The 546,984-nt window shown below is 39.3% G+C and overlaps 3 protein-coding genes and 2 long non-coding RNA genes across 19 annotated transcripts; 1 reads left to right on the top strand and 4 right to left on the bottom strand.

The window, feature by feature from the left end:
• Positions 1–6,727: 6,727 nt before the first annotated feature.
• On the bottom strand, positions 6,728–11,994 carry LOC134295423 (uncharacterized). Its single transcript, XM_062967850.1, has 2 exons — positions 10,238–11,994; positions 6,728–7,009 (listed from the first exon to the last, which is right to left on the bottom strand). The coding sequence occupies exons 1-2, from the start codon at positions 11,819–11,821 to the stop codon at positions 6,968–6,970; spliced, it is 1,626 nt and encodes a 541-aa protein (XP_062823920.1). The 5' UTR covers positions 11,822–11,994; the 3' UTR covers positions 6,728–6,967.
• Positions 11,995–81,248: 69,254 nt separating this feature from the next.
• Positions 81,249–82,150, bottom strand: LOC134295422 (uncharacterized). Its single transcript, XR_010001985.1, has 2 exons — positions 81,699–82,150; positions 81,249–81,527 (listed from the first exon to the last, which is right to left on the bottom strand). It is a non-coding gene; the product is annotated as an uncharacterized LOC134295422 (long non-coding RNA).
• Positions 82,151–89,674: 7,524 nt separating this feature from the next.
• shank2 (SH3 and multiple ankyrin repeat domains 2) lies at positions 89,675–494,821 on the top strand. 14 transcript variants are annotated; one of them, XM_062967836.1, is made up of 25 exons: positions 89,675–90,133; positions 165,888–166,116; positions 169,159–169,362; positions 171,770–171,841; positions 175,531–175,639; positions 175,815–175,966; positions 176,548–176,715; positions 185,429–185,545; positions 188,280–188,357; positions 215,404–215,470; positions 260,565–260,871; positions 262,322–262,491; positions 270,347–270,460; positions 313,541–313,616; positions 339,666–339,746; positions 340,443–340,525; positions 342,091–342,215; positions 429,612–429,747; positions 432,394–432,474; positions 437,978–437,998; positions 464,578–464,637; positions 464,869–464,999; positions 468,677–468,788; positions 471,745–473,071; positions 487,849–494,821. In XM_062967836.1, exons 2-25 carry the CDS (start codon positions 165,913–165,915, stop codon positions 488,420–488,422), a joined length of 4,569 nt encoding a protein of 1,522 aa, XP_062823906.1. In that variant the 5' UTR covers positions 89,675–90,133; positions 165,888–165,912; the 3' UTR covers positions 488,423–494,821. The 14 variants fall into 14 exon arrangements, with proteins under 14 accessions (XP_062823906.1, XP_062823900.1, XP_062823901.1 ...); XM_062967830.1 differs by having other exon boundaries at positions 89,678–90,133; positions 470,668–473,071; XM_062967831.1 differs by lacking the exon at positions 464,578–464,637 and having other exon boundaries at positions 89,679–90,133; positions 470,668–473,071.
• LOC134295421 (uncharacterized) lies at positions 97,472–108,800 on the bottom strand. The gene is made up of 2 exons (XR_010001984.1): positions 99,532–108,800; positions 97,472–99,390 (listed from the first exon to the last, which is right to left on the bottom strand). It is a non-coding gene; the product is annotated as an uncharacterized LOC134295421 (long non-coding RNA).
• Positions 494,822–501,311: 6,490 nt separating the features above from the next.
• cttn (cortactin) lies at positions 501,312–541,316 on the bottom strand. 2 transcript variants are annotated; one of them, XM_008117378.3, is made up of 17 exons: positions 541,160–541,316; positions 532,314–532,397; positions 531,860–531,933; positions 529,745–529,874; positions 527,102–527,212; positions 526,514–526,568; positions 525,286–525,396; positions 521,704–521,814; positions 517,748–517,858; positions 516,131–516,241; positions 514,097–514,152; positions 512,433–512,502; positions 511,772–511,920; positions 507,189–507,299; positions 505,352–505,535; positions 504,801–504,869; positions 501,312–503,012 (listed from the first exon to the last, which is right to left on the bottom strand). In XM_008117378.3, the coding sequence occupies exons 2-17, from the start codon at positions 532,395–532,397 to the stop codon at positions 502,876–502,878; spliced, it is 1,674 nt and encodes a 557-aa protein (XP_008115585.3). In that variant the 5' UTR covers positions 541,160–541,316; the 3' UTR covers positions 501,312–502,875. The 2 variants fall into 2 exon arrangements, with proteins under 2 accessions (XP_008115585.3, XP_008115583.3); XM_008117376.3 differs by lacking the exon at positions 516,131–516,241.
• Between the last annotated feature and the right edge of the window lie 5,668 nt (positions 541,317–546,984).

Below are 546,984 nucleotides of genomic sequence, written 5' to 3'. Positions count from 1 at the left end.
TAATCACTTTCATCTGTCAGCAAACTATCTAGTCTGTCCCAAATCAGCAAATTCTTCCCTCAACAAGGAAAAAAAGGCCTTTTGAATGTAAGACTGCTTTTAATGTATATTTAATGTATATTTCTGCAAATGAAGGCTGCAGTACTGGCCAGATTATGAAAGTGTGATGAGAAGTGCTTCTGCACAGTGCTTCTGAAAACAACGTGATTGCACCAAAAATATCAGGTGTAGAAAAGTCCCTAGTTTCTAGAGCAGCAGAAAACAAGCTTGCTCTGTCTTACGTGACATCCCTTCAGACATTTAAAGACAGCTAAACAGACCTAGCTTACAAAACCATTCTTCATAGAGCATAGCTTCCAGAGCTTTCACTCTTGGGACCTCATCATACCAATGGACCCCAAGTTCCGTTTCACTAGGGAATGGGAGGTAAAGAAAAGATGTGCATGACGCCTCACGGTGACCTGCACACCTTCCTTCCTCCCTCATCATAAATACAACAACTAATTAATGCATCTCTCAGGGAGGGGAACTTTCTATCCTGTTTAAAAGAAGCAGTAGTTAAACCGCTGCTGAAGAAGCCCTCCCTGGATCCCCTGAACCTCAATAATTACAGACCAGTGTCTAACCTTCCTTTTTAAGGCAAGGTGATTGAGAAGGCAGTTGGCCTACAACTCCAGGCAATCTTGGATGACACACACTTCCTTCACCCATTTCAAACTGGCTTCAGAGCAGGATACAGAGTTGAGACTGCTATGGTCACCTTAGCAGATGATCTCCATCTTAACATCAACAGGGGGAGTGTGTCCCTGTTGGTGCTTCTACATCTCTCAGCAGTCTTTGATACCAACGATCATGGTATTCTTCTGGAGTGACTGGAGGGGATGGGCATCGGAGGCACCATGCTGCAATGCTTCTGGCCATTGGTGTTGACCTTTAAAGCCCTACGTGGTTTGGGTCCAGGTTACCTACAGGATCTCCTTCTCCCATTGCCTTCTCCGCCCCACACACTTAGATCCTCTGGTGGGTATCTGCTTCAGCCTACCAGAACCCGACTGGTAACTACCACTAAGAGGACCTTTTCATCACCTGCCTCAAGACTGTAGAACGACCTACCAGAAAAGTTTGGACAGCCAAATGAGATGTCAAAATTTTAAAAAACCATTCTAAAATGCCTACCCAGCCAGTTTTTAAGCATGAATTTTAAACTTGTGTAATCTATGTTTTGTGTATTTTAATATGTATTTTATAGAAATACGTTTTAATATGTATCTTTTATAAAATACATTTTAAAATGTGTATTTGTGGTATTTTTACAATGTATATATGTTTTATTCTGTAGCCCACCTCGAGCCACAAGGAGAGGCGGGAAATAAATAAAATCATCATCATCATCATCATCATCATCATATGGGGACATCAGGACAAGGGGCAATGGTCCCATCAGAGAGGAGAAAGAGTGGCAATGCGCTTGCATATTATTGAGGTGGGAGCAAAACAAAGACCTTTACAAGGGATGTTGAAAATTGGGCAGTTTTGTATAGAGAAATACAGTGTAACAGCTAAAGATAGGTCATGAGTTTGAGGCCAGCATTTTGTCTCTGTCTCTGTTCTATGTCATGGCATTGAATGTTTGCCTTTATGTGTGCAATGTGATCCACCCTGAGTCCCCTTCGGGGTGAGAAGGGCGGAATATAAATGCTGTAAATAAATAAATAAATAAATAAGATATAATACCCAAGGAGGCAAGAGATGGGGACAGAGGAGAAAGGTCACCTAGAGCAAAGCCTAGCATGGTGGAGGCGCATCTGGCAGTTCTCCTTCTACCTTCCAGCCAGAGCAGTGACTGGCTGTTCAACTAAAGCAGTAAAATAAATGGAATCAGCAGCCTTCATCAGATGTAAACTCCATGTGATTCTCCTCCTCATCTGTAATGAGCATATAAAGGAATGACTGCACGCCCATTTTGAAAACAGTACACTTCCCAGCATGTGAAGTAAGTAAAGGGTGAATTCTTCAGGTGAAAGCAAATGAAGGAACCGCAAAGCATCTCATTACAAATAGTGGGAAAAGTCAACACTTAGATGGGTTGGTTAGAGGACAGTTGAATTTTTTTGCTGTTATTCTTAGGAAACAAAGCCTTTACTAGCCATAAAACTGGGATCTTTTCTATTATAATACTTCATTAGTTCTGCACTTTATTTCTCAGAAATACATCATACTGAGGCTATTATTAATACTGTATTACAAGTATTACAATGGCTATAGAATTCATCAATACCTCTTTGAAAGACTAGGAAATTTAAATTGTTTTTTTAAACAAAAAGAAATGAGAACAACGTGTTGACTGAAGGTTTTGATAATTCATAGATTAGTCAATTGGTTTAAGCAGTAGAAGTGCATAAACACTAATTACATTTGAAGAAGCTATAATACTTAGGACAGCGGTTCCCAATCTGGGGTTCTCAGATGTTTTTGACCTTCAACTCCCAGAAATCCAAACAATTGGTAAACTGGCTGGAATTTCTGGAAGTTGTAGACCAAAACACCTGGGGACCCACAGGTTGAGAATCACTGATTTAGGACTTCATCACACTAGAGCAGTGGTTTTCAACCTGTGGGTCCCCAGGTGTTTTGGCCTACAACTCCCAGAAATCCCAGCCAGTTTACCAGCTGTTAGGATTTCTGGGAGTTGAAGGCCAAATACATTTGGGGACCCCAGGTTGAGAACCACTGATCTAGAGCCTATATCCAGTTGCTGCCTCCTGGGATTGGTAGTTTAGTGAGGCCCAGAATCTCTTTGATTGAGCAGTTTAAAGGCCCTTCCCTAAATTACAGACCCCGGAATTCTGCAGAAGGCAGCAACTGAAATTAAAGTGGATAGATGCTCTAATGAGGTCCCTAGATTTGTATAATCAATGCTAGGAAAGTTGGAATTCTTGTATAGTCTTTTCTTATTTTTTTAGTGTTACCTTTTTTGTATACATTTCTCTCTTTTAAAAATTTTCATTGAAGCTATAGTTCTTATTGCATATGAAAATCTTCACGATTTGCATATACAATCTTTTATTGCATATGAAAACCCTGATGGCTGCTCCTCAACTTTGAAACTACCTGCCCAGGGAAGCCAGAATGGCTCCCTTCTTGCTCTCCTTCTGGCGGTAGACTAAAGCCTTTCTTTTAAAGAAGGCAGTTTTTAAGACCAAGCCAGTGGATGCTGTGAAGTGTTTTAGGTGTGTGAATAGGTTTTTCATGGTTTTAATTGTTTATTTTTAGTAGTTTCAATATTTAATTCGATTATAATGTTTGTATTGCTTTTAGTGTTAGCTGCTTTGGGTCTCTTTTTAGAGAGATAAAGCAGAATATAAATGATGGTGACGATGATGATGAAAGGAAAAAAAAACAGCCTGGTGTGGTTGTCCAAATGTTGGACTAGGACTCTAGGAGACAAGGGTTCAAATCCTCACTCAACCATGGAAATGTATTGCTAGAGCAAAGGTAATCCCTCTGAATTAATCATGCCATGGTGTGTTCAGTGAGATTTTCTAATTTTTAATAAAAAGGACAGAAGGATTTAGAACCTATGAGTTTCATCAAAGCACACAAAAATAATGGTTGATTTAGGCTTCTGAATAGCATATTATATAACATATTTATGAGAAGTTAGGTTTTGTCATTATTTTTCTTTTCCAAAGACAAGAATGAGTCTAGAGCAGTGATGGCGAACCTATGACACGTGTGTCAGCACTGACACGCCTAGCAATTTTTGCTGACACGCGGCCGTGTGCCAAGAAAGACATTTCATCCTTGGCTCCTGCACAGCCAGGTGCAGTAGCCAAGGATGAAACATTGGCTTTAATGTGGCGGCCGCCACTAGTGTGGCAAAAGGGGCTCCACCAGGCCGGGCCACTGCCTCCGTTCGGGGAGAGTGGCCAAAGCCCCGGATGAGGGAGCGGAAAAGGAGGGGGAGCGTCATCCAGGCATAGCGAGGGAAGGGAAGAGGAGCTGAGGAAAGGGAGTGAGAGCCGCCACCGGCCTCCGAGGTGGGTGTGGAACGTAACCCCCGTGATAAGTGAGGGAACACTGTATTAAATATTGTTACAATTATACATTTTTGTTATTCAAACTATAAATATTGTGAAATTATGGGGTTTTTCTCGAAGTGACACACCACACAAGTTATGCTTGGTTTTTGGCGAATTTTGACACACCAAGCTCAAAAGGTTGCCCATCACTGGTCTAGAGCCTGTTTGAGAATGGCAGTCAATCTTCAGGGAGCAAATACTTAACCTTAGAAAATCCTATTAAAGAAAATTACCCACAGACACCCAATATGCATATTGTGCACATTTTTTAAAATAGAAAATATAGATAGCGGCAGATCCTTGAAGGGTAGCATCCAAGAATAAAACAGTAACAACTGTCTGAATAACCAGAAGGGTCCCTTTTCTATTCTTTTCCCAGCAAAACAACATTCTGCATTCAAAACTCCTTGTTTGGCGGCTATATTCATCTGGCCAGCTGGAGCTGAGTGTTAATTCTTTATGCTCAGAATATGAATTTGCCTTCTTGCAGCTGATTTCATTTTCATTCCGGCACTTGATTATATGCCAAATATATTTCTAAATAAATTCACATATGGAATACTATTCAAAATTAACTGCAGGTGACACATTTTGAATTTGGGATCAAGCACTGTATATACTGGAAGCAAAGCAAGTGCAAGCACAGAGAGAGAAAGTGTGTGTGTGTGAGAGAGAGATTGCTCAAAGTAATTGAGGAGTCTCATTTGACAAATCTGTTTTGCACTCGAGGGTTAAAAATCTGGTTAAATTTCACTTGATCTTTCTTTTCCCCATGCAAATGATTGCATGCTTCCTTTTCATGCTTTAGTTTGGAATTACGTGATGAGGCTTACACCACTCTAAAATAAGGCTGAGCTTTGCATGGGTACCTTTGCACCTATAAGCTTTCACTTCTAAAAATAAGATTCATGTAGAAAAGTGTGCTGTGCCTGGCATCAGATCAGGAAGCTATTTTGGGAGTATGAAGTATGAAGTATGAAGTGCTAAAACCAATGAGCAGAAAAGATTTACAGAACGTCTGTGTGTTCAGTGGCTGCAATGGTTCAACAGAGGTTCAAGAGTGACATAAAAGAGGAGCGACGGGAAAATGTTCCTTCAAGAGGCTTGTACAAAATTGTGCATGCATATGGAATTATGCAACCCACAGAAAATGTCACTGGGGCTGTGCACTCTCCCCACTCATCTTCTGTTTTTCTAATTCTTTCTCTTCCCACCACAGTGCTTCCTTACTCCCTATACTGCTTCTCTATGCATGACCCCGTGCTTCTCACTCCCTGCACTATTCCCTCCCTTACTACCATATTTTCTCCATAACTGGGCTGATTCCCTGAACTACCAGCCAATCTCCATGCTTCATACGCTTCCACTTTCCCCATAAGCCTCTCTCACACATTGATCCTACTGTTGATCTCCCCCCTGTGCTACTTCACAGCTGTGTCCACCACTCCCTCCTGTGCTGCTTCCTCTATCTATACACACCCCAAACTTCCTTTGTCCTCCACACCTCTCTCCTGTGATTCCTCCCTTCATGATTTCACACACACACACCCTATCCTACTTCCTTGCAGATTTCCCCCCTTTCTCTTGCTCTCTTTTGCACATTCATGCTGCTTTCCTCCTGTTTTCCTCTGGATCAGTTACTGCTCTGGACTGAAGCAAAAAGGTTGAGAGTGTGTGCTGTTCTGCTCATCCCTTACAAAATGTGTTCTGTGCTTTTGAGAAAGAGAAAGCAGATACATTCTGTTCATTTGCACCCCTAGGAGTAAGTATTCCTTCAAAAGTACTATGACAAATTTATTTATTTCCAGCATTTATACCCCGCCCTTCTCACCCGGGGGGACTAAGGGCGGCTTACAACAGTTGGAAACATTTAATGCCAAGAACATAATAATAAAACAAAGAGCATTAAATGACCTGTTTATTTCATTCTCTTTTCAGCCACAATCCGAAGCCTTATTTGTGGGTGGGTAGGGGAGGGATCTCATTAAGGACATACAGTATATGGCTTTCAGTTAGTTTGCTTTGTGCCAATTGCTTCTTCATTTCTCTGCAGTGTGAGGAGAACAGAGCTGTACAAAGGAAAGCAGTGCAAAACAAAACAATAGCATCTTGGTTGACACAGATTCAAATACATTTATCAACAAATGTATAGCAAATTGGACACAGTGGGGTTTTGAGAAATCCATTTTGTTGCCTTCCAGGGCTTATTACTAGAAGATCTTTCACTATACTAAAGAGCTCTGTGGGATGTCTCAATGGATGTATGAAAGGGTTACGTACTACTACTCTCTGCCATCGGATAGATTTTTCTTCAGAGCATGGAAGTAAGTTGCTTCTTACATTTAATAACCCAAATCCTACTGGTAGTCCATAGTAGAACAGACTCGCTGTATAGTCAAATTTATATCAGTGATTTACTCATGCTTCAAACTGGTCCCTGACTGATTGTGATGGCAGCCAAATGCACCAGGATAAAACCTCTGCATTGACATGTAGGTGTCCAGGTGGCCCAGTTTTCTCCTCCTTCTTGCTCATCAGGTAGGGCTCCAATCTAACCTCAGTATGCATGATCACAGTGGCTAGATGCTGACATACTCCCTACTGTCAGCTCACCACAGCCGCTCCTGAATGAACACACGAGACTCTCTGTGTTATCACCAGAAACTTTTACTGTAGGAAACATGAACATCAAAAAAGCCAAGAATGGGAGGCTCCGGCCAACCATCCTTTATATACCCTCCCCCTCATTTGAAAAGTCTCTTCCCGCTCAGCAAAACCCCGCGCAAATTCCCCGCCAAGTTCAGCAGCCGTTTCTTCTCCGAGTCCTGAGCCGCAGGTGTCTTATCAATGTCAGTGACCCTGAAACTCAGAGCCACATCCAGGCTCTAGTAGCAGGGTCCTGACATGGCGTCCTCCTCCCCTTCGTCCTGGAAGGAAAAGATTAAACACAACTATTGTTCTCCGCTGTCCAGAGTTCCTTTATACTTTTTTAACAGGCTGCAATGGAATACCGGGTGTACCTTTCCTAGGTCCTTGGGTAGCCTCAGCTCATAGGTCACTTCGTTTATTCTTTTTGCTACCCTGAACGGCCCTATATAGCGTGGAGCCAATTTTTTAGATGGGAACCCCAATTTCAGGTTTTTTGTGCTCAGCCAAACCAGATCCCCTTCGCCCAATTTGTCCCCCTCTCGGCGCCTACGATCGGCAAAGAGCTTGTACTTCTTTTGTGTTTCCCGCAATGCCTCCACCACGGTCTGCCACCCTTGCTTAATTTTGGCCGGCCATTCCTCGTCGGTCTGGCCCTCTCCTTCCTTCCACTCGGGTAGCCTGGGGAAAGGTGCCACCTCCTGTCCGTATACTATTTCGAATGGGGCACGACCTGTGGCCGAATGTACGGCCCCGTTAAAAGCCATCTCAGCAAACGGTAGAAGGTCCGCCCAATCATCCTGTCTATAATTGGTGTACATCCTCAAGAATTGGCACAGTGTTTGTTGGGTGCGTTCGACTCCCCCGTTGGTTGCGGGATGAAAAGCCGAGCTCAGGTTCCTTTCTGCTCCTAACAGCTGTAAGAATTTTCCCCAAAATTTTGCAGTAAATTGGACTCCCCGGTCGCTAATTATTTTGTCGGGACACCCATGTAGGCGATATACATGCTTCACATACAAATCAGCAAGTTTTTCAGCTGAGGGGAGTTTCGGCAGGGCCACAAAGTGTGCCTGTTTTGAGAATAGGTCCAATATTGTCCAAATGTATCTGTGGCCTCTGCTGGGGGGTAGTTCGCCTACAAAATCCATGGCCACGCATTCCCATGGCCTCATGGGCTCCACCACCTTCTGCAATAGCCCCTGGGGCTTCCCCGGTGGTGTTTTTCCCTCTGCACATAATTCACACTGCGTGACGTACCCCCTGGCGTCTTTCCTCATTCCGGGCCACCAGCATTGTTTGGCCAACAGTTTAATAGTCCTGGTGGGGCCTAGATGACCCGCACCCTTGTTATCGTGGCACTTCCTTAACATTTCTCGTCTTAAACATTCAGGAATATACAATTTCTTATTTACAAACACCAAATCCCCACACAATTCCCCCTTTTCCTTGTTAGTTTGTAACCATTTGTCCATTCCATACGCTCGCTTCAACTCTTCCTCCCATATTTCTCCTCCCCCCGTGGAAATGGCAGTACGTTTGTTTTCTTTGGCCGCTTGTGCTCGAGTTAGTACTGCCAGGCCCCACTGCTTATCTAGGAACAGGCTCCCTTCAGATTCCTGAATTCCTCCCCCGTGCTGAGGCATCCGAGAGAGAGCGTCAGCGAGTATGTTATGTTTCCCCTGGAAGAATCTGAGTCTGAAATCAAAACGGCTGAAATATTGGGCCCATCTAATTTGCTTCGCTGATAGTTTACGAGGGGATCTTAGATACTGTAAATTTCTATGATCAGTCCACACCTCAAACGGTGTTCCACTTCCTTCCAGAAAGTGTCTCCAGCACTCTAGTGCTTTTAGAATCGCTAAGGCTTCTCTCTCCCAAATCGGCCAGTTTTTTTCTGTATCGCTAAACTTTTTTGACAGATAGCCACATGGCTTCAGGTTCCCCCTCTCGTCTTTCTGCAGCAGAACTGCCCCATATGCCCGGTCTGACGCATCGCAATGTAGTACAAAGGCCTTAGACATATCAGGGTGCTGTAGGACAGGTTCCTCAGTAAAACGCTTTTTAAGGGCTTCGAAAGCTTCCTGGCATTCTATTGTCCATGTCAGTTTGGCCCCTGGGGCCTTCACTTTGGCTGTTTCTCCCCTGCCTTTAGTTTTTAACAAATCCGTTAATGGCAAAGTGAGGCGCGCAAAGTCCTTGATAAATGTTCTATAGAAGTTTGCGAACCCTAGGAAGGATTGCAGCTGCTTCCGTGTTTTGGGGGCTTCCCACCCCCTCACGTCTTCCACCTTCGCAGGGTCCATCGCCACTCCCTGGGAGGAAATCCTATACCCCAGAAAGTCTATCTGGTCTTTATTGAACTCGCACTTGGCAAGCTTCGCATACAGTTTCGCTTCCCTCAACTTTTGTAGGACTTCCCTGACTAGTTCTACGTGTTGTTCCTTAGTTCGAGACATTATCAATATGTCATCTAAAAAAATAAAGACTCCCTTGTACAACAATGGATGCAATACTTCGTTGATTAATTGCATGAACGCGGCCCCTCCCCCGCACAAACCGAAGGGGAGCACACGATAATTGAATAATCCGAATGCGCAGGAGAAGGCCGTCTTCCACCTGTCCTCTGGTTTGATCTGCAATTTATGGTAGGCCTCAATTAAGTCCAATTTAGTGAATATCTGTCCTTCCGATAACTGGGCGATCAAGTCCTTCACTAAGGGTAGGGGGTATTTATTTACAGTACTGATTGCATTTAGGCCCCTGTAGTCAATGCAGAGCCTCAGCGTTTGGTCCTTTTTCCGCCTGAACAACACAGGCGCCCCTAGAGGGGAATTTGAAGGCTCTATGAAACCCCTCGCTAGGTTTTTATCAATGTATTTTCTCAGTTCCTCCTTTTCCCTAGCTGACATCGGGTATATTTTTGCCTTGGGAAGCTCTGCTCCTGGGACTAGCTCTATTTTCACTTCAACTCTCCGCTTCGGTGGGAAATTGTCTGCTTCCTTCTCATCAAACACGTCCACAAAATCCCGATACTCTGGGGGTAATTTATCTGCCAGTTCTGCTATTCTGATAGAGTCTTCCTCCCCCCTTTTCCCTGGCTCCCTCTCAACTTCCTGGCTCCCTTCTTCCAAATTCATCCTGAAGATCATGCTCTTATCCTCCCAGTTGATTTGCGGGTTGGCCTGCCCCAGCCACGGCATGCCTAGTATAACATTATAGCTGGCTATTTGTGATATCACAAATGACACCTTTCCTTCCCAACTCCCTATCTTACACTTTACATCTTCGGCACTGTACTTAGCTAACGATCCCGATGCTGTGGATCCGTCCAACTGCGAAAAAGCTATTGGGGATTCTAGGTTCGTTCTTTCACATCCCAATCCCTCGGCTAATTCAGGGGAGATGATGTTCCTGGAACATCCACAATCCACAAATGCTTTGCAGGTTGCTTGTTTGCTGCCATTTTCAAGCTGAATGGGGACCACTATCATGGCTTTGTCCTGACTTACCAACCCCCCCGAGTGGTGCCTCATCGGTGGTTCTTCCTCGGCGCGTTTTCCTGCCACGGCTCTGGGTTTGGGCTGGCCTCCGCCTTCCCCTTTTCTCTGCCAGCACTCGGCAGCCCTGTGGCCCAACCGGCCGCACACGAAGCAGCCACTCCTGCTGGCGCTCACGTTCCCTGTCGGCTCCGTTCTCCTCCCGGCTGGGGTTGATCCCTCCTTCCGGCTCCCCTCCTTCATCTGCGGCCGCTGCTGTAGCCCTCCTCGGTGCCTCCTCGCCTGGGCCAGCGATGTCTCGACGCGCCCCGCCAGCTGAATCCATCCACGCAGTGTGTCAGGCTCATCACGATGCACCGCCCAGGAGAGGATCTCCCGCCTGAGACCCTCTTTGAAGAGTTCTATCTTTGTTACTGCAGACCATTCCGGCACCTTTTCGGCGAGGCATTGGAACTCCTCCGCATACTCAGATACCGACCTCTGCCCCTGGGAGACGGTCTTCAACTTCTCCCTCGCCCGGATCTGCTCCAGTGGATCTCGGAAACGGGTCTCCAGGGCCCCCATAAAGCGTCGGAGTGACCCCAGACATGGGTCGCGCCGCGCGTGCAGCTGAACGTACCAGCTGGCCGCTCCCCTCTTCAACACTGCACCAATGGCCCGTATCCGGCTGGATTCCGTTCTAAAAGTGTGAGCATTGTCCTCCATATAGCCCCTCACCGTGGTCAGGAAAAAATCCAGTTCAGAGGACTCTCCCCCAAACTCGATCCTTAGTTCCTCTCGTCTCGGTAGGGGTCCCTGTGGTCGCAATCCCCAATTCTCCGCCCGTCGCAAGCCCCCTTGCGGACCAGTGGGCCCCGCTGCTGCTTCTCTTGGCCCTGTGCCACGCCCGGCATTCGCCAGGGGCACCAGGGTCTCAGCTGGGAGCGTAGCTGGGATTCTCGGAGGTTTTTCCCCTTCGTCGTCACTCTCCTCCACCCGCGTCAGGCTTGTTTGGGTCTTGGGCCGGGCGCCGGGCTCCTTTCGCATTTCCCTTCCCTTCGGTGCTGGGAGGTCTGCAAAGCCCTGGCTGCTTCCCACGCTCACGTCCCACATTGAGCCAGCCCGAAGTTCCCTTCCTCTCTCTGGCTCCGCCAAAAACGCCAGGCGCTCCATCGCCCTCGACATCACTGCCAGGGTGGTCTCCATCGCCGACATCCTCTCCTCCAGAAACACTATCCTTTGTGGGCCTGGGGAAGGTGAGCCTTCCTCTCCTCCGGTGCTGTCTCCCCGCACCACTCCACGCCTCTGGGTTACCCCATTTGGCTGGGCATAAGCGGTGGATGACGCCAGGGCCGCCAGCTGGTGGAACTCAGCGTCCGGCTCGGGAGTGGCCCTTTCCGACCTTCCTCCTCCTGCGCCCAAGAGCTCTTCATCCTCCACTTGCATGTTACACCTCACCGCTACAGCGGGATGGTGTCCGTATTCTTGGCTTAGTGTCAGCTCACCACAGCCGCTCCTGAATGAACACACGAGACTCTCTGTGTTATCACCAGAAACTTTTACTGTAGGAAACATGAACATCAAAAAAGCCAAGAATGGGAGGCTCCGGCCAACCATCCTTTATATACCCTCCCCCTCATTTGAAAAGTCTCTTCCCGCTCAGCAAAACCCCGCGCAAATTCCCCGCCAAGTTCAGCAGCCGTTTCTTCTCCGAGTCCTGAGCCGCAGGTGTCTTATCAATGTCAGTGACCCTGAAACTCAGAGCCACATCCAGGCTCTAGTAGCAGGGTCCTGACACCCTACGGCAGTATGTGTGTGGACAAGGGAACAGGTCCAGATGGATGCAAAGCCTGGGAATACTCCAGCATTTCCTGAAAATTCTGGAGTACTCACTGAATTTGTCTAGTGGTCAACAAAGCTCCAGTTGCTTACTAGACATTGCCTTGCATTGTGAAGACTGGTAGCACTGGATTTGGGATGAATTTGGGGTTCATTTTACCAGTGTAGACAAGCCTCTAGGCTCTGGTTGGGACTATCAAGAGGATGCATCCCCTGGTGGCGCAGTGGGTTAAACCGCTGAGCTGCTGAACTTGCTGACCAAAAGGTTGGCAGTTCAAATCTGGTAAGCGGAGTGAGCTTTCTTCTGTTAGCCCACATTCTGCCAACCTAGCAGTTTGAAAACATGCAAATGTGAGTAGATCAATAGGTACCGCTCCGACAGGAAGGTAATGGTGCTCCATGCAGTCATGGAGGTATCTAAGGACAATCAATTTCTTCAGCCTAGAAATAGAGATGAGTACCGACCCCCAGAATTAGACACGACTTGACTTAATGTCAGGGGAAAACCATTACCTTTACTTATAGGCCAATGAGATAGTGGCAGTTAATCTTGTCTTCCAATAATATAGGTTCAAATACATATCAATACAATTGTAATTTAGTGAGGGAAAATTTTCTGAGAAATATCAGGACTGATTCATACTGTGCCTTGGGCCATTGTTTGGTGCTCTGTTGTCAGTGATGACGAGATGAAAAAGGTGCATGAGAGAGAGAAAATTCTTATATCACAGGTCATTGGTTTCTAGCATTCAGGTGTTTGAAAGTACCGAAAAGCAATTATTTTCATATATTGTTACTTCTGAGTAAAATGTTACATTTGAGAATCTGTAATCATAATGATAATGAACTACAGAGAAATCAGAATTGGGAATGATAATTGTATGTTTCAAGATAGCCGTATATCTAAAAAGATGCTCGAAATACAGTCCTCAAATCTTCCTAGGAAACTTCATTTTCCCCTTTTCATGATAATGTTTGCTGCATTCGTGTCAATGAATTCAGGGTTTTGGTTTCTCTGCATATTACATGGCAGCCAACTGTGGGATGCAATATTTTGTGGTCACAGATGGTCCACGTTCCTCTACAAGGCATGGTTGTATATTGAAAGGAATGTCCTCTTCCCATATGGCAGCTTTATTTTTATTTCCTAGTACTCTTATAAATAGCATTTTTAAATTGCATTCCATGCACTGAATCAGTAGTCTGGCTCACACACAGTGCAAGCATTGAATTAATGTGACATGACCCAGAGATGCAAAGGGATTTCTTTCATTACCAGCATTTTAATGCCAGGGAGGACACGAGCCATGTTTCCAAGACAACCACCAATGCTAAGGGAGCTGGGCACACTAAAGAGCAAGCTTTTCATCTGGAGGAAATCAGTTCAGACAATATTATTTCAAAAGGAACTCATGAAATGTAAACTAAATCCTTGTAGAAAATTTGAGGGGGGAAACACCAAGGAGGCTTCCCAATCATCTGTCATTGGTAATGCATGTGTCATTGGCAATATTTTTCAATGGAATCCAGTTACTGTCTGTTAAAGGCATACTGGTAAACAGTTTCCTCCTAAATTAAAAGTAACTGTAATGTATTCTATTTTTGTTCAAACTAAAGACAGTGCTGGTTATGCTAGGACCTTGGTCATAAATTTATAACCAATTTACTCATTCTTAGCCATTGTCTTTTATCTTGTTTTAATTACAGTATATTTATAAATGTATTAATGTTTTTGAACGTTTTTGATGGTATTGAATGTTTTCCAATTTTATATTTTATAGTTGGAAGATGTCCTGAGTTCCTTCGAGGAGAGAGAACAGGTTAAAAATAAATTATTATTATTATTATTATTATTATTATTATTATTATTATTATTATTGTTTTATTGTATGACACAGCAAATAAGATAGATCTGCTGGATTTCGTATAACAAAATCACAAGTCGAACACTTCCCAAGTGTTTAGGACTGTGTGATGTATTTTCGGATGATGTGTGCAGATCCCAGTAGAGTGGCCTTTTGCAGTTGGCAGATCGTAATTTTGTCAATGTCTATTGTTTCCAAATGCCCACTGAGATCTTTTGGCCCGACACCCAATGTGCCGATCACCACCGGGACCACCTGCACTGGTTTCTGCCAGAGTCTTTGAAGTTCAATCTTGAGGTCCAGATAGCGGCTGAGTTTTTCCTGGTTTTTATTATTATTATTATTATTATTATTATTATTATTATTATTATTATTATTATTATTATTATTACAAACTACAGCATAACTTATCTGTAACAACCAGAAGAGCAAGCAAAATACTTGGGCTGTGGAAATTACCTGCAGATTTCTGTCTTATTCTGTGTGCTTTCTAGGTGCTATATTGGATTATTTTGATAATTTTAATGATATCATTTTAAATATATCAAAGATTTCTTAGTTTTACATTCACTTTCACTAGAAAATCTATAGCTGTGTGTATTGTAATCATAGTACAGTATATTCTTTATCTTCTGCTAGCAATTCTTTTTTGACTTAGCTATTATCCATCTATGTCAAAACCTCTTTTGATCAAACATCTAAAGAGATGTACAGAAAACAGAAATTCCCCTTACACCAATGGCTGTAGAAAGAGTATGTGTAATTCAGACAAATTGTTGCAATGTGTACAAATATGAATTAACTGTCTGTTATGTAATGCAAGCGGAGTCATCTATACCATATCTATTTTTTACTTACTATCTGTACGTATTATTCTATAACTAGCTTGGGGAACCGGCGTTGCCCAGGTTATTTGAGAAAGTTTTTTTTTATTTTACAAAATGCATAAGGTTGTGGGTGAACTACAACTCACATCATGCCAGGTTAACCCCCTGAAACTCCATCAGAACTTAGTTTGTCATATTGGGCAAGTTTGCTCTAGATCAGTGGTTCTCAACCTGTGGGTCCCCAGGTGTTTTGGCCTACAACTCCCAGAAATCCCAGCCAGTTTACCAGCTGTTAGGATTTTTTTAAATAAAAAGTATATCTCCCTTTTCCCTCTCTCTTCTAAGTTAACTGAGTTCAAACTATTTTTACACTTTAAACTTGGTTTGTAGCAGCTGAAGGAAGCTTTAGATAAAGGGGGAAAGTGAGGGAGAAGAGAGAAACTGGGACATTTTAAAGGCAGCTGAAAAAGTGGGATTATTAGGGAGGAGAGAAGGGAGAAGGGCGGGGTATAAATGCATGTAATAAATAAATAAATAAATATTAGTTGGGACTTTCCCTGCCAAATCAGAACATTTGGAGAGTATGGCATTGCAACTTATTCTTGAATGGGTAGCAAACAGGTAACATATAGCCAGTGGCAGTGAGGTTCTGAGAGGATAGAACTATAAAGTGAATCTCTGGATCCCAGTAAAGTGCATAATGCTTTCCTGACACCAGCGCTGAAATCACATTTAATAGCTAAGAATGACAAATTCTCTGCATGAAAGGGAGGTCTGCAGGAATAATCTTGCCTTTTGTCTCAGACAGCAAAATGTCTTTATTTTTAAATTTATATTCTGCTTTTTTTTCCTTAAGGGACCTAGAGCCATGATGGCAGACTCCAGCTGATATGTAATTTTTTAGGTTATATTATTTTTGTCACCACATGTTAACTATAGAGATTGTGATCACAGATGACATGAAACAGGCATTGTAATCCAAATTTCAGAATTCCAGATCAGTCAATATGAACCCATGCTTTGTTTCCAAATATATACAAAAAAGCCTCAGCTACTAAATGAAAAACCGGATGCTTCATGCGGCTAGACTTTCAAGGGAAGATATATTACTAAGCAATAACATGAATCTCTGCTAATGAGATGTGAGTTATCTTTACTAATACATTGCTTAAATGCTATATTGGTTTTTAAAGCACAAACAACTCTAAAAAAGGCACTTAATCATTCAGCCTAGACTTAATGTGCATCCGTTCACTAAATCAAGTAAATTGCTGTGCCAGATGAGTGCTGATTTAAAATTTGATGTAAAAGTTCCATTTTACTATTGGTCATATTTTATATGATTATCTTATTAGAATAGGGAAAAGGGAGATAATCATCCACATGTAACAATGTTATTTCCAGGCAGTCATCTGGGCCATATCTCAGGTCATATCCCAGGGCATAAGGCTCCTCCCATGTCATTCAAGTACTAACCAGACATAACCTTGCTGGGCTTCCAGCTTCAGACAAGGATTCTCTAATCCCTAGGAATGAAATTCTGAACCTGTTAGAGGAACACAATCCAGTTTCTTCAAGCAGAAAACATTTTGATGCTTCTGGGTCCCATCCAAAATAGTGTGTGTGTGTGTATGACATTAAATGGTAATGTAAAATGAAGACATAAATAAGAGTATTCTTTTAAAGAAGAAAGGGGGAAATCTCAGAATATGGGGCAAATGACAACTAACATACTATGTCTCTACATTTTTACCTGATGGGCTGGTATATATTGTTCTTGTTGTGTGCTTTCAGTTCATTTATGAAGTATGGCAAACCTAAAGTTAACCTATCATGGAGTTTTCTTGGCAAGATTTGCCATTGCCTTCCTCTGAGGCTGAGAGAGTTTGACTTGCCTGTCGGTTTCCATGGCTGAACAATGATTCAAATCTTGATCTCTGAAGTCCGGTACTCAAGCCACCACACCACACCACACTAGCTTTCAGGGTATATATTACTGCAAATGAAAAATAAATGTCACTTGAAAGACACTAGGAATTCTAATTAGCTGAAGGAGCACTCGTAAAAGGACTAACAAGGACAACTTTGGTTAAGTGTGAAAAGTCAATTGTGCAAGAGTGTTAAATAGTTCTAAGAGTTATTGCCAGATGTCATCTTATGCTGAATTATTCTGCTGGTCAATCTGCTATCAGATCATCAAACAAAACAGGATATAATGGTTTCACAACAGATAAGTAATAGTCAATTAAATGTGTCGCAAGAGACGTCACATGGGTTAGAATAGTCTTGTGAATTAATACATCAATGCTGAGCAGCTATCAAAGTAAGGTATACTGTGCCTTCCCCAATTTAGAGGAAGGAGATATCTATGGCCTTCTGGCAGGGATCTCCCCACTCCAAACCCATGAGGGATATTTCATTTTAAAAAGTGAAGGGGAAGCTTTATAAAACTTCTCTTAGACTAATCTGTCATTACTTTATATTGATTAACTAGAAATCTATATGGCAAATATCAGTTTAGTGTCCTACACACAAACACAGTCTTCTGAATTAGGGCCCATGCGATTTATTTTAATTTTGATATTTAAAACATATTGATGGAATTCTTTTGGTGACATATGCAAGAGTAAATTGGGGTTACATCTCCATAAGGACTTTATTATACCAGCCTGTTGTCTCATGGCAATCACTTTGCTTAAGCAAATAGAAACATACCACTATTGGAATGATCACTTTCACACTTCCCTGCAATTGTGCTATGCTCACAAGACCTTCCTCCACTTTGCAATGTTGTGACTGCAGTTAGAAGGAGACTATCACAGTGGCAGTTTCACAGTGATACTGGATTCATTGGAAGGGTTTTCCCGTCAATGAAAAGAGATGATCCAATCATTATTCAACCACAATGCAAATGATGTTGTGCAGTAAGCCCCAATCAAATGTGTTCTTATCCTGCTTTAGTTGCAATTCATCAGCTTCAAGTGATGAAGTCCTAAGTCTTTTCGTGGACATGTCACATTTCATTATCTCATTGTATGACACTCTCTCCCCAGGCAGGTTTCAATCCCAAGGGTGCAGCCATGACCATCTGCTGACCAAGCAAGAGGGAGGGAACCTGGAGATCCAGGTAGACAACCTTAGTTCCCTTCTCACTGCTGCTGAACTGTAGGAAAGTCCTGCTTGCTTTTCCCTTCCTCCTCCCAGTTAGTAAGTGGTAATGGCCAGGGCTGTAGCCAAGTGGGTGGACGGTGAGGGGGAGGGGGGGAAGCAAAATTGATGCCATTTTCGTTTTTGAGTAGCTAATAAAAATTAACTTTGTTACCATGCATTGTTATCTGGGAATTTTTGTGGCAGCCCTTCATATTTGCTACCATTCTCAAAAAATAGACACGTGGGTATCTTAGATTGTGAAGACCTTAAACACAAAAACACTTGATGCTAAAATAAGCAAGATCTGCCCCATTTGCCTATTGTTGTGACACATAGGTTGCAAGAAGGACAATGATACTTCCTCCAGAATTTAGTGTGATGGCTTTGCCTTGCGTCATTATATGGATGGTTCTACGAACAAAGTTTTTATAATATAACTGAATTCTCTTTGTCCCTATCCTTGTAATAAGGATAAGTTTCAAATTACAGTTGCAAATTGATTTCTCATTAATTCATACTGCAGTTTTAATTTGCCGTTCTTATTCTGTCGTTGCCAGACTATGTTAATGGCATAAATTGCTTTAGTTTATATGGAAAGCTGCCAAATGTGCTGCTTAGATTTTTAATTACTTCACATAATGTTGGAAAGTACTAATAATATCTGACAGTGGAGTGGTTACTGCAAAACTGATTATAGGAACACCAAGATAAACAGAAAGGAATGACACACTCAGCTTCAGTACTTTTATGTCAAGCTCCAAACTAATCTGAACAACATGGGTGTACTGCCTCGATTTTCCACTCCTTCCATATGTTGGGAGCATTCACACTTCTTAATCTAACTGGATCCTGTCATCTCTCTTCCCAGACCACACAAAATGAAACTTTCCAGCCTTCTACCACATACACCTATAAACTTGATGCGATCAAACATTTTCATATTTGGAAAAACTGGTTGGAAGGCCAAATTAAATAGCATAAATCATTTGAGGTCAAATTCTGGAAGATTTGCAGGTTTCCTATACATGTCAAGATTAAAAAAAGAAAGGGAGGGGGGAAGGAATGTGGCAGCAACATGGTTGCTTTCAGTCAAGACCTTTAGGACAGATAACTCATTGAGCTTTAATTTATTTATTTTGCACTGTAAGCAACAAGATTTGCAATTGACTTTCCACACTATTATGAATTTCCTATGCACTAAGTCCCTCCACCCCACTAATTATCTTATGACAATTTTCCCACCTTTGGTGATCCTTGATGACCTACTGGGCAGCGAAACCCATCACATCTCAGCACATATTCACCGAGCACCATTTTTACTGGTTTTCTGTTTATTGCCTTTCCGGCTATAAATTTTTAAACACACATCAAGATAGCACTTAATGAAAGAATGCCATAGTGCTATGCTAATGCATCATCTTTGCTTTTGGCAGATATACATACTTTTGCTTAACAAGTTATTTTACTTACCAGCAGGTGTCACACTTATACAAAGTTGACCAAACAGCGAAACGTGTGCACCACCCCACCTTTGCATAAGTATTCCTTCATATGAAACTTTTACATTTAGCTCATGACAAACTCCACTTTTTCGTCAGCTAGGGTCAAGTTAAGGTAAAACTCCACATTTCATCCAGACAATACATTTAGATTTCAGAGCTGATATATGGATTTTTTTTTTTGTAGCACAGAAGAGTGGTGTGAATCAGGTATTTCAGCAGAAGATGGAAACTATACCTGGTTATAATTTCAGGAAAATGTTCTGAAGGAGGAGCCTAGTGTTTACTTAGTTGTTTAGAAAGCTGTTTGATTTTTGTCAATCATATATGACTAACCATCTTTCCAGACCCATCCCATTTGTTTACTGCCAGTATATAATATTTCTCAAAGCAGCAATTCTAATTTTGAGCTGAGTTGAATTTATCAGCAAAATATTCTGTAAAACAGGGGTTTTTTTTGTTTAGACTTTCTTCAAACAGAAGGAAAAAGGCATATAGGACATTTTCATTCACTACTGGTAGGATGTAATATGGCTAACTTCTTAAGATATTTTTACCCCAATAAAGACAACAGCAATATGTTGATGTGCACCAGGATCCAGGTTTTCCCCTCTGATTGGGAAGTGCAGACACACACCATTGATTCCTATTGTTCGAGTTCTCACTTGGTCTGGTGTTCCTGCTGTTGAATTTGGGGAAAAGCATGGGACACAGATGTCTTCAGCTGCATTGTCAAATCCTTCTGGAACATAAATCAGCAGTTGCCTTTAAAGAAACCTAAATATATCTGAAATAGAAAGAACAGAGGAACTAAAGTTAATAGAGCATTTGGTGCTTGTACTATATTCCTCAAAAGTAGGTGATCTGGCTTCTCAGGAGATAATCTTCCAAGCTTCTGATGTGAAAGAGAAAGCATTTACTTCCATTTACTTCCATAAGGCCTGATAGCACTGAGCTCTTCTTACAGAGGCATACATGGCACCTGCCAATTTTGCAGAGGCTGACTCAATCCACAACTGCACTGATGCCGTGAAAGCATCTTCCGAGGTGAACTAGAATGGCGTCGTCACTATATATTTCTAGAAAATGAAGGATAGGACTAATTCTGGTTATTCTTTATGTCTCCTCTCCTGTCCATATCAATACTTCGTGTCTCCTGTTCTCTTAAAGTGTAGTTGAAGAACATAATGTGTGAGATTCTTTAATGATATTAGGATGTCATCAGCAAAGATAGAGAGTCCACAGTGAGATGATGTCATATAGTAATAAACTAGATATTATGAAGCAGAGGTGGAAAGGAGATATGAAGCGGTTGATCTACAACAGCTCAATGGTTTTCACAGTGTTGAGTTCCACCAAAAGGTCTTCGACTCTAAAATGAATGCCTAACTAAAAAAAGTAAACATTTAATGCCCCTAAAACATGTTCTAGGGAAAATATAGTCAGTGAAAAAAGGACCAGGATATTTTAGCTCTTGCTTTCAAAAAATTTAAATTTCAAACCAGAGATGCAGAACAGCAATTCCTCCTGCTGCTGAAAATACGTTCTCAACCGGAAAAGCAAAGAAGATCAGTTGATCTGCCTACTCAGTGAAGGGAGGAAGCCAGAATGCATCAGCACATCAACAGCATGGCTGCAGTCTGTGCTATGCTAGTGAAGGTTGGAATTGTCTTATGTTTTAAGGAAATTGCCTTTATAACTGAGGTGCATTTAAAAAAACAGTGAGGGAAATATGTGCCAAACTGCAGTCTGAAATCTGTTAAATATTAATGTGCCATTGCAGAAATTAAAGAAGTGTCTCCTTTAAGAAGATCCATAGCTTTTAATTATGTAGTACAACTCAACCCTCTTAGGCTTTTAAACCGCATCCATTTGTGTGATTTTTTTTGACAGTTGTCTTACCTCATTAAAACTTACAAAATATTTTAAAGTGTGAATCCCTCTAGGTAAAATATATCTCTCTTCCATACTTTTTTCTTTCAACGCTTGCATGGGTCTGGTTTTCTTCTTAATCAAATATTACTGTGTTGTACTTCAGAGTAAGAACCTCATCATGTGGATTTTTCACCCATCCTAGGACATTGACAAGATGCAGCCCGACTGAGCCCATCACATGACGCAGGGCTACATCTGGCAGGGCTCTATCCTGGCTCTGTGCACGCTGTGTCTCAGCAGCATGCCAAGAGGCAGTCCTGAGAATAGGGTGACTCCCCATGTTCTCATAGACTAAGCGGGGACAGACAGGAAACTGTGTGGGATGGTAAGGAGTCAATGCGGGATGTTGCCCAACAGTTTCCCCCGCTGCCTCACAGATTCACCCTGCTGCCTGATGGATTCCCACCCTGTCCCCTGGCTTATGGAAACCAATGGGATGAGGTCCTAAGACAAATGTTAGTCCCAATTACAACAGATTCATTGAATCATTGACTAGAGCTTAGTATAAATGGTAATTTTCACAGGAGGTATTTTTATGCAGTTCTCCTGTAAATATTGGTCCTGCTGTTTCAAAAACAATCATTTGCAAATTCTATTATTTTTGACTGTGAATAATCTGTATACTACGGCTTCTACAGCTCAACAGTTTTCAAATGGTTTCACAATAATTGTTGAGACGAGTTGATGTAACACTGAAGACCTTGCCATGAATCCAGATGCCAGCTATGCCCACACATCTATTTGGGAAATGTCATCACAGGACCTAATCACATCACCCACAATTAAGTGGGTGATTTGATTAGAAATCCTTTGCCCTGCCCAAGGCCCCTTACATTAAAGGAAACTGACACCAGTTTAAAACCACTTCTTTCCATGGGATTCTATGGTTCTGTATCAAAACCCATAGGACACAAGAGACAGTGATCCAGGTTAAAACCATTTCTTTCCATGGGATCATATTCTTCTTCATCAAGCCCCATAAGATACAAGAGACTGCTGATGGTTGGTCAATGAAACAGGATGGGAAACTTGATAGTTCCCGTCTCATCTGTTTTTCAATTGTAAACATGGGAGTAGAGTGTGATAAGAGGCAAGAATTCCAAACATAATTGCTGGCCCGTATTCAGAGTTCCCTCCTTTCAGGACATTTCTGCCTCTTTTCAACCCTGGAACATGTGATGAGCTCCGTGCCTCTCCATGTTTGAAAAGAGGCTGAAGTGTCCTAGGAGGGGGAAATTTCTCAATGTTATAAGGTAGTTATATTGCAGAAATTGCTTTTTCAGGTCTATTTCAGGTCTATTGGTAGTCACAATGATTGTGCAAGAAAGAGCTTTCTAAATCAGAAAATTGTTGGAAATGTAATATTGTTAATGCTTCCCTAATGCATTTGTTTTGAAGTGGTCCCATAGTAGCTACATTTTGGGAGATATTAATCACATGAGTAAATTTAGTTTTGAAAGGCTCCTTATATTCAGGGCCACATACGTTTTATTACTTTCCTGTTTCTTAAAAACTGACAAATGATTGATAGAAGTGGATTTTGTCACCTCTTAGACTGCTAAAAGATTGATGCTGTGTTACTGGAAAGATCATTTTTCTCGATTTGTGATTCAGTAGATAGAAGCTCTCACAGCACTTGCAAAACTTGAAAGAATGATGTACAAAATAAATTTACAAATGGATTTATACAGGAAATCCCCAAGTCACAAACATCCGACTTACAAACGACTCATAGTTAAGAATGGGGGTGAGACAAGAGGAAGAGAAATTACCCCTTGGAAATGAAACAGTTAGTATCATGAGGAAAAGGTGTCTCCACTGAAACATTATCACCAATCCTTGATTCCACAACAAGCCAATTTTTTTAAAATCCAATAATCAAAGTGACAGAAAGTGAGGTGAAATCTTCTGGACAGGGGCACAGACAGCAAAACAAACACCACAGGGTGTTAACCCTTCCCTATGTGGTCCAAAGCTATAAAATATATGTTTTTGACTAGAGTTACACTTATAAAATGTACCTGTTCCGACTTACAGACAAATCCAACTTAAGAACAAACCTACAAAACCTATCTTATTCGGGACTTCCGGTGTGTGCCTGATGGCGGTGAGTCGGATCTGCTGAAGCTCCTCCAGCAGATCAGCCTGCTACACGACTGGGTAGAGCTGTAGCTCCCTCTCCTCCGTGGATCGAAGCGGGGAGACTGCGGAACCCAAGGTGCGACCCGACGACCTATAGAGGGGTCCTCTCCTCAAGGGGGGACTCCTGGAAAGGTCCGGGACAAGCGCCACAGGGTATGGCGAGTCGTGATTAGGCGGAAGGGACGGGACCCATCCCGGATTCTCCACCGGCCGCACACATTTTAAAGTATACAAGAAGTTTTTACAAGTACAAGTCGACCCTCAAGAGAAGGGACTGCAAAGGTGGTAAGAATACTTCGCTGATTTATGTTCGTTCTAGTTCTAACTAACTAAGTTAGACAGACCTCCGATCCGGAAAGAAGTAACAACAGCTTATTTATATATATATACATATTAAAAGGGCAATACATAACATTAAAAGGGAAAGGGAGAAGATCTTGGTCTTTCTCCCTTAGGCTTAAGATCTGATCCCCCCTTCCGAAAAAAGGGGGTAAAAGGAGAAAGAAAACCTTCGCGGAGGAAAAGAAGGCAAAAAAAAATGGCGCCGTGAGAGACACAAAGAGCGACCTTGAAAACGATACCTGGCTGATAAGAAGATAGCCGCGAGCTAGATGTTATGTCCTGGAGAGATTGATAGTGAGGGAGGACACCCGAGCCAGCATTCACAGAGCGTGAATGGTTGAGCTTTGGCTGATATCCAAGACAGAGACGAGAGGAGGAACGCCCGGACACGCGAGAAAGAGCGAGACCCACCACTCTTTGGGAGCTGAACAGGAAGCCTCGGAGGAGACAGCTGATATCGCGAGACCGCAAATAGTAGTGAGAAGCGGCTAATCGCTTCCAGCACGAATCGAAGGTGAACGCGCAAGCGGGAACGCGGAGGCAATAACAGATTAGCCTGCTAGACGAAGGTAACAAACAACCACAGGAATTTTGGAATATCCAGCTGGGGGCAGCAAACCGGCAGTCTCTGTCTCTGTCTCAAAGAGTCAAAGAGTCAAAGAGCCAATAAGTCGCTTTGCCAGAGGGAAAGAGAATTAATTGGGGACCTTTTTTGTAAGATCCGGTGAGTAAAGATTCCTCCCCCCCTATGTTTCCTTCCCCTTTCCTTTTTCCCTAGAGAACTATTAGCTAAAAAGGAAAATAATACTAACAACACCAAAAATTAATAATAAAGAATATAATAAAGAATACAATTTCAAGAAGAACTTTTCAAACTTAAGATAAGTGGAAATAAGGAGGGAGAGAGAGAGGGAAGAAGAGGGAGGGTAGAGGAGGAAGATGGCATACAAGCTAAGAGACAGAGATCTGAAGGACAACAGAGGCTTTCAGAAGAGAGCATCAATCTCTGAAGATATTCAAAATAGAGAAATGATGGAAACCATATTAAAAGAGTTGCAGCGAATGCAAGAAAAACAGGATGCGTACCAAAAATTGGCGCAAGAACAAATGCTGAATTTTAAGAGGGAGATAAAAGAAGAGTTAAAAGAAGTGAAGCAAGACATAAGTGCATTGAATCAGGAACTGAGAAATTTGGAAAGGGATAAAAAAGAGCTCAAGAGAGCGCACGAGAAGCTCCAAGAAGAGGTTAAAGCCGTAGAACTCAAAAGCAACAAAATGGAAGAAAGGCAAGAAAGGATGGAAGCCAAAGAATTAGAGTTCCAATTAAGATTTAGAAACGTATGGGAAGAACCAAAAGAGAATATAAGGAAAAAAATGACTGAAATAATATCTAAACTGCTTCAGTGCTCGGAAGAAGAAGTGGAAGATAAGATGGATAGAGTATATAGAATAAACACCAATTTTGCAAGAAGGAATAAAACGGCTCGCGACACAATTGTGAACTTCACAAAGAAGATATTTAGGGACGAAATCCTCAGAATGAACAATGGCCAACCAATAATTTATAAAGGGAAGAAGATCGCCGTACTGAAAGAATTTCCGAGTGAAGTGATAAACAGAAGAAGAAAGTATACATTTCTAGTAGAGGAACTAAAAAAATATAATGTCAGGTTCCGATGGGAAAGACCAGAAGGATTAATGGCGACCTATCAAGAGCAAAAATTTTGGATCACGTCTGAAGAAAAGGCCAAAGCCTTTCTTAAAAGATTAAAGGGGGATATGGAAAAACAGGATATTGGAGAAAACGAAGATTCAAGGAAAATGAGGGAAAGAGAAAGGAGACTGAGAGCAGAATCACAAAGTAGGAAAGACATAACCCTAGGCCTCCCAGGCATAAGTTCTGGGGAGAGAGAGGACTTATTAGCGGCGGGGAAAATAGATGACAAAGCGGCCACAGAAGAGGAAGAAGAGGAAATAGACGAGGAAGAGGAACAAAGGGAGAGCGAGAACGAAGGATGAAAGATATGAAGAGACAATTGAAATTCTACAGTAACAATGTTAACGGTTTAAACTCAACTTGTAAACGTAATAAAATATTCAATAGAATTAAGAAAAATGCCTATGATGTAATTACACTACAGGAAGCGCACATCACACAACCTCAAGCAAAATACCTAGAGCAAAAAAGTTTGGGACAAGAATTCTATTCCCTAGACAAAAAAAAAAAAGAGGGGGGTAGTTACATACATAAACGGCAAATACCCGGCTAAACTAACCTTCAGAGACACAGAAGGGAGGATGGTTGGGGTAACAATTACGATAGAGAACGCAAAAATCCTAATTTGCAATATCTATGCGCCAAACGACACAAAGTCATCGTTTGTAAAAATATTGAAAGAATCAATTATGGATAAGGAATTCGATAGTTTAGTAATAATGGGAGATTTTAATGGAATATTAAATAGCTCAAAGGATAAAAGTGAAGATGAAAGAAAGAGGAAAGGGAAAAGGAAATATAACGGAACTCTACCTAAGGCTTTTAAAGACCTAAAAGAAGAATTCAATCTACAAGATGCATGGCGTCTTTTACATGAGGATGAAAGAGACTTCACGTTCTACTCGGCCAGGCATAAGTCCTGGTCGAGAATAGACATGATTTGGATATCGAATTCACTAACCACTAAAATCAAAAGAGTTGAAATATTACCAAGATTGGATTCGGACCACTGTCCCCTAGAATTACTGATAAACCAAACCAAAAAATGTTGGAAATGGAGGCTAGAAGGGAACTTACTCAAGAACAAAGAAGATATTGAAAGAAATAAAAAACTAATAAAAGAATTTTTTGAACTAAACAATAACCAAGAAACACCAGATCATGTAATATGGGAGGCAAGTAAAGCAACTATAAGAGGCTACTTCATCCAACAGGGATCGAGAAGGAAAAGGAGGGAACAAGAACAAATAAGGGAAGTGATGACACAAATTGAAGAAACAGAAAAGAGACTTAAAGCTAACCCAAAGGACCAAAAATTGCTCAACGAGTTAATTCTGAATCAGAAGAGGAGAGAAAATCTGGAATTAGGAAAGAGAGCAAATCAACTAAAATATATTAAACAATCACATTTCGAGAATGCCAATAAACCAGGGAGATGGTTATCCAGAAGACTAAGAAAGAAAAAAGAAGCAACATATATAAACAGAATCAAGGTAGGGGCTGAATACTTCACATCGGAAGAAGATATTAAGAAGCAATTTAAAGAATTCTACAGTCAGCTATATGAGAACGACCAAATTAAGAAGGATAAAATTAACATATACTTAGGGAAATCCAAGTTACAAAAAATCTCTGAAGAAGATAGGGAAGCGCTCAACAAGGAGATCTCAGAAAAAGAAATCCAGAAGGCCATCAGGAAATTAGATGCAAATAAGGCCCCAGGCCCTGATGGCTTCTCTGCGATATACTACAAGACTTTTGAAAAAGAACTAACTCCCCACCTACAGAAAATAATGAATAGTATAAGGGAACAACAACAAATGCCTAAATCCTGGAAGGAAGCCCAAATTTCAGTAATTCACAAAGACAGAACAGATTCAGAAGACATAAGGAACTACAGGCCAATTTCATTACTCAACGTCGATTATAAAATCTTTACAAGTATACTAGCTGAGAGATTGAAAAACTTCTTAAAGAACTGGATAAAAGATGATCAAGTGGGCTTCCTCCCAAACAGGCACCTTAAAGATAATGTACGAATCATTTTGGACCTAATAGAATATTACGACATAAATGTAGGGAAAGAAGTATTATTTTTAACCATAGACGCAGAAAAAGCCTTTGACAGGGTCAACTGGGACTTCTTCAAATTATTAATAAAAGAATTGGACATAGGGTACTATTTCCAAAATGCTATAGAGGCAATCTACCAAGATCAAACTGCAAAAATCTCAATCAACCAGCAAGATACTGAAAAAATAAGAATTAGAAAGGGCACGAGACAAGGTTGCCCTCTGTCACCCCTCATCTTTATAATGTCATTAGAAATATTATTAAATAATATAAGAGAAAACAAGGACCTCAAAGGAACAAAAATACAAGGAACAAGCTATAAGGTGAGAGCTTATGCAGATGATATTGTCTGTATTATTGAAGACCCCGAAAAAAATAGCAAAAAATGGTTTGAAGTAATTACGGAATACGGAGACGTAGCAGGTCTAAGAATTAATACGACCAAAACTAAAGCCCTCCCAAAAAATATAGTAAAGGAAAAACAAGACCAAATAGCAAATCAATTAGGTATCCAAATTACCTCAAAAATTAAGTATCTGGGAATCAATATCACCACAAAAAATTCACAATTATTAAAGAACAATTATGAAACTAATTGGAAAAAAATAAAAAAGGACCTAGAGAATTGGAAAACTCAGAAATTATCATTATTAGGCCGAATAGCAGCGGTGAAGATGAATATTCTTCCAAGAATGCTATTCTTATTTCAATGCCTCCCCATATTGAGATCTAATAAAAGTTTTATAGACTGGAAAAGTGATCTAAGCAGATTTATCTGGCAGGGAAAGAAACCCCGAATAAAAATGAAGAGTCTAACAGACGATAAGAGAAGAGGAGGCCTCGCGATGCCAGATTTAAAAATGTATTACGAAGCCAACAATTTAATTTGGATAAAAGATTGGATACTCTTAAAAAATAGGAAGTTACTAAATTTAGAGGGATGGGACCTTAGTTCCGGATGGCACTCATACTTATGGTATGAGAAAACTAAAAAAGAGAAGAGCTTTAACAATCATTTCCTCAGATCATCGCTAATCAAAACTTGGAGTAAATACAAGTTGAGAATGTACAACAGAACACCCAGATGGCTTTCCCCCCTAGAAGCATCCCAGAGAAGACTTCTCGGGTGGACAGACTGGCCTAGATATGGAGAAATAATAAAGAAAGAGAGACAAGAACATGAGCTATTATCACAACAAGAAATAAAAGATAAGTACAGTAATATTACGTGGTTGCAATATTGGCAATTAAAAGAATTCTTTAATAAGGATAAAAGCCACGGCTTCATGGACAAGGAGAATAAGTGGGACAAAGTATGGATCTCAGACAATAGAACTCTCTCAAAAATTTATAAATATCTAAACGAGTGGAATACTGAAACTGAAATAGTGAAAAACTGCATGACTAAGTGGGCTAAAAATATTGGAAGGAGCATTTTAATGGCAGAATGGGAAGACTGTTGGAATAGGAAGATCAAATTCACGTACGCTTATAGTATGAAGGAAAACTGGTGGAAGATGTTTTATAGGTGGCACTTTACCCCTAATAAATTAGGCTCAATAAATAAAAACAATAGTACAAAATGCTGGAAATGTGGAGAGACAGAAGGAACATACCATCATATGTGGTGGACTTGCAGAATTGCAAAGGAATTCTGGATAAAGATTCACGAATACACCCAAAAAATATTAGGCAAGAAGCTACCCAAACTGCCAGAAATATTCTTATTAAATATATCAAGAATCCAAGCAGGTTCGAATGATGAAAAGATCTTAACATTCCTTTCGACTGCAGCCAGGATAGTGTTTGCTAGATATTGGAGACAGAGCAAAGGTCCTACAATAGAAGAATGGCTAATAAAGGTAGCGGAAATCAAGAATATGGACAGATTGACCTATCTATTGGCCAAACAACAAGGAAGACCAAGAAAGGAAACGGATTGGAATAAAGTAGAAAGTTTTTTAAATAGAAAGAAAATCTTATAATGCATGAGGAAGAATTAACCTTAGGAAGAAGTACCGGACCGAAACCAGAGAAGAGACAATTGAAGACAGCGGATAAGAAGAAGAAAAGAAAGGTAGAATGCAAAATGACCCCGGAGCAGTCCTGGAAGTACACATCATCAAATGCCTCCCCCCGCACACTGACCTCATCCATACCCGCACCCTCTTCCCCCCCCCCCCAGTATACCTATCCTACCCATACCTACCCCATCTATGCACAACCCCCATGGACAGTTCTTTTTTGCTTTTTTTCTTTTAACATCTGTTAATAACTAAAAGTTAATAAAGATTATTTTAAACAAAACCTATCTTATTCGTAACTTGGGGACTGTATTTGGACATTTGGTCAGCTTTTATAGAAATTTGCCTCTAATGTGGTTATTTTCCTTCCTTTTGTGATTTTATTCTCGTGCCTTTGGAACACTATTGTATGTAACTTTTTTTTCTGTGCACTTCTGTTCAATCTTAAAAAAATTAAATTCAAAAAGGATTTCAGTTAGAATCTATGATTCTATGATTCTAACTGAAATACTTTTTGAATTTAATTTTTTTTAAGATTGAACAGAAGTGCACAGAAAAAAAGGTCCAATTAGATGTTACACTTAAAAATAGTTACAAGGAGGTGGGGTGATTTTCAACCATGCTGTAGTTTATAGGAGAGCTTAAACTCTTGTTTCTGCAGCTACAGCCTGATGAAAATCTCCCATTCTTATGCTCTACAAAAAACAACCTCCCCCCCAAAAAGCTTTTATGTATGCCAATGGGATACGCTTCCACATTCAGCAATAATTTCAAAACTGAGAATTGTGGGTGAGTGCCAAAATCACAGCTGGGGAAGGTGATGCCATTTGTACAACTGTCTCAAGTCGGTTCTTGCATTTGCTTTTAACCTTTTGGGTGGCTTTCGCCATATTTTTCTCAAACAATGCAGTCGTTGCTATGATTTAGGTATATAAGGCTGATATCTCTCCTTTGCAAAAGAAGGTAACTGCTTGTAAGCATCCTTATGCTTCAAGGGTTTGTGACAGATGTTTAGATGGAACTAGTTCAGCTGCTTTTTTGTTTCATCAAATTTTGAACTAGCATCTGCAGGATGATGTGTCCTGTCAGCACCTATTATGTGTACTGGATCTTTCTTCCAGGTTTGCAGCAGAAACTCAGGCTTTCTTTTTGCCTTTAAAAAAAACCCCAGAAAACTTTTGCTAAAACAACAAACAAAATGCATTCCACAAAGTCTGAAATAAAGCAAAATTGCCTTTAGAATAAATGTAGGCAGAAAAACAAAATTGCTGTGGAAAATCCTGCTAGGAGCGACTTTATCATGGATAGGGCCATAGTATCTCATATGATCTTTTTTAGCTTCAAAATTCTTTCTACCGGTGTGCAGCATTCTCTGTGTAATTTTGTGGTGCACTGAAATGGAAACACCTGCCTTGTGAACTTTCTTATCCACCAGGCAGTAAACACTAGCACAGAGTCCTCCATCTTAATGAATACCAAGAGACAGCCTTCAAGCTGTGTTTGTTTATTCCAGTATTATTTTCTAATGCTTCTAACACAAGCTTCTCATACTTGGTATCCTCCATAGGTTTTTGTCCTGTTTGCATGATTCCTTGCCATTGATCGTGGAGGCTTCCAGAAGTTGTAATCGAATAGGCATCAGCTAGAGGGAAGGCTGTTTAAATATTTACGGAAGACTGGAAGGCATTTATATTCTATGAGAGTCCCAGGATGTTCAGGGTTGCAGAAACCCTCTTTCTTGCTCAAGGAACAAATTTCTTCATCACAGTTAAAGGAACATGGAGGCAGCCACCCATGGTAATTATAGCACATGCAGTAGTTGTGGGCAGAAATGTAGTACAGTGATACCTTGACTTAAGAGTTTGTTTTGTTCCGTAACTGAGCTCTTATCTCAAAGTGAATTTTCCCACTGAAATGCTATTAATCCATTCCGCCACCCCCATTTTTGTTATGTGTTTTTAAATGTACTTTATAAATAACAAATAATTGATAAATGCATATTCACATGGAATAATAAAAAAGAAGGATCAACTTTAGAATGAGAGAAGCACAAAGTTGTGGCTAGGAAGCACATTTGAGGCAACAAAATGTGTGTTGGCCAGTGTAAAAGCAAGGCAAAAAGTGCACATTCACATGGAATAATAAAAAAGAAAGGTCAACTTTAAAATGATAGAAGCACAAAATTGTGGCAAGGAAGCACACAGCACAAAGTAAAGAGGCAGAAGCATCATTTTCTTCATACTGTACTCATTCCAGCCTCCCTTGCTCTCTCTCTCTCTCTCTCTCTCTCTCTCTCTCTCTCTCTCTCTCTCTCTCTCTCTCTTCATGAAGTCCAAAATACCAGAAATAAAAACCACACAAAATCAACCAAAATTCCTAAAAGTGGACAAGAGTAAAGGGGACATCATCCACATCACCACCATTCCTGAACCCAATCATCCAGTTCCTGCAGACATACCTATTTTCCATAAGAAATCAATATTGCAGAAAGTTCATTACAATCATAGTTATTATTGTTGTGTTTATTTATACCCAGCTGTTTCTCTCCACAAAGGAGACTCAAAGTGGCTTACATTAAAAATAATCTGCTACCAAAACATTGCAAGAGATAAAAATGGTAAAATTTCTCCTACAAATGCATACATGGCAACTCTCTGCCCGGGCTGTGGTGGAGGCTCCTTCTTTGGAGGCTTTTAAGCAGAGGCTGGATGGCCATCTGTCGGGGGTGCTTTGAATGCGATTTCCTGCTTCTTAGCAGGGGGTTGGACTGGATGGCCCATGAGGTCTCTTCCAACTCTACTATTCTATGATTCTATAAGTTGTATTTTTTTCTCCTTCTACAAAATTAGCGGGTGATTTGAATGTTTTGATGGGGGGAGGTGCATACAATTAGGGTTAAATTCTGGTCTGTGCATAGATGAGCATTGTACCCTTATACTTGTACCCTTGGCAATTGCACATCATGTCCATGCATTAAGACAGTCGTGGTGTTCTTTGAGATACACTGCTACTTTATGAAGTCCATACTGGAAGAACTACTAATTATTGATGTATCAACTACTTTAATTTCAATTCCTCTTCAGGGGGAATACATCCTTAACTGTACAATTACATCTTTAGCTTTTATGAATGTTTAGTTTTTTCTTCTAGTCTTTATACTAAACCTTTCATATAGTTTTTGTCAAGGTCAGACGCCAGCCAATGGATGGAAATACAGTTTATTGTATAAACAACTCAAAAAAGCTCATAAAACAAACACAGGAGCTTGCAACACTTAAACTTCAGTGTGAAAAAGACATTTAAACTGAAAAAAACTCCAAAAAACCAAACCAGAGTATAATCCAGATTATCCAGAGATATAATCTGGATTAAAACAACTGCTTAGATTTAGCTCAAAATTGCAGGATAACTTGGAGAAGGCAAAACAAACTGCGGGCCGAATTCCCAAGGGTCCAAAATAAACAGAATCCCAACTGGGTTAAAAAATAGTGTTTTAAGGTTCAAAACAAACAATGTCCCAAACCGGGCCAAACTTTGCCACCGGAAGCAGCTCAAACAAACCGGTGCCAAAAACAAAACAACGAAGGGCAAAGAGTTACTGCAGGGTCAGAAGCCAAGCCAGTGACCAGTAACGGAGCGTAACTGCAGAACCAGGAATCAACCCGGAATTGGAAGCAGAGCGTTACTTCAGGGTCAGGAACGAGCCAACGGTCGGTAACGGAGAGTAACTGCAGAACCAGGAGTCAAACTGGAATTGGGAGCGGAGCATTACTTCAGGGTCAGGAATGAAGCCAGCGGTCGGTAACGGAGAGTAGTTACAAGGTTGAGAACGAAGCCAAGCCGGAATAGGGAGCGAAGAGTAATGCCAAAACGATGTCCAGTCCAAGGTCCAAGATGAGAAGTCGTCACAGCAAAGTCCTCGTCAATGGGTTGACACAAGTAGCCAAAATGACAGAGGCGAACTAATGCAGACAGTAATCACAATGCAGTCTAAAGAAAACCCACACAGTTCCAGCCCCCGTCGTAGAAGTAACCCGGAATAAATTTACGTCGGTTGCACAGTCCCAAGCCAGTCTTCAGGAACACGAACACAAAATCCAATGGCGCCCAACAACCACCTTGCCACACGCAAGGGCCCAATGGCCAAATGCCCTCAATTTATTTAGAACTCATCTTCAGAACTCGAGCCAGGCACCGCCCTTCCCACAAGTTGCTCCCATTCCTCATCTGAGCTGGAACCGTCCTGCCGACGCCCAGACCTACCCGCAGCTGTGGAACTATCCCCACTCCTCCAATTAGACCACCTTGGGTCTGATCCTGAAGGACCCCATGTTTCCTCAGCGTCCCTACCAGCAGTGAGCCCAGTCTCCCCATCACAACCCTCTGGAGCGCGTGTCCAGTCCATGCCATCCTCTTCTGCCCGTACCACATCCCCAACGTCCATTTCAAGCACCTCATCCCCTTCAAAACCCTCAAATGAATCCTCATCTGTTTATTCCTCAAATATCTCTCTAATCCTCTTTCTCTGTAACTCCTCAAATGAATCTTGCTCCTGAGGAGTCTTTCTTCTCTTCCTGCTACTATCAGTAGTATCGTTGACCCCAGAAGGCTCATTCACAACAGTTTTGGTCCTATGTACTTGAATATGTCAAGTATTGGCCAGAGGCTTGTTCTTGCTCCGTCTGTTTTGTGTGTATTTAGTAAATAAATAGTGAGTCTGTAGTCAGATACAAGACAGATAATGGTGTTTTACCAAAAATACCATAGTTAACTCATTATCTGCCTTCTTTTTGATCTGTGTTTATCTGTACATAGATACAAATGCAAGAATATGACAATGAAAACCAATCTTTGGATGTTTCTCTCTAATGTCATTTTGGGATGAATTTTATGAAACCTTTTAGCTGCTCCTCCTCCACCACTGTGCCAGGCGTCCCATGAGGTATTTCATATTGGTCTAGTCTTGAAGGCCCAGAATCTCTTGGACAGCTTTTGCGTATGCAGAAGGAAGAGGCCATTGAAGAAGGTAATAATGTTCCACTCTCAAGATTCAATGTGTTCATGAAAACACAGAGGTGTTTTTCATATTTCCAAAAGGTAGAAATTCTTAACATGTGTTAAGAAAGAATTGAATGTTAAGGTTGTATTCTTGAAGTTACATTTTGCACACTAATGGTAAGATGTTATCTACTTAAAACAACAACAACAACAACACTATTTTCATTACTAAAATCTATTATCCACTTTAAGCAACACTTTTCTAATGGAGGGGAGCTGTTTCGTCAATAGCTGTTTAAGAACATAAAAGGAGGCATAGACTCCTGCTGATACAATTATGACCTAGTTTTGTGTATCATCTCAAAGACAAAAGAAGGTGAGAGAACTAAAAAGTGATTAATTGGTCTTTGGTACCTGCCCCAGAATGCAGAGTGAAATTGGGACACTATTTTCCCAAAGCTAAATTCACAGAAAGCAGTAACTATCCCCCCTCTGATCAGTAGCTATTAAAATCTGACATTTTCATATATGAAATACAATGGGCTTCATAAGACAGCAGCATGGTCATATAAATTAATTATTTCAGAAACCCATTATCTGTTACTGAATATACTCATGTATCAGTCTAAACGTTTTGGTCAGAAATTGATTTTAAAAAATTGGGTCAACTTATTCACAGATCTATGTAAGCATATTTATTAACTCTTATAAAAAATGAACCACCCATTAATTGAGAGACAAAAGGTCAATCGCAGGAGAATCTAAAAGAAGCAACAATCACCTTGGCTCTTTCTGCAGCAGTACTATTTCTTGCCATTTTGAATCTCTGGATGAGAACTAGTAGCATACTGGCCAGTGATGGCCGGCCAAGGGAGATAGCACTGGCGTTTCCTCGTCTCTGCAGAATGATCCTTGACATATCCATGGATAATATCAAAATCTTAATTTTGTCCCAAAATCTGCCCTTAATTTATATATAAGTTTGAGTTACTTTTCTATAAGAAATACTAACTTATGAGCCAAACATCAGTCAGTTACAGACAAAAGCTAGGGTAAAACCTCTGAGAAAGCCCTTCAACTGGTAACAATCTACTGTGCTTCCGATTTTGAAGAAATCTCTAAAAGGCCTCCACTGTTAAGTTGCAGAGTATGGTCAGGGAAACATGAAAAGTGAGGACTAGAAATGAAATCTGAGACTTAACTGGCATCATCTTGATCCGCACTTCTGAATTCTTTTGCAAGCCAAATGCAGTTTGCATGCCTGAATTCTCCTACTTAATGAACCTTTGCAATTTCACTCCCTGCCTCCCCCGGCAATGTGTACCTTTGAAAAGTGTACACAGAAATATTGTGCCCACTTCAAAGGCAAGCAAAGCACACTTGACGCTACATATCACACTTCAGTTAGTGGGGCCTGGGTATTCTAAATACTCAGGCTGGAAATCTCTTCAGAACAAGTCCAACCCCATCCAGAGCACTCAACACTGGGTAAAACTTTCTGGGAGTTGTAAACCAAAAATGTAACTTTCAATACCAGACTGAGTTTCTGATAAAGTGAAGTTCCACCCTTAGAATTTAGCAAACACAGCTAGTTCAGCAACAATGTCTACTTCTCATGGAATAGCTCTGAATGTCCTGATGAAAAATCAATAGCTCAGTATTTACTTTATATGTAAAGTACTGGCTGGAGAAAGCTGTGCTGTTAACCCCTGCCTGTTGAAAGCTGGATATCTATTCTTCAGCACAGAAGAAGTTCTTAATTTTTTTATTGTGTCAGAAGCAACTTGAAAACATACTGCAAGTCGCTTCTAGTGTGAGAGAACGGGCCGTCTACAGAGACGTTGCCCAAGAGAGGCCTGGATGTGTTACCATCCGGCTGGAAGGCTTCTCTCATGGCCCTGTAAACTAGAGCTGACAGACAAGAGCTCACCCCGTCTCACGGATTCAAACTGGCAACCTTCAGGTCAGCAGCCCATCCTTCAGGTGAGCCGTTCAGTCGGCCCATTGCACCACCTCAGCCCTTAGTGCTTAAAGAACATAGATTCAATGGAAAATTCAGAGTTCGTCTAGAGAATTTTGTCAGTGAATCCAGATCAAGGGAAATTTTGATTGCATTTCTGAGGAGGAGTCAAGAGTATATGACACACACCTCAGGAGTCAAGGGACTATCAAGAAAGTCCCCCTCAAACAGTGGAGAGTTGACTTTGATGTCAGTGTGGTAGTTTGATTCAAACTTTAAAGGAGATGACCAGTGTGCTGAAGCCTGATCCCTATGTGCCCTTGGATAGCTCTTTTAAAGGTCTGAATACAACCCAGAGTGGGTTCATTACTTTACTGATATTTGAAAAAACAGTTTTTATTGCATCCAAAATAAGCAGAGCAAACAACAACGTCTTGCCCACCTCTACGGGAGGCATAGTTAAAATACATAATTATAAAGCATTGTATAAAAAAATATTAAAACTTATTTCTAATATATATATATATATATATATATATATATATATATATATATATATTCAAATATATATATATTCAAATATAGGGAACTGAATGTTATAGAAGTGTAATTCTGGAAATGCTTAGACATACCCATTGCCCAAACTCCTAAAATATATAAATATATGATGGTAAATTTTGTTTATATAATTTTAAACAGGAAAGTTAAATTGGAAATGCTACTATCTCATTCATAACACAATGTATAAAGGAAGATTATAGAGATTATTTTATTTTACATTTTGTAATATGGTTTAGATTTCATATGTGGAGAAAGACAGGGCATAAACTGAATCAAGAAAATCAATAAAGGTGATTAATGTTGTGTGTACTCACAGGCACAACTAATACATTGTTACATATAGAAATGTATATTGTTTTGTTTGGGAAACAATTTATAGCCATTCTGGAAACTGGAGAGTGCTACATATACATTAAATTTTAACCTCTGGCTAGATTCCCTCTTTATGTTGCAAATTCATGCAAAATGTTATATGGAAAAGCGAGTTGAGGCAAACGTCTAGGTTTTGCTATGTTGCAGCAGATGTGAGAAAGGCTGCTTTGGTAGATCTGCTTACATGAAGAACCGAGTCAGTACAGCTAAGAAAAAGGGCGTATTACTAGGATGGTTCACTACAAAAGGGGACAGAGCAAGCACAATGTAGTTACTATCTAGATATTTTGAGAAATGAGGACATAAAAATGGAACATCAGTTACATCTCCAACACTCATAGTGTGAAAAATATTATCCAAGACCAAATCACTTTTTATTTATTTTGGTGTCAAAGAACCTTCAACCAGCACTTTCCCTACCATGGAAATGATATATCAAAGGCAGAGACAAAAGTTTTCCCATGTAGTAATAACTGTGGGTGCATCTACACTGTAGAATTAAGGCAGTTTAACAACACTTTAACTTAAACTTATAGATATATAGTAAATGTGAAGTTTTTCTAGAAGCTTCTTCAATTGTTCGCTTTCTTGCTTCAGCATCATGTAAGTTAATATTATGCCAGACCATGTGGCAAATCTCACAGATATTTTGTGTCCACCATACTTTTCACATTCCCTTCCTACAACAGACTTATTCCTCAACTGGAAAGTTATAGATTGACCAATTCCAGAGGCAGGGTTGTCCTGTCCAAGTATACGGACCTCAGAACAAGGGTAGGCTATGGGGGGTGAGTCCCACCGAAATGATCAGGCATCAGGAATCAAGGCCAATGAGATTCCTGTGTAGTTGAAACCTCTGAGGAACCACCAACCTGAAGTGTTTTAGAGTGCATTTACACAATATATGACTACACAGTTTACTGCCATGGCTTGAAGCTATGGATGATGGAAGCTGTAGTTGTAAAAAGTTTTTAGACTTCTCTGTCAAGGACTGCTGGTGCCTCACCAAATTACAACTCCTATAATTAAAGACCATTGGGCCTAGCAGTTAAACTGCCTTAATTATATTGTGTAGATGCACCCTTAGCTTATACCCATCTTTGCATTTGATTTATAGGTTCTTATACATTTTCACTCTTTTCTCAAAACCATTACACAACACTTCATTTATTGGTGTGTCATAGACTTCATAGTAACCATATTGTTAATTTATTGTGATATATCCATAATATCCTGCTTGCCAATCTTGAACACCTTGCATTTGAGCACCTAGGTATATGCATTGAATTGAAAGGATGAATGAGTGGATAACTGAGTAGGAAGCTCAGCAAAATGGCTTGAATCCATCCAACTTCTGAGATAACAACTCATTTTCTGATTGAAAGAATGCCTGCAGGGTTTTCCAGCTTAGATGAAGCCGACTTTCTATTTTACTTAGGAAAATGTGAAAGACATGAAGACAAAGGTGATTCTGTGCCGCCTAAACAACTTAGTCTCAGCCAATTTACATAAACAAGAATAATAATCTTATCCTGAGATGAAGTTAGAATGGAATGAGCGATATATATCATGAATAAAATAAATCTCTTCTCAAAAATACTGTACCTATAAAACATGGGACTTGCTCACATTGCTCTTTGTATTTGAGGTTTTGTCCACTTATAGAATCATAGAGTTGCAAGAGACCTCATGGGCCATCCAGTCCAACCCCTGGGCAAAAAGCAGGAAAATTGCATTCAAAGGACCCCGACAGATGGCCATGCAGCCTTCTTCCAAGGCAGGTGAAAGGTAAGAGCAAAACTGAGAGCTGTTTGTTCATATTTGTTGAGAGGATATATATTCCTATGCATCTCCTAAGAGGGAATCTTCAGTATCAAATAAAGGAAATTTGTCTGCAGGATGTAGAAAAAAGAGAAAAACCACTAGGGAGCACCTCTTGTGAAAATCTCATTTATCTTTTCCTACTGCTGTTGCCAAGGGCACTGGGCTTATTTAGGAACTACCACTGAGAAAAGCAATTCATATACATTTTGTAAAAAGTGGAGCATGTTGATTTGAGAAAGCAACCCTGAATTAATCTTCGTAAGAATCCAGCCTCAAGGATTATAACCATGTAAACAAGCTCAAGGAATGAGGAGGAGGTGCATTGTAACACCAGGGTAATGAAATATCAACATAAAAACAGAAAATAGAATAAAGTACAACCTCTCTGTACCTACAGAGAATACATTCCAAGACCCCTCTCCCCATGGATATATGAAAACATTGATAATAGCAAATCTTACATTTTGACTATACTTGGGATACTTCCATGTACCATGATAACCCTGTCTTCCGACACTACTGTCATTGTTTTTATATTCATTTTTAGAGCAATTTTGCAATTCTGGTTTTAAAAACAAAAAGGGCAACTATACCTTACCTACAAAATATAAATTAAATGAAAAATGGACAGTTTGGGAATAATTAGTTCCACATTCTGATGTCACTTCACTGCTAGCTTGCTGACCCAGAAGAAACCCATTGCACCAAGCCAGAGGCAGGGTCATCACGGGGAGGAGGCAGACTGGCAGCCAAATGCATGCAGCGTTGTGTGATAAGAGCTGCCATTAATGGCAATGGCCCAGCTACAATACCAGTTTGTTTACCTTGTGTGATAAAGGTGCCAGAAAAGGGTTGATATTATTTTATATTTAAATAATATTAAATAAACAAGCAAACATGCCCAGCTGAATACAAAATTAGATTCTAGAATCATCAGGAGTGCATGATTTATAGCTAAGGCAAAACTGTAGCATTTTATCTGATATTCTGGTAGCTGTTCTTCTCCCAAATCATTTATAACCACGAAATTGTGAAAGAATCCTTGTACGAACATTGGTTTTCTCTGCACAAGACATTTGCACTTGTATTTTTCATTCATTGTGAGAATACAAATTTTAATGGAACTAAAGTATTTTTTAAGAATAAGAAAATATACCAACATATTACAACATTCACCATTTTAGTATAAATAGAGGAGAGGTGACTTCTCACAGTTTAATTGCTAGATGGCTGCAGACAGGTTAATGGTTGCAGATAGACTAACAGCACTACAATTTTGGATACCTTCCAGCTTCTTTAAACCCAGCAGTGGTTCTGACGTTGACATCCCAACACCCTTATTGCTTCTATTAACTGGACATAGGTGTGGAGACAATTAGTATAATAATCTGCCCATACCAAGGCTTATACTGAGTACATTCTTGTACTTCTCAGTTGGCTAGATTCATTAGTGAGGCTATAATTCTGCTTAGCCTTGCATTTTAGTCTATTATCCAAATTTTAATAAAGCAGTAAATATTAGCTGTACTGACAGCCAGGATACTGAACTTGGTGCTTGAATAGCTTAATTTGCTTTGGCAAATCTTTTACTATAGTGCTTTGCATGTTAATGGTATTAATATTATCATGAGTTCAAAGTGCTTTTGCATATTTGATTATTTAATCCAATAATGTACAATAGATTGAGCGCATAGAGTATCTGAGAGGATTCACTGAAACAGCTAAGAATGAAATCAGTTTGGAATCAGTTTGAAGTTTGATCATTATTGTTGCTTGAAATAGATCATATTACGAACTGCATGTCCAGGGGGTTGGACTACATGGCCCTTCTGGATTCTTTCAACTTTATAATTCTGAATATATCTGAAAGAGAAAGGCATACTGGTAATTTTAGAAGCATGGAACTAGACTCTGTGCATTAGAAACCAAATTCATAAAACTAGCAGGATTTATCAAACTCAAGGCTTGTCCTATTTTACTTTGTAAACATCCCTCTAAAAGATGTTATATGAAGAAACTCTATACTAATAAAGTTACTCTTTGACCTTACAGCCAAGGAAAGCTATTTATTTATTCATTTATTTGACTCAACTGCCCTTACTGTAAGGATGACATTTTCTTGTCTATAAAATACTGGCTCACAGAAGTGTGAAAATCACCATAATTGCAACAAGAGAGCCAGATGACAGGCACCAGACAAATAACATGTGTATGTGTGGTTTAGAAGTAAGACTGAGAAGCCACACAAGCAGTTGAGTCTGAAGAAACCATTGAAGGAGACAGAGAACCAGACTGGGGACATTGGCAGCACCAAATATAAAAGAGTAGGAGAGTCTTCAAATAATACTGTAAACAATATGGAGTGGTACAGTTTCCAATATGCTTTGGTAGAAAACATATTGCTAGTCTATTAATTATTATTTTAGTCATAAGGATAAAACATACTCAGCATCAGGAGAGAGGTGGGCTGTTAAGGGAAATATCATAAGTCTAGTCTTAGACCCCAAGAACAAAGGGTGACTTAGTATTTGAGCAATGTTGAGCTCCAAGAAGGGAACAAAAGCTATACCCTCCCCATGCCTCTATGGAGGTCAAACAAAAGCACCCCTGAAGCAATTAATTTAGAAGTTATCTCATTTAATTTTTGGTTTAATTTTCAACCGGTTATGGCTATTGATGATTGTGGTCATTACAGAAACAGAGAGATTGGGGGGGGGGGTCATTTTAGATAATTTTGAGCTGTTTTGGTCATATTGGTTTTTAAAAATCACCCATGAAAATTAAAAATATTGTGACCATCTAGGACAAAATATACGAGCCAAATGCCCATATATGATGGACACCACTCTAACAGGGATAGGAAAGTCTGTGAAAATTAGTTATATTTTGACTAGTTATTAGGCTTGTGCTTTTGGGGTAAACCTTGCCTCGTTTTATTGGCTTTCATTGGGAGACTCAATCCATTTTTGGGAGCCTCCTGAAATCAGGAGGGTTTTCTTTCAGTTCAGGGCCCCGGAATTTGGACCATTATGGGGGGGGGGGGCTTCCCATCCACTGGCTCCCCTTCCTGACATTCTTCTTACCTGGCACCTGTTGTTTCTCCCCGCCAGCTACCACATACGCCCCGCCACACTCTCCGAGAGTGCGTGTTTGGCGGGGCCAGCAGACAGGCCCAGAAAGCACCTTCAGCCGAGCTCCAGGCCTGCCTACACACAGGCAAGAAGGCAATTTCAGCTTGACATGAAAGCAGATTTCCATCTGCGGAGGGAGCTTCCCATTTTGTGCATCCGAAGAAACAGAAGACATGAAAGAAACAGTAGAAATAGTAGGAACAGATTTTGTGCACACTGTTTTCAGTAGGTATGTTAAACTACCCTCGGGGAGATAGAGCAGAATACAAATAAATTATTATTATTATTATTATTATTATTATTATTATTATTAAACATAACTACTGAAAATGAAATATTTTTTTAATCACATCAATTGCAAGTTGGTGTTTAAATTTACATCATATTATTCTCCAAAAAACCTTTTGTAGTTTAGGGTCCAAAATACATAGACACTGTATATTTGTGCCACTGCCACAACTGCTGTTTTTGGATTGGCTTGTAGTAATTCTGCAGATCTCTTGCTGGCTTGTTGAACTGCAAACCAACAGTTACCAGTTTCAAGCACTGATAAAAAGCCCCACTTCAGCAGTCACTTTCCACTTTTTTCCAGATGATGAAAAAAAATCAGGAAAGGTTATTTCACTGCACCAGCAGTTCCAAATCCTCACTTTCATTCAAAGTATTGTGCATATCTTGAAGTGACAGCATCCTATGACTCATCTCTGCAACAGTGCTAGAAAGTGTGTGTATTATTTCTGATGCTTGTTAGCAACAAGTGGCAGGTACTCATAACTGGAGCCCCAAAGGAGTGGAAGAGGCTTGCCCTCACTACGAGTCCAGGCATTTGTTGGTTAGTGTGCCATGCCAAACATGCTAAAAGGATGAAAGAAAGAAGAATTATAATGAATGCTCTAGATCAGGCATGGGCAAACTTCAGCCCTCCATTTTTTGGACCTCTACAATTCTTACTGGCTGTTAGAAATTGTGGGAGTTAAAGTTCAAAACACATGGAGGGCCAAAGTTTGCCCGTGCCTGATTAGTTGTATAACTCAGAAGAGAGTGAGGGAGGATCAGAAAATGGATTATATGGCAGTGTAGATCCAGCCTCACTGGTTTACCTTCATCCACCCTCTCTCAGCTTAATAATGGATCTTATAGACAAAAATACAATGTTGTTAGAATGCATATTCAGTGGACAGCAGTAGATTTCTGGATTTAATCCAGATCTCTACCGCTTATGCACTGAATATGCATTCTAAAAGGTTATGGGCCCAGAACACTTCTGCTGCACAACTCTGCTTCTTCTCTCTCTTGAAAGAGATGATAGGGACCAAGGTGTAGCTAGGTTAGATTAGCTCCTTGACTACCTTTCCTATCTTAAAATAGAGTTTCTTAAAAAAAAACTTAGTGTCTTTTCTCCTAATCATTGGCATGTTTGCTCCTTAAGTCCAGATTTCTACTGCTTATCTGTTGAATATGCATTCCGACAAGTATCCACTGGGGCTGGAATATTTTCAAACTGTGGATATGGAATCTATGGATATGGAAGATTTAAAAGAACAGTAATATTCAACATTATACCAAAATCTACAGGAAGGATTTGCCAAGGCAAAATTGGTAACCACTTGTTCAACATGATTTCGGTGAATTTTCCAAATGTATTTTTAGAACAAGAATCTGACATATATCACTTCCTTAGAGACCATTGATCCACTTAATCTTTTCCCATAAAGTTTTTAAAGCTTTTCTATTAAGTACTACTACTACTACTACTACTACTGCTACTACTAATAATAATAATAGTAATAAGCTTTATTTGTACCCCCCCCAAAGGGACTCAGGGCAACTTACAACAACAATCAAAGACAGTAAATAATATAAGCAATAACAATAAACAACAATAACCAAATATCACTTAATACAAATAAAAAGAGACAGTAGTATAAACATTAATAAATAACAGTTTAAAAGCTATTTGCCCACAGACTGGCAACCTTTCAAGGAGTATATGAAAATAAAAGAAAAAGAGACAATTCATTGATTTTTTTCTTTTACTAAGAACTTCTAAATGAAAGAAATAAGGTTAAGAAAACTACAAAGGAAGAAAAATAAGAAAAATAGTAAATATAATTGCAAAGAAGAAGAATGGAAGCAACAACTCCCCCTCCCTTATATTCTCTTTCCCCTTTCCCCTTTTCCCCCTTCTCCCTTCCTATAGATCTCCCCCCTTTCTTCCCCTACCTACCCCTCTTATCCCTCCCTTATGCTCCCATATCCTACCCCAACTACCTATGTCTTTTTTCTTTTAATCAATATCTATGTGAAAAATCTTAATAAAATATATATTTTTAAAAAGCTATTTGCCCTCTAAAAACAGTATAAATATAAGCGCCGCTTAAAACCAGCCAGTTCCTATGCTCGAGGTATCTACTAGCATTATGATTAGGGTTCTAATGGCCATTCAAGTCCTGTCTGCCTTATCAAAAGCCTTCTTAAACAGCCAGGTTTTCAACAAGTATGTTGATTTATACAAATACAAATACTGTATGTTGGTTCATATTTTGATATATATGCCCACAAAATAAAAACATAAAAACACATAAAACCAAAATCACCTTGAAAGTCCAAAGTCACTTCTATTATTTAGAGGAAAACTAGAAAGTGATCTAAATGAACCATTTACAATCGTTAATTTCTGGAGTTTACTGTCATTTGATGTAAGAATATCTGTAATGCATTGCAGGGCTGTATAAATTCATAGAAGAAAAGTCTGTCAATGAATGTCTACTTGTCTATATCAGTATATGCTTACTTTTCAGTTAAAAGGCAGTACTGAATTACAACTGCTGGGAATAAAATCTGAAGAGTGCTTGAGAGTATTTCAGAGATAACTGTTCGACTACTGGCAAAAAAAGGATGCTGGACTTGTTTGACAGCTCGATCCAGCAGGATTCTTTTTACACTCTTACGTTCTTCCTATTTCATCAGAAAACTGACTGATCATTAAAGAGACTTCCTGTAATAGGTTTATTCTACAAGCTATTCCTTTACAAAAACTCAAGAAATAACTGTTTTCTATATGTTTGCTTAATGTGGGGCATGATAGTATTAACGCCTTTGAAGATACTGTTGATTTTGGTTTCATTATTTAATAGACTAGAAGTATAATACATTCAGTACCAGCAGTGAAAGACTATTTTGTTTTGCTTGAAATACACATGAAGGTTTGAACTCAGCTATAGCCTGTAACTTAGAAATCTCAGTCTCAACTTTAATTGCTAGAATGTATATTGGGTTTTTTAATGACTGGAAAATGTATTTCTTTCTCTCTTGCTGTGCCAGGTCAGGCAAATTTTCATAGGTTAAAGACAAACAAAGAAAGAAAACATATTGAATATTCTGGTCACTACTTGAAGCCTTCTTTTAAAACGCAACTAGAGATGATTTTCTAGCAGCTTCCATTTGTCTTATGATTTCCATTTTGGTAGCCAAATTCATAAATTTCTATTTTTTTGACGTGCTGGTGGGAGCAGCCAAGCATATCTGCTCTCCTTTTTAGTCTCTTTTTGCTTTTCGTGCCTAAGGGACTTTGAAGGCAGCTGCTTTCCACCTCAGCTGGTGTGTGTGTATGTGTGCCTTCAAGTCCCCACTTGACTTTTAGCTACCCCCAAAAAGTGATTTCTTAGGCAAGGAATACTTAGCACTTATTTTGTCAGTTCCTTCTGCTGAAATATAGTCTAGACTATATGAACAGACCACGGAACAGCAGACTGGATCAAGATTGGGAAAAATGTACGTCAAGGTTGCATACGCTCACCCTACCTATTCAATGTGTTTGCAGACCACATGCAATGTGTGGGGCTTGATGAATTCAAGGCTGGAGTGAAAATTGCTGGAAGAAACATTAACAACCTTAGGTATGCGGATGATACTACTTTGATGGCTGAAAGTGAAGAAAAGCTGAGAGCAGTATAACCAAGGTGAAAGAAGAAAGTGCAAATGTTGGGTTGCAGTAAAACATCAAAAACTAAGGTTATGGCAACCAGACTGATTGATAACTGGCAAATAGAGGGAGAAAACGTGAAAGTAGTGACAGACTTTGTATTTCTAGCTGCAAAGATTACTGCAGACGCAGATTGCAGCCAGGAAATCAGAAGATGTTTACTTCTTGAGAGGAGAGCAATGACCAAACTCGATAAAATAGTGAAGAGTAGAGACATCACACTGGCAACAAAGATCCGCATAGTTAAAGCAATGGCATTCCCCATAGTAAGCTATGGATGCAAGAGCTGGACCATAAGGAAGCCTGAGCAAAGAAAGACAGACGCTTTTGAACTGTAGTGTTGGAGGAAAATTCTGAGAGTGCCTTGGACCGCAGGAAGATCAAACCAGTGAATATTCCAGGAAATAATGCCCGACTGCTCACTGGAGGGAAGGATATTAAAGGCAAAGATAGAGTACTTTGGCCACATAATGAGAAGACAGGAGAGCTTGGAGAAGACATGCATAAAATGACTCTGTAGGAAAGTAGGTGTTGGTCAACAGTAGGTGTTAACTGAGGTATCCATGTATATTTTAAAATGTATAAAAACTTTATGTGGTTGCACTTAGCATTCTTACATTTCTTAAAGATGAATACTATTTCAAACTGAAAATGTAGTCTTTTTAAAAAAGAGTGGGTGAATGTTTTAGTTTATTTCAAATTCACTGGGGTAACAAACTGCAAAACACTTCAAATTCCTATTATCAAAATTCATTTCTGCTGCTGAAAAATAGGAAATGGAAAGTTCTCACTTCTAAAAGTCATCATAAATAACTTCACATTTTGTGTGAGGTTTAGTGTTTTGGGCCTGTGTGTGAAATCCATGCCCCTTAAAAATAGTAACAGAAAATCATACTGATTATAGTATGACTTGATGACACAATTTGGACCTAATTAAATACACGTAAAGATATCGTGCTGATATATTCAGTGCTCTGCTAATACGATCTATACATAATTTTATTTGCAGAGTTCCATTAATTTACTCAGTTATATTATTTTTATTGGATTGAAAACATCTTCAGTTTGTAACCCCTTCTTGTCATTTCTGAATAGACAGTAACAGGCCATGTAGATCATTTACATAAATATTAATGGAGGGAGGAAATGAATTCCACACCTACCTGCCGTACCAATGCAAGATATGGTATTTAGAAACTCCATAGCAATAGACAATGAAATGTACATGGTCCATTGCCTCTGAGGTTGGAATTAGATTTAGGAACTGCTGCCAAAAGCTGTAGCCACGTTTCTTCTTTATTGCAATACAGAGTGATCTATTGAGTTCATGTGTTATTTGGGGGCTTTTCTTAAACCAATAGTTCAGTGGTTCTCAACTTGGAGTCCCCAGATGTTTTTGGCTTTCAGCTCCCAAAATTCCTATCATCTGGTAAACTGGCTGAGTTTTCTGGGAGCTATAGGCCAAAAACATTTGGGGACCCCAGGTTGAGAAACACTGAAATAGTTGTACTGGTAATGGATTAGATGGGACTGGTGAACTAGGTAGGTCTTTGGTATGGTTCAGCATGACTCTTGCTATGTTTTTGATGTTACGTCTCCCACCACTGATTTGTATTACTACAAAACATATAATTTGATGCCTCTGTAAGATTGTACATAAATATCCTCATCACACAAGTGGCAGGAAATGAAGTGAAATAGGGTTAGAGAAATTCAGTCAGCTGACAGCACATTTTTCTAATTATCAGGCATGTAGGAGATGAGACACTGGGTGTGACGGCGCGAGTGGCGCCATTTATATGTCAAACTATAAGTTTCAAGATTTGAATTGCTGTATCATGCCTGATTTTGCCCTTACCCTGTAAATGTAGTTGGATTGGTTATTTATATCTGTCAATCAATGTTGTTTGTACCTGTTACATTGCTTACTCAGCAAAACTGTTTGGCTCCACCTCTTCCTGGAGTAGGACTGTGTTTCCTCCTTTTCATTCCACTCTATCGGATGGACGTGAAAGAGAGGCTTGGCTCTGAAAGCCCTTCAAAAGTTACCTCTCAGCACCAATTCTGAGGTTCTTACCCTTGGGACTCACACTTCATGTTCAGGGCCAACTTGAACAACGTTGAGGAGTCTCAAGCGCCTTCACATCAGTCCTTTGGCAACAGAGGAAGACTCTTGTCTTTAGATATAGGTCATTGGACTGAGGCTGAGTTTGCTCCGGCATTCACAGCCAGAGAAAGAGGGATCTGGACAAGCTTCATGGACTTAAACAACCAAAGACTGTAATGTATATTTTCTTTTACCCCCTTTGTGAACAATAAACCCAGTTTTTGAGTTATCTACGGTGTTTTGGTCCTTGGGAGTTCCAGTTTCCCTAAAGAAGGGCAAGAAGCAATCCCCTGGGGAAAGATGTCACGTCCATGCCTCTTTCACTAAGAGTACAGCCCCAGGCGCGACGGCACAGTGCTGAGAGGACCCTCCTTTTCCATCAGTGCTGAGAGAAGCCTTCTTTTCCAGAAGTACTGAGAGAGAAGCCTTCTTTTCCAGAACTGCTGAAAGAAGCCTTCCAGAAGTGCTAAGAAGGGAAAAGAAGGAGTGAAAGGGCCTTAAATTTGCCAAGCCCATAGTCTCCTAAAGATAAAGAAGTCAAAAGAAGCCTGCCTTTGCCTCCAGAGGGAAGCCCAGCCTTCACAAAATTGAGACATTTGCAAGCTTTCCCGCTCTTTTTGCATCTCAAGCCACCAGCAAATTGATACATCCAGCTCTTGCAGCTGCAGCAAGTTGAAGCCTTCTGCAAAGTGGATACATTTGCTAGAAGCCTAGCCTTTGCAAAATTGATACATTTGCTAAGTTTCCCGCCTTTTCTGTTTCTCAAGCCAGCAAATCGCTACATCCAGCTCTTGCAACTGCAGCAAAATCCAGGTTTCTGCAAAGTAGATACATTTCTCCAGAAGCCAGCCTTTACAGCAACCAAGCCTCTTCCAGAAACCAGTTTGCAAAGCAATAAATTCCAACCTTCTGCAGTTCCTGCCATTTTCTTCAAAGCCTGCTGCAAGTTTATGAAAGCCCAGGCTTAACTTCTCAGTTAAGCAGCTGTTTTAATTGTCTTGTTTAAAGTATTGCATTGCCCTTTTGTGTGCCTTTAATTGTATAGTTATATAGTATTGCATTTTGTACTGTTTGAAACTTGGGATAAGTTTCCTTTTGAATTACAGAATGTCAAGTCATAGCAATGAGATTTTGCAGACAAGGGTCAAATCCCCCCTTGTAGAAGGTGCAGAAGAAAGGGTTCAAGGCTCCCCATGTGTAAGCCTTAGATCCAGTCTGCTCAAGATTCCATCTAATGCTAGCCTTAAATCCAAGCATTCATCTAGGCATAGCAGTTCCTCCCAATCCACACACTCATTCATCAGTACTTCTTCCAAAGCAGCCCACTACAACAGAGAGGCTGTCCGTTTGAAAATTAGAAAAGAGGTTTTAGAAGCAGAGGCGTCTGCAGAAATGGCTAGGCAAGACTTTGCCTTCAATGAAGAGGAACTCCTCCTTCAACAGGCTAAAGCCAAGCAGAAACTGCTTCTAGCGCAGGCTAGGGCTCAACAAGAAGCTGACCTAGCACAGGCCAGGGCCCAGAGAGAAATAGAGCTTGCAATGGCTGAAGCCAAGCAAGATGAACTGCAACGGGATCTAGATCTGCTTCAAGTAAAAAGAGACACAGCACAAAAGATAGTCAGAGCTAACATTCTAGCCAAAGCTCTATCACAGGAACTAACCCAAGAAAACCTTAGTTTCCTGCCAACACAAGAGCCTACAGCAAAGGTTTCAGCACATCTGCAACTGGAATCACCTGTAGTGCAGAGTCATATCTCCTTTCGCCACCTTGAAGATCGCTCACCTGTTCCAGTGTTTGCAACTTCAAGGCCAGCCCATTCCTCAGAAGTACAGCAAAGCACGGCCGGGAGAGTGCCATCTCTGTCAGAGTCCATCCCTGTACTTAGGCCTCAGAGATACCACTTGTCTACTTGGGAACAAAAGGATGACGTCTTTCAACAACATCCAGATGTCCATTCACATTGGCAAGGCATGGCCGGGAGTGAACCACCACATTCATCCCTGCATACCAAGTCAATTCTCCCATCGCTGAAGATGAAGGCTTCAGAGGTGCTGCCTGCCAGCAATCTGCTGAACCCAGCATCGCCTACCATCGCGAAAAGATGTGTTCAACCGAAGAACATTGAGTTTGTCACGCCACATCACACTCCTCAGATGTACCCTTACACACTGGAGTCTCAATTGGGTTCCCTCTTGCGAAATCCAAGAAGAGACATCAGAGACAAAGGCGTCCAGAAATTCACTGACCGACCGGATGACTACCTTCTGTGGAAAATCACCTTCATGAGGGCCATTCGAGATTTCAAGCTAGAAGCGGATGAAGAACTGTCCCTTCTTATGGCGTGGCTTGGACCCAGCTCAGCCGAGCAAGTAAAAAGACTTTATGCTGCTCATGTAGCAGACCCCCAAAGAGCTTTGTCCACAGCGTGGTCTCGCTTGGACCAGCGCTTCGGTGCGAGCACTGAGATAGAAGCGTCCCTCATGGATCGACTCAACAGGTTCCCATCACTGAAGATGAAAGATTGCAAACAGCTTTGGGACTTTAGTGATCTTTTACTAGAGCTAGCTTCAGCCAAAGGAAATCCAGAGCTGCCAGGTTTAGCATGTCTGGACCAGCACACGTCGCAGAGTGCCATTCTCTGCAAACTTCCTTTTCCTCTTCGAGAAGCTTGGGGGAAACAGGTGTTCAAGTACAAAGAGGAGAATGCAAATGTATACCCGCCCTTCACCTTTTTGGTGGATTTCGTCACTAGAGCAGCCCGTGAGAGGAATGACCCTCAAACAGGTCTTCTCGCTTTGTACCAAGACCTAAAGCCTGAAAAGACCTCCAAAGAAGACAAAGCCCAGGGCAAAGATCTTAGTAGGAACCTAAGTGTCAAGATGACAGACGCAACTCCTGCAACTTCTGCTCAACCAGTCAGCAACAACACCATATCCTGTCCCATTCATCAAAGGCCACACAGCCTAGCTGAATGCAGAGAGTTCGCAAAGAAGCCTTACAAAGAACGACTCCGAATAGTTCAAAAGGCCAAGGTGTGCTTTAGATGCTGCGGCGCCACTATTCACTTCTCCAAAGACTGCAAAGAAAAGGTTAAATGCCAACACTGCCACAGCATCAAGCATTGCTCTGCAATGCACAACTTCGATTCCCCTCAATTCAAAGCAAAGTCAAATTCTCCTGCCAAAGAAGAAACCAAAGAAGACCAAAAGCCTACAGAACCTCAGGTAGCCCTCAAGGCTCCTGCGGTTGCCTGCACCAAGCTTTGTCAAAATAGCCACAAGCCCAGGATTTGCCACCCAATCTGCCTGGCAGAGGTGTATCCAGACAAGCAGCCGTGGAATAAGAAAAGGGTCTACGTCGCCTTGGATGCCCAAAGTGACGCATCTCTTGCAACCCCAGAGTTCTTCGACATGTTCGACCTTCATACCGAGACAATAGAATACACCATATCCACTTGTTCTGGAAAGAATAAGATGAATGGCAGAGTTGCAACAAAGTTCAAAATCTCGCCTGTCGGACAAAAGGTCAGGTACGATCTTCCTGACCTTATAGAATGCAGCCTGATTCCCAGGAACAAAGAACAGATAGCCACGAAAGAGGTGGTACAAGCCCATCCTCATTTCAAAGGTATTCAAGATCTAATTCCAGCTTTGGACTTAGAAACAGACATCGTAATGCTTATCGGTGCAAATTGTCCCACACTGTTCCATGTTAGCAACCAGATTGAAGGTCCTAAGGGATCACCCATGGCCCAGCAGTTGCCTTTAGGATGGACGGTGTTAGGCCCAGTCTGCCTGAACAAGATGTTCCAGCCTGTCACTAAAAGGCCTTCACTAATGCAAGGATGTGCCAGCCACATCTCAGTTTGCTGCCAGGGAGTAATGCCCGATTACTCTTCCATCTTTGAAGTCACAGAGAGAGATGAGCAAACAGCCTTCTCTAAAAATGAACAGAAGTTTCTTGAGATGATGAACAACCAAGTCACTCAAGACCCTGAAGGTAATTGGATAGCACCTTTACCTTTCAAGCCGGAAAGACCATCTCTACCCAACAACAGAGATGTTGCCCTTCATCGTCTCCTGTCCTTAAGAAGAAGGATGCTAAAGGATCCGAAGGTAAAGACCCAGATCACCCAGTTTGTGGAAGACCTCTTCAGAAGCAACTATGCTGAACCAGCCAGCATGTGTGCGGAGGGAGAAGAGCAGTGGCATTACATATCCACTTCAGAAAATCCGGCAGATGTGACATCCCGAGGAACATCAGCCGCAAAGTTGTCCAAGTCATCCTGGATCACTGGACCCAAATGTCTTCAAAATCCTTCCTTTCCAGAAAGCATTTCCGTGCTCAAAGACACTGAGTTGCCAGAAATTCAGTCCTGCAAATCTACCATCGATGGCCAAGACTTATCAAGGCAAGGTTTAAATCCAGCCAAGTTTGAAAGATTTTCAAAATGGACTAGACTTCAGGCAGCCATTGCCAGGCTCATACATTACATCACTACAAAAAACAGTGGTGCAATTCAGCCCCAAGATCTTTCGAAAGCCTCAACAGTCATCCTGATATCCACTCAAAGACAGTGTTTTTTAGAAGAAATAGCTTGTCTAGAAAGAAAAGCATCCTTGCCCAAAAATAGTTGTTTAAAGGACTTGAACCCCTTCCTGGACAATGAGGGTCTCCTTAGGGTTGGAGGTAGACTAAAGAGAGCAAAGATTAGATCCTGTGTTAAAAATCCTGTTATTTTGCCACACCATAGCCACATAGCTCTGCTGTTGACACAGCATTTCCACGCAAAGGTCAAACACCAAGGAAGGTCATTTACTGAGTCTGCCCTAAGAAACAATGGATTTTGGTTTGTTAATGCTAGTAAAGGTTGGGGATTTGATGTTACTTGAACAAAAGGATGCTCCTAGACACCAATGGGCTAAGGGTATTGTGTCAAAATTATATCCTAGCTCTGACAATAGAGTGCACAAGGCCCAGGTTAAGGTCGTCTCTAACGAAAAGGTTTTTTTTTTATTTGACAGGCCTATTAGCGACATGGTTGTGTTATTTTCAGAAGACATACAGTCTTAAAGTTATTAGAGTTAAAGGTATTTAACTCCATTTTGTTTAGATTTCCGAAAGTCCGGAAATCTAGGCCGGGAGTGTGACGGCGCGAGTGGCGCCATTTATATGTCAAACTATAAGTTTCAAGATTTGAATTGCTGTATCATGCCTGATTTTGCCCTTACCCTGTAAATGTAGTTGGATTGGTTATTTATATCTGTCAATCAATGTTGTTTGTACCTGTTACATTGCTTACTCAGCAAAACTGTTTGGCTCCACCTCTTCCTGGAGTAGGACTGTGTTTCCTCCTTTTCATTCCACTCTATCGGATGGACGTGAAAGAGAGGCTTGGCTCTGAAAGCCCTTCAAAAGTTACCTCTCAGCACCAATTCTGAGGTTCTTACCCTTGGGACTCACACTTCATGTTCAGGGCCAACTTGAACAACGTTGAGGAGTCTCAAGCGCCTTCACATCAGTCCTTTGGCAACAGAGGAAGACTCTTGTCTTTAGATATAGGTCATTGGACTGAGGCTGAGTTTGCTCCGGCATTCACAGCCAGAGAAAGAGGGATCTGGACAAGCTTCATGGACTTAAACAACCAAAGACTGTAATGTATATTTTCTTTTACCCCCTTTGTGAACAATAAACCCAGTTTTTGAGTTATCTACGGTGTTTTGGTCCTTGGGAGTTCCAGTTTCCCTAAAGGAGGGCAAGAAGCAATCCCCTGGGGAAAGATGTCACGTCCATGCCTCTTTCACTAAGAGTACAGCCCCAGGCGCGACGGCACACTGGGTAATTAAGGTATAGCAACAGTTCCCATAATAGAAATTCCAACTTTGTAATGCATAATTCTGTTGCTATTTTTATTCTGCCTTCCTTGATATGTGAAATACAAAAATACTAGTCTAGTCGCATGTAATTTGTGGGAAATTACATCACAGCTATGATATCTATATTTTACAGAAATATGTTTGTTCCTAAGATAAATCTTAACTAAAGGAAGCAGCAGTTTATTCAAAGAAGGCACACTTTGGCATTTCTCCTGAAAAGAAAACCTGTTTGTAAACCTCAGGGGTAAATTATAGAAAGTGAACAGCACATTTGGGTTTTATCATTCACATGAGTGAACTCCTGTTGGTAAAATTAGGGCTCAATAATAAAACCAAAGAAAACTGTTCATGTCATGTTGATTTTAATTTTCCAATGTGACAAACTATTTATAAAACCTGCTCACAGTATGTCTATATTTTTATTTGTGTTCCTCTGTGAGAGTATAAGAAAAATGAATTCTTTCTCAGCATCATCACTACCTTTCACAAAAAGGGTTCCCAATATACAAACAAAAATGTCCTTATTCAAACTGAAATAATTATTTATTATTCACAGAATATAGTGGCTGCTTAATTACCATTAGAAAGAAAAACATGAGAAGAAGTTTCAATGATGCCAAACACAATTCAATAAATTGTCAGATCTAAATAAATGACTGATACATATTATGCTAAGAAGTTTAACGTATCTTCATGTATTTATGAGACAATACCAAGACAACATGGTGGATGTCATGGATGACCTATGCAGAGAACTGGACGGGGGGAGTGTGTCCCTATTGGTTCTCCTGGGATTTTCAGTGGCTTTCAATACCATTGACCATAATATCCTTCTGAGATGCCTTTCTGGAATGGGGTTTGGAGGCACTGTTCAGCAGTGGCTCTGTTCCTTCCAGGAGGGATGATCCCATAAGGTAATGCTGGAGGACTCCTGTTCGACTATTTAGCCACTGGTCTGTGGGGTTCCTCATGCTGTTTAATGCTTACATGAAACTGCTGGGAGAGGTCATCTGGAGTTTGGGAGTTTGGTGTCATCTATATACAGATTTCACCCAACTCTCTTACTCCTTGCCATCTAATTCCCAGGAAGCTGTTCCTGCACTAAATGGGTGCCTAGAAGCTGTAATGGATTGGATGTGAGCAAACAAATTCAAGCTTAATCCAGATGAGACAGAGGTGCTCCTGGTCAGCTGCAAGACAGATTGGGGAATAGGGATTCAGCCTGTGTTAGATGGGGTTATACTCCCCCTGAAAGTGCTGGTTCGCAACTTTCCTGCCGAATTGGCATTATATTTTGTGACATCCTTCTGTAGTCTGGATAGAGTAACGGCCTCTTGGTAGAAGGCTCTAGTCAATTGTTGATGCTCCGCCAGGAGGTGATAAAGGTAGGGAGCAAACTTGTTCCCCTGGAAATATTGATATGCGGCCATGTAGGCTGTATAATGAACCACATGAGTAGAAAGTTCTGCAGAGAGGTGGACTTTTTCCCTCATAGCATCAATTTTTCTGCCCTCTTTATCCAGAGGATTGGAATGAGACTTCTGGGAGCATCATGGCTGTGTGACATCAACCCCCACGGAGTTTATCTTGGAAGGCTTTCCCAGCTATTCTGCCTAGGCCAGATTCACACGGTACAGGTTGTCAATGCATTGAGAGACCACTAGGACAGCTCCCGGTGTAAGGTCTGGGGATCTGGTCAGTTGAAGAAGGTAAGGCAGGGAAGGTAGCACCGTAGGTGCCGGGAGGTGTTGCTGTTCTGCGGGTAAAAGAGGGTCATCAACTGGCGTAGGCGCTTTAGCAGTGCTGAATTCCTCACCTGGCAGTGTTTGAGGTTTGAGGGGTGCCTCAGGGATGTTAGCTGTGGCATCAGATGAATTTGAACTGTAGGTAGAATCATTTGATGGTGGGACAAGAGGAGAGGGGTACACTGAGGCCACGTGGAAACAGGCTGTGCTGCATCATCGCTCTCATTGAAGTGGGTGGCCCTGGGTAGGGGTGCCTCCGGTGAGGGTCGTGGCCAAAGGCCTCGGGAGGGCTGAAATAATACCATTGTCCTTCAGGTGACCAGTGACAGTAATTACGGTGGTCAGGTACAACATGTCCCTTGCAGACTCCCCATCCCTATAGGGGGTGAGTGCCATCCATATGGGCCTCTACTGTGGGGAGATCCCCTATAGCTCCAGGAGTCCCTTGAAGTCTCTAGAAGGAGAAAGACACCGAGTGAGTATGAGAGGAGTGATCCAGAGAGGCCAACCTGGGGCTCCTGTTTGATCTAAAGGAGCGCCTTGAGCTTGCACTGGGCGGGAAGAAGTTCACTGGGTTTAAGGGTACCAGGGTCAGGGCCCACGTTGGAGTTTGCTGGCACAAATCAGCACCAACACAGTCTTCCAATGGCTTTCCCAGCTGTGTTGTAAGGAAACACCACCTTGTTGCTAGCTGCGGCTGAAAATCATTGGAGGGAGGGAACGCAATGGTGCCTGAGCTCTCAAGTGGCACAATTGGCATCAGCTATTGCTGTGTGCCGGCCTCTCCCACTGACAATGTAAGCACGAAGGAGGGACACTGCTGCTGTGGTGTACATGGCCGGCACAGCCACCAATGGCATTGCTGAGCGAGCCATTGTGATGGCGTTTGCTCTGGTCAGGGCTGGCTGGTTGGGTGGGCCTGAGCCACTTAGCCGCAAGTGCCGGTTGGTAACAGGGAGACACTCTCCCAATTGAAGGTGGGTTTCCTCTGCCCTGAGCCTGCAAAGCTGGAGGCTCTGATGCTGCACACATCTTCGGGGTGTTTGGAGGGCCTTGAGCCTCTCCTCACATTTCTTTCAGGCTTGGATGGTAAAGGATAAACAGATAGCTCAAGACGCCATCAAGTGCCCCTCCCACAAGCATAACAGGTACATATTGAACCTCAGGCAGTTTTCCACTGCAAAAAGCACATTTATTAATCAAAGAGGTTGACATTATTGGCTTGTATGTATGTATGTATGTATGTACGTATGTATTTATTTATTTATTTATTTATTTATTTACAGTATTTATATTCCGCCCTTCTCACCCCGAAGGGAACTCAGGGCAGATCACATTACACATATAAGGCAAACAGTCAATGCCATAACATAGAACAGAGACAGACGCAGGCACCGGGCTGTCCTCGAACTCATGACCTCTTGGTCAGAGTGATTTGTTGTAGCTGGCTGCTAACCAGCCTGCGTCCCAGCCCGGCCTGTATGGTAAATCGTTAATCGAGTCCAGGTCAAGTTGGGTAGGGTTGGAGACACAACATAGCCAGGAATAGTCCAAATGGAAATGTTTATCCAAAAATAGTGGGAGTAGCAAAAAAGTAGCCATTTGTCCAATCCATAGTCAAAATTAGAAGTTAGAGTAGTTTGTTAGAAAGATTCCCAACTACTGTGATGCCGGCGGATCACAGGAACTGAGGCTGTAGCCTCTCCCAGTGGCTATATGTCCTCTTGGGAGGGTGGGCAGGGCTTTATCAAAGTTTCTGAGCTCACTGTGCAGGCTCAGAAAGTACAATCAGTACAATTTTCACAGAGACCACGAAAAAGAAGGGGATGGTTCCTTTAGAGAAATGTTATGATACTAATATTGACTTGGGGATGAGTCAACCCAGGCTTTTTGGATAAATATTTTGACTAAAATTTCTAGACTTAGATATGAGTATATAGGGCACATGGTTGAAATCCAGAAACATGTTGATTCATTTTTGCATCAGTTCTCTAATGACTCAAGTATGTAAGTCAGCATTAAACATTTTCACAATAAGGCCATTTCTAGGCTACAGAAACAATATTAGGCTACATCAAAAAGCACAGAAGTGGATTTCTTCTTGCTTGCCTCTCCAATTCCAGAGCTGATTTGATGAATACATTGGACGAGATGCAGGGGAGAGATTGGGGAAATGGCCCCATTAGCAATTTTGATTCAGTCAGAATACACATCCGCATCCCCTCATGGGCAATGTTAACAGGTTACATTTCCTTTGAATATGAGAGTGCTGACAATTTACAACATGATGTCTTTGTAGTCTTTAAAGGAAATCTTTAAGTCTTTAAAGTGTTACAAGACTCAGTTGATTATAAACAGAGTTTGATATAAACTGAGCAGTAGGGATGCTGTGTTTGCAACACCTATTAGCTAGCAATTTGATAGAGCGTTGGCCTATTTGCCCCTGAAGCAAACATCGGCATATTTGCCAACCCTGCATCAAATTGCCAGGAAACAGCTGTTGTGAACCCAGCACTGTTTCCCTCCCTATCAGTTCCTATTAAATGCCATTTAAAACTAACCACTGACAAGTGTATATGCTTTTTTTTATTTCACTGCAGTGAATTTCATCAGATCCAAGTTGCATAAAATTCACTTTTCTCTTTCCAAATATAAAGCTTACCACTCCTTCTCCCCCTCTGGTGTGAGATTGCATTCATGCAGGTAGGATTGCTCATCCATGGGGTGAAAATGTGCTAAGTATTATCTTCTATTAAGGGAAATAGAAAGGGCGATCTCTGACTATTTTACAAAAGATCATCCCACAGTTTCCATAACAATATGGACTGAAATGGACACACAAAACAAATAGGATTAAAAGGAAGTAAATTTTGACTACTGAGAGACTGGAAAATGATTTCTTTTCATATGCTGAATGCTATTACTACTAATAGTCTAACATTGCATCAGTGTCATTTTAATTGGCTTTAAACCAATTAAAGCTGCAGCAGGGCTTTAGCTATGTAATATTTTGTCTCTGAAATATGTGATTATTTCTGTACAACAGATCTAATTTGTTTCTTCTTGGGAATGGGGGTTTGCTAACACTAGTAAAGAGGTTAACAAGCAGCTATTTCTGATCTCTAGCAATCAGCTTTCTTATGTAAAAGCACAGCAGCAGCTACATCCAGCCAGGTTCCCCATTGGCATGAAAGGAAGAACATCTGCTGCCTGTGTGAGAAGAAAAGTCTATAGCTGATTAGCTGTGTTCTTTAAAGAAGATCTAGCCATAGCCTGCATTTAGGAATAGGCGAGCCAGCATTGTACTTTCAAGGCACTTGGAAGAACTGAATGCATAAAAAGCCTTGCTATGAAATCTTCTAATAATTATAGGGCCCAACAATATCTAGTATATTAACTCTCACTAAGTTTGTAGCCCTGTCATTAGCACATCCTGATTTCACAACAACTTAAGTATGATTCACTCATTGAATGGGCAATATAATTGCCACTGGGAACCTTGAAAGCAACTAACTAAACAAGATAGTATTTTTGCTTTTTAGTTTTATTTAAAACAGGCTGAATATTCCTTAACACATATAACTAATTGTGCATTTGTGTACTTCTAGGTAGGCTAGTAGGAAAATGTTGAAGGCCTAAATCCAATTGTTAGTCCCAATTAGAACAGGCTCACTGGATCAATGGAATTCATTTCAGTATTCTTTTATCCTGTTCCCATGGATTCAATAGGTCTATTCTAGTTGTGGTTGACAACTGTATTAGATCCGAACGGATTCTTAGTATTTGTTTATATTAGTCTCTACAGCCAGCTATATACGTTTGTGGATTTAACTGTTGTGAATCTGATCACAATGAGTGGTGCAATTGGTTAAACCCTTGTGCTGGCAGGACTGCTGACTGAAAGGTCGGTGGTTTGAATCCGGGGAGCAGGGTGAGCTCCTGTCTGTCAGCTCCAGCTTCCCATGCGGGAACGTGTGAGAAGCCTCCTACAGGAGGGTAAGACATCTGAGTGTCCCCTGGGCAATGTCCTTGCAGATGTTGTCGACCGCGTTTTAGGGGATCGGGCCCTTAAGGAGAGACCCGATCCGGTCCTGAGAGAACGGACCTTGGCAGAGCCAATAGGAAAATATGAGCCGCAATACAACCTGAAGCCGAAATGAAGAAGGTCCGCCAAAGTTGAAGGAAAATCCGCCAAGGAGTCTTTATTGAGCAATTCAGCTGAAGAGGACTCTAGTAGCGATCATTCAGTCTACTAGGGTACCACATAATCAAAATAAAGCCATATTTATACAAAATTTCAGTCTGACAGCCCTTTGAATTTCCCGCCCCGCTCCCCCGCCCATCTGATCGTTGATAGGCTAGAAGGTTGAACGAGGCGGGCTTTCGTTTCCCGCCTTGCTCCGTTGGCCCAATAGGAAGCTACCTTTTGTCTCTACTCGGGCCAATCAGGAAAGAGAAGGCGGGAGTTATTGAAACAATGGGGTGACAGGGCAGGAACTGTCGGATTAAGACCTGCTAGACCGATTTCTAAAGGGTGATTAATGGCAGCAATCAAGGGTGTCCGGGTTTCTGTCACGTATACAGATTTTAGATATGCCTTGGGGTGTCAGAGGTGGAAGCAAAGATGGGTGGTGATGAGCCATATTGACAGGCTCTGCAGGGCGCCTTCCTGAGGTGTCCTGGTTTTTCCTTTGGGTGAGATATGACAATGTTTGCCTTGGGGCGAATCACCTTTAGGTCAACACTCCGAATTCGGCGACTCAAGCCCTATATTGTCCATGCAATCTGAATTTGATTGGGTTTAGCGGTGGCAGATTATCCTTTTGTTTTTGGGAAGGGAAGCCTGGGTCATAGGAAATGGGATAGGTTCTGGGGTTCAGGTTGAGTTCAAAATATTTCCTATTTGATTTCATGACTTGGCAATTATATGAAATAAAATGAAAAATAAAATAAAGTTGGAATATAAACCCTGCTGGGAAAAATACATATTTTCTGGGGATCCCAAAGAGTACAAATACATATAGGCAGACAGATAGATTTCATGGAAATAAGGGAGAATCCATAAAGGTGAGTTACATTGCCTAAAGGGGAATCATGAATTATATAAACAATTGAAAATATTTGATAAGAACGAAGTTCATAACATCTGGAGAACCCAGCATGGAAATTCATAAAAGTGGAGTTTTAGCAGCATGATTTTATAATTCATGAAGTTGTTATCTCTTGCCTCAGAGTGCAGGGATAATCCACAGTAAACTCCAGTAAAAAGTTTCAATCACCTTCTACTATAAATATATGGAATATAGAACATAAAGTCTTGATTTTTGAACTATCTTTTACAAAGTCTTGGGGGGGGGGGGTGGTCACCTCGATCACACAGACAGCCAAATCTCTCACACCAGAAGCGACTTGCAGTTTCTCAAGTTGCTCCTGACACACACACACAAAAACCTGCCAGAAGCTGATCATTGAGGAGCACTGGAGGACCTAAGAAATTCCTACAAAGGTGTTCTCATAGGTTATAAAAGCCAGATTTGTATTCATTTCTCCCACTTTTGCAGAGATCCTGTACCCTTAACCCAGGGCCGTAGCCAGAAAAAAATGTCAGGATTTTTTTTTAATTTTTTGGGGGGGGTTGAACCCCTAACACCCCTCCCCCCTCCCCCCCCCCCCCCCCCCGGCTACAGACCTGTCAATATCTGCTTGAGATAGTGCCTGGAGGGACTCTTAATTTTCTGCATTTCATAGACTTAGCATGGGGATTTGGTTAACTAGTTAAAATTCATGAGTAAACCAGGTTGAACCCCTACCCCCCCCCCGCCCCCCCCCCCCCCCCCCGGCTACAGGCCTGCCTTAACCACAGTAAATGTGGAAGGCTGATTGTCTTCTTTCAGGGCCACAGATCCATGGGGAAGCCCTTTTCTTTATCCTGCTTTCCTCACAGTCATATTTGGTGAGCACAAACAAGAAAGGCTTTGGAATGCCCTTTTCTTGGAGGCCCTTTTTGCTGTCTTTCCATCAACCCCTATGAGTATTGGTTTGGTGGCAAAAACAGAAGGAAGGAGCTGTTCTTGTCAGTTGAGTTAAAAGGAAAGAGAGAGCTGGAGCTGGAGCTGCCCAGGTTATGGAGTAAGCCCTTTTAACTTTTTATAAGACAGTGGCATTTTTGTTATCGAAGACCTGCAACCCTACCCCTAATAAAAAGAAGACATAGTTTGACCTGTGGGAATTGTAGTTTCTGAAGGACGAGCCAGATGAACTGGAAACGTCCCCCATCCCTCCACCCCTCCTTGAGCCCCCGAAGGGCCAGCAGCAGCCCCCACCCTATAGCCCCCAAGCCCCTGCATGCGGGCTCCCTTTCCCCGGCTCATTTGTTTGGCCCAAGCTGGTCTGCAGGAGTGGATCTCCACAGGGTCAACAGAAACTTCTCATCTGCCCCCCCCCCCCACTTTCTCCCAGCCAAGGAATGAGCTGGATTGCCACAAAGTAACTGAAGCACCCCCATTCTCTTGCTCCTTGCTACCATGTATCTCTTTCTTGCTACCATGTATTTCTCCACATTTTTTCTTTTTTCTTTTCTCTTCTGCAAATACAGTAGAGCAGGGATCCCCAAACTAAGGCCCGGGGGCCGGATGCGGCCCATCAAAGCCATTTATCCGGCCCCCACAGCACAAGGGCAGAAGGGGGTTGGGCTAAATGACCCAAGGAGTCTCTTCTTCTCTTACAACCATTATTATTATTATTATTATTATTATTATTATTATTATTATTATTATTATTATTATTAAGGCTGGGTGGCCATCTGTCAGGGGTGCTTTGCATCTGCTTTTGGTGCACAGAGCCAGAAGGGGGTTGGACTCAATGGCCCAAAGGGTTTCTTCCAACCCTCTTTATTATTATTATTATTATTATTATTATTATTATTATTATTATTATTATTATTAACATTGAGGCTGGGTGGCCATCTGTCAGGAGTGCTTTGCTTGTGTTTTCGGTGCACAAAGGCAGAAGGGGATTGGACTCAATGGCCCAAAGGGTCTCTTCCAACCCTCTTTATTATTATTATTACTATTATTATTATTATTATTGATGACCGAAACCCCGGCTTTTAAATTAATTTAAAAGCGCAGCGGAGAGTTCCGCAGATCACTCACCAAAGGAACGGAACGGGACCGCAGCAGACTATTATTAAAAGATTTTTTTTTCTTCACTTTCCCCTTCCCTGAACTATGTAACAAATCCCCCAATAAAAGTAGCATCTATTTTAACAGTAACACTCTCTATCTGGTTATTTTGTGTCATTCTCTGACTCCTTCCTTTGCATGCAATTTCTCTCTCTCTCTCACTAACCCGTCTGATCTTTAAAAACCCTGGCGGAGGTTTCTCCGCCATAGATTAATACGGCGGGCGGTACAAATTGGCTCATTTCTTTATCAAAACTACCCCTAGCATGCTCTTCTTTTAGTCCTAATCCTTTCTAAGGCTCCTGACTCAAGGACCACCAGCGGAACCGAAATCGGTCCAGTTCTCGGCACCTCAACAGCTGACTGTCAAACGGGACCGACTGCTCCTTTCAAGCCAAACTGCTGCCTTATCCCGGACTTTCCTCTCCCCGCGACCCGCGGAATGGTTTTAAGAGATCCCTAGCCCCTTTCTGTGAACTGGGGATGGGGGGATCGCTCTCTCGCTGGGGAGACATAGTTCTCCAAGGACCCTCACCCTCTCTACAGCTGCCAGGGGGTGCCCGGACGGGCGCCCTCCACGTTTCATTCATACCTTCATAATTTTATGAAGGAGAAGAACACTCTTCCCCAGACCTACCCCTGGACTTATGAAATCCTATACTTCCAAAGACTGCAACCCACATGTGCCCCTTCCCCATGCCATCTCTATGAATTCCTTCCATCACAGATGAACTCTTTTTCCTCATGTATCCGTGAATTTTCATATTCCATGTACCTGGACACCCTCATGACTCACTGTTGTATGAATTTCTAATCGTTGGGCTAACTTCATGAATTGTGAAATCATGCTGCTAGAACTCCACTCCTATGACTTTCCATATTGGGTTCCCCAGATGTTGTGAACTTCGTTCTTATCAAATGTTTTCAATTGTTTATATCATTCATGATCCCCCTTTATGCAATGTAACCCACCTTTATGGATTCTCCCTTACTTCCTTGAAATCTATCTATCTGCCTATATGTATTTGTACTCTTTGGGATCCCCGGAAAATATGTGTTTTTCCCAGCTGGGTTTACGCTCCAACTTTATTTTATTTTTCATTTTATTTCACATAATTGGCAAATCATGAAATCAAATGGGAAATATTTTGACCCCAACATGAACCCCAGCTCCTATGACCCAGGTTTACCTCCCCCAAAACAAAAGGTTAATCCGCTGCCGCATAACCTAATCAGAATCAGATTGCATGGACAATATAGGGCTTGGGTCGCCGAATAAAAGGTGATTCGCCCTCAAGGCAAACATTGTCATATCTCCTCCAAAGGGAAAACCAGGACGTCTCAGGAAGACGCCCTGCTGCGCCCATTGCCACCCATCCTTACTTCCCCCCTGACATCTTAAGGCATATCTGAAATCAGTGTACATGACAGGAACCCCTGATGACTGTCATTAATCCCTTTAGAAATCGGCCGGGCAAGGACTAATCTGATATTTCCTGCCCTGTCACTTCATTGTTTCAATAGCTCCCGCCTCCTCCTCTCTGATTGGCCCGAGTGGGTACAAAAAGCGGCTCCCCATTGGGTCAGCAGAGCAAGGCGGGAAACGAAAGCCCGCCTCGTTCAACCTTCTAGCCTATCCGCGATCAGATGGGCGGGGGAGCGGGGCGGGAAATTCAAAGGGCTGTCAGACCGAAACATTGTATAAATATGGCTTTATTTGAAACATATGATACGCTAGTAGACTGAATGATCGCTACTAGTGTCCTTTTCAGCTGAATCGCTCAATAAAGACTCCTTGGCGGATTTTCCTTCAACTTTGGCGGACCTTCTTCATTTCGGCTCCAGGTTGTATTGCGGCTCATATTCTCTTATCAGCTCCGCCAAGGTCCGTTCTCTCAGGACCGGATCAGGCTCTCTCCTTAAGGGGCCCGATCCCCTAAAAACGCGGTCGACAACATTATTAACATTGAGGCTGGGTGGCCATCTGTCAGGGGTGCTTTGCTTGTGCTTTCGGTGCACAAAGGCAGAAGGGGATTGGACTCAATGGCCCAAAGGGTCTCTTCCAACCCTCTTTATTATTATTATTATTATTATTATTATTATTATTATTATTATTATTATTATTATCCACATTGAGGCTGGGTGGCCATCTGTCAGAGGTGCTTTGCTTGTGCTTTCGGTACATAAAAGCAGAAGGGGATTGGACTCAATGGCCCAAGGGGTCTCTTCCAATCCTCTTTATTATTATTATTGCTATTATAATTGCTATTATTATTATTATTATTATTATTATTATTATTATTATTGCTCGGTGGCCAACTATAGTCCGGCCCTCCAACGGTCCGAAGGATTGTGAACTGGCCCCCTGTTTAAAAAGTTTGGGGACCCCTGCAGTAGAGTCTCGCTTATCCAACATAAATGGGCCGGCAAAACGTTGGATAAGCGTATATGTTGGATAATAAGGAGGCATTAAGGAAAAGCCTATTAAACATCAAATTAGGTTATGATTTTACAAATTAAGCACCAAAACATCATGTTATACAACAAATTTGACAGAAAAAGTAGTTCAATACACAGTAATGTTATGTAGTAATTACTGTATTTACGAATTTAGCACCAAAATATCATGATGTATTAAAAGCATTGACAACAAAAATGCGTTGGATAATCCACAATGTTGGATAAGCGAGTGTTGGATAAGTGAGACTCTACTGTATGCGCATGAGAGAAGGAATTAAAAATATAACAAATGTTATTGATGACCCCCCTCTCTATATATATCTCCCCCTCTAACTCTGGTTCATACCAAGCATCACAAAGAATTTACTCCTTATTTTCTATTTTTATTATTTTTATTACTTTCATTATTAAACTCTATAAAATGAGGGCAGATGCATATGAATTCCAGTAACCTCTCCCTTAAGCAATTCCAGACATCATATCCACACTCTAGATGCCAGCCAGAGATGGGTCATAATCCTTGGACAAAAGGTCTTTCTGGATCCCAGCAGGAGACCATTTGCTCACGACCTCACAGTTTCCTTTTGGAGGTTTCAGGCTACTTACAGGACAAAGGTCCAGAACAAAACTCTGATTATGATCCACTCACCAAGTATACATCTTGGAGACTCTCCCTTTGTCCCCTGGCATGGGGAGATGTCTGGGGCAACAACTCTTATGGGGAAAGCGATATCTACATAATCCAGTCAGATCGGCTTTTGGACATTCCTTTGTTTGTTACATTCCATCACCACACACCCAGGGGCGGGCATAGCTCCCAGGGCTCCCTCCCTTCCTCAGATTGCCTCCACTGGCTGACTGGAGGCTTCTGGGCTTCTCTGCCCAACTGGGAGAAGATCCCCAGCTATATCACCAGTGCTTCCACCAATCAGAGCAAGATCCAGCTTGGACCTCTGAACCAATCAGAGGCCAAGGAGGGCTCTGGCCAGCATCCCTGGCCAATCAGGGAAGAAGTAGGGAGATTTCAAAATGGGACAATGTCAGTGAATGGAAACTTCTGTGTATAAAGATGTCTGCTTGTAAATACATTTTTACACTTGTACCCTTCTGTACAGGAGCCCCGGTGGCGAAGTGCGTTAAAGCACTGGGCTGGAGACCGAAAGGTCCCAGGTTCAAACCCCGGGAGCGGCATCAGCGGGCGCTGTTAGCTCCAGCTCCTGCCATCCTAGCAGTTCAAAAACATGCCAATGTGAGTAGATCAATAGGTACCGCTCCGGCGGGAAGATAATGGCGCTCCATGCAGTCATGCCAACCACATGACCTTGGAGGTGTCTACGGACAACGCCGGCTCTTCGGCTTAGAAATGGAGATGAGCACCAACCCCCAGAGTCAGACATGACGTCAGGGGAAACCTTTACCTTTACCTTACTCTTCTGTACAAGTGTCCCTTTTGCGCAAATTGAATAAAGCCTCTGTTATTTGCCTTCATCCTGGTGGAGTCTTCGATTCCTGATTTCTGATTTGCTATCCATGCTAGCTAGCTTGTCAGGCATCCCTTGAGGCTTAGGAGAACTACAAATTCCAGCATCATTTTTAGCTGAGGATTTAGGAGGGAATGAAAAAGTAAATTCTTTGGAATGTAATTTCTATACTGCATTCGGTTTTACAGTTGACTGTCACACTTTAACTTTTGCAGATTTTATTATTCATGAATTTGATTAATATGGTCTCTTTATGAACTCCTAGGTCCTCCACTGTGACTCTCTAAGTTGCACTAGAGGACCTAGAGTTTCCTAGAGAGATGTTATCTCAAGTAAAAATAAATAAATTCATGGCTTTGTTCACTGCATTTTTTTATTTAGAGCTTGAAGATTTGTATTGAAATGTTACAATACTACTGATCATTATGGGTAGAGGAACTCTGCAATCAAGTTCTGCACTGCTGCCTTATTGGATGCTTAGAAGTTTGAGGACAGTGCATATGTGCCAAACTTAGTATATACTCTGCTTTACTGTTGGTAAATATATAGAGAGAGACTTAAATTATTATTGTATTCCCAATATCAATTCTAGTTGGTCCATTTGGACCCAGGAAAATGAAATACAGGCAACAATTTTTATACTGAACAGTTCTTTTGGAGATTATTTTTTTTCTGTTTAATTGATGTTTTAATTTGTAATAGTATTGATAGTTTAATTACATTTTAACAATAGGCTTTTACATGACATCTTGCCTGTGTTTTAATATTGTGTGGTATCTTGAGTCCTGGTTTTCCAACCAGCTGTTGGACCTGCAGAGTGTCAGAACCTATGTGGCCAATATTTATTTCAAAATATTTGCAGGGATTAGACTGAAATGGGATTAGGCTGGTGAAAGTATACATAGACCCAAGCTGCTTCCTCCCAGTTCTGCCCATGGTTAAGGATAAAAAAAGATTTTGGAGAGACAGAAATGAAGATAATACTGGCACAAGTGAGACAGGTTTGGAAATAATAACAGCCACAACAAAGGTGAGAGTGGATAGCTCTATTTCTGCATAGAGGAAGGGACCTTCATGGTATTACCCAATATGATATTCTCTGCAAAGAGTGAAGGAGGCATGCTTGAATAAGATATCACTAAACCAAAGTAAACTGGGAAAGCAATGGCAATCAAATGTGGCAGAAATGGCCGGAGAATGCATCTGCCAAAAATGCTTCTACTGAAGAAAACTTTTCTAATTTGTAATGTTTGATAAAGGGGAAAAGATTGGACCAAGCTATCAGTTAACAAATCTCTCCCAAGAAGGCATTTGTAGACTAGGGGCTCATCTATACTAATCACTTACAGTAGGTTGGTTTGGCAGAAGCATATTTTGCTGTATGGATGATTAGTCTGCCATATCTAGAACAGGTTTGAGGATCAAAAGATGATTACATTAACTATGTAAGATGGCCTCGAACCAGTTTCAGAATCTGCAGTATCCATGGTTTCACAGCTGCTAGAGAATACAATGTTTTTCCGATATCCAGACACCAGTGCTCCAGAGGCATATGACATGGAAGAAAAAAAAAAGTAACAGCTCCAGGAGATCAACTGGTCCCTTGTTACCCAGCTGTGCTCTTATAGTACTTTTTGGCAGCCCTCGCCCGTGTTTATAATTTTACAAAGCACTTCTACAATGAGTTTTGAATTCTGTGAAGTCAATTTTGCTGTATGATGAGGTTTGCATTACCCCTTCATTGCAGCACGGTAAGTGACTTTTTTCGGACTTTCCCCCAGTTTTTCTGGATGCCCTTTATTCCCTTTAATCCATTCTCTAGTATGTTTTGGCAATGTGCATCATCTAACCACTGCAATCTGAACCTGGCATCAAATTCAAGATGGATGCTAGAAGAGAGGGAAGTGACTGCTGGACTGAAGAAAAAATGGCTGCTTTGTAAAGGGTAGGGATGTTTGGCTAGTAGACATTTACAGTAGAGTCTCACTTATCCAACATTCTGGATTATCCAACACATTTTTGTAGTCAAGGTTTTCAATATATCGTGATATTTTGGTGCTAAATTCGTAAATATAGTAATTACAACATAACATTACTGCGTATTGAACTACTTTTTCTGTCAAATTTGGTGTATAACATGATGTTTTGGTGCTTAATTTGTAAAATCATAACCTAATTTGATGTTTAATAGACTTTTCCTTAATCCCTCCTTATTATCCAACATATTCGCTTATCCAACGTTCTGCCGGCCCGTTTATGTTGGATAAGTGAGACTCTACTGTATATGGGCACCTTTAAGTATAGTAGAAAATAACATTTGTAAAGTTGATTGAAGTTCAGACACTGGATTACTGACAGGGAGTGTGAAGAACAGCAGACATAACAGACTCAGTCCTCTCCAATAACCACAATTCCTTCCTCCAAATCTTCCTCTAGGACAGTGGTTCTCAACCTGTTATCAGCTGTTAAGATTTCTGGGAGTTGAAAGCCAAAACACCTGGGGACCCAAGGTTGAGAACCACTGCAGTAGGAGGAGGATTTGGTCTAATCCTGCATTCAATTGCAGAGCTGCCAGAGTGGACAAGTGCAAAGATGAAGAAAGAAAATACCATGGGAACCTGACCCTCAACACTGGGAGAAAAAGACATCCCAGTAGTAAGTCTTCTGAAGGGGAGTTTCAAGCTGTGTGTATTCGAATGGCTCCTGGAGGAGATAGTGAGTGGCTGTTCCTCATTATGTTCACATGGTGTATCAATGACTTCTAATTTCCCTGTTCTTCTCTCCATGCGAGCAACCTAGGCAGGAAGGCTGAGCAAGGAGAAATGAGTGTAGAAGAGGAAGGTAAAAATAAGTATTTTTAATGTTCAAAAGGGGAGAAAGATTGAAATGGAAAATGTAAGAATTGAAGCTACAGGGGCGCAGAAGACACCTTTTCTTGGTGAAGTTAAGTAAGAAGGTGAGCAGGAGGAGCTACTTCTTCTGCAACGTGGCCTTGTTTTGCCTCCACAGCAAGAGGAGATAACCTAATCAAAATGTTGCCATTGCACATAGAAAGGATAATAAAAAGCCTTCAACAACACAATAATAACTTTGCATTGCCTAACTTTTATCAAGCAAGCTTGCAACATTGCTAGTATCTCTCTTTGCACACATAGCTATTTCATAATACTTTTATGAACAATTTCACAGTCCTACTTAATCACCTTACTACAGTTTAATAGCATTCAAAAATTATAACAATTTCATCCTGCTAAATTACTCATATTTGTAATAATAGCTACAGTGACTTTGACATTACAATATTTAACAGTTCTCATGTTGTATTTTGATTAGCAACATCAGCTTTCTTATATTGCTTGTAAATCTTTCCAGTTGTATTTTATGATTCTAATATAAACATTTGTTTTAAAAAATCTGAAGTAAAGTTTCGCTAACAAGCACCAACTTGTTTTATAGTCTAATATGAGTAGAGGTGGCTTTTGCAACAAACTGGAGCCCCCAAGGAGAAGATACTAGCACAGAACTCACCTTTAAAAATTAATGAAGCATCTACATAAACTCTAGAATGTGATGTATATTCAAATATGTATAAATGGCCAAATCAGCCTCTTGTGTTTTTATGGTTTGGCAAGCAACTTACTTTTTTCAGCAGCTGGACAAAATAATCAGAATGCAGTAATGATGTCCTTTTCTCAGGATTGTTAGCTTTTGAAATAAACAGGTCAAGGGAACTAGAGGTGTTTTTTTAATATTAAAAACCTATGGTATGATTCCTTGTCATTCAGTTTGCTTGGGTTTGTGTGTGCATATGTGCCTCAAGTTTCCTGTTATCTCATGGCAATCCCAATGATGCCACAACATTAACAATTCCACAAGGTTTTCTAAGATTGTTTTGCAAGTTACTTCCTCTGACATATAGCTTACCTAGTTATAACTGAGCAACAAGGATGCAGCTGATTGGTCCTACCTACCACCATAATTCCCAAATCCAAACATTAACAACGATACACATAAAAACCCATTGAGAAGCAACTTGGCTGGTAGCATGCTACATAAACCTAAGAAGGATGACTTTTAATTAAGTAGAATATTCAATATCAAGGCCATACCCTACATGGTACAGCACAGTGTATTAAATTTGCATATGGAACTACAGGACAGCTGAAAATTTTGCTTTCTTGCTATGGGGACCCAGCCAGACATTTTCAGATCATTTCCCTGATATCCACCAGGTACTGAATGGCTACTGGGAAGCTAGAGCAGCTCTAGAGTAAAATTGGGCCAGTTGTAGCCTAGGTTCACCTGCTGAGCTGTGCATAAGGCATGTCTACAATAAATCTGTACTGTGAGGAAGAAAGGGAATACCATTAAAAAAAGACATGTGCAAGTCTAAGGCTGATTTAACCTATATATGCCACTAACAAGGTGCCAACCATGATTGTTACAGGAAATATTAGTGTTATGCCCATTTGCTTTTTGCACTCAAACAAGCATATTTAAAACATCAAGTTTTAATTTTGCACACATATTTTCTGGATGAGAATTCACAATAATGCAGGAGTCACACAAGACCAATTCCACCCACATTGGGAGCTCAGAAGATGCTTTCTAACCAACTCCAGTTCCCCTTGTTTCCTTACATTTCAGAGACAGGTTCACAGACAAAGAGGCAGTAGTTCCCTTGCGTCGCATGGTGGCTTCTGTGTTGCTTCATCTATGAACCATTTTAGAAGTGTGTAGAAATTGAGGGGCGGGGGAATCTTGCATGTGACGAAGTTCTTTGTCTGATAAATGCAGAATATGTGTCTATGCAGAAGTAAGTTCCACTGAGCTCAAAGGGATAGGCTCCCAGGAAAATGTGTAGAGCTTGGAAGTTTTAAGATTCTATAGTTCGTATTTAAAGTTAACAAACTACCACAGATGTTTGGGATTTGAACAGTGAGGTTCTCATTATAGCTCTTGTCTGCAGGATATGTCAGTCTTTGCATGTGATACATAATATGCCAGTTTTAAAATGTGTTGTTGTTGCTATGAACCTTTGACTTTGATTAGTGGCAATCCTATCATAGTGTTTTATTATCAATATTTATTCAAAGGAGATTTGCTACTGCCTTTCTCCAAGGCTGAGAATATGACATGCAGGGGATCCTAGTAACCCAAAGTCTTACATTCAAATCGCAACACCACATTGGTTCTTTAACATTGTGTACAATGTTATAAGTACATTTAACATCAATGTAGTTTTCTTTTGAAGTCAAACGAATGCCTTTCCACACTGATACAGATGTTTATCTCATCATTCAGATTATTTTAACCATGCCAGTCCAAAGAATTGGCACCCAATACTTCTTTGCATTTTTCTTGGAGTTCTGTTGGGGCAGCAGCAAAGCAATTGGGCACCTTCTGAACAATGTGACCAATGTCCTTAAAGGCTTGGCATTGGAAGTGTCCTGCAGCTAATTAGTTAAAATCCCAGTGAAGAATTTGTAGGGTCAGATATGGGAAGAAATATTTTTCATTGCTGATCCTGATGCCCATCACTCTCTTCTGTAAATGACTGTTTCTATCTTCTGTAATAGAGAGCAGATGCTGGCCACTGGTTAACAGGCCTGGGAAAATATTTTACCCATTCAGATGATGGTACCTGGAAGAGGTGTTTTTGACTTTCCCCAGATCTGTTTATCTGCTTAATAAGATTGTGCCTCTACTGTATCATATTATTTCATTGGAATGCTGGAGCCATTGGGCTAGGTGCTGTTTGGAGAGAATATTGGAACTTTGGCCCCCAAATAAACTGTCCCTATAAGGATAATTGGCATCAACCTGACTCAGGGGATGGCCATGCTTTCTTTCCATCCCAGATGGCAGTCCCATATGATTGGTGAGCCCCATATCCTGTCACTCCCAGTGATATCCCCAGCAGTTGGGCTGAGGAAGATTTATGTCAGTAGTTCAACTGCTTGATGACTGTATCCAGGCCATATGCCTATGGGGTCAATGTGATTCTTCTTTTTCTATGTTTACTGCTTCATGCCATTTCCATGTCCTAAATGAGTGCCAGTGACACAAATGTATTCAAGAGAGGGATAAAGATATTATCGTATAGAATCATAGAATCATAGAATAGTAGAGTTGGAAGAGACCTAATGGGCCATCCAGTCCAACCCCCTGCCAAGAAGCAGGAAATCGCATTCAAAGCACCCCTGACAGATGGCCATCCAGCCTCTGTTTAAAAGCCTCCAAAGAAGGAGCCTCCACCACACTCTGGGCCAGAGAGTTCCACTGTCGAACAGCTCTCACAGTGAGGAAGTTCTTCCTGATGTTCAGGTGGAATCTCCTTTCCTGTAGTTTGAAGCCATTGTTCCGTGTCCTAGTCTGCAGGGCAGCAGAAAACAAGCTTGCTCCCTCCTCCCTATGACTTCCCCTCACATATTTGTACATGGCTATAATGTCTCCTCTCAGCCTTCTCTTCTGCAGGCTAAACATGCCCAGTTCTTTAAGCCTCTCCTCATAGGGCTTGTACTCCAGACCTTTGATCATTTTAGTTGCCCTCCTCTGGACACTTTCCAGCCTGTCAACATCTCCCTTCAACTGCGGTGCCCAGAATTGGACACAGTATTCCAGGTGTGGTCTGACCAGGGTAGAATAGAGGGGGAACATGACTTCCCTGGATCTAGATGCTATACCCCTACTTATGCAGGCCAAAATCCCATTGGCTTTCTTAGCAGCCGCATCACATTGCTGGCTCATGTTTAACTTGTTGTCCACAAGGACTCCAAGATCTTTTTCACATGTACTGCTGTCTAGCCAGGCGTCCCCCATTCTGTATCTTTGCATTTCTTTTTTCCTGCCGAAGTGAAGTATCTTGCATTTATCACTGTTGAACTTCATTTTGTTAGTTTCAGCCCATCTCTCTAGTCTGTCAAGATCGTTTTGAATTCTGCTCCTTTCTTCTGGAGTGTTAGCTATCCCTCCCAGTTTGGTGTCATCTGCAAACTTGATGATCGTGCCTTCTAACCCTTCGTCTAAGTCGTTAATAAAGATGTTAAACAGAACCGGGCCCAGGACGGAACCCTGCAGTATCATTTTAACAGTTTCTATTCCTTCACCAGTATTGTCTAATAATGTATTTGTCATGTCTATAACTAATTGGCTTGATCTTCTTAATCAAGCAGTCTTATGACTAACTATATTTGTTTGCTGTGTATTCAACAGATACATTGAATGGTACAGTAATTATTTGTGGAAACATTCAAGAATTATTATTCAGGGGAAAACAGAAGAGGCAATAATGATCCCTCAGGAGATTTACCTTGATACAAACCTGGTAAACAAACTTAATGTATACTGGTCACTTTTGATTACATAAAAATGCGCATATCTTCCCATAGTAATAGAAAAACGGGGGAGCAGTAGAGAGAGGGAATAATATAACTCATAGTGTCATCAGCTTTGGATAACTATATTTCTAAAGCACTTTAACAATTCTACATGGAACAAAGTAAAATAAATCTGGTCTCAAATTATATTTTTCTAAAATAATTTTTTCAAACATATGTTCCAACTGTATGTAACCACTTCTCTAACCAGCTCCTGTTTTATGATGACTTCTGTATCTGTAAGCTCATCTGAAAACTAGTTGTTGAAGAACAGTATAGAAACAAAGAATTAAACTGATGCTATCAAATTTTGGGAGTATCATGAGCTATCTTTACTCATTAGTGATAAGCGGAAGGAAAAGTGGAACACCACAAGTTGATAAACTCAATCAAGGAAGCCCTATCCCTGAGTTTGTAGGACTATTGAAGACAACTTCTCTTTGAGATCTCTGTCATAGTAGTGCCAAACATTAAAGACAAGTTGACAGCAATTAACAACAATTATATAGAAATAAGCGAACAATCAAAATGGTTGTTTTAGTCACTCTGAAAAAATGGGAATATATCTGAATTGTTTGATAGCAATAGGAATTACAAAATATCATTAGATTATAATTATAAAAATGTAAAAGAGATTTTTTTTTATTGTGTCAGAAGCGAATTGAGAAATACTGCAAGTTGCTTCTGGTGTGAGAGAATTGGTGGTCTACAGAGATATTGCCCAGGGGATGCCTGGATGTGTTAACATTCTGTGGGAGGCTTCTCCCATATGAAACCTAAGGTGACAGATGGGAGCTCGCTCCATCTCGTGGATTTGAACCGTTGACCTTCAGATCTTTAGGCCAGCAGTCCAGACAGCACAGGGGTTTAACCCATTGTGTCACCTCAACACCCCATGTAAAAGAGATTATAATAGTCAAAGGTATTTCTGCCTTTAGCATCATGACCATTATCAGGCATTGACAAGATACCACTCTTTGCCACTTTTTCTTGAAAAAGCAAAGGTGGTGCTTTTCTCTACAAACTTAATGTGTATTTTTAATTGAACAAAATATTGGTTACATATACAGTAGTCTCACTCTACCCCCTCGATGGATTGTCACCTTGCCGTGGTGAGGGGGCTTGCGTGTTCCGATGAACCTGTGGGCACAACCACTGGAGTGATGCACTCCCAGGAGTGGCCGCAGGGGAGGTTCCAGACCAAGCACAATCCGAAGACCCAAAGACCTCAACGACGGAGCAGGCGGAGGATAACATGGTACATGTTACAACGGCTGTGAAGGCGGAAGAAGGCTGCAACAGACTGAGAAGCCACTGTCGTTGTGTTAACCACACCACTGCTGGAACCTCACTCTGTGAAGACTGTGTGTTGACCGGCCGTGCACCGACCTCCACACATTAAAAAAAATCAGGCACAGGCGTCTTCCAACAAAAATAAAAACAAACCTACAAAAGTCCCATGGCGATCAGCGAGTGGCGACGGGGGCAGGACTGTGAAATCTGGAAGCCCCTAGTCACAGACTGGCACATGGGCGGTGGATATGGAGTCAGTCGTTCTACCTCAAGGACCGAGGCAGTTGAGTAGTCCGGCAGCTGTATCCATGACTGAGCAGCCCTTTTTAGGATCCGCTCTGCTAACCCCACATGGGGAAGGGGCTAGAAAAGGTGCCCTAAACATAGTCTGCCTCTCTTACCCTGACTGGACTGCCGCGTCCAGAGGGGTCACCACTCTGCGGCCAAAAAAGAAAAATGAACTTTGGAACATGGAACATACAGACATTGTTAGATAACACTGACAGCGAACGCCCCGAACGCAGGACTGCTCTCATTACAAGGGAGCTGGGACGCTTTAAGATCGACATAGCAGCCCTTCAGGAGACCCGGAGAGCAGGAGAGGGACAGCTGAAGGAAGAAAAGGGAGGCTACACCTTCTTCTGGAAGGGACTGCCTGAAGAAGAGCGAAGAATACACGGAGTTGGCTTTGCGATCAGAAACGACCTGGTGAAGCACCTGACTGAAGCACCCACTGGCATCAACGAACGACTTTCAACCCTCTGAATTAACCTTGCCAAAAACCAACAGGCAACCATCATATGCGCCTATGCACCAACTCTAGATGCTGACGAAGACATCAAGGAAAATTTTTACTGCCAGCTGGATACCATCCTATCGGAGATACCTAAGGAGGACAAAATCATCCTCCTGGGGGACTTTAATGCAAGAGTCGGAAGGGACTCTGACCTGTGGCCAGGGATCATAGGAAAAGACGGGGTCGGAAACAGCAACTCGAATGGCATCTTGCTTCTCACCAAATGCGGAGAGCACAACCTTGTCATCACCAATACGCTCTTCCGCCAAAAAAACAAGCTCAAGACATCATGGAAGCACCCTCGGTCAAAGCATTGGCACCTCCTGGACTATGTTATCACACGTGCCAGAGACCGCCGCGATGTGCTTCTCACAAGAGCCATGACAGGTACTGATGACTGCTGGACAGACCACAGGCTAATCCAATCCACGATGGCTATCAAGATCGTCCCCAAACGCAGACTCCAAGGAAGAAAAACAAGGCGCAAAATGAACACCCAAGCCCTTCAGGAGCCCTCCAAACGAGCCCTTCTCCAAACAACACTCAAAGATCATCTACCCACAGAACACCCCGAAAATGTTGAGGACCATTGGAACAAACTGAAGACCTCCATCATCACAGCCTGCGAAGAAAGCATTGGATACCTAACTAAGAAACATCAAGACTGGTTTGATGATAACGACAAAGAGATCCAACAGCTGATTGATAACAAAAGGAAAGCCTTCCAAACATGGCAGAGAGACACCAACTGTGCTGCCAAGAAAAAGATCTATGCCAGTGCAAAAGCTGAGGTCCAAAGAAGGACAAGAGAACTCAAGAACATCCGGTGGACAAAGAAGGCTGAAGAAATCCAACACCTTGCAGATACCCACGACGCTCAGGGATTTTTCAAAGCCACAAAGATCATTTACGGACCAAGAAACCATGGCATACAGCCCCTACGCTCATCAGATGGAACCAAAATTCTGAAGGACAAAACATCAATTGCACTACGTTGGAAAGAGCACTACCAGAACCTGCTGAATCGCAGCTCCAATGTGGCCGAAGAGACCCTCTCACAAATCCCGCAACAACAAACCAGGGATGAGCTTGCAGCACTGCCTGGTTTGGAAGAAGTCAGCAATGCCATCAGCCAACAAAAAAACAACAAAGCCAGCGGACCTGATGGGATTCCTGCTGAAATCTTCAAAGAGGGTGGACCTGAGCTGATACAACAACTCCACCAGCTCATTAAAAAGGTGTCGATGACCGACAAAATCCCAGCTGACTTCAAGGATGCCACCATCATCACCCTTTTCAAGAAAGGGGACAGAACACACTGCGGGAACTATCGTGGTATCTCCCTTCTAACCTCGGCCGGGAAAATCCTTGCAAGAATCCTTGCAAACTGCCTTTCCCTGTCTCAGAAGACACCCTCCCAGAATCCCAGAATGGCTTCCGTCCCTCCAGAGGAACAGTGGACATGATCTTCACTGCTCGACAGCTCCAAGAAAAATACAGGGAACAAAACCAACCTCTGTACATGGCATTCATTGACCTTGCAAAGGCATTCGACACAGTGAATCGCAGCGCTCTCTGGACCATCCTCCAAAAAATCGGGTGCCCTGACAAATTTGTGAACATCCTGCGGCTCCTCCATGATGACATGATGGCAACAGTCTTGGACAGCAACGGCTCCCAAAGTGACCCATTTAAGGTGGAATCAGGTGTCAAGCAGGGATGTGTTATTGCCCCCACCTTATTTTCCATCTTCATCGCTATGATACTTCACCTTGTTGATGGGAAGCTTCCCACCGGAGTGGAAATCATCTATCGGACAGATGGCAAGCTATTTAACCTCAGCAGACTGAGAGCCAAAACCAAGGTCACCACAAAATCTGTTATAGAACTCCAATATGCTGATGACAACGTAGTCTGTGTGCATTCAGAAGAAGACCTACAAGCCACTCTAAACACCTTCGCAGAAGCATACGAGAAGCTCGGCCTCTCACTGAACATCGAGAAAACCAAAGTGCTCTTCCAACAGGCACCAGCTAATCCCTCTGCAAAGCCAGGAATACAGCTTAACGGTGTAACATTAGAAAATGTTGACCATTTCCGCTACCTTGGTAGCCACCTCTCCACAAAAGTCAACATCGACACTGAAATACAACACCGCCTGAGCTCTGCGAGTGCAGCATTTTTCCGTATGAAGCAGAGAGTGTTTGATGACCGGGACATCCGTAGAGAGACCAAGGTGCTTGTTTATAAAGCCATTGTCCTCCCAACCCTGCTCTACGCCTGTGAAACGTGGACTGTGTACAGACGTCACACCAAACTCCTGGAGCGTTTCCATCAGCGTTGCCTCAGGAAAATCCTGCAAATCTCTTGGGAAGACAGGCGGACAAATGTCAGCGTGCTTGAGGAAGCAAAGACCACCAGCATTGAAGCGATGCTCTTACGCCATCAACTCCGCTGGACTGGCCACGTTGTCCGAATGCCCGATCACCGTCTCCCAAAGCAGCTCCTCTACTCCGAACTCAAGAATGGGAAACGGAATGTTGGTGGGCAGGAAAAGAGATTTAAAGATGGGCTCAAAGCCAACCTTAAAAACTGTGGCATAGACACTGAGAACTGGGAAGCCCTGGCCCTTGAGCGCTCTAATTGGAGGTCAGCTGTGACCAGCAGTGCTGCGGAGTTCGAAGAGGCACGAACGGAGGGCTTAAGGGAGAAACGTGCCAAGAGGAAGGAGCATCAAGCTAACCCGACCGGGACCGCCTTCCACCTGGAAACCGATGTCCTCACTGCGGGAGAATATGTGGGTCAAGAATCGGTCTCTTCAGTCACCTAAGAACACATGCCCAAGATACCAAGGTTGGAAGACTATCGTCCTCGAACGACGAGGGATCGCCTAAGTAAGTAAGTAAGTAAAGTAAGAGTCTCACTTATCCAACATTCGCTTATCCAATGTTCTGGATTATCTAACACAGTCTGCCTTTTAGTAGTCAATGTTTTTGTAGTCAATGTTTTTGTTGTCAATGTTTTTAATACATTGCAATGTTTTGGTGCTGAATTCAGAAATTACTACATAACGTTACCGCGTATTAAACTGCTTTTTCTTTCAATTTGTTGTAAAACATGATGTTTTGGTGTTTAATTTGTAAAATAATAATGTAATTTGACATTTAATAGGCTTTTCTTTAATCCCTCTTTATTATCCAACATTTTCACTTATCCAACGTTCTGCTGGCCTGTTTATGTTGGATAAGTGAGACTCTACTGTATGATTGAATTTCTCATTATATTCAAAGCATTATACTGCCTAGACACCAGCTACTTGTCTGCATCTATATATATAAAAAAGTGATGGCATCACGGCAATTCACAAAACAACAAAAGTACAGGCCCCCCAACCTCAAAATTTGACAACACAACCCATCATCCACGCCTCAAGGTTGATACAACAAAAAGAAAAGAAAAATAAAGTCCTAATTAGAGGGAGAGCAATAATTTTTTTTATCCAATTGCTGCCAGTTTAGAGGGCTAATTTCTGCCCACTTGGTTGCCTAGCAACCAAGGGACAGCCAGGTTTCAGTTAGGGGACAGGCCGATTTAGGCCTCACTTAGACTTCTTCCACAGATTATCTAATTTGCAATGGATTATATGGCAGTGTAGACTCAAGGCCCTTCCACACAGCTATATAACCCATTTATAATCTTATATTATCTGCTTTGCACTGGATTATCTTGACTCCACACTACCATATAATCCACTTCAGTGTGCATTTTATACAGCTGTGAAGAAGGAGCCTCATATAATCCAGTTCTGAGCAGATAATATAAGATTAGAAATATACAGTAGAGTCTCACTTATCCAACGTAAACAGGCTGGCAGGATAAGTGAATATGTTGGATAATAAGAGGGGATTCAGGAAAAGCCAATTAAACATCAAATTAGGTAATCGTTATACAAATTAAGCACAAAAACATATTATACAACAAATTTGACAGAAAAAGTAGTTCCATGCGCAGTAATGCTATGTAGTATTTACAGTAGAGTCTCACTTATCCAACACTCGCTTATCCAACGTTCTGGATTATCCAACGCATTTTTGTAGTCAATGCTTTCAATATATCGTGATATTTTGGTGCTAAATTCATAAATACAGTAATTACTACATAACATTACTGCGTATTGAACTACTTCTTCTGTCAAATTTGTTGTATAACATGATGTTTTGGTGCTTAATTTGTAAAATCATAACCTAATTTGATGTTTAATAGGCTTTTTCTTAATCCTTCCTTATTATCCAACATATTCGCTTATCCAACATTCTGCTGGCCCATTTATGTTGGATAAGTGAGACTCTACTGTACTGTATTTACAAATTTACCACTAAAATATCACAATGAATTTAAAACACTGACTACAAAAACATTGATTATGAAAAGGCAGACTGCGTTGGATAATCCAGAACATTGTATAAGCGAATGTTGGATAAGTGAGATTCTTCTTTAATATGAAATAATTACTGGGATAGAATAATGCAGAACAATATAATCTCTAAAACCAGGACAGTAAATAAACAGGGGAATTCCACACAGGAAAGAATCAGGGCCAGCTAACACCTCCCAACAAAGTATTCCCATCATCAAAGTCTGGAAAATCCTCTGTTTTCTCAGGGCCACCGACAGTAGAAGCACATAAAATATCGCAAACAACACCACTCTGAAAACAAGGGAATTCCAGACAGGAAACAATCAGGGCCAGCTAACACCTCCCAACAAAGTATTCCCATCATCAAAGTCTGGAAAATCCTCTGTTTTCTCAGGGCCACAGACAGTAGAAGCACATAAAATATCGCAAACAACACCACTCTGAAAACAAGGGAATTCCAGACAGGAAACAATTTGCTAACAACAATTTGCCGGCAATTTGCTAACAACACCTCCCAACAAAAAATTCACCCAGGGAGGAAACAGCCAGGCTTTAAAGCTGCAAGGCCATTACATCCTAATCATTTTTCCTAATTGCAGTATTCATACTTGCCTCCAACAAACAAAAAAAAACAATCAGAAATATTGTATATTCACAACCTTTAGGAAATAATATCCCCTGATGGCGCAGCGTGTTAAAGCGCTGAGCTGCTGAACTTCTGGACCGAAAGGCCACAGGTTTGAATTGGGGGAGCGGAGAGAGCCCCCACTGTTAGCCCCAGCTTCTGCCAACCCAGAAGTTCGAAAACATGCAAATGTGAGTGCAGCAATAGGTACTGCTCCGGCGGGAAGGTAACGCTGCTCCATGTAGTCATCCCACATGACCTTGGAGGAGTCTACGGACAACGCCGGCTCTTCGGCTTAGAAATGGAGATGAGCACCAACCTCCAGAGTAAGACACGACTGGACAATCTCTGGGGAAAACCTTTACCCTTGACCTTAACTACCACCAATTCCTCAATACTTTATTTCCCATACCACCATATTTCGCCACAGCAACGCGTGGCCGGGCACAGCTAGTATCCATATAAAAGGGAACGTGATCATCTTTTATATACTCCTCAAGTCTTCGGTATTTTTATTACAATGCACTTCAGGATCCACCAGAGTAAAAAAAAACATTGGATTTTCTTTTTCTTTTACTCACAGCTTTCAAGGCATTTGTTGAAAATGGAATACAAGGAAACTCTCTTCATGAACCTTGCCGTCCTATTTTCAGTAGTATCTCTAGAGTTCTGAAACAGGATTTAGCCAGTCAGCTTCTTCATGTCAAATGGAAGAAAATATGTTCAGGTGCTTTAAAAATTTAAAACTTCGGTTATCCACTTTAGACGGAATAGAAATCTTCTATTCAAAAAATTGATTCTATTCTTTTATTTTGTGCCTGTGATTTTTGCATAGCCTTTCAAATTGTCTTTTCACTCATGGGCAAAAGAAAAGTAACCCACAAGGGAAAGTGGTATGAAACAATATAACAGTTTATAACTATAGAATATAAAAATGATCCAAACATCTGCAAACATATTTTGTATTGCTGTGCTGTATATATAAACACAACTTCATTTTGCAACTTAAACATTGCATCTTTGTAACAACAACAATTCATTTTGCTATGTAATGTCATGAATGCAAGTGACATTCTATGTTTATGTTAACCTCTAAATTTTTTGCATAAACTGAAGAAAATGTAAGCTAAAAATAGGGATCTGTCTCATGGAGTCATGGTATATATGGCATTCACTGTATACATCAAATGCTCAGTTTTTGCATACAGTTAAAGACAAAAATGTGACTCTGAAGTTTGAAAATAGAGAACAGAAGGAAAAGCAAGAAGAAATGGTTGCCATTAAATTTATTTTCAAACAGACAAAACTTAACCATTTTTTAAAATCCATTTTGAAACCTTTTCACTTTCATGAATCATTTTCTACTTTCCTTCCATTTCCAGTATTACGTTATGCATACATTTTATACTGGACTGGACTGAAGGCTGGGAGGTAAGATTTCTGAGAAGTTGATTTCTACACTGCTATATAAAATTCAGATTATCTGCTTTGGTCTGGATTATCTGGCAGTGTAGACTCAGATAATCTAGTTCAAATCAGATAATGTGGGTTATCTGCTTTGATAATCCAGATTATATGGAAGCAGAGAAGGGGACTGAGGCCCCTTCCACACAGCTGTAGAAAATCCACATTGAAGTGGATTATATGGCAGTGTTGACTCAGATAATCCAGTTCAAAGCAGATATAGTGGATTATCTGCCTTGATATTCTGAGTCATATGGCTATGTGGAAGGGCCCTAGTTCTGTGCAGCATACAACAGAGGAAGGGAGAAGGAGGGGAAAGTGGAAAGTAGCAGGACCTTTGAAATTGATTAATTTTATTTTAGCATGAGCTTTCACGGATCCTACTTCAAATGTTTATACCCCTGGTTAAAGAGCATCTTTATACAGCTATGAAAATGGGATGGAATGCAATAGGATCCATGATCTTACTTTACCTTTTCAAAAAAAAAAATGGGACCCTTCTACACTGCCATAAAATCCAGGTTATCAAAGCAGATAATCCACATTATCTGCTTTGAACTGTATTATATGACTCTAGATTGGCATATAATCCAGTTCAAAGCAGATAATCCAAATTTTATCTGGTAGTGTAGAAGGGCCCTGGGTGAGGTGATACAAGTTTTTCAGATCTTTATAGTGGTCAGTTAGTGTAGATGCATTGCATTAAATTTACATATCAAAAATCAGTTTACCTGGGTTCGAAACTTTGTCTGAAAAAAATCCTTTCATTACATGTGTTGTAGAAAGAACTCTTGTATTAATATATGTAATAAACCATGGAGCCAATGTCTGTTTATATCTCTGCTAATAGACTGGAATTTACGAGTATAATTAAATTCAGCTATTTTTCTTTCTAGTCTTCCTTTGTAATTTCCTTGTTCAACAATCACAACCCTTAGTGTATGTCCAGGAAAGTTGAAATGTTATGCAACTTTTTTTTTTTAAGTGTTGCAATTTCTAATGTCAGCCTTATGGATGGAGACTCTCCTGTTTGTCTTAAATAGAGTATATGTGAACATTGCTGGCAGAAGATGACATATATCACATTGGAGCTAATAAATACACTTCTAATGTTGTGGGTGATGTTATTGGCCCTGATAATATGCTCCCAGAATGAATGTGTGTAAATGTGGGGGCAGAATTGGCATCTCGGTTGGTGGCAGGGTCTTATTCCACCTGTATTATATATCCTGTTGTAAGTGTGTATTTAAGTTTTGGAGGTTGTCTGTAGGCCAATAAAAATGTGCCTGCAGAGCTGGTGAGTGGGCTATATAGGCAGTCCGACTTGCAAATGATTCATACTTGCAAATGACACAATGGGAAGTGAGAGAAAGCTACCTCTAGGTCGGGACATTCACATCCAGGAAGGGAAAGAGTTCTGAAGGGAAAGGTGTCTCCACTGAAGCTTTCTCACCAATATTTGTTCCCACAACAAATCAATTTATTTCAAAATCCAATTATCACAGGGACAGAAAATGAGGTGAAATCTTTTGAAAAGGGGTGCAGACAGCAAAACAAAGACCATAGGGGTGTTAACCCTTCCCTATGCTATGGGTGTTCTGACACTTGTGCTTTTCTCCATTTTGAAATAGGTGGTTCCTAGGTATCAATCATGTTTTCTTCACCTCTTTAATTGGTTACAGTACTGTAGTTTGAAAAATACCTCTTGTAAATCCAAGAGTTCCGAGTCGCTAATCCAAGAGTCCCTGGGACTGAGGGTGTACCTGAGAATAAAAGATTTGGTGCATTTTCAGTGAAAACTGGGGGTATATATGGTAAGTATATGTAGTGATCTGTGGTTTTATGATAATGTGGTACTAATGCAGTTGAACAGTAGTGTCAAGAAAAGGAATCGGCTGTGTGTATTGTTCTAGGCTCCGCCTGACAGTAGAACAGAAGTGGATGAAATGCTGGTGAAACGTCTTGAATGGTTGCATTCCACGTGGATAAATTTCAAAGATATCATCAAGTGTCAAGAAAGTGAATTCATTGGATGGATTTTTTTCATAGGATGGAATAAAATGTGGAATTTGAGAAGGAAATCAAATGAAGTTGGAGCCATAGCAATCATTTAAGAAAGTGTTCCAGATTAAAAGTCACAACATGAAGAAACAGCAAAGGTACTTGAGACCCCAAGTGGCCATATAACAATTCTAAGGGTTGAACAGGACGTATATGGCTCAGAGCCTGGCCATCTAAGGGACAGTCTGATTCATTATGAACTTGCTTGGGACTTTTGAGAATACCGTCACTTATAAAGGCCCTCTGGTTGGGCTTTTGGTATTGCTTCCAGAATATGAAATGCATTGTCCTCAGGGTTATGACTACTCCCTACTCTTACCACTTTTAGTTAGAGTGTGAAGACATGTCTCTTCAAACTGACCTGTTAAGCAGTTTTGATAATTATAATTACTGATAATTATCGATTTAAATGAATAATATAATTGTATACTTTGTTTTAATGATAATTTTAATGACTTTACTGTTCAGTTCGTTTTTAGCCATTTTAAAACTGATTTGAGTGCTATTTTTAGTGGAAAGGCGGGATACAAATGCAACAATTTGTAACTAAATAAATTTTAAAATAATTAAACATGCCAAGGTGTTGCTATTATTACTACTGTGTCACAGTGGTGGCTAGAAGCTTCCATTTCAGGGTGTTTCCACTCTGAGTTTTAGTGTGAACCTTAAAGGACATATATAAGGTTTTTAACATATTTACTGACAGGATTCAGAACCTTGGAAAGCTCTTTCAAAATTTATAGTACTGTACAACAAAAAGAATATTCAATTCATGCACACACATGACATGAAAGTCAGCCTCTGCTGAGTCACCTAGCATTGGTACCTTAAAAATGTGAAAGTTACAGTAGGACAGAGACAACTATGTTTGTCAGGGCAACATCAAGTTATATCAGGAAGAAATATCCTGTTGTTACATTTCCATAAGAACAGTTATTTTTCTGAAAAATATCAAGGACCTATGTAGTACAGCATTATTTTTAAAAGTTTGTCCAGATGCTCTCTGAAAAGGAAAAGGAGGGCTATCCCATCATTTCTCACATCTGAGATACAATTACCTCTTTCTATTATGGCTCATAGTTAGATGTCCATGAACAGACCGGTGTGATAAGATCTGAATTGCTCTACCTCCTGCATGTGCACATATGTGCCTTTAAGTCATCTTGTTGACTGATGATGCCCTCCATGAATTTCTAATGTAGTCTTTTAAAGCAAGGAATCCCTTTGCCAATTTCTTTCCTCTGAAATATAGCCTATAGCACTTGGTGTGCATTCACTGTCTTCCATCCAAGTACTAACCAGGGCTGAACCTACTAAGCTTCCAAGATCTGAGAGGATCAGGTACTTTCTAGTGTGGTTGAAAGGTAAAGCATACACAGGCATTTTCAGGATAAACAGAACGGTGTAACCTCACACTTGACTACTCGCTCCCACACTCCTTGTTCCTACCTCAAAATTCATACTGTGATGTTATCAATGCTAGGAGCAAACCTTTTCAGCTGTCCTAATCTATCCCCACAAATCCCAAAGCTTCTTTGAGGGCACATCTACACCAACCATCTAATGCAGTTTCAAACCTGCACTGAAGAAAGTGGTTTCACTGTGCAGATGATTACAGAGGAAATCCTGGAACCAGTTTGAGGTTTGGATGGTGATAACACAAACCACCAAGCACTGATGAGCATGAAGGACTTTCTTCCTCACACTTTTGTGGGAGTATGTTGTCTGGCCACTGCAGCTTAAAGCTGGCTTTGAACTAAATAAAATGGTCAGTGCAGATGGGGCCAATGTTTCTTTTAAGAGAGGAAAGCAGGGTATAAATATACATATAATGATGATGATGATGATGATAATAATGATGTAAAGCGATGCAATGATTTTGGGTTAAGCTAGCTGGCATTGCCCCCCAGATGTGCAACGGGAAATGAGGGAAATGACTGCCAATTGCAAGAGAAATAAAGTTGATCATTGTGAAAGCCACCCATTATATGAGAACCACTATTCATCTAAATGTTCCTCCTGCAACAGCAAGAATATCCCTGTGGGCAACAAAATCAGGCAATTCCAACCGGATGCCGTCCCCCCCCACCCCCTCCACCACAAGGATCTTCCTCCAAAGGCAAACCAAGAATAGGCAACTTGGAAGTCCCTGAACAGACTCAGAAGTGGAGCTGGCAAATCAAAAAGACAACTTGGCAAAATGGCACTACCTAGAAGAATCCTCCACCTTGTACTATGGAGCAGAACAAACAACTCAGCAGTTGTAGGCTTGCCCACAATGCCCTGCCTCATGCACAGATGAAGAACTGTTTAAAGGTACAGACAATGCAGTCACTGTTGCCTGTTTTTGGTCTAAAACTATTTAGCAGCTTGTATGAATGTGTGTGTGTGTGTGTGTGTATGTGTATAATTACTCCATTTTTCCATTATTTGTTGCCAAAATGTTTTTTGCTTTTGGACATTCCCTTTGGACATGCCTTTGGACTGTTTAGCAGCTTGTGATCCCTTTAGTTTATCAGTTTTAAACTTATTTATTTATTTATTTTTCAAACTTATATGCCGCCACTCCCCTAGGGCTCGAGGCGGCTTACAAGAACCGGCTAAAATCAACAATTTAAAAACATCTTAAAGTTAAAATTTATGCAATTTTAACTTTGACATGCATGTCATAGATATCTAATTGTTTTTGTATTTTATATTCTTACGTATTAGCATTTGCCTTGTTTCAAAATACTATGTCATGGCATTGTTAGGTGGGATACATTATTAGGTGGGCCCAGCTTACTTGTCCAAACGTATCTCCTTCTATGGACCATCTTGGAGGTTAAGATCATCTGGGGAGGCCCTTCTCTTGGTCCCGCCTTCTTCGCAGGTGCAGTTGGTGGGGATGAGAGGCAGGGCCTTCTCGGTGGTGGCCCCTCTGCTGTGGAACTCCCTCCCTAGTGAAATCAGATTGGCCCCCTCCCTCCTGGCCTTCAGGAAAAATTGAAGACGTGGATGTGGGACCAAGCGTTTGGATAAAACATTTCAATGCAATAATGTGATACAGAATGGTGCAATGATAACTGGAATGACCTTGGACAATCATATTGGATCATGTGGTTTTAAAATCGATTTTAATGTTTAATATGTTTTTAGCGGTTGGTTTTAATGTATAGAGTTATTTTCATGGTATTGAATTGTTGCCGATTTATATGTGAGCCGCTCTGAGTCCCCTTCAGGATGAGAAGGGTGGGGTATAAACATGCTTTTATGTTGCTTTTATGTATGTATGTATGTTGGACATCCTGTCCCGTATGTAAGCCGCCAGTGGCACAGTGGGTTAAACTGCTGAGCTGCTGAACTTGCTGACCCACAGGTTGGTGGTTTGAATGCAGGGAGCAGGGTGAGCTCCCGCTGTTAGCCCCAACTTCTGCCAAACTAGCAGTTTGAAAACATGCCAATGTGAGTAGATCAATAGATACTGCTCCGGCAGGAAGGTAAGGGTCCTTGGAGGTGTCTATGGACAACGCTGGCTCTTCGGCTTAGAAATGGAGATGAGCACCAATCTCCAGAGTCAGACATGACTAGACTTAAATGTCAGGGGGAAACCTTTACCTTTACCTATGTAAGTTGCCCTGAGTCCCTTCGGGGAGATGGTGGTGGGATATAAAAATAAAATTATTATTATTATTTAAAAGGTAAAGTTTCCCCCCGACATTAAGTTAGTCGTGTCCAACTCTAGGGGTTGATGCTCATCTCCATTTCTAAGCCAAAGAGCCAGCGTTGTCCATAGACATCTCCAGGTCATGTGGCCGACATGACTGCGTGGAGTGCTGTTACCTTCCTGCAGAAGCGGTACCTATTGATCTACTCACATTTTTGCATGTTTTCGAACTGCTAGGTTGTCAGAAACTGGGGCAAACAGTGGGATCTCACCCCGCTCCCTGGATTCGAACCGCCAATCTTTCGGTCAGCAAGTCCAGCAGCTCAGTGGTTTAACCCCACTGCGCCACTTATTAAATAAATAATGATCCAAGTAAGGCTCCTGGAATGTCTTCTCCTACCAATACTCTGGCACTGGGGGTGGCTGGGAGGAGAAGAGTGGGGGACAAGGGGGCTCCTTCCACCTTGCCACTGGCTTTTCTGTGGAGATGGTGTCATTGTGAGCTCTGCGTGTGTACAGTGCATGTATGTATATAGGGAGGGGGGGAGGGAAGGAAGGAAGGAAGGGCCGCGTTGGTTTGGCCTTGTCCTGCTCCCCCTCCTCTGCCGAGGCTGAGCCCTCCTCCTCCTCCCGCTTGCCTGCCTGCCTGCCTGGATCTGGGCTGAGCTGCTGGAAGTGAGGCGTGAGTGGCGCTCTTCTCCCCTCGGGGAGGCCAGGCAGGAGGAGGAGGAGAAGGAGCCGCACCGCTCGCCCCTTGTCACATCGCATCCATTGGCCGCGTGTGCACGGGAGCGCGGCGCCCAGCCAGCCAGCCTTCTCCTCTCTCCCTCCCTCCCTCCCCAGCAAGTTGTAAGGAGGCGTCGAATCCCTTCGCTTTCTCTCTCTCTCTCTCTCTTTCCTTCCCTCCACCTCCACCACTTCCAACTTTTCCCAGTGTTGCTGCTCAGCGCTACTACGGAGAGAAAGCCATGACGGATTACAAAAGCCGCGGCGAAGGGCGCAGCCGAGCCAGCCCTTCTGAACTGAGCCTGAGGTAGTAGCCGAGGGCAGAGGAAGAGACAGACGAGGAGGAGGGTCAAGGAAGGAAGGAAGGGAAAGGAGGGAAGAGGGCCTCCGCCTGGCGCCAGGGACCCCCAAGACGCCGACACAGGTAAGAAGCCGCTCCGACTTGTGCGGAAAGTAAGTAGCCCTCGCTTGTTTTTCTACCCTTTTCCACAGAAGGGAAAGGCGTCAGTTTGGCTTGTGTTTCACCTGCTCCGTTTGGGAACATTGGAGGCATTGCTTCCAGGGCATTGCTCTTTCCCTCCCTCCCTCCCTCCCTCCCTCAACGCGCCCTTTCACACCTTGGGAGCAACCCTGACGGAAATGAGAGAGCTCAATACCTCAGTGTAGTTGGGCTCCCACTCTGGAGACCTCAGCCACTGAGTGACCTTGGGTAAGTCGCACTCTCTCAGCCTCAGGGGAAGGCAAGGGCAAAGCTGAACAACTCTGGCCAGGAAAACCCCATGCTCAGTGGGTGGCCCTAGGAAAGGACACGGAGGCACACAACCCCCGCAACAAAATGCGTGCGTAAAATTTATTTATTTATTATTGAAAACATTTATATTCCGACCTTCTCACCCCGAAAGGGACTCAGGACGGAGCACATCATATATACGGCAAGCATTCCATGCCGGGACATTCAATAATTATAAATATAAAAAGGTAAAGGTTTCCCCTGACGTTAAGTCCAGTCATGTCTGACTCTGGGGGTTGGTGCTCATCTCCATTTCTAAGCCAAAGAGCCGGCGGTGTCCATAGACACCTCCAAGGTCATGGAGTGCCGTTACGTTCCCGCCAGAGTGGTACATATTGATCTACTCACATTGGTATGTTTTTGAACTGCTAGGTTGGCAGAAGCTGGAGCTAACAGTGGCCACTCATGCTGCTCCCGGGGTTTGAACCAGGGACCTTTCGGTCTGCAAGTTCAGCAGCTCAGTGCTTTATCACACTTCGTCACCAGGGGTCCAAATATACACAAACATTAAAAACATTAACCATTTAAACATTAAAATCAGTTATAGCTACTTTAAAAATCAGCTGTTTAAACCAACTCAGGATACCATGCTGACTCCAGTCAGCAAAGCAGGTTTCTCCTTGTGGACTGTGGATCATTTTGCCCCCTCTTGACTTAATAAATAAATAAAAAGAAACACTTGGTTGCAAATAGTTTTTGTACCTCTGTTGTAAACTCCCTTTCTGCACACTTGACATTGTAGTTATTTGCAATTTTTGTTCACGAAAATGAACAAAATCTGGCTATCAGTATTTTAAAAACTCTAAAACCAGGACAGTAAATAAAGAACAACACTCAGAAGACAGGGGAATTCCAGACAAGAAAACCAGGGCAAGCTAACACTTCCCAACAAAGGATTCCCCCAGGCAGGAAGCAGCCAGGCATTGAAACTGCAAGGCTATTCAATGCTAATCAAGCTGGCCAATTGCAACATTCACACTTACCTCAGGCAGATGAGTTCTTTCTCCCACATTCCAGATATATATGAACCCCACTTGCCTAGTTTCCAACGGACCTCACAACCTCTGGAGATGCCTGCCATAGATGTGGGTGAAATGTCAGGAGAGAATGCTTCTGAAACATAGCCATACAGCCTGGAAAACTCACAGCAACACAGTGATTCTGGTCATGAAAGCCTTTGTCAATACTTGCAATTTTACTGGCAGTAGATCAGGACTAGGAGTTAGGCTGACTTTTAAGTGTGTCTACACTAGAATTAATGCAGTTTAATAGTACTTTAATTGCCATGGGTCTATGCTACGAGATCCTAGGAGTTGTAGTTTGGTCAAGCATTATGCTCTTTGGTAGAGATGACTAGAGATAGTATAAAAATACACCTCCCATGATTCCATAGCATTGAGCCATGGCAATTAAAATGGTTTCAAGCTGCATTAATTCCTCAGTGTAGACCAGTGGTTCACAACCTGTGGGCAGCAATTCATTGGTGGACCGCAAGACCTAAAATAAGGTTCGCGAGACATGCAGGGAAAATTGGCACCGGGGCCAGTTCCTGAGGTTATTTGGGGTGCTGATTCAGAAAATTGCATTGGATAGACCACATCAGCTCTAGATTATTAAATGTGGTTTTCTGTGGGTGAGCAGGTGGTAACTACTGGATGGCATATGCTCTGTATCAGAAATTAGAGCTGATGTGGTCTATCCCATGCAATTTTCTGAATCAGCACCCCAAATAACCAAACCAAATCTAAAGTTGACCAAAAACGGATTCGTAACCCTTTTGGTATTAATGTTGGAGAGTGGTCTCCGGTCAAAGTGGTTCCTGGTCAAAAACAGGCCCCTTTGTGCAAGTGGCATCTCATCGATTTCAGGTTTGGAGAAGCAAGTGTTTTGGTCCCAGGTTTTAATGCTGATCGAGAGGATGCCAGTCTCTATGCAAAAGAGGTGTAGCCTAAAGCATGACCCTGCTTAGTCAGTGGGAGGAGTACTACATCTCTATTAAACTATTTTATCTCTCATTCCTCACAGCCTGATTTATGCATATTGCTTCTTCATTGCACATCTTTTGTCACTTTCCTATGAAATGAGAATGCTGAATGGTGTTTAAAGGTGTCCCTAAAGGAGAGCAGCACAGCAGATTTATGATTGAAATGTGTAGACTAAAAATAAAATCCATAAATATTTGAATAGATATCTCCTCACCTGTTAAGAAAGGCTGAAAAATTGAATGCCAGGAAAGCCTGAATCCTTTTTTTACCTCATTGTCTTCTGTGTTGCCCTTTTCCCTATTGGCTGTGTTTTGGAAATAGTCATTCATTGACCTTTTGAAATAATCCCCACTAGAAGTCATATGGAGAAATTCAACAGCAGGTGGCACTTCTTGAAGAGGGATGGCACCTCTCTCTCTCGCTTTTTTGATGTGTGCACTTTTATGTCTGACATGGGTGAGAGGTTCCCCTCTTGATGATGGGGAAGGGCTCATTGGAGGATCCCCCCCTACTATGCAGCTGTTAAAGATTTCTATTGGGGAGTTGTAAACATAGAAGATGGTGGGCACACATCATATGGTTCTCGTTTTTTTTGGGGGGGGTTGGTACTGGCACCTTTGACAGTCAAATTTGAGATTGTGGCACCATGAAGGCATTGGGGAAAATCTGAACCTGTTAAATTACAGAGAAATAACGTAAGTATCAGAAAAAGGTGTGGCAGTGTTAGTTTCCAAAGCTACTTTGCCACAATAGCAACCTTTTTTCTCCAAATGAAGCAGTCTTTTAAAAAAGTTATATGAGAAAAATAGTAGATTCCTCAGCATTTTCACTTATACAGTAGAATCTCACTTATCCAACCTTCGCTTATCCAATATTCTGTATTATCCAACACAATCTGCCTTTTAGTAATCATTGTTTTTATAGTCAATGTTTTCAATACATTGCAATGTTTTGGTGCTAAATTCATAAATACCGTAATTACTACATAATGTTACTGTGTGCTTTTTCTGTCAATTTGGTGCTTAATTTGTAAAATCATAATGTAATTTGATGTTTAATAGGCTTTTCCTTAATCCCTCCTTATTATCCAACATTTTCGCTTATCCAACGTTCTGCTGGCCCGTTTTTGTTGGATAAGTGAGACTCTACTGTAGTTAGATAAAATATAATTATATAAATATAGAGTAATTTCTAGGTTGGATTCAGCCTTAGTCAGTAGACCAATTAGATTCAATGGGACTTAATTTAATTACAATATGCCGTCCCCTGGGGGAAAAGAGCGGTATATAAATTAAATAAATAAATAAATAAAATAAATTATCCACAGATTCATTCACAAATGCTCCGAAAAATATCCTCTCCCCAGTGGAAGGTTTTTTTTATAGGTCTGACGGTACAATTCTACGATATCCTTCCATTCCAAGTATAATCAAAATATAGAGTTTCCTGTTATCCACATTTTCAGGTGTCTATGGGGAATTTGTCTCCTGGAGATGTGGGGTACATTAATTTCAAAGGATTATGTTGAAGTGTGGTTCAACTTGATAGTAAACTCTTTGTGTTTAGCTCCTAATAAGAGGTGCAAGCAAATATGCTCTGTCTTGGTAATGTGTAACTAATACCAATTTTATTTCTTTGCTGTGTCAAGAGCTTAAAGGAAAACTTGGTATTTATTATCAATAAATTTGGCTTTTCCCTCATATAGATGTGGCCACCAGTTTAGCAGCTTGGAGTTGCAGTGTGTATGTGGGTTTTTCTTCATTCAGATATGCCTTGTACAAATAGACCAGGCAAAGTTGCAGTCAGCACACACTCCTTCAAATCTTGCTTCTGCTTCGCTGCGTGACCAGAGGCAATACTGTGAGCAGTAAAACATCCTGATCTTTTCAGGTCACAGTGCTCCATTAATTGCATATATTAATGCTGCTATTGTGCTCATTAACTTGTAGCCAAATCCATATTTTAAACAACTGAATTGAGGTTTGGAATGCCTCAGTGACTTTTGGGATGAAATATCAATACTCTGTATGTCCACAATATATGTTTTCTCTGGACGGCTTGCTCAGACTGAAAAATCGGACCATTCCGATTATACTGACTATCCATTATACCATACAAAAGGAAATATATTAATTGGTTCATTTGCTAGGAGAGGAATTCACTGAATGGATTTGAATCCTGATACAGACGGGTGACCCCTAATTCCATGTGCAGACGGGTGATCTCTAATTCCATAGTCGACCAGACTCTGTCACCATGGAAAGAGTGGGAAAATTTCTCAAGTGGAACTCAGTGAATGATGAAACTCGGGATGGAAAAAAGTATTTGGGGACTTGCCTTAGTTACTTAGTTTTTACTCTTAAGTTCCACTCAGAAATTCTTAATTGTGATCAGTGTGAACTACAGACTACTTTTTGTACTGTTAAAACTGATCCTGGTGGATAAACACAGCTGAATGAAGGCAGGAGGATGGTATGGCTCTGAAGGTGTAAGGTGGACAATATCACTTCAGACTTCAGGTAGGAAATATCATGTTTGTATATTCCCTAGCCTTGAAAAACCTACTGTAAATTTAATTCTAGCACAGCTAAAAGTGAGCAGGGATATGTCGTTTCACCCATGGTTTACTAATGCTTTACTTGCTAGGAATGTTTAATTGGTTTATTTACATCAGGGAGAATTTAAATGTGGCCTCTCCCATCTGCCTCCTGATGTGTTGCAATCTTGGTATTGTTAATGCTCTGCTACTTGTTTCACTGTGGACCATGTGTGTGTGTGTAGGTATGTATGTATATATGTATGAGAGAGGTTAAAAGGAACCGGGACACAAGTGTCAATTCCTTTCTGCTTTTCTTTTCAACAAATGAGATTTTACAAATTGATTTTAACAGACAGAAGCTATAACAAATAAAGGAGACAAGCAGTAACATAATGAGCCATTAGATAAAGTTTAGCTTCAAATTCAATAGATTTTGGAACAATCAACCCAGTGGTTGCTACACTGCTGAGAGACATCTTTAAGCAGGCAATCAATATATATGTATATGTATGTGAATATGATAACATCAGTATGATTCTTAGGGGAATCCTTATGTGAAAAATAAATGTTCATGAAGCTAATAAAGTGAACACGACTTTGGGGAACTTGTCTTTTGCTTGACCTTTTACAGCTCATAATTTCATGGTTTGTTGAGAGTAGCAGGCAAGAAAGGATACTGTATTTCTCCGTGATGTATGATTTGACCCTTGTTACTGTTAAACTATGAGTTTGGTGGCACGGAGAAGCAAAAAAGTCAATTTTGTAACCATACCCCCCCATGGAAAAAAACTGTCAGTGGGAGAAGTGTTGTGAAGGGAATTGTGGATGTTTAGGATAACCACAGGTTTCAAGAGAGGCCCTTGACAGCCACACATAAGGTTGGAAATTTTGTGCCCCCCCTCCCCCCATGTTGAATGGCAACCCTTTCAGCAGCATAGCCAATGGTAAAGAATGCTGGGAGTTGTAATTCAGCAATATCTGGAGAGTTACACAACTACCATTCGTACTCTAGACTATAATATTTCATGAAGTCATGTGGAGACACTTCAGAATTATTTATGAACATTTTTACAGTGTTGATAGTTTTGTGATCTAGTGGGTGGAGAAAATGTTCTACCAAGAGAAAAAGTAGGGTTAAATAATTCCTGTTCTTCTTACTTTATGTAAATCCTATTATAATTTTAACCTTTACAAGCCATCCTCTGATGAAAATAATAGGTTTTTTTCTGCATTGATGAGCTTGGTAGGCTTATAGACTTAATAGGCTTGATGGTCCACAAGTTGGCTCCTAAGTTGGGAGAAAAATAGGAGAGACTGTCTTTGAAGGATAAAGGACCAGCAGAGCTTTTGTGGAACAGTCAGAATTTGGAAAAGTTACTTTTCAGAAAAATTACTACTAGGATCCCATAGACTACATGTTAGCCACATGTGTTGGTAGTATTTTCCCCTCTGTGGTATGAGAACAATTACTTGAGTTTGACAAATACATTCAACGCATATGTGTTCCGCTGTTTAATTTGTACATTGTTTATTGCTTTAAAAGTTTGATTTAGAGATAAAAAAAATCAATCCTATATTTAATGAGTAGGTATGCAATAATTTGTTTATTGCTCACTGCTGATCTTTGCATTATTCTCCATATATGACACTTCTGGTTTAGTAGTTTGTCATTGGTAGCTTTTAGTGAAGCATTTTTCAAGGTCATAGAAAAGGCTAGATATTGACGGAGTGCTGATCTTGCTTCAGGATGAATTTTGGAATATTAATTAATCAATTAACTTACATTTTGCTTTTGGTGCATAAAGCACTCATTATTATGTTTGCTTGCCAAGGTAATGGTATGGTATACTAGCCAGACTAGTATATCTTTAGGAATTGTGTTATGTGCCTTCGGACATTCTGCACACATACAAATAGTTTTACTCCCTCAGTAAATATGTTTAGAGTGATCTTGTGGAGGGAAGAGTGAAACCCAGAGAGAGTGGATTGGAACTGTGCTCCCCTTTTGCTGGCATTCATACAGCCATAACACATTTTTTGTTTAAATCTGCTTGATAACTGAGTACCTCTAATCATGCATACAGAAGCTATCTGGATATTAATTATACATATGCGGGCTATCTTCAAACTTTGAGATGATTTTCTGGAGTGTGGTGGAGTCATGGAAACAGTTTACTCCCTTCCATTTGTTAATTTTCTACACATCTGTTGTGTGAATAAGGGTATTAATGTTTGTTAATGCAAGAAGCATGGTTTGCTTTTGGGTGTTTAGGCAAATATAATTATGCTTCAGTATAATTCATGGAGTTGTTGTCGACCGCGTTTGGGGGATCGGGCCCCTTTAGAAGGAAGCCGATCCGGTCCTGAGGGAACGGACCTTGGCGAAGCCAAAAGAAGAATATAAGCCGCAATACAACCTGAAGCCTGAAATGAAGAAGGTCCGCCACGTTGAAGGAAAATCCGCCAAGGAGTTTTATTGAGCAATTCAGCTGAAAAGGACGCTAATAGTGATCATTCAATCTACTAGCGTAACATATGTTTCAAATAAAGCCATATTTATACAATGTTTTGGTCTGACAGCCCTTTGAATTTCCCGCCCCGCTTCCCTGCCCATCTGATCGCGGATAGGCTGAGAGGTTGAATGAGGCGGGCTTTCGTTTCCCGCCTTGCTCTGCTGGCCCAATGGGGAGCCGCTTATTGTCCCTATTCGGGCCAATCAGAGAGGAGGAGGCGGGAGCTATTGAGACAAAGAGGTGACCGGACAGGAAATATCTGATTAATTCTGGCCCAGCCGATTTCTAAAGGAATTAATGACACCCATCAAGGATGTCCGGGGTCCTGTCACGTTCACAGATTTTAGATATGTCTTTGGGGTGTCAGACGGGAAGTGGGTGGTGATGAGCCATCATTGACGGCCCCACAGGGTGCCTTCCTGCGGCGTCCTGGCCTGAGATGTGACAATGTTTGCCTTGGGGGCGAGTCACCTTTAGGAGTTTGGTGACTCGCCCTATATTGTCCATGCGGTCGGAATGAGAGGGGATTAAACTGTGGCAGATTATCCTTTTGTTTTTGGGAAGGGAGGTCTGAGTCATGGGGCTAGAGTTCAGGTTGGGGTCATAATATTTCCCATTTGATTTCATGATCTGCCAATTATACGGGATAAAATGAAAATTAAAAATAAAGTTGGAATATAAACCCAGCTAGGAAAAACACATATTTTCCGGGGATCCCAAAGAGTATAAATACATATAGGCAGATAGGTACATTTCAAGAAAATAAAGGAGAATCCATAAAGGTGGGTGACATTGCATAAAGGGGAATCATGAATGATATAAACAATCGATATAAGTAATAGGAAACATTTGATCAGAACGAAGTTCACAACATCTGGGGAATTCAACATAGAAGTGGGGTTCAAGCAACATGATTTCACAATCCATGAAGTTGTTATCTCTTGCCTCAGAGTGCAGGGATAATCCACAGTAAACTCCAGTAAAAAGTCCCAATCACCTTCTACTATAAATATATGGAATATAGAACATAAAGTCTTGATTTTTGAACTATCTTTTACAAAGTCCTGGAGGGGAGGTCACCTCGATCACATTTTCCCCCCTTCGGGGCTTGGAAATGGCTATGAACATTTCCCAAAGCCCCGACATTTCACTGCATGCAGGGCCTCTGCCTTGGTAGATCAGATTGTGCCTTTTTGTTGGAGGGCAGGAGCTTGAAGAGGTGAAAGCTGAGGTTCAGTCAGTGGTGGGTGATCCCATGGTGTTGAAACAGATGTCCCTTGGTCTGGAGTCATGGGAAATGGAGCATGAAGGTGGAGGTGGTGAGGGCTGGGGATGATGGAGGCTGTGATGCAGTACTCCCATTTGGCTGCCTTTTCTTGGCTGCAGCTTGGGCCCCCCCTTTGTAGTTGGCAGCTGGGGGCAACTGGGCACAGCTTCTGCGCCTCACAGCACGGCGCCTCCTGGTGACTGCAGGCAGGTCCAGCACTCCAACAGAGGAGACGGAAAGGAGAGAGTGCCTAGGGAAACTAAGGACAGATTATAAGCCCCCCCTCCCTCCCGTGGTGGGGTTAGTCAGGGAAGTCACTCATACCTTGTGAGGGCTCCAGCAGTCCTGGGGTCCTTCTTTGGCACAGCTCTGGTGAAAGTGGAACATCCTTCCCTCATGGTGGTCACTGGTAGAATCCTGTTCATTTCTTCTGGGACATCTTCTGCCATGGCGGCCAATTCTGTCCCCTGGTGATGTCATGAGGGCCTCCTTGGCAGCGTCAAAGGCAGACCTGCACTCAGTAGCCCTTTGCCAGGGCAGAACCAGGCCAGCTGGAGGGCACCATACGGTGGTCTGGCCATAAAAGCCTGCCATGTGCAAGAATCCTTTCAGCAGTGTCTTAGTCTCTAGCCCCTGAGCCAGGCAGATGGGGCTGCTTCCCCCGTGGGGGTCTCAGATCAGCCACAGGTGGGGCTGTCTCTTCTGGGTGACTGGGGGTCCGGGCTTACCCTCACAGGACCATCTCCAATGGCCTCTGGGTTCTAGCTGCTGCATGAAATCCACAGCGCACTCCGAGAGCCCCTACCCAGGTCTTAGAACTGTTCATGGTGGCAGGTATGGATTATGGGTCTTGCAGTCTGGTCTGATGTCCTCAGTCAGGTGGTTGGGTCCGGTCCTCTGGATCTCTTCAGCTGTGCCTGGAAGGTCCCCTGGACTCTAATGCCCTCCTCATAATTAAAGGCAGTTAGAGGGATTTTTTTAAAACATTCACACGCATGCACTCAGGGAAAGGGAGGGAGAAGGACCCGAAAGGAAGAAAGGAGATTGTTGGGGAACTGTGGAGAGTGAAAGAGTGCCTTCACTATAAAAGTAAACCAGGATTTTGACTGAATGTTTATAAGGAGAAATGGGGATGCTGGGAAGGAAGGGGGGGGGGAGCTTTGAAAAAGGAGAATGTTGAAGTGCATTTCGGCCTAGGAAAACATGAAGTGGAAGAGAGAGAGAGAGAGAGAAAAAAACTCACATATAGAAAAATACATCAATTCTTCCATCCCCCCCCTTTTCTCTCTAAGATAAGGGAGGCTTGAGGAGAGAGAGACAAGAAAAAGTTAAAACCACAGAAGCAGCAGGTTTTCTCTGGGGGGGGGGGTCTCACAAAATATTAGGGCTTGAACCTTTGAAAATAGGGAGGTGAGATGGCACAGAAGAAAAGGGAGAGAGAGAGAGCATAGCACTAAGCTAGTCCATTCCAGCCCTCCTTCCCAGAAAACTATATATCACTGGTGGCTTTTAAGGCAAAGGGGTGAGTAGAGAAGAGTTTACAGCCCACACATTACATAAACACACAAAATTTAATCAACACTTTTCTGGGAGTCCCCTTCCCCCACCCAAATCCTTTGCCATGCTTCCCAGATGGGAAAGAAAGAAAAAGGGGAAATTAAGAAACAGAAGCGGCTAAAGGAATGGCCCCCCTCCCCCCTTTTGTAAGGACCAAAGGAAATATAAGACAACACTGAGGTAAAATCTTAGGGATAGTGTCTAGAAAATGGGAACAAAGGGAAATAAGGGATTTTAAAAGGTGAGAAGAGAGGAAGGAGAGGAGAAATGGATTTGAGATTTGAGGGAGAGAGAGAGACTTTCACTCAGGCCGGGGAAGAGAGAGAGAGAAAAGAAAAAAAGGGTACAATTTGAGGGTAGGCAAGGCAGAATATCAAGTTGGAGAAGATTTGATTTGAAAGAAGGAAGCAATCCTTGGAGAACTATAGATCTTGGTGGCAGGCTTCAGGACTGAATCTTCTCCCCCCTTTGCCCCTCCAAAAACAGGAAGAGGAAAAAAGTGTCCTCTTTGCACAATCTCCCCGCGGCCCCTCCTTCTCCTGTCTCTCCAAGAGAGGAATGAGCGCAGAGAGAGAGAGAGAGAGAGAGAGAGAGAGAGAGAGAGAGAGAGAGAGAGCCTGGTGGGGGCAAGAGAAGGAGGGGGATGGTGGGGCGATTCTTCCCATCTAAGGAAAACTCAGAATGTGGCAGGAGTTGAGTGGCAGGGGCAGATACAATTTGGGGGGGGGGCATCAGGCTTCAAAGGAACGGCTGGGATGGGGGCTGAGAGAGTGTGAACAGTGTTTTGGATCAGGTGTGTTTCGGGGTGAGAGGGGAGGGGGCTGGGAGCCCTCCTTCACGTTAGACTGGGCTGAACTCTCTGGAGGGGAATTTCTTGGGGGGGGGATCCCTGAAGTAAGGGTTCCCTTGGAAGGCCAATTTGGGAGTCCTGGATCAGTGTAGGACTCAGGGTGAGGAGAAAAGGTGGGGATGGGGATTGGAGGAGGGGGCTGATGGGGTGGGGAGAAGGCAAGCAAATGTGTCCAGAAAATCCTCTGGAGGAGGGGGTAAGGGGAAAAGGGTCTAGGGGGGAATCTTTGGAGGGCTGTTTTTGGAGCCCAAATCTCTGCATGGGAAGACGTGGGCCCCCCTCCCCCCCTCCGATTCTCTCCCTGGCTTAGGGCCATGAACATTGCAGCATAAGCAAGTTGGGACCACTTGCCCTCCCCATGGTGAGTCACCTTAGGTCAACACTCCGAATTCGGTGACTCAAACGGGGGGCAAGCTGTTCCCCCTTCAAGGGCCACAAGGGGCCACTTATGTGCTCTGAGTTAGCCCAACCTGGCCTGCACCATGTTTTTTGATGCAAAGCCCACCCCAATTGGCCAGGATCTTGCCCAAAGGAGAATCCCTGGGGATGTCTGCTGGGGTGGGACACCCTAGACGTGCTTGAACAAACACCCATTCTTGGCTCAACCCCTGCCCAGTACCTGACAGTTAACGGAGTAACGACTCACCCAACCGGCCAGGTCAGCTCGTCCTACCGAGAGTTCCCTTCACCAAGACTGGATGGCTGGCGTTCGTGGAATCCGCAGGTGCCCCGGGAACACAACTGTTCCCCTACCCCGCGATTCTTGAACCTGTAATCTTACAAGCCAGACTGTTCTCACACGCCCCCCGGGTGCCAGATTTTCCCGCGTTTCACCAGGAATTTGTTACCGAGCCCTGATCCGAAGTGCAATACCTCCAGGACTCCTCCCACCTGGGTCTCAACAACGGGGCCGGTTCCCTTTTATTTTTACAGGGCGTCCCCTGTTTCACGTTGGCGCCTTTCCTTCGAGGAGCTAAAAATCTGCTTCCTCCTATCTGGCTCCTTTGTTCAGTACCCTGAATCAGATCTAGAGAGAGAAAGGGACTGCCAGAGAAATTTGGATGTGAAATGAGGTCAAATTGTTGGTCGGAGGGCCCTCCTTGCAGCCGTTTCTCTCCCCAACCTGTCCCAGAATATCTGGACCAAGGTCGCCGCTTGGAATTTTAGCCTAAAAAAATGGATCTTTGGAACTTCCAAGCAAGTCCCTTCGTGGTAAAGCCAAATTATGTTGTCGACCGCGTTTGGGGGATCGGGCCCCTTTAGAAGGAAGCCGATCCGGTCCTGAGGGAACGGACCTTGGCGAAGCCAAAAGAAGAATATAAGCCGCAATACAACCTGAAGCCTGAAATGAAGAAGGTCCGCCACGTTGAAGGAAAATCCGCCAAGGAGTTTTATTGAGCAATTCAGCTGAAAAGGACGCTAATAGTGATCATTCAATCTACTAGCGTAACATATGTTTCAAATAAAGCCATATTTATACAATGTTTTGGTCTGACAGCCCTTTGAATTTCCCGCCCCGCTTCCCTGCCCATCTGATCGCGGATAGGCTGAGAGGTTGAATGAGGCGGGCTTTCGTTTCCCGCCTTGCTCTGCTGGCCCAATGGGGAGCCGCTTATTGTCCCTATTCGGGCCAATCAGAGAGGAGGAGGCGGGAGCTATTGAGACAAAGAGGTGACCGGACAGGAAATATCTGATTAATTCTGGCCCAGCCGATTTCTAAAGGAATTAATGACACCCATCAAGGATGTCCGGGGTCCTGTCACGTTCACAGATTTTAGATATGTCTTTGGGGTGTCAGACGGGAAGTGGGTGGTGATGAGCCATCATTGACGGCCCCACAGGGTGCCTTCCTGCGGCGTCCTGGCCTGAGATGTGACAATGTTTGCCTTGGGGGCGAGTCACCTTTAGGAGTTTGGTGACTCGCCCTATATTGTCCATGCGGTCGGAATGAGAGGGGATTAAACTGTGGCAGATTATCCTTTTGTTTTTGGGAAGGGAGGTCTGAGTCATGGGGCTAGAGTTCAGGTTGGGGTCATAATATTTCCCATTTGATTTCATGATCTGCCAATTATACGGGATAAAATGAAAATTAAAAATAAAGTTGGAATATAAACCCAGCTAGGAAAAACACATATTTTCCGGGGATCCCAAAGAGTATAAATACATATAGGCAGATAGGTACATTTCAAGAAAATAAAGGAGAATCCATAAAGGTGGGTGACATTGCATAAAGGGGAATCATGAATGATATAAACAATCGATATAAGTAATAGGAAACATTTGATCAGAACGAAGTTCACAACATCTGGGGAATTCAACATAGAAGTGGGGTTCAAGCAACATGATTTCACAATCCATGAAGTTGTTATCTCTTGCCTCAGAGTGCAGGGATAATCCACAGTAAACTCCAGTAAAAAGTCCCAATCACCTTCTACTATAAATATATGGAATATAGAACATAAAGTCTTGATTTTTGAACTATCTTTTACAAAGTCCTGGAGGGGAGGTCACCTCGATCACAGAGTCACCACACATTGTCAGGTGACTTAAAGGAACATCACATTAATGAAGTAAAATATTGTTAATTCATTAGTTAATATATTAATTGCATATATAATTAATTACTATAGAAGAATTAATGCATTTTTGTTTCTTTAAATAACTACTATATTTCCTTTGTGAAAACAGCACATGAATTGTCCTGCTTTAAATGTTAATAATACACACATGTGCAGCAGTATAAACTTCCAGTGTTTCTATATATGAGTAAAAAGCTTCAGTATATTAATCTGGCCATTTGAGGTTATTCATTCACATTATTTGTCTTCATTTAAAGACAGAAGTTCGGTTTTCTTGCTTTTTTATTATCCTTTTCCATCTATATTTCCCCCTTTGTAGCCAGTGTACTTGTTTCTGTGTACTTATTTGACCTTGCTCAGTTATGTAGGTTTATTAGGAAGGGGGAGAATAATCAACACAGTATATTGCAAGAGTTTTCTTTGATGTTGCCTTTCCAAAAAAGTAAACAGTCAAACAGAAAAGTCCATGTTTTTGGTTAATGTATAATACTGTCTAGGGGGCATACCCGTATGATGAAATTTTAAGGTGATTCTCCATTTCCACATGCTGCTTCTTCTGTTCCCTGCCCTGGTTTTGGTCTGATGTATATCTTGATTCCATTTTAGTGGCTCATGACTTTGGATTGGGTGGGATTTTAAATGGCTGACGACACAAAGTAAAACCTATTCAGTTGGAAGGGACTTAATTCACTATTTTATCTATGAAAGCCCATGCTTTCTAGCTACCGTGTTTTCCCAAAAATAAGACAGTTTCTTATCTTAATTTTTGCTCTCAAAGATGCTCTAGGTCTTATTTTCAGGGGATGTCTTATTTTTCCATGAAGAAGAATTCACATTTATTGTTGAACAAAAAAATGAACATTTATTATATACTGTACAGTAGTTGTCATCACAAACCACCATAACCAGACAAACTGTGAATCCTATCAAGAATTTCTTGTTACTGCCATTATTTCCATGTACAATACTCTATGGTAGGTACATTTACCAATCCTGCATGCTCTGGTGTTCTGTTTGTTGGGCATGCTTCAAAACAAAAACTTTGCTAGGTCTCACTTTTGGGGGAGGCCTTATATTGAGCAATTCAGCAAAACCTCTATTAGGTCTTATTTTCTGGGGATATTTTATTTTAGGGGAAACAGGGTAGCCTTCTACATTTCTTTCTCTTCTCTTCCTTCCCTTTCTTCTTTTGAGGAATTAGTTTGTTATTATTACTTGCCATCAAATCGACTTTAATATATATTAGCTCTCTGAATGGGAGACTTTCAAGAGATTGAGTCATGCAAACTCAGACTGAGTCAATCCACTTGTAATGTGGTCTCCTTCTTTTTCTACTGCTTTCCACTTTTCCAGTGCTTATATCAAGCCCCCAGTGGCACAATACATTAAACCTTTGTGCCGGCAGGACTGCTGACTGACAGGTCAGTGGTTTGAATCTCAGGAGAGCGGGTGAGCTCCCTCTGTCAGCTCCAGCTCCCCATGCAGGGACATGAGAGAAGCCTCCCACAAGGAGGGTAAAACATCAAACATCCGGGCATCCCCTGAGCAATGTCCTTGCAGACTGCCAGTTCTCTCACACCAGAAGCGACTTGCAGTTTCTCAAGTTTCTCCTGACACGAAAAAGTGCTTATATCTCAAACATGCAAAGTCATAATACAATGCAATTATTTCAGGAATAAACTACCTTCTTGCTGCAACTCAGTAAGCACAGCTACATCATCACAATGGTAAAATAGAATAATATGCCTCTGTACATGTTTCAGCTTAGAACTTGGTCATCTAGGAGTAGGTTTGATTTACGTCCACTTCCTAGAAATTATTCAATGAATAAGATTGACTACAACATACCTGCTATCATGTTCTCGGAAACATGATATTTTATCCAAGGAAAAAAGCTCATGTTATATGACACATTGAGTGCCAGTGTGGTATTGTTGTTTGAGCACTGAGCTATGATTCTGGAAACTGGGATAATTCACTGCTCAGCCATAGAAACCCACTGGGTGACCTTGGGTGAGTCACACACAAAGCCCCAGAAAACTCCAATCACAACACATTGTATATTGTTTCAGTAGCTCAGGAGTGTTATCCCATTGACTGGAACAAAATTTCTGCAATAGGTGAAAGAGAGGAGCATGAATAAAAACCAAGCAGCCATTTCTTTGTTGCTATTTATCCTTGTATTGATGGATCACATTTCAGTGTATTGTATATATAAAGTGAAAGAAAAAGAGAAGGTGCAAACAAAACTTTTAGAGGAAAATGATAGCCAAGGAGAAAATGGTCAGAAAAGAAGTGGCACTGGTTGTCAGTCAAGACTGGAAGAGCATTTTAGATTTGAGTATGCAGCTGTTTTTTCCAATGATTGACAAGGTGCTTGCTGTTTATTGTTGTCTCATTTGTAATAGTTCCTGGATGAAATGAATTATCTCTATCCATTACAATCTGGCTTCATGTCTGGTTATAGAAGAGTGACAGATAACGCCACTTTGTTCAATGTTCTGTGCTAGAAACTGGATAAGGGACCATGGAGGATCACGGTAGTCTTGTGAACTGTCCATCTGGAATGTGACTTGGAGCAGTTGTTTCATTGTGGGCCCAATCTTTATGGGATGACTAGTGTAGTGGGTGCTATTTGTTTAACTCTGTGGCTATTGGTCTCTGATGTCCCTCGGTCTGTATCTTGTTATTTAACAATTACATTAAACTGCTGGGAAATAGAGTTTGGCATGTTGGGGTTCTGTGCATACAGCAATCCAGTGACACAAACTCTGGCTTTTCCATCTAGATCCAGAAAGCCCTTTCAGTTATAAATCAGTGTGTGATAATTTTAACAGACTTGAAGAGGGCAAACAAATAGAGACTGAGAAAGTCAGAAGTGTTCTTGGTAATCTGAAAACCAGATCAGGGGTTGAGAGTTTATTCTGCTGGGGTCAGACTCTTCTTGGGTATAAATTCAATTGCTAATTTCAACTAGAGTAGAACAATCAGAAAACCAAGATTATGGCAACCAGACTGGCAAATAGAGGGAGAAAACGTGGAGGCAGTGACAGACTTTATATTTCTAGACGTGAAGATCACTGCAGACGCAGACTCCAGCCAGGAATTCAGAAGACATCTACTTCTTGGGAGGAGAGCAATGGCCAACCTCGATAAAATAGTGAAAAGCAGAGACATCACACTGGCAACGAAGGTCCGCATAGTTAAAGCAATGGTATTCCCCATAGTAACCTATGGATGCGAGAGATGGACCATAAGGAAGGCTGATCGAGGGAAGATATATACTTTTGAACTTTGGTGCTGGAGGAAAATCCTGAGAGTGCCTTGGATCCCAAGGAGATCAAACCAGTCCATCCTCCAGAGAATAGTCCCCGGCTGCTCACTGGAGGGAAGGATATTAGAGGCAAAGATGAAGTATTTTGGCCACATCATGAGAAGACAGAAAAGCTTGGAAAAGATCATGATGCTGGGGGAAATGGAAGGAAAAAGGAAGAGAGGCCGACCAAGGGGGAGATGGATGGATGGTATCCTTGAAGTGACTGGCTTGACCTGAAAGGAGCTGGGGGCGGCGACGGCCAACAGGAAGCTCTGGTGTGGACTGGTCCATGAGGTCACGAAGAGTCGGAAAAACTGAGTGATTGAAGAAGAAGAAGATGAACAATCAGATAAATGGGAACTTAATAAATCAACACTTACATACATTTAATTGATTCAGATCTACTCTAGTTTGGACTAGCAATGGGATTTAGGACTAGTGGTCACTGGTGACAGGCCTGGACGCCCAGCTGTTGATAGTGGCCAGAATGATGTTTGCACAATTTAGGCTACTGCTTTAATTGCATCCACTCCTGAAGATGCTGTATGTGATACATGCTTAGGGCATATCTATATTAACCAGTTATTCCGAAGGGCAGGCGAATCCACTCCATGATGGCTAAATAATGCATGGAATAATACTGGTTCCTCAACATGGCCATCACATACTTCTTGGCACTCAGGCCACCAAGGGTCATGAGAAGGCACTTACAGTCCCTTTCTGTTCTTATCTTCCTGGTGGACAGCAGATGCAACATGGGTTGTGTCCTTTACTCATCACCTGAAGTGACACTAACCTGAGCAATAAGGCAATCAGAGGAGTGAAAGATTGGATGTGATTTGTCCTCTTCCTGCCTCACTCTGACTGATGTCACTTCAGGTGTCAAACAGCCAACTAACATTAGTCATGATGCACCAGCTGGCTGGCATGATGATGAGAACCATGGTGGTGGTGATGGTGGTGGTAAGGGTCAACCTATGGGTCCCCAGATGTTTTGGCCTTCAATTACCAGAAATCCTAACAGCTGGTAAAGTGGTTGGGATTTCTGGGAGTTATAGGCTAAAACACCTGAGGACTCACAGGTTGAGAACCACTGGCATAGAGCCACCCAAAGTTACATCCTGTTTGGACTACTACCGTGTGCTCTGTCAGGAGCTGCCTTCATGCATTTTTGGAAATGCCTCCTAATACATAGTTGCTATCAGACTGCTGAGATCATGTAATGTATTGCATCACTTCAGATTGTGTGTGGGGGAAATCATATTTATAATTATCACATAAATTAAAAATCCTTTCCTCCCTTTTGAGGAGATTGCAATCTGATCGAGAACATCTTACCTATCTGTCATTTGATCCATCTGTTCTCTCATTTAATCTGAGGTCTTTGCCACTATATGTGAAATGTTAAACATATCAGCCCAGTACCCAATGTGCTTTGTATTCTAATACAGCATGTATATTACCTGGGGACAAAATTTAAAGGGTATGCTAAATGTGTAAATATTCCACAAATAATGTTTTCCAGCTTCTATTTATCATGTTTACATTGGGCATATAATCTGTGCCCTTATTTTGTCAGAGGCAAGCCTCTCACAAAACAAATTTGGTAGTTGAAAGTACACTATCTTCTTTATTTCTCTTTCTCTAGTTTTAGACATGGTAAGAACAACAGACAGTTGGTGAGCTGTGTGATTGGCAGGGGAGAGGAGGCTGGGTTGCGAGACAACCTGGCTTGGGTTCATTGTTCTGCATTCGCAGCTGGAAGTCAGTACAGTCCCTGGAAAGTTTGGTTTTTCAAAACAAATATCTTTCTGCCTCCTTGTGCCAGCTCTGTGAGGAACTGACATTTTGAGGATTCATTTCTTTTGAGTCATGTCACAGGTAAGCCTTTTACATATCATATGAGCAGTTTGGGACAAGGAAGCTGGAAGGTGTAGGGGGAGGGGGGCAGTGTCATGTTCCTTCCCTCGACAAGTGCATTTCAAAGAAGGAACAAATGCATTATGCAAGAAGCCCCAACATGGCCTTCCGAGCTTCAGCAATAGATTTTAATTTTCTTTGCTGTACTTTTATATTTGTCTGTCAGAATAGTACAGGTGTGAGCCTTGCGCCATTTCATTGGAAGGAAACTCTTTTGAAAATGTCTGAGCAAACCTTGATTCTTAACAAAATGAATGTGTGATTATTTGCTCTTCTTTGCTAAATAAAGAATAGTTTACACTCTGCCAAGTGTTTCATCTTTTAATAGGAGAAAAGAGGATAACAGTATTACTCCGCTACCTTTGTTCTTTTTCTTTGACATTGCTTTTTTCCATATGTGCTCATTCACAAGGAACTAGTGTTAAATGTGTGACTAATGCTTCCTTGGGTTGACTGGACAGTTTTCCCCTCTTCAAAATAAAACACACATAAAATAAATTGCTCTTTATTAATTCCTATATTTAGATTGTGTAGTCCATTTGATCATACAAATCTAACTCTCTGTGTTAAAAACAGTTTGCTGACATGCTATCATATGAAACTCACAATGCAGTAAAACTACAGTATATATATACTCTTATACATATTCCCAAATTCAAAGTTTGGAAAAATTACTTTTTGAATTACAACTCCCAGAATTTCCTGATCAGTACAACCTTGCTGGCAGAATGGTTCTGGAAATTGTAATCCAAAAAATAACTTTTCCAAAACTGTGCCCAGACATGAACTGGGTTCTTTTGCAATATAATCAAGTGTGTGTTGATGGATCTCCATTTCCTTTTGTATGGGATCAAATGACAAATCTCCTGAGTAATGGGGAAGGCAGGCAGAGAGAGAAACTAGCTTACACATGATGTCTTTGTTAATTAGATGCCAGCTAAGTTTGTTTTTCATGGAAACCTGACAGGAAGCCATGCAATTCTCTTTGGAAGCCCCGTGTATCCGTACAAATGTATGGATTATATGCTATGATTAAGTGATTGTATTATCTTGCCTTTCTACTTAAAAACAGTGCTTCGAGTAGGGATGTAGTTTCCCCTCCCAAGGAATGCATTGCCTCCACAAATAAGAATGCTGAGCTTCAAATCAAAATTTCATTCAGTTCCCAAGTTTCTGGCATCTTAGAAAATTAGATAATAGAACTATTTTATGTGGTGCATTTGTGTTATCTAGGTTACTTTGCCTGCCCTTTTTCTTTGAATGCCTAAACTGCAAACTGGCTGAAGTTTTAAGTTACTCCAATGCTATGCTAGAAGTTAGTGGACTGAAGGACAATTTCATGGGTGGGAGAGCAGAATTTTTAAGAAGGCAATGTCCTCAATTTACCACCCTCCCCCCGCCCAAATACCTTGGCTTCAACATATCTAATAAGCATAATTAAGAACAACAAAATAATTTTAGGAAACCACAGTTTAACATCTTTATACTCCACCTAAATGCATCATGAATGGGAACTAATCGTAACTCTTAATGGTGTAATATACAATTACATGAGAATGATGTGGAAAAGGCATACAGCATAGATTAAGAAGTCATTCCTGTCCTACTTCAGGGCCACCTACTCCAGTATTTGAAACAGTTTCTGGAGTTATTTCCAGGGTCAACTGCAATCCTGTACTGTGTGACTTCAGTATATGCTGTGTCAGTAAACTTTGTCACTTTGACATTTGCAACATAGTTTTTGTCAGCCTGTTTCTTGGAAGAGTGTAAAATGTAGTGTCCATGAGTTAAGAAGTATTCTGGAGATATGCAAAAATGCAAGCTTGCCAATGAGAGGACATGCATGGTGCTAACTGGGAAAGAAGATTGTGGTCTGTTAAAATTTAATCCTTATTTTGTAAAAGCAGCAGTAGTTTCAGCAAGTTTGGCTTTCCAATAGACTAGCTTTATTTCTTTTTTTCTTGAAACACTCTAAATCATTCAACACACATCCCTTGAAACTGGATGTGTGGTATATGTTTCATTCTCTTAGTCAACACCGAAAGCATTGAAGTGACAGAGAAGATTTTATTTTGCCACTTTCAAAGTTTTAGCATGACATGTTTTATTTGTTACCCCAATGGCCTTTTACTATCTATTTTAATGTAATTCATGTATATTACCTTTTACAAAGGTAATACTGATGTCCTTAATTCAAAGAACAACAAATGTTACATAATTACATTGTTCTTCTTCACTGTGTAATACCTGCTAGAGAAAGGTTCATTTAACAAATGGATCCTGCTGATTTTTGCTGTTTTGCTACTAGTGTAAATTTTTGATACCATTTTCTACTTCAGAGAGTTTTATTTATTTTTTGGTCCTTTTATCCATCACATTACTTGAGGTGGCTTAAAAATCACATAACAGAAATACACCTCATATGTTAAAAATGCATGACAATGTCAGTAAGCAGAACACTAGCATAATTTAATCTATAGATCACTAGCTGTGCCCGGCCATGCGTTGCTGTGGCGTTGTCTGGTGGTGTTGGTGAGAAATTTGAGTTAGTGGTGGTATTGAATGTCTGTTGTATGGTTGTCTTTATGTTTAGTATGTATTTGGTTGTTTGTGTACTGTGAAAGTGGTGAGAGTAGAGGGGGTCTTTGTCCCTGTGTAGTATTGTATAGTATTTATATGTTGTTCAAGTGTTTTGAATGCTTAGATTGTGTCCTGGTGCATAGTAGAAAGGGTTGGGGTGGATGGCCCTTAGGGATGTCTCCAAACTATTGGATTCTATACTTCTATTATTATTATTATTATTATTATTATTATTATTATTGTTATCATCATGATAATCATCTTCATTATCATCATCATTATTATAAAGTGGGTGGATGGTCATCTTTCAGGAATGGTTGGATTGTGTCGTCTTGCATGGTAGAAGGAGGTTGTACTGGATGATCCTTAGGGGTCTCTGCAAACCTTAGGATTCCGTGATATTGTTATTATTGTCATCAAGAGAATGTACGGCCATCTGTTGGGAATGTTTGGATTGTGTTCTCCATGGCAGGAAGGGGTTGGACTGGATGGCCTTTAGGGGTCTCTGCTATCTCTGTGACTGTAGGATTCTATTATTATTTTTATTGTGGAGATTGTGGAGATATTGGATGGCCATCTGTCAGGGATGTTTAGATTGTGTCCTGCTGTATGGTAGAAGGAAGTTGTACTGGATGATCCTTAGGGGTCTCTGCAAACCTTAGAATTGTATGTTGTTGTTATTATTATTATTGTTATATTGTTATTATCATTGAGAGGCTGGGTGGCCATCTGTTGGGAGTGCTTGGATTGTGTCCTGCATGGCAGATCGTGGGAGGTGTTAGCTGGCCCTGATTGTTTAGTGTCTGGAATTCCCGTTTTAAGAGTGTTGTTTTTTATTTGGTGGTCTGATTTTAAGCTTGTTAAAATATTAGGAGTCAGATTGTGTTGATTGTCATGGTTTTTAGCATATATTTAAAATATTGAGTATTAAAATATTGAGTTGGATATTCTAGAATGTTGGATAAGGGATAGTGTAGTGCAGATAAATAATATAAATAAATAAAGTGTGTGTATATATATATATATATATATATATATAATTATATATATAGTATATAATTGTATATCTTGTAGAGCTTCTGTGTGTCTTTGTGGAGTAGTGCTTCTGTGTGTCTTTGTGGAGTAGTGTAGAATGACTGGTGGCTGGGTTTGCTTCTCTTTCTTTCTGTTGTGAGAGTAAATAATCCGGATGATGGGCGGGCGCTAGGACCCAGGGCACAGCTTTTTCCCATTGCCTGCCTTTCCTCTAGCCAGTGAGCTGGATTGTTCTGGTCTGGCCATGAGGCTTCTCCTTCCCCCCGGCATGGCTCCCCGCGTCCGTGGTTCTCTCCTTTTAGTGAGGGAAAGTGGGTGCCGCCATTGTTGCTCTCGTGGTCAGGAGAAGCAGGAGGAGCAGGGAGAGTGCGGTTGACATGCTGGTCATGGAGGAGGCCAGAGGTTCTGCCGTAAGTGAGACACGTGGGGTGGGAGGCTGGGAGGGGAGATGAGAGGGAGGTGTGTGCGCAAGAAGGGTTGGGTGAGTGGATGGGGCACCATGGTGGGAAGCGCGAGGAGGGCATCTTTGCGCAAGCGTAGATGGTGCGTTGTGGGTTTGTGTGATTTTCTGTCCGTGTGGAGGTGCGTGACGTGATCTTTTGTTGTTTCAACCTTAAGGCATGGATGTTGTATTGTGTGGTTAAATTGCTAGGTTGGGGGGGTGTTTAGTTCTGTTGTTTTGCTCGGTGCCGGGATTCCATTACCATTCTTTCTCTCTATATATATTCCATTCTAGGAGGAAATAAGTCTTCCTGAACAGATCAGCTTTCATGACCCTTTTGTGGCAACTTGGTCCAACATACTCTAGATATGTTGTAATATGAAGCCCATCATTCCCAAATCTAGTTGTTTTTGACACTTGTTGTTTAAGACAGTGGATTTGTGGTACAACATATAATTTGGAAAGGGCAGTGGACCTCAAGATTTTTTTTATTTTTTTGCAGTGACGGAAGATTGTGTTCCAAAGTAATTATACCATCAGTGAGAAGACTTTGGCTCCTCCACTATATAGCAACAACAACTTTTTAAATGATGTTAGGTCAGCCTTTCCAAACCCTAAATAACTTTCAAGTCTTGGGGAACCCTTCATCAAAATGATTATACCTACAAATGACCCCCCACCGCACCCCCAGAATTATGACTACAAATCTCTGGTTAAGAAATCCTATGTTAGGCTGTAGCAGAAAATTGTTGTATGAAAGTTAGAGAAGGTTTAACAAATAGTTTTCTGGCTAGAGAGATATTTTGCCAAGTGATTTGTTGAATGGGTTGTATGCTTCTTGAGTCAGGTGTATGAGATTCAGTGACTAGACAAGTTACTGTGGCAACAATTCCATCTGTGGACAAATATCATTAACCTTTTAAATAGTATAATACATGTGGTTTTTGTATGCAAAAAGTATTAAGCATCTATAGTTAAAAAAGATCTCAGACAGAAAGACTGGGAAAGATCCTTGCCTCAAATCTTAGATCTTGGAGAAGCAGTACCATCTGAATTAGACTGAGGTGGCTCGAAGATAAATCTGGACCTGTGAGTAGATCTCTGGAAGACTGGGAAATTTCTAAAGTCCTCCTATTGCTTAACAAAAGCAGAAACAATTAAACATCTTAAATTAAACTGCTGGAAAAAAAGAAAGTTTAATTTACCAGCATTGGAATTTCATAGGAAAGGGCTATATGTTGCACCAAATTTTGGATTCTAATAAAAATAAGAAGTGTGTTCTGCTCACCCTTGGATTAGACAATATTGGGTTAGATAGACCAATGCTTTGATGTTATAAGGCAGTACTACATGCCCTTGTGTTTGACACCAGCCTTTGACATTCTTTCTTTAAAAAGCAACATGTTATCAATCAGGAATGCATTGCTTGCTACTCAATAATGATGAATAATGGAATGTGTTATTAATTCGTTTCTGTCAGCCTTGTTATTACTTTTTTAGAGTTCCCATTAGCAGAATACCCTTGAAATATATGAATGAGTTAGTACTTGTTCTGCGTAAATATGCCTGTTAGGGATCTTGTACCTTTGGCCAAATAGTGCATCAGGCAAAATGGAATCAAAAACCCACATTTACACAAACCCATCTAAAAGGGTGAACATATAGCAATCAAGATACTGTATACACAATAGCTGTATTGGAGAATAGCAAATATTATAGTAGAACTTCACAAATGGCAAAAGTAAATACAGACCAGCAAATCTGCAAGACTGCGTAGACTGTTTGAAGCTGCAAGGATTGTTACAGGGAATGAGAGATGAAAGCTAGAGGTTCAAAGCTAAAGGCAATACTGTATATACTTTTCCTAATCCACACACACACACCAGAAAAAGGGGAAGCAGTTTTGGAGAGCTGCAATGTGCAAAGAAAGTAGTCCCCTAAAGATAGGTTTAAGAGATTAAGAAATTGCCTCTCCTTAGCCAGATTTAATTGTGAGACACTATGGAGCCCTCCTAGCTAAAACAGTGCAATGAAAGAAAGACGAGCTAACAAAGGTACTCTGCATCAGTTAGTTATCTGAAAAAAACTATACATTTATGAGTGTGTGTGGCCAAAATCCTGGATTCTAAGAGTCTAAAGGTGTGATTTCAATTCACAGGGACTTTTGTTAAGGCAGCAGGTGAAAGCCTAAACTAGGTCAGTGGTTTAAAGCAAGGGGCTCCAGAAGGAGACAGGCAGCTCAATGTCTTGCTTCAAGTAAATACCCCACCTCAAATTGGATTCATTTGTGTTTAGAATTCATTTGAAAGTGTCTCAGAAAAATGGATGACATCAAATTGTCTCCAAAATAAAAAGACTTTTTAAAGTAAAGGTTACCCACCTGAATTTCCTGAGGCACAGTACAATATTTGGATTAACCAAACAGCCACTTTAAAAAGGCATTACAGAAGTGTTAAGTCAGTCATCCTTGTCCCAAAGGTGACATTTTCCATCAGTGTCATTTCCTGCTGGCAATGCATAGTCTGTCAAATGACAGGCCACATGCCTGGAGACAGAAATTTGTCTAGGGGGCATTCATGATTTCAGTTGTTTAATCAGGAAATTTAAGCTACTAATAGAGATTAGCAAAGCTACAAAATTTGACCTGGAAAGATCTTTCCAGGTAACCCTTCAGATCCAGGTAACCCTTCAGTGTCCTTGACCAGACAATCAAAAAGTGATTTCATATTAGGACATACACATCCCAGCAGAGGCATTGCAGAGATCTGGCTATCTCTTAACACTCCTGTACTAAAAATGGCCTCAGATAGTCAAGCACGTCCAGGCTCCTGCCCAGGTTTGCTGAATGGTTCACTGAAATAATAATAAAAAAATATTTAAGTAATGTTTAAGAAATAACAAATACACGTGACTTACTTGCAAGTAATATTACTTACTTACTTACTTAGGCGATCCCTCGTAGTTCGAGGACGATTGTCTTCCATCTTGGGGGTGTGTCCGTAGATGGCTGAAGAGACCTATTCTTGATCTGCATGTTCTCCCGGAGTGAGGACATCGGTTTCCAGGAGGAAGGCAGTCCCAGTCAGGGTTGGTTTGATGCTCCTTCCTCTTGGCACGTTTCTCCCTTAAGCCCTCCATTCATGCCTCTTCAAACTCCGCAGCACTGCTGGTCACAGCTGACCTCCAATTAGAGCGCTCAAGGGCCAGGGCTTCCCAGTTCTCATGTCTATGTCACAGTTTTTAAGGTTGGCTTTAAGCCCATCTTTAAATCTCTTTTCCTGCCCACCAACATTACGTTTCCCGTTCTTGAGTTCGGAGTAGAGCAACTGCTTTGGGAGATGGTGATCAGGCATTTGGACAACGTGGCCAGTCCAGTGGAGTTGATGGTGTAGGAGCGTCGCTTCAATGCTGGTGGTCTTTGCTTCTTCCAGCACGCTGACATTTGTCCGCCTGTCTTCCCAAAAGATTTGCAGAATTTTTCTGAGGCAACGCTGATGGAAACGCTCCAGGAGTTGGGTGTGATGTCTGTAGACCGTCCACGTTTCGCAGGCGTAGAGCAGGGGTTGGGAGGACAATGGCTTTATAAACAAGCACCTTGGTATCTCTACGGATGTCCCAGTCATCAAACACTCTCTGCTTCATTCTGAAAAATGCTGCACTCGCAAAGTAATATAAAACAACAGGGAAAACTCCACCATGACTTGACTTGCTTGTTTAAATTTTTAAAGGTGTAGGGAAAGTGCAGTCCACAAGCCATACATGACTTCCTGTCTGTCACTTTTGTTTCCTAAAAGGTCCCCCCCTCATATTTTTCTGTAGCTTGATAAAGATAAAAGTTTCACAATTTAATAAAATTGTAACCTCCAATGGAATTTAGGGCAGTGTGTGTGATGTTCAAGTGGTTTTGCGTGAGATCAGCACCACAACAGTGTGAAAATGTTATTCATACTCCCAAGCCTCTCTCAAAACTCTTTACTATCTAAAATAGATCTTTTTGACTGTATATCCCAAATGGTGACCAGAACTGACTCTAATCCAGTTTTGCACTCCCACTGAATCCTAAACTAAGTATCTCACCAAACATCACATTACATAATTCCATGAGATGGGTTATGGGAGTTAAGGTGACATTAGATTGTTGAACTTGTATATTGCAGATGCCAGAGGTTAAGCATGCATTTGAGTGGACCTACTTCCAGCATTTATCAAGATTAAAGGAGATAGTAGTTGTAACCTTTTCTCTGTGATACTGAAGCTTTGCCACACAAGTTTGACTGAATATATAGCTTTTGTGCTTGACATTTCTTTTATCCTCACTTGCATGTGTGTGAGTGGTACTTTTGAAAACTACCTTGCCTGACAACAAACATAAGAAGTGCTTTTTAAAAGGACAATCTCAAGCTCTAATTACAATTCAGAAGTGCTCTACTTGAAAGTATAGCCTTTGGCAATTTTATTACATTGTTAATATCAAATGACTGATGTGAACAAACAATATATTTAAAAGATGAGCATATGTTTTAATTACATCTGAAAAGCTTAACAATGAATGCAATGATTCTAAAAGCATTTGGAGTTTTGTTTCTCCCACCAGTGTTTCACAATATTGAGAATAGAGACAAATTCAATTGCATTTTGTGATATATGGCATAGCCACCTGCTTCTCAAAATGAAAATACTGATTTGGCATATCAAACCTATAGGGCGCGTTTATTTTGCTGAGAGGGAATATCACCCATTTAAATTGTTTACTCATATCACGTTTAACTTTAATTTTTGTCCAATAATGAGACATGCAAGGTAACTTGTTAAGAAAGAAAACAAAACAAAGCACTATGAACTGACATGGGTATTCTGGGCAATACCTATGCCAGTTCATAATGCTTTGTTTTGTTTTCTTTCTTGACAAGTTATCTCCAAGTCTCATAGCCTTGGAATAAAAATTAAAGTTAAATTACTGCTTTGAGAATTCATGCAATTTTACACCACTAACAGCTGGTAAACTGGCTGGGATTTCTGGGAGTTGTAGGCCAAAAACATCTGGGGACCCCAGGTTGAGAACCAATGCATAGCATAATGCTTTTATAGGATTATACAGTATAACTATATTTGAAATACAGTGAACAATTCTGGCAACCAAAGATCTAGAAATGTGCTAATGAAATGATCAGTTCCCACTATAAGGAAGAGTTACAATGTTTTGGTGCTTTTGAGTTCTAAAAAAATGGCAAGTAAATATTGGTATGACCGAGGTGTCTAAACTCTGCACTATGTGGAAAAGTGAATAAGGAAATTTTTTTCACATGATAATGGACTCAGTTAAACCAAATGATGGAATATTCAGGATGAGAAAGGTACCTAACACAATTAAGCTAAACATGAATTTTACTTCCATAAGATATAAAGATAGCAACCAACATTAAGAGCTTTAAAAGGGAATTAGATAAGTTCATGGTGGATACAGCTGTCAATGTACTAGTCCTGATATCTACATATTATCTCTAGTATCAGTGCAGTATGCTGGGAAAAATAAGCAAGATGGTGTTGTTGCTCTTGTATCCTACTTACGAACTTCCTGTAGGCATCAGGTGGCAACTGTTGGAACAAAATGCTGGGCTAGAGAGATCTTTGATCTGATCTAGCAACGCTCAATCATATGTTTTTAAGTTTATGCTGCATATATTTATTTATTTAATGATAAAGTTGAAATCACATTTCCAAATTGTTACCAACATGGTGTACAACAATTTGAAGCAATAATAGATGAACCAATAAACATAGACAGCATAAAAAACAGTAAGTAAGTAAGCAAGCAGTAAGACCCCACTCTCTCTAGTCTTCAATTTGAAATACCAAATTAAAGAACTATTCTTTGCTCCTTAATCATGGAGAGTCTGTACCATTCTAAAGCAAGAGCGTTGCACAATTTGGAAGCCACACAAGGAAAGCATTTTATGGGTGTCCAGCAAATGGGTTGTACCAAAAGAGATTTTCTTTCAGAACTTAATAACCCTTGAGATTACAAGACAGGTGGTCCTCCAGATAGTCTTTTAAAATGTTCATTTCAGCTACTTGTTAATTATTGTCAAGTCAGTTTTGACTTATAATTAGACAATCCATGTGTAATGTGGTCTTTCTCTGCTCCTACTGTCTTCCACTTTGCCACACATTATTCTGTTTTATAATGGGTTATGTTATCTCGTGATACATGTAAAGTATGCCCATTCTGGCTTCTAGGGGGAGTTCAGGCTTCATTTGCTCTCACATTCATTTATTTTTGGGATTTTTCTGGCAGTCCGTGGTAGCTATACAGCTATCTTCCTGCATCATATATCATGAGAGTTTCCTTCACTGTCAACCTTTAAAAATTGTGCATGGAAATAGGAAATACTTTGACATTGATGTACTTGATTTTGGTATTCAATTACATATACAGTGGGGGGAAAGTATTTAGTCAGATACCAATTGTACAAGTTCTCCCACTTAAAAAGATGAGAGAGGCCTGTAATTGACATCATAGGTAGACCTCAACTATGAGAGGCAACATGAGAAAACACATTCAGAAAATCACATTGTCTGATTTTTCATGAATTTATTTGCACATTATGGTGGAAAATAAGTATTTGGTCAAGCCTAGCGCGTGACAGAACAGTAGGTTTGGTGTTCTTTGGATGCAACTCTGCATTCTTTCTCCTCCAAACACGATAAATTGTGTTTCTGCCAAACAGTTCTACTTTGTCTTCATCTGACCATATGACATTCTCCCAATACTCTTCTGGGTCATCCAGATGCTCTCTAGCAAACTTCAGTCGGGCCTGGACATGTACTGGCTTAAGCAGGGGGACACGTCTGGCACTGCAGGATCTGAGTCCCTGGCGGCGTAGTGTGTTACTGATGGTAGCCTTTGTGACGTCATTCACTAGGTTCCCCCGTGTGCTTCTGGGATTTTTGCTCACCGTTCTTGTGTTCATTTTGACCTCACAGGGTGAGATCTTGCGTGGGAGATTTTCGGTGATCTTGTATCTCTTCCATTTTTTAATAATTGTTCCCACCGTTGATTTCTTCACACCAAACTGCTTGCCTATCGCAGATTCAGTCTTCCCAGTGTGGTGCAGGGCTACAGTTTTGTTTCTGGTGTTCTTGGACAGCTCTTTGGTCTTCACCATAGTGGAGTTTGGAGTGTGACTCCTTGAGGTCATGGAAAGGTGTCTTTTAGACTGATAACAAATTCAAATAGGTGCCATTACTACAAGTAATGAGTGGAGGACAGAGGATCCTCTTCAAGAAGAAGTTACAGGTCTGTGAGACCCAGAAATCCTGCTTGTTTGTTGGTGACCATTTCCCACCAAGATGTACACTTGCTTTTCAAATAGCCTGTTTGTTCAAATAAAAGTGATTTATTTCATTTAGAAGTTGAGTCACCATATGTACAGCAGTAAATGAATCATTCAACAAAGACACTTCAAAGGCATTGAGGGAGCGGGAGAGAAGGAAATCCTTCTCCTCCCACTCCTAGCTCCCAATGCTTCCCACTGCCCCAGCTGAAATTTGGGCAAGTGACAAGGAACAAGTAGGTCCCTGTCACAACCAGAGACGACTATGGCCCAGTGGGAAGGGGGCTGCCCAATTCTGGGGAATTCAGGACAGTGGTGGGTTACCATTGCGGCCAGTTCTATCTGGGAAGCAGTCAAACTTTTCTCACTGGCCCTATGTCGGAGAAAGCCTAAATTCTGGGACAGAGTTTAGACTTCCTCCCAACTTTGGGTAATGTGGATCAGCTATGGATTGCATATAAGTGAGTTTAGGAGGTCCTTATTTCTGGGCTATTAGTCAGGTGTGCTTGAATCTGCCTGCCCAGCTTCCCAGCCCTTGTCATATAAAGCAGATGCCAAAATAAGGAATTTGGCAATAATAGTTTTAGGATATCACCCCTTTCTTTGTCTAAGAATTTTGAATTTTTCAAGAAGTCTCTTTGTACTGTTACATCTGGAAAACCTTTCATGTCATGTATATGTAAAACTTGTACAGTATTACCTGGATGCTCCAGCAGATGGAATCCATAGTGATATGTTGCTAGATTATTTCTTGCTTTGTTTTGCATAGGTAATAAAAATAAATGCTGGCCTATAGTCCATTAAGTTGAAAGCAAAAACAGTTAATGCTGTAGTTTGGCAATGCTGTTTTTCCTTGAATGTGATTGCAACAGATAATTTTATAATTAAATGTTGATACTGGGGAGCTCAGAATGGTCATTTTCAAGAACTAGGTGACATTTTCAATATTTTGCTAAAATAAGTTAGCAAAGTACTGATAAACCTGAGTATTTTACCAGTATTTTGACAACAAATTAGCAACATAAGGATTCCATCTTGCATATTATAAAGCTGAAATAAAGAACATTTGATGCAACTGGGAGTGGATTTTTTCTGTGAAAGGGGCCTTTCATTTCTCCTTTATTTCTACTTCTCAAAGTCTTATGTTTTTGTATAAAGACTTTGGATGATGGTTCTCTAAATTCTATAAATAAATAATAAAAAATATATCAAAGCATATCTTGAAATCAGATTTTAAACTGTATCCTTAACAAAAAATACATTGAAACACAATTCCTTTCCTCCAGGTTCTGGTTCATGAGTCTTAGAGTTTTAGTTTTTAACAAAGTAAATTTTGTAATCACAAAGTTTGCAATTGCTTGTAGGACTGTAGAACATCCTGATTCCAGACTGGTGTAAAATGTTAACTAGTGATTAAAGAAAGCTGAAGAACTCAAGTTAATGTTTGGCTAGGTTGTGATAACAGTCAAATACCATTGCAATGACATTAACACAATTAGGTCATGCCAGATTTTCTAAAACAGAAGTTAATGTGGCATATATTAATGGTATATATATAGTTCAGTCTTGGACTGCAAGAAGATCAAACCAGTTCATACTCCGGAAAATAAAGTCCGACTTATCTCTGGTGGGAAGGATATTAGAGGCAAAGATGAAGTACTTTGGCCACATAATGAGTGGTCAGGAAAGCTTGGAGAAGACAGTGATGCTGGGGAAAATGGAAGTAAAAAGAAAGAGAGGCCAACCAAGGGCAAGATGGATGGACGGTGTCTTTGAAGTGACTAGCTTGACCTTGAAAGCGCTGGGGGTGGCAATGGCCAACAGAGAACTGTGGCGTGGGTTGGTCCATGAGGTCGCAAAGAGTTGGAAGCGACTGAATGAATAATCAACAACATAGTTTAGTCAGGTGCCTAAAAGTATAGTAGTCTTATTATACTGGATAGGTTTATTGATTAGCTTTGAAAATGCTCTGAAATGTTTCCATCAGTTCCACTAGATGAATCAAATCCAAAACTTCCTGTATAACATTAATCAGTTCATGTTATGTGCAGTCCAAATGCCCACTTAACTCAAAATGCAAGAGAATAAAAAGCTTTCATTATACCACTTTACAGATTTTTTAATGTGGATTTCTACATACCTGTGTAATTCTTGTTACCCGTGGCTTTTAAATTAGTTGTTACCTATCCATATTTAGCCATAGAATGGAATACACATTATTTAGGAATCCTGTGCAGTCTTCTACAATGGCTTTTGGGGGCACAGCAGATTGGACACTTTGCATTAAATATTGAAACACTGCATTGCCATTAAGCATCCTGTGGTCATGAATGAGCTTAGAGAACAACCTTGTATGCTCACATATAAATCTAAAATTTTTAGTCAAAACCAACCTCAGGAATCTGTGTTGATTTAGCTATGGGTCATTGTGAGTACTGCTTATTAACTAATCAAAAAAAGAAACCATTCCCTTTTCTGAGTAGAGTTGTGAAAGGCAAGAGCTTAGTTCATCCCAAAAAAACCTAAAAGAAGCAATGATGTTCCTCTACTCACTTCACTTCTGGCCTTCTTGAATGCCTGGGTGGGAAGATGGGCTGCATGACCTCCCTGAGATAGCATTGGTACTTTCCCCTCTCTATTGAATGACCCTTGACCCTATCTATGAGCCTATTATTATTATTATTATTATTATTATTATATAAAAATCCATATACAGTAGAGTCTCACTTATCCGACACTCGCTTATCCAATGTTCTGGATTATCCAACGCATTTTTGTAGTTAATGTTTTCAATATACCATGATATTTTGGTGCTAAATTCATAAATACAGTAATTACTACATAGCATTACTGCGCAATGAAGTATTTTTTTCTGTCTAATTTGTTGTATAACATGATGTTTTGGTGCATAATTTGTAAAATCATAACCTAATTTGATGTTTAATAGGCTTTTCCTTTATCTCTCCTTATTATACAACATATTCGCTTATCCAACGTTCTGCCGTCCCGTGTATGTTGGATAAGTGAGACTCCAATGTATTTGGCCCCCAAACTTGCCCTGGACTTATATGTGAGGTTGACTTACACATTAGTATATACTGGTGATGTTACCATTGTTGTTAATTGGTGTAAAGTCAGCTTTGTTTTATACTGATTCTATGCATGAGAGACCTTCAAGACAAACTGTTATCAACATCCCTGTTCAATCATGCAAACCTAGGGTTGTGGCTTTTTTGATCGATTCTATTTATCTGTAATTTTATCTTCCTTTCGATCAGTTCCATCAGTCTATAATGTGGTATGCCTCTCTTTTTACTGGGCTTTATTGGCTTTTCTAATGTTCCATTATATGGCCAAGAAAGCCTGATTTTGCTTTCTAAGGAGAGCTCAGACTTGATATGTTCCCCGTCATCGCTTGATCATATATGTATAGCCACATGAACCATTCTGCTCATGGTGCATCATTACCTTGCTAGCCACTCACTTTTTTCTTCATAGAAGAAGTCTGCGCAAAATATTCCTGCAAGGGCGAACTACTGCAGAGGGTCTTAGAAGTGGTTATAAGGAGAGGCATGGCAGCTTTATTAGCCAAAACAAAAACAAAAAGCCTTGTTAGCATTTTAGGCCTTTACTTGTGGCCTCCAGCAACCATGGATTTTAGTTTACTACATTAATTGGTTAATATAATGGAATTTCTATTATGTGAAATTAATGGTTTTCTGCAAGGAAGTAAAAGTAGTTCTGTTTTCTGGATGGCTGGTTTCTTTCCTTCTTTCAGCATTTTAATAGTTGAGGTTAAATGAATATTATACTTTGAATAGAAAAGCATTGCCAGTTATGTAACACACTGATTAGAATAAGTGGAGCAGAGACTTAAATCTTTTTTTTTTAATATCACAATTTACTGAAGTCATCTTTGGGGAAATCTAACCTAGAATGCTAGAATTAATTCATCCATCCAAAAACAACTTGCAAGGCCATTATGGTTTGAAGTGCATTGTGCTTTTAATTTTTGAAAGCTGCTTGTTGATGCACTTGGGAGATTGACCTTAATTACTTTTTAAAGATAAATTATGGTTTAATAGAAAGCAATAAATATTGGCCTACCTTTGTGTTTTAATTTACCAGATCTTCTATGTTGATGACAGGAGTAAATTAAACTGCTTGTCAATATGTGGTTTGAATGGCAAGCATGTTATTCATCTTAATAACCCAAGTGGACATTTTGAGCAGTACTAGCATAGTAGTTCTATATTCCTATTGAATTAAGACTAAGAGGTTTGTCATATGCCCTCATTGTTACATGAAAAATACTTTCCTCCTATTTAGAAAGTCTACCTTTTGCATCAAAAAGGAATGCTGGTTTATTTTATTTACATTTATTTACAGTATTTATATTCCCCCCTTCTCACCCCGAAGGGGACTCAGGGTGGATTACAATGAACACATTTATGGCAAACATTCAATACCAACAGACAAACATACGGTATAGACAGACACAGAGGCATTTAACATTTTTTTTCCAGCTTCACGATTCCGGCCACAGGGGGAGCTGTTGCTTCACTGTCCACTAGTGGCTGTACTTCCTCATTCCTTTCCTTGTGTTTTGCTGGCAGTTTTATGATGTTGTAAATTAGTTAAATTAGCCTCCCGCATAAAGCGTACCTAAATTTCCCTAATTGACAGATGCAACTGTCTTTCGGGGCTGCATAGGTCAACAGCAAGCCGGGCTATTTAATGGTTGGGGGCTTAACCCGACCCGGGCTTCGAACTCATGACCTCTTCGTCAGTAGTGATTTATTGCAGCTGGTTACTAGCCAGCTGCGCCACAGCCCGGCTATTCAGTAATATTGGTTTCTACATTTGTCTTTGTGCTCTCTATTCCTGAAGATAGGCTTTATTCTGCCTTCTTTCCATAGTTGGTGGTGATCCATTAACATGGAACCCCCGGTGGAGTAGTGGGTTAAAGCCTTGTGGCTTGAAGGTTGGGCTGCTGATCTGCAAGCTGCCAGGTTCGAATCCCCATCGAGAGCGTGGATGAGCTCCCTCTATCAGCTCCAGCTCCATGCGGGGACATGAGAGAAGCCTCCCACAAGGATGGTAAAAACATCAAAACATCCCAGCGTCCCCTGGCAACGTCCTTGCAGACGGCCAATTCTCTCACTCCAGAAGCTACTTGTAGTTTCTCAAGTCGCTCCTGACACGAAAAAAGAAATCCACTAACATTTCTTCATGTGCTGTTTCATCCAACTCTTTTTTAAAAACAGGAAGTCAAAATTGCAGAGTAACGATATTCCTTCCCATGTTCTATCTTCTGCTTACTCTCACTGAAAGCTTCTCTTATTCCTCTTATATGACATGCATAGTCTTGGTAGAGCCTTTTGGCACTATTGTATACTTCAAGTGGATTCCTGTTTATCACTTTGCTCCCACATTAAATAGCTTTATTTTCATTGTGCTGTCGCACAACATACATCTATCTAGCTATCTATATAGCGCAATTGCAGTATTGTCTATGCTGCTTGGCCACGAAACATGAAGTAGCTGTCCCATCTGTGTTTGCACAATGAGGTTGTTGGCCTCCTGTGATTCACCAGCTTGGGAAAGCAGCAGCAGACGTAGTAGTCGTTGTGCCTTTTCTTCCTGTGCTCTCTGGGGGCATTTGCAAAGCCCCTAACATGTTTCTTAGGCTAGTTGTGCAGAACAGCCAGGTCAAGGCCCATACTTGCATGGATCATCAGTCAAAAGTTTGGTTGGTTAGACCTGTGGTCTGGAAAGAGTGGGACACTAATGTGTTGACGTTGTGCCATGATGACCTTTCTGGGCCAGTGTGTTGCAGCCTTGGAGATGTCAATTTATATACAGGCAGTCCCCGTGTTACAAACATCTGACTTACAAATGGCTCATAGTTAACAACAGGGGTGAGAAAACAGGACATTAGAGAAATCTACCCCTAGGAATGGAAATTCTACTGAAAGAATTATTATGGAAAAACATGTCTCCACTGAAGCTTTCTCACCAATCCTTGTTTCCACAACACAGTATTTTTTTCAAATTCCAGTTATCACAGGGACAGAAAGTGAGGTGAAATCTTCTGAATAGGAGCACAAATAGAGAAACAAACACTACAGGGGTGTTAACCCATTCCTATGCTATCCAAAGTCTCTCTCTGTGGGTGCCCAGATATTTTGGCCTACACCTCCCAGACATCCCAGGCAGTTTACTAGCTTTTAGGATTTCTCGGAGTTGAAGTCCAAAACATCTGGGCACCCACAGGTTGAGAACCACTGTTTTAAAGTAAAAGAATGGCATATCAAAAAAATGTAAATAATGTATTGATAAAAGATTTATGAGAAAATTTGCATTCCTTCAGGGGGGGGGGGTATGTAATGAAATATAAGGAAAAGAATGGGATGACTTTGTATGATTGCTAGGTTGACTGCTAAATCCATTCACTGTCAGTATTGTGCTATCGCTAGCCTAGGAATGGAAGGAATTGAATTCAAAAATGTTTTTAAAAATATAGAAAACCCGGTTTTGTTTGTTGAGTAACCCTCATAAGAAGAATCCAAAATTGGTGACAGTTTATACCTTAGTAATTATATTGTGCAAAAATCTTCCATCATTATTTTTGTGTAGAAATCAGCAATTTCAATACAAATCTGTGCAGAAAATGTTGGAATTTGGGATTTATTCTGTAAAAGTATCTCACCAAACTACACATTCTAGAATTCCATAGCATTGAGCCATGGCAGTAACAGTGGTGACAAATTGCAGTGTAGTTGCCCCCTCAGTCATGGAAACACACTAGGTGTGCAAGTCAAAATCTCAGTTTTGGAAAAAAAAGTGGCAAGCCTCTGAATAGATATTGCCAAGACAATCCTGAAATAGATCATCAGGGCACCATCTATATGCCTATATAATCCAGTTTCTAAATCCAGATTATCTGCTTTGAACTGTATTATATGGCAATGTAGACTCATGTAACCCAGTTTAAAGCAGATACTGGATTCAGAGTTTTGGAATGCGTTGCCATCTCTACGCGGATGACACCCAACTCTACTACTCTTTTCCACCAAAATCCAAGGAAGCCACAGTGTCTGGCCGCTGTGTTGGCCTGGATGAGGGCGAACAAGCTGAGACTTAATCCTGACAAGACAGAGGTCCTCCAGGTCAGTCGTATGTCTGATCGGGGTATTGGGTGGCAACCTGTGCTTGACGGGGTCGCACTCCCCCTGAAGGCGCAGTTCCGCAATTTGGGGGTCCTCCTGGATTCAGGGCTGACTCTGGAGGCCCAGGTGTCTGCCGTGGCTGGGAGGGCCTTTGCACAATTAAAACTTGTGCACCAGCTGCGACCATACCTCGAGAAGTCAGATCTGACCATGGTGGTCCACGCCTTAGTTACCTCTAGACTGGATTATTGCAATGCGCTCTACGTGGGGCTGCCTTTGAAGACGGCCCAGAAATTACAATTAGTACAACGTTCGGCAGCCAGGTTCCTAACTGGAGCAAACTACAGGGCGCGTTCAACGCCTCTGTTTAAGGAGCGCCACTGGCTGCCGTTTATTTTCCGAGCCCAATTCAAGGTGCAGGTTATCACCTACAAAGCCCTAAACGGTTTGGGACCCACCTACCTTAGAGACCGCATCTCCCCCTATGAACCCGCACGATCTCTTCGCTCGATGGGGGAGGCCCTCCTCTCGCTTCCACTGCCCTCGCAGTCGCGGTTGGTGGGGACGAGGGAGAGGGCCTTCTCCGTCGTCCCCCCCCCTCGGCTTCCCAGGGAGATCAGGCAGGCCCCTACCCTCCTCTCTTTTCGGAGGAGCCTGAAAACCTGGCTCTTCCAGAAGGCCTTTGATGATTGACCCTTGTAAGTTCGACCTATTTGCCTACTGAGTATAGACCCATAGGTATGCCTTCTCAGTATCACACTTAGCACTTTAATGACTACGGCAGCTCCCTGATGGCCTTGACATATTTTGCACCTTGGCTCAGATTCGTAAATTCAACTCATGTTTTTTAATATCTATCTTGTATGCTGACTTTTTATGACTGTTTTTATCAATATTGTTGTTTATCGTTGATTGTTTGTTTTATTGCATTGTTCGCTTTTATATTGTTATGTCCGGGCATGGCCCCATGTAAGCCACCCCGAGTCCCTTCGGGGAGATGGGCCGGGGTATAAGAATAAAGTTGTTGTTGTTATTATTGTTATTATTATTATTATTATTATTATTATTATTATTATTATTATTATTATTATTATCAGAACGTGGATTATATGGCAGTGTAGATCCAGCCATGAAGTCAGAGTTGACTCAAAGGTACATAACAACTACAAAGTTTCTCAAAAAGTAGCAGTTCCATCAACCTTCCTTGTATCATCCATGCTTTTTCCTTTTCTCCAGTCATCTCTGTCTTCCAGTACCCCATCCTTAGTATGTATTTATTTAATTTCTCACAAAGGAGCCCCCAGATGGCGTAGTGGACTAAGTGACTTGAAGGTTGGGTTGCTGACCTGAAAGCTGCCAGGTTCGAATCCCACCTGGGGAGAGTGTAGATGAGCTCCCTCTATCAGCTCCAGCTCCATGCGGGGACATGAGAGAAGCCTCCCACAAGGATGGTAAAAACATCAAAAACATCTGGGCGTCCCCTGGACAACGTCCTTGCAGATGGCCAATTCTCTCACTCCAGAAGCAACTCCGGTTGCTCCTGACACGAAAAAAGAAAAAATTCTCACAAAATGGGATTTCAAGAAGGTTGGTGGGAACAGCATCTATAGCATCTTTGCATCTTGAAAGATCCCCTGCTCGTATTTTATGGAACTTGAGGAGACAGAGAGAGACAGAAGGAACCCATTGAGATCCCTTCACCAATTTCAGAGTTCCATCCTATATCAGATGGATCCAGAGATTATGGCATAGGTACATATGGCTGTGTTAAACATCCTTATTGAACAGAATCTGTGATGAAGAAAATACTGAAAAAGAAAGACACAAGAGCTCCAGCTCTTAACTAGATATGGGATGGTCCCGGATTGATCTTGTCAATTCCATTATAGATAAGGCTAGACAAGTTTCATCCTAACAGTATTATGTAGGGAACCAGCTGCTGTCAATAGTGAGATTAAAACAATATTATATATTTAATTCTGAAGTACCAAGTTTTCAGTTAGTGTGTTCTTATGAACATGATACTGACTCCACAAAACACAGATATGTGCCTTTTACCAAGGTTCTACCTTTGAAGTCTTCTTGAAAACACTATCTGCCTTTTTTTGGCCAGATGGTGGGAACATGTTAGAGTGAATCTGCACTATTTGCATGGATTATTAGTATATTTCTGGGCTCAGTTGCAAATGGTGATTTTTTAGCCTAGGGCAAGGTTAATTGAAGGTTTGCTTGTATATAAACCAATCCCTGTTCTTAGATAAGCACTGGAATTGCTGATGGCTGGTTCATCTTTAAGAATAACATGAGGCTCCTTCCTTCATGGAACTTTCTCCAAACGGGTAGTTAGTTGGCCTCCTTACTTTATGTGGTTTATTTTTTTTAATTGAAATTTACTTTAAATTTTACTAGTAGGGTGAATTAACTCTGTCCTAGGATACATATTAACTTGCTTCCTACATGCAGAAAGGCCTGCAGAACACAGTGGTAGAGTTGGTGGCCCTATTGTCATCAGCTCTGGATCCTGTTTATTGCTGTCAAACTTTCTTTTCTTTTCTTCTGTGATAATAAGAGTTCATTACAAAATTATGTTTTATTTTCAGTTTGTTGTTGACTGAAGGTTGGCATCTCCTGGTCATCAGCTAAACGTTTATTCTAGAAAGAAAGGCTTTCACTACATATTTGAAGAGTGGAGCTCAGAAGGATTTAACTTTGAATGAATTCTGTTTTGGCTTGATTTCTACATTGCCTTTATTTAATTCTAAATATAATGTGATTACTTGCTATCAGCATATATGTTGTCTAACTTGATGGTTATCTGTGCTGAATTAATGAATAGAATTAAACAAAGCACTTTTATAGCTGCATATTAGAGTAGGAGTCTCAAGTCCTCACTTTTGATTGGTCATTGGGGGTGTAACTGCTGTGGGATTGTAAATTAGTTTGGGAATTTTCCTACCTTGGAGAGGTTTTTGTTTTGTTTTTTAAATATAGCACAAATTTGCCAATGTTTATGGAACAAGAGCCAGAGCCTTTGATGTTTCTGAAAATCTGGGATTTTTCTGTAACTTTGAACAACTAATTACAAAGTATTGTGCCATTCATATTTGTGTGTTATTCATGTTTTAGTTTCTTATCTTTTCCCTATTCTTTTATGTCTCAGTAAGTACCAGATCCATCTGAACTCAAAAGCTAAGCAGAGTCATGAGAGACTACCAATGAATTTTAGGTAATGTAGACTATATTTCAGATGGAAATTACTGACAAATCGCCTCTGCGTAAGTATTCCCTGCATAAGAAAACACCATGGAATCCATGCAATTTTCATAAATTGACAGGTGACTTGATGGCACACACACTCTCACATACAATGCCTATACAGGTAGCCCCTGAGTTACAAACATCTGTCTTACAAATGACTCATTGTTAAGAACATGAGTGAAACAACAGAAAGTGAGAAAAATCCACCCCAAGGAAAGGAAATTAACTCCTGAAACAGTTATTATCATGAGGAATAGGTGTCTCAACCGAAGCTTTCTCACCAATCCTTGTTTCCACAACAAGCCAATTTTTTCAAAACTCAGTTATCACAGGGACAGAAAGTGAGGTGAAATCTTCTGGACAGACAGCAAAACAAACACCACAGTAGTGTTAACCATTCCCTATGCTATCCAAAGCTAGCTAGCTAGACACATACATACATACATACATACATACATACATACACATATATATGGCTGGAGTTAAATTTTAAAAAATGTCCCTGTTCCGACTTACATACAAATTCTACTTAAGAACAGACCTGCATAATCTACATAACCTATCTTGTTCATAATTGCCTGTACTTGAATGGGAAGCTACCATCAAATACCAGATGCTGTAGCCTATATTTCTTGTCCAAGAAAACTCTTATGAAATTCATAAGGCTGGCATAGATTGACCGGTAACTTGAACTTGATGTCATGAATACTTCTTAAGCATTAAAAAGATTCTTTTATTCCGTTTCCAGTGAGACAGAGGCACTTTACAGAGAAAGAAGATAGTTAGACACACACTACATTGGGTACACAAACAAAAGGGGATATTGCATTTTACTCAGCATTCATACATATATCAACATTCATTCATTAATCAAACATACATTACCATCCCTTCTTCTTGCTCCTAGAGAAGAGAGACACATGTAGGCCAGATTGCATTCCCTGCAAATCTGCCATTCTGCGAATACACCATCTCTCTCCGTCCCTTGGAGAAAGCGGTGGGTGGTCAGACTCTGTTCCATTGCAGATCTGACATACATTTGGATAGTAAAAAGGTCTCTTATATAACATATTTCTTGCTGATGTTGTTCCAAAAAGTTGTAAATGACTGACAGGTTGTTTTGCAACTTAAACACGTTGATTCCATCAGTTCTGGACACATATTAGTTTTCCTTCTTAAGTAAGGTGCATTGTGTTTGCCTCCTAAAATTAAAGAATCATTGCCTTTGACTATGCAAACATGTTGATTTCCACCAAGAGTTCAACAGTTAATCATTATTTATGGTCATGTCAGCAGTTCATTAGTTTTCCTTCATCGGCCTTTTGCAGTTTTCCAGGCTTGGATTCTCAGAATGACATCTTCAGCCTCTATATAGGCCTTAGTCATACACCTTTCATACAATTTCATTCAAACCACTCATCATATTCCTCACAAAAGACACCTTGTTCTTTAGATGGCTTCAAAGGAAATACAGTTTCCACATGCTTGTTTCATGGGACCAATAATTATTTGCCTCCCAGGAAGAAAAAAAAAACCCCAAATATGTTCTTTTGATTGATTCTGTACTAAGAGATCTTTAAAATCTTTTTCTAAAGTGTGTTACATAAAACTGCACCACTAGTTGCCGAGATTATTCTACCTGTATGAAATAGTACTAAAACATTTATTTAAAAGGAAAGAGAAACATAACAAAAACCAAAAATCCCTTGTAGTGTCTTTTCTATGAAGAAATATGGTACATATCATCTAGCATTCCTGTTCTATTGTTCATAATAACAAATGAGCAAATAAAATATTATAGTGAGTAAACTGTGCATTTTTCTTGGTGCAAACATACAGATCTGATGATGAAAAATTCCAAAGAACTGATTTGATATTCATAAATCACATATGTCACTTAGATACATGCAATGTAAGGAGAGTTTGCTTTCCACTGTGTGCTCCTCATTACTGTCACTTCCTCTTGACTTTGTGAAACGAATGTCTTAGCCAATTTAGCTAGTGTACGTTTTTCTCCCTCAACCACCAGTTTACTTGGAAACTGAGCCACAAAATAATTCTTCACATTATCTGAAATTGTCTGTAGACCCTGAATGACTGCCACATTTTCACTTGCAATTCTTCTGATCTTTTATGTCTGCAGATGCTTTGTAACTGACAGGTACACTATCTTTGGCATCAATGGTGCCATAGAAAGGATGGTCATATGATCTGTGGGCTGTATGTAGTCTTCTCCACCTATTTTTCTAGCCTCTGCAAGATTCTGTGCCATTATGCTTGTCATTGAAATTTGAGAGTTTGCTGCTGAAAAGGTGGCATATTCCTTTTAAAAATATAACTTTTCCTTTGAATAAAGTATGTAGTCCCTGAGTACCATGTAACAAATAGATCAGAACTCCTGGAAATCTCCTGTAAGTACAATTTTATTTGTAAACCAGACTTGTAGGGAGTAATTATGTAAACATGAACCATATGGTTGCTGTTCTAACCATATTACTCCTGTTTGTGGATTGTTTCATTGATTTTCTTGCAGTCTAAGATTAATATGTTGTGTTAATACATTAACACCCTACTTGTTTCTCTTTTTATTAGCTTTTAATTCTTTCACATACAATAATTAATGCAGATGGTGAAAATATAATTTGGAGCTCTTTAAAATATATTATATATCTCATAGGATTCATTCATGTCTCACATAAAACATACTCTGTTCTCTTCAAAGAATGCTTTATCACTGCTTATTTTTGTTTCACAGTAAAATTATTTAATTAATTTGAAATATTTTTGTACTACTTCTGACACAAAACCTGAACTCAGTGGTAAATCAGGAAAACTCCACTGAAAGTGGTCAGTATGCTTAATTTGAATAGCATGAACTGGTGCTGAAGTTTGGCATGTTTACATTAAATTGACTTTTCCTAGTTGCCACTGAAATAGGGCAATGAATGTTACTGCCTGTTCCAGTTGACGGGAAGAGGAAATTGGGTTCTTCAGTCTTCTAGTTGTTTGTGTATTTTGTTTGGAAAAACAGGGGCAACTGATGCAGAAAGAAGAAATATAGTCTTGATATTTGGTGAAAAACAAATTTTGCCAAGCGTACAAAATCCAACAAATTCCTCACTTGCCTTACAGACAATTTTATTGTCCAGAAGGTAGAAGAGGCAACAAGGAGACCAGCTATTCTGGATCTGATCCTAACCAACACTGAGGATCTGGTCAGTAGAGTGGGAATGTTGGGATCCTTTGGTGGGAGTGACCATGTGCTCATAGAATTTGTGATATAAAGTAAGGGTGAAGCTCAGAGAAGTCAAACACGCATTCTAGACTTTAGGAGAGCCAACTTCAAGAAATTTAAGGAAATACTGAGCATGATTTCATGGACAGGAATCCTTAAAGAGAAGGGAGGGCAACTAAAATGATCAAAGGTCTGGAAACCAGACCCTATGAGGAGTGCCTTAAAGAACTGGGTATGTTTAGCCTGAAGAAGAGAAGGTTGAAAAGAGATAGCCATGTATAAATACAGCTTATCCAACTTTCACTCATCCAATGCTCTGTATTATCCAATGCAGTCTACCTCCCGTCCGGATCCACAGCTGTTTCTCTAGGCAGGCAAGGATCACAGATTTTTAAAAATGTGAACTTTTTACAGATTTAAGATTCCAACAATGTTACTGTAAGTTCATTTTATGCAATTCTATCTTTATTTGTAGTCAAATTTTAGTAGTCCATGTTTTTGTAGTCAATGTTTTCAATATGTTGTCGAAGGCTTTCATGGCCAGGATCACAGGGTTGTTGTGTGTCTTTCGGGCTGTGTGGCCATGTTCCAGAAGCATTCTCTCCTGACGTTTCGCCCACATCTATGGCAGGCATCCTCACAACCTCTGAGGATGCCTGCCATAGATGTGGGCGAAACGTCAGGAGAGAATGCTTCTGGAACATGGCCACACAGCCCGAAAGACACACAACAACCCAATGTTTTCAATACATTGCGATGTTTTGGTGCATCACAATGTATTGAAAACATACAAAAAAGGAAAACATTCAATGCCATAGTCAATTCTGACATATCAAAAATACAAAATAACATCAGTAAAGTTATGACAAAGAGAATTAAAATAAACAAGAGTACAAATACTCACATAAAACAATTATATTAATAACATAAATACATTAAAGGCATGTACCCTAGGTTATTGAACAACTAAAATGCATAGAAAGTGCCTTTCAACAGTTTTGCTTTAAAATATACCATAGCAGCAGCCATGGTGCTTTAAAATATACCATGGCAAATGAATTAGCCAGCATTCCGGTAATATTGATTTAGGGTATGGTAGTCCTCCTCTCTGTATGCTAAGATACATAAGTGCGTTTTCAGAAGGTTTTTAGAGAGTAGGGGTCATTTTTATTTCTTTGTGAAGGGAGTTCCAGAGTCGAGAAGCAATCACGGAGAAGGCCTCCTCTCTCGTTCCCACCAACTGTGCTTGTGACAGGGGTGGGACTGAGAACAGGGCCTCCTCCGCTGACCACAGTGTGCATGATGGTCTATATAGGGAGGTGTGATTAAACAAATAGCCTGGACCTGAACCAATTAGGGCTTTATAGGTAACACCCTTTAGCCATTGTTGAAAGCCTGTTTTAAAAGCCAAGTTTTCAATTGCTTCCTAAAAATAATGAGTGTGGGTATTTGCCTATCTCCCTGGGGAGGGTGTACCAAAGCTGGGGGGCCACTACCAAGAAGGCTCTCTCCCTTGTCCCCACCAACTGCATTTACAACAGAATTACATCACATTATATCACAATTAAATAATACAGTGTGGATTAAGGTAAAAAATAGATTGAAATATAATACAGTAGAGTCTCGCTTATCCGTCATAAACTGGTGGGCAGAATGACGGATAAGCAAAACTGATGGATAACAGGGTGGGTGCTCACACGCGCATCCTCACTTCCCTCCCTCCGTTACCAGGCTGGGTCCCAGCAGCGGTGACAGCAGCACTGGGGTCTAGCCTGGCGAAGGAGTGAGTGAGCGAGCGAGTGAGGGCCTTTGCCACGCTACTTCAGTCGCCTGCCCACCATCCCTCAGCTCCTTCGCCACGCCGAGTCCCAGCGACACTGGGGCTTGGCCTGGTGAAGGAGCGAGCGAGCAAGCGAGGGAAGGCCTTTGCCGCCCTCCTCCACTTGCCCTCTCTCCATCCCTCAGCTCCTTCGCCATGCCGGGTCCCGGCGGCACTGGGGCCCGGCCTGGTGAAGGAGTGATCGAGCGAGGGAGGGCCTTTGCCACCCTCCTGTCCCTCAGTCCCTTCACCACGCCAGGTCCTGGTGGCACCAGGGCCTGGCCTGGTGAAGGAGTGAGTGAGCGAACGAGGGAGGGCCTTTGCCACTCTCCTTCACTCGCCCGCCTGCCATCCCTCGCTCACTCACCCGGCTGGGTTCCGGCGGGGTGAGTGAGTGAGAGAGCAAGCAAGTGTGGGAGGACATTTGCCTCAGACAATATGGAGTGTTGGATAAGCGGAACCCGGATAAGCGGTACTCTACTGTATAGTGGAAACGTGCCTGAAGAGCATTTCAACTCAAGAGTGTTTTGATTTAAGAAATGTTGCTTGGCCGGGTTTCGCTTTGATATTAGAGCAGCTATGAGCTAGTTATGAGCTAGTGCCAGAAGCAGCAGGGCTTCAATGGAGCAATCTCCATGCCTCGTGCTGTTGTCCGCTTTGAGACATTGCTGTCTGCTTTGCTCTTAGCTGCTTTGAGGAATTTTGGGTTAGTTGCCTTTATGTGGATTGTATTCCTGGTATTTTTGGCTTCATGAACAGAGAGAGGGAGAAGGAGCAAGAGAGGGAGGGAGGCTGGAATGAGTACAGTATGAAGAAAATGATGCTTCTGCCTCCGTCCGCATTCTGGACTTTAGGAGAGCTGACTTCCAAAAAATGAAGGAAATACTGAGTGGCATTCCATGGATGCCAATACTAAAAGACAAGGGAGTTAAGGATGGATGGGAGTTTTTCAAAAATGAAATACTCAAGGCACAAATGCAAACAGTGCCAACAAAGAATAAAAATAATACAAATGCAAAGAAGCCAGAATGGATGTGCAAGAACTTCTAACTGGTCTAAGACTAAAAAAAGACATGCACAAGAAGTGGAAAAAGGGAGAAATCACCAAAGAGGAATTCAAACGAATAACCAACTCCTGTAGGGAAATGGTTCACAAGGCTAAAGTGCAAAATGAGCTCAGGCTTGCCAGGGACATTAAAAACAATAAAATGGGTCTCTTTGCTTACGTTGGTAGGAAAAGGCAGAACGAGGTGATAGGACCTCTGCGAGGAGAAGATGGGGAAATTCTGATGGGATAGGGAAAAGGCAGAACCATGTAATGCCTTCTTTGCCTCAGTCTTCTCACAAAAAGAAACCAGCCTCGACCTCAGCAACATGGAGTGGATGAAGGATGAAGGGAAATCCAACCCCAAATAGGGAAACAAGTTGTTCAGGAACACCTGGCCATTCTAAATTAATTAAAGTCTCTAGGGCCAGATCAACTACACCCAAGAGTATTGAAGAAACTAGCAGAAGTTATTTCAGAACCACTGGCAATCATTTTTGAGAGTTCTTGGAGAACGGGAGAAGTCCCAGCAGATTGGAGGAGGGCGAATGTGGTCCCTATCTTCAAGAAGGGAAAAAAGGACGACCCAAACAATTACCGTCTGGTCAGCCTCACGTTGATACCAGGCAAGATTCTGGAAAAGATAATTAAGGAAGTGGTCTGCAAGCACTTAGAAACAAATGCGGTCATTGCTAATAGTCAACACGGATTTGCCAAAAACAAATCATGCCAGACTAATCTGATCTCTTTTTTGATAAAGTTACAAGCTGGGTAGATGCAGGGAATCCTGTGGATGTCGCGTATCTGGATTTCAGTGAAGCCTTCGACAAAGTTCCCCACGACCTTCTGGCGAACAAGCTAGTCAAATGTTGGCTAGGCAAAACTACAGTTAGGTGGATCTGTAATTGGTTAAGTGAACGAACCCAAAGGGTGCTCACCAATGCATTTTATTCATCTTGGAAAGAAGTCATGAGTGGAGTGCCGCAGGGTTCCGTCCTGGGCCCGGTTCTGTTCAACATCTTTATTAGCGACTTAGATGAAGGGTTAGAAGGCACGATCATCAAGTTTGCAGACAACACCAAACTGGGAGGGGTACCTAACACTCCAGAAGACAGGAGCAGAATTCAAAACGATCTTGACAGTTTAGAGAGATGGTCCAAAACTAACAAAATGAAGTTCAACAGGGACAAATGCAAGATACTTCACTTTGGCAGAAAAAATGAAATGCAAAGATACAGAATGGGGGACGATGCCTGGCTTGACAGCAGTGTGTGTGAAAAAGACCCTGGAGTCCTCGTGGACAACAAGTTAAACATGAGCCAACAATGTGATGCGGCAGCTAAAATAGCCAATGGGATTTTGGCCTGCATAAGTAGGGGTATAGCATCTAGATCCTGGGAAGTCATGCTACCCCTCTATTCTGCTTTGGTCAGACCACATCTGGAATACTGTGTCCAATTCTGGGCACCGCAGTTGAAGGGAGATGTTGACAAGCTGGAAAAGCGTTCAGAGCAGGGTAACTAAAATGATCAAGGGTCTGGAGAACAAGCTCTATAAGGCTTAAAGAGGTGGGCATGTTTAGCCTGCAGACAGGGCCGGTCCAACATGGGACGCCAATTACGCCTCGGAGTTGGGCGCACATCGACGGGGGGCGCTCTCGGGCAAAACATGTGCCTTGGCAGCTCTCCGTGTGCCCCGTACCCTCTGTGCCTTTTTCCAGCTGATTTTGACATTTTTGTCCCTGAATGGGATTCGAACTCGCAGCCTCCTGGTTCTGAGTGTGGTGTACTCTCTCTGGGAGTCACCGACTGCCCTGTAACAATAGCAGTTCGGAACTTATACTTATTCTCTCTCTTGCAATCAGTTCATCTTTTCCCTTTATCTTCTAAGAATAATAATAAAAAAACTTTATTTATTTATTTATTATGATATAATACTGATAATAATACAATTTAATAATTTTAATTATATATTATATATTAATGTAATATTACTAATAATATTACAATGTAATGATTTAGTACAATATAGTAATTTAATACTATTATTTTACTATGCTAATAATATAATGTATTGTATGTGAATGTAATTTGTAAGCTGCTCTGAGTCCCCTTTGGGGTGAGAAGGGCAGCATATAAATGTAGTAAATAAATAAATCGAGCTGTCAAGCCTTGCCTTCTCTGGCAAAACATTTCCAACTGATTTTGACATTTTTGTCCCTGAGCGGGATTCGAACTCGCAGCCTCCTGGTTCTGAGTGTGGTGTGTTCTCATCCTGGCCCCGTGCCTTCCCAAACTTAGGGACATTCCTTCCTTCATCCCTCTCTTTAGAGTCCCCCAGGATTTATGTGCCAAGGAGTCTGGCTTGCTAGGGTACTTTGGGAAACCACATCTCTCATGTATATAAAATTGCCCTAAAAGCTCAGTGTTTCTGTCTATGTGTTCCTACTTGCCCATGTGTTATGTTGCCTCATTATGTTTCTGAGACCCCATCCCCTTCCCTTTGGCGGGAAATGGTGTTTCTGACCCCAAAGAAGTCCTGCATCCCACATAATCATATAGCCTGCGGGGACGAAATCAAGCTGGGAATTTCCTCATCATGTATAATTATGTGAGAGGCAGTCATAGGGAGGAGGGAGCAAGCTTGTTGTCTTCTGCCTTGGAGACTAGAACATGGAAGAATGGCTTCAAACAAATAACCCACATTACCTGCTTTGAACGGGGATATATGGCAGTAAGGATTCAGACAATCCAGTTCAAAGCAGGTAATGTGGGTTATCCTGCCTTGATATCCTGGGTTATAGAGCTGTGTGGAAGGGCCCAAATTCTTTCTCCTTCTCTGCCAAATAATGCTGGAAAGTGTCCAGAGGAGGGCCACATCTATGGCAGGCATCCTCAGAGGTTGTGAGGTCTGTTGGAAACTAAGCAAGTGGGGTTTGTATATCTTTGTTGAGAGGTGTTAGCTGGCCCTGATTGTTTCATGTTTGGAATTCCCCTGTTTTTGAGTGTTCTTTTTTACTGTCCTTTTTTAACTGTCCTTTTTTTTAACTATTTATTTATTTATTTATTTATTTCCCATACTTCTGTCCTGCCCTTCTCACCCGAAGAGGACTCAGGGTGGCCTCACAACTGGCAACAATTCGATGGCCGACATACAAATTCCAATAATATAATGACAATTAAACTCAAACATTAAAACATAAACTACTAAAAACAACAATTACAACCACATAAGTTCAAAATCATAGTCCAGAATCAGTCCAGTGGTCAATACTTAAAAAGTCCTCAATTATTGCACTGCTAGGAATAATGCTCAATAACCATACCCATGTCTAGCAAGGCTATTCTATGCTAATCAAGGTGATCAACTGCAGTTATTCACACTTGGCCTTCATATTATCCAACATTTTTGCTTATCCAATGCTCTGCTGGCCCGTTCATGTGGTTTGGTGTGTGTGTGTGTGTGGGGGGGGGGGGGGACCAAAATTTCTATTCACTTACACTTGAAAATTATCTTGGGCCGGCTCTGCCTGCAGAAGAGAAGGCTGAGAGGAGACATGATAGCCATGTACAAATACATGAGGGGAAGTCATAGGGAGGAGGGAGCAAGCTTGTTTTCTGCTGCCCTGCAGACTAGGACGCGAAACAATGGCTTCAAACTACAGGAAAGGAGATTCCACCTGAACATTAAGAAGAACTTTTTCACTGTGAGAGCTGTTTGGCAGTGGAACTCTCTGCCCCGGAGTGTGGTGGAGGCTTCTTCTTTGGAGGCTTTTAAGCAATGGCTGGATGGTCATCTGTCGGGGGTGCTTTGAATGAGATTTTCCTGCTTCTTGGAAGGAGGTTGGACTGGATGGCCCGTGAGGTCTCTTCCAACTCTATGATTCTATGATTCTATGCTTTGTGCTTCCTTGCTATAACTTTGTGTTTCCACCGTTTTAAATTTGTTGTTTCTTTTTTAATTGTTCCATGTGAATGTGCATTTATTAGTTGTTATTAATAAAGTACATTTTCTTATGGGGAGTGGAATGGATTAACAGCATTTTAATGGAAAAGTTTGCTTTGGAATGAGTGCGTTTTAGTTGAGAGTTTGAATTAAACTCTTAAATCAAGGCATCACTGTAGACTTAAATTAGTCTTTAAAACTCACAGTCATGTTGACCATAGGAGTCACACTGGAGATCCTATAGATTCCTAGAGAGAACATTTTTATCAAATCTGTGAATAATCAAAGTCAAACCTACAAATTACTTATCGACTGAACTCTGTTTTTTGCAGATGTACAAGCTATTCTGCAGAGTACGTCACAGGAGGGGTACATTATTACTGAAAGATCCTTTCTGACTTAAGTAAAACCAGAGAACAGAGATGCAAAATCATTTTTCAAACTTCATGGTACTAGAGGGAAAAGTACATTAGTAGTGGACATGCTGTGAAGGTAACGGTGCTCCATCCAGTCATGCCGGCCACATGACCTTGGAAGTGTCTATGGACAACGCTGGCTCTTCGTCTTAGAAATGGAGATGAGCACAAACCCCCAGAGTCGGTCATGACTGGACTTAATGTCAGGGGACACCTTTACCTTTACTTATGCTGTGAAGGTAGTATATTTTCCATGTTGTAATTAAGATTTGGTCCATATATCACTTTCTCCTATGATGTTTCAGTGACTATGTGTGACTAGGAAATTTGTTTTTTTAAATATTAGACTGCAACTCTAATCATGACTGGTCATTGATAGCCTTGGCTGGTGGAAATTAGAGTCCAACGATGCAGGGGATTGTTATCCTTACCATTGTTATCTTTGTGATATGTGGAAATGCTTGAATCTTAGTCTTTGAAATTCCTGTTGCCACAGTACACTCAGCTCATGGAAACCAATCTTTAGATGTCTCTGGTTTCCTTGACATTAGTTTGTTTGTGCTAGTAAGCCAATTTTGTGTGCTATTAAATACACTAGACGTTTGACTGTGAAGGATGAGCTCTCTAAATTAAACACAGAGGAAATACCATTACTGTTTGTTTCTAAGGAACTGTATTTTGCTACCTTGTATTTGTGAAATTTTGTTTTGCATTTAGATACTTTTCTACTAGAAAGATAGATCCAGGGTAATGTGATATATTTCCTGCAAGGGTATATCACTGTAGACTATAGATTGGTGGAATGAAACATTTTAAAGTCCAAACACATAAATGCAGCATGCCAAGGAGAAAGTTATGACTTGACTTTCTGTCCAGCATGCTGGTTTTTGAATCTGCAAGGAATTTTCCCATGAGAACCAAATTTCTTGTCACTGAAATAATCCGCCAGCAAAAAATACATCAAATTGAGCATTTGAATATGTGTTCATCTCGTGATGGCCTGGCATATGTTTCAAGGGAAACATGAATAAACCAAATTCCCCTAAAGTGGTGCCCTCCAGTTGTTTTGAACCACAAGTTTATGGGTTTTGTAGTGCAACTTGTAGTGCGATTAGAGAAATTGTAGTGCAACACATTTGAAGGACATTAGGCTGGGAAAGACTGGCATAATACATGGAGCAAATCTTGTAGCACTGATGAATGACAAAAAATAACATGAAAATATATTTCCTATCTTTGGAAAGAATTAATTATTTTGTTATTATGCTAATTAGACTCTTTATGTGATTGCATTAAAGTTCTGTGATGAATTTCAATTAGTACTGCCTGTGGCTTGTGTTTTCATTTGCTGATCTTGTTAAACTTTCAAGTTCCATGGCTTCCTGTTCTATAACTACCCAACTACTTTATTTATCAACATAGCAATGGGTTAAAAGTTGTCCCTGCCTTATATGGAATCAGGGCCGTGGGGAGTTTTCCTGTGTCCCCAAGTCTACCCATTTACTTATTTCTGTAGTGGACTATGGTAGTGCTTAATTTCTAAGATAGACAGTGGAATATACCCTATTGGGGATACTGTTTTGGTGGGAGCCAAACCAGTCCAGGGGCTCTGGTTGTTAGTATCTGTTCTCTCCATAATATTCTGCCATAGTAACAAATAATGAACTACTACAGTTTATGGAACTTAAATTTGGCTAATGCCAGTCAGGCCTTTCTGGAAAATATAGATATGAAATAGTTTCAAAGCTTGGTCAATACTGAACTCTGTTTAGCACTGACAATTAAGGTCAGTGCCAGAGTAAGGTTTAATTGGTGCCGATGACTGGCAAAGGATGGCACTTTCCTCTAAAGAGAGAAGATTTGTGCCATCTTGTGGCCTATTCATACACGCTTAACAAAGGTGCTGGCAGCATTACATCTGTTATGCCCTTTGTGCTGAAGTTAAATGGCTTTGACTAATGGTTTTGACATTGAGGTTATTTAATTTTTAACTGACTTGTACTTTTTTTCCACTTTGCCACCTCTGGACAATTGATAACACTTCTGAATTACTGAAGCCAGCACATTCCTTTTCTTTTTCATATCAGCAGGATATTGACATTCAAGTCATATTTTTCTTCCAGTTGTACAGTTTCACAGACTGAAAAGCATAGGAATGGTACATAGAAGCATTGTTGTTTATTTGTTTCTGTGGGACTTTTAATTCACTAACTTGAGGAAACATGGCCACATATGGCTGTAGGCATGTAAACATCTGCTATTTCTGCATGGAAGGGCACATCACTATAAACTTGGGGTATTTGTCTTGTCAGTCTAAGGATTCATATTTTGTAACAGACTGAAATAAGGGCATGTGTGTGTGCATGTACACACACACACACACATACAGAGGGTTTTTTTTTTTTTTGCCAAAAGCACCAAGTGTCATCTATCTGTTTATGTGCACTGTAAAAAAGATCGTACTGTTAGGTTTTACCACCAAAATGTGCCAGTAGCAGAATTGCTATTGTGAGTCTCAGATGTTCTAAAAATACTGTCAGCTGTATGAAGTGTGAATGCTGTGATCAAGCTTCACTGTTTACTTTCATCCTAGACTGAGACCCGCTTTCAATGCTGAGGAAGCGTAAAGCTCTGTCAGTTTACTTTTGCAGGAGATCCAGTCCAGGATAACAGAAGTATGGGAGGGCAACAGCTGCTGAGAAAATATTGGAAAGCAGAGGCAGCTTTCTTACTCCCCTAGTAGTCAAGCAGTGGCTCTTTCAAAAGGGTGAGAGGCCAAGCTCTGCCTAGGAGCATTTAGGTACCATTGGATAGCCAGCCATAAAGCAACTGTTGCACAAGGGGGTACTGAATAGCTACTGCACAGTAGTCACCAAGACCATCCTGGCTACCAGAAACTTTGTGATATAATCCTGTTACATCTTGGTGTGTTTCCTTTTGAACCTAAGGCAATCCTATAATGGTTTATCTAGGCAGGATTTATTCAGGGTTGGTCATTGCTTTCCTCTGAGGTATAGAAAATGTGACTTGCTCAAGGCCAACTAATGAATTTCCGTGGTCCAATGGGGACCTGAACCCTGGTCTACCAGAGTCCTAGACCAGTAAGTAAAGGTAAAGGTTTTTCCCTGACATTAAGTCGAGTCGTGTCCGACTCTAGGGGTTGGTGCTCATCACCATTTCAAAGCCGAAGAGCCAGCGTTGTCTGTAGACACCTCCAAGCCAGCATGACCGCATGGAGCGCCATTACCTTCCCGCTGTAGCAGTACCTATTGATCTACTCGCATTTGCATGTACAGTAGAGTCTCACTTATCCAACACTCACTTATCCAACGTTCTGGATTATCCAACGCATTTTTGTAGTCAATGTTTTCAATACATCGTGATGGTTTGGTGCTAAATTCGTAAATACAGTAATTACTATATAGCATTACTGCGTATTGAACTTTTTCTGTCAGTTTTGTTGTATAACATGATGTTTTGGTGCTTAATTTGTAAAATCATAACCTAATTTGATGTTTAATAGGCTTTTCCTTAATCCCTCCTTATTATCTTATTATTATTCGCTTATCCAACATTCTGCCGGCCCATTTATGTTGGATGAGTGAGACTCTACTGTATTTGAACTGCTAGGTTGGCAGAAACTGGGGCTAACAGTGGGAGTTCACCCCGCTCCCTAGATTTGAACCGCCAACCTTTTATCAGCAAGTTCAGCAGCTCAGCAGTTTAACGCACTGCACCATTGGGGGCTCCTTTCCTAGACCAGTACTCAAGCATAATACATCATACTTGCTCTAGGAAATAACCTTAGCTGGATTTATATTATAAAGAATTACACTGTCATCTGGTTATTCCATATAGAGAAATTACTCCAACTGAAAACTCAACAGAGTCTCGTATATGTATGTGTGTCTGTCTGTCTGTCTATCTATCTATCTATCTATCTATCTATCTATCTATCTATCTATCTATCTATCTATAGAGAGAGATACTATTGATGAGCTTCTAATGTCTTATGATCTTTTGAAACAATTTTCCACAGTGAATTCATAATTTCTGGTTTGCTGTGAGTATTTGACATGTAATTCATTTGTGATGGACCATGATAAAAATCTACCATTGTAACATTGGTCATGCTTTTTACTCATGAATAGCAGGAGATGTGATTAGCAATTGAGAATGGTTAAACAGTACACATTAAGGACAAGTTGAAGTGTAATGTCTTTTACCTTTTCCAGCCATTGCAATTTTTATGTGTGGGCTGCTACATACAGGTTTCTTTTTGTAGGTCACAGGGTGGATCTGTTTTTCTTCAATACAAAAGTGTGAAATACATTTAAGATTGCTATATCCAGCTTTGTTGATGACAGAGCATTTAAGTAATTTAGTGTATGGAAGAAGCACAATTCTGTTGATAAAAATAATGTTTGTATCATTCAAAATCATAGACCTACTGTTAGTATTCCTGTCACAGATCTACTATTGTGTAAAAAATTGTTCCAGTTGATTTTACATTTGTGTAGTAGCTAAAGATAAGATCAACTGTGGCAATTATTTGTGAAAAGTATTGGTTACAAGTAAGATATCACAGGTCTATAACATCAACTGTTAAGCTTTGAAATGGGAAAGTATTGGATTTTACAACATTGTTGAAACACTGTACTATTGATCTGAAAACAGAGAGTTGACAAAACATTACATGTTGGTGCTAGGATTTGGAAAGGTAGCAGCAAAAGAATACAATTGAACTATGCAAAATAATGGAAAAAGAAAACATATATACTATATACCTAAGCATAGAATCATTTTTTTTTGTAATTGATTGTGTAAATAATATTCAGCATTTTCAAGACTTGCATATTGGTATTTGTAATTATATATGTTATTTACTGTGGATTTGTTTTGAATGCCTCCTGAAAATAAATATGTAGCCACAAACAAACAGAAGAAGAAAGTAAAATTTGCAGAATAGTTTTAGAAACCCAAATCTGTCATAGTGGTCTTAATTTTAAATTCTTATCCATCTTGTCTATACTTTCTTTGAGAAGGGCTGAAAATGCTACGTAGGTTTTCAAGAAATACCAAGACACGCTGACATTTCAGAAGTTATCTCAAGTAGAAATCCATCCAGACCCTTTATTGATATGAGACCTAAACTATAATAACGACTATTTTGCTCACAATTTGTAATGTTCTGTAATACCCCAAAACTGCAAAAGTGCCCTGTCATTGGCTGTACAGGCAGCCCCCAAGTTAAGAACAAGATAGAATCTGTAGGTTTATTCTTAAGTTTAACTCCAGAGATGTACCTGCATGTTTTGGATAGCTCAGGGAAGGGTTAACATATCTGTGGTGTTTGTTTCTCTGTCTGTGCCCCTGTTCAGAAGATTTTACCTCACTTTCTGTCCCTGTGATAATTAGATTTTTTTTTTAAAAAATAGCTTGTTGTGGAAACAAAGATTGGTGATAAAGCTTCAGCAGAGGCACCTTTTCCCCAAAATAACACTTTCAGGAGTGAATTTTCCTTCTTAGGGGTAGATTTCTCTCACTTCCTGTTGTATCACCCCTATTCTTAACTATGAGCCATTTGTAAGTCAGATATTTGTAACTCGGGGACTACCTGTATATCTCATGTAGTTAACTAGTCCAGGGAGAGCCAGCATGGTATAGTGGTTTGAGCACTGGGCTATGAGTCTGGAGAATTGAGTTTGAATCTCCATTCTGCCATGAACATTGACTTAGTGACATTGAGCAAGCTACAATCAGTCTGAAGAAGTCAACTGCAAACCCCATTATAAATTCTCATTAGGGTCTTGGAACTAACTTGGAAACTGCTTGAAAGCACACAGTAACAACAAATGAATCCAGGTGATATACAGTGCAAAAATGCATTATTTGATAACTCTGAAAGGGAATAATGATAAAAACATTCCTTTAAGTTCTGCTTGGCTTAGTTGTTACTTTTTGATATCTACAGCTGTGGTATTCTTCTGGGTCACCTAGCATGTAGTAGATCCTTTTCTGAATGGCATGTCTTAACAATTGGTATAAGGGCATTTAAAGCTTGTGTACCAACTTGAGATGCCAGATCTACATGCTTTAGCTACCCTGTTTCCACTAAAATAAGACATCCCCAGAAAATAAGACCTAGTAGAGGTTTTGCTGAATTGCTAAATATAAGGCCTCCCCCGAAAGTAAGACCTAGCAAAGTTTTTGTTTGGAAGCATGCCCAACAAACAGAACATTACAGCCTGCAGGATCAGTAAACATACGTACCATAGATTGTTGTACATGGGAATAATGGTAGTAACAAGAAATTATTGATAGGATTCACAGTTTGGTTATGCTGGTTTGTGATGACAACTACTGTACAGTATATAATCAATGTTCATTTTTTTGTTCAACAATAAATGTGAATTCTTCATGGAAAAATAAGACATCCCCTGAAAATAATACCTAGCACATCTTTGGGAGCAAAAATTAATATAAGACACTGTCTTATTTTCGGGGAAACATGGTACATCCTGTTTGTATTGCAGCCTTCGATATTATTGGCCATGGTATCCTTCTGGAATGCCTGGAAGGGCTGGGAACCGGAGGCACTGTGCTGCAATGGTTCCGGTTGTAACTCTCAGGCAGGTTCCAGATGGTGGTGCTTGGGGATAGCTGCTCCTCAAAAAAGGAGTTATGTGATGTCCCACAATGTGCCACTCTATCCCCAATGCTCTCTAATGCTGCTGGGAGAGATCATCCATGGGCATGGGGAGGGATGTTATCAGTATGCTGATGACACCCAAATATATTTCTCCATGCCTTCCAGAACAGCTTCAGCTAAGGATAGTGTGTCTCCTCTGGATGAATGCCTGGAGGAGGTAATGAGCTGGATGAGGAAAAACAAATTGAAACTGAATCTAGACAAAATAGAGGTGCTTGCCATCAAGGGTCCTAATCTGGGAATGGAGGTGTGTCAACCACTTCTGGATGGGGTTACACTCCCCCTGAAAGACTGTGTTTGCAGCTTGTGAGTGCTCCTGGATCTGTCCCTCCAAATGTCAGCCCAGGTAGATGCGACAGTCAGGAGTGCTTATTATCAGCTTCAACTGATATGCCAGCTGCGCCCCTTCCTAGAGTTGGAGGACCTGAAGATGGTAGTGAACTGCTGGTAACCTCAAGGTTGGACATCTGCAATGTGCTTTACATTGGGCTATCCTTGTACCAAGTTTGGAAACTCCAGCTGGTTCAAAATACAGCAGCCAGATTGGTTACAGTAATATCTAGGGGTGAGCATATTGCACCCATCCTAAAGTCACTCCACTGGCAGCCAATTAGTTTTCGGGCAAAGTCCAAGGTGTTGGTTTTGACCTTTAAAGCCCTACATGGTTTGGGTCCAGGTTGCCTATAGGATCGCCTTCTCCCATACAATCTGCCCCACACACTTCAGTCTTCTGGGGGGTGTTCGTTCCAACCAGCCATAACCCGACTAGCAACTACCACCCAGAGGACCTTTTCATTGGCTGCCCTATAACTTGAATGAACTGCCGGAAGATCTCTGACAGCTAAATGAGCTGCCAGGATTTTAAAACTTCCATCAGGCCTGCCCAGACAGTATTTAAACATGAATTTTAAATGTCTGTCCTTTGTTTAATCTCCGTTTTGTGTATTCTAATATGTATTTTATAGATATATGTTTTGGTGTGTAGCTTTTATAGAGGTATGTTTTAATATGTGTTTTTATGGTGTTTTTGCGGTGCTTATGTGTTTTAATTGTTCTGTATCCTGCCTCGAGCCATGAGGAGAGGCAGGTAAGAAATAAAATTATTATTGTTATTATTTATTTAATAATAATAATAAGTTTAATTCTCTTTTAATATTTACTATGTCACTAATGCATGCAAATAACCAGCACAAATTTTGTATGCTTTTAATTATAGCATTTCTTTTTTGTGTTCCAATCCTAGGGAAAAGGTAGGGTATAAATGATACTTGAAACAGTGAGAGATTACATATGAGGTACCCTGGGCAAAAGGCAGACTGTTTATTAGTGTCTAGTTTCATAATTGTGTTTTATTCTGTTTTGGATCTCCTGAAGGATCAGATCTATAAAGTGCTCCTGCAATTAGCATTGCCCCTGGAGCACAGCTTCTGTGGCAAGGGATACTTTTGTACAGTTTAATATAATGTGCCGGTTATGCCCATTTGCATGCATTAGTGACATTCAGATTTCATTATTATGACATGTTCTTTGTGATGAAATTTTCCCAGTTGTCTCATTCTCATTGAGACAAGTTACCTCAAGATGATGAGACAGAGAGTCTTGACATATTAAGACAGCCCATCAAGAATTTCTTAACTCTTGTAAGATTTTTCTCCTCCAGTGTGAGAATAGATAACAAATTACTTGTGGGTTTTTTTGCAGAATGTCTCTACCCTAAAACAATAGCTTTTTTTCTTTGTGAAGTTAAGTGCACGCGCGCACACACACATACAGAATGAAAGCAAGAGCAGAATAGGCTGATTTGTCAGACAAAAACAATCTACTTAATGCCTCTTCATTGTTTAAAGCCATGCAACTATTGAACTTTTCTGCAGTTGTATAAGTTGTACAAAACAGTATTTTAAATATGCAAACTCTTATTTAGATAGTTAAAAAATACAGAATCCCTTGCTGTCTTAAAATATTTTAACTATGACATTTGTAGTTCTCACTATAAGAATGAGGTATGCAAAGTTGGGAACATGGATATTAGAAAAAACACTTTTTATATAAACCTACCTGTGCATTTTAATAATCATGGGGAAGCTTTGAACACAACCTCACTGCCATCAATCTCTGAAGCGGAGCTCAGCATTCTTTACTCCAAAAGACCTGGCTGATCTCTTCTTTGCTCATCTTGAGATGAAAAGTCACTTATTTTTCAGGTGAGCAGTTGACTGGCGTGCATTTGAAACAACATGAACTAACATTGTTTATCTTTTCCCTAAGGAAAAAAATTGGTTTGCAATGGTGTGGTCTTAATGCTATGGTTTTGTAAAATGTCTCATTTCATTGTTCCGTTTTTGATCTTGGGAGTTAGTTGCCTATGTTATACATAGCTAGCATTGAACATTTAAGCAAAGCTCTGTCACAAATCTGGAATTTATGAAAAGAAGCTAGAGATAATGGCGAAGATCAATACTGGTCTTCTGCTGACTGATCCAACAGAAGCAAAAGGATCTCTCCTCCCTGTTGCAGGCCAGCTCCATGCATCTCATAAATTAACTCTGGGCACTGGACATCTATGGCAAACAAGTAGGGAGAGGACAGAGATCCATTGCACTTGTGACAGCATGATGTTGGGTTTAGATCAATCTGTAGATTGGGACATCACCAAGACCGCAGTTTAGATAATAGAGATAATTCTTTATAGTTTTGACCTGATGCTCTTAGAGTTATAAATCAATAGTGTGATCGGCCTATTTTTAATGAAAACAGGTGGCTCGTCTGAATTGATTGGTAAATCAATCTTACAGAAAATAGAAGCAGGTGTCTTGTTAATTTGATCGACAGTTCATATGCCACTTATAATGGATGGATGCAGATGCAGCCCCACAAATATTCTTCCTGACCAACCTAAGGCCCTTCCCTTAAACAAATATTGGTGTGAAAGTGCTCCTAAATGAGCACTGACTCTCAACCCTAAACAATTTAGACATTAACTCAAAATAAAAGTGCAAGTTCTTGTTATTTCTAGGTAATCTTTGACTGAAAATGAGGTGCATTCACCCACATTGTGGTCATGGATGCATGTACTGTATGAAATTTTGCCTTCACCAGAGTCAGCCATCCTTGATATAGAAGCTGGTTTATGACCGCTTAAAGATATGTGGATATGTGAATATGTGGAATCTCATTATCTTTTCACATATTAAACCTTCTATTGAGATTATATGGTACTGTTGATATTTCCAAAGGTATCAGAGAATCACATAGTTCTTTAACCAATTTTTCATCTATTCCTGGGATTTATTACATTGAGCATGAACTCAAACTGAAATTGATTTGCATGTAGTGACCAAACTCTTGCATTGCTATGGGTGGAGTGTAAAGAGTTGTATGTACAACTCTCTCTCTCTCTCTCTCTCTCTCTCTCTCTCTCCCCCCCCCCCCCCCCCCCGTAACTGTCAAGACCTTGAGGGGCTACTACTTTGTTCATTTACACAAAGCACTGGTCTTGGTTAGAACTAGAGCCAAGCAGGGGATGAAAGAGGTGTTTTCTAGAACTTGGCAGCTGCCAAGGACACATGGGAGTTTTTGATGCTTTGCAAGGATATAGCTCCTTACACACTATTCAAAATAAGATATACATGTACATAAACCCAGGATACCAGCCACTGAGTACATATTGTTGGAACGCTTTCCTATCACCACCACCCCACCTCCCGCGGCCACCACCTTTTTGTATATGCTTTGTTTACAAATTCTCTTCCCCCCCTCCCTTTCAGTATGAAGTGACTATTGTAGTAATTAAATGATGATGATTTCTTGCAAATCTGATCTTGCATTAAATTCCCATGGGACCAGGTTACAGAGATTCTGATCCTGGCAAAGTTTGTGGATGAGCCCATGTTGTGTGCATGTGTGAATTATTCAAGAATTGGTGGTCAAGACATTTAATTAATAAAAAAAACTACACACAAAAGATGGCAGTATAAAAATCTTCATGTGTGAGCTATTTTTAATCATGTGATTTCTGTGAGACTAATAGTTCAATCCCATGCACTTCTATTCAGTGACTCAAGTAACATTAACTATTGATGATAACAAAACATGGGAGATTTAAGAAACAATTGAGGGAGAAGAGGAAGTGAGCTATTGATTTTGTTGGTGTGTTTAGATTGTTTAAGATTTCATTTTGCTTTGTATTTATAATAATTACTTTATATTACATTTATATAACTTTATTATATTTAATGGGAACTGCTATTTGCCAAAAAAGATATATAAATATGTCAGATATGCAAATAAATAATTGAGGCTGCAACTCTGCAGCTGTTTACTTGAAAGTAAGCCCCTTTTCAGTGTATGGAATTGTGCTGTAAATTAAATTGTCTCTTACTGCTTTCCTAACGACTATATCTCAGTAGCAATAGTACATTAGGGCAGAATTAAGCACCTTTCAAATTATCCAGGGAACACAGGCCAGATGTAGAACATCATTTCAACATACTATTTGTTATTTTGAGAGAAAACAACAGGGAAAATCTTACTGCTTTGTAGCAAACATTATAATTAATGAACCTTTGCAGTATGAGATAAATCATTGCTCACAAAGGTGCTGAAGAACAAAATGGAGCCATCTGGAGCGCTGCACAATCATATTATTAGTAAGGTGACCCAGAAAGTAATTTTATTCATAAACATATGCTAATTAAATAGTGGTGCTTTTGTTAGCTATATACATTTTATATTGGTTTCTCAACTCACTAAAACATTGGCCAGACTTAAGCATTCTGGATTATTTGTTATGCACATCTTGTATCCAGACATGCCCTTCCAAACGCACCATGATTTGTTAGCCAGTTGCAACTTTGAATATCCACATTTATGTTTGCTTCTGGATTACAAATTCTGACATGTTTAAACCATAGCATGTTCTTATATTCATATACAGAAGTGTGTTTTGTCCCTAGAATAATTCTCTAAGTATTTACTATAGCTAGGAAAAAGAATGGGAAACAGATAGAAATGCAGAAATCAAACTTCTGGGACAATTTATAACTGAAACAGCAAACCATGGCTAACGTATACATTGGATTGATGTGATAGATGGGGGGAGGGCCTAATAGTGTTTATCTAGATGCTGTTTTTGTTTTAATATCTTAATGTTAATGATTTTAAATTGTATTTATATGTTGATTGTTTTTATTGATTTTATGTTCTGTTTTATTTGCTTTGTATAATACATTGAATTTTTGCCTAGACGTATGTTGTATGCTGCTCTGAGTTCCCTACGGGGTGAGAAGAGCGGGATAGAAATGAAGTTAATAATAATAATAATAATAATAATAATAATAATAATAATAATAATAATAATATCATCTGGATGCCATTGTCTCCTATTAGCTGTAAATTAGAAGTCAAAACCTTTTTGGTCTTGTTTTCTTAAACCCAGGATCAGTGGTGACTGCTGCTATCCATAATGTTGGGTGATGTCCTTTAAACACTATCAGGAACATGGATAGCTCCTTTAAACCCTGGCATGGAAATCAAGGATGATAATTACACTGCTGACATTAAGTCATCAGATATCTGTTATATGAGCTGTATAGAGTTATATTGATCCAGCATAGTGTAGTGTTCTAAGTATTGGACTATGACTTTGAAAGAGCTCCCTACTTATCCATGGAAACCCAAAGGGTGATCTTGAGCAAGTCATGGTTTCTCAGTCTTAGAAAAAAGCAGTAGCACTCCCCCTCTAAACATATCTTGCCAAGAAAACTCTCAGATAAGTTTGGCATGAAGGTACAGAACAGTGGTTCTCAATCTGTGGGTCCCCAGGTGTTTTGACCTACAACTCCCAGAAATCCCAGCCAGTTTACCAGCTGTTAGGGTTTCTGGGAGTTGAAGGCCAAAACATCTGGGGAGAGAACATGACAAGTCATGAACTTTGCTTCTTGAAATTTACAGTGTGCACATCAGCCATGAAGACCTACCTTTACAGTTGGTTCTGCAGATTGTTTTAGATAAATTGCTATTTTCAGCCTCACCTTCATTATGTTGATACCTTACATGTTTGCTTTATGAATGGTCAAATGCCTTAAACACTCTATATTACAGAAAAATTTCTTGCACTTGCATCCTACCCATGAATTTCTTTTAGGCTGTTGGTTGTACCCTATATACCAGTAAATAGAATGGTGCCATACAGAGTTTTATCTAACATGATTCTTTTTACATTCTTAACAATCCTAAGAGTGATCATGCAGTATACAGCATTGTGTCCCTTCATTACATCTGCATTACTAAATAAATAAAAGACAAGCATTTATAAGCACCATGGCACTATCTTTCCATGGTGATGTGTGCCATTATGTCCCCTTGTAAGGCTAGAACATATGCTAATGATAGTAGTGTGTGATAACATTGTGAGCTAACTCTGTGAGGGAAGAATCCAATAAATAAATTTTCCCTAGCCAAAAAGAAAGAAGAACCCCACTGGTTGATAGATGACACACTTTAAACAGTTAAAAACAGACAAGCCCATGTGGTTATGAAAAGATTTCTCCATACTGTGGGAAAAAACAAATACTGTATTCCTCCACAGTATTTTCCCTATATTCAAATGTCTCAAAGAATCTTTTTCTGATAGAAAAACAGTGTTTTTTTAATGCATGAAACCAGAAAGCATTTTTTCTGCCCCCTCCCCTCCCTTCACTCCCCTCCACTAGAACATTTAAAGAGATTAATGTATCAGGAGAAAATTGCACAAAATCCGTTCATCACCTCTTGATCCATCACGGTCCCAGAGATGGTGCTACATTATAATACAATCATCATGTTATATATTTATACCTTAGTTTAGAGTTTACAAAGAGCAAGTGGACTACAACTCCCATAAGCAGCCAGACTTTTAACTGGAGCCAATTACAGGGAGCATACTACACCACTGTTAAAACAACTCCACTGGCTGCCAATAAGCTGCCAGTCCCAATTCAAGGTGCAGGTCATGACCTATAAAGCTCTATATGGCTCAGGGCCAACCTATCTCCGTGACCGTATCTCCCGCTATGAACCGGCACGAGCCTTAAGATCCTCCAGAGAGGCCCTGCTCTCGCTCCCACCACCGTCTCAGGCACAGTTGGTGGGGATGAAGGAGAGGGCCTTCTTGGTGGTGGCTCCCGGCTCTGGAATGCCCTCCCTAGAGAGATTAGATAAGCCTCCACTTTACTGTCATTCCATAAAGAGCTGAAAACCTGGTGGTTTAAGCAAATTTTTGAATAGAGCCCTTAGACCCTTCATCTATGCCCTTGTTTAGCTTTTTATCCATCCTTGCCCACCTGGTATTGGACTACCTGGCACAATTAGCACCTTATAGTTGGCCATTCCAATGCTAAATCTTGGCCACTGTATTTGGACTCATTGATGGAATTCTGTTATTAGGTTTGAAATGGTGGATTACGTGTTTTCTTGATTATTTGTTATGCACATCTGTTATTGTATCTAATGTTTTAAATTGCTGTATTTTAACTGTATGTTCTTTAATGCTGGAAACCGCTCTGAGTCCCTTGAGGAGATAGGTAAGGTATATAAATAAAGGTTTTTTTTATTATTTATTATTATAAGCCCTAGAAGCCATAGCCAATAGTGAGGGATTTTGAGAGTTGCAGTCCAATAACATTTCAAGCATATGCAAAATGTTAGTTACTACAAAAAGGAATATATAATAAGATACTTGGTTGTCATCAGGTACTTCTAAGCTCTTAAAGCAGTGGTTCTCAACCTGGGGTCCCCAGATGTTTTTGGCCTACAACTCCCAGAAATCCCAGCTAGTTTACCAGCTTTTAGGATTTCTCGGAGTTGAAGGCCAAAAACATCTGGGGACCCCAAGTTGAGAACCACTGTCTTAGAGGGTTGTAATCTTTAGAATTTTGCCCATATATTATAATTGCCTCATTTCCTGTAGTTACATCCTATTTGGATTACTCTAACTTGGTCTGCTTGGGATTGCCTTTGAAGAATGTGCATAATCTTCAGCTTGTCTAGAGTCGCATCATAAGTGGACAAAGGCATGCTGTCTTTGATGATACTGCATATCGTTTACTTACCATAAGTGAAAGCATAGGGTACACCCACAGTTTTATGATCTTCTCTTGGAGGAAGTACATTATCCATTTTTTCTTGTGATGATCAACTTGCCTTATAAATGTCAGTTCTGAATTTTATGTCTTCAACTTTGTATTGACTTTGAAAACACATTTCTCTCACATTCATTGTGTCCTTTACTCCCTCTAGCAGAAAGAGAGAGATAGAAATCAGTAAATCATAGGAACAGATATGGTCTACTGGACATGATCCATAAAACTGACAATTATCCTTTTCTCTCCATGGCTGTGTTAGATGGGAATAGAGGTCAGTTGAAGAATAGTGAAAAGAGTTTGTGTGTGTGTGTGTGTGTGGCATTTTTCCAGCCACTTGCAAATGGCAAGCTGGGAGCCAACAGGAGGCTAATGGCAGCAAGATTGTGAGTTGTATAGTACATTAATAAGACCCTATTTGAGGTGATAAGGATCCTGAATTTGTGATATTTGTGATTTGTTATATTTTTGGATTTCATTATGACATTTGAGATACATGTTTTGGTACAGACTTGCAGTTAGGCTTTACTTTGGATATGTGGCCAAACCAGTACAACAGGAAAGGATAAGACCTAAGTCACTGAAATAATGAAAGGTAAACAGGAAGAGTTGGGATATGAATATGAAATATATGTATCGTTGCACATAATATATATGTATGTAAAGATACATAAAGATATAATAAATCAATAATATATTCAATTATTCAATTTAACACTACAAAGTCCATACTACAAGTAGCAGTTTGGGAGAAGGTCAATAGAACATAAATAATTGATTGAATAAAAAGGATGGTCCAAGGTATTCCAATTGGCTATTTAAAGAGAAGCCAGACATGTTTTGACTATCAATCTTCATCAGTGGCCAAGATAAATCCTATCTTGTGCAATATTTTATCCAGCCAAAAGGAAACACTAGAATATAATTTATAGAAAACAAAAAAGGGGGTGCACAAGTCACCCTGCAGATCTCCTTTTCCTATGTGCCATGTGTTTCTGTTCCCGACAGTACCTATTTTCCTCTGCCTGAGGCAAAACAGATATTCACAGCACACAGGAAGAGGAAGAGGAGTTGGATCTACTAGGAGGGCAATGTGGCACTGGGCCATGAGTGTCTGTTTCACCCAGACAAAGAGAAACACATGAACAGCCCCTATTCCCACCTCTTGAATATGTGGCTGCTGTGTCAACTTCAGGAGGCAAGAATTGGTGGAACAAGCTCACAAATAATCAAAACTTTCAGCTTGAAATCTGCAAAAGTGGAGGGACAAGTGTGTATCATAATGATTTGGGTGTTTTTGTTGGACTCAGCTGCATTCAGTTCCATGAATGAAAGGACAAAAATTGATGTAACCTGGCACAGAAGTTGATGTTTTATGTAGCCTATTTATTTTTCACAATGTTTACATTTATCTCTTCATTCAGTTTGTATCCGGTTTTAATCACAAATAGGAATATGAGCTTTGTACAAAACAGTATAACTGCATAAAAGGAAATAAAGTGTAACGCAAACTAGTACTGTTTAGAAAGACAAATGCAGCACTCTTGCGGTTAAAAGCCCTTTCTCCAACAAGCAAGGTCAGTTGCCAAAGATGTGCTCCAATAACAAGGTCTGTCCCTGCTGGCATAAATTTTTATTACTTATTGTGACATTAATTTGTGTGCCCTGCTGGAGCCAGGTCAAATGCCAGTCCTTAAATGTTGTTGAATGAATCAAAAATAGTGAGCTCAGATGCTCAGTGCCAGCAGGATCATAGAGAAAACAGGTTAGTTGAGAAATGAGGCACACCCAGGGCTTAAAAACATAAAAGACAATGTTTCTCATAGGCCAGAGAGGACTGAAAGTGCTTAGTGGCCGAAGAACACTGGCTCTCTCTAGTTAGAATATGGAGAGGAATTGACTATTTTGAAGAAGGCATGACTTCCTGAACAGAAGCCACAGTTTTAAATAGGGGTGTGGAAACAGCAGAATTCTGTTCCGTTTTCATTTCAAATTTTGGATCTCCCTCCCCAGTTCTGGTTTTGGGAAGATTCTTCCCAAAACAGAAAAGAAACTCATGGTTCCAAATACGAATCCAAATGGCCACCCTCCTAATCTCCCAGAATCTTCCCGGATACAGAACGGGGATTGGGGGAAGGGACCCAAAAACAGAACGGATTTCTGCCGTTTCACAACTTCTAGTTTTAACCTTTTGTTGCCGGTCCCACTTACAAAAAACTGATCCATAACAGCATGAAACCTTGTGACTTTAAAAGTTTACAGTAATATCACACATTGGGTAACATACAGTGGTGCTGTTCAGAAGCAAATATTACTTCAGATCTAACATTGGAATCATGCTTTTGATAGATATCATTCAAATATGTGGGGGCCTTCTGTGCTGTGACATCCAAGTTGTGGAATGCTCTCCTCTTGAGTTGCCCATGATTGTATTTTCATTCCAATCCTGAGTTCAAAATGTAGCTTTTTATTAAAGGCTTGGCCAATATTTTAAATCAGTGGTTCTCAACCTGTGGGTCCCCAGGTGTTTTGGCCTACAACTTCTAGAAATCCCAGGCAGTTTACCAGCTGTTAGGATTTCTGGGAGTTGAAGGCCAAAACATCTGGGGACCCACAGGTTGAGAACCATTGTTTTAAATCAACCAATCAGTGATTTTTTTTTTAAAAAAAAAATCTGTCTCAAGTAATGAGCATTTATGAGAAGTGCTGTAAATGTATTGGCCATTGAAGGAAGGTTATTCTTCATAGGTGGGGAGTGCGTAAAAAATGGTCTTCACATTAAGTACAGTCCCTGCTTTGTTGTTCTTTGCTTTCAAGTTGTCTTAGGCTTAGGCACCCTATGAGAAAGCGGCCTTCAAGAGCCTTAATCATGGGAACACATGGCTATGGCTTCCTTGATTGAATCAATCCATTTTAGGATTCCACTTTATTCATTTGTTTTCCATATGGAGAACCTACATTTTTAGAAATTGCATGATGCGGTGTTTGTTTCTTGATAATGTGTATATATAGAGTATTCCAAGTGACACTGGAGAGCACTCAGGGAAGGCAGATAAACATAGAAATATGACATGGTCCTTTTGAATAGGATTTGATTAGGAATTTCTCCCATTATTTTAATGATAAAAATATGGAAGCAATTGTTAATCTCTTACAGACGGCTGGGATAGTATTTATGACTTTTCAGTGATGAGAGAGGGAGATAATAGCCATAATGTCAGGTTAGTTTGGGATTATAGAGTTATGTTTAGCATTTTATCCATATCATAGTATATATTTAAAAACGTCTGAAAGCTATTGTTATAAGCAGATTATTTACTCTTTCTGTGATGGTGTCAGAGGGTTCCTCCTTTATACACATAGTCAATAAATTTTGTTCATAGATATTGTAGTCTTTCTGTTTTAGAGTTGTATTGTTTGGTAGGTTTCTGTGGCCAGATCCTCTTTTCTCTTGTTTATCCTGAGTGTTGTGTGAGCACAAAAGGAGATATACAATGTTCTATTTTTTTCCTGAAAAATAAAGCATAAATTAATTATTGGGTTTCATCTTCTTAGAAGGAATGCCTAGCACCTCTTTCTTTTGAAATATATTTGACTTTGTAGGCTGATTGTCACAAATATTTCCTTCTACTAGAAAAAGAGCAGAAACCGGAAATTAATATGCTTCAGTGTGACTTTTACATTGAGAATCTAGGCTTTCGACAGAATACCTCATATTAAAAGGGCTTCCCTTGTACTAAAAATACTGTTCAATTTCCATGTGCCCTTTCCTTTTGATATTTGTGTATCTAAGTAATGGCAAATTTTGAATGTCACCAGTTATTCTTGAATTAAGCAGTAATGCATTGCTATTATTATTATTATTATTATTATTATTATTATTATTATTATGTTTATACTCCACTTTTTCTCTTCTCAAGGAGACTCAAAGTGGCTTACATTAAAAGCATTTCAATATAAGTTATAATCTACAAATATACAAACATTAAAACAGAATTAAATATAATGGTATTAAAAATTCACAGTTAAAATCCATAAAAACCTATTCATAGCTAATACCACAGCACCCCATGACCACTTCATATATATATATATATATATATATATATATATATATATATATATATAATATACACACACACACTTATACATGTACATATACATATAGGCACACACACACACACACATACACACACACTGTCAAGAGTCAGACGCCAATTAGCGAACAAAAATAGAGTTTATTCAGCAGATAAGCCAAAAAGTAATGTAAACACAGAAAAAACCTTGAAACACTTCACTATCAGTGCTTCAAGAGCAGTTCAAACAAAAATATAATTCAGCAACACAAGCAGGTAAAAACAAAGCTAAACAAACCTAGTGCAAACTGCACTTTCTGAGTCCAAGCCCTGCCAGCCGGCTCTGTAGTTTTCAAAGGAACAGTTCCCAAAAGAAAACACCAAATTGGTCAGGAAACAAACAAACAAACTAAGAATGCAGTAGACTGCTTCCACAATGTGGATAAAGCCGAAGGCTCCAAAAGGATGGTGAAAAGACGTCGTCCGGGATTCCAAGGTCAGGTCAGGAGGTAACAGCGGTGTCCAAAGAGCAAGCCAGGAGTCAAAAGCCGATAGTAGTCATCAATCACAGGGCGAAGGCAGTAGCAAGGTCAAATTCTGATCCAAGGTCTGAAGAGGGTGCAGTCATCCAAAACAGATCCACGATAAGACACAGCAAGAGCCAAGCTAGGTGATAATAGCAGATTCAAATCATAGTCCAAGTCCAGTCTTCATGGAAACACAGAGATCCCAATGGCGCCTCAGCAACACCTTGCCACACGCAAGGTGCAGTGGCAAACATTCCCATTTTATTCCCCTTCCTCCTGGGTGACCAAACACTCACACCCAAACACCAGGTGTCCCAAATCTACTCAGAGTCTGAGCTCCACACAGCTAGAGCTCGTGGATCTGGAGTACCTAGCAATTCGTTGGAGTCCCAATCATCCTGCCCACACTTAGCCCCATGAACACTTAAAGAACCATCCTCCCTTCTCCAAGCATCCCAATTGGGATCAGCTCCTGCAGAAACCCCAGGTTCAGAAGTATCCATAGACCCCAAATCCCCAGACATCTCCGGTGGCTGTGCCCATTCAGTGGCCGCTTCCCCAGCCACCACCTGTTCCTCAGCATCCATCTCCCCATCTGAATCATCCTCAGAAGATCCCCCATATAGCTCTCTATGTCGCTTCCTGCGCAACTCCTCCAGTGAACCCTCATCACGAGGGTTTTTTCTTCCTCTTCGAATTCCATCCCCATCAACCATAATCCCCGAAGGCGCAGTCACAACACACACACACACACACACGAGCATCCACAGATGTTGGTATCCATGGAGGTCCTGAAACCAAACTACATTGGATGCCAAAGGCATTTGAGAAGCTATTCCTTTTTAGTAGAAACAATTTGAACATAGTATATGAGGCAGTTTCATCATTTGTGTTGTTTGTGAATGGTAAACTTGCAAATCCCATAGTAGATTCCCTTTAGAGTTGCCATAAATTGGAAACAACTTGAAGCTGCATAGCAATAACAGCAATCATGGAGTATCAGATGTTCGCCTTTACTTCAAAACACCGTATTTAGAACTGTGAACCATAACCATATTCATTTTAGTTGTTTTCTATGAAGTTTAGGAGGTCCCCTCCAGAAATAATTTTAAATAATTTACTTATTTATTGTTTTGTTTTTCCCCTTCCTTTCTCCTCAATGAAACTCAAAGTGGCTTGTGTCATATGTTAGAAACAGAATAGTTAAGGCAGTATGAAATATGAAACCCAAAAACACATTAACACATCAGTTCAATTAAAGCGCTACTTTTACGACGTTAACATTTGAAACAATTACAAACAGCATGATTGTGGTATTGATCCCCATTTTTCCTTTTCCTTTTGCCTTTTTTTTCTTTTTAAACAGTACAAACTGACCTACAGAAATATAAATTTGTGCAGCTGGTATTGTGGGAGGGTGGAGAACCCTGTGAACTGTTTGTGCTTTTTATTGACTTACAGTACTTTGGAGAAATGCATTAATCCACAACTCAGTGAAGCAAAAGAAAATGAAATACACACTGAATGATTGCTCTCCTACAAAAGGAAGCCATCCTAAATTGGATTCCTTTCAAGTATATGGTATTTGAAAGCAGTAGTTTAATCTTTATTAAGTTTATCATTACTTGTGGGTTTAACCTGTTCCAAATAAAAATATGTCAGTATCAGTGAATGGTGTACAAGAGATTCAAACAATGTAATCATCATATATGCAATATCATCACTTGAGTGTGCAAAACTGCTGCTACAGATAAGGCAATTTTGCAAAGTTTTTAAAGAATATGGCACACAGCTGCTAGTGCTGTTTTCATTTTATAATATTTATGTTTTTTGCGCTTAGAACAGCCTTACAAAATTTTACATTTTATCAATATAATTCATTTTTTTAAGAGGAAAATTGAAAAGTTATGGTGGGGAGATTCTGAGATAAGACATGATCCTATTTCAGGTATTCAGTGATCATTTCTGGGAAGAAGGAAGATTGTGGTTGAAGTCTGTGCCTTTGAATTAACAAATGTTAATTTTGAATGCTTCGTAAACACTGCTTATATAAACTTGTTCATTCATTCCAACTGTGTAGTGGTTCTCAGCCTGGGGTACCCAGATGTTTTGGCCTTCAACTCCCAGAAATCCTAACAGCTAGTTGGGATTTCTGGGAGTTGTAGGCCTAAAACATCTGGGGATCCCAGGTTGAGAACCACTTCTTTAAATTAATAGAACCACGGAACCATAGATTTGAAAGAAATCACAAGGGCTAGTGACTTTATGGTACCTTTAAATGGTGCTCACTGTAAGTTTTAACTGTTTTATATGATACTAGCTGTGCCCGGCCACGTGTTGCTGTGGCGTTGTCTGGTGGTGTTGGTGAGAAATTGTTGAGGTAGTTGTGGTATTGAATGTCTGTTGTATGGTTGTCTTTATGTTTAGTATGCATTTGGTTGTTTGTGTACTGTGAAAGTGGTGAGGGTAGAGGGGGTCTATGTCCCTGTGTAGTATTGTATAGTATTTATACGTTGTCCATGTGTTGTGAATGCTTGGACTGTGTCCTGGTGTATAGTAGAAAGGGTTGGGCTGGATGGCCCTTAGGGGTCTCTCCAAACTCTTGGATTCTATGCTTCTATTATTATTATTATTATTATTATTATTATTATTATTATTATTATCATCATCATCATCATTATGTAGAGGCTGGATGGCCATCTGTCAGGAGTGCTTGTATTGTGCCCTCCTGCATGGTAGAAGGAAGTTGATCTGGATGATTGTTAGGGGTCACTCCAAACCTTAGGATTGTATGTTGTTGTTGTTATTATTAGTATTAGTATTAGTATTTAGAGGCTAGGTGGCCATCTATTGGGAGTGCTTGGGTTGTATCGTCCAATGGCAGAGTTGGGTTGGACTGGATGGCCTTTAGGGGTCTCTCCCAACTGTCTGATGTTAGATTCGATGTGTATTATTATTGTGCAGATATTGGATAGCCATCTGTCAGGAGTGCTTGGTTTGTATCGTCCTGCATGGTAGAAGGAAGTTTAACTGGATGATCCTTAGGGGTGTCTCATAACCTTATGATTGTGTGATATCCTTCTTCTTCTTCTTCTTCTTCTTCTTCTCATTATTATTATTATTATTATTATTGAGAGGCTGGGTGGCCATCTGTTGGGCATGCTTGGATTGTGTCCTCCATGGCAGAATTGGGTTGGACTGGATTACCACAGTAATTATTTCATATTGCAGTAGAATCTCACTTATCCAACATTCGTTTATCCAGTGTTCTGGATTATCCAACGCAGTCTGCCTTTTAGTAGTCAATATTTTTGTAGTCAATGTTTTAAATTCATTGTGATGTTTTGGTGCTAAATTTGTAAATACAGTACTTACAGCATAGCATTACTGAGCATTGAACTACTTTGTCTGTCAAATTTGTTGTATAACATGATGTTTGGTGCTTAATTTGTATAATTATTACCTAATTTGATGTTTAATCGGCTTTTCCTGAATCCCTTCTTATTATCCAACATATTTACTTATCCAGTGTTCTGCCGGCCTGTTTATGTTGGATGAGTGAGACTCTACTGTATATTGATAATGTTATATTATCTGCTTAGAACTGGATTATATGAGGCCCCTTCTACACAGCTGTATAAAATGCACACTGAAGTGAATTATCTGGCAGTGTGGACTCAAGATAATCCAGTTCAAAGCAGATAATATAAGATTATAAATGGGCAATAAAGCTGTGTGGAAGGGCCTTGAGTCTGCACTGCCATATAATCCAGTTAAAATCAGATAATCTGTATTGTATAGGCAGTGTGGAAGAGGCCTAAGTGAGGTCTAACTGTGCCTGTCTCCTGGGCTGAGTAGGTTGCTAGGAGACCAAGTGGGCAGAGTTTAGCCTTGTAACTGGCAGCAATTGGATAAAAAACAATTATTCCTCTCCCTCTAATTAGGACTTTATTTTTCTTTTCTTTTTGTTGTATGAACGTAGAGGCATGGATGAGGGGTTGTGTTGCCAAGTTTAGTGTTTCTGGGATGTGTAGTTTTGTTGTTTTGTCCTAGGCCGAATTTTTTTTATCCTTTTATATATATAGATGTTAAATTGGGTTTTTATAACGGGATATGACATTTTAGCTGATTATGTATTGTGTGCAGATGTATTTGTACAAGTTTTATATTTTGTACACAGCTTTGAGTCCCACCCACAGGAATAAAGCAGGATAGAAATGAATTATTATTATTATTATTATTGACACAATAACATAGTATGACACAGCGAACAAGATAGATATGCTGGATTTCGGTTATTAATAATAATAATAATAACAACAACAACAACAACAACAACAACAACAACGACTTCAGGGGGAAACCTATCATAGAATTGCATGGAGGACCTAGCAAATTCCTAGAGAAACAATTCTTCATCGGGCACAAGTATGTGAAATCAGGGATATAAGTTCAGTGATTATGGGGACCTTACTGTATTTTCTAAATGTTTGAAAGGGGCTGCTAGTGTTCCTTGCTTCAGATGACACAATATTGCTATTATGGAAATGAAAGAACTCCCTGGAGAAGAAAACCTGCTTTTCTACCCTCTAATTTGCATTAGTTGTGGGGTATGAATAAACTTCTGATTGAAGTAATCATGTGATTTCATCCAATTTGAAGTAATAATGGGGTTGCTTCTGTCCTTTTGAATTGTGGTCCCTAACAGTCATTAAACAGAGAATGTGGACTTCCATACCCAAGGATACAGATTTTACTGATTATGTCGTATTCTCACAATGTTTCAGCTAAACTAATAAGGCTGAAACACACATGAGCATTACATCTGTTTCCAAATGCTGCTATGTGTTTTTATCAATGAGTATGTGATATTCTTTAATTTACAGCATTAGCTGTAAAGAAGAAAACTTCGTGTTTCTGATGTTTATATGTGGAAGGTTTTTTCCTGAGTTGTTGCAAAAGACACAGGAAGGGAACATTTCTTACTCTCACCAATTTTTTGTTAAAATTCAGGTGTGTTTATATCTCATTGATCCTTGTCAATCTTTTCAAAAGTTGGAATAGAAAGAAGTGGCTTAAAAAATAAACAGCCTGAACTACATTCACATTTTTACTTAGGTAAATCTTGTTATCCTTTGTTTTTCAGCCAAATGAATTAAGAGTTGCTGATTATGCCTCGAAGTCCAACATCAAGTGAAGATGAGATGGCTCAGAGTTTTTCAGATTATTCAGTGGAATCTGAGTCAGACAGCTCCAAAGAAGAAACCATTTATGATACTATCCGGGCCACGGCAGAAAAGCCAAGCAGGAGGATGGAGGATGCCCAGAACAACACATTGGTGATAAGGATTATAATACCTGACCTACAGCAGACGGTAAAGAGAACTCTATTAAAAGTTTATTGTCCAAGACCATAGAACAGTCTGGTTTGCAGTATTATTATTATTGATACAACGACATATGGCACAGCAAACAAGATAGATATGCTGGATTTCGTGTCACAAAACCACAAGTCGAACACTTCGCAAGCGTTTAGGACTGTGTGATGTATTTTCGGATGATGTGCGCAGATCCCGGTAGGGTGGCCTTTTGCAGTTGGCAGATGATGATGATGATGATGATTATATAAGCACAACTGGTATTTTTCAACTGTGGACAGTTCTATACTGTCATATAATGGCAGAGTAGAGTCACATTAGTCTAGGTGCGTCCACACAATGTACGCAGGTGGATGCGAGTTAATCTGAAGTAAACTGCTTAATGTGGCTGCATCCCAGATGAAAAGAAGACAAAGAAATGTCCAGATTGTACTGATTCCCATGTGATGGGGTAGTTGGACTCCTAGAGCACGATCCGGACTTTTCCCATGTGATGGGGCAGTGGGCAGTGGGAATAGCCATTCAGGATACCTATGCGGGATCCAGGATCGTGTCCCAAAAGCCATTGTGCACTTCTGAGGTTCAGGCAGCCTAAGGAGGAGGCTGATACCCTGCCCCCAATTCCCCTTTCCTCCAAAAGGACCAAAAATAATAATAATCGCCACTTACCAGAGCTCTGTTCTCTCTACTTCATTGTTTGTCACATGTAAGTGAGCAAAGCAGCTTGAGAAGAGTGAGCCTTTTCCCCTTCTTCCAAGCTGGTGGGCTTAGACAGGTGGGACAAACCATGAAGCTCCAGTAAGTGGTGATTTTCTGTCTTTGTCTTTCTTTGTGTGTGTGTGTGTGTGGAAAGGTTTGGGGTTTGGGGCGGGGGCTTGGAATCCTGCCCCATTTCTAGCCATTGAAACCAGTTTCAGCTGTGAGACCGCAGTTCCACCTCCAAGGCTGTTGATTGCACCCCTGTAGCCATAATGCATCTCTCAATTTCATACTAGTTGGAGCAGTCTTATGTGCCGCTGTAGAACTGCCCTAAATTCAGAGTAAATGAGAAGGAAATATATGTGTTTAAATTTGCCTAGATCACACCCTTTGTATTGAGATTACAAAATAATTATATCACCTTGAGGTCTCAGATTCACATTAGCCTTGCATAAGATTTCTCTGGGAATTTATTTTTGCAACTGCTTATATTTGTATTTTATGTATTTCTGGTAGATGTCACAGTCTTCTGCTATTCTGCCACATTGTTGCAATATATGTAACTGTTTTTTCCCTTTTGGTGAAAATTATCCATTTGAGATAATAGCAGTTATGTCTGAAAGTTGATGAAATAAATATTCATTTCTAGCTAGGATTCAAAATGAATATCTATTTTTATTTATGTCTTTAACTTGGAAAGTAGGAAGTTACGTATGTTTGGGAGGTATGTGTTTGTAGTTTCTATGTAAGTTAGGAATGTAGTATAGTATATTTTACATGTAGTGTGTAGTGTCAATCAGTAGAAAACCTAAAAATGAAATATAAATGAAAATGAAATTTGGGACAAGGCAGCAGTCAAATTTCTTTATTATTACATGCTTTTTTGTTTATGTGTCATTGTTTTTCATTTATTTCACATTAAAAGTTGCAGAGCTTAACTTACAAACTATCACTCATTGCCTCTGCACTTTTCTTCCATTCATTAGTGTTGAGGGAGTAGAATATTCTTCTCTGCACCTCCAATTAAGTAAAAAATAATAAAGAATATCTCCTCGCTGTTTTATATCCAGATAAGAAAGGCACACAGCATGAATTGAACTGCACCCATTGTACTTTATTTGACATTGAGAGTTCATTACCTTCCCAGAAGTAAAAAGGACATTCAATTTAAGAGTTCAGTCTTTGAAAGAAAATTTTAAAAACTGTTCTAAGTTCTTGTTTGAGATAGAGTATAGACAAAGGAATTCCATAGAAGAATTATGTCTGTCAGAAAGTATATTCATATATCACTGCATTAAATGGGATATCTGCTTGGAGATTAATAAGGACTTTTCAATACATGTGGCAAGGTGAAGATTGTATTTGAGCAAAGTTGAAGCTACTTTCATATCTGGTGGAATACACATATTTCTTCCTCTTCCATCTGTTATTTTTCTTTTTCAGATACCTTATGCAAGTAGCTTGTTTTAGTAAGATCAGATCTCATTTTCCCATCTTGACCATATGGAGGTGGAGCACCTTATATAAATTATGTATACAGTTAAACAATATGTATGGCACATATAGGGTGTGTGCGTTGTGTAAGACCCTTCACAGAGAAAACTTTGCTTCATTGGTCTTATAGATCCAGCAATATGGTTTCTCAGCTGCTTAAAATAGAACATCATTTTTTTTTAAGTTTGTGCGTATTCAAGACTTTTTTGTGCATAGCCTTTTGTTTTTAAAAAAGATTAGTTGCACCATCTGAGCACTTTCTGCTTATTCTGTTTGATCTTAAACGAACAACTTATATATAAAAAAGAACCACCTTATCATAATAAGACATTATGACAGTAGGATATGTAGTATGCTGATGAATCTGACAATGCTATTTTGCTCTTTCCAGCTGTTTTCACCAATATCTTATATAATATTTACTTTTTCTTTTCTGTGTGTCTGTGAGGACACATTTCTCTGAAAGTCAAATATATTTTGACATTTTTATGGTCACTGAATATTGATAGACTGGGAAGTTGGACCACCATCATTATCTTTGATCTTGAGCGGGTGCCCTGGCTTCCCAGTTGAAGGGGTGCCAAAATGAGGTCAATGATTCAGTGTTTGGAGACAAATTCTGGAAGCTTACCATGGAATTGCCTGGAATAGGTTCTGGAGATGACATATTTTTGTAGATGCAGTTTGGTGAAACTACAGCAACTAGGTATGAGGATCGTAGTGTATTTTTTAAATAATGAAAATAATCATACATCTGATGCATGAGTGCCAATATTGTTCATGTGTATCACTACATTTTGTGTATACTAATTGCCTTATCCTGTTCTTTTGTGTGTTGTTTTACAGAAATGTATTAGATTCAATCCTGAAGCTTCAGTGTGGGTAGCAAAACAACGAATTCTTTGCACATTGAATCAAAGTTTGAAAGATGTTCTCAATTATGGCTTGTTCCAGCCTGCAAACAATGGGAGAGATGGGAAATTTTTGGATGAGGAACGCCTACTTATGGAATATCCTCAACCTGTTAATAAGGGAGTTCCATCCTTGGAGGTACCTTAACAAACAACCTTTTACTTAAAAATTGTGATGTTTTTGCAATGGAGATAGCTGTGGATAATGAAACATACGTTAGGAGGTACAACATATTTTGTAGCGTTGTTTTAAGCTACCATAGAACAGTGGAAGAAGGGAAGATCTATTGTGCTAGAATATAAGAAAAAGGAAGCTCATGACATTGCCAGTTATATGGTTTTTGAATGTCACCTGTTACTAATTTCATGGCTTTCACATTTGTTCTAGGACACAATTTGGATCAACATGGTTTTAAAATTCAGTTTCCTATTATCTTTTAAATATGTATTTAGCAATGATAGTATTACATACTTTATGTATCTATTGTTTGAAGGATTTGGCAGATATCTCATTAAAAATCATACACATCTTTGACAGTAGTCCCACATCTGTTAGATTTGATCCCTCTCTGTTCTAATTAACCTGTTTTGTAGAAGTATTGTTTCTAGAGAAAACCTTAATGGAGTCTTAGAGCTGAGGAGAGAATGGAGAGAGCAAGTGGGTAGCCACTAGAGTGAAAAAGGGTGAACAAAAGCTTATTTTAAAAATAAAAATGATAATCCTTACCCAGTATTCAAATACAATTTTAAAATATATATCTCTTACTTAGTCAATATGATAAGCCTTCTTCAACAAGATATTGAGATATTTATCTCCCATCTAATGAACAGTAATCTTTTTTCATCTTGGTTTTGCTTACTAATTTAGCACAATTTTAGCATATTTAGATCACAAGCAACAACGGCAGAAGATTCTTTTTGGCAAAAGTACAATGTTACTTTAAAAGAAAAAAGAAAAAGAATATACGTAGAAGGACCATGTTTTCACTTTTTAGACAAACTTAGTTGATATACCACAATTCAGGAGAGAAATCTATGTGTATTGAAAAGTGTTTCCTCTGAGTACCAGATAACAAAAATATGCAGCTCTTCATTCTCTTTCACTTGTGCTGAAGAAGTCGGTGTTCTTTTTAAAAAATAGATTTTTATTAGATATTTTCTTAATAACATGATAAAATGTAGAGAATAAAAAAGGGTAGGAATGGGGGATAAGTGGGAGGCATGGGAAAGGGGGGAATAGGTGGGGGGGCAAGGCAGGGAGGGAAAAAACTATGGGAAATACCTGCGGGGGGGGGGGGGGAGCAACAAAAGAAAAAGAAAAAAGAAGCAATAAAAATGGGGAAGGGATGTTTGGTTAACGTCTAATCTTTTACATTGTGGTTTTGCATTATGTAATGTTTATTTGTTACTAATGTCATAGAATCATAGAATCATAGAATCATAGAATAGTAGAGTTGGAAAGAGACCTCATGGGCCATCCAGTCCAACCCCCTGCCAAGAAGCAGGAAATCGCATTCAAAGCACCCCCGACAGATGGCCATCCAGCCTCTGCTTAAAAGCCTCCAAGGAAGGAGCCTCCACCACAGTCCGGGGGAGAGAGTTCCACTGTCGAACAGCTCTCACAGTGAGGAAGTTCTTCCTGATGTTCAGGTGGAATCTCCTTTCCTGTAGTTTGAAGCCATTGTTCCGTGTCCTAGTCTGCAGGGCAGCAGAAAACAAGCTTGCTCCCTCCTCCCTATGACTTCCCTTCACGTATTTGTACATGGCTATCATGTCTCCTCTCATGTCCATCTCCTCCTCCTTTCTCAAGTTCAAAGGGTATGTTTCCTTCCCTTTAAATATTCATATTAACATCGCCATTTTTTCTTGTTCCATATATTTAATTAATGGTGACCAGTCCATGTCCTTTTTAGTGTTGTGCTGTCTGTAAGTCAATTGTTGAGTTAGTTGGTCCATACTCATAATTTCCATAATCTTAATTAGCCATTCCTTTGTTGTCGGGATTACTGTAGTTCTCCGATGTCAGACATAAACTATTCTGGCCGCTTAATTAAAATTAAGCATTTTAATTCATACTTTTACATTGAATATCCCATTGAATCTGCTTCAATTTTGTTTGCTGCTAAGATAAGGAAAGATAGTGTAGTAGACTTTGAAGATTAGTTGTCTTTTTGGTTTAAAAGTGAGATGAAATTATAAGAAAAGCGTGTTCCTTTTTCTTTTATCTAAATTAGAAAGTGTAGAATCATGAATGAACTTAATATAAGTATAAGGAACAAATAATTAAAAGATAAAGCTTTATACTGTTTTCTCAACAAATGGGAAGTCAACTTTTTAAGGCTGGGGATATATGCATATAAGTAGGTGTATGGATGGGTTTATTTAGCCATAAATAACAACTATTGCAAACCATTCTTTGTGTGATTAAAGTTTAAGCAATTGCTGAAATGTTTTCATTCCTTGATGATTATATGAATTAACCCTTTTTCCTACAAACACACTGTTTCTGAAATGAAAAGTAATACTCCGATACTTTTTCCTTTCAGTTTCGATACAAGAAGAGGGTATACAGACAATTGAATCTTGATGAAAAGCAGTTAGCTAAGCTTCATACAAAGGTATGTCCAAATGTCGTTCTAGGACATTGTATCGCCCTTTTGCTATTTTAATTCAAATCCTTTGGTTTTAATAACAAGCACAAGAAAATTATAGTAGAGTTGTCTCTCCACATTTATGGGAGTTAGGATGCAATCAAGATGGACAAACATGAATATAGTGGCAGTGGGGCAAAACTCCTAATTATTTCCCAGGCAGCTGAGGGACTTCCCAGATGGTAGTGAACAGCACAAATAATGTATGTCTTTCTGCCTGTCCCTGCTGATGCTTCTTACCTCCCAAACCCTGGGGCCATGTGCACATTAATGTAACAGTGTCTTCCGGCAACTCTCTCAGAACAGAGTAAGTTCCTAGTAGCTAATAAGAGTTTAGCTCATGTTGGGAGAGTCTGCCCAGTTTGTTCTCCCTCTCCCTTGACCATGGATTTCTCTGTCTAGTGAGAAAACTGAGGCAGGGAGCTAGTTTCCCCTGCTTCTTAGGTCATAGAGATAGAAAATAGACTAAGTTGAGGTTTGATGGGCATTAACTCAATCAACACTTCTATTTTGTGTGTTAAAGAACCTGAGCCAAGTGACACGTCTGTCTTACAAAGCAAGAGAAAATCAGCCAGGACAGGGCAATGACAAATCTGCAAATGATCAAATTCATAGTCATCAAAATAGTGAATGTAAAGAGCCATCTGTATGATGATTATAGTGCACAGATCTGATGTCAGTGGGGTGTTAACTCCTCAACATTTTAGTCTGATTTGTTGAAGTTGTCTACAGTGTGAACATTTTTCAAATAGGTTCAGCACCTTGGACAGGTCTTTTAAAGTTCCAGCCCACACCTTGAATAAATTCACACCCACCCACTATTTGTCATTGGTATTAGTCACTATCACCTAAGAATTAGAAATATATGAAAGGTAGTATTTAAAACATACATGGTAAGTCAAGAAAAATAAATCAAAAAGCCAAAATCAAAGTCAGGCTGCGTCTGGTACTGTACATTCATATAAAGAATTCCTCTTCCTAATGAATGTGTCCAAACATTTTGTGATATAAATCTAATTTTAGCTCCGGCTATAGTAGACACAGGGCTTAAATATCCTCAATCACCAGATTCCCATCTGACCTTTGGAGCTGAGTAGGGTAAGCCCTAGATAGTATTTGTAATGCAGATCAACAATGAATGCCTGGTTCTGTAGACTATATTTCAGAGGAAGAAAGTGGCTTAGGAAAACTCTGTGAAATTTGTGGGGTGCTCATAAGTCAACAAGTAACACGAAGGCACTTACACATCCACACACAGTAGACTAGTTTGAATATGTTTTTGTGGATTTTTATTCATTTTTAAAAAATATCAATATGTTTAATTTTGTTTTAATGTTTGTATATTTGTAGATTTCAAATGCTTTTAATGTAAGCCACTTTGAATCTCCTTGTGGAGAGAAAAGGTGACGTATAAATAAACATAATACTGTAACAACAACAACAACAACAATAGATACATTTAATCAAATTGAACTTTATTTTGTGTGTGTCAGGAGTAACTTGAGAAACTGCAAGTCACTTCTAGTGTGAGAGAATTGGTTGTCTGCAAGGACGCTGCCCAGGGGACACCTGAATGTTCATGTTTTACCATCCTGTGGGAGATTTATCTCATGTCTCTGCTTGGGGAGCTGGAGCTGACAGAGGGAGCTCACCCGCTTTCCCTGGATTTGAACTGCTGACTTGTCAGTCAGCAGTCCTGCCGGCACAAGGGTTTAACTCATTGTGCCACCAGGGGCTCCACTGAACTTGATAAATCAACATTATATAAGTTACATTTATTAAACTGGATTTGGGCATTTTAATTGTTTATTTTCATTTTTATAACTTAACTCCTCTTTGTAGAAACACTGTTAGCTTAGTAGGTTGCCTGCCTTCATTAGGTTGCCAGTCTTTAGAGATTTCTTTCTGCATCTCAGAATGACATAGGAACTTTGAATCTTTCCTCAGTCCAGAGTTGGAGTGAAGAGTCCAAAAGCAAGATACTTCCCTGGTGAACTCTGTCTCCCAAATAGGCCCTTGATTCTCCAACTCCTTTAACTTGAGGTTGTCTGACACAGTCTTGCTACAATTCCCTGTTACATTTAGAAATAGTAATTTTTTTAAAAAAAAATCTTCAGCGAATATTTGCAATAGATAGGTATGGAATTAAAAACAATCTCTCTGGAAAGAGAAAATATATAGGTTTAGCAGTAAACCATGTTGGTCTTTTTGCACTTTATTAGAAGATACAAGTTTGTGGGGACTATTCTCTTCACTGGCAGTTTCTTCTCACATGTGAATCTGCAAAGGGATCCTGTAGCACTTTAGAGACTATTTTACACAATGAAGTTGATAACAAAGATATCCTCTGAGAAAGTGGACTTAGTCTACGAAAGCTTGTCTTACTAACTTGTTCTCTCAGATGGTCTCTAGGGTGCTACAAGATCCCTTTCTGTACAGATACTCCAAACTGACATGGCTAAATCTGAATTCTCATGTGTGGCTTTGTGATCAAAATCAACTGAAAATTTTAATTTTTATCACTCTGTTTAACTTCCTTCTGAAAAAAAAAGTCATGATGAAGAATCTTTGGGAACTATTTGATGCGACTTTCTTTTCTATAGTACATGTATTATGGCAGAACTCTTGAGATGTGAATGTTAAGTTTGTGTTCAGCAAAGGTATTATGTGTGGTTGTCAAGGAAAAGAAGGGAAGGGAAGGGGAAAAAAGAAAAAATAATATTTAAAGAAAAAGAAATATGTAGTGCTGTTTGGACGGGCTGGAATGTCACAAAATTGGAGATGGGTGATTTCTGAAATGGTTAAATATGTTGGAATGGTGTTGAGGAAGCATTTGACTATGATTTTGAACGTCTTTCAATGTATGCAAATTCAGTCTTTATACTTATAGTTATCTGTACTGGTGTGTGTGGAACAGTCAGGAGGCTCAAACTACAAGAGAATGTTTTGTTGCCTGTTCCCATTCTTATGGGGTTATTTTTTTATCAATGTGATATGTAAACATGATGTATTTGGACATGTTTTGAGGTTCTCTTGATCATGGGGATGTATTCCCTGCCTTGCAAGGAGTTCCTTTTCCTTTTTCCTTTTTTCTTTTAAATTACATTAGGATTTCTGCATATGATGTAGAGGGGGGGAGAAGTGGCTGGTGGTTTTGCTTTGAACATGTTTTGGAGTTGAGGGATGGTAGAGTATGTTATACTTATTTATTCTGTACAGGTTGCCATTTGAGTACGGATCTGGACATGTTCCATTGTTTTTGAATGTATATTTTCTTATTGTATATTTGATTATGTCAAATAATTAATAAAATAATTTTTAAAACCCTGAAAATAACCTAAACCTACTTTTAAAAAATATTGACCAAGTTCTATTTCCTGCACTTCTCTATAGTTTGCTAGTACAGTACATACATATCAAGACAAGTGAATATTTTGTTTGAAATGCATTCCTTGGCTAGAGATATATAAACCAAATGGAAATATGTGGCAAGTGATCAATAAGAAAATTCCATCTCTTCCATCTGACTACGTGTTCATTATGTACAGTCACAAGAATGATTGCACATACCTTTGGGTAGCCAATGGCTGATAATTTTTCCTGTAAAAGAAACGGATATTTGAAGGTAATAAAAATAGCCAAAATTTCTTTTTCAGGCAAATTTTCGAAAATTTATGGACCATGTTCATCACCTTTCAGTAGAAAAATTAACAAAGATGTTGGACCGAGGACTTGATCCAAACTATCATGACTTAGAAACTGGAGGTATGAAACAGATAAATCTGTTACAAATTTTATTTAATTAAAAATAACATGCTTAGTATGAAAGGAGTTGAATTAATAATAATCTTGTATATGCCTAAGAAGAAGATGCACAATAAAAGACAATCAATTAAAATGTGAATCCCTGTGAAACTGTTTGTTTCTTTTCATTCTTTAGAAACCCCACTAACGTTGGCAGCTCAACTTAACAATAGTGTTGAAGTGATCAAAGCTCTGAAAAATGGAGGAGCCCATTTAGATTTCAGAGCCAAAGATGGAATGACAGCATTACACAAAGCAGCTAGAGCCAAGAACCAAATCATTTTGAAGGTACATTCTTTCAGAGTCAGGTTGTATATCGTTTTCTATAATGGAGTGAAGAAAATTATCTCTGTTAATTTTGGTATCTTAAATGGATATTCTAATTGATTTTTGCTCAAAGCTGTCTGTCTTTGGCTTTTTGCTTCTGAAATTTGTTTGAAACAAATAATTTAATATGGTGGAAAGAAAAGTGGGGAAAGTTTCTATCTCATTAATAGATAGACAATGTAATATTTGCTGTGGGAAATGGGAACAGTACAACAGTTGTTTATCATTCTTTGGTGGTTAAAATTCATACCAGGAAGCTACAATTTTTCAAACTTTAAAAAATATGATTTGTTCTCTTTAACCTTCTCCACTTAGCCATTTTGTCTTCAAAGAAGAGTTCAAGTTGTGTTTGCTCTAGGATCCATTTATTTGTTTTTCTAACAGTCCATGCTATGCACAGAACTTTTCTCCAGTACTGTATTTCAAATGAGTAGATTTCACCAATTCAGAAAGGATTCCATGTTGGGAAGTCTAAAGTATGGCATTTGTATTTAATTCATTCAAATGCTGACATATTCTCCAAAACATCCAATTATTTACAGACTCTGTTAGAGCTTGGAGCATCTCCCAACTACAAGGATAGCTGTGGACTGACTCCACTGTATCACACTGCTGTTGTTGGAGGAGATCCATATTGTTGTGAGCTATTACTTCATGAACATGCTACTGTTGGTTGCAAGGATGAAAATGGATGGCAAGAGATTCACCAGGTAGGAAAATGTCATAATGTAAGAAGATTTGTTTAGTGGCTTTATCTGTCATCTAACAATCTATTTTGGTAAACCTTGATAGAAAAGAAGAATGTTGAACAGTTAAATTGATGAATATGGTTCACTTACTAAAATTGAAGTGGGATACAAATAAATATCTTATAATGATCTTGTTAAAATTATGAAAGAATATAAAACAGTATCTTGGTGTGGGGGTGGAATGGTTTCATATTCTTTTAAAAATAATTTTGATAGTTTTAAATTGATGATCCTCAATAATGCACCATTTTAGTATGTGCTCATGCTAGTTTTGTACTGGCATCACTTATCTTGTATTTTATTAAGGAATAGAAACATAGAGTTGAAGGTATCTCAAGAGCCATCTGGTTTGTCCCCTCCCAGTGCAAGAACCCCATTGCTAAACTGCCCTTAGAGGTGGAGATAGAGGTAAAGTTCCTCTGTTTAAAAGCTTCCAGCGAAAGAGCTATCTACATTCTGAGTTTGCCAATTTCACTGTTACACACAGTCAGATCTCCACATCCACAGGTTCTGCATCCATGGATTCAACCTAACACCACTTGAAAATACAATTTCAAAAACCCCAAAGGCAATTTTGCAATGTGCCAAACACTATGCTGATGTCTAGGCATAGCCTTCTATAGCCTCTCACTCTTCTTTATCTCTCTCCGGTACTTGTTTGAGGTGTTTGCCTTTTAATATAATTAAATCCAATCACAACACATATCACTGACCAGAAGGTTGGCGGTTTGAATCTGTGGGACTGTGTGAGCTCCCATTGTTAGCCCCAGCTTCTGTCAACCTAGCAGTTCGAAAACATGCAAATGTGAGTAGATCAGTTGGTACTGCATTGGCAAGAAGGTAATGGCACTCCATGCAGTCATGCCAGCCACATGACCTAGGAGGTGTCTACAGACAACGCCGGCTCTTCAGCTTAGAAATGGAGATGAGCACCACCCCTCAGAGTCGGGCTCGACTAGACTTCGTGTCAAGGGGAAACCTTTACTTTTACTTTACACAGTTATATGCAGTGGGACTTGAGGTATCCATGGGGGTTCTGGAACCAAACCTCAGCAGATATTAAGGGCTATTGCATTTCTTACTGCCAGGAAGTTATTTTCTCAAGAATTGCTATTTCCCTGGATGCTTTTTGTCACACCTCTTTTCTGGGCCATTGCCTTCATGGCAGGAAACTATAAAACAATAACAGATACGTTAACTAAAACAATTAATAGTAAGATGTGATAGAATGTAGTGATCAAATAAAAGTAATATCTTCAATCAGTACAACTCACACGCATACACAACCCCTGTAACTAGACTATCAAAGATGCACAATATATAATAGATTATTAACTAAAGCAAGAGAAGGAAAATATTGCCAAGAGTGATAGTAGCCTGAGGAACAAAACATTTCAAAACATCAAAATCAAACGTGTTTGGTGAAGAGGCACTTTTTGAATAGTTTTTCAGATGTACCAACTAGTCTTTCAGAATAAGTAATGTATTTAAATATGCATCCTTCGTTCAAAATGCTTTCATTCTCCACTTGTTGATCTAGTTTCTTTGAAAATAAATCTTAACTGTGTTGGTAGACTTTAAAAAAATCCACCTGAGTCTCATTTGTGTGTGTGTGTGTGTGTGTGTGTGTGTGTGTGTGGAATGATATGTTTAAAATGATGTGATAACACTCCATTCTTGACATATGTTGCTTTCATTTTTTGTGCTTTAGTGAAAGGTTACATTTCAATCACTCCTTTAAGTCCTTATTTGGTGACAGGAAGTAAACTGAAGCTGTGGCAGGAAGTAAATACAAGCTGTTTTCTCTCTCTCTTCTGTGTTACAACTGAACATGCTTTGTTATTTAGCAGCTGGGAACATCTGTCCAAGATGATACAGCATTCAAGATCTTTCTTCATCTCAGTGTATCTGGTGCCCCCTTGAGCTATCCAGTGGAATAGGCAGTCTGAAGACTTGCCTCCAAAACTGGGTGTGATTTTAATAATGGACCTCATCTCACTAGAGCATGGATGCACTTTAAATCCAGTTTCTGCCTCCTGTAGAATTCTGGGGCTTGTAGTTTAGGGAGGGGCCTTTAAACTGCTCAGCCAGAAATGTCCTGGGCCTCACTAAACTACAAACCCAGAATTCTGCAGGAGGCAGAAACCGAATTTAAAGTGGATCCATGCTCTAGTGATGCGGTCCAATATGGAGAACACATGATTATTTATGTATCATAATGTGAAGCACCTTGTTTATTTATAATATTTTGACCTTATTATAAGCTCCCTAGGCTGCTGACTTGTCTCTGCTCTGTGGCTTATTAAAAATACTCCGTTTTTTGTTTGTTTGTTTGGCAAGGATTAGAAATGATGGTGTTGTAGTTTTGTTGTTGGACTAGGACTCTGGGAAATCAGGGTTCAGTTCCCCACTTTGTTGTGAAAAGTGGCAAACCACTCTTGAATAAATCTTACCAAGAAAACTGTAGGATAGGGTTGCCATAAGTTGAACTTGATTTGCCACATAACAATAAGAACATAGAAAAAAGATGTTGACAAAGGCATAGGATTAGTCCATCTTCCAGTGATTTGTTCAAGAAGAGGAGTATATTAAGTCTAATCCTTGTGCTTTTTAACCAGGATATGTCTTAAATTTATCTCAGGGAAACTTACTAACTGATGGGAGACTTCAAGGTGGTCATGTAGTGGTAAATAATAAAATATAGGTACTCAATATGCCATGCCAATAACCCTAACCAGAGAGAACCTTTATTCCTATATATAACTGGCTAACTCAGTCAGCTAAAGTATTTTTAAATGCTGATATCTCAAAATCATAAAGTTTTGGACATCTTCAAAAAGAGGCTGGATAGTTTCTTGTTGGGTGCAGTGCCTAAGACCTTGACCAGCACTTGAAAACAATCAGCGCTGACAAAATTACTATCTGTCAGTTGCAAAAGGTCACTCTACTCGGATCTGTATTATTCGCTGATGCATCACATAGTCCTAGACACTTGGAAAGTGTCCGACGTGTGATCCAATACAATAGCCAGCATAGTGATCTTGATTTCTGTGTATTAATCTTGTTGTGTATCAAATAATAATAATATCATCATCGAACAACTTTATTTGTATCCCGCCCCATCTCCCCAGAGGGACTTTGGGTGACTTACAAAGCAACAACCATGCAAACCAAGAACAACATAGAACTTCTGAAAAGCTGATGTGAACCCCTAGCCTTCAACCAGTTGCCTTTTCTAGACGTAAACCAGGCTGTCCCTGTTGCAATTCTTTCTTCTCTACAACTCATACTTGTTCCTTTCTCTCCTTTTCTCTCCAGATGGCCAGCTCTCAAATTGACTCATTACATACATAATATTCTCACTGTTCTCACTATATTTCCTATCTCCTTCAACTTGGTTAAAACATTCTCTACTCAGCTCCTTGTATGTATAATCTGTCCTTAACTGACCTAAACCTATCCTCATGCTAATTAACTAACGAACAGTGTTATCATTCATTCGCTTCCTGAGCTCATGTTTCACTAATAAGAGATTGGACCATAGGACCCCTTCCAGTTCTGTGGTTCTGTGACTATATTATATATCATCTCCCTTTAGCCATTCTGATTGTTCACTCTGTTTAACTACTTAATCCACTCTTTCATCTGAAACATTCTAAGGGCTGTGGAGCTGTGGCTGTGACACAGAGAACAAGGTGTCAGCTCAGTGGTACCAATGTGGATTTAACTCACTGGACAATGGCCCCAGATTCAGCAGATAAGTGGTGGGTCCAAGGTTGCTCTGGTCCAGGTTTACATTACATGTAGCCTGTATAGCAGGCATGGGCAAACTTTGGCCCTCCAGGTGTTTTGGACTTCAGTAGCCGGTAGGCTGTTAGGAATTGTGGGAATTGAAGTCTGAAACACCTGGAGGGCCGAAGTTTGCCCATGCCTGCTGTATAGAGATGAGAAGGAAAATAATGTTTTATAATATACCAGTTGATAAGCGGAAGGTTGCATGCATTTCTAATCTTGGCATTACAGAAGGTCTTACTCTGAGAAAGGGCTCCCTAATGACACTCTGGATTTGGAAATTTTTCATAAATCAATATATAATAAATATAGAAATCGCAATTACTAATTTTCACGTGAAGTCTGGTTTCAGTTTAGTTTCTCCATACTATAGGACAACACTATTTACTCGCTATAATTATTTTGAATATGTTACATCAACAGCTCTTCTACACATTAGTAAAATACAGTTGCATGTATCTTTGTAGTTTGTACACTGTACTCCTGAGAACTATTTTCACAAGACAGCTCAAAAAAGATCAGGTTTTTACCTTAAGTAAACTTAGATATTTCTTGATACAGAAATATGATCATTAGTGCCATCTGGTGGCTTCATAGTTTCATTCTGTGTCCTCAGGAATGCATAACAAACGTTCAAATGGTTTGTAGCATACTAACTTACAACTTCTATATTTTTGTAGATGCACTGATACATTTTGTTTTAAAGGACCTTCATATATGTTTAAATGTTTATTCTGATTCCAGAAATAATAATAATAAATTGTGGTCTTATCATGACTCATATACCTCTAGGTCTAGTTTCAATGTTGCTTAAAATTCCAATAGACATTCATGAAGTATGGTTGGAAATTGAATGTTTTGGTCTCTCCAGCTGTAGAGAAAAAATAGAAAAAGAGGTCAATGTATACTATAAGTCCCTGAAACAAAAAAGCATACAAATCACTCATAATTGTTACTGTTATTGGGGCCGTTTAATGTTCTGCCTTTTAGTTAATCTAGGGTGCATCTGCACTGTAATATTTATACAGCATGACATCACTTTAACTGCCATGGCTCAATGCTGTCTTATCATGGGTGAGGCAGTGAAGACTGAAGACCTTGTAAAACTACAATTGCCATGATTTCATAGGATTGAACCATGCAAGTTAAAATGGTGTCAGACTTCATTAATTTTGCAATGTAGTCGCTTAGTTTAACCTGATTGCCTATTTACTACATAGTTGCCTTTGTTTATATCCAAAGGAGTATTAGGACCTTCTGTTCTAAATCTACTTTAAATCAGTTTCAATCATTGATAGTATATTCAGCAGCAGAAAAAAAGTGAAAAATATATAGATACATGGATGTCTCACTATTGGTTAGTAGTGTATCTGAGGATCCCATCTTGCTGTTGTTTTAATGTAGTAAAATCCCTGTATCCAAGATTTTATTTATCCTCATATAACCAAATATGACCTGTCTAGGCATTTTCTCAGTCCTCCAGAATGGCCCCATGGTATTCTGGGCCAGAAGTACAGTAGAGTCTCGCTTATCCAACATAACCGGGCCAGCAGAATGTTGGATAAGCGAAAATGTTGGATAATAAGGAGGGATTACGGAAAAGCCTATTAAACATCAAATTATGTTACAATTTTATTATTTTACAAATTAAGCACAAAAACATATTTTACAACATACTGACAGAAAAGGAGTTCAATACACGGTGACGTTATGTAGTAATTACTGTATTTACAAATTTAGCACCAAAACATGGCAATGTATTGAAAACATTGGCTACAAAAATGTTAAATATTAAAAGGCAGACTGCGTTGGATAATACAGAACGCTGGATAAGCGAAGGTTGGATAAGTGAGACTCTACGGTACTTCATTTCTAATAAAGTTCAATATTATCTGTGGATACACGAAGTCCAGGAATGTATCTCCCACAGATATAGTGGTCATATATATAAATTCTACACATTTTATTGCAGTTGCCAAGCAGGCTTCCTTAAATGAATTGCTATGGCAATCGTTTTGAAGGAAAGGTCATCTTTGTTAGTATTTTTGCAGCAGAAATAACCAAGACCTTGCAGTACTTTAAAGACAAAAATATTTTGATGTTTTTTGTCTGCCTGTTTCTATTACAGTAGAAACAGCAGAGTCTTAATCTTATAACATTTCCTCAGAATTGTATTTCCTCAGAATTGTAAGTGTCTCAGGTGCAGCCTCACTGTTTCAGGTGCAACAGGCTCTTTTTATGATAAAGACTAGCTGTGCCCGGCCACACATTACTGTGGCTTAGTCTGCTGGTTTTGAAAAAAAAGGTAATGAGGAAGTGGTGCAATTTAATATCTATATATATAAAAGAGTGATGGCATCAGGGCAGCGGACAAAACAACAAAACTACAGGCCCCTCAACCTTGAAATTTGACAACACAACCCATCATTCACGGCTCTAGGTTGATACAACAAAAAGAAAAGAAAAATAAAGTCCTAATTACAGGGAGAGCAATAATAGTTTTTATCCAATTGCTGCCAGTTAGAAGGCCAAGCTCCACCCACTTGGTCTCCTAGCAACCCACTCAGCCCAGGGGACAGGCACAGTTAGGCCTCACTTAGGCCTTTCCCATAGATTATCAGATTTTAACTGGATTATATGGCAGTGTAGACTCAAGGCCCTTCCACATCTATATAACCCATTTAGAATCTTATATTATCTGCTTTGAACTGGATTATCTTGACTCCACAGTGCCATATAATCCACTTCAGTGTGCATACTAAACATAAAGACAACCATACAATAGACATTCAATACCACCACTACCTCAACAAGTTCTCACCAACACCACCAGACAACGCCACAGCAACGCGTGGCTGGGCACAGCTAGTATTTTATATGCTTGTATATATGTACAATATGCATAAGGCTGTGTGTGAACTACAACTCACATCATGCCTAGTTAACACCTACAAACTCCATCAGTACTTAAAGTCTGTTTTATTGGGCAAGTTTGGTCTACGGTAAACTTGAACTCCCACTATGGTGAGTCAGTTGTCGCAAACCCCTTCAGTAGCATATTCCCCTGTTTTTAGAGTGTTGTTCTTTATTTACTGTCCTGGTTTTAGAATTTTTTTAATGCTGGAAGCCAGGTTTTTTTTCCTTTTTCAATTGATTTCTCTAGGTAGGAAGCAGCCAGGCAAGTGTGGTTTATATACCTGTGGAATAATGTCCAGCATGGGAGAAAGAACTCTTGTTTGTTGGAGGCAAGACTGAATGCTGCAATTAGTCACCTTGATTAGCATTTAATGGCCTTGTAGCTTCATAGCCTGGCAGATTCCTCCCTGGGAGAATCCTTTGTTGGGAGGTGCTAGCTGGTCCTGATTGTTTCCCGTCTGGAATTCCCCTATTTTCAGAGTGTTATTCTTTAGTTACTGTCCTGATTTTAGATATTACATTGTTCTGTATTATTATACCACAAAAATTATTATGTATTATATTTATAACCTTAAATTATCTGCTTAGAAACTGGATCATATGAGGCCCCTTCTACACAGTTGTATAAAATTCATACTGAACTGGATTATATGGCAGTGAGGACTCAAGATAATCCAGTTCAAAGCATATACTGTGGATTATCTGCCTTGGCATTCTGGGTTATATAGCTGTGTGGAAGGGTCTATACTGCCATATAATCCAGTTCAGTGTATTTTATAGGCAGTGTGGAAGGGTCCTAAGTAAACCCTGCCTGTCCCCTGGGGTGCCATTGTGGCTGGGGGGGTTGCTATGACACGAAGGGCGTGGGGCTTAAAGTCGGCGGGGCCTACCCTTCCAATTGGCAGCCAGGGGGAGAATGGCTCTTCTTCATCCTCCCCCCCCCCCCCCCCCGCTTTCTAATTGGATGTCTATGTGTTCCTGTGTGTGCGAAGGGGGAGAGAAACACCTCCAAGAAGAACAACCCTGGCAGCTGGCTCTCTCTCTACCTGCTCTTCTCCATGTGCAGGGCTCCCCCATCAGCCGTAAACACGCCCCCCCCCCCCCCTCAGGACAAGTGCGAAGAATAAAAGAAAAAGAAGGGAGCGTGCCATTCGGGCCAAAAAAGGGGGGAGAGAGAAAGTGAAAAATAGATATAGGCCAATCCGGTTTTTGGGGTGGGGGTTTGAGTGAAGGACATACCTTGGATGTGTTGGTGTATTGTGGCCAAATTTGGGGTCATTTGGTCTAGTGGTTTTGTTGTTAACTCGGTCCTACAAGTGGACAAAACTTGTTTAAATATATAGATGCAACATTTGACACACTGCTTAGAGAAAGCAGATAGAGCTTTGCCAGATTCCTGTTTTCTGTTTTATTGGGTACTATTTTAGAATAAACAATGTTAGTGTCAAGCTAACATTTTGTTTCAGCACAGTCTATTATTATGACAGGTATTAATTTACATGTTTCTGTCCTCTTTCCTGCTAAATTTTAAAAAGCCAGTGAAGCTAACCATTTGATGGCATTTGGCATTAGAAAAGGAATATGCTACCACATGACTTCCTGGTAAAAGGAAACAGGAAGTTATTCTGGGTTTTGTTAATTTTTGGTGGATACATTATTCTGTATTGGCTGAAGCATTTGAACAAGGCTATGATATTGTTATTGAATTCCTTTTGAAGTAGTTATCTAACAATGCATTCCAGATTTCTGAAATGTGAACAGTCAAAAATGCAGTGGACTATTTAAAAATGAGAAAAAAATACTCATTTTAGTATAGAGATTTGAGCTGTTTTATGCTTGGTTATCATTTGCATTTCATTGTGTAGACAGTTTACATTCCTATTATATAATTATCAGAAGTGGATTTAATTACATTACAAAGTGCAATTTTTCTAATTAAATTATTCTGTTCTTTTTATCTTTATAGGCTTGTCGATACGGACATGTCCAGCATTTAGAACATTTTCTGTTTTATGGAGCCGACATGGGAGCACAAAATGCTTCTGGAAATACAGCATTGCATATTTGTGCACTTTACAATCAGGTCAGTTACCATATTTTTCTTGTAGAATCAACAGAAAGTATTCCCTAGAAATCCCTTTGTGTTTAATACAAAAGTTCTCATGGCAGCTGACTTTTTCCTAAGATTGACTAAATAATTTTGCCTATGTGTAATATATTTGTAAACATGTTTAAATCTTAATTAGAACTAGAGCTCACTTGGAACATTATGGCAGCTATACAATTTAACTTTGAGTTGCGTCCGTCCCGCATAGAACTGGTCATATTGAAACCATTAACATGCATAACATTCTGCAGATGTTGTCTTTTTGGAGATCTTGGACTGGACTTTTGCAAAGGCACAGTTGTGTGTAATGAACACAATGTGGAATATTGGATTTAAATGCCATTATGGTAATGTAAAGATTAACGCTGTTCACTGTAGGAGCCATGTCTAAAACTCAGGCCTAGAACACAGCTATTTGAAATTAGAGCTCTTCATTTAAGTAGAATTTGTTCTTAGGTAATACCCAGAATTGTTCTTAGGTAATACCCAGAATAGGGGGCCCCTGGTGGTGGCGCAGTGTGTTAAAGTGCTGAGCTGCTGAACTTGCAGACCAAAAGGTCCTAGGTTCAAATCCCAGGAGCCGAATGAGCGCCCACTGTTAGCCCCAGCTCCTGCCAACCTAGCAGTTCGAAAACATGCAAATGTGAGTAGATCAATAGGTACCGCTCCGGCGGGAAGGTAACGGCGCTCCATGCAGTCATGCTGGTCACATGACCTTGGAGGTGTCTACGGACAACGCTGGCTCTTCGGCTTAGAAATGGAGATGAGCACCAACCCCCAGAGTCGGTCACGACTGGACTTAACATCAGGGGAAAACCTTTACCTACCTACCTAATACCCAGAATAGAGACTAAATCCACCAATTCATTTTTGATCTTGGAAGATAATAATAATAATAATAATAATAATAATAATAATAATTATTATTATTATTATTATTATTATTATTATTATTATTATTATTATTTTATATTCTGCTTTTCTCCCTCATGGGATCCAAAGCGGCTTACAACATATTAAGATCATAAAACAACAATCAAAATGCATCAATAATAGATATAGACATCATAAAATAAGTAAGGCCGCTATGGGTGGGCCTTCCCAGGCTCCACTTCTCCTCAATTTTAGGGCTAGAGGGGTGAAAATTGCCACACATGGAAGGCAAATCTAACACTTTTAGCCCACCAAGTTTCATAATGCTTGGGTTATCCCCCGATCTTTAGGGATTATTTTTTCTATAAATAAAATCTCCTTGAAAACATTCCATTTCCCCCCACTGGCCCTGCCCTCTAACTTCTCCAGGAGCAGCAGCAGGAGGGAGACAGCGCAGGGCACCATTCCTTCCTGCCAAATGTCAAAGATGCTCAACATACCACACACACCCCCCAGTGCCCAGCCCCACTATTTCACTTTTTTAACTGGCAGCAATGGCGGGGGGGGGGGGGAGAGATTCCCATCCCCTTCCCATCATTTTTGGTCAATGGCATGGTTTGTCTTGGAGCTGCCATTTGGGTCCCTGCTTGCTTGCTGCTGCTGCTGCCTGGCAGGGTGTCTTCCTCTCCTTCTCCTCCAGCTCTCATGCAAGGAAGGTGCCTCTAGTCTCCCTCCTCTTTCTCCGTCATGTCTCTTACTCTACAGTTGGAATGAGTTGGAAATAACTGGACGGGACACATCTTCAACTGTGGGAGGTAGTAACCGTTTTCACCCCTACCTGCAGGGAAGTAATGTTTTTGTTTAGGCCAATTTTTAACTGATTTTAAAAGATTTTTTATTTTAAAGATTCTTGGAGATTGTGAAAGCTAAACCGTTTTGTGTGCCAAGCTTTGCCTGTGGGATGCAGGACGCATCCCTCCCATACCCTGCCTATAGCAAGAGTTGTGTGGTTCTCCAGATGTTTTGTGACCACAGCTTCCATCAGTCCTAGCTAACCTAGCTGATGGTGATTGATGATGGAAGTAGCATTTGGAGGGGGAAATGTTCCCTGTCTCATATAAATTAAGCATAGTTTAAAAGTAGAAATATTTCTTCTATCAATCTAATTGATTTGATGTAATCTCTAATGACACATCAAACTTTCTTTATAGGATTTGTTGAAACCAATAAATTTGATACAGGCATATTGTTTGCTTAAGCATTTGATTGTTTTAGAGTACATCAATGCAATTGCATTGTACGTCTAAAGATGCACTAGAAATACACACGTAATGATTCTGCTACCACCAGTTTAACATCTGTTACAGCATCTGCTTCTTAATTAATTACTGCCTTAATTTTAAAAGCCCTGTCAAAGTAGATAACATTTCTAACTATTTGTATGACTAGAAGATTTCTTATTTTTAGAAAGAGTAGGTATTTGGAATACTCTGTGCCAAAACATGCAAAGGTTAAAAGGACGGTTGAGAATTTACAGGTATATCATGTTTGAGATAACATGGCAAAGAATAGCAAATAAACCTTATAATCAAGAATGTATACAAAAAATCAGTCAATTAGGTCTTGTCCAACTCTATGATTCTATGTTTTCATAATAAGATAACCAGAGGGTGGTAGTTTTTGTTTTGACTTCAATGAGGGTTATTTATTGTGGAACAAAGAAACAAGAAATTGCCACGCATATCCAGTTAACATATCGTAGTTTGCAATTCATTTTGCCCTGAACATGCACTAAGTCTTATGTAGAGTTGTTACAAATTCTTTATTTTATTTATAGGACAGCTGTGCAAGAGTTTTGTTGTTACGAGGAGCCAATAAGGAATTAAAGAACTATAATAGCCAGTCTCCATTTCAGGTAAATATATGCAGTAAACATATAAGAAATGTAGCACATATACCTATGTTCCTGTGTGCATATTACTATTAATGGCAACTACATATGCGTTCGAATGTCGCAGTGACCCATATATTAGTAACCTTACATTTCTATTACTCCAATGTTAAGCTCTATAGAGCCAAAGTGCTGTCATCGTATTACTGTGAAATGTCTGTATCTATTGTCATATAATATGACTATTGAAAGTGCTATATTGGTTATCAGTCTGTTATTAGACCAAAGTTTGGGTGTTAACCTATAAGGACCTAAGAATAATATGACTTCTATGTCACTGGGAGATAAGTTTCAAAACACACATATCTCAGATACCTGAAATTATGTATAATAGAAGACCCTATATTTTGACTATACTTAAGCTAGAGGCATATTATAGAATCATAATGGAGGAACTAAAGAAGCCCACAGGCACTTCTGGGGAATAATACTTTTTGGAGCATGGGAAATGAAACAATGAATGCTGACTCCATGGAGAAAGTGATCCTAGGGTAACTACAAGCTGAACTGCCTTATATTCAGAATGGTAACTTTAATCTCAGATCTGAGCTCTCTAATATTTGTAACCAATCTAGTTTTTGTAGCCTCGACTATAGCTATGGCTAACCGGTCAAAAGTCATGATCTGGCCTCCAGGATTCGAGTGCGAGCTCCCTTTGTCACTCTAAGGGCAATTCAGACCTGGTTCTGAATGAGTTGTGACATAGGAAATCCTTGTTATCATATTTGGCATGTGTCGTTATTTGTAAACAGATATTTAAAGCAAACAAAGTCTAAGGCACACACGCCGGGGGGGGGGGGAAGAGAGATTTGAAGGCCCCCATGAAAGAAGCCAGACTTGGTGGGGGGTGGTTGCCTTTACCAGCCCCAATCATGTCACAGAGGCAGAGCTTCAGGCTATTTAATGATGTGGGGAATGCTTTGCCTTCTGCCATAAGCAGTCATTGGGAGCCTACATCAACCCCAGAGAGAATGTGTGTGTGTGTGTGTGGGGGGGGGGGGGGGTCCTTCCAGCATTGGCTGCCTGGTTGGCAATATCCCATTTACAGTGGTGAAGTGATGGCAATCCCAAGATGATAGAGTATGGGGAATGCTTTGCCATCTGCCATAAGCAATCATTGCAAGCCTCCATCAACCCCAGAGAGAACGTGGAGACCCCTTCCAGTATTGGGCTGGAGTTGTAAATGCCTAATTGGCAATGTTACCCTATTTACAGAGGTGCGGTGATGGCAAGGCCAAGACAGTAGAGCATGGGAAATTGTTTGCCATCTGCTATAAGCCATTGTTGTGAGCCTCCACCAAGCCCAAAGAGAACGTGAGGACTGTGCTAGAGGTATAAGTGCCTAGTTGACAATGTTACCCCATTTACATTGGAGGTATAAGTGCCTAGTTGGAAATAGTACTCCATTTACTAGGATGCAGTGATGGCAATCACAAGAGAATAAAGTGTAGGGAGTGGGCTGCCAACTGCCATAGGCAGTCACTGAGGGTCTTTTCCAAAACACGAGCATGGGGAGTGATTTCATCCTGAGGCTGGTGTTATAATTGCTTGTTTGGCAATATTGTTTGTTCGTTTAAATTAGACATCCGAAATAGCTTGATGTCAGGTCCTCATCTGTGGATACAGTTTGATCTTTTGGACAGAGAGGAAGGCCTATGGGTATCACTTTGGGACACAATTAGGTTTGAGTGACCTGGCCATAATTAAAGGTTGCAATGACCTGAGTTTGTTAAAGAGGAAGGCACTGATTGTGCAAACCCTGAGGAATTTAAGTTACATCAGGCACATTTGGCCTGAAGTTCAGATTGCCTGTTAAGTACTATTGCCATGTTGGGGTGGCTGGGGGATTGTAATCCCCAAAACCCGAATTGGCTAGAAGGTGGCTAGGGGATTGTTATCCTAAAAAGCTTGATTTGGCCCAAAGGTGCCTAGGGGATTGTTATCCTGAAAAGCTCAATTTGGCCCGAAGATGACCGGGGGATTGTGTTATCCCAAAAAGCTCAATTTGGCCTGAGAGTAGCTGGGGGATTGTAATCCCAAAAAGATTGATTTGATCTGAACTTGTTTGGGGGATTGTTATCCCTAAAAGTTCGATTTGTCCTGAAGGTGGCTGGAAGACTGTTATCCCAAAACAATCGATTTGGCCTGAAGTTGGCCAGGTGATTGTTCAAAAAGCTCAATTTGGCCAGACGGAAGGTCAACGGGGAACTTAGAACTGCCATGGGCCAAACTGGAGGCTGGATGATGCCCCATGTGGAGTTTGTGCTCACGGCCAGTGTTGCATAAGGCCAATGGAGTACACCTCATAAAGGAGAGGAATATTCTGTTTGTGAATGTTTTAAAAGAGGGGATAAAATATATTGGGGTCAGTCTAGTGGGAAAAAGGGACTAGGTGGATACCTGTCCCTTTTGGTGGCATTTTTAAAGGGGAAATAGTCTTGGTAGGCACCATAGAACTCTCCCTTTTAGGCATTGAAGGGTGGGTTTCCATAACAGTTTCTCTAGGTTTGGGGGGGGGGGGGGGTTGGGAACCTGAAAAGAGAATTCCCTTTGGGGCTGGAATGGTGGTTCTCACCCTTAAAGAAACTCTAAGATTTGGGAGGGAGCGCCCTCAGGATTGCCTTCCAGTTATGATTGGTCGAGAGGTACAGCCAAATAATTTTGGATGGCCTTCAGGATCTTTAATGCTTGTTTGTTCTTGGAGGTGGTCAGAGGTAGCAACACCTGGCCCAGGGACAGTTCTTACTAAGTGCCTAATACACCATGAGTTAAGTCTTACAAATTAAATCCCCTTAAAGGTGTTTGTTCCTTCACAGGTTATTCCAAAAGTAGTTATAAATAAATAGGTCAGGAAATGGCCCTTTAGATCAATTTTCTTGTGTCTGGTCTGTTTATTTCACAGTGGGAACTCAATTATTAATATATTTATAGAGTAGCTCAATCACTTGGCTATTTGTGCATTATAGACAATATAGAGATTTTAGACAAATTAATGTAGTTCTAGGACAAAAAGATATACATGCAGCAAAGAGATTATTTGCACATTAACAACTGGTTCATTTGTTGTCACAAGTTCTCACTCTTCCTTCAAGGATGTCAGGGTTGCTTATACAGTATTTAATATTTCATTTTGTATGCACAAAAATCGTGCGATGTACATTAGGTGAAGAACAGCTCTGTACATTAACTAAAATGAGATGGCAGACTAAACTGAATTTTGAATTTTGGAATTTGTGGTATGATCTAGAGTGTGCTATGTTGGTTATATTTTTCAGTATTTCCCTATGCCATACATTTTCTCCATATATAGAAATCAGCATGAGGGCCAATTTGAATTCTTCCCTTGATGTATTATTTGGCTACAAAAATAAAGTTTTTGAAAAACAAAACAAATGTATGAGTTTAATAGTTTTTCATAGGAAGGAATACTTAAAACAAGAAACAGAAGCATTATCCCATTCTACACAGATAACAAAATAACTATAAGTTATAATTATTTTCCCATCCTCCTTTTAAACAGTAAGTAAAAACACAGTTGTGTATTTATTTGCTTGTCCCAGTACACAAACAGAATGAGACTTGTGGAGAAAAAGATATTCATGCACACAAAACACACCATTTTGTCTAAAGACTCATTTAGCATAATATGTAATATAACTTGGATACCATAGTGACTTCCCCAAGGGCATGGATAAACAGGGATTTGTACTTGGATTTCTCATATAGAAACATTTATCTTACCCATTGTGTAGTGCTTGCTCTCACTGAAGCGAAACCTTTAAAAAAGAGTCTGCGTGATACAAGTTTTCAAATGGAAGATATGAATGATGATGATGATGATGATGATGATGATGATTATAATTTTATTTCTTATCTCTCCTCAAGGCTTGTAACAAGTATGGCTCAGTGCTAGGGAATCTTGGGATCTGTAGTTTGATAAAGCACCAGTATTCTTTGTCAGAGGAGGCTAAAGTCCCTTTTAAAACTACAACTTCCAGGATTCCACAGCACTGAGCCATGGTAATTAATGTGATGTCAAACTGCATTACTTCTATAGTGTAGATGCATCCTCAGTTGAGTCGTCAAAGATGGCTGGGCAATTCAGAAGTTATAGGCCCCCAAAACAACCTTTCTAACTCCAAGCTTTGCTTACTCTGTGCAGCAGTTTATTGCCATTTGCTATAATTTGCTCACTAAACTTAATGGAAATGGCACTATTACAAAATTACATGGGAGCCCCTTGAATTAATGGGATATTGCATTTTAAAATGATACTACTGTACTCAATTCCTCATTACAGTGAACATATCAAGTGCCCTCATTTATTATAAAACACTACATTTAATTTGTATAAACCTGTAATTTAAAGAACCCTTTTTGAAAAGTAAAGAGAGAAAAATGGCTGTCTATAGATTTTTACTTGCTGTTTTGTCCTGGTGGGAAGATTGCATTTCCTTGTCTTGCTAAAATTGGAAAATAGTGTAATCATAATAGAATAAAATGTTATACTGGACAAAAGGCTTCCACTTTCTTTGAAGAGATGAGATTGTGATAGTACATTTTCTTTTCCACAGCTATAAACAGAAGGACACTGTAATTGTGTCTAGCCATTAGGGGACATGACAGACTTCAAGAAAAGGTGTTGTAAATTTGAAAGATTTTGAGCAGTGATTCATGATAAACAGCTACAGATTTTATTTTTATATCTTTGTTATCAGAAGAGTAATATTTTCTTGACAAATAATAGGAATATTAATAGAATAGAGGCAACAGAAATTGGATGATGTAGAAAACTTCATTATTATACATATATGCCTGCATATGTGCATACACACAGATAAATAAAATCATATTTTAAATCATTGGAATCCAAGATCAACAACTTAGTTGAGCCTGCATTAGCTAAATAATGTCTCCTGGACTGATTCCCCTCCACCTTAAGAGCCAGCTGCCAGATTGAGAAGGAGTTTCATTCTGGCATAACAGTGTTTATTGCCCCCTCCCACCAGCCTTCCTCACTGGCAGGTCAAAGGTGGAAACTTCATCCTCCTTGTGTCCTCATTGGAAGTTGAATTGATCTCCTTCACCAGATAGAAGCTCTCTTTAGATGGAATTTGGTGGCTTTTGCATAGGTCTTTAGTAGTCTTAATGTGAAGTCTTGGCTCTGCCTTTTCCTCTCCTTTGCTTTAGTTTCCCCTGTTTATAGGTTTTCTAAATAGTGTAAATACCTCCATTTGTGTTAGTTTTGGGTAGATCATAAAAAAATCCCTAGAGGCCAGCCTTAGTTGGTCTATTCCATTTGCGTGCACAGAGCTCTCTTGCTAGACTCATTTTCTTTCTGCAACAGAGCTACAGAGTTTAGAGGCTTGGGCATTGTCTGGTAAAGCCTAGGCCCAAGCAATCCGAAACAGGCATCCTTAGCACTAAACACTGCATTCAGCAGCATCCATATACCACCAGTCCCAGAGACAACAGAAGCTTTTGGTCAGCCTAAGCTTCACCAAGTAAAAGATTGTGACATCTTATAAACACCAGCTTGTAAGCCATCTCTTTGCATCAGAGCAAAAGACTTTCAAAGACTTCAGAGAGATGACTGCAACCAGCAAAATCTCCTTTTGTAATGTATTGCTTTAAGCTATTTTATAATAGTCCCGGGTGGAGTTAACCCTTTATTCATCTTGTTTTCAGTAAATACATTTTGGTTATCTTTTCACCTTGCCTAAAATGCCTCTGCATGTTAAGGGTCTTGATCTTAACAAAAGGTATGCAGCCCCCGAGTAAAGCCAGACAATATAGTTTTTCCCAAAGGCTCGGGCATGCCATCACGCTTACTGAATGGGAAACAGTTATGCATTTGTAACTGCAACACTGCATACCAGCCAATACCACTCTCAATTTTACATCCTACTAGTTCAAAATGAGGGGGCATATAAATCTCGGAATCCAAGTGACTGTCATTCTTTATTCCCCAAACTCTGTTTTTAGTTTGTTGCCTGTCTTTAAGAGCTTAGTCTGCTGCATTTCTCAAAAACAAATAAGGAGATTAATTTTTTATCATTAGATCTCTATCTAGATCTCCACTCGGGGAAATGATCTGACAACAAAATATCACAAACCTGCTTAGATAAGCACATTGAGGAGGAAAAGGGTTTGAGCACATTCATTTTGGAATCCCCATGCTGACATATGAAATCTTCCAAAATCACTTGCATGATCCCTGCTGCTTTTGTTCTTGTTCCTTTTCATCCCTGAAGGGAGAATGCTTCTAATCAATTCTGCAGTTCCAAACTTACAGAATGATCCTCATTCAGGACATTCTGTTTTGCAGTGTCCAAGAAAATCCCTTGTTCCCAAATATGCTGAGGGGTAGATAAATTGGCCTCAAGTTGCTGGATGTTCTTTTCCAATGGGGCAACCAACTTGCACTTGCAAGAACATAAACATACCACATCATCCATATTCAGTGGCAAAAGTGCTGGTTTTGACCTACAAAGCCCTATATGACTTTGGTTCAGGTTATCTGAAGGATTGTATAACAAACTCTCCCAAGTTTGCAATAGCTTAGCTGTACAATTGATGGTCAAAACTCCTGGAGGATTCTCATTCATAGGCTTGCCATAAATTGAAGTCGCTTTGTTAGTAAATACCAGCAACAATGCCTTAAATATGTGTGTAAAGAGGCATGCAAAATTCTTACTGGCTTTTGAAATATTGTAACCATGGGAGCTCCAGTTTTACAAGGTCTTTAGTCTTCTCTGCCAAAGAGTGTTGTTGCCTCGCCAAACTACAAACCCAGGATTCCATAGCATTGAGCCATGGCAGTTAAAGTGCACCTTGTGTCACATATTTAAGTGACAGGGCTAACAGAAGCTGTTAGCATAAGCCAAGATCTAGGAGGTCAGCAGTGAAAGGACGTTGAAGAAGGACAAAATGGTGTAAGGGAGATAAAGGAGGAAGAACATGTGGGTTAAATTTCTGACAACCATTGCACAGCCTGGCAAAACTGCTGCTGCATTAGGAGGTACTGGAAAATTCATAAAACAATTTAAGCTAGTATAAACCTAAGTTACATCAATAAAGAATGCTGTCAAATCTCCAGGAATCAGCATCTGAATGTCTGAGGGTTGAGACGCTGTGTGTATTTCTAGGTTATAGAGACTATGAGGGATCTGGATTGTGTATAAAATGTTGATTAAAACAATTACATTGTTCCTTCATTTTGATTCCATAATTCAGTACAAATTTACTGCTCCACCAGTCAGCCTACTTGTGCAGTATTGCTGCATTATATGAATATGATTTTAATATCTAAGCTAACTATGCTGACTAAACTATACTGGAGCCAATCAATTCATGTACTTACCATCCTACTGTATCATTGTAGGAATGGACCTATTATGTCTGCAATGAAAAGAATTTATAGGAACTGTCACTGAATAATACAGTAGAGTCTTGCTAATCCAACCTTCGCTTATCCAACATTCTGTATTATCCAACTCAGTCTGCCTTTTAGTAGTCAATGTTTTTGTAGTCAGTGTTTTCAATACATTGCAATATTTTGATGCTAAATTCATAAATACAGTAATTGGTACATAATGTTACCATGCATTGAACTGCTGTTCCTGTTGATTTGTTGTAAAACATGATGTTTTGTTGCTTAATTTGTAAACTCATAATGTACTTTGATATTTAAGAGGCTGTTCCTTAATTCCTCCTTATTATCCAACATTTTCGCTTATCCAACGTTCTCCCGGCCCATTTATGTTGGATAAGTGAGATTCTACTGTATTTATATTTTCTCCACAAGTAACACTCAATATATGTTATTTTCCTTTGAGATAAATTTCATGGAACAGAATAAGATAAGCCAATGTCAGAATGTATTTTCTTATCTGCTCTCTGTCTCTTTTGTGTTTCATCTTCCATTGCAATCAGGCATTATTTAGTTTCAATTAAGCTTCCTTTAAAATTAATGCTCAGTCATGTAAGTAGTAATAGGGATTATATAATCACTTGCCGTGGTAATGCTTTTCCATCTGAACTAGATTTCTCCACAAAAAACCACAGTAGTTCTGAATGCACATACATTACAGTATTTGTTCCTTCTTTTTGCATCTTAATAATTAAAATCAAATCATAAGGGATTCCATAATGCATTTTTCCTGTGAATGGTTAGCTAGGTGGTATTTTTATGTCAGCGAAAGGCATAGAAATGGATATGCAACCTTGTGTTGCTCATGTTTATTTAATTTGGCAGTCATTAGGCTGTCATACACTTTGTATTTTTGTGGGTATAGATTAATAAGATTTTAAGCATAAATAAGAATCTTAGAATGGAATGGTTTTAGCTAAACATTTTCCCTCCCTAGTATATGTCTGGAAAAATGAATATATCAGTTTTTAGTAAAATATAGTATGTTATTTTGCATATTAATTTAATCTGAGAAATGCAAGATGACACATTATTTTTATAATTCATCATTTGTGTATAGTAGCCCATTATACTAGATTATTTCAAAGTCATCTTATGTAATACATACCATATTCTTATGCAAGAATTAGAGACAGGTAGCTTGTAATCTATGCTGATATTTCCCATATTTATTTATTTTGTTCCAACTTTCGGGACTACTAAAATTCAATCGTGGTTCCAAAAGAGAAAATACAAAGCTATTCAGTATCCTTTAGTTGCTTTTTCTGTCAAGTGGATTGAGAGATCCTCGGTTTTGCATGTTATCACAGTATAACAGAAAGAAAGCAGGATAGCTCATGGACACCAGATTGATTATCAAAGACATAGAAAATTGTACATATGGTCAAAGTAATAACATTTGTTAGGGAAGAGCAGCAATTAGATCTTTGAGAAGCTGAGTATTTTCATAAATGTACTGCAACCTGAAGGTACAGGGTTCTGTAAAACTTTTCTATTTAAGGGGGAAACCATGCAATTTTAAAATGAGATGTAGAATGGATTTATAATGATATTGTATTAAATGATGACATGTTGAGATTTCTATTAATGTCAAGACCAATTTTGTGTTTCTGTGGTCCTCAGACTGCAGCGTTTTGTGTTGTGCCTTGCCTGTCCAAATCATTGGCTAGACATCTTCCATCTTTCTTTCTGTGACATAGATCTCCTTCAACAACTTTGTCGTGCTTGTGCCTCCTTCACAATTCAGTATGTAACTATCCGGAAAAAAAATTGTCTCCTTTCTCTGGGCTTATGATGAATAAGAGGCAGTCACACATTTTTGTGAAAGGAGAAGCCTTGGATTGATGGAGATTACTCCATCAGCAGTTGCCCAGCCATCTTATCAGCTGCCAAAGCTCTAATTACAACAGCATAGTTGAAAAGATAAAATACACTCCAGTTTTCATCCTTTTACTAGCCTAATATTTATACTGTGAATGGATAAAATATGATGGGCTTCATCATACTCAATAGATAGGAGCTGAGACATCTCCAAGGGACCTTCTTGCATTCTGAATCTGATATATGGTTAAGAGGTATTTTCTTTCACTTCTGGTAAGTTAGGAGGAGTGAGATTGGTGTGGAAAGAGGAATCTTTGAGAGAGACTGAAAAATAAAGTTTGTAGCATAAGCTTTCATGGACTAAGCGCCCTTCCAGACAGGCCCTATATCCCAGGATCTGACCACAGGTTTTCTGTTTATCCCAGAGTATCTGGCAGTGCAGACTCATATACCCTGTTTCCCCAAAAATAATACATCCCCCGAAAATAAGACCTAGTAGAAGTTTTACTGAATTGCTAAATATAAAGCCTCACCTGAAAGTAAGACCTAGCAAAGCTTTTGTTTGGAAGCATGCCCACCAAACAGAACACCTGAGCATGCAGGATCGGTAAATGTATGTACCATAGATTGTTGTACATGGAAATAATGGTAGTAACAAGAAATTCTTGATAGGATTCAAAGTTTGTCTGAGTATGCTGATTTGTGATGACAACTACTGTACAGTCAACAATTATTCTTCATTGAAAAATAAGACATCCCCTGAAAATAAGACCTAGTGCATCTTTGGGAGCAAAAATTAATATAAGACACCATCTTATTTTTGGGGAAACACGGCAATCCACTTTAAAGCAGAAAACCTGGCATCAGATTCTGGGATATAGGGCCTGTCTGGAAAGATCCTGTGTGTGTTTCCTCACATGTGTAGGCCATTTTGAATGAGAATTCTGTTTGAAATATAGTGGGAAACCCACAAACATAATTCATACCCACATAACTGCATTCTAGACTTCAGTACCAATTTCATGATTGACTGTCACAAAAGCCTTGTTGATGTCAAAGAAATGCCTATTATTCATGTAGTGGAATTGTGAACAATGATCTTGTGCATAGCCACAGTGTTGAATTTTGGACCAAAATCAGGCATACTATGCACCTATCTGAATCTAAAATCCTATCAGTGATAATGCCATTTATGTTTCCCCAGCAGAATACAGTAGTGATAAATAAAAATGAATGGGCACATGTTACTAAACATTTCTCATACTTCAGAAATCAGAAGATCATATGATGAAATAAAAAATTGCATTTGAAATCATGCTGGCTAACACAACTGTGCTGGGGGAAGTGATGATGGTTTTTAGTGGCAACAGGAGCAAGATAGATCGGGCAAAGTAATTATGGAATAAGGAGGTGGAAAATAAAGAAATCTTCCATTCAGGAGGGAGAGGGAGAGGGAGAGGGATTTTTTCAGGTCCTGGGATGTTTAGGAGGCAATAGCAGCATTCCCTGTCTCCCACCCTACCTCACTGCACACTCCTGTGAAAAATGCACAATGCTGGACATTGATGCATAGCACCAACAGATTTATAGCAACCTGTTTAAAAAGTACAAGAGAAAATCTGTTAGATCATGGCATGTGAAATATCAGGATATATAGTGGTTTTACTTCAATGTGCCCCAGAACTAAAATGTGCAATATCTATTTTGTTCTCTAAGATATAGTTAATGCAAATAATTTCACGAATGTGAGCATACAGCCAACTATTCTCTGAGGGCTGTTCAAAGTATGCCAGATATCTCACTTTGTCAGAATGTTACATACACTTTTCATTAGTAGCATATCCTATCAATGCATATTTCTGAGTGTCTTGGGCTTGGCAAAAAAGAGAGGAAGGAAGAAGGGGGAAATATTTATGGTGGTGGAAAAGCCAGACTAGTGCATCAAGTGATAGAGGATGCTTTATTCTATAGTGGAAGCTGGAGACTTAGAAAAAGAAGAAAGGTTCTAAAATGATGCTTCACCCATCCTCTTTAGGTCCAGATGGGCAGCATCTTGGGGAAGTTCTAGGTTACACCTCTGAAATGGAGAACAGTTCCCCCATATGTTATTGTACTGATGGATGACTTTGCTTCTACTTCTGAACTTATAGTTCAGCAACCAGCAACACCTACATGTCAAACTAAAACCTAGGACTCTTTCACACTACCCAGTTATATAAAATTCTACCTTAATTGCCTTGGTTTCATCCTGTAGAATTGGGATTCAGGGAGGGATAGTTAGAAATCTCAGGCAGAGATATTCAGTGCCTTCCCAAACTGTAAAACACTTGTGAAACATTAGAACTTTGAAATCAGCAGATTAAAAGCAGGAGAGAATTTTCAAAAACCCAGTGCCTTTTCAAAAAAACTAAAACATCAATTTGAGCAAAAACAATTTTAAGAAACCATCTGAAAATGAGAAAAAGAGATCAGGTTTATGGGAGAGAGTTCCATAGGTAGTTTGCTTCCACAGAAAAGGCTATATTATGTGGTTTCAATACCTATGTGTCTCTGTGCCTTTTGAGTCTTTAAATATGGTATGGAAAATTAGACAAGATCATATGAAAAAATGCAGATTTTTAGGTTTGTTTACTGGGAAACTTTTTGTGATGATAGAAAAGCTTGTCCGCAGATATTTATCTGCTCTAAATAATCCCAGAGTAGTTATTCTCTGACAAGATCGTCTTTGGAACGAATTGGGCTGCAATTATATTACTGAAGCATCTTTCTATAGTATAGAAGTAAAATATGTATTTGCCATCACAAAGTTGCATGATTGAAAAGACAAATCTTTCAGTAGGTACAATCCTTAAGCAAACATAGAATAGTGTGATAAATAAATGTTGGACATTTCCCATAGCTTATGTTTGCAGATGCTAAAACTAGTTGTTGAAAAAATGTATAATAGCTATTCTAAGACTACTGCCTGTCAATATCTGACTACAGATGGCAGAGTGAATCACAGCTTGAATAAGGAAAATGCTAGACTCTAAGTCGGAGTTGCTAGGAGAATTTTTTGTGCACAGTATACCACATGTACTGCAAAATTTTGGAACAGTGTCATCATGAATTCTGGAGAAAAAAATCCAGTGGTAAAATAAAATCACATTCAAAAGACTGATAGGAGGAAAGTAACATTAGCATGCTCTGTAATATGAGGGACAGAAGATGCACTTGCATTCAGCCAGATAGCTTATCGGCAGCATCCTAAAGGTAATGTTAACCCAAAAAAATAGCAGTCCAGGGAGAAGAACCAGCACAGCATAGTAGAATGAAAGACAGCATGATGAGTATGTGTGCGTGTGCATGCCTGTTCAAACTGTGAGTTGATAATACTTTTCATACCATGGATAATATCCATATACAAGTTATTTGTTTATGTCAAAACAAAATAAAATTGTATAAATTTACACAGTGATTTAATTTGGCTGATTAAGAAAAAAATGAATAGCATTGAAATGATGAATATGTCTGGGACTAGAAAAATAAATATTATTGAATATATACTTTAAAAAGTAGAAAACTAGTTTAGAATTTCCTGTTTTAGGAACTGGGAAAACTTTTAAAAATATTTTGAATGCATAGTAACTAACAGCTATTGACTTGGTTCTAAGATCTTACTTGTACTTTAGTTGTAATATGTTGTTGAAGTATATTGAAATCTGTTATGCCAAGATATTCAACTGCCAAATAAGAATCACACAATAATGAATTTTTAATCTTGTTTACAGGTGAAAGCATTTTATTTTTTTAATCTTGTTTAAAACAGCAATTTTAAAATTTAGCTAGAAGCTAGGTTTGGATGTCTTATGTCATTGTATATGTTTAAGGAGTAAAACAAGTTGCTTACTGTGCTGAACAAATGTTCCTCTTATAGTCTAAAAGATTCAAATATAACCTAGATAGGCACTTTGTATTAGAATGTCTAGAGGTTCATGTGCAATAGATAAAAATAAGATATAAAATGCACCAAATGTTCATTTGGTTTTTGTTTGCCAAACAAAAATGTGCAAACAAAACCCCATGTCTGCATCTTACTGTTTTTATAGCCATCACCCTAAAGTATGATTCATCATAACTTAATATGGTAACTCTGGCGGGTTCTTTCAGTATTGCTCAGCCTAGCGAAAATGGACTTGAAGAATATTAGCAAATTTATATGCAACAGCAACCATGGAAATCACAGGTGCAGCTCTGTTCCCTCTTTCTGTTTTATGACCAGTGACAGCAGTGTATCTGGAGAGCTCTGGCTGTCATTCACCAGGAAAGAAGGGCTACTTCTGTTCCAAATGTAAGAATGCTACTTATCCACTGGATATGTGAGGGCAGTTGTAATGTACCTGGGCATTTTCTACACCTGATCAGTGGCTGGAGAGACACCCTCCCCCCCCCCCCCAGCTGCTTTTCCATGGGATGCTTCCTTTTGTAGTACCTCAGAGAATTCATATGCTGTAGTTACTGGGGGATACTCCATATGTCAGCAACAGGATTCTAACAACAGATTTTAAGTTAAATATCCAGCTATACTCTTTAGTGTATATGCGTATCTGGGAGGAGACAGACAGATTAGGTAATATCTACTGATGCATCATGACTGGAAGGTCTGGAAATTATGCCCCAGTGATTTCAGTTGCTGGGTATGTTTAGCTTGGAGAAGAGAAGTTTTAAAAATGACATCATAGTAGTCATGTGCATTTGTATAAAATCGCTATCCATTTCTGTTTATCCCATTTGTATGGCCCCATTTCCATTTCTGTCCGCTGCTTCCAAAAACGGCACCCATCCTAATGAACTTTTTTGTTCCACCATCCAAAAATATGAATACATTTGTCTCATTGGTGGCAGTGGGCAGGTTGCCCAAACTCCCCTGCCCCTCAGTTTTAGGGCTAGGGGGTGAAAATCGCCACACACGAAGGGCATATCTACCATTTTTAGCCCATCAACTCTTACAATGTTTGGGTCATCCCCTGATATTTAGAGATTTGCTTTTCTTTCTGGAAAGAAAATCCCCTTTAAAACATTCCCTCTTTCCCCCACTGGCCCTGCCCTCTCCCGTATTGTGCCAAACGAATGAACAGCACGAAACAAAAACACGGATTAAACAAATTAGACAATTTTTGGACCCATGGCTACGTGAGAGCCATGTTTAAATATCTAAAAAGATGTCATGGGAAATGAAGCAAGTTGTTTTCTGCTGCTCCAGGGACTAGGACAAGGAGAACGTCTTACCAAAGATGCTGTATCTATTCCAATCGTTGCCAATCATTAGGAACCTGAATACTTTCAATATTTGGAATAAAGACCTGTCTAAATTTATTTGGCAAGGCAAGAAGCCGAGGATAAAATGCTTAAATTTGATAGTTGAAACTAAACGAGGGGGTTTTGGCTTGCCGGATCTAAGATCCTATTATGAAGCATCTGGCCTCATCTGGATTAAAGATTGGTCCAGTTTAAAAAATCAGAAATTATTGACACTTGAGGACTTTGATTTAAGAAGGGGCTGGCATGCCTATATTTGGTATGACAAGACAAAAGTTGAAATACATTTTTCAAATCATTATATTAGAGCCGGTCTGATAAAAATTTGGAATAGACATAAATTTAGATTTTATAGACAGTGCCCTTTGTGGATATCTCCTTTTGAAGCTTTTCAAAGAAGAGAATTAGGATGGCAAGTTTGGCCCATCTATGAAGAGTGATAATAAGGGGAAAAGGTAAAGTAGAACTAAAAGAGGAAAAATACATTAAATTAAAATACCCAAGTTGTACATGGCTTCATTACAGACAGCTACTGGAACTCTTTAAGAAAGACAGAGAGAATGGTTTCGCAGACAAAACTGGTTTCTGGGATAGTACAATGAAAACGGAGAAAAAACTGATCAGTAAAATTTATAAAAAACTATTAGAGTGGGCCATGGAGACTGAAAAGATAAAAGATTGTATGGTGAAATGGGCCCAAAATGTTGGACACCAGATCAATTTGAAGCAGTGGGAAAAAGCCTGGAACCAAAGATTGAAATATACTTACTAATATGACTTAAAAGAGAACTTAAGATGCAATATCGATGGTATTTGACACCAAATAAAATCTCAAAATGCTATAAGAACGCTTCCAACAAATGTTGGAAATATGAATAACAAACAGGTACCTTTTTCCACTCCTGGTGGACTTGTAAGAAAGCGAGACAGTTTTGGAAAGATATATGAGAAGCTATACAATCAATTTTAAAAATTAAAAATCCAAAGACAACCAGAATTCTTCCTGTTGGGAATGTTGGATATTGAAAATGACAAGAATAAAGAAATTTTGTTTAACCTTTTGGTTACAGCGGCAAGGCTAGTCTATGCAAGAATGTGGAGACAAAAAGAAATACCTAAAAAAGAGGATTGCCTAAATAAGGTATTAGAGATTATGAATATGGACAGGTTGACTTATTGGTTATCCCCAAACCAAGGATTACCAAAAAAAGAAACCAACTGGGACTTAGTCAAAGACTATTTAAAACAGGCAAAATTAGATCTTATCTGCTGAAGCTTAATATTTCCAAGATTAGAAGAGGATGAAGGGGATATAGTAGCGTTATAATGGAATATTAATTACGACGGTTTAAGGAATTGCCAGAGCAGGTTTATTTATTTATTTATTTACAGCATTTATATTCCGCCCTTCTCACCCCGAAGAGGACTCAGGGACACATATAGGCAAACATTCAATGCCTTTTAACATAGAACAAAGACAAACAAACATAGGCTCCGAGCGGGGCTTGAACTCATGACCTCCTGGTCAGAGTGATTCATTGCAGTTAATTGCACTGGCTTGCTCTCCCACCTGCGCCACAGCCCGGGCGCAGTTGGAAGTCTAGAACTTTTATTTTTTATATATATATATTAAATTTCTTTTTTTCTCACTATCATTCTGTCTTTTTTTCCTTTTCCCTCTCACTTTTCCTACTTTTCTATAATAAAAATGTTCTCCCACTTTCGATGTATACTATTTTTTTTAAATTTTCTCTTATGATATATGAAATTTCAATAAATACATATTGAAGAAGAAGGAGAATAGGATTCAAACTGGAGGAAAAGAGATCCCACCTAAACATTAGGGGGGGGGGGAACCTTCCTGACAGTAAAAACTGTTCAACAGTAGAATACGCTGCCATGGAGTATGGTCAAGTTTTCTTCTTTGGAGGTTTTTAAACAGACTGGACATATGTTCATTGATTGTGATTGTGTATTTTTGCATGTCAATGGACTGCTCTGGATGGCCTTTTTTATCTCTTCCAATAGGATTCTATGCATAGAATTCAAGAATTTCACTCTAGGTGTATTTCTTTGTAGATTCAACATGATGTCATGGTTGGAAAGTTGGACTATGGTTCTGGAGACTCCAACTCAACCAGCCATGGAAGTATACTGGGTGACTTTCTCAGCCTTAGAGAAAGGCAAATCTTCCCAAGAAAGTCAGCATGGTAGATTCTCCTAGTATGGCACTTTGAAAGCCATAGACCACCATACATATTTGTATTATATAGGGAGCTGCATATCAACAAAAGTTCCCAAGACTGTTTACAATATGGGGAACCAATAAGAAAATACATGTCCAATCAAAGAAGAAATATTTGGCATGCTTCTGGGTGGAAGAGAACAAATAGCTCTCCTAGGATGGAGCATCCCAGTGTTCCAAGGCTATTATGGAGAGGATACTCATTCAGCTTTCAGAGAGCCCTTATTAATTTCAAACTCGTTGAGCCATCTTCCAGGAGAATACATTCCTTCATTCAGTTTAGATTGGCAAAGGTAAAAAAAATAACACCATTTTATAACCAGCAGCATATCGCTCACCAGTGTAGCTGTTTAGTATAGGTTGTTTTGTGCTCCTAAGGATAAATACCCAGAATTTTATTATGATAAAATCTTGGGACCATGTAGGAAATGGCTCCAGTAATTGAAAATCAGGGTTCTTTCCTGCTGGAAAACAGTAACTGAAAGGCGGTGTGCTTTTCAGTTAAAATTTTGGCAGCAAATCTCTGCACATGAGCAAGGCATTTGCCTATAAGACTAGTTTTTCCCATACAAAAACCCTTTCTTCTTTTGGAAGCTGATAATTCTACCTGCTTGCACCACAAATAGATCCTTGTCAGTGCGAAGAGCTCCTCCCGCGGTTAGCTTGTGACAAGAAAATAGCATAATTTTGTGTGTAGAAAAGACAGAACAAGTTGTCATGAGGGAAGTGAAAATGCCAAAAGCAGGAAAACTAATAATGTTACCTGGCAAAATTGCTCCCCAATGGTCATGAAAAGGCCATAGCTGATTACATATGGGGAATGGACAGTTTCAAATCAGGTGGGCTCAGGCCAGGTAAGGGCAATACACACCCTAGCAGCCAGCTGAGGCCAAGAGTGCCTCTTCAGGCCTGGCACTGGACATGCTACCCCTTGTAGCCAGTTGGCCTGTGGATTAGACCACTCCAAATGTGTACTTGTGAGAAGTCTGACAGCAGTGTGCTGAACCAGCTGTCAACCACAATTCAAATAATTAATATGGAAGTTAAATATCCTACTTCGATAGTTTGCACTTTTTACCTATGTCAACTTGATAAAGACACAGGGTCTATTCCCATCCCAATTTGCACTTCCAAGAATTTGCAGCACTTTATCAGTCACCTCGTGTTTGCAATATTTATATGGTGCACCTTACCCAGTCTACTTTTACAACATCTCCATTTTAATCCATGTTTTTATTAGTTCTTGTCATTTGTTTTTATTGGCTAACGTGTAAATTTTTATAATTGTGCATGTTTTTTGTCTGTTGTGTTTTATATTGCTATTGTTTTTATTTGGGCTTGGCCCCATGTAAGCCGCCCTGAGTCCCCTTTGGGGAGATAGAGGCGGGGTATAAAAATAATTATTGTTGTTGTTGTTGTTGTTGTTACAGATTGCAGTCTAGTTAAACCCAACAAAAGGTATTTCAGGTCAAAACCAGCTGCCAGCTGCAAACCTTACATGGGGTTGAGCTTGTCCAGGACTGTCACGCCCTGGCCGCAGAGCACTAGAACCAACACACGGAGGCCAATAACAGTCTAATATCTTTATTAAAGAAATGAGTAATTAGGATAAAAACAGATAGAAAATAAAGTTCATCAATAGACCTTTCAGAGAAGGTCAAATATAGTCCAGAAATATATTGTCCAGTATATAATATTAGAGTTCAAAGTTATAATCCAAAACCGAAACACACTCAACTTCCAAGCAGTTTGAGTGGGGAAACGTCCAAGATTTTACTAGAGTTCAAAGTAAGTCCATGGCAGGAAACTGAAGACAAGACTGGATACTTGGCACAAGATACAAGGCTGGGAACACGATGAGATGGGTCAAGAACACAAAAAGGCAAGACACGGTGAAACTGGAATTAGCGGACTCAAAACGCAGTCCACACTTGGCTGGAACCGAAGTTAATCCTTGAGCTGACTTGTTGACTCCACGCGGGCTAGTCTGTGCGGGAAGCTTTTAAAGAACTTCAAGTCTTTCTACAAACAGATGTCCAGTGCTTCTTTTCCCAAGGGAAAAGAACTGAAACACATTTTCATCCAGATGCGTTCCTCCCTTAAAACTCTCAGGAGAAACGAGCTAATTAGCACCCTGTCTGGCTGCTAATCTGGCGCTTTTCCTTGTTTGCGCTTTCTCTGAGCGACTAGTCTCAAAAAACTCCCTTCTCGCGAAAGGGGGAGAAGCGCTGGGAATAGCTTGTTCAAGGTCCGTTTTAATGAGCTCTTGGCAAGAATTATCAACAAAAGGCATCTGGAATGGCACAGTCTCTTGCTGAGACGGCAGAAATCCCATGTCTTCATCACCATGATCCATAATGGCGCTAGGGTCAGGACTCAGAGGCCCATGGGGCATCACAAGGACTAATGTTTCTCTAGATAGCCACACCATTGAGTTCTTCCCACTTCTCATTCCTGTGTTGAAATTCAATTATATTTCTAAACTATATTTCATTTGCCAGCTTGAATGGACATATATAAGTTAACGAACAAACAATTTGAGATCTGATAGAAAAGGAATATAACTTGATGACTTTGCTTAGGACCGCTTCCTACAAATGTTAATGACGGTATTAGATCCTGAAGAATCTCAGATGGTAGCTTCCTAGTGCCAGGAACAATAGTCTGTCGACACTCACGCCTACCTTTTCAGCAGTGAAGCAGAACCAGCATGGGGCACCAGCCAGCAAATTCAGATCCAGAAAAGCACCCTTGCATTGTGATAATGCAAACTACTGAGAGGATTCATAGGACTTTCTTTCCGCTGGCCCTTTCCTAACATGGGTATAAATTAACTGAGGTCATTTGCACTTAAACTGGGCTTCAAGCCATCTTGAAATTTATCCAGCTATTTCAAAAATAATCACACACAAAAAGTTTAATCTAACATGTCTTTCTAGTCTTTTTCATCTGTTAAGTAATCTGAACCTCCTACACAAATTCTGGAGTTCAGTGGAAATCAGCCAGTGACTGCCGTTTTATTTCTAAACGTGCAACCATTTTACTTCTGCTAAACTAACAATAAACTGGCACAGTGTCTGTTCCTAAGCAGTAAAATTACATATGGAAGATACTTCTCTAGAACTATTTTAAATGTATTTTATTGTGTGTAAATAATCTAAAGAAAGGAACAAGAGAGGAAGAAAAGATGGGGAAATGGGTGGAACAGTATAAATAATTATAATAAAAAGAGTGGTGGTGAATACAATGTCTGTATATAGGCATCAATAAAAGGTGACTTATGTCTTTTTTTAAAAGTTTGCAATTGTATTAGGAGGTGGAGATTGGTCTCTACAGTGTTGTGGCATAAGTCTTTAACCATCAAAAAGATCATGGAAAATCTTTTCCCTAGACAGTGTCCAAGAAACAAGTACTTACTTCAAAAGTATGTGCCTATTTCCATATGTTTCGATAAAAGTTTGATACAGGTAATTATCGCCTTCTTGCCAAAAAAAGTCATAGTTGGACATAATCATTTCATGTTTTTAAAGACACATTAGGTTAATTGCTTTCTGAAACGATCTTGTCATTATGAAGTAACGTTATGTTGTTGTTGTTTGTATCCCACTTTCCCACCAAAATTGGGAATCAAAGCAGCTGACAGTATAAAAGAACAATACAAATAAGAAACATATAATAATAATATAACTTTATTTCTATTCTACCCTATCTCCCGAAGGGGATTTAAGACGAATTCCAACATACAACGGCTAACATTCGGTGCCTCCATGAAACAAACAAATACTGCTATAAAATCCCAGAGAAACCCCTCATATGAAAATAACATTAAAAACACACAAAGTGAACATTAAAATAGAATCAGACAATTCATATTATGAAAACAATTTAAACATCAAGTTAAAAGATTATTCTCAGTAGCAGCAGAACCTTATTATTGAAGTAGGACATGACTTTCCCTTACATAATATTTTGCCTTATTTATTGAAATGTTTTCTAGCTCCAACAAGGAAAGATGATAATACAAAAACATGTTCTTCCTACAAAACCCCCAATAATAAGTAATAAGACTTCTGGCATTTTACTGTATTATTATAATCGATCTCCAGAGCATCAAGCTTATTTTACTAGGTACAATTGGAACCAGCTAGATTTTAACAGATTTATATTTTCTTATTCCAAACAGTACAAAACTAGACTTACTTTGCTTTTGCAAACTTCAAATTGCTTTGAATAAAGTAAACTTTTATAGAATTTCATGAAGCAATATTGCATTGTAGAGCAAACATTAAGACAGAATTGTGAAGATTAAAATCCTCCTTCATTTGTATCTTTCTCCCAGTTAGCTGACTGTTTAAAAGGATGAAACCCAACTCTTCTTTTTTCATAATATGAAAACAAAACTGCTACTATTTCTACTATTACTCTATTACTATATCCTTCTCCTAAAATGAAACAAAACAAAACACATTGCTTTAAATTTGTATTTCTGTAGTGCTTGTGACAGGAAATTCTGACACAAATTGGCTATGCTATTGTGATTCAGGGAATGCTTGTGATTGTTCATTTTGCTCAGTGGAGTGGGAAGGAAGCTACCAAAGGTAAAGGAAATTACCCAGTGTGTGTTTTGTTTTGAGTACTGGACTAGGACTCTTGAGACCACGGTTTGAATCTCTACTCAGCGATGGAAACCCGGAAGCAAACACACTCTCAACTTCAGAGGAAGGCAAATGCCAATCCTTGATGAAGATGTTTTGCTAAGAACACCCTATTGTTTTACCACAGAAACAAAGTATCTAGAAGTTACACAACAACAACAACAACAGCAGCAGCAGCAAACTAAAACTTTGGCCAGAATTTAATTACAAGAATGTCTCTTTTCTGCATAATGGGAGACAAGCCTAGATCTACTGCCCACCCCACCATATATTCAGCTTTAGAGAGAAAGGGGCCTATACAGCTGTAGCACTAAATCATAATTGGAAATGCCAGCCCTTTTTCACAATAGTCCATTATTATATTGGGGGGGGGGGGTTACCCAATATATGAGTGAACATTTGAAGGTGTGGCAACTGGTTACCATTTTTTAAAGAATCTGAAGACATAAGTAGGCAAAAGAGTACTAATTAAATAAGCAGAGAACACAAGAGACGGGGACGTCAAACGTGGGTTCTGAGAAAACCTATAACTGCTCACAATCAGAAGGGCATGTCTGCTGTGGGCATAATGCGTGAGCAAACTATGGACAATAGCAAATAAAGGGCTGGCTAAGTGAAATTGAGAGAACAGACATCAGTGGCTGCTGGTATATACAAAGAAATTAAAATATACAAAGAACAAAAATCTACATCTGCATAAAAATAAAGACTAAAAGAGTGCAAAGTTGAGAAAAAGGAGAGAGGAAAGAATAAAGCAGAACATAAAAGTGAATTTCAGTGTTTTTTATAGGTGCTATTATTAAATCCTAATTAACCGCCTTATTTTTGACATTCAGCAAAAATAACTTTTTTCTCTAATCTACACATATAAAATTTAACTTTCTATACTACCTAGTTATCCTGCAGTGTTAATAAAATATTAGCTCCCATATCTAGCTATTAATGATAATTAATAATTACTTATATTTAAATTAAAAACAATCTTCCATTTTTCCAAACTGCTGTAACCTTAAAATTTGTTGTTTAGCTGTTTGATTTAATAATGTAACAAATACATTGTCTATTATTCTGGTGCTCTTACGGTAATGGCTTTTTATAACTAATATCAGTTATCCCCATTATAAAGCCATAATGTAACCCAAACATCAAAATGCATATATTTTGTTAAATCAAAAGTTCAGTGCCCTTTTAACTCTATCAGTAAACTTAACAATAAAGTATATTTCATAAACATCCGCAGGGGAACAAAGAAACCAATTGTACTTCAAAACCATTTTATCCCTTTAAACCCATATAATGTAAACTACACCTTCACATGTGGCAAAATACAGATTGAGGCAAAAGTCTCACATTTAACAATATATACATTAGTCATGCTTTTTCATACCCTATCTTGATTTGCCCTATCTTGATTTCCATTATTTCCTTATAATTTGTCACTTTATACATTGATCCAGTTTCATGCCAAATTTCTTTCATTACAAAATCAGCATTCTCAGACATAATTTTCATACTTCCAGTATTATATTAACTTTATCCACCTGCTTGTTAAACCTTTCATGTGATGTCAAGATTATATAGTCCCACATTGTGTGATCTTCTTCATCGTCCTTTGCCTCATCTCACAATTTATCTTGGTGCTCCAAAACATCCAGATCTTGCGATAGTTGATTAAACTCTTCTACATCATTATCTTTGCACTCCCCTAATTCTTCAAAACATTCGATTCCCAATCTCTTCTCTACTTAGGATTTTAATGAGGACTTTGATGTGGAGTTTAATATTACTCTTACTCCTCTCACTTAATCAAACGCTATTTGATATACATCTAGATCAGTTGTGCGTGAAGGGGTGCCCCCTTTTTACAGACATTCCTCCATGTCAATTACTAATGTACTGGGCAGGCAGTAACCAACTTCATCAGTGTTTTTAAACCCTGTCCCATCCAATGTCTCCTTTGAACAAAACAAATAGTTTCTCATACAATCCTACCTTGTAATCCAAAATTAACAAATCCAAAGTAATTAAATGGCAATGTCAAAAGGTCAACCAATTTTTCAAATATCTGTATTGCTAGACCTTTTGTTCATCACAAACTTTATTGCTTATAAATGTATTGCCTTATTGCACTGAGCTGGAGACCGAAAGGTCCCAGGTTCTAACCCCGGGAGCGGCGTGAGCGGCCGCTATTAACTCCAGCTCCTGCCAACCTAGCAGTTCAAAAACATGCCAATGAGAGTAGATCAATAGGTACCGCTCCGGCGGGAAGGTAACGGCGCTCCATGCAGTCATGCCGTCCACATGACCTTGGAGGTGTCTACGGACAACGCCGGCTCTTCGGCTTAGAAATGGAGATGAGCACCAACCCCCAGACTCAGACATGACTGGACTTAACGTCAGGGGAAACCTTTACCTTTACCTTATTGCTTCCAGTTCTACTTGAACTTTCTGTACTTATTTCAAAAAGCAGGCCGCTTACTGAGGCAGAAGTATCACAGCTGGCTCTAAGATGTCTTTAATTCCAAATGACAAGAAAAAACTAGAAACTAAAATAAGGAAAGAGAAAGTTTGGGGTTCAATGTCCGTAGAGGGCTGCTTTCCGGCTCTTCGGGTGAGCTGTTAACAGGAGAGCATGATAGAATCCCAGCTCCTCCAGACAGTTTTGTTGATTACTCCCTTTTGTTTCCATGGCAATTACTGGATTAAGGAGCACTCCTGGGCAACCCATTTGATCCAAGAAGATAACTGACCAGAGCTTGTCTCAAACTGATAAAATAAATCTACTGTTTCTTTCTACTGCAGAGTTCCCCACTTGGATGAAAGCATTAATACCACTCCCTCCCATCTTTCCTGGAGGTCCCCATCAGTTTCATATTAATGTGATGATAACTGTGCTCCAGTTTGTATTTCATAATACAAATGTCTCAAAAGATGCAGCACCTTGGATAGTTCGGACTAAAACCCAAACAGGAATCAATGTCCTACTAGCATGGGAATTACCATGCTTTACAGATGTAATCCATTTGGCTGCAGACTTCTAGTATACCAGAAAGTAGTAAATTATAAAGAAACATAAATTTTTCCAGATGCCTTTCCAAGATCCACAGGTAGTGAATTAGTCATGTTTAGATATTTGATATTTAATTACACCTGATTCATGTTTTGTCATAAAGTGTGAAAATATTTTCACCTTTTTTGCCATTACATAGTGATGCCTCATTACAGCTATGTTCAAATGAATTAAACTGAGATTTATTGTTTCATGGAGGTAAAAGCAGCTGTAACAATCAGAAAGGGGTACTTATCATTCTTTTATTTAATGTTAGAGCAACATTAATCTTGCTGTGTTTGGAGTTTTGAAACATGTTTACCATTTTTGTGGCTATAATTTACGGCTCCCCGTTAAATGTTCTGTCATCTTAATAACATCTCAAATTTAATAGCAGTACCTCTTCACTCTTTGAATTTTGAATGATGAAGAATGAGAAGTTAGATTGCTTAAAGTGTTTTTTCATTGTATGAGTTGAATCTTAGTCCATATGTTTAAATGAATTGTATTAGCTGTGTAAAAGGATCCTACCACAAACAGCCTGAATTAAACAGATGTTTGTTTTTCATGGCTTCATTGCTGCAGAAATCTTACAAAATGGAATGATACCCTCGTTAAAATTATGATGTATTGATTGATATTGAATGCTAAGATAGTGTTTATTTTGTACTTTACAGTAGTGTTAGGTTTAGATATATTTACAGTGATTGACTGCTTATATTATTGATATTGATCGATGTATTCGTGGAATCACTCTCAATTTTGCTTGTCTACATGTGTAAATCATGGGCTGGGCTTTAGCACAGCAGGTTAAACCACCAGCTGCAGTAAATCTTGTCAATCAAAGGTTGACAGTTAGAAGCCCGGGTCAAGGTGAGCTCCTGGTCTTTAGCCCAGCTTTTGCCAACTTAGCACTTCAAAAGCAAATTGTGAGTAGATAAATAGGTACCGCTTAAAAGCGGGGAGGTATTTTAAAGCACCCATAAGAAAATACCAGAAAAGTGCCAGTGATTTGATCAAGGAGGAAAGTTTACAAACAAAGCTGTTCAGCAGGGAGATGGAGCGACACCACTCCCTCCACCAATGGCTGGAACTGAGCACAAGCTTCCAAGATGCCAAAGATGGGAAAAGCCTATATATACTTTTATCTATGTTTGTCTTGTGAGTGTATAAACGGCATTGAATGTTTGCCACATATGTATATTTTGTGATTTGTCCTGAGTTCCCTTTGGGGTGAGAAGGGCAAAATATAAATACTGTAAATAAATAAATAAATAAATTCTAGTGAGTAACATTTGAATGATATTGAAAGCCAGCATGGCATAGTGGTTTGAGCATTGTACTATGGAGACCAGGGCTCAAATACCTGCTTGGCCACATGAATCAATTCAAATGATTTTGAGCCAGTCTCGTGTTCTTAGCCTCAGAAGAAGGTCAAGGCAAACCCCACTATTGAACAATGATTTGAATACACAACAATAACAAACTATTTGTATTGCTTTCTGTTGTAACAGGTATTAACAAACCATTCATTTTCGCTGCACCTTATCATTGTATATGATGTTCACAGGTCTGTTATCTACAATGAACTATAGTGGATGATGCTTGGAATATTTCAGACTTCACTATGACAACATGCTACAGTTTTATTTCATTACCTCTATGAATATAGCACATTCCTTTACATAATTTACATACAGAGGGCAAAAGTAAGAAAGATAATCTTTGAAAAGATGACACGGATTACATGTGAAGTGTACTACACATTCCCAAACAGCTGGACCAGATAAATTTACCTCAAAATCATCTGCATTTACAAAATCAAAGTGGCTGTCTGAATTCATTCTAAAATTAGAGTGCTGCTTTAAAACATGGAGCATTGCTATTTTTCCAAGTTCCTCTTCCTTTGGGTTGGCAGTGTGTCTCTCCGCACAGCAGTAAGGCCCATGATTAATGAGAGCAAACTTGGCTCTTTTCGCTTCTCTTTTTCATCACAACATCTATGCATTAACCATTACTGCAAAATAAATACAAAATAATAAAAGTTGAACAAATTAAAATCTTTTAGAGATTATATATATAGGTTCCCATTGGTTTTCACTATTTTTATTTATTATAAAATGTTTTGTTTTTTATTGTAGTTTGTAATTTGCTTGCCTATTGATAAAACATATTTTTCATATTAATTAATTAATATTGATATAAATTAATTTATGTTATTATTTTGGATCTTTATTGCCAAATGTCTTCTTGTTTATTATATGGCTAAATGGAGAAACTATTATTATGGTATTTGACCAAATGAGCTTTCTGCTGTTAAAATGGTTTATAGAAATTCAAAACATGTTTTCTTGATAGCATGCAAAATATTCAATAGCATAAGATATGATCATTAACAATTACTTGATTCATGTTTTTATGTACCTGCTTCTGGAATATGAACATCTATTAAGGTTTTGCTCATTCATTAGATTTGCATTTTGCCTATCCCTACTGTTTTTATCTTTCAGGTGGCTATAATTGCTGGAAATTTTGAGCTTGGTGAATACATCAAGAATCATAAGGAAACTGATATTGGTATGTATGATATCTATTAGCATCTAAATTGCTGTTCAGTATTCTATAAATATTTTTAAACTAGAAAAATATGCTTTGAAGAAGAGTTTTGGACTGGAATGTTGCAAGGAATACTTTTACTCTCGGCAGATGAAATATAGGTTGGGAGATACTCTTTCAGATTTAGGAAGTTTACTACAATAGGACCTGGATCAATGCATTGGAAGACAGATTCTCATAGAGGCACCAAGAGATACTGGGAAATGGAAATAAATTAAAAAATGTAACCCATGTACAGTTATGGAGATAAAGCTTTGCATTATTGTTACCTGATTTGGTCTGTTTTCCTGGGTTTCTGATTCACCGTTTAGTTTGCTTTGGTCTTCTTATTGTCCTCCTAGCTGACATGGTTTGTTCTTCTGATATTCTACTTTGGTTGTCTCCTGGCCTCGTGGCCTTTTCTCCTCTACAATGGCCATGACTTCACTGAAAAAGTGTCATTATTATGAGGGAAACAATTGTGATGATTCCCGTTGTTTTCTAACAATGATGGCTGTTCTGTCCCCACACTATCTTAACTACTTGTAAGGTGAACTGGCTGTGCAGAGAAAAGATTGGAGACTCTATAATTGAATCAAATTTATTAACTGACAAGAATGTTAGACTTTCTCTCCTCCTGCATCTCACTATAAAGTCTTTATGAGGAGAGGTAAAGTCTTTGAGAGATAGACACAGTTCTGGCTGAACTGAGACTCTTGAATCTTTATTTCTTCTTATTATCTCTTTCTTGTATGGTGTTCAACTGTCTCTATGTTGGTCTCAAAATTTAACTCTGAATGGACTTGAACACAGCTCATACAGCTCCAACTGGACATGCTATTTGTAGACCTTCTGGCCTTCCTCTTTTTTCATCTTCCAGTCATGAAAAGACTAACTCTTCTAAGGACCAGAAGTGCCTTGCCTGAGGCTCTACCCCAAGGGGATTCTTAAAGGGGCAGGGTGATGGAGGCTTCAAATGCAAAGAGGCTGTCTAGACTGATCCCCCAGAAACAGTAGATAAAATATTAATCCCTCTAACTATAAAGGGCTTAACTAGGGGTAAACAGTGAGGATCTTCATGACACACGACAATGGCCATTCCCATTGTTTACTTTGCTTGGGCAAAACACATGGTGTGTCCTCCTGTAAGCACTGCCAGGCCGTCACACTGGCCAGTGGAGCTTCAAAAGCTTGCACAATATATTTTGTGCATTTTTGGTCAGTAATACTACCACTGTTTGATAGGTTTTAGAGTTTTGTATTTTGTCATATGGCCAACACCACTACCCCTGGATATATTTTATAGATTTGAGAATATTACATTTTATTGCAACAGGGGAATACTAAAGAAGTGGGAGCAGAGATACTGGGCCTTATGATGGGGATCATCAACAGGAACAAAACTTTTTCATTAGGGCTGCATTTTATATGTTTTACCTATAAATAAGTCCCACCAATGGGAGAAAAGCAGGAGAAAAATAAATAAATAAAAATAGCACCAAAAACAGTTTACCAGATGCCACAGTGAAGAGACTTCTTGAGAAATTCCATGCTCTCTCGCTAAGAAAGGGTAGGTACTGTGGTTTTCCCCAGAACAGAAACAGCCTGCACCTTGAAGGATGTTACTTTTTCTCTTACTAACAGAATTTAAAAAAATTACTGGTAGGATTTATGACTCATGTCTTCCAGTGACCATATGGCCAAACAAAGGAGTGGCCTCTGCCTGCACTGATACCTCTCCAAACTATCTTAATTGACAACAACAAAATATTGGAAAATGCTTGTTACACTTTTGTCTGGTAAAGTAATGGAGCTTTGAGAGCTTGCATGGTGTATTTTATTCATTTTTGGTTGGCCAAATAAAGGTGTCCCTGTTTTGTGGATTTTGGATGTTATATTTTGCATTATGGTCACCACAGCTATTCCTGGTATGCTGTGCTGGTTACAATTACTGTCGTTTTGCCTATGGTCCAGTGGGACTGTATGAACCTGCCCAATCTCTCAAACTGGGGTTGGAACTGTACAAGGATGGCTTTCCAGATACTACAGGATCCCAAATTCCAGTGTTGTTGACCTTTGCTGGGTTCGATATGGTTAATGAGACTTGCCAGTGGCAGCTCTAGCATCCATGTTAGTTTGGATGGGGGGTTGATGGTGAATCCACTCTAGGCCTTACGATTGTATTCTGTGGCTTGTGAAAGAAGGATAAATTATGCACAGAAGAGAGTTGAATCCTTATGATCTCTTCCAAATCTTGAATTATAATTTTATGTATCCATCTCCCCTACCTACCCCACTCAACCATTTACACTCCAGTCAATTCATGCATACTCATTCAGTCTTTCTCACTTACACATATACAATCAGAAGTTACATCTTGAATGCTCCTTGAATGAACACACATCTATGCTCAGAAGGAGTTTGTCTCTCCTTTTTCCAGGAAGGACATGATCTCAAAGTCCAGATTAGGTCTATACTTTCAAGGATTTTTTTTCTCATTGCTTGTGTGGATGGATGCTACTCCTTTTTCTCCTAGACAAAAATGGCCATCCTGTTGATTTCTTCTGTTTTGTCATTGGCAACAGTTATCAGATCAATATTGAAGCCTGCCTTTGGGCGACAAACTGTGTAAACCTCATACCTGCTGAAGTATTATGGTTGTTATAGTACTTTGTATGTATTTTAAAAATTCTGCTTATGGCCCTTTGCACTTAGGTAAATAGAAAGATCATGTCCAGATAGATATTTTCCCAGTACACCATTTAGATACTTCTCAAGAATACTTAAGGTAACTTAAAAGTAACTTTCTGCTCCAATCTCTGTCTCTCATAGCCCTATCTGTGTCAACTTCAGATCTGGTCAGTGCCAGTTCAAACCCTGCCTGCTTCTCTCAGAGACAAGCCTCTGCCTTTTAATACTTTTTGTTCCCTTACAGCCCCTTTGCACAGCCATCCTGAGCCACGATTCACTGTCATCACATCAAGTCTGCCTAGCGCCTCCTTCACGTGTCCCTCCTTCAAAAGTCATTGCTCTATTAAGGGTTTATGACTCTGCCTGTCTAGACAAAGAATTTTCCACCACATTTTCATTTCCCTATGTCAAAATCAGTCCTGCAAAGAAAAAAAAAACAAAAGCAAAAAACAAACAAACCCAGTGCAACAATTTACCACTGTTCTCTTTCATGTGATGTAACCAACATAAGGGGGATGATTTGTTCTTAACACAAGCTTTATTCCCCAGAAATAAGATTTTAACTGGCTCAAAACCCACACCCTTGCCAGACACCCCTTTTCTTCCATGGCCAGATGTTGCTCCCTGGGTACCAATTTTCTTCTTATGAACCTAACATGCTGATGCTGCCAATCCTCCGATTTCTGACTTGGGACTTGTCCAATACGATTACTGGAGGCATCTGTGGTGATCACAAAGGCTTGTCGAAGTCTGGCCTAGATGTGATCACATTTTCAGGCTTGGAGAGCCTCCTTACATTTGGTGGTCCACACAATTTTATCAGATTGAACACCATTTTGGGACTAAAGGTTGGACTAGAAAGTCCATACATTATAATGAATTATTTCTGATACATTTAGCATATGTAAATATCAAAACAGATCAAATATTTGTGCCATGAAGTTTATGGTAAGGATATCGTTCCAAAAAAGAAGATAAAATATTTAGATTGAAGATCAGATCCCAAGATTGTTTATGTTGTAACAGATTTTAAGAACATGTCCTTTTATTAACATTCTGTGAGTGACTATGACATCCTGTCAATCTGTCAACACACATTTCTTTCACATGTATTTGTGTATTTGACATTACACTGAACATGACTTACCACTTTAAATTTTTGTAATCTTACATTTTCATTAATAGGCTTTTATAAACATTACAAATGCACCAGAGCATCTTCTTTACCATGGAATTTGAAAAGATGTAACTCAGTGCCTGTACAGTTTCATTTTTGTGTTTTGAGAGCACTATCTCTTCTTTGAATGGCACAAGTCTTTTAAGAAATGTCCTGCAGCTAAACCTGACTGATTGACATGTTATTCTTTCCCTTCTTGCTGTGATTAGTGACAGCATTTCATTTTTAATTATTTATATATTTATTTATCTATTTATTTATTTTTATTGAAAACCAAAGAGAAAGTAATGGATTAAAAGCTGTGATGAATAGGAAAGTTAATCCCTGATTGTTTTCATCCAGTCTACAGCTGTCTGCAAGTAAATGAGCACAGAAGGTTTAGAAAGCATTCGCTATACAGCATTTACTATGGCTTCTATAGAATGGAGATACAAAAAACCAGCTATAAGATATATAGGATTCTTGAAGATCTCTTTAAATACAGTTATGCACATAATAAATATGTTGCTAACCGAGGATCCGTTGAACTGGATAACGTATTTTTAAATCTTTTTTATTTTGTTTTGCCTTGGCTTTTTGTGATGAGGTGAATTATCAGATGGATTAAATGACATGGGTTGTTCTTCCTCAAGTGAACAAGGTTTGTTTTTATCATACACCTTCTCCTTCAGCAGCTCTGAAGATAGAAACAAGAGGGATTTTATTTTTAAATGTGAAGCACATTGAGGTGGTGGTGTGTGAGTTTGGGTAGTTGATTAGCAGACTAACTAATACATGGATACTGTTGCTAGGCTTCAAGTCAGTCTTCTTGTATTCCTATATAATTATGCAGAGATGTGTATATGTGGTAGATTTGTGGATGTTTTCAAGCTTATTTTTTGTAATTTAATTTTTGTGCATGTATGTGTGTTTATGTGTGCAAAAGAGAGAGAGAGAGAGCATTCCAAATGTCTCCCGATGGGTTAAGCCTCTTCATTTTATGTGTTTTTAACATTGTACATTTGCTTTCAACACAGAAACAGTATGTTGATTTTTGAGGAGACAGGGCAATAGATATGCTGTTTAGGTTGAGAAATGCATTCTGCTTGTATTTTGACAAATAGCTTATGTTTATGTCCATTTGCTTTTCTAGCATTTATTCTGAAACTGGTGTGATTTGGGTCAATGTCAGTTTCAGAGCGAAAATTTAAATTAACTACCATCTGGTTTTATGCTATTCATTTGATTTTTTAAAAATTGCTTAGAGTGATATTTGTTTTTGAAATTAGATTCTGGCAGACTAGTCAATATATTTCATTTAAAAACAGGATTAAAACAATAACATCTAGAAATACGATGTAAGCATTACATAAAAGAGCTATCAATCCGTAACACTTAGCAGCATCTGTGAATCATTCTATTTTTATCTTGTCATACTGAAGAAAAGTAAAAGGTGCAGCAAAAGTGAGGATGTATTGTAGACATGTTCATTCACCATTACAATTTTGATGAATATTAACCTTTAATCATATGCTCAGAGAAATTTTCTTGGACAAGAACACTTTTCCTTTTATAATAATCTAATAAAACTGGTATTGGTATTTTTGGCTAGATAAAAGTGATTAGTCCAAAAATGTTATGAATTTTCTTATGCAAACAACCTTTCTCAACTTCTGTTTTGAATCCAGTAATACTGGTCAAAAAGAATCCATGTGAAAATAATGCTTCCATTTTAAAATTAATTTAGTGCATTTCAGTAATAAAGTTAAGTGCAGCATGGCAATATTAAAAACAACACGCATGGCATGCCAAAAGGTGCATATTAAATAGCCAAATTACACGGTAGATAAACAATGTGTTCCTATTTTGTTTATTAGCATCCAGGATTTCAGAAAAAATGATATGTTATTTGGTAGCAATGAAGTTCTTTGCTGTATTGTTACTGTGTTGATTATATGTTTAAATTCTTGCTTTCCTGAAAGCCGCTCAGGATGCGGTATGTGCCCATTCTTACATTTCATCGACACTAAGATCTCAGTGAGCTTGGTTAGGCAGATGAACATGACTAGTCCTCAGGAAGCAGGGATTTCAACCTGCAGCTAAGTATCTATCATGTCTTACAATAACCTCCCTTTACAAGTTAAGTCTTTATATATAGTCATGGACACCACAGGATTCTCATTTACCACCTCTGACTTCTCTGTACTTGACAGCCCATGACTGAAGAGAAAACTGATCTCTTCCAGAATTCAAAGATCTGAGTAGGGACAGAATTGTCATCAAGTTAAATGAGACAAGTTAGTTCTTTTGTGTTTCTGAAAATATGCTTCCAAACCATATTTAATCATTTAGAAAGTGGAAGTGAGGGCCAATTTTAACCCATAATTTGTGCCCAGTGAGCCTTCTTTCCTTTCTCAGACCAGATCCTTGATCCAGATTTGGAAAAGGGACACTTGGAAAATGTGCCTAGGAGGATAGATTATTCAATATCACCCCAGTCACACATCGCCTTTGCCTTTAAAAGTGGATCTGCCACCTGTTCTTTCAACAGTGATATGCTTAAATAGACAGAACTGTCTATACATCTAGTTTTGGACATGGTTTTTGCTAAACATAATTTTAGCACAATACCACATGCTTCTTTGGTGGAAGAGAGATGTCAACATTACGCCACCTATGTTTAGGCATCCAAATGTGAAACTTGAATTTCTGATGGGAAGAAACCTATCTCATTTCAAAATTGTATGTGGTGGCCCTCAAGGAAGAAGTTTTCTAGGTCCTTCAGACTTTTCTCTGGCATGCTTCTGCCAGGATTTGTCATAGAGTCTCTCAGAAAGACCCAGCAATTTTCTAGAGAATAACTATCCAGGAATATTCTAAATCCTCCAGGATAACTCGGAAGTAGCTATTATGGCGGAAGTCGTTCATTTCGATAGGGTTCGATGTTATCCATTGTTTTCTGTTTCTATGGTAAGTTTAAGAATATGTCCCACACCGATATGGGAGTCGCACTGTATAGTGGACTTTTGTTTGTTGTTGCTATTGTTGTTTTTAATGGTTTTTGTTTTAACTGATATTAACTTCATGATATCCAAAATTGCTTTTTAGTTTTATATCTTCCAATATTCAACCTCCGTATATACTCAAGTATAAGCTGACCCGAATATAAGCCAAGGCACCTAATTTTACCACAAAAAACTGGGAAAACTTGTTTACTCATATATAAGACAAGGGTAGGAAATACAGCAACTACTGGTAAATTTCAAAAATAAAAACAGACACTAATAAAATTACATTAATTGAGGCATCAGTAGGTTAAATGTTTTTGAATATTTACATAAAACTCTAATTTAAGATAAGACTGTCCAACTCTGATTATATACTTGAGTATAAGCTGACCCGAATATAAGCTGACCAGGACTCTCACTCGAGTATAAGCTGAGGGGGGCTTTTTCAGCCCTAAAAAGGGCTGAAAAACTCAACTTATACTCAAGTTTATAAAGTATGTCTGTTTTAATGACTGTAAGTTGTCTTGCGTCTCAGACTGAGGAAAAAATGAAATGAAAAATGAAAAATGCCATGGCTGCTAAAAACCCTTTCCAGCTAGAAAGAGGACAAGAGGAGAGGGGGAATGGGCAGGCTCAAAAAGATGTTGCAAAATAAAGCTTCTTTGTTAACAGAAATAACTACATTTCCTGAAGCTAGTGCAATTCAGGTGTATTGAGCTAATGTGTTACGATTAGTCATGCTATTTGAGAGTGGTAAGTGTGGACACCATGTTGTGGAATATATGTTTAAGTTTTATGAGCACCATATTGCGTAAGCCTGTTCTACATAAAAGTATAATTAGATATTCAAGCATGGAAATATGAAGAAGATTAAAAATGATCCATTGCAATTACTTTTTGGAAATACTGCACAGGATCTGAATAATCTCTCTCTTGTAATCCACATGTAGAAATTTTATAGTAAAAAACCTTTCTTCTGTACCAAATGAGATTTCTTACAGAAAAATTGGAAAGAAAAAGAATTAGCATTAGCTACTAACAAACAAGAGTGAACTAAATGGCAAATCTATGATGCTGAGATATTTATTAAAGTTATAAATATATTTCATTTCAGTTAACAATAATCTATTAGTTCCAATTTACTATCGTATGTTATCATGTAGTCTGGGTGGGTGAAATCATAAAATGGCTTTTGGTCATGATAGCCCATTACTGAAAAGTATTTGAGCCAAAATTCTTAAGTGTAAATTTTTAAAGAAAGCTATCATTTGCATTTGAATAGTTAAGGTTTGTGGTTGCTTCCTTTTAAAAGCTTCATAAATTCCCACAGTAGCATTTGAGGTGGTAAAGTGGTAAAAGCTCCGCTTTTGTAAGGCACCAGTTATTTTTATGATTACTGATGGTCCATTGACTACAGAAAGTACAGGATTAGAAACAAAGGGATTTCTGGATTGCTGGCATCTCAGGACACTTTATTTCAACTTTCTGCTGTTCTGAACTTTTAATTATTTTCTGCAATGATTTATTATGAAAGCGAGTAGTAACTTCATAAGAAATAATGAATATTTTTTCCTGCTTTTGTTTCCAGGAAGACTAGCATTTACATTAGAAATGAGTTTAGGACAAATCTGTAGTGAGATAAAATCAAATGAATTTAGAGGCACAGAAAATTAAAAATAACACTATTTGAGCTTCTGTATCTTCATGTAGTTTTGACTGCCAGAGTAATATTTGAAGTGTGTGTGTAGGAAGTCACTCAGGACAAAGAAAGCACTTCATTAACACAGGGCCTTTAGATCCTGCCATAACAAGACATGGTGAATGAGTTTGATGTTCATTGTTTTCAATTTTTTAGGAATTTTGATCCCTGAATTATTTCACCATTAGCATTATTTTGTTGAATGGGGTCAAGAAGAGGACAGAATTATACTGAGTGTACATAAGGAATAGTGTACTTCCTTTAAAATAATCAGGAGTTTCATAATTGTTAATCTTCAATATAGGCCATGAACCTACATCTTTTTGAGCAGCTGTTAGGAAATGAAAGAAAGATTCAGGGCTAGATGCAGCCAGCTGACCTACTGTACACTTTCCCTGCTAAATCTTGGGAGCCTGTATGCAAACAGTGATTAATGATCTGTTGAAGGGGATGGATTGGAAGGTTAGCATAGATGCTTCTTCTCTGTGTTACATTCTTTTGCTGCAAAGCAAATGATTGGGGAGGCATGGATTGATGCTAAAAACTGCCATTCATGTTGCTTTTGTTAAACCTCTTACACTACCAAGGAACTGTGTAAATGGACAAAAAATAAAATAAATCATACTCAACTCCTAGCTGCCTTGATTTTGACACATGACATATAGCCTCTTATAGACAGAAAAACCTTTTAGGTTAAATTTATTTCTTGCTCTTCCGTTTCCTGGAAAATCCAGCCTGTTGCTGTGTTAAACTTCTTACCCATGAGTAAATCACTTGTTCACAAGTGTATTGCCAAAACAGGTACTTATTTGAATTTGAGATATGGAAAGTAACCCAGTTTCATGGTGGTATGTTACAGATAGTTGTGGGTTTTTTTTTTCATGTCAGGAGCGACTTGAGAAAATGTAAGTTGCTTCTAGTGTGAGAGAATTGGCCATTTGCAAGGATGTTGCCCAGGGGGTGCCCGGATGTTTTTGATGTTTTTACTATCCTTGTGGGAGGCTTCTCTCATTTTCCTGTATGGAACTGGAGCTGATAGAGGGAGCTCATCTGTGCTCTCCCCAGATTGGATTCGAACTGTTAACCTTCAGGTCAGCAACCCAACTTCAAGTCATCAGTCCTGCTGGCACAAGGGTTCAACCCTCTGCGCCACCGGGGGCTCCAGATAGGTGTGGTGCTAATGGTGTACTATCAGGGCAGCATCAGGGCTGAATAATTTGATTTATTGGAAAACAAAACATTGAAGTCAAACCTCCTGTGAATAAGCAGATATCTGGATCACGATATATTAACTCCAGACATAGAGTTTTCTGGGTCACCAGAAATAGTGATCGGAATTGATATTACGTATAGTACTGGTTCTGGGATGCTTGTAGGAGGTGAATAGGCATATTGTTGTATGTTGTCATGAATTTAGGTGGCTTTCTGTATGATTTCAGGTGACAATTATGGCTTCTTAAAATAGGGGAGGTTGAAAACCTTCTCCATTTTGGGCTTCAGGGCTCTCTAAATTGGGTCCAGGGTCATGAAGCCTATGGGCTGCAATATGCCCACCTGCACTCTAGAGTCTGTTCCATTAGATCCTAGCCAAATAACCAGAAGTATGTCTTTCGTTGCCTTCCAGTTCACAATTGTGGTTTTGTCTGGCAAAACCAGTGGATAAAATATCAAATCTCTTGGTGACCTTGTATCCAGCCAGGTATTGTGATAGATGCACAATTGAAGCTGTTGGGTTTGATCTGTGAATATGTATAGAGGATCAGTATTTTATGTTGTACAAGAATAGCGGAGAGCATGCCTCTCTTCTGAATTATGATGGGTTGGAAGTGTACATGTCTATTAGTCCTCCCATGGAGTGTGTTTCTTTCCATACATATTCTTTCTAAACCTTGTAGTCTCTTTGGAAGGCATTGCTAGGATTCTAGTCATGTGCAGAAAGCTTCCCTGAAATTCCAGCCATTGTTTGATTTTTCTTTTTTTTAGGAAACCATTTCTCTTTTACTTTGGTTTTAGAGCAATCTTATGATTGTGGCTGCTTAATTTTGATTTTTATGCTTGTTGTTTTAACTTGTTCTTTATTAGATTTGTAATTATGCTTTAATGCTATGTAATCCATTTTGGATTATACAGTGAACAAATAAATGTGTGACATCTTAATATGTCTCTTTGTAGACAAACTCTATACAGCTAGTCTTAAATGGATTATTTTGGGAAAAAGTTAATTTATTCAAGGATTATTATTATTATTATTATTATTATTATTATTATTATTATTATTTCCTATAACTTTCTTCTAATATTTTGGTTTCAGAGCAGCAATGGCAAAGAATGACTAAAACATGCAGCTTGTGTATTCTTTCTTTCTCAATTTTCCTTAGTGTGATAACTAAACAAACCAAGTTGGATTGTTTAATGTTTCATTTGAAGTGAATACACTGACTTGTTGTTCCACTTATAAGTCAGGACTACAAACCAGAGTTTAAGATTTATAAATCTTGACTTGCTTTGGAACCAAAAGCCTGGATCCCTGGTTCAGATGACTAGCTAAACAAATCTGTTTATGTAGCAAATCTTCTATCTACAGGCAGGATCATATGTTATATAGAGCGCCATACTGTTTGTTTATGATAGAGCAATATTTTCTAGATCCCTATCTTACTCATTTGTACAACAGTGACTATTTGTTTTGGTTTGGACTCTTTAGAAATTAATTATTGGAATTTAGATTTCTAAAATGCTTGTGTTTCAAGTTGTATACAGCTTATGGCAACCATAAGGTGATACTATCATGGCTGAGTGGGGATTCAAACAGTGGTCTCCCAGAGTCAAACTCCAATACCATTCTGGTTCTTTTAAAATGGTTACTACATATAAAATAAGATATTACACATATAATTTATCAATTGTCTCTTAAGAACAAACTGACATGTTGTTCTTTGAATATTGCTGCCAGGTAGTTAATAGATAAGTTCTGTAATAAATAGCATGAGTGTGATGCTTGCAATAGATTTGAATCTCAATGCAGTAGTAAATAGAATTCTGGTAATAGTGTAGCTGCTACAAAGTAACACACTTCTGTGTTTCTATCTATCTTCAGAACTTTTTTGATTCACATAAAATGGAATCATTTCCACCTTGCACCCTGTGACAATGATCACAGGAAAGGGATTTGCATTCTATATGTGCAGCTAATTTTATTCCAGAATTTCCAGGACATAAACGAGGGGGAAGGGAGTCACATACATGCCCAATTATGTTTCCCTTTTGAGATGCTCTCTTAAATACAACCTTCTAATTATTGAAATAAAATGGTAAGATGGCAGTACAAGTAATCTTTAAAATGCTGTCATGTTGAAAAAAGTTGTTAAGATCACTATGTCTGTGCATTGCAATGCAGCAGTTGCTATGGCAATGACACTTTGTTTAGAATATTTTGTAAAATAGTATCCTGCATAGTTGTATTGACCACCTTCATGTATATTAAGAGCACATTTTAATTCAGGTTTTGCAAAATCCTTTATACTTTTCAGTATTTAACTGATTCTCAGATATCTGAATCCCTTTTGGCTAAAATTTCCAAAAGCAATTATAAATAAATAACTAAATAAATAAATAAATAAATAGAAATAAAATTTAAGCACATAAAGAAAAGGGGCAGGCTAAGTTACGAAGACAATGCAATCAAAGCAAATAGAAGACTTATAGACTTAAATGATTTTTCACTGTCTTGCTCTCTTTTATGTTAGAAAATTGGTGACCCAGGTGATACACTTTAATGAACAATGTAAAAAATTGCTTTTGGAGTTCCAGAGCCAAGAGGTCACCACTGAGAAGGCCCTGTCTCTCGTCCCCATCAACTGCACTTGCGAAGGGGGCGGGACTGAGAGCAGGGCCTCCCTAGAAGATCTTAATCTCCAAGATGGGTAATAGAGGGCAATGTGTTCAGACAGTTAAGTTGGGAACCATTTAGGGCTTTATAGGCTAAAGCCACACTTTGAATTGTGCTTGGTAGCAGACTGGAAGCCAATGAAGCTGACATAACAGGGGGGTGTTATACGCCACTCCAGTGAGTAGCCTGGCTGCTGCCCACTGGACCATTTGAAGCTTCCAAACTGTCTTCAAGGGCAACTCCACATCGAGCACATTGCAGTAATCTATTTGGGATGTAAAAAGAGCGTGGACCACTGTGATTGAATATTATTTCTAAACATTCAGCTGAAGTTTGAGTAACTCTAATGATAGAAATTTCAGGACTTAGGGGAAACTTTATTGGGGCAGAATTCTTATTTGAAGGTGGAATCACCTCAGTATCCCTGTTTCAGAAGCAGCTCAGAAATGCTTGCAGACAAGTGGCAGGCAGAGGAAAGAAAATGTGTTTGTTTTTTGTATTTCACCCAGTATGGCCTCTATCTTTGTCTAACAGGCTAGGAAAAAGTCAATAATTTTTGTAGTTTTACATCCAAGGTTATATATATTGCAAACAGCTTCATACAACAGTTTTTAAAATACAGCAGTATTGTAGTAGTGTTCTTATTTTTGTTTGTTTTTTGCTTTTCTAGAGGAAAAAACTACTATTTTGATTTTGGAGCTTTTAAACCACAACATGTCGACTTGTGTTTTCAGAAGAAAAACATAATATGTATTCAAAATTCAGACAATATTTTTGAACGGTTAAACATTGTTAACAAATCTCAGTAATATCTTACACATGTGTCAATAAAGCAATACAATTTTTGTTGTAGTGTTTGAAGTCAGTCTTGATAATTTTGGCTTTGATCTTCAGAAATCTTCTAATATTGTGGGCTGGCTGTGTTACACTCTGTCTCTGATTTTGCATGTCACATTTGAATGCCAATTCGTTTTCATACTTTGTATTTCTATTCAAAATGCGCCAAGTGCATTGGTTTTTTTTTAAAGATTATCAGATTTCTTATCATTTTCAGTATAGGTATATTTAAATCTATGGGCAACCTATGTAGATGGAGCAGAGTCCCCATTCATATATTGCTGTTCCTTCTGTCTCACCTTCAGCCATTGAAATTACAAGAAATATACTGGGTGTTTGGAAAAGAACTCCCTATTCACCATTTAAATTGAATGGTGAAGAGGGAGTTCTTTTTCAAACACCCTGTAATAATGAAAATAAAATAGTTGCATCAAATTGAGCTAAAAGCAGCATGAAAAGCAGTGTATTTAAGCACTTCCTAAAAGGAGAAGGGGCTGACAGATAAGAAAAGAAATTGTAAAGCAGGGATATATGACCTTTGAAGGCACTTCCAACCTTACAACTGCTGATACACGTTGAGCATTTCTTCTCCACAATACTGAAATCCAGAATTGTTCACACAGGTGACCTGAATAATGACATCTTTGCTTTCTAGTGATTCAGTGTACCCAAATGTTTCATGCACAAAACACTTAAAAGTATTGTGCATAACATTACCATCAGGCTATGTGTATAAGGTTGTGTGTCCTGCTATCTAATACTATGCATTGTCAGGAAATTATTTCTAATATTTAGGATGCAACTGCACTGATTAAAAACAACGGAAAGTCAAGTTTTGTTCTTGTTATTTCCTTATTTATTTTTGAGATCTGTACAAATTTTGTTTGTCTCAGAATACTTTCTGTCAGGTCCCAATACGATCAGAGACTTTTTTTAATACCAGATCGTCAGGTTGGTTTATTTTAAACCACTATAAAATCGGAAAGAACAGGAACAAAATCTGGAACTTTTCAATCAATCTGGATGCATCCATAATAAACGTCTTTTTTTTGGTAATTTCAAGCAATATCCTGCCCTCTTCAGCAGTAAAAACAAATTGCTCCAGTTACTTGAGGGTGGCTGTCATATCATTACCCAGTTATCTCTTCTTTAGGCTATAAGCATAACTCAACTCTTTTATTGTTTCCTCATGGGACTTGGACTTCAGAATTTTAATTAGTTAACTCTGTTTACTTCTTTTCAGGACTAAAAATGTTCTGTGTTAAAATTTGGTTTCACATAATAGTTGAAGAGACTAATCTACAGATCAAGAGCCTCATCTGCCATTTCCCTAGGCAAGCCATTTTATCTCAGCTTCAGTCTTTCTTACTGCATTAAAGTGGAACAATAATCCTGTTTTATTATGGGTTTGTTGTAGGAATTACAGCTAGAAGATGATGATAATAATTTTATTCATTTCTATGTATCTTTTTCTAAACAATGGGACTCAAGGCCAACAGCATATTAAACACAAGTTAAAAGCAATATAAGAATAAGTGTATGTTAAGTACATCTTAAGAGTGAAAAGAATATTCAAATACCTAGGGAGGAAAAACCCAAGAAACCCCAACAAGGAGCTCATTTACAATGACTGCTAAGGCCAAATTGGAGCTATTTTGGGAGAAACTGGTTTTGCTGTGCAGATGATTATATTGACAGTTCTGGAGGTGATTACATAAACCACAGAGTATGGCCTCAAGCCAGGTCCAGAATCCACAGTACCCAAGGCTTGACAACTGCTTTAGAATGTGTTTTTTTTCCCTTCTCATTTCCCTGCCAAAATGCACACTAGCACTCTAGAGGCGTACAAGATGGGGGGGGGGGGGGAGAAAGTGACAATTAACAGCGGAGATAATCAGTTATCTGTCTCAGGGGATCAATTGGCCCCTGCAACCCTTGGGACATTTTTTAGCAACCCCTCGCCCCCATGTTCTGCATTTTACAAATGTTCCAGCATGGGCAGGTGTCTGTAAAGCCCTTCAAATTTTGAAGAACCCATTTTGCTGTGCAATGTGGTTGGCATTTAGGGCTCTCTGAACACATTAAGGGGATTATTGTGGACTTTCCCCCAACTTTGCTTAATGCACTTTATTTCCATTAATTTGTCTTGCAGCATGCTTTGATGGCATGCATTTTGTAGCTGATGCAATTTGAACCTAACTTCTTCGATGCATCTACATTGACTATATAATCCAGTTTGAAGCTAACTTCAAACTGGATTATATGGTCAGTGTAGATGCATCGAAGAAGAATCATCCTCCGGCCATTTCTAGAGGGTTTTTTTTCCAGTTCTTGAATAGACTCAAAACTACTCCCACCCCTGGTCCATATTCACTTGGTCCCAGTATTTCCTCAAGGTGGGTGGAAAAGGTTGCAGCTCAGTGAGGAGGATCATCATTGTAGGCTGTGCTCCAACAATTAACACATACCAGTGTGTGTGCACGCGCGCACACACATATCATTTTTTCAGAGTGGAGGTGGTGAGGATATGGCCTCCTGGCTTCGCTTACAATGTCACACACGGAGCACCCAAGAGGAGCATCCCCTGCTACTGGATACTCTGTTCTCCCTACAAGACCTTTTTGAAAACTACATAGTTTTGAAAGGCATCTAGGAACTAGGGGGAAATTGCTTAAATTATTTCCCTCAAAGAAAAACAAAATATTTGTTTTCCCTTGAGGGAACGAATAATTTATCACAGCACATCCCTACTCCTTATGTTATGTATTATTTTTGGCTTGTAGAACTTGAAAGAGCACTGTGTACTGCAGTGGAGCTGCTTTAAAAATGTAACACTTCATTTAGGTTTCATTTAGTTTTCCTCCATTCAGTGTTACCTGGTATGCTCTTAGAGCATATGTATGAATTCACAAATGTTTTCAGTATATGTGCCTCTAAAGGATTTTCAGATAACTTGGCAATAGTATAACTTAAGCAGATTGAACCAAATAAACCACATCCATATGGTGCTATCTAAAGGTAATCTTATTGAACCAATAATAATCAAATATATACATGGATTGCTTTGGGAAAAAGTATTATGGTCAAGTTTTATCAACAGAAAACAGTAAATGGAAAGCACAGATAGCTGGCTAATAGAGTTCTTTTGGGATGGGCAGAAGCTTTCAAAGGCTTATGCTAAAGAAAACATCTTAGCTTTTAAAGTGCCACAAGATCTTTTGTTGATTTAGATCAGTGGTTCTCAACCTGTGGGTCCCCTGGTATTTTGGCCTACAACTCCCAGAAATCCCGGCCAGTTTACCAGCTGTTAGGATTTCTGGGAGTTGAAGCCCAAAACATCTGGGGACCCACAGGTTGAGAACCACTGGTTTAGATGTTCATGTCATCTCAAATTTCAATGTTAATTTAATTCATATGTGAGATAAAGTGTATACAGTAGAGGGGAAAGTATATAGCAAAATTTAAAAGGATACATTTATGGTAATAGTATCACAAAAACAATGAAATGGAAGCAATAGTAATTTAGAACAAGTAGGTTTTGCCTGCATGATTTTTAAGGAGTATCCAGCTCCAGAAAAACAAATGTTAGTCAATGTTAGACATTTGAATAGTGAATACCTAGAGACATGAAGCATAAACAACAAACATTTATTTAAATACAATAGTTGGAAAGACAATAGAACCTTCAGGTAACAAAAGTGCGAAAGGGGGCTATTGAAAGAAAACAGGAAGATTACAGAAGTTGACTTCTGCTTATGGTGGCTCTGTGAATGAGAGGCTTCCAAGATCCCTGGTCATCAACAACAGCTTTGCTTTCTTGACTGAATCAATCTATCTATGATATGGTATTCCTCTTCTCCTACTGCTTTCCAGTTTGCCAGGCATTCATTAGTAAAAATTCTTTATAATGAATACTGGGAAGTGTTGGATTGAGACTCCTATCTGAAATACTGTTTTCAAGGAAGGCATTGAAGGGCTGTGTTTCACAGAGATAAAAATGATTTGCTAACTGAGATACATTTATTGGTTTGAATGATTCTGTGCATTATTTTGAACAGATTTTGAACCAATTTTAAACAGAGTTGAGAATTATGACTCTCCAGATATTCTTGGACTGCATTTCCAGGATGACGCATCATAGGCTGTGTTGACTAGGGCTGCAGGGAGTTCCCAGCACACACCATCTGAAGGCCACATAAGTCCCAGCGATGCTTTTGAAATAGCTATTCCCCACTTTGCTGAAAGGCAATATATAAATATTCTGCGTAGATGCTATACCTCTACTAAAAGTCCCTTTAATTTGTTGTTATATGTGTACAAGGCTGACAGCAAGTGACTGCTTCAAAGTCTCCAAATCGGTTTCATGACTATGGTACATTTTCACACTGCACACATTCTACCTCATCACATGAGGTGATTTTAGCCTCCTAGGATGCTGTCAGGACACTTCCTCCTTGGAGCCCCACGGACTATGGAGGAAGCATCCTGACAGCATGGCAGGACGCTTCTCTCAGAACATGGGAGGTTTCTTGTTTCCTGTCCAAAACAGCAGGGCCAATGTGGGGGGAAACTGTGTAGCGATGCTCCCCCACATGGGATGGGGAAGCATTGCTGTAGGCAAGGGATGGGGCACCAAGATTGCCCTGTTGCCCTGCTGTTTTGCCATGGAGACTGGTGAACCAGACTGGGGGCCTCATCCATGTGATAAGGCCCTTGCAGTGCTAAGTTCCATTTCAGCCACAATGGTTCCAGCCTATCAAAGCCCAAGATTTGCATTCTATAAAAGGGCATTTAAAATTCTCAGCCAGAGAATGCTTTGGTAGACTACAAAACCCAGGCCATAGGTTGTGGCCATGGCAGTTAAAGTGGAATCATAACACTATAACTGGGTAGTGTGAAAGGACTTCTGGTTCAGTTTGGACCAGACTAGTGTCTATTGTATCCAGCTTATGTGCTTCTACTCTTGGAAATACAGAGCTGACTTAGACATCCCACAGTTTCATCTCTTGGAGTTCTTGCAGACCCCAGCCCCAAAATACTTGAAATATATCGAACATCGAATACTTTGAATTATGAATTGTCAGGATTTCATTTGTGGAACATTTTCTTTTTTAGCTTCTGTCTTTGTAATGAAAAATATACAGTTGTGTCATATTTTGTTTTTAATACAATGCGGTGATTAGTGTTTTTTGTGCAGTTTTTTTGGAGAATTTATCTTCTGTTGTCAGGAACCATTATGACAATTCTTTAATAAAATGTCTTAATACCTCATAAGTATCCAAACTTGTTTTATCTTTACAGGTTAAAAGTGTTCATGAAAACGAAGCGAAGAAGTAGATATTATTCATTCATACTTAATGATAAAATGCATGGAGCAATTTCTTGAAGGAGGTGCAAATAGGAAAAAAAGAAAAATATTTGGTTGTGGGAATAGGCTGGCTAAATTCCTGCTCCACTTGATTGATTGATTTGTATGCAGGACTAGTTTGGGGGAATAATTAGATGCCTTTGACTTCAGATTTAAACCAATTGATTGCCAGCTGATGATATTTTTCATATTTAAAACATTTTGGAGCTGCTACATGCATCTCAAGAAGGAATTGTATTCTGTTTGAGTAACAGTGTTGTTAGAAAAAAAATGAAAGGCAACTGAGTTGGTTCCTATTTTACTAATTGATGGAATTTGTAATTAATTTCTGCATAGAAACTTGCATTTTAAATATTGTGGTGGAATGACGGTCAGGATTTTTGGGAACACCACTCATACTCTGAAATAGACATTTTCTAAGCTCAAATCTTTTTTTTGTTTTTTGTTTTAAAGCTGGGTTAGACTAGGACACATCATGTGATATTATCTGACGTTACACAATGCACCCATCAGATTGCATCACCACTGAAGCAAACATTGTTCTGAGTTTTCCCCACCCCCTCAATAGTAGATGAGAATATTCAGCTGTTACAAGGCTGACTTTATCCACTATCTAAAAGTAGTTATCATGTATAATACCCTAAAGGCACCAGATCCTATCTGATCTTCAAAAGCTAAGTAGGATCAGCTTTGGATAGTGCTTGGATGGAAGATCACCAATGAATACTAGTTGCTCTAGGTCAGGGCTTCTTAAACTTTTTCCACTCATAAACAGTTTCCCCCTGAAAATCCCAGGCTTTTAAGTATATAAAATATGTAAGTATAAAAGCCAAACATTTGCTGATAATCAATCAGCATTTGCAAGGCTTGCTAAACAGGCTGATTTCCATTTTATGGAGTAGAGCTGAAGCATCTTCTGCAAAGTCCACTGTAAACCCTGCACAACAGATTTGTGTAAATATCTAAAACAGTTCAAGGTGACATTCTGTTGCCAAATTTTGGAGCCCAAAAATTGAGCTAAGGGGATTCCATTTGAGGTTGGGTCTTGAGATTTCCTTGTTTGAGAAAACCCTAAAATTCATGAGTTTACTATAAATCAACAAGCGACTTGAAGGATCTCTCTCTCACACACACATTCATGCACATAAAAGTAGTTCTCTATTTAAGAATGCTCAATTGTTTAATTTTTGTGAAATTTTAGATATATGTCATTCACGCAGAATTTGTATAAAATGCTGACTAAATTTCTAAATATTTCTGAAGGCCATTTATAATACAAACATTCTATATCTGAAATGCTTGGGACCAGAAGTGCTTTGAATTTAGACTTCATGTAGTCTCTACGCTTCTGATTTTACTTTCAGAAAATGCAGCACAGATATAGTGCAATCTCAGTTTATTAACAGAGTTTCCTACACTAAATCTCTCCTGTGGTCATTGCTCAGCATAACTAGTTTATCACCTTTTCCAACACACGCCTTCAGAATTTGAGTTTACTCTAAATAGTACAGTTCCCATTGCAGCAGCTCCATTGACTGCCAGCTTGTTTTCAAGCACAATTCAATGTGATGGTTATGACCTATAAAGCCCTATAAGACTATTTGAAAGATCAAATCTCTCTGTATGAACCTGTCAGGGCCCTGAGATCCTCAGAAGAAGCCCTTCGCTTGGTTCTACCTCCATTACAAGCTCAATTGGTGGGAATAAGAAAGTGGACCTTCTCCCTTGACTCTGGAACTCCCTTATTCTGGGAAACCGGAATCATCACCATCCCACTGTTCTTCTGGCTATAGGCTAAGATCTTTTTATTCAGGCATATTTTTAAATGAGGAGGTTTTTAAAATCAAGTCAGGGGATGCTGTGGTTTTTAGTTTTTAATTGGTTTTTATGGTTTTAACTGTTTATTTTAAAATACTCTTCATTTTAAAATCTATTTTAATATATGTATATTTTTAGGTTTCAATTGCATTGTACTTGGTTTTATTGTGAACTACATCGAGTCTTTTTTTAGAGAGAAAAAAAGGGGATATAAATAAAATAAAATAAATACTAAGTTCCTGCAGGATTCTTCCACATTGGGATTTAGCCATAGATATGCTTTTGTTTTGCGCCATCCGCTGCATATATTTAACAATTAGCTGTATAATTAAGTAATAATTTCTCATCTGTGATTTGTAATAAGATTAAAAATATCTTCTTCTTGCATGGGTGCTAGTCAACATTCATAGACATTTCTCTTCACATTGTCAGTGAGGCTGGGACTTTTGCTATTGGAGCCACAAAATGTATTCAATTAATGGAATGGACTGGGTTGCTGTGAGTTTTTCAGGTTGTATAGCCATGTTTCAGTAGAACATGGCAAAAAGCCTTCAACAACACAGTGGAATGGACTGGTGCAGAGACTGGTAGACTTTCCTTCATTAGAGGTCTTAAAACAAAGGTTGAGTGGCAATTTCTCCAGAGCGCTTGAGCTGTTTATGCCTATATGGCAGTACGTTGGACTAGATGGCTGTTAAGTCCTTTTCAAATCTATGACCTCAGCAGAATATTATTTTTCAGCCTAACCTAACTCAAAGGGTTAAAATTTGAGAAGGTTTAAACATATAAATCATGCTAAGGGCTTTGGATGATTGGGATTAGATGCAGAATTGATGCCCAGTCTAGACAAGAGCAATAGTTGTTTTGAAGGGTAGTCTCAATTAATCTATTTATGATTACCTTATGTGTTGATATATACATTTTACCTGTGTTAGGTTATGTCACAGTTAACTTCAAGACATTCCCTTTCTAGATACAGTAGAGTCTCACTTATCCAACACTCGCTTATCCAACGTTCTGGATTATCCAACGCATTTTTGTAGTCAATGTTTTCAATATATCGTGATATTTTGGTGCTAAATTCATAAATACAGTAATTACTACATAGCATTACTGCGTATTGAACTACTTTTTCTGCCAAATTTGTTGTCTAACATGATGTTTTGGTGCTTCATTTGTAAAATCATAACCTAATTTGATGTTTAATAGGCTTTTCCTTAATGCCTCCTTATTATCCAACATATTCGCTTATCCAACATTCTGCCGGCCCGTTTATGTTGGATAAGTGAGACTCTACTGTAACTCCTTTTTAAAATTATTTGTGTTAGTTTAACTGTTTCAAATTAATGCTTTTAATATGGCTATTTATTTCATAGTTTTGTGACATTCGTATCGTCTATTCCTTAACTCTGTTTGGTTTTAGCTTATGAGTCTGTACTGGGAGTAAGAAATGATATGAATGTAAAAAAATGTAAGTACCTAAAAAAGTACAAGGAGTATTTGGGATTGTATTCAAGCCCACTCCATTCCTACAGCACCTGGTAATAATTGCAGGGCAAAAAAGGCTAGAAGATAATGAAAGTCTTTAAAATGTTAGTGGCTATTATATAGCTATTTAAGATTTATTTTAGAAGAAATGTTTCCTATCTGGTTGTTCAGATACACTGCATTTTGAATCACAGATGAAGTTTTGGACATTATAATTACTGATTCTCCCACCCCTTGTAGGTTCCTGCTTCCACAGAAAAATCTAGGCCAGTAGGGAGGGGATACTTTAGTCAAAAACCTCCTCCACCTGTGGGAGCATTTTAAGTGGAAAATCTGCTGGAGGATTTTCCTTTTGCCAGAATGAAGTTCCAGATACAACCTATCATATGTCTTTTGGGAAAGTGGTGTGGTAGCGTTTCCATCATGACTTCTTCACTTTTTAAACTGGAGTCATAGAAGCCTTGTGTATTTTTCTGCTGCAGTAGTTTCATGCTCTGCTTCAGTTCTTTCTGAAATGCTATTTAAGTTTTGATAGTTTTAGCAAGACAAGCTTATATGCTTGTCTGTTGAAGAAGTGGATGTTCTTTTTATAAAAAGGAATGCCACAAAGATAGCTTTTGATAGATTTATAGTATAATGGGATAAAACTGATTGATTGACATATAATAATATGCATGGAAGATACTGCTGTCTTACTTTGCCTTCACTTTCCTGAGTTTAGCCATCTTCACATGCCAGAGTTTGTTTTCATTTCCTCTATGTTCCATACTTATACAGTGGTGACACTGAAGGCCTGAGGCTTTTAGCGATACATTATGCCACCTGATGCCAGGTTGAATTAGAGTAGGTGATTTAATTTTTTATAGTAATGTAAAATTGCTGTTTTGAAAGCTATTTATGATATAATAGCATGTCAACAAGTCAGTTATAGTAGAATTTCACATATTCTTCAGCTCCGCACTCCTGCTAATTTCTTCAAAACATCTCATTCAGCCACTTTGTTGACATATTCATTGAACTGCTTGACATAAGAAACCAGGCTTTTATTTCATGTTAATACTAACTGGAATGATTTTTGTGTGTTCCAGTATTAACGTTAAAATATACATTAGACGAGAGGATTTTTTTGGAAAATGAGTGCCACAGAAGAATATCAATCACGATTCCAATTTTTAGGGCTTATCCTTCAGACTGTGTTTTATAATTAGAATTGGAGAGAAATGTCTTATCAGTCATGTGGCTAACAGCTTTATATGAAGGAGAAGTCTGCCTAAAGTTTAGTATATTCTGGTTGGGAAGGTTTCCACAAACTTGAACAGAGGAGCTCAGGAATTACATAAGTCCCTTCCTCCAAAGGCATCAGTGATTCTCTAAAGTGTATAGTGTGGGTCAGTAACTTGAGGTTAGTTTCCTGAATCTTCAAAAACCAACTGATCAAGACATTTAGAATCACCAAGACCATCCATTCCAATCTTCTATCATGCAGAAATACACAATCTGGACAGATAGCCATCCAGCCTCTCTATTTAAAAACCTACTTTACTTAGAGGCAGCTTTATCTGAGCTTTAATTAATATAAAATATCTGGGTATTTTTTTTAAAAATAGGTTTCCAGCAGAATCACTGTAAACTTGCAGAAAAATAGTAGTGTTTTGGTTTGATAGCATGTTTAGATCAGGTCTTATGCTGTAATCTTTTGTGCATATAGGATAAAGTTGTCTGGATTCAAAACTTTTCCAGTCTTTGATGACCCCAAGGCAGGGCTTCCTTGACAAGAATGGCTTAATGGAGGTTTGCCTTTTCTTCTGCTGAGAGAGAACATGACTTGCCCAAGTTCACCATTAGGTTTCTATTATTGAACAGGTTTTTGAATCCTAATTTCCAGAATTGTAGTTCAAACCACTATACCACACTGATTCTCCTTTATAATTTACTTCCACTAAGTTCTGTGGATATAATACCTTGAGAAAAATACATAGAGTTGCACCATGCATTCACTTGTTGCTGTAGCCAAACATTTGTTACTTGAACAGCAGCAACCTCATTCTTTGCCCTAGTGAATAGATGAAACTTTCTGTTGAAGTAAAGACAATGATTCTGGTGGCATGTTAAAGCCCAATAGCTTTTATTTGCCATATGTTTTCATGGAAAATGGCCCTCTTCATCAGATGAAGTTTGTTTATTTTTATTTATTTATTGAGTTTATAATCCCATCTTTTCTCAAAGTGAGCTTCAAAGCAAAGTTCACAAAGGTATATGCCAGATAAAACGTTTTAGATTATAGGATGTTCTCTGATGTCCAAAAGATTATTTTATGGCATAGCATGGTTATCTCCCATCTAAAGTAATAGAATAAATCATTCCACTGAATATTTGTGAGGATCTAAAATAGATCTAGGCACGTAACTGTTGTTATTGTATGGCTTATTTTTGGATATTCTTATAAGAGACCAACTTTCCTTCTAACAATGGACAAGCCCTCTGGGCCGAGTTCAGAGGGGGATTGACAATTATGATGGATATTAAAGAGCACTCAAGAAAGTGTTTCTCTCAGTGTGAGTTCTGAATGTACTTGAAATTGCCCCTGCTTACGCCCCTCAGCAATAGTTTCCATTAGCTTCCCTGCCACACTTGGACTCTTCAGATTTCTAGCCCCCTTACTGCTACCTCTTCCTCTCTACCTCACTCTCCCACTTCACTCTTCCAATTCATCTTTTCTTCCTTGTTCTGGAAAGTCCACTGATAGCACCGGGGTCCTTTTTCCTGAGAAATGCACTCCAAAGACAAAGAAATAAGAACAAATGGAGTAAATCTCCCTGCAGCCAGGGTCAATTTTGTTTTATAATTTATTGATACCTGCCTTTTTCTTAACAGTGCAAGTTAATACAGTACATCCAGTGAACTTCTACTGAGGTTTTATTTATCTACTTCTGACAAAATATGATCCCTTAGGCATTTTACAGGTCCTCCAACATGACTCTGGCATTCATGTGAAGTCTGGGAACATAGCCCTTGCAGGTACAAGGATCGCACCATACAGTTAAAATAAGGCATATTATAAATTCTTTGCCTGCAGCAGAAAGACAACACAAATGGACGAGTGTGGCTCTATGGCTAACTTCCTCCAATCATGCTGGAGGACCTAAAATTCCTAGTGAGAATACATATCTAGGTTCTCCAGTGTGGTTCTGTGATCAGCTTCCATTGGGAATTGACCACAGACCTTGAAATTTCTATGGAGAGGGTGTATCAGACAGAAAAACAGCAATGTTTTTATTTACATTATTTCACTTTCATGAGGTCCTGTGCCCCTAATTCCCAGTGAATGTGAGAGATATCTCTACATATGCATGCATGCATGAACACACACACACACACACACATGAGTTAAAGCCATTTTTATCTCTTAGTAGCTTTCACTGTTATGGCTCAATGCTGTGGAAGCCTGGGAGTTACAGTTTGGTGAGTTACCAGCACTTTTTGGTAGGGCCTTATCAAACTACAAGTCTGATGATTCCGCAGCATTGAGATTCTACAACTGTTGAAATGGTTTCAAACCGCATTAATTTGACAGTGTAGATCGGGGCTGGCCCAACCGCCAGGCAATCTAGACATTTACCTGTGGTGCCACCCCCCCGGGGCGCTGTCGAGGCCCCCGGGGGGTGGGTGGCGCCACCCCCAGCCTTCTTTACCTTCGGGACGGGCCTTCCCGCTGTGGCCTGGGCCTTGCCCCCCCAGCTTGACCTCCTGGGCCTTGCCGCCATGCAGCCAGGCCACTGCGGCCTTGCCCTGGCCACCACGACCTGGGAGGCGTGGCCAGGCCTCCCACGCCGTGCAGCCTGTCCATGCCTCCACTGCGGCCTGGCCCTTGCTGCCATGGCCTGGGCCCCCCACAAAAATTACCTTTGCCTACTACTTTAAAATACTTAAAGATGGCTCTGGTGTAGATGCACCCTTAGAAGACAGATCACTTATTGCAAAGGGCACCTGAATCAGTTTCGTGATGGCCAAACTATGTACAGAGTTGATCTGTGGCAATGTAGGGCAAGGCTATTTCAACATAGCTTTGACTCACATTAAACAAAGTTGTGGGTTGTTCTGAATTGGGGCTGAAACCCATGACTTTGGGCCCATGTAAATAATTGGACCAGTTTCAAAATGGAATCAGCTGCAACTCTTTACCAGTTTCAAATTGGAATCAGCTTTCCAATTGAGTGGTAAAGTGAGAGGGGATGGTACTTTCTATCACCCCACCATAATAATTGTTACAGTTGTGTCAGGGCATGAGAGGCATCCCAGCAGTGAGTCATCATCTGCAATGACATCATCTGGGGCAATGGGGTGATTGTGGGAGGGAGGGAAGAGAGGAGGGGAAAATTCCTCCTTGCTCCCCTCCCTCTTCTCTCTGGCACCACTCAAGGTGATGATGAACTGGTAGGATCCATATTCTTCTTGGAGACTGTCACAAGAAGGAGAATGGGAGTAGCTGGTAAAGGAGGTTATCTGAAAGCTGTGGTAATGTGTAAACCATCCCTGTGTAAACCATCCCGGGGATGATCTGACATACGCCATGCTGGAACAAGCCCAGGATAACAGGTCAAGTTGGGTGCTGGAGTCAGCATGAATTGCACAATAAGACAATGCTGAGTGTCAGTGTTCAGCTTAGTAAAATAATGGGGCCGAGGGACGGGACTGCAGGGTTTGCATTGTTTTTGCCCTCTGCTCCTGCAGACCCCTGCACATTAGCAAATATATTTAGACATCTTGCTTTCCATTTTCTCTTTTCATGACAGGTTGTTTCTGCAACACTTTTAAAAAATGTTTAATAATGTACCATCTTGAGATGCACGGTGCTCTCATTTGTTATGGTTATCTGAGTCTCATTCAAGTTTAGAGACCATCCTTAACTCTGCACAATTATTTTTTTCCGTTTTGGCAGATTACTGCCTGTTCTTGTTTTCTTGGGATGTATCAAAAATTTTATATAACAAAGTAAATTGATGTATTTCTAGTTTCTTACACAGATGTTTCATCTGACTTACAAATGTATAAGTCTCAGGATTACCATCTAGTTTAGAAAGCCAATCCTTCCAATGAATAATCTTCTAACATAAATAAAGAATGAAGAAATGCATAAGGAAAAAACAAATTGCATTCATCAATTTTTTATCAATAAATCAGAATATTGACTGCTTTGAGTTTTGTCTAAAGTTTTTGCCCTTTCTTGTAGCAGACAGATGTCTCAATCAAATGGAATGTAACTGCATGTACATAATCTTCCTTATGGTTAAAGGTTAAAATCCTGCCAGGCAGCTGCTTCTGTTCAGGCAGAATTCCTTCCTGAATTGCTGCACTGAATGTTCAAAACAATGCTAAACAAAATAATTTGGGATTTTATCAGACTCTAAAGTAAGGTTATTAATCAGCGTATTTTGTTAAACATTGTAATGTATTTCTTATGGATGTAAACTGAGTTTTGCCTTAGCAGTACAGTTGCTTATTTATTACTAAAAAATACATAAATCCTTCCAAGGCAGCTTTTTAAAATAAAATATTATAAAGTAATAAATTAGCACTGTACTTGGCAAATGACACTTACTACTTTATCTTCTATTTCCTCAGTCTTTGGTAAGGATAAATCACAATCAAGCTCTACAGCTTTCAAATGTTTTGAAGCACACACACTTGCCTGTTTTTTCAACAATTCGATTTGTAGGAGAGGGGGGTGTCTTCTTGTCAAAAGTATGCACATTCCTCATATATTTTCCCTGTACAGTTCCCCCTAATTTATATCTTTCTTTGCTCATTTTTCATGTGAAAACAGAAAAATATGTCTATTTCACTTATCTGGCTTCTGGACTCCTCCCACCATTTGGGAACGTTGGCAGGGGAGTGATTTCTCTTGTGGGTTTCTCAGGCCAAGGAGTGAAGTTTAAGGTTTTTTGTGTTCAATGGCACAGGGGTTTCTAAAAAATCTTTTCTAGTTGTCCATGGCAGTATTAGGGATTTGCGTAATTTTTTATCTCTGGGTTCTTCATACCAGTGGTCCTGAAAGTATGTGTACATTAATTTGTATGTCTACCCAAATGTAGTTGGTCTTCACATGTTTTTCAACTTTCTTACAAACTGAGGAAAACATGAGGAAAAATCATCTGTTGATTTAAACCATTGTTTTTGTGAACATTTGTGAGAATTTTTGTCAGTATACTAGAGTTCATTTCTCCACTTGTTGCTGCTACCTGGTTGTGTTTCTCTCCTCTGGGAAGGATGGATAGATGGATTAAACAGGATCCCTCTTGACATGCATGTTTCAGTTTTGCCAATCATAATGAGGCATTTGGCATTGACTACTGTTTTATATGTTTCATCCACTGGGGGTTGGAATGGAGGGGGGAAAAACATGCTTATATAGAAGACTTGAATTGTCTACCCTTGGAATATTCCCATTTGAACTTGAGTAAAACCCACTAGTTTCTTTGCCTGGTGCTTCTTAACGAATTTGGGGTTGGGTGGGGTGGGCGGACATGACGGATACATGCTCAGCTCAGCCTCTGATTCATTTTTCACAGCATTGCATTGTATTTAACAATGATATCTTCAGGAAATGGATGGAAATACATTTATCCCTCCACACTTGCTGGTGTTAGGATCACAGGACTTCCATGAAAGTGAAAAGTTGCAATTTAAAAATTGCTATCTCTTTTGGAAATTGTGGCCAACTTCCACTGGGAACTGACGTTAGAATTGCATTGGAGGACCTAGATATTCCCAGGGAGGTGTTCTCTGTAGAAGTTTCTAGGTCTTCCATAATGACTGGAGAAAGTTGATCATAGGGTCATCCTGGAGGACCTAGAAAGAACATTTTAATCAAATCCATAAATAATCAAATCCTCAAAATCTCAAATGTGGAGGGACGACTATAGTTGATACCCTAACTGTCTGTAGAATTACTTGCATGCCCCAACATCATGAATATTTAAAACAGACTCTACAACTCTTTGTTACAAGAGATCAACTAACTGCCAATGTGGTTCTGAGACCAATTCAGAGTCTTAATTATGATTAATAAAGCGCTACAGGACCTGGGTCAAGGCTATTTGAAGGAAAGGACCACATCTACCTATATGAGCCTCCCCAAGGTCTAGGATCTCCAAGGCATGTGCTTCACTCAATCCAGCCACCTCCACCTCCATACAAGAGGTGGCCTTCCTCATGGCTTTTGGAATTCCCTTCCTAAAGAGGCTGACACCCTCCATGCTGCCCCTTTGCTGGCAGGTAAAACTTGTTTGTTCCAACAGGCTGTGAGGAACTGATAATTCTACATGCTAAGAGCTTTTTCTTGAGCATGCTGCATTCCTTATACTTTTAAGTTAACGTGTTCTCCACTTTCAGCTTCTTCATTTACAAATGTAGTTCCTATTGCTGTTCCATCCCATTCTGGAGCTCAAAGTGTCCCACTATGTGCACTCCAGCTTTTTCTGAACTGCCACCACACCTAGGCAATAATTTGAAGTAGAGGAACCATTGAGAAAAATACTATGATGTTGAAATATTACAATGTGGCAGTATTTAAATACTGTAAATAAATAAATAAATAAAATAGAAACGTTACCATCTTATTTACTCCGTGGCTCATTAGTCTCCAGCCAGGAACAGATTCCTATTTTAAAAGCTTCTATATTCACTTTTGATATTGTCAGAAATTCTACAATCTCCGTATGTCCAGTTTAATACTGGGTGCGTTTATTGTAAAAATGTTGGAGGATCAAGATGGGGAGGCGTGCAGATTGGTTGGTTAGAGAGATAAGAATATAGATTGAGATTATACTTTTATGTAGTAATCTTTTGCATGTTGCTCATTAGAAACTTGAAAAAACACAGCTAATTGGTTTCCTAATACAATAATATATTTTGGAAAAAAAGAGATAATATTACATTATTCATTACTAATTACCATTTTCTTTAAGAATGCAAGATATCTGGAAAGCGTCTTGTATTTTCCTTTTTTCTTTCTTTTTCTTTTTGGCATGGTAGAACAGTGGCTCTGAATCACTCAACAGCTCAGGGTTCTGTCTGCTACTTCAAACAAACAGATACATAAATCTGGAACCCCAAATAAGTGTTGCTAGAATAGTGTCGTTCTGAAATGCCATGTATTTATTTTGGAAGTGGAAGGAGTACAGGACCTTGCCATTAAAAAGCATTATACAGTAGTTTGCATATCTGAAAATAGTAATGACTGAAGCAATGAATGACTATACCTGTTTCCCTTCAAAGGCAACAACTTTGCCAGTAGTTGCATTATTTTTTTAAAGGAGCAACATTCTGTCCTCATTTTCTGTCAAAGTAATATCATGCAGGTAACATCACTACTTGTAATGCATTACTTCCAAACTTTTTGTGTCCAAGACTGAGAGCATAAGGGTTAATCTAGAACTCCTTATGTTGTTCCAACATTATTCCACAGAGAAAAATCTGGACTCTGTAATGCTTGCTTCTTGGAGGTGAACAGTGCAAGCCTGGTATTAGTCAAACTCTGGAATTATAACATCCCCATCATCTCTAATTGTATGTATGCCAAGGGAATGGTGGGATGACTACTGGCTTTTAGCACTCTTCTTTTTAATACTGCATGCTGTTTACAATCAACAGAACAGTGCTATTCTTTGAAATAAATTTGACTGTCAACATTTTGAAGCACAGATGCTTTGTCCTATTATTTACCAACCAGGCTCACACATAAATGTGAAACAATATGGCATGCAATTAAGCAATACAGAATAAACTGTAAGCACCATGTTTGAAGAAATATTGAAAAGCTTTTTTTTAAAATGCTTAAACAGATAATGATAAAAGTAAGAGCAATGTCAACATAAAGAGCAATGGCCTGTTTTTCTAGTTGTTTCTTTGCACATCCACCTTTTTTGCTCTCATCTGTGTTAGTACTCTTCGTGTCATTTTCTTTTCCAAACAGCGCACACACACACACCTAATGCACAGTTTCTTAAAGACCTGTTGGTTTGGAGAAATATGTAGTTATGATAAGATCGGCGCTTCTCTGCTCCCCAAACCCGCGAAAACCTTCCTGGCGAGGCCTTCCCCTTCCACCCAGCACTCCAGCTGGGCCTCCCAGTGCTCACGCTGGGCCCGCCTTTGGGGCCTTCAGAGATTGTGAGGTGAGTGGGGTTTATATATCTGTAAAAGGTCCAGGGTAGGAGAAAGAACTCTAATTAGTCACCTTGATTAGCATTTAATGGCCCTGTGGCTTCAAGACCTGGCTTCTTCTTGCCTGGGAGAATCTTTTTTTTGGGAGGTGTTAGATGTCCCTGATTGTTTACTGTCTGGATTTCTCCTGTTTTCAGAGTGTTGTTCTTTATTTATTGTCCTGATTTTAGAGGGTTGTTTTTTTTTAATACCGGGGGCTATCTGGGTTATCTAAGTCCACACTGCCCTTTATCCCTGTTCAATGGTTGGTGCTAAATTCGCAAATATAGTAATTCCTACATAACATTACCATGTATTGAACTGCTTTTTCTGTTGATTTGTTTTAAAACATGATGTTTTGGTGCTTAATTTGTAAAATCTTAATGTAACTTGATGTTTAATAGGCTTTTCCTTAATCCTTCCTTATTATCCAACATTTTCGCTTATCCAACACTTTTATTTTTCAGTGATTTGTTGGGGGGGGGGGGCGCCAAAATTCTGTTTGCCTACACTTGAAAAATACCTAGGGCCGGCTCTGATTGTGATGGCTTTTAAATATGTAACATCTAATTTTGACCTTGGGAAATTTGGATTTTTTTCAATGGGCAGCTAACCCTCCGCCTTGGACTATGATTTTCAGATGATGTGATTTTAATATTGAATGTAATGTTTTAAATGTTTAATATGTATTAATGTTAAATTTAATTGATTTTAAGTCTCTGTATGTATTTTAAGGCATATAATAGTTGCCATATATGTAAGCCTCCTTGAGTCCCCTTCGGGGTAGAGAAAGGCGGGGTAGAAATAAGCTAAATAACATAAATAAATAACCCTCCAGGAGGCATTGCTTCACTGCATCATTGGGGAGCATTTAATAATGAGTGGAAGTAGTTGGGATGGGATGTGATTATTCTTGCCAGGAAGTGATGCTTTCCCAGGCTAAATGTAATTTTAAATTTTAAAGAAAAGTGCAGATGTACAAATAGTTGCATGACAGTGTGTAAGAATTAGAAACAACCCCCTCCCCCGGGCTTACCGGAAAATATGTGTATTTGCATATATGACAAGAGGAAAGAAACAGAACAGCTGTGCCTCTGTGACTGAAAATAATTTTAAGAATTGGAAATATAGTTTGCATCCTAACAGTGAGATGAGTTTGGCATGGGAAAAGTGGGCTGGTTATTACGATCTCACCACGATACATGATGTATGTGGCATTAACAGGGGTCAATGCAGGGGCAATGCAGACTGAGAAAATGCAATACCGATCAAAAAAAATATTATGAGTGTAGACAAACCCTTGGAGACAAAAATGAAAATGTGATGAGATACTTATCTCCTAGTAAAATCCAGTGCTTTTGTCTCTAGAAGCTAAGTACCCCCACACACATCCAAAAAACTGCAGCCACAGAACACATGCATTATGTTAAGCTCCGTGCAACAATCCATATCTTATTATCCATCTAGAAGTCTTTACAAAATAGTTCCTTGCTTATTTTGTATAGGCAAGCTTTCAATCTTCATTTCAGCCAGCTTCATTTGTGCAGCATTCATGAAAGCATGCCTCCAAGAACATGGTTGACACCCACCTACCTCCTAGTTTTCTTTCTGACCTTAATTTTCTTCATTCAAGCTGTCCCATTCACAAAATAAATTTTTTTTTTCAGAGTGTAGAAGGATTTTTTTAAAAAAAACGGGAGCAGGTTACTATAGTATGCAGAAGCTGTTGGCCATACAAGAAATTGTAATAATCTGCCCACAGCTCTAAGGAAAATATCCTCATTTTAAAAAATCAAGTAGTGTGTTTTTATAAAGATAAAGCACTATGGGAGAGCTGCCATGTTGTAGTGGTTCAAGTGTTGGACAACGTCTCTAGAGACCAAGGTTTGAATCCTCACTCAGCCATGGAAGCTTACTGGATGACCTTGGGCAAGTCACACTCTCTCAGGCTCAGAGGAAGGCAAAGGCAACCTTCCTAAACAAATCATGCCAAAAAATCCCCTGATAGGTTCATCTTAGGGTTACCATAAGGTGGAAGTGACTTGAATGCATACCACACACACACAAAGGGCTGTGAAGAGTTGAAGGAAGAAAAGTTAAGATGAATCTAGAAATGGAACAGAATTTGTATTTGTTTCCATTTTGTGTTATTTATTGATAGAATAAGGGAGATTGTAAGAGATATATTAACAGAATAAGAGTACAGTAGTCATGAGAGATGTACCTTTTCCTTTCCTCTATCCCACATCTCTGAAATCTTCCGTTATAGCAGTTGTAACTTACTTTTCTTTCTTTTTCAGCCAAATGCATCCTCCACTGTATTCTCTACCCTTTTTGTGTATGTGTTTTCTGTAACACAAATAGAAGTAGAGAGGACTAGACAGTATTAATGTGTGTGTCATATAGACCTTAGGAAATTTCAGAACAGCAGGAAACCCTGCCCTGTAATTACATGTAAAAATGTATTTCTGTCAAACAAGCAGAATATAAGTTAATCTGTTACTTAGTTGCTCAAAGAGTATCAAAATTGCTGAGGTTTTTTTGTAGTTATAGTGGGCAGTTTCTTTGAAATTATGACGTTCTGGGCTTTTGATGACCTAAAGATTCATAGTGAAGCAAACATACCTATGTAGTGCAGCCCCTGTGTTGACTGGAGATAAGATTTAAGACCCCTCCCCCCATGGCTATCTAAAACTCTGGATAATAGTGAACCCTATATTTTGATTATGTTTGGGCTGAAGGCATACCATAGAAAAACACTGAAGGACCTAGAGAGGCCCACAAACACTTCCAGGAGAGAAAATGGTTTGGAGAGTGGATATTCAGCCTGTGGATAAGGGGTCCTATTGTAGCCATGTTGAGTAGACTCTCAGCTAACTGGCACTCAAAGGGATTGGTAGATGCCAAATAAAATGTAGTTTTTGGTTGCCTGAGAGTTACTATCCCCCATGTTATACCATAAAGTCTGTATTTTGATATTAATATTGAAATAGAATATTTAAAAGCAAGTAAAGACAAATAAAAGCAAACCTAAATGTAATTTAGTTTTACATCTTGTGACTGCATTCTGCTATTTAGTTATGAATGCATTATTCAATTTTAGGTACTTTTTTGCTGGTTGCTTGAGAGTTTTGGTTATCCGAGAGCCTACTTTGTGTACATATGCACAAACAAATGCAAACACACTTTGTGTTTTATAGTGCAGATGGAGAAAGGCTTGGATTCCTCCGAAAAGGGGCTTCAAATGTGTTTATAACCAGTGATAAGAGAGTATTTTTGTCCCCTTTTCAGTCCAAATAATTCCCATCTATATTTGTTCCCTCTAATTTCGTGTGGCTGGGCTGTGTATTTCAGCTAAGAGAATAGATTTTTGGCTGGCTTTTGCAGCAATTCAAACCTTTAAAATTAACTCCAAACCTAAAAATATCTTCTTTGGCTTGGATGCCTTTTTTCATTAAAAATTAAGGGCGACATAAACACTGTAATATTCAATGAATCCTAAACTGTTTGTGTTACTTATTCATGCTTCCTAATTCTTTACAGCTTTTCTTTTTTAATCAGAAACACAGGAAGGTAAAATCTAGCTTTAAGTGGCTCTTTCTTCCTTTCCTCCCTCACTCCCCCTCCCCATTCCTGAAGGAGTTGTTCTTAGCAACTAAGGAAGGCAGACTTTAATTACAGATACCTTGCCAACAAGAAGCAGATAGCACTGCAGTGGAACAACTATTATTAGTAAACAGTCCATTTATTCAAGTTTGGGCCAGTTATTTTTGTAAGACCACAGTTGGTTCTGTATCTAGTAGTAGCAAAATATTCAGGTTTTTAAAATATAATGCAACATCCGTTTTGTGAGTAGTACAATATGCTATTTCCAATATACTATATATGTGAAGGGACTCCTTTATCCCAGCTATATTGGCATTATCTCTTGTAAGAGATGCAGTTCTGGGGCATTTAATGGGGAAATTATATTGGAGTGAAAAAATTACGCCATAAAGTTTTTGATTTATTTGGGAAAATCAGTAGAGACACAATTGTACCTTAAAATATTTGGATTGGTCGTTTTGTTTGAATTTTCTGAAAAAATGTGAAACTGGTCAACAGTATACTGACAATGAGAAGCCAGTGGATTCTAGACAGCATTGCTGGAAACAGGCAAATACGTAACAGGTAGAGATTTTGGTTTGATGTTTTTATTAGGTTTCCCCAGCTTCACAGTTCCTAGCTTTTTCAGTATTTTCCCTCTATCCTCTGAAATGCTGAAGATGAATGAATGAAGAGGAGTGACTTCTCTCCTGTCTCTCTAAATATTAATTTTGATCCCACTCAGCCGGCACTGCTCCCCTTTGCTTCAGTCATCCCTGCTCCCTTACTCATAAGTGTCTCCATTACAAAACCAGGGGAATGTTTGAAAGACTGCGCCGATGGTGTTCACATGACTAATACTATGAAAGATAGCAAGATTTTTGAGCAGCTCCAGTCTACGCACAGTTGGCTCCCAGCTGACAGACAGAATGTGGGGTGGGCTTTGTCACCAGAATGCTGGGAGCTCGATGCCCAGCTATGCTTCTAGTTGCAGAGTGCCCAGAAACCTGCTGCTTCTGTCAGGGTGCAGGCAGTTAAAATACAGAGAAACTGGGTAGTGTTTATTCCTTTTTCATTTCATCAAAGGTTATGTAATGAGGGGATTGCTGCTAAAGTGAAAGGGAAAATGAAGTCTTTGTTTAATGCCTTGACAAAGAAAGAAGGTAAGCACTGAATGCAAAGGACTTGATTTTTGGGAGTTGCTATTTTCTTCTGCTTGCTTAATATGATCTACTTACTTACTATATAATTATACTAAGTTTCTTCTGTAGCTTTTCTGGGATTCCTTTATATTAGATTGTCCTTTTGGAAAACTCATTATAGGAGCTTGCCTGTGACTTATTTTAGTGTGTCTCCGAGAAGCCTTGTGTTCAGTTTATAGATAAAGCTATATTAATGCCTAGAGTATGTATTTTGTTACCAGAGTTATATTATTACTGATTTTAATAGGGGTAATATGGTTTACATTATTGAGGAAATAATCAGTGGATCTTGACAGTCTTGTTTAATTCATAAGGAGTGATGATTACATTGAAGCATGCTGTTCTGCTTGTATATCTTCATCTGTATAGCTTGGCAGCTATGATTACTTCTGAAAAATACCTGAAAATGCAAAAATGAATGAAGCTTCAAACATGCATGTTTTGTCATATGGCTTTTAAAAATACAATGTAGCTTCATACTGTGCATAAAACAGTCTATTTGAGACATATTGAAAGTATCTGCCCACTTGCAGTGTGCAAACTGAAATAAAATATAGGAATTGTGTAGCAATAGAGGTTTTTCACAAATGTTCTACACATAGCATTGTACTTTGTTTCAAAAAAAGGTTGTTTTGTATTTAGTCTTTAAAATGATGCTTTGTTAACATCAGGTGAAAATTTGTACAAGAACTATTAAAAACCATTTACACTTCTTGCCATATGGTATAGAAAGGCGGTCTGAATTCTGAAACATATGGAAATCACTTTTCTGTGACTCTTTTCCCCCCTGCAATTTTGGACATCTAATGGGAAATTTGGATAGCATATGCACAGTCCAGTGTGTTAGCACATTAAATGAGAATACTGGGATTAAAACTATTTTGATGTCTTATTTGCTTGTTCTGTACTTAAGATGTGAGCCTTTAATAGGGTTGGATCCAGATGTTCTTGTCCATATATGGAAGAATAAAGGAAAGAAATAGGATTCAACAGAGACATTTTACTGAAGGAGGAGTTAAAGCACCTCCTTTTTAATTTCCCTCACAGTGACTGGATCCCTTTAGACCAGGATGGGAAGTGATGTTGGGTGTTTGGGCAAAGGTTGAATATGAGAAGACTGTCACTTTAGTCCCTTTCTTCATGACTTGAGAGACTCTGCTGAGATCAGGACTGAATCCTTTGGGTTTGGTGGGACTGACTGACATTACGTTTAAATCCGGATTCAGTAATGTAAGGTTCACTCCATACCATATGCCCTGCCTCCCTTCCTATAAGGCCTACAAATCAAAAGGCACACACTCTGTCTCAATATGCACATGTGTCCATACACACTTATGAACACAATTTTCTTTTCCTTTGTAAAGCAAAAAAAAACCCATGAATTTATTTGATTTGCTAAATGATTGACACAGACTTTTCTATGTTAATTAACTGTAGTGAAGTCATACTGATTGCAATTCACTTCTTTTGTCTTTGTTAAAACGTGTTAAAACAGTGTTAACGCATAGTGGTTTTCTTATTTAAATAAGCATATTTAAATCATAATATTAGGTTTTAAAGAATAAGAAAAAGTCATTTCTGTGTTTAATTCCAGTAGTAGAGACATTCTTGTCTCTTGGGTCAATGAAAATTGACTGCAGTAGAATGTGAATGTCATCCACACATCCCTATCAAGTGACAACAGTCAGTGTGCATATATACGTTTCTGCAAGTTATATAATCATAGAGCTGGAAAAGACCCTAAGAGCTACCTAATCCAACCCTTGTCCATGCAGTAACATGCAATCAAAGCACTCTTGACAGATGACCATCCAGTCTCTGTTTTAAAACCTCCAAAGAAGAAGACTCCATTATATTCTGAGCCAGATTGTTCCACTGTTGAACAGCTCTTACCATCAGGACATTCTTACTAACATTTAGGTGGAATATCACTTCCTGTATTTTACATGCATTCTGAATGTATTTGAGGAGCTAATTCTCACAGCGGACCGCAAGTTTATCGATGCACCACAATAGTTTCAGTTTGCAATGCCTTACATTTGTGTCTTATGTAGGACACCCCTGGTGGCATAGTGGGTTAAACCCTTGTGCCAGCAGGATTTGCTGACTGACAGGCCAGTGGTTCGAATCTGGGGAAAGTGGGTGAGCTCCCTCTGTCAGCTCCAGCTCCACATGTGGGGGCTTAAGAGAAGCCTCCCACAAGGATGGAAAAAACATAGAACATCTGGATTTTCCCTGGGCAATGTCCTTGCAGACGGCCAATTCCCTCACATCAGAAGCCATTTGCAGTTTCTCAAGTCGTTTCTAACATGAAAAACGTGTCGTATGTATCAGATTTTGGGTTGTTGGTAACGTTTGGCCCAGAAATGGTCAGCTTCAATTGTTTTTCTTACAGCCCAAAAGATGAAAGTTGCACCACAGAGCTCACTTGGAAAACTTTATGGTGCTGACCTGTTATTTGGGACTGAAGGGCAAAGGATTGCCCAATAACTTGAGATCCTTCTTGGAAAAGCTTAGGACTTGTTTGCTTGTTATTAATAACATGTGTTAAATAAAACCTTCATTATGTGCAAAATCCAATCAACTGTAGCAGTCAGCAAACCAGACCTCCTTTTCAATGCAAAGCCTTGCTAGTCTGCACACCTTCCTGGGCTGGAGAGCTCACTTCACTGCAGTACTTGTCCAAGAATCATTCCTTATCCTTGATCATATCTGTGTCTTTTAGAGATAAGATCAGGAAAATAATGAAGTAATGAGTCAAAAGTTGCTATTCAGAATGTCAACAATTTACAACTGTGAGCTTCTTTAAGTTAAAAGCATAATGTGAAGTGATTTCATCTCATTTTTCATCCCCAGTTCTTCTAGTTTGTCATTTCTAATATATAATTGCCAAGCTCAGTGCCTTGGTACAGTATACTCCACACAGGCTATTTGACTGAACCTCTGTGTGGCTTCCTCTGCCCAGATTTTGTTTTGCAAAAATGCAAGCATGGCAATAGACAAACAGAATTTCAGTGTGTGCCATTCCTTACACCCCAGAACAGAGATGAGAATGATGCAGCCTGCCGGATGTTGTTGGGTTTTGTTTTGTTTTTTACCATTGGCTGTGCCAGCTAGAGCAATTGAGAGTTGCAATTCAATAACATTTTTGACACCAATTTAAAGGTGAGTTTAATAAAAGCAATCATGATTTTACTCTTCAAAGTGACATCCATTCTGATGCATCTATGAAACTCAGTACCTATCTAGGAGGAAACAAATAGACCAAATGATACTGTAACATGGTTTCTTAAATATTGAGCAATTATAGTTATAGCTATTAATCAATAAAACCATTTCTGGACTTATTTATTTATTAGTTGAAATAGGAAAAACATGTTATTTCTACAGAAAGGTGAAAAGTTGCAATTTGGAGCAAACTCTCTTTATTGGAGATATCTGAAAACATCTAGCAAAATATGTTAAGATAATGTTTGCCGCATAACATTGGCTGGCATTTAAACACAAAACAAGAATGGGCTCTGGGACAATGAGAGTTTCCTCTTCACACACTTGCAGCATTCTCATATTGGAGGTGGTTATATGCCTTCAAGTTGTTTCCCAGCATATGGTGACCCCAAAGCAAACATGCCATATGATTTTCCTGGCAAGATTTGTCTAGAGGAGGTTCCCGATTGCCTTCATTTGAGGCTGAGGATGATGTGATAGAATTGCAGTAAGAAGGCGAATTTTCACTTTCTGAAAATTTCATCATTTTCATTATGCCTCTTGTGTTGATTCTTGGGGGTTGTTGGCACGTGATTATTTTCCCCATGTTTGCATAACCCTGTACTCTGTTCTGATTGTAGTAATGTGGATTAAATTGGGTTTAAAAATGCTAGCTGGCTCTGCTTACTTACCCAATTTAGGATCCTATTTTGGTTATAGGAGAGCTTTCCAAACATTTCATGTTGGTGACACACTTTTTAGACGTGCATCATTTCTCAACACAGTAATTCAATTTTACTAGCAAACTGGAGGTTAAAAGAAACCTTTGTAAGAGATGTGGACACATACATAAACTGTAATAACGAAATATATAGGGTTGCAACATATCTCATGAAAACCTTTAATTTATGCTTTTAAATATATAGAATTTGTAAGATAACATACATTTCTAAGATGCATTTATCCAACACACCTATACATTGCTGACACAAAGTTTGGAAAGCATTTAAAAGTTTAATAAAGCAATGTCCGGTAATAAAGAACTCTGTCAGTTGACTGACAATGCCTTAAATCTTACAAAACATTATAAGCAAAAATGTGAAAATATTTGGGGTGAGTCTTTTAAACTTAATTTGTAGACATATTGTGACAATGAATTTACAATTGGTTTTCTAATGATTTAGTGACAGTAAGAGGAGATAAAAGTTCTCTCCCATGTGTCATTCTGGACAAACAGATGGGATACGTAAACATTCTAATTTGTGTTAAAGAAGGCCATGGATTTACATAACATTTAAGCAGCATGTTGAGTAACATGTTCCAATTCTGAAAGCCACAGAAAAACCCAATATTGTACTTTCGAAAGAGGTGAGAATCTTTGTTTGATGAGATTACTTCCAGAGCCTAGTTTATCCTGATGACAGCCAACAAGTTGCATACTATTCATTCTGGGGAATGAAACTCCAATAACCTCAGCAGCCTTATACAAGCTAACTATACCCCGTTCTTGCAAAAAAGAACACAGAATTCCTGAGGCTTCTGCTATTCTTTCCCTTTTTAGACTCTTCCTTTTGAACAGACACCTAAATCAGCTGAAATACCACATCCCAACCCAATTACGTTGTAGTTGAAAAGCAAAATACATAATTTCATGATTGCAAAGAAATAACCATGGTTAGTCATTGTGACAGTGAGATCTTTCAGTTTTTTCTCTGACAGAAAAATTACTCCCCAGCAATGTCAGTTGATGGTTGGTTCATGCCTTTAGTGTGTCTTGAAGTCATATCAAGAGAAGAAACGTGTATAAAAGTGACATGACATGTACATCCAAGGTTTGATTGTGCTGTCAATATTATCTTGCACTGTTCTCTGCATTTCACTTGCACTGCAATCGTGCATTGTCTGTATTCATATGCATTAACTGTCTAGTTGTTTCTGCATTTTGATTCAGTCAGGAAATGGGCATTTTTGTGGTTTTGGGCTTGCTACCATTAGACCTAGTCAGCATGGCTAGGTGTTTCACCCACACAGAGGGCTATAGGTTTGCCATCTTGGTGTAGGGACTTGTATATTAATATTTGACATTTGTGCAACTACTGCATACTCACACATATCGAAGCAGTCCTTAGAAAAAGACTGTGCACTATTGCCACATATTACACTAACCCTGACTCCTGCATGTCCTGCATTATTGGATATGTTTTAATTTGTGCAGCTTGCGGGTGTGAACAAACCCACCATATGTATATTACACCTTAACTTCTCATGGCTTCTGGAAGGAGAGGGGAAGTGGCCATGAGAAGCCTCACTGAAAGAAGTAAGGTTCCATCCTATCTTAAAGATACTATGGTGAGACTGTGTCAGGACCCTGGTGCTGGATGAGGATGATAGAGAAGAGAGTCTTATCTCGGGAGCCATATCCAAGGCAAATGCTGAGCAGCCACCTGAGCAGCCTGACACTTTGGAGTTCATTTCTGCTACACTGGAGCTTGGTCTTTCTGGCATGGAGGTAACGTGAGTCAAGGCAGGATGAAGCTGATCAGAGGAAAGAGCAGGAACTGACTTGCTCTGCCTGGTTCCAGCCAAGGGTCAATGCCATTCAGCTGTCCAGGGCTTTCACAGCTGTAAGGGCTTTCAGGGATAGCATAAATAACTGGTGGCTGTAGCAGATCTATGTTGGGAGCACTGTTTTAGATAGAGTTATAGTTGGTGAATCTTATGTCTTGAACTATGTGTTTTGGATATTGATTTGGACATTTGGTGAGACTTTCTGCTATTGACCTTGTGTAATGGACAACTATTCTCTTGTTTGATCCTCTGTTTGGACTGACAACTGTGTTGACTCTTGGACTACCTCTGACTATTGTGCTTGGAGAACAGCTGTAGACGATAATAGACCACTTCTGAAAAAATCCCTTCCTGAATCCCACCATGCTAGATAATTACAGGTCAATTCCTTTCCCAAACCAAATTCCAGGGCATGTTGTGGTTTTCCAGATTCAGAGATTACTGGTTAAAACAGATTATCTAGATCCATTCCAACCTGATGTCAGACTTGACCATGGGACAGATGTGATTTTGGTTGCCTTGGTGGATGAGAGAACTGGACAGGAGACATGTGTCCCTATTGCATATTTCATTAGCTCTCAGTATTACCAACCATGGTATTTTTCTGGGCTCCTTTTTTGGAATGGGACTTGAGGGCATTATTTTAGTGGTTCCTGTCCTTTCTGAAAGGGCAAACTAAGTGGTGATGAAATATTTCTGCTTAACTCCCTTATCATTGGTTTGGGACCTTAGGGCTTGGTTCTGTCTCCAATTCTGTTTAATATCTACATGAAACCATTGGGAGATGTTATCCAGAGTTTTCAATTTAGAATGTTGATGACAGTGTTCCCATTGGACTCCTAAGAAGGTGTATCTATTGTCTGCACCAGAACTCATATTTCTGGTCAATAATGGAATTGAAACTTAATCTGGACAAGATAGAGGCACTCTTGTCCAATTGAAAGGAAGATTGGGAGAAAGAAATTTAACCTGTACTGGATGGTGTCACATTCTCTCTGAAACCTTAGTTTTGCAGTTTGGATGGAATCTGGAGGCCCAGGTTTCAGTGGTGGCCAGGAGTGCCTTTGGTCAGTTGTGACTAGTGTGTCCGTTGTGCTCATTCCTTGAGAAGTCAGATCTGGTTGTAGTAATGCACACCATGATTATATTCTGTCTTGACTATTGTAATGCACTATACGTGGGCTGCATTCTAAAAAACCCTTTGGAAACTTCAGCAGGGCCAGCACGTTGTGGCCCGAATGCTGACACGGGCAAGTCACAGGAATCATATAATTCCATTAAAATAGCTCCACTGGCTATACAGGGGAATACTTTCTTTCTGTCCTGCCACCATCATTTATCTCTTTGGTGGAGACACAGGAGAAAGCCTTTTCAGTGGCTGTACCCAGCTGGTGGAATTTCTTTTCATGGAAGACTAGTCTGGTCTTTCTTTCTACTCTCTGTTCTCCAGCTGGTGAAAGCCTTCTTATTTGAACAGGCTTTTATTGGATATATCCTTGAGGAAGCTTTTTTATGGTGGTGGAAGCTCTAGTTTTAGTTCTCCAAATTACTGATAGTTTTGTAATGTGTAAGTTATGGTTTTAAAATGGCAATTTGTAAATAGTGTTTTAATTTTATTACGTTTTGCTAAATTTGTTTTGTCATTTGTGAACTGCCTTTGGTCCAACACTGGAGAAAGGCAGCATATAAATGCAATAAAAATAAATATACAAAATTACAAGTGGGAAACTGAAGCATAAAAATGTTGACTTCCTCAAGGCTAATGTAATGAGATTTCAGCTGGAGAAAGATGTGAACTGTTAATTCATGGTCCTTAGGTATGTTATTAACCACCATGCAGTCCAGTGTATCTGAAATTTAATGTCTACTGAAAAGAATGGGAACTCAAGAACATGAGAAATTCACACTGCTTTACTACTAGCAGTCTGCATCTACTGTAACAGCAAAACGTTTTATGCTTATGTAATGTTCATGTATGTTTAAAAGAGTATGAAAGTGTTCACTTCCATTTTAGTTAAATTCAGTTTATTATAGTGTCTGAACTTTAAAACAAGGTTATTCATAACAATGCTTTGAAGAAATTAACCACATTCACAAACTATAGTTTTAAGAAACCATGTTCCACTGTGCCATATAAAGTTAAACACAGCTTGTGCGGATTCTGACACTATGATAAACTGCAGTAAATTCATAATAATTTCTATTCAAATGGTACCACACTTGTCTGAATACAGGAGGAGGCAAACATCTAGTTCCAATCCTTTCTATCATCACTTTATTCACATAGAAGTGGTTGTGTCTAAGAAGTAGAGGTTCCTATTCTCTTGGGCTTTCCATACAATCAAGATCCTTGGTTTTCCAGGGATCTTGGTCATATGAAGAGTCTTCATGAAAACAGGAAGTTATCTTCTGATGTTGAAAGGTAGCAGGGTAGATATTCTTCTTTTTCTATGTTCAGGAAAGTGGTGAGTAACAGGAAATAGAAGTGAAAGCTTCTGATCTCACCACTATAATATGTTAGTGTTATGTTCAAACAAGGCCACAATACTAAACCTTTGAATTCCAACGTATGAATAACTTTAGGTGCAACAGTTTAGAGATCTTTTTTCACAATAATATATAATCAAGAATGAATGTGGTAGCCTAAGCCTACACTTAATATAATTAAATTGTGTCATTTAATACGGTATTACCCAAATTTAATTTCACATATTTATGCTTATTCAGGTACTGAAATTATTATCCTAGATATGGTATGTTCAGCCAACTGCTTTTCTTTGAATTTAATGACAGATTTTGGCTTCCACTTGCAATCTTGGAAGAAACATTTTCCTGCAATTTCCAAATGTTTGGGGGAATATAATCTATAAACTGATCATAGAAAGGTAGAAAGGGAGTAAGTAAAAGAGGCCCTTTGTCTTGTATGATCCCTTTCCCTGCTCTTGCCACATTGAAATCATGGAACATGTTTTTATGCGATTGATGAATGGCAACAACTTCTTATGGTTTAGGAGTCAGAAATGGTCACCATTTACTAATCAAAGTCACTTGCTAATTCCACATTTTATAGTGAAAATATCATACCACTGGGGTTTTCAGTAATGCAGGGCTTTACTGCTTATTAATTCAGTGATTTTCTGGAAAAATTACCTTTAATTTTAATTGCAGTTTAAATATAATTCGAGTGCTCATCTTGATTAGACAATCAACCAAAGCTTACTTGGTCTTCTTCACATATTATGGGAATGCACTGCATATTGCTTTTTTTGCGGGTGGATAGGTGATCTGATATGTTTGAAGAAACCAGATGCGTTTACTGGAGAATCATTTTGTGTTCTATCTCCCTTTCCATTTAGTGCCATTTAGAGAGGCTCCTACCTACTCAAATAGAAGACGGAGGCCACAAAGCACTTTGGCAACACCTCGTGTCTTGCTTCGATCCAACAGCGATAACAATCTGAACGTCAACGTTCCTGCCTGGTCAGCCTCCTCTTTAGCTTCTTCACACCGTAGCCTTTCGCCTCACCTACTGCAGCAGATGCAGAATAATCCCAATGGAACTGTGAGAACAGTTGGGAGCTACACTTCATCTTCTCGGAGCCGCTCACCATCATTAAATAGGTTAGGAGAGGATGCAAAACGGCAGCAACACCGGCATGTCAGGTGATGTTTCAATATTCCGCGTTTTAATGTAAAAATAATTGAATATGTACTTTTTTTAGCATAGTAACAAATACAAGTCTAAATATAAATTAATGTTGCCCCACGACATTTCACCTGAACCTCCCCAAATAAAGTGGAGGATAAAGGCAGAAGAAAAAAAATGGTATATCTTACTGTGATTATTAGCAGACGTATAGAGCCAAGGGTGGGATGAGACAAGAAGTGGCAAGTTATAGCCTATAGATTTGCCCAAAACAATGCCAAAATTTATAGTTTCTTGAATATAAAACACAGACACATGTGGCTTATTCTCTTCCTGGAAAACTTCCAGGATATCCCGGACACATTTTTAGTTTGCTGTCCAGTTAGTCTCAAATGTATCATCATTCTGTTCAGCCCAGTCATTCCACAGCAACTATACTAATCATGCTTCCTGGGCTACAGGTGTTTCTAGATTATGCATCTCCATTCCAAACTGTCATTTCCCCCAATTGTCCTTGAAGCTTTTTGTTTTTACATAACACTACACTTAAAATAATTTCACATGTGATTAGACATTGTCCAGGGAATTCCCACTATATTTTGTCATAGTTGAACAGTTCACCTATGTAAGTACTTCTTGCCTGCATCTATGATAATTATATAAAATAAATTGTGATAATTTATCATGCTGTTACCAAATGTTATATATTTTAAATGGTCTAGATGAATTGCATAATTGACTACACATAAATTCTAGTTGTTAAGCAAGCAATGTAATCAGAATATTTCAAGTGCTGACACCTGCTGCTTTCTCAGTGTGAAATTTAAATCGGGCATTAGGAATGTGTTCAGTGGAACTTACATACTATTTTTTAAAATAAAAACAAAAAAACAGGGTCTAAAAATAAATTTGCCTGCACAGTTATGGTAAACAAAGTTATAAGATAGAAATCGTAATGTTGAATAACAATTTTTAAAATGAAAATTGTGTGTAGTAATCCAGCTTTTCCACTATAACTGTAGATTCATAAACCATGGGGGGGGGGGGGGGGGAGAATGAGCACCAAAATAGACAGTAGGGTGCCTGTCTGTTCGAATTTCTGGAAGGTGAAAGCGTCAAATATGTTTATGTTAATTTATTACTATTTAAGATGGCTCTTCAACTTAGCTGTTTTACATCTTTGCCTGTAATTGTATTTCTAATGTAGGCTTAACTATTAAGTGCTACAAGAACCTGAATCATTATCTCAGTGCATGGGTCATTATATTTAACCAGTGATTTAGAAACCTGGAGTCAGTTTCTGCCTTTTTGTGTTTGCAATGAAAAAGTAATATAATAAATTGATTTTTTTACATGCAGAAATTTATTTGATGGCAGGTGCTGCTTTTTGAAACAGTAGTAATCTGGTTGAGATGTCCTTATTATTACAAAGCAAAATAATGTGATTTCATTTTGCATTCCTTCCAGTGCCAGCTATAACCCCAGTGCCAACAAAGATGCTATATCTGCCTTGGAATATCAGGGTCCCAAACGCAAACTTTATAGTGCTGTACCTGGAAGACTGTTTATTGTCGCGAAGCCATATCAACCTCAAGGAGATGGGGAAATTCATTTGCATAAAGGGGACAGGGTAAAAGGTTAGTCTTCTTTTCTTAATAAATGTTCCTAAATGAATGGTCATATTATTTTTGTTGTTTTTCTCTTTAGAGTTGAAGCAATGAAGCAAACACTTGTATTCCTTGTTTCAGCTTAGTTTCTGAATCATTCAGGCTAAAATTTAAAGCTGTTCAAGTTAATTTTGAACAAAATACATTTGAATCCTTCAGATGCATATGAAGTGGATCTTACTAAAATAAAAACATAATACAAATGATTAATTTGTGATGAACATAACAGGTTATTGGGCTTACAATTATGACTGTGAATCTTGCCTTCAATTAAATAATTATTAGGGAACAGTAAAGACATAGAGCCAGTGGTGGTATAGTAGTTTAAGTGAAGGGCTATGACTCTGGAGACAAGGTTCAAATCTCACTCAGCCATTGAAACACACTGGCTGACCTTGGGAAAGTCACACTCCCTTAGCTTTAGACCAGTGGTTCTCAACCTGTGGGTCTCCAGAGGTTTTGGCCTTCAACTCCCAGAAATCCTAACAGCTGGTAAACTGATTGGGATTTCTAGGAGTTGTAGGCCAAAACACCTGGGAACCCACAAGTTGAGAACCACTTCTTTAGAGGAAGGCAAAGGGAAAAACTCCCTCTTAACAAATCTTACCCCCATACCCCAACTTCATGGTAGGCTCACTTTAGAGGGATATCTGCAAAATGTTGGGGACTTTTAGCTTTTTCTTCCTAGAAAGGTAGTCTGACTAAAAGGCTGCCTTTGTTTTTTAAAGAAAGGTATTGTAAAAATCCAGTTTGAAAAAATAATATTGCAGGTTTTGGGGCCGCATGAAAAGCAAATTGTGTGTGTGTGTGTGTGTGTGTGTGTGTGTGTGTGTGTGTGTGTGTATGTATTACTCTCTCTCCCTCTCTCTCACTGATTTCACAGAGACAGTACTATTAATTTTCTGTTGATTCACTCTTTGGATGCTTTTAAATTGTCCCAGGTTCTCTCACCTCTTTCCACTCTTAACTCTGTGTGCTTCAGTTAGGGCAAAGGTGAAAAAAATAGTTTGTACTCAAGTAACAGCAAGGAAAAGACAGCATGAGGGGATGAGTTCTTATCCTTCAGGCACTCCTGGGATTATTAATAACTTTTGGGAACACAGAGACATTACTTTACCACATACATTTATGCAACCATACATTTTGTCCCTAAAGTACAAAATGTTGGTTTTGACCATTAAAGCTCTACATGGTTTGGGTCCAGGTTACCCATACGATCTCCTTCTCCCATACAATCTGCCTTAAACACTGAGGTCCTCCAGGGAGTGTCTACTCCAACCAGCCAGAACCTAACTGGCGACGATCACCTAAAGGACCTTTTCATCGGCCACCCCAAGACTGTGGAATGACCCGCTGGAAGAGATTCAACCGCTAGATCAGCTGTTGAAATTTAAGACCCAATTGAAAACCATATCTTCCATCAGGCTTATCTGGTCAATTTTAAGTTGTGAATTTTAATCTGAATTTTATCAGTAAATTTTAAATTGTATTTTAACTCTGTATCTTGTTGTATGTCTTTTAATAGTGTTTTATCTCATGTTTTAATGATTTTGTATCCTGCCTCAGTTGCAGGGAGAGGCGGGTAATAAAATTATTATTATTATTATTATTATTATTATTATTATTATTATTATTATTATTATTATTATTATTATTAAAAAGTGCTAAGGGGAAATCTGAGATCGAATGATGAAACCAGACTGCCTAAAGAGCAACACATTGTATGGGCTTGAAGGATAGTCAGCTAAACTTAATCTCTGGTAATCACAGCAGACAGAGAGGCCTACATTAATAGAAAAGACACTTGATTAAATCTGCTTGTGAAAAAAACAGATTGAACTAATAGGTTCTAGCCAAAGCTAGGAAATTTCTGAATTTATAATGAATTGCAAGATGTATGGCTGAGAAATATGTGGCTTCTAAGAACTACATTCAGAGTTCTACTCTCTTGATCTTAGCTAAAATGCCAAGAAGTGATCATTCAGAGGTCTTTGACATAGAGGGGAGAGAATTGTATTGCAGAGTTCTACATTCATGTCACTATGGTTTTCACATAATTGGATGATCCACAGCAAGATAGAAAGTATCCTCTTCCAACTTTGTTGTCAGTTGAAAATCATTCTTAGGACAACAAATACACAAGAAGTAGCAGTGCTCTCCAAAATAGATTTTCCTGTTAAAATGCCTTGACAATATTTCCTTTAACAGCCTCCCAAGGAAGCAACTAGCCAACATGCAATAGTGTTACTGCTGTAAGCCTGCTGCCATAGGCCATCTTTCCTCCTCTACAAACCATGACAGGGATTATGAAAAGGCATAGAGTCATAGAATAATACAGTTGGAAGAGACCACATGAGCCATCTAGTCCAACCTCCTGCCATGCAGGAAAAGCACAGTCAAAGCATAGAAAAGACGTGCTTCCCATTCCCTTTTCAGTGGTTCGGTGAAAGCACCTCTGCCTTGAATTTGAAATTCACTACCCAATGGCACTTTGCTGATTGTATGAATCCAAAGGGAAAGCTGATTTCCTCACATTCTCCTCCCCAGTTGTACCTCCCTGCTGCATTTCGCTTGCGGTTGCAGACAATCTTATTATTCCAAGTGGAACAGGGAGATACGGAGGGACAGAGATGGTGCTTTTTCCAGACCCATCATATTGGAGTTCTTTAAGGAAGTTACTGGCACTGCTTCCTGAACAAGAAGACTTGTAGATCCTAAAGTCATAGAAGTGCAAGAGACCCACACCCCATATTTGAGAGTGGGCACCAACCATGTTCCCACCAGCCTACTCCCCAAATATCTGACATGCAACAAAGTGACCTGTTACATACAAAATCCAGGGGTTCCTTTTGCTTGGATTGTGTCTGGCTAGATTCTGTCCTTCCCTGTTTCCTCTCCAAGTAATTGGGCTGGTCAGCAAAATGACATTGTTGTCTTGCAGTGATAGGCCTGCCATCAGATTTGCATGGGTTTGGGGATTCTCATTAGATTTAAGATCTTACAGAAGCTCAGAACTCTCTCAAGAGGAGGTCTTCTCTTGGGATTGAGGCATTTTATATAGGCCTGATTCATGTGATCCCGCTGGATTTGAGCTAACATCTGACTGTGCTTTGAAATCCTGGCAACTTCACTAAAGGGCCATCTGATCCAACCCTCTACTGTTGCAGGAACTCATTCTGGAACCTGGTCATCTATATACTGTTCAAAAATAATAAAGACCCTCGGTTCCCCTTTTTATTGGCTAGTGGATTCATTTATGAGAGATATTCAAGGATATGATGCACTTTGCTGCCAAAATCATGAACATCTGCTTTTGCTCTGATTATCTGAGACATTATCAGACTGGCATTCTGCCTTTTGTCAGATCTATCATAGGATTTCTAGCCTCTGCGGCCATGCTGCCATTCTCCTATCATGGTTCTTTTATCCTGGTAAGCTAAATTGTTTCCCCTCCTGACTGTGTCAAGCAGCCAAATGCTTTCTTGCTTTTTATTAATGACTTCATCCTTTCTTCATTGTTGCATACTTGGAGCAGCTTCTCAAGACCTTGCATGGTGGCAGTTTTCCTACTTCCCCCAGATCCTTCTATTTTTGTCTGTTCAGTCTTGATCTTGTACTGGTAGCAACATAGGAATAGAGCAAGCTGCCTTGTGATGTGTTAAATCTCTGGACATTCTAGTCTAGTACAGCCAGCTCGGCCTGATATTGCTTCTTTAAATTCTCCAAAATATTATTTTCCCAATCCTGTGGTGATTTCCCATGCAGGTTCTATCCAGACCTATACCTGCTTAGCTTCTGAAATCACGTGTGTTCAAGATACGTTCCTATAAAATAGGCTGGGGAAAATGAAATCCATGGCTTGCATCCATGGCCCCGAGGATACATTTTTAATGTGAAAAAAAAGTGTGCCCCCAAATGTTTTCTAAGGGATGTAGGTACAATTCCATCCTATTTCCTTCTGGGCTTCCAAGTTTTTTCTTGTTGGAAAAAAAGTCCAGTCTTGGACCTAAAACAGCCCTGTCCCCATCTTCGTGAAATTGTTCCCCATGGTCTTTAGAAGGCCTTTGAGGGAATTGTGGGGAAGTGATTGTGATGACAATGATAATATTGGTGGGCATTGTGGTTACCCTTATGTATAACAGAAGTGGAACATTTCATTAATGTATATCTGGCATTGTTAATATGGGAGTTGTGAATCCACTCTTGGAGCAATATTTATTTCTCATGCAGCTACTCCCAAGTTGTATGGGGACTCTCTCAGCGTCAAGCCATTGTAAAGAACCAGGGCGATGTACTTGGATGGCTTCCACACAACTTTGGATGGAGCCACAATAAAAGAGAGAGAGAATTCAGTAGACCTGTGTTAGCAGATCCACCACCCACCTCACCCAGATTGTACTAGTATATTAGTGTATGACAGTTAATGTATAAAAGCAAAAGGGTTGTGCTGTGGAAAACCACTTACATAAGGTGGAAAAATATCCAATGTTTCTGTTGGTTTTCCTGGTTGCTCTGGTGTAAAGTGTATTTCTTATAAAACTAGAATACTGTAATTAGTGGTTATTTTTCTTTTTGATCAGTTGCTAAGATATGCATACAAGAATATATTAATTGATATTGCAAATAGAGGTGATTTTTAAAAGCCCAAAGTGGGTCAAATTCAGGTAATGACTTAACATTTGGAAATTGTTGTAACTATAGATGTATTCTAGCTAAAATAGTTTTTCTCTATTAGTCACTCTCACTGGCATCACTTTGTCTATCACTCATGATAAAATAAAACACTGCTATCTTACAAAATAAACTTGTTGATTTGGATTCCTTCCCCATGTTTCAGTCACTATAGCTCTTTTTCCTTTAGCAGGCTTCCTGCTTTGTTGACTGGTAAAACTAAAAACATTTAACACTACAGGTGTATGGTGAGTGTATATGGCTCACTTCTGCCAAAGTGAGCAGAAGTGAACTCTAGTAATTTATGAGTACAATGAGACACAGTGAGCTGGTGGACTGATTTGTTACACAGCCCCATGAATTATTCTTAACATGTTTCCTGAGCTTGTTTATCAGATGTCTCCTATAACACAAGGAGGAGTTGAGTAACAAGGTTTGGTATTGTAACTGCTAAAAACATATGTCGCTTGTATAGTGTAGTATATTGTAGTTTAACTAGGGCAGGGGAGCCTCCGGTGGCACAATGGGTTAAAGCCTCGTGACTTGAAGGTTGGGTTGCTGACCTGAAAGCTATCACGTTTGAATCCCACCCGAGGAGAGTGCGGATGAGCTCCCTCTTATCAGCTCCAGCTCCATGCGGGGACATGAGAGAAGCCTCCCACAAGGATGGTAAAAACATCAAAACATCCGGGCATCCCCTGGGCAACGTCCTTGTAGATGGCCAATTCTCTCACTCCAGAAGCGACTCAAGTTGCTCCTGACACACACACACACACACACAAAACCTAGGGCAGGACTTTGGGAAACCAGCATTGAATCTCCGTTTGACTAGGGAAACCCACTGGTGACTTTAGGCAAACCATACACTCAGCCTCAGAGAAAGGCAATGGCAAACCCATGATGAAGAATACTTGCTAAGAATCATTGGCAAGGGTTTAAGTTAATCTTGGCAAGAAAAAAAGTCAGAAATTAATTGAAGGCACATAACAAAAACAGAAAGAGTCACCTGTAACTTTATTTTATAGTGGTTGTTCATAGTCTCAGCCCTGTGATTGTATCCAATGCCATCAAGTGCATTTAGTAAGGACATGGAGTTTTACCAGTAGAAGTGAGTTCAACAACAGCAACCTTTTTATATATGGATTCCAAATCCTTCTGAATTTTACTCATCCTATTCTTAATGTAATAACATATTTGGAATAATGCAAATTAAATCATTTACAGTTCTACCTGGTAACACAACAAAAATGTAACGTTTTTAGGAGAAAAGTGGGATATAACTACAGTTAACTTCCTTCTTCATACTCCTGATCCTTATTTCCTTTGAAACCAATCTGCAAGAAGCTGGACAGAAATAGAGACATCCTGACTGCCCTCGAAAAGGAGTTTCACTGCTACAGAGAAATCTTATGTCCAGTTTCTTCTGGAAAAGGGAAAATACAGAAGGACCTCCATGGATAATCTAAAAATTTGGCCAGATTCATAGGGGATGATGTATTGATCTTTCTGATATGCTGGCTCCTTTCCACACTAGCCCACTTCAACAGAAGTCTTTTCACCTGCCAAACCTCAGTAGTTCTGTATGTGAAGATTTCAGATAGACATAAGTCTCCCTTCAACTGAAGGCCTAACTAAACAATAGAGATTCACAGTGATGGAATCTCTCATCTTTTATTTTTGAGTGAGTAAAAGATGTATGTTTAGATGGGCAAGAGATAGAGATCAGCACTATAGTGAAGGAGCAGGGAACTTAGCCTTTCTTCTCAAGGACCTCACTCCTAAACAAAGATCGCCTGTGAGCTTTTGCTGCCTGAAGCATCTTCTGTGGACATGCGTGTTATCCAACAATACCACAGTTACACTGTCATTGATAAAAAAACAGCCCAAGTACCTATCTGTGGCAATATAAAATTATGTATAAACTTAATTTATTTCACCCACTGCCATTTCATGAGACCCAAAATCTGCTGTTTAAGATTCTCATCCTTTCTAAGGCAAATTCCAAAACTGCTATTTGCCTGATTGAGAGAAACTTTCATACAACAATTGGGAGGAGGAAAGCTGCATTATAATCTTCCCTAACTTTTTAGAAGACAATTTAAAGATTATTCTGGTTGAGGATCCCTTATCTGGAGTGTTTAATCCAAAATACTCCAAAATTGCCCAAGTGGATTGCTGAGATAGTGACACCTTTGCTTTCTGATGATTCAGTGTGTACACTAACTTTCTTTCATGCACACAGTTATTTAAAAATACTGTATACAATTGCCTTTAAGCTATGTTATAAGGTACATATGAAACATAAATTAATTCTGAGTTTAGACTTGGGTCCCCTCTCCAAGATATTTCATTTTGAATGTACAGTATATGCAAATGCAGATATTTCAAAATAAAAAATATCCAAAATCCGGAACACTTCTGTTCAAAGAATAAGGTTACTCAACCTGTATTAATTCCCTTTCTCTAAAATACCTTAGTAACAACAGTTTTTTCCTCTTGCACCTTTTTTACACTTCTCAGTTTCATAGTACTTGCTAAGTCATAGGATCAATTTCAAATTTAACACCTCTGTATACATGAGCTTTTGCTATTTTTAAGATGACATGAACTCCCCACTGTCATTTTCTTCTGTGATAAAAATCAGCAGCGTGTTGGAAATCATGCTCCAGCTGTATGTACTTACTGTGAGTTATGTGAATATCCTTCATCAACCAAGGCTATTAAGTCACACAAATCGACCCAGATTCCAAGTCTCTGGCATTAACCATTAAGTACTGCATTCTCCTTTAGTAGTATTAAATCTGCATGTAATAAATCTTGCAATCTAGTTATCACAGTTTCTGTTCTCATAGGGCACAATTCTAGTAACCCATACTTTGGAGTAGACTTTCTGCAGTATCATTAATGTGCCTCTCAGGCCATTGTGCTTTAACTCATAATTAAAATCTCTTTGCTCCCTCTGAATTTTATACAACTGCTTCTCTCACCCTGTTATGCATATATTCCATTGTATACAGTGAAAGCCACAATTCCCATATTTCCACATAGATAATTGGTAAAGTTTCTATTTTAGGGTTTGTGACTTTCCATTCAAGCCTGTCTAGGATGGTATGAAAATACAATGAAAACTTAATAGCATTTTCTTAATTTTTAGTTTTGAGCATTGGCGAAGGTGGCTTCTGGGAAGGCAGCACTCGAGGACATATTGGATGGTTTCCTGCAGAATGTGTTGAGGAAGTGCAATGTAAACCTAATGAAAGCAAACCAGGTAAGTTGATTTAATTTAAAAATAGTCTGTCAATTATTATCCCTAATAATATATTACATATATTACTTGGAAGTACCTCATATAGGCTGTGTTGTGTTCTTTGTAGTTACTGCAACTGCTATAGTTAAAATGAGATTGAAATTAAGTTTGAGAGAAATAATTTTGAAGGAAATTTTAAGTAAGTATACTGAGTAACCTTACATTTACAGAAATTTGCAGAATGGTATGCTATCATAAAGGTTTTCTGTTAATGGTTATTTTTGTGTGTGAATTTAGAATATTTGCAGAAATGTCACAAATATTCAGTATTTAGGACTGGGAGCATCATCTCTGCATTCAGATTTCTCACACTTTGAATTTGATTATTTTTGACACTTTCCCCCTATGTGTTAAAAAGAAGTAGTTCATTAGTTTTATTTTTGTGTTAATCCAATTAATAATGGTAATTGTGATAAAGTTGTCACAAAATGAGATGGATTTATATTAGCAGCTATTGCAGTACTTGTTTCCAGCATTGTGAGGGTATCCTATTTTAAAACAATTTGTCAGTATGATTTTGGCCCAAAATATGCAGAAACCTGGAAAGTAAATGAAGAACAACAAAGAGACTGGTAATTAAATACTGGGGCTGTTAAAGGGATGTCAGTTGAAGTGCCCAAAACATGCCTACATCGTGAGAATTCTCCCTGCAGTCTCTACAGTACATCAAAGCTCTCATGCAGTTTAGAAATACTTTGAAAACTCCATATAACACTGCTGAAAAATTCAGCATTTCTTTAGCACAGCAGTACTCCGGATAATTCTGTAAAAGGAACCCAGACTCTTTCCTCTAGGAAGAAAAAAAGATCACCTAGTTGTGTTTATGCAAGTATAATTGTCAGGGTCATTTCCCTACCCTGTGCTTGAAGCAAAGCTTTGGGGGCAATTTAATTATTCAATTGGAGTTGAATCTCAGGGCCCTTCCACACGGCCCCTATATCCCAGGATCTGATCCCAGGTTATCTGGCAGTGGGGACTCATATGAGTATTCCAGTTTAAAGCAGATAATCTGGGATCAGATCCTGGGATAAAGGGCAGCGTGGAAGGGCCCTCAGTGCAACTGATATCCAACTTGAAGTAGCTTATAAATCATTGCACATACTCTCACAACATTAATGCCTGACTAACTGACTATTGCCAGTTTTTTTCATAACCCCAATATTGAACTAACAGGACCTCATTTGAGATTGGAACCAACCATTTAAAAAACAGTGATTTTAGAGCACTGCTTCTTACATTGTGGATCTTGACTCCAAATGGGGACCCCTTTACGCAAGTGCTAGGGTCCTGAAAAAATTGGCAATATTTAAATTTTCTGAACAACATCTGGTGGCTATTTCAGACATGCACATTAATCTGTTGTGCAGTGTTTACAGTGGACTCATTAGAACAGTGATTCTCAAACTTTTAAAGCAGAGGACTGTTGTGGGAGAGGACTATAGTTTGAAAAAAACATAAACCAATTCCTATGCACACTGAAGTATGAAAAATCACAAAAGAACAATATAATATTTAAAATGAAGAACAATTTTAACCAACATGAACTTATCAGTATTATCAAATTGTTGTTTTAATGCTACTGGTTTTATTTTGTATCGTACTGTGTGTTTATTTTATGCGTTCTTTTAGGCACTTTGTGCCATATGTAAGCCTCCCCGAGTCCCTTCGGGGAGATGGAGGTGGGACACAGAAATAAAGTAGTAGTAGTAGTAAAGTGCTTCTAGTAGCAGTGGTTGTTGTTATTATTAGCATTTCAATGGGAAATGTGGGCCTGCTTTTGGCTGATGAGATAGTCAAGTTAATTAGGATTATTGTTGTGTGCCTTCAAGTCATTTCAGACTTAGAGTGTCTCTAAGTCTACAGTTTAGGGTGGGGGCTGGCTAAATGACCTTGGAGGGCTGCATCCAATGCATGGGCCTTCATTTGGGGACTCAAGCAAGCCTTGCAAATATTGATTTGGTATCAGTAAATGTTTGATTTTTACACCTGTTTCATATACCTACATACCTGAGGTTGCATAGACATCTCTCAGGCTGAAAGAGGCCACAAATGTAAAAGTTTAAGAAGCTCTGATTTACAGTAGGCCTAGGTTTATATAGAATGGAGAATAAGACTAAGTAATGAAGGGGTGAAAATAAGAGAATTTTTTAACCAATTAAAAAAGTGAAAACAACAACAAACAAAGGTCCAACACAATATTGTAAGCCATGTTTCCCCTGAAAAATCAGTTCTCCAAAGCCTGCAGGAATAAAAAGTCTATCAACCTGAGCTCTTGTGCCTGCTTGTGTAAAGATAGTGAGGAGAGTGCCAGTGTAGCCCCTTGGGAAGGGAGTTTTGGTGAGAACATGATGGTCCTCTCTTGTGTTCTGACCAAATGTTATCATGATAGAACAGGAAGTGGAGCCTCTCCAGAAGGCCTTAAAGCATGGGTAGGTTTTGTATGGCAGAATATGGTCTTTAATCTAAATTTTGCCTGAACTGTACAGTAATGTATGCTACCCCGGTGTATGGTGGGGTCTTCTTTTCTCATGGTTTTTAAGCAGAGGCTAGATGATCATCTGTTGGGAATGCTTTGAGCATTACTGTATGGCAAGGGGTTGAACTGAATGACCCTTGTGGTCTCTTCCAGTTCCATGATTCTATATCTATTACATTGAATTTTAACTAGAAATGGATGAGCAGTTAGTGAAACTGCTACACTTTGGAAAGTGGCAGTGGATTAATTTCCCATTTTTAAAACCTTTAGGATGGTATAGGTATATATCAAAAAGAGAATACAGGGTGAAAAGTTACATAGTCGGTCCTCCATATTTCACAAAGGTTAAGGCTGCAGGACTATCACTTGTGTTCATGGTATAACCAGCCCCATTTGACTGTCTAGACCAGCTGAAGTTTCTGATCACTCTTCAAAGGAAGCCCCATATAGTGTGTGCTACAGTCATTCAAATAAGATGTATCTAAGGCATGTATCACCTCTGGAGACCATATAAGAAGAGAAATTGTAGCCTGTAAGCTTCTTGCAATTCTGAAAGTTGTTTTTGAGACCACCAAGGTCTCCTCACCCAATTGCTTTCATTTTACTCAAAATTCCCCCAGCAGTCTACCAATCAGAGCTCTTGTGCCTTGGCATGTCAATCAGCCAACCTACCAAAAGCATGCCAAATTGCAAAGCTGAGTTGCTATGCCATTTGCTTTTTATCTGTAAGTCACCACTTGGTGGCACTTGTTTGCTGAGTTCAACAAAAATATGCTTCCTGCTTAACCAGTCTCTTAGTATTAACAGTCAATGTTACTACATGGGTTGTTAAGTAAAAAGGCAGAAAGAAGTGGAATTGCTGGGTGACACTTGGGTTTGGGCTGTCTGCATCCATTCCCACCCCCACCCCCCTTAATGGACCAGGCTCTACTGTTCCAAATATCAACACAAGTTGTCCTCTTCCTGAAATGAACCAGCTGCTCTGTGTCCAAGACATCCTAGCATACATGGATGTATAACTGATAAACGATGAGATTTGCCTGGCTTGCTCTAGGGCAGGGGCTAGCCCTTCTGAACCCTTCTTCATAACACATGACTTCAAGATCTGAGTGAGAAGCAGACATTGGCAATGGAACACAAGAGGGCTACACTTAAGAAAGCAATTTGCAGTTAGTGATGAGAAATCTTCCTTTGATGCCTGAGAAACAGCTGTTAGAGACAAGACACAGAATTAGTCAGGACATCAATAATGTTGCTTAATACAAATACAGGGTGTTTGAAAAAGAACTTTCTATTTACCATTTAAATTAAATGGTGAATAAGGAGTTCTTTTTCAAACGCCCTGTATATAAGAAAAGTAAATCGTTAGACATTCAGTGATCCTTGAATGCATGGATTCTCACCCCAGCTATTGCCCTGTCCTCCCCCACACAATAATTTGTGAGAATCTCATTAGCTAGCTACACTTTAAAAAAAACACCAACCAGTTTTAGGTTTTGTATTATGAAAAATAATTGTAATAAAATACTATGTCTAACTGAAAGTTAATCTTGTTGAAATTTAACTTTAGATGAAATGTATTAGTTGCTGACAGCTGTTTGCCTGAGCTAACTCTTCCAAATGTCCCTCAGACTGTGATTTAAATAAAGGGGATTAATTCAATACATGGATGCAAAACAAATTTTAACTAGTATTACTGTAATAGGTAGTAATTTTTTCCCTTCCAAGCTATTGAAGGAAAAGGCTTTGCAGTATTTTCGTTTAATATTTCACTATTCCTGTGTGAATAGTGTTAGCTGTGTGTAACACTGCTGTGTATGTTATATGAAAAAGATATTAAAGTGAGTTCAAGCTTTGAACAGATTTGAGACTTTATAAGAGCAATATTCTTCAAACACATTATTTAAAATCAAGAGCAGCTTAGTTAACAGTTAACTTTTACAGGTGGTCATTCTAGATGCCTAGGATTCATGTAGCACTATGTGTTTGAGGAATATTGCTCTTTTAAAGTCTCAAATCTGTTCAAAGCTTGAACTCACTTTAATCATGATACATATCTCTTTTCATATAACATACACAGCAGGGATAGAAAATAGCTCGTAGGGCAGGGGCCACTTTTAATGCACCGCCAGGCTGCACTGGCACAACCAGGCTCATTGGAAATGATGTCATATCAGTTCTGGTTGCCATCTACACTGACCACTTGTTACAGGGCTGCTGTGATGTGCCAGTACTCAGGACTGGCCTGGGGGGCAGCTCCATTGCTTGCTGCTATCCTGATGTGGCGGCAGTACAGAGTCTGGGCTGTCTAATGGGTCTTAATCTGATTTGGCCATCCTTGAAGGCCACCCTTACCTCTGTCATTTTTTTTTCATCAACTGTAGCAGCTGCTATGGATCTCTTTGGAGATTTGTGGCTGCAGCTATGGTGACCAAAAAAAATTGACACAGGTCAGTATAATTCTGTTTTCTCCACAGAGCATTGGGAAAATGGCATAGCAACACTGGCCTATGTTAACAGCATGGTTAGTTCAAAATTGGAACTGGCCCAACTGTTTGCACCCCCTCGAAGTGTAAATTGGCTTCAGAGCTTTGGAGAATTTCCAAAGCATTCCCCAACTTTATCCAGTGTAAGACAAAAGTGGCTGTGCCCTGCTTTGGGATGAGTAAATGGCATGGAGCAGATATGCTCTCACTTTGGGATATAAAGCCCATGCCGATTGACTCTGACAGGTGAAGTAAAGTTTTAGTGGAGTTAAAAGGTATGGGGTGTGGGAAAAGGCACACTGCATTGTGGCCTATGGGGCAACAATTAAGGTGCTTGTGCAAAATGTTTTGTTAGGTAGATATGGTTCATAATACTTAGAAGTGAGTAGTTATAGATAAAAATAACTTGTAACTTTCTTTTTGTCACTAAGTGATATTATGATTGTAGCATCATGAAAAATAATTTAAATGCCCCGTGGAATAGTTTTCCTTAATGTATATGGCTCCCTACTTAGATGCATTCTGTACTACAGGCAGAGCCGGTCCAACAATGAGGTGAATTAAGTGGTCGCTTGGGGCGCAAAACATACGGGGGCGCAGTCGAGATTGCTTTTTCTGTTGATTTGTTGTAAAACATGATGTTTTGGTGCTTAATTTGTAAAATCTTAATGTAATTTGATGTTTAATAGGCTTTTCCTTAATACCTCCTTATTATCCAACATTTCCCCTTATTCAACGCTTTTATTTTTCAGTGATTGGTTTTGGGGGGGGGGGGGGCAAAATTCTGTTCGCCTACACTTGAAAAATACCTAGGGCCGGCTCAGGCAAGCACCTTGGGGTCTTTTGGTTTAATTTATTAATTCATTAGAAAGGCAACAATTTACTTTTAAATTGTGATAAAGGGTTACTTTTAAAATATGAACGACAACTTACTAGTAGTGCTTGCATTTGAAAAAATAACTTTCAAAGTTCTTGAAATATATCACCAAATGCTAAGATGGGACTTAAATGCACAAAATGCATCAGATCCCATCTGATTTTTGATGCTAAGCAGGCTTAACTCTGGTTAGTACTGTAATGGGAGACCACCAACAAATGCTAGATAGTGCAGACTACATTTCAGAAAAAGGAACTGGCAAAAGCACATATAAACCACATTTCTTATCTAAGAAAACTCAATAAAATCCATGGTGTCACTAGAAGTCATCAAGCAGTGTGAACATGCACATGCATGGACATAGACATAGACACACATACTAGGGGTCAAATGATCATTGTTGTTGAATTTCGCAATAGCTTATTGTAGCAAGTATATATCTAGACCTTGGCAGCAACATATGATTTGCTGTGATTTCTGAATGATGTCAGGGGAAACAAAGTGAATCAAAGGTATTAAGCATATGATGCAATTCTGTTTTATGACATATTACCAACATCAGTTAGATACTTAGTGCATGGCCACTGAAAATAGCATGCATAATGCCACGAATGAACAATAGTGGTATTTCCTGCCAATTCAATTCTGTGCTGTCCTGTAAAGTGCTATCAATCTAATTTATTACCTATAGTTTGAATCCAACTCTGCTAATGGAGTTAAAGTCAACAAAAAGGAAAAAGAGGCCAGAAGAAAGAAATAAGAGAGCATTGGGAAATGAAGGCCATTAACTCCATGCCAATTATTTCTGGAATGAAATGGTTTCCAGCCCCACCCTTTAATCCTAAAAGGCCTCTCAGGAGAGGTATAGAGGCTCAGCCCAATCTCCAGCACTTGGGAAGAGGCCCCGCCCCTCCTCTGGCCCTGCCCCGTGTCCTAATAGTACCATCACCGCCCCCTGGATTGCTCCAGCACCCTTCGGGGGGCAGTAGTGCCCACTTTGGAAATCACTGGTTTAGATGATTACATAGGAAATCTTGAAACCAGTTTGAGGCCCAGATGGTGATTACACAAACCACAGAGCACTGATGCAGATTAAGGGGTTTCTTTTGTACACTTTTGTGTGAGTTTGTTGTCTGCCCACGTCAGTTTGAAACTAGCTTCGAAGTGCATTGAATGGTGTAGATGGAGTCTTGGTTAGCCACTTCCAGGTGTCCTCCTCATTGCAAGTGTTGGAAAAACATGTAGGTGACAGCACCAGAGAGTTGACTGAAGTTGCCCTTTCTCCCATTTCACCAGTTGTTTTTAAGGTGCAGTTGAAGGAAATGAAACTGAATGCAATCTTAAAACTATAGACAAGTTCTTCCCATTCCACTTGCTCTTCTTTCAGACTCCTTTTTTCTGGCTTTAAAGCATTAAAGTCACCAGCTGTTGTCCCATGTTTAGGTCTTATGCCAGATGTCTATAAAGTGTTATTTCCTAGCTGAATAAAGCAGAAGTGTCTCAAACATATAATTTACTAGCTGTGCCCGGCCACGCGTTTCTGTGGCAAAGTGGTGGTGCTATTGGTTAAAAGTTGTTGTGAAATTTTTATTTGACGTTATTTGTATTTTTAAATTAATTATATTGTAACTTATCTTTTTTATTTATTATATTTTATTATTTTGTTGTATTATTTTTAGTTATTTTGTTATAGTATTTTATTGTATTAATTTTTTTTAATGTTTTTAATTATTTTTTATTATATTATTTGTATTTCTTTTATTTTTTATTCTTTTATTAACACTGGGCTGAGTGGGTTGCTAGGAGACCAAGTGGGCAGAGCTTAGAGCCTTCTGAGTGGCAGCAATTGGATAAAAACAATTATTTCTCTCCCTCTAATTAGGACTTTATTTTTCTTTGCTTTTTGTTGTATCAACCTAGAGTCGTGGATGATGGGTTGTGTTGTCAAATTTCGAGGTTGGGGGGCTTGTAGTTTAGTTGTTTTGTGGGTCGCCGTGATGCCATCACTCTTTTGTATATATAGATTGTATTGCAGGGCTCTGTAGGCAATAGTGCAATCTGTGGCTCAGAATTCTCACATGGCCCTCAACTAGTACTAATGTGGCCCTTGCAATTGGAGGGACCCCACCCATTTCCCCCACAATTCTGCTTAACAACTCAACTGCAAGGACTAATGCTGTTCTTTGCTTGAGATAACAAGGAAGTGGAGATGTGAAACATCTGTCTCGCAGTGATCCTGTTCCCCAAATTTCTCATTTCCAATTGATAATATGTGCATTTTGTATACCATTAGGGGCTCAAACCTGCAGCTGATATGAGATGTTGCCAGTGGGGGCAAAAATGTTGTGACACTGGTCTACTTCATCTTATATATATGGTAGCAGCGATAATCAAAAATATATATTTGCAGTAACAATACAATTTTATAGATGATCACTAGATGGCATTGTTTATGTGCAAAACAGAAGCAAGTCAATACTGGGTGTTCAGGGTACAGTACTTAGCTTTCTCTGTGTGCAAATTAATAGGTTATAGCACATCTGAAGTACTTTAGTGCAAAGGAGTTCGCTGTTCTAATTCAGCAACTGCTGCCAGTTGTGGTAGGAAGAAGACAATTCTATAATCAAAGTACCTACAGTAATGCAAGCAGGCAAAGGAAAATAGTTGCATTTTCCTAATTTTTCAGTCATAGGGAAATAATACAATGTCATTTTAAAGGATTCATTTTCTTTAAATAGAATATGTGGTGGCGGGAACATATGGAACTACTGTTCTAAGTCCAGGAAAAGTTTATCCTGTCTTATTGAAACCAAGTGGCAATAAAATTCATTCTGAACTGTACAGTTTGTGTGCAGAGACTTATATAATAGGCTATTCCCTCGTGAAACAGAATTGCATAAACACTAAACTATAAAGTGGAAGAAAAGAGTAGAAATTTCATCACTGACACCTAGTTTTCTGTGCAGAGGCATTTCTTTGAATGGCGGAGCATTTAGCCATGTGAGTTCAATCTCTATACTACTTGCAAAATTGCTTATTTTCATGTTTAAATGCATTTCTAGTGATATTTTGCCCTTTGGGTGTCTTCAGTGGAACTTCAATGCAATACAGTAGATTCTCACTTATCCAACGTTCTGGATTATCCAACACATTTTTGTAGTCAAGGTTTTCAAAACATCATGATATTTTGGTGCTAAATTTGTAAATACAGTACTAATGACAAGACAGAGGTCCTCGAGGTCAGTCGCAAGTCTGATCGGGGTATTGGGTGGCAACCTGTGCTCGATGGGGTCGCACTCCCCCTGAAGGCGCAGGTCCGCAGCTTGGGGGTCCTCCTGGACTCATCACTGACACTTGAGGCTCAGGTGTCGGCGGTGGCCGGGAGGGCCTTTGCACAATTAAAGCTTGTGCGCCAGCTGCGACCATACCTCGTGAAGTCTGACTTGGCCACGGTGGTCCACGCCTTAGTCACCTCTAGACTGGATTATTGCAATGCACTCTACGTCGGATTGCCCCTGAAGACGGCCCGGAAACTTCAGTTAGTCCATCGTGCTGCCAGGTTGTTAACTGGAGCAAACTACAGGGAGAGATCTACTCCCCTGTTCAAGGAGCTCCACTGGCTACCGATTATTTTCCGGTCCCAATTCAAGGTGCAGGTTCTTACCTATAAAACCCTAAACGGTTTGGGACCCGCCTACCTTTGTGACCGCATCTCCCGCTATGAATCCACTCGTCCTCTTCGGTAGGGCACTTCTTTCGCTCCCGCCACCATCCCAGGCTCGGTTGGCGGGGACGAGGGAGCAGGCCTTTTCTATTGTTGCTCCCCGGATCTGGAATTCCCTTCCGGAGGAGATCCGGCAAGCACCCACCCTGGCTTCCTTCAAAAAGCTGCTTAAAACCTGGCTCTTCCGCTGCGCCTTTGGATAACCGAGCCCATAGCTATAGTAGTCGCACAGGCCACCTCTTTGACTTGAAACACTGCACTTTATTCCTCTGCCCCAAAGCATCTTAGAATATCACATTGCATTTTAGTTCTAGTGGTCCCTCCAGGCCATCCTCTCCTCCATCCCAGTGGTCTTTTTTCCCCTCTTTCTTTGCGGATTCATGTTATTTGAGTGATTATATTCCTTCTGCTTATGTGATTGTTTTAGTCAATTGTTATGTTTTGTTTTCGTTTCTAATTCTTATAGCGTTTTATAGTGTTTTCAGTGTTTTATTGTACAATGTTTTATGCTGATTTTATATTGGAAACCGCCCTGAGTCCCTTTTGGGAGAGAGGGCGGTATACAAATAAACTTTTACTTACTTACTTACTTACTTACAGTAATTACTACATAGCATTACTGCATATTGAACTACTTTTCTGTCAAATTTGTTGTATAACATGATGTTTTGGTGCTTAATTTGTAAAATCATAACCTAATTTTATGTTTAATAGGCTTTTCCTTCATCTCTCCTTATTATCCAACATATTCACTTATCCAACGTTCTGCTGGCCCGTTTATGTTGGATAAGTGAGACTCTACTGTATATAATTTCTGCTTGTTGAGAACTCCTGACTTAGTAGTGAAAAAGTTAGAAAGATCTTTTCCTTCCTGAATCAAGTTAGTGAAATGGGTTTCATATGGACATATGATATTGCATCATTTTTTAAACTTCCCTTTTTTAAAGGTATTCAGGAATTTGGGATTGAATACTGACCCTATTGAATTCCATATTTGGAAGGTATGAATCATACCCAACAATATCCTCCTACTCCCCATTTCTTCCTCACATGTTTATTGTCAAGTTGGCTTTGATACATGGTAGCACTATGAATGAGAGACCACCAAGTCACGCCATCATCAATAGCCCAGCTCAGGTATTAAAGATTCAGGGCTGGGGCCTCCTTGATTGAATCTCCCCCTCTGTACTGAGGTCTTCCTCTTTTCCTATTGCCTTCTACCTTGCCAAGCATTATTGTGTTTTCTCCGTTTAGTCATCTTGGCTTTGAGACAGAGTTCAGACTTGATTTGCAATAGTACCCATTTATTTGTTATTTTCTTCTAACCAGTATTCCCCTATCTCAAAATAAATGTATTTCCTGGCTGCTAAAATGACTCCCTATATGAGTTCATTAAAAATACTCAGTTTTAGTTTACTTAGTTTTCTTTTCTCATCTTGCACCACAGATGACAAGAATTGAAATTTTTGAAAACAAATGTAACAATGACAAAGCAGTAATTAAACCCCAGTTCTTGGGAAAAGACATTTAGCACCCTTTTATCAGAAAAGCAACTATATTGTTATGGCTACTACTACTACTACTACTACTACTAATAATAATAATAATAATAATAATAATAATAATAATAAACTTTATTTATATCCTGCCCATCTCCCTGAGGGGACTCGGAGTGGCTTAACAACAATATGGCAGTGCAAACAATATGGACAATAATAAAACCAATTTAAGATTAAATCAAACAAATAATAATAAAGCAAAATAAATATGAAAATAATTTTCTTTTAAATTGACACAAGAAATACCATCCATAAATAAAAATAAGCAGTGAATTGTGTAAAGTAATACCATTTAAAAACATCCCAACCACTGCTCTGGTTAATAAGAGCAATAAAATCTAGTTAGAAAGTTCCAACCGCTGGATAGCATTACGTTCGCTCATTATCAAAAGCCTGCTTCCATAGCCAGATTCTCAATTCCTTCCAGAAGATGGATATGTGTTAGAACCTGTCTAATCTCTCTGGGGAGGGCTTTCTAGAGCCAGGAGGGCACTACCAAGAAGGCTCTATCTCTAATTCCCACCAACCGAACTTGTGATGGAGGTGGGACCATGAGAAGGGTCTCCCTGGCTGAACTTAAGGCCTGGATCTGTTCATAGGGGGAGATGCAGTCGCGTAAATAGGTTGAACTCGAACCATATAGGGCTTTGTAGATAATAACCTGCACTTTGAATTGGGCCCGGAAACACATAGGCAGCCAATGGAGTGGTATGTTCCCTATAATCTGCTCTTTTCATCAACTTGGCTGCTGATCTTTGCACTAATTGTAGTTTCCGAGCCATCTTCAGAGGCAGCCTCACATAGAGTGCATTGCAATAATCCAGCTGAGATATAACTAAGGCATGGACCACTGTGGCCAGATCTGGCTAGTAACTGATACATAACTACTACAGAGTGTTTCGATCAACTGGATCCAAAAGTCTCCATCCCCAGCCTGGCTGAGAATTCCTAGATGCAGAATTTCTTCTTTATACTCCTTCCACTGGCAAGTGAAATCTTTTATTTCAATATTCAGTTGATGATTAACTGAGCAAAATAGTTTTCTAATGGTTTCAGTGTACTAAACAATATTATTTTTGCTGTTTTAAATTAGTGGCATTTTAACAGTTGTTTTGTTATTTGTTTTTAAATTAATATGGACTTATGGCAGGTGTCTGAATGAGATACCTTCAAGAACTATGATCATCAGCTGCTGTGCTCAGAGTACAAGTTGTGCATCAAGACAATCAGATAGTGTGACACTTCTATTTCTTTTAGAGCAAGCCATATCTTCTCATGATGTATGCAGTTAAAGATTTTGCTATAATCTATAAAGCACAGGTTGATTTTCTTCTGAAATTTTAATGTTTCCATTATCTGTTACATATTTGCAATATGTTCTCTAGTGCCCTTTTCCTTTCTGAGTGCAACTTGGACATGTGGCATTTCCCACTATATATGTGGTAAAATCATTTTGTAAAATCAGTAAAATAGTCCAGTGGTTCATGGTATCTCCTTCCTGGGGGAATGGAATGTATATGGATTGTTGTAAGTTAGTAGATTATTGTTTTCCCCCTCCATTTTGTATATCTTAGAACTGGAATTGATTACCCCTCCAAAACTTGATATAACTCTATTGGTATGTTATCTGTTCTTGTTCTCTGAAGTGATTTGAGATCCTTTTTTCATTTTCTTTCTAAAACTGGGTTCATCATCAAATGGTGAATCTGTGATAATTTCATCTCTTATATTAATTCCTGGATATGCTGGCTCCAAATTTTCTAATCATGTTGGGTTCTGTCTTGGTTCTGACTTGATTCCTGTGTTTTCATTTTAATCACCTATGATTATCAATGTGTTTCACATTGGTAACCAGTTGTGTCATATCCTGCTGGAAATCTCTCCCTCTACCACTTTGCTGTTAAATGGAGTCAGTTACACTTGTTCTTTGTATCTCGCACTGCTGACTGAGCTGATAATCGTATCACTAGAACATATCAAGATGTTTAAGGGCAGGAGTCTGAATGGCTTGTACATGTTTTTCTTAACTTGAAACAGGGCCGGCCGGAGATATTTTTTAATGTGAAGCGGGGGTGCTGAAAAGCGCCCCCGCCACCGGCCCCGCCTCCCGCGCCCTGGCCCCGCCCAGCGTGCCCTGGCCCCGCCTCCCACGCTGCGTGGGAGGCGGGGCCAGGGCGAATAGTGAGGGAGGCGGGACCAGAGTTGGCCCCGCCCAGCGTGCCCTGGCCCCGCCTCCCACGCAGCATGGGAGGCGGGGCCAGGGCACGCTGGGCGGGGGGGCGGCGCCAGAGTTGGCCCCGCCTCCCATGCTACTCCCGCTCGCCCGTCTTGCCTTTTCTAGCAGGCCAGACTGCAGCGGAGGTCCCTGCAGGCCGCGATTGCGGCCTGGAGGGACCTCCGCTGCAGTCTGGCCAGCTAGAAAAGGCCAGACGGGCCAGGGCGCACTGGGCGGGAGGCGGGGCACCGTCAGGGCGGTGCCCCGCCTCCCGCCCAGCCTGACGGCGCCCCCCCGGGCCTGCGCCCGAGGCGGCGGCGTCAGGGGCCTCTATAGTGGGGCCGGCCCTGACTTGAAATTTCAATGAGCTTACAACATTTTCTGTGATTAAGCAGACTTTTCCTTCAGCATGGCTTGCTTTGGCCTCACAATAATTTTCTGACCTTTCCTTTTCAAAGGAAAAATTAAGAAACTGAAGTCAAGCTTGATGTGAGACTTTGTTTCTTTTCTTTTTTTTCCTTCTAAACTGTGGCTCACTGCAACACTCCTTGGACAGAGCTATCCCTTATACTAAAGGGTAAAGCTTTGGAAAATGTTACTTTTAACACAATCATTTCCAGAAATTGGAAGATTCTGAGAGTTGTAATCTGAAACATAGCTTTTTCATGCTAGGCTAAAGGAACAGATCTATCTGAAGGCTATTGCTATGCCTGCTGACAGCAAATGGTAGCATTCCAGGATCACCAGTTACCCTGGAAATCACTTAAATCCTTTTGAACTGCATCCTATGTTTTCATACAGTTTTCATACCTTTGTATAAATTGATCGAGGGTTAAAAACCTTTCAATGATTATGTAGCTTATGGTGTGTGAACTATTTTTTTGATACGGTACTACTTCTAAATGACTTTTAAATATCGTAGAATCATAGAATTGGAAGAGACCACATGGACCATCTAATCCAACCCCCTGCCATTTAGGAAAAGCACATTCAAAGTACCCATGGCAGTTTTGCTCTGTGAAGGAAAGTGGCATGGCTTCTCAAATGTTAGATTGGTTTCTCTCTTGTTCTTTGAATTAAACTAGGAATAAAAACATCTTTGATATGCACCATAAGTTACGTTTTTCACCATGAAGTCTCATTTCTTAAAAGGAAAGAGAAGTTGAACAGTTCTACATCAGTGTAGGCATGTAATAGGAGTCTGCAACTGCCACTCATCTGAATTTTTTTGCAAGCTCTGTTGAGAGTTCTTAACAATGGTGGCTATAACAGGCCATATGCTGAAGGGCAACTGATTTGAACCTCTTAGTTCTCCTGGGATTTTTATTATTTCCCTGTATCATTTACCACTTTATGAATTGATGCTTGTCATTGTGCCCTCCCTAAGGAGTAGAGAAATCCAGCCCATGTGTGTTAACTCCTCCTAGCAATACGTCTCAATGATACTTTTCCTCTCAGAGAATAGGACAATATGGTCATTCAGTTGAAGTATTTTCATGATATACCTGTTAGTTTACTGTTCAAAATTGCATCTGGTTCATTAGCATGCGAGTTACTAACATAATAAATAGAATAATGTGTTGCATAATGTCAGTGTCTCTGTTGCCATCAACTTACTAATCAGAAAACTTAGCGGATAGCTATGAATGGTGCAATCCTATGGTTCAGTGAAAACTGCTGAAGGCAGTAGGAAATTCTAGAAAACCTCTTTGATTATAGAGCAGGCATGGGCAACTTTTTGCCTTGGGGTCACACTGTGGACCCAGCTGGGAGGACCAGGCCTGGCAGGAGGGGGGGGCAGGCACATACTGAGTAGGGAGGGCCCAGGGAAAGGACCAGGCCAGGAGGGCAGGGCATCCTCAGGTTGTCCTTCCAGTATAAGGATGGGGCTGCTTGTCCCATCCTTTTGCTGGGAGGAAGGCAGGACATAAGGTGACTGCTCTGATCCTCTTTCCCATCCTCCTTCCCTGATCCTCGGGCTGTCCTCTTGGCATTATGCTGGGAGAAAGCTGAGACAGACGGCAGTAGAGTGTGCTCCTGAGGGCTCTCAGCTTCCATGTGGCTTTCTTGAGCCATCCTCCCAGCATAGGGATGGGGTAACTCGCACCGTCCTTATGCCAAGAGGAGGGTGATACAAATGGTGGCTGAGAGTGCTCCAGAGGGCTCTCAGCTGCTACGTGCCGTTCCCCTCCCCCATCTTTCTGGTATAAAGATGTGGCGTCCCACCATATCCTTGTGCCAAGAGGACAGAGAAAATGAGGAGGGCCTGAAATAAGCACCCAGGGGGCTGCATCCAGCCCCCAGTCCTTAGTTAGCCCATGCTTGTCTTAGACATATGTTTGTTGATGACGCTGTACTTGGAAGCATTTATTTCTATTATTGGGACCACATCAAGTATATAGGAGCATTTCCATCTAAACAAAGGGAGACGTGGGAAGGGTAAAGCCACATCCCATCTTGAAGTATCTAAATACAAGGACATATTTCAGACAATTCAACAAATTTACCTACCGGGACTTGCATATCTTTCAACTATCTCAGTTTAACAGGGACAGATCCAGTTATTTATTTATCTACTTTTTGGACTGCTTTGAAAACATACCACCTTTTCTCTCCTCTTTCACCTTTCCTCTTTTCTCCTTGGCCTGTTTCCAGTTGTGCAAAGTGAGTCTAATGTGCTGAAGTATTCTTCACTGCATTAAATCAGTCAGAGTGTAAATTAAGTTATGTTAGGTTAGATTTTGATTGAATATTAAAAGAAACCTCTTGATGGTAAGGCCAATTTGGCACTAGAACCAATTGCTTAAAAAGGTGGTTGAATCTCCTTCACTGGTGTATTCAAAAAGAGGAAGGGCAGCTGGATTGAGCAAGGGGTTGGGCTTGATGTCCCTTCTGACTCTTGTGGTTCTAGGAGTGGAAAGGAGAGGTGGGTTTTTGCTGTTCTCAGTAGACTCAGGCTAAAGCAAACCCTCCTAGTTTGTGTGATCTTCTGCATTGCTAACTTTACAGTCTTGATGACACACTCATCTTGCTCGGCCACTAGTGCCTCAGTTCTTAGCTATAAAATGTTGAAGGTTATGGGCATGGTGTAACTCAGAGCTAGGGACTTGTCTAGTGTTAGGAAGCTGCAGAGGCCTCCTAAGCCATCTTGCAGTGCTGCCAGCCATAACCCTGGAAAAGATATTACAGTGTGTTTTTGTACATAAGTTTCTACCCCAAAATTGTCCCTCAAGGATGAGGACTCAAGGATTTTCCATTGAGGGACCAGATGTTTTATACTGGAAGATCAATTTCTTCTCCAGTTTGATAGCAAAGATATAGTGAGGTTGGGTATTCCTGTCTTTAAGGTTTATTTTGAAGCTTTTCAAATAAAATAGTTGTTGAAAGCATGCCAAAATTATGTTGGGTGTTAATGTTAGAACTTCCTGTCACTTTGTTATCACTGGCAAGGGTTTTTTCTTCTCCCATATTTTCAAAGAGCTGATAGAAAAGAGTCACAACTTTTTTTTGAAAATGCTCTTACAATTTGGAGAATCTGGTAGTGAAAATTAATTCCTTTTGTGTCACCTTTGATACTATTTCTTTGTCATATTTTATTTCTTAACATCCTAAATGGAAACAATTAAAATTTTGTAAACAGGCAGATTACTGGCAAGAAAACTTCATTAAACTTCATTAAAAAGGGGGGAGGGGGTGTGGGTTATGGAGGCTAAAGTAGGAGAAAGATCAGGAGGTAGATTCAGGAATGGGCAAAGAAGAGAGAGGGCAAGGGAAAGGTGAAGGCAGTGAAGATAGGAAAAAGAGAAGGACAATAGGAAAAGATCTTTTGAGTGGCAGAATAGAAAATAATTGGATTGGGTTTTTGTTAGTGGGGAAGATATGAAAAAGAAGAAAACCAGTGCTCACAATGCTTTAGAGCAGAATAGGCTACACAATGTGAATAGTTTAAGTAGGGGGAAAGAATGGTGAGGCAGATGGAACTGAAAGAACTGAGAAGTGGGGAAGGTGAACTCATAGCTGTTACTCCATATGAGTACGGATGGAAGAAGCTCAACTGCACAAAAATGATCACTGCTACAGTAGAGTCTCACTTATCCAACATTCGCTTATCCAACGTTCTGGATTATCCAACACATTCTTGTAGTCAATGTTTTCAATACATCATGATATTTTGGTGCTAAATTCATAAATACAGTAGCATTACTGTATTTTGTAGCATTACTGCATATTGAACTACCTTTTCTGCCAAATTTATTGTATAACATGATGTTTTGGTGCTTAATTGGTAAAATCATAACCTAATTTGATGTTTAATAGGCTTCTTCTTAATCTCTCATTATCCAACATATTCGCTTATCCAACATTCTGCCGGCCCATTTATGTTGGATAAGTGAGACTCTACTGTATTAGCCGAGAGGGCAGGGACACATGCATAGAAAAGATGATGGATGCTTTCCATTCCATTATCATTTAGATGTTTCTCACCTGGTTTTTTGAGATCTTAGTTCCATTTTCCACCTTGGTTTTGAAGAGTTCTCTTTTGACAATGTATCCAAGGTAACTGGATCAAGGGCTTCACAGGTCTCAGCTGCTTCCTTGGTTGTGGTGCTAGTGAACATTTGTTCTTTATCTCAAATACAGTAGAGTCTCACTTATCCAACATAAACGGGCTGTCAGAACGTTGGATAAGCAATAATGTTTGATAATAATGAGAGATTAAGCAAAAGCCTATTAAACATCAAATTATGTTATGATTTTACAAATAAAGCACCAAAACATCATGTTTTACAACAAATTGACAGAAAAAGCAGTTCATTACATAGTCATTACTATGTAGTAATTTCTGTATTTATGAATTTAGCACCAAAACTTCATAATGTATTGAAAAATTTACTACAAAAACATTGACTGTGACTGTGCGAGTGGCGCCATCTATATGTCGAACTGTAAGTTGCAAGATTTGAATTGTTGTATCATGCCTGATTTTGCCTTTACCCTGTAAATGTAGTTGGATTGATTGGTTATTTATAGCTGTCAATCAATGTTGTTTGCACCAGTTATATTGCTCCCTCATCTCAATTGTTTGACTCCACCCTTTCCTGGAGTGGGTCAGTGTTTCCTTTTTTCATTCTACCATCAAGCTTTCTATCAGATGAATGCGTGAGAGAGACTTGGCTCTAAAAGCCCTTGATTAAGTTACCTCTCAGCACCAATTCTGAGGTTCTTACCCTTGAGACTTATGCTTCATGTTCAGGCCAATCTGGACGACATTGAGGAGTCTCAAGCGCCTTCAGATCAGTTCTTTGGCACCAGAGGAAGACAGTGTCGGTCTTCAAACATAGGCCATTTGGACTGAGGCTGAGGATTGCTCCGGCATTCACAGCCATTGAGAAAGAGGGACCTGGAAAAGCTTCTCAGCTGCAGAGCTCCTTGGACTTAAGACTATCAGAGACTGTAATGTATATTTTCCTTTACCACTTTGAAACTTCCAGCTTATTGCCTTAAAGGGATAACCCTTTGAAACAATAAAACTAGTTTTGAGTTATCTACAGTGTTTTGATCCTTGGCAGTTCCAGCTTCCCTAAAGGAGGGCAAGAAGCAATCCCCTGGGGGGAAAGTCCATGCCTCTTTCGCTAAGAGTTATATAGCCCCAGGCGCAACGGCACATTGATTACTGAAAGGCAAACTGCGTTGGATAATACAGACCGTTGGATAAGCGAATGTTGGATAAGCGAGACTCTACTGTACGTAGTTTGAAGGGATGGTCTCATCTGTAGCAGCTCTTAGAGCAGTTGTGTTAAGGGCAGACATATTTTTTGGCCACATCCTGGAATACATGTTTAATAGTTCCATTAATTTCACTAGAATGGTCTAAGCATTTCGCATTATCATTTTCTACAGAAAGCAAGGAAATATTATTATTTCTCAAATGTTGATATTATGGCATGAATGTGATGTGCAACCTCTGTGTCCTCTGCAGTTAAAGGTACAGTGGGACACAGTTATGAAAGCCATAACACCACTTGAATCCTGCTGCTGCCTTCTGGGAATAATTTATGCTGTTGTTGAGGTATAAATGATTCTGTTGGGATCTTTTTTCTAGATATTTAACCTTGGCCTGAGGTTATAGTTTGCATGCTAGGAGAAAGTGCTTATTTTGAAGGTGTGCATTAAGGACTTTGTGATAGTGACTGCATTTTTCACTGGCTTTAAGGACAAAGTATTAATAATAATAATAATAATAATAATAATAATAATAATAATAATAATATCCCGTTTTATCTCCCCCGAAGGGGAAAAGTATTGTTTCTCAGCCACATCACCACTCTTCCTTACACCTAAAACAATTATATAATGGCTGCACATCTTTAGTAAGGAGCAGAGTATTTCTAAATGTTTGTATTCTACCTCTATTGTAAAATGTACCACAGAAAAAGATTCTGATTAAGCACTTAGGAGGTGGGGGATGGTGAAGAGACAGTATTATTTCTCCATTCCTCTAAGACAGTGGTTCTCAACCTGTGGGTCCCCAGGTGTTTTGGCCTACAACTTCCAGATATCCCAGCCAGTTTCCCAGCTGTTAGGATTTCTGGAAGTTGAAGGCCAAAACATCTAGGGACCCACAGATTAAGAACCACTTCTCTGTGAGGTTATTGTTTATAGTCTGCTATAGAGAACTGCAACTGTAAAACTGCAGGTATTATTGTGCTTACTAGTCCCTTGTACATAGTACAAAAGCTTATACAAGCCTTTAATGTACAAAAATAATTTGAGATTTTAAATACTTCTAGAAAAGAATGTAGCAAATATTTCAGTGAACAATGTTGGTGCTGGGGTAGGGGGATGCATGTTGTGTTGGCTTCTCTAAGGCACTTTAGCATGAGTTGCTTTTCTTGCTCCAAGCTGTAATGATGACCTCATATACCACTGCTATTAAAACCTTGACATTTACCATTTGGTGCTACTCTAAAATTAGGAAATGTCACAAATATATTTTCCAGATCACAGTGGAAATGCACAATTTCAGTAACAAAAAAGCAATCAGTTAGACTAAATATATATATTCACTTTGGAATATAATCAAGATGTGACACCTTAAATTATTAAAATACCTACAGTCATCAGTGGAACAGTGCAGGTAGGAAATAAATGAAAGCAAATGTAGAGTATTATCTGTTTGCACATTTCCAGTTGGAATTTCTAGGAGTAGGCCTACATGCTCTGTGGATATATTACTCATGCTTAAGTCTTGAAATTTTAAGTGAAAAATTTATCAAAAAAGCTAGGTTAACTTATCTACAGGCCAGTGTAAGTACTGCTCCATAATTCCTATATGAAAAAGGAACCACTCTTTCTCTGAGTGGCAAAAAGCAAGAGCTTAGTCCATCCCATCATAACCTAAAAGAATGCCTCAGCAGGAAAATTGTGGTGGTGTGACCAGGAGTGACTGGCTTCCTGAGGCAGCACTGGTGTTTCTTCTTCTCCATTGCAGGACCTTCAGCTTATCCATGAATCATATCAAAATCCACACATTAGGTCAGCTTATACAGGCAGTCCCTGAGTTGTGAACATCTGACTTACATATTACTCCTACTTGCAAACGGGGGTGAGACAACAGGAAGTAAAAGGAGATCTTCCACTAGGAAGGGGAATTAATCCTAGAAGGAGTTATTGCAGGGAAAAGGGGTCACCACTGAAGCTTTATCACCAATCTTTGTTTCCACAACCCAAAATTTTCAAAATCCAATTGTCACAGGGACAGAAAGTGAAATTAAACCTTCTTAGCACAGGCAGCAAAACAAACGTTACAGGGGTGTTAACCCTTCCCTATGCTAGCCAATTTTTTTTAAAATTGGCTGGATTTATATTGTAAAGACATTCTGACTTACATACAAATTCAGTGTATGAACAAGCCTACAGATTCTATCTTGTCTGTATCCTGGGAACTGCCTGTACATTTCTATATGCTACCTGATATTTTCAGGACCCTGTTTCAAAAAACGCTCTCCTCTGTTGTTGCAAAATGTAGTTTGACATTAGACCCCAGAGATGTCCTCTCCTGCTCCTTTCACCAATCTGTGTCTTGACAGTCTACTGCATTGGCCTCCAGTCTGAGGGGGAAGCACGACCAAATAAAAACACTGGAGGAATCCAAACTGGAGAACTGCGACACTTCAAGGAAAAGGGCATACTTCACTTCATTCACTGCACTTTCTTAGCCTGAATTCATTGATCAGCTCCCAAAAAGCACTACTATCATTCAGAATAAACTTTCAATTTTAACTAGCTTCATCAAGTGGTTATGATTCTTTTTCTCAATATATTTCAGTTGTAAGGCACACTGTTTATCTCCATTGTTGTAAGGCACACTGTTTATCTCCATTGATGGACATAAATAGTGAAAGGATGGGGGAATATTCAGAGAAAGTTACTCTGTAGGGAAAGTGCATTAAAGCACTGAGCTGGAGACGGAAAGGTCCCAGGTTCAAACCCCAGGAGCGGCGGGAGCAGCCGCTGTTAGCTCCAGCTCCTGCCAACCTAGCAGTTCAAAAACATGCCAAGGTGAGTAGATCAATAGGTACCGCTCTGGCGGGAAGGTAACTGCGCTCCATTCCACAGCCCCGGGGTAAGACTCAACAGCCGTCTCACTTCTTCGTGCTTTGAAAAGCCTGGAGGAGCAGGATGGCATCTGCCCTTTCCCCCCAAGCTCCAAATTTAGCTCTTAAAACTTTCTTAAAAGATATCTGGCCACCATAAATGTTCTCCTTGCATCTTCTTGGCATGAGAAAATGACACGCAAGGAGACGGGATGGTGGTGGTGAGGAGGGATTTTCCTTGCCCTTCCTGTCTCCTCTGGTGTCATTTTCTCACACCAGAAGGATTCGAGGAGAACCTTTATGGTGGGCAGGTATCTTTATGGTGGTCAGGTGTCGTTATTGCCATCAAAAGATGTTCTTAGCATAATTTTCTATTATTTCTGACGTTTCCAACAACTGATATTTTAACTTTGTACTATATATCAGTTGCGTGCACAGGGCAAGATCCTTCTTTCCAAGAAAATGCATGACACAGATATTATTGGAACAATAAAGGCCACAACCTTATTAGTTAGAGCTGTAAATGGAGTTCACCCAAGCACACAGATCCTGGATGTATGGCATCGATCTACCCACCTGTTAATCAATGAAAACGAATATCCCGCCTGCTGCCTGAACCCATGGATTTTCAATGGATCAGACCATTTGGGCATGTGACCCTCATTGGACATCTTTCCTTGGCACCAGGGAGTGCCCTAAATGTGTGTGTCCTCTAAGCTGTGCTGCCCTGCCTCCAGTACGCACACACACACACACACCGAATCACAAAGGAGACCCCTTTGATACTGTTACCAAAATACCGTGACCAGAGGTACTCTAATTCCGAGATCCAGGATCCATATCAGGTCATACCAATTGCCCTAAATTTTGTAACAAAATGAACAAAGCAGGGCAATACAAACTTCCAAGAGGGGGATATAGAAGGAAATAGGATAGGTGGTGGGCTGGCGCTTTGAACGCAAATTCTCATCAAAGCAGGCAAACAAACTGTGCAAAATCTGCTGGGAAGGAGAATGCTGATCCAAGCCACAACCACTTGTCAGCCCCCTTCGTCCTTTGCACGGGAAGTCGTCCAGGCCAATTCACATTGTTTAATGTTTCATTTCCCCATATTTCTTTTGAAATATTCTTTCTTATATATAATGTCTATTTAATCCATGTAATCCTTAACCTATTCTGTCTCTGTTTGTCATGTTTTTACAGTAATTTTAAGCTTCAACAATAAATTAGATCAAGGAAGGAAACAACTCTTTTTTATAGTAATAGTGAATTGAAAATAACCTCATGCTTCAGAGAAGGAAATTAACATACAGTGTTAAAAGCCATGGCAAAGCTAGCGTATTTGGCGTTTGTAGGAGGAGAGAAGATTTGCATCTGAAGTGTTTCAACTCCTAGCATGCACTCATCAAGGTTATTTTTATTATGGGCGTGTTAGAGACAGGGCAAGCAGAGTGGCTTTTCAAAGCTGCAAGAGCAGTTTTTGTTTGGCGTCGAACAACCAAAATGTAGAAACGATAGCTATTAGTAAAACAGTACAGCTGGGCTGAATCATTCTTTTTCCTCTCTAATGGCATGCATAATTGCTCTAGGTTTTCAGGCATCCTTCACCCGCACTTATTTAGATTAGTGACTGATGCATTTCCATGGAAACCTTTAGGTACAGTGTGAAAGTGGAATGATCTGGACTCCATTGCTTAAGCCCATAACTTGTATAAAATAATAGAGTGCTTGATTTATATTTTGATCTCTGAAATTCTTCTCACACTGATCATCTTGATGGATTTAAGTCCGAAGCCTTTTCCTTATTTTTTTCCGAAAGATATTTTTACAATAGACTTGAAGGCACACTACAATAAACAACAAGGGGTGAGCAACTGAGTTCAAGTAACTTGAAAATTGAGGACTATTTTTTGTGTCTTGATGGTGATAGCAAAAACACAGCCAATGCAACTGAGATGGTTATATCTAGGTTAGAAACCATGGCTGAAAATTCAAGATTCAAGAAGAAAGTTCATTTTGGAGGTACTGTGTAATTTTAAAAAGTATAAATGTGTGTGGTTTGTGTCTGTGTGAATAACAGTTGTAAAGATCTTTTAAAATGTAGATGTAAAAAAATCATAGTGATGTGTCCTCTATATGTTCTGATTTGTACTGTATACTGATTTTGTTAATTTGAACTCAATTCCCAACAATATCTTTAATTCCATGGATTTCAATTACATTTCCAACTCAGTATGTTTAGGCTTGCAGGTGTGGCTCTTTAAACTATTTATTTGATCTTTTTATTCTAACAAGGATATAGACGGTTTTATAATTAGATAAGGAAGTGAGCTTTAAAATATATGTATATTATATGAGGTTTCAAAATACATTTGCATTTTAAAATACTAGGACATTGCTTCTTTTTAAAAAAAAGATGTCATGCTCAATGCCAAAAGTCACTCATATTCTGCCTATGATTTCATGTATTGTTGTATTTTTGAGTGACATAGTCATTTAATATATATTAATTAAATACAAAGTGTGCATGAATGTTCATTTTTAATGTGATTCACTTGTTCTCAGTTTATCAGCAAAGATAAATTATTATAACATTTGATTAAATCTCAATTGTCTCATGAGTCATTTTTTAACCCAATATCATTGTATTCCCATGAACAATCCTTTTTCTTTTATTAGTTAAAGTTCAGTGTGTTCTGTCTGTCCAATGAAGGAACAGTTGTTTGGGAATATTTTTAGCTGAACATTCTAGGATCAATAAATACCTTTCACCTCTGTTTTCTGTTTCTTTTCTTTTATAACACCAAAAGACATTGACAGGATACAAAAGTATCCTTTTGGGGAGTTAAAATATTTGAGTGGGGAGTTAAAATATTTGAGATAATATTTGACATTGGCAACAATATATTTATACACAGTTTTACTATCTTAAAAAAATATATATAACAAAGATTGCAATTCAACCTGTATCTACTTCTCTGGGAACCCCAATGACGCTTGTATCTATGCAGATATAAATGTACAACAAACTTTAAAGTCAGTATTTCAAATGAAAAGGACTATTTTTCATAGAATTTCAGGCATGATAGCTTTCTAGTAGGTGTGCTTGTATACACTGTAATGTTATCCGGCTGTAAACTTATGTCTGGGTGATGTGTTTTTAGATAGTGGTCTTTTAAAATTGAACTAAGCATCTGAAAGATTTGGTACTGGATGTTTTGTGTTAGATCTCTCATATTATAGCAAATTCTGAATGTACAGACTTAAAAGACCTTTTTGTCTCCACCCCTCAGTTCCCTTTGCTGTACCGTAAAGCATTATTTATGTGTTTAAGCAGGTGTTTAAGCAACGCGTTGTCATGTGGCATGAAGCGGATCCATACCATGTTGTATTTCTCTGATTCATAGCCTTTTATGGTTAGTAAAAGGAATAACCTGTGCCTTAAATATAAAAAAAGCCTTATCCTATGAGATGCAATTAATTCATGGTTTCATCACTTGTAATGAAATAATGGATTTCCCCACCATTTTAAAGTAAGTCTAATGGTGAAATAGATTTGAATGACTGTGTTTGGATTTTTGATTTCCTAGTCAGATGGTTGTAGTTATCCAAAATTAAGCAAAGAGGAGCAAGTTAGTGTGATATTTGGATTACCAAAACTGAATCTCTTTTTTATTTTATTGCTAAGATTTAAATTACATATTACCAGTGTTGCATTCTGCTAAACATTATTCCCTTTTTTATTCTAAAGTAAACATATGGTTGTTTAATCCCAATCAAAGCAACCATGCATGAGTAGGGGGGTTTGATAATCTCCCCTCTTTCCCTCCCTTTTTGGCTGAAACTCAGTGTCATGGAAACTCAATGTAAGAAAAAAAGAATCTCCTCCTTTAGCTCTGCCACACGGGGGAGTTTGGAAGAAGAAGAAAAGAACCCCGGGATGTGTTAAGGCATCTCCTCCAACTGTACAGGGTTGACCTGCAATGCTGCCCTTGGGACTTATTTTGGAGCAATAAGGAGATAGATAGATAGATAGATAGATAGATAGATAGATAGATAGATAGATAGATAATTATATGCAATTTTGCCCCTAAATGGTGACCCTGATTCATGTATGCTTTGTTAACATGTTTCATTTTTTAAAAAAACATTTTAAAATCAGAGTTTGTCTATCTTTTCTTGACTGTTGGAGTGGCATAATTAGCATGTTCAGCTTGAAAACATTTGACTTGGGGAATAATGGGACGTTGCCAATACAAGCTGTTCAGTTACAATGAGATGTTGGAAGAGGTGATCCAATTGTGGGAGTTAATCTTGACTCTGTAGTCTTCATTCACATTAATATCCAATAGATGGCATTATCCCTTTGTATCTCTAGCAGTGCCATATTCAGGTACAATTAACTGCTCTAAGATTAAAATAAACAGCAGATGTTCGCTTCAGTAGTTTATAGTTTCTAAGGCAGAAACGGGTAGGGTTTTCCCCCAATTCTGGACACTCTAATAATGGAACAAAAAGAAAAATACAGTCATTTATGGAGATTATGGAAAAATAAATGAATTTGGATGACATTTGTGGAGAATATGTTTCTTAAAATGAAGGAGAAGTTGCACTTGTTTATTGTGTGAAAACATACGGCTTTGAAAATAAATTATACAAAATGTATTGTTCAGTGCTAGAGCTAACATGAAAAATGCATGTTGTAGCAGATGCTTTTTAAAGAGGTTCTTTCTTTGCCCTGCTGGAGAAATCCTTACTGGATACCATTCTTCTCAATGTGTTGGGTTGCCCTTCTGTATAGATATGGATATCCCACTAATCAAATAAATTAAGTGTCTGGGGTGTCATCTAGCATCACACAAGGACTTCTGTGTATGTGGCTGAACTTTCCCATCTGGAACAGATGGGAGGATTGCAGGGAAGAAAGAGAATTTGCTTTACTAACAGAGTCCAGTCTGCTGATGCATGGACATCGTTGGTTATAACCTGTTGTGTGTGTGCTCGGTAACGGTCTGTGTGTAGTGATGCATGTGCACAAATAATCTCTGGATTTGCATGTGCACTAGTTGTGTGGTGACAGCACATATGCCATTTCACGGCATAACTCATGCTGAAAGCTCCACACAGTAAAGGAAGGTGTGAACATTACATTTGATCCCTGTGAAATGTGTGTATTTTTTCTTGCATGAAAGTATTTGCATAAAACGCTTAACAAAGACATCAGAACTGCATTTTCCTTTGAGATTTTGACTGGTAATTTCAGTTTGTTTGTTTTTTCCTTTTAAAAAAACCCTCAAAGTAAGTTGCTTATTGCAAAGGCTTTTTCTATACAGATAAAAGCATTCTTATTAAATGGTATAAAATCTAAGTGCTGTTCACCTGCACAATCTTAAAAATGATGATGTACATTTAAAATAAGCCAGTGTGGTGTAGTGGTTTTAGTGCTGGACTAGAATTGAGAGAGACTGGGATTTGAATCCCAGCTCAGCCATGGAAAATGACCAGATAACCTTGGACACATTGCAGGGAGGAAATGGCAAACACCTCTGACTAAAGCTTGCAAAAAAAAAAAAAAAAACCTTAAGAAAGCATCAGAGTCATAACAAAAATATTTGAAATCAAGACCATTAATGTAAAACATATTTGCAATTTGTCATTATTTTACAGCAGGAGTAGCAACTGCTAAGTATTGGAGCTTCCCATGCTGCTTGTAGGACCTTGGAGGTTCATATTACCCTGCATTACATCCATCCCCTGGTTTTTTAAAACATATTTTAAAAATTTTTATTACATTATGCAGTGGGCAGGAGTGGACATGGATGCTGATAAAAACTCACGGAAGAGCTCTGTGCGCCTGCAGTGATAAAATTTCTTATTCCTCCTCTCCTCACCCCATTTTGACAATGGAATTCTTTTACTGAAGGTGAATGAAGGCAGCAATCGTGCTTCTTCACTCCTTCCTATTTAAAAAATATTTGCCCAATAAGAATAAACTTCTCTCTCATTGGAAAAAAAAACAGAGCATGACTAGTGCTTACAGATGAAAGCAAGTGATTACTGGTACCTCTTCAGTTATTAGAAAAGATGGTGATGCTTGATAAGATAGAAAGAAGTAGGACAAGGGGAAGCCTGCATTACAGATGGGTAGACTCAGCCAAGGAAGCCCCATCCCTGAGCTTGCAAGACCTTTGCAGGACTGTTGATAACAGGGTGCATAGAGGTCTCTTGTTCATAGAGTCATGGGAGTTGAAGTTGACTTGGCAGTTGATGCAAAACCAACTACTTCATTTGTGCCTGGTATAGCAAGTTGTGCCTCACAGAGCAAAAAAAAAAAAAGCCATTTACAATAGGCAGGAATGAGGAAGCACTTCAGCAGCATCTGTAATTTGATTTTGGCAGGAAAAGAGAGAAGTGAAAAAAGATAAAGGGTCAGCACTTTCTTTTGTGTGGTGTGCAAGGGGAGGGGGTATACATGGGAAAGAGGGAGGAGGCAGTGTCTTAATCCCTGTGAAATCCTGATACTGTGAGCAGGGTGGGGGTGGGCGTGATCTCTGAACAATACATACTGCTGTTTATTTTCCGGTCCCAATTCAAGGTGCAGACCATCACCTATAAAGCCCTAAACGGTTTGGGACCCACCTACCTTCGTGACCGTATCTCCTATCATAAACCTGCCCGATCCCTTCGATCGTCAGGGGAGGCTCTCCTGTCCCCACTGCCGATATCTCAGGCCCGCCTTGTGGGAACAAGGGAGAGAGCCTTTTCTGCTGTGGCCCCCAATTGTGGAACTCACTGCCCAGTGAGATTAGGCAAGCTCCCACATTAGCAGCCTTTAAGAAAGACCTGAAAACATGGCTCTTCCGTTGTGCTTTTGGAGAGTAATTACTACATACATCCTCTCTGCTGCTCTCCTCCAATATCTGTCCTCCAGATTGCACCACTACGTTATGACCCTGTTCTCTGTGGTTTTTACTCGTATTTCTTTTCTCACCCCGAGTTTTAACTTAGTGTTCATGTGGCACGCCCTTGTTCTATTGTTCTTCTGATTTTGCGTATGTAGTGTATATTATCATTTATTGTATTGTTCAATGTGTTTTGATTTGTTGTTCTATTTATATTGTGTTATATTGTATTGCTCTGGGCATGGCCCCATGTAAGCCGCCCCAAGTCCCCGTTGGGGAGATAGTGGCGGGGTATAAAGTTTATTATTATTATTATTATTATTATTATTATTATTATTATTATTATTATTATTATTATTACTCAAAGGATGCAATGACCATCTGCAAGCCCCACAAAGGATGCTATTATTTAAAACATCTTAATAAGATAATGGCTGAACAAAAACAGGAAAAAATCTGAGATTAAAAAAGGTTATGGGGTATCTTGATGCAGGGGTAAGGTAGATGAAGAAGCTGGAGGGAGATCAAAGGTGATCCAGTCATCTTGACTATCTCCTTTTGTGATGCTGTTGCTGCAGTTTGGAAATACCTAAGAATAATTTTTCCTCAGCTAACAATAAACAAATGCATTTTGAGACAAGTTTTGTTTCATAATTTAAAATGAATATGTTAGACTGCTTGCTGATTTTGAATATTTATATATTCAGTATATTTTAGAATATCCAGGGACTATGCTTTATGATTCTTGAAAGCTGTTTGATTGGATTTTGTTCTATAAGCGGCATGCATATTTGTCTAGTTCCCAAATTGTGACTTAAGCACAATAATTCTGCATTTTAAAAAAGATATAAAATGCACACACACTCATAAGCTTGGCAACATTACTTCTGGGAGTTCCATCTCTCAAAATCCCCTAGGTAGTATGGCAGCTATAGCCCATGCAAAGGATCTTTCTCAAGTTCTTAAAACATAGAGTCCCAAATATGCTCAGTATTTGTAGACTATTAGCCAAATCCCTGCTCAGCCTTGATAACCCACTAGGTGACCATGGACAAGTCACGCGCTCTCAACCACAGAAGAAAGCAAGGGCCACTCCACCCTCACCCCCAAACAAATTCTTCCAACAATCCCCCTTCCCATGGTATGTTTTCCTTAGGGTCAGCATAAACAGAAATGGCTTAAAGGCACGCATCAGCAAGAGAGCCAACATAGACATTCCCCAGATATGTGCAGCATTGTTTTTTCCCCTTTCCTTACTTAATGAGTGCTGCCTCCATCACTTATAGTTCAGTTAGTGTGGGTATATTCAGACTTCCTCCTAATATTCTGCTTCCTTAATATTCCCCCTGCAGCGACAGAATATAAGACTACTATTTGGAGTGTTTCCTTCATAATAAACCACTAAACTTTGCCCACAACTCCTGACAACACTGTCAACACACCCAATCAAAGATCAGCCCACAGTAGTTTCCTTGGCGACTCACACGCTGCTGCTAAAATGGACTGCAGCACAAATGACAGAGAGGAGGAAATCAAAGACAGAAACAATGCTTAACAACCCATGTTTTCTTAAATAAACTCAACATGTGTAAATGTTGTGGTCTTTTGAAATATATCAATTGCTTTGCATGCCCCCCCCCCCTTGAAACTTGGTAATGGAGTAGCAAGTGCAAGCATAACAGGGGTTTTGAAAAGCAAAATATTTGAACATCTTCCTAGCATTATAAGATATCTTTTTAGATAACTGGACCCAACTTCTCTAACAAAATGATATGAATTTTCATCTAGGTCAGTTTTAAGAGTAATATTCAATTCACTCCAAGACTTTTTGTTTCAACAATATTTGAAAATTGATGAGATTGATGATTCTTAGATACTAATAAGTCTTTTTGAACACATTATTGCATACTTCTTTTTTTCATCATGTGTGGAGCAAGATAGTACAATTTGCTGTGCTTTTAATTTTAAAAATTAAAAATGTAAGAGGCAGAGAGAAAAGTCATTGAAGGGAAACTGATATATGCGTCAGTGGCATCAATCTGAACAAGGGAGAAATAGGGGAAAGGACCAGACTGATATATTTGAACTTGAACTTTGTAAGAAGCCGAATTATATTGAGAGTTTCACATACTGAAGGCTGGACTGATGCATTTCCCCCCAAGGTCTTGCAGGACAAAAGTGATAAACAGAGACAGCAGTAGAAAAAAAACACAGGATTTTAAATATGAACAAAGCCAGAAGAGCACTGTTTCCCAAATCTGGATACAATTTGACGCAGCAACAATGTATTAATGGATTTGTAGGGTTGCAGAGTTAACCCAAAGCAGCATGAGTTTTCAATAATAAACCAACTGAATGATTTTGAACAATTGTTAACCACTTTTGAACACTTTGAGCATTAACAAATGTAATAATGTCAAGGGTCATATTGAAAGTAATACCTGTGTGCCAATTTCCCTGAAATTATTAACTCAAATTGATACAATTGCACTACAAGATAGAATAATTCTTACTATTCCTTTTCTGTATTTCTGGGTGTTACATAATCATGTCTATGAAACAGAAACAAAGAGCAGTCATGGAGTTTTTCAACAAAGAAGGATGTACTGCTATTGTCAAAAGGTTCAGAAATGTGCTAAGATGGGTGAAAGGTTTACAGAAGACAAAGCCAGTGTTTAAGACATGTAATTGAAAGTCAGTGACATCAGTCATTAGTGAAAACTAAAGGAGTGTGGGTGACATGATTTACACATGACTGTTTAAGAGACTAGCTACAGTCATAGGTGCTGTTGAGCAGATTATCCTGGAATGTGTATACTAAGTGGGTTCTTCATCAATTAACAGCTGATTTGACAAAGAAGGCACTGTATATGTGTTTAGAGCTCTTGGCAGCATTTGAAGCCCATGCTGCTCTGCTGCTGCTCAGTCACATAGTCGTTTCCAACTCTTCGTGACCTCATGGACCAGTCCACACCAGAGCTCCCTGTCAGCCGTCACCACCCCTTCAAGTTCCTTCAAGGTCAAGCCAGTCACTTCAAGAATACCGTCCATCAATCTCGCCCTTGGTCGGCCTCTCTTCCTTTTTCCTTCCATTTTCCCCAGCATCATGATCTTTTCCAAGCTTTCCTGACTTCTCATGATGTGGCCAAAATACTTCAACTTTGCCTCTAATATCCTTCCCAGTGAGCAGCCGGGCATTATTTCCTGGATGATGGACTGGTTGGATCTTCTTGCAGTCCAAAGCACTCTCACGATTTTCCTCCAGCACCAGAGTTCAAAAGCATCTACCTTCCTTCACTCAGCCTTCCTTATGGTCCAGCTCTCGCAACCATAGGTTACTATGGGGAATACCATTGCTTTGACCAGGCGGACCTTTGTTGCCAGTGTGATGTCTCTGCTCTTCACTATTTTATCAAGGTTGGCCATTGTTCTCCTCTCAAGAAGTAAACGTCTTCTGATTTCCTGGCTGCAGTCTGCATCTGCAGTGATCTTCGCGCCTAAAAATATAAAGTCTGTCACTGCCTCCACGTTTTCCCCTCCTATTTGCCAGTTATCAATAGGTGTAGTTGCCATTAACTTGGTTTTCTTGATGTTTAACTGCAAACCAGCTTTTGCACTTTCTTCTTTCACCTTGGTGATAAGGCTCCTCAGCTCTTCCTCACTTTCGGCCATCAGAGTGGTATCATCTGCATACCTAAGGTTGTTAATGTTTCTTCCAGCAACTTTAACTCCGGCCTTGGAATCGTCAAGCCCCGCATGTCGCATGATGTGTTCTGCGTACAAGTTGAATAGGGAGGGTGAAAGTATGCAGCCCTGCCGTACTCCTTTCCCAATCTTGAACCAGTCTGTTGTTCCGTGATCTGTTCTTACTGTGGCTACTTGGTCTTTATACAGATTTCTCAGGAGACAGACAAGGTGACTTGGTATCTCCATACCACCAAGAACATGCCACAGTTTATTATGATCCACACAGTCAAAAGCTTTAGACTAGTCAATAAAGCAGAAGTAGATGTTTTTCCAGAACTCCCTGGCTTCCTCCATTATCCAGCAGATATTGGCAATTTGGTCTCTCATTCCTCTGCCTTTTCTGAACCCAGCTTGGACATTTGGCAACTTTCGCTCCATGTATTTTTGGAGTCTGCCTTGCAGGATCTTGAGCATTACCTTACTGGCATAGGAAATAAGTGCCACTGTACATTTGAGCATTCTTTAGCATTTCCCTTTTTTGGTATGGGGATATAAACTGATTTTTTCCAATCTGATGGCCAATCTTGTGTTTTCCATATTTGCTGGCATATGGCATGCATCACCTTGACAGCATCACCTTCCAAGATTTTAAACAACTCAGCTGTGGTCCCGTCGTCTCCTGATGCTTGTTATTAGCAATGCTTCTTAAGGCTCATTCAACCTCACTCCTCAGGATGTCTGGTTCTAATTCACTCACCACACCGTCAAAGCTATCCTCTATATTATTATCCTTCCTATACAGATCTTCTGTATATTCTCGCCATCTTTTCTTGATCTCTTCAGCTTCTGTTAAGTCCCTGCCATCATTGTTTTTGATCATGCCCATTTTTGTCTGAAATTTGCCTCCTACATTTCTGATCTTCTGGAAGAGGTCTCTTGTCCTTCCTATTCTGTTGTCTTCTTCCACTTCCACGCATTGCTTGTTTAAAAATAGTTCTTTGTCTCTTCTTCTTCTTGTGCATTTAATTGGGCGTATCTCCCCCTATTGCTGTTTCCTTTCGGTTTCCTTCTTTCTCGGGCTACTTCCAGTGTCTCAGCAGACAACCATCTTGCCTTCTTGTTTTTCTTTTTCTTTGGGACGTACTTTGTTGCTGCCTCCTGAACAATGTTGTGGACTTCTGTCCATAGTTCTTCTGGAACTCTATTTATTAAATCTAGTCCCTGAAATCTATTCTTCACCTCCACTGCATATTCACTAGGAATATTTGTGAGATCATGTATAATTGGTCTGTGTATTTTCCCCATTCTCTTTAGTCTGATTCTAAATTTTGTAATAAGAAGGTCGTGATCTGAACTACAGTCAGCTCCAGGTCTTGTTTTCACTGACTGGATGGATGTCCGCCACCTTTGGCTGCAAAGGATATAGTCAATCTGATTTCGGTGTTGACCATCTGGTGAAGTCCATGTGTAAAGCCGTCTTTTAGGTTGTTGGAAGAGAGTGTTTGTTATGCACATTGAGTTTTCCTGGCAAAATTCTATAAGCCTACATCCTGCTTCATTTGGTTGTCCCAGATCATGCTTGCCTGTGATCCCGGTTATCATTTGACTGCCCACCTTAGCATTCCAATCTCCTGTAATGAGAATAATGTCTCTTTTTGGTGTGTTATCCAGTAGGTGCTGCAGATCCTCATAGAACTTATTTAATTCTGCTTCTTCAGTAGCTGTGGTTGGGGCATATATTTGGATCACTGTGATGTTAAACGGCTTGCCTTGCACTCAAATTGAAATCATTCTATCATTTTTTGGGTTGTATCCAATCACTGCTTTCGCAACTTTATTATTAACTATGAAGGCTACTCCATTTCTTCGCTGTTCCTCTTGTCCGCAGTAGTAGATCTGGTGGTCATCTTTTGTGAAGTGGCCCATTCCAGTCCATTTCAGTTCACTGACTCCCAGTTAGTGAACTGAAGCCCATGAGGACACCTTTTTCAGGAATTTTTGCATTAGTGATGAGACCTAGACATTTCTATATGAGCCAGAGATCAAGAATCAGTTCCTGGAGTGGCAGCATTCCACCTCCCATAGACCAGATAAATTCAAAAGCCAATGCTCAGCACAAAAGATTATGGGGAATTTCTTCTGTGATTAAAAGGAGCTGATTTTGCTTGGTTTCCTGGAGTGTGGGATAACAGTGAACAATGACCACTACACTATATCACTCCAGAAACTTCAAGAAACTTCAAGAAGAAAGGACCATAGAAAAAGCTGGATGCAATCCAGTTACACCATGATAATGCGCAACCTCAGACTTCTTTGATAGCATCACAGTTTCTTACAAATGTGCTATGATCAGTAGTATCACATCCATTTTACAGTCTCAATCTGGCATCCTCGAACTTGCATCCCTGGAAGCATTTCCTGGTGGTCTGATCCAATTTTGGCCAATCAGAGGACCTGAACGTCCTGATGTTGCCACACAAGGCTGTGCCTATTTAATGGGGTGAACGCCCCCAAAGGGCTCATTGCAGGCGTGTCCTTTGGAGCTGCTGGGTGTGGGTGGTTGTGCTACTGCTCTGGCCAGCGCGCTTGTAGCCTCTTGCTGGCCTCAGTACCTGCCTGCTTGCCTTGCAAAGTGCTTTATTTCTTTGTCTGCTTGGCATCTTTTCATTTAAATCTTTTTATTTTATTTTTATTTTATTTTAAGGGGAATGGAAGGGAGGGACTAGAACTTTGCAAGATGTGGGATGGGTTGCACCGGGCTTGGCGCCAGAGCACATGTGGGGGCTTCGAGGAGAAGGGGATCTAGGATTATTTCTCTTCTCATTGCTTTACTTTAAAAAATACTTTAAAATCTTTCGGTGGTTGACTCAGCCTCAAAGAGCCTTAATTTTGGGATTTGGTGTTTTCCTCCCTTCCTCTCCTATCTAAGGCCTATTGTAAGATTACCTTTCTGTAATAGCAATCGAATTTAACCAAAAAGAAAACCGCAAGTTCCCTTTCTTTCCCTCCCCCTCCATTTGCATTCCTTATTTAACCTGGGTGGGATATATCGTTCTCTGTGGGTATTATTCTCTGCCTCCTATTTTTTAAATAAATATTTTTCAAGGAAAGGAGTTGTTGTTGGGCTTCTGTAGAAAAACTTCTCAACTTTTGGAAACGACTATAAAGAAGAAATAAAATAGTGGGATAGACACAGCACCGGACTGTATGTGTGTGTGTGGTATGGAGGATCTCCCACATTTGAATTACAATGTTTCAGTCATAGTTCATTTTTTAAAAAGTGAGAAAAAACTGGATTTTAAAATACCAGTAGTTATGATGGAACAGCAGTATGTGCATTTTTGAGGACATCCAACAACTGGAGACTAGGCTAGTTTTATAATTTGAGTAGGCACTAGAGGAGCTCTGCTTTAGCACAGCTGGTAAATCCTCTTCAGTAATAAGATCTACCAACCGAAAGGTGGTCAGTTCAAAGCCCAGTCAGGGTGAGCACCCAACTGTCAAGACCAGCCCACTGTTTACCTAAGCAGTTCGAAAACAGCTTAGAGCTGTAATTAGATAAATTAGCTACTGTAATAAGTGGGGGAGGTATTTTACGACACCATAAAAGAAAAAGACTAGAAATATTGGTGACCAAAAGAAAGGAGGAAGACCTGTTGGTTCTTCCTCATAGAGCAGTGGTTCTCAACCTGGGGTCCCCAAATGTTTTTGGCCTACAACTCCCAGAAATCCAAGCCAGTTTACCAGCTGTTAGGATTTCTGGGAGTTGAAGGCCAAACACTTCTGAGGACCCCAGGTTGAGAACCACTGTCATACAGAATGGAGCAACAGCACTCCCCTGTGGCTTTATCCGAGCACAGCCTTCAAGGCACCAAAGCTTTGACACAACATACCTCCTTTCTGTCTGTTCTGTCCTGTTTGTTCAAAACATCATTGAATGTTTGCTGTGTATGTGTACTGTGATCCGCCCTGAGTCCCCTTGGGAAGATAGGGAGAATATAAATAAAGTGTTTTATTATTATTATTATTATTATTATTATTATTATTATTATTATTATTATTATTATTATTATTATTATTGAGATGGCTAAATGCTCCTCTCTGATTATTATTGCTGATTGAGCTTCTGTAGTTGACAGTGCGTCCTTCCGACACTCTTGTGAGTCCTTTTTATAGCAAGCATGAAATGTCCATTTCCCACTCACCCCACACATACATTTCAAGGGTGTGTGGGAGCAGAACCTGAGAGAAACAAAGATGCCTTGTAATTCAGCAATGTGGTCCACATTTGTTCCAGGGCTGCAAGTTGTATGTCTCCGCATGTTGTGGCTGGGTTGGGTTGAACTTCAGAACTGTAAAATAAAAAAGAGAAAGTAAAGAAGGGGACATTTCAGAAATGTCTTTAAACAAAGCTTTGCATTTATGGAATAGGAACAATTTTCTGTGAGTTTTTCGCTATTTGAGGATGGAAAGGGGGAGATTTTAATTTATTTACACAGCCGTCTCAGGATTTCTGGTCATATGGAACACCAGAAGTAATTTTATTAATATCATGTGATACAAATGGTTTTCAAAATCCTTCTTATTCTCATACCTTTGGTAGGCTAACCAAAAAGGGACTCAGGGCGGCTTACAACAGTGGCAACAATTAGATGCCCATACAAACCAATATAAAACAGCACATAAAACAGTTAAAACTATTAAAATACATTATGAATTAAAAATATACATTTCAAACATAAAATCAGATCCGTTTTTCCTCGTGCTTTGTTTATAGTTCAGTCTGTGTCATTTTCACCATTTATTGATTAAAAGCCTGGGCACACAGCCATGTTTTAGGGCTTTTCTGAAGCCCAACAGGGTTGGAATTTGACGCATCTCTCTTGGGAGGGTGTTCCACAGCCGGGGAGCCACCACCGAGAAGGCCCTGTACCTCGTTCCCACCAGCTGCGCCTCCAAGGCACGTGGGACTGAGAGCAGGGCTTCTCCAGATGATCTCAGGGATCTTGCTGGCTCATAGGAGGAGATACGTTCATACAAGTAGATTGGGCCGGAACCGTTTAGGGCTTTATAGGTCAAAACCAGCACTTTGAATTGGGCTCGGTAGCATATCTTCCTGAAGTGAGATGTTCCAAAAAGCAAGAGAGGGGAGAAGAAGAGGAAATATTTGTTCCATATACCCTGTATGAACTGTATTTTAAAGAGAAAGGCAGGATGTTTGTCTGGTTTAAAAATATATTGGATACGAGTAAAAGCTTTACAATATTCCTGCCTTATCCTCTTGGCTCCTCTCTTCCCCACTTCCCAGAGATAATCAATGACCTGCAAATGCCCTTTAAAAGGTGGGTTGAAATAATCACAGATGAATGCTTGCTTTATAGATGTTAGGTAGCTGAACAGTTTTGCCTGTAACTGCATTTTGCTTTTCCTCCCACCCACTTCCAGTACTATAATAGAACTCTGAGATCATGCCTCCGCTAGAAACCAGTGTGCTGCTGTAGCTGGCTGTTCCCAACACTCCAATCATAATTTCAAGGAACACAGACTTTGTCAGAATGAATGCAGAGGTTTTATAAATTTACCTTCAGGATTGTCGATGCACACTATATCAAGCGATGGCAAATGTCACTGGACTTGTTTTAGAATTAGCTTGTTATTTATCAGCTTTCTCCAAGAACTCTTCAAAGAAAAAAGCTTGCTATTTCTTTCTGTCTGTACTCATAATGCTGGTCCATGTGCACTGATGCATTTTTTCATATTGCCCTATTTTTGACTTCTCCGAAATTTTAAACCAACTGTATGTGTACCTCCAAAGCCTTGGACACTCATTGCAGCCCAGATCTGGCTGTGCAACAGCCTCTTAAGGCAGATTTAAAAGATCCCGAAAATGATGCAGTGCCCATACAATTAGCCTATGTAGTAGGCATATACCCCAAAAAGAAGGGAAAGGGGGGAAACTTGAATCTCCTCCTCTCAGACCAGGCTGGAGGGATAGTGCTCTACCAAAATGATCAAACAACATTGGGCTATGAAAGCTCATGTTTATTTGTGCTGCCCCAGAAATTATCTGTATTGAATGTACAAACAAGATTAAAACAGCTGTTGCTATTGAGCCCTCGTAGGAATAACTAAGGCTGCACACAATCTGTCCTATACACACACATTGGGAATTAATTCCAGTAAACAAATGGGGAAGACTTCTAAGCAGACACCGTGGTTGTAAGAGTTGGTAGTTAAGGTTGATGGAATGATAATGGCATTGGAAAAGTGTGCCAATTAGTCCCCTCATGCCCCCCACCAACTGTGCCTTCAGTGGATTTTCAATATTTTTCTATTACTCACTATTACTGCTACTTCATTTCTTCTTAGATATTCATTACCTGAGTAAAACTCGTGTCTAGTTGTCTGACTGAAACTATCCGATTACTATCAATTTCAGCATGCTTATCCCAAGTGTTACAATGTTTATACATTCCATTTTATGATGTCTAGACTACTCTGATTCAGACTTCTCATGTTCCATATATGTATAATATGTCTATTGCAGTTTCAGATTTTCCTTTAATCTCTGAGCACATCAGTAGCTGAATATCCTTTTGATTTGGGCCCAATTGCGTCATTAGCCACAGCATAGGTTGTTCTTGTCCTCTGCTCTTCCCAAGTATATCCCCAACTACTTTCTGACCTCAGAGTGTCATCTTCTGGCACTGTCTTTTGATTCATTTTCAATAGTTTCATCATAGGACATTCATGGCAAAAAAGAGGAACAGTTAGAAATTGTTTACCTGTGCTTTCTTCTGCACAGTACAGTAACATCCCCATAACCATGTTTCACTTGCCCACACCTGAGGAAAATGGCCTCTCAAGAATTCACTAGGTCCTCTTAGAAATTCTGTGGTATATTTCCCCTGGATACTTCTCTAGGATATCTCTATGTCATTTTCAACTTTATGTTATACTGGAACTAGAAATCAGGTAATTTAGAAGGAGTTTGATCATATCCATGTTTTCAGTTAACTGTGATCTGATCAGGAACCCCAGAGATATTGGGTTCTTACTGTATTATCAAATGTTAGCTATGGTGTCACTGACATTGTTTCTGAAAGTTGTTACCCCAATATCATCTGCTCCTATACGCACATTGCCAATTCCCAGTATAGTCGTTGTTTGGCATATTTAGCCTTGGAAACTTGGAAATAAATTAAAATATAGGGAAAAAAACATAGGATTTGGAAGGGCAGCAGTGAAAAAACAAGACAAGATCCTCAAGTGTAAAGATATAACACTGAATACTAAAGTTGAGATTGTTCATTCAGTCATATATAGTAATTAGAATTATGATGGCATGGACAATCCTGATTTGTTGATGTATCTATATACTTAAGAATGTTGTCTAGTTTCTTCTGCCCTTCCGTGTCCTGTGTGTCTTAACTTTACCCAAGTTCTGTTTAGTTAAGAGTCGCCCTTGGTTTTAAAATATATTATTTGACCTTTGGGCCCATTGAGGAACGCTGGCAGAATATAGCTGGACCAAAGCGGCTTATCTAATCCAAATTTTGTTTGCATCAAAATACAACTAAGTCCAAAGTCCACAAAACAGTGATACTTTATTATGCCAGGTAAAATGCACAAAATACATCATGTAAGCTTTCCAAGTTCTTCATTAGGCAAAAATTCTGAAAATCAAAGAGGAAAAGGAAAGTGCTTTTTAGGGGTTTAGTTGGCTGAAGACTTATTTTTAAAATATCACTCAGTGTTTCTAGACATCATAGTACAACTTTTTAATGCCAGTTTAACTTGTGACTTTATCCAGTAAAATCCTTGAATCTGTCATTTCATTAGGTGCTTAGAATTCTTTGCTAAAGATCAAAGTATTATTTGCAGTACTTGAGCTCTCTACTAGCAAAGTGCAATGACTTCATCACATGCAGTTTTTGCCGCGTTTCTGAACACTTAAGAAATGGTCACCCACAGAGACCGTGAGATGACGTATGGTTGTTCCATGGGTTTCAAGTCCATTTTCATCTCCATTTTTAAAGTGTTCATTAAACCAGATATTTAGAATTCGAAAGTTAAATGTCTTCATTTCTGATTCTTCGTGTAGAGATGTGCAAAATTGGTAAATATCAAGTGGGATGGAACGATGGTGTTGTATGGGCAGAACAGAAGTGGCCAGTAATATTCATTTTCTTTCACCGTTATCATTTGGGCACCATGGAGGAAGGATAGGTAATTTATTATGTTCTTTCTAATTCCTCATCTAAGCAACTCTGTCATTATAACTGTATTCTCAATTCACTTCTGACATGATAGATAGATAGATTTCACTGTTCTCTGTTCTTACATTTCCTTTTTTCACAGGAAAGGTATCCCAATGTAATATGTGTTCCAAAAGTGAAAAGATTTTTTTTTTTTGGCAGTGTGGTGGTTTTCAACATTTTAATGGTATTTTTGATATTGAATATTGAAAGTTTACCAGTGTTCCCTTTAATCTATTCAGACCTCTGTATTTTTTGTATATAATAGGGGAGATGTAAAATATGCTGCAAAATTATTTAGGATCAATTTCCTCCACAATTTCAAAGACCAAGGGATTTTTGGGTTTTTTTTTTAAACAGGAGAGGGGAGAGTGGGAAGACAACTATCTCTCCTATGTGATGGTCCAGCAAACTGATAATTGTGTTGTAGAAGGCTTTCATGGCCGGGATCACAGGATTGTTGTATGTTTTCCAGGCTGTATGGCCATGTTCCAGAAGTATTCTCTCCTGACGTTTCACCCACATCTATGGCAGGCATCCTCAGAGGTTGTGAGGTCTGCCATAGATGTGGGCGAAATGTCAGGAGAGAATACTTCTGGAACATGGCCATATACAACAAAACTGATAATTTCTAAAGAAAACGGAATGGCAGAAAACGTGTGATAGGGGTAGATTAAACATTAGTTTAATTTCACAATGGGGCATCCTGAAGTGCTACTGCAAAACTATGAACACCCCCCCCCCCCCCCCAGCTATTCTACTCTCATGGGATGAAGTCCTAAGTACATCACCAAATTGCAAATGTCAGAAATTGCAGTAAAATATGACATTAAGTACACTATACATGTAGTGCAAGTAAGGCAGGTTGTTTAAGAAGTTTACTATATTCTGTGCTGTCTTCTAATAGTTGAACTGATATTTCAGTGCTTTTAACAAAGTTTTTTGCTTCACTTTAACATAGTAATTTCTACCACTACTACCAGAAAACATTATTTTTGTGACTTGAGGGTTTGTATGAGAGGTTTGGCAGACAAAAAAACTTGTGGTTCATATGCTCAAGATAGAAGCTCAACTTGTTACTCCTGGGATGAAATAATCTGTGCTTGTGAATACTTACCATATAGTGTGAGAGACTGGTGCATAATCTGCCCATTGAATAGTTCATGAATAGTTTTCATAACTGTTTTATTAGAAGCCAATGATAACCTTGATCCCAATAGCCTGTGTTCTGACCTTAGAGAGAAAAGGAGGCAGTATCTGACTTACTATATATACTTGCGTATGTTGATCTCATGTGCAAGTTGAAGGCAGGTTTTGGGGCCAAAATTAAAGATTTTTATATAACTTCTATAAGTCAAGAGTCATTCTACAGAGATGGGAAAGTACCAATGCCACGTCAGTGAGCCAGTTGACCCTGACAGCTGTGGCTATTTCCCCACTCGGGCATTCAAAAAGAAGATGGAGAGAATAGTGAGCGGTTTAGTTTCTCAAAGGGAATGGTTCCTTTTAAAATAAGAGTTGAGGTACAGTACTCACATTGACCTGTGGATAAGTCAGCCCAATTTTTTGGTTTGGTTTTTTTTTTTTACTAAAACCTTTAGACTTATACATGAATACATAGAGTAATCCCTTCTCACATTGCCATTCTCTTGTCTTGTATGTGGTTTCTTAGATTGTAAGTCTTGAGAGTAGAGGATCTTTTTTCTTGTTCTTTTTCTTGTAACTACCAAGTACAGTGATAGTGCTGTGTAAATCGATAATGATGATGATGATGATGATGATCAGACACAACAATACCATTGTAGACAATATGGCAGCATACTTCTGAAGCAAAGAGTGAAATAGAAACATGACATAGATTAGAAACTCATGTTTAAATCAACATCTCAAGCACCTTCACATACATAGATAAAAGGAGCTTTCTTCAACACTGACAACATTGAGATGTGTCTTACAACTCCCATGAGGAAATGAGTGGCAACTTGGTGTTTCTGGCCTGAAATCAGCAACACTTTTTCCTGTATCTATAGTGAAAGGTTTATGATGACACTACTTGACCTACTTACATTTAATGTAAAAAATATTTGAATTTTAATATATGTACATGTGCTTAAATATTGTAATATATTCACCTTCTTTATTAACCGCAAAACAGATATTAGAACAACAGCACTGATATCAGCAATATACAAGAATGCATAATTATTTTCCTAGACACACAAATCCTTTATTAAATATATCCTGTCTTCATTTTGAACAGAAACTCGAGCTGATAGAACAAAGAAATTGTTTAGACACTATACTGTTGGATCATATGACAGCTTTGATGCTTTAAGGTAAGATCCCTTTGTTTTATTTCACAATGCTAGGATTACATATTTTTCATACTTGAAAACAATCCCACTTTTTCAGTGGTGGGTTTGGTTGGCCTTCAAAGTGAAGAAAGCTAGAAACACCCTCAATCCACTCCCATGCACCTTTTACTATCACTAAAAAGGGCTAGGCTGTTACCATATTCAAAAGTAATTCTTTATGCTTCTTGTTGCACTGTTTACTAATTGTCAATTTACTAATTGTTATTTTAAAAAATAACTACGGCATTGTTAAGACAGTGACATATTGTTTTGTTTGGTTTTTAGTTATGCTGTTTTTGAATTGTAACTATGTCGCAACTTTGTTTTCCCCAAGAGTAACTAATAACAAGAGATTATGTTGCCTTGTAATTTATTACCTCCATGCCTTGGGATAAAGCATAAGCAAATAATTTTCATACTATGGAATAAAGGGTAACCAAATAGCTTTAGAAATAGATTTCCTAGAGGAAAGTATGGTTCTGACTTCCAGCTTCTAATCAGAGCAATGAATGTTAATTTGGGAGGCTGCGATTCCTAGTCTTCCATCTAATATGCCAAATGATAGTTCATAAAGGGCAATGAATTCTGGGCTTTGCTACATGACTAGCACATCTGTAGGGTTATGTGTACCTTTTAAGAAGTGTGTCCGAATTGAATGGAGCTTGTCTTGCCCATATCCTTCCTTTCTTCTCCACACCACTAGCAGGTAAAGTATGGTGGGCGTCCAAATGGTAGTTTCTAGTCTTTAGAATTGTCTTGCTGGTTATTTGTTTGATATGAAAACCTGAAATATTTATGAAGGCAGTAGCTTCATTTTAATTAATACATAAGAAGAATGTGCTTTCAAAACCAGTGGGATTACTTTTTCTGTAGTCAGAAAACTGCCTTTAATTTCAAAGTGTCCCCTTTTGTCCGCTTTGTTCTCTCTTCTGTCTGCTCCCCATTCTATGCTTGTGCTTTAATAGACTTAAAATCATCACATTTATATGTAACTTCTATCATTGTCTGTCTGAATAGTCCCATTGATCAATCCACACAACTTCCATGAGATTTTTATTGGTTATTGTGGTGATCAAGCAAAAGGTGGTAGCTTAAATTCTGTGTTTTGTGATTTGAATAAGTAAAGGTAAAATTAATGACACTATTCTAATAGCTTATCATTCAGCTAAAGTCAAATATCTGTAATTATTGCCTATCCCATATATGATTATAAAAAACATTTCTAACCTCTTTCAGTTGTAGAATTTATACATAAAAGCAAACTATTTAAAATAGTTTCACAAGCAAATTGTTAAAAATTATTGAAGAATTTCTTAACATTGAGATTATTGTTCACAAGATGAAAGATGTGATTGCCTGTTAAGTGTGAGGTGAGATGTACTTGGTGGGCATGGGAAGACATACATACAAATGGGAAATATTCTGAATTTATAATTTAGAAAAAGTGGGCCGCTAGAACTTTTGGGGTGAGAGTTCTAAAAACATTTTGCTACACTACAAATTGCAGAGTTCCATAGGCTTTTGCCATGGAAGTTAAAAGTAAAATCATAGTGCTATAATTGTGTAATGTAGTATGAAAGTTCACAGTTTTTTTTTCGTATCAGCAGAAACTTGAGAAACTGCAGGTCGCTTTTGGAGTGAGAGAATTGGCCGTCTACAAGGACGTTGCCCAGGGGTCGCCTGAATGTTTTAATGTTTTACCATCTTTGTGGGAGGCTTCTCTCATGTCCCCGCATGGGGAGCTGGAGCTGACAGAGGGAGCTCATCTGTGCTCTCCCCGGATTCAAACCGCCAATCTTCAGGTCAGCAACCCAACCTTGCAAGTCAGCAGTCCTGTCAGTACAAGAGTTTAAGCAAGTCCGCAGTTAACCTTCTGTAACTGGAGACAATACAACATTGTGAAAATGAATGGGAAAAGGATACAGATACTAACTTTGGGGACAATATCTGTTTTGGAGAAAACATGCTTAAGTCAATGTACAAAAACACATTCAATGATATAAAAAAAACCCAATGAAAATCTAAAAGAAGGTGCTCTATTGTGTGCTTTCAATATTTTACCTATTTATGGTGACCCTATTTATTTATTTATTAGCGACATTTATATCCTGCCCTTCTCACCCCGAAGGGGACTCAGGACTGCTTACAAGCCATAAATACATACAATATATTATATTATTCGTATAGCACAATATAAGCATTATATATTACTATATTGTACTATAACATAAATTGTAATATTATTAGTAATATTACATATAATATAAATATACCATTATAATAGTGTATTATTATTATATTGTATTACATTATAATATTATTAATATTATATGCATATACAATATATTATATTATTAGTATAGCATAATATGATTATTATATATTATTATATTGTCATTGTGACATAGGAGACATGGTGGAATGATGTCTTCCTGCCACCTTCGTCATTCTGGCTTAGAATGGAAGTTATTCCTCCGGGGGGGGGGGGGGGGGGCTCCCATCTGATGATTCCCTAAAGAGAACGTATCATGGTAGATTTGTTCAGAGGGGGTTTGCCTTTGCCTTCCTCTGAGGCTGAAAGACTGGGCCTTGCCCTAGTTTACCCAGTGGGTTTACATGGCTCAGAGGAGATCTGAACCCTGGTCTCCAGAGTTATAGTCCAGTGCTCAAACCACTATGTCATACTGGTTCTGTCAGTGATAATGAATGTCTAAATAAATTTGTCCAAGGCTGAGCTGGTACTGTTCCTATTGTGTAGAGGTTTTTGAAAAAATAGAAGGTTAGGGCTGCAAGAGAGGCAAACATGAATAAATCTGCCTAGAACTGTTTAACAAACAGTGGCTTGGGTGAGACAGAGTTCTCCTAAGCATTTGTTCTGCAAAAGAAGCTAGCAGCATCTGAGTCTGCCCAATTAGTTTTCCATGGTTACCAAAGAGAGAATTACAAGTGACAAAGAAAAAGTTCATAGTGGGGGCAAAACATCTAGCATTCAGGCTAGTTCTAAGTTCAGTGAACTATCCTTCCTCCATGGACTGCAGCATGTTAAGGGCTGTACTATCAAGGGAAGGTTATATGTCAGCCCCACACCCACCATTACATATTGGACTAATGTTTCTGTATTGCATTGAAATCCTTCCACCGCAAACTGAATCAAGTGTCAAAAATTACACTTTGAACTTTCTGTGAACATGAATCAATGCATTTAAAGCAGGAGCTGAAAGGTTGAGTTGATTGGTGTCAGGCTGATTTGCAAGTTAGCAGGATTGGTTTTATACAGGTTCTTTTAAAATGATGATCATACATTCTCTCCTCAGCTTGTCCTTTATGCTTTTAAGTATAGTGTGTAGGTTTTTCCAAGTGTTCTAATATACATATCCTCATCAAGTGCATAAATAACAAGTTACTTTTTGTATTTTCTTTTGACTTAAAACAAAACAGTTGAAAAATATTATATATGTATATAATAATAATAATAATAATAATAATAATAATAATAATAATAATAATAATAAATGGAGCACCCAGTGGCGCAGCAGATTAAACTGCTGAGCTGCTGAACATGCTGACCGAAATGCTGGCAGTTCAAATCTGGAATCTGGTGAGCGAGGTGAGCTCCCACTGTTAGCTCCAGTTTCTGACAATCTAGCAGTTCGAAAACATGCAAATGTGAGTAGATCAATAGGTACCGATTCAGCGGGAAGGTAACAGCGCTCCATGCAGTCATGCCAGCCACATGACCTTGGAGGTGTCTACGGACAGTGCCGGCTATTCAGCTTAGAAGTGGAGATGAGCACCAACCCCCAGAGTTGGATAGGACTAGACTTAATGTCAGGGGAAAACCTTTACCTTTAAATAACAACAACAACAACAACAACAACAATAATAATAATGATAAGCTTTATTTATATCCCACCCCATCTCCCCGAAAGGACTCGGGGAAGCTTACAACAGATCGGGACAGCTTACAACATACCTAGCTACAGACAATTTTACCTGAAATAACTGATTGATGATCCTGGTTCTAAAGGAAATAAATAAATATTGTCATAGCAGGTATATTTTTGACAAAAAAGAAAGATTACATGGAAGATAGATAGAAACAGCTGAATCTTCCTGACTTTACAGAGCCAGTATTGTGTAGTGACTTGACTTGGACTAGAATTCTAGGAGACAAGGGTCTAAATTCCCACTGGGAGACCTTAATAATATAATAATAAAACTTTATTTATACCCCGCCACCATCTCCCCAACGGGGACTCGGGGCGGCTTACATGGGGCCATGCCCAAAACAATACAAAATAAACAGCATATAAAAAACAGCACTTCAGAACACAATGAACAGTACAATAAATAAAATATCCATTACAATACAAATCAAGGGAACAATAAAAACAAGGGCGGTCCTTGGCAATGGTGAACTTCTTCAAAAGAGATCCTATCAAGGGACCCCTATGATAAGGCTACCATCAGTTGGAGTTGTCAGCAACAATTTAACCTCACCTCTCTCTGGAAATCCTACTTTCTGCTTTGCCAGACTTAGTAGTTGTGAATTGCCACTATGTGCTGGGGCCTCAACATTCTACTTTTCTTAACAGAGATAATTCACAAAATGGACAGTCTAAATGTATAATAGAACTTCCTTGTTTGGGTCAGAAGGACTGGATAGAGCAGTGGTTCTCAACCTGAGGTTCCCCAACTGTTTTGGCCTTCAACTCCTAGAAATCTTAACAACTGGTAAACTGGCTGGGATTTCTGTGTGTTGTAGGCCAGAACACCTGCAGACCCACAGGTTTGTATCCACTGGGGTTGAGCAAAATAAGCTGACCTTGCTGTTCATTTTAATTGTTTCCCACAAAGCAATGGGATCAGGAAAAGGATGGCCTACAGAGCCTTCCCTTGTGATTGATCGGGTCTTTTCTGCCTTCAACATTCCACCCTCACCCATCAGTTATTCCCATTATAATTTTACGTATGGGTTATAGCTTTTTTTGAGTTTTAAAAATTTGAATACTTTATGCGTAGTGCTATGCATACCTTGTTTGAAACATTTAACCATGTTTTAAGCAAGAATTTTTGGTTTATGTGGGTATGGATAGAAATATTCACATATTATATCTTGTGATTGAACAAGGTTGGGCACCAAAGGAATATAAATCAAGAATGCAGAAAATATTTTGACAGTGAGTTGTGCGTTCAAACAAGATATTTACACAGAAGTGTTATTTTAATGAGTCCAGATCATCTTAGAAATAGAAAAGAAGAATAAATAGAATAAGAAAAGGATGCCAAAATTAATAGAAGCTGTCTGGCATAATGCAATAGTATTAGTAGCCTATATTTTCTTAAGGCAGCAGCATGGTTATTTTTTTTTTTAACTTTTCTCATTTTCCAGTATTGAATCCCCAGGAGCTAATTCTAATTTGCCATTATACCTAGAACTTTTACCTGTGTCGTGGATGAGGCCAAACCTGCAATTCTCTTTCAGTTATTCCCAGCCTCCCTAAGTTGTCACATCCACTGTTTCCAGGTATTAAAACCGGATTTAAAGGATCTTGCATTAATAGAAATGTCATGCTGAGCAAATGTGCAGTGTCTAGATTACAGCCAGTTTAATAACATACCAGTCACCATATCTCTGGAATTTCTTAATATTTAAAATGATATTTAGCTTACAATTGATAGACTTTCATGTGAATGATGGAACTATTATCTTCTTCAAATGTAAGATTTGTGAATACATATGAATTGTCCACAGGAATAAATAATTTTGTGTGTGCATGTACATACTGGGTGTCTGTTTCAGGGATTGTGATGTAATACTGTTCCCAGGAAAGTAAAGGGTGTTATTGGGTATGTACAAGCCATTGGCTGCACCATTATTATTATTATTATTATTATTATTATTATTATTATTATTATTATTATTATTATTATTACAACATTTATTTATACCCCGCTTTATCCCCCCCAAAGAGGACTCAAAGCGGCTAAGGAGTTGCTGGTTAGGCTTCTGACAGCTAAAGAGAGCACAGAATTCTGTACTTGAGTCTGCTTCTTCCCAGACATGCTAGTTGCAAAATACGCAGTTTATATATACCCAAACAGTAAAACTCAGTGCATTAAGAATTTCTTAAACAGAGTGGAAGAAGAACAATTTTGCTTCAGTGAAGGGAGGTACAGTAGAGTCTCACTTATCCAACACTCGCTTATCCAACATTCTGGATTATCCAATGCATTTTTGTAGTCAATGTTTTCAATACGTCGTGATATTTTGGTGCTAAATTCGTAAATACAGTAGTTACTACATAGCATTACTGCATATTGAACTACTTTTTCTGTCAAATTTGTTGTATAACATGATGTTTTGGTGCTTAATTTGTAAAATCATAACCTAATTTGATGTTTAATAGGCTTTTCCTTAATCCCTCCTTATTATCCAACATATTCGCTTATCCAACGTTCTGTTGGCCCGTTTATGTTGGATAAATGAGACTCTACTGTATATAGGAAGATACTGATAATCCTAATAGGAATAACTTTAAATGGAGTCAGAGAGATACATCTTTGGATGTCTTCCGGTGGTTATTTGGCATAATGACTACTGTATGCATAAGTATAAACATTTTAGTAAAAAGAAAAAATCAACCCTGAAACCTGAGTAGACTCATTTAAAAGACCTTGGAGTCCTCTTGGACAACAAGTTAAATATGAGCCAACAATGTGATGCGGCAGCTAAAAAAGCCAACGGGATTCTGGCCTGCATCAATAGGGGTATAGCGTCTAGATCCAGGGAAGTCATGCTCCCCCTCTATTCTGCCTTGGTCAGACCACACCTGGAATACTGAGTCCAATTTTGGGCACCGCAGTTGAAGGGAGATGTCGACAAGCTGGAAAGCATCCAGAGGAGGGCGACTAAAATGATTAAGGGTCTTAAGAACAAGCCCTATGAGGAGCGGCTTAAAGAGCTGGGCATGTTTAGCCTGCAAAAGAGAAGGCTCAGAGGAGACCTGATAGCCATGTACAAATATGTGAGGCGAAGTCATAGGGAGGAGGGAGCAAGCTTGTTTTCTGCTGCCCTGCAGACTAGGAACAATGGCTTCAAAATACAGGAAAGGAGATTCCACCTGAACATCAGGAAGAACTTCCTCACTGTGAGGGCTGTTCGACAGTGGAACTCTCTCCCCCAGACTGTGGTGGAGGCTCCTTCTTTGGAGGCTTTTAAGCAGAGGCTGGATGGCCATCTGTCGGGGGTGCTTTGAATGCAATTTCCTGCTTCTTGGCAGGGGGTTGGACTGGATGGCCCATGAGGTCTCTTCCAACTCTACTATTCTATGATTCTATGAACAAAGGTAAGTACTGCACCTTGACTCCTATTTTTTAAAAAAGGAACTATCCCCTTCTCTGAGTGGAGTGGTGAAAGGTGAGAGCACTCTGTCCTGAGAGGACCTTTAAAAAGTACTGACCCTGACAATTCTATCTGCTGTGGATCAGTTTGTGCTGTTTTTGAATGTCTGGCAGTGGTAGCCAGGGGTGGTAGCCAGCACTGATTTCTCCTCTCAATGAAATAATCCTCACCTTATCCACTGGTTAGATCAAAATCCATAATCTTGGTCTCAAAACCTACCTATGACTTATACATGAGGTTGACAAGTATATATGCTGAACAAAATCACATTCAGAGGCAATATTAGGTGTCACATTCACTGTTTTCAGGTAAGAAAACTTGATTACACTATAAATAGCATGTGAAAAAAATATTGCTTTTCCTTGATATGTTTATTAATTAAAATTTCTACGTATTGCCTTTCATCTTAAAAACCTTTTAGCATGGCTTTCAACAAATAAACAACATTACCAACTAAAAACCATTAAAACAAACTGAGGTAACAATACTTTGGAACAAGGCGAAAATTTAAACACATAGGCTTCACATAAACTGGTGGTCTAAAATAAAAATACATTTTGTCTATTTTGCCTCTTGGCTAAATAAATCCCCTAGAATGACCCAGTTGAGGATGTATTATAATCTTATATTTTAATATTATAGACCTAGTCCAAACTTTAGCAGCATGTAGCAGCTTATATTTTGTACTGTCAGAGGCAACCTCTCATTTTGAAGGAGTTTTTGATTCAGGTCCCATTTAAAAGTAAAAACCTACAACAAGGGACAGCAGAAACTGAATATGCCCATCAGCAGGGAGAAACTGGACTGTTGACTGAATAGGAACATAGATCACAGTTATAGCACTGTATTTTGGTGAGACACTGGCATTCTCTAGCTGCATGTTCTAAATAATATCCCTACATTGCAACGCCCAAGTTCCCAAAAGATGGCACCATAACAATTAGTGAAATCATGCAAAAGGACCCCTGGTGATAGTCTTCCCAACTAAAGTCATCCTTCCACTTTTGCAGGGGCTGAGGGCATGACTCCTCCACAAAAGTGGGAAAATGCAAATATATTGAGGGGGGGGGGGCTATGTTCCCAAGGGAGAGCCAGCACTGCACACTACATAATTTACTCGGCAGTTCCCTGTTCCTTTTCCTCTTCATGCTTGGCTCAAGTCCCACTCAACAGGGCAAAGGAAGGAAGGTACGGAGGGGACCAGAACTGGCCCTGAGCACACCTGTAATGTTACTTACCTGGTGGATTGAGTTTCTCTCCTATTATTGGGGGGCCATATGTTTCTGGTCTCCTTGGTATCCTCCTTCCTTTGCCTCAGCAAAAGAGAACCATGGAACACAAGAAGAGAAAAAGGAGCCAGATCCACAAGGTAGCAGCACATTATGGCCTCTCCTCTTACCTACATGCAGTGAGTCTCTGTTTTCTTGGGCAAAAGGAGATACCCAGTAGACCTAACACAAATATGATGAAGAGGAAGAACTGGCCCCACCCATACCTGCTTCATCATTTACCTGGCAGATCCAGTTTTTCCTCCACTTCTTGTGTGCTGTGTATTGTTGTTCCCTCCAGTACTTCTCTTCCTTTCCTTGGACAGGACAGAGATTTACAGAACACAGGAAGAGGAAAAGGAACAAAATCCATGGGGTAAGTGAATTGGCATGTGGCAGGCTCCTTCTCTTTCTGTGTGCCACAATTCTCTGTTTTGTCTGGCCAAAGGATATGAGATACTGGACGAAGCAAAGACATGGCATACACACTTCCCAAACAGCCCACTTGCTCATCATCTGAGGACAGGCCTCCCCAGGGGCGGCTGAAGCTATATGCGGGGTAAGCAATTGCAGGTTGGTGCCAAATCCTGCCTGGAAGGGAAGGGGGAGGAGCTGCCTGAATGACTGGCAGTCCCTGGCTGTCCATCATTCAGGTGGTTCCGCCCCCTTCCCTTCCCGGCTGAGTGCTCTGCAAGGCTATACAATGCTAATAAAGGTGACCAATTGCAACATTAGGAATTGTGGGAATTAGTGGAAATAATAACCATGAAAATGAACAAAATCTGGCTACCAGTGTTTAAAAAGCCTCTAAGATCAGGACAGTAAATAAAGAACAACACTCAGAAAACAGGAATTCCAGACATGAAACAGTCAAGCCCAGCTAACACCTCCCAACAATTATGCCCCCAGGCAGGAGGGAGCCAGGCTTTGAAGCTGCAGGGCTATTTAATGCTAATCAAGCCGGCCAATTGCAACATTCACACTTACCTCAAGCAGAAAAGAGTTCTTTCTCCCACCCTGGACATCATTCTACAGATATATAAACTCCACTTACCTAGTTTCCAACAGAACCTCTGAGGATGCCTGCCATAGATGTGGGCGAAACATCAGGAGAGAATGCTTCTGGAACATGGCCATTCAGCCTGGAAAACTCAGAACAACCCACTCAAGTCTTATATACAATGGTGTTATTTAAAACAAAAAGAAAGAAATGTGTACTTTTTTGGATTTGAAAAAATACACAGTCAAGCCATAAAGGCTTGAATCCATGGGTGCAGGATCTGTGGACACGGGGGGAGGGGCTGACATGTTCCCAGCACTCCAAACTACAGCTCCCATCATGCACAGCACTCTCCCAGTGCTCTACTTCCTCTCTAGCTTCCTCTCCAATGATTTAAGCCCCATTTCACCACTATAAAATCAATCAGTTCAGGTGATGCAGTTAATAACATGAATAGAATTATTAGGATATTATTACCATTTTGATATTATTATTACTAGGATTTTTTTATTTTCTGGTTATTATTGTTCTTATTTGGATACTATTATTATATTTTCAATATTAGTTTCTCTTCTTAAGAAGGAGGCTTAAAGGAGGTTCCTTCTTTGGAGGCGTTTAAGCAGAGGCTGGATGGCCATCTCTCAGGGGTGCTTTGAATGTGAACAAAAGGTAAAATCTTGGATAAAATCTAGAAAAAACCTGGGCCAAAGTGCTAGTTTGTCAAAATCATCAGGAGGGGAGAATTATCCAAATTGTCAACACCTTCAGGGTGCTGTAAGAGGCGTAAATACGGGACTATTATTAGAGATGCAAGAGGTCAGACATACTGGATCAATTATTGAAGGCCTGCTGGAAGAGCCATGTTTTCATGGTAGTACAGTTTTGTGTCACAGTTTTTCCAGCACTACTTGGTGATATCAGGAGTTAGACCAGGAATCTTCCCCGGCCTCAGTATGTGTTTTACTACTGAATCCTGATTCCTCCCAACTTGGAGATCATCTGGAAAGAAAACATACAATAGATGGGGAATGTAGCCTCCTTGCACCCTTTACAATATTAAAATCACTCAATTGGATGGCAATTAGTTTCCTAGAAAGATACAAAGTGTTGGTTGTTACTTTTAAAGGCCTACATAGTTTGGGTTCAAATATATACATAACTTCCTTTTCTTGAATAAACCACCCTTTGGGGGACACTTACCTCATTTATTTCAAACAAGACTGGGCTGACAGTTGTTACCCAGAGGACATTTTATTCAGCCATCCCTAGATTGTGGAATACCTAGAGGAGATCTGCCAGATGGCTATGCTTTGTAATATTAAAATGCAATAACAACCAATCTCTTCCAGGAGGCTGACTCATTTTATTTTATATCAATATTTTTAAAATATGTATTGAGGTCCTCAACATCCTAAAGGCACCAGATCTTGTCTGAGCAGAGTCAGTTCTGGTTAGTACCTGGATGGAAGATCATCAATGAATACCATGTGCTGTAGGCTATATTTCAGAGGAAGGAACTGGCAAAGCCACCTCTGAGTATCCCTTGCCTAGGAAAATGCTATGAAATTCATGGGGCCATAAATCAACAGGTGATGTGAATGCACATATATGCACGCATTGATTATTATTTTTCTTAGAATATATGTTTAATTTGTTGTTGTACCCTATCTTAATCCATAGGGAGAAGCAGATAAGAAATTAATAGTAGTAATAGTAGTAGCAGTAGTAGTAATAGTAGTTTGGAAAAGGGCATGGCCTGCTTGAACCCCTGAAAAGGAGCCCTTTTGCTCAGTACATGGGAAAATTTTGTTGCAGGTCCCATTTATGAAATATAGTTCAGATTGTGTCTAGAAAGGTAGAGTTACAGTAACTGATCCTAACCACAGAGACACTTGCTTTATTTCAAGCAAAACTGGGCTGTCTTTCTCTGAACCCTTCATAGAGGCCAGAATAATATAGTAAGAGACTGTAGGGCCTTGATTTACAGATGAACATTATGCTACACTCTGCAGACAATGTCCCCTTAGAACCTGTCCTGGCGATGACCATCATGTTACAGCCTTTCTCTACATAGCAACATTTCATATTCCTTTTTGGCCATCCCATTATTTCATGCAGCTAGTTGGCTAGTATATTTGCAAAGAAGATCCCATTTTGTTTGTAAAATATTATTGCAGTTAGAAGATATGTTATTCTTTAGTGTAGATATTTTGTATCTTGCCCTCCAGCTTAGTAAGAAAAACCAAAGTGGTGATGAGGAACAGCTAAGCAGGCTTGTAAGGACAGTAGCCCTCTTGGAAAAAGTGTATTTGATATCTAAGATTTTGACAGTGATAGCTTGGGGGGAAATGCAGAACACTGCAATGGCCTTATTGTTCAAATAGTGTTTTCCTAATAATGTCAAAGCACAACAGCATTTTCTAAAGTTCCTCAGTAGGAGCAAAATTCTACATTTTTTAAAAATACACCTCACCAGCTGAATGAAATGTACAGCTAATACTAGCCCATAAATAAATGATACCTGGAATCCAGTTAATGTTGTAAGTAAGTATAATGAAAAATTGCACTTCCAGATATTAATTTGGGTTGTTGCACATTGAGGTATTTATGCCTTTCATCTGCAGTAATCCCCTCCCTCCTTTACCATAATGAAGCTGCATTACCCCCAATTTTCATATGTTGACCAGGGAAGGAGAGCAAAATGCTGACAAACAGTGTTTGGCTTCATATAGCTGGATGCCCAAAGAAGCAGGCATCCCTCTAAGCCTCCTAATTTGTGCTCCTTGGAAACCCACACTTGGCCTCTCTTGGCCATTAATTGGTCAACCAGTTGCAGGATGGTAAGTGAGCAGGACAGGGGAGGGCCATTTGGTGGAATTTTCCCCACACTAGTTCTAGCTCAAATCTTTCCTAATACATTTTTCATGTGCACTTTTGGCTTGCAAAGTTATGTTGCCATTGAAGACAGTGTACATTTTACTGCTTTAGAACCATCTTAAGACAAATACACGTTAGCATTTTAAAGTGGAGACACCTGTTTTCCTATAGTGTGGCTGCCTCCTGCAGAATGATGGGAAAACTGAGGGACCTGTCTGGCTGAGAATTTCAAAGGTCCCACCCTAAACTACATTTCCCATAATTCTGCAAAAGGCAGCCACATGATAGGAAAGCAGGAGCACCCATTTTAAAATGCTAATGTGATATTGTCCTTAACCTGTGGATCCCGACCCCAAATGGGGTCCCCTTTGCTCAATGTTGGGATCACAAAAAAAATTGACAACAGTAAAGGGTTTCTGAATGCCACTCATTTACATAAATCTGTTAGCAACAACATGCAGTGTTTACAGTGCACTCTGCAAACAGTGCTTCAGCTGTACTCCACAAAAAGGAAAATCAGCCTGTTTAGCAAACCTTGCAAATGATGATCAGTAAATGTTTGATTTTATACATATTTTATATACCTATACTTGGGGTCATGTAAAAAAATTGTAGGCAGAAAGGGGCCATGAGTTGAAAAAGATTAAGAAGCTTTGCTCTAGGATAGGGGTTCTCAAACTTTTTAAGTAGGGGGGCCCGTTCACGGTCCCTCTGACTATTGGAAGGCCGGACTATAGACTAAAAAAAATGAATGAATTCCTATGAAAACTGCACATATCTTATTTGCAAAAAAATGAAAGGACAATACAATATTTTAAATTAACAATTTTAACCAACATAAACTTACCAACTTCTCAGTGGGAAGTGTGGGCCTGCTTCTGGCTGATGCGATAGTAAAGTTAATTAGGATTGTTGTTGTCATTTCAGATTGAGGGCAGCCGTAAGTCTAAAGTTTAGGGTGTGGGTCAGGTGGATGACCTTGGAGGGCCTAGGTTTCAGAACTCCCACTCTAGGATAACATTGGATAGCAAAATCATATGAAAACTAAAACATTATTTTGTTAATCAGTAATTATTACTCTAATTACTAGGAGGATGGCTAAAAGAATTGAGGCAAATTCCAATGTAAATATATATTTTTTCTTCACTTTGTTAATATTATTTTTGACTGCTGGCCATTCTCTGGGGCACAGTATATATTTCTCCAGAGCATCATGTGGCAGATGAGCTATCATAGCTACTTAATATATATTGGTACTGTATACACATGTAGTGACTGTGAGAGCAAAACACAATTTTCTTATTTCTTATTCTTGGAATGGTCTACTGGTCAGTTTTTAAAATGGTATCATACCTTTCAGGCAAAAAAAATATCACCCAACACTCATTGACAGATTTTGTTGTCAGCAGGTTTAATGTTGAATTCATCTGAATAGGAGACAGTAAAGGGCAAGAAATGAAAACAGTAAGCAAGGTATGAGGGAAGAAAACTACAAATATGGGTTAAGATTGGACAGTGCAGTCATAATGCATTTTATTAATTACTCTCAAAGCAGCTGATATTAAAATCTGCCTTAAGGGGGTGGGCTTATAGCTATACAGCTATAAAGCTGTGAAATGTAATAGGAGAGGATTCCCCCCCCTCCAATTCATATCCAAGATGTCTTCTGATTTTGCATATTATGCTGCTTTTCCATGTTTTGGTTATTTCTTGTACATTTTAAAGTTAAAACATGAATATGCAGTTCATGTTTTCATAACTGTAGAGATGTAAAATCCTGGTCTTTTTTCTGTATGGAAAGAAAATTTGTGCGCAGTGGAATATTGATTTCTGTCAGTTGTTAGGAGTAATGTGCATTATCATTTAAATTTGTTACAACTCTGTTATCATGGGAAATCTTCACTTGTTGGTCAGTGGTGAAACTGGAGCACAGTTATAAGTGCAACACAAAAGACTAACTTAAGGACTTTGGTGCTTGATGGAATTGATTGTACTATATTGGCAATACATCAGATGAAACATGTTTGAAATCCAAAATTTGGGGGAAACTTTCACTCTTTCAGTGGCCAAGAGGGGCAGAGAAGGAACACTGTGCATAGTGATGTGATTTAAGTGGACTGCTAGGCACAGAGCAGAAAACATGACAATCACTGGTGTCATCTTAGTCCACAGTTGGTGTCATCTTTGTCCAGTTTACTTGAGTGAAGTGGCTTATTTTTGGAATATGATACACTGTGAATAACTAATAGCTTGCTGGGTAATGAAAAATGGAGGGAAACAGAGTTCACATCATCTATGAATACAATTCAAAATGAGTAATAAGCTCACCAGACAGTGTATCAGAACAAGAACTTTGGCATCTTATAAATGTAATGGAGCTTTCAGCTCACGTGCTATTTGGCTTAAATAAGAATCTTTTTCTGAAAAGGTATGTTTGGGGGGAACAAACTGGATTGAATTGTTTACAGGGCGGAATCTGTTCCTTTCACAATCTATAAATTAGCCATTAAAGTTCAGTACATACAGTACTACTTTGAGATTGGGGGCTAATTTCATTCAGTTATGAGCTATGCCGTCTTGTCAATTATACCTTCTTTGATTTTACCAGGCTTGAGCAAATTTTTCGTTAGTTCGTTAAATTTGTTAAAAATTCGTTACGCAAGTACTTTTGAATTGACATTTGAAACATCTGCTCACTGCCTTACAAATATTACGAATTTGAATCAAAAAAGTACCTTTTTTCGTTTGTTTCTGATGTCTTCGGATATTGCTGTAGCCCCTCTGAGAGGAGAAGCCATGTTGGCATGCCTCTCAGCCAATCAGAGTGGAAGAGAGAGGGAGGGAGAGGCATGGCCATCGATCTGCTAGCATTTTTAAAAAACGTTGCTTTCATAATAGCTTTCAAAATGCAGGAGAACAAGCCTCTGAATTTTGACCATTCTTTTAAGTGGAAATGAAGCAAGTCGCCATTATGAGCCAAAAACTCCATTTCCCAGAAGCCTTAGCAAGCCAATCAAAGTGGAAGGAAGAAGGACAGGGAGGTGTGGCCATCGATCTGCTAACAGTTGCTTCAAAAATCCCCAAAAATCAGTGGATGGGTCAAACATTGTCATAGCATTAACTGTCATAGCATTAATACAAACTCTCAAGCAACCAGAGACGACTCTCAGTTATCCGACATCAGCCAGTAGCCGGTTAAATGAGAGTCAACTGTCATAGCATTAATACAAACTCTCAAGCAACCAGAGACGACTCTCGGTTATCTGACATTGACCGCTCTCCACGGGTGCCAGTTAAATGAGAGTCGACTGTCATAGCATTAATACAAACTCTCAAACAACCAGAGATGACTCTCAGTTATCCGACATCGACCACTCCCCTGGTGCCGGTTAAATGAGAGTTGACTGTCATAGCATTAATACATACTCTCAAGCAACCAGAGACGACTCTCGGTTATCCGACATCGACCACTCCCCTCGGGTGCCGGTTAAATGAGAGTCGACTGTCATAGCATTAATACATACTCTCAAGCAACCAGAGATGACTCTGCGTTATTCAGCATCAACCACTCCCCTCGGGTGCCGGTTAAATGAGAGTCAACTGTCATAGCATTAATACAAACTCTCAAGCAACCAGAGACGACTCTCGGTTATCCGACATTGACCGCTCTCCATGGGTGCCAGTTAAATGAGAGTCGACTGTCATAACATTAATACAAACGCTCAAACAACCAGAGATGACTCTCAGTTATCCGACATCGACCACTCCCCTCGGGTGCCGGTTAAATGAGAGTCGACTGTCATAGCATTAATACATACTCTCAAGCAACCAAAGACAACTCTCGGTTATCCGACATTGACTGCTCTCCATGGGTGCCGGTTAAATGAGAGTCGACTGTCATAGCATTAATACAAACTCTCAAACAACCAGAGATGACTCTCAGGAAATAGCACTTTCAAACCAGGAACTGATTTCCTTATTCAGAGGCTGATAGCCATTTGTCAGGAATGATTTGATGGTGTACTATGATTTCTGTTCCTGGGTGATAAATGTCATTTCCTAATTGGTTCTGTCATAGAAACATGGCAAAATCTATGACACTGCCTGAACTTTGTGCAAGCGACATGGATGGAACATATTATGGTTTGGTCCACCAATTTAACAAAGTTTCAGCCACAAAAACAAAGTTTCTCAAGTAGAACAATGACTTTCACAGTAAAGACAACCCAATGAAACAGGAAATAAGACTTTCAAACCAGGAACAGATTTCTGCAATTATTAAAAAATGGTTTATTATAAAAGCTATGAAAATTCGCCAAAAATCAGTGGATAAGGGGAACGTTCCGAATTTTGGTGAGCTATCAGTGTTAAATGTGTTCTACCACTGTACCAAGTTTGAAGAAGATCGCTCAAAAAATGAGGGTGGGAGAGTCCTGTAAAGCCTCCTCTCGTGCTATTTTTTTTGCTAGTGCGCATGCGCGTCCGCCATTAACGAATTACTTTTGAAACTAACAAATTTTTGTTAAATTTTGAAAAATTTTGAGGGCAAAATTCGGAAATGACATCAGAAACGCTAGCGCTCCCTACTTTTGAAACGAGTTTAGAATCAATTTTTTCATGGATCGCTCAAGCCTAGATTTTACAAAGAGTAATGCCTTGGTAATGTGCACAACATCTAGAATTGAATTTATAGGGTTAAAGAAAATGTTGAGATTTGTGGTCTTGCAACTCTGGTGATACTTAGAGCAAATTCATTGCACTGATAAACGAAATGTTCATTTTACACTTACAGTATATGCAAAAGCTTAGTTTGAACCAGGCCATACATTTTGTGTGTGTGATCAAATTTCTGTTATCTCCCAAAATCCCATTGTGGAGAACGCTTTTAGCTCTTCACTTTTGTGGCTCTTTTACTGCTAGAATGCCTCTGTCCATTTGGATAAGAACTTAAACACTTCCATTAAGGAATAGGAAGAGATTGGTGTATCTGTTTTTAAAATGACTTTGCTGTCTATGCCAGTGCTTATACTTTTCTGTCTATATCACTGTTTGGGGGCCAAACTTGTATAAAAAAATTAATCTAATTTGAGAAATGGGAGATTCACATGCCTTTTGTTTTTTCTTGTTCTGATGTGCCTTCTAATTGTTTCTAACTTATGAAGGCCCTGATACTAAGTTTTCTCAGCTAGATTTGTTCAGAGGGCATTTGCCATTGCCCTGCACTGGGGCTGAAAGTGTGAGAATCAGCCAAAGCCACTTGAGTGAGAATTCAACTTTACCCTTCCAGATTCCTAACCCAACACTTAAGCTGCTACTACATGACCTCATCTTCCTTATATGTTGTACACTCTGTTAACACACTACTATACTGATAATGTAAATATAAGGGGTCTTCAAAACGTTTTATATTTTTGCACTTTTATATTTTTCCCTGGAAATAGTGAGGCCAGGAGTAGTAGTAATTGGTCATGCCTGAGAGAGATATGTGAGTAGTCTGTCTGGCAACCCAGCTGACTTTGCAGTTTAGTTTCAATTTTGGTGGCTGGACTTACAGATCAATGCGTTTTTAACATAGGTAGGAGTCGCTGGTTAGGCAAACTTGTCTACTGTCCCCCCTCCTCCCTGTTTTGCTGTTTATGTAAGGCCAGTAAGGATTTCTGAAGGCAACTACTGATTATCTTGCCTGATTTAACCAGGCAGGCAGGCCGAGTGATAATAGAGTCAACTAGAGTTCAACATTTATAACATTATTTATTCCAGAAGGACTGCAGTCACCTGACAGTGAAAGTCAGCATTTTTCTAGCCTTTCATCGCCATCCTCCCAGTGCCAATGCTGCCAAAACCCTTCCAGATAGACAGAATCCCAGAGGGGAAAATGGAGCTGGGCAAGCATAAAATGGTAAAAAATAGTTTAACCAGTCATAGACTTTGTTAACTAAGGTATATCTGTTCTGGAGATGTACAGAACATTTGTTTTCTAGTAGTGCTAAAAAATTGAGCAAGAGCTACACATTTCTATAGCCATTCACATGACATAATGAAAATGTCTTGCTTTACTTGGATAGGTCTCAGCTGGGGATTTTTGTTTATTTATTTTCCATCCCATTTTTAAAATATTCAACATTCCATTTTTAAAAACTTTCATTATTCTATGTATAATTTTTCTTTCAGTGCTGAGATCAAGAAAATTCAGAATTTGATTTAAAGCATGGCATGTTATACCAGTAAAATGTAATTAAACAATCATAAACAATATTGAAACGGAAATAAAATTAAACGTAATTTTAAAACGCAGCCAGCTAGAAGAGATTACAGTACTCATCCTTTCAACAGCCCTTTCTGTTAGCAGTCAGTCAGTTGCCAAAGACCTGCCTGACTAGAAATGTTTTTGTCTGCAAAAATGTAATCCAATTTCCACAAGCATTGCCAGTGTTCAGCAGGTGGTGGGTTAGAGTTTTTAGGCCTGTTTGCACAACAGAGTTTAGCATTATTATTCCACTTTTAATTGCCAGGGGTCTATCCTATGAAATCCGGCAAGGTGGGGGGGGGGGGTGGAGTTTATGGAGAGGTATGGTGTAGTGCAGTGGTGCAAAACCTGCAGCCCTCTAGTTGTTTGGGTTTCAACTCCTATAAGCCCTAGCCAGCTTGTCCAGTGATCAAGAATTCTGGGAAGTAAAGGGACATAGTTTATGTAGACCTGATGTAGTGGTTTAAGCACTAGATCAGGGTTTGATGCCCTGCTTGGCCATGGAAATCCACTAGGTGACCGTAGTAAGTCACATACTCAGCCCCAGAAGATCATAATGGAGTGATAGTGTTGCTGACTTTAATAAGCATGGGCATTGACTGCATATTGCTTCAAATTTTGTACAATGTCTGTTCTCTGTGTTTTGTTTTTATTTTTATATTTTCACAATCTTGCTTTTATTTACTGAGATAGTATCATCTCAATTATATTCAGGTCTATTGTAATTATAAGTCTCATCAGATAAAGGATCACCAAATCATCTTTACGGGCTCATTTGGAACATCAGGTTCTAGAATCTTTCCAGTTGCCCATGTATAAAGAAGGCAATTTGATGTCACGTCAGATAATGCATAAAAATTACATGACAGCATGGTCCAAATTACAAGCCTTACCACTTTGATAGCATATAGATAGATAGATAGATAGATAGATAGATAGATAGATAGATAGATAGATAGATAGACCGACCCACCTGCTCCTGGTTTCAGGAGGATGTATACCAAAAACACCCTATTCTGTGGAATTATCATTTAGAGTTTGCTGTTTTGCCATGTATTTGAATAATACTCATTTTGTGTTGAATTCCACAGCTGGAACAGAATCTGGGCCATAGTTGTCAAAGGTATCTATTGCTTGGCTGTTGCTTCAGTCAGTCTGACACTAAGGACGAGATGGGGGTTGTATTCCCTGAAGCTGTTCTGGGAAAATGAATCCAATTCTGATCAGCATTGACAGTGTCTCCTTTGGCAAGAGATGGCTTTTCATTGTAATAAGGAGGTGGTATCTATTTATTTATTTGATTGATTGATCAGATTGCACCCCAATCAAGAAATCATTTTTGGGTGTTGCGGAACACTTTCTTGAATAGGGAATCATCCCTCTCTTATTTCACCCTAGCTTTCTGCATGATTATGAGAAAGGTGGGTTTAATAACTATGGCCAACCTCCTTTTCCAGGAAATTAGTAGGTGAATTCTTTCACATAGATATTTCTGTATTTCCCAACAGCTGTGTCATTATAAACCAAAGTAACTCGATAGATCATTTTAAAAAGCTAGTTGATTTGGAGGGGAGGGCATATCTTAATGTATCCATAAATGTTTATGAAAACAATTATTTTCTCATATGGTTCATAGATAGGAATTTTTTTTAAAAAGACTTCCTCTGTTATCTGATGTTCATATAAAGTCCCTGCCTGAATGTTATAGTTGTTTTTCTACTTTTACCTCATCTTTAAGAAAAAAAAATGCCATCAATGTGAAAAAGAAGATCTAATTGTGATAAAATCACAATAAAAAGAAACACAAAATATAGACAGATTAAAATACAATTTAAAATCTACAAATAAAGAGAAACAAAATACAAATTGTGAAAGCTTCCTCTGATTATGCTTGTCTGAATAAAAAGGTTTTTGCCTACCGGCAAAAGGGTACCAATGAATGAACCTATCTAGTGTTCTCTAGCAGGGAGTTCCAGAGCCTGGGGTCACCTGTGAACTGTATTTTTGATGATGAGACTAAATAAAGGACCTCCCTAACAATGTGAAGACCAAAGGAAGAAAGTGGTTTTCAGAGTGCCTGCCGTCAAATTGTATAGATTGTTATAGCTCATAGGTAGCATAACTAAGATTCCTGGATGAAATTCGTTACTTGGGTGTTTTCCAGAGTATAATCAGGTATGTGTATGGGATGGAAATAGCATTGCTTTCTTTAGTGGATAATTTATGCTAAAAACCAGAAATAGAGAGTCCATCTTTGTTCTGTTGGATCACTCAAGGGCATTTGATGCATTATGCTATCCTTCTGGGCCATTTAACTCATATGAGACTTGAGGGCAATGTTCTGCAGTTTATTTCTTTTTGGTTGAACATTTCCAAAAAGTGGTGTTGAGAGACTACTGACCAGCCTGATGGTTATCAGTCGGTATGATTCCTCAAGGGTCAGTACTATTCCCCATGCTTTTAGGCATCTGCCAAAAGTGGTGTGCTCAGGTTTGAGTCCTATTCCAGTTGATGATGAGACCCAATACTCACAGCTTTCTTTAGCACAAAATAGATCACAGCTATAAGCACAAAATAGGCCACAACTCATCTACCTGTTAATCAGTGAGTGGAACCCTTTTACTTATATATCACCAGGGTGACAGATGGGTGAGGATCTACATGAGCAGATGCCACTGCATGGTTCCTATGTACAGTAGGGGGTGCAGAGTTAAGCATGACCATCTCCACATCCACACACACACACACACACACACCATGCCCCTTAAGGGACTCTGTACCATATTACTGGCTGAGGTGATCCTGAAAAATAATATCCTAGATCTGAATCTGATGCCAAATTACTGAAAAGTTGTGATGAGATAGTTATAGAACTTGAACAAGACAACATTACATGAGCCAGATACTTAGAACTCCAATTTCAACAGAGGGTGGATGGATAGGGATGAAGTTCCAAGGAAGGGCTGAGGCTGAAAAAAACCAGGGATCTCAATATTTACTCCCATTTTTTGTGGTTCATAGTTTATCTGCTGATTTGGTTACTGTAATGTGCTTTACGGAGGTTCATATGCCAGACTCTTCTCTGGGCTATGCTATAGAGCAGTGATTCTCATCCTATGAGTCCCCAGATGTTTTGGCCTTCAACTCCCAGAAATCTTAACAGCTGGTAAACTGGCTGGGATTCTGGGAGTTGTAGGCCAAAACACCTGGAGACCCACAAGTTGAGAACCACTGCTATGGAGACTACATATTGCTGGCCCTGAATGGTGCTGCTTTTGACCTACAAGGCCTTAAACAACTTCCAGCCAGGATATCTGAAAGAGTACCTTTCCCTCATATTGTTGGTTAACTAGGACTGCAGTTAAAGAAGATCCGTGCCTGGTGAGCATATGCTAAACCAGATAGACCAGGACTGAGAAACCAACTCAGCAAGTTGAAGACAAGCCACAGAGGTTTATTTAATTTGGCCAAAGAGATGCAGGTATAGCAATTTACTTCAAAGGTACAGGCATAAAAATGCAGAGAAATACAAAGTATTTTATACAGTTCTCACAGTTATTCAGACTTCCCGCCCCCTCCCCTGAGTGGCCAGAAAAGTGTCTGTCTAGGATCCATGCCAGGACTGGGTGGGAGGGAGAATTGGAGTTGGGGATTGGTCAGAGTGAAGGAAGAGACGTCCCCTGGGAGGGCACAATCTAGGGGAAACAAATGGTAAAGACATGTTGATGGGCTTCTGATGAGCTCAAATGTCTAGTACTGTGTCAAACAAAGATAAGAGCTTTAAAAAACAAAGATGCAAGACCCAAGGGACAAAAGTGCTGATTTTGGGTAAACAAAGGTTTGGCTGTCAATAAAGAGGTTTAACACATTCATATACTCTAAGCCTCTGTTTTTATGGGTAGCCATCTCTCAGCTTCAAGTTAACCATATAGCTAGACAAACAGGTTTGGGTTTGTTTAGGCTGACAGGGAAATCACCTATCCCTGCATATACATGAACAATGGGCTTGGTGATTATTTTGGCTTGGGAAAAGGGCCAGAGTTGTTTGCCCACCTTTTCTGCCTAGGAAATCTAGTTGGGAGATGAATGTCTCTGGGCTGGGCTTATCTGGTTCTATTTTGGTAAAGAAGTTTTTTATATATATATATATATATATATATATATATATATATATATAAGTATTCAGAAGGATAAAAGTTATATAGAAAGTCATGATGAATAGATTGTTTTATTGTGTCAGAAGCGACTTGAGAACATACTGCAAGTTGCTTCTGGTGTGAGGAAAGATAGATACGTTGCCTAGGGGATGCCCAGATGTGCTACCATCCTGCTCGGAGGCTTCTCTCATATCTCCGCAGACTAGAGTTGACAGACGGGAACTTACCCTGTCTCCCAGATTCAAACCTGCAACCTTCAGGTCAGCAGTCCAGCTGGCACAAGGGTTAACCCATTGCACCACCTCGGCTCCTTGATAAATAGATATGATGAATAGATACATTTTTAAATGGTTAGATATGATAGACCTTATGGGTTTATAGCTGTTGCTGGTTCGATCTTGATCGTCTGGTGCTTTGAACTTGCACAAATCTGGAAAGGGTCCTCTTCATATTTATTTCTGAGCCCTTGGTGAACTATAAATTGGGGAGGGGGGGTGGCATGGCTCGATAACAATATGAGCATGTCCAGAATTTATAAACCTTAAAGAGATGTCCCAGTGCATGTCCCATCAAGTCTAGATGCTAGACTGGTGAGTAGATCAGAGAGAACTTTTTTGGTAGCAGCACCTATAAGTTATGAACTCCCTATTAGGGAAGGTGAGACTGGCTTTGAATGGCCTTTTAAACAATTTAACTGTGTTTTGCATTTTTTTAAAGTCCTATGATTTTTAAAGTTTTAATCTCCTGTACACTATGGGATGCAAATACAAAGACAGGTTGAGCATCCCTGCAAAATCTGAAACTTTTGGGTTTTGAATACCATCAAAGTACAGGTCAGCTGAGGAAGGCCATATGAACAGTGTTGCTTTATCAAGTTGCCCTTTTCTTTTAGCTCTAGCTTTTTTCCAGGTCAACTGCAGCCTATAAAAAGGAGTCAGCTCACACACTATGTAATTGCTAGCTTTGCATCTCATCCAGTACTGCTGCATTGGCAGCAGCTTGGGTCAACTAAATCCAGATTTCAGTGAAGCCTATCACAGATATCTGAAAGCATCCTGAGAGTTCAACCTGTGGAACTATTTCAAGCTTATTTGTTGTAATGACCTTCTGTAGGTTCTACACAGTTTGAAGGTTATGTCTCTCTTTCCAATTTAGGAATAGTAACTTTGTATCTGAGGCGTTAGGAGTAATTTTAATGCAGGGTAGAATTCATTTCTTGCATTTAACAAATAATATTTTCTTCCTGGATTATTTCAATTCTATGTTTTAGATAATCAGATTTTATAGCTAGATGATTAGTGTTCAGGAAAATGCAATCAATCAAAAGCAGACTCTAAATTAATCTTGATGTTGTTAATTATTAAGATCATCTTCTCATTCCTTGCCACATAGTACTAGGGGCAAGGCACTTCACCCTAATGCGGTAGTGGCAGAAAATGCTGCTTGTGTTATAATATTTATTCTGGGGATCATCTCCACCCTCAGTTATATGTGCCTCTTATTTTTATATTTCCTATGTAGACCCTGTAGAATTCATTCATGTCAAAGATTCCTCTAATATTCATTTAAACTGCAGCATCTGCTTAATAGAATTCATACTTCACTTTCAGGCATCACATCTGGAAAAACATATTTTATCAGAGATCATAATTCTAAGTCTTTGTCTGAGCTGGATTTCCAAAAATTGTAATCATCTACCCTTATTTTTTATTGTAATAGTGGATTTGCTGGTTTGATGTTTATGCCAATTGGACAAGGTAGTGGAGAGTACCACTACCACTCCCTTTCTGGATCTCCAGAAAATTATTAGTTTGCAAATTTTAAAACAAGAAAAAAAACTCTAGACATGTACACATGACTCTTAAGGAGGCTATTTTTCTATTTTATTTTGAGATTGAGAAGAACACTAGATAGGATTAGGGTAGGAGAAATCATATGGCATGAGACAGAAGAAACAGAAGACCTATGAAAGGAGGTGTGTGCGTCTAAGGAGAAGCAAAATGTCTAGAAAAATGGGTGAACGAAAAAAGATAAATGAAAGGGCAGTGGAGGGTGGGGCAGTGGAGAGAGATGGTGAAGATTACATCCTCAATCCCATCAATGTTACCTGCATTTTAAAATTTGCTATTGTGAAAATTATCTCCTAAATTCCAGAAGTCCTGTAATTGTTTTAAGTTTTGGGAAGAAGGATGTTTGCAAAGCGGAGGACACTATTCTCCTCTTCCTTCCTCCATTTTTTTTGCCTTGAGGCCTCCGCCCCAAATCTGCTGCAAACCCTATTGATTTAAACTGAGCCTTTTACTCACAGTTGAATCAGATTTGCATTTTCTTCCTCATCTTTTGCCCTGCCATCTGTCAATATACATTTCTGTGCCTTCAATTAAGAACAAAAGGAAGAGAAGCGTGGCCCAGGCACTAGCCAGGGGACCAACAGTGGGTGGTTTCTCCCTCGCAGAAGAGTTCTGCCGTAACTGCCAGCAGCTCCAATGTGGATTTCTGCCAGAGGGAGTGCTGGCTATTTTAGGTCCATTCGTAGAATGCTGAGGGAGTGATCCATCATTCGTGCCTGTCATTTCAGCTGTGAATGTAGAAATATTTTTGCCTGCTAACCCCCAGAGCCAGAGAGATACTTGGAAACTAAATAATTGTATGTAAATTGGTGGAATACTATTATTTGTGATTGTTTCTGTAATCAGTAACAGCCAGCTAAGTTTTTTCAGGAAGATTCCAGAGTTTGCTTGCATTTCTATCCTTATCAAAGCAGTAGTTTTATGCCACTGCACCACTATTTTTGTAGCAGTTTCTGCCTTTAAAAAAGAAAGAAATATTGCCTATTTGGAAGACACCACTGTGTACCCAAAGCTAGCTCATTAATAATTTCTAGGGAAATGTATTTCTATTTAAATATATAAAAATAAGTTTATGTGGCTTATTTTGCTATGAAATACCCAAGATTTCAGTGAAATGTTTTGAATTTGACTAAGAAATGTTAGTTGAATAAGGATTTCGTTTTTTTTAAAACCTCCTGTGCAAAATAAATTATTAGATAATATTTAAGACACTGCCTTTCTTTAAAGAAGAGAGAGAGAAGAAACGGATATGCCTTTTAGAACACCATCTCTTTTCAAGAATGGAGGCGATTTTTTAAAGAGGAAAAGGTGATTTTGAACATACATGCCTTGTTACTATTTAAATTATGCAGATTCTTGATGCTGTGAAAATTTGTGCTTGATGACGCCAAGGCAGCTGCACGTTGTTAGCATTGTAGGCTGTCAGATGGTCATGTGGGATTCTTGCAGCATGCAACATTCAATAGGATTGAAAAAGGGCTTTTGATGCAAGGCATAGCTTCTGAATTTATTTGTGCCTTTTAGCTACTTATTATTACAGCAAATCCAGCTAACTTTAAATTTTAAAATGCTGCCTCATTTTTCTTCTGGTTGGTTTCATTTTGGCTTCACTAGAAGATGCATCTGGTACATCCACGATTGAGGAGTTTATTAATGCTACTGTCGTTCAGTTCACTTTCTGTTCTTTTAGACTTCTAGCTAGCACACAGATGACATGATCACATATTTATTCAGGCACCACCATGCATGGTTTCTTCCTCTGCTTTCTCTGCATTATTCCCTCTGTTATGTTGCACTGTCATGTTCTCCCTTGCCATTGAGCCTTGTCTTTGTCTCTTTCCTTCTTCTCTTGTTTGCTGTTATATTTTCCCCATGTTTGGTTACTGCAATATTATTTGATTAACTGGCTGTGATGATGATGAACCTACACACTGGAGGAGCAGCTACTACAGTGGTGATGAAGGGATGTAATAATGGTCGCTATCCTCGGAATTCTCTCTACAGTGACTGCATTATAGAAGAAAAGGCAGTGGTCCTGCAGAAAAAAGACAATGAAGGATTTGGGTTTGTGCTCAGAGGAGCTAAAGGTACGTGGATTTTCTGTGTCTGTACAATTGCCTGAGTGCCTATGTGAAACATGGCATGCATTTCTGAAAAGAAACAGGTATTAATTCCTTATGCATTTGGTTGCTAGACAACCGTGTTCTCTCTGCTCTGTAGGACTGACATGAAATGTAGTGGTTTCTGATGCTGCAGTTTTGAGAGATGCATGTGTGTTTGTTTCTATATCTGTATCTTTTAAGTTTGTGTGTATGCAAGATATGCAGAATAATTCTGTGGGGGAAGTTGCCTAGATCTTTCCTATGTCTTACTGTTCACTATATCCAAACTGCAATCAGTGTTATATTCAGTGTATCCAAACCAAACTACAGAGGGAGGGGGAGGGAGATAACACAATTGCTTTATTTCAAAGATTAATCATATTAAGATGAATTAGCCAAGTGAAAAGGTGTTTTGACATCTTGTGTGAAATTGGGCTGTGGTTTGTTCAGGATAAATGTGCTGCAATTTTAGTATGAAAAATCGGATGATTTTATATATCCGGAAGCTGCATGTATGTTGAATGGCCTTTTGGTATATGATCTGCTTTGAGAGCTACCTGTTTCATGTGTTGAAATATGCTAATCATAATGCTAGTCTTCTCCAACATTTTTAAGGGTAAAACGGCATCATTTTATTGCCCTTTATTCAACTCATTTTGCATTTTTAAGTGGTGGTATGTCCCAGTGCCTCAACTAACACCCCCCAGTTGCTGGATGGGCTCTCCCTCATGTTGCCTGGCTCTTAGGAAAGCTAGCCTATATGTGCTCTATGTAGGATCCTCCACACCCTTCCTCTGGGGATACCATTTTTATCACTCCTCACTAGAATGATGAGCCCGTACTGGGCTTCCCTTGCTATGTAACAGCTTTGGATTAACCCTCCTGGCTGAGTGCACATTTTGGTGGGGTCTTCTGGAAACCCAGTGACTTCATCACCGTGTCGATCAGCTGGCGCTGAGCTACCTATGCAGCAACCCGGGGGTCCCCTTACTATGCATGCTAAATTCACATGGACCTGAGCCTGCCAGCTGAAATATTCAGGTCCCTTTTGAAACAGGCTCATATCATGCTTCTTGTATAATTTATTACATTGGTGGATTGATCCCAGTGTGGTAAACTATCTGATGATATATCTGTAAGGTGAACAAATGTCTAATCATACAGTATACGGTGGTGAACCTTATCGACAGACAGTTGTAGTGTTATACAATGTGGTGCTTGCTACTTACAGCAGGTAGAGAGGCTTCAAAATTTGAAATACATTATTTATAATTTCATCTATGTTGAATTTACAGATACTATTTTCATATTGTGTTCCATCAAATAAATTGCTTTTAGTTTCTGTATATATTTATGTGTCAGTTGAAAGGCCATCGATTCATTTGCTGACAAAAATCAAGATTGTAATACATTTGCAAGGATAAGGGAGGAGATCTAGATGATAGACTATTTGTGGACACCCATAAATAATTCATTATTCACATGATTAAGCCTTATATTTTAGTGATTTCTTTTCGTTTATTAAAACGATGTCATGTATTATTCCAAAGCTGATACACCTATTGAAGAATTCACCCCAACTCCAGCCTTTCCTGCTCTGCAGTACCTGGAATCAGTGGATGAAGGCGGGGTAGCATGGCAAGCTGGCCTGAGGACAGGAGACTTTTTGATCGAGGTAGGAGAATTTGGAGTGTGGCCAGTGTTTTTCTGTTGTGGAAAATACCATATCATCAGTTTGCAAAACTTTTGCTGACAATCTGGTCTCTCTCACTAGGAGTAGTGAGGCTGATTCAGCGGTTTGGTACAACCTCTGTATAGTCTCTTGATTCCATTATTGCAGTCTTTTATTTTCTACTTTGCTTCCTTAACAGAAATGGTCTAAAAAATTCAATGAAAAAAGTTGTCAGATTTACTTTTTGTATATTTGCATAGATTTATGGCTGAAGATAACTAAATGGATATTGTGTTTTTTTTTATTTACTTTAAGTTATATTTTAATTATTAGCTTGATCCATCAAATATGTAGCACCCCTGGTAATCTTGTGGTATCTTCCATTCCATAGATACAGAAATTCAATTTCTATGGTAACGGGGACTTTTGTTATATCCTAGGCCTGCAGGCTAGGTAGCTAATATCCATTGATTTCATTTGCTAATGTCCAAGATCAGGTTTAAAGTCGTCAAGGTGTTGTTGGACTCTATCATTAGTCAAGATTACCTGATTGGAGTTGTAATACAGCAACCATTGGAGAATACAATTTCACAACCATTGCCTGAGATTATTGGGCATTTAAAGTCAGCTAATGGTGAAAAGTGTTTCATGTGATGATTAAGTATCAGAGATATTTGTGACAAAATGTGTAAATGTATTTCATAAAGGTCAGGCAGAATTTTTTCCATGTCCGATTTTAAGTACACTTTACATTTCACCTTGATTCATTTGCTTCTTAGCATTCATTTAATCTTTTAGCTTAAAGAAGGTAATGGAGGTGGATTTAATGTTTTCATTACTGAAAATTATGAAGCCATCTATGTTTTGCATGATCTTTCCAAATGATTACACATCAGTACACTAATATGCTTATTACTATGTTGAATCTGTAACATAAATCCAAGCGAAATTATGTTCACATGCAATATGAATAATATTTTGATGTTATTTTTGCTCAGGTTTGCTTTTCCTGAACTTCAAGCTGTTTTGCAAATGTTATTTTGAGAGATAAACCAAAAAATACAGAGTGCATTATTCTCAGCTTTGTTGTAGTTTGGACAACATCTGTCATATCTGTGAAAAAAAGATTTTGGGCTTTCTTGGTGTTTTTGTCTGAACTTTTGATTTATGTCAGAATTTGCCATTGTAGGACCAGGTATACTGGAAATTGCATAATGCAAAAAGAAAAAAATCCTAGTATTTTAAGTGTGCTTTGTGGCTTTCATGCTTCTCCACCTGATCAACTTAGGCAATTTGCTTGATAGATATAATGACTTAATTGGCCAGTTACACATTCAGGCCTTTTCCTCCCTCAGAATAGTAAACGTTCAAATTGCTTATGAATGTTTTCACAATTTTAAAATATGTTTACAATATTGGGTATTTGGGGTATTTTGATTTTCTAGAAATCTCTCCTGTCAAAGTGGTTGCATGGCTTTTTGGATGCTGGCCAGTGTTATAAATTGCAAGTGTATGCCAGCACTGCAGTGGTGTTTTTCCAATATTGCTAGAAGATATATGTGAATAAATATTAAGGGCTAGAATGTTAGCAAGGTAAATTAAGAGTAAAGCATAGGGATTTTGAATGGATGTAGTAGGAATCATTTGCCACAAACAAGGAAAGTATTAGTCATGCCAAAGTTCACCTGTAAGGCAGAGTGGCTTGATACAGATCTCCAAGAATGAACATCAGTCTAAGCAGGCATGGGTGAACTAAGGCCTGGGGGCTAAATGCCTTACCTCAGGCCCTCCTCATTTTCCCTGTCCTTTCAGCATAAGGACACGGCCCACCACATCCTTATGCAGAAGGGATGGGGAAAAAAGGCACACAGCAGCTGAGAGCCCTCTAGAGTGCTCTCAGACACCACATGTCTCACCCTCCTCCTGGCATAAGGATGGGGTGAGCAGTCCAATCCTTATGCCAAGAGGACAGCACGAGGAAGGCACACAGTGGCTCAGAGCCCTCCAGAGTGCTCTCAGCCATCACCTGTCTCATCCTCCTTTCCACATAATGCTGAGAGAACAGCCCAAAAATTGGGGGAGGAGGATCGGGGCAGTCGCCACATGTCTTGTTTTCCTCCTGGCATAAGGATGGGATGAACACCCCTATCCTTATGCCAGGAAAACAACCTGAGGATGACTTGGGCCCGGCCCGGCCCGGCCCTCCTGGCCCTACACTCTTACAGGTTCTCTCTCTCCTGGTCCCGTTCCACCCAGCTCATGCCCAACCACCCCGCTCCTGGCCCTCTCCGTTGGGCCCACAATGCGGCCCCAAGGAAAAAAGGTTTGCCCATGCCTCGTCTACGCAGTTGGTTAAAATTATGCTTCCTTTTTAAAGATTCATTTATTTCCTAAACACACCTTCATATTAATTACTTGTTGTAACAAATAAAAATCTTGTTTTGCAATTAAATATAATATTTACAACCAGGGAGGAAGAACATGTGGCTTTCCAGATGTTGCTCGACTGCAGTTTCTATGATCTCTAACCTTTGACTGATCACTCTTGTACTCCTACATCATCTGAAAGGCAAAAGAAATCCTTATCCCTGCTTCATGAAAGCTAGGATCATAATCCAAACCCTTTAGTCATGTATCCTCAAATGTTTTTGTCCCGTAAAACTATCTCACAGACAGAGCTTTTGGATTATTGAAAAATAAAGCTGGAGTCCTTTGCGTACTTTTCGTTAAAAAGTGGAATTTACTTCTAAATAAACTTGAATAGAATTGTGTGTTAAAAACATTCTGAAAGAGATAGTGTTAATTGAGCAGAACAATGTACTCCCTGAGATGGCCTGTAAATGTCCATGGTGTTTGGTAAAATCAATACTATTTAGAATTGGAAAATTAAACACACTGCATAGTTCAGGTAGGTGAAAGCATACAGTTGCAAGAGGGGAAGGAAATGAAGAGAGAAGAAAACAGTGTATAACTGGATCAGGCATTTATTTGTAGTAACTGGATCAGGCATTTATTTGTAGGTTTCTTAAGTTTCTATCCAGACAAACTAACACACTCTTCAACAACTTTCCAGTCAAAGATTCCTGGTGTGGGGAATGTCTGTGTACTACTACATCACTCATATCAGTGGGCTTGTGGGTGATCTGGGAGCAATGCAGTATTTAAAGACCAGAATAAAAAAAATAATATATCATAACTGTAAAATTATCTTCATTAGGTCAAATATCCGATATTTTGGTATAGAAAAGGTACCTTATTTGGATCGTGACTCTTGATTGAATTATAGCACATTATAAATCAGCATTGAGAGTTTTATTATGTGTGACTTAATTCCCTTTGAATTGAAATTATTTCTGAAATATAATTCACCATAACATCCTTTTTAGAAAGAATCTATATGTTTAATTTTTTAAAAATACTGGTTTTCATTTCTTAAAGATAGATCAGAATAGATAAATAGCTCTGTAAACTTCAGCCATCTTTAAAATAAGAATGTGTTGAATAGCTTGCTGACTCAGTCCTCTTTTCACAGTGGAATATTGAATGCTGGCCATTTGTTCTGTAAGCAAAACTCATTAGATGATATCACATCATGCCCGTAATGACATGACCAGTCACCTGCATCCTGATGTTACAGCATCTTAGTTGAGAAATGCCTTTGTAACCATGATAGTACAGAATACTGGTTTTCTACAGAAGCTCTAGGTATTTCTTTCTGACCTGATAAAGTTTTTTTGAGGTGTTAGGATTGTAATGCTGTAGTTAAGGCATAGTTACTTTAAAAAAGGTTGTAGATGTTACCTCCCAGAAAAAGCTACTTTGTAATGAGAGAAATTACTACGGTTGCATGTACTTTTCAATGCTCTGAAACCTGATTAGGATAATATTTGATGTAGTTGGACTTGTCTCTTGTTGCCAAGTGATAGAAAATCTTCAGTGACTCAAACATTTACAGTATTACATGCTGGCAGCTCAGCCATTTGCTTCAGGCATATGACGGGGTACACTTTTATTAACGAAAAGTAAACTGGGGATTATTTCATTCTAATGTAATTTCATTCTAGATTGCTGCATGTTTAACTTGGATTTTTCAGTACAGTCAGCTTTCCACATTTGTGGGTTTATTATTTATAGGTTTGACTAAAGTGTTATCTATAAGAATTTCTAGATTCTTTGGTCAGCTTCTGCAGGAGGTCCCAGAGCAGACCTCTGGCCCTCCAAGTATTTGGGCCTCCAACTCCCAGAAGCCCTAGCCAGCTTGTTTAGTGATCAGGTATTCTGGGAGCTGAAGTCGAAAGCACCCAGAAGGCCACAGGTTGTGCAAGACTGTCCTAGAGATCCCTAGAGAAAACACCTGTGTAGTTATCCCTAGGTCTTCCAGTGTGATTCTACATTCAACTTGTGGTGGATATTGACCATAGTTCTGGAATACCTAGAGATTCCTAGCAAAGTGTTCTCTTGGGGGAAAAATAGCTTTTGTAATTGTCATTTTTTTGTTTCACTTTCATAGGGGTCCTGCTCCCCTAAACCCAGCGAATTTAAAGGGTTGACTGTATTCTTTGTATTCAAAATATTCCAAATGATTTATGTGTACTTTACTTATTCATTGAATTTACCATTCCCACACCAAACAAACAAAAATGAAGGTGCACTTAGTATTCCAAAGTTTTATATATTTTCAATGTCCGGATGATTTTGGTATTTCTCATGGTGAAGCAAATGTCTATGAGGGTGAAGCTTCCAGTACAGAGAGCCCTTTTTCCTCCTTCCTTTGTTTGCTTTAGAGCAGAACATAGTAGGGAAATGTTTGTTTTTGGCGGGGTTATCTACAAGACTGTACTTCTGATCAACTAAAGTTTTTAAGAACATGTAGAAAAATTAGCCTTAAACAGATTAGGCAGTATTCAAGTGCATTTTGCAACAGAAACAAAAGAGTGAAAATAACTAAAATGTACTTACCCCAAAACCTGGGAAGATGTTAAAATGTTTACCTGTCATTGAACAGCGCAGGTGCCAGGTAAGCATCTGAGTGGAAGGCATCCTGCATCTGTGTTGACACTTTTAAATAGACTGTTACCATGAACAGTCTCCTTGAGACTGTTTCATATATATTGTGGCAATTTTGTTTAATCATGTGCTTTGTGTTAGGCAGGTATTATCATGTAGTAAGGCAGAAAGGGGAGTAGTTCTCCAGATATGGTTGGACATCAGTTCCGTTGAAATCTGAGGAACACAGACAGCAGTGAAGATTGCTTGAAGATACAGCCCAACAGTGTTGTTAACCCATATACAATGATGAGTTAGCATCATTTAACTCTGGGTAGTTCTTTAATGTACTGTATGTGTCTAGTTGTCTATCTACATTTGGTCCCCCCTTCCCATTAACTTCATAGAATTTTATTTAGCAAGGAATATGCAGAGGTTCTTTATCATTACCTTCCTCTGAATAGAGCTTATAATAGGCATGGCAAACTTTGGCCCTCCAGGTGTTTTGGGCTCCAACTCTCACAATTCCTAACAGCTGGTAGGCTGTTAGGAATTGTGGGAGTTAAAGTCCAAAACACCTGAAGGACCGAAGTTTGCCCATGCCTAGCTTATAACATAGTCCCTGAATATAGCACTTGATGGTTCTTGGCAGTCACGCACCCAAGTTCTTACCAGGCCAGGCCCTGTTTAGTTTTGCAGATCAGTTAGAATTTGGTGCCTTTTAGGATGTTTAAGAAGCCTTCTGTGCATTTAGCCAAAAACATCTCCCACTTGCAGGTTCTCATCCTTTTATGACATACTGATAAATCAAGTTTGGGAGTCAAGTAGCCCTCCAGATGTTATTGAACAGCAACTCCCAGCTGTTCACTCCTCACCATTAACTTTGCTGGCTAGGACTTGAAATCAAACAACATCTGAAACCACAGTTTCCACTCTATGATAAGTAGTCATAGTTCCTACTGATTTCTTTCTTTTGTGGAAAAAGATAGAGATTTTGCTAATAGATAAAAGCAAAACTTATATGAAATAGCACCTTGTTTTATAGCTACATCAGTGAATGAATTCTGGATCAATAAAGAGAAGCTATAGAAAAAGCAATTAACCGATTATGTAATGCCAATATCCCCCCATCCCATGTTCATTGGGAAGTATGAAGTGGGTTGAGTCAACAGGGTGGAAACATTTAGCTAATTTTCCTGGAATCTTTTCTTGGGTTTCTTGAAATTATTATATGAGGATTTTAGCCACTGGAGAAATGTTGGATTATATAGTGATCTATTAAGTGTTTGTGTGGAACTTCTGATGAGTTGTTGAAGAGCCAATTGATCAGCCATGATAAAAGGGCTCGAATATTGGACCCACCTGTAATCTTAATATTCTCAAACCTTTTAAACCGATGGTTCAGTATTTCAAAGGGTGAATATTGTACGTAGAATGGGGAAACTATGAATAATAGTGGACATTTCTGAAATGAACAATTTCTGCTACAAATTAACACCTAACACCAATGAAGGACCTAAAAATTCTTAGCCGGATATCTTTTTTAGGAATTTGCTAGGTCCTCAGAGCAACCCTATGATCATTTCTGGCCAACACATACCATAAAATTACCTGAAGGACTTTGAAAATTCCTAGAGACTTATTTTGTCAGGTGCAGATAGTGAAATTGATAGTTCCACTGGCATGGAACAATTCTAGATTTCATTGTAACTGTCATGGTTGCATTCTATGGCATCCTTGGCTTTTTAATTTGACGAGACATCAGAGTTCAGTTTTAGCCAAGAGTGCAGCTGTTTGCTTTTGCTCCATCCTCATCAAGAAGGGCTAAGTTAATGAAGTGCATACTATTTTTGCACTTTGAACTTGGTTTGCAACAACTAAAAAAAGCAGAGGATAAAGTGGGAAGGGAAGAGAAGATAGGAATCAACATTTAAAAGCAGCTGAAAAAGTGGGAGGGTAGAAAATTAATCAGACCTGTCCTTGTCAAATCCAGACAGTTAATGGATTTGTACCCACCTAATTTTATAACAGTGACAACATAGGATGCATATGTTATTTATATTTTTAATCCTTATGTTTCTAGGGTCAGATAAGTGTCTTTCTAGCATATTTGACTTTGACCTAGAAATGTGGGATGAGGAAGCTTGAGTCATGGGTGTGTCCTTTCTTGTTGTTTCCTTGGACTGTTCCAAGGATGTATTTTCTATATTATTTAGATACAAGATCTTCTGTAAAGTATCAAACATGTTAGGTATTGTTTAAAAATATTTGACTGTACTGTGCACTTACAACTAAAATAATCTGACATTGCATAAACAGTGTTTCAACAGCTGGGTTCAGATGTGATTCTAAACTTTACAGGGGTAAACTGAAGCAATCCGTGGGTTCATGCACTCAGCTTGCATTCTTGAGGGGAAGAGACTCAAAACTTCAACTTTCAGATTTGAAACTGGAATATCCCTTCATGACAGAAACATTGATGCTTTTCCATGAAAGTTATGAAGTTTCCACAGAAACTGTGCTCCTCCTACTTGGAACTGCACATTCATCCCTGAAAATTGTACAGCTTTCTTTGTGGAAATGTTGCACTGAAACATAACAAAACCATGTACTTATATTTTTGTACAAAATACCTGGATTTTGCATAATCATTTTTGATGTACGTGTTTTGTTGTGTAACATTATAAACATTATAATTTTCTATGTAAAAAAACAGCACAACTGCACAACAAAAATGTTGCGCACTATCCGCAATATGGCACAATAAATCCATCTGTGGCTAGTGGTTGCAGCTTTGCACACTCACAGAAGTTTCTTTTCCTCTTGTGTAACACTTGGGTTTCAACTTTCAAACCAGCAGGGGCTTCAGTCATGACATGCTTCACTGTCCTGTTTTTATAGGAGTATAGCTTACAATTTAGTTTTGCATTTTATTCATTTTCCCTAAGTGTATAAAAAATGCAGTAGAAGCCAGTGAAGGGCTTTTCACCCTTGGGAAACAGTGCAGTTTGCTGTGTGTTGTAAAAAATAGACCGTGGGTGTATTTACTGGAAAACTCTACAGATTTTATAATTCTTCAGTGAAAAATTTACATTTGCTCTATTTGTTTCAGTATGTAACTAGTTGATCTAGTTATTTTACCAGTGTTTCAGTATGTTACTACTGTAGTTCTTTTAATTACTTTACCAGTGTTTCAGTGTCAAAGTTCCTATCTGTTTTCATAAATTTTGTGACAGAACATGTGAATAATACCTTTGTCAAGCTGAAATTATAGTTGTTATGGAAGGATGTCTTCTTCAGAAGTGTTTAGTAATAGGATGTTGTTTTGCAGCTTTTGTTTAGTGAAGCATTGAAATTTATATTACTGTCCTGAGATAACATTTTGATCTCCCAAGATATGAGTTATTTATTAATTCTAATTATTATAGGCAAACCAGATTTTGGTAGAGTACTAGTTATAACTGTGACTGAAATAAATCAACATTAGAGGTTTGGTTTTGGCCATCAGAAAATTATTTTATCTCCAGCTATTTTCCTCTTTCATCTTATTTTCCCACTCTTAGCAAATCATTTCTTTGGTGCTGCTATGATTTGGTCCTTTTTATTCCATCTTCACCTTGATACCTCCATCTCCTTTTTTACATTTCTCCTTTAATCTTTGGATATTCCAGTTCAATTTAGATCAGTGCCTTCATTAAACGCTTTTCTGGACCATTCCTTTTTTGTGTTCTGTTTAACTTGTGTCACTTATGAATTTCTTGAGCATTTCATCCCTAATTCCTAATCTTTTAGCACATATATTTTCCTCACATCACAGGAATGATAGCTACAGTGGTTAGACTGATTGCACTTTTTGCGCCTGTTCTTCTGAATACTATTATCTATTTTTTAAATGTGACATTTTGGATAAGAAGCAATGTTAATTGCATATTTTTGTAGCAAAAGCTGGAGTGAAAGAAGTCTATAGCATGCTATTACTGCCTTTGTGTGGGTGGCATCCCTTATAATAACTTGCCATGACCAGCAAATGGTAGGTGTGGAGGCAAAGGAAAGGTCATGCTATAGGGAAAAGAAGCAGGCACTTTTCATTGCCTTTATACTTATGAAAGGCTTGGAGTTTGATGTTAATATTTACCATAAATCAGCATCTTGCAAAATTGCTATCATTGCCAGTTTGGCTGCCCTCATTTTTATGAAGCAAGACTTCTATGAATTGCGATAGAGACTGGCAATGCTGTCTCTACTGATCTATTCATGGATAACAGGATCAAGATAAATGAAAGCCCAAATAAAATGTCCTCTGTCCCTTAAAACAGAACCCTTTAAAGGTGCAGAAACAAAAAACCAAAATGATTAAAGAAGCAGGAAGAAAAACTCAATGTGAAAAATTATGACAAGTTGGATTGTTTAGTTAGAAAAGAAAGTAAGTGGGAAACATAAAGAGTATAGAGTTAGGCATAATGTGGAGAAAGTAGATGGGGAAACTTCTCTTATTCCTCCATAATGTTAGAACCAAAGATCATTGAATGAAGTTGAAGGATGAGTGATTTAAGACTGATGAAAAAAAATACTTCTTTGCCCAGTACATACAATTGGCTGTCACAAAATGTAGTATAGGAGTGTCAGACTATCATTGTGGGCCACGTAAGCCTTATGATTGCTTTCAAAGGGCTGTTGAATTGATTGACAAGGAATCTGTAGACACAGAGGGCCAACTATATTTTTTGTACATAGTGATCCGTGTTCCTTAAGTTTTACCCAATTTGGGCCCCCAATGGGTCCCTGACCATTCAGCAGCCCACTGTGAAGAATTTGCTAGGTATTTTGCAGATAAAGTCACTCAGATCTGTTCTGTGGTGTCCTGTCAGTGGATATGTAGGTGGCTATGGAGCCTTGCTCTTAACCCGCATGTTATTCCACAGTGAGAACATCGGTCTCCAGGTGGAAGGCGGTCCTGATCAGAGTTAACTTGATGCACCTTCCTCTTGGCACGTTTCTCCCTTTCAGCCTCCATTCATGCCTCCACAGCACTGCTGGTCACAGCTGACCTCAGAGCGCTCAAGGGCCAGGGCTTCTCAGCGCTTGGTGTCTATGCCATAGTTTTAAGGTTAGCATTAAATCCATTTTTAAATCTCTTTTTCTGTCCACCAACATTCCTTTTTCTGTTCTTGAGTTGGGAGTTCAGCTGCTTTGGGGGATGGTGAGCAGGCATTCGGACAATGTGGCCAGTCCAACGGAGTTGATGATGTAGAAGCATTGCTTCAATGCTGGTGGTCTTTGCTTCTTCCAGCACACTGTCATTTGTCTGCCTGTCTTCCCAAGAGATTTGCAAGATTCTTTGGAGGCAACGCTGATCAAATCATTCCAGGAGTTGAGTGTGACATCTATAGTCCACGTTTTGCAGGCGTATAGCAGGGTTGGGAGAACAAAAGCTTTATAAACAAGCACCTTGGTATCCATATGGATGTCTCTATCCTCAAACACTCTCTGCTTCATTCGGAAAAATAACGCGCTCACAGAGCTCAGACGGTGTTGTATTTCATCTTGAGAAGTCAGATCTGGCCATGGTGGTACGTGCCTTAGTTATATCCTGCCTGGATTACTGTAATGCTCTCTACATGAGTCTGCCTCTGAAGAGTGCTCGGAAACTTCAGCTTGCCCAAAGAGCTGCAGCCAGGTTGCTCACTGGGGCTGGTTACAGGGAGCGGACAACCCCCCTGTTGCAGCAGCTCCACTGGCTGCCAGTCCTTTTCTGGGCACAATTCAAAGTGCTGGTTATGACCTTTAAAAACCTAGATGGTTCAGGTCCAGGCTATTTGGCCGACCACATCTCCTTGTATAAACCTGCCTGGGCCCTGAGATCTTCAGGAGAGGCCCTTCTCTCAGTCCCACCTCCATCTCAAGCTCCATCTCAAGCCTTCCTTCTTGGTGGCTGCCCTTCAACTCTGGAACTTCCTGCCCAGGGAAGCCAGAATGGCCCCCTCCCTGCTGTCCTTCTGGCGGAAGGCTAAAACCTTTTTATTCAAACAGCCATTTAAAGATGAAGGTGTTTAAGACCTAGTCAGGGGATACTATGGTTTTTAACTTTGAATATGTTTGATGGATTTTAACTGAATTTTAAAATATTATTTGTGTTTAATTCTGTTTTGATGTTTTTATATTTTAAACTGGATACCAATGCTTTTATGTCAAGCCGCTTTGAGTTCCCTTTGAGGAGATAAATAAGGATATAAATAAATATAATAATCATGTGGCTGTAGTTGTAAATATTCCTGATGGTTGTATATTCTTTCCAGTGCCAGAGGCGGTATACCTGTATATATGAATTGAATGAAAGGGCAATTTCTCACTCATGTCTCCCTTGCCATGACCAATAAATAGCTTCCTTCAACTTGATTACTATACAGACAAAATTAAGGACTAGATAGGCCTTTGGAGTGATCCAACTTCTAGACTCGTAAACCAATCTTGAGCAGTGCTGACAGTACATCATTTGTATATGTTGTATACCGAGAAATGCAAATACAGGGCTATATAAATAAGTATTTCTACAGACAGCTTAGGGATTTCTGTCTCAAAGTTATGATCCCAGAAATTGGAGCCATATTACAGATTTTTACAACCATGTTGAATGAGTGGCAATGAGAGTTTTGAGTGTGCTGTGTGATATATAGTATGGAAATGTAGTACATGATGTTGTTTGGTTGTGGTTATAGCTACATAAAGTTATGTGTATGTTGCCAAGAGTCTACAATAAAAGATTGTATTTTAGTAAGTTCTTTAAAATTATTCAGGAGAGAGAAAAAAGGTTAAAGCCCACCTTCCTGACCTTTGAAATGTCATTTATTCCTATTTACACTCCTTCCTCCCTGGCTGTTTTTTTCCAGGTCAAGAAAACATGCACATTAAATGCAGAGACTTATTTAACACCTTATTGAGTTTGTTCCTTAACCCTCAAGTGTTCATTATCTTTACAACAGAAGAGTGTTAATGTGGTAAGACGTACAAACTGGCACAGAATAAATATACTTAATGGTATACTAGACCCTCAGTTTACATTTCAAAATCAGCACCTTGAACTGAGTCCAGAAATAAACCAACCCAAGTGTTTCTGAGCAAGAACAAGGGAAAGAGGGCTTGAGCTCCTCTCAGGGGACAGACTGCAGCATTTTGCCTTAGCTGTAAGATTGTCAAGGATATATACTACATTTCCTAACTAGAATATATGAATTGTCTAGAAAAGATTTTTTTGAAAATGTGTTTCAGATGAAGCAGCTGCAAGCCTAGAGTTCAAATGCAATCTGGAATCAAAAGCATTTTCACTGAACACTACTCTTGTCAGAGATAGGAATGGTTGACTGCTGAGGAACTGGTCATTTCCTTTACTGATTCTCTTTCTCTTCCACCCTGTCATAGGACCAAAATAACTTGAAAGCTTGAAAGGGCAATAGTGGGAAGTCTGTTCATAACTGCAGCACTACCTGGAATCTCCCTTTGTCAGAACTTCTCCTCCCAGTAGCCCAGCAAGTAGGTCAAGTTTATTACAGAAAATCAAGTATGAGATGAAAAGGAAAGGGAGGAAATCCTTCTCTTGCCTAAATTCTCAATTCCATGCTCAACATGAATACATCAATCAACCCAGTGTGGTCACTGGCAGCAAGAAATCAGCTATACATGGGGAAAATGAGGAAGATGCATTGCTCATTTTTGTATTAATATTAGCATTCTCTTTGATTTACTCTACCACCAAGGTCTGTTGTTAAGAAAGAATCGAGTTGGGAAACCTTTACCTATCCTTTCTATTTCTTTTCCTCTTCTGTTTTCCTCTTTCTCCTTCTCCAGATCTCTGGGTATTAAATTACTAGTATTCCCACCCTTCCTACTTCATCTCGCTCCTTTCTGCCAGTGCAGAAGAGGGATGGACTAGACTGGTGAGAGCAAGTGGATAGGCATACATATAGGAGATAGTTGTTGGAAACACATCTGCCTAAAACGAAGCAGCATTGCCCAAACAAGCTTGGGATACAAACTCATACCTCTAAGGTTGGGGACAAGTACTCTAGGATTTAATAAAAAAAAGTCTGTCTCAGTTTCAAGAGGCCCAGAGCGTGGAGGTTGCAGCATTTCTGTTTTGCTTTGGAATTGCTGAGTTAGCACTCCTATCCTTGGATTAGTGCATGGAATTTTTTCTCAAACTGTTCCGTACTTAAAATGCGTAGTCTCCTAAAATAACCTTTAGAGCACTGCAGTTCCCAGAAAGACCCCTCAGCAATTGCAGTGCTGGGCAATTGCAGTGGCTTAAGAGAGAATTCCTGTGGTTTTCTGGGTTGGCTTTCAGGTTCTCCAGTTGTTGCAGATAAGGGCGGCTCAAGGCATATGGCAACTACGCGGTCACAGAAGGCGCAATAGCCGGTGGAGCCTGGAAGGGCGCAGTGCCGGCCTCCTTCCCTCCCTCCCTGGCTCCTCCACCCTCTTTGTGCCTTGCCCCTTTAACTGTGTCCCCGGGGCGCCTCTTTCTCTTTTCCGCCCTCCGACGCTCAGAAGCAGCAGCGTGCTCAGCCCTTTGTTTCCCGCCGCCGCCACTGGGCTTCTAGATCCCCTGGTGCCCTCCTTCTTCTCCCTCTTTTCCCTGCTCTCCCTTTCTGCAAGGAGGGAATGCCTTGCAGCCAGGCTTTGAAGCTGCAAGGCTATTTAATGCTAACCAAGGTGACCAATTGCAACATTCACACCTGCCTCAGACAAGAGTTCTTTTTTCCCACCCTAAGCATTCCAGATATATAAACTCCACTTGCCTTGTTTCCAACAGACCCCACAACCACTGAGAGTGCCTGCCATAGATGCAGGCGAAATGTCAGGAGAGAATGCTTCTGGAACATGGCCATACAGCCCGCGTGTGGCCCGATCAAGATGGCGGTTCTCGGGCTGTATGGCCATGTTCCAGAAGCATTCTCTCCTGACGTTTCGCCTGCATCTATGGCAAGCACTCTCAGTGGTTGCGAGGTCTGTTGGAAACAAGGCAAGTGGGGTTTATATATCTGGAATGTTCAGGGTGGGAAAAAACTCCTGTCTGAGGCACCTTGATTAGCATCCCTCCCTCCTCCTTCGCCCTCCTCTCCCTTTCTGCCCTTCTTACTCTTTCCCTCCCATCCTTCACTCTTTTCTTCCTTCCTTTATCCCTTCTTTCTTTCTTTCCCCCTTCTTTCCTCCCTCTCTCTTTCTCCCTCCCTCCTTCCTTCCTCATCTCCTTTCTACTGCACTGACATTCATTGGCCATTTTCCCAGTCTCTGTGGTGAGTTTATGGCTATGTTCCAGAAGCATTCTCTCCTGACGTTTCGCCTGCATCTATGTCAGGCATCCTCAGAGGATGTGAGGTCTCTTGGAAACTAGGCAAGTGGGGTTTATATATCTGTGGAATGTTCAGGGTGGGAAAAAGAACTCTTGTCTGAGGCACCTTGATTAACATTAAATAGCCTTGCAGCTTCAAAGCCTGGCTGCTTTCTGCCTGGGGTAATCCCTTGTTGGGAGGTGTTAGCTGGCCCTGATTGTTTCCTGTCTGGAATTCCTCTGTTTTCTGAGTGGTGTTCTTTATTTACTGTCCTGATTTTAGAGTTTTTAAAATATTGACATTTCACCCACATCTACTAAGTTTGTCCCCACTTCAAGTAAGTCACCCCAGCCTTGCCATCAGAATTGTCAGAGGTTGAGAAGAAGGTCTGCTCATCATTCTCGTGCTCAGCAGAAGGCAAGGACCATAGTTATCATGCTGAGCATATTCTCCAAAATGCCAAAGCCTAGTTACTGTAGCCCTATTCAAGCTTCTATCTGATTAAGAAAGCTAAAACTACCATATTTCATCAATCTCTGCCACACCTTTTTTTTTTTTGCCTAAATGACTATGCCAAAATTGAGGTGCACATCACATTTGTGTAATACAGTAAAGACAAGTGGGTTGCTGTGAGCTTTCTGGGCTGTATGGCCATGTTCCAGAAGCATTCTCTCATAACGGTTTGCCTGCATCTATGGCAGGCATCCTTAGAGGTTGGAAACTAATCAAGTGGGGTTAATATATATGTGGAAAGTCCAGGGTGGGAGAAAGAAAGAACTCTTGTCTGTTGGAGGCAGGTATAAATGTTTCAATTGCCCACCTTGATTAGCGTTGAATAGCCTTTCAGCAGCTTGGCTGCTTCCTGCCTGGGGGAATCCTTTGTTGGGATGATTTATTAATATTATTATTAGGCCTTGCTCCAGGGAAGGTTCTTCTGCCGTGGTTCCCTACCTATCTATCTACCTTGCCACATATTCTCTACATTGTGTGTATGCGTATGTATATATAAGAGAGAGATATATATATATATATATATATATATATATATATATATACACACACACACACACACACACACACACACACACATACAAACACTTATGCAGGGACCATATGTGCCATATATGTGTGTGTGTGTGTGTATTCTATTCACCTCTACCTTCTATCTTTTATTTTTCAGTGATTGGTTTTGGAGGGGGGGGGTGTGCCAAAAATACTGCTTGCTTACACTTGAAAATTACCTAGGGCCGGCCCTGGTTGCAGATAACACGTTGCTGTTACGTATTGTTAAGTTTGAATTAAAACCAAACAAATAAATAAATGAGCTGACAATGTTTAGAACATTCAAGCTGGGGTGCATTGTATGTATGAAAAAGGACTGTATATGCAAACCCTTAGTATTTCATTTCAATTAGGGAAGAAATTCAGCCTTTAATGCTGAAAGAAAACTATCTTGTTTTATTTAGATGCACAGCCTGAGATGTAGAGATTGACAATTATCCTGCACCGATGTTGTGGAAGGTCACAACTTCTGCTCATAAAAGACCACTGAAAAGAGGCCTTGTCACAGCAGCCGATAGTGTCCCAGTTACTGTTCATCAGCTTGTTGAAGTGAAGTTTTGGGCACAAGAGAACAGTCAAGTTTTTCTGTGCCAAAACCTTCACTTATGTGTACATAATTGTTTTTAAACAGGAATGTACACTTTGAGAGTATTTGAGCCTGAGAAATGCATCATATGTAAATTCAGAGAACACCCATTACCAACTGTACAGACTCATTTCAAATGCTATATATATATTACTGATACTTCATTTTGGCTGTGTTCAGCCTAAGTAATGTACAGTAGAGTCTCACTTATCCAACATAAACGGACCGGCAGAACGTTGGATAAGCAAATATGTTGGATAATAAGGAGAGATTAAGGAGAAGCCTATTAAACATCAAATTAGGTTATGATTTTACAAATTAAGCACCAAAACATCATGTTATACAACAAATCTGGCAGAAAAAGTAGTTCAATATGCAGTAATGCTACATAGTAATTACTGTATTTACGAATTTCGCACCAAAATATCATGATATATTGAAAACATTGACTACAAAAATGCGTTGGATAATCCAAACGTTGGATAAGCGAGTGTTGGATAAGTGAGACTCTACTGTACTTGGATTATGCAACTGATTTCCACAGTGGTTACCCAGTCAGCTTCCTAGTGATGTGGTTTTTTTTAAAAAAAACAGCCTACATTTTTTTACTTTGTCTTGTAAGATTTATTTGAGATCTGCTTTGAAACATTGTTCTACTGTGCCCTGTAATGTGCCCATAGTCTCTCTATGGCCTTTCATAGTATTTATCAAAGCAGCAGCAGCAGCAGCAAAGTTTTGGATGACTAGAAACTAAGGCATGCCAACTTTGGTGAGCTTGGTACTATTCAGAATGTACTGCAAACATATAGTGACAGGGAGTAGAAAATATGTTGCTAAGCCATATTGTAATTTTGTGCTTGTGTAAAGATGGGCTTTTGATTCAGGATTCAAAATGCAAGTAAGCACTATCAAGGTAACCCTAAGGCATAAGATATTTCTCAAACTTACTTTGATTTATTTTCAAATATGTCATCAAAAAGTAGCAATTTTCAGTAAATAAATTGTCCATGAGACAGAGAGAAAGCTGCTTACTCTTATGAAAGTAATTTATGGTAGGTCACAGGAATGTTTTACTTACCCAATTATCACATATCCTGGGAAGCGGCCATATCTTAGCGATAGAACATTTGCTTTGCTTTGCACACAGAAAGCCTCATGTTTGGTTCTTAGTCTTTTCGCATTTGGCCAGATGGATTCTTGCCTTCATATCAAGGAGAGCCATTGCCTGACAGAAGAATCACTAGTCTCATTAAGTATAAAGCAGTTTCTTATGTTCTTTAAACAACTGTGTAGCATGTAATATCAAAATTGATTTGGGGACTCCCCTCAGTTTGAAGAGCAGTTTGCTATCACATGATAGCCATGTTGTTCAAAAAAATGTTTCCAAAGCCACTGGATTTTTTAAAAATGTGTTGATCATGATCCTTGGGCATTACTCACTGATATAAGTGGAAACCCACAATGAAATGTTTCAATATAATGTTTTTTCATGCAGTAGGCCTTCGATAACCAGATTTTCAATTTTTCCTCTTTGTGTTTAGACATAATTTCATGACTTTGAAATACACTTAGTCCTCGCTTGGCTTTTTATGAGTATGATTATTTCCCCCTATATAAATTTTTGTACTTCTTTAAACCTAAAGGTTCGCCTATATTTGCTGATGCTTTCTTTTGGGTATGGAGCATAGTATATAACAAATATTGGTCATATAAATGATAGAGAATTGAGATTGTTTTGTGATTATATAAGTGCTATCAGTATATTATGTGCAGTTCTTCTCTTCTGTTTTCTAACCATTCTTTTCTTCAAAATCTATATTGTGTTCTTTAACACAGGAAGTCAGTGGCAGGATCTATATGTGGAAATCTCTTGAATAAGGGACAACTACAAAATGTCTTTTTGAAAAAGAATAAATAGAACATTAATGGACTATCTGTTGTATGGCTATGTTCCACAATCAGTTCTGACTAGGCTGTTACTATTTTTACTTGTACAGGCAAGTATCCTGGAGTCTTTAAAAAAATCGGTTGATAACTGTGTCTGAGGGTCTGCATGCAAAGGTCGCAGAGCTATAGTGAGTTATTGCAATGATGACATTTGATGAGAATTTTGAAGTCCCGTGTCAATTTCACCTTTATAGTTTAAGGCTTCTCCCATTTCACTGGACAGGTGGCAAAAAGGTGGGGAAGGCTTTCACTTTCTCTAGGGCTTCACTAGGGAACTAGAAAATATGGGGGATTTTTTCCAGATGTAGAGGATATACAATCATGCACTTGTTTTCCACTTTATAGCACATGTATTTGAACAATTGTTCTTACATAATGTAAATGAGAAATCCAGACCTGGGTGTCACTGGAATATCTGTCAGAGTCCGCAGAGTCTCTGCAAAAGGCAAACTGTAAGAAATTTGATAAAAATGAAGAATCTGATATCAAGCACTTCAAAATACGGTGTGTTTCCTCTGAAAACCACACAGCAGGAACTAGTATTAGAGAAGGAGTGGGGGACATTAGGCTCTGGGGCTAAAGTGTTGTCCCAATCAGATAATCTTGACTTCTCCAAATAGCTACAGCCCTTTCTCTACAGTATCACTGTTGCTGAGTTTCCATCTTCTGTATGCTCCCCCCCCCCCATTTGAAAAGTGATTAATACCATTACTAGAAACAAGAACTTTAAGCTAAAATATGCTGGTATTTTCACATTTCAACAATTCTCAATAACATATTTTTGGCAGTATTTATTGTCCCCAGAATAATTTAGTTCTAGGAAGGGCGATATAGAAATACAGAGCAACAGAAATAAGCTTTTGGGGAGTTTGTTTACACATTCTAACTCTCCTCAGTAGTTTTTCCCTAACCTTTCCTTACTGAAGAAAATATTACATTGTCTTCTTCATCAAACTTTGAGTGGGCCATAGGAATAATGTTTGCTGACCATTCCTCTATCCAAACCAAATTGAAATCTTGAATTATATCCACGTGAGCCACCTAATAAAGATGTTTTCAGGGTCTCTTTGATTTTATCATCAATAACAGTAGTCTCTTCTCCACACGGTGCTTGGGAATGCCAGGTCAATGAATGTGAAAATAGGTGTAAAGAACCTTGCTGAATGAGGCTGGGAGTGGGTAAGTCTTTCTGAGATTTATCCACCAGGCACCCCTATTCAGCAGCAGATGATATCTGAGGGAAGGGTTGAGGAGATGTAGTTATGGTAGTTACTGAAATTTCATTCCCCCACCAGGTGCTCCATCCTGCAGTTTTTGGATTCAAGTGTTTTATCTGAAGCTGGGTAAACAGGCCAGATTATGGATTCTGTTAGTGTATGGTCCATCCTGCTTCTCAACAGCTTCTATTCCTGAACTATCAGGGTAGATTTGGGGTGGGTCCTGGAACCCTGCCCCCCGACTTCCATCTTGTAGTTTTGAAACTACTCTGTCCAGAGCAGTTCATGACTTCATGCCTATCATAATAGCCATGGCACTATCCCATAGGGTATCTGGCTCTATTAATGCATCTGAGCACATTCAGGACCATTTTCTGCATTTGATGTGGTGAATGTAATCAGGGAGTAGAGGAACTGTCTATAATTGTTATGGTGGCAATTTAAACTAACTGGGACTTTTCAGTGGCTGCTCTTAAACTCTGGAACTCACTTTCCAGAGAAGTTAGATTGACTTTCCCCTTTCTTTTCACAGATCAATTTTTTTTTAAATATTCCAGCAGGCATTTGATGATTGACCTAATAGTTGTGCTAATGTATGTGTGTGTTTGATTTTTGTTTTAATCTTGTTTTAATTTTTTGATTGCTTGATCTCATTTTAAATTTGATATCTTGTAAATTTTTAATGCTGTTTATTGTAATGTGTTGTAAGCCACTTTGAGTTTTGAACTGGGAAAAGGGTGGGATAGAAATTATTGTTTATTTTAAAAAGAAATGAATACTAGCATTTTGTGTCTTGCCTTGTATACTCTAATTAAGGAATATTTACTCATCTCTTGAAAGATGGCAGTGTATCTTCTGTACCGCTTAACATTCATTTAGCCACATTGTCAGTGTTTTGTTATGTAATTAACAGATCTTCCAGATTTTTCAAGGAACTGGTGGGCTTGTTTCTTTCTCTCTGCATCTGACTCATTAGAAGTTTAGTCTTTAAGTGGATTTTGAAAAATGGAAAATAGCGCAGGTGAGAAAGTTAAGTCAAAAGATTGTTATATTTTTTTCCTATTTGGCATTGGGTTTTAGTTCACATTTTAAAAGAACTATCCAAGATTCAGAGGTTGTTTTGAATTCCAAAAATGTCTTCATTGTCTTGGTTAACAGCCTTCTTGAAAGGTTGGATGGAATCACTGAGTAGATTCACTATCTCTGTGACATGGGATCTGCTATAGACATTTGTTCCTTGAAGGAAAGTGAAGTCTGTGTAGTCTGCTGTGTAACAGAACATGTACAATGCCTGCTACTCTGTGTGTGAGAGGGAGGGAGGAGGGGGAGAGGGAGGGAAGGAGTCTGTATGTCCTTGTCAAATAATTAAAATGGAGAGCTTGATCACTTCTTTCACATGATCTCTGCAACCAAAATTAGCAGTTATGCCAGGATAAGAAACATGCTGCAACAATTCCAGTACTATGATACCATGAAACATGGGCCCTTGCCGTTTTCTCTTTCCAGTTATGATAACATTATAAAATGTATGTAACCTTCCAAATTTATCATTGCTTAAACTGACCAAGGTTTTTTACTTTCTCCACCATTTTGAGGGAAATGTGTCTAAGTTACACTCGAGACTGAAGTGATTATCACAATTCCTAGTGATTTCAAAGGTGAAGGACTATAGCCATAGGCTTCAATTATGCCTTGCTGGATTCTTACTTACCTCCTGAGCAAACAAACCTTCAGACACATTTGAGAAACGAGCTTGCAATAATCAATTAGCAATTGGCTATGAAACTATATAAATACTATTGTACGGAAATAACATAAAATTCTGTCTTTATGCTTTTGGAAAACATTATATAAATTTTATTTGCTTATTAGTTGGGTGAATTTTAATAAGTTCTTGATTAAAAGGAGTAGAATGTACAGCAGCATAAATAATTAAAAAACAGCATGATGCTATAATTTGACAGTCAAAGATGGCTTCTTTAGCAGTGTGGCTTTTATGTGACAAGTTCCGCATTTCCCACTTTAGATCTCTTTTTGTTTAGTATTTCTAATCTGGAGAATGGTAAACTGACGGCCAGTCAGAAGGTGTGTGACAGTTCTTTGAAGTTCTTGTCTCTGCATGATTTCTAGTGCTGAGATATTTTCTCACATGAGTTGATGTTACAGGCTTATCAGCTCAAACCCACTTTCTTGTCTCAGTCTTTCTTTTAGATATTCGCTATTTGTCTGGCAAATTTAATAGAATCAATCAGTCAATCAAAACTTTATTTGTATCCAGCCCCATCTCCCCGTGAGGACTCAAGGTGGTTAACAACATGAAATGATAAACAAGCAAATAGACAATATAAACAATCAAACATAAAATAAATCATCATAAAAGTTAATAAAACACATTTATACACACAACATTAAAACAATAAAACAAGGTCAAAAGCCATGTCCAAAGTTAAAAGCCACATCCAGAACTAAAAGCCATAACCGGTAAAACAGTCCTTATTTTATAAGCCAGGTCTTCAGATGTTAGGTCCTTCATATACCTGGGACCATAGGTGAGTTGTTGGTAGCTTCCTGAAAGAGAGCATTGAAGGGGCCATTCTATTTTCCTTCAAGAGAGAGTTCCAAAGGCAGGGAGGCAACTGCAGAGAAGGCCCTCTCTCATCCCCACCAACCGGATTTGAGATGGGGGTGGGATCAAGAGGAAGGCCTCCCCTGATGACCACTACGTCCAGGCAATTTCGTATGAATTAATTATATGGAAACAACTAAAATGAACATCACATTTTGAACATAAACATTTAGATAAAAAACAGAATCTAACCTGGATTATAATTCTTAAAAAACTGTGATACTTCTGTGTTCTTTTAAGAGATGCTTCAAAATGTAGGCCATGCTTACATTCAAAGATATAGGTTATACTCTGCTTCCTGTCTGTGAGATTATACACACACACACACACACACACACACACACACACACACACACTTTTGGGGAAACCAGGTATGAATCTAACAACATGATTGCACTAGCATATGGTTCATAGTGCTTACAGAAATTATTATTTAGTGATAAGGAAGGATCCAGCAGAGTTTTTCGTTGCACTGTTGTACAATGGTCAAATCATGTGCAACTATCTAATGAAGTCCTTTGTTCTATTAATGTCACACTGGATCTAGAACTTAGTGCTTGAATTATGAGGGGATATGAGATGTCCTAATGGACATCTTCATAACTGTTTTAGCTTGTGTTGATAACAGTTTAATCTGATTTTTGTGCATAATAGCAAACACACACATATACATAAATACATACATAGAGAAAGACTATTAGATGAAAATAATTCTTGGCCCATTTTCAAAAGCATCATAACTTAGAATATAGTGTCTTTTGGACCTTGCTAATAATCTGCTTTTGTTTTTCATACTGCTGAAATAGCACCCCTCCCCATTTGTTTTGCTGTGATATTTATATTTTGGTCTTCAGTAACAATTCCCAGGGTGGCTTAAGCACCCTGTTCAAGAGTTTGGGTTTTGAATGACTAGCAGCATGGAGATGCACAGTTCTGTATCATCAGTGTGAATTATTCTGGTTAGCCCTTCCAAATGGAGGACTACTTAACTGAGACTGGCTAGCTCTGGGCTTGCCTCTAAGAAACAACTGAAACTATAAAATAAGAAATAGCACAGTGGTCAATAATGGAATATTGAAACGGCATTTTCTGGAACACATTATCTGAAAGAACCAAAGCAATTAGAAACTCCAAGCTTATTTGATTAGTCATGTAACTGGGTTCATTTTGCCATAGTAGCTCTTATTGCTTGATTTCCATATAACTTCCTGATAACAGGCAGAGCATTAACAGTCCATTCTGGGACTGTGAAATAAAGTTGTTGTTTTTTTGTTAGGAAAATATACTTACTGTGCATTTCTGGAATGATGATAAGCTCACTCATATGACTGTTAGTATGGGTAAAGAGTTTAATTCATTCCCATTCTGAATGGCAATTATATACCCATAACTTTTAAAGACATTACTGTATTAGTCTGGAATATCAGTATGCAAGGGGTCTTGTCGCACTGTAATAATAATAATAATAATAATAATAATAATAATAATAATAATAATAACAACAACAACAACAAATTTATTTGTATTCCGCCCTATCTCCCCGAGGGGACTCAGGGCAGATTCCAACATAAAATGGCAAACGTTCAATACCTCCATAAACAAACAAATACTGACATAAAAATCCCAGAAAAACCCCACATATAAAAATAACATTAAAATCTCACATCAATTTAAAGTCTAACATCAATAAATTAAACCTAACATCAATAAATTAAACTACTTGTAGTCAAACAAAATTATATTTTTTTAAAAAATCCAAACAAGCATCCACATTAGTTTACAACAGCCAACTAAAGTTCACAGTGTAGGTCAAATGCTGACCATTGGGCTGGCGTGGACTAGGAAGGTCCAAATACAATACAGTTCTCAGACTAGCATTGTTCTCTTATTCTCCAAGGTACTACAAGATTCCTTTGTATACTGATATCCATAGCCTGCTACTTTGTCTACTTATAGAATCATATACAATAAATCTCATCTTTGTTAAAAAATAAAATTTAAATATAGATAGGCTTTAGACTTAGTCTTTTTTTATTTAAAAAAAAAGGTTGGAAAGCCACTTACTCTCTGTAGTCCTACTTTGAATCAATTTTAGTACTGAAACCCATTAATGTGAGCACCATTAGTTCTAAAGGAATTATTTAAGAGACAGGGTACTGATGAAGTACTGCATATTCTATTAAATGCCTTCTTCAACTGATTAAAAGGTAAAGTGACAAGCATTTGATAATTGCAGAAGCCATTTATCATGGAAGTCAGAACTGGGGGAATCAAAAGGCCCCTCAGGAGAAGCCTACTCTGCCCCCTTGCAGTCAGGCAGAATTAATTACTTTCCAGTCCAGACAACTATTTGTTCATGATCTATGTTTCCTCAGCAGCTTCTAGTGAGGGAGCTCCATAACGGCTTTGGTTACTTCTCATTAAGGATGGATGAATCACTCTATTTTTGGTCTGTGTCATTTTCTCATGAGTTCACTTATTAAGTCTGTTTCATCCCCTTTCTACAATAGTGTGGGATTTTTTTAAAAACACAGGAAGATCCTCAAGTGCATGTAGTAATATGTAATGTTGAATGTGCTTGAACTCATAGTGCAATTGATTATGCTTATTTACATCTTTTGATGCAGAAGCATTGGTACTTTTTCCAGTGGGAAACTCTATTATAAAATTCCAGATGTGCAAAAGCAGCTGGGAGAATCTTCCGTTCATGTTTTTAAGCCATTTATACATTTCTTTATACATTTATATATGCCTTTCTATAGCATGGAATTTGGGACAAGATACCAAATTGCTTCAAAAGCAATTAGATTTGGATGTTTTCTTTTCAAAACATATAGCGATTTCTGACATTAACATGTGTATGACTAGATCACTCAGACCACAGCTCTGTTTCTATGGAATCTTCTTCACTTTATCATTGGAAATAGCTAAGTATTTCTTTTCTAAAATATGAAGTCCAGTTGCTAGTTCCATATAATCAGTCTGTACTTTTAGTCTTTTTCTGTGGATGAAAATCTTCAGTATTTGAAAATGTGTTTCATGCTGAGTAGTGTCTGTGGACAAGTGTGACAATGTTGAGGCAGAGTTTTCTAATCCAAGTGTAACTGGAATAACTCTGAGACATAACCAATATAATACAGCATAGTAAGTGAAAGATAAGAGTTTCCATTACAAATCTCCAAATATATTCCTATAAGAACCCCAATTATCAAAAGGATACAAATGTGCAAAATCCCTCATAAAATGTTTATTTGAATATTTCCAAGCAGTCTAGAATTCTAGCTGTAATGTTTTCTTCTTCAGTAATAGAACTTGTGCAAGGTAGTTGGAAACCTCCTTGGACCCTTAGCAACTGTAGTGTGCTTTTGAATATTGAATATTGAATGCTGACTAGACAGAGGTTCTGTGGCTAGATGGTTTAGAAGTCAAGTAATTCATCTACCATGGATGGGCTTGTATGGTAGTACCCTCACATGGACAGCTGTGTACTCTAGTGGTGTGCTGGGATAATCTGTCACAATAAGCACAAGGGACTTCCACAGCGAAAAGTACCTGGCACCAATTTTATCTGGTAGAGCAACTACTACTGTTCCTGAACAGATAGACAGATCACTGTGATCCATGAATTGGTAAGCATTGTAATACACTCTTATGCAGAATCTTGGGCTGGCTTAAAGATTACAGCTAGTGCAGAATGTGCCAGACAGATTACTTCATAGAGTCTACAGCACATGTAATATCTTTGCTGAAATGTCTGCAGCAGTTGCCAATTAGATATTATGTTCAAGGTATTACCTCTTGGCTTATGAGGTCTGTGTAGCTCAACACTAAGTGGACTGGAAGGCTACTTTCCTCCATATTAATTTTCATTATTTATATTCAGAGTAGAAGTCGAGGATGATTGTTGTACTGTGGACTAGTGGGGCTCATTTGGCTATGTTATGGAGAACTATCTCTGTTACCATTTCTATCATATGAAAGTGTTTTCCTGTTGCAATCACTGAGGCTCTCAGAATTGAGTATTTCTACCTTCAGTTCAAATACTTTTTTCTCTGTTTAGGTATTTTAACTATCTATTGCCCATAGGGTTATTGTTGTTATTGTTGTTGTTTTTAAATGAATGCAATTATGGATTTTGCTGGTTTTTGTTATGTTTTATGTTTCATTTATTTCAGCATTCTAAATATTATTTTACCGTACCCTTTTTATTCTTGGCCACCTGGAGATTTTGAAATGTGAAGCAATGATTTTTTTTTTTTTTAGAATGAATGGTTTCAGTGTTGGAACATTGCTGGTGAAGAATAGAGATCCTGCTTTTTGAAGTCTTCCTTGCCCTTTGACACCATAGTAACCCTGCCTTCCAAAGTATTCCACATAGTTCATAGTTTGGCTGAATATTATTCTACTTACACCTGTCATTTCATTGTCTTTTTTAGTGAAAGTGCCATTTTAATCAGCTTGACTGCTGTCAATTCTGTACACTTTGAAAACTATCTTTATTGCTTCACTTTGAAAATATATCCCCTATATGCTCATGCATGTCTAGAAATTTTAGTTTAAAAAAATCAAAAGTCTGTGTCAACTTTTTCACATGTCAGTATGAGTACTGTACCTTAACCCTTATAAAAAAAGGAAACATCCCTTACTCTGAGTAGAGTGGTTAAAAGCTGTTGTAGGAGAACCTAAAAGAAACATCAACCTCCTCTAGTCTTTCTCCAATGGCACTGTTTCTGGCCTTTTTGAAAGTCTGGATGAGAAAATGATGATGACAGCCAGGGGCAGTTGTCCCTCCTGAAACGGCAATGGTGCTTTCCCCTTTCCATGGAATGACCTCATGCCCCCAGCCTACTGGCTATTGGGAATTGTAAGAGTTGTAGTCCAAAACACCTGGAGGGCCTAAGTTTGCTCATGCGTGATTTAGACCAAGGAAGCTTTCACTTGAATAAGCACTTTCTCATTAAGTTGAATGAGATGTTGAGAATTAGTAACTCAACCAACCCCCTCTTTTTCATTAATCTACATAGGTGTATGACAGTATTCTTTCTGTATATGGATAAATAAAATAAGCTATGTTTCTTTCTATAATTTCAGGGCAGTATAAACCCCACAGAAGTTGGTCTAAGAGTTGATAAGTCCTAGTCAGAAGTGAGTTTCATGATCAAGCAGGGTTTGAATCCTAGTTTCCCAGTCTTTATCTGATTCTCTAACCATTATGCCACACTGAGTGTTTCATTGGATGGTGGGCAGGAGATTTCTCAAATCTATTCTGAATTTCTTGATGAAAAAGAAACATACCAATGTAGTAAGAACAGTTGATGAGGATGCCTTGTTTTTCCTAACGTTACACTTCCACACTTATTTCTGTGCTAATTAATTGAAAAAGTAGCCACACATTTTTCAGAATGATTCACATCTTTGCTCCATTTAAACCCATACAATAACCCAGGCAGCAGAATCATATTAAACATAATAAAGCAAGTGTCAAACAACCCAATCAATGTTTTTGGACCATAGACATTTAGGCATTTAAATATATGATATAAACACCTTCAGAGGGATGTAAGGTTGGCTCTTTATCTACCAAGTTTTTGAGGGGCAATAATAATAATTATTATTATTATTATTATTGCCCCTCAAAAACTTGTGTATTTGTCTCATTGTATGTCATTGTAATAAGATATTGAATGTTTACCTGTATCTGTTTATATACTGTAATCTGCTCTGAGTCTACGCAGGGAGAAGGGCAGAATATATTATTATTATTGTTGTTGTTGTTATTATTATTATTATTATTATTATTATTATTATTATTATTATTATTATTATTATTATATTCTGCCCTTCTCCCTGCGTGGACTCAGAGCAGATTACAGTATATAAACAGATACAGGCAAACATTCAATACCTTATTACAATGACACACAATGAGACAAATACACAGACAAAGGCAAAGGCTTCTCCTTTTATTTCCAGCTCTGGAGGCGGTGCTCATCTCTGGCTCTGAGGGAGATACTCTTCTCCACTTCCAAGCCGAGAATCCAGTGTTGTCTGTCAACACCTCCTGGTTGTGTGTAGCCAGCAAGACTGCTTCAAGCATCTTTTTGCCTTTTTCTGCCAAAGCAGTACCTATTTTTCTACTCACATTTGCATGTTTTTGAACTGCTAGGTTGGCAGGAGCTAGGGCTAAGAGCGGGATCTCACCCTGTCTCATGGATTCGAACAAAAACAATACCGTTTTGCTGGACCTGTGATACATTGGTTTCCAATTGAGTACTGTAGTTTTAAATTTGGCATTGGTCTGTGGGTTCTGGTGGGCCATTTATTGCTGCCACTTGTATATCACCATACTGATCATCACTTACTACAACAGATTTTTAAAATGTGTGGCCAGCACCATGAAGTGGAATGGGAAGTTCATAACTTAATAGAAAATGTTGCTGCTACAAGGATACAGATGTGCAAATCCACAAATTAATATCTACAATAAGGGATGATCAGTAATTGAGTCTTTTCAGAAACTTGAAACTTAACTCTGTTGCAGGCATGGGCAAACTTCGACCCTCCCATAACCTGTTAGGAATTGTGGGAGTTGCAGTCCCAAACACCTGGAGAGCCAAAGTTTGCCCATGCCTGCTCTACTGACTGTAACAGAGAAAAACACAGAAATAGAGTTTATTTTGAGGCTCATGTCAGACGACTCTACATCCATCTCCAGCTGAAGCTTGTAGATCGGCTTGAAATCACATCTGGTGGTATTCACAGATAAATTTGGAATCATAAAATTAGTATCTTTATATGACTTGATTGAGGCTAACAGGATGGATTTTGTATTGTGCTTTAATCTTCTTGCGATCAGACAAACCACTGACTTTTCTGAAATAAATATATTCCTCCTCAGCAAGAAATTCGCTCAGATCTTAGTCATAAACAATTATAAAAGGCTTTTCAAATCAGTCATCAATAAATACATAAATCATTCCTAATGTGAGAAGATAAGTGGACAGCAAGCAAAATGGGAACGCAAGAGGCAGGCATTCTTGCTAGCAGGCCTGCTCGGCATTGCTAGCGTAGTAACCCAGAGCAACGGTTGCCTAGCAACAAGCTTTGCGCTGTGTCACTGGTTGGGATGGAAGCCTTGCGGAGGAGAAAGCGAAGGGAAGGGAGGCCAAAAAAAAAAAGCAGGGCAGCTGTTGCGGCTTTTAATGGGAGCCTCCCCACTTGCCGATTGGATCTAAGGTGCTTTGGAAAAAATGCAAGACAGGTCTCCCTGCCTTTTTCAGAAAGATAAATGCATGGTCAATAGTGTTGCAGATACTGATCTAGGAACTGATTGAACTGATGGTAATTCAGCTCCCTCTTAAATAATCCACACTGGCGGCACCGCTTCCTTTTCTCATTTGTCAGCAGCAATTGAAGCCAATGCGGTGTAGTGGTTTGGGTATTTGGACTAGAGGTGCAGCTACACCAGGCATGGGCAAGCTTGGGCCCCCGCAGATGTTTTGGACTTCAACTCCCACCATTCCTACCAGCCTCAGGCCCCTTCCTTTTCCCCCTCAGCCGCTTAAGCGGCTGAGGGGGAAAAGGAAAGGGCCTGAGGCTGTTAGGAATGGTGGGAGTTGAAGTCCAAAACATCTACGGGGGCCTAAGCTTGCCCATGGCTGAGCTACACTGTAGAATTAATGCAGTCTGATACTATTTTAACTGCCATGGCTCAAAGCTGTGGGATCCTGGGAGCTGGAAGACACACCACAACAGCATTGCTCTTCCATTCCCCTTTCCGACCTTTTTTTTTTTTTCAAAAACAGTGACTCTTAAACACTAGCCCTCCAGGAGTTTGGGACCTCAAAACCCCAAGCTTCCTTGGGCAATGATGAGGGATGATCAACGATCACCTCGAAGACCAGAGGTGGTGATGATCAAGCAGTGCGACTTGCAGCACCATGTTAATGATAATGATGACAACAACAACAGCAATAATGATACAAATGTTACCCACCTCTCCTTAAGGTTTGAGGCGAGTACAACAAACGTCAGGAGATAATGCTTCTGGAACATGGCCATACAGCCCTGAAAACGTACAGCAACCCAGTAATTCCAGTCATGAGAGTTTGACAACTCAGTTAACATACATAGATAAAAACCTAATACCACCAAGGTAAAGGTAAAGGTTTCCCCTGACGTTAAGTCCAGTCATGTCTGACTCTGGGGGTTGGTGCTCATCTCCATTTCTAAACCGAAGAGCATTGTCCGTAGACACCTCCAAGGTCATGTGGCCGGCATGACTGCATGGAGCGCCGTTACCTTCCCGCCGGAGCGGTACCTATTGATCTATTCACATGGGCATGTTTTTGAACTGCTAGGTTGGCAGAAGCTGGAGCAACATCAGGCACTCACTCCGCTCCCGGGATTTGAACCTGGGACCTTTCAGTCTGCAAGTTCAGCAGCTCAGTGCTTTAACACACTTCGCCATCAGGGCTCCAATACCACCAAAACACATGTGAAACAACAGACATACGATTAAAACAATTTAAAACTATTCGTACTGATAAAATGTAAATTTAAATAGCCTTTTCATAGCTGTTTGAGAGGTTTCCACTTAGGAAAGATACAACAGCAAATATCTATTGTAGGGCAAGGCCAAGCAATTTCCCTAAATTGGTTGAATAGACAGACACCACTTTGATTTTTTTTTAATGGTGACAATGTAGAAGGCCAGAGTTCTTGCATAATGGAAAACTAAGCCTTTGGGAAGAGACTTCCAATAAACTAAAGTAGTTAAGCTGCAGAATAATTTTTCCTTCTTGGTTAGATAAGGTTGAATTAAATTCACAACTAATATGATGCATTTATGACATGCTACTTGTTCTGCATAAGATTTCTGTGGGATATTAATTGCAATTTAACATGTAGGCATATCATGAGAAATAGAGTGCATGCATACTACATGGACTGTTCCAGATGGGGTAGATGTGTTGGGCGATTGCTGAAGGTTTCAATATTGGTTTCTGGAGTTCTCTGTGTTTTTCAATGTGCAAACGTTTTTGTTGTCCTGGGCTGTTTTTACTGCATGTGGGGGGATGTTTACATCCTCTTCGATTTACCTATTCCCTTAGAACCGCACTTTGCTTTGCTTCTTTTCCATGGCCAAGGACATAGAATCACAGAATGATAGAGTTGGAGGAGACCTCATGGGCCATCCAGTTCAATCCCCTGCAAAGAAGCAGCAAAATACATTCAAAGCACCCCCGACAGATGGCTATCCAGCCTCTGCTTAAAAACACCCAAAGAAGGAGCCTCCACTACACTCCAGGACAGAGAGTTCCACCGCCGAACAGCCCTCACAGTGAGGAAGTTCTACCTAATGTTCAGGTGGAATCTCCTTTCCTGTAGTTTGAAGCCATTGTTCCATGTCCTAGTCTGCAGGGCAGCAGAAAACAAGCTTGCTCCCTCCTCCCTATGACTTCCCCTCACATATTTATACATGGCTATCACGTTTCCTCTCAGCCTTCTCTTCTGTAGACTAAACATGCCAAGCTCTTTAAGCCGCTCCTCATAGGGTATCTTCTCCATATCCTTGATCATTTTAGTCGCCCTCCTCTGGACACTTTCCAGCTTGTCAACATCTCCCTTCAATTGCGGTGCCCAGAATAAAGTGTTTTCATTATGTAAAGAAAATCACATTATAAATTGATACACAGTGTAATATGTTGCCCAGTTCAATGAAAAGACAGCAGCTACTTCCTTTCTTTAGAGTTAATGCAATGTTAAAACATCCTTTGACACAAGACTCTCAGTTCCCAAAGCCTTGTTGAAACAAAAAAGTCTTCCCATACCGATTGAAGAGGGACAATCTAGCACAGGCATGGGCAAACTTAAGCCTTCATTCCAGGTGTTTTGGACTTCAACTCCCACAATTCCTAACAGCCTCAGGCCCCTTCCTTTTCCCCCTCAGCTGCTTAAGTTGTGGGAGTTGAAGTCCAAAACACCTGAAAGGCTGAGGTTTGCCTATGCCTGATTTAGCCTTTCTAGGAACAGATTCTGGAAACAATATTTGAGAAGGCCCTTTCCTATCTTCCTACCAGATATTTTTAAAAGGGTGATGGAATGAAGAAAAGGGCCTTGGCAATTTGAGTTTATCTTTGAGATCTCTTTGCATACCAACATTAGACTCCTTTCATGCCATGGGCACAGGGCAGAATAGGCAGACTAGCATCAAACATTGCTTTGCATTCATTAGCATAACATGAGTTTAGTGTATACATTTTTCTGTGACCCAATGCAAGGTTTTATTTCCTAGAAATTGAAAGACCTGAGTGGGAAAAAATAGAAACATTTTAAAAACTCTCTTGTGCCCGTCCTTCATTACTTGTGATGACAGTAGACTATTGTAAGGTTCAGGATTTTCAATATTGAGTTGAACTTTATTTCCAGACAGAGCCGGTCCAACAATGAGGTGAATTAAGCGGTCGTGTTGGGCACCAAACATACGGGGGCGCAGTCGAGACTCCTTTTTCTGTTGATTTGTTGTAAAACATGATGTTTTGGTGCTTAATTTGTAAAATCTTAATGTAATTTGATGTTTAATAGGCTTTTCTTTAATCCCTCCTTATTATCCAACATTTTCGCTTATCCAACGCTTTTATTTTTCAGTGATTGTTTTTTGGGGAGGGTGCCAAAATTCTGTTCGCCTACACTTGAAAAATACCTAGGGCCGGCTCTGTTTCCAGATATGCTGATAGATTAATCCTGTTCAGATAATACATTTTATTTTGTGAGTTACAACATTTTGTTGCCCTCCCCTCCCCAATTTCTCACCTGCCAAGAGCTAGAGTACATATACTCAGGTAGCAGAGAGTGCAGTTTTAGTGCAGATGCTTCTGAGTATTCCTTACCTAAGAAAATCCTATGCAATTTATGGGGTCACCATAAGTCGAAGAATTGGATTTTTTTTATTTGATGATTTATCTACTCTACTATCTAATAAATAAACAATAACCTGTGCTAATTGTGAACAAAATTTAGTAAAAATTGTTAAAAGTATTTCTAACAACTGTATAAAAAACTAATTTCATTCTCCCACGCACTGTTCACAAATGTGCAAAAATGGCCATCATAATGAACTTGAAGTAAAAATAGCTAGTCGTCTTCAATAATGATACTCACTTTGCTAGATCAGAACAGGCTTCTGGCTACTCCTCCAGTCACAGCACATGAAATTCACTGGAAGTCTGCATGCTCCCCCACTTCCTTCACTAAGATATTATGTAAAGAAATAAAATTGAAGACCCTATTAATAAAGAAATTAATCTTTATATCTTTTACAATTATTTTCTCACACATAGTGAAGCAAGTTGTTCACATTATGAAGTTGTAAGCAAGTAGGATAGGTCACACTGAGCCTATTCTGGTAGAAAACCTGAATGCCACATAACTCATGAAAACGGTTTTAATACTAAAAGGGCAAATCATTCAATAGAGTGAATATTGTGTTCTCTATTGTATTATTCCATATATGAAGCACACCAATCAAAGAAACCTTTGTGAAACCTGAAATTATTGCCTCTTGCCCCATTTACACTGACCATTTAATGCAGTTTCAAATTGGTACTGAAGAAAGTGTTTTTGCTGTGCAGATGATTACATAAGAAATCCTGGAACCAGCACATTTAGGGCTTTCTTTTGCGTGTTTTTGTGTTTGTTGTCTAATTTGATATTTAGCTACTAGCTTCAATCAGTGTAGATGGGGTCTCCTTATAGTTGAATAAAATGAAGCAAACAAACTGCTCATTATTAATAAAGCAGTAGGGCACTCCTTCTCCTATACATGTCAAAAAGATTTCAGTGCTGTTTGTTAGGCTGATGCTTTAGTTCTGTTATTGCACTACTCTAGTGGGTTTCACTTTTCCCAAGATCCCACAGCAGCAATGAATGAAAGGAAATAAAATCTACTTCCTCCAAGCAGCCTGTAACTCCAGCGCCTTATGTCCTTCACAGGCACCACACACACACACACACACACACACACCAATGTACTTACACAAGCATAGGCCTTTTATGATCTAATTGGACATATTTATATGCTGGACAATATGGATGATGGGTATGCACATATGGGCACAGATGTCTGGCCATGAATTTAAGTTCAAATTGTAGCTCAAATTCTATCTCAGTGCATCATGTATTAAGGCTACATAACTATAGCTAAGGTGGGAAAGATGTCTTTTAAAAGATTGTGGTCACTATGACACAGAAAAGTAAATGAAAACAAGATATTCCATTCAATGTGCTAGTCTGCGGAAATGAAAATCTGTAGCTTGGAAACTGCATTAGGTTCTTGGCCTCATTTTATACAACATTCCTAAGAAAAGACTCCCTTCCAACAGTTCCCTATGCATTAAAAATTACACCAAAATAGTGTAGCAGCACAGTTTTTAGAGCCAGTATGATGTGTTGGTGCGAGTATTAGATTACGTTTTCAAAAGATTAGGATCTGAATCCATGGAAACCCACTGTGTGATTTTAAGAATATTGCCTAAGAGGAAGGCAATACGAAACCAGCTTTATATAAATCTGTCCATGAAAACCTTCTAATGGGGTCACCATAAGTCAGAATTGTCCTGATGTTACATAACATGTATTATTTATTTATTATGTTTATTTATACCCCACCTTTTCTCACCACAAGGAGACTTAAAGCAGCTAGCCACTGTAAGAATTACCATCACTGGAAGGACAAGTCTTTTCTCTCTCTCTCTCTCTCCCCCCCCCCCCCCCCTTCTCGTTTGGAGCAGAACTTGACATTGGCGGCCTTAAAATACTTCCATTACAGTTCAACAGAAATTGATGGTGGTAAGAAACGTAATAGTCCAGAAAAAATTACAACCATCTCTGATGGGCGGGAATAACTTGGCTGAATTTGAGTACTATGTGCCTGTCTTGGGTGTGGTTCATCTGCTTCAGGCAACAAAATGTCTTGAGCTAATTGTGTCATTGCTCTTCTTGTTTGTGGTGCTGCCAGAGTTGTGAAAGAAGAAATCTGACAAAAGCTGTCCAATTGCTGCTTTCATAGTCCTGCAAAGAGCTGCCTGTTGTGAGCCTGGGGGAATGTAGCTTCATTCAGTAGCTCTTATTTATTTTTGCTGCAGCAAATTAAACAGACTGTCATATTCTTCTACCTGTTCATTGGACTTTCATTGGAGCATGGTAGAATTATTAGATTGTTCCTGCTTTGTCTTTGTAATCCTCTTTCATTCAGGTATAAAAGATAGTAATTCTAGTATTTTCCCGTTTGAAGTGTTTCAATTAATGTTGGGATGCACCTCTAGGACAAGAAAATAATACATAAAAAAAGTTCTTTTCAAGGAAATGGCTGGTTTATTATTGCTCTTCTCCTCATGGCCCACAAATGGATATTAGTGCGCCTATTTAAAAAAAACTAAGAGATAATTCTGTGTTTATTTACTTGGTTTTCTGCCTATACAGAACTAGATCATGTTTGAATGTGTCCACCTGAGGGTGGGAGACTGGGACAGATTAGGGATTCTGTTAGTGTACCGACCACCCCGCTGCACTACAGTCTCCCTGCCTGAGCTAGCTGAGGTGGTCTCAAGCCTGGCGTTGGAGTCCTGGCGGCTCATAGTGCTGGGGGATTTTAATATCCATGCCGAGACCAGCCTCTCAGGTTCATGGCCACCAAGGCAACCATGGGGCTATCCCAACTAGTAACAGGCCCCACCCACAGTGCAGGAAGGTGGTGGTGTGGAGGAGCTCACCATCACTCCTTGCGCTCAGGATTTCATGGCCACTAAGGCAACCATGGGGCTGTCCCAATTAGTAACTGGCCCCACCCACAGTGCAGGAAGGTGGTGGTGTGGAGGAGCTCACCATCGCTCCTTTGCCATGGACCGACCATCAGCTGATCAGGTTTAGACTTACTGAACCCCCCAACCTCTGCAGGTGTGGAGGACCTATTAAAATGGTCCGCCCCAGGAGGCTTATGGATCCAGATGGATTCCTGATGGCTCTTGGGGAATTTCCCGTCTCCTCGGCAGGTGATCCTGTTGATGCTCTGGTCTCTCTCTGGAATGGAGAGATGATTAGGGCAATAGACACGATCGCTCCGGAGCGTCCCCTCTCAAGTAATCGAGCTAAACCAGCTCCTTGGCAGCGATGAAGCAAAAAAAGAGGGAACTAGAGGCATGTGGTGATCAGAGTATAACGAGTCAGACCGAACATGGCTAGGCTCCTATCTTAGGGCATATGCCACAGCAATCAAAGGCGCAAGGAGAGTCCACCTTGCGGCCAATATTGCGTCTGCACAGAATCGTCCGACGGCGCTGTTCCATGTCATCAGAAGGTTGCTAACTCCCACCAATCAAGGTGGGAGCCCTGATAACTCGGCAGCCCACTGTGAAGCATTTGCTCGGTTCTTTGCAGACAAAGTCGCTCTGATCTGCTCCAACTTTGATACCATATTAACGGCAGTCTCTGAGGATGTAATGAGTGCACCTGCTTGTCCAGTTTTGTTGGATTCATTTCAATTGGTTGAGCTCAAGGATGTGGAAAAGATCCTTGGAGAGGCGAGACCGACCACATGCATCCTGGACCCCTGCCCATCCTGGCTGGTGAGAGAAGCCAGAGGGGGTTTGGCCGAGTGGGTGAAGGTGGTGGTGAATGCCTCCCTTCAGGAGGGCAAGTTTCCAGCAAGCCTAAAAATGGCTGTGATCAAGCCGCTTTTGAAAAAGCCATCACTGGATCCCACTCAATTCAGAAACTTTTGGCTTATTTTCAATCTCTCCTATTTGGGCAAGGTCTTGGAACATGTGGTTGCCTCACAGTTCCAGGGATTCTTGGATGACACTGATTTTCTGGATCCAGCACAGTCTGGCTTTAGGCCGGGGCATGGTACGGAGACAGCCTTGGTCGCCTTAGTCGATGTTCTACGCCGGTACCTGGACAGGAGGAGTGTGTCTCTGCTGGTTCTGCTGGACCTCTCAGCAGCCTTCGATACCGTCAATCCTTCTGGAACGCCTCGCGGGAATGGGACTTGGAGGTACTGCTCTGTAGTGGCTCCACTCATTCCTGGAGGGTCGTTCCCAGATGGTGTCATTGGGGGATGCCTGCTCGGCCCCACAACCATTGACTTGTGGGGTCACAATTCAAGGTGCTGGCTTTAGCCTATAAAGTGAAGTCAGGCAGGCTCCCTCCCTCCTATCATTCTGTAGGAAAGTCAAAATTTGGTTGTGGGGCCAGGCTTTCGAATAACAATTCACAGCACTAATTATTATTATGTATGCTGGAACTCAATTGACAGACCCAGTCTTTTAGACTCGGAACATGCCCATCTGTATTTTATAAGTGCTTTTATGAATGTCTGATGTAATTTAATAACTTTTTAATTGATTCACAATGTATTGTACAATTTTATATATGTGTTTTATTGTAAGCCGCCCTGGGTCCCCCTATTGGGTGAAAAGGGCGGGATATAAATATTGTAATAAATAATAAATAAAAATAGATCACAACAAGGGAAATGCCACAGAAATAAGTTAACATTGTTTTCAAAAATAATGCCCCTGGTGATACAATAGGTCAAACCCTTGTGCCAGCAGGACTGCTGACCGAGAGGTCAATGGTTCAAATCCAGAGAGAGCAGGGTGATCTCTCCTCTGTCAGCTCCAGCTCCCCATGTGGGAAGCCTCCCACAGAATGGTAAAAACATCAGACAGCTGGGTGTCCCCTGGGCAATGTCCTTGCAGAGGGCCAGCTCTCTCACACCAGAAGCTATTTGTAGTTTCTCAAGTCACTCCTGACATGAAAATAATAATAATAAATAATATGAGACACAGTATATTAAAGAGTAAAATATATGTCTAATATTTACACCTTATTTTGATGGATTTGAATTTTGAATTTATCCACTCAGAATCTACTTATAAGTAGTTGCCTAAATATTCTGAAGGTACCAGGTACTCTCCTGTTTTGAAAGCCAAACAAGATCATCTCTGGTTAGTACTTGGATGCATACCTAGTTCTGTAGACTATATTTAAGAGGACTGAATTGGCAAAGCCAACTCTCAATATCCCTTACCTAGGTAAATCCTATGAAACTCAGTTGACTTGAAGGCACACTCTCACAAACACACATAAGTCTCATGTTTCTGTTCCGTCAGTCTTCCTAACTCTATTCACCACATTTTAAATACATACATGTTTTAGGGTCCTACACAACCTGTGACCCACAAACCCTTACAGAATCCGTCCGACTCTCTTTTGTGGCTTGTCAAATGTTTACATTTAGTAGCTTGTTTATGAAATCTCACAGTAAAAAAATTGCAGGTAGCCCTCTGTATACCCTTCAATTGCCCTGATTTGATAGGGACAGCACCAGTTAATACTCTGTCACCCCACTTTTTCAGATGCTTATATAAATTTTCTCCTCCTACTTTTCCCTTTTTGTCCTTAGCTTACTTCTCCAGCAAACTGAATTTAAAGTGCAAAAATAGTTTTAATTAGTTAATCCAATCAGGAGGAAGAGGGGGATTTGAATTGTGCTTTTGCCTGTAGGCTCAGGCAAAAGTAATCCACTGCAACGTCTCCCGCTTGTGTGCTTCTCCTGGTGGATAACTTTTGAATCTTGACCACACTCTGATGTTTCCTGGCACACATGCCCTGGTTTCCCTAATGAAATGGTGGATGGTATGTACTGAATGCATCGTGACTTGATTTTAGCTTGATAAATTACATGTTATATAGACCTGGCTTAAGCTGTATGTGAGAAGTATCTTCAGCCACCTCTTCTTTTTACTTCCTGCTTTTCCTCTCTGGTTTCTTTTATATTTTCCTTCAGATAGTCTTCAGTTTCCAAATATGTCCTGATAGAAAAGTATTTCCATCATATTCTAAACAAATGTAAGATAATCCAATGCAAAAAGGCTGACTAGAATCATAGAATCATAGAATCATAGAATAGTAGAGTTGGAAGAGACCTCATGGGCCATCCAGTCCAACCCCCCGCTAAGAAGCAGGAAATCGCATTCAAAGCACCCCCGACAGATGGCCATCCAGCCTCTGCTTAAAAGCTTCCAAAGAAGGAGCCTCCACCACAGTCTGGGGGAGAGAGTTCCACTGCCGAACAGCCCTCACAGTGAGGAAGTTCTTCCTGATGTTCAGGTGGAATCTCCTTTCCTGTAGTTTGAAGCCATTGTTCCATGTCCTAGTCTGCAGGGCAGCAGAAAACAAGCTTGCTCCCTCCTCCCTATGACTTCCCCTCATGTATTTGTACATGGCTATCATGTCTCCTCTCAGCCTTCTCTTCTGCAGGCTAAACATGCCCAGCTCTTTAAGCCTCTCCTCATAGGGACTAGTTCATTATATTGGTCATGCAAAGCTTCTTGAAAACACTGCATAATAACCTATATTTGCTTCAAAGGGAGCAAATAAACAAGCTAAGAGTACTCAGCATACAGTTTGTTTGGCACAAATGTTGAACCAGGATTTTTGCCTATTGGCTCACCTAATAATAAACAAAGACTTATTCTTAGCTTAAGTTTCTAGGTTTTGCAGAGAGCCACAAGCTAGAGTTTCTGATTCAGTCTACTATAGAAAACATTGACTCAACAAAGTACAATCTTCTCCTGTTGTTCTCATGCCAAATGAGAGTTGTGGGACATCTTTGCTTGTCAAATGCGTCACCCAACCATAGTGTTAGTTTACTGTATCTTGCATACACAACCACTATGTTGAGAAACAGTTTTCAAATCAAATGGCAGTTGTCTTCAGTATTTATTTTTTAAAGTCATCACATCCTCATTCCCCCTCACCCGATTTCTCAACAATTTCCTGCTGTTGAGCATCATAAATGATGTTTGTTTGATTTTGGTCATATTATCATCCAGAAAGAGAATATGTTCTTATCCTCTGCTATTATATTCTTTGTACAGTATTCGGTTTTGGTTGATGCTTTATATAAATTGAATCCTGGGTATGATCCAAACTTACTGACATTTAGAAGATGCTCATTCAAGTCAGTGGTGCCTAGCTTAGATTCAGTCAGTCTCCTTGAAATATCACTCAGCACTCTTTCACACTATTTAATTATAGTGCCGCAATTCCATTTTATATGCCAGGGCTACATTCTGTGGAATCCGGTGGTTCTGGTTTGGAGAGGCACTAGAGCTCTTTAGCAAAGAATTATAAATTCCCCATAGTCAACAACAAACCCCAGGATTTCACAAAAGTTTGTTATGGCAGTTGAAGTGGAATCATAGTGCTGTAATTGTGTGAAAGGAACTAAATCTAGAAACATCCATGGTTGTCTATTTCATTATTTTTAATGTCAGTTGACGTGTTTGATTCTCTGAATTTATGACAAGGTAATTGAAACAAATATGAATTGATTTCTTGATTCTGAAGGAAGTCTGTGTTGGTAGAAGAATAAAATATGAAGGGATAGATAGATAGAAAGTATCATTGTAAAAAGTAATGATCAATTAATTCATTTTAAATCAAGCTTTTTGAACATACATAATCAGTTGCGCAGGTGGCATTCTATGTGTGGCTTTTTCTAAAGAGCAGGAGGTTTAGAATACTAGTAGTGTTCAAAGGTGTAGGAGGATAGGGACTGGAGGTGGTTGCAGACTGCAGAAATTATAACTATGGCAACAGTGTCCCCCTGTCTTTTAATCCTATTTAATAAGGTTTATATACCTTTAAAATGACTGTTAAACCCCTGTAGCAAATGAATCTAAGCCTTTAATGAATTGTTTAACATACAACACTACATGTTGGTGTTTATATTGCTTACAAAAAGGGTTGCTGCTACAAACATTTATAAATATTACATAGGGCCTCAAAGGCCTGTTTTTAAATAGCCAAAGTTATTTCTTTGACTGATGCGAGTTCATAATTTGATGGAAACACAGGAACTCCCTCCATTTAATTAAAAGTATTGTGTGGTGACATGTTTTCCCCAAAGGATATGCTAAGTAAACTGTGAGTTGGCCATATACAGTAAAACAAAGAAGCAAAAACCATTGAAATATATTGCTGTGGTGGCTTAGAAAAATCAAATGTGTCTTATAATATAATATTGACTGTATCCTTCTCTTCCAAGAGCGGGTCCAGTATTCTAGATAGCCATGTTCTTCTCCAGGATACTATAAATGGTAAAGGATTCCAATTTTCAGGTTCATTTTCTCCTTTCATCCCCTCCATCCCACAAGTTCCAATGACTCCTAGAATCCGCTTACTTCCACGTTCCCTGAAGCATGCTAATATTTCTTGTTTCTTACTCAGAAAACATAGTTGAGGATCTACCTCTTGGCACCAGCCACTTGATTCTAAAGTTAGAAGTAGAAGTTAAAAGGAACAATGGTTGTGAAACAAGAGTCATTTTAGTTACTGGAGGTTTCCTGTTCTCCCTATATTCTTTTCTGCTTAGCTAGCTTTTCATACTGTGTTTCTTGCAATATTTTTGGTTTTCAAATGTATAGATTGCTGTGGCGCTCCTTTGGGATTTATAGGATGAATCATGAGGAAGATAGAAGGGAGTTCCATTCTTCTTAAGTAATGACGGTAACACAACCTACCCCGTCTGTGGTTTACAGTGTTCCCTCACTTATTGCTGGGGTTTGGTTCCAGGGCCACCCACAATAAGTGAAAATCCGTGAAGTAGGGACACTATATTTATTTCAATATTTATACATTATTTTAGTAGTTATACACTATTTTAAGTCTTTATCAACCAATTGTGTGTTGATAAATTGCCTTCTTCTCCTCCCGTTGCCACTTGGGCTCATTTCTCTCCCTTCGGCTTCTCCTTCCTCCCTTCCTTAGGCTGTAAATTGTAATTTTTTTTATTTTTAATAGTCTTTTAGAGTTTATTGAAAAACCGCGAAACAGCGAATCCGCAAAAAGTGAACCGCAAAGTAGTGTACATCAAATCTCATTGCTGGTAGAAGATTGTCAGCCATAAACCTTTACACAAGAACAAACCAGAACCGGTATCATTTCTCTCAAATAGTTGGCATTGGTGTACACTTATTTTATAGGCCATCATCATAGTGCACATTTCAAAATGAGAGTGACTGATTCTAAAAGTAATATACTGAGATCCACCAAAATGCCCTTTAGCTATGAGTAAAGTGACCCCAGTGCTATTAACAAAGCACTTTTTGATAAATACATATGGTAGGTATTGATTTATTAGTCTGACATTTCTGGCATGTCCCATTTTCTGAAAAAGCTTACCTTCATTTTGTGAAAAAAATGGAATTTTGTTCTCTAAGTGGTAGACACAAATATAAGAAAAGTTATATTAGAACAATTTAAGAACTTTATAATTTTCTTTACAGAAGGGAAGCATTGTTGTCATTGAAGGAATCAATGGTAATTTTACCATTTTATAAGAATTTTGAGCTCCATGATCCTAATTACCTTCATCAACAATACTTTTTTTTTTGCCAGAATCTATAATTCAGCATGCTCTGATTATAGGTGGAGGGCTCTACTACATTTGGTGCTATGTTGCTTGTGTACTTCACTACCATGCAATTTGGGGAAAATCTGCCTTTGAAATAAAAGATCTGCATACTGTTAGTGACTTCTTAAAACTACAACTTCATATGAAACTTAGAAATCTAGTGACAAATCGGTTGATTGAGAAGGCCTATGGAAATACCTTGTTATGATTGTAGTTCAGGCATACTGTCAAACAAGTATCATCCATGAATATCACTGTCACAAGTGGGTGGCATCCATTTTGCTAATTTGATTCTATTTATCTTTATACTGAAGGATAGGAAGGATGGCAGTCTCTCTAACCATCTCAGAAATACATTTTCTTACCACTTCATTTAAAAATTTTTGAATTAAGTGTGTTAGTTGCCTCCTGTGGTTTGGCTAATGGCTGCATAGTTTGTCAAAATGACCACATGGGAGTTGGCAAAGTCTATGGCTGCTGCTGGGCACAGCTTCATGATGTTACCATTACTACCAAGCAGTGAATTTTCAGCACTTTGGTCCTGAGCTGCCTTTTCACTACCGTGCTTATGCTCAAAACACATGAGAATTGTAGTATCTCTTGATGTGGTGGTGCTCTGTACTGTTCTGTACAGTCCCCATGTTGCATCAGAGACCATTTTTGAATTTCTCAAAAGGGAAAGAAATACTGATTGTCCAGAACTCTGAAATCAAAATACTCCACAGTCTGAAATTGTCCACATTGGGTAGTTGAGATAGTTGCGCCTTTGCTTTTTGATTATTGTATTGTATAGACGTTCCTTCAGGCTGTGTTTATAAAGTGAAACACTTGGGTCCCATACCCAAGATGATGATGATGATGATGGTGGTAATAATACTAATATTTATTACCCGCTTCTCCTTATGGCTTGAGGTGGGGTACAACATAGTTCAAATACATTCATAAAAGCACATATTACAACACAAAAATTAAAACACAATAAAAATATAATGTGATCTTAAAATTGATCGTTAAAACTGACTGGTTAGGGCTGCTGGAAGAGATAGGGGTTCACTTGTGTTTTAAATCCTGACAGTGTCACGACCCCGGCTACAGAGCACCAATAACCATACGCAGAGGCCAGATTCTAACTAATATCTTTATTAAGGAATTATATAAGGTTAATAAAAACAAATGTAAAAGTTAGTTCAGAAGCGGACCTTTCAGGAAAGGTCAAAATTAGTCCAAAAAAGCAATGTCCAATAAGAAATATTATGGTCCAAAGTTGTAATCCAATAACCGAAACACTCACTTTGCCAGGCAAAGTGAGGGGAGATGACAAGGTCCTTTAGTCCATAAACTTGAGCAAGGCTAGGAAATAACTTGATACTTGAAACAAGGCTTAAAACGTGGAACAAGGTAACTAGGAACAAGAACAAGGTCCGTGGAATAACTTGGTAAAATCCGTGGAACAAGGCAAGGATTGGTCCTGGGAAACAAGGCAAAGTCCGTAGATAAACAAAGGCTGGGAAGCAAGGCGAAGGCTGGATAGCAAGGCAAGGCTTGAGCAGGAGCGAGGCTTGAATCGGAGCGCGCTGTCCAGACACAACTCGCTCCGTAGGCTGACGAATTGACTCCGCGAAGTTACTACGCGGGTAAAACACCTATATAGAGTCTAACTTTCCCACCGAAGCAGTTCTCTGGGAATCAGAAACGAAAGCTAAACTCTGAGACCAGATGTTAAACTCCTTAAAGATTCTCACGAGAAGCAGTCTTAATTGGCTACATTCTTAGCTGCAATTCTCGCACTCCTGCGCGAAGCTGATTCCAAACTTCTCTGTTGTTTACAAAACTCCCGGCGCAAGAACACGGGAGAAGTAGGCTCTGGGCTTGTTTGACATACTTCTGGGAGACAACTTTCTTGCAGGTGCAAGGTTCCCAGATCTGCCTGGGAAAGATCTGGCTGAGAGAAATCCAGTTCAGACTGGGAAGGTAAAAAACCCAAGTTTTCATCTTCATCAGGAATTACAATGTCCTGAGCAGGACTACAAGGCCCATGGGTCATCACACTATCCCCCTCCTCAAGGCCCCTCCCAAACTGGGGCCCTCTCCCCGAGGCGCGAGGTCGCGGCTTGGCGGGATAGGTCTGATGAAAGCGACGGGTTAGCTCAGGAGCATGGACTGTGGAGGCGTCTTCCCAAGAGCGTTCCTCAGGGCCAAAACCCACCCAGTCAATGAGATATTGTAGGCGGCGGCGGTGAAAGCGAGAATCCAAAATGTCCTCAACCTCGAACTCCTCCTCCCCATTCATCAAAACAGGAGGGGGGGCCGGTTGGTCTGTATCAGGACGCACACCATCCGCCGGAAGGAGCAGGGAACGGTGAAACACTGGGTGAATGCGCATTGAACGCGGAAGTTGGAGTTTGAAAGTCACGGGGTTTAATTGCGCCACCACTGGATAGGGGCCAATGAAACGGGCATCTAACTTCCGGCAAGGGCGGTGGGAGGGCAGAAAGCGAGTGGACAGAAAAACCCGATCTCCTACCTTGATTTCGGGGCCCGGCTGGCGGTGTTTGTCAGCGTGGTGTTTATAGTCCTCCTTGGCTTGGTCCAGTTGCTGGAGCAAAAGTTGTTGCACCGCTGTGAGTTCCTGCAGCCAATCCTCTGCTGCGGGAACTTCTGAAGTTTCAATGACAGGGGGAAAGAAACGTGGATGGAAGCCGTAGTTTGCAAAGAACGGCGTTTCTTTTGTAGAAGCTTGGACTCCATTGTTGTAGGCAAACTCGGACAGTGGTAACAGAGAAGCCCAATTGTCCTGTTGGTAGTTTACATAACAGCGAAGATACTGCTCCAAAGTGGCATTGGTGCGCTCCGTTTGCCCATCTGTTTGGGGATGATGAGCTGAAGATAAGCGAGAGTCTATGCCCAATAGTTTTTGTAGCGCCTTCCAAAAACGAGAGGTGAATTGAGATCCACGGTCTGTGACTAAACTCTTGGGCAATCCATGTAGTCTGAAAACATGTTGAAGGAATAGATCCGCAGTCTCTTTGGCCGTGGGGAGGCCTTCGCAGGGAATGAAATGGGCTAACTTGGTGAAAAGGTCCACCACCACTAAGATCGTGGTGAATCCACAGGAAGGTGGTAGGTCAGTGATGAAATCCGCAGAAATTATTTCCCATGGGCGAGATGGGGTAGGAAGGGGGTGTAAGAGCCCTGAGGGTTTCTCCCTTCTTATCTTGGAGCGCTGGCATACTGGGCAGGTGTTGACATATTTTTCCACATCCTTGCGGATCTTGGGCCACCAAAAATCCCTTAGGATCAGATGCATGGTTTTAAATAGTCCGAAGTGTCCTGCTGGTTTGCAATCATGACACAGACGAAGCGCTTTTTCCCTGCCCGGTCCGGGTGGGATATAAACATGATTTCTATAGCAAAGCAGCCCATCCTTAAGCGAAAAGGGAAAATGCAGACCTTGGCGAAGTTGGTCCTGCGCCCAGGCATCTGCTTGCTGACTAGCCCTGATTTCTTGAGCACAGAGGGGTCCTGGAGTAGAGGAAGTTGAACCAATGGGAATGGATTTGGTGTTCCCCACTGTGAGCGTGGCAAAGTTCCCGGGTTGTAATAGTTGGGATTCAAAGGTCTCCTTGCGTCCTGCAGCGTATTCCGGTTTACGTGACAGGGCGTCTGCTTGCTTGGTCTGGGCTGGGGTCACATAATGAATCTGGAAGTCGAAACGTTCGAAGAATAAAGCCCAACGTTGCTGCCTCTGATTTAGTTTGCGGGCAGTTCTTAGATGTTCTAGATTACGATGATCAGTGTGGACTTCAATGGGAAATTTGGCCCCTTCTAGCCAATGTCTCCAAGTTTCAAAGGCTGCCTTTATGGCCAGTAGTTCTTTTTCCCAAATGGTGTAATTCCTCTCTGGTGTGGTTAGTTGACGAGAGTAAAAGGCACAGGGATGGAGGTGATCTCCCACCGGTTGTAAGAGTACAGCCCCAATTGCCACATCAGAGGCGTCCGCTTGCACAACAAAAGGGGTTCCAGGATTTGGGTGCTGTAGAATTGGCTGGGAGGTGAATAGTTTCTTTAGTTGCTGGAACCCTTTCTCTGCTTGATCAGTCCAGCGGAAAGGCTGCTTTCCACGGATGCAGCTAGTGATGGGGTCGGACCAGCGGGCAAAATCTGGAATGAACTTGCGGTAATAGTTCGCGAACCCCAAGAAACGCTGCACCTCTTTCTTGTTAGTTGGCGCCCGCCATTCCAATACTGCTGAAACCTTGGCTGGATCCATGGAAAGCCCTAGAGGCGAGATGCGGTAACCAAGGAAATCTACCTCTTGTAGATCAAAGGCGCATTTTTCCAGTTTGGCATAAAGTCCATGATCCCGCAATCGTTGTAACACCATTTTGACGTGGTTCTCATGTTCTGATTGTGATCTAGAAAACACCAAAAAATCGTCCAGGTAGATTATCAAGAACCTGTCTAGATAGTCCTGAAAAATGTCATTGACAAAATGCTGGAACGTTGCGGGAGCTCCGCATAAACCGAAATTCATAACTCGGGACTCGAATAATCCGAATTTGGTCTGGAAGGCGGTCTTCCACTCGTCCCCTTCCCTGATGCGAACTAAGTTGTAAGCCCCCCGAAGATCCAGCTTGGTGTAAACCTTGGCTCCTCGAAGCCGATCCAGTAGATCCGAGATTAAGGGCAGGGGATAGCTGTTCCGCTTGGTGATATTGTTCAATGCTCTGTAGTCCACCACCAAGCGTAGTTCCCCTGACTTCTTCTTCACAAACATCACTGGGGAGGCGGCTGGGGATTGAGAGGGTCTGATGAATCCCTTGCGAAGGTTTGTCTCTATGAATTCCCTGAGAGCTCCTTGCTCTGGTTCAGTCAGGGAGTAGAGATGCCCTCGCGGGATCGGGGCCCCCTCCACCAAGTCAATGGCACAGTCATAAGGTCTATGTGGGGGTAATTTTTCGGCTTCTTTCTCATTGAATACATCCCAATACTCGGAGTACTTCTTTGGCAAGGTGATGATGGGCTCGGTGTCTGTGGCATGGCAGACCTTGGCTACGAGGCAATGGTTTTGGCAGTACGGTGAAGCAAACTGCAGTTCTCTGTTGGACCAGGAGATGTTAGGGTCGTGGAGAGTCAGCCATGGAATTCCCAAAATCACAGGGAAATGGGGAACCTCGGTAACAAAGAAGGAAATCTCTTCCATATGTTCCCTTATCCACATCCTGGTGGGTTCCGACCACTGACTTACGGGGCCCGTCTTGAGGGGGCGGCCGTCTATGGCTTGCACCACACGGGCATTCTTGAAATCATGATATTGTAATCCCAGAGAGTCGGCATACTCTCTATCAATGAAATTGTTGGTAGCTCCAGAGTCTATCATGGCGTGGATCATGACGGGTCCCCTTTTTGCTGACCATAATGTGACCACGAGAAGGAACAGGACCCCGGTTGGCGGCTCTTGAATGGATTTTTTGACCGGGTTGGCGAGCCTCTCTACACCCGGTCGTTGGCTTCCCCCGCCGGCTGTGTGCCAGTCGGCTCAGACGCCTTCGTCTCCGTGGAGGACGACGCCGCAAGACGGGCGGCAGGCTTCCCTTTGGCTGGGCACTCTCTGGCGAAGTGGCCCCCGTTCCCGCAGTACCAACAGAGGTTTAAGCGTTGACGACGGGCCTTCTCGGCGGCATCTAGTCTGGGACGCACATTGCCCAACTGCATCGGCACCTCCTCGCCTCCTCTGGGGTATGGGGTTGGCGGTGGGGGTCTCCACACTGGACGTGGCTGAACGCTGGCGGGAGCGGGGGGTTTTGCCCCGGCTCTACTGCCCTGGCCTCGAACCCACTGTTTCCTGTTGGCAATCATGACTTCAGCCCGTAAACATTGATCAATGAGTGCCTCGAGGGTCTGGGGAGGATCCGCCTTGGAGATTTCTTCCAGCATTTCAATGTTGAGACCCTCCCGGAATTGTCCTCTGAGGGCTACATCGTTCCAGCCGGTGTTGTGGGCCAGCACTCGGAACTCGGCTATATACTGAGACATAGGTCTGTCTCCTTGGAAAAGGCGACGGAGTTTGTGACCGGCTGCCTCCAAATTGTCCTCGATTCCCCAAGTCTCCTTGAGGTGGTCCAAGAAGTGTTGCGCTGATCTTAGGTGTGGAGAGGCTTGGTCGAACAGTGCCGTCGCCCAAATGGCCGCTGGCCCGTCTAGAAGACTGTAAACCCACGCCACTTTGATGTCTTCTTGGGGAAACTCGGCATCACGGGCCTCTAGATAAGCTTGACATTGGCGACGGAAAACATGAACCTTAGAAGCTTCTCCAGTAAACTTGGTAGGCAACGCCATGGCCGGGAGGCGGATTCCGCGCTCCCGCAAGCCCTTTATTTCTCCATCCTGGGCGTTGAGTCTGTCGCGGATGCGATCCACTTCGTCCTTGCTGATGGTGTAGCTCAGTGGCTGCCCACCGGGCACGGTTCCGGTAGACATTCTGGCCGAGGTTAATTGGTGCTTAGGGTGGCGGAGTCAAACTGTCACGACCCCGGCTACAGAGCACCAATAACCATACGCAGAGGCCAGATTCTAACTAATATCTTTATTAAGGAATTATATAAGGTTAATAAAAACAAATGTAAAAGTTAGTTCAGAAGCGGACCTTTCAGGAAAGGTCAAAATTAGTCCAAAAAAGCAATGTCCAATAAGAAATATTATGGTCCAAAGTTGTAATCCAATAACCGAAACACTCACTTTGCCAGGCAAAGTGAGGGGAGATGACAAGGTCCTTTAGTCCATAAACTTGAGCAAGGCTAGGAAATAACTTGATACTTGAAACAAGGCTTAAAACGTGGAACAAGGTAACTAGGAACAAGAACAAGGTCCGTGGAATAACTTGGTAAAATCCGTGGAACAAGGCAAGGATTGGTCCTGGGAAACAAGGCAAAGTCCGTAGATAAACAAAGGCTGGGAAGCAAGGCGAAGGCTGGATAGCAAGGCAAGGCTTGAGCAGGAGCGAGGCTTGAATCGGAGCGCGCTGTCCAGACACAACTCGCTCCGTAGGCTGACGAATTGACTCCGCGAAGTTACTACGCGGGTAAAACACCTATATAGAGTCTAACTTTCCCACCGAAGCAGTTCTCTGGGAATCAGAAACGAAAGCTAAACTCTGAGACCAGATGTTAAACTCCTTAAAGATTCTCACGAGAAGCAGTCTTAATTGGCTACATTCTTAGCTGCAATTCTCGCACTCCTGCGCGAAGCTGATTCCAAACTTCTCTGTTGTTTACAAAACTCCCGGCGCAAGAACACGGGAGAAGTAGGCTCTGGGCTTGTTTGACATACTTCTGGGAGACAACTTTCTTGCAGGTGCAAGGTTCCCAGATCTGCCTGGGAAAGATCTGGCTGAGAGAAATCCAGTTCAGACTGGGAAGGTAAAAAACCCAAGTTTTCATCTTCATCAGGAATTACAATGTCCTGAGCAGGACTACAAGGCCCATGGGTCATCACAGACAGCTTATTTAACTGTTGGAGCTCTTCCAGCTGGTTGTTCCACAGTCTTGGGATGGCCAATGAATAGGTCCTCTCAGTGACAGATGCCACTTGGGTTCTCATTATGTATATATATATATATATATATATATATATATATATATATATATACACAAATTCTGGGGGGGGGGACCCAAAATCTTTCTGGACCCAAGCATTTTGGATAATTTTAATTTTATTTTAAATTGATCTGGTGGCAAAACGCATTCACATTATTTTTTTACAGATTTGTTTACATTTATTTCTTAAACTCTTCTGGCTGAAGAAAAGCCAGGTATTAGTGTCTTGGGAAGAATTATTCAGTTGCTGATGAGGTATTTTCATACTCTTTTTCAAGTGAGCTGAACTTACTATGTCAACTAGACTTGTCCTTTTTAGGCCCAGACAATGCCTTTGACTGTAAGCCTGTAAACACAGATGTGTCTTGTTCCAGATATGGAGGTCACTATTTGTTTCACTGATGGAAAGGCAGTCAAGATTGTATCTTCATAGAATATACAGTCTAATTACGTTCTTCTCACGCTATCTGATGTGGGAGACCAGTTATTTTTCTAATGTATGTACTAGAGACCAGTACTGTATTTGTGCCTATTGCCAGAGCCGGTCCAACAATGAGGCGAATTAAGCGGTCGCTTGGGGCACAAAACATATGGGGCGCAGTCGAGACTGCTTTTTCTGTTGATTTCTTGTAAAACATGATGTTTTGGTGCTTAATTTGTAAAATTTTAATGTCATTTGATGTTTAATAGGCTTTTCCTTAATCCCTCCTTATTATCCAACATTTTCGCTTATCCAACGCTTTTATTTTTCAGTGATTGGTTTTGGGGGAGGGGGGGCGCCAAAATTCTATTCACCTACACTTGAAAAATACCTAGGGCCGGCTCTGCCTATTGCCTACAATTGGCTGTGTGTTTCCCAGAAATTTGTCACATATTAGCAGCTGATGGCTCATGGGCCAACATTGGTCCACAAACCTCCACTTTGTGTAGCACTGCTCTATATGGATTGATAAATATAAAATAAGATGAGATTGTTTTGCCAGAATAAGGTGAATACACAGCCCAGGTTGCTCTAAATAATACCTTGAAAAAAGGCCTTAAAGGTACACACAGGCCAAAAAACATGAAGCTTTTTACGATAAAACTCACCATCTTTTGATCAACTTGAGATTTAACTAGAGCTTCTTCAGTCACAGACAAAGCTGAACATTGTTTTTTTTTAGTGCCATGCTTTCTTTCACATCTTAAGATTTTAGAGAGCTAGGTAAAGGTTTCCCCTGATGTTAATTCCAGTTTTGACCGGCTCTAGGGGTTGGTGCTCATCTCCATTTATAAGCTGAAGAGCCGGTGTTGTCCATAGACATCTACAAGGTCATGTGGCCGGCATGACTGCATGGAGCGCTGTTAGGGTTTAGAGAGCTAGAGTGATCTAAACATATCTCATTAACCATGAGCACTGCAGTGGGTCCAAATTATGCAAAGTTATGGAAAGAATAAATGCAGTATACTCTGAAAATTAGATATTTTTTTTCAACTCCATGTTCTCATATTGAAATTATTTAGTTGTTGAAATATATCAACAATTATTCTTTTAAAAAATAAGTTCTATTACAAAGCTACATCTTGTGCCTCCCTTGTGCAGTTACAGTCACATCAGGTTGAAGAATGCAGTTGTGTTTGCCCACATCTGTGGTATCCCCATTATCTGCCTCCTCATCACACTCAACCTGTCAGAAAGAGGTGTCTGAGCCTACATATAAGGGCTCCTCCTATGATTTAATACCTCTGCTTTGTGCCATGCATACTAACAGTACTTTATCAATAAGAGCTTTGAATGGCTTGGGGTTGCGTGACTAAGGAAAAAGGAAATGGCCCAAGGTGGATCTCAATATTAAAGTGGAGATACAAAGACGGGAGAATGGTAAAGTACAGAGAAGAAGACATGGGAATGTTTGCTGAATATGGGAACAAAGATTAGCTGTAGTTCAGCCATTCTGGGGTTAACAGTGCATATTCTTAGAGCTATTTGCTTGCATGCGTTTGAAATTTTAGATCTTGAATGACAAAAGAATATTTGCTTATATATCATTTTGAACACCTGCCCAAAAAAAGCTCTCATAAATCAAAGCTGCTGAGTATACTGAAAGTCAACATATTTTGATTCTGCTTATCTAGAAAGAATAAGCAAAATTGAGATTCCAGATTAAAAAGGTTCTTCCTAGAAGTTTGTGGTTAGAACTAGGTAACCTTGTGAAATAGATTCATTAATTGATATTTTGAAGAAATTACTAATGTAAAATAAAATAATTATATTTTCTGCAGGGATGTTGCAGCAGCCAATCCTACATCTGAGTGAAATTAGAGCAAAATTTCTAGGATCAAAAGGGAGGTGCACAAGCCAAATACCAAAGTCATCCCTGCTCCCCCACTGTGATACAAATGGCAGGGCAGCAAAGTTACACATTGCCTCCTTTTCCTAGCCTTATTAGGTGCTGCGAAAAAGCAACTGGCCTAGTTTCCTTATCACACTAAAAAAACTACCAAATTTTTCAGTGACAATCATATGGATTTTGTATGTTATTCCTCCAGATTAGGCCTCTCCTCCTAGCCAACCATGTTTATCTTCAAAGCTGCCAGCAGTAGTGGCCTCCATCCAAATATGTCATTAGCAGTGCCTAGGAGAAGTGTGTTAGCTTTTAATCTTCATTCTCTTTCTTCCTTTTGAGGAAAAAAATGATAACATGACTGCCTATGAATGAAGAAACATGCTAGAAATAAAACCAACATTTTTGTGGATTATTAAAGCATTTCCATGTACAAAGGTCTCTGCCTTCTCTTAATGTTTGAGGTATACTCTGGAAATTGAAGTTTTCCAAAACACTTCTGCAGTACCCATTCTGTATTTGTATTTTAGAAAGTACCCTTCTTTTCTGAGTAGGGTGAAATCAGTCCTATTATGATGTCTCATGGGCCATGTAGTCCCGTTCCTAGTACTATTGTGGCAGACGAAGAGGAAAACTTGGGTTTCCCACCATTTCAGCCAGAATCGGAGGCCCCGCACCTGCAAGATGTTTGCCCTCAAGAAGTCAGCCAAACAAGCCTTGGGCAGAATTCTCCCCCGTTCTCTCACAAAGATAATTATAATCGAGATAGAGGCGCTAGGGAGGCGAATCGCCGAAGCGCCAGAATCGCTGCCAGACAATTAGCTGATTAAGCCTGTTTCCCTTGGGAAATCTTAAGGAGTCGTGCATCTGGACGCAGTATGGGTTTCACTTCTTGTTCCCCAGGGAAAGTGTTCCTTGGCGGGAAAACAAGATCCTATATAGGTGTTTACCCGCAAGGAGATCCTTGCGGAGTCAATTCGTCAGCTTCAGGAGTGAGATCGTGTGTGGACTACGCTACTCCAGTTCCTTGTTTCCAGGACCTTGCCACGGACCTTGTTCTAGTTCCAAGCCTGCCTTGTTCCCTCAGACCTCGCCAAGGACCTTGTTCTTGCTTCTTGCTTCTTGTTGCCACGTATCCAGTCTTGTTTGCCAAGAATCTAGTTTGTTTTCCAGCCTTGTTGTCAAGCTCCATTGGACTAAAGGACCTTGTCTTTTCCCCACACTTTGCTTGGCAAAGTGTGTGTTTCGGTTATTGGATTATAACTTTGGACTCTAATATCTCATATTGGACATTGATTTCCTGGACTATATTTGACCTTTCCTGAAAGGTCTACTTCTGAACTTTATTCTACACTTGTTTTTATTGACTTTATATATTCCTTTAATAAAGATATTAGATAGATTCTGGTCTCTGCGCATGGTTATTGGTGCTCCGCAGCCTGGGTCCTGACACCTATAGAGGAGTTTACGTTCCTGTGGAATCCATAAACTCTAGGCCAGAGGTCCTCAGACTACGGCCCATGGGTCACATGAGGCCCCTCAAAGGCATTTATCCAGCCCAAGCGGCAGTAGCTCCTTCCACCTCCTCCGAGGAAGGTGCGTGTCGCCGCCACCTTTCCCGCCTCCTCCCTCGCCCTGTGCATACCTTCCAAAGCTTTGCTTGTATTTATAAAGGTGTCTTAATTATTATTTAATTATTAATTATTATGAGGTGCTTTGCTTGTGCTATTGGTGCACAAAGGCAGGAGGGGGCTGGACTAAATGGCCCAAGGGGTCTTTTCCAACTCACTTTATTATTATTTTTATTTTTATTATTATTATTATTATTATTATTATTATTATTATTAATAACATTGAGGCTGGGTGGCCATCTGATGGGTGCTTTGCTTGTGCTTTTGGTGCACAAAGGCAGGAGGGGGCTGAACTAAATGGCCCAGGGGGTCTCTTCCAACCCTCTTCATTATTTTTACTATGATTATGATTATTATGATTATTATTAACATTGAGGCTGTATTTGTTCCCGTTTGGGTTTTTTTTTTTTACTTCAAAATAAGATATGTGCAGTGTGCATAGGAATTTGTTCATAGTTTTTTAAAAAAGCTATAGTCTGGCCCTCCAATGGTCTGAGGGACCGTGAACTGACTCCCTGTTTAAAACGTTTGGGGACCCCTGCTCTAGACCAAGGGAAGGTCTGACAGGAAAAGAATAAAATTGCCTTGCTTGGTTTTCACATTTCTCTTCTGATTTCTCAACTCTGGAAAGGGACATATTTCTGGGACTAGAAGAAATTCCTGTAAAATGGTAAATGGTTCGGGCCCCGCCTATCTTCGTGATCATATCTCCCTCTATATCCCGGTGCGGACCCTTTGATCTTCCTTCTCGGTGGTGGCCCCCCACATCTGGAACACCCTCCCCAAAGAGATAAGGCAAGCACCATCAGTAGCATCCTTCCTTAGGGTGGTTTCAGCAGGCTTTTGGAAATGACTAACCCTAGACGCCGCATGGCCACCATGCGGTCCCTGTTCTGCGCTTTACCCACTTCCTTCGATTTTGTTTATGGGGGCTAGTTTAACTAGTTTAACCCTTGTTAGCTACTCAGCAGGTCTGAAGTGGTGCAATCCTGGCCTATGCTCCTGCTATCCATTCACACTTCGTCCCTGGCTTTATGTTATTTTTACTGTTTGGCCCTGACCCTAGCTCTTACAGCTATCTTGTTCTATTCGGAAATTAAGCCCATTGGTTGTTAAATCACCAAATGGAGTAATCTGAAACTGTTTTTATACCTAAAGAACACATTGTTCAAATTTTTATTATGCTTAAGCTGTTGTTTTATTATTGGAATGTTGTATGCTGTATGTTGGTATTGAATGTTTACCTTGTGTAAACCGCACATAGTCCCCATGGGAGACAGAGCGGTATATAAATAAAGTTTTGTTGTTGTTTGTTGTTGTTGTTGATGATGATGATGATATCATGGATAGCATTGCCAAGAAGAAACAAAATTTCCAAAAAAAAAGGTTCCTCTTGTCATGATACAGTCTTTTTTGAGAAATTGATTTTAATTACTTATCAGTAGTTTATATTTAATATAGTCACATTTAGCAGATGTACAGCTAGCATAGAACTGAAAAACTCTAGCAAATTACTAGGGTTTTAAAAAGTTATTTACTTGCATAGTTATTTACTTATTTGTGTCCCAGCTTTGTTCCAGGGTTGGACTGAAAGACTCCTACCCTGTTTCCCCTAAAATAAGACATCCCCAGAAAATAAGACCTAGTAGAGGTTTTGCTGAATTGCTAAATATAAGGCCTCCCCCGAAAGTAAGACCTAGCAAAGTTTTTGTTTGGAAGCATGCCTGCTGAACAGAACACCAGAGCATGCAGGATCGGTAAATGTACGTACTATAGGGTGTTGTGCATGGAAATAATGATAGTAACAAGAAATTCTTGATAAGATTCACAGTTTGTCTGGTTATGCTGGTTTGTGATGACAACTATTGTACAATATATAATAAATGTTCATTTTTTTTGTTCAACAATAAATGTGAATTCTTCTTCATGGAAAAATAAGGCATCCCCTGAAAATAAGACCTAGTGCATCTTTGGGAGCAAAAATTAATATAAGACACTGTCTTATTTTCGGGGAAACATGGTAATATACAGTTACAAAGGTTCTGCTAAATTACAATATAGTAGATATTTCAAAATACAATATACAGGCAAACCCCAAGTTACAAACAATATAGGTTTTTTAGATTTGTTCCTAAGTTGAATTTTTATGTGAGACAGAACAGGTACATTTTCTAAGTCTAACTCCAGCCAAAAATATGTATTTTTAGCTTTGAATAGCATAGGGAAGGCTCTGTAGTGTTTGCTTTGATTCTCTGTGCCTCCGTAGAGAAGATTTCAGCTCATTTTCTGTCCCTGTGATAATTAGGTTTTGAAAAAAAATGACTTGTTGTGGAAACAAGGATAAGTCTTCAGTGGAGACACCTTTTCCCCCATGATAACTCTTCCAGGAGTGAACTTCCCTTCCGAGGAGTAGATTTCTCTCACTTCCTGCTGTATTACCCCCATTCTTAACGACAAGTCGCTTGTAAGTTGGATGTTTGTAACTCGGGGACTGCCTGTACTGTAAGGCCTGCATGAATTAAACAAAAACGTCTTCCCCAGTCAACAGAAAAGGGATTGCAAAAACTTACTTTGGAAGGAAATTCTAGCTCAGTCAACAGTCTGGATGCAGCATTTTGACCAAACTAATACTTCCAAAAATTCTTTGAACCAGTCCCGTATAGAGCACATTACAGTTGCTCTATGCCGTGTGACCCAATTGCCAGATCAGACACCTTGAAAAATGGGTGCAGCTGACACACTAGCTTTAATTTGCAAATGCACTGCTGGTCACAGTGAAATTTGGGAATATGTATTTTAGGTTGAATATAAGAGAATACACAATGTACATGCCTGTCTTTTGAGAGCAAAAGTTGAATCTCTGTTTCTTGATCTGTTTTTTACGGACTAGGAGCAATTCTTTCTTCTCTGAACTGAGCTTCAATTTGTTCACCTTCATTTAGCCCATTATGAACACCAGGCACTGTTATTAAGAAAGCTTCCTCAAATTTGGATGGAAAAGCTAAGTACACTTGGGTGCTTAGTGCCACTGAATCCAGATCTGTGCAGTATCTCCCAACAGATTCATGTAAATATTAAATGGTTTGGCAAATAAAACAGAGCCCAGTCAAGGCATGAAATAGGAATCCCTCAGAACCTCAATTTGAACCCACCCTCCAGGAAGGATTTAAGTCACCAGGAAACAATGCCTCCAGGTCTTGTTCCAGGGAATCAGCCCAGAAAAATATCGTGCTTAATGATATGGAAAACTACCAATAATTATGTCAGTGTCAACAGCATTCCCCCTGTTCAGTCACTGAAATATGTCACCAATCAAATCTACAAAGGATATTTGAGTCCCATAAATAGGCCTGAACACAGACTGGAAAGATTCCAAGTAATCAATTTCACTCTAGAAATCTATAGATATTACTGAATGGTCCTACAGAACCAGGAGGGAAGTACAGTACTTCCTCTATTTCATTCTTGGTGTAAGTCACCCACCAATACAACACAAGAACACTTTATTCCAAAGTTCTATCAAATCCTGTTGACACAGAAATATCTGTGAACATATATTCATATGTTCATACAGATTAGTGTGGTTCATATTTCTGGTAAACTCGGGGATAAGTAGTGCTGCAGTACTTTAAACTGTGTGTGGTGTATCTGTGCAGTATCTTCAACACGGAATCCCTGGTGTGTGTATTGTGTTGGGATTTCCATAACAAAAAGGAAAAAGAAGAGAAAAGCTAGAGCATGACAGTATTGCATGATTTAGCAGACTGCAAATCCTCAAAAAGAAAGCATATCTATTTCAGTTGTAAAACAGAAAACTGGATATTCGTTTCTACCCTATGTTCATCTACTGTGTCAGGAGTTTGGCAGTTCTACCTGACAATGTGAAAGATACTGAGCAATGTACATGTATTAAAACTGATATGGTTGAACAAGATTGCCTTTATTGTAAATTATCAGAGGGATTGGAGTAGATATAGTGATTATAGTATATTCAAATATGTATCTGTAGGATCGCAAGGGACTTGATAGGTAATATTCAACATAAGACTAAGCAATATAACTTGAGAGGAAAACATGAAACATAAATGTCTTACAGATTGGGAACTTCCTCCTCTAGTGAGATCCATTTTTGTCTCCTCCCATTTTCCTCCTTCACCAACAGTTTACTTCTGCATTTATAATTCAACATGAAGAGACCTACATTAATGAGGACATGGGATGGTTAGGATAAAACATTTTTTAAATTGCGCTTCTTGGTAAGCTGTTTTAAAATTTTGTGATGAAATGTAATGGAGAGATGCAGTTGAAATTGTCTGTGGCAGCAGTGCAATTAAGGGACAGGGGAAGCCATGATGTGTATATTACATATACAGGCTATAGGGAAGTGACAAGCTTTGATTTATCTTGACATTCTCCAGGTCTTTTCTCTCTCTTTCTCCTAGTGCAGATCTTGGTGCTGAGGCAGCTCTCCAAATGTAGTTTTAAAAAAAAAACGTATCATAGCAATAAAAAAACATTATCCCATTTGGGTTCTATTGACTTGTTTTTACTTAGTGTACCAACTTTGTTTCCAGCTGTGTGAACATAAAAGCTAATGAAGATTTTGATTTTTTTTACTACTGTCAGAGATACCATTGGTTTTTTAGTGTTGTGAATGTACCTTTTGTATACCTGGAGTAAAGAGCCCACCCACATTCTAAGCGGGTTCTGCATTAGGACACCTCCCTTATTAATCTACTGACCATGTCAAAGAAACACTATATGAAAAGTAAAGGAGATTAGGAGGAAAGGCATGATTTCAGCTGTGGATGGAAAACCAGGAGAAAGCTAAAATTCTCAGAAGTCAGGTCAACATATGTTCATATCCAAATCTCATCTTTTAATTTTATTTCTCAAATATTTCTGTTGTTCAGTCAACACATCTATCTTATACAGTTCTTTGATATTCAGCTATCAGCATAGCTTTAAAGTCATAAAGGTAAGGTAAAGGTTTCCCCTGATATTAAGTCCAGTCATGTCTGACTCTGGGGGTTGGTGCTCATCTCCATTTCTAAGCTGAAGAGCCAGCATTGTCCGTAGACAACTCCAAGGTCATGTGGCCGGCATGACTGCATGGAGCTCCTTAAAAGTCATAACAAGACACAAAATGTGTCATTGCAAAAGAACATTTGTCTAGTTCCAAAATCAACAAAGGTAAACACATTACATTAGAACAGCGGTTCCCAACCCTTTTTGAGTCACAACCCCACTTAATAGTGGCAAAGTGACCCAGGACTCCAGTACATTAAAAATAAACTTTTGAAAGGGATAAGTGAAAACACATTGAAAATAGGTTTTTCAGTATAATTCAAAGTAATGTTAATGACATATTTAATACCATGATTAAAATTGTAACTCATTAACAAGCTTAAAAATTCGCAGTTGAGTTTTTGTTATTGCCACCCTCGTATCATTCTCAACATTTAATCTGTTTCTTGTTTTGGTTTTCAATTGCAGAAGCACTGAAAATCTGCTCTCATAGAGATATGTTGAATCTCGAAACGCAAGCATGGTGTCATTTGGATGACATGTTTTTTTGTTTTCCCTTTTTGAAATATTCATAGCTCACTACTGTTCGGTAACCCCACAGAAAATCTTTCACAACCCTATTTGGGGTTGCGACCCATGGGTTGGGAACCACTGCATTAGATGATGTAAAGTACAACTGATAACACTATTAATACAAGAAATTAATATTCCCCTATTTGTGTTCAGTTACTCCCCCTGTCAAAGGAACTCCAATGAAGATCTCGCCATAGCTCCCTGTGTTGCTATTGTTCTTTTCTGGGGGAGTCCACACCTGGATCAGACCACACCTGGAATCAGACCACACCTGGAATACTGTGTCCAATTTTGGGCACCACAGTTGAAGGGAGATGTTGACAAGCTGGAAAGCGTCCAGAGGAGGGCGACTAAAATGATTAAGGGTCTGGAGAACAAGCCCTATGAGGAGCGGCTTAAAGAGTTGGGCATGTTTAGCCTGCAGAAGAGAAGGCTGAGAGGAGACACGATAGCCATGTACAAATACGTGAAGAGAAGTCATAGGGAGGAGGGAGCAAGATTGTTTTCTGCTGCCCTGCAGACTAGGACACAGAACAATGGCTTCAAACTACAGGAAAGGAGATTCCACCTGAACATCAGGAAGATCTTCCTCACTGTGAGAGCTGTTCGACAGTGGAACTCTCTCCCCGGGGCCGTGGTGGAGGCTCCTTCTTTGGAGGCTTTTAAGCAGAGGCTGGATGGCCATCTGTCGGGGGTGCTTTGAATGCGATTTCCTGCTTCTTAGCAGGGGGTTGGACTGGATGGCCCATGTGGTCTCTTCCAACTCTACTATTCTATGATTCTATGATTCTATGAGTCCTATATGCCACTTCATTGCCAGGTACTTTGTCTGCATTTTCCTTTCGATTTCTTAAGGCTGTAACCAAGGATGCATGACTTGAACATCAGCAACTCCCCACTATTGTGCTTTATTAACTATTTCCCCCAATTAAGAAGTTGGAAATGTTCAAAAGCTAACAAAAAGGCAGCATGTATTTTGAAATTTTCTTCAGAGTCTTCACTAAGTGTTTCCAAGATAATGAAAATCATTAAAGAAAATACAGAGCATTTCTGTGACAAATTGTGTGGCATAAGGACAGTGATAACAGAAAATGGTTCATACTTTCTTAAGATGAATGCAGTCTCTGCATTTTGTATACTGTGTAGGTTTTCAAACTTACTGAAATATAATGCTAAGCAACAAAACATTAATGCACAGAAATTGCACTGAAGTGTTGCAGCAATGCTTGCTACCTACATGAATTAGCATATAACACTGCAGCTTTGAAAATATATTAAAGGTGTAAGTTTTTCCTTAATTTTGCTATGTAAGAAAAAAATCCCAGATGAATATGGAAACTATACTATGATAATACAGCCCGACAAAAATATTACTGGTGTCTTGGTTTTTAGTCCTATTTCTGAGGTTATTTGGGACACTGATTCAGAAAATTGCATTGGATAGAGCACAACAGCTTATCATAATTATCATAATTTGGAATTGAGTGGAATGTCACCCTTTCTGTACTGTAACTACTGAGTTTTTTTAAAACCAATTCTATATAAATCCAAAGGGGGAAGCTACCAAGAGCAGCTTCAGTTTCATGGGAAGGGGTTCTCAGCAGGCCAGGAAATTACTTAAAACATGACAAAACATCAGTGTTTGGGGTGCATGCAAACCTTTTAAGCTTTTGTTAGCTTTACGGTTCTAAAATCTGAGCTTGTTGTACCTGTAGGACTTTTGCAATAATCTTTTACCTGTGCTATATATCTTACTACTTCCTATAGTTAAAGGCTGTCTCCTGGTTATGGACAAGATAGTTTGTTCTTAGGTTGAATTTGTAGTCAGAACTGTGACATTTTAAAAGTGTAACTCCAGCCAATTTTTAAAACATTTTGGATAGCAGAGGGAAGGGGTAACGCTCCTGTAATGTTTCCTTTGCTGTCTGTGCCCCAGAATATTTCACCTCACTCTCTGTCCCTGTGGCAACCGCATTTTGAAATTTTTGGGTTCTTGTATGAAGAAAAATTGCTGAATTAAAGACACCCTTTTCCCACAATAACTCTTCCAGGAGTGAATTTCCCTTCTGAGGGGTAGATTTCTTTCACTTCATCTAGTCTCATCCCCGTTCTTAACTAGGAGTTGTATGTAAGTTGGATGTAACTGTATTCATTGTACCATTTCTAACTAAATATTTATATTGTTAAGGGAAGGGTCCAGGTTATGCTTAAGAAATCTCTGGTAGTTTGTGACTCAACTAGACAGCTCAACTGCATATGCCACTGAGTTGTACCTCTACTTGTAGATGGCTGATTCTCTCACACCAGAAGCGACTTGCAGCATGCCACCACTTACTTCTTTTTGGTGAAATGATGCTAAGCTTGCCAGAATAGTGTTGGGTATAGGATATTAATTTGAATGTATTCTTTCAAAAATACTGATGGCACTGAAATACCCTTGTTTGAGTTGCTTTTACCCTCAAGAATGCTTTCTTAATAATATATGACAAATTCTTTTGTTGCTTTATTCAGTAAATGGAAGCATAAATAAATGTATTATTTTTTGGTGATGTGAGGTAGGCAGGGTATCCAATTTCTGCGGTTCTAGTTTTCCACATATTATAGTTCAGTTGGCACCCAGGTGATCTCAGACAAAGAGACCTTACCATTTTCTCCTACTCATGTTCTTTGCCACAGTGTCATTTGCAAGCTATACTTTTTAACTGAAGAAATATTTTAATAATCCATTTAGACAACCAAAAGCTTATTTGTGCATTAAATATTTGTTCTTTTAAACTTCTGTTCATCTCAATAAATGTTAAGATTTTTGAGCTTTATTTTACTGATACATTTCTCGTGCATAGTATTATTAACCCTTGCCAAGAGATGCATAAGGGTAAATCTACTTTTCTTTTTCATTATTGCCATGTGAATTTTATACATGGCTTTGGTCAGCTTTGCAATTTCAACCACCCTTCTTTTGATGTATAAAAATCACCACTTGAACACATGGGGATTGAAAGGACAGTTATTTAGACCTCTCCACACTTACGATGAAAATACGATATCCTCTTATCAGAGAATCTCAAAATGCAATCAAGTTCTTGTATGCGTGAGGTGTAGATTGCACAACTCAGGATGATGCCAAAAATAGAAACAAACAAAAGGCATGAGTACCAAAAGCAAAGGATAGATTACAAGCTGGGATATGATAATAAAGAACAAGATACCTAGACACTTAATAGGATATTTTAGTGCGGCCTGTTCCCCACCATAAATGAATAGGCTGCTAATCAGCAGTATAGATGAATACAAAATCTGGAAAAATTGTCTTCTTCCAGTAGGCACATACTGAAAATGCAGCTATTCAAAGGAATGGTTAAGAGGGATGTCTGAGCATGGGTTGAATTTTGTGGAACGAACAGTCTAAAAGAGTACTGAAATTAGTAGATTGTCTCCAGCAATATGTGTAACAAATGAATGACCAGTGTCCACTCAATAGCATAAGAATATGCCAAGAGTGGGTGATAGAAAGCTTAGGAATTGAAAAACATACTTGTATTTTTGGTTTTTTTTTAAATCAATTTTTGGCACATTTATTTCTATTCTACATGCAGGTTCAACAGAACAAGGGCATTTATGAAAGTTTTGTTTTTAATATTTTGTAGAATTTGGTTCTGCTCATAGAATGAAATGTGCTAGCCATTTAATGATACTTCAAGTATTTTATACTAAATGAGCCCCATTATTTCCCAGAAATGCTTTGAAAGAATGTGAGGTGTACTGTGAAGTTGTGTTTGCCTCCATAAGAGGCCTGGTAATCATGCCTGTAGCATCAGCTGCCTAATGGAGAATTACAGTATCACAGAGGGAAGATTTCATGAAGTTCACATGTCAGTGGTGTTGGAAAGTTAACAGCAGCAAAGCTGCGTACTAAGGCTTCTTTAAAAAGAGTAGTAGCCCAATTCAGGAAGTTTCGGGTCCACAACATATCTCCCCTGGTCTTTGAATAAGTGTATGTGTCACTCCCCATACACATTTTTAAAAGACTTTAAAGTGGCATTTGTATCCTCTGGGAGCGATGGGGACAATTTTTATAGGTAAAAAAAACCAAAGTCAAGCCTGAGCCTAAAACGAGTTCCAGGTACAAATGCAACACACCCTCCATAATCCTTTGAAGATAGTAATTGTGAGAGCTTTTTCAGCTTCAAAAACTAAACTGAAAAGATTCATTTCAATGAAATTTACTGTGAAGAACCTGGTTCTTACAGGCAATGATGTTGATGCAAATATTCCTATGAATTAGCAGAAGGCACTTATGCAAATGTTTCAACGTTTTTCCTAGCCCTCATTCCAGCTGAAGCTTTTATTTGCCCTGAAAAAAATAATCATAATAACCAAGTGACCCAATGGAGTACTGTGGGGTGCAAAGGCATCCAGCTGGAAGGAGAATTAGAAGTATCTTTTTTGTGCAGAGAGCTCTTTGGATTCAAGTTGATGTGTGTCTTTGAATGTGTTAATTATACATATATAATTGTGAAGGTGAATATAATAGCTAGGAAGATTTTAATGCAATAAATCATGTACACAGTAGAAACTATGTAGGCTTCAGTGGGCTTTTTTTAGTTGCTGTCGTAACACAATTTTCAGTCCTTGCCGTAGGCTTTTCTTGATCTCCAGCAAGCCTCCAGATGGGCTTCCGCTATGCCAAACATAATTCATCTTCTTTCCTAGTTAAATTTAATGGTGACCCTGGGGTGAGACAAAAAAAAAACCTCATTTCTTTTGCAGGTGTCCAGAGGGCACTCCTCACATCTGGGACTGCTCCACCTTAGTGAAAGAAAGGATCAGTCATCTGAATTTGCCATGGGAAGAAGCTCCCCAGTTTCTCAGATTAGCCATATCTTGTGGGTCGAAAGGGGCATTTCTGCTATTGATTTTAAAATACTTTAATTTCTTTTAGGTTATGTTTCATTTTCTAAAACTCAAATCAAGGAAGTTTTTCTAAGCCATAAAAAGTATTAGTCATAATATATAATGTTGTAAAAGAATATGATTCCCACACTTAACAAAATGGGTGAAACAATAATCTTTAACACTGAGACATGCATACATCAGTTCATGAACATAAATTGATAATTGAGATTATGTGGCCATTGTGTGGGTGTAGGTGAGTGTGCATTTCCGTATGGGTTTGTTAGTTATTCTATTTGACGTTAGTACACTATTTCACATTAGTACACTAAATTCAAATACATTGTAACAAGAAGAATTGATGGCCACCAACTTGAAACAGAGGCTGGATGGCCATCTGTCGGGGGTGCTTTGAATGTGATTTCCTGCTTTTTGTCAGGGGATTGGACTGGATGGCCCATGAGGTCTCTTCCAACTCTACTATTCTATGATTCTATGAATAGAAGTTATTCATGTTGGGGGCCATCATTACATCTTGTTGCAATGACTTCCATAGTTTGACTCTGCATAGTAAAGAAGTACTTTATTGTATCTCTCCTGAATCTTCTACTAGGTAACTTCATTGGGTTACCTGAGTTTCTAGACGTATGAGGGAGGGAGAAAAAAACATAAATTTCCCCTGTACCATGCATAATTTCAGGTATCTGTGCCATGCCACATCTTTCCCCTCACTTTTTAAAAAAGCTAAACAGTTCCAGACATAATCTCTTCTGATAAGACAATTACTCTAACCCTGTGACTATTTTGGTTGCCCTTTTCTTTATATCTTTCAGGTCTGCACTGCCCTTTTTGCGGTGCAGTTTTCAGAGCTGTACACATAAATGTGGTTGAATTACAAATGTGTATGAGGACATTATGATAATGTCATTCTTGTTTTCTTTTGCAACATTATTGGGGCTCGATGAATCCTGAAAGATCAAACCATTTGAAGAGGCATTGTGTCTACAGACGTCTTTGTAGGCATGTTCATTTGGTGACAAGTTGTGAAGCCAATGAAAGTGCTGCCTCATTGCTATGAGGAAACACTGAAGCGATTGGATACCTTGAGCATGGATTAGTGAAGAACCAGAAGTTGAATAATGACCGTCTTCATGTATTTGAATAGGTACCACACGGAAGATGGAGCAAGCTCTTGAAAATAGCAGTAATAATAATTAGATAGGGAGATCGTACATGGCTGCTCCACTGGCAGACTATCTACAGTTATATACAGTTGTATACTTTTGTATGTTAAATAGTACTTGTTTTAAGAATGATAGTGCTTGTTTACATAACACAAAACACTTGTTTTTTGTTTGAGCAGAAGCTTAGCTGAAAAAATGGTATTGAACATATTTGGCAAGCAATGCTGACATAAATGCACACTGAAAGGCTTATTGGATGACCTATCTGGCTGAAAAGTGTGCATTCCTGATGATAATCAAGAGGAAGTTCATGCTGTTATTTAACTGAGCCTAAGTATATAATGCTGAGTTAAAGCCTCAAATAATTGGGCACCTAGGGTACCAGGTGTTTTCTTTTTTAATAATCAGTCTTTGACAATAAATTCCCATTAATTGCTTTTAAATCACTTATTAGCAAGTCTCTCTGCCATTTTCTCAAGAAAGAAAATTATTCCAGTTTTGCTTACAATTTGCTGGATGCTTCCCCCCTTTCTCTATATATGTGTGTGTGAAATGTTCTCTTCCCCTTGACTTGATTGGCCATGCCTCAAATAACATTCCTGTTATCTCAGATAATAAGAATGGCCACATAAATTACGCCTGCATAAATTAGAAACTATTTTGGTTAGTATAGTTGAAATAGAAATGGCTTAAAGTAATCTAATTCTAGTAGTCTGTCACAGACATAAAATTATAAAAACATAACACTTGTCTTGAGTTGGATTTGGTGCTTGATTAATTTCACCAATACTGAAATGGAACTTTAAGCACGTAGAAGAATTTAAATGGGATGTAAATTACCAGTATTGGCTATACACATGGAAGCTCTCTGTCTTGCTTTCTTTGAAACTGATAGCTATTTCCCATTGCCTTGGTGCAGTTTAATTTCTTATGTATTATATGCAAGCATAGTTTGATACAGGTTTTGGTAATGCTGGGAAATGGAAAGGTAATGCTGTTTTTTTCTTTTATAAGATTGGTGTATTCCGTTCCCAGAAATGTTAGAAATATTTTGTATATCAAGAGTAAAAAAATAGATAACATTTTGCTAGGGAGGACAAATCCAATTTCTTAGCCCAGTGATCTCTAACAAATATAATGGAATATTTTGTTTGAAATGTTGAGTACTGACATGTACTCATCAAAACACATTTTATGAACTTTTCCATGTCAAAAAGATCTGTTCTGGAAGAAAGGCATTCTTGTTTATAAGCAACACACCTTTCTTTTCATCATTCAAGTAATTGGTCACATTATGGTAATCCTTATAATCAAAGTTCATTGTGTGTAGTTGTATTACAGAGAGCCATTATGGACTATAAAATAATATATGTGCCAAACCAGAAATGTATTTATTCCTAATGCTGCCCTTGCCCCATCAGATTTTAATGGTGCATAACTGTTGTGTATATGTTAACATTGGATCTTGAAAGGAGGGATTTACCTTTGGACTTGCCATATATTCTCCACTCCTTTGCTGTGTAGACAATGAATGTACTACAGAGAAATCATCCATAACTATTTATCTGTTAACTATTTAACTATTTCCCATTGAATATCCAGAATGTCATAGGATAATGGCAGAACTAGACCATAGAGTCACCTTGAAGGATCTAGAGATTCATAGAGAAAACATATTAATCAAATACATCAATAATTAAATTTGTTTTTGTGGTGGAAGATTATGGATAAGCAGTTCCCATCTTCCTTGGTGGGATATCTTGAGCGTTGAGGCAACCTTTTTTTGTGTTGATGCTGTCGCAGATGCATCAAGTACAGTGGGCCCTCCACTTTTGCAGGGGTTAGCATTGCAAGGCACCTGATAAAGTGGAAAAAACATTATTATTATTTTTTAAAAATCTCCTTAAAACTCCTCTCTGGGAACCTTTAATTTCTCCAGGGAGACTCTATAGTCAGCATCGACCCTGAAGAACTTAGAAATTCCTAGATAGAAAATACTAATAAAATTCATGAATACTCAAATCTGCAAAAATTAAACAAATAAATATGGAGGTTTGACAGTATTAACAAGTATTCTTCTCAGGCATCTTTTTTCTCTGCCCAACAGAAAAGGCAAGTGAAGGAACAGCCTGTATAGAAAGCCACTACATTAGTAGTTGCACAACTTTGAACTTCATTTTCATTGTTAACTAATGGGTATTTGATTTCGAAAGATGTTATTTAATGAGCCTCTCTTTCCTCAGTGGCCTTCCACAAATTGAGTGTTTGTAAATTGCCATATGTTGATGCAATTCAGAACTTAAAATGTATAAGAGTGTATAATGCAACTATTGTCTTTGGATGGCAGACAGTTCAATTGTATTTATTATAATTAAATATTTGGTGTGGAGGGCATGACCACAGTATTTTTTTAAATAAAATAATCTTTATTAGTTTTAACAGAATAATAAAAAGCAAAAACCCCTAATTGGGCAAAAAAGAAAATGACCACAGTATTTTTGGCTGCTCTTTTTGTCCGGATAAAGAGGACTGCATGAATGCATTAGGTTCACTGAATGCAGCTTGAATATGTTGCTATGGAACAAACTTCCCCAAGGGCAGACTGTATTATCCTGTTGGCACTGTTAAGTGAAGCATCAGATACACGCACACAAATAGAAGTACAAACATTTTGTAGACTGTTTAATGTTTATAATGATTTGCCCACAACATTACTCCTTCATAATTTACTTAAGGTTATCCTGAATCCCATCATAATTAATCACGTTTTGTGGTTCATGACATTCCTTTTAGAAACACTTTATACGATTTGTGAGAAAAATCTGGTGTAACAAAAGGTTTTTCCTGTGGGTGAACCCAGCTCTAATACACATGAAAGGTTTACTTCACTAAATTGAATAGAACCAGCCACAAGCTGGCAGTTTCTATGAGCTTATCTTATGGTGTATGTAAGCAATTATACCGTAATAGTCCTGAAGCCTATTTCCAGGTAGCATAAGTGTCAGCATTTGTTAACACAGGTAGTTTTATTGAGTGGCTCAGTGTCTTGTACATCTGAAAAATATGGTCAAGATAAATCCACAGTTTGGAAAGATTTAGCAAAGAGTGATAGCAGAAATAGGCATAGAGCTACTGCAGTAGTCTCAGTTTTGAGTGGAAGATTAATGCCTGTCTTTCACCATCATATTTGATAGATGAGGAAACTTTCCAAGAAGCAAGCATTTTAGATAATTTTCCAGTTTTCCACATGTAGAACTGCTCCATTGGTATTCAAGCCATCGAGTGAAATCTTCAAGCCTAAAAATTAGCTCTGCAGTTATTAATTTACACCACATATTTTGTGAACCCAACAACTGTAGTTCCAGAACAATTCCCTACTTCGTCCAGGACATGAAAAAGATATTTTTCCTGAAATATATATAAGAATTGGGAGCATATTTCAGAAGTACATCTCTGGTTACTCACAGGTATACTGTTTGTACTAGTGATCAGAGTTAATTGTTTTTATAAAGATGAGCTTAAAATTCAGATAATTTCTGATGTTACAGAAATTATGATTTTCAGTAGCAATCACTGAAGCTGTGACAACCTGGACTTCCAAATCAAGATTTGGATGTGGACCCACTTTGAATTGTGCATTATCCAAATCAGTCTGGGTTATTTTGAGCTGTTTTTGGAATTACCAAATCAGAGATCCAATTGAATCTTGTGGTCAGACTGCATATTGTGATATTGCTGGGGTATTCTATGGCAATGACTTGAGGAATAACCTTGTGTTGTACTTAGCTGCAAATGGGATAGAAATGTCACATCATATTGAATGATAGAATGAATATCAAGTCTGGCAGGATCTTGTTGATTTGCTGCTGTATGATATACATACTGTGCCTGTTGGAGAAGTTGCTTTGTTTTCTTCTTTTTAAAATCAGTCTGTCATTGTAGATTTGAACAGAATATAGCATATTTCTCAAATGCCAGTAATGGAATACACACAGTACATGGAATGCAAAATTGTTCTTGCAGTTCAAGATACAAATACCCCATCATGAATATTGAAGCACTGTTCTATTTTTAAAATTGAACCCATCAGTGGAATAAAATAGCCTGTCATATTGGGAAGAAAGGTTGTTGTTTTGTGACTTCCAGTTGTTTCCAACCTATGGTGACTCTAAGGTGAACCTCTCACAAGTTTTTCTTGACAAGTTTTCTTCAGATGAGGTTTGCCTATTGTCTTCCTCTGAGGTTGAGAGAATGTGATTTGGCCAAGAGCAACCATTGAGTTTCATATAAATGCTAGATGCTAAATTGCATAAAAACAACATCAAAAGCAGTAATATTTTAGTTCAATTTTAACATTTGTACCTCAATGTTTTCAAAAGGATACACTTGATGACAGTTAAATAAAACTTAACTAGACAATTAAACTCTTCTTACAATTGTAAGTTTATGAAAAGGCAGTCCACCAAATTCTGAAGCAGTTTGAAAACAAAACCCTGAATGGGCCAAAGTCCAGAACTGAATGTTTGCTGCCTTTGTTGTTCACCGCCCTGAGTTCCTTTGGGGATATTTATTTCTTTTGCATGGGCAAATCTAATTAAGAGACGCACACTGCATTGGGATACTCCACAACTTATTTATTACTTACAGAAGAGAATCAGAGTTGGCAGCCCTGCATGGGTCCTGGATCCGGGGATCAGGCAGCCCGCTGCTGTTCGAAACCTCTTAACCACTCCAGGGTGTGCTGTTGTTACCGACTTGCACAATACCATGATCCTTACACCATTGCACCCCTGGAGAACCACCGGACCTTCCCCCCCTCCAGTGTGTGTGTGTGGGGGGGGGGGGAGATAGGCAAGCCAGATCCAGGGCTCATGCCGCACACCATAAAGTTGTGACTAAGGAACAATGCTCAACAGAAACTATTAAACTTGAACAACACTTATAAAGGGTGGGTGGGCTGGGACACAAAAAAGCACTCTGTTTGATGCAGCCTTTTGCAGCCTTTTAAGGCTGCCTGCAGCTCGCGAGGATGGCCGGTCCTGCCTATCGGGCAAGCAGGGGCCACCTCTGATTGGCCGGCTGCCCAACTGGCGAGAAATTCTCTTGCCGCTGAGGGGGCTTCTGGGAAGAAGAAGCCCCCTCCGAAGCCATGACGTCCAGGAGGATGCCCCGCTGCCGCAATATTTTTGACCGGTAACTCGGGCAGAGTGTTATTTGTAGCAAGCTTCTGTTTAGTCATACGTCTTAACAGAGCTAAAGCAACTTTGCCAAGAGGAGTGGGCCAAATCAGTAGGAACCAAAGTGTAAATCTGATGGAGATTTACTGAAGAAAACTCTCAGCTATAATTGTAAGCCATAGATCTTTGCAAAGCTACATCTGTACTGATTATTAAGATGTAGTGTGAATGTACAATGACTCTGCAACCAAAGAAACATAACAAAGTGTTGCTATAATTTAACACTTCCAAAACTTTTATTAGCCAGCCACTTTCATTATGTTGTTCCATTAGCATCAGTGCATTAGTAAAATCTGAGAGATTTTACCAGTCTTGAGAATTGAGTAATTAGCTCTGGACAATAAATAAAAGGCAGTAAATAAAAGCTCCCAAACAAATCTTATTGAAGTTCAGATCTAATAGCATGTTCCTAGCTTGAAATTAGAAATAATGTCTGAAAGAACCACTATGTAAGTAATAATTAATTACTCATGTTCCAGTTAGATTTTCCTCCCCCCCCCCCCCTTTAGTTTGTTGGAGTAGGTTAAATCACATTTGTGTGCCTTGAATTTGTAGATGTTGTTTCATTAATTTTACTTCAGTTTCTTGGGTACCGATGCCATGAGTGCTTTCCCCTTTATCATTTTACTCCAATATTTCCTAAACAGAAAACATTATGTGTTGATATTAATGAAAACATCCTGTTTAAAAACTTGTTCAGTTTTAACTATGTGTGTGCACACATAGTTACATGATTGCCTGTTGACTTATGGCGACCCCAGATTTTCTTCGGCAACAAATACTCAGTGATGGTTTTGCCTGTTTCTTCCTCAGAAATATAGCCAACTGCACCAGGTATTCATTGGCAATCTCCCATCCCAGTACTAACCAGGGCTGACCCTGCTTGGCTACCAAGATCAGATGATGTCTCTCTAGGGATATGAAAAATAACACACCATGTGTTAATTTTTATAAAATAATAGTGCTTTTCATTTGTGAGATGACTAGATAGGAGTATTTCAAATACAGTAGAGTCTCGCTTATCCAACATAAACGGGCCGTCAGAATGTTGGATAATAAGGAGAGATTAAGAAAAAGGCTATTAAACATCAAAATAGGTTATAATTTTACAAATTAAGCACCAAAACATCATGTTATACAACAAATTTGACAGAAAAAGTAGTTCAATATGCAGTATGCTATGTAGTAATTACTGTAATTACGGAATTTAGCACCAGAATATCACGATATATTGAAAACATTGACTACAAAAATGCATGGATAATCCAGAATGTTGGATAAGTGAGACTCTACTGTACATATAAAAAGACATCTGTAGTTATTAGCATTTGAATAATTAACAAATGGTTTATATTTGCATATACAAAGATTATAAATTGGGACATGGCAAATAGCACTGTATTGCTCATTGAATGCATATAATAATAATTATTTATTTATTTATTTATTTATTTATTTGTATTCCACCCCATCTCCCCAAGGGGACTCAGGGTGGATACATTAGATATATGCATGCATAGCATCTGACAAAGAAGCTCTTTCTTTTGTGCCATTCATTTGTTTGGCACAATACAGGAGACCCCGGTGCTCAGCTTCAAGCCCTGGTAGTCGCGGGCTCTTTGAGTGTGTGTGTGGCCTGCAGGCCCAAAGAGTCTGCAACTGCCAGGGCTTGCAGCTGAGCACTGAACACCAAGTGCCTACTAAGAGGTGCTCCGCTCTGCATTCTGCACTCAGCTGTCCTCGCAGTCATGGGCGCTTTGGGCCTGCAGGCCACACACACTCCCTTAAAGAGAGTCTCTTTCCAAGTTACTGTGTGTTGAAAAGTACAGGGAGCCTTGCTACCCATTTATAAAGATAATCGAGCCTGAAGAAGAGTCAAGGGTTGCAAAAACAGCATCAATGAGCCACAGACTGCATTTTGCCTATCTGATTCAGAAGCAGGGGTTTATCCCACCAACCCTAACAATTCAAATGAATGCTGGAGAGAGCCTGGGGATCAGTGAAATTGTGAGACCCTCTAGCCCTAAAACTTGAGAGGAAGGGAAGTGTGGGAAGCTCTCCCATGTTGGCCAATGCGATGAAAATTTTCATTCATTCAGACTAAAACAAAAGGCTCCTTTTTTGGAATCAGTGCTCAAAAACGAAAAGGAGGTCATACAAATGAAACAAACAGAAACAGATAGTTCTCTCCCATGCTCCCAACTTCTGGGTGGATTGAAAATCTTTAATGGATTCAATAAGAAGGAGCAGCAATTCTGTTTTTCAATCAATTTCCCAATTTCATTATTATTGAAGATTCATAGATAAAAGGGAAAAGGAGATCTCACTTGATCCCAGCAAACAAGAAATGCAAGAAGTTAGATCTAGTGAGTCATCAGTTCTATTCTTTACTAAACTTGACAACATCTATTCATATGAACAACTATTAAATCTTCATGGTTGTTTATCAGAAGATTTTTTGGGAGAAGATAAATCTATTTCTACAGTATTCATCAGATGTAGACTTGCTTTTTCAGACAGAGCATCATCATCTTGCAAAACAGCAAACCTGATAGTAGTTCTAAGGCTATGATAGGAAACATTATTATTAGGTGACATACTTTGCTCTGGTCTGCAGGCGTGACAAATGACTTCTATATTCCAGACAAGGATATGTCATACAAGATGGGTGATGTCATCAATAGCACTTAAAGGACAAAAGAATGTCCTAGAAAATGGGTGTGGGAAATTTAACACATTCGTAAAATGCTCAAAAGCCACTGTGGTATTTTCCATCGGTTTAATTTTGTTTTTTGGAGATCCATCTCCATCTTCCAATCCTCATTGTTATCAATGTGCCTGTTTAACAACACTTTCTGGTGGGATTTGGGGGGGGGGGGATGAATGCTGCAAAAAGGAGCAGTGTCCAGCTTTTCATTTCACATGGAAACTCATAGGAATTCGCTACTCACACCCCATTTTCTGCCGTGGCACTATCTAGCAACTGTACAGAAGTGATAAATTCATGATGATAGAGCTCAAAAACACTTATTTTCACACTGCAGTTTGTTGCTACAATTGAAAATAGTTTTCATTTTCAATAGACAACTTGCTATACCAATTCAAAGTTCTACTACAGTGGGCTCAAGTATACCAAAATCCATGGTGTGCTCAAGTCCCATTATATGCAGTGGCATACTAATGTACAGTAGTATCTTTTATGTAAAATGGATTTTCAAGTTATGGATGGCATAATATGTCAATATAAATATGTAACTGTATTTACTCACTTAACTTTATGTCATGTCTTCATGGAAATGAGATAATATTGCTTATCTCTGCACCAGAGATATAGCTATATTTCTATATTTCAGCAATTGGTTCCTTGTTGCAGTCACCATACAAAGCTTTTAGCTGACTTCACCCTTACTCTGCTTTTAAATTTAAAACTATGTGTTGATAGCAAAAAGTCTTAGTCAACACTGACACTGTTGAGTCACTATATACCAGTGTTAGTGAACCTATGGCATGCGTGCCAGAAGGGGCACGCAGTACCCTCTCTACTGGCACGCACACCGTCACCCTACCGCTCGCTTGCCTGCTTGCTCTCCCCCTTGCTTGTTTGCCCCTCCCACTCACTTGTCTGCCCCCCCCCCCACTCACCTCCCCTTGGTTTGGGCATTTGGTCTCTAAAAGGTTTGCCATCACTGCTATATACAATAATACTAGAAACAAGATTTCATCGAGTTTCCATCTGTTCATGCATAGTCCTAATATCAATAGTTCAATGAATTTTTGCAGCATGCAGTACAACACCACATGATACTAAGCATCTCCTAGACTCATGGTAGCTGCAACTGCTATTGTCCTCTTTGCCAGGATTCATTATCATATACTTCAGCAAAAATATATATCATTTCAATTGAGATTTTCACTCTCTTCTAAAATAATCTTCCACAAGACCCAAGGGAAGACATCGATCAATCCATGGTTCAAAGCAATGTCAAGTCACTGTTGCTACAAACACTTCCCTTACAGCAGATATGGAGCCTTGAACTTCACCTAAAAAGGCTTCTAGCCCCTGAGATCTCAAAAGCCACCTTAATTCCCACAATTTAATTTTGGGGGCTGTTTTTGATTTTCAAAATGCAGAGGAGTTTCCTGGGAAGAGCAGTGTACTGTGTGTGCATGAGTCGCTTCGGCAAGCACTCATGGAGAGAAGGACTGATTTGCTCTGTTTGTATATAGACATTTAAATAAAGATTGATTGCCGTTGGATTTCCAACCGAACCCTCGACTGCTGGAGTGTGTTTATCCAGTGCTGTATTTCCACACGGGGAGACAGTCTGGAGAGAAGGAGGTGAAGACCGGGATGGTGAATTTTTGGATTTTACTCTGCTACCCATCATCCCCTGACAACTTCCAGAAGGTCATTCATTTCACTAAGGTTCACTATTATTCATGGTTTCTGTCTCCACGTTCAGAAACCCATCCCATGTGGATACAGGAGTTGTATTGTAATTCAGGAAAGTATTACAAAGAAGCTGCTGACAGTGAAATTCATTGATCGCATTTCCAGGTTTCTTCAAATCTTTATGACAATACATATTCAGCATTGTAGTTTACAGAACCTTTTCATATCTTAAAAGAACTGAATTTAGATTATCTGTACGAGCATCACATAATGTGTGGCCTCAAGGTTGTTTCCCACTTTTCGCTCTTCACAGGATTAAAATACATGAAGCAAAGAAGATATAACAAATGTACATATGTCTTTGTCATATTTAAACTTGAATGCAAGGCACATATCAGATAAATGTACCCATAGGATCTTGATCAATATGATCTCTTGTATTTATGTAACTTTTAAATGCCCCTATTGGCATTCTGATATAAATAAATGTTAGAATACATATTTTGGTTGTATTTACCTCACAAAGTATTTATTTCTGAACCTTTTTTTCCTACATCTGTTATCTAAAATATGTATTTTAAACATAAATTTCAACAAATCTTTTCATGGAATCCTAGAGGTCCAAAATCCAGTGTAGCATGGGACGGCTCTATTTGCAACAGGTCGGTTTACATCAAAGTGGAAGAATGTGGTAATAGCTACTCATCATCTTGATGCCTCTAGAGGCTCTACCTGACTGGGCTATCATAGAAATTTAATTAGAATTAGAATTCCTATACTGTGTTTCTTAGCTGTATCTTGCATAGGATATTACTCAAGATGTTGAGAAATATAGCTTGTACCAAAATTGTTAACTTACATCCAGCAGGATTTTTTGAACATTCTGGGGGTTTAATTTCTGTAGCATGTAAGCATCCAGCCTCTCATTTTGTGCTCTCATTACCTGACAGCAATGTTGAATCAGCTGGTCCCTCCTCTTCAGGAAGATAGAATAATGTTTCTAGTCTGGCATTTTTATGTTCTCTTTGCCCTTGGATCCTGCTTCTCCTTTCTTTTCGATAACCTTCCTTCACCTTGTAATTTTCTGTGGACTTTAACTGTAGGCAGGTCCAGACAGGGTGAATGCAATGGTAACAGTGACTGATTGCATATGGCTTGTTCCTGCTTTCTAATGGCTTGATGCTCATGACATGCACTCAACCATTCAAACAAATTGGTTCCCAATTCTGCACATTCCTGTCCTCACTAGCACTTTTTCCTTTGCATTTGCATTTCCTTTGCAAAGTTTAAGTGTAACTCAACCATAACCACTTTCCTGTTGCATCTATTTCAGCATACAGCAACACACACACACACACACACACACACAATGCTTTCCTCCCATGCCTACATTTGAGTTTTCTCATTTGCAAACATTTCCTTGCCTTTAGTCTCTCATCCACATTTGCTGGCAAACATGTTGAGCATGGCAATTTATACCCCCATTTTTCAGTTGACATTTTTGTAATTTTGTACACACATTCCACCACAACATTTTTGTTACATAGCAACATGAAAAATTATGATCACTTTTAAGGAAAGGGAAAGAGAAATTGGTGTACTGCACATTTGATTTATCCTAATTTATAACCTGTACTCAGGATAAGAGTCCACTGTTAGGACTTAATATGGAGAAACAAAATGGTTTCCAGCTGCCAAAGGGGTTAGGCAGGCCTGCATTTATGTCTCTTATCTATTTTAACTTTTGTATAGAACGTGTCATGCGTAAAACTGGATTAGACTTTGATATGAAAATTGGAAAAAGGAGCATCAACAATTTAAGATATGCAGATGACATTGTACCAATGACAAAAATACCAATGACTTGTAATAACTACTGATAAGCCCTCACATACTACGTCCTACTACTACTATGTTGCTATAGAGTGCACATTTTCTCATTTGAATCCTACTTTATTGGGGAATGGGTTTATGCAGAAGATAGCTAATGCCTCCTTCCTTCCCCTCCATAAAATAACCCAAGCGGCAGCCTAGATTATACCCAGTTCCATCTAATCCAGTGGTTCTCAACCTGTGAGTCCCCAGCTGTTTAGGCCTTCAACTCCCAGAAATCCTAACAACAGGTAAACTGGCTGGCATTTCTGGGAGTTGTAGGCCAAAACACTTGGGGACCCACAGGTTGAGAACCACTGATCTAATCCTTTGCTTCTCTTTGAGAATGGCAACAGAGCTCATTCATGGTCAATACTGGTGTGACTAAAAGTAGTAGTCCATGGATTAGTGCTGGTTTGTGAACCATTAGCTACCAGTTCCTGTTAATTGAAAAACTGTTGTTACCAATCGGCCTGAATATTGTAACTGTGCTTAGCAATTTAGAAAAAATAATTGCTGGTCCTCCATGTCAGTCAACTTAAGAAACACTGAATAAGTGAAGACCACATCTGGTCTTTTAAACAAGTATTAACTTTAAAGAGAGTGTAGAGGTTGCTATTATTGTGCTCCGTTGAATCCATTTCCTCATACCTGGTCAGGGAGAATGACTCATTTTCTGCTTAACTTCTGCAGAACAACAGCAATGTGAGGGTAATAAAAGAGCCATTGTTCCATGTTTGTGAGGCATGTGGGCATAATGTGAAAAGAATGGACAAAATGTGCGGGGATTTGTGTATGGATCCCTGTGGGAATTTCTATTCTGCTCCTAGACAGTTCCACTAGAAAAAGAATTGTGTTTATTATGAAATGTGGGAATGGCGCATAGTGATTTCTTGTGCAAGGAAACACAGAACACAAGTATGAATAGCAAAGGAAACTGTGACGGCGCGAGTGGCGCCATCTATATGTCAAACTATAAGTTTCAAGATTTGAATTGTTGTATCATGCCTGATTTTGCCCTTACCCTGTAAATGTAGTTGGATTGGTTATTTATATCTGTCAATCAATGTTGTTTGTACCTGTTACATTGCTCACTCAGCAAAACTGTTTGGCTCCACCTCTTCCTGGAGTAGGACTGTGTTTCCTCCTTTTCATTCCACCAGCAAGTTCTCTTATCGGATGGACGTGAAAGAGAGGCTTGGCTCAAAAAGCCCTTCAAAAGTTACCTCTCAGCACCAATTCTGAGGTTCTTACCCTTGGGACTCACACTTCATGTTCAGGGCCAACCTGAACAACGTTGAGGAGTCTCAAGCGCCTTCACATCAGTCCTTTGGCAACAGAGGAAGACTCTTGTCTTCAGATATAGGTCATTGGACTGAGGCTGAGTTTGCTCCGGCATTCACAGCCAGAGAAAGAGGGATCTGGACAAGCTTCATGGACTTAAACAATCAAAGACTGTAATGTATATTTTCTTTTACCCCCTTTGTGAAGAATAAACCCAGTTTTTGAGTTAACTACAGTGTTTTGGTCCTTGGGAGTTCCAGTTTCCCTAAAGGAGGGCAAGAAGCAATCCCCTGGGGAAAGATGTCACGTCCATGCCTCTTTCACTAAGAGTTTACAGCCCCAGGCGCGACGGCACAGAAACTTAAAACAACTTTATATGGTAAAAAGGAAGAATCTGTAGCACACATATTTGATGTTTTCTTGTGTGAATTCTCCCTTGGACTTTTATTTTCAAGAAGTGCTTTTTGCTAGTATGGTGACCTTTCTTAGACCCCAGTAATCTCCCCTATGGAAATAACAGCTAAGTCCAGATCTCACATTTTTTAATGCCTTTGCTGGGCAGTTCATTGAGAAGCACATTTGATTGCTGCTTTGGTCCCCTTTTAGTGGGAGGAAGGGTGGCTTATTTGGAGTGAAATGATCTGGGTTTGCTTCTTCTGGTTTGAAGACTGTTATGGTAGGAACATTTAGATACTGGGCCAACGCCATTTCTGACTCCATCACATGCGTCTTTACAAGCATCCTAAGATACTTGCAGCTCACTTCATCTATGGAACCCCACACCAGCCATCACATGATGCACACTCACTTCTGGCGGGGCTCTGTAAATTAACTGTGCCGCAAGCATCCAAGGGTGTTCTGCCCAGAACATGGGAGGCTTCCTGTGTTTTATAGGCAGCAATGGGGCCAGTGCGGGATGGAGAAGCATATCTGCAGCCCCTGCTGCCTCACAGATTCATTGCAGAAGCTAGCGAATCCCTGCGGATTCATCGGTAAGTGTGATTAAGTCCTTAGTATCTTAGTGATGTTTTAGTAGCAGGACGAATGCCATTGCATCCTTTTATAACCTCTCTTGTATGACGTAAGCAAACTGAAACCAATCAACTGATGACAAGGCAGGTGGCAAAAAACTCATCAGAGTTATTTTATATAATAATGTATAATCATTGTTAGAAAAGTTAGAATCAAATGTAAATTCCTCCCCAGGGCCATCCGCTACCATGTAACTACAGTTCTTCCAAAGGTTGTCCACCCAGTTTTTTTCCTTGTGTCCATTCTGTGAAAGAAGAGATGAGAATGAGAAAATAAGGGATTTCCATTTTGGAGTTCAAACCTTCAATCTACTTAAGCAAGCACCTTGTACTTAAGCAAGCAACTTTAGTTTGAACCTCAGTTGTTTGCATCTGAGAAATAAGTTCTATGTGACTGGTAGCCATTTTGTGAATGGGCATGTTCTTCTTCCAGCGTACCCATTTTTGAGAGCCCACTCTACTCTCAAAACCTCAAATTTGCCTTGTTGCTATTTTTTGTCAGGTCTTAACAGACCAGAGAGAATCTAAACCATAGTGAAAATGCTCCTCACTGTCTCTGGAAAAATGTGGAGCCAATTTTCAATGAATTGTGCATAGGTCTTGTGCCTCAAATTCTTTTCTGGTTGCATCTCAGGAACAAAATATGTGTATTCTAGATATTCTATAGTAAGCAATGCTTTAAAACACTCCCAATAATCAGCCTAATTATCAGGTCTTTTTTTAATTTCAAAATTAGGGGGTATGTGGAGAAGTGTGATCTTCTCAGGTCCAGATGTGTGTGTTTATAGTAGCCCTTTCTGCTTTAAAGGGTTACTTTAAAATTGTCATGCACTGATCCGTTCCCCCATCTGTGCATGTGTACAATTAATTCACTATATACATGATCTGTTGTTGTTAACTGTCTTCAAGTCATCTTGAATGAGAGACCTCCAAGTCACCTATCCTCAACAGCCCTATTCATGTCCTGCAGACTCAAGGACATGACTTGCTTGTTTGAGTTGATCTGTATTCTGTATTAAGCATAATTCTCCTACATGGTGACATACCAGCTATGTATGTGAATAAATAGAAATAATTGATTTTTTTTTACTAATCCTTACTGCAAGTTGTAAATGCAAGAAGAGTGGATGAGAATGGGTTCTTGTTTTGACTTTTTAATCACTCCTGATCAATTGAGGGCAATAGTCTTCAACAGACCATCTTTTCTATTTACTTTCTATTCTATTCTATTCACATTTCCTTGAATTGGAACCCTGTGAAATCAAAATTCAAGGTGTTTCAGTTGAAATATGAGAAAGAAAAAGGTGATCCCACACAGATTTTTTAAAAAGTGGTATTTCTGGTACTACTCATATTGGATGTATGAATCTCCATTATCCCAGTCTTTTTATTCTGTGAACAAAACAGTGATTTCATTTTCATTTTCTTTTGACAACGTTGATGATTTTTATATATATTTTAAAGTTTTATTGCAGTCACAGTTGTGAGCAGACTGTGACTGAAGGTACAGAGTGTAATGTTACCATTTACCATTTGATTCTCATTCTTAAACATCCTATGTTGGTCTGTGGGATTGGAAAATTAGAGGCAACCATATGTTTTAAAATCTTAAATTGTGATCAGATTATTCCTATTTCTTGCTCAGTATGGATAGAAAGTGAAAAGAGATTGGGCTGTTGGTATTAAGTTTGTTAATTTATTCATGTCTGGTGATAATAGGGGCCCTTCTTTCTTCTGCAAATTATGTATTTTTGCCATTGGTTGAATTTTTAAGTGTCATCTGATTGATGTATGCAATCACTTCAGATGGTAGGACAAAAGGTTTCGACAAAGGACTTTTTCAGACATGCATCTTTATTTTCACATACTTTTCATAATTTCTTACTCTTTTCTTGGAAATGTCTGTCTATATTGTACATTTAGAACCCAAGTCTAAATCTTGTTGTTGATCATTGTCAATCCAGAGGAAAGTATTACTATTATTATTATTATTATTATTATTATTATTATTATTATTATTATTATTATTATTATTATTCCTCCTCCACTCTGGGTCACCTCCAGACAGGCTACAAAGGTACAAATGTTCCAGTTTGGGTTGATTCAGCTTCCAACTCAGTAAAGCACCAGCATGCACCAGTTTACAAGGGTAAAGTGATTTCTTGGTGCAACACTCAAAATCTTTCTGGAGACGTCATTCATTTTCTTTTTCATTTCAGTCGTTTTAGCACCAGGGTTCATTCTCCATTTTACTTTACATGCAAATTCTGACTAGAAGCAAAGTAAGCTAAGTTAAATGTTTCGTACTCAATCTTTCTAAATAAGTGAGAAAGAACAATTTTGTTTCATTTTATATGGAACAGTTCATTCAACTTAAATTTTGGTCTTAACTGTCAAATAGAAAAATATGTAGCATGCATTTGTTTGTGTTTGAATGACATGCTCTGACTATGGCTTGTACTTAATGTATAACACTTAATAACATCATCAGGGGCTTAGGTCACAAGCTTTAGTTTGAAAATCCCAGGGCTTAAGACATTCCCATACATGCTGTTTGTAAGTTTTTGGGTAGTTGTCTGTTTATTTCTTGTCTAAGCTTCCAATAGGTAGGTTGGGGAATTTGCCAAGATTGCCAATCCATCAGGAACAAGGAAACACTTGTTCCTGATGGATTGGAAATGTGGTTTTATGTAAATTGATGAACCATTCTATTTTTTCATATTTCTTTGAAACATTTATTTTTATCTGGAAATTCTTTGGCCACTTTTTATACATGCAAAAGCAGTAACTAATCTACAGTATGAGGAGCCATTTACATCCATTCTTGCTGGTGAGCAGGAGGAAGCAAAGTGTGATGCTAATAGCTTTGTGATTAATTCACTAATCAAAACTCCACATCTAGCTTGGAAAATATTCTCACACTCAAATGATCATGCCTTCCAAGTCTAACAATTTTCCTGGTATAATGTAACTTTCCAAAAGCTTTCTGGTTTGGTTTTCAGGACATAAAGACAGTTTCCTGTCCAGCTTCCCAGCTGATGATCACTGGAAAATTTCATAATACAGTGATATCTTGACTGAAGAGTTTAATTCATTCCATGACCAAGCTCTTAACTCAAAATGTTCTTATCTCAAACTGAATTTTCCCATTCAAATGAATGGAAATGCTATTAATTCATTCCATCCCCTCAACACCCCCCCCCCCATTTTTGTTACATGTTTTTAAACAAGAAAATGTACTTTAGAAATAATAAATAATGTATAAATGCACATTCACATGGAACAATAAAAATAATTTATCAACTTTAAAATGGTAGAAGCACAAAGTTGTGGCAAGGAAGCATATTTGAGGCAATAAAATGTGTGTTGGTTAGTGTTAACAGCAAGGTAAAACCTGCACATTCTCATGGAACAATAAAAAGAGAAATATATATTATAAAATGGTAGACACACAAAGTTGTGGCACAATGGTAAAAGCATAATGTTGTGGTAAGGAAGCAAAAAGTGAAGAGGCAGAAGCATCATTTTCTTTATACTGTACTCATTACAGCCTCCCTCCCTTTCTTCATGAAGCCAAACATACCAGGAATAAAATCAGCTCACCCAAAGATCCTCAGAGTGGACAAGAGCAGAGCAGATAGGAATCTCCCAAAGTGGACAAGAGCACAAGGCACTGAGGCTGCTCCCTTGAAGCCCTATAGCCCTGTACTCTCACACCAGCACTCTCTCTGGCACTAGCTCTTAACCTAAAGCGCTGCTCTTATGTCAAAATGAAACCTGGGCTGAGCGACAGCTCAACTCAAAATGCTTTTAAATGGGAACACTCTTAAGTAGAGGTTCCACTGTATGTAGTAATTTAAATCCCACCCGCATTATCTGTTCTATCTAGCCTGCTAAATCAGCCTCTCACTGTGACACTTATTTGACTGCATTCTCCACCAATGAACACATAAATACTCCCTTCACAGATAGTAAGTTTGTTGAAGAAGTCCCTTCTCCATGATTCTTTTGCCTTTGTTGATAGTGTCCTCCCCAATTATGCACACTAACTTGAGACAGTTTGCCACCAAACAATAAACTAGGAAAATTATGACATGTGATGAGTAAATATGTGATGACCAAATACTTTGTTTAATCTACATTCATTTACTAAAATATTTATGCCTAGAGCAACAGTAATTTAAAATATTTCCTAATATTCTAATTGTGTCAACCTGGGTAGGTTATTTCTTTAAAACTAATTTTATTTGTTATTTAAATATGTTCATTTTAAAAGTAAAATACAAATATAAAAGACAAATATGTGTTAATAAAAACAAAAGGATTTGTTCTATAAAATGTAGATTGATTCAAAAGGCCACACATAAGGATCTAGAAGGCCAAATGTGACCTTAAGGTGGCAGCTTCCACACTCCTGCCTTAGTTCATCCCAGGAAAACCTAGAAAAACACTGACCCCCCCCCCCCTGCTGTGTCTGCCATAGAACCACTTGCCTAAAATGGAATTGCCTGGGTGAGAAAATGGTGTTGGTAGCCAGGGGCAGCTAACCCTCTGAGGTCACATTGGTGGAAGAATGCTTGACTTGACATGGGTGATATAACAACCAATAATTTTGAACCCAAACCCTGCTCTCAACATATGTGAGGTCAACTTCTACATAACTATGGTTGGTTAAACTTTTACAGTAAACTGGAAGGAACAATGCTCTGTGGTTGTCACTCAGAAGCCATCAGAATATACAGTAGTCTTCTAGCTCATGTTGATATTATTATTATTTATACCCTGCTTTATCTCCCCAAAGGGGACTCAAAACAGCTTGACATAAAAACATTAGTATACAATTTAAAATATATAAATATGCAACCATTAAAAAGAACTAAACACAAACAGTACTAAAAAAATCACAGTTAAAAAACATCAAAACGTATTCAGAGTTAAAAACCACAGCATCCCCTGACCAACATCGTTATCCATCATTAGTCAACAAAGTTATTTTTCATGTTGAGTTATAGGCATATTTTGTTAGGTGTTAAAAATGTATGGTATCAATTTGTTCCTATGCCAGTTGTTAGATAACATCATCGTACATAATGATGCCAACAGATGGTGCACATCTTAAACCTTTTTTTACTTTTCACCATAAAAATGTATATGTGTGATTATTAGTCTGCTGATTTGTTATAGAGCTGCACTCTTTTCACACACACACTAAAACTAAAAAGAAATATGTTGCTCATTACTTGGATAATTGAGTTTTTAAGAATTATGTAAGTACAAACTAGAAAATTATGAATAATAAAGAACTGGCTAAGGGATAGAGATCATACCAGGCTAAAATAGTTAGTTAGATGAGTGTTGAGATCTCAGGTATATGACAGTGTTCTATTAGCTATGCTGAATGCTATTAGCATGTTTATTATCATTTTCCAGATTTTTTTTTTTCCATTTGGGATTTCTGTGTATTTATATGAAGTTATACCATCACAGGTCAGATCCCATGTAACTTTACCCTCTCAGACCCTGGTGGCGCAGTGGATTAAACTCTTGTGCCCGCAGGACTGATGACTTGAAGGTTGGGTTGCTGACCTGAAGGTTGCTGGTTCGAATCCAACCCAAGGAGAGTGCAGATGAGCTCCCTCTATCATCTCTAGCTCCATGCAGGGGCATGAGAGAAGCCACCGACAAAGATGGTAAAAACATAACAGAAAAAAAATCCGGACGTCCCCTGGGCAACGTCCTTGCAGACGGCCAATTCTCTCACACCAGAAGTGACTTGCAGTTTCTCAAGTTGCTCCTGACATGAAAAAAAAAACCCAACCTAAATGCATGCTATGCCAGGCAAGCACTAAAAGACACTTCAGCCATATAACTTGGTCTGAAAATAAAATTTGATTAAAACTCAAATGTGTTTCCTGTACAGATCTGTGGAAGTGCAGATTTCGCTTATACCTAATTGCTCTCGAAATGATCTAACTATATACTTTGCTATATTTATAAGCAACAGACTTTTCAGGAACGTTGCAATATAATGCCAGGAATCAGAAGAAAATAAATTACACTAAAATCAATACTTCGTTTTTACTATTAAATAGATTTCTTTCAGAGCTAACCAAGAGTGTGTACCTAGCAAAGGGTTTAGAAATTAGCATAACATTCAGTATCTAATCAATGTAGTTCTTTAGAAAAGCTGGAAATAAAATAAGCAGTTTGGTATTAGAGTTCAAACAACCTGCCTTCCCTTTCTGCCACCTCATGCCTACCACCTGTTATGGCTTTGGAATGAAAGAAAAAGGTAACTCTGCTGGATGAGCATAATTTCTTATTAATTTGTTGATGTCAATAGTTTGATTCACAATAAGTGTAATAAACATTTGCTTGTGAAAAATAATGATGTTATATATATAACACAGACCTGGGGGTTCAATGGGATTGTTTTCATTAGGTGAACCATAGGATCTCATTCTTAACCCCCAAAATTGCTCCAGAATCCTGGAAAACTTTTCAGAGTCAACGTTCAAGCAATGTGGAGAGGTGGAGGGTGGGGATTAAGATCTGTAATGTTAGTGGATGAGCATTCGTGCTTTGTAGGAATTGTACCAGAATGAGTTAACAGTCGATTATACTAGTTTCATAGATAATTATCAGTAATAGTTGATGCATTAGGATTTTTTTCAAGCTGTGTTTTGGAACATTTATTTGGCAATGAGTAAAACCAATCTCTTTGCAAGGCTCCCTGAGACAAAATCAAAATGGCGAGTCAAGGGGGAGCTCTTTGAAGGCCCCATGGATGAGGCCAGTTAGGGATCCATGTGATGCTGGTGAGCATGCCAACCTAGGCCTGAGGGAGGGGTGTAGCTTAGCTTATTTAAGGCAGCCTTTCCCCTCCTAAATGTTTATTATTTATTTATTTACAGCATTTATATTCCACCCTTCTCACCCTGAAGGGGACTCAGGGTGGATCACATTACACATATAGGCAAACATTCAATGCCTTTTAACATAGAACAAAGACAAACAAACATAGGCTCAGAGCGGGGCTCGAACTCATGACCTCCTGGTCAGAGTGATTCATTGCAGTTAATTGCAGCTGGCTTGCTCTGCCGCCTGCACCACAGCCCGGACCTGTTTCCTCCTTTGGGAGAGACAGTATTAACTGGTGTTCATCTTGGTGCCCAGTTTGGGATGAAGGGTGGCTCCCTGGAATAGTCTCTCTAGGTATGGGGTTTGGGGGGACTGGAAAAGGGACTGACCTTGGGACTTGAATTGATGGTTGGCTCTCTTTCCCAAAGTTGCGGGACATCGTGCATGATCACACTAGAGCTGAAAGAGGTTGCGAGACATAGTGCGTTATCACACTAGAGCTAAAAGACTGAGACCCAGGCCCTCTCTGGCTGAGCATTTTGAAGGCCCATCCCCTAAACTACAATCCCCAGAATTCTGCAGGAGACAAGCACAAGATTTCAAATTGGGCGCGTACTCTTTGCCTACACTTTCAGGTCTAGTGTGATACCGGCCCTGGAGATGGAACCCTCCAAGAGAACCTTACAAGTTTGATCATGACAGGGTGAGCAACCCTTGAAGATGGATTGCTCCCAGGATTTGGTGTTTCACCAAGATGTGCGAAGGAGATGGTCATGGTCATGGATTGATTCACATTAGGTTGCTTCCTTCTTAAAATAGTTGGCATTTGCCCAGAAGATATTAGTTTGCAAGTTAGGTAAATAAATTGGCCCTTTATTATATCCACATGTATGTGTCTGGCCTCGTTATTTCACAGTGAGTTTTCAATCTGTGTCATTCTTGCCTGTATTTACCTATAGATTTTCTCAAGAATCTGCAGGATTTTTGGGGAAAAAATCAATTTGAAAATGTGCATTAATACAGTTTTCATTACACACTTTTAAACTACTTATTTGTCTCAAAATAAACTTTTAAATGTATTTTTTTAAGTTGAGAACAATAGAGAAAAATCCAGCAAACCAGAGAGTATGGTAAGGCCAGTGTGAATCAGGATTAGCAAATGTCTCATTGATCTTACAGATGGCCTCCTTCTTTATATAGCTTTTTAAACCAGGTATTCTGCCGATGTTTTCATTTAATCCTATTCCCTTTTTCCTTGCAGGTTAATAATGAAAATGTAGTAAAGGTTGGCCACAGGCAGGTGGTAAACATGATTCGGCAAGGAGGCAATCACTTAGTACTTAAAGTTGTCACAGTAACCAGGAATCTTGATCCAGATGACACAGCCAGAAAGAAAGGTACATTCTTTTTATTGTTTGAACTGTTTTTCATGCTCCTCTACAGATAAAATGACTTAAGGCAGCAATTATTAAACAATGTTTTATGTATGTACTGTTCAATTGGTTCATTATTCCAGAAGATAATGTGTATAATCATTATTTTAATGAAGAAAGGGTTTATTTTCAAATTCAGTGAAGAAAGGGTTTATTTCCAAATTCATTCTTGCTTGAATAGACAGCAGTAGAGTGAGAGCTGAGTGCAAATCGACACTTCTAGCCAGTGTGTGTCGACATTCTCGTTAAGTGGGTGGATTTTTGTGTGTGTCCTAGTTAGTAGTTTCTCCCCAAAAGAATTGGTACCTCCTTATTCTGTTCATCCCATATAAATATAACAATTTCTGTGCATTTTCTGTACTGAGCACCTTGATAATATGAGACAAAGCCATAGCACATTTATGCTGGAAACTTACTTTTTTGCCATATTCAGTACAGCAGTAGTGATTACCAGCACTAGTTCTCTACCTTTTGGGCCTTTGGCACATAAATACCATAACAACAAAAATGCAGATGGTTGGAAGTTCACTTCTGGCTTTCAAAAACAGGCCTCAGTATTTTTTCTGGCCAAAAAAAGTGCCTGGAGGTGTCAAAGGTCAAAGAAACAGGAGACTGTTGTTTGCTCACCTGTGTTTTGATTATTTCCAAACATTCATTTCTGTACTGAAAAGTGTCTTGTCAGTAGGCATAAAAGTATAATACCTCAGAAAATGGAGTAATTTAGCTTCCTGAATTGTTCGTTAAAGATGTGTTTTTTAAACCAAGCTTTTGTTTTAAAAGTTGTACAGGATTCATGTATTTCTTGATATCATTTGCATCAAAATTATTTTGAAAGTTTTGTTACTATAGCATGTCACCTTCCACATATAGTTTTTATTACTTTATGCTATATTGCTTGCCCAGTGACTGGTAAGTGTTTTGGAGGCATAATAAGTCACAAACTGTGTGGGACAATCTAAAAGCCAGTAAGAAATGTGTATTCATTGATCATTATAAGAATTATAAGACTATAAGAATATGAAACGTCCATAGTGGGATGAGTAGCCTTGAGCAGTGGTATAGAAAAATTTCTGCATTTTGCATTTTTCCTTAGCAGTTAGTAGAATTGATAGTCTTAAAATTAGAGTACCCTAGCACATTACTGACATTTAGAACAATTCTATAGTATTTCAATCATTTTTCTGAAACCTTTCAAATTTTGTGTTCTCTTAATGATAGCCGAAGGTGTTTTTTACAACTTTTGAAAGTGGTGATGAGGCAATCCAGGAGGCAATCAACTCTTCCAGATAATAGTACATTTATTCATGTATCTGCTCTCTACCTCTAAATACAACTGGTCAGCATTACTGTCAATTATCTACTTCTAAGATTACTGGAGCAGTTGTGAGAGGAAATGTGTTACTTGCATTTCATTAAGTTGCGCAGATTTTGCTTTCCAAATGGCTGCCAGTTTTGTTTCTGCAAATTCTAATATTGTCATTAAACCTACTTACAATAAGCTGGGTTTTGGCAGTGTAGTTGGAAATCAAAAGGTTATGCTTTTGACATGATAATGCTATGCTTTTCGCTCTGGTTGTGATGTTTGAAAAGGTTTTATTGCTGTGAGCTCAGAACAGCAAACATTTTACTGAAAAATATTTCAGATACATTTGATCCTTGGATGCTAATATTTTTATATGGCAAGTACAGACAGAAAATTATATCTTTCTTTGGAAGGTAGAATGTTTTAACATCTCTAACTCAAGCTTAGGCATGGAATATAGTTTGGGTCATTATCCTTTCTTTTTCATTGAGGTTTATGAAATAAAAGTTTGGAAATACCCTATCAACTCCTTGGAAGCAGCATTATAGAAATTTCATTGCCTTTCATTCTTCTGTTCATGATTTCTGGTCAGTCAGATAACGTGCAGAAATTTTTAATGTCAGATAAGTTGTCTACCTGAGGCTCTATATGTGCTACAACAGTATAAAATTCAAGATTTCTGTAATGTCATCTCTTAATATCTGAAGAGGTATCAAATGAGATACAGTAGTATAAGATTAGTTCTCTCTTTGAGGGAATTTTACTTTGGTAAAATCTATGCACCTTTGCATTAAAAATGTTGTGGCAGTTGTTAGGGTAAATTCCTAGATGTATTTTCTTTTTGTCTGGCAGCATAGATACCCTCTGTAGAGAGGCAAATTTCCAAATTATAAACTTCATGCATGTTTTTTAATGGGTTGTCACCATTTTTGTTTCCCAGAGCAAATTAACAGGCACAACAAACACCCAGGCTTCACAATTTCAATTTGGATTTGGCTTTGAATAATTGAATCAGGTCTGAATTGTTCTGACCCTAATCAAGGCCAAACTGAATGAGACCCTGGACCAAACTGGGGACCTTGCTCAGCTGAACTTTTTAATAAATCCCAATTGGAAATAGTTGTTGTAGAATGTCTTTCTTTGCAGTATGTAGAAATTAATATTAATATTTGGGAGTTATTACTAGAGATCAAAAGGACACTCATTTAATTTCTAATGCATTTTGAGGATGAATTTGAGCTGTGCCTATATTAGCATATACTGAAGTGTCTTTACTTATGTTGTATGTCCTTCTGTTTAATGCAAAGCCCCTCCACCTCCAAAGCGGGCTCCAACCACTGCACTGACCTTGCGGTCTAAGTCAATGACCTCAGAGCTTGAAGAGCTTGGTAAGAAAGTGTTTTTTAACCAGCATGCTGCAATAATGGAGATGTAAAGAAAATACTGTTTGAAACTGCATCCTGTACAGAATATTGTATTGAAATTTTACTTGGAAATGTTGCATTTCTGGAAATTGTCAAGTATGCATGATGAGCATGAATGATTTTTTTCCCTTTGTTTCTAATTCTGCGAGAGAATGTGATTATAATTTATGTGCATCATTATTTTACATGTTAAGTAAAAGCTATAGCGTATTTTATTAGCTTGGTATTTTTAAAAAAGAAATCAGCTTATCTAATATTGTTTTATTTTAAATTTCTGTGGCCTCTCATTAGTGGATAAAGGTAAGCTGCTAGCCCTCGTAAAAGAAATAAAGTTTTGTGTTCATAGGGAACTAGCTCTCATTGAAGTTCCTTGCCCCAATCCAGCTAAAACAAAAAGTGGAAACAGGTTTCTGCTTTCAGATTTCCCCATAGACACTTTGAGTCTCAATCAAGAGATAAAAGTGGTATATGAATTAATAATAATAATAATAATAATAATAATAATAATAATACCATTCAAAAGTGTTTCAGGGATGGTGGTGATGAGAATCCAGCCACCATCTGGAAGATACATAGATTTTTACTGAAAAAGTTACCAATTCTAATAGGAGCCCAGTACCTGTAAGACAAGGAAAATGGGGGCCTGGATTTCTCAAGATACTCCATCCTTTCTCCTGAACTTAAAAAAAAAAACCCAGGAGGGAGATCATCTATAAGGCACATGAGGAGGACTTCCAAGAATGTGGCATCTGGCACACCAGCTTCTGTTGTCCACCTGGATTGAGGACAAACTTTGCTTGATAGATTTATTGTTAAATTAAGATTTGAATGAACCAGAAATCTGTTTACCCTTTGGTATGAATATTTTCAATACCGAATATTTAGCTAGATTTATATGTACAAACTTCCAACTGAACATTTTTGACATGACTTTTTAAAAAGTTCATTTTTTTTAGTAAATGTTGCATGTTAATTGATTTAAATATCCTGATGTCTGCATATTATTATGAGTGTCACGATTTAATATCTGACAAATTAATTCAGAGGCCAATTATACCTTTAGTAGAAAAGTAGTTGAATTAGTACCTTAATAGAAAGTTATCTTTCCTTATTGTGAAACCAGTTATAATAAAACCAATTTTGTAACAATTACAGTATTATGACACCCATTTAGATTGTATTTTGTAGGAAGAAAACAAGTCTTGTGGATATTAAATTTTAGAACAGTGAAAAAAGGATCTTTAAATGAACTAACATTTTGCATAAATCTTATTATTCAAGTTATTGTGTATGATTTATTAATAGTTTTTGAAAGAAATATTTATTTCCTTTTGTGCCATCTCTAATTTTAGTAAAAAAAATATTATGCTTTGGGATTTATAAAACTTTCTTTATGGAAAATAAGAAGAGTTTTTTTGTATATTTTTATTTAGCCTAAGAATGTTGGAAAATATATCCATCTTAATTTTTTGCATCATAGCTTAATAATAATAATAATAATAATAATAATAATAATAATAATAATAATAATAATAATAATAATAATAATAATAATAATAGCCCCTTTTCATTTACCCTGCAGGGGGGAAAAAGTAGGAGAGCCTTTCTTGTGACATAGAAAACTAATGATATTTTACTGGGCTGACATAATTTTCGTGGGAGAATTGCTACCTGCCAACCCTACGATCAGGAGTTTTTCTTAGTTCAAATCAGTGGGTTGTATCCAGATTTGCACTTCAGTGGATAACTAATTTTATCTGTCAGCCATCTTGGTTCTCATTTCTGGAGAAAGGTGACACAATAAATAAGTATAGATATATAAAATAAAAGAGCTCCACCTATTCAGGAAAGAGGCTGGGATCCAGTGGAGGAAAACAGGTTTGGGGGTTTTGCCAGTTCTGTATTTCCCCACCCTCTACATTATTGGTTCTTGTAATCTTTCAGGGGTTCTGACAAGATCCAGAGCAGCTTTCAGGAGGAAAGACGGAGTTAGAAAAAAATGAAATGGCACCTCCTTCAAATGCCATCGTCCTATGATCAGAATTCCCTAACAGGAAATCTGGTTCCAGCTCAGTATTTTGGCATTACACCTGGATGGTGGGAATAACCCCCAAGGTGATCTGTCTAAAATGTGTAGTACTTACTATGACTGACTCTTCACATTTATCCTTTCCCTCCAATGAGCTATTTTGAGATCCAGGAAACAGTTATATTGTATAGAACAGTTCTGTTCAATACAATTCATTCTCCTTGTAAATCAGAAAATTGCCAAATAATACACTTTCTTCTTCTGGTTAAGCACTTGAGCAGATCCTCTTCCATGTTTAATTTGAATCATTGTAGAGAACCTGCTATTCGTTCTGTATGTTAAAAGTAGCTGTTACTTTTGGACTGTGTGGTTTTCTTGTGGAATGAAATTAATTCAGCAGAAAGGTTCACAGGAAAGGCATTTCCTCAGTTTCAAAAGGATTCCTGAGTCGGTTTACTAAGAAGATTTATAAAGCCAACTATGCAAAGGATCAGTCACTACACAGTTTGTAACTTTAACTGGACCAGATAGTAATTAGTACTTGGCTCAGCTGTAGCTGCTGATTAGTTCACACTTGTTCTAAATAAAAACAACAAAAACCTTTAGGCTTCTGAAACTAGAAGTCACAGAAATGCAATGTCTTACTTTTTAGAAATTCTGCAGTTAATCACTTCAAAGGAAGCCACAGGAAACATAACAGAACTTGGCCATAAAGAAAACCTTTCTTGAACATTATAAGATGGAAGTTGGACTTTGTTTTCACTTATTAACTGTTGTTTTAAATAAGATCCTTTGGAATGACTAAATACGAGTATAACCGCTTCAAATATACACTCCTAATGTCACTGGATAAGGATAGAATATTACACATGAATAGTCAAATCTTCAAAAAGTTACCTGTTTGGATTATGGTTCCAGCTGGGAGGTTCTGTGAGTTATAGTCAAAAGTGGTAAGCTCTGTAAATAGGATTTTTCAAGCTCTGTAAATAGGATTTTTCAAGCTCTGTAAATAGGGTTCCAATTCACTTCCATCTAATAAAAATGGCAAGTGTGATATTTTCTCCAATGAAATGAAAGGAAGATTCATTTGGGAATAAAACCACTGAACTCCTGGGTAAACATTAATAGGATTAAGTATGGATACAATGCTGGCTTTTAGCTGAACACCTTCTGTTGGTAATAATATATTGGATTTTTCTGTCCACATGAAAATATTTTGAATCCTTTAAGAGAATGCTACATGTAGAGGTAGTTTTGCCAAATATTCACAATGTGTTACTTCAGAGCTATGCAAAGCAAAGATATTGCTTCTCTATTTATGCAACTATGGTGGAATATATTGTAGATATGCAAAACATGCAATGAAATATAAAATTGATTAGCCAGCAGTAAGTTGTAAACAGTTGTGATACTCTAAAGAAACAATTTTCACCCTCTTCTGTCTAGCCTTTATCAGCAGAAGCTTATACAGTTAAATAATTTCTTTTTCTTCTGTGTTTTTCATTCCCTTGGGTGAGCATACCTATGGTATCGAAAAGAAGTCATAAATGAAAATTACATTTTATATAAACATTTTGTTAGCGAATTGAAATGGTTTTAATTTTAAATTGATACTGTTATAATAAAGTAAATATTTTAAAGAATAGAAAGCTGTTTTATGTAAAGTCAGACGTTTACAATGATCTTATGTAAGACTGAAGGGTAATAAGATTGACCCATTGTACTTGTCCCCTTATCCTTCCACAACAAGACAGCCAACCTCATCTACAGCCACGGTGTGCCCCCACAGCTAGCTTATAGCAGGAGGAGGTGGGTGGACCCAAGCAGAATGTGGCCACATTTTCTCAGCCAGGAAGAGAGAGAGGTCATTTCTCCAATCTCTACACATGGGTACCTCCTCATCCTCTCCAACCGAGGATTTGACTGTGACATCCAAGATAACCATTGCACAGGGGGAGATATTCTTCTAGGAGATATGGAGTACCTTCTTGCATAACAAACTAAATAACACATACGCTCACACAAACTCAGATTAAATATGCATATTATCAGAGACAAAATTCAAACCTATTTATCTTTATAGTCAGGTTCCCCAAGATTTTAGGTCAGGGTTACTTGAAAATGCAAAGGATTCTATCTAAAACTTTATATGTGTACAGCATGTACAGCATTCATAATGTTTCTGAGTTGTAGACCGTCTTACTAGTAGCGTAAGTTTTGTTTTTGTTTTTGTATTTTTTAGTGTTGAGCCAATTACTTAAATTTCATGGGATAATGAAATTTCAAAATGGTGAATTGAAAAAAAATTGTTTGTAGGGTGAGCTTATTTTAAAAGAATGAGGACCTAAAAAGAATGAAAGTTTTGTGAGAAAGACACACACATAAACATTGTTAACATTTTTAGAGTAAGCACATCCACACCTACAAGGTACTTAGATTTTTGCCTCTCCCTAAAGGTGAGCATTTTTGCTCCTGACGCACCACTTGGAAAGGAACAAGAAAATGGTCTGAATTTAATACTTTTGCACTGTACTGTTGCCTATTTCTAGAATGCGATTCTACTCAAACAGGTTTGTTCAATCTTGTAGGATTTTTTTTTTAAAAAAAATAACATTTGTACATCTCTTGCTTGCAAAATTGTAGTCAGATTCAAATCTATGTTATATGGTATGTTAGCGGTTTCAGAGGAAACCAAGGCAGCGTGATGGGTTCATTAATCTAGTTTCATGATTCTTTGTGTGGTACCTCATTCACTTAAATCTCTTCTTCATGATACTGCATAATTATTTCCCACTCACTTACAAACATTCTCTAAGTAATATATATATATATATATATATATATATATATATATATATATATATATATATATATATGCGCGCGCATGCAGAAATAGCAGAAGGAGCTTCAGGAAGAAATGGGCTGGTGCAGTAGTTCTCAGCCTGTGGGTCCCCAGGTGTTTTGGCCTACAACTCCCAGAAATCCCAGCCAGTTTACCAACTGTTAGGATTTCTGGAAGTTGAAGGCCAAAACTTCTGGGGACCCACAGGTTGAGAACCACTGGGCTAGTGAGGGATCACAGTTCCTACTCCTTTAAATTCTATGGGCTATTTCCAGATGGAAGACTCTTTATGATAGCAATTAGAAGATATTACCACCTTTTTCATGTTTTTTGCTATGTTTTTAAAAATATAGCAGGTATTCTACTGAATTTTTGAAACTAAATCTTGCTTTTATTTACATCCAATCTGCATCTTATGGAATAACATAACTTGCTAATTAGAATACCACCCATTCCATAGCTCATATTATAATTGGTAATTTGAAAAAGGACACAGTTCTCAGTGTTGATGTTCAAGATGAAAGCAGGGACTTTACAGTTTAGAATGAACTTCACGTCAGATTTGATTTACCATTCATTCCCTTTCTATTTCCAAGCTTCAGTACGGAAGAAGAAGGGTAAGGGGAAGCATTTTGTCTCTTGTTTTTAATTTTTTTTCTGCACATTCTCATATTAAAAAAACCTAAAAAGTTGTCAATGGTTCAACTTGGTAATAATAATAGTAATATAATTATTCAATATGTTTTAGTCATTTAGTTAATAAATTGCAAATACCTAAAATGACTAAGGAAATCACGTTTGAAATAAATGAACACATTTATTTCTTTTGTCTTGCCTCCTTCATCCCCACTTCTTTTTCCTTTATCTGTTTAAGATCCTTTCCAGTCTTTCCCCAGTCATTACCCCAAAGTTACTGTGCTAACTGGCAACCACATAGTGCTGTTTCATTCAAGGTATTTTCTCATATGAGGAAGCTTCCTTCTAGGGAAAAAAAATGTGCATTCGTGTTATGTTGCATGTCTCTTCTCAGTGGTTACATATATTTGGAACCTCCTGCTGCAGCTTCAAAACATGTGTAATCAGAACAAAATTGACATTTGCAGCATTTTTATGCCTAATGCTATGCATGGATGTACATATGGTTCCCTACAGTGAGGTTCCTTTGTGTCAGAACATCATGTGTGAAGCAGCTCTATGAGAAACAGTGGCAAGTAACATGCGTTTGGTGTAGTCTTGCATCACTTATTTCACTTGCCTGCTTAGTAGCCAGTCATTGCTCACAAAACCACACTGCCTCTGTCTCAAAATAGGCACCTCACACACACCTTGAGTCTTTACCTGGAGAACTGCTGCTCTGCATAATTTCAGGTTTAATGTAGCATCTTCCACACTGTCCCGTATGCATGGAACACCCTCCCTAAACTGATCCATAAGGTCACAACTCTCCTCTCCTTTATCTCCTTGAGACCCACCTCTGCTGCAAAGCCTACTGAGACTATTGCACAACTTGCAATGACTGATTTCTAAATGTACAGACAGGTGGGGATTGTTGACATTTTATAGTAAAATTAAATATATGTATATAAAGGTTGCATATATTTAGCTGCATCCCTTCCCGCCCCTGCCTCCAACCTTTGTATGTCAGCTGCTTTCTTCAAAACAAACTTAATTTTTCTATATATGTGATTGCACAGCAGACCACTAATACTTTAGGTATCATATGGTAGAAGAAACAAAGGGCAAGTAGTATATAAGTTAGAGGTTTGTATAAAATATTAAGTTTGTCACCAGCTTCCAACAATGAAGGAAAGTGGATGAAAGGAAACGTTGCTTTATTTTTGATTAACACTTTAATATTATACCAGCACACCATTTCTTTCTTTGTGTGGACAGGAGCTCTAGTCCCATCTACAGATTTTCATCAGTGGGCTTGGGTGCCCTGTAGTATAGCTGAGTTATCTGATATTTTGTGTTTGCTTGAGGTAAATGCTCAAGATACAACTTTAGGAACTGAAGGATGATATTTAACTCTGTACCTTCTTTGTAATGTTAGCATATATTTGCAGTGTACAAACTGAAAATAATGTCTATTTTTAAAAATGCATCGCTGACATAAACATTATTTCCTTACACCAAGGTTCTAATAGTGTGTGCCTTCTATATACTCACATTCTTTGAAATGCAGTTGTATAGCATACTATGAAAGTGTCCTTTCCAATGTTTTGGACTTCAGCTCTCCCCTCACCCATCATGGCATAACAATAAAATACCTGGAGAGCCTTAGGGTCTCCTACCTTTGGTGTGATACACAGTTATTCATACAGAAAAGTACATTGTATTCTGCATAGAATTATGTGTAAATTAGATTTATTCCATTTACAGGCATGACTCTTCATGCACATATTCTCCCACGTTGAACTTTCTATAACCTTGAAGGAAATGAGCCCCCTTTCACACAAAACTCCATGATCAGAGCCCCATTAATACAGTGGAGCCTCTGGATCAGGGCTATGGTTTATTTATAAAACAAATGAGAAGTTTTTAAAAGATTAAAACCAAGTGCTATGTTTTCCATTACTTTTAATTTTTCTTTTGTTCCTTACACAGTGCACTAGGCAAAAACATATCAACCGGTAGTGATTCTTTTTGCGTTGACTCTCACTTTTATTGTCTTTACTAAATTCAAAATGTATTTATTGGCCCTTGAAATGAATTTTTGCCAATTAAAAATGGCTTCTTTTCTTCTTTTTCTTATAGTTGGCAGTGGTTTTTTTTGGGGGGGGGGGATGAATGCATGTTTGAAACATGACAGCATGTGTCCTAATCATGTCATCTGTGTTGTAGTAGCTTTTATAAAAACCACAGCTAAGTGAAATGGCTAGGCCATGTGTGCCAGAACAATGTAAACTGGAACAAAACAACTTCCTTGAAACATTTATGATGAAATTCAGTGAAGATTTTTGCATATGTAATGCGTCTTATGCAATTAGAGAGGAATATTTTACATGTCACTATATTCCCTTAATATAATGCTTTCACCCTGAGAGGAGGGTAGTAGTAGGCCTCCTCTGAGCAAAACTTCCAGAGAATCTCCTTGGATAGGGGAGTATCACATTTTATTCTAGACAATTATTTACTCTATCATACCATTTTCTATTTGTTCAAGACTAAATCGAGCATGGACAGCTTCATTTAGTCAAAAGGACCATTTTCGTTCCCCCGGAACCTCCTAAAGTCACAAAATTGGGGTAAAATGAATCCTTTTGGCCACTTGGCCATGTGTGTGGTTGATATATGGAGTGGTAAGCTATGTAAAAGATTGAATCACCATGCATGAAGGTTTCCAGGACAGGCAGTTCAGCATTTTTCACCTAAAAGGAACTGCTTAGAAAGGTTAGGGAAGAGTTAGAATACAGTAGGCCCTCCTCTTTTCTGGTGGTTAGGGGTGCAGGAGTCCCACAAAAGTGGAAAACCTGGGGGGGGGGGAATCTAAAAAATCTTTTTTTTACCTGAAAAAAATGTATCTCTGAAAATCTCTAGGTCATCTAGAGCAATTCTGTGTTCATTTCCAGATAAAGTTATGTTGGGCAACCTAGAGAGGTGTTCTCTGTACACGCTCTAGGTCCTCCAGCACAACTTTATAATCAACTTCCATGAATTCAAATTCATGAGTAATCAAATCCCCAAAAGTTAAACCTGCAAATGTGGAGGGGCAACTGTGGTTTAAAAACAGTATGGGAGTTCACATCTTGTCCACAAGTGCACTTTGATAACTTTTCCTTAAATGTTACTTACTTTACTGTGTCTAACAGGAAACAATTCCATTCTCGATTTACAAAGCCTACTCATGTTAAATTAATTTTTATTAAAAAAAAAGAGAGAGAAAGGAACTGAGGATAAGTTTTTTTTACTAGAGTTGTGGTTGTGCAAGATTTTTCTTCTTCTCTGAAATGGGAATATTTCACCTGTTTCAAATTTTTAAAAGTTTCTCATTTTTGTTGATCTTGCTCTTAAAGATATAAATACTTCTTCCATAAGAATAATAAAGATATCACTTGTAGATGTGGAGACATCAGATAAAATCAAAATGCAATTCAACAGAATAATATTTTACAACACTATAAAACAGAAGAATGCTGAATGGTATCTCTTGGGAGATCCCTTTGTGGCATGTAGAAGAAAATGATACTTATAATCTGTTGCATTTACAGTGCCAGTTTGTTTCAGGGGGGAAGGTGTGAAGTGGTGGCATTTGAAACAACGCAAACAGAAAGTAAATCCATTACTTGTATTCCAAAGATAATTTGAACTAAAATGTGACTTTTCTGAAAAGACTGAAAAATGCAGTTGTGGAACAGATTATCAAGCTTTCGCAACAGAAATATAATGAAAATAAATAGAGCACCATCTCTATAGCACTTACTCCTTCAGATCTGTGGAAAATTTTGGAAGACGTTTTGGAAATCTTCAAGCCAACAGATACCTTACAAGAAAAGATAGCAACAAATATTTCTGAAGCTACTGATTTAACATGGGACTTCTGAACGATATTTGTGTAAGTGTTAATCTGTGACACCGATTGATACTTAAATTATTATTGCTGCTATTGAGCTGTAATAGGATATGCAGTATTAAATTTTGATGGAGATGGGCCAAGTCGCCATTCTGTCTTCTCTTTAATGGATTCAGTCATTGTTCTCGTATTCCTATGAGATAAAGCAAAATTTATATGATTTCGTTTGAGATTTGACTCAATATATACCAATAATAATGTTTTCTTCTTGGTATATATTAATGAGGTGTGACACATGTCAAAATCTGCAAAACAGCCATTATGAAAAGAAATACAAGGAGGATATTTTCCAAATCAGATTACTAGTTCCCAGAAAGTGCTGAATTCTAATAAAAAAAATCTCAAATGTTGTCCCACTTCTGTCTCAAAAATATAAGTTCAGGTTCTCTCAATAAGCATCCAGTGGTGAAAACCAGCAATGCTTCTGAAAATGCTAGTAAATAAACCAGGCCTTTTAGCGCTTCTGTGTTAGTATTCTTATCCTATTTGTTAAGAGCAAAATAATCATACAATTGTAACTAGTCATAAATTCTCACATATAGAGTACTTAGTTGTTTTTCTTCACTACAGAAAAATAATTGAAAGTGATTTTGCCATCCCAGTACAGAAAGAAGCACTGCAGAAGAAAATAGGAAAAATGGAATGGTAAGTGAATTGAAATTTTATGGTTTGAAGTATTTTTGAATCCATTGCAAACTGTTATCTTTAAAAGTACTATCTTTATCAATATAGTGGGTTTATTATATCATTATTATTATTTTCAAAATGTAGGTTACACATGTAATGCACTTTTAAAATTATTCTCTTTCTGTTTTTCAGGTATCATGTTGCAATATGCTGTAGCAATCACTGTGGGATTAACTTTGGTATGCCTGCATTTAAGGTAGCAGAGAGCTGGACAACAATCTTTGCTTTTTAAGATTCCTGCTGCTTTCCTTGATTTTTCCATTGTTAATAACTGGATATTTATTTTCAATTAAAGTTATAAAATAAGTTTGTCTAAGCATCTTGTGGTTTGTTTATGTTTCCCTTCTTCAGAACTAAATAAAGGTCAGTTCAATTTTTTTGGGAACACCACTGACCTTGATCTCACAAGATTATTAAAATATTTGAGATCATAGCTTTTCCCTTAAGCTTCACCACACCCATTTCAAAATGAAATGGAAGATTTTCCTACTCCATCATACCTAATCCTTCTCTCCGCTTTAAGATTTATCCGTTTGATTTGCCATCAACACGGTAAAGACTTGTTTCCACCATTGTCCCTTCCCCACTTGCCAACCGGCTTATGAATCGTCAGGAAAACCCACACTTTAGATATGGCAAGATAACCCACATTCAAAGCTTGCGTCATGTGAAGGGTACCGTCGGTTTCAGTTTCTTAAGTGTGTAGAAGCGCTGATTTTATTGCATGTGATTAAGTTCTATGTTTGAAAAACTGCTCTGCATTTCTACCTCATCAAACAGGCAGGGGGAAAGTGAGGGAAAGTGAAGGAAACCGTCCTCCTTCGTTCCCTACCATTTTCCCCCGTCTTCCTCCATCTTCTGGGATGGCCGGTCATCCCATGTCATTTCCCATCATTTGTCCCTGCTTCATCCACATTTTCTGCAATTAGGAGTTGGGTGCTACCTGATTCCTAATTGAAAATAGAGTCTTCTCTCCATTTTCAGTGCAAAACATGCACTGGAAGTGGCCATGTGTCAGCCTCCGTGGAACTCCATTTTGTCAGTGCCTCAGAACTGAGAGAAGATGCAGAGAAGACTGAATCTGATTAATTTTACCTTTTCAAATGCCTTCATCTAGCCACTTTTAGTGGCCACTTACAGTTCCCATTTTTCCCATATAGCTTGCTGAATATAGAAGGGTTTCTTAATTCACCTATTTCCTGAAACAGAACTATTTTGCTTATTAAGAAGTATCTTTAGTGCAGACTCTAATATTAAATTTAAAATAAATCACATGTCTGAAAAGCACTTTCATATACCACTTTTTTCACCCATCACTGGGAATCTGGGTTAATACTGCATGTGATGAAGTTAAGGTATAATTTAGTGTTGGATAACAGAAATAATATGAAACTGTTACCATATTGTCCTAGGTTGTGATGATTTCAATGTAATAGATTAATTTGGGATGAAGTTACCTTTAGTTCATTTTTAGACAGAAGCAACATGACAAGTGGGACCAGTACACAATATTAGTGAATATTTCAGAGACAAACAAGCTTACATTTGACCAGAGAAAAAGTAAAAACTACCTCTAGGTATTATTCAAAGTAAAAGAATAGGCAGATTGAGCTATAGGACTGTACTGCTATGTTAAGCCTTAAATATTTTTACTAGAGTTGAGTCTTTGAAAATAATAGCTGTGTGTATCCAATGTCCACAGTTTCTGCCCTTTAATGGTACAGTGCTGAAATAATATGATATTACATGCTTTTTAGTGAAATCTGGGTACTGAAACATAGTATTTGCCAGATATTTTTCTACTCTGCCAAAGCATTTCTGATATATATACATTTGTTGCTGTGGTGTTAGTATTTAACTGAAGTTTTATGTACAATACATTTTCTGTTCTGTACAATGATACAGAGCTGAGCCATGCCAACAAACACGATCAATTCCTTTTAGTGTTCTGATCAAAAAATAAATTCATGCATTCTCTTACATGATTTCTACCTGTCCATTTTATACAGCAATATATATTTGCATAATTTTCAATGCACTTGAATTAGCAATGCTATTCCAAATTGTAACCGAACTATAATTCAGCGCTGCCTGGTGAGCACGTGAAAAGCACAGGGCCGGGGGCTCCTGGGAAGGAGAACCCCAAAGAAAGGATGGTGGCTGAGGTGCACCAGCCGCCGCAACCTCCCTGCCCGTTAAGTTGGACAGTGCATGTTTTGCACTAAGTATATGTTTTCTCAGACCATAGTTTGAACTTCAAGAGGTTTAAGTAGACCATTGGTTCTAGCAGGGTTTTTATTTTGTTTTGTTTTTTCTTTGTTCAGAAATATCAGATCAATGAACCATTAGTGATGTTTTTCAATTCACACACTAAACTATCATAAACACACCATGTTAAATTATTATTTCTATCTTGTCCATTCAGGTACCATTTTATTTGGGGGTGCACAAAGGGCATGGAGATATTAAGTAAATAGCAAAATAGTTTCAGTTGCTATTTCTGATGAGTAATGGAAGTATCACCCTAATTGTAATCCACCTACAATGAACACATAATTGTTGCTAATGATAGAAACTAAGTTGAAATCAAAATGTTATACTAGTTTATAAATCAAGCTATAAAATGTGTGTTGTAATTTGTTTGTGTTTTAATGGCAACTTATGTTTAAGCTGTAGTCTTAAATGTTTAAATGTTTAAATGTTGTTTTATGTCTCGTGCCTAATACTAAGTTCCATTGAAAAACTTGTTAATTTCTTCATGTGATTTGGATTTTAAATTAAAGGGGTATTTAAATTTATACTTATAGACTGCAATCTACAAACAGCTTATTCTGGACTAGATCAAACTCAGAAGCAAAATTGTTACTTCCAAAAAAACCTAAGGTAGTACAACAATTAATCCCCTGTAGCAAAATAATAGTCTTGTGGCATCTTAAGGACAAACAAGTTTGATTTTACATATAGTTTTGTAGATTGCAGCTTACTTCTTCAGATGCATGGAGTTCAGTCTCAGCAGACTAGATTTATGTGTACAGTGGGCTCTTAATATCCATTAGGGTTTGGTTCCAAATCCCCTGTGTATACCAATATCTGTGGATGCTCTAGTCCAGGGGTCCCCAAACTAAGGCCCGGGGGCCGGATGCGGCCCATCGAAGCCATTTATCCGGCCCCCCATGGCACAAGGGGGTTGGGCTAAATGACCTAAGGGTTTCTTCTTCTCTTACAACCCTATTATTATTATTATTATTATTATTATTATTATTATTATTATTTTATTTTATTTTATTATGACATAATAGGGTTGTAAGAGAAGAAGAGACCCCTTAGGTCATTTAGCCCAACCCCCTTCTTACAACCCTTATTATTATTATTTTATTATGACACAGCAAACTAGATAGATATGCTGGATTTCGTTTCACAAAATCACAAGTCGAACACTTCCCAAGTGTCTAGGACTGTGTGATGTATTTTCGGATTATGCGTGCAGATCCCAGTAGGGTGGCCTTTTGCAGTTGGCAGATCGTAATTTTGTCAATTATTATTATTTTTATTTGAAACGCAACAAGATGAGTCCACAGCAGACATTCTGCTGGCTGTTGTATTGGATCACAGTGTCTAGGACTGTGTAATGTATCGGTGAATAATGCGGGCAGATCCAAGTAAGGTGGCCTTCTGCAGCTGACAGATGGTAATTTTGTCAGTGCCGATTGTGTTTAAGTGCAGGCCAAGGTCTTTAGGCACTGCAGCCAGTGTGCCGATCACCACTGGGACCAACTTGATTGGCTTGTGCCAGAGTCTTTGCAGTTTGATCTTTAAATCCTCATATTATGTCAGCTTTTCCAATTGTTTCTCCTCAATCCTGCTGTCCCCTGGGATTGCAACATCGACAATCCATACTTTGTCTTTTAATTGAGAATTATTATTATTATTAACATTGAGGCTGGGTGGCCATCTGTCAGGGATGCTTTGCTTGTGCTTTTGATACATGAGGCTGAAGGGGGGTGGACTAAATGGCCCAAGAGGTCTCTTCCAACCCTCTTTATTATTATTATTATTATTATTATTATTATTATTATTATTATTATTATTAACATTGAGGCTGGGTGGCCATCTGTCAGGGGTGCTTTGCTTGTGCTTTCGGTGCACAAAGGCAGAAGGGGATTGGACTCAATGGCCCTAAGGGTCTCTTCCAACCCTCTTTTTATTGTTGTTGTTGTTGTTGTTATTATTATTATTATTCATTATTATTCATTATTATTCATTATTATTATTATTGCTCGGCCCACTATAGTCCGGCCCTCCAACGGTCCGAAGGATCATTAACTGGCCCCCTGTTTAAAAAGTTTGGGGACCCCTGCTCTAGTCTGTATGCAATGGCATAGTACATTTGTGTTCTTTATATAAAAAGGCAAATGGATATTAAAAAAATATTTTCAAGTCATGGGTATATCCATGGATGCAAAATTCACTTATTTCCTGAAATAGAACTATTTTGCTTATAAAATGCTAAATCTGTGGATACAGAGGACCAACTGTACATTGGAGGTGGTGGTGGTACAGAGATGTCAAACATAGAAATGCCAAAGGTAATATTGTGATGGCTTTAACAGTGGTTGTAGCAGGCCATCTAATTGTTATTTGAAAGGATTAATCTAGTACTTGTAACAGACCAATGTGCTTTGAACAACTCTTAAGTAATCACCATTAATATCTGTACTTGTCACTTCCTATGACTGTTAAATGACCTTAAGCAACCACTGCTTAGATGATGGCCATTTTAATACAGTTTATATTTCTTTTCGAAAGCACATATGCATGACCCTTAACAACCATTACCATGGTTAAAGTCTTCATACTTATTCCTTTTGCATTTGTTGTATTATCTCTCTTCTATCCCTCTTCCCACACATACACCATGCCATTTGTTTATTAATGTCTGCCACTGAGGCTATAATCTATGCATCTGAAAAAGTGCATTTCCATCCTTATATATATATGCGAAGTAAAAACTGTTCATCTGTTACAATTTCAAATGAAGTGTATTACATTCTTAGGAAATGAGATTTCCATTTGAAGTCATTACTTTTTTTTTCTAGAGCCCAATTGCACTGCTTCTCTGTGGACACACTAGAGTTTCTGTTCTCTATAGCAACTATAGACATTATTTTCCGCTACCCCAGAACCTTTTTTAATGACTAGGAAACTCTCCAATGGTGCATCTACACTGTAGAATTAATGGCATTTAACACCACTTTAGCTTCCATGGTTCAATATGATTTGTGAAAGAGCCCTTCCCACGACACAGGGGAACTTCCTGTCAGTGTCCACCATGCTTCGTTAGGGAAACATCTGAAACAGTCCCAAAAAAGGGAGGGGGAGAAGATAGAGATCATCTTCTCCACTCGGGAACCAGGATATAACTGGAGAAAACACCAGAAAACATGTGGATAGGAGCTGTCAAATTTGCCTGGGTTGAATTACTTCTGTGACAGGGAGTAAGGGGTGTTCCTCTACCAAGCATTGACATTTCTCTCTCAAAATCCTGCTTCATGAGCCTGACATGTTTGTTTTTTTTTAAGTCAGGTTTTCCCTCAAGTCTAGTGTAAAATCAGCTCCTTGGGTAGAGTAGTGGGATTTGAGGGGATCCCAAGGTTTTTTCTTTAAAAATGGACCGGGCAGGGATAGCACTGAGCTAACAGAGGCTGAGATTTAAAGTCCGGAGAGTGTTTCATTTTCCCAATATGCATAAGCCATGGTTCGGGAGGTCATCAGTGAAGGGAAGTCAATGAAAAAGGGAGGACAAAATGGTGTACGGCACTGGTTGTCAACCTGTGGGTCCCCAGATGTTTTGGCCTTCAACTCCCAGAAATCCTAACAGCTGGTAAACTGGCTGGGATTTTTGGTAGTTGTAGGCCAAAAACACCTGGGGACCACAGGTTGAGAACCACTGGTATAAGGGAGATAAAAGGGAAAGAACTGCATTTGGGTTACATTTCTACAACAGGTTTTGTGATGCAGGAGCACGATTTGGCAAAGAAGACTAAAGACCTTGTGAAACTACAACTTCCATCATTCCAAAGTACTAAATCTTGGCCATTAAACCAATATCAAACTACATTAATTCTACAGTGTAGATGCACCCCAAGCTTGAAACTGGAAGCCTAAAATTAGCAATTCCTATACAAATGTCAAAATATTTCAGCAAAAGCATATATTCATAACTGTTCCAGAGGGTTTTTTTTAAAGAAAATAAAACTGGCTTGCAATGGTATGCTAAAAACAAATTTTGAAAATTCATCCTAGGCATTAGTGTAGTGGTTGAATGTTAGAGTACAAATTTGGAAACCAATGTGTGGATCCGTGCTCATCCATGGAAATCCTCGGGGCGACTTCGGGCCCTTCCACACAGCCATATAATTCAGAATATCAAGGCAGGAAATCTTACAATATATGCTTTGAACTGGAATATATGGCAGTGTGGACTCAGATAACCCAGTTCAAAGCAGATATTGTCGGATTTCTTGCCTTGATATTCTGGATTATATTGCTGTGTGGAAGGGCTCTTAGAGCGAGTCATACCCTCATCCTCTGAGGAGGGCAAAGGCAAAAAGTCTGAAATGAAAGTGCAACTCAGTTATTAAGAAGGAGGTTATATCCATTGCTGGTTACATGTGCACACAGCAGTGGAATCCATCATGAAGACAGACAATCTTCCCCTCCTGGTATGTAATATAACAATAACAACATTATTATTATTTATTTATTTCCTCTCCTTCCTGCTCAAGCATCCAAAAAAACATGTTCCAAAGAGCAGAAAAACTAGCCTCCGAAGTTGCTGTGGCAAAGAGAAAGGAAGGAAGCTTTATGACAGTGGTTCTTAACCTGGGGTCCCCAGATGTTTTTTGGCCTACAACTCCCAGAAATCCCAGCCAGTTTACAAGTTGTTAGGATTTCTGGGAGTTGAAAGCCAAAAACATCTGGGGACTCCAGGTTGAGAACCATTTATCATAAATTTCATAAATTTCTTAGGCTTTAATGAAAAATAATGAAATTATGTATCATAAATATAAAAATCTTCATAAATTTAAAATGCCCTAGAAACATATGACAAACTGAAATGAAGCTGTTTAAGTCCTTTTCATTCCAATGAGAGAATTGATACCATGATTTCAATTGCTTCCCTAAAACTCACTAAGGCTTATTTATAGGCATACGAGTAGACCATATGGGAATGGAAAATACTTAACTTTGGTTTGGACAGCCTATGTATTTTTTCATCCAATACCATCCAATACTAATATTGGATTTTTCATCCAATACCAATACTCTTTCTGTGCTATTACTTCTTTCCTTTGTCATCTTTGTCTCTGCTTAACCTGCTGAAGGAGCTCATGTATTGCGAGAGATGCTCTTGCATATTGATATGCATTCTCCTTTTTTGTCTATGTCAGAAAAGGAGAATGCTGACAGTGCTTTAAAAGCCAAAGATAATGAAACACAGAATTTTGGAATGAGTTTTAAATGGGTATTTTTATTCTAATATGTAGGTACAATTCAATATTTTCTTAATTCCACTCATTGGTTTGGTGTTCTATTTTTCCCCTTCAGTTAAGGTTATTTCGGTGCATACTGTTTCATCAGTTTACTTATTTTTTCATGCTGAAAAATTAGGAAGTACATAGGATATTCCAAAGACATCTGCTGTAAATTTTGCATTCTTACACAGCTGTGGGAATTTAGATTGCATCCAAGATCTGCTTCTCATGGGCTCAAAGAAAATTCATCAGCCTGGTTTTGGACAAAGCCCTTTCCTCAACAACATCACATTCAGCATGGTCTCCATGTAGTGTTTCAAGGATATAGCAGGGTTTTCAGCAGGAAAATCTGCTTCCGTCAGCTGAGTTGGATATATCCAAATCAGAATCCAACTCACATAGAGCCTGAATGTTTAATTACACCACATTTCCTTACCATGTGTATTGTTTCCACTGCTGTATGATAGAATTTTTATGTGTGAAGAGTGTCACAAACCAGCATGTCCTCAGCAAACTTCAAGATTTGTATTCTCAGCATGTTCCAGTGAGATAAACATTCATTCACAAATTCTCCTTTTGTATAGATCCCACATGATGGTATTTTAAAAATATTAACATAGAGATGATAATACTGTATTTCTTCAATTCTGAGACACAGTCCCCCCCCATATATGGACATCTCTAAAAATGGGGTGCATCTTAGAATTGCATGTGTATCTTATGCATTTTTGTTGGTGGTGGTGGTACTGAAATTAGGATGCATCTTACAATTGATGGGGTGTTACAATTAAAGAAATATAGTAGTCTGTGCATATGTTGCCCTAGTTCTATACATTTGCGCTGGCCATCCACAGTATGAAGACACAATTGATACTGCACCCAGTTTGTGTAATATCTTGTGTCTGGCACAGTTTTTAATCTATAGGCATTCAAAATCTTTCATCATATATGAAGCAATTTTGAATAATACAAACATGTGCTCCAATTACAAGAAATAATTCAAGGCTCGAAAACATCTCTCAACTGTGGTACTGTGACTGCCATATTTCTAATTACATTTATTGTACCCAAAGAACGTCTCCATATATCTCACAGAGAAGATTGTATCTACTCCTACAACAGTGTTGTTCATGTGGGGGGAAGGAAGAATATGTATGAAAAAGCGAGCAATCCAGTAGAGGAGATGAAAAATTCTGGAAGAACTGTTTGAAATCAGCACATCTCAGGGAAGGGATCAGCTGCCAATACAAGTGGCAGGTAAGATTCCAAAATGAGCATAAGAGTCAACTATTCTCAGTGATCAAACTAGTTTTTTCTTGCAACTAAGGCCTATATTTATTAGAAAATGTTATTTAGCTGTCTTTCCAATTTTTTGTGGACCATAAGCCAAAAATAAACTATAAATTGTGGATTCCTTTTTTGGGGGACCTGAAGCACAATAGCCATGTGAGTGTGACAATGACTTCTGTGATGCAAGGAGCCAGCAGTACTCCAACACCATGATTCTACCTATGCATCTATGGAGCTGGTGTAGTTCTGACTTCTAGCAAAATTTGACAGACAGCATATCCAGAACCAGACAGCCTACTCTACAGGGCAGGGAATGGCAAACTACAAACAATGAAAACATATATAAATGATGTGTCAAAGCTCACCAAAAGAAGTTACAACTTTTGATTCATCAGGAAATTCTGAGTACATGATGCACATGAAGGTGCCAGAACAATACGTCCAGGCATATAAGCCGCCCTGAGTCCCCTGTTGGGTGAGAAGGGCGAGGATACAAATGTTGTTATGAATAAATAAATAAATATAACCAGTTACTTATTTCATCAGGGAAATGAAGGAGACATCTGATCATACTGAGAAGAAGGATTGTGAAAAGTCTAATACTGCCATGTTGCATGTAGGGCTTTAACAGTCCAGTTGGTTGTCGAATAAAGAAACGTCATTAGGGAAACATTGGGGGGGGGGTGGCAAAAACACTGTCTGGATATTTTGTTTTTAATTTTAAAAAACATCAATAACATTATGAGATCAAAAACTGTAAGAGCAGTGGGCACATGGTTATCAGATACTTGACTGATTCATTTTTTCCTTATCTGTTTTCCAAAACAAATCTGTTTGGAATTCTGAAAACATGGCAAAAAGTAAAATTTGGGGATATTGGTGAGAAAATCATTAATCCTAAGGAAGCCTTGGGAAGTCATTAATAAAGGTACGTAAGTCATCAGTGGACATCTAAAAACATATTGTTGAGTTACCAGCTGCTGGAGAATGTGTTGATCAGTTTGGTAGGGAAACTAATGCAAGGATAATGTGGGTTGGCTTTAGAGCAGTGGTTCTCAACCTGTGGGCCACGACCCAGCAGTGGGCCATGAGGATCTAAATCCTGTCCACAAACCTCCTTCCTCTTTATTTTATTTTATTTTATTTTATTTTATTTCCACTCCTTTCCGCAGAGCTGACCATTGCATTGGATAGACCACATCAGCTCTAGATTATTAAATATGGTTTTCCGTGGGCGAGCAGATGGCGACTATTGAATGGCATATGTCCTGAATCTGAAAGTAGAGCTGATGTGGTCTATCCAGTGCAATTTTCTGAATCAGCACGCCAAATAACCAAACCGAATTTAAAATTGGCCAAAAATGTATTTGTAGTCCTTTTGGTATTAATGTTGGAAAGTGGTCCCTGGTCAAAGTGGGCCCTGCTCAAGTGGGTCCTGCTCAAATGCACCCTTGTAAAAAAAATTGGGAACCACTGCTCTAGAGAATGTTGTTAATTTCTTAACCGTGGTTTAAAAGTTGGCCTTGGACACATCCATTCTATTCCTTCTTCTTCTCTATCCCAGCCTCACCTAATCTGATGCCCTTCCAAGGTTTTGACTGTAGTTCCAGTCAATCTTTGTCAGCCTGGTTAATCATTAGGTACTTGTATATATGTAAACTGTACAACTGAAGGGCACCATAATAGGGAAATTTTGCTCAATCTCTCTCTCTCTTCTATCCTGGGCATGCTTCTCTCCCCTCCTCACCTCTTGTCTGTTTTAATCATTTTTAGCATTACATTTGATTTGCTATTTTAATTTATTATTTATGTTATTTTGCTTATAATTGTATTAATATGTTCTAATATATTTTGAATTAATCCCCTTTCCATAGGTAGATAGTATTTAAACTGATAAATAACTCTTTTGCTATCATAAGAGAACCAATTTCATTAAAAAAAATAACATCCATAATAATTACAATTTGAAATGTTATTAACCATGGTTATAAATTTGACCTCAGTCACAGGTATACCTCAGTTAATGAAATAAATGTATTACTAAGCAGTTTTTCTTTTACAAAAATTTGGTACCAATGCAGAAAGAGTCGAGCTGCGTTTCTATACCACAATAAAGAAGTGCAATTCAATATATTTCAGGAAACCTTTTATTCAAAATTAACAGTCACGTCATAATTATCATAGGCGATCACTCGTAGCCAAGTATGATGTCTTCCAAGGGTAGAGTCTTGCCAGTGGGTACATAATAATAATAATAATAATAATAATAATAATAATAATAATAATAATAATGATAATAATAATAATAATAAAAACTTTATTTATACCCCGCCACCATCTCCCCAACGGGGACTCGGGGCGGCTAACATGGGGCCATGCCCAGAGCAATACAATATAACAAAATATAAAACAACATAACATAGCACCATTAAAAATACAATAAATGCATCAACATCAAGAAATCAAAAAAACAGTAAAACAAGGGCAGGCCACGTGAACACAAAGATAAAACCTGGGGTGAGAGGGACATAGGGGTACTCCACTGCGGGCAGGGACATATGGAAGTGGGGTAATCTAGAGGATAGATGTTCGGGGTGGGAGTAACACAGAAATAACAAAAGTTACTCACCAAAGGCACAGCGGAAGAGCCATGTTTTCAAGTCTTTCCTAAAAGCTAACAGCGTGGGAGCTTGCCTAATTTCAGTAGGTAGTGAGTTCCACAATCGGGGGGCCACAGCAGAAAAGGCCCTCTCCCTTGTACTCACAAGGCGGGCCTGGGATAAAGACAGTGGTGCTAAAAGGGCCTCCCCGGATGATCGTAAAGATCGGGCAGGTTTATGAAAGGAAATACGGTCACGGAGGTAGGTGGGTCCCAAACCGTTTAGGGCTACATAAGTAACTGTAGAGACTATTCTGGATCTACACAGTCTTTCATGTTGAGGACATAGATTTTCAGATGGAAGGTGTTCATGACAAGAGTTTGCATGACGTGCCTTCCTCTTGGCACATTTCTCCTTTCACCCTGTATTCATGCCTTTTCAAAGTTAGTAATGGCTGAAACAGCATGTGTGAAATGAAACAACCAGATCAGATAACCATTGCATAAGTAAAAAATTGAAACTTCTATAGATCGTTGGAAGGCTTTTTCCAAGCTGCAAAGAGGCTTTGTTTTACCTTTTTAAAATTACATAGCATCTCACTAAATGAACTCTGGCATGGACTGGTCCATGAGGTCACAAAGAGTCGGAAACGACTATGTGATTGAGGAAGAAGAAAGAAAGAAAAGCACACTCTCCAAGGCATCAGTTGAAAGTTTCAGATTGAGTTACTAAAAACTGAGCGAATACACCTGAACACAACTGAGGTGGACCTCAGTTGAGAGGAGGTTGGGAAGCCCCTACAGCCATTATCTGTCTCTCCCTCTCCTTGACCCCCCCCCCCTTTCCCCCATAGGCACAATTAATCTGTTCTAGCCCGTAAACATTTTCTACTTTTAATAAACCTTTGATAGCAATCAGAGATGTTAGTCTCCAGTTTGATATAGGCTACATGTGAGCTGATTCATGACTACAACTGTAAGCCTTACTTGGGCTACTGCTCCTGGGAGGCTTTCTCTTCTATTGAGTGTGAGGAATGGAAATTAGCTCACATCTGGCCATGTGGACCCCCAATCTTTCATAAGCAAGATCTTAAGTCTCAGATTTTGTCAACTGAGATATGCCTGTAGTGTTTAACTGGATTTGAAACCAAATGTGAACATGCCAAACTCTCGTGATGAAGAAAACAATGGTTAATGTCTGTGTAACTGTGACACTAAACCGTGGGTAAACTGACAGAATAACAGAGGAAAATATTGCAGAGTTCATGTACTCATAGTTTGTTCCCAGATATGACATCTGGACTGGGCCTGAGTAGATGTTTCATCATACAACCTTTTTGCAGCCACTGAGTATGGTCACAGATTAGTGTTTATGCCACTGTAGTGAAATTGAAATTGAGTTAATCAACATGTCGTAGATATATGTTGATATAGCTTACTTACATGTTTCATCCTGTAGAATGCTATGCTTTAGGATTCTGATAAGGAGCCAGTCAAGACTATGAGATTGAGACAGCTAATTCAGGGGGTTGGTGATTTTAGTCATCAACCACCTGTACTGAACATGCTAGGCACATCAAACTTCCATTGTCTCCATTTACCAATGCACTTCTTTCACACCACCGACATAGCAGCTGGTGCCATCATCCTAACAAGTTCCAGTCCTGCAATTTATCAGGCCAACTTGTAAGCAGCAAGAAAATGATCTCTCAAGCAGAGGTTGATACATTCAATACAGTGATGTCCTTCATTATTCCAAGTTGCCACAACTACTTTGCATTGAATGAAAATCAGCTTAAGGCCATGCCTTCAGTGCTGTTTTTGTTCTCTGTGCCCCATATCAAATAAAGGGTGAAATTGCAGGCTACTGAAGGTGCTTGAACTCTGTTATTATTCGTATTATCTCTTGAGTTACCCTTTCTTTGTTAACAACCATCATTTAAAAAAATCATTCTAATATCTTTGAAAATATCTGTGATTCATAAGTATTTGACGGGTGTAAAAATTTAAATCCATTGATTCTTTGATTATCTTGTTTGTTATTTATTTTAATGGCTATATGCATCACAAAACATTGTGTCTTCTCTCTGAGTAGGTATCTGAATGTATTTACACAGGAGGACATTATAGTCAATAATAATGTATTTATGAACAATGAATATACCTTTCAAAGTACATGAACTAGGATTTCAAACCAACTGGCAGATGAACCATGAATATAAATAACAAACAATTCCACACTTTTACTCTTGCGTAATCCAAATGGGTTTAGTCACACATTGATTGAGACATGATATTTTATCCTTTTTGATTATTGTATCACTTCTACTATGTTCCGTCTCAGAACAGATCTGTTCTAAATGGTCAAGAAAAGAAAACATTCAAATATGAAAAAATATTATTTCACTTGAGCATTGCAATACCAATGATAGTCAGAATCTGCATTCAGCATGATCTAATAGTAAAGACTTGGAGGAGTATGAGATTGAAAATTCAGAAAAAATATACAATAGTGTGGAATGACCATCATAAAATCTTTTGAATATATTTTTCTTTAAAATGTAAAGTATTATGATTTATTAAAAATACGACTTACTAATTTAATATGGAAAGCTGGAGGTAGGGCAGAGAAAAATATTTTTGAGCCACACCTTGTTTATGAACCATTGGTTGCCCATCCATTCTCTTTAAAAAAAATCAGTCAAGACTTTGAAAGTTATATTTACTCAAGTGAAAAAAAAAAGCTCAGTTTGATGCATGAATTCTAGCAGAGGATTTTTATAAATGATTTTATGGGTTACACACAGTAACTTTATTTAAGGGATATTAGATCACTGGTCACAGCAGAATAAAAGTGGGAATAAAACTGCAAGGGCAACAGTAATTATTTTGAAATGATCCCTTCTCAAAATATCCATGCAGTGTAAGATCCAAGGCATGCATGCCTCTCTGTTCCCACACCCATTTTCATAAATACCTCATACATCTTATACAAATACACCTCATTTTCACTTTCCATAAACATGCAACTGGACAGTCTATCCCAAAACAAACATAATGTGAAAATTTTGATTGTGCATACTTTAATTGCTAGATGAGAAAACCATTAGTGCTGAGAGCACTCAATTTTCAATTACATTGATTTCATGAAATGTACAATGTTCTTTAGTCAAATACATGGCTAGAGGGGTTCAGGATCTGGGGTGGTGAGATAGACTATGGTTGTCTCTGGGAATCACCCCTAATGTTCCTTTCCCCATCCTCAAATCCAAGGGATTGTTGCAAGAAAAAATATCAATGAAAAAAATATTTTTAATCAGACACATGCATACACCCATGCCCCTGTTGTACAAATGCACAACTCAAAGTTGAGTTCATAAGAGCAGCATGTGGTGTGTGTCAATGAGCAGGAGTTATACCCAGCAAAATACAAATTTAGGTGAAAATTGCATAGCACCAACCACACAGAGCAACCAGTTCACCAGGAATGATCAGAAGTAGTTACTATTGTTTCACAGGTAGAATTAATGACAGTAATATTCGCACACAACTCTTATTGGAGAGTGGGAAGTGTGGAATCTCGAAGCAGTGGTCACATCCCAGATCAATATAAACAGTTAAATTTTCCCAGAGGCAGAAGGTTTACTATATTTTCCAACATAGGATGTTTTCTCATTTTTCACTAGCCTGTATAAGATATAAAAAGACAGAACATGACAGTGCAATTAGAAAGTGCATGCAATGTATAATCATTTTTCTAGTGTTTGAGATATCTTTGCATAAATGTGGGTAAATTCTTGTTTTAATACTTTTTTGGAAACTACACCTTACATGGAAAGGTACATGTATTATATCTTCCTTATAAAAATACTTAGAAATGAATTATTAAGAGAAGCACAAGACAATTATTATCTACAAACAAAAAGCATCCTAGTGAACAATGTCCTTGTGTATAATTGACTTCTAAAATAGCACCAAGGAAGTAAATGTGTACAGAGAATGAAAGGCGTAAGAATCATTGTTCACAGGATACATTCAATTGATTGTCACCCAGATTTTATGGCAATAATTCTGGAAGGGATTTAGGGTGAGATGATACGCCGGACAAAAGAGAAGATAGCAACCAGTGCTTCAAAGGCTGCCAAACAAGCCAGTGGTGGAGCACATCTGACACCACAGGAAGCTCAGGTCACTTGGACTATTGACCCAAAGTTCATCCCAGAGATTTCTGACTGTGACATCACTACAATGCATAGGTGAGCTTTTCGATAGGTTCAGAGACATTTATTGTCACAATCACGAAAAGCTGTATTGAACATTGTGCCTTGGGATCCAGTATAGCTGTGTGTGTTATGGGTGCAGGACAGTGTGCATAGTTCAATGTATTATTATTAATAATAATAATAATAATAATAATAATAATAATAATAATAATAACAACTACCTGTACTTTTCAGTTGCTAAACAGTAGTCTGTCATACTGTTTACCCAAACACAAACACGCTGGTTTCCCAATTGGCTTCTTTCTGTGTGTTGTCCGATGTATGTAGATTCCTCCATCTTCCTGGCCTCAGATACAGTGGTTGTTGCTCCTCTATTTGATTGCCAGATGTCACTGGGGAGCAAGATGGGGAAGTTCCTGGATCTTCAGGACAAGCCAGGCAGCAGAGAGGAAGCTCACCATCCACACCTGCAGAAGAGCAAGAATCTTCAGTACCAGTTTCTGATGAAGATTCACCAGCCAGAACTACAGAGAGTTGGCCATGGCCATTGTCATCATCTGAAACACACAGCAACACTGGGGAAGATTTTGAGGGATTTCCAACACCAGAACGGACTCCACAGTGTACAATGGACATACAGTCTCCTGGCGATCAGTCTCTCAGTAGAACTCCCCAATATGAAAGTGACTCTCCTGAGGAGGGAAATGATGACATGAACGAAGTGCACCATAGTGTTCAGCCAGTCCCTAGGGATCGGGGTTGGAGGGGGCAACCTCAACTGACAGAAGGGGAGAGGTTATTGATGGAAACAAACAGTAGGATTGTGCAGCTGCTGGAAAACATAAAAAGAGAGCATGCCCAGTCAATGGGTCTCATGTCACAGTCCATGGGCCGGATGGAGTTGCAGTTAGGCATTGTGGCTACATCCACAAGAGCTATCCATAACTACCTGTCTGAGATTTTAGCTTTCCTCAAACAGCCAAGGACACAAGTCCTCGAAACACGTATCTCCCAAAGAGCCGCCCCTCATGTTGAGTTAACTAGTTCCGCAACATGGACTGGTGAGGATGCAGTGGCAATGCCCACTGGATACTTACCAGGTGATGAAGGGATTAATGACTCTCAAGATTTGCCACAAGCCACAGTGCCTCGTCACAGTGGCCGAATGCAGAGAGCCATAGCAGAGAGAGCCTCATTGCCCATGCCCATGCGTCAGGCAAAAGGGGGAGGGAAGAAAAAATGAATTATCACGCTAGTGATAGTATTTTTAAAGATTTTTTTAATGTGCCTGTCCTTTTACTTCTTAGCCATACGGCCATGAATGGCAGAACTTGACCATTTATACATTTGGCTAACATTGTATTTTGGCTGACTAGATTAGTCTAACATTTTGTAGTTTATATTTCCATTGTTAACAATGTCTGCTGCTGGTATTTGAAGAACATTTGCTTCTGTTCTTTCACTTTAGCTTCATAAGAGCATTTTTTTACACTGTGCCAGATATTCATTGCTTTTCTTACAAATACAAATCATTTCTGGACACAGCTGTTTTTTGAGTTTTCTTTTTTCCATTATCCTTCCTTCCCCCCATTCCCTCTGAGCAAGCATACTGAAGTTCTTGGTAAGTATGTGGGTTTGGGCAATATTCGCCTCAAAATTGTGTTCACTCAGTCTTTGCCTGGTGTTTCTGGCATGCTGGCCTGAGATGTTGGGATTAGCCTGTAAGTGCCTTTTTGGATCATGATAAATCGTATCCTCTGTGGGTCTGACCAGACTGATCTCTAGCCTGTAAGATGGAAATAATCAACATATCTTGGCTGTGTTGTGTAATATGATATATGCAATGACAATACGGCAACATTGTAACTTGGAAAAAGTGTGCCTGAAGATATATCTAGGCATATGAATAACACTTGCGAAAATTCCTTATTGAGTCTTGATGGGTAACACGGTTATTCTTTCAGAGAGTTTGGAGATTTAGAAATCAAGAACTGGCACTGTCTTTATTGTATACTAACAAGTTTCTTCAATAAAGAAATATTATTTATAGGACAAACTCCCTGATAATGTCACAGATACTCATTATGTAAGGCAAAGCTAATACCTCCCTTGTAGCAAGAACTTCTAAGAAAAGAGTCATGATGTGTTCTTCAGTATTATGCCACAATGTCTGACAAATGGTTCTGCATCACATATGATGTATGCTTTGATAGCATAGATGCTCCTCTCCCTTTAGGCTACCTCAATTACTGATGCTAAAGTGGACTGAGTGAAACCAGCATGACTATAGCATGCCAGAAAGATGCAGTATAGTTACAGGACAGGACTGTTACTACTGTTGTGAGTGCCTGTATGGGATGGTAAACACGATGAGACTCAAACATACATGTATACGTATGTGGAGCAGAAAATGGCTAGCTGAATGATATTCTAGATTATTGTTTAAAGATCCTGTTTTTACCAGCAAATCTGGGCCGTGATCGGTGCTACTGTTACAGGCACAACAAAGTACCTACCTAGTTGATTTTCCAGTCCCACTTTTGAGCCAGTTTCCCTAGTCTTGAGACCATATTTGTTAAACCCTTAACTAAATCTTACGTTTATAGGTTCTTCGGTGTTTGTGGACCATAATTTCGAGTGCATCGTCTCTGAGACAAAAGAAAACCAGGCATAGAAAGCATTTTGCTGCAGTACAAACCAGCCATAATATGCTCCTCAGTGAAATATTTGCTTGTGGCTGCTTTTTGCTAAGTGACTGGGCTGATGATGAAATGAAGCTGGTGTGGGCTAACCCCAATGCAGGCACTTTGCAGGCGCAATTTTTGTTCAAATACCTGTCCTCAGACACATTAGACCTAGAACTGTTATATTATTGAAAATATATCCATGAGTGGGCTGTCTTGATTGTATACTCAAGTGCACCCTATATGACAGGTGCAATTGTTTTGCACTTGCATATCACTTGCGCCCCATCTGTGCCTGTTTTTATAATTTGTTTGTTCATATGTTTAATGTTTTATAGATACCTTCATAAATAAATAAGTTTCAAACTGATGCATGTAAGAGTCATTCTCACCATTTAAATAATATTAAAATCAAGGGGGAAATGTCAACTAGTAAGTATTTGATAAGCAAGTTTAGGCTGATAGACTTTACACTGCTCTTTAGGAATCAAGCCTTAATATTTTTTGTCTCGTGTGTGTGTGTGTGTGTGTGTTCAAAAGGAAGAGAACTCTTTTAGCCTGGTTAGTGGCACTAGGTCACTCTAACAGTGGTTCCCAACCTTTAGTCCTCCAGGTGTTTTGGACTTCAGCTCCCACAATTCCTAACAGCTGGTAAACTGGCTAGGATTTCTGGAAGTTGAAGTCCAAAACAACTGGAGGACCAAAGTTGGTAACCATTGCCTAAAGGTATGGTGGAATTCGAGATTTTACATCACAAATGTTGCAGACCCCATCAAAATCTGCTGCAATTGTCAGTATTCTTTATGAACTTTAAATGTAACAGTTTTTAGATGAGATATGCCTTCTAATTTTATTATGATTAGCTTAATGGGATTTAGCAAATGCCATTGTATTACTGCAAAACACCACATAATTGTTGATCTATAGGCATTTAGCAATACTGTTCAGTTGAGGTAACATTTTAATGTATGGAGTCCATTTTCCTGTCCCCATTCCAACTTGCTTTAGTTATAATTGTCTACATTGGGAAAGGTCTGTTATATCCCCCATATAAGTGGGAGAGGTTAAGGGCCAAGAAATGAGCAGACAAAAATAAAGCTATAAGATCAAGAACAAGATACAGCTTCCTACTAATGTAATATAGAGTAGCCATGTCAAATTTTGTAGTCCAATCCAGTTCTTGAATCAGATTACATTCTGCTTTGCAATATTAGTCGCTGAGGTATGCATGGTTTTCATCCTTTCCAAAGTGAATATGTTCATGCTCTTCTGAATGTCAGTCAAAGCCTCTTCATTAATCCCTGTAATTTTCATTGTCTCACTAGGTGTGTGGTTATACGTGTCTATTCAGTTACAAAAAATATTCCTTTCATGTGCGATTTTACAAAAATTATTGAACTGAGTTACAAATACTTCTCATATTCAAATTCTTTCACAATTGATCCTAAAAGGATTTCTTAATGGGACTAGAGAATACAATATGAAATCTTCCCTTTTGATGGTCTTGATAGTAAATACACTATCATCCCCTAATGTTAAAAATGAAATGAATAGGGTTTACCACCTCCAATCTGCAAATATCAGCCATAATGTGAAAAGCACTGTTTGTGTTAAGGTACTGCAATATTTAGTATAAGTGTATCACATCATTTTATTTTGTTTGAAGTAAATAAACAAAAAATAGAGCACGTAGGAAGCAGGTAACTAATATTTATTGGTAATTTAGGTGTGTATCCCATAATGACATTGTGCTAGTGATTCCACGTTGTCAGGGTTAGGGTGCTATCTGTTACAGTTTTTGTTGTTCCAACACTCATACAAATCAGTTGTGCAGGAGGCTGAGCAAATTGTTGAGTATACTTTTGCAGAACCAGCTGTACAGGTGGCTACATACCTATTTGTGAAACTTGTGACACAACTGCTTGCACAAAGGTGTTGTCCAGCAGAACTGCACTAGTGAGGATTTTCACCCTTTAAATTAGATGTAGGCCTTAAGTTGCATTTTCAGGTCCAAAACATCAAGAGTTGATCTAGGACGTTCTCAGTAGCTTCAGAATCTTCTTTTCCAGAGCAGTTGTCTTTTCAGCTAGATATGTTAACAGTTATATCTTTTCTTTAAACACCATTGCCTTGATCCAGCAGCTATCTCTCATGAGTACAAAGGCTCTGATACACCACAGAACTCTCACAGCCAGAGAATTCCACCTATTTACATCAGTAGTTTAATATTACAGCTCACATGGGACATTGAACCTTCACTTGACTTTTTCACTCAAAATCAGGCTCTTCTGCCCTTTGCTGGTGAGAAATTGTGAATCATTCCCAACTATCACACTTTGCCTAGATGGGACTGCCTTTGCATAGATGGAACATGAGATGTTGCTAATTAATGAACCAGTTTTTCTTTCTTCCTCAAGGAAATGGCAATGCAGGCATTCAAAGGGAAATAGACAGAAAATTGGGATAACTTTAATATGGAAGTTGCTGAAGACTATGGGGGGAAATTGACAGGCTGCAAAATCATTCTAGTTCTAATACTGGAATACAAAGACCTATGGTTAGGAGGGATCATTTGCGAAATTTGTTGCAATAGGCTACATTTTAAAGAAAATAGTGCATATGACTAAGCTGATTGCATGATGTATGTATTGACACTGGAGATGTGGCAAAGAATAAAGAATGTTTTATTACAGTACAGATTCAGCTGTGCTCCAAGAGCAGAGACTGAACTGATATATGATCTTAAGTTAAATATCTCATTTTAGCATTAATGCAAGGAGCACAGTAAAGCACAGTTCTAATATTATAATCCAGTTGCAATGTAACTGTGGTTGAAAATATCTCTTCGTCTTCAGAATGTAAAAATAACACTCACAGTGGTTACCTCTATTTTGGTTTGAGATTATAATTAATTGCGCCTCTTTCCTAAGGTACTGAGGATGTAGATGAAATATATGTTGTTAGCCTTTACTATGCATTTAATATTGCAAAATGATGCTTACTACAATTTGTTCATGATGAGCTGCTTTCTTTTGTCCACTGCAAACAAGTTTTCCTGTTTTTTGTCCATAGTGAATTGATGTGCTCCACCCTGACCTCAGATCACAATTTCAGAACTATCACTTTTTGAAAATCCCCTTTGCTCCATTGCACAATTTGAGCTGGTGGTGTTTTTTTCATAACTCATTTATGCACAGGCAAATGCAGGAATGTTGTTTTCCAAGATCAAAGAAAGTAGTTCATTACTAATAACATTTCTGTGACAGTCAAGTCAGAGAGATGGGTTTTGAGGCTTATAGGAAAGCCTTGATTTGAATTTGTGTGTCATTGGGCCTCAAATTTAAAAGTCAGTAAAGAAATTGAAATTCGAAACAGTTCCATATTTAAGATATCAAAAAAAATCAAAACCCTGAGTTCTGTCATAGCAGTACAAGATTGTTTTGCCTAATAGCCTTACATCAGGAGTAAATTATAAAGTAATGGTATATAGAGCACTTACAATATCATTTATTGTCTGAAATTTCAGTAAATTCTAGTCGCTGCTGTGTGGAACAGTGCTCTGCAGGTGTATTATTTCTAAAGGTTTTCTTTCCATTTCTATATAGATATTTTCCCTTCACATTTTGAAGGTTTGAAGAAGAGGATTGTTTTTCGAGTCACACTAAGTAAACATTAAATGCATGCAGGCTTAAAACTAAAGCATGCATGTTACGCAGCAGTAATAAAAGTGCTCGGCTTGCACGATTTACGATGCTCAAGCATTGCCTTGTTAAAATGCCAAAATCCCCCTTTTCTTTGCATTAAAAAATGAACTCTTTATTTTATATTTGGAACATTTAAGATTTTCAGTCTTTGGACAAATTAGATTTATTTTAGCAAATACTTCTGTGTTACAGATAAAGTCGATGAAATAGTACCAGTTTCCAAGCCATTAAGAATTCATGACAATGCAGCTGTGGACTCCAGAGTGGCAACAATTAAGCAACGCCCTTCTAGTAGATGTTTTCCCCCAGCGACAGATATGAATGTGAGTGATGGGTGTAATACAAGTCCTTAGAGTTGATACTCTTTGACTTGAAAAAAGGACTGAATAAGAATAAGCTTGGAAATGTTAACATTCCAAGATGTTAACAACATATTCCTTATTTACAAGAAAGCCAGAAAACTTACTTGTTTTAAATAGTTTTTGTTCTTATAGTTGTTATTTCTTACCTGTCTCTCTCCTCAGAGAATAACACATTAAAATATACTACTACTACTACTACTACTACTACTACTACTAATAATAATAATAATAATAATAATACATTTTTATTTATATCCTGCTTTTCTCCCTCATGGGACCCAAAGCAGCTTACAAATACTATTTAAAAACATAAACTATTTAAAAACACATAAACCAATTAAAGCATCAATTTAAAAAATGTATGCAATCCGTGTATTTTAAAATAACTAATACATAATTTCACATTTATAATTAATATTCATAATTTAAAAGAATTACATGATATTAACACCTTGTTTTTAAATATCAGTATATATATGATACTACAATATGACCACCCTATCCATGGAGCTGATATATGCAGTTTCATTTAGCCAGAATTTCACTTATTCTCTTAGGAGCTCCTGAATAAGATATACCCTTTTCTTGGTGCCTCTGTTATTCATCTCATTGAAAATAATAGGATTCACTATTATCTGTGGTTTCTTTTACACATGTGAGATCTGGGAACATATTCCCTGGGGATATGAGGGTCATGCTGTACTAAAAAAATTGGCAAACATGGCAAGCTGCCTCATTTGTTTCCCAAAGTTGCAAATTAAAATAATATGAAACAAATAATTATTGAAACTATTAACTATGCCATTCAAGTATTAAAATACCAACTTTTAATTATAGCAAAAATATGAATTATAATTAATTCATTAATTTCTACATAACCAAGTAGAAATAGTATAGAGTAATTCTTCAAGATTTATTTTGAATTCTGGCCATGATCTTCTTCCACAATCAGATGCTTTGCAGTAAAGATTTATCACAATGCTATCCTGTACAGGATGACAAACCTCCAAACACATCTACAGTTTGCGTGTGCTAGCTATGCAAAATTAATACAAAATACCTAGAGATGATAAATATTTTACAGCAGGACTATGCACATACGTAATGAGTATTCAGGTAAAAGTCCATCTCACAGATTTCCTGTAGTATCTTAATCAAGCTTTTGAAATTTTAGCATTTTGACTGCTGCAATGAACACTTTAAAAAATCTCTAACAGTATGCATAGTTGTCCCTGCATCTTCACATAAATTTCTGTGATTACCAAACATCTGTTAACAGCTGGATAACACTTATGGTTTCTGATTATTTCCAAGTATTCTGAAGATATTGTCACATTCTATTACATATCTGTGAAATTTGCATGAGCTTTAGTCAGTATGGCCAGTGTTCAGAGGTGATATGAGTTGTAGGATAATTTCAAGAAGGCTGTTGTAGAATACAGCACGTACACAGAGCTTGGAAAAGTTTGTCTGGTGGTTATTCAGTATTGCTACAGATTGTTTAAAGTTAACTTCAAAATTACAGATTGTTTGAACTGAACTTAAAAACTTTGATTGGATATTACCTTCAAAACTTTGATTGCATGTTACCTTGTGCACTTCCGTTATGATCTTCTGTAGTTGCCTCCATGCTGTTCCAGTAACATGGATTTCCCACCCTTCTGAGTAGGATAGGATATAGCATTCCTTATCAAACTGCTGGTATGTGCTCCACTAAATACTAACACAAAATGTTTTCTATCCTATATGCTTGTATATTATTTTTGAGGCCTCAGTTGACTTATACATGAGTAAGTGCTGAAATAGAAACCCAACACAAAGACAGGAACAAGAGGCAGAGGCAAGAAGTGCTCCCGCCTTATTACCCCTACCTGGTCCAAACTGGAGAATGAAAGGCAACCCACCTTCGTTCCTTTTCAGCCTGAGCAGCATTCATCAGCAACATGAGGGAATCTGAAGAATGCATTGATGCTCCTTATCGGGTCCCCTAAAATGCATACTATATACTCCACATAATCCTTTGATGCTACTATCTTTTCTATTTCTAATGTTCAATATTTCTAGCACCCAAATAAACAATAAAGGTGACAAGGGGCAACCTTGTCTCATTTTTTTGTATCTGTATATAGTGTCGATGTGCGAGAGGCTAATTGAGACATATACCTTTTCCCTGTCTCAATTCCTCTCTTTCCGAAGATCTGGCGATCTGTCCAGTCTCACAGAAAGAATAAACTATCATCAGTCAGATGTCAGCTGAAGTCAGCGGTTCAGAGCTTTATTGATGTTTTTAAAACTATGTACAAACGCACAGCTAACACACATGTCTCTTCTCCGGCAGAATTAATGGCGACTGGCGAAGAAGCTTATCAGTAAAGTTAACACCTCCCAAATTCCATTCTCAGTGACTTATGTCCACTACGTAAGCAAAACGGAAGCTGCATTCCTGTCACTCTATACAGTAAATCTAACTATGCAATTAACCATTCCTCTGTTGGAATGCTTACCGAAGCACACACATACTCACTTTAACAATGAGTGAACATTTCACACACTACAATAACCATTACTCTGACATATAAATAATTGACCATTCATTCTTAATTTAGCTCTTTGTTTTGAATAAATGGCAAGAAGTGCTCCCACCCCATTACCCCTACCTAGTACAAACCAGAGAATGAAAGGCAACTTGCCCTCATTCCTACCCTTTTCAGCCTGAGCAGCATTCATCAGCAACATAAGGGAGTCTGAAAATGTAGTGCATTTACCATTTTGGGTGCTTGAAGGGGAGCAGAGTGGGTTGCAGACATTTTTAATAAGTGCTTCCTGCATAAGCTTCCATGCAGAGCTGGAATGAGACAGCCATTTTAAATAGAGGCAGGGACAATTTTACAGGAAGCCCCTATTCTAAATGGCTGGCTTCACATTAAAAATGCCCCCCCCCCTGCTGCCCCATTCCACCTCAAACACCCAAAATAGCAGGCATGCCACATTTTTCAGGCTTGCCTCTGTTGCCAACGATTGCCACTTGGGCCAAAAATGAAGAGGAGAAGAAAGGAAGGACTGCTTTTCCTTATCCAGTTTTGGCATGAGAGAGGCAGTGGGATGGAAGCTTCTTGCCTCTGCCTCTTGCCTTTGCACTGAATCCCTACTAGAGGTTGCTTTCCTTGCACCCTCTTTGCAGCGTGTGTTATCATTCTTTTTCTTCATTTATATTCCTTTCCTTATTTGTATTTGTATAGCTGTAGACATTTTAAGACCAGCAGTGAGATTTACACACATACCCATTGTAATCCTCAAATAAACAAATTTTCTTTTCTTAGCTCTTCCTAAAAATGTTCACTCCATATGTTTTTAAAGGATAAGAAAAGTTTTGTTTGTTACAGTCCCCAAAGTTTTACTCTCGACTTATCCATGGGTCAAAGCAAGATGCATAGTTTTAACCCCAAAATCTGCCCTTGATATATACATATAGTATGTGGCCAGGTGTAGTCACATTTCCAAAAGAGTAGTGGAGCAACAATAAACATGCTACTCATAGTGTATTATGCAAACCAAGTATATGTATATATATTTGATTAAGGCAAAATGTTAAATCATATATTAAGCTTTGGGCTTACTTGTTTGTTTGTTTTTTATAGTCCATGTATGAAAGACAAGGAATTGCTGTGATGCCACCTACGGTACCTGGGAGTATACAAGGCCCATTCCTGGGCGTACCACGAGGTACAGTAAGGAGACAAAAATCAATAGGTAAAATATCACTTTCTTTATATTTGTTGAGTAGATCCTTCTTTTATTTCTAATTATTATTTTTAGCTTTTTCACCAAGCTTGCTTATAATTCATTTATTCATGGATTAGCTTTGAAGCTCAGTCAAATTACCAGCAATAATTTGCATTATATCGTATCATAATACATTGCATTTTTATAAGCATGACTGCATATCTGAACTGATTTTTTTCTTTACAACATAGAATTCCTATAGTAATTTTTCATTTATTTAGCTAGCTAAGCACTTATATAGAAAACTGATTTCAAAAATGTAAAATAAACAATGATCAAGATAACATATGCTAGACTGTCCTTATCAAGAACTTACACATGCAAAACAAATGGAATAATTTTAACATTTATTTGATATTTCAGTTAAAACCAGTTCACACATCTCATGGGTTATAGTAGTACTTTATAATCTATGCATATATGATAAAACGAATTGATCTTATTTTAATTTAGAGTAATGACCATGGATATTAAGAAAGCATGTGCCATTTCTGTTAATACTAATTCACTTTATTTTAGAGGTACTTGTTTATACAACAAGTAAATACTATATATTCAACAAAATTAATCAAATATAATCTTGCTCTACGTAAAATACGTTTGGGCTTTATCGGAGGCTGATTTTAATATCTTGTCATTGCATAAAATATTTTTGGCAGAATAGCAACCACATGTAAAATATTAAAAGAATGCATTTTCAATGTAAATGCCATATCCATAACTAAATAGTCTCTTTTATTACTATAATCAGCACAATCATCAAGCCAACTACATTAATTGCCAGCAAAAGTATTTGGCTTTGAAAGGGTTAGAATCTGGTACACTAAAGCCTTCAAGTACAGTGGTGTAGCTGTCAGAATTGGAGAACTACACTAAAGCCTTCAAGTAAGGTTGTGTAGCTGTCAGATTTGTACACACCACCCAAACAACACTCTGGTTATGATCATCCCAGGTATGCCCCCCTACAACTCAGTGCAGAACACTCTGCCCACTTCCTGCCTCTAGGAAGGCTGCCCCACAGCAGTGGGGAGCAGGCAATCCCATAGTCACCTGTTGACAAAAGACAGTATTGTAGGATTTCAACAATGAAAGATTACCAAGCAGCTCTATGTTGAACAGTCCTAAGAGTCTTCTTATATACACGCCAAGTTTCAACTACCAAATTATTGCAGTCTTGGCTCTGACCGACATACATCAGTTAATTGCTGCCACTGTTATTATTGTTATTGATATTATTACAGATTTGAGAGGTTGCCTACATAAGGAAAACTAGTGCTTGTATTTGCACTCCAAAATTCTACCAGGTAGCTTGAGGAATTATGCTGAGTATTACTATTCTTTCCAACATGAAATGTAGTACCTCAGGTAGTAATTTTGCTACGATGTTCTTTATGTTAATTTGGACAAATGGTCCACATTGTCTATCAGGCTATTTGCTTTGTTTAGGCAGAAACATTGTTTTGTTTTATTTCATGCATGGCTACCTGTTCACAAGTGCTCACTGACATAACATACATTCTTCCCCATTCTTTCTTTGTCCAATTTTATACCATCCTTGGACAGCACTTTCTCCTTTTATTCACATTTTAGAATAGCACACTGTCTGAATGCAGTTGTCTGTGCAGATATATAAGAAAAAGCAGCAGGGGAGATATGGAGACAACCAAAGTATAAATATAAGGTGTGCAAAGAGAAGCACTAGTGCGGGTGCATTATAAAACCATGCAGTACATAGTATACGTAATACAGTATTGGCTGTAACTTGTTTACTATGTCTTTGGTGACAGTGGTTGTTAATTGACATACAAGGGCAAATTAAACATTGTAGCTTGTGATTTTTTTAAAGGGATAACAGAGGAAGAACGGCAATTTTTGGCTCCCCCCATGCTAAAATTTACTAGAAGTCTATCCATGCCAGACACCTCTGAAGATATCCCTCCACCACCACAGTCTTTACCTCCATCACCACCTCCTCCTTCTCTTTACAACTCTCCCAAATCTCCAATGGCTAGAATATATGGAACAATTAAGCCTGCGTTTAATCAGAATTCAGGTACAAAGATAGCTATTTCAGGTAGATTTGAAAATATGGGGACAGTGATAAGGGACAAAGGCATATATTACCGGAGAGAGATGGATCGTTATTCTCTAGATTCTGAGGACTTATATAGCAGGAATGCCGCAACTCAGGCAAGCTTCAGAAACAAGAGAGGTCAGATGCCGGAAAATCCATACTCTGAAGTTGGAAAAATAGGAAACAAAGCAGTGTATGTCCCAGCCAAACCAGCGAGACGGAAGGGAATGCTAGTGAAGCAATCTAATGTTGAGGATAGTCCAGAAAAAATCTGCTCCATTCCAATTCCCACCATCATTGTTAAAGAACCATCTACCAGCAGTAGTGGGAAAAGTAGTCAAGGAAGCAGCATGGAAATTGACCCACAATCTTCAGAGCAACCAGGACAGCTCAGACCTGAAGATAACTTGACTGTCAGTCCATTTGCAGCAGCCATTGCTGGAGCAGTGAGGGACAGGGAGAAAAGATTAGAAGCCAGGCGTAACTCTCCAGCATTCCTCTCCACAGATTTGGGAGATGAGGATGTTGGTCTAACACCTCCAACACCACGTATGAGACAGTCTAAGTTTAGTGATGATGGCATGTTTAGTAATGAAGACAGTTTTAGGCAACTTGTATCACAGTCTCCTATCCCAGCACCTAGAGAATCTGAAAATATTTTCAATAGTAATGAATTGAGTAATCAGAATGATGCAAGGATACCAAATTCTTCAGGCCAAACACCAGTGGGTTCGGAAAACAATGCATTGGCAACTCAGGATGCTGGTATGTCCAGTTTGGATAACTATGTTCATCCACTCACAGGGAAATTACTAGATCCAAATTCACCTTTAGCCCTTGCCCTTTCAGCCAGAGATAGAGCGATGAAAGAGCAAACCCAGCAAATTCCAGGAAAAGGAGAATCTGGCAAAGCGGACCTTAATAAACCCCTTTATATTGATACAAAGATGAGATCCAATATTGAAACTTCATTTCCAGTGACAGCTACCGTTGCTAGGCAAAATACACGTGGTCCTCTGAGAAGGCAGGAAACGGAGAACAAATATGAAACAGATATGTCAAAAGAGAGGAGGCCAGAAGAAAAGAAGAACATGCTGATAAACATTATGGATACCTCACAGCAGAAGTCAGCTGGTTTGCTTATGGTTCATACAGTAGACACAACACAATCCAGTGATATTCCTGAAAATGAAGATGAAAATGTTGAAACAGATGTAAATACTGAAAAAACTCCACCAGAAACCCAGGAAAGTACAGGAACAGTAGAAAGTGGACTGGATGCTGCTGCCATGCCTCAGCCACCTGCATCTCCCTGCAAAACTATTGTAGCCGTTGGATCTGTTGATGAGCCCGTTATTTTGCCATTCCGCATCCCTCCACCTCCTTTAGCATCTGTTGATCTTGATGAAGATTTCATCTTTACTGAGCCATTACCTCCTCCTTTAGAATTTGCAAACAGTTTTGATATCCCTGATGACCATGTAGTCCCAGGCTCTGCACTAGCAGAATTGCTGAAACAGAGAAAAAATGGAACTCCTTCAGCTTCATTCAACCCTATTCAGCCCTCAGATTCAATAGACAGTAAGAAACCAGTGGGTCTTTCAAACTGTTTGCCTGCCTCTTTTTTACCACCCCCTGAAAATTTTGATAATGTCACTGACTCTGGGATTGAAGAGGTGGACAGTCGAAGCGGTAGTGACCATCACCTAGAGACAACCAGCACTATCTCAACTGTGTCCAGCATCTCTACCTTGTCTTCTGAAGGTGGTGAGAACTTGGATACTTGTACTGTCTATGCAGATGGGCAAACATTTCTGGTGGACAAACCTCCAGTACCTCCTAAGCCAAAAATGAAGCCCATAATCAACAAAAGCAATGCACTTTACAAGGATGCGCTCATTGAAGAAACTGTAGATAGTTTTGTTATTCCTCCACCTGCTCCACCCCCACCTCCTATTAGCACACAGCCTGGTATGACTAAAGTTGGACAGCAAAGGACTTCTAAGCTATGGGGTGATGTAACAGAAATTAAAAGCCCAGTTCTCTCAGGCCCAAAGGCTAATGTTATTAGTGAATTGAACTCAATACTACAACAGATGAACAGAGATAAATCCTCAAAGCCAGGAGAAGGATTGGAGTCGCCTACAGGAACAAAAGCTGCAAGTCTTAGTACAAGGTAAATGCAACTAAACTATTTTGTGTATGCTTTTTAAGTTAAAATTTGCTTGGTTATCAACAAGGTTACATTCTGATACTAATACACCATGTTTTATGTTTGCTTATTTTTGTTTTGAATGATCTACAGAAGAAGTTAAGTGAAAGCGGTGGATTACCTTTCTTCCCCCATTTTTCTTAAAGTGTGTGTTTGTTTTTACTTTTCAGCATAGAGACTAAAATCCAAAGGTCACATATATTTTTTTACTTAGAAATCAGGTTTGGAAGCTGTGCTTGGTTCTGACTCGCATCCTTCAAAAAGCTGTTCAGGAGAATCCAGGGACACTTTGACTCTCTAAACTGGTAAAGTTCAGGAAGTTATCAAAATCATAAGGTCATGTGTTTTCCACATGCACCTAAGATTCTGGTTTCCAGTCAGAATCTGCTTTACTTTTTAAAGGAAATTAATCGTTTGTTCAAACAGTTCCATTTTCCTTTGCCTTGTCTGAAATAACACATCTCAGAAATGTGATTGCATAGGCATCACTATCTAAGAGAAAATAGATGCAGAAATAGGCTACAACTTAGAATCATAGGATTAGTTGAAATAGACCACATGGGTCATCCAGTCCAACCCCCTGCCATGCAGGAAAAGCACAATCAAAGAACACCCAGCAGATGTCCATCCAGCCTGTTTAAAAGCTTCCAATAGAAGGAGCCTCCGCCACACTCAGAGGCAGTGAGTTCCACTGCTGAACAGCTCTTATGGTCAAGAAGTTCTTGCTAATATTCAGGTGAAATCTCCTTTGCGCTGAGACCTCGTTTCTAGAGCAGCAGAAAACAAATCTGCTCCCACTTCCTTATGGCATCCTTTCAAATATTTAAACATGGCTATGATGTCTCCTATCAACCTTATCTTCTGCAGGCTAAACATACCCAGTTCTGAAAGCCACCTATTTAAAAAAAAAATTCATACCCCATCTGTGCTAACCATTTAATGCAGTTAGACGCTAGCTTCAAACTGTGGTTGCCAGACAACAAACTCCCACAAAAAACACCTAAAAGAAAGCACTTAATTCACATCAATGCTCTGATTTGTGCAATCGCCATCTGCATCTCAAACTGGTTCTAGGATTTCCTGTGTAATCATCTGCACAGCGAAACCCCTTTCTTCAATACTGGTTTGAAACTGCATTGAAGTGGCTTGACCAGCACCCTAGGTCAAGCCACTTTTGGGCATTTCCATGAAATTGGTATATTTATTTAATTAATTAAATTTGAATTCTTTGATCAGAACAACCCTAAAAAGAAGACCATGTGATATATGAAAACAAGAAGTGAGATCTGCTATACTTAATTTATTAGCAGTGTCCCAGGCCAGACTCTTAGCAGATTGTGAAAAAGCTTAATGTTGTAGTAGAAAATGGCAGAAGACCGTTCCATGCAGCTCAGAACCAATATAAATGTCCCCTGTAGTGAGGCCAATGAGCATTCCGATGACTAAGCTCCATCAAAGTGGTAGTGGAAATTAAACAAATGATGTCTTTTGTGCATTGCTCACACATCACAAGTTCCTTCAAGCATGTCTGTTGCTCCTTTTCCAACATATTGTACATACTTCTATCCAGAATACAGCAGATCCATATATGAATGCTTAAAAATTGACACTGCTTTACATGTGAGCTGGGCTTAAGTCAGTGGTTCTCACCCTGTGGGTCCACAGGTGTTTTGGCCTACAACTACCAGAAATCTCAGCCAGTTTACCAGCTGTTAGGATTTCTGGGGGTTGAAGACCAAAACATCTGGGGACCCATAGATTGAGAACCACTCGCTTTAAGTCCTTATTTTCTTCTGTTGTCACTTAATTTAAGGATTCAGAACTAATACTCCCCATCAAACACACATTGAATGGAAAATGTGAGCCTTATTTTAAACCTGAACCCCCTGAATACTGGGGAATTGCAGTTTAATGTGTCTTGCTTTGCAACATAATGTTTCAGGATCCGGTGAACCACTGGATTCAAACAGAATAATACAAGTGGCTATGAAGAGTGAGACAGAGCAAAGGAACAATTTAGAATAAAATTGACATTTCATTCTAAACTAGAACAGTTTCACTTTGCTAATAATGGAACTGCTGGGACAACAATAGCAGTTATCACACTGCCAACTTGAATCATTAACTGTTTTATTCAGCATAGATTTGGTTCTTCTCATTCCCATTGGCATATGCTGAGTATTCTTTAGTATATTATACATGCTGGTGATTACTGTATGCCACAGGTAATGTACTGATTTGTAGGTGGTGTCGGTGTTATAATTATGACAACTGTGATTGTGATTTTCACTTTGATTTACTAATATTGAACTGGATAAATTTACAGGTTCATAAATAATCCAACAATTAAGATATGTTTTTAAACTGAACTTTATTGTGTCCATTACTGTCACTTCATCTTGTTGACTGTTTGTCTGCCAATTTTGCAGATACCTTTTGCTTTGTAATTTTATAGTGTCTCAGTCATTCCATTTTGTCATTTTATTTGCTCTCATGACTGCCGTTAACAGAAGAGGGTCATGCTGAACTGCCATGAAGTAAGTGACCACCAAAGGCATAGACTGTTCTACATTGTGCCTTCTGTGCTTTTGGTTTTTTTGGGGTTTTTTAAACCATACATTGTATCATTTTGTGGGTTTTTTGTTTTGTTTTGTTTTGTTTTTCATTTGTAATCCTGATTAGATCATTCTTTTATCCAGAAGTGGTAATCATTCTTTAACATGAGGTCTGTGTGTCCAGTATTATATACTTTCTTCCATAAAGTGGCACTTGTAGCACTCTGACAATGTGAGGCAATTAATTTTAAAATGAAAAAATAAAATATAAAGCCAGACATTAACCATACCTAAGCATTAGTGAAATTAAAAGAAGAAATCACATGCATAATTCAAATTTTGTTGTACTTAAGATTGTGTTTACTGCAACAGAATAGAATGTTCAATTGTCTGAATTTAAAATATGATAGTGCAGCTTCCATGTGATAGATGACTTGACTGCAGTAGTAATTCACAGAGGGAATGGAGTGAGGGTTTGAAAGAGCTTCTGAGTTGCAGGAAAGTTAAAGTACAAAGGTGGAAAGCTGATGTAAGTTCGCTGGTCAACCTAAGAACTGATTTTTTTAAAAACTGAAATGGAGAATGAAGTTAAAGATACAGATATGGCTGGATGTGAGAGATCTCTAAGGGATAGCGAATTTGATTCATGTGTAATTTAGGATGACAAAGCAAAAACAGTGATAAAACATAGGGTGCCAAAAAGGCATTTCTAGGTTCAGAATCTAGACTTTCCAAAAGAGTTCTGCTACTTACAGCTGCTGTCAACATTGTAATCTGGCAACAAGAGTCAAGAAGCAGTAGATGTGTTTGAATCACACTAGTGAGCCAATTCTACTGCAGACATTTAAACCATAACTTGATCGCCAATCATGATAAATACTTTGACATTGATATGACTGAACTGCAGCAAATACTCCAACTCCTGGATTTTCAAATAGTCAAGGAAACAATGTTGTTAATTGTTTCATAAGATGTCAGGATTCTTGGGCTTTGCGTCTCAATCAAGATAAAATCAGGATGGTGGTGGTGATGATGATGATGATGGTGATGATGATAATGATGATGATGATCTGTCACAGAGGTTCTCTGGAAGAATCACTTGACACTTGATGCCAGATTATGTAAGGAGGAGAACCAAAGGAGAGTATTATAGAAAGCAGAGATCTAATTAAGCAGTGGGTGTGATGTAACTTATGAAGAAACAAAGCATTGGAGCCAAGTAGCAGGAGATGCACTATTGACAGGAAGAAAGATTAAAGTAACTGTTGAGAGTTGGAGATCATAAACCTGAGAATGAGAAGTCACTGGATTGTTCAGCTGTTGGCAGGGCAAATGTAGCTCTCAGCCAGTCCCTGTGTGATCCCTACCCAACTGATGACTTGGCTGTCACAGCTTGTCTACATGGACTAAAAAAGCATAGTCACCTTGTAGAGACTCTGATCCTATACCAAATATTCATGATGATTCATTTGCATTGCATTTCTTTGGAATTTAAATCATTTCACATGATTTTAGCCTGAGGTTTTGCAGAAGGTCTGGACTTTTAAATGTGTGGCCGCATTGCTTTTGTGTCATGGAAAGATGAGTTAGTGGTGGGTAGAATTGGTTGGGGGAAATGAGCCTTCCTGCAAAAAAGTGGCTCTTTCCTGGGTTGAATTTTAATTTTAAAAAGGTGTGTGTGCCTGCATATCAATGTATTAGCATTAGTCCACTGACACAGAAAATAATATTTGTTCACATGTAAGATTGAAAAGAAAAGAAAGCAGAACCATGTGGATAAAAATAATGTGAAGGATTGGAAATGCAGACTTCCCCAACAGCAAGACAAGTTCGTCAGCAGGAAATGTGTGGCCAGTTATGGCAATCTCATGAAGTGTGATGTGTGTGTTGTTAACTGTATCTCTGCACTGTCTGGAAAACCCAGTGCTGAAAATATCCCCCCCCCCCCCCCATCAGTGTAGATAAGCCTCCAGAGAACAAAAAAAGATGTTTAATGGTTTCCAAAATTGCTATTTCCCCTTCTCTAATAGTGAGAAAGCAACTATCTTTGTAGAGATCATTTGTGATAAAGAGAGGCAAGGTTCCTACAGTGGCTCTCTGTAGCACCACAAAAACCAGCAGACCTTTCCAAAGGGGAAGGGAGAGAAATAGTTTTGTTCGCTGTCTCACTGAAATGTGTTGCTTGTAGCATGCACTTCTATTTAAGCAATATGAGGGAATATATGCCAAGATGCAGCAGATGGGGAGTGGGGATGGAATTTTACACCCGTAAAGAAGTAACCAATTTCTTTGCCAAAACTATTTTCCATTCATTTCAGTGTGCCGTGATGCAGAACAAACTGAGCGAAATGATTCAAAAAAGATATTGGCATGGTGTAATGTGTTCAGAAAGGGATGAGCAAAATAGTAAAGGGCCTAAAAGGCATGCTTTATGGCTTAGGGAGCTGAGCATGTTTACCCTAGAAAAGAAGGATAAAAGCCCATATGCTAGCAATCTGAAAAGATGTCATAGTGAAGATGGAACAATCTTGTTTTCTGCTGTTCAAGAGATGAGGACACAAAGCAATGGATTCAAGCTACAGCAAAATACACAAAGACAATAAGAAGAAAGTAAGAGTTATGGAATATTTTGCTTCAGTGTGTGCAGTGGAGTCTCCTTCTTTGAACATTTAAAACTAAAACCTGGATGGCTGTTGTCAGGAGTTCTTTGTGCAAGGCAAGTGTTTGGAATTGGATGGCCCTTGTGGTCTCTTCCAACATGACGAAGACAGCTGAATTCTTCAGCAGTTCATCCTGATGAACAGCTAAGTCTTCCTTCAGTTCAGCAAGAAGGAGAGCTAGAGGAGAGACTTCCAGAGAGTGGAGATTAAGAGAGCCATTCACCAAGTATAGGTTTCCCTGACATTAAGTCCAGTCATGTCTGACTCTGGGTTGGTGCTCATCTCCATTTCTAAGCCGAAGAGCCGGTGTTGTCCGTAGACACCTCCAAGGTCATGTGGCCATCATGACTGCATGGAGCACCGTTACCTTCCTGTCGGGGCAGTACCTATTGATCTATTCACATTGGCATGTTTTCGAACTGCTAGGTTGGCAGGAGCTGGAGCTAACAGTGGCCGCTCACACCACTCCCGGGGTTTGAACCTGGGACCTTTCGGTCTCCAGCTCAGTGCTTTAACGCACTTCTCCACAGTGCCAACTATAATGGCCCTTCCAAGTTTGATACTGGCCCTGATTATTGTTCGTGTAATGTTGGGCTTAAACATCTTATTGCTGAAATAGTCAGCATACTCTAGCCCAGGAGTCCCCAAACTAAGGCCCGGGGGCCGGATGCGGCCCTCCAAGGTCATTTACCTGGCCCCCGCCCTCAGTTTTATAATATAATATTTTATATCATTTTAAATAATGTAATATATTGTATATACATATAATATTGATAATAATATTATAATGTTATACAATATAATACTAATAATACCATATAATATTATTAATTATATGATATATATTACATATAATATTACATTATAGTGGTATAGTTCAATATAGTAATATATAATGCTAATATTGTTCTATGCTAATAATATAATATATTGTATGTACATACAGCTGCTCTGAGTCCCCTTCGGGGTGAGAAGGGCAGGATATAAATGCAATAAATAAATGTAGTAAATGAATAAATACATAATTTTAGACTTAGAGTCGCCCAAAGTCTGAAATGACTTGAAGGCACACAACAACAACAATCCTAATTAATTTGACTATCTCAATGGCCAGAAGCAGGCCCACACTTCCCATTGAAATCCTGATAGGTTTATGTTGGTTACAATTGTTTTCATGTTTAAATATTGTATTGTTCTTTCATTGTTGTTGTTGTTTTGCACTACAAATAATACATGTGCAGTGTGCATAGGAATTTGTTCATTTTTTCCCCCAAATGATAATTCAGCCCCTCCAGCCTGAAGGATTGTGGACCGGCCCTCTGCTTTAAAAGTTTGAGGACCCCTGCTCTAGCCTTTGTCTTTATATCACAGTGACTTTTAGGACTGCAGTGTTAATACTATTGAAGTAAATCAGCCTTTGGGTGAACTTGCAGTTTCAGAAACATCATGCTAAAAGATTGTACAAATGTTCCCAGATGTGGCAAAAGCACAATTTTCAAGCGCTATAACGTTTCTCTGCCTTGCATTAAGGCTAACATTAAGTTAATGTTGAACACTTACCAAACCTCTTACAAATGGCCAACGTGGTTACCCTTCATATGTTTCCAGAATCTCTTTTAGAGCAACCTGACATATGGCACTAATGAATGTCACTTTATTGAGTAGAGCATTCACCAAATAAGTGTCTTCAGAAATGCAGCCTTAGTCTTGTCAAAATGCTATTTTACTGTTGTAAATTATTTTGTTTACCTAAAGAATGATAATCTGTGCACCAAAATCTATTACTGTCACCCCCATTCTTACTATGTCACTATATCTTCAGCCATTTACTTTGCTCGTTTAATCTATGACAGTCCTATTCAAACTGGTGCTCCCTGGACCCATGTCCATTCCTGCTTGCTAGTTCCTGGTAAGTTTCCAGGAAAGAAAAACATACTTGTACTCAATGGGCACAAACATAATGGCAGTAATTGCCACATTGGAAAAATCACCTCTATCTCCTCACACCCTCCTTACTCAATATTACATCTAACTCCAGTTGATATTGTGTATGTGTGTGAGTTCTGATGATTTGTCTGAGCACAGGAGCTCCTACCTTAGTGCAAAGGACTACAAGAACTGAAATGAAGGGTAAGAGGCCCTCTTTCATGGTTGTAGAAAAGGCGTACTCCTGGCACCAACACTCTGGCCTCTTAAAGCAGTTGCCTGGAGTGGACCTTGGCCTAAATCTTCCTGCTGATTGATCTATTTTGTCTTTATGATCTTTGTTACTATTACTTCATTGTTTTGTAACTTGCGCTTTTTCTAAGTAAGACCCAACTGCATTAAGTTTCTAAAGAGAAGGGGGGTTTAAAATTAATTTTAAAAAAGGATGCATGGAAAGAAAGGGAAAAGAAAGAATGTGGTAGGTGAGTTAGAATGAGGGTGAGAAGAGAGAAATTAATTTTTTCCATCCCCATCTCTATTGGTGAGAACATGTGCAAAATAGTTGATCCCCTTGTTAACATCTTTCGCCTTCTATATATGAAATTGTCAGCAAGACAAGTGAGAAAATTTTTTGACCTTACTTCTTGGCACACTTTCACTTCTAACAAATATAAGGTTAGTTGAGGTCTTCTGTTACTACGATATCTTTGCTTTTTTGAATTTTATGAATCTGTTCTAAGAAAGTATAATCCAATGAGCAAATCTCATAGTCACTGTTCTTTTTAACCAAGTATTTTCAGTCTGTCTTCCAAGTTTTAAGACTTTGAAGCCATAGATCTCCTCACAGATTTAGACATCCTTTACATGTAGAACTACTTCGCTTCCCTTCCTGTTCAGTTTGTTCCTTTTGAATACAATATACCTTTCAGTTTACATTTCAGTTATAAGACTCATCCCATGAGGTTTCTGTGATGCCTCTTAAATGATATTTGCCTTCCATTTTCTAACTATTAACTAAAACATTTGTTCATTCCATTTGTTCAGAGTGATCCAAACCAATAAGCAGTTCTACCAAAGACTCTTGGTCCTTTATATTTCTATTTCTGAGAGTAAAACTGATGCATTGTCATGTAAATTAGAAGAAATAAGTCAATAAGCTTGATAAGCTGGCAACCTCATTTGTCATAGAATCATATGACCTTTGAGTTGGAAAAGACTACAAGGGTAATATAGTACAAATTCCCACCATGTAGGAACAACACTAAAGCTCAATGGCAAGATTTCCATCCAACCTTTTTTTTTTTTTAAACCAAATATGAAAGTTCACTATTTCCCAAGGCAGTCTATTCCACTGTTTATAAACTCTTACAATAAAAAGGTCATCTTAATGTTTAGGTATAATATCTTTTTGATAATTTGAATCCAGTTGTTCATGTTCTAGCCTCTGAGGCAGCAAAGAAGTGTGCTCCTTCTATGTGACATCACTCAGACCATCATTATGTCATTTTTAGTCTTCTACAAGCGAAGCATACTCTGTTTCTGGAAGTGTTCTTCATAAGGTTGGGGTTCCAGACCTTTGATGGGCATATTCCAGCTTCCCACATGTCTCCTGGATCTTTTTATCAGGGAGATATTTTTATAGGCAGGTCTGTACATTGCTGTCTCGTGTCCCACTCACTCAGGATTTACCACCACATGACTTCTTCTTCTCCAGAAATGTGTTGAATTCTTACATCTGTGAATCTGTTATTGCCTAAGAGACATATATAATGAGAGCACTTGCAATGATTTCCAGAATCTTCAATGTGTTTTTTCCTGTCTTAACATGTAAGAAGCCATATTTGCCCTAAATGCAACCTGGCTCCTATGATTTAAAATTCAATAGATTCAGGCTCATTCAACCACATGTTGGTTCATCAGGGAAGATGAAACAATTTTGACTATGAGCTCTTCTTAGGCCACAACATAACACCCCAATCATCCCGCACAACACTGCAAGTAATCATACTAGCAGAATACCCTGATGACTCTCTCTGATGGCTGGCTCCTTATGATCAGAAGCTCACAGACATACAATCTGGCTTTCTATACTGCAGTTCAGTGTCTTGTCAAATGGATTCAGATGGCTTTAGTTTAAGCAATTCAACTCCAATGTGGACCAATCTGATCTAATTTGGATTTGATGCAGATCTACCCAGTTTGTTTCAAGATTTGACCATAGAATCATAGAATAGTAGAGTTGGAAGAGACCTCATGGGCCATCCAGTCCAACCCCCTGCCAAGAAGCAGGAAATCGCATTCAAAGCACCCCCGACAGATGGCCATCCAGCCTCTGCTTAAAAGCCTCCAAGGAAGGAGCCTCCACCACAGCCCGGAGGAGAGAGTTCCACTGTCGAACAGCCCTCACAGTGAGGAAGTTCTTCCTGATGTTCAGGTGGAATCTCCTTTCCTGTAGTTTGAAGCCATTGTTCCGTGTCCTAGTCTGCAGGGCAGCAGAAAACAAGCTTGCTCCCTCTTCCCTATGACTTCCCTTCACGTATTTGTACATGGCTATCATGTCTCCTCTCAGCCTTCTCTTCTGCAGGCTAAACATGCCCAGTTCTTTAAGCCTCTCCTCATAGGGCTTGTTCTCCAGACCCTTAATCATTTTAGTCGCCCTCCTCTGGACGCTCTCCAGCTTGTCAACATCTCCCTTCAAACTGTGGTGCCCAGAATTGGACGCAGTATTCCAGGTGTGGTCTGACCAAGGCAGAATAGAGGGGGAGCATGACTTCCCTGGATCTAGACGCTATACCCCTATTGATGCAGGCCAGAATCCCGTTGGCTTTTTTAGCTGCTGCATCACATTGTTGGCTCATGTTTAACTTGTTGTCCACGAGGACTCCAAGGTCTTTTTCGCACACACTGCTGTCAAGCCAGGCGTCCCCCATTCTGTATCTTTGATTTCCATTTTTTCTGCCGAAATGAAGTATCTTGCATTTGTCCCTGTTGAACTTCATTTTGTTAGTTTTGGCCCATCTCTCTAGTCTGTCAAGATCGTTTTGAATTCTGCTCCTGTCTTCTGGAGTGTTGGCTATCCCTCCCAGTTTTGTGTCGTCTGCAAACTTGATGATCGTGCCTTCTAACCCTTCGTCTAAGTCGTTAATAAAGATGTTAAACAGAACCGGGTCCAGGACGGAGCCCTGCGGCACTCCACTTGTCACCAAGTTGCTCACCCTTGGTTTTTGAGCTGTCACCTATTAAAAATAAATACTTTGTATTTAGATTTGTTTTGATAAAATATTAAAATAAGATATAATCTAGATATCTCATCACAACAAAAAAGCTCATTCATTTTGATATTTTAGATTCAGCCTACAATTGTGTAATTTAATATCCGTAGCTGTTCTCACACCAGGGTGTGTGTCTAATTGTGAATTTTGTATCAAGTTTTTCTGTCAATAATGTTGTTATTGTTGTTATCAATTACTGGCACATTGGCTTCACCTATGAAGAAGTGCCCTGTATGATACTCTGTCAACAAAAGACATGTTCAGATCTTTTAAACTCAGGGCTGTTGCTTCTTTGGGTCTACCCACCCATCCAGCATTATTGTCTTTTCTAGTGAGTCATTTCTTCTCATTAAATGGTGAAAGTATGAACTATGGGACCAATTTATTAGTCTTTTTAGCAGTCCATAATATCCATAGAACTTTTGTTCAGCACCACATTTCAAAGTCATTATTTTCTTCTTATCAGCTTTCTTCACTGTAAAGCATTCACAACCATACCCAGATATGGGAATATTTTGGCATGGACCATCCTAACTCCTGTATTGAGTTATATATCTTGACACTTCAAAATCTTGCCTAGTTCTTTCATAGCTTCCCTTCCAAGTTCTAGTCTTCATTTAATTTCTTGACTGGTGTCTCCACGTTGATTAATGACTGAGCCAAGTTGTTGAAAACTGTGAATTATTTCAATGTATTTATTATTCACTTTAAAGTTATGTAAATAATCCGTGGTCATTATTTTTGTTCCCTTAATGTGCAACTGTAAAACTAACTTTGCAGTTTCTTCTCTGATTTTCCTCATAAGTCTTTCCCAAATCTTTTCTATTTTCTGCAAGTAATATGGTACTATCTGCATATCTTAATTTGTTGATGTTCTGTCCTCCAGCTTTCACACTTCCTTCCTCCAAGTGCTTTCCGTATGGTATGTTCTGCATATGAATTAAAGAGACAAGGTGATAAAATGCAGCCTTATCTGTTCTTCTTGCCAATTGGAAACCATTCTGTTTCTTCATATTCTGTTCATACTCTTATTTTGAGTATAGGCTATGCATCAAGACTATAAAATGTTGTGACATGGCTATTTCTTTTAGAGTGATCCATATTTTTCATAATCTACACAAAGGCTTTGCTATAACCTAAAAAGCATATATTTCTTTTGAAATTATTTCATATACTTAAAAATCCAGTGTATGTTTGCAACATGATTACTAATGCTTCTTCCTTTTCTGAATTCAACTTGTGCATCTGCCATTTCATATCACTTTGGTTGGATGGGAAATTAATGCAACAAACCTGTAATTTCTCCAAGACATAGTGTTCCCCTTTCTTGGGGATATTTTGGAAATTCCAATCTGTAGACCATATTTGTTGGTAGATTTTAATTTAACAGGTGAATAATATTGCCTGCTCAGTTTTTTCTTATTACTGATAGGAACTGATTGAAGAGTGGGGATAATCGGTGACTGTAGAAAGTGAGGAGTCTGGTTTAACCAATAGGGAGATGTTCTTCTCAAAGCAGATGTCAGCTTCAAAAACGCAGTGTGCTCCAGACAGTGAATGAAATAAAAAGCTTTCAACTCCCTCTCCCTGTCTGTTGCAATCCAAGTAATTATCAGCTGTTTCTCAATTCTATCAAGAAGTTACTAGTTTTAAATACATGGCTGTTACCTTCAGTTCAGTCCTGAGCCTACTACTAGAGAAAATGTTCTACTGGATGCAATGGAAATACATTGAAGCAGGTAGCTCCATTGTTAGTGGTGTGGTGAATTGGCTCTGTGTTTTAATCTCAGTTTTAAAACAGCTTTACAAGAGGTTGAACATATTTTGGATGCAATAGCAGCATTTTCTGTTAATACACCCTAGCAGAAATCTGCATAGCAGCCATTTGTAATTCACTTTCCGTAGTCATTATGCACTATAACTCAATAGCTTTGAATCACCTGAAGATGCCTTTGTAAGGAGGAACGTATAGGAGATAGTAAAAACCTAGGGTGTTGGTATATCAGCACACCCACCCTAATCAGAGCTCTGGCTTGTCCCTCCTTTTTTTTGCTGGAAAAAGAAATGTTAGTCTTTCCTATGAAATGCTCATTTTCAACAGACAATTTCCCTGACTATCATCTCCCCTCTTACCTTTCTCTTCTCCAGACATGCCCAGCACCCTAACCCACTCCTCATAGGACATGCCTTCCAGACCTTTGATCATTTTGGTTACTCTCCTCTGGACCTATTCCTGCTTGTCAATACCTTTCCTGAATTGTGGTGCCCAGAACTGGACACAGTATTCTCAGTGAGGTCTGACAAAAGCATAATAGAATGGCACTATTACTTCCCTTGATCTAGGCATTTTGCTCTTACTGATGCAGCCTTGAATCGTGTGGGTAGCACCAAACAGAACATAGGACCCCATGTGGGGATATCAGAAATTCTTTCTTTTTCCGGTCTGTTTGGAGCAAATGGAAAGAGCTACCCAACACTATTGGATGTCCATCCCTTGTTTGCCAAAAATAAATATATTACAGGTAAATCAACATTGCTTTCTTTCCACAACTTTAAAGATGCAGATTTAACCACCCAAGAAAAGTTTTTTTAATCCTCACTACTCGCAATCAGTGTTTCAAACAATTCAATTTAATATTTTATTATTATTGCAGAATTCGTGCATTACAACTGAATATAATATAATACAGTTGGAGATAATTTAGCACAGCTTCTGTTTGGACATAATTTAAAACAATTATTGTTGCTAAATAAATCTTGTGAGTAAATAACTTCCAAGTATTTTTTTTCCAAATGGCACATCAATAACCTTTGTCCAGAATTTTCTCAACAGTGATTGTAAAGTAATTATGATACAAGCTGAAATCCAAAGAAACTATTTATACATAATTGTAGGTGATTTATCTTTGAATCTATTTGTCTGCAGCAATTGTCACAGTCAATAGGAGACAACCTAATTTTAAATCTGAACAGCTCTTTGTGTCTTTGGTCGTAGAAAGTGCTTCAGCACAGATTTTGCATTGTATGTGCTTTGTCTTGTAACTAAAGACCCCTGTGAATCACAGGAAAATAAATTAAAATGGATTTTGATCTATATTTTACTGGTTCTGAGCTACATGCTGTTGCTAATCCCATTCTAGAGTTACCTGCCAAGTCTATTGCAAATTGATAAATAAAAATGTATATTTGTTCATAATTTTGATTTGTCCTGGTTGGATTTCTCCCACTGAAATATGTCCCTAGCACGATGCTTGTCTGTATTCATCTTGTGATGTAGAATTTAACTGAAAATGATTGGAGAGGCTAACGAATAATTCCTGATCAATTACTATTTGTACCGCAATACCACCATTCACCTTAAAATTAGAAGGGAATCAAATATGAGTTGGGTTTGGCCATGGTTGGAGATCATGTATAAAGGAGCTGGTAGAAGCTGGGTCCAGACAAATGTGAGATATTGAAGATATACATGTATTGCCATGGCTTATGGTAGAAAGAACATCTGTTTTAGTGGAATGCAGGCTCCTGTGGGCAGACCCATGGTTTTGGAACTGTGTGTGCTTTTAGATGCCCCAGATACAACTCTATCTGAAACAGTGGCTCTCAACCTGTGGGTCCACAGGTGTTTTGGCCAACAGCTCCCAGAAATCCCAGCCAGTTTACCAATTGTTAGGATTTCTGGGAGTTGAAGGCCAAAATTTGGAATAACAGAAAAAGCATGTAATGCTTTAAAAGGGCCCTGTGGAAAATTACTTTTTAAACTTTTTTTTGGGGGGGGGGGGGAGTAATGTATTGCATTAGTTAATTGCAATGTCAAGAGGTTTCTTTTTACTTGTAATGTTTATCATTTTTCTATTAATTTTCTATTATTTTTTGATGAGGAAAACTAGAACATCCTTATCAAAATGCCTCTAAAATAATCTTAAAAGGTAACTTTTAAGACTGGCTAGAAATCATTCCTTCTTATCATAATACAATTGATTAATTCTTAACTGATTACACTACTTTTGAAAGGCGAATGTTCTACCCTTGTGACCATCCAAAAGTAACTAGTTACAGGTAATGGTATTACTACCAAGATTTATTAAAGATTAGTAAGTTTGACATTTATTTATATTTATATAAATTAATTATATTTAAGATTACCTTTGGTTTTAAAATATTTGCAATCATTCTCTATCATTCTGCTATGGTTTTTTCAAATTTTATGGCATTTCTTTTGCATTTTTCCATTTTTTTTAAATGACCAGTGCACAAGTGTTCTTGAGTTAAAAGTGTTGGAAATTGGTAATTCTGCTAATTATTTTTGTGTTCCTTTATGATTTCAGGAGCACAGAAGTCATGAGCACGGTCTCAGGTACTCGGAGTTCAACCATCACGTTTACTGTCCGGCCTGGGACTAGCCAGCCCATCACGCTGCAGAGTCGATCCCCAGACTATGATAGTAGGACATCAGGAGCAAGGCATGCTCCAAGCCCGGTGGCTTCACCAACAGAGATAAGTAAAGACATCTTGCCGGCTCCTCTGACAGCTGCTGCTCCAGTTGCATCTCCTTCTCCAACCCTTTCTGATGTTTTTAGCCTACCCAGCCAGCCTCCTTCGGGCGACCTCTTTGCTTTGAACACAGGGCGCAGCAGGTCTCCTTCTCCCTCCATATTGCAACAGCCAATCTCAAATAAACCTTTTACAACTAAGCCTGTCCACCTGTGGACTAAACCAGATGTGGCAGATTGGTTGGAAAGTTTAAACTTAGGTGAACATAAAGAGACATTTATGGATAATGAAATAGATGGCACTCACTTACCAAACCTTCAGAAGGAAGACTTGATAGACCTTGGAGTGACTAGAGTTGGCCACAGGATGAACATAGAAAGAGCCTTGAAACAGCTGTTGGACAGATAAGAACGGCTGCTCTTGCCTCACAAACCTTTGTTATAAATAGAGATAGGCTGGTACTGAAACACCCCAAATGCCTTGGCTCCCCAAGAGTACCACCAATTTAATGCATCAGTCAGTCCCTGTAGTTTCTGATTTGCAGCAATGCAGATTGTAAGTTTAGTATCCAGGAGCAACCTCAGGTAAATTCACATTAATGGGACCATATATATTAAAAGGGGAGGGGGGAAGTAGAAGGAATAAGGAAAGTAAATCGTTGCTAACTTGATGAACCATGCTGATTTTTTTTCTCCTTTTACTGTGCTGGGAGGGCACACATACACGCAACATATATCCTTTTCCATATTCGTGAAATTATTTCCAGTCCTCCGGAATGCCTTTCTGCTTGAACAACAATGTTCTAGTTTCCTTTTGGTTTGAAACTCACAGGTGTGTGTCCCTTCACAATGAAGTCTTGTGCTCAGCACTTTTTGCAGTCTCTGCTTCCCTCACCACTGCACTTGACCATTACACTAGTGCCCATGCACCTGTAAGTTGACTTCTCGGTGGATTTTCCCATTCTGATTTCCAGTTCTTCCCACTGATGTTTCATACTAACCTTCAAGTTTTCAGAATGTATTACTGCATTTAATTAAACACAGCATTCATACAGCCAGAGATTTCAAATATTCCTTTGTGACATCTTTTTGACCAGATTATGATGTTTCTTGGTAATGAAAGTAGTTCTTGTCTTCCAGTGAATCTGTGTTGCCTAAACCTAAGTCTTTGTTTTTCCATTTATGTTTAGCGTGTTCCAAAGTTGCAAGATAACTTTCAAGCATGCTTCCTTTCCATATATACAAAAGTAAAACCTGTGGAGGCTACCTAAGAAATCTGTCCTAGCTATCTGAAAAGGAAATAAACATGTTTAAAGCTTGCAATAAAAGACATTGGTTGTAGGGCGATACTTCAGTTTAGATGTATTCAGATGCTTATATGTTGGATTTGGATGACAGATTGGTATTTTAATGTGGCATTTACTGTCACTTTTTCAAAGTAGTAAATACTATTAAATCTGTTTTCTTCCACCTTTCTGTCCTGTAATCACTCTGAAAATATGGAACCAGAGATATGTAGCAGGAAAGAACTTTTACAGGTTTCTAGTATTAAAGAAGTGAACATTTCTTACAATGCTGCAATTCAGAGATCCTCTCATATGAGTGGGACATTTTCCCACTACTACCCCATACCTACTTAGGCAATCCCTCATTGTCCAAGTATGAGGGCCCTCCAAATGTGATGTCTTGATGGTGGATTCATAGGTGGCTTCCTCTTATATGTCCTCCAAAGAGTGGACCAGCACCAGGTCAAGGCAGGGGCAGCTAATACCATTCAATGTCCTTGACTGACAGAGGTAGTTCCTGCTGTTGATTTCTCTGCTCTCCTTGCTCCCTGCCCTGCACAATTAGTCCCACTGCTTTAAGAGGATTTCATCTAGAGAAACTCATTTTTATGTATAGATTGCTCTTGCTGGATCAAAATGCTCATGGGTGGCATGAAGCCCAATCACAGCTATGATCCAAAAAGCCATAAGAACCAAATACTGCTTCTGCGGACTGTATGTAGGTGCACAAACTCTGGCACAAGCTATTGTTGCAATTCATTGTGTGCAGAGGGGGCTTATCCAGCTTGAAGAGGATCTTTGGATGCAAACTAACCACTCTCACTTACATGAGAAAACTTACCCTTGCTGAGGCCACCCAGCAAAAGCTTGTTTTCACATGTAGGAGTGCATCTTTAGGTCTTTGGTTGGGTCTCTTGGTGTTTAACAGTTATTTCTTGTGTTCATAAAGAAACAACATTAACATGTAAAATATTGTGTATGTTTTCAGAATTGGTTTTATGAAAACAATGGGTCGCTGTTATCATGGGTCTCTGATACCAGGGACACCTTTTCTGATAATCAAGAATCTAATAACTGGAATCAATGTTTTTCTAAAATTTTTAAAAATCCAGCAATTCCATTTCTCCATTACCAAATGGACTAGAGCAACATTTCAAGAGAACATTCTCATTTTCAGGAGATGTGTTGAAACAAAGATAACAAGTTAACAGGGGATTTTATCAAAAATATATTGATTTATTATGGAGATCAGAATGCATAATTTGAAAGGTAATCTTTTATGGTAAGAATTTGGTAATGTTTATGAAGATTGACGCTATCAATGTATGCTCTCCCCCATCCTGAGTAATGTTTCAGAAATGTGGTTCTCAGCTGCACAAAAGCTTTAGCCTTCATTATAGCACTAAGTGACATCTGATTGGTTGCTCAAATATCATGAATTTTAATTTTTAAAAGGCCTCCTATTTTTGGCAGGCATCTACCACACATTCTATCCTTCTTCATTCCTTTCCATGTTCCAGCCTATCTCTAATTATACTTTTGTTTTCTCACAACCAAGTGTCTAATTAGGTCTGCAACAGCCCTAGAAGTAGTACATAAAGTTTAGCAATTTCAATATCTTTCGTTATTGCAAGTTTAAATAGTTGTACAGCTAGTTTATAAGCACAATATTTTAAGAATATAAGTGGCTGGTCTACTGGGCAGCCTTTGTGCCACTTCAATGCTAGAAATTAAAAAAAATAAAACTTTTGTGGTTTACTACTATTTCTGTGGAATAATTTTTAAGTTTGGACCTTTTTAAATCAACCTCATTTGGATGCATCTGAACCAGCAGAGCTGTGTTATATTTTCTATCTTTGCTAGAACTTCTTCAGAAGATGCGTCTTTCTTCAAACATGGTTACAATTAACAATGCAGTGGTTAATTCTGAAACGCTAATATTCATCTCTCTCTCTCGCTCGCTCTTCCTTCTACCCCACTCCCGGCAAAAACTGGTCTTTTGACTTAACAGCTGTTGTCCCACGCTTTGCAGGTTTTTATTTGCATTTGAAAGTTCCACGTAACCTTGTAATTAAAATCTAGTGGAAATGTAAAAGGACTGAGATTTCCATAATTACATAGATTTTTATGGAGACGATGACATTCACATTTTCAGTGGCTACAAAAAGCCATCAAATAATTGGGAGGGGGGAGTGTATACAAAACAAAAAGAGAAATCAGCCATCATTGTCTTCCATTTGGTGATATTACAGAATTCAGTAAATAAACCATGAACGCCATGATACTTTTTGTTTCTTTGGATGCAGTTGGTGTTACCTCTATAATACGTGCCAGGAAATACATTAAAACTAATGATAGGAAAAGAAAACAGGAAAGAAATACTTTTAAGCTGATGTTATTCATAACCTTTTACTCTTCAATATTGATGATGTACACAAAGTTACAGGTGATGGCAATCCCTTCCTTAAAGGGGACCTCTTACATATGTTATCTTATTTCAGGCACTTAAATAGTGGGTACATTATAGTAGAGAAGAGATTTAAACATCAAAGAGCTAATGAAATAGTTTATTTTTACATTGTGTCTTATAATCTAAGGGTAATAGAGCCTGCAAGAAACAATAACAATAAAGTACACCTTTGCCAAGATAAAGTAGTTTTTAAGCACTGTTTGCTGGTTTTATCACAGAAAGCAATAGTAACAGATATCGTGTTCCCTCCTGTCATCTTGATCTCTTTTTAAAATGCTGGGGGTGAGCTTGGCCCTTCTAATGTCCTGCTACTATGATGGTGCAAAATAAGGTGTTCAAGATAATATGGTTAATGATATTCCAGGTTTTAGGAACAACTTTTGTTTATATACTGTAATTTAAATAAATTGCATTTACATGCCTAGTTTCTGTAATATTTGTGTATACAATACCAAAATCACACAAGATGTAAATTGTGTATAACTGCACAGAGTTCTTTCCCTGGATGTCTAGGAACATTTAAGTTTTAATTCATATATTCTAAAATGACTCTATGTGACTGTTGATTTACATAATTTACATATCACAAAAGCTAACTATTTGTGGTACTTAAATTAATAAAAGTGATTTTCTGAGTTCCTTTACAAATAAGCATTACCCAGTTGATCTGGCAATGACTCTACGTACGAGCCTCTACTACTGATAATTTTCCCATTGCATTTTTTCTTTTCTTTTCTAGATAGTAAGGTTTTTTGCTATTGTTTGTGTAACAACTGGTATTCATGTTATCTATGTTGCTGTAATTTTTGTGCTTTAATTCCTCTTATTTTAAACTGATTAAAACAAAATCAAGCTCCTGTAACTTGCACTTTCCCTACTCCTTACTACTCTTGTATGGCAACCAAAATTACTGTAAGAAATAAATATAATATTGCACTAAGGTTGTGGTTCTGATTGCAAACAGTAAAACAGTCTGAATTGTTTGTTTTTCAGAAGAGTTGCCAGTTCTACTATTTGATATTATAGAAAACATTTTTAAAACTAAATTTACTTCTAATTTAGCTCCAGTGAGGTGCCTGACTATTCAATTCAGAGTTAAATCATACCGATTTATCATCAAGATAAATCAAACAATAAATGAGAATAACTCAATAAATGAGATCAAATTAGGTTGGATCATGAGCAAAAACATCCATTTATGTTAGGAGGTATTGATTTCTTGCTTTGAGGTCTGATTTATTAAGTGGTTTTTGAAAAAATAATATTTCTGTGTATTTTAGTTCATGATTCAGCCATTAAATTATAAGTTTGGTCAATTACTGTTAAGATGCTGTATGAGAACACGTTACAGACAATAAGCAAGAGCCTTGATCCAGAAATCCTCACGCTCTGGGCTGCGTGCAAGGATCTCCATCACCACACAGATGGTTTTCCTCTGTTTATACATCCAACAAGGCCGATCACTCATGTGGTGAAAGCATCAAGATTTGTGTCACCTTTTTATTGGGACAGGAGCCACACTTCCACAGAGCTGAATACGCTCTCCTCCTTTTGCAGTTATCTTTTGCACATGACAGATTTATATTCAGAAAGGATGATTGGGAGAAAAATACATTTCACGTATCCATGTAAAAGAGATATCAGCATCAGGACTATGCTTCCTGTTGCTAAGATTCTGCAGTGAGACTTCATTAATGCATATAGGAGTTCTCAGTTTTTTGTTCCAACAAGGAAAGGTCGGAGTGTTGTGTGGTTTCCGGGCTGTATAGCCATGTTCTAGTAGCATTTTCTCCTGGTTGTTTCACCTGCATCTGTGACTGGCATCTTCAAAGGATCCTGCCATACAGCCCCGAAACCGCACAACACTCTTGTGATTCCAGCCTTGAAAGCCTTTGACAATTCAAGGAAAGGTTGGCTATTCTAAACCCTAGTTTTTGTCATCTGACCCCCACCCCATGCTTTAAATTGTTTGAAATGTGAAAAAAATGCCTTAAATGCAATCATCAAATTTATAATACATAAATAGAGCTTATGACTTGTATCAATAAGCCATGGATAGAAACTTCCAAGTATCTGCATTGTGTTTCATAATTCAGGGAATTTTTATTTTCTTTAATTCCTTAATTTAACGTTTGGTTATGGCTTTACATTGGGCCAATCCTCTCCAAAATCCACCATTTTAAAGCTGCACACCAGCCTAGTCCCGGAGAAGAGAGTCATGGAAGCTGCAGATAAGCATCCAACTGTTTTCTTATAGATAGACATTCAGTAACGGAAATCCACAGAGAATTCTGGATGTCTTCCAGAGGCTCCTATAGATGTTGTCATTGCTCTGTGACCAACAATAGGAAAAAATTTCCCCTAATCCCTGAAACAACCCAAAAATGAGTTGCAGTGGTGAAATTCTTATGCTCTTGCAACTGAATAACAGGATGCCAGCCATTTGATATTTTCTCATGATTCTGATAACAAAAAAGATATATTTATACAGTTAATACTAATTGTTCCACACACAGTATATGAATTTTTATTAATAGGATCCCCCCACACTGTGAAACTACTGGGGATATGTGTGAGTTCAGTCAATGCTTTGTTCATTCAAGAAACTATTAGTAAAGGGATTGTACTGGGACTTCCTCTTTGTGTTTCACTATTTTGATGTTGGAGCAAATATCAAAGACTTGCATCAACTGGCATAATATTCAAGAACACTACCAGCACAGACCACAAATTATATAATGTACATCAGAGCACAGTAAATAAAAGAAAGCATGTGCCTCAGATGCTTGAAACCCGACTTGTACAAAATCATGTATCAAAATGATGTCAATGAAAAGAACCATTTCAACATCATTGTATTGTACATACAGTGCCTGTTTTCCGAATCAAAAAGTTCATTAGTGCACAGCTTTTTAAAACGATTTAAATTGCTTAATGTTGAAAAAGATTTATTGGCAGTCTACTCTCAATAAAACTGTAACTTGATGAATCACCTTGATTTCAAATAAAGTTGTGCTGCAGTTGTTTCCCAATAATAAATTTGTACATCTGTTCAGTGCGTCAGGACATAATTTGTATGTTTTAATGCAGATATATGTGTTAAATGTATAATGGTATGTATCTAACTATAGATCTTAACAGATAATTGTACTAACTCCTAGTGGTATTCGCTCAAGAACATCCCAGGGTTGAGTTTCTGTACAGGTAAAATTTGATAATTTGCAAATGTATATGATTTTGTATGATATTTGGGGTAGTGGTATGAGCTGTGGAGGACCAAAACTCCAAAAAGGGATTTAAATCCCCACACAGCTGTGAAAACCTACTGGGTGGCCTGGGGAAATCACACTCTCTCAGCCTCTGAGGAAAGCAAAAGCAAGCCTTCTCTAAATAATTCTTGCCAAGAAAACCCTGTGATAGGTTTCCTTTAGGGTTGCCAATAAATTGCTGGGCCCAATTCAAGGTGCAGGTTTTGACCTATAAAGCCCTATACGGCTCGGGTCCTGCCTATCTCTGTGATCGCATTTTCCCCTATGAACCGGTGCGGGCCCTGAGATCATCTGGGGAGGCCCTCCTCTTGCTCCCACCTCTTGCGCAACTGGTGGGGACGAGGGAGCAGACCTGCTCGGTAGTGGCCCCCCGACTCTGGAATGTCCTGCCAAAGGAGATTAGGCAAGCCCCTACCCTGTCCTCCTTTCATAAGGAGTTGAAAACCTGGTGGTTTCAGCAGGTTTTTCAATAATCTTTTCTGGAATACCGCCGACTCATGACCCTGAAATATGTTGTACAAGGATCATCTATCCCTAATAACAGACCATGTCAATCCATTTGGTTACTGATCCCTATTCTTTCGGTCGAACGTTATGATTGTTATTGTTTTATTAGTTGTATAGGTCTTAATCTTGTTTTAATAATGTGTCTATTGTGTTGCTTATGTAGTGTATGTTGCTATTTTTGTGCTTGGAAACCTCCCTGTGTCCCTTCGGGGAGAGAGGGCGGTATATAAATAAAGTTTTACTTACTACTTACTTAGGGTCACTGCTAAGCAACTAGAAGACATAAAACAACTCTAGATAGATAGATGGTTCATTTCAGTGGGACCCAAAGTATGTCTGCTCAGCTATAAGTTGTATATGCTCAATTGAGAATACTCCCTTATAAAAAATATATCCAGAGTTCTAAACTTTGCCTCAATGGTTTCAACTAGATCAAGCATGGGCAAACGTTCTGACTTGGGGGCCGCATAGCAAGCTGGAGCAAGGTGGGAGGGAGGGGGTTCTCCCTAAGCCTCCTCCCTGCCCTTTCCTCACCTTCCTGTCAGGAAGGAAAGTCAGGAAACGTTTGGATCCCAAAAAGGCTAGCCTTGGTCAGGATGAGATGGTGGACGAGAGAGAAAAAGTGTATTCATGAGACCCTGTTTTGCCTACTCCTGATATAGAATTCTAGAGCTGGAAGAGACCCCCAAGGGCCATCCAGTCCAACCCCCTGCCATGTAGGGAGGCACAATCAAAGCACTCCAAATAGACAGCCTCTGTGAAAAAGCCTCCAGAGAAAGAGACTCCTCCATATTCTGAGGCAGCCTATGCCACTATCCAACAGCTCTTACTCTCAGGAAATTCTTCCTAATCTTTTCAGACAAATTTCTTTCCCTGCCATTTGAAACCATTGCTGCCTTGTCCCCTGGTCTCTAGAGCAGCAGAAAGTCAGTCCCCCCCCCCCCGCCCGCCCTCCTCCTCAATGGGACACTTTTTAAAATCTTGAGAAAAAGAGAAAAGAGCCCAAGGGGCCGCATCCAGTCCCCGGGCCTGGGTTTCCCCGTACCTGAACTAGAGTGTTACACATGTCCTTAATTTTTTTTCCTGTTGAAGTCACTGGGATGTATATGTTTAGGGGAAAATTTGATGTTTGATGTCTGCATTCTACTGCTGCATTCTACTGTTGAACAAATAGTTGTTGCCATTATGGACATATTAATGAAGGTGAGATTCATATCTAATATCTAATATTGCAAAAGTCTCAAGTTTCAGTAGTTTAAATTGGTTATTGCTGCCCTGGGATGTTGTTTTGAATATGATGCAAAGGGTAGCCATAAGATACATGCACACATACCACCAGTACAATTCTAGCCATTGGCCATTTGGAAAGACAAATTCATAAAAATAAAGCAACTGGTAAAACTGCCCAAGCCAACAAAAGGAAACATTATTTTGTTGTTTTTGTTGTTGGGTGTCTTCAAGTCATTTCAGGCCTATGGTGACCCTAAAACAACCCTATAACAGGGTTTTCTTTACAGGCACCTAATTAACATGTGATCAGGCTCAACAACAGCTATCGATCTTTAGCCACCAAGCTATGAAATACAAAATAAGTTGTGCCTAGTACCTTTTTTTTAAAAGCAACAGAATCTATAGTGAATCAGTGAGAATCTGAAGGACAGCGGTACAAGTGGTTCCAGCCAGTTTGGTCTGTCTACAAAAGCACAGCTGTAAATAATCACATGGGCAGGGGGGGGGGGACAAGGAGGAAACGTAACTTGCACAAAATGTGGCATCCTTTACTTTCCAAAAAAAATAAAAAAGAATATTTCAAAACATGATTAAAGATATTACTGGACTATGTTTCTTCTTTAGTTTTGCAAGATGAATTAGGATAAGCAAGAATAGACACACACCTGCATATATTGGTGGCTGGACTGCAGGTGCAAGTCCTGAGAGGGGGCTGGACAAAGCGACAGATTCTGCGTGTCTGATCACCAACACCTGTATCACGCCAGAACCCACATGCTGGCTATTGAAATCTTAGAAAAAGTTACATTCTGGGATTCAGCCTTTCATCAACCCATAAATTAAGCCATATGCACCTGCACAAATATAAATGACTTGAACAGATTTAGTGCTATGAATAGGCACAGATTTCACCTGCAGATACTAAGTTCAAATCCTGATGTAGCCTACCACATGGCAAAATTGGGGGAATTACATATGACCTAATTTTTAAATTAGCCCAGGCGCCCCAACATTCCCTCATTAGTATGAAAAACTGCTCATTTTCCTGGGCCTTCTGATCATTGTCCCAGTCCCCTTTCTTTGACTCCATATTGACTGCATCAGTCCTAAAACTAGCAATAATGAGGCTTCTGAGGTGTGAGGAATCAAGTCTCTTACTCTTGCTATGGCTTGGTGGCGATGAACCTGCAGACACTAAGCAATGGTAGGGGGGAACCCCCTGGACTCTCCTCCTACTCAACACACCCTGAGATGAGGCAAGCACGAAGAAATCATTCTGAATTACAGTTGTTAGTTTCCCACCTGAAAGCTTATAACTGGGAGTTCTTTTCCAAAGGTATTAAGCATCACATTGTACAACCTATACACTTGTGCAATGGCAATAACCCCTGGTTCAGCTCCATTCCCTGACTCAAACACATACATACACGGAGTAGACAAGTGCAGGAAATGCTCCATCAGCTGGGCCCCCTTCACCCAGTAACATAGTGGAAGACAGAGTGCCAACTCCAGATTTTGTGTGTGTGTGTGTGTGTGTTGGAAGGAGGAGAAAGCTTCCAATGAACTGGATGGTGGAAGCAGAACAAAGCAATGATATTTAGAAGGGATGCACAGCATACAGCAGGTCATGGGTCATATTGAACCAATTTCTCCATCTCAGTATGGGCTGATGTGTTCTTCAAAAGTCTATCAAGCAGCTTAAAGATCAGCAGGAGCAATGCTGAAACCATAGTCAACAGTCGCATTAGGCAGGAGTGGGAATTGTGTGGCCTTCAAATGTTAGACTTCTTTTCCTAGCACTCCTCACCATTGGTTATTCTAAGGTTGTTGAGAATTGTCATCCAACAACAGTAGAAGGCCATTTAATTTCCACTTGACCATAGATGATTTGCTTACTGCCGTTAGCCTCGCCACAGGTTTTGCTTGGGTACTCTGCACTGGAAATGAACCCCCCTTCCTCTCCTTGGCCCTGCCTATGGAGAATGAGGGAAGATAGGAAGAAGTAGCAGACCATATGGTTATAATTCATTCTCAAGGCAAAGATGATTAGTAGGTGTAAAAGCATTGTTCATAGGTTCTCTACGTGTTTCCTTGGTGGGAGAGACTACAGTACTGATACAATATGCACCCTTCTCACCTAGGAAGCGGCAGCAGATCTACATGTTCTTGCTTCTCTATGGGGTCAAGCTGGAAACTTTCAAGGCAAAAAATGCATGAGTATTTGCACCAGAGTAACAGAGATTGGATTGCTTGACATTAAGCAATAGAGGGCATATTTCCTTCTTTTTTTCAGAACAAGGAACTGACCAGAAATTCCTGTTGGGGATATGGGGTTCTGAGACAGATGTGATAGTTCTGCAAAAATAACAGTAACTTGCTCTTATATATATTCTGGGACAAAGTTGTTTTTGTAAAAATATGCCTGCCACCTGTTCCCATTATCAAAGTTCTGCCTGAGTCCCGACCTGATATCAAAGTGATATAGCCATATGCCCAGTATTTTGAATGACGGCCTTCTTGTCAAGGGTTTGCGCACTGGCATGGGTGTGAGGTGACTTCAGTAGAGTCTCATCCAACATAAACAGACCCGCAGAACGTTGGATAAGCAAAAAGGTTGGATAATAAGGATGGATTAAGGAAACACCTATTAAATGTCAAATTATGTTATGATTTTACAGATCAAGCACCAAAGCATCATGTTTTACAACAAATCGACAGAAAAAGCAGTTCAATACACAGTAACATTATGTAGTAATTACTGTATTTACGAATTTAACACCAAAACATTGCAGTGTATTGAAAATACAGACTACAAAAACATTTTACTACTAAAAGGGAGACTGCGTTGGATAATACAGAATGTTGGAAAAGTGAAACTCTACTGTATATACACAGTATATAGGACTCCCGTTTTCATAGCTCAGGGACAATCCACTGGAAGACTGTTCACCATATACACTTAAAAATGTGCTATACTACTGAGATTGTAATACTGACTTTCACAAGCTAGTTATAGTGATTGTTTCTGCTGTAGCCTTCCTGAACTGAAAGTAATTTTGGATGGTTACCAGGTACCTCTTCTAAACTGAGAAGCCACTCAAACCCTTTGACATACTTCTTGATTTAAGCAATTTAGAACTTCTGCAATTTTCATTGTGTAGTACAATGTACTATACACAGTACACATCTAACTATGAACTCACATGGTAAAAAGCATGACCAAAACCCTGGAATCCTTTGTTAGCATTACATTTAAAACTAGGCCACAACACATTTATTTTCAGATGCAGTATTTGTAAAGGTGGTAACAGCAGCTATGGCATTTCAGTCCTTTCCCAAGCCTATTTTTACACTGCTAATTAGTAACTTTCATGTTAAAATCCAATTTATTTAATGTGTTCCTCACTGACTGAGCTCCCTCCCCCCTTTTAAAAATAACATAAAATGGCTTTGAAAATGAAGCCTACTTTAATGGGGACCAATTAGTTCTATCTATGAACTAAAACAAAAACAGAGTTTACTGAGGAAATACTTATATAACAGTCTTTCCCCCCAAACAACCAGCTTTAAGAGATTGTGCCTAGATGGGGTGAAAGGAAAATTATGAGATGCCTAAGCTATTCAGATGGTAGAAAAACAGTCACAGTATATTATATGCAAAAAAACCCAATTCCAAACTGCAAAGAATTTGTCCCTACTATTGAATGGCCCATCAAAAAAATGGGGGCATTGGAAAATGGACTGGCCGCTTTCATGGACTCTCTCAGCTTCAGGACTTTATGTAAAACAAACTGGATGCAAAAACATTCTTCAGTGTCCTCTTAAAGCTTGCCATCTGTGCAAGCTAAAAATAAAGTAGCTTAAAGAGCAGCTTTGTAAAACAGCTCAGAAACGTCTTGTTAAAAAATTCTACTAGGCAACACCCCCTCCCCAATGGTGAGCATTGCAGCCAAGATGGTTCTCAGACTTTCTTCACAGAACCAGAACTTGTAAGGTTTTGATATTCTTCAGATTGGTGGCGGTTGAAGCAAATGAACAAAAACTGTATCATACAAAAAAGCAATGGCAACTTGAACTCAAAAGATGTCCATCTGCTTAGTTTTATGCTGGAGCAAATACGAATTCTAATTCCACTTCAAATACAGGTTGAGCACCCCTTATCTGGAATTCAGAAATGCCCTAAATCTGAAACTCCACATCTTTGCCTACTCACATCTTTGCTTTCTGATGACTCATTGTACACAAACACTGTTTGATGCACTGTTTTTAGCTGTTATTAATGTTGTACTGTTCAGTTTTCAGTATAATCTAAAGTAAAAGCAGGATCCTGTAACTATGAGTTTTGCTCGAGACTATGATAAGATGCATCCTGTTCTCTCTTAGCAAACAAGTAGCTCAGGTACATGAATCATGGACTCCTCCAAATGCTGCAACTCACCATTATTAGCCAATACACGATTTTGAGAGTAGAAAAGATAAACATCCTGGGTCTTGCCATACCTCTTAGAACAGCAAAAAGAAACAATATCCTCAGCAAATGGTTCAAAAGTTTATTTGAATATTTAATTTACAAAAAGGAAAAAAAGAAAACAGGAATTATGTATCCTATGAGGTGTCCTATGCAAAACTGGTTAAGATAAACTGCATATAAAATCCAGTCCAATCCAACATAAATTCTTAATGCAATTGTGACACAGAAAGCATCCAGTGAGAAAGATAATGACATCCTCCTGAAAGATTGTCCCAATTAGTCAAGTCCATGCCCCTCCCCATCCCTTCTGCCCAGATGTACTTAAGAGTACACAACCATTTAATATAAAATTTAAGTTATATTCCACTAGGCTTTATTATAAGCCTTTCTGTTCTTGTTGCCTGATCAGTTTCTACCTGACGGTTTCCATGGGCAGGATACACAGTGAATACGTGTACATACTGTCTTTGGTACGGATGTTTATGTGGTTAAAAATAAGGACTAACCAATTTTTATGTATCCCATTGACATAGTGGCAAGAACATCAGCTTAACATTTGGCAAATGGCAAAAAGACACCTGTACAGTTTACTTGAAGTGTTACTGGCAGTTTCAGCTGAACATATAAAACAGGATAGTTTGCTGCACATTGCTTAGAAATAGATATAATCTCCAAGGGTTTAAGCTACTCTTATTAACATTCCTCAATCAAATGAAGGTTGCATAACAGAGTTACTGTTGAATAGGTATCGGCCTCTTCTTCCCAACTCTTACAGTACAATATGTATAGAAGGAATACCAATGTATGTCCTGGCTTATTACCCTCCCTATATGATAAAAATGGAAACTGCTAAACAAATCTGAGATCAAAAACCTCACAGTGTTGTGGGCAGAAGAGAGAAAAAGCAACACAAGCAGAAGCTGTGTTATGATCCCACAGGTCTCTTCTGAAGGGACAAAGAATGGGCAAGCAAATGCTGATGGCATAGCCTCATGAGAAGTTCTAGATAAGCTTACTAAAGCGGCATGAAAAGGCTTTCCACTGGACTCTGCATTTGGTTTTCAAGAAGGTGTGAAATGCTTTAGCCATTGATCCTTCCTTTTGTCAATGTAAAAGAAATCTCCAGCTAAGTACCTGCTATCAGATGCCTATCATCTTCTCCCATCCAGAGTTGTGCTGCTGCCTATATATGGAAACACAATTGCGCAGTCGAGATCTGGAAAACTGACTGTTCAGTAACAGAGTAGCTGGATGTAATTACTTGAAAATTCAGCACACAAAGAAATGGAACATGCATTATTGTCAGAAAGAGCTAAAAACTCCTTGAAAATTTTATGACCTCCACCACCAATTTGGCAACAGAAGAAAAAAAAGTCCCATGTTCAAAACTGCATTAAAAACCTATGGTGGCAGGCTGTAGCAGGGAACGTTAAAAGAGTTACAATATATTAGCAATTTCTGAGCCCATAAACATTTGTAAAAGCATCAGCAAAGTTTCTTAAATATAAAAGGAATATGTATAGATCCCTCCTCCATCTTCCCCTTCCATTGAAAAAGGAACATGATTTGTAGTGTAATAAATCAGATGAATGATCACGGTATTAAGGCATAAAAGGTAGGCATTGTTTTCTATTGCCTCAGCTCAACATAATTAGCTGGGAAGAGCCCGTATCTGCCTTTGCACACTCCCCTCCACCAGCCATCATCAATCATTTCTATGTTAGTGATGATGTCGTCAGGATCAAAGGAAATCTCATCGTCACCAGCTGCAGAGAGAACAGAGGCAACTTTTAGATGAACGTCTCATATAGCATTTTAACAGTCGCCAGGTGCAATAGGCAATGTACCTGGAACCCTATATTTCATACCTGACATAAAAAGAGTCTCGGGCTTCTGGTCAAAGAATACCATAGAATTGCTCTGGAGAGCCTAGCAATGCCTAGAGGAGTGTTCCTTCAGCATGGTTCTGTGGTCAACCACTTGAACCTCAGATGGAATTTGACCATAAAACCATGCTAATGGGCATTGCTAGGCCTTCCTGCATGATTCTGTGCCATTCAGAGTTCTTTGCATGCAACTGAAATCATATTCAACAACCTCACTAATAGTCAGGCCTACTGTAATAATTACACAACCCAGCAAAAGCGTGTCTTGGTGTCTTTGTCCTTAGACCTGTTCCCAGGGTTATTTATGGTACGGATTCAGAAAGTTTCATTGAATAGACCACATCAGCTCTAATTTCTTAGATATAATCATTATCATCATCATCATCATCATTTTATCTTGCCCCAACTCCCTGAGGGGACTTGAAGCCATCATGATTTTCTATGGGTGAGCAGATTAAGGTTGGTATATGGCATATGTTATGTATCTCAAAACCCAGAGCTGATAAGGGAAAACTGATACCGTTTTTGGACTCGGCAGGTCAAATTTACCCAAAAACAGTTCTGACAATTGAGGAACCAAAATGTGTGTTGGCCAGTGTTATATTAGCAGCAATATTGAGAGTCATAGTTCAAACATATATGCAGAGTGCCATCTTTGCAAAGGTTAGATTAACAGTATAAGCTGTTGAACATTCCCAACTCCTGCTTTTAAACCAGCTTGCCCTAGTGAAAGGGAAAGAGATCTGGACACCACAGACCTTGGAATACACCAAAATGGGGAATAGTGACCCGGTTCCTGTGGGGCCCCTAGCAGCTTGACATTTTTGGCTTATGCACAGTAAGGCACCTTGGACCACACTGCCCAATTAGAAGCCTCATTTTTGTTAACAGTGACCAAAGTGTTCAATGCTGAATATGGTAATTCATTCATGTTCACTAGGATCATGGTGACAGCATGTATTCATATGAAGTTCAAATGGCACACAATATATGAAAACTCCCTATGAATATATTACTTTGAATCAACCAAACATTGTTTGGTTCACAGTTACTAAGGAAGTGGACTATAGACAAAAGCTAGTGGAGGAATTAATCAGCAGTATACAAATTCTGTTCTGCTCACAGGTCTTTGCTTTGAGCAAGCACATCAATTTTTCTCTGCCACATCTTTTAATAGCCAAGGAATGCTTCCAAGGACAAAACTTTTTAAGTGGTATTCATTATTCACAGAAAGATCCATCAATCCCTTTACCAAGGTCTAAAAAGATCAGCACAGATATTGGAATATGACTGCGGCAGGAACCATGCACACAACCTGGTGCCTCTTTCACAAGCTTGCTTCCTCGGGGCTCAAGGACTCGTGTGTGTGCAGTTTCTGGTACAACTCTACCGCTTTCACTCGGTCCCTGGTAATTCTATCCAGCTTTCCGTGCTAGTAATTCATATCATACCAGATAGCAGTCCTACATAGTAATCATTGCAAAAATTAAAAAATCTACATATTTTAGCCATGGAGTGAGACTCTTTGCGGATTAACTGTCAGAACTTTAAAAAAAAAAAAAAACCCAAAACCATTCAGATTCAGATCAAGCCAAAGAAGATATGTACAATAGTCAAAATATAACTTTTCATTTAAAAAACAAGGGTTTGTGAAAATGCACTCCTTACCAGCCTGATAGTCATAGAGGGCTATAGCTGTTATTCCAAGGTCATTTTCATAATCGTAAGTATTTTCACCTAAGGATAAAGAGACACATTACTACAACCCATAAAAGATGGAAGCATAGTTTCCTCTATTCTCTAGCAGGCGAGTTGTCACAAAAAGCTGCTTCAATCAACTGTATCACAACCGGTTCAATCAGCACAGACCCTCTTCACCAATTCCCTTCTTTTTTACTTTATGAAGTCACAAGCTGTCACACTAGGGCCAGAGGCCTATTGCGGACATATGTCAATTTCTGTGTTATTTCCTGTTAGAAAAAAAATGACCCAGATAAAGCAAAAACTGTCATGAAATTGCCTCCTGCGCATTCCATTCCACTCCAGGAATGTGGAAGGGCTTTTGGGGACAACAGAATCCAAAAGAAATGTAGATGGTGCAAGGGTAGTGGTGGTTCTCCCATGTTTCCTGGGGGGCAATGTAGTTCCCTGATCACCAACAGTTGACCACCATGGTGTAACCCAAAAACTAAACAGGTCTTATTTAGAATATGCCAAACCTGCTTGATACTGATTTCCTTCTCCAGCCACTTCGTAAACTGCTTCAGATTCAAACTCTGGCTCCCGCTGACTGACAGCTTCTTGGTAATCAGATTCTTCAGCTTTGTTGTTGGTTTCTGGCTCATGTACAGTGGAGTAATTTGTATCTGAATTCTTGTACTCAGACTCAATGGAAACAGCATCCTACAGGAGGAAAAAGGAAGAAAAGTCACCAGGACAGCTTCAAGTTTCATGCCACTAGAAAATCAACATGTGTTACTGTGTGAGAATGCAATAAACATCTCAATGAATGTATAACTACACCTACTCATTAGGATATACATATCCATATTTGGCTAATAATGGTCCTCCGAATGTAGCTAGTCCATGACTACAGAAACACTTTGGTGGTTCAGGTAAGTAATTTGAATTGAAATGCAAGATGGGACTCTACGCTGCAACAGTCACTGGGGATGCAATTGCACAGCATTTTATGTAGAGTAAGAAGCCTGCTGCTTTTCTAATTCATGACTAACCTTTCATTGTTTCCCCCTTTGTTATTTTCCTAAGAAGTGTTCTGATCTGCAGCTAGTAAGTTTAATTATTATGTTACTGTCAGGATCTGTTAGCAAGTAGCGTGTAAACTTCCCATGTAATGGGAAGTTTACAAGAGGACACACTCTTTCTCTATCTAGGCTAGTATTGTCCAGACCAGAGGTGGGAACTGTATAGCATTCCAGATGTTGTAGAATTTCAGCTCTCAGCAGTCCTGAGTAGCATAGCCAACAGTGAGCAATGCTGGGAGATGCACTTCAACAACCTCTTTAGGATCACACCGTTCTTACTCCTGATCCCAGTTCAAAGGCAGAAGGCTCATCAGTTGGGTGTTTCACAGCATCCTATCTGATCCTTTTTATAATTGGACATAGTAAGGACTGAGCTACCTGGGCAAGCCATGAGCAATGCCACTGAGTTATTGCTCTCCTCACTGTATTCTGTTGTTAGGTGTAACTTTTTTTGATAAACAATATACAGGCTGAGTGCTCCTTATCAATAATTCTAAAATCCAAAATATTCCCAAATCCAATCTTGTCCATATAAGTGGCTGAAATAGTGACATCTTTGCTTTCAATGTGCACAAATTTGGTTTTATGCACAAAATCATTAAAAATATTGTATAACAATCCCATCAGGCTAAGGAGTATGTATATGAAACATAAATTAATTTTGTGATTAGACCTGGGCTCCATTTCCAATATATCTCATTATGTACATGTAAACAAATACAGATAATTCAAAATTCAAAAAGAAATAATAAACAATCCAAAACACTTCTGTTCTCAAGCATTTTTGGATAAGAGATACTCAACTTGTAGCTGTTTATACTGAAATTATATGTTTTTAAACAAGCTTTTAAACTAATAAACAAAATGCAATTACAGTAGAGTCTCACTTATCCAAGCTAAACAGGCCGGCAGAAGCTTGGATAAGTGAATATCTTGGATAATAAGGAGGGATTAAGGAAAAGTCTATTAAACATCAAATTAGGTTATGATTTTACAAATTAAGCACCAAAACATCATGTTATACAACAAATTTGACAGAAAAAGTAGTTCAATACGCAGTAATGTTTTGTTGTAATTACTGTACTTACGAATTTAGCACCAAAAATTTCACAATATATTGAAAACATTGACTACAAACATGGCTTGGATAATCCAGAGGCTTGGATAAGCAAGGCTTGGATAAGTGAGACTCTACTGTACCACCAAGTAAAACACAGTTACAAATCCCACTCATTCTTCATACTAGTTATACAAAATACACTGGAGAAAGTTTTCTATTTCTTAAGCTGACCTCATAGACTGGACTTGAAGGCAGCTTTTCTTCTACTGGTTGTGGTACCGGTTGTGGTGCCAATTGTGGTGCTGGAGACTGAGGAGGTATTTGTTCCTTGGCTTTGGCTTCCTTCAAGAAAAAAATCAAAACAAAATAGAGGAGTATGCATTGCAATAAATCTTGTAAATCAGCAAAAAAAATAGGATATTTATGACTAGAATCATAGAAACATAGGTTGGAAAGGACAACCACAAGGGCCATCCAATTCAACCCCCTGTCATACAGGAATATACAGTGCCAACATACACCAATTAACACCTTCATTGAAATACATTAATACATGGAGAAAAAAGCATTTTTGTTGCAGCCACTCTAAGCCAACCAAAGTTATGCTTAAAATTCATATAACTTTGATTGATGTAAGAACTGTATCTGGGAGCCAATGGGGGGGGGGGGGGGGGAAGTAGTAATCAATCATTTCACATGCCCTCAGCGTCTGTTCTGAGAAGGTGGGGAAACCCCCCAGAACAGTATCTAGTGACCCAAAGGGCTGGTGCTAGGAGGGGGGGGGGGAGGGGAGAGAATACTGTGTCCCAAATGTACAAAGGTTTTGTGGATTGTGTGTATGTGCAGATGAATCACTTCCTGTGAGGTCCGGCGACAAGCTGCTTATTCACCATTGGAACCAGCTGGATCCTGAAGACAACCAAAATATTGAGAGTACTTTTTAAAGCCCATATAGTGGGCTATTTCACATTCTGTTGACTGCAACTGGAAGGAGCAAGTAAACATTCCTAAACTTTTATGAACTGCGCAGTTATCTTGAGTACAAATCACAATATGTAAAAATGTTAACAATAATTCTTTTTGCTAGAGAGGAGCAGGAAGAATAGTCACTGATGAGGAACTCATCTGAGAGCCTTCCCTTGTCTTATTAAGCTGCTAACAAGGCAAGACATACTACAGGGCTGGGAGAGGACGTGATTTCCATTTGTAGTCTCCTGGCTCTGGTTTGAAACACTAAATAGTTCCCATGTGTTGTGATTGCAAGCATTACAGTACTGATGCATTTTGTTTCATGGAGTACATATAGTCTTCAACTGCCAGGCAATTTATTTTCACATACAAGTCTTGGAGTCATGAGTGAGTGGTACTAGGCAGACCTTTGCTGGGAGGTGCTGCCTGTAATTTTCCCAAGATTAAGCTGCAGGATGTTTTTAGAACTAAAGGTAGACGGAATGGGAGACATTTAGAGAAAATAATCTAATTTAGAAATAAGCATTCAACTGCCAACTTTCTCTTTCTTACCATTGAACCACATTTTTCAGGTGTACAAAATATATCCTGAACAAACAGTATCAGTTTCGAGCAAGACTACAGCCAAGTTAGTTTTCATGAATGGAATGCGCTAAAGAGACACTGACTCTTTCCAATACTAATAATTCCCTTTAAATATGAATATTTCCACTTCAGCTGGCTCTACTTATTTCACAGAGAAATAAGTAACTTAATCTAAAACTGTCCAATGAGAACCAGAAATTAAAAACATTAATTTTTCAACAAAGGTTTCTAATCTCCCCAATCAGCATGGCCACAGACTTCTGCCTGGAGGATTCTACGGGTTGTAGTTTTCACAAAGGAAATATTGCAAGCTTTGCTCAGAACCCAGTTGAGACTCCTGGATCCTGCTGCAGATCTAAAATTCTACACAGGGCCATCAGATTGAAGAAGTTATAGGGCCTAACTCTTCCAGTATCAACTGTATGGTTAATATGCACTCTGAATGGTTCCTTGAGAACAGGAAACACCATCATGGGAAATGGGGATAGTTTCTGTCAGATAGTAGTAGTACTATGTTTGCATGATTGAAGTTAAAGCACATCTCTCATTCAAGTTTGTTGAGTCAGGCAGACCAGGAGGAGGGAATCAGAAACATCAAGGAGAGGAATGTGTGTGACAACTTAAGCATCAGATTCAATAATCAACCATTGCCAACCATGCTTTGGCTATTGTGTCTGAATCATTCAATTTATTTGAGTTTTGTCTCTCAGGAGCCTTCCACACAGCCATATAATCCAGAATATCAAGGCAGAAAATCCCACAAGATCTGCCTTGAACTGGGTTATCTGAGTCCACACTACCATATATTCCAGCAGAAAATGTGATTTTATTCAGCTGTGTAGAAGGAGCCTCAGATACTCCTTAATGTGATATTTTAAAAGCATATGGGAATATGGTACGAACATTACTTGCTTTTCTTTGTTAAACTCCATCACAATGTCCTCAGGACAACTCTTCCAATTCCCCCTAATATACAGGTTGAACATCCTTTATGTAGAATTCCAAAATCCAGAAGACTCCAAAATCCATATTGTCCACTTGGTGGCTGGGAAAGTGACACCTTTTTTCCTGATAGTTCAATACATGCAATCTTTGTTTCTTGCACAAAATTATTAAATAGTGTATAATATGTACATAAAACATAAATATATTCCATGTTTAGACTTAGAGTCCCACTTCACTGTGCATATGCAAATATCCCCAAAATATCTGAAAATATCCAAGGGAGCTCAACCTACAATATACACATACTCTTCATTTCAAGACAGAGTTACTTTTGAGTTAAATGTTCACAGAATAGTACCACACATATCAACCAGTATGGATTCCCAGCAGAGCTATCTTGTTTCTGTACACCACTTAGAATACTATAAAGTCAGCCCTCTATTGTCAGCACCATAAGTTGCTTGGAAATATGCATGATTTCATTGAACAGTTTTTGTAAGACTACTGGCCCCCTCAGTGCTACTTCTGAAGATGAAAGTGAATGAGTTGCGCATGGACAAAACCTCGAAGGGCCAGCACTCAAGTCAAAGGCAAGTACAAGTTAAAGATCTGCAAAAAAATATCAATGAAAACAACCATTCTAGGAAAGAGTTAATAGTAATGAAAGAGGAGAACCAGACTAGTCCCCCACCCTTTTTCCCCACATGAATGACATATAATTATCTCTGTTACACATCGGAAACTTGGGATGCAGTCCATAATGGAGTGAATCACCTATGAATCAGAAGTTGAAGGAGTAGCAAGTGATGAGAGAGCACTTGTTCTTTGAGTAACAAGGATTATATATAAGATTAACTGTGATATAGTTTGAAGAAAGGGAAATTAATCAAACAATTAGAGTAATTGATCATATTCCTAACTGATGCCGGCTGTAATGCTTTCACACAGAAATAGGTGAGTTTTATAAAGCCTATCCAATAAACAAGATAATTTAGTCCCTAGCTAATGTTATACTGTAACTTAAGAATCTTCTATTACATTTAGTATTAGGATACCATTTGGTGATGAAGATTTAGAAATAGCAGGGTATCCTAAAGCTAAAAAAAAATGGATTTCCCAGCTTGAAATTCCCCAAATATCCAAAATCAGATGGAAAACCAAACCGCTATTGGTTATTTGACTATAGTGTTCACCACCTTGACTGCCATAAAGGCTGGGTATATATCTGATAAATGAATGAATAAAAAGTAAGCTATGCAATAGAGATGTAGTAGTCTTGGGTTATAAGTTCAATCTCTGTACATATACAGCAAGCACAGATTGGATTCAGAGATAGTGTCAGAATCCTTAACAAATTTGAGTACACTCGAGTCTCATGTGAAGAGATTCAACCAATCAGAAAACCAAATCTATTACTGAAATCTGAATTTCAGTGAACTGAAACTCATTCAAGAAACAAGCTTGTTTTCTGCTGCTCCAGAGACTAGAACATGGAGAAAGTGGATTCAAACTACAGGAAAAGATATTCCACTTAAACAAGAACTGTTTGACAGAGGAATACAGTGCCTCGGAGTGTGGTTGAGTGTCCTATCTGGACATTTTTAAACAGAGGCTGGATGGCCATCTGTTGAGAGTGCTTTGTTGTGTATTCCTGCATGGCAGGGAGTTGAACTGGGTGCCCCTTGTAGTCCCTTCTAATTCTATGATTCATCTCCATGGACATATTCAGATATATTCTAACCAAGTGTTACTGCATTGTAAAATGGCAAACAGTGCTGTTTTACGTTGTTCCAATTTAAGATACTGAAAAGGGGAAAAATATTCATTATAAAAATCCTACAGTATATTCTATTATCTCTTTAGCAGACATATTAGCTTCCCAAGTAACAGAGTTGAACTCAAGTCAATCTCATTTGTAACATGTATTTTCAAGTTTGGGTAACACCTAGGCCATCCGGCCCCCTTTGTTCACTCCCCCCCCCCCCCCCCGGCCGCCATTGAAGCAGGAGGCCAGCAATTCACATTTCAAAGGATATTTCTTCACTAGCTCAGAAATATGCCGACATACTAAGAATATTATTATCTAAACTACGTTAGGAGTATTACTACTATCTATTCCCCAAACCCAGTTTAGAATTTTGGAATAATTATTTCTTAGTAAATCTAAAACCAGATAGAGTACATTTAAATAAGCTGTCAAATTTCCTTAACAGACAGGACTTTCTGGTACATCACCCTATTCACAGGACCACAGTTCAATGCTCTCTACCAAAAATAGTGGGAGAGAAATAGGCAAGAAAATGAATTTCACCAACTTCCAGTGTCCTCCTAGCTTCCTCTTGTTCTTCTTTGTCCTTGGCCATTCTTTGTGCTCTTTCTGCTTCTGCCTTCTTTCTGTCCTCCAGCTCTTTCTCCTTTGCTAGATTTTCAAAGTTAGCTCTGATGTTGCTTGTTTTGGTATTTGCTGTAGTGTAAAAAATATTGAGTGTCACTGTAGTTTTGTAGGGCATTTGTTTAACCTAAATCTCTGAAACTCACAGTTCTGGGGTTAACTGGAAAATTGGTATTCAAAGCAAGTGCCACCTTTACCCCTTATAAAAGATCACAGTAATGTAATTACATGAGCTGTGCAGCCTCCTACCAGAAACTGAGGGTACAAACATTAGCACCCACTGACAATTCAAATTCAATTACTGGTTTAAAATTAGGAGTGCTGGAGCAGCCTCAGTGATATGACTAAGGATAAGTTAAAATGTTCCATTTAAATAATAGTTCTCTCTCTTAGAAATTGCAGGGAGAAAGAAATTACATTAGATGGTCTGCCTGATTTTTATTTCACTATTAAGCTATAAAAAGCTAAAGATATCTAGGAGCATTCATCCCAGCTCCGCTGAAATAAAAAGAGCCTACTGGTCTTAGCAAATTGAACAATTCCAAAACAAAAACACTAAAGAGAGCATTTTGAAATAGTCTCACCAGCTTCCACTGGTTTGGTCTTCTGGTATGTTGAAGACAATTTCTCAATATCCTCAAAACTTGATGCATTCTATTAAAAAAAATGAATAGGATACAATTAAATTATTAAATTATACAATGGTGCTACTTCCATGTAGCATTATGAGAAACACAACAAATGACTTTTGCTCACATGAATCTCTCTTATGTAAGCGCCACTTCACCCAATTAGTCAAATTTGATTTTCTCACAAGTGACACATGAAGCCATTTCAACAAATAGGGAGATATCCAGATAAAATCAAAGTGCCACCTGGTAGCCTGGGAACAAATGGCAGCTTGGATGCAGGGAAGCACATGCTTGACATATAACAGTAATATGTAATAGCATTATTATTAGGATGGGAGCAACTATTATATTTAGATTATTATAATAACGTATACTATACTTCAATTATAGCCCAAACTCTACTTAGTTAGATTATAACTATTATAATATAATAAAAACCATTATTATATAACAAACGATAGAATATTTTCTCTAAGTAGTGAAATTAAGCTGCCATGCTTTCACACACCAACACAGAAAAGCCAGTACAAAAGCAAGCAATTTTTCTTCCAAAGGCCTGTTAAACAGATCTAGCTATACCTAATAGCAACAAAAGGAAATATCTCTACTCCAAGTACACCTAAACATTCACAAATTATTGGGCATCATCATAATCTGAAGTATTGATTCCCCTCCACCACAAAAATGCTTTACGCCTGTGGGGTATACTTGGACATTTTAATGAAAGTGTTGTATGGCCATAAAATGGTTATTATGAGTACAATCTCTACACTCTCTCTACAAAAAAAATGTAAGCATGTATCTGTATAACTTTTGTCCACTACTTTGAATTCTCTCTTTCTGCACATGTATAAATTATATATAACGCACATGCCTGCACACATGGACATGCCTAACTCCGCATTTGCTCATTATTGTCTTTTCTATCTTCTAGAAGCCTGCCAGGGAGCCATCTTTCAAGCATTTTCAGCAGGACATTCCGGCTTTAGATTAATTGTTGTTTCCAATAAAACTAGATCACAGGAACATGGTAGTGCCAGCTTTGGATCAAATGGATTCAAAGCTTCTCTGTTCTCCTAGGAGATGTCTGACCAGACCTCTAAACAACTCCAACTTGAAAACAAGGGTTGGAATTAATTTATCTAAAGTGAATGTATTGTCTCAATTGCTTTCACTCAGGAGAGGAGATGAAAATCTAAAGGAAAGGAATCCATGGAAAGCTTTAAATGTTGGGGAGAAATCACTACCACCTATATTCTTTTGCTGTCCCTCACATTTGGGATTGTTTCTCCACTTTATTCCTCACCCCATTTTGGGCTGATTTATTACAATAATTTGTTTTCACACTTTGAGAAATCACATTTTATTCACAATTTACTGTTCAACAAGACACCTTGGCCGAAATCTCGCTGTAAATTTCAGCAACAGAAGGTCCACTGAATCAAGAAAATACACACTCAGCATATTCCCACTATTTCAGTGAAACTGTTCTAGTTGGGATCAACAGTTTGTTTTGGGATTTCAATGATTTGCTAATTAGTTTGAACTACCAGTTAAGAAGTAAATGGTAAAAGAAGACATCACAGAAATCCAAGCATTGTAAGAGGAGAACATACCTTATCCATCCGGTCTTTCTGCACACCATATTTCCCACCAAATCCTTTCGAGTAATCTAAAAAACCAGGAGAAAAAACAGTGAAGGTGGTTCTGCCTTTATCAAATATGGCAAGTATGGCAAAGAGCTACATGCACAGAATTCCCAATGACTGCGGCCAAGCAAAAATCCAAAGTAAGTAGATGCAAAAAGGAGGAGATCTTGAGATCTGAGTAGCATGTGTGCAAAGTAACAGATTCATGCTTCCATATTCATTGGCTGAAATGAAACTGAGTGATCATTGGCTGGAGCCAAGCAAAGAAAAAGATGTCCCCTCAAACCTCCCCCATTCCGCAACCCTGACCAAACCACTTCCACAACACAGCCTTGGATTACTCTCTTGAATGGTTTTAGACTCTGTAAATCAGAACTGTCAGCAATACTTACATATCAGCTCACTTCTGGATTTCACCATTTGAAACATTAAGTATTGTGATTGCCATATTGGCACAAAAATATTGGGCACATTGTTATAATGCCACAGTGTAATTAAATCTATGTGAAGGAAGTTTGCGCACATGGGACTGCTACCAACTCAATCCCTGAATTTCCAGTAAAGCTTTTATTCTACATTATTTCATAACTGGTTGAACAAGTAATTCCTAAACAGACTTTCAAACACAAACATTTCTAAAGCAGAATACATTTACTATTTAGAGAAGTGAAAAGGGCTTTAGTAGTTACGGCTTACAAGCCTGTATGTTAGGAATGGAGGATACATGCCGCATTTCCTCAGTGGAACCAAGGCTAAGCAACTTCTCACTATGTTGCGTTAACAATTTCCCAACAACTGAGTTTATCTTCAGCTCAGACAGAAGGAACAGTCTTTGAGAGTCATGTTTTGTTATCTGATTTACACAGAACTATATATATAAGATTGGAATTGTATGATTTTTGTCACCTTAGGAGCTGGAAATAGAATGTCTGAATTTCAGGCACAAGCCATGAAGAAACTGAGCTGAGACAAACTTATTGCATTTGTGTTGGTTACATTTTTTGGCCAAAGAGAGAAAGAAAGAGAGAGACAGAAGTCTGTCAGTCACTCAAAACAAAACTGTCCCATATGTCTCTTTGGTTCCTGGCTCTAGGAGTGTGGGTACTGTGAAATAACCTTCCTTTTACACCCATAAAACACTCCTGAAGATACTGAACATTTTTAAACTCTGCAACAGGATAGGAATCAGAAAATACTACAGATGAGACACTCAAGAGAAAACTTTTTAATCCAAATGGACAATTATTAAAAGAAAGGGATTTTTGGTGTTTACTTTTAAGTACAGTACAGTCTCGCTTATCCAACCTTCGCGTATCCAACGTTCTGTATTATCCAATGCAGTTTGCCTTTTAGTAGTCAATGTTTTTGCAGTCAATGTTTTCAATACATTGTGATGTTTTGGTGCTAAATTAGTAAATACAGTAATTGCTACATAATGTTCCAGTGTATTGAACTGCTTTTTCTTTTGATTCGTTGTAAAACATGATGTTTTGGTGCCTAATTTGTAAAATCATAACGCAATTTGACATTTTAATAGGCTTTTCCTTAATCCCTCCTTATTATCCAACATTTTAACTTATTCAACGTTCTGCTGGCCCGTTTATGTTGGATAAGCGAGACTCTACTGTAGTTAAGTGACCTCAACCAAAAAGGCATATTTAAAATGCTAACTTCTTTTCAGCAAAGAAATGTAGTAAACTCAACTGCTAAAAATATGGGTGTCATAAGCAGCATTCCTGGAGGGAAGCAGCAAAGCTACTCAAAAGCATAGGTGTTCCACGTGTTTGCTTGCCATTGATTTAAAGACTAGCTGCCACTGGTCTAAATATTCAAGTTCAATGAAACATTACACTGATGTATCAGCACAGCATAATTCAGTGAGAAAAATGTTGCCCTGCATAATTCCCTGCGGCGCATGCAAGCCTTTCAAAGTGAGTAACTTAAGTCTGTGTTAGAAGTGGCAGTGCTGGATAACAACTGAGTGACATCTGGAAACTCTGCCTTTTTGCGACTCATGCTTCGCTAGTTTCTCCTTGTAGTCAAACCCCATAGCTGAAGGGTCCTGCCTCTCTGTCTGAACACCGAATTTCCCTCCGAAACCACTCTTATAGTCTGAGAAATCCAAGGGATACGACAAGGGAAGAGAACCAAGAGGAGAGAGGGAAAAGAGGAACACATTTAGATACAACATATATGATAGAAAACACACACTCTGTTAACAGCAATAAAAGCTGGGGAGCAATTTAAAAGCACACAGACATGCACAAAACTTTGTTAAATATACATGATAATAGGTCATTTTAAGTACAGTGAACCCTCAGTATCCACAGGGGTGAGGTTCCAAGACCCTCCATGGATATCAAAATGCACATACAGTCAAGGATGTGTGAATTGGCAGGAGGCAACCGTGGGGGGGGGGGGGGTGCCTGCACATCACTATTGCTTTTTGGGTTGTTTTTCCAAATATTTTTATGATTGCTTGATTCCGTGGATACAGAACCCATAAATATGGAGGGCCAATGTATTAGGTTACAAATAGCTAAGTATTATATGGTACAATCCTTTCTAGACGGTGTTATTTCAAATTAGAGTAGAGAAACAGCAAAAGTTTCCTGATGCCCCAAAATTCCTGTATATGAACCCAAAACATCAAAAGAAAAAAAACTACACTAGAAATATTTGGTAAACTAGCTTTCCACAATCAGGGAATTTTTTTAAAATATAGGAAATATTAATATGCCACTTCTCCCCGTGTCATTATATTCTAAAGTGGTATAATCTCATGTAATATTCTGGAACATGTAGCTTGGCTCTGAAATTCTGAAGAAGAGTTCCACAACATTCCAGAAAACCAAAGCTTTAAATGTGTGTGAAATTGTATATATTTACTCAAATCTGTTCAACAGATTACAAACAGCAGAAATATTGTGAATTACAGTTCAAACGTTCCTTCTTACCATGTCTACTTAGATTTCGAAGCAAGGTTCAGTGTACACTTGAAATAACTGTCAACCTGAATTTCCCACACTGTACACAACTATTAATCTAAAACTGAGGCCACAGGGAAATCATTTTGACTACAGTTTAACCATAACCTAACATGCATTTTATATGCTGCCATTAATCCATTTGGGGGTTAATCAAGTCAGAAACAGAACTGCTTGTCAAATCAGATGTTAGGCAACAAAAGAATTCAATTCACTGGCTTTGACTACTTGTACAGCATCCCCAATCCCACATTTAAGACTGATCCTTTTGGCCTCTTTGCTCAGAGCAATGGTAAACATGTGAGCAAGGAAGGAACTAAGCATTTCTTTAGGAAAGAGAAATGGAGAATACTATTTCTGTGAACATTCTTGTATTGGATATCTTTGGACACCACCCATCACATAGGGACAAAGTAAATTACTGCATTATATCTGGTTTAGGCTTCTTACTCATTCAAAAACTGACCAAATGTTTTGGCTTTGATTAGCCCACCCAAAGGCAAATTCCAGATAACATGCTCCTCCTTGGAAAATGAAAGTAAACATAACATGTCACATAGAATGTGGTTACCTTTGTCCTATTGCAGTTACAATAATTCTGTATTAGGTCTGGTTAAATACAGAAACATACCTTTCTGAGATTCATGTAGTTGTACTTTTTCCTGGTGATCCCAGCCAAGAGCACATTTGTCCTGCCTGTCCGTCTGTACACCAAATTTTCCACCAAAACCCTTTGTATAATCTAAGCACAGAAAATTTCACAAAGTGTTATATAAACCTCATTTTTGGCTTGGGAGGTTAGCAGACAGTTAATACCAGAAATGTATTCATTGGGTTTTTCATGCAAAAGGAAGTATAATTCGATGTGGAAGTAGGGCTCAAAAGAAGGAGGCAGGAAGAATGTATTAGCATATTAAGGTCCTGCTTTTGAACGCCAGATCCGTCAACGGTAAAACAGCTATCATCCAGGATTTGGTCCTGGATGAGGGGGCGGATCTGGCATGCATCACCGAGACGTGGCTGGATGAGCTGGGAGGTGTGAATCTCACCCAGCTGTGTCCTCCAGGTTTCGGGGTGCATCAACAGGCCAGGGTTGGGGGGCGGGGAGGAGGAGCTGCGGTGATCTTTAGGCAGTCCATCGCCCTGATCAGATGCGCCGTTCCGCAATCTCCGAGGTTCGAGTGTGTTTTCCTGAAGGTGGGAGCCCGAGACAGCTTGGGGATTCTGCTGGTGTACCGTCCACCCCGCGACCCAGCAGTCTCTCTGTCTGAGCTAGCAGAAGTGGTCTCCAATGCGGCTCTTGTCTCCCAACAACTGATAGTGTTGGGAGACTTTAACATTCATGCTGAGACCACATTGACAGGAGCAGCTCAGGATTTCATGGCTGCCATGACAACCATGGGGCTGTCTCAAATTATATCTGGGCCCACACATCAGGCAGGACACACCTTGGACCTTGTTTTTGTTGTGGACGGTGGGACAGTCAGAGTGGAAGAGCAAAATATTCTTCCATTGTCATGGTCTGACCATCATCTGATCTGTTTAAGTATCGCCGTTTCTTCTAACCTCCGCAGGGGTGGTGGACCCATTAAGATGGTCCGCCCCAGGAGACTGATGGATCCGGATGGACTTCTGAGGTCTCTTGGGGATCTTCCTGTCTTGGAGACTGGCGATCCTGTCGATGCCCTGGCTGATTGCTATAACAGGGAGTTGGCAAGGGCACTGGACACGATCGCTCCCGAACGTCCCCTCTCGCTACGTAGAGCCACGTCGACTCCTTGGTTCACTGAGGAGCTGGCCGTGATGAAGCGTGAGCGGAGGGGACTAGAGTGCATCTGGAGGAAATCTCGGGATGTGTCTGACCAAGCACGGGCTAAAGCCGCTATTAGGGCTTACTCCGTGGCTTTGCGAGCAGCCAGGAAAGCTTTCACGACTGCCCGCATAGCGTCTGCGGCCAATAGGCCATCGGAGTTGTTCCGAGTTGTTGGGGAGCTCCTACGGCCTCCTGAGGCACAGGGGCTTCCCGATGACTCGGCAACTAGGTGCAGCGATTTCGCTCACCATTTTGCAGGCAAAGTTGCTCAGATACGCCTTGAGCTAGACTCCAGTTTAATTGTAGCTCCAGAGGAGGTAACCGAGGTACCTGTCTGTTCGATCTTATGGGATTCTTTCCGGCTTGTTCTTCCTGATGACGTGGAGGGGATTCTCGGGTCTGTGAGGGCGACCACCTGCACTCTGGATCCTTGCCCCTCCTGGTTGGTCAAGCTGGCCAAAGATGGGTTGTTGGATTGGTTTGTGACCATAATAAATGCCTCTTTGGTTCAGGGGTCAGTTCCATCCTGCTTTAAGCAGGCGGTAGTAAAACCACTATTAAAAAAGCCTTCGCTTGATCCATCTATTTGTAACAACTACAGACCAATCTCCAACCTCCCATTCTTGGGCAAGGTGCTGGAGCGGGTGGTTGCCAAGCAGCTCCAGGAGTTTCTCGATGACACTGATTTTCTGGACTGCTCGCAGTCTGGTTTCAGGCCTGGGCACAGTACCGAGACGGCTTTGGTCGCCTTGGTGGATGACCTCCGCAGAGAGCTGGACAGGGGGAGTGTGACCCTGCTGGTTCTCTTGGACATCTCAGCGGCTTTCGATACCATCGACCATGGTATCCTTCTGGGGAGGCTCTCTGGGATGGGGCTTGGTGGCACTGTGCTGCAGTGGCTCCGGTCCTTCCTGGGGGGTCGTTCCCAGATGGTGAAGCTGGGGGACTCCTGCTCGGACCCCTGGCCATTGACCTGTGGGGTCCCGCAGGGGTCTATTCTATCCCCCATGCTATTCAACATCTACATGAAACCGCTGGGAGAGGTCATCCGGAGTTTTGGAGGGCGTTGCCATCTCTACGCAGATGACACGCAAATCCACTACTCCTTTCCATCTGAATCCAAGGAAGCCCCTCGGATGCTGAACCAGTGCCTGGCCGCTGTGGCGGACTGGATGAGGAGGAACAAGCTGAGGATCAATCCTGACAAGACAGAGGCCCTCCTGGTCAGTCGCGCGTCGGATCGGGGTATTGGGTGGCAACCTGTCCTGGACGGGGTTGCACTCCCCCTGAAATCACAGGTCCGCAGTTTGGGGGTCCTTCTGGACTCAGCGCTGACGCTTGAGGCTCAGGTGTCGGCGGTGGCCGGGAGGGCCTTCGCACAACTCAAACTTGTGCGCCAACTGCGACCATACCTCGTGAAGTCTGACTTGACCACGGTGGTGCATGCCTTAGTTACCTCTAGACTGGACTACTGTAATGCGCTCTACGTGGGGCTTCCCTTGAAGACGGCCCGGAAACTACAATTGGTTCAGCGCTCGGCGGCCAGATTAATTACAGGGGCGAGCTACAGGGAGAGATCTACTCCCCTGTTCAAGGAGCTCCACTGGCTGCCGTTCACCTTCCGGTCCCAATTCAAGGTGAATACCATCATTTATAAGGCCCTAAACGGTTTGGGACCCACCTACCTTCGTGACCGTATCTCCTATTATAAACCTATTCGATCCCTCCGCTCATCCGGGGAGGCCCTTCTTTCGCCACTGCCTCTATCCCAGGCCCGTCTAGTGGGAACGAGAGAGAGGGCCTTTTCTGCTGTGGCCCCCCGACTGTGGAATTCATTGCCCTCTGAGATCAGGCAAGCCCCCACCTTATTGGCTTTTAAGAAAGATCTAAAAACGTGGCTTTTTCGATGTGCCTTCGGGGAGTAAATGTTATATACCTCTTGATTACTCCCCTTGGATTTTATCCTTTGGACTGTTTGGACTGTTCCGTCTTATACCCCTGTTCTCTTTATTTATATGCCTCTCTCTCCCGAGTTTTTAATTAAATGTTCATGTGGCCCGCCCTGTCTGCTCTGATTTGCGTTGTAATGTATATGATTATTTTTGTACTATTATATTGTGTTATGATATATTGTTTTATTTTGTTATATTGTATCGTGTCTGGGCATGGCCCCATGTAAGCCGCCCCGAGTCCCCATTGGGGAGATGGTGGCGGGTTATAAATAAAGTTTTATTATTATTATTATTATTAAGGCTCCAATCTTAATTGCTCACTGAACTTTGAAAAATTGACTACTGAATTAACATAACCAGTATTTTTATCTCTGCCAGTTCCTACCCTGGTCCTTGATCCAGAAAGGTAGCATAGAAACATTAAAATAAATAAACTAAAAAGATTCAGAGATTTCAAAATTATTTGGTCCAAGCCAATTCATAAGGTTGATTTTGTTTATCAGTTTTACATGATTAGGCAAGTCCTCAAGCCATCTTACATGTTATTGTTGCTAGACATGATGGTCATCTTTTAATGGGAAATCAGGGTATGTGCATAAAAATAAACAAATAAATAAGAGATGCCAAGGACATGAAGTGGATGAAAAAAAGACTAAAATATATTATGCTCAGAAAGCAGAGAAAAGGGATTATTGAAAAGGAAATAATTTTTTTCAAGAGTAGCTCTAAAAGTTAGTGGCACCAGTTTATGAAGGACCAATTGATTATTTCAAAGGGTCAGGTTTAAAGATCAGTTATATGAAATAAAATTAAAATAAAAACCTTTCTGTGATTCATGCTTTTCAGGTTTGGCTTGGTATTCAAAGCCAACAGCACTTTTGTCCACTTTCTCCTTGTCCACGCCATATTTACCACCAAAACCTCTAGAATAATCTGAAAATGGGAGCAAAAAAGAAGTCATTCAAAATAGTACAACACTTAGAGACTGGCGTGTTTCTATTCATAGCTACTCGATGAGGGATCAGCTCACACCTACATATTACAACTTTCAGGTGAGAAACAGCTTTTGTGTTAGTTTGCATAATGCAAACCACATATTTCAAAATAAGCAGCTCAAAACTCAGCTACAAGTGATCAACTGACGAGACACTTAGAACCATCCCTAAGCAATTGGAAGCATCTTCCATCTCCCTTTGGAAGGGTAAGATGCCACTACTCAACATTTATTTATTTATTTATTTATTTATGAATGAATGAATGAATGAATGAATGACATTTTTACCCTGCCTTTCTCACCCGAGGAGACTCAAGGCAGCTTCTGTTTTGTCCATACTGGCTCCAGATATTTGTTAAGTAGGAAATTAGGATAGCTTTAACAATACAAGCAGTCCCCAAATTACAAACATCTGACTTAAAAATGACATACAGTTAAGAACAGGAGTGAGACAACATAAAGTGAGAGAAATCTACCACTCAGAAGGAAAATTTACTCCTGAAAGAGTTATCATGGGGAAAAGGTGTCTCCACTGAAATTTCATCACCAATCCTTGTTTCCACAAGTCAATTTTTTTTTCAAAATCCAATTACCACAGAGAGAGAAAGGAAGGTGAAATCTTCTGAACAAGGGCATAGGCAGCAAACCAAACACCACAGCAGTGTTAATCCTTCCCTGCGCTATTCATAGATAGATTGATAGATAGACAGAAAGATAGGTATTTAGATGGAGTTACACGTAAAAATGTACCTGTTCCAACTTACATAAACATTCAATTTAAGAGCAAACCTACAAAATCTATCTTGTTCGTAATTTGGGGACTGCCTGCAGTTGACTTCATTACCAATGTAATATCAACCTTAGCTAAAGTTGATAAGGCAAAGGCTTAGAAATCTGTGGCTTCTGCTACACTGCCATATAAAATCCAGATTATCTGCTTTGAACTGGATTATATGGCAGTTCAAAGTAGATAATGTGGATTATTCGCTTTGATAATCTGGACTATGTGGCAGTGTAGAAGGAGCCTGTGTTTCAAAGAAAGGTGACAGCTTGCTATCACCTGCTTAAACATAGTTAAATCATAGGAAGACACATACAAATCAATCTTATGCTGTAGATAAGAAATTAACAGACAGGTACTCATAGCCATAGTGTATTATGAAAGAATCAAACTTGTGTGGTTCTGGGAATATTACAGCACACATCACTACAGCAGAGAACTTCATACTCTCTTGTGAATTATCTATATGTCAACACAGATCTGCTGGTCAGCTCCATCTACAGTAGTGGTTCCTAACTTTTGGTCTTCCAGGTGTTTTGGACTTCACACAATTCCTAACAGATGGGAAGCTGGCTGGGATTTCTGGGAGTTGCTGTCCAAAACAACTGGAGGAATGAAGATTGAGAACCACTGATCTAGAGAGAACAGTAAGTCTAAAAGCAAGCAAACACTCACCCTACGGACAAAAAATGGGAGTTAACGATATTTCAGAATGTAGGAAAAATAACCGAAAAAATAATTTAGAGAGTCCTATGTTAAAAATAAAATAACTAAATAATAATGAGTAATAATTATGGTGGTGATGATAATGAGAATAAAGTACAGTCTACACCATCCTAAATAAACCACTACAGAAATGAGATCAGAAATATTCTGTAAACTAAGGAGACTAATGGGAATGTGTTTGGGCCTTAGAAATTAGTCTGCTTTTATGACCACCCAATTGTTTCAGATAATTCCCTTTTTAGTGATGGCATTAGTTTCCAGTGTAATTCTCAAGGGTGCAAAAAATGATAGTGTTTTCAGGAAAGACAACAGTGTACATTAAATACAACAGTGCCCCTATGGGACAAATAACTATGGCAGGCCAGGTACACATTTTTCTGCTCTTAACCCCCACCCCAATCCTGATACTTCAATGGCTGATTTATGTACCAAATATTCCCCACAAGTGACCGAAAGTCCATTTCCAATTTTGGGGTGGATGAATGCCATTTTAAAATGTTAAACTGGGGTGGGACAGGCACTGAGACCAATTCAGAAGGTGAACCATTATTCCTAACAGCTTCCAGGAGAGATAATTTACCATTTTTTCATCCCAGGCCAGAAAAAAGCCTTGAGGAGCCATGTGCATTTCCCCAAGAATGAAGTGAAGCAAGCAAATACATTTGAGCTCAAGGAAACTATCCCTCCCTTTCTCTGTCTCTATTCCAACCTCTATGCCCCCCCTTATCTAGGGATAAGTGCTAGAAATGACTGTTATCCTCTTCCTGTTAATCTTTTGATAGAGGCACTAACAAAACATAGTCATCACCCCACCTACATCTCTTTGCTCCAATTCTGAGCTTTTGGAGAAGACTGCATCTTCTAGCTAATGGCTCTGGGAAATGAGCAGGAAGAAGAGACTAGATCGAGTTAAAGACCTTATCTCATAGTTTTACTCACCATTTTAATTGTTCCTTTTTATATTTATACATATGCACTAGATATTGTCAGCATAACCAGTGGTGAAGGATTATGGAAATTGCAATCCAAAGGCAACAATTGCCCACCAGTGCTATAGAAGGATGCTTTTAGTTGTTAACTATTAGTTTGACGTCAAATGGCTAGAACCACTTAGAGAAAAGGTGGAATGTAAATGTCTTTTTTTTAAAAAAAAACTTAATGTATGTAGTTTTTAAATGGTGGCTGCAGTAGTGCAAAAACAAGAGCAAGTTACCTCTGAAAACATATGGTTTGGCAGAGAATTGCCAGTCTTAGGTAATGGTAGATTTGTGTGTGTTTGTCTCTGTGTGTGTGCCTTCAATATGCTTGATAACCTCTGGCAAACCTGTGGATTTTATAGGATTTTCTTAGGCAAGGAACACTCTAAGGTGGTTTGCCATTCCCAGCCTCTGAAATATAGCCTACAGAACCTGGTATACTTTGGAAGTATCCCAATCAAGTACTAACCAGGGCATACCCTACTTAGCTTCCAAGATCTGGGAACTGGTGCCTTTAAGGTATTTAGACTTCATACAAGATTTACCTATGGAGCTCAATGGGACTCAATGGATGCATGGAGCTCAATAGGACTCAAGTGAGTTGAAACTAACAATTTCATTGTCTCCATTCTAAACAGGATTAATGTTGGACTTGGCACAAACCCTATTAGTGCTCTACTGAAACACAAGTCTAAAAAGACCCCTCTTCTTATCTGTTACAATTTTTACAAAAATGTCTGTGACCATTTCAGCATCATTAATGCCAAGAAATCATGAGAACTATCTCATTCTTTAAAGATTAACTGATGAAATAAAAACAAGGCAAACACTACTCGAATTTCATGAAAACAATTTTACAAAATCTATTTAAACAACAGAAAAATTGCTAGTGTATTACAAAATACATTTTTAAAACAACAACAAACCTTTCTGTGATTCATGTTTCTCTGTTTTTCCTTGGTAATCAAATCCAACTGCACTCTTGTCTACCCTGTCAGCCTGTACTCCATATTTCCCACCAAAACCACTTGAGTAGTCTGGGAACAAGAGAACCAAGAAAATTGGGGTTGAGTCAGAAAAATCCTTAACAGGAAGACAAGTGGTAGCTTTTCCTTTAATAAAGTTTAGGTCACACATAAGCAGTTTTTGGTTTGTTGATCAATTTATAATTATCACTGCATATTATTTACATTCAAAATTCTTACATAATAGAGTTGTACCCTTCATATCCTACAATCACATTAAGTGAAAGATCTGACAGCATTTAGTTTTATTTCAACTACAATGCTTTCAAAATATTAAAGTGTGGTTAAAATATGCTAACTGGTAGGAGTTAAATCCAGCAGTACTAAATCAAAATAAAGAGTGGCTGGGGAACATCACTCTGAAAGTAAGGCCCATGAAAGATGGGCTTACAAGAGTTATACAATTTGGTAACAAAGAACATTGAAGTGTGGCCCATCTCCCCTCCAACTGAAAAGAGAAGTGTGTAAGCAGGTTAGGAACAGAGAGAAATTCACTTCTGCAATCTGTTCCCTGACTTTATATTTTCCCCAGATTCAAACAGCAAAGCAAATGCAAAAAGTATTCAACAAGAAGGCTAGTGAAATGAACCTTACATGTCACTGTACAGATGTTAGTTTATCCATGAAGTTAACAAGGACTCTAAAGACCATCTACCTCATGGCAGAGGCTCAGCTCACCATAAATTAGAACTAACAATTGCACTTAGGCACTACAATGTGGAATTAAGCTACAGTAGAGTCTCACTTATCCAACGTTCTGGATTATCCCATGCATTTTTGTAGTCAATGTTTTCAATATATCATGATATTTTGGGGCTAAATTCGTAAATGCAGTAATTACTACATAGCATTAATGTGTAATGAACTACTTTTTCTGTCAAATTTGTTGTATAACATGATGTTTTGGTGCTTCATTTGTAAAATCATAACCTATTTTGATGTTTAATAGGCTTTTTCTTAATCTCTCCTTATTATCCAACATATTCACTTATCCAACATTTTGCCAGCCCGTTTATGTTGGATAAGTGAGACTCTACTGTATCACAAAAACACAGTTAAATAATGTATAGTCTTTTAATTGAGGCATGCTGATATTGGTGTAGGGATTCCACATGCAATCTACATTTACCTCTTTGAGAAGCATGTTTCTCTGTTTTCCCCTGGTATTCAAATCCTACAGCAGACTGGAGAAAATAATTATTTTGAATGAGAAGCATAAAATCATAATAGTTTATCTAAATGAAGAATCATCCAAAGTGGTCATTAAAAAGTGATAAGTACTTAGCCATTGCATGAACTGTATCTCACAATGTCTGACAAGCCTTAGTTATTTGCTTTTGCTGCATGCTCTTCCAATTTTTTGCTACATGCTGTTCCATATCTCTAGAGTCAACCTCATGGTTGAGTTGGCAGCATAACCAATCCTATATAACCGGTTCTACATATTCTTTAACTCAACTATGTACCACTGTGAAGTTTTTAATGGTTTTCTCTCCGATTAAGCATTTCCATGCTTCACTTTATTGTCTTGAAAAATCAAATGTATACAAAAGAAATAGAGCACCAGCTGAATATTAATAAGAGGCACACAAAAATAATGAAAATTAACTGTAAAAACAATTTACACATAGCTGCAGAATACGCAATGGTCTCACAAGTACATCCCATACATACACAGTAAGCAGCTAGAATAGTTAGAAGTAACTTGCTCATTTACCTGGTCAACTCTATCGACTTGTACACCAAATTTTCCACCAAAACCTTTCACTGAGTCCACCTGGGAACAGTGCTGGGAAAGCTTAGATTGATATTCATGACCAACAGCTGACTGAAAGGGAAAAAAAAACTTTTATCATATCATACATAAACCTGTTCACCGTTAATCTCCACATCCTAAGTTGAAGTTGGACTTTATTAGGTCAATATATACTTAAGGTGCAGATAAAACTATGACGAGCAAATCGCAAACAGGGTGTTAATTGTTCTTTTAAGTACTTCCACCCAAGAGGGGTCAATAATAAGGCCATGTTGTTCTGAATTCTCAATAGTATAGAAAGTTGGAGCAAAATCCTATTTTAGTTCTATGGCTTCTCGTAAGTTTTCATTTTGTTTCAGACTGTGTGCACATACTCTTTGAGAAGTCACTTTGTAAACCTCCAAACCTCCAATTTGTGACTGGTTCAAGCATGTTCAAAGTCATTGTGATTACTGAGAAAAAATTCATTTATTTTTGGAATATACCCCTTTGTGTACTAAGATACTCAAATGTTTAGGCATATAAAGGCTCTAATCTGTTAGCTGTGTTTGCCTGAACTTCAGCCAATTTATTTTCCTATAAATGGGGGGTATATCTTTATATTTTGCTGAGACTGTCCTCCATTTTGCCATTTAATATGCTAAATATGTTAAATGTATTATGTCACGTTTATTTAAGCTGTTTTTGGATTTGTTATATGTTTCACTGGCATTTAATGTTTGCCATTGCGTTATGTATTGTTGTAAGCTGCACTGAGTCCCCTTGGGGAGATAAGGCAGCCAATAAATAAAGATTTTTAATTACTACTACTACTACTACTACTACTACTACTACTAATAACAATAATAATATGTGGATAGGTCGGCTGGGTATGCAACAAGGCAGAGGGAAAGGATTATCCCTTAACTACTATAATTTTCATTTATTCCAGACAACTATTACTTATCACAGCTGAAATTCAATTAACTAGTTCTAAGCAGAGTAAAATTTTTGATTCAATGAAATTTACATAACTCCTGTCTTACTATCTGGTAATTCAATCAACAGAGCTTGGTCAGAATAACAACCTTGACACACATCTTCCAAATTTCCAAGTGCACTAAGGCAATGATTATACCTCTCAAATACACTGTGATGTGCTACGGTATGTGACTACTGCTCAGGAAGCCAACAGAGACTCTTTCTTCCACAATGTCTGTATCAAGCTTAACAACTTCCTCTACATTTGGGCTGCACATTCTTATTTCTGCAGGGCAGAACTGAGAAGGAAACTAAATATAAATCCACTATCAAAGAGCAGCTTTTCAAGTGCATGGTTAACCATTTCCGCATGGTGGTTTTTATACTAAGCATTGAAGAAGAGGGAAATAGGATCGGCTTCAGTTCTGAGCTGTGACAAACAAACCGATCGGACTATAGCACAGTAATATTAAATTGCACCTAGCTTAAATAAAGTAAGATAGCAGATCATATTTTTTAAAAGCACATGTTAGAAAAATCACTACCGTTTTGTTAGCTGAAAATGTTTCAGTTCTAATCAAGAGGTAGTTTTTCAAATACTGCATTCAGAATTAAAATATTTGGGACTTTTTCCCCATCACCAACCCTGCACTGAAGTAAAAACAAGCCCGCCACGATTGCTGCAGTACTTCTCATATCTTACACAATTCACTTTCACGATTTGTCAAAGATTCTGATTCAAAGCCTCTCAGTGTCAATGAGAAAGTTCCTGAGTGGGAAAGTTCTTGAACTAGACCTAAAGGACAAAAGTATCTCGGGGCACCTTACAGATTGGCAAAATTTATTTGGCATACTTTCCCCCAGTCCATGAAGTCCATGAAAGCTTATGCCAAACAAAGTGCACTAGTCTTTAACGTTCCACTAGATTCTTTCTTGTTTTAGCCATGACAGACTAAGGTGGACACTCATCATAAAAGGAAGAAAAAGCTCTCCAGACCAAGTCATCAAATTCTGAATGGATTTTCGCCTTTGTGGAATTCTGCAGCAATCCTAGTTTGTACAGTCAAATTCAAATTATTTTTTAAAACCCTATTTTTGGAATTTTGAAAAGTACTTGCAGCTACTTTATGCTTCAATTGTGCAGATGTGTATACATTTCATTTCTGAAGTTCACAGCACTCAGGAAAGCATATTCAGAGCATTCCAGCAAGCAGAATTCAGTTCAAACAATGACTATTTGAACAAGTCCTATAACATCTTTACAACTAACTAACATGAACTTATGTGGGCATACAGTCCTTTTCCATAGACACATACAGAGCACTCATACAGGTTTATGATATACATACACACATTTTTAGTGTAACTATCACTTTCCTAGAAGAAAAGAAGGAAGAATAGCATATGACACACACTACTATCACTATCACTATAATTAGAAGACAAAATTAAAGGCTAGACAGATTTGCCAAATTAGATGAGGTTGAATTTTCCACTAATCCATGATCTCCAAAATAAAAGAAGGCATTTGATGGAAAGAGAGGAAAAAGAGATGGGAGGCTTGCATGTGTGGCGGATGTGACAATAACCCCTTCATCAAGCTCACACTGAGTAGGTCAGCCATGGAGAGTCTTCTGCACTCACTTTGTCCATGCGGTCTTGTTCCACACCAAACTTCCCACCATAGCCATGGGAAGCCTTTGGTCCTGTTTGGAGCTCTTTCTCCTTAAGAGTCTGGTGCTCCTGGAATACATTCTCTCTCAGCTTATGAATGCTTTTGAAAGAAAACAGGAAATGATGAACAAAATCCATCAGAAATACTAGTTTAATCCAGTATCATCCTACCTATGGCATTTTATCTTTAACTTTTCAAGTTATTTTGCAAAAAAGAAAATTATTAAAACCATGCCCAAATTCAATAAAATACCACATGTATCTCTAGCATTCTGAGAAAAAGCCTATATGCTAAATTCATAATCTCGTTCCTAACGTGTCATGGCTGTGAAGTGACTGAGAATTTCTGCTTCCATTTTTAATTAGCTGCACTTTTGTACAATATCTGAACCATAAACTCTGGTCATTCTAAACTGTGGCTATTTAAAGTAAGATATTCTCACAAACTATGGTTAGAAGTTTTATACATTATATATCTATTTTTAAAATAAAGCAGTTTCTCTTGCTTTTTAAAAGTGGTTTCATCAGAAGAGAATGAATGACACACAAACCTGGAGTGAAGAGGAGGTAAATTCATACTTACAGCACTAAACCATGTGAGATACAGGACTGGGAATCATGTGACCCTCCAGACACTATTGGATTGCTTGTCCCATCAGTCCTAGTCAGCATGGTCAACATGGTAGGAGTTGCAATCCAACAATCTCTGTAGGGCTGCATGATTCCCACCTGGGTTTAGTGTCATGGACAAACTAACACAAGGACTGGATGCAGCTTTTTTTTAAACTACCAGGCTGTTTACTCCTGGTTATGACATTTTATGAATCCGCATAAGAAGAGAATTGATGATAAGACACAGGGGGGAAAAATGATCTTTTGATCAAAATGAATACAAGAAAGATAATCTTGACTGAATTTATCTTAAAGGGCCTGAAACCCATTATACTATCTGTTCTCTTATATGGGCTGGATGTGTGTGTGTTTAGACCTTAATTCATCTTTCTTAAGCAAGACCCCATATTCCTGATGTGTAGACTTAGTGACTTATATTATACAAGTAAGTTACAAGGGCATCATTTTCCACCACCTATGCTAGAAATACTTTAACTATTAAGTGCTGTTTCTGCTAGCAAACACCTGATATTACAAAATACTGTAAGATTCCAAATGCAGAGCATTTTCTAAACTAGATGTGTCATCATCAATGTAACTGAAAAATTCACAATGCATGTGTTTTTGTGTATTTTAACATGCCCTTCAGAGAAAATAACTGCCACAAACTTTTCCAAGCTAAATTTTGAAGCAAACAGCAGCTGAAAAAGGCGCAGAAGGAAAACTGGTTCTACAACTGGATCAGATTCTCAAACATTTCTGCTCAACACTTAGTCCAAGCAACCATGTTTAATGCTTTTAGAGTCCTAAAACTCTATTACAGAAATGTACGCTACATGCTCTTTTGATTATTGACTACTATGTTTTTGACATGCCACTGCTTCAAGTTAAGTTAAACTCTTGACAGGGAATTAGAAATCACTACCATGTCCAGTGCTTGGGGCAGAAAACTTGAAGACCTGTAATTTACAACAAGGTAAGAGCTAGCACTGTTTTTTCATCTCAATCAAGGAAAAGAAAGAGCCCACGGGGAGAGAAAGTGTTTTGCATGAACAGGTTCAATCTCCAGGTTTTTAGGATAGGTCTAGGAAGCAATCCTGCCTTTAACCATGAAATCCTGGCTGAACAAAGAAAAAATAGTTGCGCACTAACAGTCACAAGTAAAAATTCAGGAATGAATGGCAAGATCATCAAATTGTTCCTTCTCATAGCAAAGCATTCTCCCATAAGTAAATTCTCCCTTAGCCTTGTCCAAAAAGGAATATTAGCTGTGCATCTACCTGCACTTAAAGATAATGAGATTCCTTATTTAACCAAATATTTTTGTCCCTGGTGAGAATATCTTGTTTAAAACATCAAATCCATTATAGTTAAACATAGGCTTGCATTGTTCTAGTGAATGGAAAATGTTCCATAATTATTACTGGATCAACATCTAGTCACAATTTCAAAGCAATGAAAGAAATGACTTACTTGATGTGTTCTTGGTGACCAGATCCTTGCACAGTTTTAGCTCCCCAACGCTGTTCCTTTTCACTCACATCATTCTATAAAATACATAATGGGGAAAAGGTTACATGGAGACAACAGCTGAATCACGAAAGCTCGGAAATAAAGGACTCTTTGAATCAAGTCCCACCTTTCTATCTCCCTCCAAGTTATCAATCCCTTTCCTTTTGATACTATCAAACTTGGCTTAATTTTATATTAACATCACACCTTCTTCGGCAAGTCATGCTCATCACTGACAAAACCCAACACTGAATATATGTATTACTGGGTGCGTACACATGCAGTCCTTGCCCCATAGCTTTGAAGTTTGACTTAACAAGCCCCAAATTACTTATGTATCTCCAATTACGTTTAGAATTAACACTAATAGTAACACTGCTTTCCCAATTACTTAAAATACAGTTTACAACTATACCACAAAGTCAGGATCTGTCTCCCAGTCATCAGCGCCATCATCCTGGTTGACAGATATGCTGTGGCCTGCAGTTGCCTTCCACATCTGAAATATCAGAACAAACATCAGTATTGGTGTTGTGCACCTTCAAAAGTCATTTCCAACCAGTGGAGTAAGTCCTGGTGTCACCCCGATGGACCTCCTCCCTTACAAGATCAGACAACAATATTGTAGTTAAAAATTTTGACAAAATCAGCAACTATAAAACAGCAACAACAAAAACAACAGTGTATGCTTGCAGATAAAACAATGTGATTCAATGTATCACTGTAATTGGGCAATTCCTCCAACCAGAGCGCATGTGCATTAGAAGTTTCTAAAAGTAAATCGGCATATAGCTTTAGATTTTGAAGTATAGTAGAGTCTCACTTATCCAACGTTCTGGATTATCCAACGCATTTTTGTAGACAATGGTTTCAATATATCGTGATATTTTGGTGCTAAATTCGGAAATACATTAATTACTACATAGCATTACTGTGTATTGAACTACTTTTTCTGTCAAATTTGTTGTATAACATGATGTTTTGGTGCTTAATTTGTAAAATCATAACCTAATTTGATGTTTAATAGGCTTTTCCTTAATGCCTCCTTATTATCCAACATATTTGCTTATCCAACATTCTGCCGGCCCGTTTATGTTGGATAAGTGAGACTCTACTGTATATTGATTCTGTACATGTAAATTAGGTCATTTAAAAATACTTTTGAGGTGATACTGAACTACAGGAATATTTTTTTAAAAAACTAGAGAATTTCTGCTACAACACTGCACAATTTTTATAGACAGTAATATTGGTGTCACCTCCTCTGATGTTGTTGTCTGGCGTGGTTTGCAGCCCATGCCTCCTTAGTTTTTGATTTATGGTGGAGTTCTTGGCAACATTTGTTCAGAGGAAAGTTTGACTTCCCCTTCCTCTGATGCTGAGAGAGTGACTTGCCCAAAGTCACCCAGTGGGTTTCTATGGCTTGGCAGAGATTTGAACCCTAGTCTCCAGAGTCATAATTCAATACTCAAACCATTACATTACACTGGCTCTAAACATCAATGATTTATACATAGCTTTACAAAATAGTCTAGGGCTGCTTTTATTTGGATTCCAACCTGTGCCCATTAATGTAATGAGAACTTGGTCACCGAGTCTCACTAGGATTACATTCTATTAACAATGGCAGTGATTATATATTTTCTGTTTAGGTATAAACCTGGGGCAACATAATCAATGTTGAGGAATTATAAGAGATGGTAGTCCAAAAACTCTAGAGACCCCCAGATTGTCAATTCCAGATTAATTTAAAAAAGATTTTAGCTGACTTTGGAATTGACTTTTGCCAAGGTTGCTTATGTGATAAAAACACTACAACATATTAGAAAAATCACATAAAATTTGAACTTTAAATAAAGCCAGTCTTAATAAAATACAAATCTGAAATATCCACTAGTTATGACCAGTTTAACTGGCTCCACGTGTTTTTTAAATCCTCTTGCCATTATTTGAGAACCAAAAATAGTTACTGGCATAATTTCAAAGGAAAGAAGGAAGTTCACTCTGGTTAAGAGTCCACATGCATATGCATGTGTTTCATTCATTCATTTGAAACACGTTCCAAGCTATAGAAACAGTTCTGTTCAGGGACAGTGCTTTATGGGATGGACCACTTAGCCAAGTCAGCTCTCCACACTGACAAAATTACAATAAATATTGCTATAAACCAAAATAGTTAGGATAAAGGGTTACTAAAAAGTAAGTCAGCATATGCTCTTCTTCACATATTTTCTGTATATGTGCTTCAGATGAGATAAAAGTTGACACTACATTAAGTAAAAACATATGGCTAAATCTGGCAAAATTCCTTGCTTCCCCACAGGCAGTGGGAAGACCATCCTATCTCCATAAAGCTCAAAAATAAATCCCTAATATTTTCACACAAACACATTTAATAAATTCTATTACATTCAAGGCAAACATGCTCAGGATTACAGTGCAGCTATCTAAAATTCAACAAATGTTCAGAGATCTAAATGCAGGGAACGTATACTTTACATCATCCCTCACCATTCTGCTATGGAAACTAGGGCTAATGGAAGCTGCTGTCCAACACATAGGGCCCATTCACATCACACATTTACATCACTATTGTTTCACTTTTACTGCCATAGTTGCAGTCTATGGAATCCTGGGATTTATAGTCTGGTTAGACACTGGAGCTTTCTGGATGAACATTTAAAATACCACTCCCTAAATGTGGCAGTTAAAGAAGAAACACAGAGCTATACTCGCATTGTGTGGATGGACTCTTAGAAGACCACACATGCTCCACCTCTGACAAATGAGAGGGTCAGATAGACCATATGATCATCTATGCAGCACTTTGGCATCTCTCGCCTTCTAAACCTTTGCACCAACTTTAGCACTTTACCAGATTTTCCATTCCAGTTAAAACGTTCCTAGTTTTCCAGTGGACAGTGTTAGTGCTGATTTCTTTCAAACTAGGCTGGAGAGAAATGTTATCCATTTTGATCCATGTGACTTGTTGACTCACACAGAAATTTCGGCAGGGGGGGAAGAAAAGCCACAGAGTCAGGGAGTGGGAACTCTGACAACCCAAGAGTCTGGATACTTCATCCTACTTATTCAGCAGCAAACCAAAAGTTGTTTAAAAACAAAAACAAAGTTCATCCAGCCTACAACAAAGAAGGAAGCATGTTGTGCAGAATCTATACTGCAAGGTCAGAATGTGCGAAACGGTGTAGCAAGTCAACTCAGATTATTTCACAGAAACTCTTTCACAGACAGTCTCCTTCAGATGCATAATGGATGCTGAGGGTGGGGTGGCCAACGTCCGCCCTGGGCCTGCATGCAACCACTAAATGCTGTTCTTGCAGCTCTTAGCCTCTCCAGATTTCTGGACCAACCTTTTTCTGTCTCTGTTCCCTGAGGGTAAACTGTCTCTCTTCAAAGTCTCAAGGAGTGGTGATTCATCTTTTTAAAAGACTGCAAGTTTTAAAATTGTGCTTGTGCTTTCAAGTCACCTCTGGACTTATGGCAACCCCATGCATTTCGTAACATTTCTTAGGCAAGGAATGTTCAGAGGTGGTTTTGCCAGTTCCTTCCTTTGAAATATAGCCTACGACGCTTGGTGATCCTTGATGGCCCCTCATCCAAGCACTAACCTGTCCTGTTTAGCTTTCAAGATCAGACAGGATCTACCTTTTTGAAAACATTGCACTGTTAAATATTAACACACCTTTCTTTTCAAAACTAGAAATTGATATCTAGTTCCTTCTCATGTTAGTCTGTTTTCTTTCTTCGATATTTGACCATCTGTGCTGCCAGAGTATCGTTGCAGAAAACTGACCCCCAGACCCACAATGACTGCTCACCCTTGTCTAATGAAAGTCCATACTGCAAGAGAGAATTCTGCTATATTTGTCCAGAAATCTCCTTCCCCTATTAAGCAAACAAAACCAAAACCAAACTTTTGTTTAATCAATTTTATATCCCGTCTTTCACCCAGTATAGGACTCACGTGGGCCTGCAACAGGGCTTGAATAAGATAGAACCAAAAAACCCAATTAAAAAAATAAACCATCATGAAAAAATTATCATATTAAAAATTGCATTAGAAGTGTAAAATTATTTAAAAACAGAAAAATAAAGTTAATAATGCAGCACATGCCTATAAAGATTACCTATAAAGATTAATCATTAAATACCTGTGTGAATAAAAAAGTATTTGTCTGCCAACAATAGGCGCCAAAGATGGAGCCACTTTAGGTTGCCATGGTAGGGAATGCCACAGCTTGTAACCAGTCACTGAAATGTGTCCTCACTAAACAGGCCCATGACAGTGATGGGACCAAGAAAAAGCCCTTCCTTGGGGATCTTAAGGCTCTGGTGGGTACAAAAGCCCTCCCCAAGTAGTTTAACAACCTATTAGTAAACCTATATCTAGAAATAATCTGGATTTTCTTTCAATGGACTCAGGGTTGTGTGCATGACCCTTCCCCCTATGTTTCCCTTACAAATTAAATTAAATTAGGCTGAGCAAAAGAGAAAGCACGACTGGCCCAAATTTATCTAGTGTGCTTGACAAATGCATCCAGTGTGCATTATTCTATACTCTTAACCATTTTGCCATACCTGACCTAAAGAAGATCTCTAATGATGGGGTGGAAATGATGTGGAAATGCAGGTGTTATCAGACTGAAAGTTTCACCAACCCTAGCCATGCTGGGGTTTAACAATATCTGTAGGACCACATGAGTCTCACCACTACTTTAAGCCATGAATGCAGTTTTTCATACCGTACCAGAAATTGAGGGACTGAAGTTTCTTCTATCAACAGGAAAGCACCAATAAGCCTAGTGAGCTGCAATTAAATTACTAAAGGAATAAATAGGGTGCTCAGTCAAACTACAATAACTGACTGTATAAACTTTCCTGGCAAATAAGTTCAGTTCAGAGCTTCAGCACTGACAAACCATTAAACCATATGCTCCTCCCTCTCCCCTTTTGCATGAATATTTTCCCCCACTTTTTATAAAGAGAGCAAGTCTTTGGTCGGCATTGTGCTAGCAGCAACATTTTTGTGAAGCATAGCTGGCCCAAAATGCATTTTGCAAATTTCCTTTTGATCATGCTTTTGAACTGTGGTTTGGAACCAAAACTCCTAGCAAAAAAATGGAAAAGCAGACTTAACACTAATCTCCAAAACTGAGGGGAAATCACTGAGGAATGCCAGCACAACAGCATGGAGAATTGCAAAACATCCCTGATCACTAAACCACAGTTTGGTCATGGGGAACAATGCAGTATGTCTGCCTGAAACTGTCTGTTGATTTTATATATTTATATTATTACAAAATATATAAGACCTTTGTTAGTTCAAATACAATCAAGCAGAACCACTGTAAGCAAGAGTGGAAAACAAGATGATGTTGCATCTAAACAATTATGAATAAATAATGTACAGAGTTAGGAAGAAGAAGCAAATCCTACAAAGTCATGGAGCAGGACAGAAAAGAAAGTATAGTCTCCATAGATGTCCATGCTAAACAGCTAAATAATGAGAAATGGCCACATCTTAAATTGGGTTGTTGTATGTTTTCCGGGCTGTATGGCCATGTTCCAGAAGCATTCTCTCCTGACGTTTCACCCACATCTATGGCAGGCATCCTCACAACCTCTGAGGATGCCTGCCATAGATGTGGGAGAAACGTCAGGAGAGAATTATTCTGGAACATGGCCATACAGCCCAGAAAACATATAACAACCCTGTGATTCCGGCCATGAAAGCCATCAACAACACATCTTAAATTATTTCCTCCATTAAACATCTTCATTTTGAACAATTTCATTTCTCATATTGGAGTGCCAAAGTAGTTTTCCAAATGTGGCTACACTCTGGCAGCTGCCATATATGAGAGTGTGGGGTGCTACCCAACAACACCAGGAAACCCATATTTTTCTCACCTCTCCTGATGCTTTATATTGTATTGCAAATTCTCAAATTCTGAGTAGAATGAGTTTGCAAGACCTGAGTAAGACTGTGTGTCTTGGAGGTCTGTAAATCACAAGGCTGTCATAACTTAGTCAACTTAATAGTAATGAACAACAATATTTTATATTTTATTTACATATTTAAGTATGTTAGATAGTCCAGAGGCAGGCATATTTCTGCCTGAAGGAATCAAAATTCTGCCTCCAGCAACAACTCATGAGTGATATTATGTGCCACTTACTGAATCAGAGGCAACAAAATAGCTCAGCAGTATGATTCATTTCCAGACAAGAGCTTCTACTTCCAGTGCAAAAAACTAGCTCTCCTGACTCCTTTCCAAGAACAGGTTCCCACATTATGAAGGGGTGATTTGATACATGTAACCCTTGCACCAAAATTTCACGGAAGCAACATGGCACTCCAGGCAGTTGTTCAAAGATGCGTATCACCAATATCCACATTCAGAAGCACTAAATTATCTTGCATGTCCAAGATCATAGATGTTTCCACAACTAGCCTCCATTGTACTATATGCTGTAATCTGGTGGCAAACGTGTACACGGAAGTGCTGTCAAGAAGTGTCCATAAACATTTTAGATGCACAGTAAAAAAGTCTTATCACACCTTTCTGTCATAGTATACCTGTGCACACCTAGAAACTCTTTATATGTGCTAACTGTATCCCAAGGTGTATCTACACTGTAGAATTAATGTAATTTGACATCATTTTAACTGGCCTCCCACAATACTATGGAATCATAGGAGTTATAGTATGGTGAGGCACCAGCATTTTCTGGCAGAGAAGGTGTTGTAAAACTACAACTCCAAGGATTCCATACCATTCAGTCATGGCAGTTAAAGTGGGGTCAAACTGGATTAATTCTACAATGTAGAACACAGCAGCAGCAGAGCAACAGTGGCACTTCTGTCACTGTCTCCTTCTTCTCCTCTGGTGCCAGGTGCTTCCGAGCTTTCCTTTTCCTACTTCTGGTGCTGGTGCTGCTACAGTGTAGATGTACTCCCAGTCAAAGTGGAAGTGCCCAACACCTACAGAGTAGGTCTTCAGAGATGAAGGTGCTATCCAGCTCTCTTTTCCAGATACAGACAGACCCCAAGTTACAAATATCCAACTTATAAATGATTCACAATTAAGAATGGGGTGAGACAATAGGAAGTGAGAGAAATCTATCCCTAGGAAGGAAAATTCACACTTGGAAGAATTATCATGGGGGGAAAGTGTGCATGGAAGTTTTATCACCAATCCTTGTTTCCACAACCAGGTAATTTTTCAAAATCCAATGATCATAGGGCCACAAAGTGATATGAAACCTTCTTACAGCAAAACAAACACCACAAGGGTGTAAACCCTTCCCTATGCTATCCAAAGCAAAAAGATTTATATTTTTTGCTCCAACTTACAAACAAATTCAGTTTAAGAACAAACCCTGTTTGTTTCCTGTTCCTCCTAAACCATTCAGCGGGATGCCAGGTGAAAGAAGGGGAACACATCCCATCAAATCATCTTCTGCCACAGGGAGAGGAAGAGCGAGCAGGAGGGGGCAAGAGTCAAGCCACCGCTTCCCTGATGGATGAGAGTCCCAGGCTGCCTGCAGAATGATTGCAGCTTGACACCACTTCAACTGCCATGGCTCCCTGCTATGCAATCATGGGAGTGGTAGTTCTTGATCAGGCATGGGCAAACTTCAGCCCTCCAGGTGTTTTGGACTTCAACTGCCACAATTTCTAACAGCCTGCCAGCTGGGTTTCTATAACTTTTCTGGGCTATATGGCCATGTTCCAGAAGGATTATCTCCTGACATTTTGTCCATATCTATGACAGACATCCTCAGAGGTTGTGAGGTCTGTTGGAAACTAAACATGGGAGGTTTTATATCTGTGGAAGGTCCAGGGTGGAAGAAAGAACTCTTGTTTGCTGGAGACAAGTGTGAATATTGCAATTAATCACCTTGATTAGCATTTAATGGCCTTGCAGCTTCAAGGCCTGGCTGATTCCTACCTGGGGGAATCCTTTCTTGGGCGGTGTTAGCTGGCCCTGATTGTTTCATGTCTGGAATTCCCCTGTTTTCTGAGTGTTGTTCTTTATTTACTGTCCTGATTTTAGAGGGTTTTAAAAATACTGTTAGCCAGATTTTGTTCCTTTTCATGGTTTCCTCCTTTCTGATGAAATTGCCCACATGCTTATGGATTTCAATGGCTTTTCTGTGTAGCCTGACATGGTGGTTGTTAGAGTGGTCCAGCATTTCTGTGTTCTCAAATAATATGCAGTGTCCAGGTTGGTTCATCAAGTGCTCTGCTATGGCGGACTTCTCTTGTTGAGTTAGTCTGCAGTGTCTTTCGTGTTCCTTGATTTGTGTCTGCTGCGCTTGGTGGTCCCTATGTAGACTTGTCCACAGCTGCACAGTATATGGCACACTCCTGCAGAAGTGAGAGGATCTCTCGTGTTCCTACCGGCTGTTAGGAATTGGGGGAGTTGAAGTCCAAAACACCTAAAGTGTTTACTCATGCTTGGTCTTGAGTGTCACCTGCCAAAGGGTGTTGGTGCCAAATTAGACTTCACCTCCCATAGCATTGAGCCATGGTGGTTGAAGTGGTGGGAAGCCGCATTCATTCTACAGCAATGGTTCTCAACCTGTGGGTCCCCAGATGTTCTGGCCTTCAACTCCCAGAAATCCTAACAGCTGGTAAAGTGGTTGGAATTTCTGGGGGCTGTAGGCCAAAACATCTGGGGACCCACAGGTTGAAAACCACTGCTATAGTTCAGGCATGGGCAGCCATGCAGCCAGCAGGCTGTTAGGAATTGTGGGCGCTGAAGTCCAAAACACCCGGAGGGCCGAGGTTTGCCCAGGCCTGGTATAGTTGCACCGCCAGATGAGGAGAGGGGAGGAGAGCAGAGGAGAGGGGTGAAAAGGGGCGGTGTGGGGAGGAAACGAGCGGAAAGGAGAGGAGCAGCAGTGGGAAGGGAGAGGAGAGGAGGCGAGGCAGCGCTCCTCCGGTGTCTGGCTCCTTCCCAGAGCCGCGCACGCCCCTTGGAGCCTCCGGGAGAGAACAAAGAGCCTCCCAAAGCCGGAGAGCCCACTCCAGCCCCACGGCTGCCATGTGCCACGCATCAACGCCCACTCCCGCCCTGGCGCCTGGCTCCAGGTGCGGCGCCCTGGACGCCCCTCCTCCTCCCCCTCCTCCAGAGGTCAGGCAGAGACCCCGGAGGAGGGAGACCCTCGCCCGCCTGCTTCGGGGGAAGCCCCGCTCCTGCCTCCCCCCCCCCCCCTCTCCTTGTCACTCACTTTCTTCCCGGTTGCAGAGGCGGCGGCGGCAGCAGCGGCGCCTCCTTCTCCGCCTCTTTCTCCTCCGGCGCCGGGCGCTTCCGAGCTTTCCTGCTCCTGCTTCTGCTGGTGCTGCTGCAATTTCCGCCTCTCCCAAGATCCCGTTTCCTGTTTTGCATCACGGCGCGTCATCAGGTGGGGTGGGAAAGGGCTCCCGCGAGGGAGGGAGGCTGGCACGCGCCTTCCCCGGGAAGAGGAAGAGGAAGGGGACGGGGAGGAGGGCTCGGGGCTCCTGGGCAGCTCAGGGGACAGGCGGATGCGCCCTCGAAAGACTCCCCCGCCAGCAGCCGGGCATGGAGCCTCCCTCCCTCCCTCCCTCCGCCTGACCTGCGGCCCAAGAGAAAGCGGCATCTTCCCTGCCGTGGAAACGCGCCACCTTTGCCACCTCCAGAATACAGGGAGGGACCACGTGCAAAGGAGGCTTGTGGCCACCTTTGGCGCTAGCAGAGGGCCCTTTTCTGGGATATAGGGCTCTATATCCCAGAAAAGCTGGGTTGCAGTTAAACGTCAAGAAAACCAAGATCATGGCAACTACACCTATTGATAATTGGCAAATAGAAGGAGAAAACGTGGAGGCAGTGACAGACTTTATATTTCTAGGCACGAAGATCACTGCAGCCAAGAAATCAGAAGATGTCTACTTCTTGGGAGGAGAGCAATGGCCAACCTTGACAAAATAGTGAAGAGCAGAGACATCACACTGGCAACCAAGGTCCGCATAGTCAAAGCAATGGTATTCCCCATAGTGACCTCTGGATGCGTGAGCTGGACCATAAGGAAGGCTGAGCGAAGGAAGATAGACGCTTTTGAACTCTGGTGCTGGAAGAAAATCCTGAGAGTGCCTTGGACTGCAAGAAGATCCAACCAGTCCATCCTCCAGGAAATAATGCCCGGCTGCTCACTGGAGGGAAGGATATTAGAGGCAAAGCTGAAGTATTTTGGCCACATCATGAGGAGACAGGAAAGCTTGGAAAAAATCACGATGCTGGGGAAAATGGAAAGAAAAAGGAAGAGAAGCCGACCAAGGGCAAGATGGATGGATGGTATCCTTGAAGTGACTGGCTTGACCTTGAAGGAACTGGGGGTGGTGACGGCCGACAGGGAGCTCTGGCGTGGACTGGTCCATGAGGTCACGAAGAGTCGGAGATGACTGTTTAGCAACAGCAGCAGCATATCCCAGAATCTCAAGGCAGAAAATCCCACATTATCAGAGTGTCAACGGAGATAACCCAGTTCAATGCAAATATTGAAAAAAAATTCTACCTTGATATTCTGGGATATAGGGCTGTATGAAAGGACCCTTAGTAAAGGTATAGGTTTCCCCTGATGTTCAGTCCAGTCATTTCTGACTCGGGGTTTGGTGATCATCTCCATTTCTAAGATGAAGAGCCGGCGTTGTCTGTAGACACCTCCAAGGTCATGTGGCTGGTATGACTGCATGGAGCGCCATTACCTTCCCGCTGTAGCAGTATCTATTGATCTACTCAACATTTGCATGTTTTTGAACTGCTAGGTTGGCAGAAGCTGGAGCTAACAGCGGGTGCTCATTCTGCTCCCAGGATTCGAACCTGTGACGTTTTGGTCTGCAAGTTCAGAAGCTCAGCGCTGTAACACACTGTGCCACCAGGGGCCACAGAAGGACCCTTAGACTGCCCTATAAAAATCCAGATTGTCTGCTTTGAACCGGATTATATACAGTGTAGGCGCGAGACCCTTCCACACAGCTGAATAAAATCCCACATTAATAATAATAATAATAAATTTTATTTCTACCATCTCTCCGAAGGGACTCGAGTCGGCCAACAAAATAACAGCTAAGAACCGCATATAGATAATACATAAATCTGAAACGATAAAAACCACAGAATTACAACCACACAAATACATAATTACAATGTCTGCGTATTACATTATCTGTTTTCAAAAAGGTTATATGGCAATGTAGACTCAGATATCCCAGTTCAAAGTAGATGTGAGATTTTCTTCCTTGATATTCTGGGTTATATGGCAGTGTAGAAGGGGCCTGAGAGGAAGCTCTCCTTGGCACCTTCCACACTTCTTCAATCGCACAGTCATTTCCGACTCTTCATGACCTCATGGACCAGTCCACGCCAGAGCTCCCTGTCGGCCGTCGCTGCCCCCAAGCTCCATCAAGGTCAAGCCAGTAACTTCAAAGATGCCATCTGAATAAAATCCCACATTTTCTGCTTTGAACTGGAATATATGGTAGCGTGGTCTCAGATAACCCAGTTTAAAGTGGATATTGTGGGATTTTCTGCCTTGATTTTCTGGGTTATATGGCTGTGTGGAAGGGCCCTTGTAGCATTGGTGAGAGAGAAAAAGCTGGGAAGCACCACGACTGGAGTCTGAGGGCCCTTCTACACAGCCATATAACCCAGAATATCAAGGCAGAAAATCCCACAATATCTGTTTTGAACCGGGTTAACAGAGTCCACACTGCCATATAGTCCAGTTCAAAGCTGATAATGTGGGATTTTATTCAGCTGAGTGGAAGGGTCTCTAGACTGACAGGACTATGTCTTTGAGGCCCCATCTACACTGCTATATAAAATCCATATTAATCTGCTTTGAACTTGATTATATGGTAGTGTAGATCCAGCCTGAGAGGAAGAGGGAAAGAAAGAAGAGGGTAGCAAAAGCTCCTGTAAATCTAAGTACAGTAGAGTCCTGCTTATCTGACTTCCACTTATCTGACACTCCATTGTATCCGAGGCAAATGTCCTCCCTCACTGTCTCTCTCACTCACTCACCCCGCCAGGTCCCGGTGCTGCCGGAACCCAGCCAGGAGAGTGAGCGAGGGACAGAGAGTGGGTGAGTGAAGGAGGGCGGGAAAGGCCCTTGCTCGCTCACTCGCTCCTTCGCCAGCCCGGGCCCCGGTGTGATGAAGGAGCTGAAGGTCGGAGGCGGGTGAGCAAAGGAGCCTTGCTCGCTTGCTCTCTCACTTACTCACCCTGTCAGATCCTGGTGCTGCCATCGCCGCTGCTGGGACCCGGCCTGGTAAGTGAGGGAGGGTGGGCGAGGGAGGGAGGGTGGGCGAGTGAGTACCCACCCTGTTATCCGTCAGTTTTGCTTATACGTCATTCTGCCCACCCGTTTATGACGGATAAGCGAGACCCTGCTGTATTTAACACTTTTCAGACTAATTATAAGACTAAGGCCCCTTCCACACAGCTATATGAAATCCACATTGAACTGGATTATCTGGCAGTATGGACTCAGATAATGTAGTTCAAAGCAGATATTGTGGATTATCTGCCATGATATTCTGGGTTATATGGCTGTGTGGAAGGGCCCTTAGTGACATTAACCAAGAAAGGCAAGTCATTATATAAGCTCTCTTCGGCCACTTCTGCACAGCTGTATAAAATCTACATTATCTGCGTTGAACTGGATTGTATGGCACTTTAGACTAAGATAATCCAGTTCAAATCAGATAATGTGGATTTTCTTCTTTGATAACCTGGATTATCTGGCAGTGTAGAAGGGGCCCTAGAATTAAGTCCTGGTGCACTCTTAGAATCATAGAGTTGGAAGAGACCTCATGGGCCATCCAGTCCAACCCTCTGCCAAGAAGCAGGAAATTGCATTCAAAGCACCCCCGACAGATGGCCATCCAGCCTCTGCTTAAAAGCCTCTAATGAAGGAGCCTCCACCACAGTCCGGGGGAGAGAGTTCCACTGTCGAACAGCCCTCACAGTGAGGAAGTTCTTCCTGATGTTCAGGTGGAATCTCCTTTCCTGCAACTTAAAACCATTATTCCGCATTCTAGTCTCCAGAGCAGCAGAAAACAAGCTTGCTCCCTCCTCCCTATGACTTCCCCTCACATATTATTTATACATGGCTATCATGTCTCCTCTCAGCCTTCTCTTCTGCAGGCTAAACATGCCCAGCTCCTTAAGCTGCTCCTCATAGGGCTTTTAGTCACCCTCCTCTGGACACATTCCAGCTTGTCAACATCTCCCTTCAACTGTGGTGCCCAGAAGTATTCCAGGTGTGGCCTGACCAAGGCAGAATAGAGGGATAGCATGACTTCCCCGGATCAAGACACTATACCCCTATTTATGCAGACCAAAATCTCATTGGCCTTTTTAGCTGCCGCTTCACACTGTTGGCTCCTGTTTAACTTGTTGTCCACGAGGAGTCCAAGATCTTTTTAACATGTACTGCTGTCGAGCCAGGCATCCCCTATTCTGTATTTTTGCATTTCATTTTTTCTGCCTAAGTGGAGTATTTTGCATTTGTCCCTGTTGAACTTCATTTTGTTAATTTTGTTTTGGATTCTGCTCCTGTCTTCTGGAGTATTGGCTATCCCTCCCAGTTTGGTGTCATCTGCAAACTTGATAATCATGCCTTCTAGCCCTTCATCTGAGTCATTAATAAAGATATTAAACAGAACCGGGCCCAGGACAGAATCTTGCGGCACTCCATTTGTCACTTCTTTCCAGGATGAAGAGGAAGCATTGGTGAGCACCCTTTGGGTTCGTTCACTTAGCCAATTACAGATCCATCTAACTAGTTTTGTCTAGCCCACATTTTACTAGTTTCCCAAAAGGTCATGGGGGACCTTGTCGAAGGCCTTACTGAAATCCAGGTATGCTACATCCACGGCATTCCCTGTATCTACCCAGCTTGTAACTCTTGAAAAAGGAGATCAGATTAGTCTGGCATGACTTGTTTTTGATAAATCCATGTTGACTATCAGCAATGACCGCATTTGTTTCTAAGTGTTCGCAAACCACTTCCTTAATGATCTTTTCCAGAATCTTGCCTACTATCGACGTGAGGCTGACCGGACGGTAATTGTTTGGGTCATCCTTTTTTCCCTTCTTGAAGATAAGGACCATATTTGCCTCCCTCCAATCTGCTGGCACTTCTCCCGTTCTCCAAGAACTCTCAAAGATGATTGCCAATGGTTCCGAAATAACTTCCGCTAGTTCCCTCAATACTCTTGGATGTAGTTGATCTGGCCCTGGGGACTTGAATTCGTTTAGAGTGGCCAGATATTACTAATCAACCTGTTTCCCTATTTGGGGTTGGATTTCCCCCAATCCTTTGTCCACTCCATGTTGCTGAAGTTGAAGACAGCTTTCTTTTTATGAGAAGACCAAGGCAAAGAAGGCATTCAGTAGTTTTGCCTTTTCTCTGTCCCCTGTCACCATCACCCCATCTTCTCTTCGCAGAGGCCCTATTGCTTCCTTGTTCTTCCTTTTTCTACCAACATAAGCAAAAAAGCCTTTTTTGTTGTTTTTAATGTCCCTGGCAAGCCTGAGCTCATTTTGCACTTTAGCCTTTTCCCTACAGGGGTTGGCTATACGTTTGAATTCGTCTTTGGTGATTTCTCCCCTTTTCCACTTCTTGTGCATGTCTCTTTTTAGTCTTAGCCTGGTTAGAAGTTCTTTGGACATCCATTCTGGCTTCTTCACACTTGTCATATTTTTTTTCTTTGTTGGCACTGTTTGCATTTGTGCCTTGAGTATTTCACTTTTGAAAAACTCCCATCCATCCCTGAAAAGAGTGCCTTTTCCCTTCGCCCAGCTCCTGGCAGCCGTTTTGGGAGGCCCCGGTGCATGTTACTAGGCAGCAAGCATGCACTGGGGCTTCTCTAATCTGGGCCTCCCTGTTATCCAGGGAGTTCGGTTATCCAAGATTGGGCCCGCCCCATTATCTCGGATAACCAAGACTACTGTACCTGAGATTAAGAACTGGACAGCATAAACTTTTGTCTACGAAAGCTTATGGTACCAACTTCTTTCTTTCAGTTAGAC

Source organism: Anolis carolinensis, chromosome 1 (genome assembly GCF_035594765.1).
Source record: "Anolis carolinensis isolate JA03-04 chromosome 1, rAnoCar3.1.pri, whole genome shotgun sequence".
In the NCBI taxonomy this organism is placed as follows: domain Eukaryota; kingdom Metazoa; phylum Chordata; class Lepidosauria; order Squamata; family Dactyloidae; genus Anolis; species Anolis carolinensis.
This window is presented reverse-complemented; position numbering and strand designations above follow the sequence as displayed.

Excerpts from the sequence above, each read along its gene's own strand:
- LOC134295423 (XM_062967850.1), bottom strand. The coding sequence starts at position 11,821 with ATGGTTGGCCGGAGCCTCCCATTCTTGGCTTTTTTGATGTTCATGTTT. Across the intron at positions 7,010-10,237 it reads GGCACCACTCGGGGGGGTTG|GACGAAGGGGAGGAGGACGC; the intron begins GTAAGTCAGGAC and ends TTTTCCTTCCAG.
- shank2 (XM_062967830.1), top strand. The coding sequence starts at position 165,913 with ATGCCTCGAAGTCCAACATCAAGTGAAGATGAGATGGCTCAGAGTTTT. Across the intron at positions 169,363-171,769 it reads AGGGAGTTCCATCCTTGGAG|TTTCGATACAAGAAGAGGGT; the intron begins GTACCTTAACAA and ends TTTTCCTTTCAG. Across the intron at positions 437,999-464,577 it reads TTCAGTACGGAAGAAGAAGG|ATATTTTCCCTTCACATTTT; the intron begins GTAAGGGGAAGC and ends ATTTCTATATAG.
- cttn (XM_008117378.3), bottom strand. The coding sequence starts at position 532,397 with ATGTGGAAGGCAACTGCAGGCCACAGCATATCTGTCAACCAGGATGAT. Across the intron at positions 517,859-521,703 it reads AAAGCATGAATCACAGAAAG|ATTATACAAAGGGTTTTGGT; the intron begins GTTTTTATTTTA and ends TTCTGTGCTTAG. Across the intron at positions 505,536-507,188 it reads CTTCAAGTCCAGTCTATGAG|GATGCTGTTTCCATTGAGTC; the intron begins GTCAGCTTAAGA and ends TTCCTCCTGTAG.